Source organism: Typopeltis vanoorti, chromosome 17, assembly GCF_054136105.1.
Source record: "Typopeltis vanoorti isolate ZY-2024b chromosome 17, IOZ_Tvanoo_1.0, whole genome shotgun sequence".
In the NCBI taxonomy this organism is placed as follows: Eukaryota; Metazoa; Arthropoda; class Arachnida; order Uropygi; family Thelyphonidae; genus Typopeltis; species Typopeltis vanoorti.
Genome location: NC_143565.1, coordinates 41420673 through 41994303, shown reverse-complemented (window position 1 = coordinate 41994303; position 573631 = coordinate 41420673). Strand labels below are relative to the sequence as shown.

At 34.9% G+C, this 573631-nt stretch overlaps 3 protein-coding genes across 7 annotated transcripts; 2 read left to right on the top strand and 1 right to left on the bottom strand.

Moving 5' to 3' along the window:
* Nucleotides 1–141907: 141907 nt before the first annotated feature.
* On the bottom strand, nucleotides 141908–385340 carry LOC150097320 (thioredoxin domain-containing protein 11). The gene is made up of 13 exons (XM_090407348.1): nucleotides 385210–385340; nucleotides 353247–353457; nucleotides 347220–347447; nucleotides 322393–322486; nucleotides 301221–301330; nucleotides 300477–300542; nucleotides 279872–280000; nucleotides 275915–276712; nucleotides 240168–240216; nucleotides 214065–214225; nucleotides 194653–194765; nucleotides 150691–150771; nucleotides 141908–143383 (listed from the first exon to the last, which is right to left on the bottom strand). Exons 1-13 carry the CDS (start codon nucleotides 385281–385283, stop codon nucleotides 142819–142821), a joined length of 2679 nt encoding a protein of 892 aa, XP_090263474.1. The 5' UTR covers nucleotides 385284–385340; the 3' UTR covers nucleotides 141908–142818.
* An 89403-nt stretch (nucleotides 385341–474743) lies between these two features.
* On the top strand, nucleotides 474744–530285 carry LOC150097318 (uncharacterized). Of its 5 annotated transcripts, none has more exons than XR_016549695.1 (4): nucleotides 474744–474948; nucleotides 475174–475230; nucleotides 489928–490148; nucleotides 530207–530285. XR_016549695.1 is itself a non-coding variant. In XM_090407506.1 (2 exons), the coding sequence occupies exons 1-2, from the start codon at nucleotides 474765–474767 to the stop codon at nucleotides 475914–475916; spliced, it is 927 nt and encodes a 308-aa protein (XP_090263632.1). In that variant the 5' UTR covers nucleotides 474744–474764; the 3' UTR covers nucleotides 475917–476064. The 5 variants fall into 5 exon arrangements, 1 of the variants encoding a protein (XP_090263632.1); XR_016549696.1 differs by lacking the exon at nucleotides 530207–530285 and adding an exon at nucleotides 503823–503980; XR_016549694.1 differs by lacking the exon at nucleotides 530207–530285 and adding an exon at nucleotides 501924–502157.
* LOC150097319 (uncharacterized) lies at nucleotides 523781–529021 on the top strand. Its single transcript, XM_090407529.1, has 2 exons — nucleotides 523781–524005; nucleotides 528182–529021. Exons 1-2 carry the CDS (start codon nucleotides 523837–523839, stop codon nucleotides 528943–528945), a joined length of 933 nt encoding a protein of 310 aa, XP_090263655.1. The 5' UTR covers nucleotides 523781–523836; the 3' UTR covers nucleotides 528946–529021.
* Nucleotides 530286–573631: the final 43346 nt, after the last annotated feature.

The following is a 573631-nucleotide window of genomic DNA, read 5'->3' as shown; positions in this document are numbered from 1 at the left end:
CCATCACTCGCCAAGATGTCGTCGGGATTCTTTTCCCTCCAGTTCCTTTGGAACCGAAGCGCCATCTCATCTTTGGAGACAATTGGCATCTTGAAGGTCATCGAGGTTACCAGAATACTATGTGCATATGGACGGAAGAGGTTATGCGTTAGGAATAACAATTGGACGGAACGATCTGCTAAGGAAAAAAAAATCGATTAGTTAGGCCAGTGTAACTAAATAATTATTTATATTGAGCTACTAAAATCGCCCACTTTCTTCGCAACCTTAATATCTGTTAATCATTTTTCATATTTTTCATTTCTGATTTACTGGGTCTCTCGCTATGAAATTCTTTATTTCTTTGAATAGGTATCTTTTTATCCATAATTGTTTTCATATTATTTTTCCCTCATCGATAATTCTTCCATTTGTTTGCTTTCAAATGACAAAATTCAACGATAATGGTCTTGTTAAAAAAATAAGAAAAAGCAAGAATGTACTCGGTGCTGGGTCTGTTTTCATCACTATGTCAAAAGTTTGTATTCTTATGAAAGACACAACCATATCATAAAGCATGTATGTTCGCACTAGGTAACATACATGCTTTTGTAACATCAACTGGTATCTTATTTTTAGTTATAAAAACTGTAAATAATACCGCTAGATGCAAACTCTTTCCTGCTTTATTATAAGTGAGAGACAACATAATTCGAAGAGCAGGAATTATTTTATGATATATCTGTGGCAGAATTCAATGAAATTTAGGAAATATTCCGCGATTATATAATGCATTTGAACAACTAGTCAAAGAAAGCCTCACTTTGGATAAAGTGTATGAAATTATCTAGCTAACGAAGTTTTGCTAAATGAGGCAACTATAAATCAGAGAGTTATATCTCCTCATATGAGCTGCAAGGATATGTGAAAAACTAAGAATAAGAAGTTATTTTCTGTAGTTCATATACTGAGAAATAATTCTCTGACGGGAGCTTTCTAACGATATTTGAAATTTACAATGCCATAAAAGAAAGTTTGTGAATGTGTATTCAATGCATATTTAAAAACATCACTAATAAAAGCCGATATAAGGATCTTTGGGCTAGGAGGACGTTTTAAGCAATGCGATATCACAGCATACCGAAGATTGTTTACCTATATACAGGGTATTTCAAAGAGAATGACCCGATTTCAAATAATTATATTTAATAATGAAAATGTGGTACAGTTATAAAATAAATTACGAAGTATGAAGTAAGGCCTAAAGTTTCACTCGCCACAATTACAAATGCTCAATGTGCCTTCCACCTGCTGCACAGAAAACATCAAACCGATAGCTGAATTCATCCCAAACGCGTCTGAGAGTGTCTTCTGTCACAGAATTTACTGCAGCCGTGATTCTGGTTTTGAGCTCATCCAAGTCAGCGGGTAATGGAGGAACATAAACACAGTCTTTTATGTATCCCCATAAAAAGAAGTCACAAGGTGTAATGTCTGCAGATCTTGGAGGTCAAGAGTGTAGTGCCAAGTCGTGGGGGGTCCCTTGTGTCCAATCCAACTTAGAGGCAATGTTTTGTTTAGAAACCGAAGAACTTGGAGGTTCCAATGTGGCGGTGATCCATCTTGCTGAAAAATGTAATCTTCTGATTCTTCATTCAGCTGTGGAAGTGCCAGTTCTGCAGCATTTCAAGATAGGAGTTTCCCATAACAGTGTTTTCCTCAAAATAGAAAGGGCCATAAACCTTTCTAACAGAAACCGTGCAAAAAAACATTAAGTTTTGGTGAATCACGTTCATGTTGTACAATTTCATGTGGATTCTCAAGTCTCCATATGCGAACATTGTGGCGCGAAACTTTACCGCTTAGATGAAAGGTTGCTTCATCACTAAAAATCAACCTTTGTAGGAAGGTGTCATCCTCCCTACAGATTAGCACAAAAAGCTGTTAAAAAAAAAAACAAAAAAACTCTGGGCCATGACCGTTCACATGGTAGAAGTCGCATTCATTTGTGGTTCGTGGTTACAGAGATATACAATTTTAAAATTGGGACATTCTTTTTGAAACACCTTGTATTACCGAAAATTAGAGAACGCAATTTCAAAGAGAATTTAGCTTCCCTGATTGGCATGAAGAGTGACGATATTTTATCTACCTTTGCATATGCATCATATAGTACATGATATAATTACATTACACACATGATTATTAAAAACTTTAAATCTTCAAAGATCAAAATTATTTGAATTAAAATACTATATCAAAATACATGAAGAAAAGTAATAATTTTATTCTTATAGTATAGTTTTATTTTGAAAATAATAATTGCTTTTGTAACTCTTTCATAGTATTCTGTTTTATGCATTGGATCAAACTGTAAAATTGGACCAGATTGTAAAAACTTGATTTGAACCTATTAATGTTCTGATGAAGACTGTTATTGAAGAATCAGTTGAATAATTTGTACTGCTCTTTTTAACTTTTTTCTTTTATAAAATATACTACGAAATTAAACGGCAGTGTTTTCTTGTATTTATTTTATTTCAGAAAACTTTAATAAAAGTTTCATGAAATGGTATATTTTTTATGCGAATCCCACCCACGAAAGGTTTTGTGTAAACCTATCGTGCATACTACTTTCAATGGATAAAGGTTAGATAATCATAAAAACCTTACTCTAGTATGTAGGATGATGGTCTTACACCAGGCGATGAAATTCGTCCACCACCTACTAACATTTACAAAAATTCATCTCACCATGGGATTCGAATCTGCGATCTACAGGTTGGAGAGAGGAAGCGCTATCTGCTCGATCAACCAGTGCAACAAATAGTTCAGGAATGTGGTTAAATAAGATGTACTGAATGTGGGTCTTATAATCTCGTCCAGTTAGTCATTAACTACACTTTCACCACCACCACAGACTCATCCATGCAGCTGTCAGTTCATTAATCTTACCATTGAAAGAAAATTAGAAAAATATAAAATTTAAGAATTATGAGAAACAGAAGAAGCAACGTTCGTTTGATATAAATGGATGAAAGTAAAAGACCTTTCATCAGCTGTGTATGTGTTTGGGAAGTTTTGGCATTTTGCAAGCTTTATTCTATAGAAATCTGTTTCCAATAACGAAAGAAAGCCTGTTTATCTCTTGAACAACCCGAACTCAGAACAATATCTCCAGAAAGAAGAAACTAAGCGGTTATCCCGCTTATAATGAAAGGATTGCGTGCATTTCGACACCTCTCACAACGGCGATAGTCGTGCTACTGCCGTGCGGCGCAACATAAAAGCAACGTTAGGGCATTGTCCCTGACCACACCTGTGCGTTGGCACGCGACAGCTATTCTTCCCGGAACTAATGTGGAAGGTAGGACAAATACAAATGTCTGATGGCCCGCTAAGACAAATAACTTGAAACTTTGGGACGAAGGATTTGAGGTCATAGAAGGGGTTGATGGGCAGGAAGGGCGGGTACAAGTATCGAACTGAAAATATGTCACAGTAAAAAGATGCACTGAGATATCATCGAAATAGAATGAGTGCATATGTGCGGAATTAAGAAACGCTTTTTTATTTCTTAAGAATTTATTTTGTTTTAGAATTAAATAATTCTAATTTAGAATAAATTCATAGGAATTATAGGATACAAAGGGAATAGGATAAATTCATATTGGAGGCCTGTATAGCCCTATGGGCTACACAGGACTCACTACTCCCTTTGAGAAATAAAAGGTATTAGCAGATTCATTTAATTGAAAGGAATTATAGAATATAAATAGGATAGGATTAATTCATTGAAATTAAAGTATTTTAAACATCTGAATTCATTGAGCTAATATAAGTGCAATAATACGTAATTTGACTAGGTTGAACTGTTCCAAATTGACGCCTAGTAAGTAAAAACCGTTAGATGAATATATTATATCTGTAAATACATGTGTTAGTCGGCCGGTTTATCTGTATCGGACTGCATGAAATAGATTCAGTTTATAAAGGCATAGAAATTTTTCAAAAGTTTTTTCAACTGATCAGATTGTGTTTAATTTTTTCGACTTCGCCACAGGAACATCTATGATTTGAAATTAGAATGATGGAAAAAAAGAGCGTTCCTCGTGCATTCATGCGCGAGGAGCGCTCGCGTTTTTTTGTGTGCGTGTATTACTGTTCTTTCTTTCAAGGCCATCTCTCTCTCTCTCTCTCTCTTCCGGAGAATGCATTTCATCATTTTCAAAGTTTCATATATACCGAGCTTGGATTATTACTTTATTTTTATTCGACGTATCGTATTTCAAAACCGTTGTTTATCTAAATGACAGTATAGGTTTCACACAAATACGCAAGGATCAATAATCTTTGTTTTCATAGAAATGAGAGTTTAATTTATTTTTTAGTCGTTTTTGACCTTAAATAAGTAAAGGCTTATAAGTAAAATAACTGAAAACTTCTTCACCGACGTCTCACTAACAAATGGTAATAAAAAATATGTCTTTCTTTCGCACTTACATACATAATGCTGATGGAAGTTTCTATTGTTCTTTAATTTTCGACCAACCTACCTTACTTATATCTTAGCTTGCCATTAAAATTTAATGATGCAATTAAGATTTAAGTACAAGTATTAATAGACTTTCCTAAAAAAATATGCGAGAAAAGCATATAATAAGCGAAAAGTTCAAGTGCTAAATAAATATATGTAATTACCAGGTACGATTAAACAATATAAAAGAAATGCCTTATTCTAAGTTCATAGCTCATCATTAATATATAAAATATGACTGAACATATGTTTTTCGTGATATGAACTCAGTTGAATTTCATCGCTTTTTTTAAATTCTGCTTGTTTTCTTGATATTAAATGATAGGGAAGAAATTTAAGATAATTATACAGCACGTTTTAGCAACAAGACAAAACCACATAATACTGTCACTGCTATGCCACTATTTAGCATTGTATGATTTATTTTACACTCTCCGTATTGGCGTAGTAGGTTATGCATAACGCCTCTCTGTTTGCCAATTCGTAACTTCATGTTTTCAGTTAAAGATCCTATTTTTTTAAAAAAAATATTAAATTCATAGCGAAAAGTGTTTTAAAAAGAATCGAAATTATTAAAACTGCAGAAAAAGTGTTAATTTTGTTCTTTAATCTACACAGTAAAATTCACAGGGAACATAATTCTTTCAGGATCTATGTAGATGAATCATACTTGGCAGATTAGAATATTTAGATTAAGAATTGCAGAGTCAAAATTACTCTGAAAATATTTGTATGTAATATCAAAAAATTATTTATATATTCGACTATAAAGAAACTATAAATTTTCATCTGAATTAAATAAATATTTTTCTTATCGATATGGGCAAAAAATGAGAAATAGAAAAAATAGAGAAAAAGGACGAAAACTCAGATGAAACGCTAATGACAAACATTAACTTCATTCCCTACAGACGCGTTTGCAAAACAATACATTTTTGGAATTGTCTACAAACGCAGCCTTAGAATTCGTACTTCATATTCGCTATCTTCATCATTTTGACATGAAATGTTAACCCAGCCCATTGTAATTCATTTCCATATCCCTTGTCCATCAGCAAACCGTTTCGGTCGATGAACACACACACACACACACACACACACACACACACACACACACACACACACACACACACACACACACACACACACACACACACACACACACACACACACACACACACACACACACACACACACACACACACACACACACCTTACCTTCAGCCGACACTACTTCGAGACCGCTGTAATGAAACAGCGACGCCACTGACCTCCACTGACATTTCCTACTGTATTCCTCCGTTCACGTGCAAAGTCGGCTCTCTCTCTCTCTCTCTCTCTCTCTCACACACACACACACACATGCCGTTATCGTGAGGTAGGCTTACAGCACGTACACTTCATATCCTGACTTTTCAGGTAAGCAGAAAGAATGAAACAAAGACTACAGTGTCTGGTAGAATCCGTCGAGCAACGTTTTAATGAATGCTATTGTTCGCATTTAATGGGAACGTAATCAGATGGATAAGGGTTAGAATGCAGTACTTAAAAACAGAGGATTGTTCCTAAGAATCATCCATTTATTCGTGTTTCGTGTATATATACATACATTATATATATACAGTAAAACCCCTTTTTTACACTTTTCAGGGGACTGATGGAAAAAAATGCAAAAAGCAGGAAAGTGTAAATAGCAGTAAATGTAAAAAACATTAAAAAAAGGATAAAAGATGACTTACTGCTAGTATGTGAGTCTACATACTAGATTACAAAATTTAATAACTGAAAATAAATGAACAATGTACTTACATTTATCTATTTAAAAAATCTTTAATTGTTGATTGTTTTTGCTTTTCGTTTTTTTTTTTTTTTTTTTTTTTTGACTTAGCGCCAGATTGCTTTGCATTGACCTGTTTTTTAACTATCGTGTTCAAAGTGGACACGGAGAGTCCAAGATCTTATGCTAAATGCACACGTGTTCCGGCATGCCAATTTACACGTCGCAGAATTCCCATCTTTTCTTCTACCGAAATACATTTTCTGTCTTTTTTCTCCATGTTACTAACATGGATAATCCACCACCGCAACTTGAAAGCAACTTTCACACGCTAAATTATGTTGCAGAAATTCTGCAATATCAATTCGTACTGTGATTGAAAAATCACGGTATCGCTCATCACTACAGTACTGCTGCATGCGCGCAAGTCACCGTGATGACGGAAACGAAACTACAGCCAAAAGCAACGCCACCTGAGAACAGAAATGCGCAGATTTCCACTGAAATCGATTCGAAAATCGGTATTGCCATAGAGAAAAAAAAAACACAAATCACGGGAAATAACGTCCACATCAAGTTGTTAATGGCGGGAAAACAATCCATCGTGAGAATAGGCCTTAAGACGGGACCAACAGAAAATGACGTAAATGGCAGGAAAACGTAAATTGCGGGAACGTAAAAACGGGGTTTTACTATATATATATATATATATATATATATATATATATATATATATAGAGAGAGAGAGAGAGAGAGAGAGAGAGAGAGAGAGAGAAAAGGCTCAAACTTTAATGATAAACATTAACTCCATTCCCTATAGACGCGTTTGGAATACAATACGGAATTGTCTTGTCTAGGGTTGGAACTCGGTGCTTCATTCAATCCCATCAGAATTAAACAAGATATTTCAAAAACATTTATTAGTTTGAATCTGGGCGGTGAAAACAAGGATTCACTCCACTTCTTTAGGAAATAATTAGAACACGAAAAATATGTTATGCTCAGGACGACCTGAAGGTCTTTTAAAGTTTTCTGTGATAGAGGAAGCGTCTGTTATTTCTAAGGCGGATGGAGATGATTTATATTGTGTATTTCTTTTATTGTATACCACAGAATTATGGCTAGAATTCTGTATTTATAAAATATAAAGCTGTCAATATTATGACATTATTTGCACATTTATGCCGACCGTGTCCTCTTGGCTGAAAGACCTAAGTTGAAATCTCATCTAGAATACGAAGAACAGTTATAAGGTCGTTTCAACTGTTAGCCAATCTCGTACTAACTAACAGTTGAAAGGGAGGGCATTTTGCTCCTAGAAACTGTCTTCGTCTCACACAAACACAGATGATGTGACGCAGAACACATTCAGGCAAAATTATCTTGCCTTGTTGTGACTAAGTTAGTTACCTTACTGTATTTGCAAATAACAACTATGCATGTAAGTATCGATACGACTGTATTATTTATATACTAATGTATAACACGATCTGAAGAAAAAGATCGCGTTTTACAATTTTGAAGAAAAAGTTCTGTTATATTATGGTGGTATTTCAATGCAAATAATATTGATTTCAAGGATGATCAAAACCTATACGTTATGAATGATTGCGATTCTTCAAAGCCTGTGTGTATCGCATGGGTTGATTGTCAAACACAAGAAAAAAACTATTTTTTTATGAATTAATATTGTTTTACTCCATAACATGCTGATGATAAAAATTACAGAAGGGTGGTTTCGTTGTTAGATGACTTATTATTATTATTATTATTATTATTTTGTTTTTTTTTTGTGAAATAGTATGTACGTGTTTTTATGTGACTTTCGCCCTAGAAAGGTTGTAAATCCCTAGTACATTATTACCGTGAATGGGCTAAAGTTTTCATGTATTAATGTATATTTTTATCTATTTTTTACATAATACGGAAATCCTGTTCTAGAGAACACCTTCAAATCACGTCTCTCCGGTTCTCCTCCTATTAGCGGAGCCGTAGTCTGAAACTGGAGGACACATCCGCACATAAAGTATTCACAAACATTCATGTCTGTGGATTCAAAGCGTTGTGCTCTGTGATGCTCCGCGCAAGGTTGTGAAACCTCCTAGTTTTAATAAAATAAATAGAAAATATGTATGTACAAGGATGTTAATTAACATATTATACTTCTGTTTTATTACATGAACAACAAGAAAATAGCAATTTCTGTAATTGTTACATTGCGCATGACATATGAATATAAAGAACATTGTCTGTACGCCTGTTATTATGTCAAAGTTTGAGTATACATCCTTGATGCATTTAAGAGTATAAGGAGTTTTTCTTGAATCCGTTAGGGTATAACTAACAAGCTTACAAGTATCTTTATAACCGTATTCGAAAAACAGAATGGAATGCAATGGGGCTATTTAAGAAGGTGAACTTTAAATGTTATCACACTCTTATTGAAATTTTGATTCCCATCCGTCTGTTTTTACAAAAGGTCACAAAATAAGCCCCCTCCTCTTCTCTATAACTCGTTACATATTTAGGAAACTATAAATAAAATGATATACTTAAATGCATAATACCTTTCAATCTTCAGATAGATTTATTTTTCTTTTGTAACTTCGGTCAACATTATTCTTTTTATTATAGCTGTATTCTCTTTGAAGAAAATTTTCAGTTAATACAAATTTTAAAAAAAATATATTAATGATATTTTTTTTAGATTTTTTTAAACTTATGTTAATTTTTTGATTTTATAAGTTATAAAATTGAATATTTTTTTAAATGATTTGTTTCCAGAGCCTTTTGGTCAAGAAAATTAAACGTTTTTTATCATGATTTGTTTTTGACATGATACAGTTCTAAATATATTCACTGCCACCTTCTGAGAATGTCCCTCCCGAAGGATGTGAACATTAGTTAAGAATGATTATATAAACAGTATCATTAGAATTAATTAGAATTTTTGTTAGTGTATAATGAAGAGCATTTTGAATATAATATGTTACTATGGATTTAAAGACTTTGAACAGACATGAACTAGAACTTTATTTATAACCAGTTCTTAATAAACATTGATTTATTTAAAAAAAAACTTATAAATAAGTGATTCCAATAAATAAACTGGATAATTGAATTTAAACAAAGTAATAAAGTAGCAGTGGAGAGTTTGCATTAATAAACTTTAAAAATTAAACCAGAATGGGAACTAAGAGTAACTCGGGATACACATCCTCAGTACAGTAGAAGAGTCTCCATCAATTTGTCCATTACTGCGATGCAGATATAAGTCATGTCTGGGAACCACACCACATGACAGTCTTTCTACGTGCATAATAGATGAATTATCTTCTGCAGACTACACAGAGAAAGCCTTCATTTCGGTAGCGAATTGGTGATACAGTCGCTGGTGACACGGATGGCGTGCGGCAACCCGTAGAACGTCACGAAGGTCGACTTTTGAAGCTGTCCACATTGGAGAGGATTGTGTGTGTGTGTGTGTGTGTGTGTGTGTGTGTGTGTGTGTGTGTGTGTGTGTGTGTGTGTGTGTGTGTGTGTGTGTGTGTGTGTGTGTGTGTTGTTTTGTGTATAGGGTTGAGGTGCGTGAATAGAGGCGGAGGAAGAATATTGCTACTGTCAAATAATTATATTTATATTAGACTTATTAGGTTCGGTTTTTATTGACACTATTACCATCACGTAGAAGGTGCTGTTAGGTTCTTTCGACACGTGTGGAAAGAACATAACACGAGCTATATACAGGAGCGCGCACGCACGCACACACACACACACACACACACACACACACACACACACACACACACACACACACACACACACACACACACACACACACACACACACACACACACACACACACACACACACACACACACACACACACACACACACACACACAGCATTTTTTACAAAAATACATAGGAATCTTTTATATATGTAGTTTGCAAATTGCATCGTAATAGTATCCTCTATTACTTTGGAAGATTTGAATAAATTAAAGAAAAGTAGCATTATACAAATAATATACATTAGGTTATTCCCCCCCCTCCCCATATACTTAGGTTATTTCCCCATATACTATCTGTATATGGGAAAATTCTGTCTCATCCTGCAATAGTAGTTTCCTTGTACGACGTATAGCATGTGCGATAAAACCATCTTTACGTTTCCTGACTAATTTTTACACTGCTTTGCCTTGTAATAAATAAATCGAAGTGATCAAGTACTAATGTTAATTTGATAGCATAGACAACAATTTCGGGATAACATCATGTCAACTATAAAGAATGTTCTAATAAAAATATCGCAAGTTGCCCATTAATCGTACAATTCATTATTCTCGTTTAACTAGTTGTAATAATTCTGTAGCATGCGACTTGAATATAAAGGACATCTATGATGGTAAATCCGATAAGAGTAGACCCTTCTAATTCTTCTACAAGGACAAAGTTATCATTGATGATCTATAAAGATAGAGCTCTTTTCCAGGAGCAGTGATAAGGTGAATACCTAACTGTTCTGTACATAGCCTTCCTTCCAACATCCCTTTACTTACTGATGATAGTAAAAAAATACTTTTTATTCCGTCATCATCTATTTATTGCATAAGTGACTTACTACTTGAAGAAGGACATGAATATACTACCATATTGAGAAAATGTTTTTAGAATATAATTTCTTACAGACGTAATTCACGAAGCAACTATGAAAATGAACATATGCAAACTAATGAAGTAACAAGATTGTTTATAGAACTAACAATACTTAAAACTGCTACTTAATGACATTATATCGAACCTGAATGTATCACAAGGATAAAAATCCCTCAAAACTCTCTTTATATATATAATATATATATATATATATACTATAGATATAAAAATTATATATATATCGTTATTTTTCCATCGTTTGCTCGTTCATTACCTTTTCTATAATTTACGATAAATTTTTATTTATAGTTTTACTTCTTTTTATCCGCGTTCTATATTTTTTCATATTTCCCCCTCCTTCATTCTTTATTCTACATACGATAGTAATGTGCTATAAGTCGTTCGACCTCTCGTTTATGAGACTCATAAAAATTCTACAACTTCTCACTCCTTATTTCTTTTTACCACGTTTTTGCAGTTCTTAAAAAATATTTTATTTCTGTCTCTTTTTTGTCATATTTATATTTTCTCTCTCTATATATATATTTTATCTTCATGTTGTTATAATTTTATTTCGCAGTTCTTTGTATGCCCTGTTATAAAGAATTCGGAAAACTTGCGATCACAACCTCACAGTAGTTTATTTATTTTCTAAAGAAAAACTTATGTAAATATATTTTTGTTTCTAAAATTTCCGAATAAATTCATTTCTATTTCATATCTTCGAGAATTACAAATAACGATAATCACATTCAATATTTTGATATAATCACTTAAAAGAATGATTATTCTTTTTTTTTTTTTATTTCGTTCGAAACATTTCTATTTTTGAGAAATGTTTCGAACTGTTTCATAAAAATATACGATTCTAGATTTTTTTTTAAATTTAACATATTCTTGATTACAGAATGCCATATTTTCCATTTCCAACTACAAGTGTTCTCACACTTTTAGGGAGAATTGAAAAGTAAGTGATATAAGTTTTTTTTTTCCTTTTCACATAGTTCAGTCATTTTTATCCTTTAAACCTTTATTTCCTTTTACAGTGTATATTTCTCTTTGTGAGAAAAATAATACTAATTTCAATAAAGGAGACCTATCTATAAGAAATTTGAGTACATGAGAGATAATTCAGAATGAGAGAGAGAGAGAGAGAGAGATGGCTGGTACATATTAATGAGGTGTTCCTTCTTCTTCGTAATTAGCATAATTTTCTTGTAATGATAAATAAATTTTGTAAAGAGAGAAAATAATACATTATATTAATCCTTTGGAAACCTCATTAATCCTCCTAGATGCTTATAATTAAGGAAAATAGTTTATTGATTTTACTCATTATTCCGATTACGAAAGAAAACAATTCTATACGTAGAAATATATATATCGAAATTAAAAACATTCTACGATTATATATAACCAATTGAAACCTGTTTGGTAATGTTATTTTCTGTAAATATCATAAAGAGTTATTATATTCAAGAAGAAGGAGGCAATAAAACATAACAGAGCATAGTAAAACTATCAATGAAGTCTTTCTTGATGACGAAGAGAAAACAAGACGGAAATAGTTTAATTAGCACTTTATGATAGGTTAGCCTGTTCAGTTACTTATAATGATAAACTACTGAATTGTTATTGAAATAACTGTCAGAATTCAGTTTACCCAGTGATAATCAGCATTCAGTTTTGTTATAAAGACAACGCGATTGCTAATCATTCTAACATTTTCATGTTAGAATGAAAATTCCATGGTCGGAATAGGTTTTTACTTTTTTCTCTTTTAATCGATTACTCCTTCCAGTTTATGAAATCATCACAAAATTCTCTTCCCCTGTTCAGGTTCTTTTGATGTGTTTGTCATTAACATACAAACGACGACTGACTCACCGACACTTCATGTTAATATATCCATTAATTTCGGCGCCAAACTAGCACACGCAATTGTGAAGTTTTACGTCATAATCCAAATGAGAGTCATCTTAAAGAAAGGAGTAGAGCTGACAAGCAACTATTTACTAGCTCTTATTAATTAATAATGAATTAATTGTGTTACGTATCGCTTTATAATATTCCTTGTTCCTATTTTTCTGTCGTCATTTTTATGATAATCCCACCTACTGACTATCCACGCCTGCTATAAACCTATAGTACTTAAGTATTGCGGGAGGACTGACAGCTAGCTTATCTAGAACTGCTTTAGAGACCTTTTCAAGCCACTGCAGGATGAAGCAGATTTGTGGCAGTGGTAGTCTCCTATCGGACAAAAAAATTATTTTTTTTTTTGCAATGAGGAGACATTGCTCTCTCTCTCTCTCTCTCTCTCTCTCTGTCAGTCAGACTGCTTGTTCCGCGAGTTCTGACTATGGATGCCTGTTAACAAAAATATTAATAAATAAAATAACTTTATAAAATTAACATCTAATTACACAATAGTTCTGACTTAATAATGAACTCGACACTCTCTAAAAATAGAAAAAAAGTATGGAATATACAAACTAATAACACGAACCTTTTATACTTAAGTATAAACAAGACGGTTATGTAGCAAAAATTTTCTAAACCGAGCAGGAATATTCCGTATTAGAAATTTAAATCCCGACATTGTTATGAATGATAATTAAAACCAAATAATTAATGGCATTTAACATCAGAATGTTTTTTTTTATAAGTTTTTTATATATTGTTTTTCACGTACCTTAGTTTATTGCTTACTTACGCTTCTTTATCTCGTTCGCTATCGGTGAAGTTTTTTTTTTATATTGTGGGTAATCGTGTATACAGTAGTCCCCCCCCCCCGCCACACTTATCCGCAGGGGATACGTTTCAAGACACTCCGCGGATAGCTGAAACTGCGGATAGTACTGAACCTTATATATACTATATTCTTTCCTAAACATACATACCTATGATAAGTTTATTTATAAATTAGTTCAGTAAGAGATTAACAACGATAACTAATAATAAAATAGAAGAATTTTAACATCATACTGTAATAAAAATTATCTGAATGTGAATGGAATCTTTGCAACTCCCATTAATTTATGAAGTCGAGAACTTTCATCTTTTTTTCACTTAAAATTAAGCATTTTACTGCTTCTCTTTGGCATATCCGAACTGCCACCCTTATTAAGTAAAATAAGGGTTACTTGAACACACGCATTGCGATACCCTACATTCGATCTGTTAACCGAGAACTACTCAGAATGGCGCGCAATTTAAAACTTATGAATTGTCTATTCCTAAAAGAAAGAGCCGCTTAATTTCGGCGATGTAAAATGACATAGGCAAAGTGGATATTAGATCCACATTATTTCAAATCCGAATGTTTGTAGAAACTATGGAAGTTTCGTAAGTTGACCTGAGAGCTTACGAAAATACAATCCTCAGCATCCCCGAGTTGCCTTAGCTACTAAAGTCAAGTAGTGCAAACTAAAGCAACTCGAGAATCCCAAGAATTGTATTCTCAGAAGCTCTCAGGTCAACTTACGAAACTTTTATAGTTTATGCAAACATTCGGCTTTGAAATAATGTTGGATCTAATATCCACTTTTCCAATGTAATTATAAATTGTTTATTTCTGTAATTTTCCATTTAAGATTTTCGGACCGGGGTTGACCGCGGATAACTGAAACCGTGGATAAGGGGAGACTATGATATAGATATTTCTTGCTTTCCACTGTGTCAGGTTAGCCACTGTGTTTTTCGAAAAAAAATATGCTAAACATGAGATCAATACTTTCGAATTACTTTGTAAAAAAATGATTTTCAAATTAATTTAACATAATGTTATTGTCGACACTGTCAAGTTTCGTATTGTGCCTGTTTTTTTATTTTTTTAAGAAAAACTGATTTTAAACGATTCAGAGTATAAATTTTGTTAGTTTAAAAGCACGTCCTCTACAACAACAGCGTCTAGCCATTCGCTTATGAGGCGAGACTAAAAAACATTTAAACACATATATTGTTTTCCTACGGGCTTCTGGGAAGGGCACCCTACACTCAGAATTAACATAGGTAATTTTCCCAAGCTTTTTGTAAGAAAGACGTGGTTTTAATATACATAAAGAGTACATCGAAAGAAAGAAATCAAAAATATATTTATAATAGAATATAAATAGATGATGTAGAGAAGTTAAAGAGGTCTGCTTAAGAGGAGAAAAAAAAAAGAAATATAAGCTCCTTATTACGATCGATCATTTGTTGGAAGGCTGAATGGTAAAAGGTCATGGAATTCAAAGCAGCAAACTCCTAACATCAATACATCATATACTGAATTTATTTGAAGACTATATCTGCGGACCAAAAACGAAATCTGAGTCGTTCACAAGTATTGGAGTGAATTTGGCTTTCTTTCGTAACTTCCCCCCTCTCTCCCCAAATTGGGTTGCAAAACCGATTCATTCCAGTAGTAGATGATTTTTTTTATTTGGATTAGGAAATGGTCTGAATAAAGTAAATCTCAGGAATCCGAGTTTTCCCTCCATCGTGGTTTGAATCGAAGATACGGATTGAATGTATCGATGCCTGAATACCGATCTTTATCCTGGAAATATGAGATAGTACCATTTGGACTGAAGAGCATTATCATCTTTCATACTATACAAACAGGAGAAGAGTTTTCACTCAGAAATTTTATATGAAGCCACAAATTGATTTTTCCATCCACATCAGATTGCAGATATGCTGAAGTTTTTGTTTCTGTCGTGGTCTACGTCTGACTGAGTTTCTAAACTGCAGTGCGGTCATCGAGTTACATCGTTGTGCAATTTGATAGAATTAAAACAGCTACTTTTGACTCCCTACAGTTTCATCTCTCCGGTTAACAGCGTGATCATTGTAAGAACATCATTTTGATTTTGTTGGAATATTCTTCAAATCCTGTATAGGGTTCTTCCTCCCGTATGACTTGAATTGCAACTCCCTATATTTTTTATGTCGTTAGTGATGTAAGAATGGATGTGGATTTGTTCTATGATTTGTTTTGTTTATTTTGATTTGAATATTTTGTATGGAATTACAGAGTAATTCCATTAAAGATGATCCAGCTCACACTTTCATGCAGAACTCATTACGACAACTCAGAAGGAGATGAGAACTCGTAAACCCTACTCTTTAAAAGAATAAAACTCTTTCGTGAGAAATTCTTGAAGGGATAATGGATAGCGTTCGGTTTCAATGAAATCTAGCAAGTAAGCAATTATGACTTATAGATCATTATTCCTTAGAAATTTCCTGTTGAATCTCAAAGTATCCATGAGGATCAAGGTCATCCAGTGCTGAAGCTTTCGGAAGATAACATTTCAGTGTTCATTTTTTCATAATTGTAAGTTCAATTGGTTTGTTGTTTCGAAGTTTGTGAAGTCCAACCTTTATGAATACAACAACTTTTCGGTGATACTGGAATCTGGACGGGGAGTCATACGTGAGGCGGATATTTGACTTTGAGGGAATGGAGGATAATGTACACTGTTGGTTGGTAATGGTGTCCCCTATCCAATTAAAGATTCAGAAGTTCCCGGAGTTCAGTTGCATAAATAACATTTACAAAGAGGTTTATATATTTTTCACTTTAAATTTAGTGACACTTCAATTACTTTGAACTTGAGGATCTTCCTCAGCCATAGCCAAGTTATCCGGTCTTGGGCGCGGGCAGTAGGGTTTTTTCCGCCAGTTTATCTGACGTTTTTCATCCCGCAATAAGGCAAACCGGCCCCATGAACATACGCCATAAATATATCCCCCCCACCTCCAGCGGCAGACTAGGCGACAGGTCGGTTGGGAGTGGTACTAAAAAGTAGTCGCATCTAAGTAATAAGCGGGAATAATGCGTAGTGAAAGAAGAAGAAGAAGTTTAAAAGTATGTCCTCTACAACAACAGCGTCTGGCCATTTGTTTATGAGGCGAGACTAAAAAACATTTAAACACATATTTTGTTTTCCTACGGGCTTCTGGGAAGGACAGCACCCTACACTCAGAATTAACATAGGTAATTTTCCCAAGCCTTTTGTAGGAAAGACGTGGTTGTGAATATACTGAAGAAAGCTCAGACATTTTCTAAGGCTTTTATATTGAAGCCAGTTACCCGGTCTCAGATATTGGCAGTTTTATTTATTTTTACTCTTATAAGGCAGACGACTGAACTAGTCTATGAATACACGCAGTTAACAGCTATAGCACGCGAACTTTCCATTGCCTTAATTGTGTATCCTGATTTTAAATAACCCAGTTCAAATTTAAAACCTCCTGAGTCGCACATTAAAGAAAAACTCATCAAAGCTTTATAAAACAGTTTCTGAAAATACACAGTCATAATATTTTATTTAATAAATTTGTCCATTATATAAATTTATTTTATAGTTTTAATTAAAATGTAAATCTTGTTGAATTTAGCTCTTCAGTAAAAGAGAATATCAACGAAAATGTTCGGAAGTAGATATATGCCTATTTTACTATAATTTAGTATGTAATAGATCTTTTATAATCCAACTATTACGAGTGTAAATATATTATTACACGAAATCCTTTTCCAGACTGGAAGGTTTCAGCGATATTGTCCCTGGTTCAAACAAAAAAGAGGAAGGGATTAGAGCACGTTTTCTAGAACTGGAGTGTTTCTAGCCAAAAACAATTTATCGAACGACAGTTCACAAAAGGTTTTGTGAATTGCCGAATTGTGAACTGAAAAAAAATATATATTAGAATAGACAATTAAAACCAAAAAAGCAATTCATCGAAAGGAAATTCCTTGAAAAAACAATTGGTCGATCGAAAATTCACCGAAAACACCACAAACAAAGGCAAATCATAGAAAACTTGCAATTACTGAAAGGCAAGAAATCGAAAAACTACAATTCATCGAACTTACAAATCATTAAATAAGAACAGTTTACCAAGAAATGTATCTAAAGATTTCATGAAAATAGGAATCGATTTAAGTATTAAAGGGAGAAGCAACTATAATGAAAATTAGTTGCACAGAACAAATTATGCATCACCTTTAATGAAATAAACATGATACATAATTTGTTTTTGTAACATGCAACTAAAGACATGTCAATATTAATAATGTAATTCTTATAATTATTTTCGATGTCCAGTTCGCAAAAATAGCGAGAAATAACTTAGGCAGTTTTGTTTAGGGATCAAATGAAAGAGTATTGTGAATGAAATTTGGTTCTAAAGAGGCCGTGTCTCATGAAAAATAAAATACTGTATGTCATCATCATCATCACTACAATTATTATTAAGTATATTCTTGCAGCATGAATAAAAATAAATATTTGAAAATAAATACATTTACTACTAGTTCTGATATTATGTCGCAGTTTTGAACATAATTTTTACTATTGTTTCACAATAATAAAAACGTGCTTCAAGTGAAATAATTTGATGGCTAATCCCCATCCTTAAAAAGTTCAAAGTCCAAGGTCCAAAACTTGTTCATTAAATTTACGAGATTGATTATGATCATGGTATGTTTTCCACTTTTATCTTTTTACCATCGACTTCAGAATATCTACACTTTGTAATTTGGTTAATACATTAATATTAATCCATCCAAATGGTTTGTTTGCTGACCACGAAATGTCGACAAGGCAGCCTCTCACGGCATGGAGTCCTTACATTTCTGATCAAACTCGCTTAATAATAATAATAATAATAATAATAATAATAATACGTTTCTCTGCTCAGCTATATGCATGTTATTACGGGGTAGATTTTATTCACATCGGTATTTGAAGTCGTTACAAAAATTTCTCGAGCTGTTCCTATTTTCAATTTGACTATTTTAACAGCTACAATGAGACATCATCTCGAACATATACGAAAATATATATTACAATAACTTCGCGCTGATTGATGAAATTTAATACTCTTCGGTATTTGAGAAACGAAAAGAAGTTCACTACAGTATATGGTTCAGTTTTGGTTATAACAGTTCATTTTTATTGGAAAAAATGTCAATCATCCCCATTCTGAGCTGATATTGATGATTTTAATTTTGCTTTGCTTGAATGTTTTTTTTTTTTTTGTTGTTCAGATCTTTATTAATATTTGTAAAATTTGGTTTCGATTGGACCATATGTTGTGTAAAAAATTAAGCAATGAAAAAGTTTAGGTAGAGAGAGCATAACCAAAAATAAGTTGGTTTCACACAATGAATCACCATTTACTCTATGAAGCAGTGTGTATCCATTATGGAATAATGCTCTAAAATACAACAAAATCATTTAAAAGTCTTGATGATCTCCTATTTATGTTACCTACATCTTAGGTAAACGTCACCAAATAATTTAAAAGAATATTTAGCAAGAAAGTAACTGTTTAAATGAATTATTCATCGAGACGGTTACGTCATCGAAAGTAATTGTTTCGATGTAACAGCAAAAATTAATCGAAATCGATGAATTGTTGTTTAGTGAACTGTTTATTCGACTAAGTGCTTTTCTATGAATTTCTATTCGATAAAACTGACTTTAAATTCACTATTTTCAATGAATTTTCATGACATACCCACGAGACGTAGCTTGTAGGTAAAAACTATCCGTAGTGCGAGGCCGTTTAGAATGGCATGATGATGGCCTTGTTCAAGGGGTGGAGAACTCATTATATTGATGCGCAAATTTATTTTATTTTATTATTTTTTAAAATATTTTTTACATTTTCAACGTAGTTTAAGGAAATCCACATTCAATGTAAAGTAGGCCTAATTAATTGGTGCTTTCGTATTATATGCGTTTCTTAAAATGCATAGCACTTATGACAGATTTTATTCATATTAAGGATTTGAAATCTTTAGTAAAATTTGTATTGAGTGGCTTGGATGAAAGCGGTTCAGAAGCGAACTTAATGAAAAGAATTGAGAAGGCTTTCTCTCAGCAAATGAAAAGGTTGAAATGATGAGGAAAAAATTATGACAGATTTCATAAAATAAAATCTTTGTTTTTTAGATTTTATCACTCAGTTATGCTTATTTAAAGTACATTTATATAGCTTTATATAAGTTGAGATTAATTGAATATCATTTGCAGTTTAAGATCACTGAAATGTAAAATATAAGAGCAAATAATAAGAATTCATTTATGAATTTTCTAATCGTTAGCAAACCATATTGAAACCAAGAAGTACATTAAAACTATCTGCTTACGGAACGTATTATCGATACGGAATAAAGACGTAATTTTCTTCAAATGTTGCATCGATGATATATTACTCCTCCCAATCCATTTACATTTTCTCTCACCTCCCTTGAAAATCTCTCATCTAGTCAGAAGAGTATTCATTACGTTTTCTTCGTCTTACAATACTGTAGTTCTTTTCACTACTAATCAAGTATCCATGTGTGGTGTCATTAGAGACAATTTTTTCTCCCTGGAAGGCAATCGCCAAATCCCTACCCCTTTTATTTTTTAGATTTTTTTCTGCTTTCTTTCACGAAAATAGGTGAAAGAAATTTTATTAGATCGTTTATTTCTTTCTCATTAGTGTTCCTTGCTTATCATTTAAGAAATCTTTTTTGAATTTGTTTGAATACTTATTGGATTCATCCTTTTATTCACTTTTTCGTTAATCATGCTTTAGATGCTTGACATTTCTACAATTTCCACTTTAATACTCTAAACCTCAGCTTCTTTCTGTTACTCACTGATTTTTTTTAAACTTTCTCTATATACACACATGCCGGCCACTGAATTAGAAACTTTTATTTAATACCCTGTCGGACCTTATTTAGCAGGATTACAGTATATATGCGGTTTGGCATAGATTCTACAAGGTGTTTGACTGCACCTACGTCTACAACATACTAGGCGTTCACCAGACAGTCCTTTAACTGGCTCAGATTTGATGGAAGAGGATTTTGCTTTCAGATTCTGTTTTTCTAACATGGGCTTCAGATCCGGACTTTATGGTGGCCAGGGAGGATGGTGAAAGTCGCTGTCTTGCTCACTGAACCACTGATGAACAGTTCTTACGCAGAAGTGGACCCGTTCTGCACCAACTGAACATGCCCCATACCATGACATTACCTCCATACCCTTGATTTGTGTTTAGAAGGTAAGCTGGATTCATTGCTTTATGGGGCTACGATCAAACTCTCTGCCTACGTCGGTACAGAACAAAGTGTACCGTGACTCGTCGGACCATATGACTTTTTCCAGTCTTCCAGTGGCCGGTCACGGTGTTCCTGACTTTCCTGTTCTTCTCAGAAATGAATGGTTTCCGTATAGACATGCGACTGCCAACACCGATCCTATTTAATTCCACCATACCCATATTTCGGTGAGATATATGGGTCCGGAACAGCCTTCATTAAATGCTTCGCTAAATTCCTGTACAGAAAGTTCTGTTTGTCTGTACAAGCCCTCTCAGACGACGGCAATCTCGTTCCTGATAGAATATCTTAGGACGGCACGGTTAAGCTTCTTAGATAAGCAATGTGGTTTTTTTTTCCCACTGATTAAACAGCTAAGATATCTCACCTTTTGAGAAACCAGTCAGCTCTGCTGTTTTCCAATCGCGTCTCCAGCCAGACAGGCACCCACAAAAAGCCCTTTAATGAATTGCGAAAGATCTTTTGTTTTTCCCATTGTGATCAACGCTATTGACGATTGCCGACCAGCAGCATTCTTAAATAGTTGCCCAGAACACGTGGTGAAACACGCGACCAAGTACATTTATGCATGCTGCGTAAGTGACGTTTAAGTACATTTGATCAAGGTTTCTAATTTAGTGTCCGGTATGTGTATATTTACCGAATGTATTCTAATGCATGTTTGTTTATTAAAAAGTTATTATTCTTTTCTCTAATTTCGGTTGCATTACAAGAAAATAATATTTTCAACAATATCTTTAAAGTACGTGAACACACACATACACATAAAATATATAAGGAGAAATAAAAGAATAATAATAATTAGTCAATAATTCTAAAACTATAAATATCACTCTTGACGTCTGAAGAAAAAGTAACTTTTGTCTCATGCACGAAAAATAGGATTAAGAATCTGGTTATTCCTAAAAATGGAATAACTAGATGGCTGATGATAAGCAGAGAAGTAATCTCTTTCTGTTGATAATAGCCAGTAGCTCTTAAGACATAGTTGTCTTTAATTTTCGCGATAGGATTTATATCTGATTGAACAGGTCATTCTAAAATCTGCTTATCCTCCACTGCATTAAAACAATCCGACTGGTATGGGATGGCATCGAGTATCGTTAGTCATAGCAAAGCATAATAGGAAAATGAGACAGATGTTATTTAAATTTCTAAAAGAAATCACTACCCACATCGCCGGATGGTACACCCAGACTCGATGTGTATTGGATTATGTAGGCTTTATGAACTTGACGGAAATAGCGAAACGGTGCTCGGTTGCCTCTAATTAGAAGGCAGAAAACTTGATAGAATGCTGACAGAACCAGCATTCTGTCATAATCGATGAGCATAATCTCTATGATCATCGATTATATTTCGAGTTATTACATTGCAGTGTGGAATTCTGAATGCCGACGAGTCCTTTTTCATGCAGACGATTACCGGCGATCTGGATTATGAGCATTCTTCTATCTTCAGAGATTTATCCATATTCAGAGAGGGTCCGGTGTTTCTTCTCAGTCACCAAACTTGAGTGATGACGCTTTGAAGTTTTACTTGCAATATATTCTTGTCACTACCTCCTTGTAACCCCAACTGCTCTAAACAACTAAACGCCACCTGCATGCTTTTATAAGTTTTAACAGTGGTTGAAAATTATGACCGATGTGACTAAGGCCAGAAGGCATATTATGTCTATTAAATGCTTCTATTCCCAGGCTAGTTTGTTTTATTTTGCGGTAGCAAACTTGAAATTCAAGAGTTTCCTTGTGAGAAACTATCCCACCTCCGTACTGAGGCCGGCTAAACTCACCTTCAATTGTCACATCCTTGTAAAATCTTCGTGTCGTGGATAGGATTCCAAGCAGATCTTTACAAATTAATATCTTTTACTTTTCTACAAAATTCTCTCGAGTCTTCTTTGTTGTGTTCAATTTTTCTGTTGGTTCAAGAGTTCGGAAGTAAATTTCTCCTTTTAAATCTCTGAATTTTTGAGATGTGTAAAATAAATAGCGAGTTATTCCAACTATACGAATGTTGAAATAAAGATATCATGTCCATTTCCTTTTCCTTTTAGAGCTACGTTGCAACTGGTGCTTTGATTATTGCATTGATTCATATGCTACAACAACGGGATACGCTTTACTGCTTTGCGTTTCAGGTTTTCCATTTGCATGTTTTAATAACTATATAAATAAACTCAAGTGCAGAGATATGCTAGAGGAATGCAAAATGAGAGTTCTGGGTCCGATTACATTTGATTTAGAGAACATTTCTCCTGACAAATGTATAGTGAACACACAGAAGGAGAGAGAGAGAGAGAGAGAGAGAGAGAGAGAGAGAGAGAGAGAGAGAGAGAGAGAGAGAAGTATATAACAACACCACTCTGTGTTCATCTTTTCCATGCTATAAAATATGAGATAAATCTTTGCAGAAAGCAAAATACTTTTTTTTTTCATTGGTCGGGCGGAAAGTAACATCAGAAAGTTTCCGCAGTCCAATCAGGAAAACATTTAGTAAATGTTTTGTGCTTTCAGAACTGTGGAGGCTGACACGCACGCACACTGTGATATTTAGATGACATTTATTGTCGCAGCAGTGGAGCGCTCTCCTAAGTGGTCAACCTGAATACCGCACGTCACTGCACATAATATGGTAGGTTGGTCTAGATGAGGTAATGCTTTTCATTATTCATACGTGGTTGTGCTGTGCTGGTACAAATATCTCCAGTTTGCAAAACTCGTTAATCAAGCCTAGTCTGTATAGTCTAATGACACTCACACCTCGGGTCCACAAGCTCGTTAATCAAACAACGTCTTTTTCTGGCTCCGTCGCACAGTCGATGGAGAATCTTGTGACCAATGAAGGCACATGTGAAGAACTGTCGAAGCCTACATGCTATAAATTGCTCACAGCATGCAGGCGAGTATATAGGCGCGTGTATTCATATAAAGCTGCAAGCGGCGCATCTCAGTTTAATACATGAAAAATTGTCTAATGACCTTCGATTCATGTTCGTTTTTAGACTTGGAATTAGTGCCGAGGTAAACTAATTCCATGATCAGTATTATTCTGTCTTTTCTCAAGCCACTTTGGCTGTGTAGAAACCTGGGAATTTCTGGCACAAAAATTTCTGATAATCCCGCATTGACAGAAGGATGTAAGAAAGGTGTACATCATTCGAAGCTCGTGATCTAGATAGATGATTACTCATACAAGCCCAAACCACTAATTACTTATATAATTCACTGGGCTAATCCTCACAAAAATCACTTAAAATAGCAAAAACACATTTTGCGATAGTATGGTTATCATTATTTAACAACCACTTTTCTTTTTTAAGTTTCATTTTTATTTTTATTTCAAAATTACAACATCATTCAATAATAAAGCAACAATAATTAATCAATATTAATTTGAAGGAATAAGAATTTAATAGTGAATTAGATAGTCTGTATGAAAATGCCTACTTGTCCTTTGTGATACTGACCATGCGAGTGCATTACCACTGTATTATCACATTATGTGGCCTATGATGTGAATAATTATAGGAAATAGAAAGACTGTGCTCAGAAATAATGTGATTTTAGATACACAATTAGAAGTGTTTAAGGCATTTATTTATCACGTGAAGTTGCCGATATCTTGATATGACACTGCCTACTGAATGATTAGTTGCTGCTGGAGTAGATGAACAACATGTATAATTCGGAACAAATGTTTCATATGTATGTTGTTTTGTGTTGCTATTCCCAGGACAGTTATTGGACGTCCGCTTTCAGATTCAATAAGATAAAACTCACTATAAAATAACATTAATATTGTGATACAGCAACTGCAAAACCATTTTTATAAACTGTAACAAATAATGATATTAGTTTGGATAAGTCAAAAAAAATAAAAATTTGTCAAAAAAAATCGAATTGATTTTTTTTGACAAACTTTTGATATTAAATTAATCTGATTTATCGAGATTGAGATGACTCTATAAATTTTAATAGATATTCTAATTCCAAATTAAATCAAATTATTCATCATTCATTATTCATCATTTATCCAGAGAGGAATTATTACTTTGTATCATTTTGGAATCATTGCATCCTATTTAAAGTAAAATTTGATTTAATATTAGATTTTGGTAAATGTAAAATACCACATCAGAATAAAATTCGTACATCCATAACAGTTATTATATGCCTGCATACCTGATAAAAGCAATTTAAAGCTGCTAGCATTTTGCGAACGCAACATGCCAACAAGTTTTTAAATCTCTTGAAAACAATTTTAATCATATGATATTATTGTTCATATGCACTTAGCGACCAAAATATTAATTAAAACATCCTCCATGATAAATGATATCTCTCAGTAACACGCTGCTAACGATACTTGCAGGTTCAGGCTAGTTATCCATTAGATAGCTAGAATATTTCGAAAGAATATTTCGAATGAAATATTCTTGCGGAGCCAGTCGCGCTAATGAATAAAATCTTGGAAATTGTTGTGGTAATAACAACACATAGGCATGGACCGATCATGCTGTTCACAACAAGTTAAGGCCTTGAAGCGATGGCTTAGGAGAATAGATTCCTGGAACTCATTCCTCTGAATGATCGTCATATTTGACATACATTAAGTACACTGTTACCCGCTGACCATTTTTCTGTATGTGATGCACACATTTCCACCATGATGTATCGTGCTTTAATAAACAATCCTTCAATTACTGGATGTCAACCCCATTGAACATTTCGTAAGTAGTGAAACCATGATAAGGACTCACCCACTGGAAAATCTGAAGGAATTGGAAGAAGTCATCGTTACAGGAATTCATAACAATATCAGATATCTGTTTTTATTTTATTATTATTTTTTTTATACTGAACTCTCTGGAGTCTATACCTGGCCAGTTTACATTTTGAAGTCTCTCTGGATTCCAGTACACCCTTAGATGAGTATCGTTAATCAGCTATCCTCTTAATCTATTTCAGAATAATTGTATTCTGTTAGTTCTGTAAATCCAAGGACAACTATTTGAATATCCAACGTGGTTTCGTGGAAAAAATAGTGATTAGAGAACAAGCTGGTTGCTTCAGAGCTTTCGCCACTCTTTTGATGTTTTGTGATATCTGTGAAAATTTTCTGCGAAGGAATTTCAAAATTTCATATGTGTCTCCCGCAAGAGTATTAGCATGGTGGAGTGTGAATTTAGTTCACGTTTAAACTCATAAGAGAAATGGTTATTAGAAAAAGTGGTCTGTAGAAATATTTGAAAGATCGTATGCATAATTCACGGCATCCAATTTGAATAGTTACAGTCAATCGGAATATCTGAATATCTTCTGTTATTGCCATCGTCCTATTTTTGTCAAAAAATGTGAAAAGGACAGGCTACCACTTAAAAGATATTATCTCTGTCATATTTACTATAGAAGATAACGAACCTGCCATAATTTTTTTATTGCAGTTAGAAATTATCCAATCATAAATTATCAGATCTTATATCCAATATGAGATCTGATAACGTTGGAGTCTTGAGATAATAGATTAATTTGGAGAAAAATTGTTGATCGGGAGTTAGTAAGGGTGTAACTTTTTCATGTAGTTTCACTATCATAATTGTCCTGTACGCTCCCCCCCCCCCCCAGAGGATACATATCAAGAATTTGATGATGATGAGAAATTATCACGTTAACTCTTGGTCCAAAATTTCTGGAAAATTACCGTTAATAGAAACGTTTCCTGTTTCTGTTTTTTAAATATAATTTGACATTGTGTAAAATATAAATGAACACTCAGTTATATTTGAAAGATCACTTTTCTCCATACACGTAACATGTTTTGTTCAATTTTGATTAAAACTGGCATGAAGTTTCGTTTACGTGGTGCATTTAAATCAACGAATGAATAATAGAAATTACAGAATGTGTTTGTTAATTGTACTAACTTTTGAAAGTGTTTGATTTTAGCTGCTTTTCCTGACTATATTTAGATTCATATAATCACGCTCTTATGGTTTCCCTCATTTAGATTTTCACATTAAGAATTCATAACAATTCTTAATGCATCCGAATAGATTCAAATTCAAATTCTTAAATGAATTTCTTTTGAAGAATTCTTAATAGAATTCTTAATGTACTCTTCACTAAAATATTCAAATCAGGTCTTACTACTGACCAAAAGCGAAGAAGTTTTTTAAAAAGGAGTTTGCGAAATACAGTTTTTTTTTCTTGTTCAGTTTTAGAACAGAAACGATTTTACTTTGGAAGCAGTTTCATGATAAGATAATTAATCTTCGGAGGAAAACTAATAAAAGTTTAATGCCAATTGAGTTTTCATTTAATACTGTATCTATTAAAGTTTTTATTTAAAAAAAAACGACTGTGCAGCTCATTCATGGACATCTTCGTTCAGCAAAGATCTACGTTAACATCCTGTCAGTGCTGTGAGGAACGTTTATAAATTTTCACCTTGAAGTTGAGTTAGTAGGCACCGGAAGGTTTCCTCCGCTGCCTAAATTCGGGTTTTTCATCTCTTAGGGCAACTTCGCCACAGAATACGCGCACTCTACATAGAAAACTAGTTAGGGTGTTAGAAGGCGGACTTTTCATCCTGTGTTGTGGAATTCTTTGAATCATGACAGATGCACTTAATATTCCCCACTATTAGGAGAAAGAGAAAATAACGAAGAGTCGGTGTTTCTTTTTCCTTTTTTTTGGTTTCAATTATTTTTATTTAATTCTTTTTGGGAGATTTTGCTTTTCTACATTTATAACTAATCAGAAGATGAGTGACCATTCATAATGCGTCACTTATCAAGTAGACTGTTCCAGAAAGCGCAGATTACTTTTTTATGGCATTGTATTCATTTATCGTATCGAATATTTGGGTTTAGTGTAGTCTCGAATACGACATGCAGTGTGGCGCTGCTCTTACGCTTCATTTTATCATAAGACTATGGCCAATTCTGTTTCTTCATTTTCATACAGCTTTTCACCATGGTTATTATTATTACTATTATTATTATTAACAGTTTATGTGTAAGCGTAATTTTAACACCCTATCAATAAAGTGTCGAAATTCACTTAATTAACTGTACAAATAATGCTGGTCTGAGTGGCCGTGTGGACAGCGTTTTATATTTTCCAACTGATATGCAAGTTTTCATTGTCTTCATAAAATTTATCAGGATATTAATAAAAATCCTAAGTGGCAGATGATAAAAATCCTTTTCCACCTAGGTTTTTGTTATTAATATCCTATCAAGTTAGGTGAAAATACCACAGTGCTTACTGAATGTCTGAAGTGGCGTGAAAATTGTGCAACATTTGGTCTTTCTTCATAATAGATGATCGTTCATAGCTCTTTCAGCATCGACGATGCCTTTTGGCTGGAAAGACCCGGGTTCGAATCTGTTCTCATACGGAGGTGGCAAGATTTTTCCTCCCATAAACTGCTATGTTTCATCCGAAAAACCGCTCAGAGGAAAACACGACATTTAGAGGCATAATACACTGATAACACGGCCTTAGCTGTTTACTGCCGTAATTCCAATTAACTGGAAAGAGTTTTTTGCCTAATACCCTGGTTCTATTTTTCATATTGATCTCATAAACATAAAAAAAAAGTTGGTTAGTCAACCTACAGTAACTTAGTACACGTGGATAAGAAAAGAAAAACTTGTTCATGTTTGATTTGAAGACCTGTGCATTGTATTCTTTGGGAAACGCATAAGAGAACAAGAGAACATAGCAAAAAAGAGAACTGCAGTTTTATTAATATGAACTTAAGAAAAAGTAAAGTTTCACAGGAGTAAACATTTTTGCTTTCCTTCAGATTTTGGACAGGGGGGGGGGAAACTTCCCGATCTCTCTCTCTCTCTTTTCCGAGATTGAACTGGAAAACAATGCTGCATCCTTCCTTCAGATCTTCTCTCATTTGAAGGGCTTGTTCTTAATCCATTTTAAGCCAACATTGTGTAACTGGACGCCTTTCGAAGTTTATTCAGTTCTAAAATTCAGGCGAAAATTGATTTATTTATGTTTTACTGATCAGGACAAAAAACCTCTATACAAGAGAGGCTAACTTCCCTTCATCTGAAAAGTTCATCTTATATGGAATTTTTTTTTTTTTTTTTTTGCCCAGAATCCCAGATTTTGTTTATCTCACATAACAGAGAAAACGTGCATTTGACAAACATGAGCGCTTATTGGGGGACTGAAGTTGAAAAAAGTTCCATTTTGGGTCTCTAGAGTAGACTTTCTTAATTATAAAGATAACTGAAATATTTCCTCAAAATAAAAATTTTATTTCCTCAAAGTAAAAGAAAACAACAAAAGAATACAATTTAGAAACACATATTGCATTTATTGACTTTGAAAGAGCATTTGACAAAGTTAAAAGAAACATATTAAAAGAAAGACAAATACCAGATAATATTCTAAAAGTTATCACAAGTATATATGAAAATAATCAAATACAAATAAGATTAAATCACGAGCTCTCATATACGAGAGAGATAAACCAAGGGGTCCGACAGGGATGTCCCCTCTCAGCAACACATTTTAATATCTACTTAAATGAAATAATAATAAAATGGAATAAAATTTTACATCAAGGAATTAAACTTTCTCCTACAGTAAACTTAAACACTCTCCTCTTTGCCGACGACCAAATAATAATTACAAATTCTGAAGATAACTTACAGAAAGCCATTTTAGATCTAAATGAGATAGTCAAAGATTATGGTATGATAATATTAACGGAAAAATCAAAAACTATGGCCTTTAAAGGACAAGATCCAGCAAGAACTAAAAAAATAGTAATAGATAGCAAGATCTTTGAACAGGTGAATTCATTTAACTACCTAGGATGTATGATCACATATGAAAATGAAAAAGATATAAACGTAAAAATTGCAAAATATTTAAAAATAACAGGTGTAATTAACTCTATATTTAAACCAAACGTAGTTCAAAAACAAACCAGGCTAAAAGTATACAATACATTAGCCCTACCAGTCTTAATGTATGGAAGCGAAATCTGGACAATAAAACAAAAAGACAAACAAAGATTAACAACAGCAGAAATGAAGTTTATGAGAAAAACTGCAAAGTATACCCTATTTAATCACAAAAGAAACGAAGAAATTATGAAAGAATTAAACCAAGAACCAGTAATAGAAAAAAAATAAAAAATATAAACATAAATGGATGGAACACGTTCAAAGAATGAAAACAGAAAGATTGCCAAAACAAGCCTTAAAGTACAAGCCATTAGGAAAAAGAAAACCAGGACGTCCTCTTAAACGATTAAACGATGACTTCTAAGGCCGGAACAGGCCATGCTAGGCCTAAATCCTTGATACGCATGATCATGATGATGATGAAAAGAAAACAACAGCCTAAAATACAAATAAATAAATAAATAAATAAAAATCCTTAGCCTCTACAGAGTAATAATATACTATAAGTTTACCATTTGTTCTGTACGAGTCACATTTAAAAGAAAAAAAACAGATTATTAGAATAAACCATCGATTCAGTTTGGAGCCTCCGAAGCTCAGTCGACATAGACGTTGTCCTTTGGTCGCAAAGGCCTAGGTTCGATTCCTTCCGTAATGAGGAACTTTTATCTGTTTTTTTTTTCTTTCGAGGAAAGGTGAGTTAGCCGATCTCATATAGAGGTAGAGTTTTTTTTTTTTACCAGGAAACATAATTTCTCGGGTTTTTCGTTCCCCAGAACAAAAAAACCGGCCCTGTGAACACACACACACATGGATGACAGTCGTAAATTCTTAAGACCCCAGCCATAGGCCTGATTCGTCGGCTATGCCGGTCCCGAGCCCGGATAAAATTAGGGGGAGGGGATTGAGATGGTGCTGTACCTCCCTGTTATAGGTGTTCACCGTATCATTATACGAAATAAAATAAAAAAATCTATTCAATAGGATCCAGTAGCTATACTATTTCCTAGGATTTGGCGATGAATGATATGGTGTGGCCTGTGCACCAGCGCAAACTATGATGACGATGATTCATCATCATCACGAACAATGGGCTCACTGCCCGTTAGTGTCCAATGTCTTCACTATCTTCTCCACCTTTATTTTTCCAGTGCACAATGTCGCAGTTTCTGTACATCCATTTCCACACCAGTCCTTTATGTCATCTATCCATTCTCTGTATGGTCTACCTCTTCTGTTTACACTATCCATAATATCAAACATGAATGTCTTTATCTTCCGGTCCTCACTCATTTGTGCTATAGTAATATTTTGTTATAAAATCAGAACACATTTTCGTATTATAGAACTATAGTATTTCTCAATACTAGTTGCTAAATTATTATTCACATTAACACTGTTTTGGTACGCAAGGTTTTTGGCTGCTTATGCAACAGTTAATACGTAACTATACAGAGTGAAGTGTATTACAATTTTGTTTACAATTAGAACGCTGGTAGATATTTATTTTTAATTTACTTTTTACGATATCTAGGACCTCTTTTAGCACCTGTAAATTTTTGCTGCTGGGTCTTCTTATAACGTCTAATCAGGCACACTGAATTATCTACTTAACATAAAATTCAATATTTTCATTCGACAGATGATAGGAAACACGCATTAATTGAACTGTGTAATACAAATCTCTGTATCTCACGTATTCATGGAAGGAGGGGAAGAAGGGGTCGAACTGAATAGAATGCCCACGCATGCACGTACAGCGACATAATAAACTGTCAGAATTCTCTCGCAAGTGACATAAAGTATAGCAGGCGGAGTTTTAAAGTAGAGTGGGTCCTACATCATTTGTGACGAGGTTGCTTAATAAGGTTATCGATTGCCTACTGGCCAACTGGCTGACGTCAGTTATCTGCGCGTGCGCAAAAAAAAAGTATCTCTCCAGTACTCTTATCTCTGAGAGGTTTAGAAATGAATGACAAAAGAATGCCTACTCAGATTATTCACACTTTGATGCATGTCTTTGAAATACCAGAGCATGAATTTACCGTGTTTATTTCGATGAGAGGATGGACGTGATGAAGAATTAGAATTGCAAGAGATTGGCTGGGACTTTATTTGCATACGAATCATACGGAAGAGTAGTATCACTATTTCAGTAATAGCCTCAAATAACTATTATGATATCATTCAATATTATCAAACATGATTCTGACGCAGACTATATTCATACTTATTCCTAGACATTCATTTACAACTTCAAAAAATCTCGTTGAATGCATAATTGTGTTAGTATTAACTTTCAAACTGCTTTTTATTCTATCCCTGCTTTCGCAACCAGCACAAGAAAGTATTTTTGTTTCTTCTGATACATAACTGGCTACACCAAAGTAAAGAAGAGTTATAGTGAAGCCAAATGCAGCAAATGCCTGCGTTGTTCACTTTATTTAATATGATAATTGCAAAACGGTTGATTCCACTATTTATTTTATCAATAGTTATACTATCAAACAACATCAAGATTTCCCATCATTAACAACTTTTCCCTATCCCCATTAAACAATAAGTAATAATCATCCATCAACAACTTCTGAACCTAAAACCGAAAAAAAAAAAAAACTGCATGCTGCATACTCATATGAACTACATATATATTTCCACCCAGAAGCAGATCTACTGGGGAAGGAAGACGCCTCGGATGTCAACTTAGAGCAGCAAAAACGAAGCAAGAATCAAACCAAGTTTTATTTTTAAGAATGTTAGCTTTATATATATATATTTTAATTATTGAATATAATTCAGAATCCCTGCTTTAGAGACCAAACAGAATTTTTCAAGCCATTACAGGCCTCCGATAAGCGGCGGCGGTGGTCTCACTCTTGGTTATAAAATTCACTTAAACACATTCACGAACATCGCAGTCCAAGTTGGTATTTATCCAAAGCGTGTTGATTGGAGGGCGAGTACGCTATCTACTTCGCCAACCAACCTTCGACTAACTCGGGAAGCGGTCGAAAAAAGGCTTAGAAAAATTTCCTCTAGTCGCCAACTAGACTCGAAACCAAGTCTTCCTTCGTGCGGCTTTTCTAATAATAATAATAATAATAATAATAATAATAATAATAATAATAATTCCTCTGACTTGATTGATATAATTAAATGAACTTTGGTATTTATTATTTCAAGTGGTACCATAAAACAAGTGAAGAAATATTACAATCCCTGAAAATAAAACCAATTAATTACTAAATAAGACAGTATAAACAAAAATGACTAGAACATTTAAATCGAATGGACAACAGCAGACTACTAAAAATATTATACAGTTACAAAATAAGTGGAAAAAGAAGAATCGGAAGACCAAGAAAGAGATGGCATGAGACCGGGATAGGCCACTTGGCCTAAAATCCATGTCAGGAAGAAGAAGAAGACTTTGGTATTTATGATCACTATTAAAATTTGTTTCAACTGTGCCGTTTTCACGATAAAAATAGGCGAAACAAAAAAAAAAAAGTATATCTATATTATATATGCCAACAACGGCTTTAGATTTCAGGGACGAATGCTGGTCTTGAAATTCACGCTTGCTCTTGTTATCATTCAGGGAATGAGAGGTGTGATTGAAGTCTGATTAGCGAAATAATGAATTACTGACTATTTAAAACCATGTACAGGTAACTTTCATATAATGCGGATGTTAGGTTCCGCAGAAATGCCGCGTTATATAAATCGCGTTATGCGAGTCTCAGATCACATAGAAAAAGTAGGGTTATGTTCCGAAATCGTTTTTTTTTTAATTATATAAACAACAATGACATATCCAACAAAAAATATATTTTTATTTAATTCACGTAATTCATGTAAGTTAAGAAAACATATAAACTATGAAACAAATACATAGTATAAAAGTATAAAAATTACAAATTGTACTTAAAACTATATTGCACATAATCGATAAACATTTATCGATTATGTGCAATATCGATAAACAAAATAAAATAGTGCATCTTTTAATCTTTCATAACACGAGGATTTGAGGATTGGTTAATAAACACTGGTTTTGTCATGTAATCACCTGATGTTACTACAAAACAGTAGAGTAATTCCATCTTTGGAAATCCAGGAGCAGATCTATTATTTTTCGAAATATAGGTGCGTTTTTTCACTTTTTTCCAATATAACCCAGATTCATCCGCATTGAACACCTGGTCTGCACTATAAATGTTTATAAACTTTGAGAGTTTTTTGTTTAATAAGATTTCCATCCATAGAAATTTTCTTTTGAGGTGCAATCTTCTATCGAAATCATTAGATATTTCTCCATTTTTCCATTAGAATCGCGAGCAACGCACTTTACACTTATCGTTGACTCATTCGAATTTGATTTTTCGAATTGTTGATTCATTTTAATTCAAAGTCCCTGCAAAAACTCCTGGTTTTTCTCCATTTTTCAACCGATCCAAGATTTTGAACATTTTTCTTCGAGAGAAATTAATTTTATTTTCAATGTTGGTTTTTCCCTTTCGTTGCAGTTTGTGGCCATTACTATAAAAATATTTTTTTACACAAAAAAGCATGCATTACATATTGTATGTAACTCACCAGAAAATAAAGTGCTCAGCTTGAGATGAACACACTTATGATTTTTAATGCACTTTCCTGGCAGAAACGAGGACAATTTTCAACAATAAACGTTTTATACGGTAAACAATTGAGGTACATGCGTGCTAAAGGGTATTTCCCCTAATATAAATTCGCTACTTATAATTACATGCGGGATACGGGCAGACACAAATTTAACGAAGATAAAATTTGATTTTTAAGTCGCGCGGTGAAAAACATAAGAAAAGATAAAGGGTTACTACAATTTGTAACCCGTGTTTTTATCGGAACCGTATTGTATAAGTACCGCGTTCAACAAGAGTTACTACAATTTTAGACCGCGTTATATCGAAACCGCGTTGTATAAGTACCGCGTTATACGAGGGTTACCTGTATTTAGAAATTTATGTACATTTAATCATACAAATACAACATTTATTTTACAAATGATATTCTGTCTTTTTCAATTTAGCTACTTGAATACAAATTCTACCCTACAGTTCTTTATGAACTGGTCAATAACATGGTCATAAGAAGTTGGTTGTAACTTAATTTTCCCTAGCAACACGCACACTTTTAAAGGCTGACTGAAGCTCACTGGCTAGAACTACTTTGACTGCGTATGGTCCGTGTTTAAACAACAGGGTGAGATGACGTGGAGGGAGCGGAAATGGCTATGCGCGCGCATGAAATCACAGCGCTGAAGCGAGGACCTGGATGCTCCCACAACCGAGCAAGCCAAGGTAGCTTGACTAGCGTCGGCCTTCGATACACAACGCAAAGCTCAATTATTGCCAATTAAAACGCAAGCTTAAAACGTCTTCTGTCTACAAAAATAAAAGCCTAAATGGAATGCTTATAAATGCATGCATTTATTAACAAATAAATATTAATTCTTTCTCAATTAATGAGCTTGTGCAGCAAGCATAGCAAGCATGGAGAATTCACCACTGTTAGATTTCGTTGCGATATTACGAAATGTACTTTATTATTATTATTTTCTTATCATTTCCTTACTTCTTGGCTGATGAATTATAGACATAACAGTTATTGTTTACCTAATCTTGCCACAGGAAAGGGTCCGATTAAAACAGGAATTTAAATGCTTTGATGATTTTAATGGCAATCATAAATTCCAAATTTTATTAAATTCCATCCAACCAGCCTGATTGGTACTTATCGTTTCAAATGGTTTCACAAAAAAGTTTGCTATTAAAAATAATCCGATTGAAACTATAGTTATCAATATCTTCTCGTGCACAGTCTAAATATCCATTTCATTAAATTCCACCGAGCCAGAGACTTTTTTTTTGCAGTATATAATTTTAAACATGTTTTGTCTCTTGTACTCCTGCAAATGATACGACTGGAAAGAAAATTGAAATTTTTTTTGATACATTTTTCTAAGAATTCAAAAAACCAAATTTCAATAAAATTCGAATTTCGAATCAAGTAATAACTTGTGTGTACGATAGATAGACGTACAAAACGAATATGTGGCACTTACGCGTTTTGTGAAATGTACTTGTAACATATATCTTGATTAAACCACGTGAAAGCATTATTCTGTCTTTGATGGTAAAACTCTCATATTGTTTTCCTCCTTCTCTCATCTTTGCTCATGAACTAGTTAAATTCACAGTTCCGACTATATGCTTCATTGCTGTTCTCGTACTTAGCTGGAGGATGTAACCAACATGATAAAATTCGCCACTTTCCCGAGTTTTCAGATCCCTAATTTGTGCAAATATGCATATTCGATATTCTCTAATCCTTTGCGGCTGAGAAGTTTTGCAACGTTTCACTGTTTTGCCGTCATGCTATGATGAGATCATATTCCATCGACAACGGAATTTTTATAGCCATTTTTCAGGCAGAGTTAAGTTAGCCGGTTTAGACAGTTAGGATTTTTATTCTAGAAACCTTTTCTTCCCGTAAAACAGGCAAGTGATCTGACGAAGCAAACATGCTTTACACATAATACACCAACTGTGCACCCGGAGAGCTTTCAGGGGCGTGTGGGTCAAGGTTAACAGGATGAGGCTTTCCAAATTTAAGTTATTGAACTGATTCGATGGTTCGTAATGGCAAATGTTCAAAAGTGCACCTTTTGAGATCTCTCCTCTGTGTTGAATACAAATATCATATTTTCTTTTGATTCTTCAACTCTTTGGTACACTTTTTACTCACCATACTGTGTACATTCTCAGAAGTCCCTCTGAGGATGTTATCACAGAGGGTGTTTGACTATTTCTACCACAAACATCCGATGATAGCAGTACGTGATCCCCTAATGGTGCATTTGGAGAGCATGCACTTCAGACGTGCTACTCGATTATACTAGGCATAATGATTACCGGCAGCAAGAACACGATTAGACTTGTTTATTTACACAGTAAGTCGATGACCTTGACATCCCTGTTCTGACATTCCTGTTATTCGTGCACACAATCGGTAACAACGATGTGGTTCGAATCCTATCTAGGAGAGAAGAAACTTTATGAACGTTTTCCGCTGGAAGTGGATTACCCGGTCTCATCCTGAGGTGAATGGTTTAGGTTTACGTCACATAGAACAAGTAAGCTATCCCGGAGAAAAGACAAACAAGTAAACCACCTCGCAGTTTAACAGATATAAAATACATTGATTTATAATATTTCTCTTTATTGAAAATAAATATGTTCTTGTAATTTCTCATTCTAGACTTAGGTATTTAAATTTTCAGATTTCTAGTTTAATACTTATACACGTTGCAGAAAATGGACTTCTTCAATTTACTTTTCTATTATCTTTAACTAGCTTGACCGAAAGCCTTCAGACAGCTACCATATATTCATTTTGTATCAAAATACCAGTACAACCTTAATCTCAAGAAAGGGTAAGGTAAGGTAAGGTGCCAAACTTACTTTTTATATTATTATGTTATATTAAATTAAATTAAGTGATCCCTTTAGGCCAGTCTGCCATAATTCGAAATATAATTGAACATACGTAACACCTCATCATGAATAACTTTGTATTATCATCTCGTTCTTATCAGCAATTTTATTTCAAATTTATCTGTTATTTGTCAGATCTCCGATACTGTATTTTTTTTAATTTTTTATTTTATTTCAGCAGTTTAAAGTATTACTCGCTACATCAATCTATTGATTTAGGTCTTTCCTACCATTATGATATCACACTGTCCTTCCGTTCAGTTCAGTTTAAGTGAAATACTACTTTAAATTAGCTCTGCTCTTATATTCTTTAATACTTATAATGTCCAAGTCCTCGCTAAGATCTTAAATTTTCATATGATTCTGTTGCTGATGCACTCTGTTCACTCCGCTATTTTTGTTCTCTCAGAATCTTCCATTAGTAGTTACCAGTCTTCGATCAATTATTTTATTTCAAATCCTATTTTACCTAGTTTTAACACCTTTCTAGTTTACTGTGTCTGGGCTAATTCCTCTCTTATTCCATATAAATTGATTCAACACTGGCTGTCAACTATTTCTACTTTGATAATTTTGTTATTGATGTTTACGTTTATTTTTCCATCATCACTAAAAATTTTACTTCTATATCTGAAACATTTTCCTTATTTCATAGGTTGGGTCTCCATGGAGAATGCAGTTGATGTTTTCTTTTACTTTTTGTCTATTTACGGATCATTTTCATGCCAAATTTCTTACAACGCTTATTCAATTTAGTTAAGGCATGATGAAATGTAGTGGATTTATCTAGGAGTAGAACGCTATCTGCATAAATCAAAACTCGTATGCCAATATCCTTCAAATATTGCAGAATACTCGAAGGAATAATTCAGCTCCTTCACCATCACAGTTGTCAAAAGCAACTTCATACTCTACTATTATTCTTGGAAAAGACTTTCGATTTTAACGACGTTCCCCTTCTCAGAGAGCACATCTGCTGAAAGGTTTCTTTGGAAAACAACGCAAAAAATTGAAACAATATAAAAAAAAGAACGCCATTGAATCAATATAAAAAGAACGCAAAAATGGAAACACTACAGTAAATACACGCAAGAATTTTTCTTCATTAAATTATTTCAAGAAATCAAAAACTATATCGATGTTGAAATGTCTTACGCATATTTAACAGAAAACATTAAAGTGAGACGTTAGATTTCTGAATGCTCTTCGTGTATCATCTACTGTTCTTTTAATACAAAACAGAGTTATTTCGTGTTCCACGCAAGTTCATTGAGGATTCCCTTGATTCATACTGAAGTGCCTTTTGATGTTATAGTCCTTAAGCATGCTCACGCTCTCTTCAAATAAGACAACTAGTCTCGTCTTTTTAAATACGTTATGAAAACCCTGCATTCAGATTCAGCTTTAGTTATTTTTCATTTTCCGCACTTATACGAACTATTAAAATTAAATTATATTTTTTTAAATTACAGTGCTTAAATTTTTTTCACTGTAATTTACATAATCACGTATGCTATTTGGATAAAAAAAACCTTATTTCATTCTTGTTGTCGCCAAAAAAGTTAAAATACAGCGTCCAGTGTTATTGTTATAAAAGTAAATTAGGTAAGCACATAACAAAATACATCTTTTCGAAAATAATAACGGTTTTACCGTGATCTGAGATAACTGTGGCACTATGGAATTGAAATCAACAGCTTTCTGTAAAATCACGAATAATGATCCAGTATTATGTACAGTAAAAGCAGTATTAAGTCATATTAGAAGTGAATGAATTCACTTGTAATATGAACAACTCAAATCTAAAACCTAGTCAGAGAGAGAGAGAGAGAGAGAGAGAGAGAGAGATATGCTTCGAATTATGGAATGCGGAATATCCTTGTAATTAGTTGTTTCCATTGTAGGAAATATTCTGAAAATTACAGACTTATATTGGTAAATAAGAAGGAAGAGAAGTTAATGACGACGTAGAATTGAAGAGTTTCTAACATAAAAGTGATATCATATTAATGAGGTTTTACCTTATTGGCTTCAAGTCACGCAAAACTTGTAGATTTCTGCTTGCATCACTCATCAAACTGAAGTTGGATGTCGACTTTTAGTGTGCATCATTTATGTTATGAGAATTGGCGAGAAGGGTGCGTGCTTTGGACTGTTACAAAAAAGTTAATGTGTTTGCCTCAACACGATATATGCACATCTTGGATAACGACTCCTTTGGGTATACTTCATCGTTAAATTTGATTGGATGGCAACAGGAAGGTTTATTCTTGGTCCTAATGCAATTGTTGCTGACTGTGAGCAATGTTAACTTTCGAAGTAATACTGAGTTCGATGGCGAAAAATGAACCTGCATTTTAGGTTTGCATCAAGTCATTTAAATAATGAAGTTTAAGAATATTGATTCGATAAGCATCAAGAACCAGATAACATTTATTATCTGGTTATGAGGATTTACTGTATTGGCTTTTTCTAAGACCATAGCACTGATGCTATACGATATCACCAGTGCTATAGTCTAGAAAAAGCTAAATTTCTTGCCAATAGCGATAACCATACACAGCCAACAAGTTCATCTAGTTCTTGTCTATTAAAAACGATTTAGAAGTTTGACAGTTTTTTAGAAAGTAAAGTTTTTTCTTCTATACATTTTAAATTTCTCTTTGAAATTTCTTCATTCTTACAAGTTTATACGTTTGAAAAATGCAGATTGGAAAAACTTTTAACTCTCTAGAAGATCTATATCTATGTTCTACTGCTAATACGATTAAAATACAGTTTATTTCTAGGAAATTCTTTGGTTATATCAACTCAGGATGATCATAATATATTTAATCATTTTCCAAGACCGTTGCATTTTATTCCATTCTTACTTCCTTTATATGTCACTCTTACTGGCTTGCTAAGGCCCATTAAATGTGCGTACAGACACGGCCTTTGCTCGTCCACTGAAAGAAAAAAAAATGTTTAAACAGGTATAGGTGTAATAAGGCTATCTTTTTCAGGGACCCACGTAGGAAGTTTTATTTTTGCTTATTGTAACTAATACATAAAAGAAATCAGTTCGAATAAGCAAAAACAAAACAAAAAAAACTCAGATGAATAAAACACATAAACGTATGTATGTATTAAAAGTGCATTCGACGAGTATATAACAGATGTGATAAAAGTTCGATCTTTTTTTTTTTTTAAATATCTTCTGATCCGGTGTTGTGTCATTTTATCTGTCAAGGATTTGTGCCTATTAACTTAAATCGATCTTGTTTTATGTACTGTGATACGCAACTAAATTCTTTTATATCTCACAGAACTAATGCAGACAATCAAATACTAATAAACGTAAAACCTTTCACATTAAAGGTTAGATTGTGTTTTTTTTTCACTTAAAATAGCTTTTTTGAAAAGGCAGTCATAATTTTTTTTTCATCAGTAAGACATGATTATTGAATTCACTTAAAGCGACTTTTTTTCAGTCTATACAAGAATAGTCTAATTTTTGTCTTTTCTTTTATGTGCAACGTCTTTTTCCTTCTAACCTCAAATGCTTTTCTCTTTTGATCAAAGTATGGAATATGTTATGAGCATGGTCGACAAATTATGCAAACTCGCATCCGGTTTTGTATCCTCTCCTCTATTTTTAATGATATGTCCTAATATGTCAATAGGTGTTTCCATAAAATGATTAGTGGTGTTGTATAGTTGTTTGGAGAACATTTTAGAACCATTCCAAGAATGATAAATCAAAATAATAAGAATGGGAAGAAAAGTAAAAATAGCATTAATTTTTTGGAAAATTTATTACATCAAATTTTCTTACTGGAATACGCATATTATTCTGTTCTTTCTTAAACTTACAAAAACGATTTTGTTTAGAAAATTATTTTATTAAATAAAAATATATTTTGTCCACTCTGCTGCTACTGGCGAGGGGGGAAAGCGTATTTCTCGATCCTTTGACAGTGGTAAGTTATTTCATTCTGCTTTATGTCCCCTGGTTGTGGGAGCTTAAAGAATTGAAGGACTGTAGTTATTTGGTTAACAGGTTTGAATGTTAGTTTAATATCATAACATTTTAAGATATTTAAATTTGTGATTTTAACGATTTGGTTTCTTAATAAAATAAATAAAAAGAAACCAAATCGTTAAAATCACGATGTGGGGGGAAGGATAGATCTCTGTGTAGTATAATTTTTTTTCCTATACATATTTCATTATAGCCATTTCTAGAGAGTATCGCTAACTTAGACTCATTATCCAAATTCCAGGGGATCTGTGATCGTTCATGTGGTTCTATTACGATCAGAATACATACCGCTGGTCTACTTGTATCTCACGTGAGAAACACGCCTTAAAACAAATGATTTCGTAAACACTGATAATTTGACGAGAATTGAAGGTAAAAGTCAAAATACCTTGTCATCCTTAGGATTAATGACAGTCCTATGATACATAAAGAAGGCATACCGTCATTCTGTTGACGGTATAAGTGGGACTGCTTGCACATTTTTTTTTTTTTTAATTAGTATATAGTCACACTTTTCAAATCCCATTTCACAAAACGGAATCGGATTATGTAAAAATAACCAAAATTACAAAAAGTTTATCTATAAAATTAATTTCAAAAATAGAAAAAAAAAATCCTTAGTCCACCTATGGTTATAATGCACTATAGATTTATAGCCTTTCATGGATGAGAGTCAGATGAGTGTCGATGCTCTGACTGTAAAGAAAAAACACGATTGTTATCTGATGCCTATAGGATCAACACGTAAAACATGCCGACTCGGACGTCGCCCGGATCAACAAAGCCCGCGATACCAATCGAGCGATCGGGGTTGGATCGAAAAGTGGGATACCGAAAGGAAACAGAAACTGAAATTAACACACCTGTTATCAGTAGGAACGTGGAATGTGTAGACACTCTGGATGTCAGAAAAATTAGAATTACTTCGTGAGGAAATGAAGAGATATCGGTGTGATATACTAGGATTGGCGGAGATGCGATGGACATCATCTGGAGATCAATGGATGCGAAGTAATATGGTCAGGACATGACATCAAGCACGAAGCAGGAGTTGTCTTCCTGCTTAACAAAAGAGCTCGAGAGACACTGTTAGGCTACAAACCAGTCTTGAAATATTGAAGAGAGAACTTGGAATGTTCTCCATCTGGTTAATCTGCAAGTGAAATAACAGGAATATATAGAGACACGAAAGAAGATAATCTCGATTTATTTACATCCTGCGATGGTTGATTAATACATCAAGTATATATTTGCATACGTTACTGATGCAGCTGGAGATGCATGTCTCTGGTATGTTTTTTTTATTATTATTATGAAAGCAGCTGGACAAATAACCTATGTTCTATTCCGTCAAAAGATTCTTGAATTTATTTTTCGAGCTTCATAATATTTGTATTAACCTTCACTTGCAAAAACTTCAGCTGTAAACACAGGTGCTTTGATTTTTCATGCCACTCCCGCACATGTGAGGGTGCAGAACCTGTGCTGTGTGTAGGCAAGAGTTAAGGGAGAAAGAAGTTAACTGATATTTTTCTTGGAAAAGCTGAGGAAATTACTTGAGGAAAGCTGTTCCAAAGAGTATGGGAGAAGTAAGTTCGGTGAGTTTGCAGAAATAATAGGAATATGATGTAGGATTAATAGAAAATAATTATGGTCATATTCATAAAATGCTGGTATTCCAGCTGTTACTGATATTTTAGCTTTCCATCAGCTGGTATATGCTATTACTGAATAAGCCAAAGAATCCTTTACTGGAAATTCTATTATATTCCTCACGGGATTTTTTTTTATTTTTTTATCGCCTACAAAACCCTTCAGTCTAATTGAATGAGTAGGAGTTTTTGCTTGTTTATATGTTATCGATATCTCGTGCACTACTCTCCTCATGGTATGATAGTTAACATTTTTTCAATTCCGTGAAGATGAATCTTTCAATTGCATGACATAACCTCCCTATAGCTGCACGACAGCACTAGGAATGCCACACGATTGGCCACTGGAGTAGAACTTTCCTTCAAACCTTTCATTGTACTGGGAAAGTTGCAACATCAGCTAAACTCGAGGGGAGGGGAGCAGGGAAGGATGCTTGTCTTGGCTCATTCTCTCAGAGTAAATTCTCCTGGTACGGCAAGGGTCAGTTTATCGACATTTATACACATGCACTATGACCTTGTAACGCTTGGTATTTTGATTTGCTCTTAGGGCCTGCGGAAGAGAACTGTCAACCAATCATTGTGAAATACTCGCTACTGCATCTAACTGGGAATCACTGACGTCATATCACACATACACCGATCGGAGAAAACGCTGTTTCTTGAGTACAGATCGATAGCGTTTAATGGACAATCTTTTTTTTTTTTGTAAATGAACAGTAGCATGCATGCAACGCGAAATAAGTATAGCTTTTTTGATCCAGTTTGAAATATAACGTTATGAGCACGTAAATCTTCATGTCGTTATCATGTGGCCATTTCAGTTTGAAAACAGTGGCAAAACTACTGAGTTGAAAGAAAAGTTTTTCTATACCTTGTGCCTCATCATTCCCTCCATGTTTAAAATCGAACCACCAAAGACGAAATAAAAATCGATAAATAAAGCTACCCATGAAATCTTGTTATTCTCTCTTCCTACTATATCGTTAGAGTTGTTATTAAGCTAACCATGAGCATGTTTTGATTTGTTGTAATTATAATTTGTAACATCCCTTCCTGGAATCACAGAGGATTGTTGACTTTTCTATTTGGGAGACGCTATCTTCCCCAAAAATGCGCAAGTTTAGTGAAAAGCTACGATAATCGATCAGAACCTGGATGTTGGTACTTTTGTCGTGTGTTTATTATCAAAAGCAATCGATATTTGATAAAACAACTTCTCGACTTGACTCATGTCAGTGCACGGTGATCGGCAGAAGAATTGTTTTAATGTAAACCGCAAGCTAACCACCGAAAAAATGATTAAATACTGAAATACCATCACGACAGCAGCAACGCCCCCTTTTGATTCCCGACTTCATTTAGTATATTAGCAACTTTCTCACAAATGAAATTCCGAAGAGAAAATTCTGAATGTATAAATTACTAAATGAACATGCGCCATCTCGCGTTAACTAATAATTAAAAGACGGCATGAGAAAGAACGTCACAGCGACGAAAGTGGTAAAACTGACTGCTGACTACAGATATACAATCCTGCTGCAGTCATATTTTGTCGATTGTTCTCTTTGCTAATAGTCCACACAGTGAAAAGCTGTTTCATTCTAGTGTACCCGTGACTAGCTGTTGCTTCACAGGAATAAGTAGCGCAATTAATTCCGTTGATGGAACGTTTGCGTATTCATGTTCTGCCTCCACAAGGTTACAGCAAAATGCAATTTATTCTCGTGTCGCTAGACCAATGGCGTTCGTTCTTATTCACCTCTACACAATTGTGTGGCAGCTTGCGCGCGCGAGAGAGAAAGGCTAAAAGAGAGGGAGAGAAGCTTGCGTGAGTTGCTTCTCTCTTTCTTTCGCAAGGGATACGCAACATCAATTTCGCTGCGATATTGACTGATGGCGACACAAAACACACACACACACACACACACACACACACACACACACACACACACACACACACACACACACACACACACACACACACACACACACACACACACACACACACACACACATGTGGTAGACGCTTGAAGTGGATCCATAAAGGATGAAAAAGGTTTTTTCGTTATGTATGATATTGGACAGCTGAAATTTGTAATATCTTACATTGTCTGGAATGATATTCTCCATTGGTCGCTAGAAAATACAAATGACACACGAATACACTGCTATAATAGCGTGGCTTTCACTAGAAAGGAGATGAAATATAATACTGTTGCGATAAATCTATCTACAAGTATCATTAAATATAAACTCAAAATATTCAAAACCCTGAATTCTATGAAATAATGAAATTCATTATTTCATAGAATTTAGTGCAAGAAATGAATAATTAATTTGTTAATTAATAATTAATAGTGCTGTTGAATTTCAAATGTCACAAACTACGGGTTAAATGTCATACACGGTGACATTTAACCTGACATTTATACCCGGAAGTTCCCTGATCTCCGGTCATTGATAAATGAATTAAGTTTCATATCAAAACAATTGTATTGAATAATAATAAGCCAATAGTGATCTTAAAATGAAATTTAATCTGATGAATGCGAAGTTTCAGTGTTTGAATTGCTTGGAAAGTCGGTTTTCAATGCCTATACTAGTCTAAAGTAGTGTGCGTGTAAAATAATTTGAGTATTGAACGTTTTTAGAAACTATTAATTAAAAAAAAAATGTTACCCATGATTTTTGCAGGTTTAAACGTAAAATAGAATACGTGTAATTTTAGTGATTCCCATCAAGGAATGCTGGTAAACCTATTATACATTAGCTATGGGTGGGCTCAGAAAAATTTAAAATTTTTTGTTTATTTTTGACATAATCCCGAAGGCACAAATAAAGACCCAAATATCCATTTTCACACGGGATTCGAAGCCGTGGTTCATTGGTTGGAGAGCGAGCATGCTAACCTCTTGGCGAGACTGGCACAAGCATGTACAAATGAAATAAATCATTCTTAGGATTTCTTAAATCCTAATTCCAACCTAAAGACTTAGGTTGGAACCTCTCGATTATGCTAGAACACCCGTTATAAAACTTTTCAGTTGAAGGTAGGGATTACTGATCTATAGTAATCGTTTTCGGGTTGTTCATCCTGCTGAATATGCAAATAGTCAGATAATACATGCCAGTTGTACACATAGCAGGCTAACGGGAGTCACCTTGTGTCTGACACACTAACGAGTCTTTCACATCCACACAGTATGTTCCTGCTCCTTAATCAACTTTTTTTCATCGCTTACAATGAAAGACATAATAAAAAATAGATGTAACACTGTGAATAGAGGAAAACGTCTACAAGAAATCCTAGTTGGTGTGATGGATAGCATGTCCTCTTTTTAATCTACAGGATGTCACAAGCATGCATTCATCAGATGTGACACACCATAAGAGAAAGTACCAAACCTGGAATCGTGCTTTATTTTTTTTTAAAACTGCTTTTGCTTATAATTTTCTTGTCACACTGTGCTACATTCTACAAATTTTAATAACCATTATGTGCCCTTTTTGATTATTTTTCTCTGCAACTTGATTTTCTACTGTACAAATACTAAACAGTGAATTATTCTTCATTTGGGGGACTTAATGTTCACAGCTGAAACTGACTTCCCTTCTCTACTTTCACTGATGAGGCTTAAAGAAATGACATGATACTTGTTAATAATGACCTAATACAAATTGTTTATTTGACCTTCAAAATATCAGATAATCCTTAACATCTTCTCAAAATCCTATACCTTTTCTTAACCAGGTCAGCTTCTCTCTTGATAACTCTGTCCACGTTTCCTTTTTTTTAAATGGAATTTCTTAACCCAGCAGTTCTGTCTTGTTTCCTTTGAGAGTATTGCTAAACGTGACAACTTAATATGATTTTTGTTTTCCCTTTCCTGATTCAAACACATGCTCTGATGAAATACTAAAATAACTATGAAATACTAAAATAATTCCATCTCAAGTTCCAGACCATTATCACTGCCAAAACCTTGGGTCTATCACAATCAGCGTACATTACAGTTTGCTGCAAGTATAAAATCCAAAACCAACAACTGTAAAACCTAAACTTGACTTCTCACAAATCCAACTGGGTTGACCGGGTGGTTAGCGTAGTCGATCTCCAACAAATAGGCTGTGGATTTGAATTCCGCTCAGAGTATGGATGTTTGTAACTACTTTAGGCGAGAGATTAATTCGGTCGGACCATAAGTAAGGACATAAAGGAGAGCCAGCGGGTCGAAAACATGTTGCCATAACTTTGGGCAAGTACAGTGTAATAAAATTTGGAATTTATGATGGAAAGAAGCAGATGGTGTAAATGTTAGTTAAAATAGGATCACATTTTATAGAATATAATATTTCTTTTAAAAGCAATGACAGGTGCAGGGACCAAATTTCCAACTGCATTGAGGATCCAAAGTGGCCTTAAACTGGTCCTACATACATGCTGATGCCATATCTTCCATTTGATTCTAATTTCTTATCTCCGAAATATCGAATTATGATCTCAGACCTATACCTATTGGTGAAGTACAGTTACTAGATTTTTTTTTTATAAAATCATCCGATAACACTCGATGGCGACTGTTTTCTCACCATTGGAAAACCATCAGCATTTATCTGAATGGTCGATAGTTGCTTTGTATGTAAGATATAACGATCCCAAATTGGTCTAGAAGAGCATTTGGTAGTCTTCCATCTGTTCGAAGACAATGACTAGATATTGCATCATTATCGTATAAAATAGAGCATTGACATTATTTTGCAATAAGATCGTACAACAATACAACGTTCATTTCCTTTCAAATTCTTCGAAAATGTTAAGCAGTACTATTGAAGAAATGTGAGCATCATACGTATCGTATTTAACTGAAATTCGTTAAATCTACTGAATTCATTCTGATATTCATTCTGAAATGGTATTATTTCGGAATCTATTTAGCTAAAATCTATTCGTGATTTTAATGAGATTTAAAAGCTTTATAATGATATGCTTAAAATTTTAAATTACTTTTAAATGATAATACATTTCCGAGTAAGATGCATTTGCACAAATTTCTTGCAGTTGGACAAACAAATAAAATGCAATTCCGGAAATATACTTGTCATCTGATTGAATTAAGTGTTTTCACCCTACGTAAATATTGATCTCAGCTTACTGGTTGGTTCTTACCCAAGTCTGGCGATGTACTCTAACTTAGTGCTACTAATGGAAATTTAGAAAGAACATTCTAAGTTGTGTGTGTGTGTGTGTGTGTGTGTGTGTGTGTGTGTGTGTGTGTGTGTGTGTGTGTGTGTGTGTGTGTGTGTGTGTGTGTGTGTGTGTGTGTGTGTGTGTCCCCTACACCACTATTCGTATTGAATCTCAGGGCGTGTTTCCGAAAATGCATCTGGAGACTACTAATGGAGTTTGGCGGAAAGTAAATTTATTTCGAGTACTACTAAAATTCTTCTTCGCGTTCCTCCCTCTCCTTCTGTCCACTCAAGAAATGAGAGCTACTGCACTACAAGTTGCAAAGTGTTTGAAACGCAACTTTTCATAGTTATGACAGACACACAAAATAAGTGTGTTGCCACGTGTTGGTGAGAAGATTGGTATTATGGAAGCCAAATTTTTTCAAGTGAAGTTCGCTGCTTAATAGTGGTTGAAAGTTAACAAATATATAATGTTAATAATAACCTTTCTTTCTTAATCGTCCTCTTCTATCTTTTACAGTGTCGCTGTTTCTTATTCTTGTAACTGGAACTGTCTCGAGGACTAGGTGGTTGGCCCTATGCCTCCCGGTGTGTCCTATGTCTGCAGACCGTGTGTTTATGGGGTCGGTTTGCCTGTTCTGGGGGACGAAAAACTCGCTTTTCCTGGTGAAAAACTCCCCTACCTCCGTATGAGACCGCTAACTCTATAAGTTTATAGAGTTAGCGGTCCGACAAAGTGGCTTCGTCTATAACGACTGAGCTACGGAGGCTCTAACAATAATAATAATAATAATAATAATAATAATAATAATAATAATAATAATAATAATAATAATAATAAATTATTATTATTATTAGACTTCCACGAACAGATGTTAGTTTATTTAGGATAGCAGCAACTGCATAAAGCCACGAATTTCCCATCCTTCCTTCTGCTTAAGTAATTTACGCGTCATATTTCTACCAAGATGTCCAGCAGCTCTAAAATTATATATAATTTTAATGAACTTACTCTCCTCCACCTATAATATTTATTTTTTTATATTAAATTTACATAAATTCACGTCATCTATAACCCAGTCTTTGAAGGCAACCCATTTATTTTCTAACTTTCCTCTTGACTACGTTGTTTCTTATGCTTTCTAGAAGATTTTGGTTAAGCCAAGAATAGCAGACCTCTGCTATTTACCAATAAGTGACATCGATGTAACATACTTCAACAAGAGTATGAGCATGTAACCTCTCTGCCTGACTGCAGAGAACCCAAAACCAGTTAATCCTGTATATAAGATTGTTATGTTCACAATATAAAAAAAATCTATCTATCTATCTATCTATCTATCTATCTATCTATCTATATATATATATATATATATATATATATATATATATATATATATATATATATATATATATAACTATATCTATATCTATATCTATATATATATATATTCCTCGAATTAACTCAAATTTCATTTAAGTGTGATCTATCTGCTATTAAATAAAGTTAACATTAGCAGCTATCAGCTGATATTTCTCTGACAATTGTGATACAATTTACCCCCCCCCCCCACACACACACATACAGTGAGTCTTCTCTGAATATCTTTTTTTGACATCCATTAAAATCTGGGTGGTAAATGTAAGACAATCATATGTTGGTTTTACTTTTATAAGGATATTATAACATTGCGCTACTTTCAATCGTTTCCAAGTTAAACAACTTGAAACTAAATCTACAGTTTTCTGAGGTTTACTAATCATCTTATCAACATTCCTGAACTGCTTTTTAATAGTAATATTGTCAACCTGGTTGGTCAAGTGGATAACATTTTAATTGATGGATGTTAGACAGCCACCCTGCTGCTTATTAGAGGCATCACGTTGCTTGAAAAAGTTCGATATTTACTCTCTAAGAGAAAGATTTCTTAATATTTTATTTCTTAATATAAGATTTCTTAATATAAGATTTTGGTAATATTTTGGATAAATCTGGATATTATCTGGATAAATCTGGATTTATCCGGATAATATCCAGATTATCTGAATCTCAGCCCAATCAGATTACTTGGCGTATAACATTTTGAATGGGATATATACTTTTTTACTACTATTAATAATCCTGAAGTAATATATTCTATGACATTTACAATCGGTAGCATTTCCATAATTTTCAAGAAACTCAGTTTTCAAAATTTTATTTACTTGTTATTGAAGTTGTGCATAATTCTTGTTTGCTTTTAGTAAATCTGATATGTATATACTAAATTAATAATAGTTTTTTTTGCACACCTGTATTGATACGACACAGAAGCTGCTGGTTTCTTGATACAGAGACAGAATCTTATACAATATACTGATTTTATTTCCTCGATCTTTAAAACTGATCTGATAAACTATCCAAAAAACTGTTATTTGTTCTGTCGTAGCTGGACAGATGCTTTAGTTCATAGGCAGACAGTTAAGAAGATCAGGCACAAGCAATAGTTTTGCGTTCTTCTGTTCTGTGGACATCTCGGTGTTGACATATAGATGTATGCGGCATCACAATCTAATTTGCTTCTAATTGTACTGCATTTGTAATTCCTGAAAAGCATGGTATCAGCTGGGTAATGCTGATTGAATTTTGTATTTTGTTGTTCTTGTGATCCTGCATTTGATCTATTTTGTAGGTTGTTATTTTTGAAATTCTGATACTCGGCGATTCGATTTCGTGCAGTGTACAGAAAAGAAGATCCATCACAAGTGAACTAGAACTGACTAAAGCTCATTCAGGATTTTCACCGAAGTTTTGGTAATGTCTTTAATTTAACAGACTTTAGATAACAGGGTTCACAGTTACTCGTGCGCACGGTTATCTCACATCCTTACATTCATTAACGCATTCAAAAAAACAATCTCTGGAATTCTCACTAAATCACAAATATTTACATTTATGTCGATAAAATTTTAATTTCCATTTTCCTATCCACTCGTCTAGTTTGTAAAATCATCTTGCAAAGAAGTGAGATCATTCGAAAAAAAAAAAATTACTACGCTTCCCAACTTCGCGTCATCAGCAATGAGAAAATTTGAATGTTCGGTCCTAAATCATTAATGACTATATGAATCTAATGTCCAAAACTGAATTCGGTAATATTTTGGATAAATCTGTTGTCTTTAGAATATTCTCCTCTAAGTAATCAGCTATTAAGTTCTCTAGAATTAATGTTTCAAAAATTTCAGAAATCATTTTATTGTTATCGTTCTCTGATGAAGAACAAATCTTTTGATCATCTCCTAGATTATGATATTGTCAGCATGGAAGACTTTCAAAGCTCTGCTCTTACTGCTAATTATAAATAATTAGATTATTTATTTAGTTAGTTAAATCCAATTAAAATTTACGGAGATCTACAGTAGCACACACGCTACAAACACACAAAACAGAGCAATGAAGTGCAACATGTCATTAAATATTCAGACCTGTATTCACGTATGGATATCTTTCCTTCTAATTTGGTGCTTTAGTGATAAGTATGGCAAGCATTTCACCGGTATTTCTTTAATGTTTCTTGTACGGTACGAAACAACGGGACCAACAACGCGCTTATGCCTTATAGGTCTTGCAACCTTTAGTATGTGGGTCTAATAAAAATAAAAATACAATTCCGATATGTTTGCAGACTTTACTGGTTCTTAATCAAATAATCCACCGAAGTTAGCTGGAAGCTGAAGACTTCAACTAAAAGGTGTTCAACTGTAAGTAAATTCGCAACACGCGAAATGCGAATCGCATTTCGAGACATAATTTTTATTTCTGAAAGACTGAAAAGGATAAGGCAATTATTCATATTGGCAATCAGAATGCCGAAATTAAATAAGATTCAACAACTTTTGCTTCGAGATAGGATTAATCGAATTATCATTATCAAACTTCGGTTTGTTAAAAAAGCTAGTTTACTTGGACTCAAAATCTTTGGGCTTGAAACGCAAAGGAAGATGGGAAAACACAGATACTTATTCAGTTTTTGTATCTAATTAATAATATAAGCGTTATAAATAAGTATCGCAATTAGACTTCTTCATTCTATGTATTATATTTTTTTATGTCTTCCACCCACGAAAAAAGATGTGTATAATACACTAGTAACTATGGGTTGACTAAGGATTTTTTAAAATTAATTTTGTATTTTATTTATTTTTTATATTATCCACAAACCCTGCACTAGAGACCTAACATAAAACTGTTTTAAGCCACTTCAGCCCTCAAACAAGCAGGCATTGGTCTCACACCTAGCGATGAAATTCATCTCCCACCTAAACACAAGCACAAACATCCATGTTCATGCAGAATTCGAATCCACAGTCTGTAGAGTGGAGAGTAGGTACATTTACGACTCGGCCAACCTTATAACAGTATTCTTGTACAGTGCACTTTTCTGAATCCTTTCAATTAAAACAGAATAAAATAAAAGAAAGAAAGACCGATTCACCTAAATGGCCATCAATCACTAACAGAAAATTTTTCAAGCGTAGGTTTTGTCGGCTAGGATCTGTGAATAGTGGGGGGGGGGGGGGACTTTACGTTCTTGAACATAACACGCAGACAGGAACGTACGTGGAAGTAGACTGCCTTTCGTCTAATGGAATTTTGCCAGTGCCATAATCGAGGAACTGAAGCTTCAAGGTCAACTACTGCAGAAACTAAAACAGCGTTCATTTCTGAATAATTATTTAGAGAAAATTACACACACACACACACACACGAATTATTTCAGGTGTTTTTATACTGCAAACCCATTAATTTTAATTTAATTAATTAAATATGTTAATTAATAAAATATGTTAAATAAGTTAATTAATATTAACTGAAAAAAGAAACCAGAAAGTTTGGATCAACCAGCGAAAATCAGAAATCCCCAAATGTATAAAATTAATTTAGAACTAAAAAAAAAAAAATTCCTGAAATCGGATGAATAAACTTCGCACTCTGCGAACCGCTTATTATAGTGGTTAATTCCCTCAGCAATTGGGAATCCACTAAGGAACCACTTTATTATGGAAGTTTTACCGAGGTGAACTCTCTCTCCCTCTCTTCCCACGCATTTTATTCACCGATCGGGTCACGTAATATCCAGTGCATCACCGATTACCTCATCTCTCTCTCTCTCTCTCTCTCTCCCTCCCGCTCTGCACTCAGTCTAACACTCAACTATCCACTGGACCGAATAGGATTATTCCAATAATGCTCTCGCGCAATTAGCGTTTCCTCTATTGCCCTACCACGGCGCGTGGCTCCGGGATAGAAAAGCGGGCATTATGACCTAATGTGTCACAGCATTAACCCTGATTGGAGTTGTCCACTCGAGGAAAGACTGCCGTCGTTTCTAAACGCGTCATGAGCATAATGAAGCGAGTGCCCCTTTCAGGCCAGATACCCTGGTACGTGTAGCGACGATCGATATATGCTGCTTTCCGCCGACAGACCCGACAGGCCAAACCCACCCAGGTTTCTTCCTGCCGTCTGCTAAAGCAGGCTGTGATTGTGGTGACATTCATCTTTTTTTCTTCTTTTTTTTTGTTGTTAGATCGGAAACAATACACCGAATTCTTAGAATAACAGTAGTAGATGAAAAGAAAGGCTTTCATGCCAAGGGAAAAAATGGAATTATTTGAATTACATATTGAATTTCCTTCTCTATTCATGACCTATAACTGTTCCATACCCCAGCTTCCCAGATCTCATCACGCAACTTAATGGAAATTTGTAGAACCCTCTCTAATCAAGATAAAAATAAACTGAGGAGCATTATTTTCCTTGCAAAGAATATTACTGCTTCGTAACTTATATGAATTTTATAAGAATTCTGCAATCGCTGAGAAATCCTAATATTGCGCACTTAACCAAATACTGAAGATAATTCAAAATATCCATAGACTCAACAATGACTTTAAAATCGAATTACGGAATTTTTCAACTTCTTTATCAAGTTTACAACATTCTGAATAGTTAATACTTTAAAATAGTTAGTTTTATTACTTATTTTATATATAAATGATTGATTTTTTTTTTACTTATTCCTGAAAAGTACTCGACAAAACGGAACACTTTTATTCACTGTACAATGAAAAGTGTTTTTTTTTTTTTGAAGTCAGTGTCTCTAACGAAAAAGAATTTAATTTTTATATTATATTTATCGAAATTTCAGGCAATGCCTAAACTGCAATTTTCAAGAAAATGCTTTAGAGAATTTTCAAGAAAATTTCGAGAAAATCTTGCTACGAAACAGCACATGATTTAATACGGATTGTTTATTTCCGTAATTTCAAAACCGGAATAATAAGCAATATAACACAATGAATCGTTGGTCACAGTGTGGAAGGGAAAAAAAAAACTTACACTCTTCTCTTCAAACAACTACCAGCCTTGTTTGGCTGAGTTCCCTGATCCATTCTCTAATCCGTTCACATAGGGCTGTGGATTCGAATTCCACTATGTCTGGTCTCCAGATTATCTAACCCTTAGCCCACCCCACTCACTGTAATAATGTATTAAGGATTTAACCTTTTGTGACTGGAATCCATTTAAAGAAATTACACGATTCTGTTATATTACCGTCTAAAGCAAAATTGCTAACTGAGTAAGCGATAGTAACAATCGTGGATTTGTTAGTAGCGTCCTTTGACAGTTCTAACCTTTCGGCGAATATTTTGTGCTTTGTATTGAGAGTAGCAGGTGTATATATATCCTTTAGGAATTAAATGATTATGAACTCCACAATGACCAATTAATTATACTACTTGGAGAGAAAAGAGAGAGAGAGAGAGAGAGAGAGAGAGAGAGAATGTGAGTAGAAGCTGAATCACACACACACACACTGAAAATTCAGGAAGTGTTATTGAAGAAACTTATCTTTAATTTCATGGTTCACTAGCAAGTACTTAAGGGCAGAGCAAGTTGCAACGTAACTTCATACTCTCTAGGTTAATTACTCTTATCAGAATTTTCTGCAGAAACAATTATTTGCTCTAGTGGCCTCACAAGTGGCTGATTATAACTTTACAGAAAAAACAGTTTGTAGTAAAACGTTCTGAATAGAATCATATTTATAATTATTTATAATTGAATTTTATTCGGATCATTAATCTTCTGATACTATTTTTTTACAACTCTTGTTTCTTTTTCTAAATTTTTAATAATGTTATTTCGAATAATGGAAATCATATATGAAAGTCTTTCAGATATTTCTCTCAAGAATAATCACTTTTCAAGAGCATTTTATAAACAAAAAAATATGAATAACTAGTTCTCAAAAAAAGTAGCACATCGTAAAATAAATGTTTTAATGTTGTGCTTTCTCCTGAAGGAGTAGTTAGGCCCTTAGTTTTACAAGAGCGACCTCGTGAACTACAAGGGGTATCCAGTTTTGTTTCGCGTTTTTTTTTTTATATTTTTTATTTTTTTTTTAAGTGAAGCAGCTTAATTTGGTTGGAATTACTACCGAAGCTATGAGACCAGAGTATTATGTTTATTAATTGCGTTATCTTGCTGATTGGCACGTTTGGCAGGATAAAAAACTAGAGTCTGCTGGAAGAAAAACCGAGCCACCTCTGATGAGACCGATTAAGTCACCTTCAGTTGAAAAGGGCTTTCTCGCACTAGACCGACTTCGAACCAAGGTCTTCCCATCCGAAGGGCAAATGTCGTGTCTTGTCACTCTTGCGATGCCCTACAGCCTGCACACATCAGGCACGGAATGTGTATAAACCTCTGAGATCCCTAACTATGACTTTCCATCAAAGTACAATCCGAAGAAAGATATACGACATGACATAGTATTGCACCAGAAAATTTTGGAAGGTGTTTTTTTCTTCTCCAACTGATGATGTTTTCCAGTCTCACATTAAAGTGGTAGAGTTTATTATCCTCAAAACAGAAAAATAAAGCTGTGAATATGCACTAAATGCAATGCATAATGGTTGTAAGCATTGTTTCTCAATTTTTTTTTTTTTTTTTTTAGAATTTGGGAACCGTTTGCAAAGGCTCACTGATTTTGCAGACTTCCTATCTCAAAATTTTCTCATTCTCTGAATTCTATCTCTTTATAAAATTTCCTAATAAACAGTCTGTATTATTAATAACATAGGGATTCACATAGTAACAATTTTTAGATGTATTTTTTTACAATTTTGAAATTTTGCAATAGCAAATTACAGCAAAAAATAGAACTATGCAAAGAAGATATATATATATATATATATACAGGGTGTTCGGGATAAATTTGACAGTTTCGTAAGGAAAAAGAAAATCTTCTTTGTATCTATTAAATTTAATGAATTGACAAAAAAACATTACAGGCAGAGTTAATTACAATACTATCAACAAGATTTACTCAAAATAACCACCATTAGCATCGATCACAGCTTCAATTCTGCTTCGGAACCTCGAACAAGCTGATGCTACAGTCTCCCTGGGAAGGGCCGCAAAAACTGTTTTAATTTTATCCATTAACTGGGCTTTTGTATTACTGGAAGTGCGATTGGTGTCTTTTTCAACTGCGCCCCATACAAAATAATCCATGGGGTTAAGGTCTGGGGAGTTTGGAGGCCAAACATTTGGACTGGTGAAGTCGTAGAAATTTTCAGACAACCATTTTTGACTTTTCCCAGAGGTGTGGCAAGGGGCCGAATCCTGCTGCCATACATACGGCCTACCATTGGCTACCCTTGTTATCCAGGGCTTGACTACAGTTAGCAACTCCACGAACAAAGCCCGAATTCCAATGCCAGGGTTCTTCAACACCTGTTCCTGCAGATTTGCGAGGAATTCTGCTGTACGAACGCAATCAGATCGTCTGCTAGGGATCTTTCTTCTTGCTACATCCTCGTAGTCACCATTGCAAGTCTCTAGTTCATGCCTGATTGTTTTTACTGTATTCAGGGAGCATTGGGCAGCAGTCGTAATATCCTTATTTTGATGGCGGGCACGAATCATCATGATACAAGTTATTCTCTTCCATGATTCAGGTGGGTTCCAGCTATCCATCCTTTCTGACATCTTGTATATGAATGAAGAAGGGTCCAAACTTTTAAATGAAGAGAAGTGTGTGTTAATACATGTAACTTACGGAAAAATATAATTAATTATAAATATGTCAAATTTATCCCGAACACCCTGTATATATATATATATATATATATATATATGTAGAAAGTATTTTTACCTTGGGTATAAATATGTTAAAGATACCAAGCAATTTTAAACCTGGTTTTACTCCATTTCCCAAGTAAGCAAACAGACTAAAAGTCAAGTTTGCGCCTGCAATTGATGCAAGTCTAACTGATCCCACAGGTAGTGCAGGATCAGGGCAACTCGTGGCAAAGGTGGAAAAAGCTCCGATCACTAATCTTAATATTTACCCTTAATGCCAAAACACATCTCCAAGAAGGGGATGTATGATGTTTTGTATTAAAGGCAAGGGGCCACTACCCAGACCGGTTTCGACCTTTATTGAGGTCTCGTCAGTGGGAGCTAGGCTTAGAAATACCAAGATTTAGTAATACCGAGCTTGTAAGTATTTCGCCAAAACAAGTTACCATAAGGTGTTTTAACCTTATTAAATAAAAATCTCTGGAGGAGATATAAATGTAGAAAGTATTTTTACCTTGGGTCTGGGTAGTGGCCCCTTGCCTTTAATACAAAACATCATACATCCCCTTCTTGGAGATGTGTTTTGGCATTAAGGGTAAATATTAAGATTAGTGATCGGAGCTTGTTCCACCTTTGCCACGAGTTGCCCTGATCCTGCACTACCTGTGGGATCAGTTAGACTTGCATCAATTGCAGGCGCAAACTTGACTTTTAGTCTGTTTGCTTACTTGGGAAATGGAGTAAAACCAGGTTTAAAATTGCTTGGTATCTTTAACATATATATATATATATATATATATTTAATTTTAAAAATGACATTTAAAGTTGAATACTTATAAATTAAAATATATTTAAATTATAAGAAGCATTATTAAGGCAATGAAAAATATTACTAAAAGACTACTTTTTCTAGTAGTAATTTGCAATACATCTGCGGTGGGGGGGGGGGGGTGAGCGGCATGTTCTACTGAGTAAACTCAACCGAAGTCGCAACCCTTAATACTTCACTCAGGGTCCCTCGATTGAGAAACATTGAAGTACTAAGACTGAATATTAGACACGACCCTAGTATGTCGTGTCTCCCCCCCTTCAACAATCGCACAATCGAACTAAACAAACCTGCAGACTATTACTTGTACCACTCCACTAGTAGTTTCAACATTTTAAAAGTTTAATCTGTTATTTTAAATCTGAATCAGCAGTACCGGTTCTGTCTATTCTAATTTTCAAAGTCCCCTCCTAAAAATCCTCCGAACTTGTTCGCTGAAGAAAATTGCTTACTCTTTCTTTCAGTTCCATCAGAGATCTATGAATTAATTAATACCATTACAGTGAGTGTATATTCTAGTAAACTTCGCTAAACATAAATCACAAAAGCAGCAGTCGGGATTTTCAAAGTCATTGAACTTACTTCGATTATTTTTATTTTTTGGATGTAAATTTTTTCGTGTTTGACACCGCATGTTTACGAGGCGCGCGACCGATTACTGGGCCTACTAGTGATTCACTAGACAGGCATGCTGGAAGCTAGACAGGCGCAGCCACAAATAATGACTAATGCACATTAAATTCGACCAGAGTTGTTGCATAACTCACTGGGGTACTGTGCAGGCTTATTATTAATTAGACAAATATACGCTTTTAAAACATTAATTTGATAAAGTGGTCTGATGTGAAGACTGTGATAGCAAGAAGATAAAAATCTACCGGACGGAAAGATGGATTATTGTTTGCACTTAAACCGGTATACGCCACAAGTGAATTCACATGACTTTATTACTGACAGTAGAAATCTAGATTCAATGAACGTTACATGGTCGACGCTTTGCTTTTTTTAATGATTTCAAAATAAAGCTGTTATTGAGAAGCAACAATTGGTATTCGGCACCAACTGATTATAAACTGACTTTGGAAAAGTTTCTGTGGTGGAAAAGCACATCTAAGATGGATCAACTGCATATTGATAAAGAATGATTCAATCACTGTTTTAATAAGCAAGAGAAGGGGCGAACTGTTAAGTGTATTCTAGTTAAGGGTGCTGACAAACTCTCTCCCTAATGCGTGTTGTATAACAATCTATAATGGACGTAAATCTTTTTTCAGGATTAATTTTTTATCCCGAAACTCACGCAACAAGAACAACATTTTGTTGGCAGTAGGTTGTGATATATTGCACGTAATGGGCGTTCGCGTTGTGATATTTGCACACGGAATTGTCTCTTCATAAGAATTGTCTAATTTATTGTTCCGTTGTCTTTTACAGAAGAAAGCGAAAATTAATTTCAGATGAAACTGTCATCTGAAATTAATATTTTCACACACAGTTTTTTCCATAGGAAAAATAGTTGCAACAATCCTTAAAATTTAAACTTTCGCTGACGGTTGTATATATTTATGAAATAGTTCTGTATAAATCACTTTTTTTAAAAAAAAATTATATATTCTTTATTGATTCAACATAAAGATTTGTTGGGATGCTTCTGAATGTCTCTGATTCATAATATAATTAAGATGTAAACAGAATTTGTTCTTCCACTGTTCTCCAAAATCATTAGAAACAAGAGCCACTGCTAATCAACACCCTTTTACAGTCCATCTTGAAACGCACTGAACCAACTTCACCTCATCTTCTTTCATTCCATCTACTTCTCTTCTTTGGAACAGCCTCCCCCACTCTGCCTTCCTCAAAGAATACAACTTTCAACTGTTCAAACAAAATGTGAACAGATTCTTCCTTTCTTCTTATTCTCTTGCCCACATACGGCACTAGTCTGCTATAGGTCTTGTAATGTGTGGGTCAGATATATAAAAAGTAATTATAAACCAAAATAATCTACACAAGCAGGTAATTATATATCAAAATACCTATGTGTTACGGTACAAACTAGAAACTTTATTCAAAGAAATAGGCTCCAGTAGAACTAATGTACTCTACTCCGATTGCAATCATTACATTATCAGCAAGGCCATTTTATTTCAGCGTAGTCCACTAGAAGACAAAGTTTAATTTGAAATTTTGATTGGGTCGAAGTCTCCCCCCCCTTCTCTCTCTCTCTCTCTCTCTCTCTCTCACACACACACACATACACACGCACACACACACACAGAGAGAGAGAGAGAGAGAGAGAGAGAGAGAGAGAGAGGAACCTCTTTACTGGGAAGAACTTTTCATGAAGATTCAAGGAAAATAAAATAAATATGGCAGGGGTAGAAAGGTTGAGTAAAGGGGGACAAAGGGATGGAGGTTTAATGGAGAATTCTCATTAAAAGTGGACCATATTTATTCATCTGTAGTCTTCAGAATCAGTCAATGCTCCTTCTAATATCCACTATGCGCTTAAAAGTATACCCTTCCTTATTCTCTTTACTGATCTCAGTTAGAAAACGTTATTACATAGGACAAAGTGTTGTCTACTTTTATTGAGATTTTCCGTAACTGTCAACACTCCTTTTCTTTTATTTCTTTAGCCATTTTTGTACACCTCCATTTACTTCTCACCAATTCTTCATACTAACAGACTACTAACAAAGATTTCAATAATGATCCTTCATAATATCTCGACGACGATGCATCAAGAGATACGTTAACACCACAGCCATAAAAGAGTTACTTTTCGATCATGTAATTTCTAATTAAACCATACGTCTTGACAGATTGTTTCAAAAGTAAAATAGCCTTGCTGTTGGTATAATAGAAACTTTATGAATTTAAATTTCAGATAATCAAGATAAGCTACTTTAATTCGACTGCTTGTAGATGCTTGGTACTCCTTATTATGAATAATACTCAAAATTTAGTCGATCGGCTCCATATAATATTTCACTATAGATTGATGTTATTGTTTTGAATATAATTTCAGTTGTCTGGTGTCTTCTTGACTTTATAATTAAGTTCACTTAAACTTCCTTTTTTCAATGTTTCTTAAAGAACAGCGGTACACGGTTTTTAGTATTATTCTGGTTATTCATGAACTGCTAAACATTGTTAAATATGAAGAAATTATGAATATTAATGTTATTTTTGCAAAATAAACACTTGTAATGTCTTTAGAATAAAAGCATTGAAATCAAATTAAATAATTATGACGTATGATTTATACCAAGAATTTAATTTAAATTTGAGGTATACACCATGATTATGTTGTTTTACTGGGGAAGCGTGTCAGAATAGAGCAGTTGTTCCCCCGTTTCAACAACAACAACAACAACAACAACAACAAAAAAAACCTATTTCTGTCATTAATTTGCTTGCCTGAAAAAAAAGTTAGGCTTTTTTCAGGCATGCGAGACTTCTCTTGTCTGTTTTTCATGTGACTGACACACATCGTGGATTAGCTGAGTTTTTTCTATTTTTTATTAATATTTTTTGTATTTTAGTTACTTTTTACATAATCCGGAAACTCTCTACAGCCAAACATGGAACTTTGTAAGTCATTTCCGGCCTCGAATAAAGAGGGCGGTGGTCTCCCACCTGAAGACAAATGCTATTCCAACATCGTATTGGAATGTCACGTAATGTAACGAAAGCTTTTTCTTTTGTTTATTTTTTTACGATGTCAATGAGATATATTATGTTTACATTGGAAAATTATCTTTTAAGATGTTTCATTAACTTACAGACAATTAGTTTTTTCTTTCACAATCCTCGGTATTTTTCTGTTTTCTCATATTCTGCTATATACAACATTTACATCTTCATCTTCTTTACTCATACTCTGTGCTGTTCCAATTTACATTATTATTATGCTTTCTGTTGTCTTTCTTCTAACATCTATTTCTGTAGTGCTTTATTGAGAAGTATTACAGAACAAACTCTTCTCTCATATCTCTCGTTCATATTTTTTTAATTTCAACATTGAGTATCTCAAAATATTATTACTATACTATTCTGCCCTTCTGTTTCGTATTCATTATTTGTCTCATTTACACTTTTATTACTCTACATGACTTCATTATTGATAAATATAATATTGCTATGCATATTTTATAAGCGACATAGGATATCTGTTCTTCGCCTCTGTTATTTTCTTCCCCCACTTTCTATAGGCTTTACTGCATACCTTTCTTTTACTAGTTTCTCTCTGCGATTTTTTTTTCTTTAAATTTATTTTCCCATTCCATCATCTGTTAAACGGTTATCATTTTCACTTGGGCTAGATCTCACTGGGAGCTTTCACAAGAACTTTTCCAGGTAACTGTACCTTAACGAATCGCATTCGAAGATGGTAGTTTTTTCTTTCTTTCCCTGGTAACTCAGGTTCTTCTCTCCACTCTTAGAAAAAAGATAGAATGGCCAAAGAATGCGAGCATTGACAAAGATACACAGCAGACTGGGGAGAGAGAGAGAGAGAGAGAGGATTAACTGCCCTATCTATCTATCTATCTATCTATCTATCTATCTATCTATCTATCTGTCTAGCGAAAACTACGTTTATGAGTCACGTTACTTATCCATACGCACTAGAGGGCTTGATAATGTTACTGTAAGATTGAATGTAATAAATGAGGCACTACACAGTCTTTCTATGGTGTGTTCTTCTGGTTTACTATTTTAAAAATGAACATCTTCATTACAAATTATAAATTACATAATCATAATGATTATCTTTCTCATCTCTTCCTCTAATTGTTTACTGTTTTCCACTATTAGCATTCACAGTATTTTTCTTTCACTGCGTACGTTAATTTCGTTTCCACGTTTTTTCCTCTTATCTTTATGCATGACCTTCAGCTACTTTATTAGCTGAATTTAGTGACCTCTGGTTATCTAACTTCTTTATTTCACCTCCCTCCCTCGTCGATAGAACTGCCATGAAAATATTTGTTCATAGTCATCAAAAGATGATTCTTTATTAGATATCTCCTCTTCAGTTATTTTCATATCAAACTCTTTGCTCCCAGTTTTCAATGTTCAGTGTCTCATATTTTTTTGATTTTATGATTCATTTCTCTTATTTAAAGAAATATAAATGATATATAACAAAAATGCATGTGTGTGTGTGTGTGTGTGTGTGTGTGTGTGTGTGTGCGCGCGCGCGTGCATGTGCGCTGTTCCTGCAAAATGAACAAAACAGGATGACAAGAAAATGGATACAAGAAGGCAGAATGGAAAGTAAGAAAGTGAAAATTTAATTGTAGAAATATACATAAAGTGAAAATTTTTAATTTCAGAATTATAATCGTGAGAAATTCCGAATATATTCATATTCTCAAAACTAAAGGAATACCATATCTCGTGATTTTTGAGTTAAACAACACTTTTGTAAATTTTGCAAGCTATACTTACGGCATGTATACATTTAAACAAACATTAACTGAAAAATATACCATTAAAACATCACATTGGAATCTTGTATTCCAGTCGGATGAAAAAAAAATCGCACGGTATTACGAGTATTAATGTATTATGTAGATATTTAACCTCTTTCGAGGGCAAAGATTGAAGAAATTATCATCATCTATCTATTCCTGTTACGCATATTAACAAGAAGACAACTTTCGTTTCTATATCAAGCATTAATATCGATGCAGTTATTGACTTTACTAAAACGATTGTTACAATCCCTTCGAATCTGTAAGTCGCTCTCTGCTGTGTTTCTTCTGGTATACAATTTTAAAAATAGTAAACAATTAATATTTCAATTTTTGAGAAGTAGAATCGTCGAAGAAATTTTGACAGATTCAAGGACCACTGTCCAAAAAATGAAGAAAAGTTATAAAAGTGATGTAAAATAGTTTGACTAAGCAAAGTATTCATGAAAATATGCACGATAAGAATTCATATCAGTCTTGTACCTTTAGTTGAAGACTCTGCAGTTAAAATGAAGTTTTCATGATGTTCGGAAGTTGCGTAGTCTAAGATATGGTTTAGGATACTTGAACGGAAGTTAGCGCACTTCCTTTTTCGTGCTTCATATAATTCCTATTGCCATTATAAATCTGGTGGCCTGGTGGGAAAGAGATCCCAGTTCATGTAATTTAGGGATTCGGTCCAAACTATCAACATTCTCTGGGACGTCTAAGAATCAACTTCTAGAAAGAATAATAATAAGAATATGAAATATTGGAAATGCATAGAATATTGCATAAAATCTTGAGTCACGCCTGGTTTCTTTTTGAGGATGAAAAGGACTCTATTGAAAAACCATTATGATATTGCTGTTATCTGAGCTTTAAACATCATAGTTTTGTCATCTGATGTGAATTTTCTCATTGTGACGTATCTGTAGCTAGGTAACCAAACGCTTCTACGTCAAAGGATCAACATCGTCCAACTGTTCCGTCATTATGGTATAACTGCAGGTGCCAAGATAATGACAACAGCCGATCCATCAGGAATGGATTATGTTGTGATTTATTACTAGCACGAGGCATCATCAGCTACCGTAATTGTCACGGATAAAAACAGTTATGAAGCACTCTTATTCTACCAGACCTAGAGGAGCATTTCCTGTATTAGGTATGGGAAAGGTTTAATGCTTTGCTATTGCTTAATGGAAATTCGAAGAAAAAAAAAAACACCAATACGGAATACAGACTTCACATGTCTGTATCTACAATAACCTTCTATGTCAGTGAAAATATCAAGTTATTAATACTTAGTTTCTGCCAGCTGTCAAAACTTTGGCAAAGAAATATATTGATTAAAAATGTTTACATGATGAACCTCGTACCTCTGAAAAACTATTTTTGTTTTGTTAATTCTTAACTGTTTACTGAGCATCGTTAATGATCGCGCGGGGCTCAGTCCTTGATGAACTGGAAACTACTGGTTCATTATATGGCTAGTTCAGAAAAAGCATTTGATACAAGCTAGGATTAAAGCTTCTATCAAATAACTAAGAAAGAACGTAACTAGGATTAAAGCTTCTTAACAGGTACCAACACCCAGTTAAGCCAAGTTAGCTCTATACCTGCATTTGAAACGATATCATAAAAAAACTTAACTATTGGGTGACTATACTCTCGTTTATAAAAATATCAAAATTATTAAAATGACACACTAATCATAAATACAAACAAGCCAATAAAATAACATTTAAATGTTGATTTTCGTTGTTTGAGACTTCTCTATGAATATGCGGCGTAATATCGTTGTTCTCAACAGTTATGGGTGAATATAGGCTGCATTTCCTTTAGCCTACAATGATCCATAACACATTCATTGCTATTTGACGTTCTTCACTTAATCATTAATTTAATTAGGGAATGCTTAGAAATAAAGCTAGAGATACTTATTATAATTCGCTTTAGCTTTTATTTCTAACATGATAACATTTACTACTTTGTGAGATAAACTGACCAGTTAAGTTGCAAGAAGTTTACTGTTGGTTAAATCCGTGCATTTTATTTAAAAAAAAAATACTCGTAAGTTTAACATATCAAAGATCACATTCAGTACGTGAGCAATGTTAAAACTAAACATATCTCTATTTGTTTTTAACCTATGGAGTTACTTATTCTATATTCTATACTGGTATTCAAAATGATAATTCAACAGGTTACACTGTGTTCACTAAATTCAGCAAATATAGAATAGCTGCATTCTGACATATCAAATGGATTTAAAATGTATTAGACCAAACTTCAAAATAAAAAACCTAGAGGGAAAACATGGCTATCATGAGTAATTTAAATAAGTACTCTTAAAATATAGAATAGCACTATTTCTATGGAAACGTTATCGGATATATAAGGATGATATTTTCGTGTTTTCACATGCAAGCTAGAGAAAATATTAGAAGTGCTGTTCCAAAGTCAGGAACAACCACATATACTACTCCGACTTACAGAATTTTTTAATTGGTTTATTCATAATTCAAGACTTTTTTTACACATATTTTGCTTCAATTTAGAAGAAATATGAATTATAAACGAACCTCTGGCCTGAAACTTCAAAATACGCAGTCTTTACCTCAAATATTACAGTGGCATCGGTGGTTCTAAATTATAAGTTTGATATTAGAAACAAGATTTAGTATAAAGTTATAATTTAGAACTTTTGCTAAATTTAAATTTAAATAATGAAAGCGCTCTTTTAAAAGATTTTGTCTTTAAGTCGTGCAGAAATCATTCGTAATGATAATGTTTTTAATAACATGATGCTATTTACACTGATATAACTTTCGAAAGTACGTATTGTTAAAGTTTATTTATTTATTTATTATCGGAGTTTAGAAGATGCTTCTCTTCTTACGTTTAATGCTTTTAAACACTTTCACACGAATCTTGTTTTCATTTCACTTGCTTTTATTTTTAAAATAAAAATCAATTGAAATTGACGTCAAGCGAAATGACATTTTTACTTAAATGTCATTTTATTACATTTTTATAAAAATACTTGATTTCATCATAATTTTTTAAAAAAATCTATAGAGAAGGGGGAGTTCCAAAATTTAAATTTCTCCAGGACGGAAAACAGAACAGAATCCAACACTGCTTGGACTAGGTTAAGTAACTGAAAGAAGTTGAATATCACTTCTGCGTATAATTTTACATTTTGTAGGTCACATGATAGCAAAACTTTAGTTATTATTTTCTTTAAATAACTATGACTGATAAAGAAATTCGTCGCAGTAGAGGAATCACATTACTTCTATATTTTTACTTGTGAAAATAATTATCATTTCAGCACCTGAGCGGGTTTCAAAATTCTTTTGACATTGCATCAACTGTTTACTGATTCAAATTTTGCATGGTATCCACTGATTGATAACTGATATTAATTATTTCCTGGTATCGGTGCCTTAAAAGTTGAATGGGTGCATAAAAACTAGATCAGTTCTTTCTCTTCTGGAAACAAAGAGAAATCAATACAAAAACAAAAAGATGTAAATACGAAGAGAGAGGAGGTGAAAAATATATTTTTACGTGAAAATGATCGAAAGAATGCATAATGTAAACAAAATAATTGTAACGTAATGCAATGCAAGGTCTTTTTGGGATGTTTATTTAATCAATATTGATTCGGTTAGAAAACTGAAATGTATACATAATGGAACAGATTAGAAGAACATGTAGTGTTATCCCCCCCCCTTCCTGCCAAGCACAAATACATGGTTTACAAACAACAAATTACAGAGAGGATACATCACGCTATCTAGAAATAGATCGTGGCTGGTAGTTCCATGTCATTTGAAGATACAGAATTCCCATGTTATTTATTACACAGACGATTTCTAAACCGTGTGACATAAAGAATTATGGATAATACTTGGAAGGTCTAGCGATTTTTCAGTTACTTGACTACATCAAACGAGCAAGAATATTGTTGCAGTTTGAGAATGGCTTGATGCCAATGTATCCAGCTACAGTTGATTGAAGCGTCATAATACATAGTTCTAGTTGATAGTTCAGAAATCAGAACTTGTTCTGTTACTTTTCAGATGGTTAACTTAATTCTTTATCTATTATTTTTTTAAAATCTTGTAATGAGAAAAAGTAGGATATTCGGTACAGATATTATGTAAAAGCGGATATAACAAGAAACTTTCAAAATTCTAACATAATACGATACAACTGCACAATCTGTCTTCTCCTTTTGATAATTTAAGCTTTCATTCTAAACTAGAATTATATGTCTATACTTGAAGTGTTTTATTTCACTTTAATAAATTGGAATTGGATTATTAGGTTGTTAAACTTTGATATTTAAGGCCCTGGAATAGCATTATTTAGATCACTTTTTATTGTTTTTTCATATTTGAATGCCAACATACTGAGAAGACCTATGATTTCTTGACTCGTGAAACTGCTTCAGCTGTTCTTCTGTTGTACGGAAAAATACGAAACGCTAAGTGAAAGAATGCGAATCAAAATAGATATCCTATCTTTTTTTTTTATGTACCAAGCATGCGCAATAAAGATATATACTCTTAAATATAGAAAACTAGAAAACCTTAGAGTTGCGTTTCGAATAATGTCATGCTTGTAAAAATTTGAAGATTCATTTCAGAAGAAGGTAAATCAGTGGTAAAGATGACAGGAAAATAATGAGCATAACGGTAGCAAAATCCTCATCAACCATTCGACGCAACATGAACTGCGCATGCTTAAAACGTAACGCTAGATTACTTTCTCCTCCATCACAAAAAAAGAAAAAAGAAAGAAAAAAAAGATACCGATTGCATGCATTCTTGGTCGCCATTAATCTCAAAAGGTAGCACTCACTGTAAACCTTGTTCCCGCTTCTGGAAACGTCCATGGAGAAGAAGAGAGGTGTAAAGAGAATTAAGAAAAAAAAAAAATTTGAATCTAAAGAATTTATTTGCGAATTAGGAAACTTCATGAAAACTATTACTCTCGGAACGCAATTATCTAGAAATAACTATACTCACTAAACACTTTTTCATCTCACTGGATATAATTTTGATATATTCCTCATTTGCACATATCTATAGCTTGAAAACAGGTTAGCCTAACAAATCAAATTCATCAGAGAACCAAAACAAGTCTAGCATTGATGAATTATTACAGAATAAAATAATATATTCATGTTATGTCCTATCTAAGTATTTCATATTTGAGGGTGTTTTATCAAACTAATTTTCGATTGCTGGCTGCATCTTTTCATTGCGGTTAATATGATTGAGGTTAATAATATTACACTGCGAATCCCTTTCTTGCAACCGTAATTATAAGAACAACGAAGACAAAACGTTAATAAAAATCACCTTTTTTGATATGATAAATATTTCTTCTGTCTAGAAACTGTTAGAATGAAGTTCGCCTTGATTTAGCTTAAAGATATAAAATAAGCCAGAGGGGATGCTAAAAGTTTAAATGCTACATTTTTTGCGTTGGTAGTGATGAATCCATATCCCAATAAATGCCATGTGCTTTCCATCTTAAAAGAAATTATGGAAAGCCTTTTCTCTTGTTTCGTTTTCTTAATCCACTAAGAAATGCTATACCACAGAAGTGCATGCGTCAGATGAAGAGCTACCGTGAACAGAGCAGATGCTTAAAGACTTACCTGTGATAATGGTGGAGGGGTGTCCTCTTTCAGACCCGACACCCGCCGCGTTTGAAGTGACGCCGTTACCAATCGACGCACAACACTTCTCAGACTTTCCCAATAGGTGAGTCGGAGCGTACAACGTTCATTTCGGCCTCGTGCCTCATCATTTTAGCCAATTAAGAAGTTGGGTTCTCCCGTTCAGGTAACACTATTGGACGGATTATGGACGGATTAAGTAGATTAACGGGAGGATAATCTCGTTCTACATCACCTTGATGTTGAGGACGGAGGAGGGACAAGAGCAGTGTTGCTCCGGAGCCGTCACAGTGTGGGGAAAGTCAGCTCCGTGGACGAAGGCGTGTTGCGCCGTGATAGGTTGGAGTGGCCACCTGCGTGTCTGGGTAGCGCAGTGGGCCATGACGGGAAATATCGACTGGACGGTGCGTGCCGGCCACTAGAATACCGGTGGGTCTGCATTAAAAGCGGAGTACTTCGCCTGCCGATCGATACTTTCATTACAGGAGCGGCGTCGGGCGCCACAGTAAAGGGCTGCTCAATAGAGATCCGTGGCATATTGACTCGGTGGTCGGTGACGGGAGACGTGCGAACACAGTGATCGGAACCTTCGCTACTGACATTTCGGTAGTCGGCAGGTAATGGGGAGGGTGGAATGCGTGAGGGGACAACTTCTAATAAAGAAACTGCCGGGAAATATTTTGCAATAATGCAGAGTAGACTTTGGAACGAACACGACGATGTTCAAAATGAAATAGTTCATGCTATTTGAACATCTTTGACCTAATCCCCGAAAGTTTTTGTCTTGTTCTGGACAACGTTTTCTTTTGTGCATTAAAATTATTCCTTTGTATTTGTACCACACCACTGATCTACAAAAATTTGTTCATTCAAAAACTCTGCGGACTTATCACTAGAGCAAAGAGAAGAGAAATGTTGATCGTCTGGCCAGTTCTCTTGAAAGCAGTCTGTGGAGTTCGATTGAGTGATTAGCCTATAAATGAAATGTACAATCTCGAATATACTCAGATATATTTGATTATAATTTATAATTTGTGTATTATTATTACTTATTAGAAATGAACGGACGAGTTATAGGAAATAATATGAATCTAATTACAAAGAACGATTTACGATAATATTTGATGATCTAAATATAAAATGGTAAGAAAGAGACAGCAAAGAGATGGAAGGAATGTCTTGAAGATTTATATAACGGAGAAAATGCGTACAGTAAAATTATCGAACCAAAATATAAAGCTGAAAAAGAAAATCTTCGACCAGCGATACTGGATGAAGAAATTAAAAGATTAATGAATTACCTAACTGTAAAACTATAGGAAGAGATGAAATCCCTGCTGAATTTTTTTTTAAAAAATTGGGAGATATAACACAAGGAGTCTTATTTAAAGCGATTAGATTAAACTGTCAAGAGGGACGGGGAGTATATGATTTCTATGAAAGTTTGAGGTAACAAATCCCAAGAAAGGGAATACAACAGACTAAAAATTATCGAACATTAAGTTTACTCAATCATGCCTCCAAGATCATACTAAATATGGTGAAGCATGGAATAAAATCAAAAATTGAAGGTTATTTAGATGGAGATCAGTTTGGATTCCAGAATAGTAAAGGAACTAGAGAAGCAATACTAGCTTTAATAATAATAATAATAATAGACCGAAGAACTGGAATAAATAAAGCTACATCCATTGCCTTTATACGTAGATTTGGAAAAGGCATTCAATAATGCACAATGGAGCAAGCTTTTCCAACTAATAAAGAAAATTGGAATCGACTGGAGAGAGAGATGGAAGCCTAATTCAGAAATCATATAACAGAAAATAAAGATACTAATCCAGCCAGCCTGGTTGGCCCAGTGGTTAGCGTATCCGCTCTCCAGCAAAGAGGCTGCGGGTTCAAATCCCGCCAAGGGCATGGATCTATGTGATTTTTTCTCACCTTCATACATACTTTCATACAAGTGAATAAACACTCTCCCAAGATGGACTGGGTCACCATGCGAGAAGTAGAACCAACCTCTCCCGCAATGGGAGAGGACTTGACCCTGTGGTGGGTGAAAAGACAGGCAGTCTGATCATCATCAAAGATACAAATCCAGGAAAATGAAGCAACTGAAGTAGTAAAGAAAGGTGTAAGAAAAGGTAGCATTGCTATCTTTATTTTTCAATCTGCATATATAGAATGCAGGGAAAGTAATAAAAGAAGGAATGAATGATAACTGTAGGAGTGCAGATAATGGTAATGATATAGATGTATTAGCTGCGAATAAACAGGATATGAAACAGATATTATCTAAGATGGATGATGTTTTATCTGATTATGGACTTAAGATAAATGCAACAAAAACTAAAATAATGACGGTAGGATAAAAAAGAAAAGAAAAAAAAAAGATGGATAAAATAGTGATGAGGTAAGAATATTGAACAAGTAAAATCATTCATCATCACTATATAAAACTATTCAAGAAGACGAAAGATGTAAGATGGAAATCCGGAGAATTACAAAAATATTAAAGAAAAAGAGATCATTTATTGCAAGTAAAATAAAGAAAGACCTACGGAAAATATTTATAAAAACATTTCTTTAGAGCACATTCTTATATGATTGTGAGACTTGGATTATAACGGCAGAAGACTGGAAAAGAATTGACGTGTTTAAAATGTACTTCTGTATTACTAGGAGTAAATTGACGAGAAAAAAAACCAATGAAGAGATCTTGCGTGAAATAAAAGAGACCCGAACATTGAAGAAGAAGACAATCATAGGAAGAAAGATGAAATTCCTGGGACACATATGGAGACATAATGAATGGATTACAAACGCATTACAAGGGAGAGTTCCCCTCTTTCAAGAGGGGAACTCTCCATAGCGACAGGAACTGTACTTTAAGACTAATGATGCTGATGAGACATAAAATGTTGGAAATTTACATTCATTGCATTATTATATTAAACAGGAGCTTGTAGGAAGATAATCAATGCACTCTTTCAAGTGTCATGTGGAAAAAGTGAAATATTAATTGTGTCCTCAGTATCATCATGAAATTTATACATTAAAGTCGCTTCAACAGCAAAGAGAAGAACAAGAATGGAACTGTAATTTGTGTATCATGAGGAGGCGTGTATTACAATCTGCTTTACGTGGAGTGATGTTGAATGATTGATTACCGCAAGGCTTTCTTAATTTCGTTTACGCTACTAAACTGCACTTCCGGTAAGGAGGCCTGTTATTTATCCATTTCATTTCGTATTATGGCGAGAAATGCTTATCCATTGACAAAAGCCTCCTCTTATTTAAGGTCTTTGAAATAAAATCTTAATTTCAGAGATACCTATTCTTTGATAATAAATTCTTACAAAATATCAGTATTCGTGCTTCACAAACAGATGAGATTGCTTCTTTTAATTGTAAGGATTTTCGAATAATTTGCAAAAATGTGTATGTGTGGGGAGGGGATGGAGAGAGAGAGAGAGAGAGAGAGAGACGAGTAGGATATCTGCATCTGTCAGCAAACGTATTTCTACAAACAAAAAAAAAAAACTTATGAAAGTTATTATTATGGCACGACAATATTCAGAGTGAGCAGCATAAATATGAAATTTTGCAGGCTGATTTATTTTCTTCAGAAAATAAAACTAGAAACCCTTTAATTAAATATATAATTAAATTCATTTTTATTGATTGAAATTAGAAATAATTATCACTTTGTGGTACTTTTATAATATCTTTAATTTAAACTACTCCTTAATAATCGATCATTCTTCAATAAATATTAATTTCAAAACTTTAAATTTCTTGTCTATTGTTTTAATTTTTTTACTTAAAACAGTTCCAGTATTTTCGGAATCTACATAAAAAAATTTCGAGCATTGAGGTTTAATGGACTGTACTTGCAATCTAGAATAAATTATAGTTTTGGGTGTAGAAACCAAAAATAGATCGAAGTTTATCGAACGCGTTATATACTGTTGATACTCTCATGGAATTTTTACCGACGTCCAATCATCCCATGGAGTTCTTTGAAAAACGTAGCTTTGTCACAGGCATACATCGTTACGGTTCTTGCGAAACACAACAGAAATATCGATAGACGAAAATTCAACTCTGATCAATATAATCAATATAATACTTTATTGTAGATAAACAATTATCCTCCTGGTCGTCTTCCTTTCACGGTAATAAGCCAAGTGACCTTTTCCAGTTGCACAGGATCTCTTTTGTGCGATTCTCTTTTTCTTTTCTTTTTGATTCTTTTTGTCTTTTCAGTGACATTTTATATTTTGTTTAAATGTTGAATTCCTTTGTTTCTATAGTTATCCATTGTTTATAAAGTTCTTCGTTCTTGTAATTCAATTGTACGTTAAAATTGTATGTATTGATGACTGCGTTCTGTTTAATTCTGTTTCAAGTATTTTGCATAGTCATTCCAGCTTTTTCTACATAAGGTTCTAATTTCCTACATAGCTATGCTTTCTTTATCTTATAACTTAGTTTATTTTCTTCATTTAGATGTAAGTACGACGACTTGAGAAACTTGTCGAATAATTTTAATAAATCTGTTTTATGTTTAGAAACATTTGGTCTCGATGCTGGAAATTAAGTGAGATTGTTATGCCATAGAAATATTCATGTTCATTTAGCTTATTTTCACTTGTATTCGAAGATTACTATTTTCTGCAAGCATAATTTTCCTCCGTTATTATTTTTCCTAAATGTTTATTTCAATTTCGACTCCCCCCCCCGGGCTATCGTTGGCTTCTTATGCATATACTCATCCATTTTATTCCAATATTTTATATCTTATTCACTTCCATTTCTAGTAAATTTTATTCGATATAGTTTTTTAATATTTTCTTGTAGCAATTTTATTGGAAATACTTTTGGAAATGAAAGCCTTTTTGTAAACAATTATAAGCACCTATAATGTGGTTAATTTTATCTTAGCTATGTTTTCTTAGTTGGTTTTACGATTGGAGGACCCTTTTATTGGAAATAGTTAGACAAAACAAAACTGTGTCTAATGATATATTATTTTAGTTGATGCTAGGCGACAGTATCTGTTCTACGCAGAGCACAACATCGGTTGTCATTGAATTTTAATCTGTTACGAGTACACTTACAAAATAGCGCTTTTTAATTCTGCAATAAATTCATTCATCATACATGTATGTTCTTGTGCAGTAAAATACCTTGAATTTCTTATCGATTTGTGCTTTGGTTAAATTTTAGTAAATGTTTTATTTAAATATATAGGCTAAATCAGTATTTCATTAGTAATTATTAAGTAGCATAAAATAAACTTTACCGCTTTGAATTAAAAAAAAAGTTACAATTTATATTTTAGGTGGGAAACAACGATCAAGATAAAAACCTAATTTTTTTATATTAATTTATCCTGATCACACTTCTTGGAATGATAACTTATTTCTCAGGTCTTTGAGAAGATACATACTCGATATTTGTAGTATTTGAAGCCTGAATAGCAAACACTTCGTTCAATACTTATTATTCTTATTTAATTTGACGTCATTGTTTTTTCTTCTAGAAATATGAATAAAACTAATTACTTCAGAATAAATAAATTAAAAGCAATACTTTAAAGGCTTTTGAAAGCGTATTTTGAAAAATCAAGAAGTGAAATTGGTAAATAACTGTTTAGAATTGACTAAAGAACTTTCAGGATTATGAACTATTCGATCATAATATGAATTTAAGGGAATCATATGTGAATAATTTTTCACATGATGCTTGGGGACATATGATGTGGTTAAAACTTATTCTAAGGAATCTTACATTAGGTTTTAACAATGATATAATATAATTTAAGAAAATAAAACAAACAGAAAAAAAAACACTTACATAATACAAGAAATAATAATTTCCTGTATCTGTTCTTATACTTTCTTATATTATGAATAATTATAATATAGTACGTTTATCACACCTTATAGAGAAAACAAGTGTATAATAGATGTATGGTAAAAAGGTTATTGTTCAGAATAAAAAGTCGAAGTACTGGAAACGAAATGTGATTTCATGCATAAAAATCCAATTAAGTATGAAAATAATATGGCCCGCAAGTATTGTTTACGATTATGACCGTATATAGCAGATCTTTCACAGATAGCAGTAAATAATTTCGCTGTTTTAGGTCCCCCAGGTTTTGATCATCCTGTGAAGGAAAACTATTATTACACTAATTCAGTTTTTCAGTGCTGCCTACTGGAAGGAACCTATTTATTTAAGTACTTCCAGTCTTCCGATCTTCCGAGTTGAAATGAATTCATGTTATTTCTAACATCGACAAAGGTAGCGAAAAATATGAACATCGACGGAAAAATCTGATCTCATTCGCAACCAGTTTTCTCCGAATAATGTACTTTCATGGGTAGACAATCTTCTTCAGGTTATTATCTTAGATTTCAGATATTTTGGACTAAACTTCTCGACCTAAAAGTGTCCCGTAATATTTTGATGATTCATTGATAAGGAATGATACAGGAAAATGAATAGAGCGACAGCTTCCAGTGCTGCTCTTTCCATTTTTTTGTAATACTTGGATTTTATCAATGTCTCTTTACTTAGAGTCCTTTCCTATTATCTATAAGAACAATAATTAAACTATTGTTCTTATAGATAATGCTAACTATTGTTCTTATAGATTGTTAAGAACAATAATTAATCTAGCCTTTCTTGAGATTCCAAAAATGCACTTTCATACACAATTTTTGCTAAGTAAGAGACATTTATGGAATTGAACATTACTTATTAAATATTATTCTTTATTAGCTATAACTTATCTGTATGTGGTAGATGCTGCTTTACTTAAAAAAAAAAGAGCGTTGATAGTGAAGAAATTACTTGATCCCAAGTTTTGGTTTGATATACATAAATTAATATAAGAAATAGAGCGTCCGCGCTGTTAGCCTAGTGGCTTTGCACTTCGCAACCATATGCCTGGGGAAGGAGTGTCCCAGGCTCGATTCCCGTCGAAGACGTGAGGAATTTGAGGATCTTCCTCAGGCATAGCCAAGTTACAGGTTTGGGCGCGGGCAGTAGGGTTTTTTTTCCCCTCCAGTTTATCTGGCGTTTTTCATCCCGCAAATCGGCCCCGTGAACATACGCTTCTACAGCCAAAAATATATCCCCCCCCCCCGGCGGCAGCCTAGGCGACAGGTCGGTTGGGAGTGGTACTAACAAGTAGTCGCATCTAAGTAACACGCGGACCCTGCACAGGAAGCGGGAATAACGCGTAGTGAAAGAAGAAGAATATAAGAAGCAGAGCAGATGAAGAACAAGACGGAATTGCGTTCCAATAGAGCTGAGATAGATTGCTTGGAAATACAGCTGAAGTTCGTAATTCAAACCAACGTGCTTTCATTTGTAACATGTCAATAGACCTCTTAGTTGGTCAAATGACTGAGTAAACAGAAAGATGAAGGAATATGTCTGAGAGTACCATGTATTGAATGCTGTCTCCAATGGAATTTAAAGCAGCAATTACTGCACTCCTGTCCAATAAAATAAATAACTAAGGTGACCCGAGTCAACATCAGTATTAGAGATCAGAGGAATAGAGAAAGTTCGCATGGAATAATGAAGATGGAGGGACAAACTGTAAGGTAATAAAATTACGAAGCCATCAATCTGCCATTTTTGTTCATAACAATATAAGGTGAAAGCGATGAAGTGATGGTCTTGGGAAAGAAGGCACGGCACTCTTTGGCCTGCGTGATAACAGTAAAGTAAGTGGTGATTGACTGCAGCATAACTGAACATCCTTGCCGACTTAGTACACTATTTATCCTGCATCTGATAGGTAATTTTCAATAAACGTCATTTCAAATACGTCGTTTCAAGAACATAACAGCGACTGTTTTATTGTATGACCGGATCATACTTGCAGTGAGCATCGTTGTTATATGGCGGAAGGAGATGTTTTATTGGCAATCTGAAGAAACCGCACGAATTCATTATGTCCACCGTGGGTAAGAGATACCAATGAAATATTAGTTTGGAAAGATGTGATTCGAATCAATACTGTCTAGGATTAGAAGAACCTTTAAAAGGGCTTTTGAGTTGAAGGTGAGTTAGTCGGTGTCATACAACGGTGGTAGGTTTTCCTTCCCGAAAGATGTAGATTTTTCATCTCGCAAAACAGGTAAACATGCCAAAACCTACACATACACTTAACAGATCTCTGACACTGGACTTTGGACTTAGTCTAAGTTGTTTTGCACTATTTCCGGAAACTCGTAGAGTTGATGTTCTGATTTTTCGAGATGAAATTATAACTTTTGTTTATACAGTGTATACTATTTAGGTATATTTGATGCGCTGCAGATCTCTTTATGTTCCTGTTCTGAATAACTCTTTTCGTTGGCAGCCTGGATGTGTTCTCTGTTAGTAGATCTAATGAAACCTGATCAATCCTCCTCAGTTTATTCTCATGGTTAGAGTGTGGGAATAAACAGTTTTTGGACTGCACGTTGCGTGTGTGCTCCGTTAAACACGTGCATCATGTTTGAGGTGGTGGCAGTGATGTTTTCCTCACTAGTATAGTCGGAGACCGATTAATGGGATTAACGTTTTATTCTGTTCAGCACTGAGTGGAACAAGATCGCTTAGTATCACGAAAAGTTTCTGTGAAGCGAATGGAATCGAATAGTAGTCCTTTGTTGAGAAGAAATATACACTAGTTTAAAAAAGTAACTAAACAGATATTTTACATTTTTTTTATCTCAAAAGATTCTTAAATATAGACAATTAACAACATGTGATACAGAAAAAAATAAAAGTTTTTAAACGAAAATTATCTGCTGCTAATTGCTGCATTAAACCTTGACACATCGGAAAATTCAGTGGAAATTAATAAGGATCAGTTTAGCAAAGAGCATTCCATAACAAAAAAACATCCCAAAGATCGTAGAGAGAGAATATAGAAGTGAAAAGAAATCATTTGCTATCAGTGATGTTCTAATACAAATTGTTAACCTAGCAATCAGAATAGCAGATAATCCTCATAATTCTTCGAACACTTTGGACCTTTTCTTAACTATTTCTCCTTCCAAATATACTGTTGACCATCCTTTGGAAACACTCACCACAATCTTATCAATGTTTTCTTTCCTAAGCTAAGGATCGATCTTTATTCAGTCAATATCAGCATCGTATTCTGTGGTGTTACAACTGTACCAGTTAGATGATCTCCGGGATTTCTGTCTTTTTTCAGTGGTCTCATTAGTTACTACTTTCGTTCTCCCGATCCGTTTATATCAGGAGAAAGAATGCAGTAATCAACAGGCGCTTACCTACTCCGACCATATCCTTACTGGAATGAGGATCTTTTTTCTCCATTCCATTGCAACTCCCCCCACTTCTCTATACAACACTGCTTCTATAAATATGTGCTATTATAGTTAAAGACAAATATACAACATATATTCAATAGCGCAGTTCAACAATTACATTCTCCCACTCAGATTACACTACATCCCGAAACAGGTGTAACAAAATCATGAACAAATACAGCGCAGACTCTTTAAGGTCCAAATTTAATAACCATGCCTCCTGCTCAAATGGCAGTCGAGTATTCTGGTCCCTTGCTAAGGCTATTGGGTGTAACGTTCGCCCTTCATTAGATCTCTTATGTTGCTGATATCACCTGAAGATAAGACAGTCATCTTGACATCAGACCTTCTTGCTGAGCTACCTTTTATGCTCCCCCCTCTTGCGCTTCACGACTGACTTTAGGTCGTTCATTGCGTGTCAGGGTGAATGACTTCCTCTCATTAGATTTGCTTATTAATAGTAGAGTATCCTAGGGTATTGTTCTCCTCACCAACGCTCCTACACCTCTAGAATAATAGACTTCTCTCTCTCTCTCTCTCTCTCGACTTCAAATTCTATTCATAGTTTTGTTGATGATGATGATGATTCCAGAAACTCAAATGAGTTTCTCGAATATAGTACTCAAATGATTCAAGCTTCAAGATCTTCTATAACACAATATTTTAAGCACTGATCTTCTTGCCATACTTAAGTAAGGTATACAGATAATCTAGGGAATTTAAATGCTATCAATACCTGATCTCGTCTTATTACTCGCCAGATCCTACTACATTTCCTTTTACTTTTGAAAACGTCCGATCTCCATTCAGTACACAAATATATTTCATCCATAGTCTCTTCATCTCCAAAAAGTCGATATACTTTTTGTCAAAATCCTATTCCGCTCAACTCCTAACACTTTATAAATCCCAAATCCGACCATTCATGGAAACTGTTTTCACATTTCATATCATTCATCAAAACTTGCTCCTAAAAATTCTTGATTGTATACAGAAATTGGGCAATCCACCTAAACAGATGATTTCTCTCTCTCTCTCTCTCTCTCTCTCTCTCTCTCTCTCTCTCTCTCTCTCTCTCTCTCAATCTCTCTCTCTTTCAGCGACTCCCTTTACTCACTTTTTGTAATCCTGTTTCTGCGTTATGCCTTTATATGTACATGCATGGGTGTTTGTCCATTGAAATAGCTAGTTCAGTTCCTTTTCTTTTGTCTAATCATGTAAGAACACAAGCTTCCGCTAATCAACATCCAAGCAGAGTTCAAACTACAGTCGTATAGAATCAGCTTCGCATGTTCTTCCTTCATTCCATGTGCCTCTTTATTTGGAACAGCCATTCCTGTACTTTTTTTTTTCTAATTAATTCAACCCCCAGCTTTTCAAGAAACATGTTAACAAATTCCTTCTTTCTTAATCACTTGCCAACACACGGTACTGTTGTGTTATGGATTTGTGTCCTCTGTTACGTGGGGTTAATATTGAATATATTATTAATAAGTATATTAATAATTATTTTATTTATTATTAATATGATATATGATCATGAAATAACATGGTTATTTCTGTATCAACCTCTTAATGGGATAAAATGAACAAAAGTTAGAATTTGCATACTTAGAAAATCAAAAGTTATAACATTTGTGTGAATTGTAAACCTTAAGACAATAAGTGTAAATTAAATTTGACTTTTAAACCTTATTCCACCTTAAAAATGATTCTTTAATTTCAAAAAATCAGCATTGTGAAACGTTGAAACTATGAACAAAATGTGTTCATAGAACAAAATGAATTTCATGAAATAACACTTTACATGCTGCTGATGGATGAGTTAAGATGCAAATGCATTCTTTAGACTTTAGAGTGCGGGATGATGACGTAAATTATTCAGAAGAGGCAGCGGCTTGGATTTATAAAAGACGCTCTAATTAATATTCAGTTAACGTCTGAGAGACATTTTCTTTTTCCTTCCCTGAAACTAAATGATAAGACAGTTTTTTGATTCCTTGGTTGTTCTTGTCTGCAGTGAGAATAACAATTTTATGGTATTTGAAACGTTCTTCTTTAAGAAAGCATTCTACCTTGCCTTTATATAATTATTTAAATAGAAAGCGAACTTCATATACTGTTTACGTTTTCTTTGCCGATTGATAGTGAACATATTTATTTTCGGCACTTATACGATACGCCAAAAATTATTACCATACCATTCCCAACTCGTTTTGCAGTCACTTCTATTAGCAACATGTGCAGCAACCAGTTGGAAATTTCATTTAATCTGAAAAGCATTAAATCCATTGAAAACGTATTAAGTCATTGATCGGTTATTCGATATTTGGATCAAACGTATACTATGAAGTTTAATCCTTTTAATTATGTTATTTATTTGAAACTCGAATTCCTCATATCTTATTCTGGCAACTAAGTTCAATATTTATGATAAGTAGCCTATTTTATTTAATAATGGAAGTTTCAAAATGTAAAACTGCTTTTGTTTTCAGCATCACAAATGAAAAATATAATTACACTGTGAAAGGCACTTCTACTTTAATGGAAAAAGTTATTTTTATGGGGGGGTTGAATCTGATAACTAATAGCTATGTTTCTATAAGCGACTTTCATTTATAGAAACAGAGCTATTAACATCACTATATATACGACATGGCTGATAGCTCGTTTTGCCTAACACAGAAAAGCAGAGTCTTCGTAGCTCAGTCGGTATCGATGATTCTTATTAGTTTAAATCCAAATAAGCGGCGAAAAACTTTTATTATTAAACAATATTGAGCTGGTCCCTATCATAGAGGTGACAAGCTTTTAATTCAGGAAACTCAGATTTTTCATCTAGCAACAGACAAATCAGATAGATGAATACACGCAGTTAACGGAAGCCAATATGATACATTGGCTTTCATAGCCTTAGTATGGAAGTTTTGAATGGCGTTTCACAAAAGTGTCCCATTTCGAACCACGCGGGGTCATCAGTACTGTGATTGATTACTGCTTTCGAAGAATAGCATGCATGCTTTTCCTCGATTCTGCAACATATTACTACATATGAACATGAAGATGATCACTTCCCCAATTTTATTGTTGTAGATGACCAATCATAGTGTTACTACTTAGATCTAATAACAAGGTACAGATAGTACAACGCAAGCATCACCCCGGGTTATAATCACTGCTCATATCACGACAAGTTAACGTTTCCCTTTAACTCTTAGGATTCATCCTATTTCTGAACACTCACCTTGCAACACTCATGTGAAAAAATAACAGTAGGTTTTTTCAAATTTTTCAAATTTGAAAAAAACCTACTAATTTGAAATTTTTCGAAAATTTGAAAAAAACCTACTAATTTGAAATTTTTCGAAAATTTGAAAATTACATGATCCTTAACGATTTTTACATTTTCGAACCTTGAAAGAAATTAATGAAAGGAAGAAAATTGCCGCAAACTTCTTTGTGCAACAGCCAAAAGTCATTTTATGAACGGGATACAATGGCTAACTTAAGAGTGGAAATGCATCCCAAAGAAAACGGAAAATTTTATACATAAATAAATGGTTTATGCTTTATTTCCTCTGGACAACCCTATATAGGATATCGATATAAAAAAGAAAACTTCAGCCCTTTCCATTTCCAAAACACAAATGCATCTTCTCCTTTTGTTCTTATATATGGAACTAAAGAGCTTATATTCGAAATTTGTATTTAAAAGTTTGAAATAATTTAGTTTAGTTCCCTAACTTGAAATAAAGTCAGTATCCCTCTTTCGATTAGTGTAAAATAGCATAACTAACAACCTCTAATGTCTCTAATTTTCGAAGCTGAATTTTCATTAAAATATTCGTTAGGTAGTCATTTAATATAGTTTAAATGCATTGAAACAATTAAGCAATTTAATCAAATTAAAACTAAATTCTGTAATTAGAAATTCAATTTCTATTATTTTTATAGACAGTGAACCATCAAAACGAATATGGTATTTAAAATTGCACAATAATTATAATAATAATAATAACGAATATATTGATCTGGTTTCACCGTCAACTTGCAGACGTGCTAAATTTTTTTTAGTGATATTTCCATAAAAATCATATAAAATAAAAAGTTGGGTAATATTTACCCTACTGAGTGATAAATGTCTTACCCCATTTTTTTATTGGTAAAAACATAGTTGAACGGAATTTAAATATCATCATCATCATGCGTATCAATGATTTAAGCCTAGCATGGCCTGTTCCGGCCTTAGAAGTCATCGTTGAATCGTTTAAGAGGACGTCCTGGTTTTCTTTTTCCTTATGGTTTGTACTTTAAGGCTTGTTTTGGTAATCTTTCTGTTTTCATTCTTTGAACGCGTTCCATCCATTTATGTTTATATTTTTTACTTTTTTCTATTACTGGTTCTTGGTTTAATTCTTTCATAATTTCTTCGTTTCTTTTGTGATCAAATAGAGTATACTCTGCAGTTTTTCTCATAAACTTCATTTCTGCTGTTGTTAATCTTTGTTTGTCTTTTTGTTTTATTGTTCAGATTTCGCTTCCATACATTAAGACTGGTAGGGCTAATGTATTGTATACTTTTAGCCTGGTTTGTTTTTGAACTAGGTTTGGTTTAAATATAGAGTTAATTACACCTGTTATTTTTAAATATTTTGCAATTTTTATTTTATATCTTTTTCATTTTCATATGTGATCATACATCCTAGGTAATTAAATGAATTCACCTGAATTTAAATTCAGGTGAATTCATATTTAAATTCACGGAATTTAAATATGGCGGGTGCAAATGCTACTACTTATCCACAACACAAAACTCACAACAGTTATTTGACAGTGGTATATTTTAAAATATTTACAAAGTTTTCCCTATGAAAATGCTACTTCTGAAAGCTGTTAATAGTAAGAATTGGGTGTGCGAGATTTTCTGATACTTTCGAGGAAATTTTAAAAAGGCACTTTATTTCAATTTTCTGATATTTGAGTCTTAGGAGACGTCTTGGAGTTCTAAATAAGAAACCTGGGCAGAGTCCTAGAATATCGTGGATGCGTCATGTAATCATAATTTGTCTTTTCGACTTGACAAATTATAAAATGTCGATGTGTTTTATTTTTTCAATTTCAGACGTATTATCATTTCCGCCCCTCCCAGATTCTTATGCGTTCATTATTTCTTTTTCTTTTAATGTAATATTTTAACAGAAATTTAGAAACGGATTTAGGTATTGTGTACAGATATTATTTTTACCTGTACGCAAAAATAATATATATTCTTATCCTTTTTTAAAAGAATCTGCAAACCTCTGGTAGCTCCACTCGTAATAACCATGGCCAAGTACCATGAAAGATATAACAGCATGAACCGAAGTCCTACCTTATATATTTAAAACAATAAAAGAGTGAGTTTTCACAGTGATTTTTATAAAATATTTATGGAATATTTTGACCCGAGTCCAGGTTTTCTGAGATTTTCTTACAAGATAATCAATTTGTTTGTGTGTGTGTGTGTGTGTGTGTGTGTGTGTGTGTGTGTGTGTGTGTGTGTGCGCGCGCGCGCCAGACGTATATGACTGGTAATAATAGAAAAATTACCTGATGCTTTTGTAATCCTTTAATCACCACTGGTATTCATGCTAATCGGCTGAAATGCCAAAATAAATATTCTATAAAATTTTCCTGAGATACCATACACACTATCAAAGCATATTCATTCTATATAAAATTAAAAGTGATTTTTTCTGAAAAAAATAATTTGGAGAAACTTAACTTTTTAATGACTCTTGCAAAATGCATTCACTGATCAGAACTTTTGTATGATTTTATCTAACATGCAGAATTAGAAAAAAAGTCAATTAAAACGCATGAAATTCACTTCCGTATTTTTTTTTTCTTTTCAAGTGTTGAATATGCATACAACACATCCGTGAAATTAGCAATATGACAACAGATATAATCAAATGTAAGTTTGATTTGTACTTACATCACTTTGTACTTACATTTGATGTAAGTACAAAGAGTTGTATTATATTCGATTTTATGATATTTTATACAAGACTGCTGTTTTCTGAATTATTATATTGTGTTTAACTGAAATCAACCAAAATATCAATTTATCACTTTTACCAGAAGTTGCTAAAGAAAATTTGCCCAAGATTTTTCAAACTATTTTAAAAGTATTATTTTTGAAAATGATTTCGAGAAAGTTTCTCCTTTTCTGGATAGCGTCTCCTTCATTTGTAACTGTTAAAACAAGTCATGTTTTGTCGAACTAACTACTAGCGCAATACAAATTCATTAGTCCTGTAAACACGCGACAGGCTAACAATGGTTTATCCTCTCGATATGCATTTTAATGTGGTTCGACTAATTTATAAGCACATCACACGGCATAGCGCGTGGCATATGGGTTTCTACTTTCAGATGGAGTTAGTGATTTTATCAGGACTCACTGGAATACTTAGTAAGTGTAATGAACTACACGTGCAAGAAAGTTGTATAGGCCGTTCAACAAAAATTAGAAACTAAAGAAGTGTAGAAATTTTATGCGGGGCCCTTGTTCGAGACAGTTACGAATTCCGCTAAACAATTTATTAAATAATAATAGTAACAATAATAACAATATTGGGATTTGGAATAAGAATAGCTGCTCTACGTATGTGTAGAATTTCTTAAATTAAAGAATCCGAGTATTATAAGCTATTCTATGGATACTACTACTAGTTTGCCATTTGACACGTACTGAATAGTACAATTATTTAAGGGGTGTATATTTTATTTTAAAGAGTGGGTGCTCATGACAATTTGGGACAACCAAATCACAGAGAGAGAGAGAGAGAGAGACAGACAAAGGCTGGTTTGCTTGTTTTTAGAGACGAAAAATCCGAGTTTAATAATAATAAGAACTCTCCATATAGTGGCTACCTCACCTTTAATTGAAAAGGCTCCTGGTGTTATGCATAGGTGTCGAACCAAGATCTTTCCACCTAAACAGATTCGTCGAAACCGACTAAGCTATTCACAATTAATTGGAGTGTTACTTAAAATTTAAATGTATAAAATTTAGTATCATGTCATTCTTGTGTCAGCATATGAGTAAATCGGGTTTTTAAAAACAAACAAACAAAAAAAACAGCTACTGTGTTTTTCGCATTTCGAAAATAATTGCGCCACTTCATTCAGTTGCGATTCTAAAATTATTGCACGTCTAGTTTAATTCAAATACATTGTAAAATATGTGTAGAAATGAGGCGAGACAATAGTTAAATAAGGACGTTTCAAAATAGCATCATTCTTGTTTCATAATATCGATGTCATTCATTATAAAAATAAGCAATCGAATCTGAATACGTTTTTTTTTTTTCTCATGTATTGTAGATAAGTTACTTTTTGACATTTGTATCATATTTTTTCTGCTTCTGCGAATCATGTTACCTACTTTTGTCATAAAAAAGGACCAATTTAAACTAAATTGAGATGATTTAAGATTTCGTATTTAGGATTTCTGCTTAATCAAAGTTTAGTTTGGTAGAGATCCTACATATTAAAACAAAGTAATTACTCCCTATCACCCAGTATCACAATTTTAATGTAAACAATCAGTTTATGTTAAAACTGTGACTGCTTAACTTTTAGTGATAATCGCAAATATTAAATTTAACTGAAATCTAAGTGGAGTTTTAATGCGGGTACTGTACCTAAACGTACGGAGTAATCGAATCTAATAACTGCTTAAGCATTCCCCCTTTTGTTTTTTTTTTTCAGTAAAAAAAAAAAAAAAAAAAAGGAAGAATTCTTGAGAACTGTCAACCCTACAGTGAAATATCTCTATACCTGTTTTCCAAAGTAAGGATAATACACCAAAATTATTGACGGTCATTTAGACAGAATCTGTCATTGTATCGAAGTTTTGTTATAGCATCGTATCAACTACATTGTGGAGCCCACATTGTGGAGAAAACAGTTTTTTTCCTAGGGAAAAAATCGATGTATTTTTAAATTAAGCCACCGCAAATGTGCTTTTTAAAATTAAACCGTTGAGGATGTGCCTTCCAATTTAAATTAAGCCGTTGTGAACGTGTCTTTTTTTTTTAAATCGAATTTTTTGCACAGCATTATATTGATAAGTAACAAAAATAACAAAAACTTTGAGTTTAATTATGCTTATAATGACAATAATTATGCTTATATGAATTGCATGGAAAGAAATTACAAGCAATAATATGATCGCTCGTATTTAGAGTATTTATTCTAATTCTAACCCTTCGTTTAAATAACTGCTTTCCATCGCCGCCTCGAGAAAATCAATCAAGAATACAGTATTTAAAAGAGGCTCCGCCTCTTGCTCGTGCGCATAGATACTTAATAAACAGAAACTTCAATGGCCTTTATTTATTTATCTCCTTCTTCGTGTTTATGTCGTTCTTTCCCTTTTGGAGTTGGACGAAGAGTAAACCCGTTCCACATGATAGACCATACACATTATAGACCATCCCGATGATTACTCCTTCGGCCAACTTAGACACCGCACAGCGCATGCGTTCTTGTCTTTTGACCCCCCCCCCTCCCATCTCCTTCTCCTCAGCTCTACCAGTGCGTGCCACTTGCGTGTAGCAGCCATTGATTGTAGAGGCAGAAATATTAATGAAGTCCAGAGTGAGGCCGACAAAGCTTTTATGATGGAGAATGATGACGTTGATGTACAAAAAGTAAAAACACACACACACACACACACACACACACACACACACACACACACACACACACACACACACACACACACACACACACACACACACACACACACACACACACACACACACACACACACACAGCTTATGCGCATGCTCACAGAAATGAGGTGAATTCGAATAGATGTGGTCGAGGCTTACAATGGTTCTTTATGAAAACAGTTTTTTTAATATATATATATATATATATATATATAGAGAGAGAGAGAGAGAGAGAGAGAGAGAGAGAGAGAGAGAGAGAGATGCTGTTTAGAACAGACTATTTTTGCTTTAATGGTTGTCATCTGGTAATGGATTCAAAAGGAGATATTTAAATACAGTGGAACAATAGAACAAATATAAATGTTTAAAGAAGATATGATGGCGCTATTGAGAAATAGAATGGTTATGTCTCATTAGAAATGGAACTCCTCGATGGGTCTACGGACTCTACGAAGGCGCCTGTATATAGGAGTAATACTAGATTGTTATTACCAAAGACTATCAGATGTTTAAAAATTCTCCTTATATATATAATGCCTAATGACCTTTTAAGTTTAATTTAATTGACGCTCCATTTAAATACTGAATAACAATTTACATTTCACCAATTTCAGTTAATGAGATAAGTGAAACTTTTAGGAATCTCTAAAACTTTACACACACACACACACACACACACACACACACACACACACACACACACACACACACACACACACACACACACACACACACACACACACACACACACACACACACACACACACACACGCACGCACGCACTGTTTCAACTCATTTTGAAGCACCGAATCGGTATAGAACATGAACGCCTTCTTAGCCAATCTGGTAGCAAACAAACAATACCAGTACATTAAGTTTAATAATCGTATATGGTCTCCTGCCGTTTTTACGAGATGGTTTTTTAAAAAGCAAGAATAGAATCTCATTTGAAATGCGAGTAACCTTTATGAGGGCTTCTCAAATGAATGTGAAGTAGCCGGTGTCATACGAAGCGACATGATTTTTACTCCAGGAAATTCGGGTTGTCTTCTTCCAAAACAGAGAAACAAGTTAAAGTATTCATAATTTGACTGACACAGTGGACTCTTAGAATAGGATTAATCTTCCCATCATTACCAGAATTAAGACTATTTGAATTCAAATTATTTGACCGTAACAGATCATTGGACCTAATGCTTAATGGAAGATGAGAGGAGCAGGATGGGGAGGAGGTCGGTAAAGTGTATTTAATTTTTGTTTTGTTTTAAGATTTTTCAACGTTGTACTTCGTATCTTTGGCTTGATTCAGATATGCTTATTACTTTCTACAAATGAAAATGCCCCTTTCTGCCAAGATGTGGCTAGTTTTCTCTTATGTCGATTATATTTTGCATCGGAACCCTGTTTCGCGCAAAAACAATTATTAGAGAAGTTATTAAATTCATTATTAAGCCGTACAAATTTCAACTATAAATTTACAGATTTTACAGTCTCTCGATGGCATACCCATTTGTATATTCACAAAATAGTGAAAGTGCTTTGTATTTATTGGTCGCGAATCGTCCCATCTTATATTTACATATGAGATGAGTCTATTAAGTATTCAAATTTGCTTATTGACGTGTTTAAACGGAAATTTTTGTATATTTATATGAATATCTATGAGTTGCCAAACAGGTATAGTTTAAGTCTCACAGTGTCTCAAAAGGCAGTCATTTTATCAGTGTTACTTATAGAGATGTATTGATTTTATGTAACCTAGTTAACGAACAAAACGATTTGAAAAATTAATTGTTGTCATTTTCAGTAGGAGAAACTATAGCAATAAATAAATACTGTAGTACATCAGTATATGAGAAACGTCAATTGTTCTGTGAGAGATAAACAAAATTCTCTCCAAAATAATTGGAGAAGACAACAAATTAACACAGAGATAAAACAAATTGGAAGAACGACGGTACGTTGCGCCATTCGATTAGAAAAGGCCTAAATTCAATTCTCGTCATGACGGAAGGAATCTTTACATGAACTTTTTCAATCGAAGGTGAGTTAGCCGATCTCATACGGAGGTAGGCAGTGTTTTTTCTCCTGGAAACTCGGGTTTTTCATCCCGCATACATACAAATCGGCCCTTCAGAACACGCGCAATTTACAGACAAAAAAATACTAGCTGTGGTGGTGGTGGACAGTGGATGGCGCTGATGTAAATGATTGGTAGTAGAGGATCGGTGGTGAAGACGGAGAGTTGTACAGTGGGTGTCACGAATAATAATAAAAATCTGCTAAAACGTGTGATCAAAATTATATAATCCGTTTTTTTTTTTTTTTTTTTGATAATCGGAAAGGAACTTGTTCTAACAAATTTTAGCCCTTGAACAGCAGAGCAGGAACAGGAAAGCCTCTACCCTCGCTGTCATTAAAGCTGCTAAATCTAGTAACAAGTTTTCTCATAAAGAATCCTTTATGAGAAAACCTGTTAATTAGAATTCTTATATTTGATCATAAACAGAAATATCATTATGACAGGCTAGAAGAGAGTCACAGTGACGGTCAAGCAGATTATTCTTCAGAGCTGAATTCGGACTAATATAAAATAGAGACTAAAAGATGTTTCAGAATGTCACTGGTAGTCTACATCCATTCAGTATTTATTAACGCTGGGAAGTCCGACTAAATATTAGTAGCGAAATAGAATGAGGAGAATAATATTAAATATAATTATATTAAATTATAATAATATATAGTAAATTTATAAATGCATTATGCTTTGTGTGTGTGTGTGTGTGTGTGTGTGTGTGTGTGTGTGTGTGTGTGTGTGTGTGTGTGTGTGTGTGTGTTTCTATTAAGAACGTTTCTTAATAAAAAAATGAATATGAAATTCTATAAAACTTGCAGAAAAGATTTAACAAAATATGACGTTTATTTGCTGACAAATAAATAAATCGAATAATTTTTATGCTTTTTTAAACTTTTTGGTAGGAAAAATGAGGTAATAGAAATTAGTGGAGTACACACCAAACTTTTTCTTTAGCTCATGTTTTTTTTCTTTTTCAAATTACTCAGAACGAATGATAATGACGATGATGATAATAATAATAATAATAATATATATATATATATATATATTTTTTTTTTTTAATGTCAAATAATACTTTATTATTTGTCTAATAAATTACATACATATACATACAAATTATGTAATACATATAATACACATATTTATATAATTCATATAATACACATATTTATATAATACATACAATTTAATATAATTACAATTTAAGAGATAATACTACAATTTTTCACTTGTGGTTCAATTCAGATTCCAATTTATCTCAGACTTTGTACAGTGCGCAAGTCATATAATACAACAATTTGTTAGTTATTAGTAGTTATAACAATTTTTGTAATAGTTTACAATCACAAAAATTGTTATAACTACTAATAACGATTGTGATAGATATGGTTTTCACTGACTCGATCTTTCCAGTAGAATATTGAACTAACATTCATGTATTCCACAAAAATGGCTGTCGTAGAAACAATAAGTTTACACTTGGTTCAATATTCGTCTTAACGTTTTTTGTTTAGCCTTTTTTTTTGGGGGGGGGAGGTAATGAACATGGCTTTTTATTATCCTTCTTGAATAAAACTCGGTGTTGTCTGAAAAATGTAAAATCGCATATTATTATAATTTATCCAGTAACATTACTGGGAATGAAACCCCCCATGAATAAAAATAAATCGTCTAATGCCGTTTTATTGTCATAGAGAGTATATGGAGCTCTTTTAGTCCTAACTTTAATGGAAATCAGAGGGGCACCCACTTTGCAAGTCATCCGAGAGAGAGAGAGAGAGAGAGAGAGAGAGAGAGAGAGAGAGAGAGAGAGAGAGAGAGAGAGAGAGAGAAACTTTGGCAGACAATTGTCCCCATCACGTAATCCTAAACCCTAATTTTCATACTGTTGCCTAAAATGGTTGTACGATCGAATTTTCTGAGATGTTGGGTTAAAATCAGAGATTCCGAGAGAAGAAAATTCCACCTTCCTGTGTCAGAGATTGACTGACTTGGGAGCCAGTTGAAAAAAGGCATATGAGAGGTTCTTCTTCTAATCGGCAACTAGAGTCGACCTTATAACATCTTTCCTTCTTCATTATGCTACTAGAAACTGCCACAAAGCAACAGGCGTACTTTCAGTAAAAGACGATATGTTATTATGCAGGTTGGTCAGAAGTCTCTTAATACCCATGAGATATTTGTGCATAAAGCCACTAGATCTAACGCTGTAGTTTAAACTTGTTTTTGTAATCGCATCCTTGTTGACTGAAAAAAAATTTGATTCCACTACTTTTTGAACACTTTCTTAAATCCACACACTTAAATGCCCATCCACAGTTAGAGTACTATATGTTGACCAACCTCTCGTGGATGAGTCTCCATAAAAAAAATACTGTTTTTTTAAATACGACTTCCATGAAAAGTAATATAGATCCATTTGTTTTAGAAAACGATTGCACTCTAATCTTTTGTGCTCTTGTTTTATGAACTTTAATGGCTTTGTTTCTGTGCGTATTTTCTCAAAATGCGGTGATTTCCCAGACGAAATGACGATTCTCAACTGTGTCAACAGCTGAGAGTGATACTCAAGAGTTACCTATAGCGACACTTAAGCATATTCGAAGTATATGAATAATACTCTTATTCTTTTTTCACGCATTCATCTCTAGAAATTCCAAAGTTCAATTCGTTTTAGACAAAATTTGGAGTATAGTTTTTTTATAGATACAAAATTAATAACGGAAAACTCACAGTATACCTCTTTTAAAACTTAGTTTTTTTATGTTTTCATCATCATGATCATCATCCTATTATTATTATTATTATTATTATTATTATTATTATTATTATTATTATTATTATTATTATATGTGCTGCTTTGATAATTCTCGGTACGATTGCACTAAAATGGAGAGCAGGGTAGTGGAGGAGGGAGAAGAAAGTAAAGTGCCTCGTTCGTAGGTCGCATCGACCAACTGATTTTGACAATTAATTCCTCCATTGTTTTATTACTTCATCTAAAAGTATAAATTATTTTTCATCAAAAATGTCACATATCTAAAGTGTGCCATGTACCGAGTAAAAAAAAAAAATGGATGCAATTTAGAAGCGGCTGCTTGACTGATATTATTGTTTAAATTTCTGAGAATGTAAATTTTCCTCTGAAACACGAGAAACACCATAAGTAGCAACAACAATACCACCAATTATTAAATATAAACCTCTAATGTTTTTCATCCCTTTAAGGAATGAACTATTTTAGCAAGAATTTTTGGAAATCGGTAGGCAGCCTGTCTTCATTAGTCGTAACTAGTTTAATTCACTTCTACTGATGACTTTACGGGTGACGGCTACGTTCTTATTTCTAATCATAACTGATATTGATGTCTATCTCTACCTCTATAACCTCTACGATTGATTTCTTTAAGTTATTGGGTTAAAACCCACGTTTCCAGAAATAAACCTTACTTACCCAAAGATCGACTAACTCAAGATCTGTTGACGAAAAGGATGCATAAAAGGGCTGTCTCGTCGGCCATTAAAATTCAACCACAAACCGTCTTTATGCCAATTTAGCATTATAGCTGTTATCACGAGGCCACACGGACACTCTAATTACTAATTCAAATAAATTAATAAATAAAAATAATGCCATCAAGGTAGTCTCTTCTATGCAGCCAATCTCCTGCTTTCTCAGCACTTGGCCCATTTCTTTTTATATATGAGATGCTTTTATGCAGCATAATAGAAACGGAAAATGTGGATGAATCAAAACAACCACTCTTCGGTTATGCTCATATGACCAGCTATGTCGGAACTGTTAGAAATAAGAACCACAGAATTCAGCAGAATTGTGTTAACTCTGGAGACGTAATCATTTTTGTTTTCAGTTATTCACAAGAAGGTTCAAAATATATATCCCAAGAAACTTTGTAGTCTCTATAACTACAGAAGGCGAGTAGAATTCACATTGCATGCCATTCATTAATAAAATTTAATTATTCATATCTTTGCATGCCGAAGCAAATACATTGCGAACAGTATTCTTTAGTGCAAAGAGGCCAACAAACTGATCTGGAAAAGAAAGGCCGATGTAGTAGGCTCTATTGATTATCATCACGTTGTTACATGAGACGTGACGATAATCAATAGAGCCTACTACATCGCCCTAATCTCAGCATAACCGGTTTAATCTCAGCATAATTTGGATTTTATTTGAACTCACATTTTGTGAGTGATCATCATGTTTGCAAAATGTCTAATGGAAGAACACTTTACAACGGGGACGCATTTTTGTGAACGTGTTAAGAATTTCCTAACAACAACGCGATCTACGAATTCGGATCGCCAAACTGTTCTTCAACATCGTGGCATACGTCGCTTCATGTTCGTCTTCTTCCTAACTTGGTACATAACGAATACTACTACTGGGAACAACTTTTCCTTCCCTCTCAGCACTGTTGCTTTTGTTGGCGGCTACCATTGAAGAGTGAATTCCTCTGTAGCGCAGCGACGAGAAAGTTTCGACATTTGCTTACAGTTGGAAAGACCCTGGTTAGAACTCCGTTTAGGACGCGATGTTTCTCAAGATATTTCGAGCAAAAGTTAAGTTAGCTGGTCTCATGTTAAATAAATAAATATATATATATGTTAAAACCCAAGTCCGAAGTCAGCCAGTTCGCGAAATGGCTGGCCTCTTGATACACTGGCCAAACCGATCGGCTAAAGTCGGATAGACATTATATAATTTTGTTTCTTTGGACTTTGACTGGTCAGCTCGGGATTCGACCAATCATGCCAGGACAAATTCCGAAATCAACAGTTTTCTTGCACACCTTCCCGTGCGGCTGAACGTGTCTAAACACGTCCCGAATAAGATTGTGTAGTTTAGCTTGTGTTAACATGAGAATGTTAATATGAGTTGTTTTCATTTTATAAAATAACGTTAGGGCTTCGACTTCGGAGGAAGAAGTGCAGAGTAATGAAGCAGGTGGTACAAAGGAAGCAAGCATGCTATGAAAAACTAGTTTTAACGACATTGCAAGTGTTGTTGAAAGATAAATGTGAGAACAGTGCACTATTTACGAATGAGAAATGCAATGACCTTATTAATCAATGGATGGAAAAAGAATAATACCGTAAGTATAAAAATGTAACTAACGAATTTATCACAATATATCTGCGCCTTTGCAAAGCGTCAGAAAATGTCCATTCCTCATAAAGGTGCAGTTTCTAAACCTATGATTTTTAATAAATTTAACTCAAGATATCAAGTTAATCTTATCGACATGCAAAGTAATGCTGATGGAGAATATAAGTTCATACTTAATTAGTTATCAGGATCATTTGAAAAGATTTGTGTTTTTACGTTTAAAATTGTTCATCAAAATTGTCATATTGTAATAAGTACAAGTATAGGTGTATATAAAAATAATTCAACAAATTCATGTAATTTTGCAATTGAATTGTTAATATCATTATTTATTATAACATTTTTTATTTTAGATGTTGATACAAATAAAAGAATATTCACTATACATAATGCAAATAAAGTCCTTTCCAAAAATATTTTAAAAATAAGTAATTAAAAAAAAAACAGTAACTTCTTACTTTGGCCAACAGTCTCTGGCCATTACTAGAATAGGCCGGCGAGAATCCAATTCTTATCATTTCTTATCCGACATGATAATATCAGACTTGACATGCTCCTTATTTTCGAACTTTGGCCGATCGTCTTGGACGCTTTGCAAAGTGCCCATCCATTTCGAGAACTGATCGAATTTTATTCGAATATTAAGATGAGTCAAGAGGAATATAAATAAATTCGAGGGCTTATAAGATAAATGAAATTTTTTTTATTCAAAAATTTTTATTTAATTTTATTATTTATTTTTTCACATGCGTACATAAGTTCGATGCTATGAATGAAAGCTGAATGTTGGCTAATTGTATGGGTGTCTGATTTTTTTAAGCTATGAAATTTTCGATAGTAAAATAAAATAAAATAAAAATTGAAAGCAATAAGGAAATAAAAAAACTTTATCACATACCTGGTAAATTGTTTATTCATGAACCAGTTACGAGTACAAGAATTTAAAATTTATATTTCAGATCAGCTCACCCTCAATTACGCAATGCATTTAATGTGTGTGACTTGTAGCTTGCATCAGTTCATTAAGATTATCATTTATGCAGACTGCAGTATCCAAAGTGGGATCATGAGACACATCCTTATCAGTTCTTTCTTACATCCACTTCCACAGAACAAAAATCCAAATTATCCATCCATGATTCGGAAACCTCACTTGTTGGCTAATTTTGACCATCACGATATCGATCCACCGGTGGAGAACGAATGTGGAGATACGTCAAACAATAGTGATAGTGTCTTGAAAACCCCCCAGATAAATGTTACATTTAAGAGGACCTTTGAAAATAAACTAATCGTAGATGATATCGTATAACTCATTGCCACTACAACAATTCTGAAAATTACTTTTCAGAGTGCCGTGAGGATTCGTTTCTGACTATACATGTGAATTGCGAGTGTTGCTGATACCACAGCTGATGAAATGAGTTTCATCACAGAACGAGATGTATCGATGCGATTCGCATTCAGCAAAGTACAACAATTCCCATCCGTTAGCCGTGATCCAAGGGCCGAGGTACCGAATACATTGTACATGGCATGGATATGAGCCTTCTTCATGTAACGTCCTTTATTTATCGCTTGCGAAACACAAAGATAAATCTTTCGCGTCAGAACGGTTTTCACACAAATTCCGAACACAACGATGGACTCCGGATGATTTGCATGAAGATTTCGCTATACTGGATACGAATTGTTTTCTCGTTCAACCATGTCAAGTTCGACTTCACGCTCAGATGAAATATGAATACATTTCCTAGTATTCAAGAAAACACGTCGTTTTGCTATAACAGGTTGACAGCAACATTTTCAACCTGTTATAGCAAAAATTCAATAAACATAAACGGTATCAGCAATAGTAGGGCATATTGAATTTAGCAGACAAAACATGAATTGCAACTGTTGTGAGATCCAACAATGAAAACTTCCATGGCTGTTTACAGTGATAAGGCAACTATTAATTTTTTTCAAGGTTGTTAGCTAAGCATGCAAATCAGAGACCCTCTTCACTGTATATTGAGGCCGATAGCATTTCTGAAAATCTGTTGTAAACAACTAATTGTAAATACTTCAGTTTACTACCTTTACCAAGAGGTGTATTTATTTTTTATCAATGAAAACTCCATAGCCACTTAAAATTCTTAACTTCAGGTTTATTCAAACGCTAAGCTTTCTATATATATTTCTGTTACTTCATAACCATTTATAAAATTTCAAACCACCGCTCGGCGACTGTTGAATATTACGTCCATGTTCATGTGAAGAGTTTGACTCGCTTTTCATAAAATGCCTCTGATGTTTTGTCAAGATTCTACACGTGATAAGAATAAATATTTGTCCCTTTCGCTTCAACGTACTTGAATTATTCAATGACATTAAATCTTTTCAGACCGTATAAATTATCTAATCCTGTGACATTATTGGGCACTAAAGAGGACAGCTTTCATATACAAGCGCAAATCTTTTAAATGAGTCAAAAATTAAGTTCGTAAATACTTGATGTACTAAAAAAAAATCAGAAGGTCGTTTGAAGAACAACTCTCGACCACCCATCGTTTAGTTGAGAAAAAAGGGATCAGGAACCATTCACTCCCCCTTCTTCATTGATCGCTAAATGCCTTTCGAAAAAAGAAAAGAGTTTTTCTTTTTTCTTTTTTAATTTCAACGTGAAAGGCTTGCAGTGGCACAAAAGAGGAATGCAGCCGTTAGTCAATTGCTTGTTCCCCGTGTTCATTCTCTAAAGCTCGAAGGATTTCAGCGGTTCTCTATAAAGCATCACAGGAAAAAAGCGTATTAGCAAACACATCACGAACAACACTACGCGCACACACACACACGCAGCATTATTCGATCGACTGTCCGAAGTGACCCCTTTCTATCCGCAAGTGTACACACTGCGACGTACTAGTACACAAACAGAATGGACAAGTAGAGAGAGAGTGAGAGGAGTGATATGTTGCGTTGTCGCGTGACCTACTGGAGCCACGCGCATGCAAACATCCCCTATTTCGCGAGACCCTTCTCCACCTTCAACTCCCAGGAGCCTGGTGTTGAGGGAAGAAATTAGATTAAGAGCCTTTGTTTTTCTACCTTGTTTGCGTGTCTTTCCAACTATTTGGTTAATGGGACATTACAATGGTGAACTAAAGGTTCACATGTGGCACGTCACAGCCTCCTGTTGCTATTGGTGCAAATCTCAAGTACGTTTTTTTCAATACTGCAAACAATTCTAGCAGCTGCTTTTGCAATATTCAGATTCCCAATAGCCCACGGCATGTTTAACGCAAGTCGAAAGACATGCTATAACCTGTAGACTTATTTGCTCGCTCACTTGTTACTGGTGCTGAATTTAAACTTATCTCATTCTAGGAATTTCTAAATGATTTATAAACCATCGAGTGCGGAAGCGAAAGAATTTATAATACTTTTTTTCTGATGTAGATACGATATATTTTTTTTTTACGTGAATATGTTAATTGCGCCAGAAGGAATATTTGCTATGGGAAACTTGTCTTTCCCTTGTATTATCCTTTCCTTCCTTTAAAAAAAAAAAAAAAAAATGTATCCTAGCTATCGAAATGTATTTTTTGCTCATTTTATTTTTGTGGCAAAAAATAATTCGAGTATAAATATAATCTATATTTGCTGGAAGAAAAATTGGTCTTCTTTTTTTTTTTTATAGGTAATGCGAAGTGAACCAGCGTTTGACTTGTATGTTAATGATTTTAAAGATGATATTCAATTGCTTACTGATGAAGAAACAATTGTGGAATGAGAAGCTATGATTCTGATGTGATAACCTTTCAGGAAGTAAGAGAGCGTTAATAGACTGGGTAGCAGAAAATGAACGGAGATCAGTTCAGTACAGTGATTGTAGTAAAATTTTACACATTTTAGATTTAAAGATGGCAGACCATTTAACATTGGGTCTGTGAAAGGCAGTTGAAGTTCAAGGAAAACAGCAAAAATGGTGATAAGGAAGGGAATAACAATATGTTATGTGTATTTAAAAACTCTGTATGCTATATGGCTGAGATATGACTAGAAAAGAAAAAATGCTCTATTAATATAGAGTGGCTAAAACTTCTAGAGACATTCCTCATTTTATAATATAATATTATAATATAATAACTAAAATAACTGAAGAACCTATTGTGAGTGTGATGCATATTTGGAGGTAAACTAGAACTAGTTTACATTCCATTTTATCAGGAAATGGTTCCAAAACTATTTGCTATCTGCAATGGTGTACATTCAAGTTGCTGTGGTATGGTACGACTAGGTTTTGCTAACGAATTATTAGAAATTGCACGAATAACACGAGAAAAAGTGTTACAATGGAATGGTTGTTATAATTTGGAATCGGTTAAAATTGTGATTATGTTCCTCTCTCTCTTTCTCGATGTCAATTCATCCATCGACTGTGAAGATCTCTTTATTGACTCTGGACAGGTTGTATCACTAATATGAGTCACTCTTTTTAACCAAACAAAAACCCTATTGTTATTTTTCGTTACTAGCATTTTGTTCGTTCCTAATTCATAACTTAACACATACCTCACTCAGAATGGATGAAAGTTTCGGCAGTTGTTCTGATCGACAAACATTGATCATACATAATTTCATCAGGAACATTTTTTTATAAACATCACTGCGTTGTCATACTTTTTTGTTGTTTTCCAGCGATACTTTTCGCTGTAGCTGTGATTTCTTCTTTCACTTCACCAACATCATATCAACTGTATATGTGAATTATTCCTGTGCGCGCGGCCAATTCCAAAATGTCCAGTATATCGATTCCAGATGACCCTGTTGTGAAAATGTTAGCGGGAGGATTGTGGAAGAAAGCACTAAGCGATCATAAATTCCGGTAATTACTAGTAATAAACTAACTCCGAAGTTTTGTGTCTTCTGTCACCAGATAAAAAAGTAGTAAAGTGCTTTTAATGCGTGCGCATGTGCGTTGCTATATATTTTTATTATGTGTATATGCATTAGTGTATGTATATACTAATGTTCATTGACGAATAAAATAGCTTGGCAAAGTATTTATAAATATTAAGAGGAAAAAAGAAAAGTCAAATTATGAGGACTCCAAAATAATGCCCAGAGGGAAAAGTATGAATCAGCACTGCTATCACATAAAAAAGCCTTTGAGTTATTAAGATATAAAAAAAAATTATTAATGGTTCAATTATTTACTCGTATAGTTTGTATTAAGCCACGAAAAATTTTTTTTTCTTTCTTTGTATGCTGCAGTCAGACAAATGCTTTTGAAGGAATAAAATCAGGCAGATACAAAGGATGCTTGTACTGCTTGTCAAATACTTTTAGCGGTTGTCCATGAGGTGTATTGGGCGCGGTATATAATATTTGGAACAATGTCAAAAAAAAAAATACTACTTTTTTTTTGTGCTTTCCGAATGATGTCGCCCACGCTAAAATGTCGACAAGCAAAGCAACGATCGTTTCCGGTGTCAAGCATTTTCTCTGATTTTAGGAAATCGATTCTTGGAATAATTTGCTGAAGGTGGCAACTACTACCGCCCACGTCAGTTATTAAAGACGGCTGAAGAACACCTGCTGTGGGGGCGAACTTTCATCCGTATGGATGAAAATTCCTCTTTGTCACATGTCTGACGGTAGTATATATCGGTGTAGTAATAGTAGTAGTGTATATATAATAGCATCAACATCACATCATATATTTTTTTTTTTGGATATTTCCCCTTCGTCTTACTGAAACTGATCTTTCTCGGTCTGATATTAAAAACCAGTTGTTTATGTCAAATAACTAGTGACTGATTTTTTTGTTAGTAAAATACCTTTCTGCATTCATTATTTTTTAAATTCCCAGTTTTTCTAGTTTAGTATTGAATCCCAGAAAAAATCGTCAGAACTAAAGAGCATTGTTTTGTTTTTAATTAACTGAATATATATTTTCACTCTGAGGATTTTACATGATTACTTTTTTAAAATAATTGAAACACAGTATTTGTCATTTCAGAAGTGACTTCCAGTTTGTCACAGTAATGATTACTTGCTTATCCTCTTATATCTTTATACTTTATCACTTAAGATATTACATTAAGTTACTACTCGTTGCACATCACATACACTATCACCTTTCGATAGTTTCTTTTGAACAAAAGAAACTCTCGAGTAGACTCCATTTTCCGGTAATCCCATTTTTTCTATTATAGGTTTTTATAAATGCTTGCGATATTTGGCATAAACTATTCTCATATTTTTGTTTAGAAAAAGTTATTTATTTTTCTAAACGTTTTATTTAAGGGCTTCGATTTTCTAATGAACCCAGATATATTCCCAAAATTGATATAGCAGAAAAATGAGAGAGAGCCTTAAAATTACTGTAAGGATAGGTCTGTTCTTAACGTCAATATCTATTGAACTGGAATATCACCTATTACATTTCAAGGCAGTCCATGCATATAGCGGCATTCCTGTAATTATGAAATTCCAAAAATTATGGAATGTTTTCCCGCAAATATGAAGCTCATTTATGCATTTACACGGTGATCATGTTTTGTAATGTTTTCAGGATGGAAAATTTATCTCCATTTTAATAATGCGGAGATGAACTTCATCGCCTTGCTTGTTGGTGACTTGAAGTAGCTTGAAAACGTCGTATGTCTGGTCTCTAGAAAAAGGTTTCCAGACTATATAAAAATAAATAAATAAATCTATTAGCTATAGTACTGTAGGCAGCCAGGCTAAGAAGATTTATTTATTTATTTTTATATAGGTGTGACTCCACCACAAAATGTCACAACATTTTGTGGTGGAGTCACACCCACAAAAAATCTTTCTAATATTATAATTATTATAATATTGATACAGTATCATTATCAAATAACATCAATGTAATACTGCTATGAAATTATTATTTGCGAAGGTGGCAGTAAAAATCTGGTTTCGTTGAAAATTAAAAAATTCATTAACGGAAAGTTTCGTTGAATTTGTTTCTTCATACAGCTTTCAAACTTTTTTATTTATTTTTTGTTTGTATGATGACAGTGTGGATTCTTTTAACATATGTTTAGCTGTGAAGAATAAATGCATTTTTCTATTTTATTTATGTTTCTGTTCATACGCATTTTAAGGAAATTTCTGTATAATAAACCATTCTCCATACAATGTTTAAAATGCCCTTCAAAATCCCTCTTGCACTCGATGTCCATTTGAAGTTTAGAGGGAAGAGAATGCAGCACTAAATTTCATTTTTGAGCTACAGATATTTAACATGTTCATATTGGGATAGAAACGAGAAAATTCAAAAAAAAAAAGTAAACAAACTAAATATATGGCTGAGTATGATTTCAGTGGAAATAACTCAGGCAACTAAGACAATACGAGGCCAGTATTATGTCTGTTAATTGTACGTTCTCTGGCCGCTGTATCTGTTTTGCCGGATGGAAAAAACATGTTTCCGCCTCCGTACTAGCTAAATCACCTTTAACTGAAAACCTCTTATTAAGATTCATCGCATCCTAGATGCTAATCGAACTCACATCTGTCTAACTGAAAAGCAAATTGAGAGTAGCTAATTCTTGATAATCAGTATGACAAGTGGGCGGGTTGAGAGAGAGAGAAGAGCTAAGTGTGGCGTTCTTGAAATCAATTATGATGCTAATAGGAATTATCTGACATGATTTTCCCTGTGGATTAGATGTGCATTGTGTTTGTATTATCTACAGCGACTATTATGTAATCACCCTTCCTTTGTTGATCTGTGACTCATTTGTTCTATATTTTTCTAAAAGGTAGCGCCTCGGTCGCATCGAGTCAGCTGTTTCACAGAATTTGGTGAGTATTGTGAAACTTCTAGATGCACCGAAGTGTACTAGAGAGAAATTTATTGAACAAAGATTCTCCCCCCCCCCCCTCTCTCTCTGTCCTGTTCCCATGATTCTCTCTTTCTCTCACACACACTCCCCACAGTGGCATCGGAATTTTTATCGATAAATGCTGCTTCTAAATGATTCATCCTATTTCTAGGAAGCGAAGAGATAAAAAATTCAGCAAAGTTCGCCGTCTACACGAATTACCCAGTGCACTCATCGCGAACAACCTACTGATTCTCTGGGCGAAAAATTCCCTGTCCTATTTGAAGGCAGAACGTCTAATTTCCTGAGTTCATGTAAGCCTTGTTATTAGTAGAATAGTGGAAGCAAAATTACGTTTACAATAATAAAAAAAGAATTGTCAATTTTTTTTAAAAAAGAAATTTTAAATTGAGAATTATGACAAAAAGTAACTGCGATTATCTAGATAATCTTAAACATGAAACTCACATATTTAGTCTATCTGGAAAACTATTTTTTATGGAATCCGTTACTTGATGTACAATATATAATTACCCGCATAAAGAGAGGAGTAGCAAATCTCTCAAAATCTATCCCAAAAAATATGAAAAGTATCAAAGCTGTAATTTTTTTTTTCTTAATTAAGTACTACATACATATAAACTGTTGGTATGTCGGTTTAGCAATCTGTGCACTCTTGATTTCTGCTTATAAAAATATACCTTATTCTTGGTTTATAGCGTTATTTTTTATATTTACTGTATAATTTTATATTTATTTATTTAGTATCAGAGTGATTTAGAGATAGCTCGACATCTCATTGCCTCAGTTCACAAAGCTAACACAGAATGATTTATAGAAATATTAATGAGAGATCATTCAATGAGCGATCTATCGGACCTCTATCCAGAACTCCATCGGACCGCAGATATCTTCAGTGTGATTACATTACAGAGTAATTAACGATGCAGATACTGGATCATGAGATGGCGTTGAACAGCAAGGTCTCACTATAACTACAGCTTTCTTTGGTTGGTGATAGAGAAAAAAATAGGATAATGGAGTACAGTATAGATTGATTATGCTATCCGTTGATCAGTATCCAAGGCCTTTTTTAAGTATCCACTTAAGATGAGTTGGTAATAAATTATCAACCAATGTGTGCTAATAAGCGGCATATAAAGATCACAGTAGCATATTATAAATAACATATGAAGTCCCTTCATATACCTATCCTGAAAGATGAAAATTCACTACTGAATATTAGGGTAAAGGTAAAAGTAAACTTTTTTTTTGGGGGGGGGAATCAGTAAGCAGTCTCTCCTCCTGTCATCAACGATGAGGTAGAGTGCATTTACACGATACGTTAGATAAGAGGCAATGTTTGCGTCATAAATTAGTATTCATTTGCACGTACTCCTGTGCGTTCGTTGGTCAAATTTGGCTGCGTTGCGAAATTAAAAATCCGAGTGCTATCTGAGAGAGAGAGAGAGAGAGAGAGAGAGAGAGCCGTATTATCATCTTCAGAGGTCTACCAAAACAGATAAAAAAAACCAAAAAAAAAAAAAACCCTTTCTCTAGTAGTGACCAGAATTGAAGATCTAATGGGCTTTGTTCTGCACCACCAGAAAACTTAGGATGAGGCTATCGCCGCAAACTATATATTAGGATTACTTTTTTTGTTGATCAAACTTTTTGATTGCAACTACTATCAGGATTTCCACTGCCTTGAGTGGACTCCGAAGAGTAGATCGTCTCATTATATTCTATATTCAAGATATTTCTCGAACATTGCAGTCACAAACCCAGTGGTACACGAAAGTATGTTAAACGACTGGTTTTGTTTAATATTAGAAACGAATCCCACTTTAACAGTTACCCGACGTTCAGATGTTATAAGATGCCAAATTTATTTTCATCTGTTCGTTAGTTTGCAGCATCATTGCCATATGAGATCAACTTTATTATTATTATTATTTTTGTGGCGGACCCATCGAAGAGAGGTTTGTCAACCAATAATACACTAGTACCGTGGATGGATAATAAGAAACCTGTTCTCGTTTGACTTGAATAGCTGTGGATTATTCCTTCGGAAACACGTGGCGGGAGACTGTTCCACTGCAGCAGTGGAAGGGATGAATAAAGAGGAGAAATGTGTTCTATAGATTTGGAGTTGAACTGTAAGAGTGTGCCGATTGTTTGCTGCACGTGTTTCGACAGAGGGTGGAGAATTATTGATAACAATTCTGGTGAACAGCGGCTATAGAAGTATTTGCATAGATGCAGGCTGCGGAAATTGAATGCCTGTGTGAAAATGAGTGGAGTGAATGAGTGAGAGAGGGATCATTAATCAATCTAACTATCCTTTTTCTGAACATAATCTAATATTTTTAAGGAGCTCTTAGGGGTACCATCCCAGATGTGAGATTGAGCAGGCTAAGAACCACGGCTGGTGTCTTTAAAAGATGGAAACGTGATGGTGAAAGATACAGTCAGTTTTTTTTTTTTTTTTTTTTCTTGTAGTCTCTCAAGACACTTGCTGACTTGCTTGTTGGGGGGGGGGGGATTTCATGTGCTTGTTCTTTTTCAGGGCTGCTAGCACTGGGCTCTGTGTTGTGCCTTATGTTAAAATAGTACAGCACAAAACACGTACTAGTGTGAATGTGTTAACACCTTGAGTCTATTATGAAGTTGAGATTTTTTTTTTTTTTTTTTTTTTTTTTTTGTGTTTAAGCCTTTATCCAAGTGTAAGCAATAAAGTTTTCGTGTGAAGTACATTCGCGATTAGGTTACTACTTGTATATAGAGACTAATGATTTCACATTACTTGCCTTTTTATTATGATATCCATTTTTATCCTGCACAAAATTAAATGATCACTTTCAGTTTCAAATATCCTGTACACGTTGTATCTTGAATTAGTTTGAACAATAACATTGTCAATACTACTTTAATTTCTTACGTCTCGCCATGTGGTTTTATGTACAATTTTATGCTAGAGCACGCAGTAGTAAAGACTCCATGCTCTGAACAGAAATCCAACAGATGCTGACCACTATTATTAGCTTTGCATTTTTCTCATTTTTTTTTCCAAAACATTTCTCTATACTCTCTACAAATTTATGTTTTATAGCCAAAACAAACAATGAGTAAAATGATAGAATGATGAAAAAAAGGTAAATAAACTTCATTCAAATTCAGCCTAGAAAGAGAGCAACATGCTGCAGAGCATTTATGGTAATTTTTCAACTGCTGGCTCTTCTGCTTAATAATGCTATAGATCCAGTTCATTTCTGCCGTATTTGTTCTTTGATCACCAATGCAAATTCAAATGCTGCATTATTAAGCATCTTTACGCTGCTAATATCCTTTCCATTCAGTAACTTATATCATGGGATCGAACACAGCATTTTCCTAAATTGTTCATAATTTCCAACTTTGTAATTCACATGTATTCTTTTATAATCGAAACATCCATATACTTAGCTACTTCCCAGGTCATTACGGCATGATCACTGTCATCAAATGGTGGCAAAACAGTCACATCCTCAATTGAGACCTCGTCTGACACTATGATCAAATCTAATACTTAGACCTCGAGTTCCTTCTTTCACATGTTTATTGAGAACGTTGTCTCACAACAATTCAATAAATTCTCCATTCTTTATCGTGAGCTTTCTCTGCTATACATTTAATATTTGGCTAATTTAATTCGCCCATAATGATTACTCATTCAGTATCCATACTGAAACTTAAACCTATTCACTTTGGAATGCTCCACTTTTGGCAATCCATTCCACTCATTCACCACTCTCCTTACTAACCGCATCCTTAGACAACTTCCAAGTAATACCCCTTGTTTTCCCTCTACTCCCCATATTGAAAAAATTCTTTTGTATCAGTCTTATAGAATTCCTTTAATAACTCATCAGTTTCTATCATATTCCTCCCCACCTCCTCGCTTGTTAGCTAAACTATACAACCCACACATCCTCAATTTATCCTGACAGGGAATATTCCCCAGACCTGTCACCCGTTTAATTGATTAATTAGACGGTCGCTCGTTTAATTAATTAATTAGACGTATAATTAATTAATATGCTACACTACAGCAGGTTCAAATTTGATTGTCTATTTTTGAATCGTGTAAAATCATAGGCCACCGTCCTAATCTTAATCAGATTGTATGCCTACTCTATTTTGGGAATTGATTGCTGTTGTTTATAATTTTTAATTAATCATACACCGACACCCACATATCTAAACTCTAATAGTGCTTCCTTCTACTGTACAGCTACGACCGAAACACGTGATATTATACGCATTCTTCTTGTATTCATAATTTAACCGTTGTTACCAGCTCTCCCTGAATGAAGCTCATGACATATTGAGCGAAATACATATGTTGGTAAAGTTATTTGGGCACCTAGTTCTGGGCAAAAAAATACGTTTTAATAACATTTCTAGTACCAAGTGTACTAGAAACGCCTTTGGCCTGAATGACAGCAACTACCCTTTAAGGCCTACTTTCAACCAATTTCTGATATGTCACAACAGGAACATTCTTCCATTCCTCACAGAGTACCACCATTGCTGTGGTCAAGAAAAAAGAATTGGGCGTTCTAATTCATCCCAAAGATATTTGATGAAGTCTAGACTCTGAGTAGGCCCCAGCTTCGTTAGTTTAGTGAAACCAGTCTCGGACATGAAGTGCAGTATGGCACGGAACACTGTCGTGCTGAAACATGCAAGTCACTACCGAAGTACACTTCCACAGGGTCGGAAGAATGAAGTTCTTCAGGATGTCCAGGTAGCCATCAGACGTCATGGCCCACAATTACAGAGCCTCCACTAAACTTAACAGTTGGAATGATGTAGTCCTGCCAGAATTGTTCTTCAGATAATCTCCAGATTCAAACACGACCATCAGAATGAAACATTTGGAAGCGTGATTCTTCACTCCTCAGGACCCTTTTTCAATCATCCCCAGTCCAGGAGCGATGTGAAAGACATCAGTCCAAACGCCATTTGGCATTGAGGGTGAGGCATGTGTGGCTTGTTCGCATCAGCTCTGCCGTGGTAACCCAAGGCATGCAAATCTCTGCAGACAGTTCTAATGCTGGAGCATTTTCCCGGTTGATTGTGAAGTCTGCTGCTGATGATGTGTAGGATGCTTGAACATTCCAAGACAGAGCTCCTCAATCTCAGTCAGTTATCTTCCAGGACATTTTCTTGTTGTGGTGGTGTCACTGTCAACTTTCCATCTACGAATGACATGAATAGCAGTGGATTTCGGTATACTGAGATGGGCAGCAATGTCAGGGACAGAAAGATCATTTGATGTGACACCAAACTACTGTCCCACGTTGGAAGTCTGTGAGTTCAGCTGAACATGGCATCTTGACATTGAGTACAGTGCAAGTCATGCAACACATTCTACCTTCATTACCAGGCACTCCCTGAATATTTGCATGTGGTAGGGTCCACAATTTGCATGGCACATGTGTCCAGATACTTTTGTCAACACAAGTGTATATAGGAGTAGTAAATTCTATTTAGTTTTCTCTTGCATTTGTGAAGCTGTTATTTAAAACAGTATACTATACACTGAGTAAGCTTTGCATTAGGAACACCTAACTAGGAACAGATTCTACAAGATGTTGAACATCCTTTGTAGTAACTCAACCTATGTCTGCTGTAGCAATGCCGTCAATTCAGACTCATTCCATGGAGGATCAGTAGTACTCACACCCCATTCTAGCATATCCCATACATCTTCAATTGGGTTACAATCTGTGGAGTTTTGAGGCAAGGCAATGTGGCAAATTCGTTAGTTGTATGTGGCAAGGTGCATTGTCCTATTGAAAGATGGCACTATGGTCGGGGTAGACCTGCGGATATGGATGGTGATGGTCGGCTAACAGGTCTCTGTAGCGTTCATCATTTGTGGGATAATCAACAGACCTAGGGCATGGAGGATAAAGCTCTCCAGACCATAACACCATCTTCACCAGCCTGTTGAACACTAATTGTGCAACCAAAGGATAGGGATTCATGCTGTTTGTACTAAATGTGAACCCAGCCATCAACATTGTGCAGCAGGAAACAGGAATTTTCGCTCCAGACAACCTTCTTCCATCTGTCGAGTGTTCATTGCCGGCATTCCTTGTCCCATGCAAGCTGTTTGCAATTCCTGGCCATCATCATGGGTACGTTGGCTGGTCTCCAGCTGTGCAACCCTAGGCAAAGCAAAGTACAGGATATGGTGCACATGGAAATGGTTGAACTGCCCCACCGTTGTACTGGTGGGTGAGCTGTATGACCTGCATGTCTTTGCTGAGATGCCAGTTATGACACCTGATGCTCACCTCTAGGATTATCTACGTGTGGCTGACCAATCTGAACCCTTATGCTGGATGTCTGTTTATGGTTAATACAGTCCTAGTACATCCTTGATACATTAGTACGAGAGCAATCAACAAGTGCAGCTGTTTCTGAAATACTGGCACAAGCCCTAATCCTGGTATCTGCACTATGGTCTCCATGTTTCCATATTCTGGCAAACGTTTACAGATTATGTACAGAGGATAGGTGCGCCATTTATAGTCAGTGCCGCGCCGTGGGTAGGAGGCGCCCTTGTGCAAAACCTTTTTTCAGCGCCCCCATAAAATAAGTTTCCATGAAAAATTTTTGCGAAAAATTGTACTTTGTTAAAAGTACAAAACAGTTTATACGCATACATAAAAATAAATTTTATTTAACAGTATTAGAACATTGTAATCACTGAAATTTATTAATAAGGAATTTTTAATAATGAAAATTTTCAAAAATGTTTATTCCTTAATATATAAATACAACAGAATATATATATATATATATATTCATTTTTTTTTAAATATAAACTGACTAAAAATTTGAGAATTATAACAAATTGAGATTTATTGGATACGCAACATGTTTCGTCATGATCGACTTCATTAGGCGTTAAGAACATAGAAAGCTATTAAAAGACACTAAAAAAAAAACATTGAGACACTCTAAAGCTATATATATATATATGAAAGAATGATCATTAACTCGGTTAACATACATATTTTTATGAAGAATTGAATGACTAGAACCGAGATTTAAGTAAAAAGGTTTTAATGTAAAAACACTACTAGTTTCGGCCTGTAACAACCTTCATCAGATGACATTATAAAAGAAAGAAAGAACAAAAAACACACTAAACACTGAAGGTTAAAATACTATTAACAACATAGAGAGTCTTTATACATAATTAGCATGAAAACGTTGTAGTTGTATTTAAAGCTGTTCTTTCGTTTGTTGCATTGTTGGGAGAGCGCGTGCTTGCTGCATCACGTGAACGCCAGTACATGATTACAGCTGAATGACTATCTGGGAGGCTGTAGCTCAAGTTATTATTTAGATAAACAGGATTGAAGATGATTTCTCTAGATTCTATGATTTTTCTCTCTAGTTCATCATTGCAACGGAAGATGTTAGTAGATTTTTCCCAGCAGACTTTGGGACTTTGGTTTTCATCATTAGGATTAGCCGAGAAAAGGATATGATTTGTTAATGCACTCGCTCGCTGTCTCTTGTAAGTAATGTCCCTCATGTGTTCTTCCATACGCAATTCGACAGATTTGTCTGTCTGCCCAAAATATATACACCAGGGTATTTGAGTTGATGATGACAAGGTTTTGGGTGGCTTATTAAGAAACGGAACCTTGGAAGTGGAATGAACAAGGTTCTGATATTGTATTTTCTTAGAACTTTTGCTAATTTATGTGAAACTGTACTTATGTAAGGAATAGATATATTGCCTTTGAATCTATTTGTTTCTTCTGAGTGATGTCTAATAAAATATTGTGTGATTGTGATATTCCTTATTTTGGGCAGACAGACAAATCTGTCGAATTGCGTATGGAAGAACATATGACGGATATTACTTACAAGAGACAGCGAGCCAGTGCATTATCAGGTCATATCCTTTTCTCGGCTAATCCTAATCCAAAGTCACAAAGTCTGCTGGGAAAAATCTACTAACATCTTCCGTTGCAATGATGAACTAGAGAGAAAAATCGTGGAATCTAGAGAAATCATCTTCAATCCTGTTCATCTAAATAATAACTTGAGCTACAACCTCCCAGATAGTCATTCAGCTGTAATCATGTACTGGCGTTCTCGTGATGCTGCAAGCACGCACTCTCCCAACAATGCAACAAACGAAAGAACAGCTTTAAATACAACTACAACGTTTTCATGCTAATTATGTATAGAGACTCTCTATGTTGTTCATAGTCTTTTAACCTTCAGTGTTTAATGGTTTTTCTTTTTTCTTTCTTTTATAATGTCACCTGATGAAGGCTGTTACAGGCCGAAACTAGTAGTGTTTCTATATTAAAACCTTTTTACTTAAATCTCGGTTCTAGTCATTCAATTCTATATATATAATTGTATATAATTGTATATATACAATTATATATATATATATAAAATTATATAAACAAAAATTACTTTTATTTTAATATAAAAAGAAATATTACATAACAAAGATAATTTGGAGATATGCTTTTAAGTATATAACAATTAGTATAAATGTAGGTTTATTTTACATATTTATCCGTCTTGCTTTAGCCGCCACATTTTTAATAATATTTTTAATGTCTAATGAATCCATAATATTTTTTTTAACTGATATAATTGATAAATCCGTTAGACGCTCTCCAGACATTGTTGACCGCAAATAATTTTTTATTAGTTTTAGTTTTGAAAAACTTCTTTCCCCTGATGCTACGGATTTGGTAATGTTAAATAAATACGCATCACAATCGCAGTATTTGGAAACGTGTCGGTTAATTTATTTTCGTATATATAATTTAAAACATCCTGAGGAGCCGACTCTTTTTTAATAAAACATTGCAAAGTTTTTTAATTCCTCAAATAAAGTCATACCATCAATATTGCGATTGCCGGAATCTTGATGTCGCCCAGTTTTAAGTGCGAATCTTTACAATGTTTCATTAAATCTTCATCGCTCCAATCTTTTAATTTGCTAATGTCTCTTATAACTTTAAAGTCCTCGCTATGTTGTTTTAAGAATATGAATCTTTCCGTGACTGAAGTTATTGTCGTGTCTAAAATCGCGAAGAAAAAATTTATTTTAAAATTTTGTTTACTATCATGAGTTGTCTCATCTGATGCTTCGTAACCAAACATTTTTGTTTTTGTTCTTTTGCTAATGTCTGGAAAAATAGGATCAATATTAAGATCGTTTGCTACTTCTTTTGCATTTCTAATAATATAATATTTTCAAAATATTGGTCTGTTCGGTGAGTATTTAATTCTTGTATAACATAATTAAGATTTTCTGTAATTTTTCCTATATCAAATGTCGGATTCTGCATTATTTTGCTTGCAACATTTACGAAACTTAAGATTTCGTACCAAACATGAACAGAGCAAATAAATTTAAACGAATAAATCTTTGAAATTAAGTTGTCTGCCTGAACTCGAGAATCGATATCTTTAGTTTCATCTTCTGTAATATCAAAAAGAGCCTGGTAAATTTCCTTGATATTATTTTTAAGTGGCTTTATTGCTTCTACCCTACTTTCCCACCTAGTAGTAGAAAGTGGTTTCAAATTTAAAACACGAATATGTTTTTTTAATATAGCCCAACGCTTCACAGATATTGAAAAATAATTATATAATTTCTGTATTATCTCCCAAAAATTTACAATTTCACAGGATATCTTAGCTGCATTATTAACTACCAAATTTAATGAATGAGTAGCACATAGAATAAAAAAAGCCTTTTTTTTTTCTGCAGTTCATTACGTTTGCCTCGCATATTTGAACCGTTATTATAAGCTTGGCCGCGTAAATCCGAAATGTTAATATTCAATAATTTTTAAATAATTTTTTATAAATTGAAATAGTCCTTGCCCAGTGGTATCTTCTACAGATTGAAAACTCAAAAAATGTTCATAAATTTCTGCTATATTTGTATGTTTATTTTGATTAACAAATCTAGTAACAGATAATAGAGCCTGTGTAGCTCAGTGGATGTGGCGTTTGCCAACCACGGCGCTTGGCCGCACGAAGGAAGACTTAGTTTCGAGTCTAGTCGGCGACTAGAGGAAATTTTTCTAAGCCTTTTTTCGACCGGTTCCCGAGTTAGTCGATCTCTGGCAAGGACAAGCAGGTTTTTCCTCCCGGAAACTCGGGTTTTTCGTCCTGTAAACTCAAGAAAATCGACCGTAGAACCCACATTATTTCAGACATTAAATATATTGTGTTAGGGTTAGGGACCACGAGATGGCGGCACATTTGAGCCGTCTCTCTTCACTGAGTACCGCTTAATTAGTGATAGCCTTGGGCCATCTATCTCTGATTGGTACCAGTGGAGATTGAACTGCCCACTCAGTCTCCAAAAGTTAGATAGGGCTAAATGGCCTCGCCTACTCCCCGTATACGGGAATAAAAAGGCGTTAGCTGATTTTTATTTTTTTAAATAACAGATAATTAAATAAGTAAACAAAATGAAAGAGCGTGTGTTGTATGGAGATTCCTTAGTAAGAGGTGTGTTAGTTGAGAGTTTAACAAAATCGTACCAACCCGGTGCGAACGTTAAGAATGTAAGCGAGTCAATTAGAATGCAAAAGCAGCGGGTAAAAGAATTGATAGTGATGGCAGGTACAAATGATTTGAAAGGAAACAAAAAGGCTATGAGTGAGGATGTGAAGGAATTGCTTGAGGTAGCAAAAGAGAAGAGTGAGAGAGTTAGGTTGGTGAGTTTGTTGCCGCGGTATGATAGTGAAGAGTATAGAAGTAGGGCCATAATTGCTAATGACTTTATGCGTGAATTATGTTTGATGAGTGGTGTGGAATTTGTGGATGTGTGGAATGAGTTCGATGGGCGAAAGGATTTATATAAAATGGATGGTTTACATTTGAATGGATTTGGTGTACGGAGACTTGAAAAGGTGTTGTCGAATGTAGTGGAAGTAAATGTGCAGAATCAGGGAAACTAAAGTTATTAAGGATGGGGGGGGTAGATATGCAGATTTTAGGGAGACAGTTGAGTATGTGAATGTGTGTAATATGCCCAAGCGAGTAGGAAAGCCCACGAATCAGAATGAGATAGTTAGTATAAGGCATCAAAATAGGGATGGGACAAATCGGCTTCTGCAATTCATGTATACAAATACCAGAAGTATTAGGAACAAGAAAGAAGAATTTTTGGCCTTGGTTTCCGCCCCCTCGGGTCTGGGTTAGTCCCGAGGGGGTGGAAAGAGGGGAAAATAGTTCCACTGCATAAAGGAGGTTCCAAGACTCCTATTGTAAATTACCGACCGATTAGCATATCAGGAATCATTGTCAAGGTCTTGGAGAAATTAGTCAAGAGAAGAATACAGGATTGGACAGATGAAAATGGGACACTGTATGGGGGACAACATGGTTTTATGAAGGGTAGATCATGCCTCAGTAACTTGCTCACGTTTTATAACACAGTGACGGCTGAACTGGATAAGGATAATGGATTTACACTGATTCTACTGGACCTTGCCAAGGCCTTTGACAGGATACCACATGGAACTCTAATCAGTAAACTGGAGCAGATGGGAATGGATATAGGGTTGGTGAGATGGATAGGAGGGTGGTTGATAGAGATACCAGAGAGTGGTTTATTCAGGAGTGGAGTCCAAAAGACGGCTTGTGACTAGTGGTGTGCCACAGGGTTATGTTCTTGGACCATTACTTTTCAATTTGTTCATTAACGATATAGGAAAGGATCTGAGAGGAAGTGTTCACTTGTTTGCTGATGATACAAAGTTGGGTAGAACAATTCTGAGTGCACAGGATGTTAACATTTTGCAGGACGATTTGGATAGTTTGGAGGACTGGGCTAGGGAAAATGGCTATCAATTTAATGTGGCAAAGTGTAAGGTTATGCATTTTGAAGTGAAAAGATTAGCAACAGTATATCACATTGGTGGAACTGTACTCCAGGAGATTGATGAGGCCAGGGATTTGGGAATGTTGGTGGATAGGGAGTTGAAGTTTAGGGGAAAACATTGCAAAAGTGGCTAAATCAGCTCATCAAATCACTTGGTTGCTGAAAAAGACTTTAACAAGCAGAGACAAACAAGTTATTGTTCCACTATATTGAGCCTTGACAAGACCCCATCTAGACTACTGTGCCCAGATATGGGTGCCAGGGTTTCTTCTTGATGGGGAGGAGGTGGAGAAGATCCAGAGACGAGTGACCAAGATGATAACAGGTCTGTGGAATGAACCTTATGGGAACAGGTTGAAGATTTGTGGGTTGCAAAAATTGGTTGATAGGCGAAAAAGGGGTGATATGATTGAGACATTCAAATTACTGAAGGATTTCTATAGGATTAATCCAGAAGATATTTTTGAGAATAGTACTGGTGGTGGGAGGACTAGGGGCCATACATGGAAGTGGAAGCTGGGCAAGAATATGGTTAGCAGGGGTATTAGAGCTAGGGTTTTTACTTGGAGAATGGTGAATGAGTGGAATAAGCTGCCAGAGTCTGTTATGGGTGCTATGACCATGAATGAGTTCAAGGCGAGGTATGATAGATACTGCGTGAATGTCGAATAGTTGTTCTTGACATGATGTTAGGGCATCCCTCGATGAGTCTGTCGACTCCTTGGAGTTTCCCGAAATAATAATAATAATAATAATAATAATAATAATAATAATAATAATAATAATAATTGTTCTGTGGCTTATATCCGGACTAGTGTCAAGAATTAATGAATATTTTTCGCATCTACCCATTTCTAAAATCTTTTGTTTTATAGCTTCAGAAATTATATGGATGATTTCATTTTGTATTTTATCACCTAAATAATGGGCAATGTTCCTTTTTTGTGATGTTTGGATGCGATGCAAGTGTTCTGCCATTATCGAATCAAATTTAGCGACAGTTTCTACTAACTTTAAAAAATTGCCGTTATCATTTTCAAAAGGTTTTTGTGAAGAACCTCTAAAAGCTATACACTGTCTTGATAAATATTGTATTATGTAGATTAACCGTTCTATAACAGATTGCCAATATTTTTTCTCAGTTTCATATAATCTTTGTTGTGTGTAATCAATAATGCATTTCTTAATCAACGACATTTTAAGTTCGCTTTATTTTGAACGGTTTTTAATGTGCGCGGAACTTGTCTTGTGTATTTTTATTATATGACCCAAATGTTGCCAATCGTTACAACCGTATTCGTTAGTAAGTTGGGAATTTTGACTACCAAATATTTTGCAATAATAACAGAAAACAGAATTTTGCGATTCTGAATAAACTAAATAACTTCGTAAAAGATTTTCTCCATTTGCTAAAGTTCGAGAATAGTATGAATCGGAAAACTTGCTGCCAGATTCATCTTTGGGAAATTCTTTAACTACTTGACGCGGGCAATGCTCAACCAAACAATCTCTAACTTTGGTAGTTATATGTTTCGGCCAAGTACCTGGATCATTAACATTAAAATTTAAAGTAAAAATTGAAGTTTCAGGTTTCGCTCAATCGGAATCCAATATTTCTTCTGCTTCAACTTCTGTAGACAGTCGTCAGGCCAGTTTCATTTTCGCATATACATGTTTCTTCATAGTTATCTTGTGTCCTCTCTTTTTCTGTAGTAGAGCTACACGGAGTACTTGTTTCATCAGAACTTTCTGTTCTTCGTTTTTTATGTGGTCTTGAAGTTAAAAATTTATTCAGCGATCCAGCCAATTTATATTCCAGTTGTACTCGTTGCAATTGTCTTTTCCTGTTTTGTGCACCAGATAACTTCTTTGGCTTTTTTTCAGACATCTGGGGGTTAACATACTTGGTTAGACTTTAAAATAAGAAGAGCGTTAAAAGTTGTCCACCAAAATAAATAATAATTCTTGAAATTTTCCCTTCAACTTATTTTTTAACCCCTATTATTTTAAAGGTGAATGGCCCAAAACTGACTATTTTTTTTTTTACTATTTTACTACAGAATTTGATTTTTCAGATGTTTTGAATAATAACTATGCTTACATTTTAGGTATTTTTCTGAAAATTAACAAGTAGGGATATTAGGCACTGATTGATTTCTCATGGATATTTATTTAATATTTTTTATATTCTGGTAATTGTTTAATAATTAAGAAATTTCTAGAATATTAAAATTATTTATTAAAGAAATTAGTAAAAGAACCCCAATATCTTCCAACCAGAACAAGAAGAAATATATAAATAAATCGTTTATTGAAAATTATTTATTTTCCACCCAAAAATATAACAAAAATCTGTTGTTTTCAAAATAAGATAATTAACTAAAATGAAACAATTTAACTGATTTTCAAACTTTGCAAAAATATAATAGGCGTACTTATTTTATGTGAATTATAAACCAAAATTAAAAAAAAATTACTAAACAACAAAAAATATATTTTATAAAACAAAAGGCAATTGCACAGTAACACACAAAATGAAATGATGCAAAAGACATCAGAAAAGTATCAAGAAAGGGCCAATTGCAGTATGCATAAGCAAACCTGGATCATCTAAAGAGTTTTATACAATAACCTATGTTTATTAATTTAATTCGAGCCGCGAATTAAATTAATAAACCGATAGTCCACCCCGCATATATACGGAATTTTTAGCTATGGTCCCTCAGCTGATTAATATGTTTATAATTTTTTAACTAAAAAAAAAAAAAAAAAAAAATCAGCTAACGCCTTTTTATTCCCGTATATACGGGAGTAGGCGAGGCCATTTAGCCCTATCTAACTTTTGGAGACTGAGTGGGCAGTTCAATCTCCACTGGTACCCAATCAGAGATAGATGGCCCAAGGCTATCACTAATTAAGCGGTACGCAGTGAAGAGAGGCGGCTCAAATGTGCCGCCATCTCGTGGTCTCTAACCCTAACACAATATATTTAATGTCTGAAATAATGTGGGTTCTACGGTCGATTTTCTTGAATTTACAGGACGAAAAACCCGAGTTTCCGGGAGGAAAAACCTGCTTGCCCGTGCCAGAGATCGACTAACTCAGGAACCGGTCGAAAAAAGGCTTAGAAAAATTTCCTCTAGTCGCCGACTAGACTCGAAACCAAGACTTCCTTCGTGCGGCCTAGCGCGGTGGTGTGCAAATGCCACATCCACTGAGCTACACAGGCTTATTTTTTAACTATTACCATTAAAATTTTGTCTACCAAAAATCCAAAAATAAGTACACAATTAAAATCAAAGTCAAAAATTGTCCAGTCACTTAAACAGAATACACAATACACTCAATATGTTTCACATTGAAAATTGAAAATGACGCTGAAAAAAATGTAAGTGCATATTTAGATAGACGCTATTTCGTCTATCGAAATTCGAAGCGGAATTTAAGAAAACGAACATCGTAATATACACTTATGTTTCAGACTAAAGAGCAGTGTTTGTGAAACTTCAGATATCCGTGTACCCATTCTTTAATTTTTAGTATTACCAAATACCTTTTCAAAATACCCTTATCAAAATAATAATAATAAATAAATAAAAATATATTTCATTGTAAATGTCTGTTTTATTTGAATTTAGATGTACATTTAAACAAAAAAATGATTTATTTTTAATAGAACAAAATTTATAAAGATACTATACATACATTTTTACTTAATATAAATAATTTATCATCAATGAGGAGTGAAATTGCTTATTTCTATATCTGCTATATTGCTCTCTTTTGTGCATTTTATAAATCCAGTCTTTAACCAATTACCATACTTAACAATTCGAAAACTAAAAAAATTACCGTATTTACTCGACTATAACTCGCACTTTTTCCCAAAATTAAAATTAAAATTAAAAAATCATGATGCGAGATATATACGGGGATTTTTGGAAACTAAAGTTTTCAGGAAAAAAAAAACAACTGAAAATGGGTATGACTTACCAAGAAGCTTCTATTCTCCATCACTTCTTCTGTCCTCGAGTGGTTTCCTTGTGTGCAATCAAAGTTATCTACCCAAATACAGTCCCCATTATATCAAGCAAAAATTACCAGTAATTTAAGACTTGCGATATGTAATGAACAATCCTTGCAAATTACTAATGAGAAGTGAAAGATGTGCGCGATTGTAGGCCAGTAGAAAAAAGCAACTATTAAGAAGTGCATATGATTGGTGGGTATTAACAAAAGATCAAGCGACCGAAACAAAACAAGCTGACAATTGAATTGAAATGCTAATTCTCTTGAGCCGATTTCCATATCTGAAATGCATTCACTATATATTTCTTAGTTTTAACACGTTCATGACTGGGTAGCGTCAAGCAAAACCATGTTACACCTGCAACATGTGGTTTGCTTGAGTGTATATAACAGTTTCTGTTGGAGGGAAGATGATTCATTAGTTAGTGTTTATATTCCCAGTTGTCTGTAATTACTCTATTTGTTGAGAAATATATTACATTACAGTCTGTGAATCTTATTCAGTGACATGATACAACTAATTGGTTTTCATGTTTCTGCAGTATAGTTGCTGTTGTGGAGGGCATCATATTGTTTATTGCAGGCAAGCAACTTTATGGGTTGTTCCCTTAAGTATCTAATAAGTGGGTTCTAAAATATTTAGCTTTAGTATATATGACTATAATTTTTTTATTAATAAAATATAATTAGCACATATTTAACTGTCAATGGGAAATGGTGCCTTTTTTATTTGGTAAACTAAACGCTGTATTTTTGTAATAAAATATTTTGTTGCCATAATATGGCTGAACGAGCGCCCCTATTAAGCAGCGCCGTGAGGCATGCTGCCTCTATGCTACATCCTGTCGACGGTACTGGGCAAAGCACAGCATAAGAATGAATTCATGGTCTGTCTTAAATGAACAATTTCCACTAAAAATATAATATAATAAACAATAGAGAATATTTATACAATTTTTGCTGAGTCGATGCTTACTCTGTGAAATAAAATCTGTGGTAATATTGATACGTTTCACTTCAAACAAATTATAATAAAACTGGTGATGTATTAAGTTAAAAATGTTAGATTAAGAATTCATAATTTCACTGATTTAAAATTTTATTTTTATTGCATTAAACATAATTTGTAATTGTGAAATTTATATAGTACCATACAATTCAAGAATAAGAAAATTTATATATTTTTTAATTTCCCGTGGTGAAATGGTGCCCTTGTGCAGCGCACAATCTGCACAACTGCAGCCCTGTTTATAGTAGCTGCACATGACGATGTCGCGTGGTACTTCGTTATTGTGCCAAATATGTAAATCAACGGTTTGGGTCTTCTTATTGCAAAGTTAACTCAGTGTGTGTGTGTGTTTATGTCTGTTTAAGACAAACACACACACATTGTTCAAACATACATACAGTTAAATGCATCAATGCTTCTTAGGCCGCCATGTATTCATCAAAGCAACAAAAATTCAACCCTCTTTCTACTTCTCATATTTGTGTATAGACATAAGTTAGTTCCTACTTTTTTTCACATATATAGTTACATCTCCGATCTGCTTGATTCAGTTGGACAACTGAGCAGTCATCACACACACTTAAAAATCTTACTATTAAGAGGATTTAACATTAAGTTTGTTAGTTAGTGTTTATGTAAGAGGTATTACCAAGAGTGAAATTTTTGGAATTGAAAACAAGTGCTTCAAAAAGTGAGTGCCAGAAATGCAGATTGAGATAGCAAAATGGAGAATATTACTGACAAAAGGTGTAAGAACGTATCTGCAATTGCAAGAGTTAGCAAATGTGAATGAAATATGAATGATAACGTGAAAGTGATGGATCAGGGGAGAGAATGACATTGGCAACAATGAGAGAAGCAGTGCAGTTATAGCTTCCACAGGACAAAGTCACTTTGTGCTGTGGAAGCTATAAAAAATATTATATGGTGATTCCATGATAGAGGTATGCTTGATGAGTATGAGTAAATCTTTATTCCTTCCTTAAAGATTCAATTTATTCACACTATTAAAAGGCAAAGCAGGAAGATGAACTGATTTTGGTTGCAGACGTGAATGATTTGAAAGGTGGCAAATAAGGAATGAGAGAGTAAAGTTACTGAGCTATCAGTGGGGATACAGATGAGTGTGCTCAAGCAGGCACCTTTGGATCAAAAGATGTTGTAGTTCAAGTAGGTGTGTGTGTGTGTGTGTGTATATATGAATGCCAGAAGCACCAGAAATAAGGAGAAGCTACACTGGTTAGTTTGACTTCATCAATAGTTATTGGAATTGGTAAGACTTCATTGACAGAGGATGACATAGGAATAGAAAGTAATGCTACTGTATTTTCAAGGAGGGTAGAGAGAATAGAATAGGGAAGGAACATTGCAAATAACAGCAGAACTGCAACCAAGAAAAGTATCATATATGTAGGATTGCAAGACAATGAATTTCAGGCTATCTGAATATTGCTGGTGATATCAGATCGGAACCACAATCAAGGGCACTGAACAGGGAAGTTGCGAGAGGCAGTGTATTTGAGGCTATTTGGCATTAGATAGAGGCAAGAAAGACAAAATATAGTTTGTTGCTGTTGTAGGATACAAAGGAAACTGCTGGCAGCATCAGCAATTAGCTCAAATTAGTGCAGGGCAAATAATTAATGGAGACACAAATTGGGAAATCAGAATAAATGGCAGGAAGAAAATGAATTTATACAATTAAGAGAGAATTACCAGAAACAGCATACAACGTACAGGACTAAGGGTTTGAGTATGCTGGAGCTGGTGATTGCACAAAAGGATTCGTTTGTAACAAAATATAGCCACTTTATTTCCAATTTGGGAGAGCATTCATGCAGTCAATCTGAGAGGAAGCTGAATATGTAGCATTTTCAATTAAGAAAAAAGGATATATGTGTAACTATAGAGGAGATTATGACAAACTCAGGATACTGCTTAAAGAAGTGCCAAGGCAGAAGAAACTGCAAGGAAAGAATATTAGCAATTCATATGGTGGTCAAGGTGTTTAGGGAATCAGATTGCATAGGACAGGTTGGGAGTTAAATTGATGAGGAATATTAACCAAGAATTGTAGAAAAAAATGTTGCTAAGGGAATCCAGAGAAAAAGGTAATTGGCAGGCTTATGAGCAGTATATAACGCACAAGCAAGAAGGATAATCAGCACAATAAGGCAAAATCAGATGACAGGAGGAAATTAGTCAAACAGGCCAAAGAAATTCCTAAATGGTTCCTTCAGCACATGGTAAAAGGAAGAATGACAGAAGGAATAACTTTAATGAATGAATATGATATGGAGGTGACAGAAGCAGAAGAAATATCTAAAATACTTTAGTGATCACTTTGCAAGGGATGTGTTATCCAGGTGAAAGTATTGCAGTAGCAGATATTATATTATTGGAGACCTCCAGGGAGTCAAGGACTCATCGAGGGAGGCTGTAAATTACCCAACCTAGCTATCACACCGTCCCTTAAATTCATTTACACTAGATGCACTCACTGCCCCTAAGGGCAAATTATTCCACTCACTCACTTCTCTCTGTGAGAAAAACCTACCTCCTACTCCTTTCTTGAGAACCTTAACTTCCATGGATGCCCCTGTGTTCTCTCCCAGCCTTCCATATAACGAAAAATTTCATTATTTGAAATGCTATAACACCCATTCAAAAGTTTATAGACCTCTATTATATCACCCCCTCTTTCTCCTGTTAACCAAAGTCTGCAATCCACATACTCACAATGTCCTCATAATCTGGATATAATCTTTATAATTCTTCTTTGCACCCTTTCCACAGCTTCTTTATCCTCCTGGAACCCGGGAGACCAAATCTGTGCACAGTAATCCAGGTGTGGTCTTATCAAAGCCTTATAAACAGGCAAAATTACTTCCTTACATGTCAAGGTTCGCTTCAACCTAGCAATTATCCTCTGAGTTGTATTTGCAACTTTTGCTATGTGACCTTTGAACTTTAAATTCTTATCCACCAATACACCAAGATCCCTTGCCTCTTGTAGCATAACCCTGCTAATATATAATATGCCGCTGAAACCCTAATCGCACCAAGGTGCATAATTTTACACTTACTAACATTAAACTGACAGCCATTTTCGTTTGCCCAGATTTCCAGTCTATTCAAATCATTTTGTAATTGCTGAATATCAGTAGCATACCTGATTGCCCTGCCTATCTTTGCATCATCAGCAAACAATTGCAAATCTGATGATAGACCCTGCTTGATGTCATTAATGTATAGATTGAAGGAATGAACTAAGTGAACTAATTGAAGGAACTCTGAACCCTGAAGTTCAGTCCTTGGGCCAAGGACTGAACCCTGAGGTTCACCACTGGTTACCTTAAATCTGGCAGATTCACACCCACTGTATACCACTTTTTAATATGTCTGTCAACCATCTCCTGATCCAGTCAATAGATTATATTCCAATCCCATATTCTCCAGTGTATGCAACAGTCTATCGTGTGGTATCCTATCAAATGCCTTAGAAAAATCCAACCTTATCATAGTGTATCAATTCCCTTTATCCAACTTGGTTGTAACATTGTTACAAAATATGAGCAAATTGCTAAAACATGATCTTCCTTTAGTAAACCCATGCTGTTCCCTGCAGAGCATAGAATGCTGGTCTACCCATTTCTGTATGCAAGTTCTTATCAACTTCTCTAAAATCTTCATTACCACACCAGAGATACTAATAGGTCGGCAGTTAGACACATCAATTTTTGCCACCCTTGTGCAATGGAACTATCATACATCCCTTCCACTTCTGAGCTGAGACTTATAATTGGCAGCGATTCTGACCAATGTGTGTAAGTCAGGGCTCTGGATGTTCCCCAGAGAAAGAGAGCAATGTAGTCTAACACAAATGCATGGGTAATTTTTTTTTTAATTTACCCAATCAGATCACCATCAAATGATGCCAATCAAAAGAACAGCAACATAAGTACAAAGGTGATCATACATTTGTTAAGCATCATGATGATTCACATAAACTGACAAAACACTTGAGAAACAGACAGCTGAAATCAGGAAATTATTTCAGATAGTGCAAAGTGCATATGTTGATGACAGTTACCTCCATTTTTTTTATTTTTATTTTGTAAGAGTTCTAATTTATTGGAGTGAGTAAATTATTTGTCAGCATTAGACAAAACATATGAAGAAAATAAAACAACAAACTTCATAAACATTTTTATTACAGATAAATCTAATCATCTCAGAAACAAAATAACTTCAGATGATAGTATCAGAATATATAAAATATATTTTCTTTTCATTCAAGAATACATCATACATTTCCCAACAAGTACCAGAGATCCCACTACTACTAACTGTATGACAAGATAACTACAATTTTACAAACTTCTCATTTTGCTGAAAATAAGCATTAGATGAAAATCAATTTAAATAAAATAGGTACACAGAAGTTTATAACCTTTCAATAAAGTGAATTAAGAAATCAGAAAATGCTAGAATTGCAAGTATTTATCACAAACATAACAAAAAGCTTTTGGTGGAAATAAATCTCTTCAAGATACATTAACACAAACTCAATTTAGCATGTGTCAAAATGTATGATCATTACAAAGTTTATGCAGAAGCTGTTTTTTTTAATAGATATTGTATTTATTATATACCTTCAGTATGACTCAATGAACAATGTTACAACAACTGTTTGGGAATGCAGGGAAAGAAAAAAAGAAATGCAAACCTATGATTTCTATTACACAGGTTCTGATTTTGAGTTCATTATAGTTACAAGGGGGGGGGGTAATACAAGTCATTTCAATAGCGCCTAAGTAGTCTAATTCACCATTATGCATCTAAGTTTGTTCATCTCCCCCCCCCCCCCCCCCCAATGAAATCGTTAAACGAAATATAAATGCCTGAATTTAAATTGCAACTTTATTATTCTCAGTCACTACCATATAACTACTGCTCCATCCTTTCCTCCTACCATTATGTGGCAATAGTTATATGGGTGACTGAGAATATGTTGGATTAGTCTTAAAATAGTGTTTTGCCTTCTCTTTCCAAATTGTACATTTAAAAATTGTATGCTCTATCTTAATTTACAGAGTAACTTCTACTGGACTTCATGATGTGGCAAACAAAAGTTCTCTCAGTTTACTGAGACTGGTTTAAGATAAAAATAACAAAAATATTTCTCTTAAACAGTAAATACTGAAAAGTCATCAGACATAATTCATTGAATCATACTCTTTCAGTAGATTATCATCAGCCAGTGAGTAGTTACTACAACAACAACATAACAGAATTCCAGTTCTTCAAAATTCAAAAAATGTTGGTTGCTAGCCAGTTCAGAGAACTGAAATTGAAACAATGTTCCCAAATGCATGTAGACTAAGAATTTTAATCTAACATAGACTAAGAATTTTAAAAGAGGGTGTAAAATATTGGGAATATTTAAGACTCAGTATTATTAATAATAATTAATATCACTGATCATGATATATAATTTATTATGCTCTTATTATTATTAACAAGAGCATAAGGTCAAAGAATTAAAACCATCTCTTCACTATATTTTTGTAAAATTATCTGAGTAAATGAATTATCACATACCTAGAAATAAACAAGATGGATAGGCAAAAGCTGGTTTTGCCAGCAAAATATTTCAGACACCAGTTGCAACCAAGTGATTATGTTTGACTCTCAGTCATATATGAAGTCTGCACATTTCGTCAATTATATATATATATGAAGTCTGCACATTTTGTCAATTATATATATATATATATATATATATATATATATATGCATGATAAATGGAAAACATTTCCCCGAATCTGAAAACTTTTCAAATAAACTAGGCATTTTTAAGATTACAATTACAGATTGATCATATTGCTTCATGATCAAAAAGTCATAAGTTCAAGCTCCAGTGATGAACATGATAAATCATTAACTTAAAGACTTCTTTGATTAAGGAAAGATTGATAACTAAACTATTCTTAAAAAACTAATGTTAGTAGCAACAATGAAGTTACATATTTAAATTATACACTTATTAAAAAAAAGCTTATTTTAATTTCCTTATAATGAAATCATTTTACTTATTGTGATAAGCTTAATTTAAAAAGAAATTGTATTCATGATTAGTGGTTGGTTAGAATTATGACTAGAGTGGCTAAGAGGTCAGTATATTATATCTGTTCATTACATTGTGTTTTTCAAGCTGATTATAGCTGATCATTTTTATAGGATGAAAAATCTGCATTGGAGGGAGGAAAAAAATGTCACTTCTGCATCAGACTGACTAGCGCACACACACACACCCTTCAACTGAAAAGCCTTCATAAAAGTCCTTCCTCAATATTCTAGATGGTATTCAAACCCAAGCTTTTCCAGATGAAGAGCAAACATTACATAGTGTTTGTGCAATATGGAGATATTTTATCATGATAAAATCACTTCGGCAATTTTAAAAATAGCCGAAATAGCACCAGTTAACTATTCAAAGTGCATACACTATTGTTCATCTAAAATGTTAACCAAAATCCCTTTATATTTCGTAGGTGTTGTATTTAGTTTCATATAAAACAACAAAACCTATGTAATTTTCCAGCTCTTCAAAGAAACAAGCAATTTTTAAAACTTAGCTCTGAGAATTTCAGTTTTACTTCAGTTAACTATAGAATTTATGCATATACAAATGAAAAGTGAATACAAACCCACAGAACCAATAATCTACATCAAGGGTCCCTAACCTGTGGCCCAGAGCAATTCAATGCAGCCCTTGGTCTCCCAGAAAGTCTACCTCTTTCAAATTTTTATATACGTTTGAGAGCATCAACTTTTAGTAACCTTATGTGAATAAATGATCACTAAAAGAGTCTGTCTCTCAAATTCCTTCCAGCTATAGACAGCTGGTCGCTGACATTTAAAGGAAACGGATAGTGGCATTTCAGTATCAGCTTTCACCCAACTATTATGGAGATCAGAAGAGGTGAAGAACTGTAGAAACAACTGATTCTGAAAATGTTGAGACCTGCCGAATGAAACCAAGCATAAACACAAATTCATCTGAATTAGTAGTACCCTATTCCTGCCATTTTCAGTCAGTAAAATCATCGAGACATTGTCAGATAAGTTTTGCTAAGTGTTTGAGTTCTTCCCTAGTGTCGCCTAGATCAGTGCTTCCCAAACTGGGGGCCGTAGGTTTCATTGAGGGGGCCGTGAAATAATGAAAACAAATTCAAAATGTTTTAAGAAGACTAAGTAGATTTTTATCTTAAAATAAACATATTTAATTTTTATTTATTATTTCTTTTTTGTTATTTTTTATATTTTAATGGAAAAAAATCACACATTGGTGCAGGTTCACAAATTTTGCTTCTGCATATTTCGGTGCTTAACGAATATTAGTAAATATATGCTTATTCATGTTTCATTTCAAAGCAGAAATCTAAGAATTACAGTTTCAAATATTTCACCTGATATTGACTTTTTGTGTAGCAGTATTGAAACACATCCATCACATTAAATTGTTATTCAACTTCTTTTTTGTTTTTAATTCTTTCTTTATTACTGATCATTTTTCGTTTCGTGTGCTTGTACTGCAAATGTACAATAACAATATATCTATCTATATAAAAATATAATGTGCCATATCAAATGTGTATGTAAGATGCTAAAAATGTAATATTTGCATTTGAATTTTGCAATATTCGCTGTATGTTTTGTATTGAATATAAATACAATAAATATTATAATAATATATGTCTATATTACGATTATTTTTTAAGGTGGGGCCGTGAAATATTTAAATTTTTCCAAAGGGGGCTCTGGCATCCAGAAGTTTGGAAGCAGTTGGTCTGGATGTGTGTGATGTTGATTTTGTTACTTTTATCAATTAATTCTGAAGTATCTGGTTGCAAATGAATAGTTCAGTAAATAATATATGTCTATTATAACATATAAACAAGTTTACACAAGAGTATTATATTTTAATTTGCCAAATATTTCAGTCTGAAAATAACAGACTATCTTCAGTGGCTTCATAGGAACAGTTTTTAACAAGGTGGAATACCAACAATTGATCATTCAAAAGTAGAACGAGCCACATGATGTTATATCGCTAAGCACTAAAGAGAGGAAAACATTTTTTTTTATCAGAGTAATGATTAAATTAAAGATATTAATTCACAAATTCATATAATAATCTTAATTTATAAATAACATTAGACTAATATAAGAATTAAAAGTCTTAATTTATATATATATATATATATATATAAATTTGTTATCCTGATTAAACTTTCCCATATTTTTGATAAAGATTTACAGTCATTTCGATTCAAGTTAGGGTGTTGAAGTAAGGCGAGTCTTGGACTAGAGGATGTTGTGGCTTGTCTCTATTCCGTGCTGAGCCATCCAGACTTATCAGATTTGTTGCGCTGAATGTATGATTGATGTTCTTTTTTCTATAGAGCATCCTGTAGGACAGATTGCAGTTACAAGAACTTGATACACACACACACCAGATGACATAGTTGAGCGTTTATCTTTAGAAGAGAGGAAATAGGTGGATATTTTGTTAATAGGTATATAAGTGGCTGTTAAATCATATTTTTTCAGAATTCTTGAAATTGGTTCTGAAATCCTGGAAATATAAGGAATTGGAACTCGATGTATTGAATCTTTGTTGTTTTGGATTGGCTTGTAAGAATCGAACAGATGTTGTGTACTCTTTTCGGAGAAACCATTTAATTTCATGTGGTGTTTGATAGTTGAAAGCTCTTTCTGTAATTCATGAGGAGTTGAACAATTAGTTCTGGCTCGTCGGATTAAACATTTTATGATTCCTGTTTTTTGATAAGGATGAACAGATTGTTTGAGAATATAATGTCCAGTGAAAGTGGGTTTTCTGTAAACTGTTGTTGTTAGAGAATACCTGAAGGTGAATGGATGAGGAGGACATCTAAAAAGAATAACTTGTCTTTTTCAATCTCCATGGTAAACTTAATACGAGGATGTAAGGAATTGATTCTGGCTAAAAAGGAAGGTAAGGAATCTCTGTTATGAGGCCACACTGAAAAGATGTCTATATATCTCACCCAAAAGGATGGTTGAGGGAATATAGATGAGAACAGGACGTCTTCTAGATGTTCCAAATAAAAGTTGGCTAGAGCAGGTGAAAGTGGACTTCCCATGGCTGTTCCTTCCACTTGGTTGTAGAATTTGTTTTGACATAAGAAATATCCAGAGTGCATCACGAAATCAAATAATTTTATAATGTCTTGTGGGAAGATGTCAGCAAGTAATTGTAAAGTCTCTTTGAAAGGTGCATTAGTATATAGAGATTCTACATCGAAGCTCACCATAAGATCAGTAGGTTGTAATGAGATGTTTTTTAATTTATTTAGGAAATCAGAAGAGTTTTTTAAAAAGGAGCGTGATTTGCCAATATGTGATTTCAATAATTTAGCTAAATTATTGAAATCACATATTATTAAACTCCTCATGAATTACAGAAAGAACTTTCAACTATCAAACACCACATGAAATTAAATGGCTTCTCTGAAAAGAGTACACAACATCTGTTCGATTCTTACAAGCCAATCCAAAACAACAAAGATTCAATACATCGAGTTCCAATTCCTTATATTTCCAGGATTTCAGAACCAATTTCAAGAATTCTGAAGAAATATGATTTAACAGCCACTTATGTACCTATTAACAAAATATCCACCTATTTCCCCCGTTCTAAAGATAAACGCTCAACTATGTCTCCGTCTGGTGTGTATCAAGTTCCTTGTAACTGCAATCTGTCCTACTTTGGACAAAAAGGACGCTCTATAGAAAAAAGAATTCAAGAACACCAATCATACATTCAGCACAACAAATCCGATAAGTCTGGATGGCTCAGCACGGAATAGAGACAAGCCACAATATCCTCTGGTCCAAGACTCGCCTACTACACAGGTGTTGCTATAAATTTGAACGTCTATTTAAAGAAAGTGCTGAGGCCTTACTTCAATGCCCTAACTTGAATCGAAATGATATATCTTTATCAAAAATATGGGAAAGTTTAATCAGGATAACACATTAATATATGTATAATTATATATATATTATATATATAAATTAAGACTTAATTCTTACATTAGTCTAATGTTATTTATAAATTAAGATTATATGAATTTGTGAATTAATATCTTTAATTTAATCATTACTCTGATAAAAAAATGTTTTCCTCTCTTTAATGCTTAGTGATATAACACCACACGGCTCATTCTACTTTTGAATGATCAATTGTTGGTATTCCACCTTGTTAAAAACTGTTCCTATGTAGCCATTGAAGATAGTCTGTTATTTTCAGACTGAAATATTTGGCAAAATAAAATATAATATTCTTGTGTAAATGTGTCTATATGTTGTAATCTTAATGTCACAAGTTTTTCTAAAGAATCAATAGATGTCTATGATATATCAGCTTCCATGGAATTCTTGATCATTATATTCAGCACTACCTGATATGTTAGTGAACCTAAAAAGATTTGCTGCCACCATCTTCTCCATTTTTGGTAGCACATATATTTGTGAATCAACATTTTCAAAAATGAAAACAGTCAAATCAAAGTGTAGAACAAGACTTTCAAATGATCATTTTCATAATATTTTAAGATTGTGTGTCACAAACCTTGAAGTAAACACTAATAACTTTCTGATAATTTCCAGCCTCATATATCACATCGAATGTATGTATATCTTCTGATAAATAAATGTATTAATTTCAGAAGTTTTAATTTTATTTTTTGACTAGGACAGATATTTTGTTATTTTTTTGTTTTGTATATCTATTGACCATCATAATCTTTCAATAGATGTGATATATATATACATATCCATTTTCCCCAAATTTTACTGTTTAGTAGTACATTTTCAAATACCGTATTTTTCGATAGATCACGCACATGTGCCAACTAGCGGTAGAGTTAGGAAGTACAGACAGAGGAATTATTTAAAAGCACATGCGTTGCTAGTAGCAGTGGTCAATTTTTTTTAATTCAAAATTTTACAATTTTCACATTATTGGGGAGCACTGTGACATTACTACATGACTTTTTGTGTGACCTGAAATATAACTTGTGTGAGCTGCATTGTTCTCTTGTAACTAGCTGCATCAACAATTGAAAGGTAGGTGTACATTTTTTGTACCGTATTTTATGAAGTTACATTATTCTGTACATCCTGTTTTGAAATATTTCATAAAGTAAATCATTATTTGTTTATATTTTGTTATTAGATCTGACTTTACCCATGGAAAACAGAAGTACTTCTCGGAGAAAATCCTACACAGCGCAGTTCAAGCTTGAAGTGGCTAGAAGTAGCAAAGGGAAAAAGGGAATCGTGAAGCTGGTAGATTGTTCAGTGTTGGAGAAAGTAGTGTTCGTGAATGGCAAAAGGCTGAAACAGTCCTAAAATGTTTACATATGAGGTTTAGGTGCTTGTGGCCAACCATAGGGGAAAAACCGTTTGATTGGGTTATTAGTGAAAGAGCTAAAGGTACAAGAACATCTACTGTCCGTGTGTTGCAGGAATTTAAAAGAATTGTGCAAAACAATAATATAAAGGATTTCAAAGCCTACTCATTTTGGGTTTTTGGATTTAAAGAGAAACAATTTAAGTGTGCGTTCCTCAACTAGTGTTGGACAAAATTTGCCGTGCAACTGGAAAGCGAAAGTAGCTAAATTTCGTTTGTTTCTGAGAGAAAACTTGTGTGGGATTGATGCTTGTCACTTTGGGAATATGGATGAGGTTCCCATAAGTTTTGACATGCCTAGTTCTAGGACTGTGAATCTGAAGCGAGCAAAAGAGGTTTCAGTTGCCACAATAGGGCACGAAAAGTCTAACTTTACTGTGGTTCTCTGCATAACTGCAGATGGTTCCGAACTGCCAGCGATGGTGATTTTCAAAAGAAAAACTGTTCCAAAAGGTTGTGATTCCAAAGATATTATTGTTACTGCTAAAGGTTGGATAAATTCCAAGGTTACGAAATTTTAGTTGGAGAATGTGTGGCGAAAGAGAAAAATGGCATTTTTCGACCAAAAATCTTTGTTAGTGTTGGATTCGTGTAGGGTAACACACGACAGTAGAAGTTAAAACAATTGTAAGTATTCCAAATTGCCAGCCGTTCCAGGTAGTTTAACAAAAAAACTCCAACCCCTTGATCTTGCAGTAAATAAACCATTCAAAGACAATTTGCAGGCTAAGTGGGAAGACTGGATACTGAATGGTATCCATGAATATAACAAAACGGGGCAGATGAAAAGAATGTCATATAAAGATATAGTTACGTGGATTGTAGAAAGTTGGGCTGCTGTAAGTGAAAACTGTGTTAGAAATGGTTTCATTAAAGCACAAGGGAATGCAGTGATGTCCGGTGACAATGATTATAAAGCTGAAGAAATACCAAACTAAATTTTTAACACAATTGATTCTTTCAATATTGAGTCTGATGAAGAATTTTTTGGATTTGAATAATGTGATGTTCAGTAAATATTAAGTAATACTTCTACCTTAGTTTTTTATTACATTTGATTTACCTCTCATACCTTTCAAATGTATACCGCACATGTTCATTTTTAACGAATTTACTTTTTTGTATAGATAATGCACGCGTTATCGAAAAATACGGTATTTTGCCCTACCTCCATCTCCGATTAAGGTGTGATTTGACTAACTTGCCCCCCCCCCCCCCAAAAAAAAAGCCAACAGATTATCTGCAGCCTGCAAAATTTTTCCAGTAGTGAATGCAGCCCTCAGGAGGTGAAAGATCAATAATTTACATCAATACTTTTTCTTCTTTCCTATTCATTTAATTTCATCACTTGGAAGAACTTCCAATGTATTTCCTGAAATACTAATCTATGAATATTAAAATCCCTCTGATTTAAAAAAGATGAAACAGAGATAAAAGAAAATGCCATCAACAACATATTTATAAGTTACTAGCCATGGGAATAGCAATGCACAACAAGCTCTTACTATAGAAAAGATTACTATAGCAAATTACCATGCCATGCTAAAAGATTCCCTACAGCAAACTATTCTGGTGATTTTCAGTTTGCTTCAGTGAAAGTTAACTACATAAATAGTGTTATGATTTTCAAGAAATGAAAACCATAACACTATTTATTGCTAATATAGAGCTGCAAAGGACAGCTAAAATAAAGTAACTTTTCAACAATGACCAGTATATAGCAATTCTCACATGTAATTGGTATTTGTTACTTAATCAGCTTTCATGTAGACAAAACACAGGACTAGCTGGTTTATTTAAACTTACATTTTTGTATGAATGTTACAACCAAAATTACATTAATAGTACAAATGCTTTCAGCTTCTTGTTTAGAGATAGCATGTTATATGAAGAGATTTATATCCAGAAATTTATGCTTCTCTAAAAGAGAAAAACAAAATAAATACTACTAGCATACCATATAAACAATGAAATCATTACAACCAAATCTGTATATATATGGTATAAAAACACTAACCATACTATTATATATTTCCCCATTAATATTTATGATAAAAGATCAAGTAATGCCATTCAACAATGGCTAAATATAACACTGGAAAAAATAATTTACTTAAATGAAATGTCCGTATAGTGCAAACATTTGGGTATAGTGTCCCTTCATTATGAATGACTTAATTTCACTGTTGACTAGTACTGTGAAGGATGACGCTGAAACAGTCTATTCTGATGAACATGATGGTTACAATATTGCACCTGATTATCAGCAACTAGTTTCTGATCAAAGCATGCAAAACAGTTTTGGAGCTACACATCACAACCTAAGTGCTCTTCTAATTGAACTATTAAATTAGGAAAAGCCATAATAGATGAAATTATAAATTCATATTTGTTCATTCTGATAAAAATATTTTTCTTTGTTATAAATGGTAATTGACCAAACATGTTGTTTATTAGCAGTATCAGAGGAATTATACACAGTATTATTACTGAAACTTTACTTTTAGTTGCTAAATATTAATTAAAAAAAAAAAAAATCTGTAGCACAGTCTATAGATGAAATTAACTGTCTTTGATGAACATTTGTCTGATGGCTCTCATACTAATGAAATTTAATGTTAGATGAATCACAGAAGCTGAAGACATTGTGGTACCAATTTAAAGGTGTTTCAACCACAATCTGAAAAATATTCAGCGACTAACCGTCCAAGTATTCCCCCTACTTCCAAACGCTCTACATTACCACAGTAACTGTGGAAAGAAATGAAGTATACATAACAAGATAAAACAATGTTGACAAAATCAACATCACAATATGAATTAACCACTGAGCGCCTATCAAGTGTATAAAAGCATCCATTTTTACTCTGTAAGTTACAAACACAAATTTTTAAGCTGATAAATAACAAAATAATGCATAATATTGCCTCTACAGCTGATGATTATTAGAAAATATAATTATACTAAACCACATTCAAAAAAATTTCAAACCAAGAACAACTCTCCAGTAATTTATGATTAAAGTGGCTGCTAATATTTGCATATTTTGTACTCATCCAAAAGCTAGCTGAAGCCAGGTCATAAACAGTACTGAACTTTCATCACCACCTTTAATTTGAAGCTGCTGGCTGAATGTGCCCAAAATTCATCGTACAGACTTTTCTAAATGAATAGATTAAGAGCCCAATTATTTATAATTTACCTATTGGATGAAAGCATTTATAGGATATGTAACACAGTGCAGGCAAAACTTTCTGAATCCTGTATCAGCATGTTATCATGCAAACAGAAGATAACTCACACAGTTTAGTCTTCACTAATCTTTGTAAAACTTATGGCTAAGCTGAAAACAGAATTAGAACTTACAAGGACTATCTGATTTGATTTTAGCATGTTTGTACATTGAACAAGTGGAAGGTTGTACTTAATTCACCCATTAAAACAATGTTGTGAAAGTTCAGATAACTGGCTTCTTCACAAATCAAAACACATACAATGCAATACAAGCAATAAAGACCAAAGACTTTCATAGCTATTTCCTTAAGCCAGCCAAAAATCTAAAAGTTGGCTTGAAAATTACTAAAAAATATAAAATAAAGTTTATATTTTTAAATTCATTAAAGTTTAACTTATTTAATCAAACTTTTTTCAGATACAAAAATAATGACACTCATTACAGCTGTATAAACTGAAGTCCAAAAATCATTTCTAGTCCCTTACTTCTACTCAATGCCTGACAAATGGTAAAATTATAAGTTATGATTATGTTCAGAAACAAATAAATTTATTATAAATATGCAATTCTGTAATTAAGATATAGGTAATTTTTATTGATATTACTTGATGATTATAAAATAGTCACTGATTTTGTCTGAAAAATAGATCAACCAGTCCACTTTTCAGGTGGGATCAACTATATATTTGCATTTTATCAACCCTTACATTAATACAGGGTGTTCGGGATAAATTTGACAGTTTCGTAAGGAAAAAGAAAATCTTCTTTGTATCTATTAAATTTAATGAATTGACAAAAAAACATTACAGGCAGAGTTAATTACAATACTATCAACAAGATTTACTCAAAATAACCACCATTAGCATCGATCACAGCTTCAATTCTGCTTCGGAACCTCGAACAAGCTGATGCTACAGTCTCCCTGGGAAGGGCCGCAAAAACTGTTTTAATTTTATCCATTAACTGGGCTTTTGTATTACTGGAAGTGCGATTGGTGTCTTTTTCAACTGTGCCCCATACAAAATAATCCATGGGGTTAAGGTCTGGGGAGTTTGGAGGCCAAACATTTGGACTGGTGAAGTCGTAGAAATTTTCAGACAACCATTTTTGACTTTTCCCAGAGGTGTGGCAAGGGGCCGAATCCTGCTGCCATACATACGGCCTACCATTGGCTACCCTTGTTATCCAGGGCTTGACTACAGTTAGCAACTCCACGAACAAAGCAGCCCGAATTCCAATGTCAGGGTTCTTCAACACCTGTTCCTGCAGATTTGCGAGGAATTCTGCTGTACGAACGCAATCAGATCGTCTGCTAGGGATCTTTCTTCTTGCTACATCCTCGTAGTCACCATTGCAAGTCTCTAGTTCATGCCTGATTGTTTTTACTGTATTCAGGGAGCATTGGGCAGCAGTCGTAATATCCTTATTTTGATGGCGGGCACGAATCATCATGATACAAGTTATTCTCTTCCATGATTCAGGTGGGTTCCAGCTATCCATCCTTTCTGACATCTTGTATATGAATGAAGAAGGGTCCAAACTTTTAAATGAAGAGAAGTGTGTGTTAATACATGTAACTTACGGAAAAATATAATTAATTATAAATATGTCAAATTTATCCCAAACACCCTGTATACTCTCTGCAGAACTTGCTATCTTCCCAATCAGATAACTTAAGCTAAAAAAACAAAACAAAAACAAACAATGATGGGCGAATAAACTAAAAGCTTTCTACTCGTATTACTATATAGGTGTCTAATTTTATTATGTATGCATTTCAGTGATTGTGGCATTGCTGAGATACATTTCAAATTTTATCATATGAACATAATAGTCTGTTCATTACGTTACTTTCGTCTGTATTTCTGGATGTTGAGCACAGCTGACTTTACCACATAATGACTTACTTCACCAGTCAGCTAGCTGTAACCTATAAGATCTTTTAATGAACTATAACATCTGCTGATTTATAGGATTTAAGAAATTTTTAAAAAGTGATATCTGATAAACATGGCTTGTATACAATAAATTTACAATGCACCTATTTTACCCAAAGCTAGTCATTTGGTCCCTGTTATGAAGCTGGATACAAATATGATTTGCAAGTACAAGAAAGGTTGCCAATCCCTGCCCTATACTACTGCATATAATTTACTCATTAATGAATTACTTGTAGATTTTTTTTTTCCAACTAATTTGGATATCTTATAAAAAATTGGAAATGACATGCAAACATGATTTTGTGCATCAATGCTCTGTTTCTAAAACAGACTGAGTAGTTTGGGGAAAATTACATTTTTCAAAATACTATAGGTTTTGAAAACTCAGTCACTAATGACTTTAGGATTGTCACAAAAGTGCAATGAACAGAGTACTTAAATCTTACAAATAATAGTTTCACTGATGCATCTGTTAACTTTTTTTTTTTAAAACAAGACTCCCATTACTCGTAGCTTATTTTAGTGGTATTACAACACCAAACCAACTTTCATTAACTGGCTTATATTTCGCTGGATTTCAAACCAGCATCTTCAGAGCACATTACATGTTACAATTAGCATGCAACAATGAGTAACTGAAGCAATTCAAAATAGTAAATAATAATATTTGGTTAACCGATCAAGTGTTGATCAATTTTATTAATTAACTGAACCAACTAGTTTCGCCACACTTATCTGTTGGCTTCTTCAGGGCACTTACATATAGGTTTAAACACTCTCACAATTATGCGTAACTGCAAAACTGACAAGAATAATTACAAATAAAATAGTATCGAACGTGAGTGAAACACGTATCGCGTGTACAAGATCAGCTAGCTGTTGCTGAGGAACCTTCTGTAGTTTGTATTAAAGTTCATTTCTTCCGTTTTTAAGGCTCTGATTAGGGTTTTCCATATCTCTGGAAGTATTAGGCCTTGATTTCTGTTAAGGTTCACAGTAGAACGGGCGACTGTGGCTGCTTCTTTGAACATTCTTGAATGGTAATCTTCCTCTAAGTAAGGGGAACAGCTTTTGTCCCACTCGATGACATGGTTAGTTGTGGAGAAATGAGACGATAGGCCAGAAATGTCCTGTCTGTTGTTTTTGACATAGCCAATGTGCTCCTTTTGCCTGATTTCGAGGCTTCTCGAAGTCTGTCCGATGTAATTAGAGCCACATGAGCATGGAATATTATAGACTCCAGCATATTTGTAGAAAGGATGGTTGTCTTTTGGAGATCTTAGTAGTTTACGAATAGTATCTATAGGCTGAAATGCTACTCTTATTTTGTGTTGTTTGAGGAGATTGGCGAGCTTGTTGGAGATGCCACTTACATACGGGATTGCAATCGTTTTTATATATTGAATCTCTTCTTGTTCTCTTTGTGGTGGTTCAGAGAAAAGGATTTTATTGACTAGTCTTCTTGGATAGCCGTTCAAGTACAGATTGTTGGAAATAAATTTTAATTCATCTTGAAGGGTCTTGTTGTCCGTTGAGATGCAAATAGCTCTTTTCTTTAACATGTGTATAATGCTGAGTTTATGTGATATGTGGTGAGAGGAGTTAAAATGTAGGTAGCGACCTGTATTGGTCGGTTTTCTGTACACCGATAGATTTAAACTGCCATCAGTTTGTTTTTTGATTAAGATGTCTAAAAACGGAAGTTGTTTTTCTCTTTCAAGTTCCAGAGTGAATTTAATAGAATGATGGAAAGTGTTGATCTTTTTGAGAAAATCACATATGTCATCTTTGTTATTGTTCCATATGAACAAATATTTTGCAGTTACGCATAATTGTGAGAGTGTTTAAACCTATATGGAAGTGCCCTGAAGAAGCCAACAGATAAGTGTGGCGAAACTAGTTGATTCAGTTAATTAATAAAATTGATCAACACTTGATCGGTTAACCAAATATTATTATTTACTAATTTATGATCAAGAAAACAACCTTCATGATGAATAGAGTCAATGGTGATACGAAAATCAAGGTACCGTTTTGAAATCCTAAAATGTAAAAAGGCAAGGTTACTAAACCATCTCACTTTTTTAAAACGTTGCCGTGATAACTGCATAATTCCTAAGTTTTTACATCTTAAACCTCTTTTCAATACTAGACAAGCTAAAAATATTTATTTCAAGACATCGATGCTCCTCATTCGTGAAAGGTTACATCACACAAGATTTGTGCTTAGTCAAATCGACTCAATGTCATGAACTGTTCATGGATCTATCCAGTTCTTTAGATGAGGAAATTTGGCAAGTGTTAGATAAAATGATCAACACCAGTTTCACCAAAGCTTTTAACAAAAGCAGACAGACCCAGATTAAAAAATTTAACCACCTCTATACCACCCACAATGAGTCTAAACCTTCTTTACCAGACACTTGAAAGAGAAAAACAACTTCCATTTTTAGACATCTTAATCAAAAAACAAACTGATGGCAGTTTAAATCTATCGGTGTACAGAAAACCGACCAATACAGGTCGCTACCTACATTTTAACTCCTCTCACCACATATCACATAAACTCAGCATTATACACATGTTAAAGAAAAGAGCTATTTGCATCTCAACGGACAACAAGACCCTTCAAGATGAGTTAAAATTTATTTCCAACAATCTGTACTCGAACGGCTATCCAAGAAGACTAGTCAATAAAATCCTTTTCTCTGAACCACCACAAAGAGAACAAGAAGAGATTCAATATATAAAAACGATTGCAATCCCGTATGTAAGTGGCATCTCCAACAAGCTCGCCAATCTCCTCAAACAACACAAAATAAGAGTAGCATTTCAGCCTATAGATACTATTCGTAAACTACTAAGATCTCCAAAAGACAACCATCCTTCCTACAAATATGCTGGAGTCTATAATATTCCATGCTCATGTGGCTCTAATTACATCGGACAGACTTCGAGAAGCCTCGAAATCAGGCAAAAGGAGCACATTGGCTATGTCAAAAACAACAGACAGGACATTTCTGGCCTATCGTCTCATTTCTCCACAACTAACCATGTCATTGAGTGGGACAAAAGCTGTTCCCCTTACTTAGAGGAAGATTACCATTCAAGAATGTTCAAAGAAGCAGCCACAGTCGCCCGTTCTACTGTGAACCTTAACAGAAATCAAGGCCTAATACTGCCAGAGATATGGAAAACCCTAATCAGAGCCTTAAAAACGGAAGAAATGAACTTTAATACAAACTACAGAAGGTTCCTCAGCAACAGCTAGCTGATCTTGTACACGCGATATGTGTTTCACTCACGTTCGATACTATTTTATTTGTAATTATTCTAGTCAGTTTTGCAGTTACACATAATTGTGAGAGTGTTTAAACCTATATGTAAGTGCCCTGAAGAAGCCAACAGATAAGTGTGGCGAAACTAGTTGGTTCAGTTAATTAATAAAATTGATCAACACTTGATCGGTTAACCAAATATTATTATTTACTAATTTATGATCAAGAAAACAACCTTCATGATGAAGCAATTCAAATTGTAATGGAAAAGATCTCAAGTCCTAATTTGCCTTGCTCTCTAATCTAAGGAAAAAAAGAGTGGATACGAGAAAAACATAAATTGCCAAAGGAGTTTATAGGAGTGATGCCAAAGAAACTTTTCCAATACATGACAAGGGAGAATAAGGGGTGACCATTGAAAATTGCATATGAGTATGAGTAGCAAGACATGAGGATAATTTTTTTTTTTGCTTAGGTAAATGAGTTCAAGGAGACATTGTGTAACTAATGGTGAGTGTGGGCCTCTCACAGTGACTCAATCTTCATAGAGATGAAGTAATAATGAGAATAATAAATTTACATAGATATATATACTCCTTGCTAGAGCCCATATAATGAAATCAATACATAAAAAAAGATTTCACTTAAAGACGGCTCCAGTAAAAGTTGAAGTGTGTTGATGGACTGATTTTCCTAATACATTATAATGCGCAACATATACTGCGAAAATCCCTCCTCACTGACCGGCTTTTTGTTGTAGTGGACATTGAGGGTAATTTGCTGCAAAGTCGTTACTGTCAGTGTGGAAAAAAAAGGTCAAATCTACTTTATAACAAACTATAGTTTGCACATGCTTGAATATATAATATGGATGAAAATAAGAATATAACTTCTTATCCATATTTCATCAATTTTTCCTCATTCAAAGAGAATTATGTAGCAGACACAAGACTTCTTTCAAACTACACACCCAAATGTTTTATTTTTATACTTCTCTTTGTTAAATAAATAAATAAAAATGAAGTGGAGGGTATGCCTCTTGAATAACAAAATGCATATGTGATAAAATAAGCACTGTATAATTGTTAACATGATTTTTGATATAAAATTACTATTACATAGATTACTTAATTTCCATTCAACTATTTTCATTTTTTAAAACTTTCAATTCGTAATATTTTAATCAACTTCTTTTTCAGATAAAATACTTTTACATTTATTTTTACTTCTTAGCCCAGTCATTTCATTTATTCATAATATATAGTAGTATAGTAAATTTTTATCCAAAAAAATTAAGATGTTTTCACACTGAATGATTAAGTGTTTGTGCTTATTCCTTATATGATAGCCTTAAACTAAACAACGTCACTTATTTTTCCAAAATCAACTGACACGACACAGAATTTCTTATCAGCTATACTGACTAATAAGATCTCTTTTATGAGAACAATAATTTGGCCATGATATAGAGAATGATATTCCTGAGTACAATATACTCACAGTTGATATGTAATATAAATATCAAATGAGTAAGATACGGGAATATTTTCAGTTATTAATATCAAACCAATTTCCCTTGTTATACATATAATAATATTGTTGAAATATTACTATTTTCTTTTATGACTGAAGCAATTTTATTAATTTGCAAAGATCTGCAGAGATTTGTTCCCCTCTACTCATATAATTTCTTAATTTTAATTATGCATGCTGCATTTTCACTAAAAAATGATTAGTAACGCTTAATTTGAACAGTTTTTTTTTACCCAAAACTGCTGACTAAAGAAGGAATCTATCATAAAGATAATTAAATTCATTTACTGATTCTTTATATGTCAGAAGACTTCTTTATATACTGCTTTACATATGCTATTTCATTGCATTTCCAATGCCACAAGTTTTTACTATTTACAATGACAGCCATAGGATGACTGAATAATAACAAGCACTTTTCTGAAAGGAACACATGATCAACAGAAGTAGACAAATGGATTTTAATGTCAATTGCTAAAAAGGTCTCACTTTAGATTCGAACCATCAATACTATAAAACTGGTAATGAGTGCATCACATTTCATTCACCACTTAAAATGAAGAAAGCTTTCATCATAAAAGAATAATAATATAAAAAATGGACTCTTCAAATTTTAAAATTCAACTTATGCTGATTATTCAGTCATTCAAACATCTTTCTTACTGTGCACTTCTCATATATATATATATATAAGAAGTGCACAGTAAGAAAGATGTTACAGACAAAACAGTAACTGGATCAAGAGTATGATGATTGCAAGAACATGCATAAAACAGCTAGGTATAGGGGAAAAAAAAGAATCCTATACCAAGGCAAAAAATTTCATAAAAAAATTCTGTGGTAAACCAAACTGTTTTTGGTTAGCTTTTCACCAATTCATTGTTTTACTAGTTCTCAAATGAGCAAAATACTTCAAAGGAATCTAAAGTATCTACTTATAATACTTTCTAATGAACAAAATATTTAAGTTATTTCATATCAAATGAAAAATATTACAATTTCTCTTCAATATACTTTATAATATTCCAACATATAAATTGAAAAACCTCTAGAAATTCACTTCAAAATATATCGACTTCCACTTATGTTAAAAGCATTTTCTGCTATACTATTTTACTTACTAGCTTTTGCATACAAAGCATGCTTAATTTTGTCTTAATTATGAACAGTTCAAAGGAAAGCAATGCAATAACATGCATTTCATTTTCTTGCTTTAGCATTTGCGCAGTAATCTTCATATTTTTAACCTTAAAAATATTGTTATATTTATGTTATAAATACAATTTATGTTATAAATTGTATTTATAACATAAATACAATTTACATGCACACCAAAATAAAACAATAATTGCACTTGCACTATTTTCAAATGATGAAAAAGCATAAAAGTAGTTTATGTTACATGTTTCCAGTTTAGTTTCAAGCAAAAGTCCAACAACTGCATTTCATGTATATTAGAAGATAAGCAATTTGCTCACACACAATGGACTCGATGCTTAAATGGCCATCTTGGCATAAAATTAAGTAATATCCTGTCAGTTTTATAGAAAACGTTTGTTTCTTAATAAAAAATATTTAAGTTCATTGTATTGTACACATTCTAATTTTGATAATTTACAAAATGTCCATGAAATTTACATCACAGTTCATCTTTTCCTAATCTTTTCTTTGTAACATGCAAAGATACCTTTCCTTCTTTCTTTGGCAATACAGAAAATGTAGCTGATTTAAACTTTGACTTTTTCTGTGAAGATGAGAAACTCGATTTACTTTCTTCATAAAACATAATGTCAAGCTTCTTACGAAGCATGTTCTGTACATGTACTGCTCTTCTTATATTTCTTTTCTTTTTCTTAATTAGTGCAGCTATACGTTTATCATATTCTAATAAACTGTCTTCTTGAATTTCTTTTCTTTGTTCCTTAAAACTAGTCCTTGGCTTCATAACAACAACTCTTTTTTTCCTTTTAAGATTTAACTGTTCACGTACAAAATAGAGATGGTTTAACTGCATGCGCAATTCACGAAATAAGTGTCTTAATTCTAAAGAGGACTGTAATAGATTTCGGGTGATACAATGACGATCACAAAGTTGCATAGCAGCTTTCCAGCGGACGCTGGGTTGAGCATTGGCAAGAATAAAGTGCAGGAGATTTGTAGATGTCAGTTCCATTTGCAGAGGAAACTCGATACTTTCAGATTTCCTACAGAAAACAAAGAATATATGTACATTTCACAAAAAACTCTGTACATTCATTTCAATGTATTTCATTTTCAAATATGTTGATCTGAACAGCTAGAGCTAAAAGTATGTACTGGAGGGAGAGGAAAAAAAAAAACTATCAAAATCTTTTTTTTTTTTTTTTTTTAAATTATATCTCAGAGCCTGTCTATCATCATTATAAATAATTTCTGCAATGCAGAAGATGCAATTTTCTAATAATCTGAACTAGTGGATTAGGTAAATAATGTTTACACTGTAATGCATAGACTACAAGTAATAGACAAAGTTTTATTTACTTTAAGACAAGCTGATTCTTTTATCAAAACTAGGTTTAAACTAGACATGCTTTTCAAGTAATAATACAGCTGTATGAATTGTACTATTGACAGTGACAAACTGTAATTATCTATATATATAACAGATCATGTCATTACTGATGTGTTTTCTGAAAGGCTGAAGGCTGCAGCTTTTGGAGAAAATGTGTAAGGAAGAAAAAGGGTAAGAAGCTGGTTTAGTATGCATGCCACCAGACTGAATGGATGTCAACCAGAAGATGCAAAATGGAAAAAAATAAATAAATAAAATAAATAAAGGAGGCTTGCCAGGTAGAACAGAAATCTGCATAAATACTCGGAGAAGAACAAGGAAAGAGGAAATTTATAAGAGTGATCATCATAAATCCATGACAGAGAAACCATTCAGTACCCAAACAGCATTAAGCACTTTAAGTGAGATGGTGCACTAGAGTCTGAGTCTTCAATCTTATGTTCACAGTGGGGTGAGTAGAAACCTCGTGGGCCAAGTGCACCATTGTGGTGAGATGAGATATTCCTTCTCGGCCTTGCATATCTGCAGATGCACCACCAAATCATAACCAAATATGCATTTTTTTTTTTTTTTTGGTGTGTGTGTGTGGGGGGGGGGGATAATGTGCTTGTTTCAAGCTATATTAGGAAATAGTTACTAAGGAGAATCCTATATTTCACATATATTTAAATTATTAATAAGGTGTAAATATGTGAACTGACAAATTGATAGACAAATATAAGTGATAGAAAGAACAAGTGTGATAAATGATTTCCCTTTAAATGAAAATAAAAATATTTTCATTTAGAGGCAAATGAATTACTAATAATTATAGTTGTGGTATTTATACACGAGTGTCCAATAAGTTGCAAGTATGAAACAAATTATATGTGATCCCACAACCTCTAAACATGCATGTTTTCATTTATGATAGACATAAAAAAGGAGAAGGAAAGATATTTGTTTGGGAAATATAAATAACCAATAATGAACAGCAGCTTTATACATTGGTAGCTTAGTACATAACTATGGGAGAGGAGGGGGGGGGGGCTTATCCAATGAACAAAATGTTGATCAGGCGATTAGATTTCATCTAGGTGTGGTAGAAATGTGTGTCTGTGTGTGGGCTGATGGAACAGCAAATCATCTTGTACAATTTTTTGTACTTGTTATATGTATTTATATCTAATTTGCCTTATTTTGTAAAGATTTTTTTTACAAAACACAGTATTTGTGAACTTGTTTTATGACATTGTTGCTCACTACAATTTCTTGTTTTGCTGTGAACTATATTATTTTATTATATTGTTGTTAATAATGGCAGATAAAATTCAAAGTAAGGGTAGTATTGTTCCCTTATTAATGAAATGAAAAGATGTGTAAATTTATTACATTAGTAAGCTATTACTGTGCTCTCTAATCTTTGGTCAAGTGTTTTATTTCTGACTCAGAGTTCAGATCCATAAGTTAAAATTGGTTTGAACACTATCTTGTATATAGCTAATCCAGTGTTTTGACTAATTTCTCTCTTATTCCATATAAATTTATTCATTTGACTACCTACCATACCAGCTTTGCTAATTCTGTTGTCTATTCACTTTATTTGTTCCATAGGTTTTCCATTCAGGATACCATTGATATTCTTTTTATTCCTGATTTTCATACCAAATTTCTTACAACGGTTATTCAACTTAGTCAAGTAATCCATTAGATATCTACATAAAATAAAGAGCCGAGATTAACATCTCCAATTTTGATATCAGGTTTAACACCCCTTTCCTTCATAATGCGATCCGTATAGATGATGAATAATAGAGGAGAGGGGTAATGTACATCATCTCACACCTAATTTAACATCAAACCTAAACTTCTTCAATTTTTCAATTTTAACTGCAGACTTACAACTCAAATAAAGACTAAATATTGTTTGATATAATGTGCACCTGACACCATATAACTAACATTTTGAATAGCTTTTCTTGGCACCTTATCATATGCCTTTTCCAGATCTAGGAAACTTAAATACAGATCACTGTTATATTCTCATGACTCATGATTTCTCAAGTATTTGTCTTAAAGCGAAAATCTGATCCTGAAAACGTCAATTTGGCCTGAATCCATCTTGTTCTTCATCAAACTTCCTTTTCACAATCCTTCTTAGTTGTTTCTCAAGTCTTTGGTCAAGCAGAAATCTTAAAAAAAATCTTAGAAATTTTGCATATACTTATCAGGAATAGTCAACAGGGAAATACCTCTAATTTTGACATTCAGTTTTATTTCCTTTTATATGGATGGATACTATGAGAACTCTGCTCCAATCATCCAGAATTTGACCATCTGTTTAGGCCTTCTGAATTATGCAGTGCAGCCACTCCAAGACTTTTATATCCTCATGTTGGATCCTACTTCATCTTAATCTACACTCTGGATCCAACATGATTACTATTATGATGTTCTTAACTAATTGATAAGTTGTTAGCTGATTTCTAATTCAAATATAAAGAAAATTTATATTTAAAGACTGCGCCACTTTACATCTGAATTAGTTCAAGAATTGAAGATAAACCAACTCACAACTATCTCTCCTTTTAGGTGTTAATATTATATATACTGGCCGAGTATATTTGACTTATTTATCTCTCCCGCTTTGGTTCGAATATTTTATGAATGGTGCAGTAAAAGAGATTCAGGCAAAACACAACTTTAGATTAACAAAAACAAATATTTAATTTTATAATCACAAATTATACACTTAACTTCAAATCAGTAATTAAGATATCACAAACACTTCAGCTTTTCCGATAAGTACAATCAAACTCTGACAAGATAAATCTGTTATCTCTATATCAGTCTTTTCACAGTTCCTTAAGTTCCAAATACAATAAAAATTGCAGTAATACTTCTTCACAAATAAACACTTTTAAATTTTCACTTCAATTAATCTTCGCGATAGTTATTGTTAACATAAGGAAATTCTAGGATGAAACACACGCACTTCTCTGTACAGAAATATTAAGGTTGGAATAATCTTACCGATAATCTTTTATCTTCATCTACTTATACACAAACACTTTTTATAACCATAAACACTTTTAACAAGCAGCAGCACTCATTAAAATAAATCTTCTAAGCATTAACTGAATTAATTCACGGGCACAATACATATAATCAGACATATAATCCTAAGTTCTTGTATGAAGCACTACTGAACACAATAATTCTTAACTTGGGATTTTATATGCACAGTTGTTCATCCCTCCGGCATTCAATTAATTCTTTAAGCATTACACTTCTAAATACAACTATCGTTAAACTTCAATTTTCACAGCCTCTACTTATTCTCTATACTTCAAGTACACTATACTTCAAGGTTCCGTATGTCCTTGAAAGGTTGGCGCTGAAACTAAATCTCAACTCAAGTGTCTCTAGTCTATTTAATAGTCTCTCAGCTGTTTTCCGTAGCTATAATTGTTATTCTACATCTTATTAGCTAACTGCCTCTCGACTAGTAGACTTTATTTAGCTTCTTGAGTGACTTGCCAACTCGCTATTATCGCACTGTGATTTTCGAATGCCGAATGCCCAATTCCAACCTAATGCCAATCCCTCTCTCTCTAATAAATCTCTAATGCTCTAATCCCCTAATTCAGCGTTTCTCGCTTTTTATATCCGTTTTTCACGCCTAAATTCTTCTCGTGATCTCTTTAACTAATTGCTTTTTAGTAAACTTTCAGCTTTCTCCCCACGTTCTATTCCAAAAACGTGCTCGTTCACTTACATACGTTTCCATGACAACAAAACAAAATATAATAAAATTGAGCTATTACATAACGTTAAACATTACAAACAGGAATAAATAAAGAATATTTATATTTCAATTAATGCGCAGTTAAATTATCAAACAGAAGTTCTTATAATATTAACATAGTAATAATTAAAATAGCTTAATGATATTTTATCACAGAGTTTTTCTACTATTAATACATACATTCTTGATTAAATAATTAAATATTAGATAAAATTAAAGGTAGTTATATGAATATTAAATTATAAACAACTGATTTACATTAAATAATATTTACAAATGTAGCCTTTGCCATGGTGGATTATGTTGGATTCTGAGGAGAGTATTAATAATTTAAATTTCTCTTCATTCAGAATCCAACACTCACACTTAACTATTTCTGGTCGAATATCAGCTACTCCAGCTTCCTTTCCACATTTAAGGTATTTCATGGCTTTTTCTACTCCAAGTATGGAAACTTTTTCTTCTTTTCCTCCACTGCCTCTAACTTCCTGAGTCCACCAGGAAGTTCTGATTTATCTATCCTTACAGACAACCTCACCACATGCTTCTCTTGGCCGAATCAATCAATGTTTTCTTCAGTGTTTGCTAGTGAATCTTTAAGGTTTGATTACCGTTTTCAAACTCCCTCGCTTTTTCTTGAACAATGTTTATGTATTTCAGTTTACACTCCACATCTGAAAGCTGCTCAACATTGATTCATTTTAAATCTTTCTTACATAATCTTCTTTTCAATATGAAATTCAATTTTATCCTGCTCAAGACTAAATGGGAATCACTACCAATTTCAAATCCTCTATATACTCTTGTATCCTGAACCAGTGAGAAAATATCATTATCAACAAATAACATAGTCAATTGGACTTTTCTTTCTTGCATTTTCTCTCCATGTGAATTTGCACACATTTATATTATTATGATATGACACATATTATGATATGTGTCCAAAGACTCATCAAGGGAGGGCACCTACTCTACAACTCTTCGTCTCTACAGTAAACTGCATCACCTACACCAACACCATCTACTACCCACCACAACCACTACTAGTATTTTCACAGACAATCATAAACATCCATGCCCACTGCAGGATTCAAACCTGCAGCCTTCTGGCTGGAGAGGGGATATGCTAACCACACGGCAAACCAGGTCGGCATATGTTGGAACAAGTGTTAGTAATAACTAGTCCATGACCTCAGCAGAAATCCAGCAGGGAAATCTGACAGAGAATATATGAATGAACTGACAGATACAGTAGACTATGTAGATAGGATTAACTAACATAGGGCTTCCCCCCTTTATGCAAATACCAAGATTGTAGAACTATGTACTGTGGGTGGGCTAAGGGTTAAGTAGAAACTTTTTCATGAAACTTCAGGTCACCAATGAGAAGAGTGGCCATCTCACATTGAGCAACGAAATTCATCTTTTCCACCTAAAGACATTCAAAAATGTCTATACTCCACTGAGATTCAAAATCACAACCTATTAGATGGAAAGTGGGGAGTAAAATTTGGTCAGCTAAATCCCAAATCTCCAGCCCATCCTCATTCGTTCAGAACTTCATGGAAACTTATGAATTGGGCACACCACATGAAGGCAAGACCGGACATTCAGTCAGAAACCTCAGTTGGTTTCTCACATTTCCTTAAAGGTCGAAGTCTCCTCCCATTATATTATTATTGGGGGCAACTCCGAGTAGTCCTTAGACTCACCGAGGAGACCCTAAACATCATGTCAAGAAGTATCCAACATTTGCACAGTATCTATCATACTTTGCTTTGAACTCATTCACAGTCATGGGACCCACAACTGCTCAGTTCCTATGGATGGCCCTTAGTTCTCCCACCACCACATCTGATCTGAAAAATTTCCTCTGAATTAATCTTGTAAAACCTTTCAGTATGCATGTCTCAATCAAATCACCCCTTTTCCACCTATCAACCAGTTTCTGTAACTGAGAACACAAATCTTCAATGTGTTCTCATAAGGTTCATTCCATAGACCAGCTATCATCTTGGTTATCACTTGCCTATGGATCCTCTCTATCTCCTCCCCATCAAAAAAACCCTGGTGCCCAGATCTGCATGCAGTAGTCAAGATGGGATCTTATCAAGGCTCAATAAAGAGGAACAATAACCTGCTTGTCTCTGCTCTTTGTGATTTGATGAGCTACTTTAGCCACTTTTGCTATGTGCCCCCTAAACTTTAACTCCCTAACCACTAACCCTCCCAAGTCTCTGGAATACAGTTCCACCAATGTGGTATAAAGCTAGTAATCTTTTCACCTCAAAATGCATAACCTTACACTTTGCCTCATTAAAGTGACATCCATTCTCCTTTGCCCAGTCTGCCAATCTATCCAAATCATCCTGCAAAATTTTGACATCACTATTCACTATTGCTCCACCCAACTTTTCAGTTATTTGCCAATGATGCAAAGTTCCTCTCAGACCCTTTCCTATATCGTTAATGAACAAATTAAACAGTAGCAGTCCTAGAATAGAGCCCTGTGGCACCCCACTAGTCTCAGGCCTTCTTTTGGACTCTACTCCTGAATAAACTACTCTCTGATATGGCTTTGACCCTTAGGCAACTCAATTATTTAATAAAGTATCTTAATTTTACACTGATCTTTGTGTGGATGTTGCACATGCAATTCATCGGGAAAAAAAAAAAAAAAAAAGACCTATTTTTCATTATGCTGAATTGTGAACAATACAAGAAAGCTCAGGTAAAATTACTTTCAGGGCTAACATATGCAAATTTTTGTGAAAAATCTTAGCTTCTTGCTTAGTTATAAAGATGCTAATCTAACTTAGTTAATATAGTTATATTCACCAAGCATGAAACCTATCCAGGTTCTACAAATTTCAATATCAAATGGCAGCAAAGACCTCTTGTTAGCTAACGCTGAGGATAACAAGTAAAATGATGATGAATGTGTCAAGCAATGACAATAACACATGGATCAATTTTCCGCAAACTATGTTAATGAGATTTATAAATTGCAAAAAAATATAAAACTAAAGTTGAACAGTTTAGATTTTTTTTTTTGTTTTGAAGTAGGTATCAAGATTAAGACATTAAAATATATATAATTATACATATATATATAGAAGGATATATAATTATCTTCTATGAAATACAATACATTACAATAAAATATGCTTCACCTGTGAGCTGGAAAAAGCAAAATTGTTGGATATTTCTCCACAGTGTATTCCCAAGGTAAGTCATTGGTATCACCATTTATCCTACAGTGAATTAAAAATATAGTAGTAAGCAAGCAACATTAATGAAAACAATTATTCAGTTGTAAATGCCACTTATGCAAAATTTTAAATATTTTTACTAAGATTATTAATATAGCAAGTTATAATTATATTCTCCTGCTAGCTGGTTGGTTGAGTGGGTAAATATCAGTCTCCAACCAACTGGCTGTGAATTCAAATTCACAAATGTTTTGTGAATGTCTTTAAGTGGGAGATTATTACTTAAAAAGTTCCATGCTTGTTCTCTAGAGTAGGTTTCTAGATTATATAACTCTTGGCCCACCTACAGTGCACTGTATTGACACTGTACTATGTCAGGCTGACAGTTTTCCATACGTCGGATGCACATAAAAAAAAATTGTGTATGTGTAATAGCTTTTGTATGTGAAAACTGTGTGTGTGTGTGTGTGTGTGTGTGTGTATATATATATATATATATAGTTGAAACATACAGAAAGGGATAACAAAATTGATAATAGATTATTAGCCCAGAAATTTTTGTGTAACTACTAGTATTTTACCACAGCAAGTTTTTATTCCAACAACTATTTAGTTGGAATAAAAACCTGGGTTTCCAGAAGGACTCCCAGAAAGAATGAATCAATAATAATGGTTGTAGTGAGGTGACCTTTAACAGATCTATATATTAATTAAAGATGCCAAGAAATTATATTCTTGATTTCATCCAAGTGTAAGCAAAGAAAGTTTGAGTGCAAAGTCATTTCACGACTGGGCTACTTGTATATAGAGGTTAATTACTTCGCATCAATTGTTTTAGTATCCCATAATTCAAGAATTATATTCTTGGTTTCATCCTTTACCCAAGTGTAAGCAAACAAAGTTTGAGGGCAAAGTCACTTCACGACTGGGTTACTTGTATATAGAGGCTAATGACTTCATATCAATTACCTTAGTATCCCATAATGCAATGCACCTATCCTTATGAACATGTATAATGCTATGCACTATGGGAAGGGCCACTACCCAGATTGGTTTCGATCTTCATTGAGCCTCATTAGTGGGAGCCAGACCCAGAAGTAAAGCATTACTTCAACCTTTGTACTACTTCTGGGTCTGGCTTCCACTGATGAGGCCTCAATAAAGGTTGAAACCAGTCTGGGTAGTGGCCCTTACAGTGCACAGCATTATACATGTTCATAAGGATATGTGCATTGCATTATGGGATACTAAGGTAATTGATATGAAGTCATTAGCCTCTATATTGTTACACCCTGATATCTTAAGAATGTAAAATTCTCAGTTATCATGGTGTAACATGAAGAATAAATAAAATAAATTAAAAACCCTGCATAAAGGAAAATAGTTGAAATAATTAAAAGAAAAAGAAAGATTCTTGCATCCCATAAAATATATAAAATATAAAGGTTTTGTTAAACTAACTAACAAAAGAAAGAATATATTAATATTGTGATATGATTTAAATGAGAAAAGTTAAATAAATAAGACAGAAAAGGATTAGTCACAAGAGATGGTATGTGAGAGGCTAGAGATTAAGTTATTAAGTAAATTCATAGAAAATTTTTGGAAAGGGGATTAAATTAGAGGCTAGCAAAGGAAAACAACAGACTATCGCTCAGGGCCGATTCCTGGATTCAGACATCGTTATGGGCTTGCCGATCAAATGACGTTTGGCAGAAAAACGCCACCGTAATTGGTCGGTGAAGTAAAAACAAGTAGGGGGCGGAGAAAAGAAGTTAGAAAAAGTGCCGTTAGGAGAAAAGGTATAAAAGGGTTGGAAACCCCCCCCCCCACGAGGCTTTTTTGGGTTTTGGTTTGGATTCGTAGGGATTTCACAATGTTTTCCTGAGTGGCGAGATAGGGGTTATATCTCCACGCCACAACAAGGAAACGAAAGTGAGCGGAATTTCGGTTCCATATTTCCTACGTGAGAAGCGAAGAATGCCATAAAGTCGAGGAAAAGAAAGCATATTCTTTGTCTTCCAACTTCAGTGACAACTACGAAAAACGGAAAGAGGTAAAGAAATCGATGTCCACGTGGTGAGTTGCACAGCCAATATATAGATGATCTAAAGCGTGTTCCGAGTTACGAAAAGTTAAGCCAGCGTAAGCCTAATTCAATTCCAAAAGGAACGTAGGAGAAGCAGATTATTGGTGAGGTTATATCATGATAGTTCAATCAGAAGAAGGTAAAGGTCCATATGAAAAACCCAAGAAAGAAAGGTACTGTAAATTTTATCTAATGTTAACTAAAATTTGTCTGTGATAAGTATCATCATTCTAATACGGAACTGTTGAAGTGACCAAGGAAAATTTATGCTAGGACTTTAGTATCTGATAGAATATATTAAAAGTAAGCTGGCTAATGTTAATGTTATGTGAATAATTAAGTGTCCTGAGAATTTTGCATGTCTATTGTTAATGTATAGGAAAGTTAAAATGTCATAGTTGTGTGTTAGTGCAGAAAAAGGTTTAGTTAATCTACTTAAGTTTGAATAGTTAAATTGTGTGAATTAACTTATTATTATATTATGGAGAGAAGAGTCTCATTGACTATGTTATTGTTGATAGTGATGTTTTCTCCCTGGTGCAGGACACCAGAGTGTACAGAGGATTTGAAATTGGAAGTGATAACCATTTAGTCGTGAGCAGGATAAAATTGAATTTTATATTGAAAAAGAAGAACATATAAGAAAGTTTTAAAGCGAATAAAAGTTGAGAAGCTCTCAGATGTGAACTGTAGACTAAAATACAAAAACATTATTCAAGAAAAAATGAAAGAGTTTAAGAACAGGAACCAAATCTTGGAGATTCAGTGGCAAGCCCTGAAGAAAACAGTGATTGATTCAGCCAGAGAGAGGCATGTGGCGAGGTTGTCTGCAAGGATAGAAAAATCAGAACTCCATGGTGGACACAGAAAGTTAAAGAGGTAGTGAAGGAAAAGAAGAAAGCATATCAAAAGTTCCTGGCAAATAAGTCAGCTTGTGCTGTTAGAGAATACAGAGACAAATGCAAGAAAGCTAAACACTGTGTAAAACTAGCTAAATAAAAGTCATGGGAAGACTTTGGTAAGAACATAGAAAATAAATATTAAGAAGGTGGCAATATATTCTGGAGGCTGTTGAAGAAGCTCAGAAATGGAGGAAAGAGTGCTGTAAAAGGAATCAGATATGATAAAGGTGATATGAAAACTGGAGAAAAAGATATCCTTGAAGTATGGAGTAATTACTTTGAAAAATTGCTAAATGAAACTAGCAGTGATAGCACAGTGGTAAAAAATACTGACCAGGCATGCAGTCAGGAATACATATCCATACTTGAAGTAGAAAAAGCACTCAAAGGCCAGAAATGTGGAAAGGCAGCAGGAGTAGATGATAATCAACCAGAAATGCTCAAGTATGGTGGTATAAAAGTCTTACAGTGGCTGCACTCATAGTTCAGAAGACCTACACAGAGGGATGAATTCCAGATGATTGGAGTAGAGCTCTAATAGTACCCATATATAAAATGGGAAATAAAACTGAATGTGAGAATTACAGAGGTATTTCTCTACTGAGTGTTCCTGGTAAGATGTATGCAAGTATACTTGAGAAGGATTGTGGAAGAAAAGCTTGGTGAAGGGCAGGCTAGATTCAGGCCAAATTGAGGCTGTCAGGATATCAGATTTTCACTTTATGACACAGTTGAGAAAAAATCATGGGAATATAACAAAGATCTGTATTTAAGTTTTGTAGATCTGGAAAAGGCATATGACAAGGTGCTAAGAGAAGATATCAAAACACTACAGTTATATGGTGTCAATGGGGCATTATATCAAGCAATAGTTAGTCTTTATTTGAGTTGTAAGTCAGCAGTTAGAATTGAAGGAAGTACAGGAAGATGGTTTAATATTAAATCTGGTGTCAGACAAGGATGTACATTATCCCCTCTGTTAATCATTATCTATATGGCTCACATTATGAAAGAAAGTGGTAATAAACCTGATATCAAAATTGGAGATGGCAATTATTATTATTATTCAGGCCTCCATAGAGTCAAAAGACTCATCGCAGAAGGTCCCTCCTAGGAAACAAAGTCTATCATACCACTCCTTAAACGCATTGACCGTGCTCGCTCTCACCCCTCAATCAGGCAATGCATTCCATGGTTCAACTACTCTCCATGCAAAGAAACCACTCCTCAACATCTTTCTCACAGTTCCCTTTCGTAACTTTCAGGGATGGTCCCTTGTCATGACGCCTTCCCGCTGTTCAACCAAGCAAAAGAACTCCCCAGTGTCAACTCTGCAACCACCTCTCAACAGTTTAAAAGTCTCAATCATATCACCTCTCCTTCTATCCACCAAACTCTGCAGTCCACACTCCTTCAGCCAATCCTCATAACTAACATTGTACAGTCTTAACACCATCTTTGTTATCCGCCTTTGTACCCTTTCCACAGTTAATTTATCCCATTCAAATCCTGGGGACCAGATCTGAGAACAATAGTCTAAGTTTGGTCTGATCAGAGTCTTATACAACAGAATGATAACCATTTTATCTCTGCAGGCAGTGTCCTTCTCATTATTGCAGCAATCCTCTGTGTTACCTTCACTACCTTTGCAATGTCCCCTAAATTTTAGGTTTCTATCGCTCTTTGCTTTATGCAGACGATGTTATACTTCTAAATAAATCTGCTACAAGTCTTCAAGATTCCCTGATTAAACTGAATAACTGTTCATGATGAATGTTTTTTTTTCACCACTATATATAATATCTCTGACCTATTAAACCCACTTTATATCATCTTCAACAACTGTTGTAATAGATATGGTATGAAGGTCATCAATAACAAGCCAAAGACAATGAAAATAGTCAGAAGCACAGAATATATCAACTGCAATTGTGAATGAGAACCCACAGAACAAGTAAAAGATTTCAGCTACTTGAGCATGATTTTTAGTGAAGATGGTAAATTAAATATGGAAATAAACAGAATCAACAAAGCTGGTATGGTAGGAAGTCGGCTGAATAAATTTATACGGAATAAGAGAGAAATTAGCCAAAACACTAAATTATTAGTCTTGTATACAGCTAATTTTGTGTTTTGGCTAATTTCTCTCCCATTCCATATAAATTTACTCCAAGTTTTACTTATGGATCTGAAAGCTGGGTCAGAAGTAAAACACTTGACCAAAGACTAGAGACTGCAGATATGAGAGTCCTGAGAAAGATTAGGGGCATGAACAGATAGCATCAATGGCAATATCATATTAAAAATGAGGATATTAGGAAAGAACTTGACATTGTCAGATCCAATCTCGGGTGGTATGGTCATTTAAACAGAATGGACGAGGAATGATTAGCAAAACAAGTGTTCTCTGCCAGGTTGGTAGGAAAAAGACCCAGAGGAAGACCAAGATATATGGTTTGATATGGTAAAAAGTGCCTTAGAAGACAGAAATATAAGATCTGATAATGTTGGAGTATTGACAGGTAACAGACTAATTTGGAGGAAAATTGTAGTGAAGTTAGTAATGGTGTAAATTTTTCATGTAGTACTATCATATCCTGTACACCCTTTGCGAGTACATGGCAGGAATTTGATGATGATATAATCAGAAAGTGAGCAGAAGTCTTCAATCGCAGAATCATATTAAAAATTAAGTTATTAGGAAGGATTTGACATTATTAGCATTGAGGAATGTGTAAGCATAGCTAATCATAAGTAGTATGGTAAACAGAACAGAATGAGAGAGGAAACTTTAGCAAAAGAGGTGTATGATGCCAGGTGAGAAATAAACCTAGAGAAAGATCCTAGTCAGATAATAGACTACTTTGGATGAATATTGCCAATAGAAAATTAATATATTATGTAAACTTTTCATGTAGTACTATCACTACACTTCTCTATTTACTTGAGGATGCACATCAGAAATCTGATGATGATGAGGCAACTACCGTGTTTGAATAAAAACTTTAGTTTAATATTACTAAAATTTTACAATTCGACGTTTCGACCTTTATGTCAAGGTCATCTTCTGGAATGTACAAATATACACAAGAAACAAGCTATACTACAATCATACTGGTTCGTTAAAGACACTGACTAACCGCTACCACAATTGTTCGCCTGACCTCTGGTGAAAAAAAAAAAAAAAAATTTATACATCAATGCTAGAGTCCTATTATTTGTGTTGTCTACTATATACATATATTAACATCATTCCAGCCAGTTGGAGTGGAATGGTTTCTAATACTAGCGGGTTGGCTAGAGTCCAGACTTATATTGAATCTTTCATGTTAGATTGGCTGAATGTGTGCCATCCAGATCCTTGGAATTTTCCTACCATCTTTATTGTTAATATTTGGGTGGTTTATCAGGATTTTGCAGGATTCTTTAAATTTTCTTTCGTACCATGTTTTCGTGAGGTGTAAGGAGCAGGTGCTTTTCCAGTTGATTTGGTGTAAGGTGTTAAGTGCATGGTCTGAGAGGCCTGCTTCACCATAATGGTTATATTTAATGTGTCTAATGTGTTCTTTCTTGTGTATAGGGATTGTCCGTCCTGTTTTACCAATGTACGGTAAGTTACAGGTGAAGCAGGCCTCTCAGACCATGCACTTAACACCTTACACCAAATCAACTGGAAAAGCACCTGCTCCTTACACCGCACAAAAACATGGTACGAAAGAAAATTTAAAGAATCCTGCGAAATCCTGATAAACCACCCAAATATCAACAATAAAGATGGTGTGAAAATTCCAAGGATCTGGATGGCACACATTCAGCCAACCTAATATGAAAGATTCAATATAAGTCAGGACTCTAGCCAACCCGCTAGTATTAGAAACCATTCCACTCCAACTGGCTGGAATGATGTTAATATATGTATATAGTAGATAACACAAATAATAGGACTCTAGCTTTGATGTATAATTTTTTTTTTTCCCACCAGAGGTCAGGCCAACTACTGTGGTAGCAGTTAGTCAGTGTCTTTAACGAACCAGTATGATTGTAGTATAGCTTCTTTCTTGTGTATATTTGTACGCTCCAGAAGATGACCTTGGCATAAAGGTCGAAACGTCGAATTGTAAAATTTTAGTAATATTAAACTAAAGTTTTTATTCAAACACGGTAGTTGTCTCCATAATTTCCAAAAACGCATTTGGATCACCGTGCAAGCCTAAAAGAAAGGATTCAGATCATCCATGGAAATGATACCCACAAGCGCTGCAATCGCTATGGTAAGCTAAAGATTCGTATTTCTCTCCTGATCAATCGGCTGGCCTTTTTAAAAAGATGCAGAGACAATAACCTCATTCCGATCTGCATCAGGCTAAAAAAGAAATTTACATCCGCTAAGGCACTCCGTATCTATGACTGCACAGAAAAAGCAATGCTTAGAGAACAGATCCAAACAGCCCGCCGAAACCTAGCTACAACACAAAATCTAGTTTCTAAATTACAATCAGAACTATCGAACTATGTTAATCCAGACATTCTACAAACACTTGAAAGAATTACTGACAATTCGGCCAAGCATACCCTGGAAAAGAATAAAGAAAAACTCAAGAAAAAATTCCACAGGTTGAAACAACGGCAAAATATGGCGGCCAATCAGAGGACTTCCTCCCCGAGAAACAACAATGAACAACAAACAAGGGAGACAAGGAGCGACCAACCACTGAAAAGCAAGAACCATGTGATTAACATATCAAGCCACACCCTGAACAACGGAGAACTCATGCTGCTGAATAAAGGACTGAACTACGCAACAGCGCCTAAAAAGGTAAACAAACTGGATTTTATCTACCACATTGAAAGAGGCATCAGATCCCTACCTAACAACATAGCAGACAAAATACAACTAGAAACCAGTAATGTCCTAAATACCAAGAAAGCCATACAGAACAACCTGACTAAAACAGAATTAGCAGCAATCAAACCATTAAAAGCCAAACAAAACATAATAATAATGAAAGCTGATAATGGCAGTGCCATTGTTGTCCTTGACAGGTCAACATACATACTGCAAATCAACCAACTAGTAGCCGATAACAACACATATAAAATGGTAAATTATAACCCAACAAAAAGGATAAAGGACAAAACAGAAAAACTACTAAAGTCCGTCACTTCTTGGCCACCAGACACAGTTAAAAAACTCAAACCCCACTATTCCCGCTCCCCCAGAATATATGGGGTTCCGAAAATACACAAACAAAATGTGCCCCTTCGATCAATAGTGGAAGGAATAGACAGTCCCAATTACCACCTAGCCAAGAAATTAGCGGCAACACTCAAGGAGTTGGTAGGTCATTCCCCCTCCTACATAAAAAACACACAACACTTTATAAACAAAATCAAAAACATAACACTCGACAAAGACGACTTATTAGTCAGTTTTGACGTTTCTGCCCTTTTCACTAATGTCCCCATCAATGACACAATTCTCCTACTACAGAACAAATTTCGGCCCAACATTACGGCCCTCTTTGCCCACGTACCAAAGTCCGGTTACTTCGTGTGGCAAAACAAATTCTACCTACAAAAGGAAGGTACAGCCATGGGCTCACCATTATCCCCCCCCAATCGCGAACTTCTACATGGAAACCTTTGAGCAAAGGGCTCTTGATTCCGCCAGACTTCGACTGACAATCTGGCTCAGATACGTTGACGTGTTCGCGATCTGGCCGCACGGGCGACAAACGCTAAACACATTCCTCAGCCACCTAAACAAACAACACGAACGCATACAATTTACCATCGAAATCGAAAACCAAAATTCGCTCCCGTTCCTAGACACACTAGTTACACGTCTTCCTTCAGGCAGTCTATCCTTCACGGTCTACCGAAAACCGACACACACGGGCCAATACATACATGCGAATTCATACCACCACCCAGCACAAAAATATGGAGTCATAAACACCCTTAAAAACAGAGCCACAACTATTTGCTCTAACCAGCAAGCCCTGAAACAAGAACTAAAAATCATTAGTGACACATTCATAAACAATGGCTATAACAAAAATACTGTCAATAAAATACTCTATAAAACCACAACAAAAACGAATCTAGATTACAGTAAAACCATAGCCATTCTATACATTAAAGGGTTATTGGAAAAAATCAACAGAATCTTACAACATTATAACCTCAATGCCACCTTTAAACCACCCACTAAACTTAAAACCATATTCAGCTCCTCTAAGGATCCTCTCCTCCCATTAGCACATCCTGGAGTCTATTGCATCCGCTGCACCTGCAACTTACCGTACATTGGTGAAACAGGACGGACAATCCCTATACGCAAGAAAGAACACATTAGACACATTAAATATAACCATTATGGTGAAGCAGGCCTCTCAGACCATGCACTTAACACCTTACACCAAATCAACTGGAAAAGCACCTGCTCCTTACACCGCACAAAAACATGGTACGAAAGAAAATTTAAAGAATTCTGCGAAATTCTGATAAACCACCCAAATATCAACAATAAAGATGGTATGAAAATTCCAAGGATCTGGATGGCACACATTCAGCCAACCTAATATGAAAGATTCAATATAAGTCAGGACTCTAGCCAACCCGCTAGTATTAGAAACCATTCCACTCCAACTGGCTGGAATGATGTTAATATATGTATATAGTAGACAACACAAATAATAGGACTCTAGCGTTGATGTATAATTTTTTTTTTTTTTTTTTTTTGTCCACCAGAGGTCAGGCCAACAATTGTGGTAGCGGTTAGTCAGTGTCTTTAACGAACCAGTATGATTGTAGTATAGCTTGTTTCTTGTGTATATTTGTACGCTCCAGAAGATGACCTTGACATAAAGGTCGAAACGTCGAATTGTAAAATTTTAGTAATATTAAACTAAAGTTTTTATTCAAACACGGTAGTTGTCTCCATAATTTCCAAAAATGCATTCGGATCACCATGCAAGCCTAAAAGAAAGGACTGATGATGATGAATTCTATCTCTTATTACTGTTAACCTCCAATCTATCTGTATTGCTTGTACTAAGACTACAATTATTTAGCTGCTACTTTAGATGGATTCAGTTCATCTGCAATCATTAACAATCCTCATCTTCTCTTTTTGTTCTGCCTTCTTACTGAATACACTGTATCCAACATAATTTATTCTTGTAAGGGACTGAGTATGATTTGTTTGCCAGGTTCCACTAATGTTTGTAATTATTTTTCTTTTATTATAATCCCACATGCAAGAGATTGTTGAAGCAATAGTATGTGGGCAACTCAGATGAATACAAGATGAGGAGGAAGATAAGTAATTTGATCATAAAGAAACTTGCTTAAATTAAATGTTAGCAAGTCTATTCCAAAAGAAAGCAGACGGAACAAAAGGAAGAAAGTTTTTCTCTAAGGCTGGAATCGAACAGAGTAAAGTAAGATGTTGAAGTACCTTTCTGCACAAGTTTAAAAGATTTAGTGTAGAAATTACTGATAAAATTCTGATTTGAACTGTGTGGATCCACTCATATGTTTTTTTTTTTTAAATAAATATATTGGAAATGTTTTTTGAGATTTACAACGATTTAAAAAACTCTCAGACAAACCACAGTCTAGAAATATTGAAAAAATTAAGAAAAAGTTAGGTATGTCATGAATGCATAAATATATTAAAAGTTAAAATTTATCAAAACTTATACACAATAAGACTTACAGACCATACATGATACCATTCGCAGTCAAGAGAAATGTAAACAAACGTAAAGGTGCAGTATTAAATCATAACTGCAGAAACTTAACTGCTATCAATTAGTTAAATTCATTAGCATAAAATAAAAATTTTATAACCATTCATTCATTAGTGTGTTGAAAGTTTATTTTTCACTTGGTCAGACTATAATAATTTTAGTTTAATCCTTTATCCAAGTGTGTGCAAACAAAGTTTGCGCCTGAAAGTATCTTCAGGACTGGGGTAAAGTAGTACAACACCAGACAAATCCTTGCAAAGGTGGAGCAAGCTACCAATGCTCCTATCTCAGTATCTCCCATAATGCAAAACACATCTCTCCTTGCAGATATGTATAATGTTATGCATTAAGGGAAGGGTCACTACCCAAACTAGTTTCGACCTTTATTGAGGTCTCTTCAGTGGGAGCCAGGCCCAAGTGGAGATACCAGGCAGAAGCATTAGCAAGGTCATCTCCTCCTATAGGAGCTACCAAACGGTGTGCCACCTTTTTATTAAATTACTCTGGATTTAGAGAAGATGTTGAAAGTTTATTTTTCACTTGGTCAGACTATAATAAATTTAGTTTATTATAGTCTGACCAAGTGAAAAATAAACTTTCAAGGAGTTGTCCGGTGTGTGTAAACAAAGTTTGCGCCTGAAAGTATCTTCAGGACTGGGGTAAAGAGGTACAACACCGGACAACTCCTTGCAAAGGTGGAGCAAGCTACCAACACTCCTATCTCAGTATCTCCCATAATGCAAAACAAATCTCCTTGCAGATATGTATAATGTTATGCATTAAGGGAAGGGCCACTACCCAGACTAGTTTTGACCTTTATTGAGGTCTCTTCAGTGGGAGCCAGGCCCAAGTGGAGATACCAGGCAGAAGCATTAGTAAGGTCATCTCCTCTTATAGGAGTTGCCCATTGTTGTACCACTTTACCCCAGTCCTGAAGATACTTTCAGGTGCAAACTTTGTTTGCACACGCTTGGATAAAGGATTTAACTAAATTTATTACATTCATTAGTGTATAGGCTAGGTTACGGCAAAGCAATCGTATCGATTGCACTAGGCTACCATAAAGTAATCATATTGCTGCTGCTTTGTTATCAATGCATGAATTGTTATACCTGTAAACAAATATGAATAATTTCATATTTTCATATTTATTTCAAATTTTCATATTTGAATATTATGCTCCACATAATAAATATGAATATATAGATCCAGATGTTGTAGATATGTGGTAAACTTACATTATTGATAAATACAGTGCACTACTGTAAATGTATTTCACTTCCTTGTGATTTTGATTTTCTTTAATAACATTTTCCTTTCACTAGGTTACTTTATTGTAAGAATATAGTATTTAACACATACATACCATACAAAATATGTGTTAATCGACTGTTTATGTTATCGGTAAGGCTTCCGATCAATAGTAGGCCATTAGCAGTTTAGTTTTTTGGGAGTCAAAAGTTATACGTGGATTTTCAAACGCGGAGGGTCGGCTCCCCTAATACATTTTTTAAATTAATGATCTTTTGTTAAAATTATATTTACCTTAATGTTTTTAAGACAATGTCACTCTTTACCATGTAGATGCAGAGATCATATATTTCCATTGTTGAATCTACTGGTTTCTGTTGTAGTTGTTTAATTTGAAAGTCACACTGAAGATGCCCTTCGATACTGAGAAAAAAATTCTCTGCTAATAAAAATTATGTAAGTAAAATGCATATTGTTTAACTATCATAGATATTTGCTATACTCTCATTATAGCAAACCTGTAGAGATCATAGGAACAGATTTTTGTAGTGAACAGTCTGCTAATGAATTTCTTTTAGTATATCATTGTACCAGTGAACTTCGGTTGCAAATTTTTAGTAGTTTGTAAGTTACTGAGTGTGCTGCAGCAGTGTTTGCAATAGTCAATTGTAGCCTTGTTAATTTGTGTAGTACAAAAATTTGTCAAATTACAAAGTAATTTGTAAATTGTTGTAAGTAAAGCACAGTAAATTGTTGCTAGTAAAGCTGTGGATTACATTTACTGGTTAACTGGAAAAAATCATTGTTATATAGAAGACAGCAGATGAAGGCGAAGAGAACTCCATCATTAATTGCAAGGGTTGAGAGCAAAGATCGAGCCACATTCATAAATAACGTGCAGCAAGAGAGAGAGAGAGAAAGCTAGTGATTTAGTTGCAGAAGTCAGAAAAGAGATAATAAAAATGGAAACTTAACATGTTTACATATCAGGTGAGCATGTGATAAACTGTGGCATGTACCTACTGTCAAAAGCAAAGCTATTTAGATGAGAAAGTAATCATTGTTTTCAAGATAGGTAAGTAGCCTATAATTAAGATTTCTAGATAGGTAAGTAGCCTATAATTAAGATTTCTAGATAGGTAAGTAGCATATAATTAAGATTTCTAGATAGGTAAGTAGCCTATAATTAAGATTTCTAGATAGGTAAGTAGCATATAATTAAGATTTCTAGATAGGTAAGTAGCATATAATTAAGATTTCTAGATAGGTAAGTAGTCTATAATTAAGATTTCTAATATTCTAAGATTTCAGAAACATAAATAGATTCCTTTTCATTAGGGTTCATATATTTTTGAAAAAAATAAAAAATAAATTACGGGACACTTTCGGTTTGAATAAACCAACAAATTTTTTTTGCTTTTCTTACTTACAAACATCAGCAAAGGGAAAAGAATTTAATTAATTATAGCAATCTTAAAATTGAACTTTAAACAATACTAAATCATTGATCTTTGCCTGTGATATACTTCTCTGATGACTGTATTTTCTCAAGTAAAGAATGATTATGTTTTACCAAGTTATGAAATTCCACACAGTCCTTATTGAAAAACACTTTAACAATGAGCATAGCTTTCACAGTTTCTACAGATAAACTATTCTTTTCATTTGTCCATATGGAGTTCATCCGGGAAAACAGTCTTTCAATACTAGCTAATACACCGTAGCAAATACAGATATGAAAGGCTTTTCATAGAATCAGCTTCAGCACTAAGAAACGATCCAAACCTCAACAAATTTGGCTGCATGAGACTTCCTCAAATTTGGGAAACCTACATCAGAAGACCTTCAGCCCAATCACCCAAGAATACCAACATTGCCCGCTAGAGGGCACCATCAGGACTTTAGGAGAAATAATAGCTTCATACTTCTTCCTCACTTATTGTTTTGTTGTGCCTGCATGCACGTGTCTTGTACTTAAGTTCTTGAAAATGGCAACGTGACGTTGCCGAAATATAGAAATATATTAAAATTTATTTTAATGTATATCCTAGTACGTTGTAATTTCCTTAAATAATATAGTGAAAATGCATAACCAATGTCTAAGCCTTTCCACGAGAATTTCAATACTAGCATTTGTGCCAGGAATGCAACAGAAGAACTCAACAATCTTCTTCAAATTTATTAATTCATTTATTCCAACACTGATGAATAATTCATACCGAATTTCTCCTGTAGATTTTGCTTTAATTTCTTCTTTCTTCTCTGTAATTGCCTTTTTCAAGATCATCGCCTCATCAAACAATTCAGTTTCATTGATTTTTGTGTTTGGGCAGACCTCTTCAATAGTTGTTACACTTTTCTGCACACTTTTCCAACTGAGACTGGCCTCTGGATTCTTCAATAAAATCCAAGACAAACTTTCAAAAGTAAGAGTGTCAGAAGACCATTCTTGGATGTATTCTATACACGTGTTATAAAGTTCAATTTTATCATCATCATCATCAAATTTCTGCCAAGTACCCTCAAGGGGTGTACAGGATATGACAGTACTACATGAAAAAATTACATCATCACTAACTTCCTATCTACAATTTTCCTCCAAATCAGTCTGTTACTTGTCAAGACTCCAACATTATCAGATCTTATATTTCTATCGTCTAAGGCACTTTGTACCGTATCAATCCACCTATATCTTGGTCTTCCTCTGGGTCGTTTTCCTGCCCACCTGGCAGAGAACACTTGTTTTGCTAATCTTTCCTCTCCCATTCTATTTAAGTGACCATACCACCTGAGATTAGATCTGCTAACACATTCCTGGATGCTGACAATGTCAAGTTCTTTCCTAATATCCTCATTTTTAATATGATATTGCCATTGATGCCATCTGTTCACGCCTCTAATCTTTCTCAGTACTCTCATATCTGCAGTCTCTAGTCTTTGGTCAAGTGTTTTACTTCTGACCCAGCTCTCAGATCCATAAGTTAAAACTGGTTTGAACACTGTCTTGTATACAGCTAATTTAGTGTTCCAACTAATTTCTCTCTTATTCCATATGAATTTATTCAATTGACTTCCCACCATACCAGCTTTGCTGATTCTGTTGTCTATTTCTATATTTAATTTACCATCTTCAGTAAAAATCGTGCCAAAGTAGCTGAAATGTTTTACTTGTTCCACAGGTTCTCCATTCACAACACAGTTGACATTTTCAATGATTCTGCCTATTTTCATTGTCTTTGTCTTTTTATTGCTGACCTTCATACCATATCTATTACAACAGCTATTCAATTTAGTCAGAGAATCTTGCAGACTTGTAGCGGATTTATTTAGAAGTATAACATCATCTGCATAAAGCAAAGAGCTGACATTAACATCTCCAATTTTGATATCAGGTTTAATACCACTTTCCTTCATAATGTGATCCATATAGATAATGAATAACAGAGGGGATAATGTACATCCTTGTCTCACACCAGATTTAACATTAAACCATCTTCCTGTACTTCCTTCAATTCTAACTGCCGACTTACAACTCAAATAAAGACTAAGTATTGCTTGATATAATGCCCCATTGACACCATATAACTGCAGCGTATTGAATAGCTTCTCTCTTGGCACCTTGTCATATGCCTTTTCCAAATTGACAAAACTTAAATACAGATCTTTGTTATATTCCCATGCTTTCTCGACTATTTGTCGTAAAGTGAAGATCTGATCCTGACAGCCTCTATTTGGCCTGAATCCAGCTTGTTCTTCACCAAGCTTTTCTTCCACAATTCTTCTCAACCGTTTCTCAAGTATACTTGCATAGATCTTGCCAGGAACACTCAGTAGGGAAATACCTCTGTAATTCTCACATTCAGTTTTATTTCTCTTTTTATATATGGGTACTATGAGAGCTCTACTCCAATCATCGGGAATTCGTCCCTCTGTCCAGGCTTTCTGAACTATGCAGTGCAGCCACTGTAAGACTTTTATACCACCATACTTCAGCATTTCTGGTCGAATATCTTCTACTCCTGCTGCCTTTCCACATTTCAAGCCTTTGATGGCTTTTTCTACTTCAAGTATGGATATGTATTCCTGACTGCATGCCTTGGCAGTGTTTTTTACCACTGTGCTGTCATCACTGCTTTTTTCATTTAGCAGTTTTTCAAAACTCCATACTTCAAGGATATCTTTTTCTCGCATTTTCATGTCACCTTTATCATCTCTAACTCCTTTTACAGCGCTCTTTCCTCCATTCCTAAGCTTCTTCAACAAACTCCAGAATATTTTGCCACCTTCTTGATATTTATTTTCTATGTTCTTGCCAAAGTCCTCCCATGACTTTTGTTTAGCAAGTTTTATAGTGTTTAGCATTCTTGCATTTGTCTCTATATTCTCTAAACTGACTTATTTGACAGGAACTTTTGATATGCTTTCTTCTTTTCCTTCACTGCTTTTTTAACTTCCTGTGTCCACCATGGAGTTCTGATTTTTTTTTTATCCTTGCAGACAACCTCACCACATGCCTCTCTAGCAGAATCAATAATGTTTTCTTCAGAGTTTGCCACTGAATCTCCAAGGTTTGATTCCTGTTCTCAAACTCTTTCATTTTTTCTTCAATAATCTTTGTGGATTTTAGTCTACAGTTCACATCTGAGAGCTGCTCAACTTTTATTCGCTTCAAAACTTTCTTACATGTTATTCTTTTCAATATGAAATTCAATTTTATCCTGCTCAAGACTAAATAGTGATCACTTCCAATTTCAAATCCTCTGTACACTCTGGTGTCCTGCACCAGGGAGAAAACATCACTATCAACAATAACATAGTCAATGAGACTTTTCTTATTCCTAGCCTCTTCTCTCCATGTGAATTTGTGCACATTTTTATGTTGGAACATGGTGTTAGTAATAACCAGTCCATGTCCTGAGCAGAAATCCAACAGATATTTGCCATTATTATTAGCTTTGCTCTTTTCTCCAAATTTTCCCAAAATATTTTTGTATGTCTCACAATCATTCCCTACTCTGCTATTTAGATCCCCAACAAGGACCAACTTTTCCTTTTTCATTGTGTCAGTTGCTTTTTCTAAAGCGTCAAAAAATTCCTCCACTTCTACCTTAGTAGAACCTTCTGTGGGACCATAGGCACAAATAAGTCTCATTGTCCAGTTCCCCATTCTCATATTTGCCTATATTACTCTACTTGAGACTAACTGCCATTCAAGAAGATTAGCCTCGTATTTTGTGTTGAATACTATAGCTACTCCTTCTTTTCCTTGATTATCATTGCCTGAATATAACATTTTGTATTTATTGCTCAGAAAGATCTCACCAGTTTTGGTCTTTTTTGTTTCAGTCACCCCTATTATGTCGATCTGGTACTTATCTAATTCCTCAGCTAGCTCCATTTCTTTGCCATTCAGGCTTCTTACATTGATAGTACCGATCTTTAACTCTGGTGATGTTGAGTTGGGGTTTGTTTTCAGATTTGTTCCAGTAGCTGACTTTTCGCTGGTCGCCCTGGTTCCCTGGTGAAAACAATGGGGGCCTTGTTTAACCGGGCGACGCCCCAGCCGGCATGAAATTTTGTCATGTTGTACCATCATTTTTTATTTTGGTTTAACCAATAAGAATACAATTTGGTCGGCTAAATCCCAAATTGCCAGCCCATCCTCGTTCATTCAGTATCAAAGTAGATACCCAACAGGGTGCACCACGAGAAGGTGAGGATTGGACATTAGGGCAGAAGCTCTGGTCGGTTCTCCGCATTCCTTGAAAGGCTATGTGGAGGTCTCCTCTCAGTTATACAGCTTAGACCCTTAAGCACCCCGTTCAATTTTATAATTACCATAATTCTTCTCAGTGTCCATCTTCAATTAATGCCTTCAGTAAGGATTGTCCTTGTTACAAAATCATTATCTCGTCTCGGCTGAAGTTTCTCTAAGAGGCTTTCAATAATGGATTTTGCTTCAGCAAGAGTGAAGCAAAATCTCACCTTCAACTGCACAAATTGTTGCATGAAACATTTCAGATCGGCATTCTAGAAATGTGGCTATTAGTTCTGAAACCGGATTACTAAAGAAATTTTTTAGAAGCAATGGTGGTTTATCAAGTGAAAGAGCATATGATTTGAGAACTTCGTTCATCTCATTCATCCTTTTGAGAGCAGGGTACAGAGACAACCATCGCGTTTTTGAGTGCCCCAACACTGTCGTGTACTTAAAAAGTCACAAAAGCCTTTGAGTGTATGCACTCTAACAGTATAGATATAAAAATGCTGATATAATTTTTCAATGACAGCTTGAATGTCCATGGGCAATGTATCAGCTGCACATTGTATGGCATTATTTATGATATGGGATGAACAACCAACTCCTATCAATGTACAATTCAATTTTGATTTCAATTTATGAAAAACATTGTTCTTTCCTCTTCTGGAACTTCCACTAAAATTTGTATTAGTATTATCTGCTGACAAGGCAACAACTTTCTTTTCAATATTCCACTTTGTCACTAGTTGCCATACATATTCTGTAAGTTGCTCTGCAGTTTCACATGGTAAATCTAAAAACTCTAGTACCATAGTTTTGATGGCCTCTTCTGTTATGAAGTATCAAACTAGAACTGGAACTATTTTCAAAGCACCGTCGTTAGAACTGTCTATCATTATTGACACATAATTAGCTTTCTCAAGTTCGTTTCTGAAAACAGCCATTGTTTAAGGCTAATACACTCACAATTATAGCTCGAGTCTTCTTTTGACCACAAGTGAACTTTTTGTCATATAGTTTCCGGATTATTTTCGACGTGCAGTCCATCGAACTGAAACTCTGGTTGTGCATGCATACATGATATGCAAATGTAGTTTCATCAGCTGCAAGATTTCTTTCCATTTCACCCATTGTTTTTTTAAAAAAATAATCTGATACTTTACTACTTACACTTGCATTTTCTGCTAATTTGTGTCTCTTCGTAGTGATGTGCTGCGTGATCTTTGACCGAATGCCGTGTTGTATGCTGAATATTGCATTACATTGCAATATTCAGCATTACTACATTTCACTTTCTGGTTGACTTTGCCATCACAATTACATGGTATAATAAAACAATGAAACACAAAGTTCAGTGCATGGAAAAAGAAAAATGCAGAAAAGCCAAACTTTTGACCCACCTAACGTTCCTTAAACATTGCAGGGAATTCTCCATCATTCCAAAGTTCCTCATAGTCAGAATTCATATCAACTCTATATCAGCTAAATAAATTTATTTGTAAGAGAAAGAATTCAACACACGAGGTATGAACTAAATAAAAGTGATATTAATTGCAGTAAGTTCTTTGATGATATTTTCTAACAATTTAGAATATACCATATGGAATCAAATAGATCAAATTATACAACGTAGTTATGAAAAAACTTTCAAAACTTTATAAAGACAAACAAATTAGGAAATTCAATGAACTTTACAAGAAAAAATATCGGACACAAAACAACCTCCCAGACGACAAAGTGATCTTTAATTTGTCGAAACATAGTCTCACAAAAAATGAATCTGACATTCTCAAAAAAGGTTTTAACTTTGCGATTACACCCAAACATATTCGTAAAATGGATTTCATGTGTGGAATTGAAAAAGGCCTATATCCACTACTGCAAAACGTAGCCAACACTATTATATTCAAAGGCCATAATCCTAGCCAGAGCCAAACAACCTATTCTCAACACGTCTCCTTATGATAGAAAGGCAATCCTCAACTTGAAGAAAAACAAAGATATCATCATTACAAAGGCTGATAAGGGAAATTCAACAGTTATCCTTAACTCTAAAGACTATCATGATAAGTTAAACATATTACTATCAGTAAACTCTACCTATAAGATCTTAGACAGAGACCCCACCATAAAAAATCATAATGAAACAAACCAACTAATCAGAAATTGTAACATTTGAGAAGAAGTAAAGAGAACACTAAAATCCTCACATCCCATCACTCCCAGACTATATGGGACACCTAAAATACATAAAAAGGATATACCTCTTTGGCCAAGCATCTTGCAAACTTATTAAATAATAAAATAAGATCAACAGAATCCTATATCAAGAGTAGTCAGCACTTTGTAAATAAACTCCAAGCCATTAAGATTGCACCAACAGACATGCTAGCCAGTCTAGATGTTGTATCCCTTTTCACCAATGTACCAGCCGAAGAGGTAATAAACATCATTCAAGACCTCTTTCCTCTAGACAACACACATATGTTTACACACTGCCTTCAGTCTAATTTCTTCAAAGTTAACAACACTATATACCAACAATTAGAAGGCCTAGCAATAGGAAGCCCGCTATCACCATCTTGTACAGACCTTTTCATGGAAAAACTTGAAAAAGAAATTCTCTCCACAATCTCCCCTAGACCAACTATATGGTGGAGATATGTAGATGATATTTTCATTATATGGCAAGACAACTTAGAAAACCTAAAATCGTTTGTGAATAAAATCAACTCAATACATAAGATAAAATTCACTCTGGAAGTGGAAAACAACAGCCAACTGCATTTTTTAGACATCATGATAAAGAGACAATCAAATAGTGTCAAATTATCTATTTACAGAAAGCCTACAGACACTGGAAGATATCTTCATTATACTTCAAACCATCACAGAACATACAAACTGAGCATTACCCACATGTTGAAAAATAGAGCCCGAAAGTTTATATCAGAAGAGGAGGATACACAGACTGAACTCTCACCAATAGCCAACACATTATCACAAAATGGATATCCTCCGAACATCATCAAAAAATATCTATATGGTGACAACCCCAGACAAGAAGAATCAAGCTCCCAGCACATTTCTACTGTAGTGATCTCTTTCATCAGGTCAATTTCTTATCAAATAGCCAGAATACCAAGAGAATACCAACATCAGAGTGGTCTTCAAACCAACCACCAGCATCAGACAAGTTTTAGGATCCCCAAAATATAACATGCCATTCTACAAATATCCAGGAGTATATTACATTCCTTGCTCCAGTGGTCTTGCCTACATCGGACAAACTCCAAGGAGTTTAGAGATCAGACAAAAAGAACATGTTGGTGATATAAACCACAACAGAAGTATTTCTTCTGGCTTAGCACATCATTTCTGTATGTCTAACCACACGATAGAGTGGCAAAACAGCTCCATGCCATATTTGGATGACAACTACAGATATTGTTTATTCAAGGAAGCCACAATAGTGTTAATAACCGGCAGAAACCTCAACAGAAATCAGGGTACTATTCTGAACAGTTCATGGAAAAACCTGATCCTCTCCTCTAAATCCATCTGAACTACAGCTAGCCAGACATTACGCATTTACAACAAACACACATGCGTGATAATGAATAAGAACAATAAATCCTTTCAGTCTCTGTCATGCGAACATGTAACCTTAGCTACTAGATTGTTTACAACGTTTTTATGTTCCTTTCAATTTGCATTTACTAGTTTTTTATGCTTTTCCTTCAACACCTTGAAAAAGCTAGGCAGTTTGCTAGCGAAACTGGTAGGCAAAGAATGTAAGATGTTTGTACACATTACAATACGGTCAGTATTAAAACAATATGTTTGTATGTTTAATTATCAAACGACCAAATATGTTTAATTTAAGTAATAACTTCTTTTATTTTCTAAGTTTATTTCCAAGACATCCTAGAAAAGTCTAGGCTAATTCTTTAATCTTTTTATTTTATTTATTTATTTTTTTTTTGAAAATCACTTGGGATAAAAAGGAAGAATAAGATATTGTGAATCTTTGTTCAAAATCTGCATATTGAAACATCTTGATGCCAAAAATTACAAGTAAATCTTGTATAACAAAGTAATAAAGTTCCTATAAAATCTATGCAGTGAAAACTGTTATATAGGACTAAGAACCAGTCAAAAAGCATGTGTGTGAGGAATTGGGGGGGGGTACATTTCAAAAACTAACAAAAATTACACCATTTTATTTTTTATATAACTATTGGAACCTTAATTTTTATTAAAAATAGTATTAAATGATAATTTAGATTATTTAAATAAATCAGCAGCTACCCAATCATTTTTATTTGCTTTCCAGTACCCTAGGAATGAGGTTTTATTTACATCTTCAGTGAATGAGGATTAGAAGAGGATCTATAAACTAGCACAGATTTTATTGTGCAATCTACTGGTGTGTTACTGCACATTAGTAATATTACATAATTTTTCAATACATTAAAACCTGGTGCAGTTTTCTCTCTCTTTTTTTTTTTTTTGAAATAATTTTTTTGGCATTTTGACCTGTTTCAACAGCATTGAAAACTTGGTGATGTATCTGTGCTCTTCACTTATTTTTTGTAATCTGAAGTTTAGTTATATATAAAATTTGTAAACTGCCAAATAAAATCCAGAATAACCTTACAAAACCCTCAAAAGTCACAAAATGCATGCTCCAAAGTCACAATTCTAATAGTCTCAAATAAGTACAAGTTCAACAGCACAGAACCTAACAAGAGGATTTCCTAACAAAATAAAATACAGGGATTTCTCAAATAGGTAGTTCCTGCTTTATCAGTTTTTTTTACCCTCCATGTGTCAACAAAATAAAAAACATGCACTTCACAACTGCAATAAATAACTGCTAAAAACTCAAACTATGGCATTTCGAACTATGTGTGGCTAAACAATACAGTACTACTGTGCGTTTGTTTGTCCACGCAGACAGGAATGTCTCAATGACTAATATAACAAAAAGCAGTTACTGTGCTGATGTTAGTTGTGTTGCTCTTGATTTGTGGTCTTATTCAGTAAGCATATGAGATCATAAGCAAACATACGGCTGGAATGACTGTTTAAGATCTTTGCGTAAAATCTTACTTAAGCACTTTAAAGCGGTACGTTATAGTTGAACTATCGTTACTTTAACTATATAAGTGTTATTTTATTTATTTAACCTATTCAAGTATTGTTTTGTTGATCTTTATTTAATGTTACTATGGTCAAATATCATAGTTTATTTACTCTTCTTGGACATCCTACTCTGCATGACCACTAGTACTTTGCCAACCAATGTATATCAGAAACTCAGCTTTACTAGAAGATACATACAGAGTTCTGCTTGCCACACCTCAAAAATGTAACCTGTTTTATGTCTACAAGAAATAAATTCCCACTTTATGAGCATGTGCCAAGAATCATTTCAATAGTGAGTCGGTAATGACCTGTAATTTTTTTTTTTTTTTGCATAACTCCTAGCAAGTCAACAGTTGAGATTTATCAAAAAGATTTGAAATAATGAAAATTCCATATCCAACATAATAGCAGTGATCCCCCCCCCCAACACACATACCACAAAAGCTCAAAAACACTGTTACTGTGTTGTAGAAGTCGTGTTATATGGAGTTGTCTATATTTCATACAGAAACAGGTATTTAATATATTACAGGATTTATATACAGGATAATATATTACAAATGTATATGTAGTGGACCGATGTTCCTGCAATCACCAATCATGTGATGTTCGCTGCTGAATCGCATCTATGATACCTACCACTAAAGAGCAGAACAGAATATTAATCTTTAATTAGAGGTGGACAAGAATGCTGCACACTGGTAATGGTGATAAATCACATCAATGAAGTCATCATGGGAATGTTCATCGTTCTTTCTAAAAATTTATTTTCTTAAAGTTAGAAAGATTTTGTCAAAATTTTTTTTTTTTTTTTTTTAATTAAATAAAAATATTTTATTTTGTCCAGTCTACATCTACCGGCCAGCTAAAAAAATCCACATGCCACTTGCAAGTAGGTGAAAAAAAAAAAAAAAAAAAAAAAAAATGTATTTGTTAAGCCCTGCCCTGGCTGACACTATTTGCCTTCTATGTGATTTCCCTTAGGATGTTGTGAAGATATTCAAATTCTTTATCAGGATATGTTAGCTAGAAAAATAAGATCTATAAACATATTGAGAGTATGGCCCTTGTGGATCTACCCTTGGCTAATTATTACTTAAACTTCCTAAAAGATACCATGGAAAAGGAGAGTTCATTTACTCTTCTTGAACATCTTACTTATCTGCATGACCACTAGTACTTTGTGCCAACCAATGTATATCAGAAGCTTACCTTTAATAGAAGATATATACAAATTCTGCTCATCACACATTCTACTCTCAGAAAATCAGGACTGTCAAATCCTAATTAACAGAGGATATAACATTTATTCGTCTCCTTCCTTACAAGAAGTACTTTTCACTATCAAAACTTTAATGGAATGAAGTGGCTACAACCCTCTTAACATTCAAAAAATGATTCTCATGCCAAAGGATGCTGCAACAGAATGCAGAGTCAATCCCACCTAAATTTGGCATTTCTGAACCTATATGCAAAACCATGAAATGTCACTTGATACCCACATTTTCCTATGAACAAAATTTCTAATCTCTTACCAAGTTGTTTTTTAGTTGGTTTTTACAGAATTTTTTATGATTGTAATCTAACATACTTTAGATAGACAGGGTGTTCTGTGGAAAAAATGATTGGGAAGCATTAATACTACATTGGATACCTTAAATCTCAAAGGTCTGGGTCATGCACAACATGGTATTGAGACCAAATACAGTATCCTCTGGAATGAAGCTTGTCTTACCCACAGAAGCAGTTTTAACTGAGTATCTTCAAAGAAAGTTCTGAAGCTGTTACACTCACCTAATTTAAATCTGAATGACAGCCTCTCATACTCAACTCCTCTCAAAAGTTTTGAACATTATCAGATATGATCCTTCTAGGATGTGACACCTGCTGTTATTGGTTAATCAACTGTAATATTTCCCTTGAATTCAGTCTGAATTATTTGTTTCTTTGTTCCATGCTGATGATGTACTGTTAGTTTCAGCAGCATCAGTGTGAAACAAATATTTATGCTAATTTCATAACTGTGCCAACATGCTTTACCCCTCGATTACGTCACATGTTCCATTAAAATTAAACTATATGCTTCACAGAACCAACTTCTGTGATGTGGAATATTTTAAAATATCTTATTACAAAATAAGATATTACTTTTATAATTTTCATTTTCTGGTTCACATATCATGTACACATGTACATACACACAATTTTAAACTGGCTTTCCATAAATATTTATGAATTTCTAAAAATGCATTTGCCTGATACAGAGGAAATGTAATATAAACGGTCAAGCAAGCTCCTGCTGATGTGCAATATATAACCCAGCATGATTGCGATGTGTTAATAGGCCTTCGCACCAAACACAATCAGATGTCCTGGATTTGATAAGAACCTAGGAGGTCGTATGAACCATTATTATTACAACAATAATAATAGTTATAATAAGGAGGCCAGCTGTAGATCTTGAATGGTGGAATCTGTACTACTGGTGTCAATGATTAATTAGTGGCCCTCTGTAGTGGAGGAGTTGGCTATTGATGACTTTTTCCAATATTTGAGAGGACTGAGGTGATGGCAACTGGTTGGTGGTTTGATGGTTGACTTCTATCACCCTTTCTAGGAATAGGATGGATATGAGATTGCTTCTATGCATTAAGATAAATACCAGATATCTATAATAGATTGTAGAGAAGATGCAGAATTGGCATTAATTCTGGAGCACAATGTTTGAGAACAATTGGAGAGATGCCATCAGGACCAGAAGACTTCTTACTATCCAAGTTTTTTTAGTAGTTTCCTGATTTCTTTTTGACGAAAAACTAAGGCCGGCATATGGTGCTTGGTATGGTAGGAGATAATTTCCCTTGGTTTTTCATCAATGCAGGAGTTTGAGGAAAAGAGTGATGCCAGAAGGTCAGTTTATTTTTGGGTGAAGTAACAATGCCGCCATCAAAATGAGAGAGAAGTGGCAGTACAGGAGAGTATTAGTTGCATCCGATGGCCTTAGTATGGGACCAAAAGGTATGGCTTCTATTTCGACAGGAGACAAGTTTTTTTTTTTGCTGTTGGCAAAAAAAAACAAAAAAACTATGAAATCAGATTTGGATCTGATTACGACTGATTTGCAAATGTTGCACACTTTGGTGCAGGCAGAGTATAAAGCTGGAGTTATTGAAGTCAGCCATTTGCAGCGGGCTTTTTTTTTCTCTCTTCAACTGCTTTGGTACACTTTTGGTTGAATCAGGGCTTGGAAAGATGCCTTGAATTGGAGATGAATGTCTTCATGCTAGTAAGAATAATTTTTGTAACTTGTCCACAGAAAGTGTTAAGGTCAGATGAGCAGAAACAATAGTCAGACCAAGAGGTTTTGGCCCATGCACTAACACAGCTGGATTGCAGCAACAACATTTTAACTGATGTACCCTTGAAATGGAGGAAGATGAGTCTTTAAGTATGCTTGTTATGGCTTTGAAGGGAATTACTCAGAGAAGAGAAACCAAAATTTCTGCTCTGGAGACCAAACATGGCATTGGCCACTTCATACCTCTAATAAGCTGAGCAGTGGTATTTCATCAGGAAATGAAGAACATCTATCACCTATTTTTATCTAACGAAACCTGTGGTGAATTCATCACTAAAAACACACGTACTAACCATAGTAATGACTATTTAATTCGTAAATATTTCATCCCAAGTACTTGGGGATGAAATATTTACGAATATTTTGGTCTCCAGAGCAGAAATTCCCTATATCCAGTTGGAAAAGAGGGAATGGCTACACTATGATATTGCTGGATTTTGCAGAAGCATTTGACAGGATACTATGTGGTACTCTGGTATGCAAACTGCAACAAATGGGGATGGATATAACAGCTGTGCTTGAATTTGTACTGCTGTTTAATTTGTACATAAATGATATAGGAAATAATCTGAAGGTAGATATTCAGTTGTTTGCAGATGATGCAAAGTTGGGTAGGGTAATAGTTAATCAAGGTGATGTAGAGAACTCGCAGGATGATTTAAATAGGCTGACAGCATAGGCAAAGCATAATGGATGTCAATTTAATGTGGAAAAATGAAAAGTTATGCATTTTGTGTGCGATACAAAGAATACAAGCTGTGTATCATATTGAGGAAACTGTACTCCAGGAACTTGCTGAAGCCAGGAATCTGAGGGGAAGTTTAGAGGGCATATTGCTAAAGTAGCCAGAGTAGTTCACAGGATTACTTGGTTATTGAAGAATGCATTAACAAGCAGAGATAAGGGAGTTATCGTTTCCCCTTTAAAAAACTGTGATGTGACCACATTTAGATTATTGTGCTCAGGTCTGGTCACATGGGTTTCTTGGGACAAGAAAGTGGTATAGAGGATCCAGAGGTGAATGGTCTGTGGAATACTCCCTATGAGGTCTGAGGATTTGCGGATTGTGAAGGCTGGTTTATAGACAAAAAAAAAAAAAAAAAAAAAAAGGGGGAGGGCAGGGGATATGATAAACATTTAAGTTATAGGATTGACGCAGGGGAAATGTTTCAGCACTTGGCTAGTGGGAGAAGAACAAGAGGTCATCCTAGCAAGGACATGAGGATTAGATTTTTTGCCTGTAGATTGGTGAATGAATGGAATGGGTTATCTCAGTCATTTGTGAATGCTTTGTCTGTTAATGGTTTCAAGGAGAGGTATGATTGATAGTGTTGACAGTTTGGGTTTCCCGTGATGAGTTAAGACTGCATGGAGGTGCCCATGCAATAATAATAATTCCTCCTATATAGACCACACATAACACTTCATAAACATTAAGAACATCACATTCAACGAAATGATTTATTAGCCAGTTTTAATGTATCTGCCTGATGCCATGGGTCTCTTTGCTCACGTATTACATTCTGGTTACTTGATGTGGCAAAATACTTTTTTACCTACCAAAACAAGGAACTAGCAATGGGCTTGCTATTATTTCCTCCTGCTGCCAACTTTTATATGGAAGATTTTGAACAATGTCCTCTTGATTTTTCCACTTTAAAACCCAAAGTTAATTTAGACATTTTCATTATTTGGTTCCATGTGGCTATCACACTTTCAATACCTTCCTCAGTGCCTGAACAAACAACACAAACATATGCAATTCACCCACAACACATGCTTCCATTTCTGGATATGCTTGTGATTCACTGTCTACTGCAAGCCAACACATACTCTTACCACCCACAAAACTAGGTGTCATTAACAACCTCAAAAAAACAACAGAGAATGAAATATTTGCTCCACGAGCAAGCAGCTAAGCTTGAATTACAAATTATCAGCAGTTTTTTTAAAATTTATTTTAATAATTTATTTTTTGTTATAACAAAAAATACTATCAACAAAATTCTTCATTAAGACAGCACCTAATGTTAAAAATAAATTAAGGTCCATAGCCATTCTATAAATCAAAGGGATATCATAAAAAAAAGATAAAAAAGAATGTATAATATAAGCATGTACACACAAGAAAGGTATTTAATTAGCCAAATATTTCGGTCTGAAAATTGCAGACCATCTTCAGTGGCAATACAAGAACAGTTTTAAAATACAAGGTGCAATACCAACAATAGATCATTTATAAATAGAACAAGCCACATGATGTTATATCACTAAGTATTAAAGAGAAATATTTTTAAGCAGAGACATGATTGAATTAGAAATATTAATTAATAATTTCAATAATTTTAAATAACATAAAATTAATATGAATTAATGAGTTATCCTGATTAGACTTTCCCAGATTTTTGATACAGATATACAGTCATTCCAATTCAGGAAGGCCTCTACGCTTTATTTGAATAAACGTTCAAATTTATAGCAGGATCTATGTAAGAGGCGAGTTTTTGACCAAAGGATGTTGTGGTTAGTTTCTATCCCGTGCTCAGCCAATCCAGATTTTTCGGGTTTGTTGTGATGAATGGAAGATTGATGTTCTTGGATTCTTTTTTCTAGAGAGTGTCCAGTTTGTCCAAAATAGGAGAGATCACAGTTGCAGGGAATTTAATAAACTCCAGGAAGAGACATGGTTGAACGTTTGTCTTTAGAAGAAGGAAAATAGGAAGATAATTTGTTAATAGGTGAATAAGTAGCTGTTAACTCATTCACTTCATTCAGCTACTTATTCACCTATTAACAAATTATCTTCCCATTTTCCTTCTTCTAAAGACAAACGCTCAACCATGTCTCTTTCTAGAGTTTATCAAATTCCCTGCAACTGTGATCTCTCCTATTTTGGACAAACTGGATGCTCTCTAGAAAAAAGAATCCAAGAACATCAATCCTCCATTCATCACAACAAACCCAAAAAATCTGGATTGGCTCAGCACGGGATAGAAACTAACCACAACATCCTTTGGTCAAAAACTCGCCTCTTACATAGATCCCGCTATAAATTTGAACGTTCATTCAAATAAAGCGTAGAGGCCTTACTCCATTGTCCTAACCTGAATTGGAATGACTGTATATCTGTATCAAAAATCTGGGAAAGTCTAATCAGGATAACTCATTAATTCATATTAATTTTATGTTATTTAAAATTATTGAAATTATTAATTAATATTTCTAATTCAATCATGTCTCTGCTTAAAAATATTTCTCTTTAATACTTAGTGATATAACATCATGTGGCTTGTTCTATTTATAAATGATCTATTGTTAGTATTGCACCTTGTATTTTAAAACTGTTCTTGTATTGCCACTGAAGATGGTCTGCAATTTTCAGACCGAAATATTTAGCTAATTAAATATCTTTCTTGTGTGCACGTGCTTATATTATACAAGCTTTATGTCACAAGTATCCTTAAAATATCAAATAAAAAAGAATGATAAATGCAACCGTAATGCCATCTTTAATTTCCTACAAAAGTAAATAATTTATTCAATTCCAAGGATTCTCCTCATTTGACCCATCTTGGATTGTAAAACAATCTAAGATGGGTCAGATGAGGAGAATCCTTGGAACTGAATAAATTCCAAGATACATAATTCCTTGCAAGCAAAAGGAACACACACAACCTATCAAGTTTCATAACTATGGAAAATCTAGCTTTTCTGATCATGTCCTGGATACTCTACACAGAATTGACTTCAAGAGTACATGTTCCTTATGTCATACCAAATCCTAGTATAACCAGGAATTTAAAGAAGCCTGCAAAATTTGAATCAACCACATTATCTTAACAATGATTGCTTGAAAATAGAATATGGATAATGCACATTTGATCCATTTAACTTTTGTTCTAACAGTTCATGATAATTAGAACAGTAGGTTCTCCTGCAACATGTTACTTGAGGACTCCAGTCACTAGTTACTCCAAGCATAAGTTGACAATAACAACTTCAATCCTAATCAAAGGATAATACGACTGATTTGAATCTGACCATAAAATAGAGGACTGTAATTTGATGATTTTTTCCCACACCAGAAGTCAAGCTAGTAGGGCAAAAGTTGAACTGAATTAGTGATAATCTGGTAGTATTTGAATTATAACATAACTTGTTTCTTCGTATATGTGTATAGTCCAAATTAGAACATTATTATGAAGGTCAAAACATCAGAAATTAAAGATATTACTCCTAAAATGGTCTACTAATAACAAAATTAGTAGACTGTAATTTTACCAGAATGAATATCAAAATTTCAAACATCCTGGATATAGTTCAGTTTGGCAATGCTGCAAATTTTTTTTCAATGAGGAAGACAGACAATGGTGTCTGTGTTTTCCTCCACTGGAAAAGTTCATTGTTGTTTGTTCTCCTATTGAAGAAGGAATGGAAGTACCGTGATAACAACGACTACAGTACTGCCCTTGTTCAATGGGCAGAAATAAATAATATACACTTATATTTGATGCTAAGGAGAAACACTTTTAGATCAGCATCATGGCAAATGGAGTCTAATCCAAACTTATGTTTTGTTTCATTAAACACAGAAGGGCAACCATTACCAGCAAGACAACTTGTATTTTCTAACTTCCCACACAGTCAACATTGACCAGTGTTATTAGAAATTGGCATGACGTTACCTATAGCAAGATCCTTTCCATGACCATGTTGGAATTTTAAAAAAGCAAATTGGAGAAATTTTGCAAATGAATTGGATAAATGTGTTCGTTGGATACCTGCTAGAGTTGCGGAGTACAAGAGATTCATAGGAGTGACCATATCAACTGCTAAAAAATATATCTCTAGAGGTTACAGAAAAGATTATGTCCCCGGATGGAATGAAGAGAGTGAAAATCTTCATAGAGAGTTCCTCAAAAGTGAAGATCCTGAAACAGCAGATGAATTACTATGCAGTCTGAACTCATCTCGAAAAACAAAATGGATTGAAACGGTTGAAAACCTTGACTTCAAATGATCAAGTAGAAAAGCTTGGAATCTTCTCCAAAAACTTTCCACAACTAATCTACCTAAAAGAAAAAGCATAACAATCTCCACCGAGAAAATAGCTAATCAAATCATTAACATGTCAAGGGCACCTAGGGACCATGAATATACCAAGAAAGAACTTAGAGCATTAAAAACAAATGCTCCTGCTGTTTCACAATATGCCTCAATCTTTGCTATAGATGAAGTAAAAGCCATCAAAAAAGATGTCAAAGCAGGCAAAGCCCCAGGCTTTGACAGTATACATCCTGAATTCCTGATTAATAGTGGGCCAAATACTATAAAATGGCTTTCTGAATTCTTTTCTGATATATTATTGACTGGCCGACTCCTAGCCAATTTAAGAAGTCAAATAGTTGCTATTCTTAAATCTGGAAAACCATCCCAGGAGGCAAAAAGTTACTTATACAAATTTCTTAGTATAGTCCCATGTAAATGGCCTGCGCACTTAATTTCCTCCATGCTCACGGAATAACGTTTCTTTCAAGTTATATTAGGAAATAAAATGTCCCAACAATGAAAACTTAATAATGGACCTCCACAAGGGTCAGTATTGGCATCCTTACTTTATAACTTATACACATACGACTTGCCTGTCACCATCTCATGTAAGTTCTATTATGCTGATGACACTGTAATTGCCATTCAACACAAAAATATGAGTCAGGCAGAAGAGGCACTTACAAACAATCTGAAAACAATAGGTGAATATCACAAAAAATGGATGCTCCAGTTCAACCCAGACAAAACAGAAGTATCAAGCGTTCACCTTAATAATCATATGGCAGATGTCACTTTGCATATCTGCTTTGAAGGATGCTTTCTATGACATAATAATTTTCCAAAGTATTTGGGCATGACCTTGGACCGCACGCTCTCTTATAAGCAACACCTAACAAATGTTGCTGCTAAGTTAAGAACCCATAACAATATAATACAAAAACTAATAGGCATGACATGGGGAGCAACAGATGATAATCCACGGATTACAGCTCTAGGTCTAGTTTTCTCTGTTGCCAAATATTGTTTACCAGTATGGCTAAATAGCACACATGTTAAACTTGTTGATAACCAACTAAATAATACAATGAGAATGATTTCTGGCACAATCAAATCAACGTCCACACACTAGCTCCTGGCTCTTAGCAATATTGTTCCACCAAGTCTGCGCAGGGCCAAAGCTCTCTTACAGACATATAAGAAAATCCTATGTTCTCCAGGATTTTCTTATACTCCTGCCAATACACTTAGATCTCCCAGATTTAAGTATACAACAACTGAGATTGAGACATCCACTACAATTAGCCCAACAATTATTACAATCTAATTTCGACATGAAGCAAAAGTGGCAAGAACAGTGTGAGAGCAAGGCAGATGATATTACAAAATTTTTTCTCAACAAATTACAAGAAAGTTTTAATGCTTGCTCTAACCTTCCACGAAAACTCTGGACTCAGCTTATCAGAATACGAACTGGTCATGGTGTATGTGCAGATATGCTTTCTAAATGGAGTAAATGACTGTCCCCACATTGTGATTGTGGAGCTCAAAGACAAACTGTGGACCATATTGTGACCCAATGTTATCTTAGAGCATGTTCAGAAGACAAATCAGACTTTTAAGTGCTACTTCCGAAGATATGTGAACTATTTGACTAATATGGATATAACCTTTTAATTTTATTGGTTTTTAAATGACTTTTAACTTTATTTTAATTTTAAAATGACATTATATTGTACTGCATGTTTTGTTATTCATGCCATATGAATAAATAAATAAATGTTCTGTTATTTTCATATGGACAGTTCTGAAGTCTTCAGAGAAAAGGAAAACTTTAAAACTAACAAAGCAAAATCCTCATAAAATCAAAACTGGGAGCCAGAGGGAACAACCAACCTTAAATTGTATTGTAGGAATGGAATCTTTAAAAAGATATCTGTGGCATAACAATCAAATAACACAATAACCACAATAATAAACTTTAATGAAAAGAAGAATTTTGTACTGAAATTAATAGTACACTGTCAGTGTGTGGAAATAATAAGCAATTCAAAGAAAAGGAATACAAGTTAAATACAATAATCGCTTTACCAATTAAAAATGGTTGTTATGTATTAGAGAAATACTATTAAAAAAACTATTTTTGATATTTTTGACCTGTAGCGATAAAAGGGTTATCATTCCGTTGTATAAAACTCTGATCAAACCACACTTAGACTATTGTTCTCAGATTTGGTCCTCAGGATTTGAAGGGGATAAATTAACTGTGGAAAGGGTACAAAGGCAGACAACAAAGATGGTGTCAGGACTGTACAATGTTAGTTATGAGGATCGGCTGAGGGAATGTGGACTGCAGAGTTTGGTGGATAGAAGAAGGTGAGGTGATATGATTGAGACTTTTAAACTGTTGAGAGGTGGTTACAGGGTTGACACTGGAGATTTCTTTCACTTGGTTGAACAGTGAGAAGGAGTGATGACAAAAGGCCATTCCTGGAAGTTACGAAGTAAACTGTGAGCAGAGGGTGAAGAGTGGTTTCTTTGCATGGAGATTGGTTGAACCATGGAATGGTGAGAGCGAGAACGGTCAATGAGTTTAAGGAGTGGTATGATAGACTTCGTGTTTCTTAGGGGGGGGGGACCTCCCCTTGATGAGTCTTGATAGACTGTGTTTCTTAGGAAGGACCTCCCACGACGAGTATCATCATTCAGGACTCCATGGAGGCCTGAATGATGATAATAATAATAATAATATTTATTTGATTAGATGAGAATTTCCTAAACTTTTGAAAGAGAGAATTATTCCAAATTTTTTTAAAAATTGAGACATAAGATGAAGAAATCATCATAAAATATTATTGCAGGAATTGCTTGCATTTATTTTAAATGTCTTTATCTAAAATTTTTGGCTAAGTTTCATAGTCATTGTCAATTATAGGAAAACACACACAAAAAGAGAACAACAATTCAATTGAAAGAGCATGATATTATGTGCAATATCAGCTGCAGGAGAATAGCTCCATCTGCATTAAGAGATGTGGTGAGCAGACTTTTGATGTATATCTTCCAGCAAAGGTCAGTTTCCGATAAACGCTGGTTGAAAGCACTGGATGCTGTGCAAATAAGAAGGATGTCCAAGAATGGTAAACTACTAGCATTTTCTTTTCCCTGGTGAACTGAATATGTGGGTGAAAGCTATTGATCCAATGTAAAAAGGTGGCCTTAATTGGATCAATAGAGATCATTGAGAATGAGGCCAAACAGCAAAAACACAACTTATATAGCAAAACCAGAGAGAAGGTTTGGGATGAATGGATGAAAACAAGGTCTCTTGCAGATAGTTAAAAAAAAATAGTTTGCTAAAGACAAGAGTGCTACCCAAGTCCGTGCCTTGGGTTTGTTTATACATCTTCTTTTTCCAGCTTTGGTTTCTCTATTTATCAACATTCCATTGTCTGACACAAGTTCTCTGAATCTGTTTTACAATCAGGATATTTCAGCCTGGAAAAATAACATTTACAAATAGATTGAAAGCACAGCCATGGGCAGAACTCTGTCTATACCTTTTGCAAACTATTTCTTGAACCATACGGAAGTTATCTTATTTTCATCCATTCGTTCCCATTCCTTTCTCTCTCTGGCTATGCTACCTTGATGACATAGGGCAAGTATGTATTTAAACATGCATGCAATCTTATCAGCTAATGACATAGGACTTGATTTTTATTATTATTATTTTTTTAATGACTGCAATTAAACAAAATCAACATAGTTATTTAGTACAAAAATAATATTGCCTTCCTGCATTTGAAATAGAGTTGTAATCCAGTAATAAATTTTCTAGTGTCCTGGATTGCTCTCACTGCTAAACTTTCTCACCTGCATCACACCTTCCTAACCAATGGTTATAATCCCCATAAGATAGATAAAATACAAAATTCTACCCAGAAATCTCCCCCACTATCTACCACAGAAGACTACAACAAAACTATCACCATCCCATCTGAAAAGATATCTATGGTGCTTAACAAACACCGACTGCGCACCTTATTTAAACCTTATGTGAAAATGGCAACTCTCATCCATTCACCTGACAGATTCACTCCTTTATCACATCCAGGAGTATATGAAGTGCCCTGTTCTTGTCATTGAGCCTACTACAGACAGACAGGAAGAACTGTGGACATCTACTTCAGTGAACACAAAAAATATATCCGACACTTTCGCTATGGCAAGTCGGGTCTGGCAGACCATGCTTTGGATACCCCGGCATACAGGATCAATTGGAAAAAAACAAAAGTACTGCACAGAAGCTTCTACAAGTCACAGAGGTTGTTCCTGGAATCAACAGAAGCCTTAAAACATACTCCAAACCTTAACAAGTATGGCTGTATAAATCTACCAAAGATTTGGGAGACAGTCATTCTAAGACCAAATTAATATTTATTTATTTTAATTTTATTTTTTTCAAAACTTTGGAATACTGTTTTTTTTTAAATTTTATTTTTAACTTAGATGGTATTAGCACTTCAGTCTTGTGTTGCACACTGAAATTACTTTTACTAGCCCCACTGTTACACCGAATTGTGGTTGATGTATTTGTAACATACTTTGTTTGTGTACTCTGAAGATGCTGGATATAATACCAGCAAAATATTAGCTTTTAAGTTATAAATAGTTATTTTCTTATCAATCTGTGTTCGCATCAATATTGTTCAATTTTTATTTCAAATATATATATATTTAGATAAGCAAAACAAGGGTCCTCAGCCAGGTTGGCAGGAAAAAGACCCACAGGAAAACCAAGATATAGGTGGATTGATATGGTAAATAGTGCCTTAGAACAGTGCTTCCCAAACTTATGGATGCCAAGGCCTCCCCTTTGGAAAAATTAAAATATTTCACAGCCCCATCGAAAAAAAATCGTAATATAGACATATTATTACAATATTTATTGTATTTATATTCAAGATTTTGCGTTTGTAATCATTTTTGTGTTTCTTATCAATACCTTTGAAATGAAACTTATATGAATAAGCACTAATATTATATGAATTAATTACTAATATTCATTAATCGCCAAAATACGCAAACAGCAAAATTTGTGAACCAATGTGTGATTTTTTCCATTAAAATATAAAAAACAAAAAAGAAATACTAAATAATAAAAATTAAATACGTTTCTTTTAAGATTAAAAAAAATCCACTTGGTCTTAAAACATTTTAAATTTGTTTTCATTATTTCATTGCCCCCCACAACAAAACTTATGGCTCCCAAGGGGGCTATGGCCAACAGTTTGGGAAACGCTGCCGGAGGTTGAGTTCGAGGTTATATCATAGTGTGTAGTGTTCGTGCAAGCTCCTGATAAGATAAGTATTATTTTCAGTTATCGTTGATAAAATTACTTAATATTGTGTATTTTAGTACGTCTGTTTGTGTGTTTTTGGTGTGCTATAACTTATTATTTGATAAAACACGTTGCAATAATTATGGCACCTGTACGAAGAAAAATGGCGGCCAGTAATGATGGTTCGCCATCTTTATCAAAGAACGGTAGTATAAAAGAAATGAGTCAGTGTACTAGCTGTGAAATGTACGCTTTGCGGAGTGCGGTCGGAGTGTGGATAGATGATAATAAAGGATTGAATGTGTGTAGAAAATGTAGGGAGAATGAGGAATTGAAGTGTATTTCGGATCGTGAGTGTGATATTTTTGTCAAACTTCAGAATGAAGAAAATAGCGATATGACAAGAAACGGCAAGGTTGTACATGAGAATTATGAGAGTGTGAATGTAGAAAGTGTGAATGATAGTATTAATGGTTTCTCAGAGAATAAAAAAGATGAGATAGATGCATTGAGTGAGATTGCGTTGTTGAATGGTGCGATAGAAAGGGCAAAACAGCAGCTAGAGTGCATGAACAAAAGTCGACTGAATGAACCAACCAATAATAAAAGGTATGACAGGAAAAATAGGTGTGAACATGAACAAAATGAAGGATAGAGTGCTGTATGGAGACTCGTTAGTACGAGGTGTGTTAGTAGAGGATTTGACCAAATCGTACCAACCTGGTGCGACCATAAAGGATGTAACTGAGTCTATTAGAGAGCAAAAGGAAAGGGTGAAAGAAATGATTGTTGTGGCAGGTACGAATGATTTGAAAGGAGATAAAATGGAAATGATAGAAGACCTGAATGAATTGTTTGAGGTAGCAAAAGAAAAGAGTGAGAGAGTTAGAATGATTAGTCTTTTGCCACGGTATGACAGTGAAATGTTTAAAAGGAGGGCCACAATTGCGAATGACTTTATGCGTGGGTTATGTATGACGAGTGGTGTGGAATTTGTGGACGTGTGGAGTGAGTTTGATGGGCGAAAGGATCTATATAAGATGGATGGCTTGCATTTGAATGGTTACGGTGTAAGAAGACTTGAGAAAGTGTGCTGAATGTAGTGGATGTGCAAATTCAGGGAAACTAGATTTGTTATGGGGGGGGGAGTAGATATACAGTCTTTAGGGAGGCAGTTGAATGTAAGAATGAATATAATATGCTAGGGCAAATAAGGACAACAAACCAGAGTGGGATAGTTAATATAAGGCATCAAGGTAGGGTGGGGGCTAATGGGATCTTAAATTCATGTACACTGATACTAGGAGTATTAGGAACAAGAAGGAAGAGTTTTTGGCCATGGTTGGCACTTCCAGACCACAGGTTATTGGTATTAGTGAAACATGGCTGACTGTAGATGATATAGCTAGTGGGATTGAATGTGATGGGTATAGTGTGTTCAGGAATGACAGAGAGAATAAAATGGGGGGAGGAGTATTGTTGATGATAGCTGATGAGCTACAGCCAAGGAGAATAGATGTTGAATTGCAGGATAGAGAAAAAAGCACATTTGAGGCCATTTGGTGTGAGATTGTGGCTAGCAGAACTAAATATACAATGGGTGCTGCTATAGACCAGGTGATGGAAAAGATAGTGGTGACAGGATGCACAAGCAACTAGAAGAAATGAGTGAAGGAGGGTGATTATTATGGGAGATTTCAACTATGGTTGCATTGATTGGAGTGAGGAGAGGACACACGGGAGGAAGGAATTGGATTTTATGCGGTTATTAAGGGATAACTATATGCGACAGCATGTAATGGAAAATACTAGGGGTCAGAGAGTGCTTGACCTAGTAATTACATCTGAGGATTTGGCTGTAACAAATATGACCACATTGCCACCAATCGGTGAGAGTGATCATAGGGTCTTGACTTGGGAGGTGGCTAAAGGTGTAGAATTTTCAATTAAGACAAGGTACATGTGGAATTATCGGGCTGGAAAGTATGACAAGCTTAGGAGTTTGATTGGCTCAGTGCCATGGCATATACAACTGCAAGGACTAGAAGTTGATAGTGCATGGGAGGTAGTTAAGAAGTGCTTGCATGAAGCAATGGCTGACTGTATACCTAGAGTCCGAATAATAAATCAAGTAGGGGTTAAATGGATGAATAACACCATTAAGCTTGAGCTGCAAAAAAAAGAAACAACTATGGAGGGAATTTAAGGAGAAAGGTGACCGGCAGGCACATGAACGGTATAAAGCGCAGGCCAGAAGGGTGACGAGTGTGGTAAGAAAAGCAAAAAAGGATTACGAAAGAACATTGGCTAAAGAGAATCCTAAACAGTTTTTTAGATATGTAGCAAGTAAAAGGAAAAATGTACATGGCAGAATGATTTTAAAGAATGCCGATGGTAGGGAGGTAACTGAATCAGTTGATATAGTTGAGTTACTGAGTGAGCACTTTGCAAGAATATATCATCCAGGTGGTGACATTGCAGAAACGAATGTACCAGTAGATTATATGGGAATTGTCGTGAATGAAGTGGAGGTGAGTAGTCTATTGCATAACCTCAATGTCAATACATCTGTGGGATTGGATGGTATACCAGCTCGTGTTGTACGAGAAGCAGCTAAAGAATTGTCAGTACCCTTGACCATTTTGTTTAATTTGAGTCTCGGGTCTGGGTTAGTCCTGAGCGGGTGGAAGGAGGGGAAAATAGTTCCACTGCATAAAGGTGGTTCCAAGACTGCTGCTGTAAATTACCGACCGATTAGCATATCAGGAATCATTGTCAAGGTCTTAGAGAAATTAGTCAAGAAAAGAATACAGGATTGGATAGATGAAAATGGGATATTGTATGAGGGACAACATGGTTTTTTGAAGGGTAGATCATGCCTCAGTAACTTGCTCACGTTTTATAACACAGTGACGGCTGAACTGGATAGGGGTAATGGGTTTACAGTGATACTACTGGACCTTGCCAAGGCCTTTGACAGGATACCACATGGAACCCTAATCAGTAAACTGGAGCAGATGGGGATAGATATAGGGTTGGTAAGATGGATAGGAGGGTGGTTGAAGGAGAGATACCAGAGAGTGGTTTATTCAGGAGTGGAGTCAAAAAGACGTCTTGTGACTAGTGGAGTGCCGCAGGGCTCTTCTTGGACCACTGCTTTTCAATTTGTTCATCAATGATATTGGAAAGGATTTGAGAGGAAGTGTTCACTTGTTTGCTGATGATGCAAAGTTGGGTAGAGCAATTGTAAGTGCACAGGATGTCAAAATTTTACAGGATGATTTGGATAGTTTGGAGAACTGGGCTAGGAAAAATGGATGTCAGTTTAATGTGGCAAAGTGTAAGGTTATACACTTTGGGTTGAAAAGAATAGCAGCAGTATATCGCATTGGTGGAACCGTACTCCAGGAGATTGATGAGCCAGGGATTTGGGAGTGCTGGTGAATAGGGAGTTGAAGTTTAGGGGGCACATTGCAAAAGTGACTAAAACAGCTCACCAAATCACTTGGCTTATGAAAAATACTTTAACATGCAGAGACAAACAAGTTGTTGTTCCTCTGTATCGAGCCTTGATAAGACCCCATCTGGACTTCTGTGCCCAGTTATGGGCACCAGGGTTTCTTCGTGATGGGGAGGAAGTGGAGAGGGTCCAGAGACGAGTGACCAAGATGATAGCAGGTCTGTGGAATGAACCTTATGAGAATAGGTTGAAGATTTGTGGGTTGCAGAAATTGGACGATAGGCGAAGGAGGGGTGATATGATTGAGACATTCAAATTACTGAAGGGTTTTTATAAGATTGATCCAGAAGATATTTTTGAAAATATGACTGGTGGTGGGAGGTCTAGGGGCCATGCATGGAAGATGAGCAAGAGCGTGGTTGACAAGGGTGTTAGAGCTAGGTTTTTTACTTGGAGAGTGGTGAATGAGTGGAATAAGCTTCCAGAGTCTGTTGTGGGTGCTACGACTGTGAATGAGTTCAAGGCAAGATATGATAGATACTGTGTGAATGTTGAATAGTTGTTCCAGATATGATGTTAGGGCCTCCCTCGATGAGTCTGTCGACTCCTTGGAGTTTCCCGGAACAATAATAATAATAAATAAAAATAATAAAAATATAAGATCTGACAATGTTGAAGCCTTGACAGGTAACAGATTGATTTGGAAGAAAATTGTAGATAGGAAATTAGTAATGATGTAAATTTTTCATGTAGTACTATCATATTCTGTACACCCCTTGATGGTAAATGTCAGGAATTTGACGATGATGATGATATATTTAAAACAAAAGGGCCCAAGACTTATGACATGACAGTGCCACAGGCAAGCAGTTAGAAATAAGAAAGGAATTTTGGTGTGTTTCTTGAAAATATGTGAGTTGTAATCATTGGGGAAAACAGTATACAGTTCAACTCCAAGTTGAACTGCATAAAAAGTTTTATACAGTTCAACTCCAAGTTGAACTGTATAAAAGTGTTGACTAGTAGCTGCTCCTGTTTGTGCATAATTAGAGGAAAGTGGAGGTGGCCAGTTCAGTGGAACAGCACCCATGGAAATACCCATAGAAAAGATATAATGTAGCAAAATAGAGCATCTGTGGAAAAGCGACTGAAGGGTGACTTGTCATCAGTCAAGTGAACTACTCACTTTTGAATACAATCAAGCATTCTTAAGGTGGTCTTAGGTGAACCACCCCAAATGTGGGAACAGTATTCCAAGGTCGGATACATTTGAGCTTAAGTCAGAGAGAAGTACTGTTTGGATCACAAAAGAATACCAAATATCATAGAAGCTAAAGAAGCTATGGACATGATGTGCTTGTGCATATAGATTAGATGTGAGAGTTAACCCAATAAGAGAAAACTCAATTGATAAGCAGAATATTCTCAAAAGTGAAGGAGAGGGAGGCTTGGTCTTTTTTCCCAAGACAGGACTGCCACCAAGTCACCATTAAGCATCTAGTGCTTAATTCATACAAGTACTTTTTTTTAAATGTTTTGACTTGGTTTTGATTTTTATGCAAGAGATGTTTATTAGCCACTTGATTCGGTTTATTAAGTTAATAAAATAATATCAAAAGGTCTGACATTTAATTAAGTCTTTAAATAAAAACAAAATAAAATAATTAATGGGGAAACATTATCAGCTATACAATAAAACAGCTGATGTTTTTTTTTTTTTTTATTCTTGACGCTTGGATTTATGTATAAATACAGTTATCTGAAAAGCATATTACAACTATTTATTTCATCCTGATGGTAGAACTAATTGTGAAACTGTTGATGTGTTGCAATTTCAAATTTTCTTGCAAATAGATTGAGAGTGAGGGCAATAACAGCAAAGAATGAAACAGTGAACACAGAAAATTAGCAGTACAGGTAACCCTCGTATAACGTGGTACTTATATAAATTGTAGTATCCCTTGTTGAACGCAGTACTTATACAACGCGGTTTTGATATTAGATGGTCTACAAACTGTAGTAACCTTTTATCCTTTCATATTTTTTCAATGTGCGACTTAAAAATGAAATTTTATTTTCGTTAAATTTGCGTCTGCCGGTATTGCGCATGTAGTTATAAGTAGCGAATTTATATTAGGGGAAAAACCCTTCAGCATGCATGTATGTCAATTGTTTACTGTATGAAGTTTTTATTGTTGAAAATTGTCTTTGTTTTCTGCCAGGAAAGCTCAATAAAAATCATAAGTGTGTTAATCGTAAGCTGAGCACTTTATTTTTTGGTGAGTTGTACATACAATACGTAATGCTTTTTTTTTATGTAAAAAATTTATTTTTATAGTAATAGCCACTTAGAGCGCTTTTGCGATATGGTTGAAAACGAAATTAGTGAATTCATTGATGGGGAAATTGATTTAAATGAGGAGGAACTGGTACAATTAATAGATGACGTCAAATCAAATGGCTGGGAAAGTTCTGCTGAAGATTCTGATTGTGATGAATCTGTTAAAGTATTCAGTTTAAAGAAATTAGAAGGATTGGACTTGGCAAGAAAGTTAGGAAGTTATTTTATGGATAATAATCCCTTAATGGAGTGCTCCAGAAAATTCACGAGACAATTGGATATTTGTTTAGCTCCATATTATGAACATAATAAAATATTGCAGCATAGTGATAAGCAAGGTCTTATTACTGACTTCTTGATAACTAAACCGTTAATCGTAAGCTGAGCACTTTATTTTTTGGTGAGTTACATACAATACGTAATGCTTTTTTTTATGTAAAAAATTTATTTTTATAGTAATAGCCACTTAGAGCATTTTTGCGATATGGTTGAAAACGAAATTAGTGAATTCATTGATGGGGAAATTGATTTAAATGAGGAGGAACTGGTACAATTAATAGATGACGTCGAATCAAATGGCTGGGAAAGTTCTGCTGAAGATTCTGATTGTGATGAATCCGTTAAAGTATTCAGTTTAAAGAAATTAGAAGAAGGATTGGACTTGGCAAGAAAGTTAGGAAGTTATTTTATGGATAATAATCCCTTAATGGAGCGCTCCAGAAAATTCACGAGACAATTGGATATTTGTTTAGCTCCATATTATGAATGTAATAAAATATTGCAGCATAGTGATAAGCAAGGTCTTATTACTGACTTCTTGATAACTAAACCAGCCGAAGTATGCAATGAAAATTATACAAACGATGTCCAAGAGATTTCAAGTGATGACAACGTCCAGTCACTCGTAGATAAAGAACATCTACGAAATGTTATTTTTGAAGACAGTGATGATGATTAAAATATGCACTTTATTTTATTTTGCCTAAAACATTTATGCATTATGGGCAATGAAGTTTATATACAATTTGTATTTTTATAAGTTTATACTATGTTTCACAGTTTATATGTCTTCTTAACTTACATGAATTACCCGAATTAAATAAAAAAAAAAATATTTTTGTTAGATGGATGTGTCATTGTTTATATAATCTTTAAAAAAAAAATGATGTCGGAACCTAACCCTACTTTTTCTATGTGATCAGTCTCACACATAACGTGATTTATATAATACAGCATTTCTATGGAACCTAACATCCACGTTATATGAGGGTTACCTATCCTGCTAGATGTTTATGACTAATTTTTAATGAATGAACTGCCACCCTCTTCCCCAAGGCATATATTTAAAAAAATATATGAAATATTTTAAAATGAACGAATTAGCTTTAGATTCACTTTTAAAAATTAAACTCAACATAAAAATTTTATGAAATTTTCAAAATATAGAGTAGTATGGTACCTTGCAAAATGAATTCCTTCAATTCCAGCAAAGTATTTAGCTACACTTAGGTACACATGAGCAACACTTCCACAGAATCCACACCATGAAGCATAATATATCAGGACAACATCCTAAAAAAATACATTGCAGTCATTACCTATGCTATTATGTCTCAAAACACACACAATTGCAAAACTACTAAAAATGTCAAAATGACTGAAATATCATAGAAATTATATTAAAGTGAATTATTATTATTATTGTTGTTGTTGTACAAGCACCACCATGGAGTCTGAAGATAGTTCGGTATGACTCAAACTATCCACACAATACCATATCTCTCCTTGAACCCATTAACAGACAAAGCACTAACTGTCCAGCAACCCATTCCATTCATTCATAACTCTCCAAGTGAAAAATCTAGTCTTCATGCCCCTACTAACCACACTTTTACTCAACTTTCAGGGATGACCTCTTGTTCTGCCTACTCCAGTCAAGTGCTGAAATATTTCCTCTGCATCAATCCTATAAAAACCCTTTAAGTAACTTTAATGTTTTCTATCGTATCTCCTCTTTTTTCACCTATCAACCAACTTCTGCAGCCTGCACACTCTCAATCTATCCTCATAGAAAATGTTCGACAGACCACTCACCACCTTATTTGCTCACCTCTGAATCCTCTCCACCACTTCATTTTCAAGAGGAGACTAGACATAAGCAGAGTAATCTAGATGGGAATGCATCAAGGCCTTATAAAGATGAATAACAACTTCCTTATCTCTACTTGTGTGTTCTTTAATAGCCAAGCAATCTCATGAGCCACCTTAACAGCCTTAGCAGTATGTCCTCTAAACTTTAACTCTGTCTATGGCAATCCTTAAATCTCTAGCTCCATCTATTTCCTGGAGTACAGTTCAAACATTGTGGCACACAGCTTATAATTTATTTATCCCAAAATTCATAACTTTACATATCTCCACATAAAACTGACACCCATTATCTTTTGCCCATACTGACATCCTATTTAAACTATCCTGCAAACTCTTCACATTGCCTTGATTAGCTATCTACCTAATTTTGCATAATCAAACAACCAAATATTTCCTATATGTACAAATTCAACAGCAGGTCCTAGCACTGAACCTTGTGCCAAACCAATAGTCATCACCAGCTTTTGCCCCTCTGTATAACACATTGTTTCAATAATGTAAAAAATTGACAGTTGTAGAGTACTTTCTTTAAAGAACTGTATTTTTAACATAGAATTTAAAACTTTAATAATGAAGTGCATTAAAGAAAACTCTTGACATGTTTCCATCAATCAAAACACCAGTACCCTTTATTTTATTTAATTCATACTAAGGCCAATGCACTCCTTTTATTACTAGAATTTTTTATTATTTTTATTTTATTTTTTTAATAGAGGAGAGATTTGATTTCTGTCATAAATTGTTAGTCTAGATGATTGAGAAACAGGAATCAAAAGAAAGAATGAACCATAATTTTTTTAATTAATTTTTTTTAGGATCTCAGTGTCGAAGTAATACTAGTTTCCAAAACTCTGAATGTGTGTCCAAAATACCAACGGAACAAGAAGAAGTCAGAGTTTCAAAAATCCTTGCATTACTTCCCCACTGAGGTTCTACCATTGAAAAATTAAATTCCATAAACTTATGAAGATCACATATAGGAACATTCCAAGCAAAATATTAAAAAGTATACACTTTCAGAATTGTACATTATACTTTTACACACACGCGCGTACTCTGAATAAATGAATAGAGTAAGCAAAACAGAGAAGTAGAAGTCACACATAGTTGCAGAAGCCCCTGATCTGCTACAACCATGGACCTAATAATGAAAAATAAAATGAATTCCATAAAATTAAATATATCTAAAAATTTAATTAAATCAATATGCATGTATCCATATAACCATTTGTATACAATGTGTATTATGAACATATCTAGGTATGCATAAAGATATTCTCCCCAAGCCCACTCTCCTCTTTTAAGTGCAAGTTTCAATTACCCTACGTTTCGCAGCCCACATAAATTAACATCCAATTTTATGTAAAACTCCATGCGATGATTTCAGATTATAATCATTTTACAGTAAAAAATAATTGACTTCCAAAAATATTTGTGTTACAAAATTTTTTTTAGCATGTACTGAGACATATACAGGGTGTTCGGGATAAATTTGACAGTTTCGTAAGGAAAAATAAAATCTTCTTTGTATCTATTAAATTTAATGAATTGACAAAAAAACATTACAGGCAGAGTTAATTACAATACTATCAACAAGATTTACTCAAAATAACCACCATTAGCATCGATCACAGCTTCAATTCTGCTTCGGAACCTCGAACAAGCTGATGGTACAGTCTCCCTGGGAAGGGCCGCAAAAACTGTTTTAATTTTATCCATTAACTGGGCTTTTGTATTACTGGAAGTGCGATTGGTGTCTTTTTCAACTGCGCCCCATACAAAATAATCCATGGGGTTAAGGTCTGGGGAGTTTGGAGGCCAAACATTTCGACTGGTGAAGTCGTAGAAATTTTCAGACAACCATTTTTGACTTTTCCCAGAGGTGTGGCAAGGGGCCGAATCCTGCTGCCATACATACGGCCTACCATTGGCTACCCTTGTTATCCAGGGCTTGACTACAGTTAGCAACTCCACGAACAAAGCCCGAATTCCAATGCCAGGGTTCTTCAACACCTGTTCCTGCAGATTTGCGAGGAATTCTGCTGTACGAACGCAATCAGATCGTCTGCTAGGGATCTTTCTTCTTGCTACATCCTCGTAGTCACCATTGCAAGTCTCTAGTTCATGCCTGATTGTTTTTACTGTATTCAGGGAGCATTGGGCAGCAGTCGTAATATCCTTATTTTGATGGCGGGCACGAATCATCATGATACAAGTTATTCTCTTCCATGATTCAGGTGGGTTCCAGCTATCCATCCTTTCTGACATCTTGTATATGAATGAAGAAGGGTCCAAACTTTTAAATGAAGAGAAGTGTGTGTTAATACATGTAACTTACGGAAAAATATAATTAATTATAAATATGTCAAATTTATCCCGAACACCCTGTACATATATTATCATAAAATTCCTGATACATATCCTTGAGGGGTAAATGGAATATAGTGCTTTACTTTATTCGTGTCAGAAGCAACATAGTTCAAATACACATAAATTTACAAAACTGATTATATACTGGAATTAAAAAGAAAAGAAAAGAAAACAACAGAACAATTTACATCATAAATACACTAAGTAAAAGTACACTAGAAGGTCCATCAAATTTCTGCTGCCCAAAATTTGGCCAGATCACAAGCATTAGGTGTCGCATTAATCAAATCGTCCATTGTACAACTAAAGGGACATACCTACAAGAGGTGAGCCATAGTTTGCTCCTCCCAACATTCACATAGGGATGATTCACGAGTCCCCACTTTTTTACATTATCCTTGGATCTTCTAACACTGCATCGCAACTTATTTAAAGCTTTCTAGATAGTCCAGTCTTCTCTGTGGTTTGGTGGAAGACTTTCAGATGGTACTACCCAATCTGTAAGGTGAATGTTTCTTGTCTTCTATGAGGCAAGTCTTGATTTTGAGTGGTTCAGTAAGGCTTTCAGTGGAATGAAGAAAACTTTTCCTAGATTTTAACTGTTGATGGGCAAGTTGATATTCAAATAGAGAATGGTATGTAGACGGATGCCTGCAGCCTCTCATTTCATATCTAATACCTGGAGGTGCTATGCCAGCTAAACAATGGATTTTTTTCATGAGGTGTTGGTCTCAAACAACCAATAATGAGCCTACGTTCTCATTTAAGGCAACATCCACCTGCTTAGCATGATACCAAACAGGGCACACGTATTCTGCAGCCGAGTAACGCAGGTCCTTATTATTCGAGTTTGTGTTCTGCAGGCAGTGCTGGATAGTTTCCAAAGAATACTATTTTTTGCAGCTACCTTATGTTTTGTATTTATACAATGTCATTCATAAGTTGCACGGTCTAAAGTTACCCCCAAATATTTAGGTGGTGGATAATGATCGAAGTGAGTGCTCTCCCAAGTTATTTGTAGTTTCCTTGTTGCCTGTTTATTCTTTAAATGGAAAGCACAGACTTGGGTTTTTAGGGGATTAGGTTTCAACTGATTTTCACTATAGTACGGGCTAAGTTCAATCAGTGCTTCAGAGAGCTTTTGTTCTACACTCTCAAAATGATCTTCTTGAGTGGCAATGGCATGATCATCAGCATAGATAAAACTTTTTGTATCTTTGGGAAGAGGCTGGTCATTTGTATAAAAAAAAATCAGCTAAGCATCAGGACAAGAACAACTTTTCCCAATGCCTTGAGGGAGGCCATTCTTCTGAATCCTCCAACAACTACGTTGTCATTGAAATTCAACAAAAAAATCTTCGATTCTGAAGAAGGTATCTGACTAGCTAAGTTACCTTATAATCCTTTGTCATTTTGTACAGTTTACTTAACAAGATGTGGTGATTTACCATATCATAAGCAGTAGTTAAGTATGAAAACTACCCCTGTTATTTTCTAGTTTTCAAAACCATCCTCAATATATTGTGTTAGTTAAAGAACTTGTGACGTACAACTTTTCCCAGCTCGAAAGCCAGCTTGTTCAGGAATTAGGAGTGGATCAATTATCCTCATTAGTTTTTTGAGGGTCATTTGCTGGAGAATCTTATATAGAAGGCACAACAGAGAAATAGGTCTATAATTTTTGGGATCACTTGAATCTTTCCCTAGTTTGAGAACTGCAATAATTCTAGCTCTTCTCCAAACTTTGGGTATTTTGCAGGTATTAATACAATTGTCGAACAAATTCAGCATCCAGTCTTTGGTAGCGGGACCAAATTCCTTGATTTGATCAAAACAAACTTCATCCAGACCTGCTGCTTTTCCTTTCATACAAATTTAAATTGCCCTATTACTGTATTTGCCGGCGTATAAGACGCACTTTTTTTCTTCGAAAATAGTTCTGAAAAACAGGGTGCGTCTTATACGCCGATATTATTTTTTTATTACTTTCATTTCTGGAAATTTTCTCTGTTCCAAGTTATACAAATTCTTTCTTGCTTCCTTGCGGTGTTGTGAGTTATGTTGAAAGTTTATTTTTCACTTGGTTAGACTATCTTTATCCAAGTGTGAGCAAAACAAGTTTGTACCTGAAAATATCTTCAGAACTGGGGTAAGGTAGTACAACACCGGGAAACTCGTAGCAAAGGTGGACCAAGCTAACATCCCTCCTATCTCCGTATCTCCCATAATGCAAAACACATCTCCGTGCGGATATGTATAATGTCATGCATTAAGGGAAGGGTTACTACCCAGACTAGTTTCGACCTTTATTGAGGTCTCTTCATGGAAGCCAGGCCCAAGTGGAGATACCAAGCAGAAGCATTAGCAAGGTCATCTCTACCTATAGGAGTTGCCAAACAGTATGCCATCGTTTTATTAAATTACTCTGGATTTAGAGAAAGATGTTGAAAGTTTATTTTTCATTTGGTTAGACTATAATAAATTTAGTTTAATCCTTTATCCAAGTGTGAGCAAACAAAGTTTGTGCCTGAAAGTATCTTCAGGACTGGGATAAGGTAGTACAACACCGGGCAACTCATTGCAAAGGTGGAGCAAGCTAACATCACTCCTATCTCAGTATCTCCCATAATGCAAAACGCATCTCCTTGCAGATATGTATAATGTTATGCATTAAAGGGAAGGGCCACTACCCAGACTAGTTTCGACCTTCATTGAGGTCTCTTCAGTTGGAGCCTTTATCCAAGTGTGAGCAAACTTTGTTTGCTCACACTTGGATAAAGGATTAAACTAAATTTATTATAGTCTAACCAAGTGAAAAATAAACTTTCAACATCTTTCTCTAAATCCAGAGTAATTTAATAAAAAGGTGGCACCTTTTGGCAACTCCTATAGGTAAAGATGACCTTGATTTGCTTTTGCCTGGTATCTCCACTTCTGGGCGTGGCTCCCACTGAAGAGACCTCAATAAAGGTCGAAACTAGTCTGGGTAGTGGCCCCTCCCTTTAATGCATACTGAGATAGGAGTGATGTTAACTTGGTCCACCTTTGCTACGAGTTTCCTAGTGTTGTACTACCTTACCCCAGTCCTGAAGATATTTTCAGGTGCAAACTTTGTGTGCTCACACTTGGATAAAGGATTAAACTAAATTTATTATAAACGTTAGTTATGTATTCCAGTTACTGGAATACATTCTAGTATTCCAGTTATGGATAGATAACATTTGGTCTAGGCGCTTTGGCGGACTGTTGAAGAAGCCTGCCCTGCTACTATGGGATCAGTTTCGTTTTCACAGAACAGAAGATGTTAAAAATAAACTCAAGGAATTGTAAACTCAGTTAGCTGCAATTCCAGGAGGTCTAACTAGTCAGCTTCAACCTTTAGATGTCTGTATTAATAAACCATTTCAGGGATTTATGAAGGAGAAGTGGAACACTGCATCCAGAAGACTGCTGGATGCAGTCTTCAGATTTTGAGGTTACGCAATCAGGAAGAAGCCTAGCATTTCGCAAGTTTGTGGGTGGGTCAAAGCTTCATGGGATTCCGTGAAAACTGAGACAGTAGTTAAATCATTTAAGAAGTGTGGCATTAGTAATGCACTGGATGGTACAGGACAATTTGTTGTATGAGGACTCAGATTCCAATTTAGAAGAGGTTTCAAGTGTCTCTTCATTTAGCTCTGGAGATGAATTTCTGGGATTTGACGAGAAGATTAAAAGGTGGGTACTCTTTCCTAGTTAGATTAGGTATTTGTTGAAAGTAGACCTACTTATTACTTTATATTTGAAATGCTATAAATTCATTATAATATTCAGTTATAAAGTTTTTTCCTAAAAAATGTGTATACAAAAAAGGGGGTGTGTCTTATACGCTGGCAAATAATACAGTAAGTTAAGTTCTTCCATTGTAAAAGGTTTGGAGAAAATCTGTTTCTTTTCCATATTCCATCTGAAGTCCTGTCATTTGTGTTCAAACCAGATTTATAGGTTGGCCACTTTTAAGAAGATGGTATGCTATTTGATTGGCCGAGACATTAGAATTTGTCCAAGTTTTGTTTGGGTCATTGCTGAGGCGTCTAAGTAGCCTCCAAGTTTTTTGGCTACTCCTTCCTATATCTATTACATTCATTAACTTTATCCATTGTTCCTGTTTTGCTTCAGATATAGATGTAACAACCTGTTGTCTGCTTGCTATAGTTTCATCACTAAAAGGATCTCTTTCAAATAAGTTGCAGTATTCTATCAGTTAGCATTATCTTGTGAGTTAATCCCTGGAAATACTTTGTAGAGGCTTAAGTGCTGAGGACATTATGTTGGAGGTTTAATGGATTTTTTACAACACTCAAAAATAATTAAATTAGAATTTAATGCTGCCTATATTTCGTCCTAGTCACTAGGACATCTACGGGGATTACAAAAACAATTAATGTAACATGCACACAAAAACTTACAATACTAAGCCCAACCACATGGGTGACACTAAAGTCCTACCTAGGTGGAGCGCCCTCTGAGGGCGGTAGTAGGTGGCCTGGAATGTAAGGTGGGACCTCTGGTGATGAGTGTTTCCCAAATCTTCGGAAGCTTAATGCAACCGTATTTGTTAAGATTTGGTTGGTTTCTGAGAGCTGCTGCTGTTTCTAAGAAAAGTCTCTCTTTCTTGAATTTGCTGTGGTGGAGCATGGTGGTTTTCTTCCATGATACTCTGTGGGTGGTGTCCAAAACATGGTCAGCCAAGCCTGAATGGCCATAGTTGTGTTTAACATGTACGACTTGTGTTCCTCCAGGCGGATGGATGCTGATCTGCCTGTCCAAAGTACGCAAGCTTACAGGAACAGGGTACTTTGTAAACTCCAGGCAGAGAGAGAGAGAGGAGGGAGCTGATCTTTCGTAGAACGGATAAGGGTAGCAAGTTTGCGGTAGGGCTTATATGTTGTGTGTAGGTTATACTTTTTTAGTATCTTGGCTATTTTTTCCGAGGTGCCTCGGATGTAGGGTATGGTGATGGCATTTTTAAATTCTTGTTGACGAGAGGGACGGGGAATGGGGGAGGAATTGATTATTTTTTTGATACTGTGTTTGCTGTAGCCATTGGAGAGGAAAGTTCTGTGTATGTGGTTAAGCCCAGTAGTGAGGGCAGTTCCACTGGAACAAAGATTGTGGGCTCTCTTGGTAAGGGTTTTAATGATGCCATATTGTTGTGAGGGGTGGTGGTGGAAGAGTTTGTGAATGTATCTGCCTGTGTGTGTGGGTTTTCTGTATACAGTGAAGGCAAGTGTATCATTAGGCAGGCGCGTGACTAAGGTGTCTAGGAAGGGTAAACAATTGTTCTTTTCCTTTTCCATAGTAAACTGGATTCTTGGATGTAGGCTATTGAGATGACCGAGGAAGGAGTCTAACGTGTCTGGGCCATGAGGCCAAATGGAGAACACATCATCTACATATCTTAGCCAGATAGAAGGTTTGAGTGGGGCTGAGTCTATGGCTCGTTTTTCGAAATCTTCCATATAGAAATTGGCAAGGGGGGGGAGAGGGGGGAACCCATGGCGGTTCCTTCTATCTGCTTGTAGATTTTGTTATTCCAAGAGAAATACCCAGAGTTGATGGCAAAGGAAAAGAGATCTAAGATGTCAGAGGGGAAAACGTTTTCTAAGAGAGATAAAGTGTCAGTTAAGGGAATATTGGTAAACAAAGAGGAGATATCAAAGCTTACTAATATGTCTGTATTGTTCAAGGTTAAATTTTCTGTGAGGGCTTTAAAGTGGGCTGAGTTTTTTATATAGGAAGCTGAATTTCCGGTGAGGGGGGACAGAGAGTTGGCCAGCTGTTTAGACAGTCTGTAACAAGGTGCATTGGTGGCATCTACTATAGGTCTGAGTGGGGAATTGGGTTTGTGGATTTTTGGTAAACCGTATATTCGGGGGGGACGGGAGCGGAAAGGTTTAAGTTTTTTCGTGACGTCAGGGGGCCAGGAGGTTACTTTTTTAAGTAAGATTTTTAATTTCTTAACTTGTGTTTTTGTGGGGTCGTGTTCTAGCGGGATGTAGGTAGCGCGATCGCGGAGGATAATGTTCATTTTTCGCTTGTATTCGCTGGTATTAAGAACAACTGTGGCATTACCCTTATCCGCTCTGGTGATGACGATACTGTTTTCTTTGCGTAGTTTCTGGAGAGCCATGCGTTGGGCATAAGATAAGTTACTTTTAGGAGGCGAAGAGTGAGCGAGGATGTTGGCTACCTCCGACGGTAAGCGACCGATCCCCCGTTCGACGTTAACCATTACATCGAGCACCGGCACTTCTTTCGGGGCGACGGCAAAATTACGGCCGAGGCCAAGGGCGCTGATGGCATCCTCGTTGAGCCTTTTGGAAGAGAGGTTTATTACTGTCTGGAGTGGTTGAATTTGTGGTTGTGGTTTGTCTTTAACCAGGTTGCTGTATTTCTTGACGTGTTTGTTTTTTATTTTTTGAAATTCTCTCTGTGCGGAAGTTTCCGAAATGTCAGAGAGAATCGACCAAAGTTCAGGGTTAAGAACGGTGGAGAGCTCTGACTGTAAGGAGCCAATGGCGGCGTTCGTCACTGCGAGGGCGGCACAAGTAGAGGCGATTTGTTCGCGTAGTAATGCTAGTCTGGCACGTTTATATATATGGAGTGCTTTTTTGGAATGGAAATTGGTCTTCGTTTTAACACATTTCGGTATCACTCTTGTATCCCGACATCTTTTTAAAAAGGTCAGCCTATTTAATTGTCTAGATAGTCGTAGTTTTGACTTACCGTATTGCTTGGATTTATGTGCTAAATCTTCTCCATGGATGATTAGAATTCTTGTGTAGAGGCTTAAGTGCTGTGAGGACATTATGTTGGAGGTTTAATGGATTTTTTAACACTCAAAAAGAATTAAATTAGAATTTAATGCTTCCTATATTTCGTCCTAGTCACTAGGACATCTACGGGGATTACACAAACAATTAATGTAACATGCACACAAAAACTTACAATACCAAGCCCAACCACATGGGCTAGGTGGAGCGCTCTCTAAGGGCGGTAGTCGGTGGCCTGGAATGTAAGGTGGGACCTCTGGTGATGAGTGTTTCCCAAATCTTCGGAAGCCCTGGAAATAGTTAATTCTACATCCTCTTGGAATGGTTTCTCGAGAGCATATCTGAACGGTTTCAATGAATTGTTCACATGCCTCTGGAACTAGGTTAATGTTCTTGATTTTCTTATCTAATAGGTTGGAAAAAAATTTCCCAGTTTGCCTTTTTAAAATTATATCTTCATCTAAAGCAAACAATTTGTGGTTGAATTGCTGCTAGTAGCTGACACATTATAGATCGATGTTGTGAATTTGGAATAGGAATATAAACAGCTTTTATGCACTGGTGGGCTACCCTCTCACTTGCAAAGATGAGATCTGGATTATAGCCCTGCTTCCATCTTCTGCTGTAAAAGGAAGGAGGATATTTACTATTGTGGATAAGGGATAGCCAGTATGATTCAGTCCCATTCCAACACAGCCTCTCTATTTGTATCATTTCGTGGGTAACCCAGATACTACTGTGGCAATTAAAGTCACCAATACAGAAAGACACTTTTTGCCTGTTAAGACTGGCAGGAGGTTTAAAGGAGAAAGCTACATTTGGGGAATTGTAGATGGAATAGATGACAGAATTACTCAATTCTGTGGCGATTATTTCTATGTCATTCTCCTCTGTAATAGATATTGCAAGGATCTGAAGGTCTGGTCTAATAAAAATGGCTCTACCATATTTGCTATGGGGATGTTCCACTGCCAATTTCATTCATGGAATTTTCGGACATTGTTGATTTATATCTCTGTGTGTTTCCTGTATACACAGAATATCACAATTTAGTTCTTGACAAAATTTATGCAAGAGTTCTTTTTTATGTATTAATAGACCCTCTATATTCACAGAAATGATCGTCATTTTAGGCTCTAATAAAATCTTGTCCCATCTTCTGAGAGTCATTTTAAATAAATTACATTAGAAGCTCTAGGCACAATAAATGGGTAAAAGTTGCTTCTGGAGCAGAAGGATCAGTCGTTGTTATCACCATTGCCCAGGGGATGCCCAAATGCATAAATCACACATTCTACTAGGAGGCACCTTCCATGTAACCCCTATGTTAATACCACATGATGTTTACATTATTACTAACCTCTTATCGACAATTTGCCTTGAAATAAGTCTGCCACCTGTCAGGACTCCAACATTGTCAGATCTCACATTTAGTTAGGAGTATCTTCTAGGATACTCCTGAAATGGACCCTAAATTTAACCCAAAACAGATATTTTGTAAGAAATATGCAGAACAAAAAGAATCATCCTCCCCTCTCCCACCCAAGGAAATGAAAGTATATGAGTTTTCAAAAATATGTCACTAAATCATTTGTACTTCCATAATGACTCAATGAATGTGTATACTTATAACTTAGAATTGGAATGAAAATGACCCTGTACAGCAAAAAACTTCCTACACCCAACAGATACACCATACTGCAACATATTCAGTTGGAATTTTAGCAGGCTGCCAAACTTCTTGAAAATACAAATGCTTCTCAGAATAAAGGAGCTCTGTATTCATAAAATAAAATCAACCCTGTTTTTTTTTTTTTTTTAAAGACATGCAGTTATTCAAGAAATTTCAATCAAGAAGAAATTATGATAGACAATAGTGATCTTGTTTCTGCCTTGGAGATGGTATCAGAAAATAATTGTATATTAGTGTATAATTTCTCCTATAGGAAAACAAAGCTAGTAAAAAATATGGTAGCAATATTGTAACACTGAATCATAAAAACAAAATGAAAAAAATAAAGGAAGAATTTTAAAAATTATGAGAAACCAAAAATTTTTAAATCTAACTTAAGAAAATATTACTTGCTAATGCAATGAAGAAATTCAAAGTTAAAACTTTGAATTTCTTCATTGTAAAACTGACTACCTTTATACAAAATACAGGTTTAAAGAAAAGACCGGCATATTTACCCAACAGTTTAGGTTATTAATAAGAAATCTGGCAAACCAAAATCTCAAATACACATCTTGGTCAATACATCATGCAGTCTTTTCATAAATTGTTGGAACCAGAACCACAAAAAAAAAAAAAAAAAAAAAAAAAAAAAAAAAAAAAAAAAAATACAAGTAATACAAAGAAAAGATACAAATATTGAATATCATGGCAAGCATACACTTTAGCTAGAATGAAATCAATATCGATATAGAAGATACAAATTTATTAGTTTTCTTTTTCTAGTGGGCAGGCAGGCAAATCAGTTAAAAGTAGATGGTATTATTAATGCAGAATCCAGCTATCTGTTCATGCTTTTATGGAAAGCAACCTCATATATGAAATTTTTAGCTTTGATAAACAAACTGCATTTCCTCTTACATAATAAGAAAAATCCCACTTCACTATCTTTCCTATCTAGAAAACTTTCTGGGATACTAAGGCAAACGAGTTCCATGGTTTGTGTTTCCAGTTTGAAATTTACCTACATCTCTACTTGAAAAGCTGTCACTCAAGTTTATCTTTATGCTACATTATAACTATTCCTTTCTTGATCACTACTGCCCAAATATATCATCACTGTTATTTAGAAGTATCTCATCTATTGTTGTCTTCATCTCATTAATACCAATTATATCAATGGCATTTCTTTAATTCCTCTGCTAGCTTCCTTTTTTTTTTTTTTCCCCTAGTGATGCTTCTAATGCCAATAATATACTTTTGAATTCTGTTGAGTTTGTTCCAGTGGATGACTTTTCACCCTTCATGTTGCTTTCTTGACGAAAACAGCAGGAACTTTGTTCAACCAAGTATGACCCCTCTGCATGACATATGATCTACCACCAAATTTCTGAGCATGTTTTAAAACCAATACTGAATTCCTAGTACATTGTTTACTCAATACCCAGGTGAGCTTAGTAATAGGGTGTATCATGATGTGAAAATGAGAATGGGATGCATAATCAATTCTTCACATTCCTTGCATGCCTGATGTCTCCTTCTGTGCATCTAGCTTGGATTCTTTAACAAGATAATTTTATTAATTTGAAAGAAAATTTATGAAAACTGGCAGAACAAAGGAAACTCACTGCATTTTCAATGGAAAATGCTATAAAACAAATAAAATTTCAATATGTAGGCACACCATTTTTAGTGAAGATTGTAAATTAAATATTGAAGCTGATAACTGAATAAACCAAATACTAAGAAGGAAAATAAGAAATAAGAGAAATTAGCCAAAACCTACTGATGTAGCAGCATAAAAGATAATCTTTAAACTGGTTTTAACTTGCACAGATGAAAAGATTAAACAGATGACATCCATGGCAGAATCATATTAAAAAAATAGATATCAAAAAGGCACTTTTTTTAAATTAAATTTCATACAGTGAAACCTGTGGGGTATCTATAACAATAGAATAACAAGTATGCCACAGTAAGTGATTTTTTTATTATGTAAACATTTTGTCGTATGTATCATAAGACATCATCAGTACAGCTAACAAACAATGATAGGTATTTAATTCAAAAAGCAGTAGTGTATACATGCTTAAATTGGAATCCCACCATGTATACACTTCATTGTTCATGGATTAAAAACTACTGGGCTGAAATAAAAATTACTTAAACTAAATTAAAATATAACAGATAAATTATTGAATACAACTGAGGATAACAATTTCCCAAATTTTTGGAATAGAGACATTAATTTCGATTAAGATTAGATCTATGAAGTAAGGCTTCAGCACTTTCTTTATATATACATTAATGTTTATATGTGGATCTATGTAACTTTGCATTTTGCCATTGGATCTTGTAGTTAGCATTTTTGATTCCAAGTTGTGAAATGCCACATTTGTGAGGTTTGACAATGCAGGTTGGGACTTGATGTTCAGAGATACATTTATTTACAGATCTTCCTGTTTGTTATTAGTAAGACAAGCTACATAAACATGGTACTTGGTATATGCTAAGGTAGCATCAGTGATCAGAGTTTGTCTTTTGGAGAAAGTAGCAAGTTCAGCATTTGGTTGATGGGTTTGTGGGTGACAATGAGTTGATATTTTCTCATAATTTTTGCCACATGTTCAGAGATGCCTTTAATATGTGTTATAGGAGTCCTGTGGGTTTCTTCTTGTCTGGGTTGATTTGTAAAAGAGTGATTAATTATTTTTTGGGTTGTCATTGGATTATATCCATTTAGTAAGGCTTCTGTTTCTTTGATAATTTCCAATTTTTATTTTAGGGATTCTTCAGAAGAACTAATCTTGTGTGCTTGCTCTGGATACTAAAGATTTTATGATGCCAAATTTTTGAGATGGATGGTGAACTGATGTATTATGGATATAAAGACCTGAAAAAGTACATTTTAGGTAGACTGAAGTGGAAATGGATCCATACTGTTTGCACTGGATGTGTACATCAAGAAAACAAATAACTTTTGATGATTCTTTTTCTAGTGTGAACTTGATACAAGGATGCAGGGTGTTAACTTTTTGTAGAAATGAGTAGAGTTCACATTCTGTGCGACTCCAAACTGCAAAGCAATCATCGACGTAACATAGCCACATTGTTGGTTTTGGGCCAAGAGCGAAAAATTCTATCTTCTAGGTTTCAAGAAAACAGTTGACTAAGTTAGATGATAAGGGTGAGCCCATTTCTGTTGTTTATATATTTTATCTTTCCATGTGAAGTAACTTGATGATTGCAAATTTGTGATTTGCAGATGTGATAAACTAATTCCCACTTTTGCTAAGTTAAAGGAAGTCATTAAGTCACCAGGTGCTCATGCAATTTATCAAAAAGCTAGCCATTTCTTGTTGCCAAATCAGTTGTGGTGGTTTTTCCCTTCCAGTCATTTCCAACCCTAGGTGACTTTGTATTCACTGCCCACAAAGTGTTCTTGGTGAGATTTTTTTATGGGATAGTTCCCTATTGCTTTCCCCAATCTTATCCAGGCTCGGCATATGGCTGGGATGTATTCACAACTGTAATCCATGTGTGTTCATGGGGGCGGTTTGCCTGTTCTGGGGGACGAAAAACCTGAGTTTCCAGGTGAAAAAACCCTTGCATCCATATGAGACTGGCTAATTCACCTTTTATCGAAAGAAACCAGATAAATGTTCCTCACGTCACTGACAGGAATCGAACCCAGGTCTTCCTGACCAAAGGGCTTTGTCTATACTGACTGAGCTATGGAGACTCAGATAAATCAGTTACGAGTTTCAAAAAAGGAACTAGCATTAATCATCATAAAAACAATTTTATGAGCACCTGTTGATTTAATTACTTACTTTAACTTAGCAAAAGTGGGAATTAATTCATTGCACCTGCATTTCTTTAAAAATGACATTCTGGCATGCAGCTGATCCTGTTTTAATTTGGGATTTAGCCAACCAAATTTCATTTTTATTGGCTTAAACAACAATGTAAAATGACAGTATAACATGACAGAAATTCATGCCCGCTGGGGCATCACTGGGTTAAACAAGGCTCCATTATTATGTTTTAGTGAATTCAGGGCTTTTAATTCTGTTGGAGGAATATTCAATTCTGATGGTTGGGCATCATAGATCACTTTGGCTATTTCAAAATGTAGTCTATTAGCTTCAAAACTAGACAGATGACTAGTGCTCTTTTCAATGTTGTATATAAAATCTAGATATAGAATACGTTTGAGTGAAATCACAAACCTCTGACCCCATGCTAGTACATTCAGCTCATCAACAGTTAGAGGCTGGCAAGATAAGTCAACATCTCATTTATCAGCAGATAATTTAGTTGTATTTTTCTTAGATCGTTCTAGCAATGTTATGTATTTTTTTTAATCGAGATTTATGATACTTTTTTCAAATGCATTAGTGTCTGCATTTTTTGAAATATTAATAACCATGTGTAACAAGTCTTGATTTAATGTATTTGACAGATCAGCTTCCAGTTCTGTTGTTTTTCCCCCCATAGACGGATTCCAATTCCTATTGTTGTTCATTAGTTATACTGATGATGTCTTATGATACATAAAATGAAATATTTACATAATAAAAAAGTTATTTAACGTGTCATACATGCTATTCTATAGTGATGGATACCCCACAGGTTTCACTATATAAAAATCTTATTCCTTCATAGGGAGTGGACAGCACAGATGAGCAACTTATTAGGAAAGCTTCAACTGAAACGGTAAGCTGTGTGCCAGAATCTCATTGTTAAAGAAGTGCAGATGCAATACTAGTTTCCACTTTTGCTAAGTTAAAGGAAGTCATTAAATCACCAGGTGCTCATAAAATTCTTTCTATGATGTTTAATGCCAGTTCCTGTTTTTAAACTCAATTGATTTAGCAATAAGAAATAGCTTTTTGATGAATTGTATGAGAGCCTGGCAATTTAATGACTTCCTTTAACTTAGCAAAAGTGGGAATTAGTTTATCGCATCTGCAATCATCAGGTTACTTCACATGGAAAGATAAAATACATAAACAACAGGAAGGAACAGGAATGGGCTCATTCTTATCACCTATCTTAGCCAACTGTTTTCTTGAACACTTAGAACATAGAATTTTTCACTCTTGACTCAAACCAACAATGTGGCTATGCCACGTCGATGACTACTTTGCAGTTTAGAGTCACACATAATGTGAACTCTACTTGTTTCTACAAAAAAATTAACACCCTGCATCCTCATATGAAGTTCACACTAGAAAAGGAATCATCAAAAAGTATTTCCTTTCTTGATGTACACATCCAGCGCAAACAAGATGGATCAATTTCCACTTCTGTCTATCTAAAAGCTACTTTTTCAGGTCATTATATCCATAATACATCAGTTCACCATCCATCTCAAAAATTTCGTATCATAAAATCTTTAGTATCCAGAGCACACAAGATTAGTTCTTCTGAAGAATCCCTAAAACAAGAATTAGAAATTATCAAAGAAACCTTACTAAATGAATATAATCCAATAACCCAAAAAATAATTAATCACTCTCTTACAAATCAACCCAGACAAGAAGAAACCCACAGGACTCCTATAACACATATTAAAGGCACCTCTGAACATGTGGCAAAATTATGAGAAAATATCAACTCATTGGTACCTACAAATCAATCAACCAAATTCTCAACTTACTATCTTCTCCAAAAGACAAACTCTGATCAATGATGCTACCTAGCATATACCAAGTAATGTGTTTGTGTAACTTGTCTTACTAATAACAAACAGGAAGATGTATAAATAAACATATCTCTGAACATCAAAACCAAAACTGCATTATCACACCTCACATATGTGGCACTGCACAGCTTGGAATCGAAAATGCTAACCACAGGATCCAATGGCAAAATGCCAAGTTATTACATAGATCCACATATAAACGTGAACGTATATATAAAGAAAGTGTTGAAACCTTACTTCATAGACCTAATCTAAATTGAAATGACTATCTCCCTATTCCAAAAGTTTGGAAAATTATCATCATCAATTGTATTCAATAATTTATCTGCTATATTTTAAATTAATTTTAGCCCAGTAGTTTTTAATCCATGAACACACGTCTGTATACGTAGAGGGATTCCAATTTAAGCATGAGCGCTACTGTTATTCTGAATTCAATTCCTATTGTTGTTTGATAATTGTACTAATAATGTCTTATGATACATAAGACAAAATGTTTACATAATAAAAATTACTTACTGTGGCATGCATGTTATTCTATAGTTAGAAATGCACTTAAACTTAACATCATTACCATTCAAGAATGTGTAATTAAAGTAATTAAAACTAATCTAAGGTGGTAAAGTTATACAGAATAGGTGAGAAAAAATTAGCAAACCAGGAGATTAGGGTAAAAGAGACAGAGAGAAACACCAAGATCTAGATGGACTGAAAGAATTCAGAGTTCACTTTAGAAGAACTACATGTAAGTATTGGAGACATGATAAATAACTGATCACTATGCATACAAAGTTGTGATAACTACATTTTCAGCTTTGCTCCACTGATTATTCTACATATACGAGGGTGGTCTGAAAAGTTCTTGCCGTCAACCATACATAGCAACACTATCGGCAAGATTTCTTTTTCTAAGTTGGTACATCTGTCATAAGAATCCATGTGAAAATGCAAGTCATTCTATCAAGTAGTTTGTTTTATACAGCTGTCTGAAGCAAAAGTGTTGCCTGTATCCCTTGAAATGAATAAAATTGAGCATTGTACGGTTATAAAATTCTTTGTAAAAGAAGATTTAACGCCAAAAGAAATTCATTCAAATTTCATAAAAGTTTATGGGCACTCTTCTCCTTCGTTTTCGACAATTAAGAAATGGGCTGCTGAGTTTAAATGTGGCTGTACCAGCCTTGAAGACGATTAACATGAAGGACGTCCAAAAGAAATCATTGATCAAGTGCACAATATGGTATTGGATGACCAGCAAGTCAAAGTGTGTGAAACTGCTGAGACTATAGAACATGTAGGATATATTCTGCATGAAGTATCGCAAATGAAAAAGCTTTGTGCAAGATGGGTGCTGCACTTGCTCACAGCAGATCAAAAATGCACTCGCATGAAAATCTCTGAACAGTGCTTGGAGAGTTTTAACAAGAAAAAAACTAATTTTGTGCGTCGATTTATTACTATGGATGCGACTTGGATTCACCATTACACACCAAAATCCAAACAACAGTCAAAACAGTGGGCAATTTTGTTTATTAATTGTCTTGAAAAGGGTAAAACAATAACCAGGGAATATTATTCCGATCTTTTAACCAGACTAGATGAAAAAATTCGTGAGAAAAGACCCATTTGCAGAAGAAAAAAAATCATCTTTCATCAGGACAATGCACCTGTCCACAAAGGTGTTTTGGCAATGGGAAAATTAGGTGATCTGTACTATGAATTGTTGGAACATCCATCTTATTCCCCAGATTTAGCTCCTTCTCACTTCTATCTTTTCCCAAAACTAAAACTCTTCCTCACTGGTCAGCATTTTTTTTTGAATCATGAGGTGCAGCTGTGGAAGGGTATTTTGCAGATCTTACTGAGAACCACTACAGGGATGGGATAACGGCATTGGGACATCACAGAAATAAACATATTGGTCTTAAGGGAGATTATCTTGCAAAAAAAAGAATAATTTTGAAATTATAAATTCGTTTTTTCATTGTTAGGCAGAGAACTTTTCAGATCGCCCTCATAGCTAAAAAATAAATATAGCTTCTCTACACATACCAACTTACAGAATACAAGTAATTCAAAATACAACCATTTTGAATAATTAAGGCAAACTAAAAAAGTTAGAGTGCACCAGTATTATTCCTCTTTTACATTACCTTATTATTATCCATTACTACTTTCTGAAATGTTGCAGATGTGATCTCCTGAATACAAATAGTGTTGGCACTCCGTGATGTATCACAGTCAAGATGGTACCTTACTGAAGTACGAAGATGGCGGTCAAGTCCACCTGCTGTGTAATTCTTGATGAAGTTGACTAATGAGGGAAAAAAGTATTGGCTACTTCAAGTTCTAAATCTGCAAGCCTCAAGTATTAGCTATAATTTGAGAAATATTAGCGTATGCAAATAATTTCAAATTCTGGAGTATCCTATTTCAGGATACTACAGAATTTGATACCTAATAATACTAACTGTTATTAGTGAACCCCTGGCATTAAATGCTAAAATGTATATTATAAGTTTCCATTCTTTTGTGGTTGGGATTATCATATGATTCCTTAATGCCTTCTTGTCAAAAGTAAATTATCATTCGAGTCCTGAATGACAGGATATACTGATGAGTGTATAAATGTTAAAGACATTATAATTACTATGAATGTATGAAACTAGGTCATTAATTAATAAAATTTATTTACTTTCTTATGTGGCTGTTTGCTAGTATTAATTTAAAAATATAGATACTACAAGCTACGGGAATATAACCTCCTTAATTATAATTAGTTTCCAGTAATTACTGAAAGATTAAAATTAAGAAAAGTCCTGTGGCAAATAAAGTACATTTAAGATTTTGGTCTGATTTACTACAGTCTGCATATCAACTTCAGGTACACTGATGTCCAAAACATAAGGATGAACACTATTTCTGAAAGGTACAACTGCAAATCAGCTTGTGGCAATTTGTATAACTGATGATTTCAAGTAGAAAGCAAGTACACATTAAAATTTCAAGCTGTGCACAAAGAAGTCACGTGGTAGCACTCCACAGGATAAAAGGCTGTGTTAAGCGAATTGCATTTGAAGTAAGCTCTTTTCATGAAGGAATAAATTTGAGAGCTTAGATGTCTTGTAATATCTCAAAGACTTCATCTAGATGATTACATGCAGGGAAGAATTATTGAAAAGCTTGCAGAAGGCTGTAGAATTATTGATATTCTACTGAGGATATTAAATGAATTGAGTGGCAAGCACTCTCTCTGTCTCCCAGATCTCGTTTGGGGTGCAATAGGGAGATGCTCAAAATTCCCTTCCAGAAAACTAATAAGGCCTTATCCTTGCTCTACAGGAGGAGAGGGCCAGTTTGCCTCAAGAACTCCTGAATCACTTGGTGCTAAGCATGGTACGACATTGTGAGAGCTACATTGCAGTTCAGGGAGAGCATATTCCATACTAAAAATGTCTCTCCAGATAGTTTTCTCTAGGTACTGTACATTAATTCCTTAACTATGTACTTAAGAAATTTGTAATGTTTGCCAAAAACTTATTGCAATTTAATTTGATTTAATTTAATATAATTTATTAGTATGATGGCAATAAATTTATGTCCACAATCACAAAAAATTTTTCATATGCAGGTAAAAATATAATTCACTCTTAGCTTTTAGACACCAGTATATATAATAGCTGGTGAAAGATTTTGGACATTACAGTAATACCTTGCATAGCCTGGTTAATAAGTTCCAAATTATTTCTGTGCTATACAAAACCATATGGTTTAAAACATTATTATAATGTGTTATAGTGTAATGCATTCTTCTTCTTGAGTTTTCTGCAATTGAGCAGGTTCTTCTCTTAGAAGCAAAAACTTTCCTTCCACTCTCTTCTGTTCTGAGCCTTCTCTTTCAAGGTTGTGTACCTGTCTCCATGTCATCTAGCATTGTTTTCCTTACTCTTCCTCTGGGTCTTTTTCCGTCTATTTTTCCTTCGATGGCATCTTTGATGATTCCATTCCCTCTCAGAATATATCCGATCCAGTTTCCCTTTCTTCTTTTTATCCTCCCTAGCAGACTTCTTTTTTCTTCTACTTTTTTTAAGACCCCTTCATTAGTTATTTTATTTTATCTGTACATTTGATTTTTTCCATCCTTCTCCAAATCCACATTTCAAAGCTTTTCAAAATCTTAATTTCTTCTTTCTTCAATGTCCAAGTTTCAGCTGCATAGAGGGACAACACTCCACACATAACATTTTATTAGTCTTTTCTTTAGGTTTCTATCCATTTTACTTCTGAATAAATTCCATTTTCTATTAAAGGCATCTCTTCCCATCACTATTCTTGCTTTTATGTCACTTTTACATCTTCCATCACTGCTAATCACAATTCCTAGATATTTAAATGTCTTGACTTGATTCAGTTTTTCTTCATTTATTCTGATATCCATATTTGCCTCTTTCCTCGCTATTTTCATTACCTTTGTTTTTCTTATGTTAATTTTCATTCCATAATTGATACATGATTCCAGTAATCTGTTCAACAGATGTTGTAGTCCTGTTTCAGTATTTGATAATAATGTCTTGGGATCTGCGTATCTTATTGCAAATAGTTGTCTATTTCCAATCTTTATTCCTTCTTCCGAATTCTCCAGTGCTTCTTTTAACATTGCTTCGGAATACATGTTAAACAAAATTGGTGACAGAAAACAGCCTTATCTTACTCCTCATCCAATGATACCTCATTCTGTTATACCATATATGTCTCTCACCATGGCAGTTTGTCCCATATATAGTGAAATAATTAGCCTTCTGTCTTTCCAATCTATACCAATTTTTTTCATTACTTCCACAGTCTTATCCCATTTTACAAAGTCAAAAGCTTTTTCAAAATCTACATAAAAGATATTAACCTCTTTATTCACTTCTAGACTACTTTCACTTATTATTCTTAACAGTCCAATTGCATATCTTGTTCCCCTACCCTTCCTGAAACCAAACTGATCTTCTCCAAGAAATTCTTACACCATAGATGCAATTCTTCATGTTAAGATTTGCATAAGTATTTTTGATGTATGGGAAATGAGGCTTATTGTTCTAAAATCCTTGCAGTTCACTGCATTACTTTTCTTTGGTATAGGTATTCTATAGTCATCGAAAGAAGACGATTCTATAGTCATCACACACACACCATAAAGAACCTGGACCTCACATGCTTCCTAACCACATCCTTAGCTTTCAGGGATGATCCATAGTATCCTGTGATAAGTTGAAAAATAACACTTCATATTGTTGAATCTTTTCAACTCTCTCCCCATCTCCTTAGAATTCAAGTAACAAAATCTGCATATGGTAGTCCAGATGCAGCTTTATCAAACCTTGTGAAGGAATAACTTCATTTTTCTTAGTGTTCTTTTCAACATTTCAGTTGACTTGAAACCTTAGTAAACGTAGCTCCTCAACTTTAATTTTCTGTCTGCTATAATACCCATATTTATAACTTCATTGACTAATTGCACAAATTACAATTAGTATATTACACTCATAATATCCTCAAGTCCAAAATATAAAACATTGCACCCAGAAACATTAAACTGACACTCATTAACATCTGTCCATAGAAGTAGTCTGTTCAAGTCAACTTGCAGAGATTCTGCATATTACTTGCCTCCAACTCAGCAGCATAATCATCAAATGAAACTGGATATCATCCTCTATACCATCCCCAATATCATAATATATCAGTTAATTCACCTGCTTAATAGTTCAATGTGCCTCTTCTTGGTCAAAGCTCTTGCATGTGGTTATCACCCAAGTCTAAACTGCACAATCACTCTTGCTAAATGGAGGCATAACAGTCATCTCATTTATACAGATTCTCAGACACAACTAACAGATCCAACATTCTTGTATGCAAGTCTCTTCCATCACATGCTGCTTACAGTAGTTATCCTATGATATAAATTCTCTTTCCCTCAAACATGCCCTGTTCTTCCTCTAGTCTATATATCCTCATGGCCACCAGAAGGAAATTCTACCAGTTCACCTTTGCCATGAGTTGCTCCAATCCTGAAAATACTTCAAGCGAAAACTTTGTTTTGCTTACACTTGATAAAGGATTAAACCAAATATATAATTGGTAGCATAGCCAAGTGAAAAAAACTTCAATCAACTTATCTCTAATCTGGAGAATTTTAATTTATTTATGCTTATGGCTACATGAAACTGGTAAGTGAAAAGTACAATCACAATTTCCAGAAACAAATGATGAAAATCTTAACATATAAAATTCATTACATAAAAGGCACAACCTGCTTTCTAAGTCTTTCCTTTTTTTAAAAAGAAATAAAGCACAAGTAACTTGTCATAATCAAGCCAGGGACAGTTATCGTCCTGCTGCCTGTTCTCACAACATAATTGTAGCTGTATCCGAGGTTTAAGTAGAGAGCAGTTGTGTCTTGTGTGAGAAAACTTGACCCATTAGAGGAGGGCCATTTCACACTGTATCATCTTCTAACATGAGAAGTTCTGCTGATACTATGATGAGGACTATGAGAGTGACTACGAGAATAACGTCTTCGTGGTGAGACGGGACCATGATCTTCTGTTTCCTCCATAACCACTGCCACCACCAGTGGTTCTTTTCAACATTTCAGTTGACTTGAAACCTTAGTAAACGTAGCTCCTCAACTTTAATTTTCTGTCTGCTATAATACCCATATTTATAACTTCATTGACTAATTGCACAAATTACAATTAGTATATTACACTCATAATATCCTCAAGTCCAAAATATAAAACATTGCACCCAGAAACATTAAACTGACACTCATTAACATCTGTCCATAGAAGTAGTCTGTTCAAGTCAACTTGCAGAGATTCTGCATATTACTTGCCTCCAACTCAGCAGCATAATCATCAAATGAAACTGGATATCATCCTCTATACCATCCCCAATATCATAATATATCAGTTAATTCACCTGCTTAATAGTTCAATGTGCCTCTTCTTGGTCAAAGCTCTTGCATGTGGTTATCACCCAAGTCTAAACTGCACAATCACTCTTGCTAAATGGAGGCATAACAGTCATCTCATTTATACAGATTCTCAGACACAACTAACAGATCCAACATTCTTGTATGCAAGTCTCTTCCATCACATGCTGCTTACAGTAGTTATCCTATGATATAAATTCTCTTTCCCTCAAACATGCCCTGTTCTTCCTCTAGTCTATATATCCTCATGGCCACCAGAAGGAAATTCTACCAGTTCACCTTTGCCATGAGTTGCTCCAATCCTGAAAATACTTCAAGCGAAAACTTTGTTTTGCTTACACTTGATAAAGGATTAAACCAAATATATAATTGGTAGCATAGCCAAGTGAAAAAAACTTCAATCAACTTATCTCTAATCTGGAGAATTTTAATTTATTTATGCTTATGGCTACATGAAACTGGTAAGTGAAAAGTACAATCACAATTTCCAGAAACAAATGATGAAAATCTTAACATATAAAATTCATTACATAAAAGGCACAACCTGCTTTCTAAGTCTTTCCTTTTTTTAAAAAGAAATAAAGCACAAGTAACTTGTCATAATCAAGCCAGGGACAGTTATCGTCCTGCTGCCTGTTCTCACAACATAATTGTAGCTGTATCCGAGGTTTAAGTAGAGAGCAGTTGTGTCTTGTGTGAGAAAACTTGACCCATTAGAGGAGGGCCATTTCACACTGTATCATCTTCTAACATGAGAAGTTCTGCTGATACTATGATGAGGACTATGAGAGTGACTACGAGAATAACGTCTTCGTGGTGAGACGGGACCATGATCTTCTGTTTCCTCCATAACCACTGCCACCACCATACCAACTACAGGTCAAGGTTAAGGCTGGAAAGCCAATTCAAGGCCTCATCCGTCACTTTGTGGATGTCCTGTAGGCCACCACCGGAGAATTTTAATAAGGTGTGACACCTTTTGGCAACTCATATATGGAAATATGACTTCTCCATTACTTCCACCTTAGTATCACCACCTCTGGGTCTGGCTCCCACTGATGACACCTCAATAAGGGTGGAAACTGGTCTGGGTAGTGACCCTTCCCTTAATGCATAGCATTATACATGTCCGCAGGGAGATGCACTTTGCATTATGGGATACTAAGACAAGTGATGAGAAATTATACCACCTTTGCCAACAAGTTGCTCCAGTCCTGAAAATACTTCAGGCGCAAACTTTGTTTGCTTACACTTCGATAAAGGATTAAACCAAATATATAATTGGTAGCATAGCTAAATGAAAAAACTTCCATCAACCACAAGAAAGAACATACTAGTAGCAGAGTTATAAAGGTAACTTATATTCTTATATCCTTGAATATTCTTTCTTGTGGTTATATCAATTGCTTTAATATCATTTTTGTTCTAGGTGTTTATCAGAACTTGCCAGTCCCCCCCCCCCCCCATATATGCATATTCCTGATGATGACCTTGATATAGTTCAAAACATCGAGTGTTATTTTTCTTAGTTGTAAGTAAAGCACTTGATTAAGCATGCATTTTTGCTGCCATAACTTCTGCACAATGTATAGAATGCATTAACTTGCTTTAAGAGGTAAAAAAATTAAAAAACATTTATAGAGTAAATAACTGTGTTCATAAGAATATTTATATATTAATTCTGTTTTAGAAAGAGAGAGAACATTATGCAATGGGCAGTGGATTACAAATATTGTCCTTTTGACTTGAATATAATGCACGACAAATGTGGTGAATAGGGCAACTTAGCTTGGTTACTGAAATGGAACTGCATATTTACTAAATTATAACTTTATTGTAATGCACAGAAGAATTATCATTCATAGAAGAGTTTAGAAGGAGGGCCATAATCGTAAATGACTTTAGGTGCAGGTTATGCAGACGGTGTGGTGTGGTGTGGAGTGAGTTTGATGGGCGAAAGGATTTGTACAAAATGGATGGCTTACATTTGAATGGATTTGGTGTGCGAAGACTGGAAAAAGTGTTGCTGAGTGAAATGAGAATGGATGTGCAAAATCATGGAAACTAGAACTATTAAGGAGGGGAGGACGTGGATATGCACACATCAGTGAGGCAGTTGAGAATGTTTATAATGTGCCTGAGCCAGTACGAAGGACAAGAAATCAGAATGGGATAGTTAGTATAATGCATCAAGTAGGGGTGAGATAAATGGACCTCTGCATTTCATGTATACTAATGCCAGGAGTATTAGGAACAAGAAGGAAGAATTTTTGGCCTTGGTTGGCTCTTCCTGGCCACACGTTATTGGCATTAGTAAAACATGGCTGACAGAAGACGATATAGTTAGTGGGATAGAATGTGTAGGGAATAGTGTGTTCAGGAGGGACAGAGAGAATAAAATGGGGGAAGAGTGTTATTGATGATAGCTGATGAACTGCAACCAAGGAGAATAGAAGTTGTATTGCAGGATAGTGAAAGGAGCTCGTTTTAGGCTATTTGGTGTGAGATCGAGAATAACGGAACAAAATGTACAGTTGGGTGCTTCTATAGACCAGGTGATGGAATAGATGGTGGAGATAGTATGCATAGGCAAATTGATGAAATGAGTGGAAGGAGGGTAATTATTATGGGGGATTTCAACTATAGTAATATTGATTGGAAGGAGGAGAGGACACATGTGAGGAAGGAAATGGATTTTATTCAATTATTAAGGGATAACTATCTGAGACAGCATGTAATTGAAAATACTAGGGGTTTGAGAGTGCTGACCTGGTAATAGCATCTGAGAATTTGACTGTAATGAATATGACCATGTTGCCACCTATTGGTGAGAGTGATCATAGGGTCTTGACCAGGAAGGTGGCTAAATGTGTGAAATTTTTGGTTAAGACAGGGTAAATGTGGAATTACCGTGCTGGCAAGTACGACAAGCTTAGGAGATTGCTTGGTTCAGTGCCATGGCATGTAAAACTGCAAGGGCTGGATGTTGATAGGGCATGGGAAGTGGTCAAGGAGCATTTGCAGGAAGTTATGGCAGACTGTATACCTAGAGTCTCAATAGTAAATCAAGTAGGGGTTAAATGGATGATTAACACCATTAAACTTGAGTTGCAAAAAAAGAAACAATTGTGGAAGGAATTTAAGGAGAAAGGTGACCTGCAGGCACATAAATGGTATAAAGCGCAGGCTAGAAGGGTAACGAATGTGGTGAGAAAGGCAAAAACGGATTATGAAAGGAAATTAGCCATGCAAGCTAAAGAGAATCCCAAACAGTTCTTTCAACATGCTGCTAGTAAAAGAAAAGCTATACATGGCAGAATGATTTTAAGGAACGCCGATGGTAGGGAGGTCACTGAATCAGTCAATATATAGTGGAATTACTGAGTGAGCACTTTGCAAGCGTATATCATCTAGATGGTGACGATGAAGGAATGAAGGAACCATTAGTTTATATGGGAATTGTGGTGAATGAAGTGGAGGTGAGTAGTCTATTACAGAACCTTAAAGTGAATACATCTGTGGGATTGGATGGTATATCAGCACAGGTCTTACATGCTGATATACCAAAATTTGTATTAAAAAATTGTCAATGCCCTTGACCTTATTGTTTAATCTGAGTCTTTGGTCTGGTCTAGTCCTGAAGGGGTAGAAAGAGGGGAAAATAGTTCCACTGCATAAAGGAGGATCCAAGACTACTGTTGCAAATTACCGACCGAATAGCATATCAGGAGTCATTGTGAAGGTCTTGGAGAAAGTAGTCAAGGGTAAAATACGGGAATGGATTGATGAAAATGAGATACTGTATCGGAGACAGCTTGGTTTTGTGAAGGATAGATCATTCTTCAGTAACTTGCTCAGGTTTTATAGCACAGTGATGGCTGAACTGGATAAGGGTAATGGGTTTACAGTGATACTGCTGGACCTGGCTAAGGCCTTTGATTAGACTTCCACATGGAAGTCTAATCCGTAGACTGCAACATATGGGAATGGATATAGGGTGGGAGATGGATATGAGGGTGGTTGATGGAGAGATACCAGAGAGTAGTTTACTCAGGAGTAGAGTCCAAAAGATGGCCTGTGACTAGTGGTGTGCTGCAGGGTTCTGTTCTTGGATAGCTGCTGTTTAATTTGTTCATTAACAATATAGGGAAGGATCCGAGAGGAACGGTTCATTTGTTCGGTGATGATGCTAAGTTGGGTAGGGCAATAGTGAATGCAGATGTCAAAATTTTGCAGGATGATTTGGATAGATTGGAGGTATAGGCTAAGGAGAATGGATGTCAATTTAATGTGGCAAAATGTAAGATTATGCATTTTAGGGTGAAAAGATTAGCAGCAGTATATCACATTGGTGGAACTGTACTCCAGGAGATTGATAAGGCTAGGGACTTGGAAGTGTTGGTGGATAGGGAGTTGAAGTTTAGGGGGCACATCGCAAAAGTGGCTAAACCAGCTCATTAAATCACTTGGATGCTGAAGAATACTTTGACGAGCAGAGATAAGCAAGTTAATGTTCCTCTGTATTGAGCCTTGATAAGATCCCCATCTTGACTACTGTGCCCAGATCTGGGCCCCTAGGTTTCTTCTTGATGGGGAGGATCCAGAGGCGAGTGACTAAGATGATAGCGAGTCTATGGAATGAACCTTATGAAAACAGGTTGAAGATTTGTGGGTTGCAGAAATTGGTTGATAGGTGGAAAAGGAGAGATATGATTGAGACATTCAAATTGCTGAAGAGTTTCTATAGGATTAATTCAGAGGATATTTTTGAGAATAGGACTGGTGGTGGGACGACTAGGGGACATCCATGGAAGATGGGCAAGAGTGTGGTTAGTAAGGGTGTTAAGAGCTGGGGTTTTTTACTTTTAGAGTGGTGAATGAGTGGAATAGGCTGCCAGAGTCTGTTGTGGGTGCTATGACAGGGAATGAGTTCAAGGCAAAGTATGATAGATACTGTGTGAATGTCGAATAGTTGTGATGGACATGATGTTTAGGGCCTCCCTCGATGAGTCTAAGGACTCCTTGGAGTTGCCCATAATAATAATAACAATTTGCTCATTCTTCCCAACCAAAAAATACACAATATAGTCAGAAAACTATGCAACACATGTAGCTCAGTCAGGGGATACTAAACAGTTTTGGTGTTCTGATGACATCTGTCATTAATGCTCAACACTCTGGTTCTGGAATCTCTATTATGCATTATATTTTCAATGGGTACCTGCCCTACAATCTGAAGGTTAGCCTTCAGATGCTTTCATAATGTAAACTAATGTAAGTATTAGTAGCAGGAACAAGGCATTCTCTAAAAAATTCTCAATGCATCTTGCCATAATACTTCTTGCAAGCATTACAACTTCAATGGTAGGACAAAAACAAACTGTAAAAATAATCTTCAAATAAAGAACTGACGATGGTAAGCAATCCTTAAAACGACATTTGTTTTTTAAATTACATTTGAGAATATACCAAATATACCTGATCCAAATGATAATTACTGCAATTCTTACATATAATTTATTCTACTTGTAATGTGTCAAAAGTTCAAGGTTAAAATTTAATTTTGGAAGTTTATTTTGCACTTGGTTAGACTATAATAAATTCAGTTTAATCCTTTATCCAAGTTTGAGCAAACAAAGTTTATGCCTGAAAATATCTTCAGGACTGCAGCAAGGTGGTGCAACTGTTGGCAACTCGGAGCAAAGGTGGACCAAGCTCTTATTACTCCTGTCTCAGTATCTCCCACCATGTAAAGCACAGGTCCTTGCAGACATGTATAATGCTGTGCAATGAGGGAAGGGCGACTACCCAGACCGGTTTCGACCTTTATTGAAGTCTCGTCAGTGGGAGAGAGGTGGTGAGACTAAGGCAGAAGCAATAGAGAGGTCATATTTACCTATATATGAGTTGCCAACTGGTGTACCACCTTATTATTAAATTACTCTGGATTTAGAGAAAGATGTTGGAAGTTTATTTTGCACTTTGTTAGGCTATAATAAATTTAGTTTAATCCTTTATCCAAGTATGAGCAAACAAAGTTTGTGCCTGAAAATATCTTCAGGCTGCAGCAAGGTGGTGCAACTGTTGGCAACTCGGAGCAAAGGTGGACCAAGCTCTCATCACTCCTTGTCTCAGTGAGTATATATATATTCAGTTTAATTTTTATATCTATTATGAACTATATTTAAATTATATAGAAAAAATAAAAAAATATAAACATAAATGGATGGAACACGTTCAAAGAATGAAAACAGAAAGACAAACTTTGTTTGCTCATACTTGGATAAAGGATTAAACTAAATTTATTATGTTAAAATTTAATAAGTAGCAAAAGTATGAAAATAATGTAAAAATCTTTATACATGAAAATTTTCCTAGTGTGCATAAAAGGATACAATTAATAAGAAGGATAGTTAAAACAGCCATAATACACGCACACTGGCTTGTTACCCCTCTACAAGCAGGGACATACAAGTGGTTATGAACTACAATAGTGCTGAATGAGAACAATCCCTCATTCAGTTGATAGTATATCTGTTCTCCAACCAACTAGCTGTAGATTCAAATCCCACCATAGGCATGAATATTTTGTCACTGTCTTGAAGTGGTCTGAAAAAGTTTCATGTTTAGTCTCCACAGCAGGTTTCTACTAACCCTTACTCCATCCACATAATAATTAATACCAATGTACTAAAAGCAAACAGCTTTTTTTGGATGGGATTCACATAAAATTGTCTATGGAGCTTCAACTTGCTGAAGTGAGTTTGCTAGAATGGCAGGTGCTACAGTGAATCAAATGTAGTTTTGGTAATTTCCCTGTGCCATGATAATTGACACTGAAATATTAATTTTTGTCTAATGAAGTGCAAATTAATATAGAGGCCAAGCTTATGATTTTGTAGGAAATGTACTGATCTAGATGTAATATCTGCATCCTCAGTTTTAATCTGTGGTCTGAGATCAACAACTTTATAAAGTTCACTGAAAGTATAACATGCAGCTCAACAATATAGCTGCTGTCCGTTAGGGATTTGATCAAATATTATGCTGTTTGGAAAAACAGCCAAGATATTGTTAAAATCTGTTATTTTGCAACAGTTTAGATGTAGAAAACCAGAGAGCATTCTGCTGTGTGTTAATGAGCTGCTAGCAGGCAAAGAGGGATTGCTTGTTTATCTAAGCTACACAGTGAAATGTAGTGGGTATACAGTATTGTCTACCTGTAATCAAATTTCGAACAGATAAGAGCATGTTTAAAACGGAACAAGAAACAATAATCAGTACCTCAAAGAGGTAAACGATGCTGAGGATATTGTACACTAGTCACTTCGTTCAGTGGTAAGAATGTTAGTTTTTGATTGAATACGAGGCCCAAGAATTTGGTTTCCACTGCAACTGTGATTGTTTACCCTAATCATATTTTAATTACTTGGCCAGAATGAACACTGTATTAGGAGTAAAAGAGCACAATTATGATCTTCTACAAACCTAAATGCATTTCAAGCAACCAGAAAGAAAGATGGACAGTTTACTGCAGCTGTGTCTGACTTTCAATAATATATTAGTGACAAAAGATGAGTCATCACTGTACAGGACAGCACTTACTGTTGGAAGCTGTTCTGTTAATGAGTTAACAACAAAAAGTACGATGCTTAAAACTGAACCTTATAAGAGTCCATCTTCTTGGTAAAAAAAGGACCACCAAGAGGCTGATCACTTACATTTAAAAGATTCTCTCTAACACTAAAGGGAATGTGTTGCGAATTTTCGACATCAATGAAAACTAATACATCTTTGTTTTTAAGGAAAAAAAATTTCTGTTGGAGGTTTCTGGTCTAACATAAAATAAATTTTATAAAAGCCATAGTGTGTCTTCAAACAAGGAAGTCCTCACTGTTCAAAAAAATAAAAGATGAGAGTTGAACATTTTTTTATAAGATTTTGTTCAGACAACTAGTCAGAACTATTGAATAATAATTGTAATTTTTGAATACTTATTTGTCTAATAACTGCATCATTTCATAATAGATGTTGGTCCATGCTTGAGTTTGATGCATGGCAGTTTTATATTTTTCTTTTTTGAAAGGCTTGCTTTAGTATGTTAGGCTGTTCAAAGCAAAAACACCTGATGTTTTTCTTTTTTTCCCTTCCTTTACATGAATATGGGAGAGTAAGATGTCAGTGACAAAGCTTTTCCCGAGAGTGAGCAATTTCTTTCGAGTCTACAGCTGAACATAATGTTCCAAGAACGAAAGTAAGCCAGTAGTATATCCATTAATTACCAAATCTTGTTCTAGACTACTATGCTATTTTTTGATCTGGTTATTTGGTTAATGAAGACAAAGCAGATCCATGAGTCCTTTTGGTTTTGATAATGCACATATCATTCTTCAGCATGATATATGCATTATCCAAGTTTTGTTTTGAGATTTCTTGGTTGTTATACATTCTTCATTGCAATGTTGTTTGGGGAATGGTGGAAATGAATCAATGCTTTTGGAATTGCAGTTGTGATATCTTGTATTATACATTCTGTAATATTATATGATTGATATATTCATGACATAATGAAGATAGCAAACATATGCAAGGTGAATGAGAGAGAGAGAGAATGAGCAATTTCTTAGAATTAGAATTACTAAAAACACAACCACTTTCCACCTTAACAAAGAATATCTCATTTCCAAATTTGGAAAGATACAATAACAAAAATCAACAATCGTAACCAATCAGCAGTGCACAAAATTAACTACATCATAAAGCATTAAGCCATAATCTTAATTAAAGAGAATATTTACTACTCAACAAATGCTTAAATTATGCAGTTGCTGCTTATTTATTTATTTATTTAGCATATATGGGGGAGGAAATACAAGAAATTATTGAGAAAAACCACATACAGACTGACAGTTCAATTAACCAATTGATGGCATTAAATGAGAGAAATGCAAGTTCCTAGGGTCTGCAGGAAATGAGTGTATGGGGGTAGTCATCAGTGATATGATGCATAGTCTGCAGAGCACTACCACTACACACACAAGAAAGGGCAACTCTGAAATTCCCCACAGATGTAACAAATGGGCACAGTGGCCTCACATGGGCCTAAATCTGTTTAGCTGACTTCAGAAGTGTCGAGGTAGATCGAATCCTGTAGGTTTGATAGTCAGATCTGTGATTAGGTACTTGTTTGTAGTTCTTAGGTACTTGATTGTTCCAGCCTTCACCACCAGCCCCAGGGACCATCATCTAATAATTCTACAAGCCACATGGAAGATCTGGAGGCAAGGCGGTGAATATCTCTTCACTGGAGGTGAAGAGATATCTTGATGTATAAGGAAACTGTTATTTCTGATTTTCTTTATTTCTTTGATGATAGCATGTTATGTTATACTCCAAACTGGCAAACAATACACTAAAAGCTACAGAAAAGACTAGAGCCAGGGCTGCTGTTCAAAGAGTCAAGGTATTAACAACCCAAAGTTGTGCTTTCGGCTAGTTCCTGGCAGATATCTTTAACTCAGTTTTTTCCAAATGTTTTCAGTAGGAAGCCTATGTAAAGTGAGACACCAAAATAGCAAGAGTTACTTTCATGGATTGGAGTCCTGTTGCAGAAGTTTATTTTTAGTTTTCATGAGCCTCATGGTTATTTGGATGGAAAGCAGAAACAACAGTTTTTCTGGAATTAGGAGTCCTCAGCATTCAAAGTAAGCTCAGGACTATGTAGTTAGCTCAGATCTTTTCTCAGTGTTTCTTTAAGGCCTTGGAAGGTAGTCTTTGGTGGCAATAGCTATGTCATTAGTACAGAAACTTTCTTCTAGCTGTTGGAAGGGTATTGCTTGTGTGTACAGGTTGAATAAAGCTGGGATGAGAACAGATCCTTGTGACAATTCAACCTATAGGATAAATGTTCTGCTTTGTTTTTGTGAATTCAGATAAACCTTTATTTTCATATTGGAGAGCATTTGTTCTAGAAATTTTAGTTTTCTGGCAGTTGATTATTTTAGTTGCTTTATATAGTAAACCTTTCTTTCACATGGTGTCAAGCTGATGTCAGGTCTATGAAGGCAGTATGTGTTTTTAAATCCTTTTGGTATCCCAGCTTCTATATAGGTATTATGGTATGGGTGTGAGAGCTACAACTTGGTTGCAACAGCTTCTGCTAGGTTCACTAGGTAAGATGGCTTCTATATTTGGAGAAATTCCAGAGAGGATAAGCCTTTCAAAACATTTGTAAGAAGTGCAGAGTAATGCTATAGGGTGCTAGTTATTAGTCATCAGTTGACTTATTGGGTTTGATTAGTGCAAAGTTTTGAGAGCCATTTATCAATTATTGTGGAGAAGAAATTAGATAGCCAGAATTTTGCTTTTGGGTCAAGGTGAGAAAGAAAGTCTGGAAGGATGCCATCAATGTCAGGAGCTTTACTTGTTTTAGTTAGCATTCTGCATCAATTTCATCTATAGTTACTGGATTGAAGTTTGCTGTAGATGTAAGACATAAGAATACTTTTTTTATAAAGATGTTGGATCTCTTTTTTGATGTCTGTAGGAATTTTGAGTTTAGCTTTTTTGTGCTAAGATTTTTGGAATACTGTTAAGATTTACTTTTCCTTTAGTCCTGTTTAGAGTGCTGGTACCTCCCAGTTGAAAGAGCAATGACCAAGCCTTGCAACTTGATCTGGTAAAGGTGAGGTTGTTCATTTCTTCATACCAGCTAGCTCTTCTACCATCATCCAAGAACCTTAAGAGAGCGGAAGCAGTGTCTGGATGGTTCTGTTGTTCGTACCCTGCTGAAAGAATATTACTTTCAGTTGACCAACATGATGTGTTGATTTTTCTGAATCCTCTTGGATGTTTTCGATGAATTCAATAAATTTTAGCCAGTTTGCTTTCCTTAGATTCCACTGAGGTAGCGGGAAGTGGTTTATTCTGGGAATTATAAGTGATACACTAATTAGGCAGGGTCTGTGCACTGTGGGGAAAAGGAGGCAGGTGCTTGATAAGTTGAGGTGAGAGGGATTCCTTCCATATCAGTGATGGTAAAACAGAGGTCAGGGGTTGTCTCTGATCTCCATCTTCCAGATTTAAAGGTTCCAGGTTGCTTGCTATTGTAGAGGAGGTGGAGACTGTTTGCTAACATTCAGTCTGTCATCCTTATTGTATTCTCATAACTTACTGTGCGAGCTGAAATCTCTAAGGATGCCAAGATGGGCTGGCTGATGAAGTGTAGGCTAGACTCGTCAAGTAGGAAATTTACAATTTATATACATTGTAGATTGAGAAGTTGTCCAGAGATTTCACGAATCTTTTCCAAATTTGCATTTATCTAGATTGCCAGGTCATGACTTTCATCAGGTTTATCAGTGAGAAGAATGTAACCAGGAAAGGTAATATTTCCTTGTGGGGTGTGGTGAGTTTCTTGTAGAGCAACAACCTCTACTTCATGCCTGGTAAGAATATTATTAGCACCAATGATTTTGATCTAGTAAATCCCTCAATACTGGCAATTCCCGATGTTCTTGTTTGGTTGCGTTTGTTCATTTTTATGTGATTAATAATGATTTAGAGGCTGCTGTAGTGGACTTTTCAAAACATAGCCCTCTACCTAAGCTATGAACATTCATGAACCTTATCCTGGGTGATGTTCGAGTTGGTTATGTATACTTTGATACTGTGTGCTCATTTCTTGTAGTGTCCAGGATACGACAGTTGGCATTTGGACCCTGAAGGTATTAGTCAGAAGTTGCTACTTCCTAGCTGGGGGGCCAGTGCATGCTACCATCAATCCCCAAAACAGAGGTCATTCCTGATATGGAGAGATAACAGATGCTTGTGAAAACACACACATTACCTGGCAGACAGTTGCTGTGATTTATCTTCAGGTACCTCTTCAGGGGCACGCTTATTTAATGGCAGCATAGTGTACTATATCACATTGTCTCTTAGAGTTCTGTGTCATTCTAATTTGAGAGGTCTTGCCAAAGGCTGCTCCACAACTCCTGATGGCAATGGTGTTCCTTAAACTGTTGACAAATTAGACATGCTGAAAGAGGTTTAAAATTCCCACCTCCTAAAGCAACGAACAAAATTAGACTGGACATAGCCTATTAAGAAACATCAGAACTACTCTCAGGAACGTAACCAAGGAAGATAAAGCAGCAATAAAATCACTAAAAACAAATAAGGAACTATCCCACAAAGGTGATGGCAAAGTTGTCCTAAACAGAAAAGATCACATAAAAAAGATGAATACTAGTATCCAATACCAATACTTATAAAGCAGTCAATTACAACCTCACAAAAAAGATTCAAGAACAAAACCAAAAAATTACAGGACGAAGTTACTTTCTAGTCCTCTGGGGTTGTGAAAAAATTCAATTCATAAAGAATCTATAGGCTCCCCAAATACATAAAGATAACATTCCGCTGAAACTGTAAGGAAGTGGCAGTCCTAAATATTATCTTAAAGCTAAAAAATCAGCAGCAACACTAACGGTGTTGGTAGGTCTTATCACCTCCTACATAAAAAATAGCCAACATTTTATTACCAAAATTAAGAACTGTGTTTTAAATAAACAAAATCTCTTAGTCAGCATTGACATCAGTGCTCTCTTTATGAAAATCCCTGTCAATGACAATTCTCCTCCTATGAAACAAATTTCAGCCAGACAATATATGGTATTCTTTGCCCACATGCTATGCTCAAGTAAAACAAGTAGTTCTACTTTCAAAAAGAAGGGATGGCCAAGAGTTCACCATTGTCCCCCCCCCATTGCAAACTTAAAGGGAAAACTTTCAAGCAGAAAGCTATTGAATCCGCAAACTTAAAAGTGAAGGTTTGGCAAAAAGACATGAGAAGAATACTAGAAAACCTGGACACTAAAAAGTCTTCTGGTGTCCCTACGGCATCTCCCTTATTGGATTCAAACATCGTGCTCCAGAGACCTGTCTTATATCATCTCTTCAATCTTCTATATTCAAGCTGGCACCTATCCTATAACAATGATGCAAGCATATATCCAACCCATTTCAAAAAAAAAAGAGAGAGAGAGAGATATATAAAAGCCTATCATTTTACTATTGACCAACAGCCAATTGCCTCAATCCTCTCCAAAATAATGGAGAAAGTTATCAATAGTGAACTTCTCTATCACCTAAACGCTCTCCAGTTAATCAGCGACTGCAGTATGAATTCCACCAATCAAGATCCACAAGTCATCTTTTAGCCTACATCACCCACTATTGGACAAGTGTTATGGAAAGGTTCAACTGTTGCCCTAGACATTTCTAAGACTTTCAATCATGTTTGGCATTGAGGTTTGCTTAGCAAACTGCCTTCCTTGTCTACTGCTACCCTCTGTAAGTGGATAGCCAGCTTTCTCTCTCTCTGGTTGTTCACTGTGAATCATGGTGGATGGCACTTCCTTCGAGCTTTGCCACCAATACAGGACTGTCTCAGGACTCACTTCTATCACCTATCCTCTTTCTCTTACATGTAAATGAACTGCTCTCAATCACCACCAATCCTGTCCACATCTTTGCAACGATAACAGCACACACACACCATTCATCCTACTTCACCAAACAATGTAGTTCTCAGACATTCCAAGCATCAAAATCATCTGCAACCAGTGCATTAAACACTGATCTCCATACTATCCTTCAGTGAATATCCTTGAAGTTACCCTTCAAGGATAACTTGGTCACCTTCAATGCTACCAAAATGGGATTCTGCCTTTTCTCTTGCAAAAGAGATCTCAGATCATCTTCCCTTATTTTCAGTAAGACACACACACATATTACCAAACAGGATGACGATCTCTCCTTGGCCTGACATTTACCTCCAAGCCTCTCCTGGCACAAATGCATCAAATCAATAGTTTCCCAAGCCTGTAAAAAATTAGGCATCATTTTCTACTCAAGAAGCTATTTTACACCCACCAAGCTAGCTACAAACTCTATATAAATCCCAAATCCACCCATCTTAGAATAGTGTTCACACATTTGGGGAGATACATCTCAAACACAGTTTCTTAACCAGAGTGCAAGCTGGAAAATATTCCAGTGTATATGGACTAATTATCTAAATCACATTTGCTTTTTTCCACGAGAGGAAAAAAGTCATGCAAACTAAATTATATTTAAGATACATAATCTTTCAAACCATACAGAATTATTCTATTTCACCAAGAACCATTAAATATAAGTTACACATATTTTTTATTTGTTACATTTTAAGAAATTAAAAACCATTATATTCAAAAAATATCCCCAAATGTACTGTCACTGACAAACGCTCATGCACGTGCCCAAGCCGAATGCACGGATACTTGCTGCACATACATTCGCCACTGTCATGAGACGTCATTTCATTCTGTACAAACGTCAACAAAGTGGATCAAGTGACAAACGAAAGCTATTTTTTTGTTTTACTGGCAGCTAAGTAATCAGTAAGAAAAGAACAATTGATTAATTTTTTTTCTCTTGAATTTTGAAAAGTTTAGTAAGAACTAAAATTAATATTTGTTTACATGTTATTTTATAATTTTCTTAAGGAACTATGGCCAAATGCATAGTTAAATATGTAAATATTAATTTATTACTCATAGTAATCCTTGCCATGTCAAAAAGACGGCAATGGAAAGACGATTATGTTGCTTACGGATTTACTTGTGAAACAGAAAAAGATGGTACTGAAAGACCACAATGCATTCTATGTTGCAAAATATTTTCATACTCCAATCTTAAACTGTCAAAGTTGTTAGAACATTTCAACAATCAGCAGGGTGGTTGACAGGACATACACTTAACATTTTGAAGTCTAAGAAGGCACGATTCGATAGCAGTGATACCATTACAAAATTTGACTCCCTTTGCTAGAAGCTTCTTATCAGGTGGCATATCTTTGTGTAAAGGGAAAAAAAACCCTCACAATAGCTGAAGAATTAGTGAAAAAATGTGCATTGGAAATTACAAAAATTGTATTAGGTTCTGAAGCACATAAGAAAATTCAGCAGATTCCATTATCAAACAATGTGATTTGATTATGCATTCAAGACATCAGTCAGGATATTTTACTGCAAGTAGTAAAAGATATTAAAAACAGTCCCCTGAAAGTGTGTATTCAATTGGACGAGTCAACTGATGTTGATAATTGTGGTGAGTTATTAGTATTTATGCGATACATAAAGGAAAATTTGGAAGAATTTTTATTTTGTGATCAACTGGAACTGACAGCAAAAGGAATTGATGTTTTTAATCACATTAAAAACTTTTTCTTGAAACATCAAATACCACTGGATGTGATTAGCTCAATAAGTACTGATGGTGTACCTGCGATGTTAGGCAAAAATTCCGGTTTTTTTGCCTATATCAAAAAAGAAGTACTGCAAGTTACAATAACACGTTGCATGTTGCACCACCATGCACTTGCATCAAAAACTTTACCAGAGAACTTACATAGTAAATTATATTCGAGGACGGATGCTTAATTATCCTATCTTTCGTGCTTTTTGCGAAGAAATCGGTGTTAAGCTTCTTTATCACACTGACATAAGATGGCTCTCCAAGGGACGTATGCTTAGCAGGGTTTTTGAAATGCGTGAGAAGATTATTCAGTTTCTTATTAACCAGAGCTGTAATTTAGTTCAAGACTTTGAAAGAAGAAATGCAGTAATTCGATTGGCCTACTTTAACAGATATTTTTGCTCACCTAAAAAAAAAAAAAAAAAAAAAAATCAGCTAACACCATTTTATTCCCGTATACGGGAGTAGGCGAGGCCATTTAGCCCTATCTAACTTTTGGAGACTGAGTGGGCAGTTCAATCTCCACTGGTACCCAATCAGAGACAGATGGCCCAAGGCTATCACTAATTAAGCGGTACGCAGTGAAGAGAGACGGCTCAAATGTGCCGCCATCTCGTGGTTCCTAACCCTAACACAATATATTTAATGTCTGAAATAATGTGGGTTCTAAGGTCGATTTTCTTGAGTTTACAGGACGAAAAACCCGAGTTTCCGGGAGGAAAAACCTGCTTGCCCGTGCCAGAGATCGACTAACTCGGGAACCGGTCGAAAAAAGGCTTAGAAAAATTTCCTCTAGTCGCCGACTAGACTCGAAACCAAGACTTCCTTCGTGCGGCCAAGCGCGGCGGTGTGCAAACGCCACATCCGCTGAGCTACACAGGAGCCTGTGTAGCTCAGCGGATGTGTTAAATGTGTTAATGAATTAAATATATCAATGCAAGGGTATGGTAAGAACATAATAACATCTAGTAAAGATTATTTGCTTTTATTGAAAAACTAAAAATTTGGATACATCAAGTTGAAAATGGTAATTTTGCAAATTTTCCCTTGCTTGATGAAACTGTTCTGGAAAACGAAAAAAAATCACAATTTTGCCTGAAATCGTAATACATCTGCAACAATTGATTGATTATTTTCATGGATATTTTTCCACAGGAGATACTGGCAAAGAGAAGAGGTGGATATTAGATCCATTTCTTTTTGATCTTAATTCTATAAATGATGGTAATTTAATAAAAGACGATCTTATTGAAATGTGAGCCAGTGCACGTATTCCAATGGAATTTGAAAAATTGGATTTAGAACAATTCTGATGTACTCAGAACCATTTCCACAACTGGCAAAGGCAGCATTGCAGACACTTCTACCATTTGCTACCACCTATCTTTGTAAAATGGGATTTTAAACACTTTTGTACATAAAAACAAAAACCTGAAATCGCTTAAATGCAAGCGATGATATGTGCGTAGCCCTTTCGAAAAAGGAACCTCACTTTTAAAATATTATGAAAAAGCAACAACAAATTAGTCACTAAAAATTGATATGTTATTTTGATTTTATGTTGATACTATGTATTTTTTCAATAAATTGTTTTGCAAAAAATTTTCTTTTCTAACAAATAAAAAACACATTTTTCAAGGGGATGCAAGAATGTAAATTTAAGTTCACTGGGGTACAAGCCAGTAAAAAGGTTAAGAACCACTGACCTAAAACTTCCCTAAAAATTCTTGATGCTCTTCAGAGGAGATCAATTCAGCTCATACATTACCCTTCCCCTCACAGGCTCACTTGAACCTCTAATCTCACAGATGCAACATTTCAGCTCTGTCTCTCTTCTATAGGTACTTCCATGGTCACTGCTCCAGCTAACTGGAAAACAATGGGGGTGGTTTGCCTCTATCCTCTGATACAGCCATCCTCATAACATGTTTAAGCAACAATTTCTTCAATCTCCAGCTCTTTAAGAAAAATGTCACTAGATTTATTTCTCAATCCTTATCTGTACTTCTCATATGTGTATTCTCTTCAGTATATTTTCTACTACTGTTCTGCCACCTCTTGATTTAGTATTCTTTCAAACTAATTACTACTGCAGATATCTTCAGTTTTAATGTCACCTTATCATCATCTTATTCCTTTCATATACTTGTTTCTTCATTCTTCTAAGCATTTTCAATATCCTTCAGAACATTTTTCTGATTTTGAAAATATTTTTTATGTTTTTACATCTTTCATTTAATTTTGTTTAGTTTACTTATTCACATTTTTCTCTTTACTCTCTCGAAGCATACACAGACTTATTTACTGGTAACTTTCGAGTAAATTACTAAGGCATGACCGACCCCCCCCTCATACAGTATCATATTTTTATCCATCCATTCTTGAATACTTTTTTTGACAAATTCTTACAGCACTTTTACCTATAATTTGCTACTGCAGTCTTAGAACTTCTCCCTTATGCACGGGCATTATTTTGCACTCTTTCTTGCTCCCTTGGAATTCTACCAGAGCTGAGACTTAAAGGGCCTAATCAGAGGCATTGCCAGTTCCCTTGCACATTCGCACAAAACCCAAGCTGATATCCCATCTAATCCCATAGATATGTTTACATTGAGATTCTGCAATATCCTTAGAAACTCCAATTCATCCATCTCTATTCCCACATTAGTGTCAGTCACATATATTAAAGCAGTAACCTCACTAGGATGATATATGCTTGCAAAATGGTCCCTCAGTAACTCAACTATTTTATCTGATTATGTAACCTAGTAACCGGCTTGCACCCTCAAGAACATCACTCATTAAGGTTAATCTTCCACATTCATTCTTCCTCTTACTTGCCACATAGATGACTTGTAACTATATCCCATGCACTATCATCAACCTTACCCTGAAGTATTTTATCACATAGAAAAAATTTAAGCTTCTTCCTAAGCTTGTTATAATCATCTACCCTGTAGTTCCACATATATACCCCTTCTTGACAGAATATTCCTCATGTTGTACAATCTCCCAAGTTAAGACTGCATGGTCACTACTTTCACCAATAGAAGGCAATGCGGTCACCTTCATTATGGATAGTTCTTCTGATCCTATGACAAGGTCCAATACTTTCACATCCCTAGTCCACTCCATCACATGCTGCCTCAAGTAATTATCTCCCGGTAGGTGTATAAATTCCATTTCCTTCCTGCAATGTGATCTTTCTTCCTTCCAGTCTATATCTCAATAGTTGAAGTCCCCCATAATAATCACTCAAGCTGTATTTATTGTACTAACTAATTTGCCAATGCATGTCTTCCAGCTCATCTATGGAACTCCCTGGCCCTATAGCAACCATGAACTGTATATTTTGTCTTACTGGCCTTAATATCTCACACCAGACTGCTTCAAATGAACAGCCACCCTTCTGCTGTTCTGTTTGGCTATAATTCATCCGCTATTAACAGCAGTACCTCTCCCCCATCCTCTCTATCTTCACTGAAAATATGAAACCATTCACATTCTCTTCCTGTAACATGATCAGGTGTTAGCCAAGTCTCACTAATATAATGCCTATAACTTTTGGCAAGGCTGCACTAACTAATACAAAAATCTCTTCCCTCTTGTTCCTGATACCTCTGGCGGAGTAGTATATAGAAACTGCAGGATCCCTTTAGGCCCCACCTACCTTTACTTACTGAATTAACTACCCTGTTCAGTATTTTTGCTTGAGAGAGATTAGAATTCTGCACTTGGTCATTCTCAAACTCTCTTACCTCATGGGTGCTTTCACATAAACTCACCTGCTTCCACCCTCATTGCTCAAGTTTTCCTGAATTTGCATTTCAGCATGCTCAGTGAACAAAGCTCTCTAGACACGTTAAACCAAAAACCATTTAGATGCAGTCCATCAGCATTGTACAGCATCATCCTTCTTTCACTGAAATACAGACCACAGATCCAACATCATTCCTTCTGCACAAACTACATACAGACTCACTAGCTAGCAATGTCCTCCTCCTCAGTTCACCTCCATCATAGCATGGTAGAAGACTTCAATCTTCATTTTCTCGCTCTTTAGTTTTGCCTCTTCTAACAACTCCTTTACATCCTCCCTCATAGAATACTTCTGGCCTCTTAAATCATTTGTACTAACCAAGATAATCATTTCCTTCAACTTACCTTTTTGCATCCAGATGGCGTGACTAATATTGTGAATTTTTGCACTAGGGAAACATGATTTAGTCACACTTTCATTAAGTACTACCCTGATCATTGAGTCTTCGTAAATAATTTTCTCTTTAATTTTTTTTTTTTTTGTTTGCTTGGTCTCAGTCCGCTTCTGCAATTTTGTGCTTTATCCTTTGAAGAATAACATTCACACACACTATTTCTTCATTGATGTCCATTTTTTCTCTATTTTCACATATGTTCAACATTAATAACATCATTTTCCATCCTACCATTGGTACTGTTAGTAGTGGACAGTACCATCGGTATTGTCCACTCTACTAACATTTGCTATGTTCTCATCACCTAATAGGCACTCACTTTTGTAGCATTAATACACACTCTCTCCAGTTTCAATTTCCTTCCACATATCCTTTAATTTTCTAGACGAATACATTTCACACACATACACTGCACTGCACAAAATCCCACAATGTGGTCTTTGCTGCCATTTTTCTACCATGTATTGACACCATATTGACAATATCATATTTAAAATAAAAATAAAAAATACAAGGTTTACTTACAAACTGAATAGCTCCGTCAATCACACGCATCCGTTTAAAACAAAAACTACAATAAGTTAACTATTATCGACTAAAATATGAAACAGTTACTTATCTTTCAGGAGTGCTAAATCCACTCTACGCACACACAATATGACACCTAATGGCGTTCATCAATAATATTCAATTTCATTCTGCTCAAACTAAATGGTGATTACTTCTGTGGTGATTTAAATATATACCTGTGTCTTGAACAAAAATACAGTGGGTACTTACTATTATTATTAGCTCTGCTCTTTTTTCCAAATTTTCCCAAACATTTTTATATGTCTAGAATTCATTTCTACTTTGCTTTTTAGATCTCCAACAATAACTAACTTTTCCTTTATATCGACTGCTGCTCTGATTTGAAAAATTCCTACATAAATTCACTGTCCAATTCCCCATTTTAATGTTTATTCGCATCAGTATTTGAAAATGCCTACTATTCAAAAAAATTATCCTGAATTAAACACTATAGTTACTCCTTCCTTTCTCTGACCATTACTGCCTGAATATAGCATCCTGTATGAGTTATTTAGAAAAATCTCTCTTTTTCTTCTTTGTTTTGGCACACCACTAATTATGTCAATGCGGTACTTCTGTAATTCTTCTACCAGTTCCAATTAAGAAAATTATTAAACCCAATTAAATGGATTTAGTAGCTCTTTTCCACCACAATACATCTTATGTGATGGAGTGAATCTGAATTCTGCTGATGTCGAGTTTAGACAGAAAGTTATTCTGAAGTATACCATAAAGGAACTTCTATACTGGAGATTTATCCAGCTGAATGAAAATGCTCTTCCAAGTCTTATTTATATCTGAAAGAGCAAAATATTTTAAATTCTAATTCTTTTACAAAAGAAATTAAAACTACAGAAGACAATTTCATGAAGAATGGATACAACAACTGTACATTGTTATACGATGTTGTTGTATATTGTTCAGCTTGACAGAAGCTTGGCTGGGAAATAATACAGTATTTCCTTGCTTGTTAAGTTGCAAGCAACAATAACACATCTCAATTTCTCAAAAAATTATAGTCACACAGAAAATATAAATAATTTCATGAACGGACTTTTTGAAAATGACAGTTTAATAGTAGCTTTTAATAATGCACCACTAAAGATCATAAATTATAACTTATTAATATTTCTGTACGGATTTAGAATGTAATGTTCCAAACAAAATTATGCATCATTTAGACTTACCTAGGTTTCTTTTGTTAATTTCTTCTTTCAACAGGTACTGGCTTTCCTGCTGCAGCAAAATAGAGAAGCCTTACTTTTACAATTGAAATCACGATATCTGTAAATACATATGTGAACACTTCACCAATATCAATAACATAAAGTTTTTACTTTATTTGAAAGTGAATATCTTGGTATTACTTTCATCAGTTGTCTCAGAGACGCATGTATCACGTATATCATTAAGTAGTTTGAATAACCTAAAGGTTATTCAAACTACTTAAGCACACTCAATTATTTGGACTTATGGTTATTTTTTAATGTGAATCATTATCAGGCTGCACAACAACAGAATGTTATGATGTTAGTGTAGCTGTTAAAGCATTTTCTAAAAAGGGGACACATGGTCAAACACCGAGTATGAAATTCATGATGAAGAAGTAAAGATTTTTCCTCTGTGAAAAAATACAAATATTTTTATTATGGTATATTTATGTTGTAAACAGGGAACTTTCTGGGTGAATATTCAGGTTCGAGAATACATTGAGGTTGGCTGGTAAATTTGGTGATTTTTGTCTGTTTTTATTGTGTTTTCCCTTAGAAAATTAGTGTTTTGTAGTAGTGTTATTTTAGTGTATTTAGTATTTTATCGCATATTTTTATTAGATATTTCAATATTTAGTATACGTTTGAAATGGCGCCAAAAATATGCTAAAATTAGCATTTTAGCATTTCTTGCCCTAAAAAGCACCATAGGCGAGAACAAGAAGGTTAGCCCTGCTAATGAGGTTATTGAGGAGGTTAATGAAAATGAATTAACCTCCAAAATAGCAAAGTTGAAGCAGATCATCAGAGAAATGATGTGGGAATTGCAAAAAGTCTAGAGGCGTTTAAATGAACAGAGGGAGAGAAAGAAAATTAAACAAGAAAATAAGAAAGAACAAAGCAAAGAGCAGGTAAGTCAGGAAATAACGAATATCAGTAAGTGACATTGTAATCAGTAAGTCACTCATCTATAGAGTTTTATTATAGTCACCATACCAAATAACATTTGGTATGGTGACTATAATAAAACATGCTATAGATGAGTGAGTTATAACATCAAGTTTTCCTGGAGCAAAAATTAAGAATATAAAGGAAGCAATTCAAAAACAGAAAAGAAAAGTAAACGAAATCCTAGTTGTAGTAGGTAGGAACAATTTAACTGGCGATAAGTTCAGTATGAGAGAGGATATGAAAGGGTTGTTGGAAGAGGCAAGAGTGAAGAGTGAGAAAGCGAAAATCTTAGTATTTTACCTCGCTATGATAAAAATGAATTAAGAAGGACTATCATGGCAAACGATTCGATGCACAGGCTATGTAGAAGGAATGGATGTGTGGAGTGAGTTTAAGGGAAGATTGAATTTGTATAAGAGGGATGGCCTACACCTGAATGAGTTTGGTATCAGGAGTCTGGAAAACTAATAACTGGTATGAGACCTAACACAGAGAGTCAGAAAAACTAAATTACAAAGGGAGGAATTGTGTGAATGTGAGTGTAAGAGAGACAACAATGTTATATAACTGTGTTAATGACGTGAATGGGCTTTGTCATGGAAATGTTGACGAGGAGAGAATGATTGTGGGTTTGTGTTCCTCGGTTCGGATCCATCATGTGTGCAAAGATGACTACATGTGTAAGGCATTAGAGAATAATAGAGATCTGCAAGTTGTCCAACTGTGTCAGGCAGACTAAAGACAAGACAATACAAAAGAACAAACAGGTAGATTATTATGTCTGTACATGAATGCTAGGAGTATCAAAAACAAAGAGATAGAGTTTGTTGACTAAGTCAATAGTTGCAACCTCAAATTGTAAGTATTAGCGAGACCTGGCTATCAGAATCAGACCTAGTAACTGGTATCGAGTGTCAAGGGTACAGTATTTTTAGGAAGGATAGAGAGAATGGCTTGCTGCTAATGATATTGGATGACTTGAATCCACTTAGAGTTGAGACCTATGATTGTAGTACTACTACTAACGATATTGCATGTGGCAGTGAGTTTTAAGCCATCTCGTGTAAGGTGGAATCTAACAAGACTAATTACATAGTGGGGTGTTGTTACAGACCTGGTAGATCGGTTGATAGTGATGAAGAAATGCATCACCGAATAAAAAAGATGAGCATGAAAAAAGCAATCATAATGGGAGACTTTAATTATCCAAATATTGATTAGGTAGCAGTAGAATCTCATGAGAAGAATGAAAATGCATTTATTGAGCTATTGCAGGACAACTTCCTCAAGCAGCATGTGACAGAAGGAACTCAAGAACAAAGAGTGTTCGATTTGTATATATTGTCAGGGAGCTTTTAGTTAAAGATGTAACTATTCTACCTCTGGTTAGTGACAGTGATCATGCATCATGAGGTATTCACTTGGGAAGTAGGAGTTAAATGGATGTGTAATCTTATTAAGCAAGAGATTCGTAAGAAAAGGACGATGTGGAAGGAATACAATTTGCATAAGGATGACATCCGTTATGAACATTATAAGCAACAGGCTAGAATAAACACAACTGTTGCACTGAAAGCAAAGTCTGAGTATGAAAAGAAACTGGCTCTGCATGCTAAAGATAACCCACAAGAATTCTACTGACATGCTGCAAGTAAAAGAAAGAATGAATATGAAAGAATAATTCTTCTAAATCCTGATGGCACAAGGGTTACAGATCAGAAGAGGTTGTTCAGTTAATGAGTGCCCATTTTGTTAAAAGCTATCAACCTGGTATATGCAACATTGATCTCACTGTCACCTCTTCACTAGATGAAGAAATGCAGGTGTATGAGGATGAGGTATTAGAGCTGTTGCACAAACTGAATAAGAATTCAGCAATAGGGACTGATGGGATATCAGCACGTGTGCTAAAAGAGTGTTTAGCTGAAATGGCCATTCCTTTGACTAGGCTGTTTAATATGAGCCTAAGAACAGGGAAGATTCTGCAGGAATGGAAGGACTGTATGGTAATGCCATTGCACAAGGGTGGTGCAAAATCTGATGTATCCAACTATCGACCAATTAGTATCTCAGGAGTGGTGGTGAAGATTTTGGAAAAATTGGTTAGGACTTGCATTCAGAAATGGGTTGACAGTGAATCTCTACTTTGCAACGAACAACATGGGTTTACTAAGGGAAGGTCATGTTTTAGCAACTTGCTGACATTCTATAACAATGTTACCATTGAAGTAGACAAGGGAAATGGATACACCATGATACGTTTGGATTTTGCTAAGGCTTTCGACAGAATACAGCATGGCAGACTGCTGCATAAATTGATGAAAATGGGTTTGGGTTATAGAATATTAGCATGGATAAGAGGATGGCTGACTGACAGATATCAAAAAGTGGTATATGCAGGATGTGAGTCTGCAAGATTTAAGGTAACTAGTGGGATACCACAAGGATCACTGTTTGGTCCACTGTTATTCAATCTGTACATTAATGATATTAGGAAGGATTTGACAAGTGACATATAGCTATTTGCTGATGATGCAAAGATAGGTAGAGTAATCAGGAATGCTGCTGATATACAGTACTTGCAGAATGATTTGAATAGGCTGGAATTGTGGGCATGTGAAAATGGGTGTCAGTTCAATGTCAGTAAATGTAAAGTCATTCACTTCAGAGTGATTAAATCTCCAATGTCATATTATATTGGTGGGATTAGGCTAGAAGAAACTGATGAGACTAGGAATCTTGGAGTGCTAATAGATAGGAAGTTGAAGTTCAAGGATCATGTGGATTACTGATAATTTTCTTATGTCCACATCAACATTTTTTTCATGACCGACTATTTTTGCAGGTTATTTGGTCTGCTTCAAGATTAAGATTACAAAAATATACTTAGATGTCTGATATACAGAGCATTAAATATACAGATATACAAGGGATCGGTTAGTCAAAGCTAGAAAATTAGGAGAAAATCTCTACATTACCTCTAAGGACTAGAAGAACTGAAGGGACTTATGACAACATCGATTTTGCATTTTCCCATGGTACACTCTGACAGGATATTGAATGAATGAGAATGGAGTGGTAGTTGGGACAATGCTGATCAAACTGTATTAAACCACATATAAATATGATCAGGGCTCCAGAAATCGACTCTCTTGCTTGCCACAGGTGAGTAAACAGAGACAAGTGGTAAGTAAATTTTCAGCCTCGCTCTACACGCATTAATTTTTTTTGTATAAATTAAACTTAAAAAACAAAACAAACATTTCATTCATAATAATAATAAATTTTGAGTTTAAAACATCTCCCCATTTCACTCAGAGAAATGTTATAGGGATCTTTTCACTTCACGCACGCTCTACTACACAACACACTTCCAGTTTTCTTTTGATAAATAGTTCTCTTTTCGAGCAATAAAAATTAGTGGCCATTACATGTTATAGTTACAGGACTTGACTTGAAAACAGAAAATATGTAAGTTTCATATCACATATGCATTTAAATTAAATTGCAGTTATCTTTTCCAATAAATTTTTAATCAAATCAATGCATTCATTTAATTCAATATTAACCTCAAACGTATATACAGTAAGCATGACATATGCAATTAATATTATTATTCAAAAGGACTCAATGTGGGAGGGAATGCTACTCCATAATTCACTGTCTCCCTTACTTAATCCTTCAGCTACATGATACCACTACCATCAACACACAGACAATCTAATAATAGAAATCAGACAATCTATTCTTTAAAAAAAAGTAAATTAAACTTCTTTGAGCACTTTACTCCTTAATTAGGTGTGCAATTGTAATATAGTATTATCCTATGCCAATTTTACAGCTCACAACATGAATTGGCTTAGTGTAATTAAATGCATGAAAATTTTACATAATGCAGATTTTTTTTTAACACTTATTTAAAAAAATACAATTATCTTGCAAGGTTAAGTCCAAGACCGGACCATCTGACTGAGCGCATTGGGAAAAGTGAGTCTGGTTCCATGTTGAGTGCTGCAGACTTTGTTTTTTGTGAATTTTATTGTCTTCCTTGTTAAATCATCATTCATGGATAATTTATATAAATTCATCCCTCATTATTAACAATAAATGAAAGGAAATGCAAATCGAGTGGTGATGAGTTGTATTGTGGCATACATTTTAAACCTACCTTAAAAGAAAGCTCTTACTTCAGTATAATTATGTGTAATGTATAGCAAGAATTAAAGAATGTATTACTTTGTTTTGTCAAAATAACATTTAGTTTTTTTGTTTTTTTTTAAAACATCACTACAACAATATTTATATAAAGTAGATCAAGACCTTGGGCAAATAAACTTTTTTCTGGCTAGTAGATTTAAATGGTATTTCTGGAGCCCTGAATATGATGGTATAACATATGATATCAAAATGTCATATCAGCAGGGATATTATTCAAAGCAGCTTTCAATTTTCATCAGGAAAGAATAGCAAAGAGTGAAAAGTTAACTACTTGAACAACCTAAAACTTACAAAATATGAAATACAAAAACAGGTGAAGTTAGCACAAATTACAAAAGCAGCAAGTTGACATAACTGGCATTACAAGAAGTAGAAGAAGACAAACAGGTGAGTACATCTGAATAACTAAGATATTATATTCATTTAAGCAATAGTGATTAGGGAGAGTAAGAAGTAGCTTTATATTTGACACTGCATATGATGATAAACATCTTGAATGACAAACAACTGCAAGTAGTATTGAGGAAAAATTTCCAAGTGTGAAATTGGATAATGACTTATTTGTAACAATGGTTGTTACAGGGAAGGTTCTTTTATGAAAGAATTAGAGGACTTCTAATTGTTGAAGAGAAGAGTTAAGATGGAAAAGCTGGTTCTTGTTGAAGGTCTAAACAGTAAAACAGAAAATGAATTGTAGGCATACTGAAATAATAAACATACTACACATTAAAATTATATAGTGAAATAAAGCATTTAATATAATAAAAAACACTTTGAGTTGAATATGTCATCCTATCTTCAGATTAAACTATTTCCTATGAAAAGGAAAAATATATACACTGCTAGATAGGACTGCTATGAAGTGCTCTCCCAACCTCAACAAGTATGACTGCATTCATATACCAAAGATCTGGGAGATTATCATTTTAAGACCTAATAGCCAGATTTCTCTTACTTAACTCTGTAGTTATCCAACCCATAGAATGTGCCATGTAAGGAAATTAGGTGTCAATTACAATTTAAGTTGTTTCTACAATTACATAGTTTAGTGCTGTGTGCCTGTCACAGGTTATCACTGTGCTCTGGTGATGCTGGGTAGAAACCCAGCAAAATATCAGTGAGTCTAATAATTCCCCCCCCCCTCTTGGTGTTGGTTACACTGTTAAGCATTATTATATATATATATATAACAAATGGACTGTTACATGGAAAGCAAACATGAAAAAATGCATTCTGTTTACGGCTCAGTGGACAGCAGCATAATACTATTAGGAAACTAAAGAACAATAAGCAAGGAAGTGAAAAAGTTAAGCACAAAAAATTATATATAAGTGTCTAGTTGGGATTATCCAATAGAGGGCAGGAGGTGCTGCATGTGATTTTTTAGAGCTGAAAGATAAATTGTTTTTTAAAATATTTAGCAATAATTGACTCTTTTTTCTGGGGTATTTTTATGTGTTTAATTGTAAGTATTGTTTGCTTGATTTTGTGTTTTTTAAAACATGTTTTCTTGTAATACTGTGCATAAAACAATGGCAGGCAATTTCAGTATGTGTAAACTGTATGCACTTCACAGAATGAAAGATATGCAGAAGGGCAAAAACTGTTGAGTGTGTGTGTGCATTGTTAGTGTTTTGAGAGTGAGTGACAGATGAAGAGAATAAAAAATAAAGACAGTATTCAGTTGAAAGACAGAATATGAGAAAATGCGACTGAGATTGGCAAGGTTGATGAAGCACGTGGTAAGTGACAATAAGAATGCAACATCAAAAAATGAAGAGATGACCAGATGGCAATGGGAAAGATGGCATACTTATGTGGAGTTCTCAGAACAAAATGTTAGATTGGCTGGTGAAATGCCTGATGTATAGTATGACAAAAGCAAAAGAAGAGAGAAATGGGAGGGCAGAGAAAGAGTATGAAAGAGCAACAGGAAGAGAATAAGGATCAAATGTTGTATAATGATTCAGTGATAAAAGATTGCTTGAGGAGAGCACAAAGAAATCATGTTTCCCTGGAGCCAAGATTAAGGATGTTAGCAATGTTGTAAGGAGGCAGAGAGTGAGGGTGAAGGAAATATTTATTTCAAATGGTATAAATGATCTAGCAGGTGACAAGTGTGGTATGCGAGGAGATATGAAAAAGGTGCTAGCACAAGCAAATAAGAAGAGCAAGAAAGTAAAATTTGTGAATCCGTTGCCATGGTATAATAAGAGGCGATCTGAGATGAAGAGATATGATCATAAATAATTAAGTGCACAGACTGTGAAGGAGGATTAGTGTGGAGCGAGGTTTATGGAAGGAAGGAAGGATTTATATAAGGCTATTTTGGCTACCTTCTACTTATGCCTTCTAAACTTCAACTCTCTGGCCTCATCAGTTTCATGCAGTTCAATTCCATAAATATAGTACACAGCATGTGATCTTTTCTTACCAAAGCGCATCACCTTATACTTGACCATGTTAAACTGACAGCCTATAAGAATTAAATCTTTGTTTATATGTTTGCATTTGAATTTGGAGGAGTCTAGAGAAGGTATTGTTCAGTTAGAGTTCAGAAGTGCAAAGTCAAGGAAAGAATTTTTTTTTTGTGGGGGGGTGGATTTAGGGAGAATGATCACCTGATGCTCAATGTAGCTACCCCCAGATTAAAGGGAGGCTGTGGGATGAAGAACTTATAGGCATTAATTAGACTTGAATGACGATAATATATTCATAGAGATAAAATGCAAAGAATAGTCACAGTCTGTGCTCTTAATTATTTATGATCATATCTCTTCATCTCAGATCGCCTCTTATTATACCATGGCAACAGATTCACAAGAAAAGCATCTTCAGAGAGGACAAAGGAAACAGGATGGAGAGAGAGAGCGAGGAGGGGGGGGTTCCTAATGAAAGCAGAATATCCTGCCAATGGATGCAGAGGGCAGTTCATTTGAGACAACTATACGAGGATTGACTGAAAAGTTCTCGGCCTCGACCATAGATGACAAGGCTATCGGCACGATTTTTTTTTCTTTCCCCTAAGTTAGCATCTCTGTCATAGGAATCCATGTGAAATTGCAAGTCATTCTATCAAGTGGTGTGTTTTATACAGCTGTCTGAAAAATTCTCTGTATCCCTTGAAATGGATAAAATTGAGTATTGCAAGGTTATAAAATTCTTTGTAAAAGAAGGTTTAATGACAAAAGAAATTCATTCAAAGTTCATAAAAGTTTATGGGCAATCTTCACCTTCATTTTCAACAATTAAGAAATGGACTGCCGAGTTTAAACGTTGCCGTACCAGCCTTGAAGATGATCCATGTGAAGGATGTCCAAAAAAGTGTAACACCACCAGAAATCATTGATCAAGTGCATTTTGCATTTGATTAGGCATTTTGTTTATGGTATTGGATGACCGGCGAGTCAAAGTGCATGAAATTGCTGAGATTATAGGCATTTCAAAAGAATGTGTAGGATATATTTTGCATAAAGAATTGCAAATGGAAAAGCTTTGTGCAAAATCTCTGAACAGTGTTTGGAGCATTTTAACAAAAATAAAATTTATTTTGTGTGTCGATTTATTACTGTGGATGAGACTTGGATTTACCATTACACACCAGAATTCAAACAGCAGTCAAAACAGTGGAGGTTGTTCAGAGCCAAAGAAGACAAAGCCGGTTCCATCAGCAGGAAAGGTCATGACATCAGTGTTTTGGGATGCTAAAGGCATTTTGTTTATTAATTATTTTGAAAAGGGCAAAACAATAACCAGGGAATATTATTCCAATCTTTTAACCAGACTAGACGAAAAAAAAATTTGTGATAAAAGACCCAGTTTGCAGAAGGAAAAAAAATCATCTTTCATCAGGACAATGCACCTGCTCATGTGTTTTGGCAATGGGAAAATTAAGGGATCTGCACTATGAATTGTTGGAACATCCACCCTATTCCCCAGATTTGGCTCCCTCTGACTTCTAACTCTTCCCAAAACTAAAACTCTTCCTTGCTGGTCAGTGTTTTTCTTCAAATTAAGAGGTGATTGCAGCTGTAGAGAGGTATTTTGCATATCTTACTGAGAACCACTACAGGGATGGGATAATGGTGCTGGGGAATTGCTGGAATAAATGTATTAGACTTAAGGGAGATTATGTTAAAAAATAAAAATGATTTTGAAAGTATAAATTTGTTTTTTCATTGTTATGTCGAGAACTTTTCAGACCACCCTCATAGAATGGGTTACTGGGGAGAATGTAGATAGTATGCATTGACAAATTAGCATGGTAAGTGCAGGTTCATAATTATTACAGGAGATTTCAACTATGAGGACATAGATTGGGAGGAGGAATGGTTAGAGGGAGGGAGGGAAAAAAATTGAATTTACATAACTGCAAAGAGATGATTAGCTGAGACAGATATTCATATATAATGATTGTATATATATATATATATATATATATATATATATATATATATTCTTAAAGTATCTCTGTTTATGGCCTTGTGGAATGCCAACCAGTGATCTAAATGCTGTGAAACTTTGCAGGAATACTTTTGCATCATGTGGAAGTGATATCTAAGAAAAACAAAAGTAGTTCCAAAATTTGCTACCAGGAGCACTGTAAACACTAAATGCATGGAGTTTGCATATCACGCAACTTGGCAGGTGTCAGGAGGGTTTTATAAGGTGGAGACGAGATTTTCCCCTTCATTCTGGTTGTTGATATTGTCTACAGTGATGACACTAACCTTGCCCCAACATGGTTTGCTCATGAAGCTGTACTACCTAAAGAACTGCAATGCTGCTGCACTCCACAAATTTCATTGCTTGAACAAATGTCGACGAGGTTCACTGTCTCCATATGCTCTATAACTGATGAGTTGTCATTCTGAAGAAACAGGATCATTGTGAGTTAGATCTTGGGATTTTTCATATGTATATATGAAAAATCCCAAGATCTAACTCCCAATGATCCAAGATCTAACTCACAATACTTTGATGTCGGCTATTGAGATGTTCGAGGAAAACCATAAGGGATTCATGTCCATGGCTCCAAACAATGAAGACATCATCCACATAACGTTTCCAAACTTGTGGTTTGGAAACGTTATGTGGATGATGGTTTCCCTTATGGTTTTCCTCGAACATCTCAATAGCCGACATCAAAGTATTAAGTTTACTGCTGAGCTTGAAATGGATAATTCCTTGCCTTTTCTTGATGTCAAACTGACTCGCTCTTCTGGAAAACTAAAAATATCGATATATAGAAAACCCACACATACCAACAGATATCTGCACAGTCAGTCCCATCATTTCCCTCCTCATAAGCTTGGAATAATTTCCACCTTGGGACATAGAGCCCGTTCTCTTCTTGATGATCCAAATGAACTGCTTACAGAAATAAACCATCTGAAAACTTCTTTCGAAGTTAATGGATATTCCAAGAAAATCATTAACAAATTCCTTCTTGATCCTCCTAGACATCACTCAGAAGAAACAAACAGATTCAAAAGCAATATATCTATTCCTTACATAAGTACTGTTTCACATAAATTAGCAAAAGTTCTAAAAAAATACAATATCAGAACCTTGTTCACTCCACTTGCAAAGATCCGTTCCTTAATTAGCCACCCAAAACCTTGTCATCATCAACTCAAATACCCTGGCGTATATAAAATATTATGCGACTGCGATATTCCTTATTTCGGGCAGACGGACAAATCTGTCGAAATGCGTATGGAAGAACACATGAGAGACATTACTTACAAGAGACAGCGAGCAAGTGCATTATCAAGTCATATCCTTTTCTCGGCTAATCCTAATGATGATAACCAAAGTCACAAAGTCTGCTGGGAAAAATCTACAAACATCTTCCGTTGCAGTGACGAAATAGAGAGAAAAATTGTGGAATCGAGAGAAATCATCTTCAATCCTGTTCATCTAAATAACAACTTGAGCTACAACCTCCCAGATAGTCATTCAGCTGTAATCATGTACTGGCGTTCACGTGATGCAACAAGCACGCACTCTCCCAAACAATGCAACAAATGAAAGAACAGCTTCAACTACAACGTTTTCATGCTAATTATGTATAAAGACTGTCTATGTTGTTCATAGTCTTTTAACCCTCAATGTTTAGTGTTTTTTCTTTTATAATGTCACCTGAAGAAGGCTGTTACAGGCCGAAACTAGTAGTGTGTTTATATTAAAACCTTTTTAATTAAATCTCGGTTCTAGTCATTCAATTTTTTTCATAAAACTATGTATGTTAACCGAGTCAATGATCATTCTGTCATATATATATATGGAATTATAAGTAGGTGATTATGATAAGCTGAGGAGTTAGCTTTCAGCATCAACATTTGGAGGGGGGGGGGAAAGAGAGGTTAGTTATTAAGAGGTGTCTGAGAAGATCTGTATTAGACTGTATACCCAGTCAGTTGGATTAATCAGGTAGGAATTAGATGGATAAATAGCATCATTAAGCAGGAAATGCAGAAAAAGTTGTAGAAAGAGTATAAAGAAAAAAAGAGATGGTATACCCATGAGCAGTACAAGGCACAAACAAGAAGGATGGTCGCCTGTGCGGTAAGGAATGGACAAAGCTAATTATGAGAGGAAGCTAGATGATGTCAAAATAAATCCAAAGGAGTCCTTTTGCTCTGCAACTAGAAAAAATGGGAAATGACCATAGAAGAGTGACTTTAAAAAGTGCTGATGAAAGGGAGGTAACAGGAACAAAACAAATCGTTGAGTTATTGAGTGTTTATTTTGTAAGGGTGTACAATCTAGGTGGTGATATTGCAATGCTGGACGTGATACTGACTGATGAGAAAATACAGGCTGAAGAAATGGAGGTGTTTGCACTGCAGAACTGCAATGCAAACACAGCCATGGGATTAAATGGCATGTTGGCCCCTGTATTAAGAGAATGTATAAGGGAATTATCAGCTCTTCCAACCAAGCTGTTTAATTTAATAGGAAGATGCCAATTTAGTGGGAAGAGAGCAAAATAGTTCCACTGCATAAAGGAAGCTCCATGACAGAAGTAGCAAATTATAGTCTAATAAGCATCTCAGGAATGGTGGTTAAGGTATCAGAGCCATTGGCAAAAGACAAAATTCTGGACTGGGAAAGTCTGATGACTGATATTTTATAAGGAGCAACATGGTTTTGTGAAGGTTTTGTCAATCTTGCCTTAATATTTTACTTATTTTTTATAACAGTGACAATGGAGTTTGGAAAAAGGAAATAGTTACTAAGTGATATTGATGGACTCTGCAAAGGCATATGATGAGATTCCACATGGAACTCTTGCATAAACTGAAGCAAATGGGGATGGATATGAATGTGGTGATTTGGATTAGAGGGTAGTTGATGAACAGATATCAAAGAGTGGTTTATAGAAGAGATGAGTGTGCAGTAAAAGGCAGGTGACTAAATGTTGTGCCACAGAGTTTATTAGTACTTTGTTCTCAGTTGTTGAATATATACATCGGTGATATAAGAAATGATCTGATGGGAAATATTCATTTCTTTGCTGATGCAAAACTGGGAAGACTAAGTCAATGAAGATGATGTAGAGATCCTGCAGGATTACTCAAACAGAGTTGCAATATAAACAAAGATTTAATTTTTTATAAGCTGCCGGTTTGATGTGGTCAAGTATAAGGATATGCACTTTGGGAAGAAGAGATCACAAGCTGTGTACTATATTCATGGAAACTGATGAGACCAGGGAGTTGAAGTTTGGGGACATATGGAGAAGGTAACCAAAACAACATATCAGATTACATGGTTGTTTAAGAACACACTAACAAAAGATTTAGAGAAAGTATTGTTTCCCTTTATAAGACTTTAATAAGGCTAATCGGGACTACAGATTTTGTCACCCACATTCCATAGGAATGAAGATGTGGCGAAGAAGATCCAGAAGCAAGTGACAAAGATTGTGATAGGTCTATAGAATGCTCCCTATGAGAATAGACTGAAGGACTGTGGCTTTAAAAACTAGCTAATAGAGAAAAAAAAAAAAAAAGAGAGCAGACATGATAGAAGCACAGTAATTAAAGGAGATTTATAGGATTGACACTGAAAACATTTTTCAATAATGGTAGGAAGGGAGAGAACAAGGGATCACACCTGGAAACTGTGTAAGAGTGTGGTTAGTAAAGATGTTAAGACATTTTGTTTGGAGAGTGGGGGATTGGTGGAATGGTATGGCCAAAAGTGGTTGTCAGTGCTCATTCACTATGATCAGTGAATGAGTTTAAGGAGAGATGATAGTTATGGTGTGAATAATAGGCCTCCCACAATGAGTCTCGACTCCATGGAGATACTCATAATAATAATAATCATACAGAAAGTGCACATTATAAGTGATACTTTAGCAACTAGTTCTCAAAATTTTGAAAAACTTAAACCATAATTGTGGTTCAAATTGAGTTGATTATGAAGGGCTTAAATAACATTCCTTGAAAAGTCTCTCCATTTATAAGAATTGATATGCAGAACCAAGAATATAATTTGGAATCTTTAATGCAGAACTTTAGTTCTATTCCAAAGGATCCATGGCTAACAGACTCCATGTTCTGCAAGACCAGATTTCTCAGGAAACAAAAATTGATGTAATCACATTTAAATTGTCAGATGGCTACTATAACTTTTTTTAAACTACTGCACATTCCTAAATAAATTTATGTCTTGATGACTAACAACATTAGTGCAACAAATTTGGCATGGAAATCAATAAAAAGAAACTACAAAAAATAAGCATGAACTTGGAAAACATCAATCGCATTCTCAGTGGGGAATCTAGAGAACAAGCAAGCACTGCTATTTAGGCAAAAAATTTAGTTACGGTGTTAAATCAAATACAGAAATAGGTAACAGACTTAGCAAAGCTAATAAGATATCGAATTAGCGTTAAAAAAAAGAAAAGAAATGGAATGCAACAAATTAGCCAAAATATTAAAATTAGCAATAGACAGGGTTATGGATCCGAGAACTAGATCAAATAAAACAGTTAAGAAAATAACTAGAGACCACTGATATGACAGTTAAGAAAAAATGAAGGGAATGACTCATAGCAGAATCATATTAAAAATGAACATAGTGATCTCTTGAACAAACAATGAATTAATCAATCCTTGAATTGTAATTGTACCGTCATTTATCCAAACCATCAATTATTTAATGATTACCACAGGTAAATCCACAGTCAAACAGAATGAAAGAGGAAAAGTTAGCAAAAACAGGTAATTTTTGCGGAATTAGCGCGCACACACACACAAACTAGAGGAGGACCAAGAGCTAGGTAAACTGGTCCTGTTAGCAACACCTTAGAAGACTGAAATTAAGATGTGACAACTGGAGACCCAACAAATAAGATTAATTTGGAAAAAAACTGCGGATAGGAAGACAGTAAATATAAACTTATATAGCACTATACACAGGACACAACTTAATCATTCAAATGATAGATACCATTACAAATAGCTCCAGGCACTGGCTTGGTTGGCTGAGTGGTTAGCGTATCTGCTCTCCAGCCAAAAGGCTACGGGTTTGAATCCCGGTGTGGTTATGGATGTTTGCAATTGTTGAAAATACTAGTAGTGGTGGTGGGCGGTAGATGATGGTAGTTGTGGTTTGCTGTAATTGGTGGATTGAGTGGTGGAGACAGAGTTGCAGAGTAGGTCCTCCCTCGATGAGTCTTTGGACTCCTTGGAGGCGTCATGTAATAATAATAAATGATAAAATATTAGAGAATTTAATAAATATAGTTTTCCTTCTCTTGGTGTTGTTTATACTGTAAAATGTTATTATGAATAATTAATGACTCTTAAGCCTTTCTACACTTATCTGGTTGAATATTAAACCTTGAGTGTTGTTGTAATGAGTGAGTGAACAAATTATTTCTGATGCCTCTTTTTAAATTTTTTTTTATTATAGCTGTTATATTAGATGTATAGATGTACAGTATCTTGGGTTATTGCCAAATTTTTATCCTCATTGTGGAAGACTAATAGTGATTTGTATTTTAATTTTTCATTATTTTATTTATTTTTATATCCATTATGTACACAGATATCTCTTAAGTGGCTTATCTGGTCTACATAAATTCTTCAAATACAGCATATATTTCAGCCTCTGGTTTCCAGTGGACAAGACAGTTTCAAATCTGTGTGCAGGGAAGGAAGTTATTTTTTTTTTGTGTGTGTGTGTGTGTGTGTATGCAAGTGATATCCTTGTTGAAAACATTATGTTGAAATTGCACCCTTAGTAAATCACTCCCTCCATTTTAAGTAGTTCAATTCTTAATTCAGAATAAAAGGAAAAGACAAACTTAACTACAATTCAAATTTCTACACAGATCTGTATCTCAGGACATCATGCACGCACACAATCTTAACATTCAATTTGTCCAATAACTCATTAAGAAATCTGGTCTTCAGACACTTTATAACCTAAATAAAAACCTTTAATTTACAATATAACACATACATATACAACATAAAATCAATACAGCAAACAAGCACCAACAAATTCTTCAAATCGCAACTTTAAACAACTGGATACATTAACTACACAGTTTCCCATCAATTTTCATAAGCCAATAGTTATCATTCTATATGGACAACTTTCGAAATTTCAGCTTCTTTCTTCCAAAAGAAACTTTTATTCCCACAGGAGAAAGACCAACAAAAAAACTGCTACCTAGATAAGTCACTCAAATTCTTGAATCTCAAATCATGAAACACTGAAGAAAATGTATCTTGCCTTCATCCAAGACACTTCTATAACTCCATTTTCTATATGAAAGTAAAAAACAAGCTCCACTGAATAAAAACCTCAATGTTTGATCACATGAATTGGAACAAATTAGCCTTCTATATGAAAGCTTCTGAAGAAATAACTAAAACATGACACCAGTATCGAATTGCCTTTAAGTCTAAGAATTATAAATAAAATTTTACTGGACCATATTTTTATATGAACAGGAAATTGATGAAGTTCCTCTCAACTTTAACTGAAATAAAGTCTATGTGGATTCATGATTTAAAAACTTTCCACATCTCTTTATACAAGAGATGTCCAGAAAGTAAGTTCCGTTTTTAAATATTTTCACTGCAGTGCTGCAATTGCAATGGTGCGCATGCATGTTGAGTTTGTCGATTCCTTAGGAAGGCATTGGTACCATTTTCAGATATTCTCGCAGTGAATATGCTTCTTGGTGTGTGTTTATTATGTCTAAGAAAATCAAATCACCTGCCGCATGTAAAATTAGGTCAGTTATCTGTTTCTTGAATGCGAGGAACGTTAAAGCAGCTGAAATTCACCGGCAAATTATTGAGTTTTATGGAGAACACGCAATGGATGATTCAATGGTACTCTCGCTACAATTTCCAGAAGTTTCACGTTCATGTCTTCATGAAATTGTGTTGGAGAAACTGAATTATCGGAAATTGTGTGCACGCTGGATGCCAAAGTCCTCCACAATCAACACGAGTATATACTGCCAAACCCTTAAGAAACTGCATCGTGTGATCTAGAATAAACGACGTGGCATGTTTACCAGGAGTGTTGTTTTGATTCATGATAATGCCCACACACACACACACACAGCCGGCATAACACAACTTCTTGCCACCTTCAGCTGGGAACAATTCCATCATCCCCCATATAATCCTGAACTCACGCCAAGCGACTTTAACATGTTCAAAACATCTGAAATCTTTCCGGTGGCCGGCGGTTTCAAGTCAACAATGAGGTCAAAGAAGCATCAATATGTGGTTTGCGCCACAGGCAGCAACTTTCTATGATGAAGGTATACAACTCTTGGTGCCCTGTTATGATAAGTGCCTGAACAATGGCAGAAATTATGTAGAAAAGTGGTGAAAGATGTCTACTTTAATTTCCAATAAAGTTTTTTTTGTAAGTATATTTTTGTTTCTGAGGCAGCCCATTGGAACTTACTTTCTGGATGTCCGTAGAAAAAGGATATCCTCTCTAACTCTTTTAAATTTTGTTCCTTCTTCACATATAAAAGACACAAAATTGCCACAATTTTATTTCTGCAGCATTTCTTTCCTTCCTTTGAACAGCCTGAACAATCAACAACATCTGATAACATTCTTTTCACTTTTACACATGCTTGGAAATAAGTTAGAACAATTTCCACTCTAGTCCACCATTATGCACTGTCACAACTGTTTTCAGTGCAGTGCTTGAAAAGATGATAAAGTTCTCTTCATAGTGCAGGAGAGTTTAATTATAATTTCAAAATGAAAGTAGTGGAAATTATAACAATTCTTCATTTCATAATTTTTATACACTGAAGCAAGTTCAATTATTCACACAATGTGAATTACCAATGTGAGTTGTCACTGTATGGAAACTTTGGCTTCTCTGATCAGTAATAACATTTTGTAAACACAAACAACACCAACATTACAAAATTTTTGGCAGCTCATACAAAATTATTCTCTAAGATCTAATCTAAACAAATTTATTTCATATCTAATCAAGACTTCAGTAGCTAAAGATAAAAATAAGATATGAAAATGCCTTGCTTGCAACATATCAAAAGAAAAACATTTAACTAATAACTTGACAAAATAATACTGCATTACTAATTTCTTAACTTTAAAATTTCATCCTATCTTCATTTTTAATTTATGAGATATCTGATTTTTAATACAGATATCCTACACACCAACATAGCTGACTCATTATAGCAAACACCAATATACAAAAAAGTTCCAGCCAGAGTCTAACATGCTATACTAAAATAAATTCATTATAGAAAGTTAGTCACTATAATTATTCCAATGGTCCCTATGAGTTTAGGTTCAAATCCCATCTAAGATACAAAGAACCTTTTTGAAGGTGAGTTAGCTCATACATAGGTGGCATGGTTTTTCCTCCCTAAAACTTGTACAATATAGACAAACTGGCCAAAAGGACACATGCAGTAACAAATAAATACACTGGCCTCATAGTCTTATGGTAGTTGCTTTGGTGCCACAGCTGATTATTATGATAACAAAATTACAATGTCAGGTTGTTTGGAATAATTATGACTTAAGCAAAATCAGCTGTGGCACCAAAGCAACTTTTATGTTATTTAAACACCTGTTATTCTGTCAGTCATGACAGAATAACAGGAGTTTAAATTTTGAAGAAGAGTGAGAGAAACTCTGTAGATATGATTTTCTTGAATATCAGATGGCTGCCTTGGTTCTTGCAATAAACTAAAAACTGTAGATATGGTGGGTTGTGATTTTTTAAGGTGCTAACGATCGATGATGCCATGTACTGTGTGATAGCAGTACATGGCATGTACTGTGTGATAGCACAATATTGCATGTGGGTATCTTTTTTGTGCACACACACACACATGCACGCATATGGCATGTTACATCGTTCTGGCTACAGCTGTAAGATATTAATATCACCATCTCTTAATATAGCAAATTCACAGGGACCAAAGAAAGTTATAGTAGATAGTTTGCTACAGTGAATTTCTTTCATCATGGTACTGTACCTATTAATGGATTTTTCAGTAGCTGCTATAGTGAGTTGATGGAAGAGGATAACTGTGTCTGCTGGGAAGGCTTGCATAATAATAATATAATTTTATTTTCAAGAATGTTTGTATACTAAACTAGCACAGGTCAGTGGGGTTCTAGGATCATGTCTTGTTTTTTTATACAAAATATCTGTACTAATAGTTTGGATGATAAGTTGCATACTGGGGAACACAAAGCATTCATGATCAGGAATAATGGCACCATCTCCAATTTGTGAATATTAGGTATCCGACAGATTTATTATTATAATTACATGAGACCTCCAGAGAGTCTAAAGACTCATCAAGGGAGGACACCTTCTCAACTGTCTCCACCACTCAAATCCACCAACTACACCAATGCCATCTACAGCCCTCTGCCATAACAAGCATCTTCACAGACAATCACAAACATCCATGCCCACAGTGAGATTCAAGCCTTTTGGCTGGAGAGCAGATGCTCTAACCACTCGGCCAAACCAGGCTGGCAATTCTTGGTATGTTTTGAAGTCGATTGTTTTTTTAATTTCTTTCACCCAATTGCAGAAGATTGCTAGCTGTGTTGTATGTAGCACAGGTTGAGTCAACACTTGGTATCCTATAATGATACCACACTTATATGATACTATGGAAGAACTATTGACAAGCCTACTTTCTGTTCACATATTTTATCGTTATTTAAGGAGAAAGGATACTACCATACCATACCTATAGGATACTTGTAGATGCATATGCTTGTATGACCAAAATGGAATCCTTCCATTTTGGCACTATCACAATAAGGGAATCTCAAGAAATCCATGGTTTGCAGAAGCATCAAAAAAATGTTAATGGTACATTGTGAGGAAGATATAAACCAAATCCAGGCTACTGAGCAAACAGCTACACCTCTGAGAGATACTGAGTGAAACTTGTCTAACTTTGATCCTTAAGCATTCCCTTACATTGTATGAGTTTATATTAACCCATCTTCTCTGTGAGTCCTCGCATTTTCCTCATTCAAAGTATATTCCTTCAAAAGAAAAGTCCTTCAAAGTATATTCTCCGTTTCTTATATCCACATCCTTCCTTAATACTCTTCCTCCAGAGTTTTTGATCTTCCTAACATGTAAGATGTCTTTCGATGTCTTATTTCCACATTTTGCTATTCGATAAATTTTTCTGTCCTTCCTTTGTTTCTAATTGATTATAAAGATCTTGATGTGACATGGCCTTTGCCTGTGCAACAACTCTCTTGGCTTCTTGCTTTCTCTCTCTCTCTGTCCTCTTCCATTCTCAACTCGTCCCACTTCTGCTTTGCCTTCCTCTTAGCCGTCACTGCTTCTTGTACATTATTCCACCACCAACCCTTCTTCTGCTCTCTAATCTTTCCAGATGTTTCACCAAGCACCTCGATTGCACAGCTCAGAATTGCTTTTGAATAATGTCTCCACCAATCTTATACACTTTCTAGTCCATCCAAAATCTTCTCGAACACCTTCTCCTTAAAACTGCTCCTCACACTCTCTTCTTTTAAGCAAAATCACTTAATTGTCTTCATCCCATGGCTTCCAAAGGTTCTTATCTTCGATCTTATTTTAAAGTCTGCGCACAGCAGCCAGTGTTGCTGCACCACTTGATCTGTTGGGATCATCTTACAATTTGTCACTACCTTATTTTTTTTTTTAAATTTCATTTTTATGTTGGGCCCACACACGAGAGGTTGGTTGGTCAACCTATAGTAAGTTAGTACCGTATATGGGTAGTGGGTTGGGAAAGGAGAAACTTGTTTGCATTTGATTTAAAATGCCTGTATATTGTATTCCTTGGGAAATACATCAGGGGGGAAGACTGTTCCACAGCAGGGATGAAGTAGGACAAAAAAGAAACTTGTTCTGTGGGTTTCAACATATATTGTGAAAGGATGTTGGGCAGCAGATATACATGTTCCAATGGGCTTATTACTGAGTGGGGGAATTATTGATGCTATTTCAGATGAACATTTTTCATGGAAATATTTATAGAATACACAAATTGCAGATACCAAATGTTTGTGCGAAAGTGAGGAGAGCAAGTTGGGTCATTTATCAACCTAATTGCTCTCCTTTGTATTGAGTCAAGCATTTTGAGGGAGCTTTTAGGAGCTTCACTCCAAATGTGAGAGCAGTATTTAATAGCTGGGCAGATTTGTGATTTGTATAAGGTTAACAGCTGTTTAGAGGTGAAGTAACGTCTTGAGCAAAAGAGAAATCCTAGTTTTTGGAAGCTGAGGATGCAATGGTTGTGATGTGTTATGCCAGGAGAGGCCTGACGTCAGGGTAATTCCAAGAAGGGAAATGTCATCTTGTCTGGAAATTTGAGTGTTATTAAAAATAATACTGGAGGAAAATGGTTCTTTTTTGTGAGAAATAAGACAGAACTGGGTTTTACTGAAGTTGATGAGGTTATCTGAGCCCCATTGGAGGATGGCTTGGAGGTCATTAAAGTTTAATAAGTTAAAGTATGAGGTATGACAATTTAATTCCCGGAATGGCCGTGTAGTGTTGTCCATATGGTAATTTGGTTGGAGTCACGTGAGTAATTATGTTTGTACATCTTTTAACTAATGCATGTGTACACCTCAAGCTGATAGAGCCATTTGCTAGTTGGCTATTGCAAAAACATCTGCATGTAAACTTTGCTGTAAAAATGTGCGATTGAAATTTGGAGAGGCATGTTAACATCAAATTTTGTGTGAAAATTGGCAAAACTGCTGTTGAAAGTGGCATATGGTGTGGATGCTCTGAAAAAGTCAAGGTGGGCAAGAAGATGTGAATGATAACTCCAGAAGTGGGCGGCCAAAAACAGAAATGAAGAAATGGGTATGCGAAAGATTTCGAAAGAAATCATGACAATGCGCCAAGCCATAGTGCACTCATCATGAGAGAAGTTTCTGGCCAAAAAATCAATTACAGAATTAGGTCATCCTGCTTATTCACTTGACTTAGCTCCCTGTGATTTGTAGCTGTTTCCAAAATTAAAGACTGCATTACAATGATAAAGATTTTATGACATTGCTGATATCCAGCATAATGCGATAAAGGAACTCTACAGTATTCCGGAAAAAGAGTTCCAGGCCTGTTTCTAAAAATGGGAACGCCATCTAAAACAGTGTATAAATACACAAGGGGACCACTTCGAAGGAGACAGTAGCCACTAATGTATAGTTCCAAATGTAGGTTTTTTTTTACTGGTGCATTCCGGGAATTAAATTGTCACACCTCATAAAGTAAAAAAAGTAAGTAAAGTAAGGTTTAATTAATTATCATGGCTTAAGTTCTAATTCATCATGTTGTAAATGATTTCTTCAATTTTGCCATACATACTGGTTACTTCACTTGGAAGGATGCCATACATAAACAGAGGGTATATCCACAGGCTCCTTTTTCCTTATCCAATTTCTATATGAAGTATTTCAAAAAAAAAAAAAAAAAAAACATGGTCTGTTCTCAAACTTATCTGGATAAAACATACTAATGATGTGTTCTCCATTTGGCTCAGACACATTACATGTACTCTTTCACCTTAACCAGCACCCAAGAATCCAGTTCACTACAAAAAAAAGAAGTCTTTTCTTCCCAATATTCTTCAGTTTAACAATATGGTATCATTAAAAGAGCCTCCAACCAGGCTTCACTCAAGCTGAATTTTCCTTCATTTGCCATACCTTCCTATCCAATGGATACAATTGCACCTAAATCCAATGAGGCACCTAAATCTGAGTATTTTATATATATATAGCCAGAACATTAAAGAAATATAATCTTGGTGCTGTTTTTTTGAACCTCAGCCACCCTTATATGCTCTCCTAAGGATCATTTCCCTCCTCCTTTTGTTCTAGGTATAAAGTATAAAGTTCCCTTGCTCTTGCAACTTGTTGTATTATGATTACTGATCCCCAAACTTGGGGATCAGTTTCCCTTTTTCTTATTGGGGAGAACTGAAGAATTTATGTGGCGGTAAACCCTTCAGGTCCTCAATAAGAAAAAGAGAAACTGGAACCTTTGTTCCCAGAGCAAAGGTTCCAGTTTCTCTCCTTCCCCCAACTTCGACATGCAGTATGAGTGATAGATACTCTTTGAGGGCATGCCAAACATGCTGCAGGGATCCAGTACTTTCCTCACCTTTGAGTGCAGAAGTAGAGAATTCTGCAGGCTGGCTGCCAGTTAGTGTACAGGACTAACCAGATGGTGACATGTTTCTTAGGAGGCTTTCTTATCAACTGGCAGTGTAGTTGACAATAAAAAATTATGTCAACTACACTGCCAGGTTGTACCTGGGGGAGTCCACGTAATGGGAATTGGGGGGGGGGGATGTCAAGGCCATGTTGTAGTTTGGAGACTGGATACTCTGTATGGGTAACATGTTTAAGAGTCTATTTGCTTCCACTGCATGTTTTCCTTCTCATTTTCTCTTCACGTTTTGTAATAATAAACATGAAACTAAGTCTAAATTGGTATAGTGTCTGTGGTTAAAAAAATTCTCTCTAAAATTCCAAACGATTTTAGACTCATAAATCACACAAAAAAAATCCTTTCATATTCACTTTATCAACATGAGTGCCATTACCATTAACTTAAATGCCTGTGTATCATGATCTTCAGTCATCCAAATCTGATGTTCTGTTTCTGACTGAACCTCAAATTTCTACTAAATCAACCACAGATTATCTTAACTATCCAAATTATATCTTATACGACTGCTTTCGCTATAAGGGAGGTAACTTGTGCATTCTAATATTCCTTGCTAAAGGTTGCCTAACATAGAATCTCATTTCAACCTCCTGTGGCTTAAAATTTCTTTGCCAAATATTATTTCATTCATCTGCTGCCCCTACCATTCCCCCAATTCTAAAAATATCATTCTTAACTTTTTGACTTCTTATCTTCAAAACTTGATTTTATACAATCAAAATTCCCAAATGGTGAGGCTATCCTTGGTGATTTCACTGTCCACAATCCTAATTGGCTCTCTTTTTCAAATTTCACTAACCAAGCTGGAAGAGAGGCAGAAATTTTTGTTGTAAGCAATGACTTAAAAACAGATCATTCATCATCCTACTAGATTTTTAATTCTAAATTCTAAAAATATCATTCTTAACTTCTTGACTTCTTATCTTCAAAACTTGATTTCATACAATCAAAATTCCCAAATGGTGAGGCTATCCTTGGTGATTTCACTGTCCACAATCCTAATTGGCCCTCTTTTTCAAATTTCACTAACCAAGCTGGAAGAGAGGCAGAAATTTTTGTTGTAAGCAATGACTTAAAAACAGATCATTCATCATCCTACTAGAATTCTCAACAATATTCTTCATTCATCCAACACTAGATCTTTTCTTAGCTAGTTCTCTTTCCAGATAGTCTGTTCAGGTGACTGCTCCTCTTGGCAATTCAGACCACAATCTCATCCAAGTTTAATCTCTGGTGAAATGTCCTTCCTTCAGCCATTCACAACCTTGCATGACTTTTACTCCTCTTTTCCATGGCCAGACTACCATTATCAAGATCCACATACCTGCTGTGATCTTGTTACAGAAATAATCCACATTGGAATGGAAACTTTCATTTCTCATTCTGCTAAAAATTTCCCAACCCATATCTAAATCATTATTCTCCAAGAAGTGTGTCAGGGCTGTCCAAGAAAAGAAAACAGCCTTTCACAAGTGGCTTAAGACCAAAACACCAGTTTTATTCAGAGCCTATACAGTTGTTCCACAATACTTGTAAAACCACCATTAAAAAGACAAAGTCTAAATTCAACAAGGATAAATGTAGAAAACTCATTGCTTGTGCCACCAGTCGTGCCTTCTGATCCCTTAGGCACAATTTTTATCCATTTGTGCTACTTTCTCTATCTCACCCCTAACAGTAAAATTGTAACAACATCTAAAGATAAAGCTGATGTCTTGGCTTCATTCTTCTCTTCCAACTCCTGCATAGATGACCCTTCAAATTACCTCCTTACTTCCCTAGAAAATTGCATCTCATGCTACCTGTGGCTGGAAATACATCAGAAGAATCTTGAATAACTTGGATACTACAAAGGCAGCTAGTCTTGATGGAATTCCATCCATTGTGTTCAAGAGATGTGCTCCTGAACTAACCTGTTCTCTATCATCTATTCACTAAACTACTCAGCTAGCATCCACCCTTCAAGCATGGAAGAAAGCTCATATACAATCAGTTCCCAAAAAAGAAGATAAATATTTATCATCAAGTTATTGACCTATTGCTCTCACATTAATTTCGTCTAAAGTAATGGAGAGGGTTGTCAACAGTAAACTTCTTCAACACCTTGAGTATTACTATCTAATTAGTTACTTTCACCAGTATGAATTTAACTCTAAATCCACAGATTTCTTGGCCAACATCACTCGCCTCTGGATCTATACCATGGAAAGGTTTGGAGAAACCTGTGTTATTGCTCTTGACATCTCCAAGGCTTTTGATAGGGTCTGGCATCAAGGGCTTCTCAACAAGTTACCATTTGGATTGCTTTCATCCTTGTGTAAATGGATCACCAGTTTTGATCCATTTATACAAGTTTTCAATCCCTACATGTAATTGTGGATGGTGTTTTCTGACTTTCCTGTCAAATGGCAGTGTTCCTCATGGTTATGATTTCATATAAATTCTGATTTATATAAATGACCCCTTCTGATTTATATAAATGACCTACTCTCATTGACTGCAAACCCATTTCATCGTTTTGCTGATGATAGCACACTCGACTTGTCCTACTCGTATGGCAAGCTTTCCAGCACTCAAACATCTTGAGCTTCAAGGATTATCTATAATAAGTGCCCTGAACAATGATCTCCACAGTCATTTATTTATAATTTTACAATTATAAATAGGGAAACCAATCAAATCAAATAAGTAGTCTGTGTACACTAAGATAGGACTTGGAGGTTATGATGTGAAGGAAAGCCAGGCTTCTCTGTCATATGCTAATTGAAGGATCTTTGATGCAGAGAGTTGGGGAGAAACTGGGAGAATATTGCTGATGTATTTCCAATATGGAGTTCAGGGTCTGCCTCTTTTTCTTTTTCCATCTGTAGGGGCATAGAGGACCAGAGCATCAAAGGGTACAGAGGGTGGATGTCTGAGTTGGTGGCCGGGCCATTTTATTTGGTTTCTTTGAACAGTATTGACTAGAGGATCTTGCTGGGTTTCATCTAATATAGTAGAGTTGGGAATGTGGTCTTGCCAAGAGTAATCCAGGATATTTCTTATACAAGTAGTTCCAAAGCTATTTATAATATTGGTTGCTGCTTTTGTTGAGATGTTCCAAGTCTGGGAGCCATACAGAAAGATAGACTGGCTGGTGCACTTGTAAAGACGAATCTTCGTCTCCTTTGAGATGAGGCTCGACTTCCATACTTTATTATACTTCTGTGGAACTGCAGTGCTTTGTTTTCTTGTTTTAATGTCTGTTAAGGAATCTGAGATGTGTGATCCAAGGTATACAAAGTCCTCTACTTCTTCAAGGTGATCAACTATATTTCTGGTGTTCTCCTAAGGCTGTTGAAGTGGCTATGGGCATCTGTAATGTTGGAGTCAATGAGGACTATATCATCTGCAAAGCTCAGGTCTTCAAGGTGCATCTGTATATGTGGGTCTTTGATAATGATTCCAGATTCAACTTTCATTAATTTAAAAATATAGTCAATCACTATGATGAAGAGATATGGGACCAGAGTATCTCCCTGTAGGACTCCTATGGTGATGGGAAAACTGTCTGTTTTGTCTCCGTTAACTAGTACTGTGGCTTGATATCCCTGATAAGTTTAGGTGGAATGCTATAAAGTTTGAGTGTTTCCCATAGTCGTTCCCTGTCAACAGAGTGAAATGCTTTAGTAAAGTCAATAAAGTTAAAAAGCAATGATAGATTCTTGTCCTTTGAACCTCGACAGTATCCTTGACTAAAGTGAAAGCAACCTAGTCAACTTCAATGCTTTCAAAATGCAGTCTTGCTTGTTTTCCCATAAAAACTTCAGATCTTCTCCATTTACTTTTGATAATGCTCAACTCAACCTTCAAGACAAGTTATTAGCAAGTTATTTTATTTTCACCATAAAAGCGACCAGTGGCTCCACTCCAAACCAGCTGCATGCACCCCCCACACCATTACTCTTCCAGCACCAAACTTTACTGTGGATACAACACACTGTGGTAACACGCATTCACCAGGCTGCATCCACACCCACATCCTGCCATTAAACTGGAAACAGGTGAATCTTGATTCATTGCTACAGAGTACCATTTTCCACTGGTCAATTGTCCAGTTCACACATGCATTGCACTAGGCTAGACAAGCTGCCTTTCTTGTTGTGATGTTAAGCTTGTGTGCTGCTGTTCTTCTGTGGAAACCCAGTAAATTGAGTTCTTTTCATAGAACTCAATTTACTATTAGTTCTCACCATGATGTTACTGGCACTCTGGAACTTGTCACAAATGGTCTGTACCAATTATAACCAGTTTCTTGCATGCCCCATTTTAACACTCTTCTATTCTTGTCAGTCATTTGAGGCTGCCCTGGGCGTTTTCCTGCACTAGTGATGCCAGAACATCTCCATTTCTTGAGCATGTCACCAACTGTTGATTTTGGATGCTCCAGTTGAGTGGCAATGGCATGTATGGACATGCCATCAATGTGACAGCCCACAGTGCCACCTCTCTTGACGTCACTAAGTTCAACCCGATGCCATACCAGCTGCATTCAACTGCTACGATGAAATATTACTTCCTACTATCTGTACACCAGTTTTTATGTTATTAATAAACCTGAAATGTTCCATATTGAGCATTATCATGGTCATTGAGATCCAACTGATCTTAATTATGGTGATTTTTACATACACAGACAATTAAGATCAGTTGGATCTCAATGACCATGCCTTGGACACCTTGTACAGAATCAAAAACATTGCTCTACTGATGCAAATATAAATTTTATTTTTAATCACCAGCAGACTAGAAAAACAATTCTTAGACTTCCCATATAACAGCTACCAGCACACAAAAGTTTGCCCCTCTTAGGAATTTAGACTTCTAGTCTCAACATCTTTCACTTATTGTGTGTTTTATTCAATTTTTTTTTTTTTTTTTTTTTATATTGTATGCAAGATGATGCCTCTGAAGAAATGAAATGTTGGAACTATTAAACCTGTGTATTTCAATGTACTGTTTTCATTCCATTAAATTTGAAGATGATCTGGTAGTGATAACTTTCATTCAGTAATGAATCCAGTTTACTATTTTCTATATCATCTTCACACGTTTGTTCTTAAACACTTATCAAGTATGATTATTTCAAAGATCTTGACTAGAAAGGGATTTTATAAATTAGTACAATGAAAACTTGACTGATTCGCTGAGCACCAACAAACCTTTTGTACATACATGGGTATTTCAGTTCAGATTGCATCTACTCCAGCTGTTACCATATTCCAGGTTTCTAGTGGCTTTGTCTACTACCATAGTAGTCAATAAACCACTAGAAACCTGGAATATTGATATAGAAAAATTACATTTCTACCAGCAGCAGAAAATATCCAGGAGAAATAGAAATTTACTTTTTCTTTACCAATCTCACTCATCCAAATATTCTTATATTCACTTTTTACAGCACTTTTGGTATCATATTTGATTCCTTATGAGATACTTATTCCTCTATGCCAAAATTTATTCAACAGTCACCAGAGGATATCACTTTCTGGTTACTTATTTTCTATATCAATGTAAACCAAAATAATTACTAATGTTTCAACCTTCACGTCAAGATCATCATTTGGAGCACACATACACATGTATATGAGACAAGCTATATTACAATACACATAGTATGCTAAAGTAACACTAATCTGGTCATCTGTTAACACTACTGGCCTGATTTTTGGTAGGCAAAAACATATTACATCAAATCTAGAGTGCTGTTATCTGTTTGGCTGGAAATTATTAACAAATAAATTAAAACAAAAACAGTATTGATGGTGATAAATATATGAAATAAGAGATGAAATTACTGCTTAGTCCTGAAGTGAAGGTTTGCTGGTGAATTTGAAACATTATGTGGGCTAAATGTGTGCCATCGATACTCTAAGGATTTTTAGGCCACCATTATTGTTTAGATTAGGATTGTTAATCAAAATTTCATAGGCTTTCTTAAATTTGTGCTCATACTAAGTTTTTGCACAATGTAAGGAACATATTCCTTTCCAGTATGGTGTAGGGTGTTAAAAGCATGATCAGAGGCCTGATTTACCAAAATTATTAAATTTGATGTCATTTGTATTCTTTTTTTATGAATTGGAATTCCTGGAAAAGTTGAATATGGTTTTCAATTTTGTAGGTGGTTTAAAACTAGTATTATGATTAATGGTGTAGCATTCTATCTTATTGGATGTCCTTTTGTATATATTGGCCAGTATGTGTGGGCTTGCAGTAGACTGCCTGAGGGATGATATGTGACAAGTATCTCCAGAAAAGGAAGTGAGTTTTGTTTTTAATTTCAATGATAAATTGTATGTATTCATGTTGTTTGTTCAGGTGGCTGAGAAAGGTGTTTAAAGTTGGGCAGCTGTGTAGCCAGAAAACAGCATCACCAAATCTAACCCAAAACATAGTATAAAATAGAGAAATCTAGAGCATGTTGCTGAAAAGCTTTAATATAAAAGTTGGCAAATCAGGAAATAATGGTGAGCCTATGGCTCTACCTCTTTTTGTAGGTAAAAATTTATTTTGCTACACAAAGTAACCAGAATGACATGGATGACAAAGAGAGCAGCAATATCAAGTGGAAGTTTGTTCTATAAAAACTGACTAATAAATCATCTTTGCCTAGCAAGGTTTTTAATTCTGTTTATGAAGCATTGTGCATTTTTTTTAATATATAAGGGAGGATGACCTACTCCTTGAGTGTTGACATTTTTTAGCTAGGTGATGATTAGGGCTGTCTAATACTTTAAACTAGTGACCAAAGCAGATCATCATGTTCATGCACTTTAGAAACATCAGAGATACTAGGAAAATGTGTGTAATGTGGTAATAACTTTTTTAACAATGTCTGACAGCTAAGATGTGACAGACTTAAAAAACTTAACATAAGTAACAGTTTTTTCATTTTAATCCTGTTAGCTGGGTTATAGTTCAGAGGTTGATAAGTGATATCAAGTGATAGCAATATATTTTTCCCAAACTAATCCAATCTATTTACTGTCTGCAGATATGCCTGCACTTAGAATGGTTTTTCTTTTAATGTTTTTTTAGGAGGTAGGAAAAAAAAAAACAACTAGCTTTCAGGAACCACGCCCTTACAAATGTGGATCATTCTTGCGGAAAATCAACAGCCATCACAAAACAAATCAAAGTGAGATGTATTGGGGGTACCCATCATTAATCTGATATTCAGTTCATCATGTTGTCATGCTGGGATCGGGGGATCGATACTTTGTGAAGTGATATCCTCCATCATAATAAATGAATGCATGTTTTCATTTCTTAATCCTATACCAACATGCATACCATTATAACTAACCATCCACGTAATTTTTATTTAATATACAGAGCAAGCTGCTAGAAGTTTTAATGCTTTCACAAATAAACAAGCTCTTTGCAATGAGTCAATGTTTTCCAAATTCTGTTGCTGGTAAAAGTAAGTTATATTATTTTCACCATAAAAGTTATGACTAGTAATACAGTATTTATACTGTATTTTTAATAACGAAATTAGTATTTGTACTCTTTTTCCCATTATCTCACTGGAACAAAGTTGAGGATTTTGGACAGTTGTTTTTCCAACAGTGACTTATGGATGTGAGACTTGGAACCTAAAGAAGTCAGATAAGAAAAGGATAGCTGCTCTTGAGATGTGGTGTTACAGAAGACTGTTGAGGATATCATATACTGAAAAGGTGTATGAATGAATGAGTGTTAGAAAAGATCAGTGTAACTTTAAGGCTACTGACAGAAGAAAGTTAAAATATTTTGGACACTTTGAATGGTTGGAAGGAGGACTTCTCAGAACAGTAATAGAGGGTAAAGTTCCTGGAAAACAGAGAAAGAGGTAGACTGTCAATGAGATGGATGGCTGGTGTGTGTGGCGTGACTGATCTTCAGAGATTTGAAGTCCAGAAAAGCATACAACAGGACTATGTGGTGAGGACTGGTGTGGACATCATCAAGCATCGGAGTGACCATACATAATCTGCAGATGTCCAATGATAAGATGATGATAACCTGCTTTCTGAACTTTTGGATTAATTTTAGCATATGCCTAAGCATAAACGGGGAAAAAAAAAAAAAAAAGAGCCAATATCTTGGTACCAAGAATACTAAAAATACTTATTACAGACCATCACAGAAAAAAAAAAGATGGATGCACACTAGTTTTAGGAACTTATGTTTCATCTTAAAATTTACCATTATCCTCCTTGATTTTTATGGCAAAACTTTCTTATATAATAACATATACACTACGTGTTCATGTTTGTCTGTTAGAAGTTTATTTTGCACTTGGTTAGACTATAATAAATTTAGTTTAATCCTTTATCAAAGTGTAAGCAAACAAAGTTTGCACCTGAAAATATCTTCAGGACTGAAGTAAGGTGGTGCATCCCTAGTCAACTCGTAGCAAGGTCCCATAATGCAAAGCACATCACTCCTTGCGGAGATGTGCTTTGCATTATGGGAGATACTGAGACAAGGAGTGATGAGAGCTTGGTCCACCTTTGCTACGAGTTGACTAGGGATGCACCACCTTACCTCAGTCCTGAAGATATTTTCAGGCGCAATTACACTTGGATAAAGGATTAAACTAAATTTATTATATGTCTGTTAGAAGCACAAAGCCTGTATCCTAATGGAGAAATGAATGCTTCAATATTTAATATAAATTAAGTGAATATAACTACTTTAGTTTTTATAAAATAATAATAAAGTAATATTGTAATATAACTTGATATTGTGCTAGATCAGTGATTTTCAACCTTTTTCATAATATGGCACACCTAGACTAATTATTAAAATTCTGTGGCACACTAAAAATATATTCTTTTAATTTTTTTGTTGATCTGGCAAAAAACAGGCATAATTTTGATTGATTTACATACAAAAGTAGATGGAAGACTAGACACTAATAAATAAATGTGCAAATTACGACATTATTTCTTTCAATTCATTTGTTTTCATAAATCTCGTGGCACACCAGTTGAAAATCGCTGCGCTAGATCTATAAACTGCAGCATTACCATTCATGCAAAATTATGGAATGTTCTACAGATAGAGAACACAGACAATTGTGTTAGGTGGTCTGAAAAGTTCTCGGCCTCAACTATAAATGCAACACTATCTGCAAGATTTTTTTTATTTACTAAGTTAGTGGATCTATCACGAGCATCAATGTGAAATTGTAAGTCATTCTAACAAATAGTTTTTTCATAGAGCTGTGAAACGAAAGTGTTGTCATGTATGGATCTCTATATCATATTGTTAGGGATTATGTCATGAATTTGCTGATACCTACCTGTCAATTTTCTTGGTCTAAACAGTCAATTATAATAAGAACACAGACAACTGTGTTAGGTGGTCTGAAAAGTTCTCGGCCTCAACTATAAATGCAACACTATCTGCAAGATTTTTTTTATTTACTAAGTTAGTGGATCTATCACGAGCATCAATGTGAAATTGCAAGTCATTCTATCAAATAGTTTTTTCATAGAGCTGTGAAACGAAAGTGTTGTCATGTATGGATCTCTATATCATATTGTTAGGGATTATGTCATGAATTTGCTGATACCTACCTGTCAATTTTCTTGGTCTAAACAGTCAATTATAATAAGAAATGAAAAATTACTAGTATTTTTTGACAATCAAACCTCTTTGAAATTCTAAATTCATAACTAAGAGCCATACTTAATTAACCGGCTACTTTCCTCACCCTCGTATCTTTTCTTTAGCAAACATTCAGCTTCCATCATTAACTACTTTCAGAGTCTTCAAATACTTTGTGAGAATGTACTGCATGTGAAACCACAGAGCAGGACATATATGTAGGAAACAAATTGGAAATATACCACCCCAACATGCAGAACTGGCTTTTCTATTTCAAAGAAAGTCACTCCTAATAGAGATTCTCCACCTGAGGATATGATCAACAATGACCATCAAGTGAAGATTAGCATAACAAGCCATCCATGAATCATAATTAACTTCTCAGCTACAGAAGCTAAATACCAATATAATAAATCATGATCTTCAAGGGATGTAACGTATTCTATTGGACATGGGAATGCATTCCTAGAAGTGATTGTTAACAAGGCTAGAAATTTTTGCCTTGTTACATTTGTTGTTTAATTCCATGTTATAAGTAAAAAAACTTTTTAGTATATATTTCATAGCTATTAAGTAAAACAAACTTTACTCATATGAAAAGGCAAGAAAAACTTTTTTTATTCCATTATTAAATAGAGTAAAATTAATTGTGGAAATTCAATTTATTATATTAATTTTTGGGGATGCAACCTGGGGTGTTGGGAATCCTAACCATTAACGAACCTGGACCCAACAACACTAACAGAGTTCTGGTGAACACTTCAGAACCCTACTCACCTTTCTACAGCAGCGGTAAGGCACTGAGTGAGACCAGGAATGCTAAGAATCTTGCAAATGAAGGCAGGCCGCTTATTAGATCTTTAAAAATGGCAATCGGTACCCTCAATACTCAAACTTTGGCAAGAGACTACAGAATAGATTTATTAGTCAAAAGAATTAACCAATACCAACTTAGATATCCTGCTAATGAATGAAACAAAAAGAATGAAGGAACTGAGAGCAAGATGGTACGGTGCCTCACAGATACTTAAGCAATGGCAAACAAGGTGGAATGAGCTTTATTGTTAAATCTAAGTTCACCAAGTTGATCGTTTCTTGTAACATCATATCTGAAAGCATAGGTGTACTCCTAATTGGAATAGAGAACAATATAATAATAAAATTAATACCTTGCTGCGCTCCAACAGTCGCAGCTGATAATTGAGAAATAGAAAATTTTTACATGAATCTTGAACAGGCATTAAATTACAAGTCAACATACACATTCATTGGCGGAGATTAATGCCAAAATAGGAAGTGAAAAATAAAATGAAAAGTTTATAGGTCCGAATGGCCTGGGAGAAAGAAATAGAAGAGGAGAGAGAGAGATTAACCAAATTCGCTGCGGCTGAACAACTCTTTATCATGAACACTTTTTTCAACAAATGCGCAGGAAGAAGATGGACTTGGCAATCACCGAATGGAGACACAAAAAATCAAACTGACTACATTTTAACAGACTGTAAAAGACTGACACAAAATGTTGGTACAGTAGGTGAAACATACTTCAACATAGATTCTGACCACAGATTCTTCAGAGCCATTATAAAAACAGACCACAAAAAAAGAAAAACATATCAGGGCAAAATCAAACCACAAAAGACAACCCAAACAAACAGACTACCACAAGTTCAGGAAGTACATAGAAGAGACTATATGGACTATCAACATAGTCTCTTCTATGTACGTCTCAGACCGATTTCAACCTTTATTACGGTCTCATCATTGGGAGCCAGATCCAGAGGTGATACTAAGGTTCCAACAACTATCTTTAATCCAGAGTAATTTAATAATAAGGTGTGACACCTTTTAGCTACTCATATATGAAAATATGACTTCAGCATTACTTCAACCTTAGTATCACCTCTGGGTCTGGCCCCACTGATGATTTCAACCCCCAATAAAGGTTGAAACCGGTCTGGGTAGTGACCCTCTCAATAATGCATAGCATTATACATACCCATAAGGATATGTGCTTTGCATTATGGGATACCAAGGCAAGTGATGTGAGGTCATTAGCTTCTATATACGAGTTGCCCCAGTACTGAAATTATTTTAGGTGCAAACTTTGTTTGTTTACACTTGGATAAAGGATTAAACCAAGTATATAATTTCTTGGTATCTGTAATTTATAGTATAACCAAGCAGAAAAACTTCCAACACCTTAGAATATATTTAAAAAAAAAATAGACCTAAACGAAGGAATGAGCATAGATGGTGAAAAACTATCATGAAAAACTAACATTTAGACAAATCCTTATATTTGCTGATGATCTAGTACTAATATCTCACAACCAAAAAGATCTAGAAGAAATGGACAAAAAATATACAGAAACAGCAGTGAGATAGGCTTACAAATGAATCTAGAAAAAAAAAAAAAATGGATTCAAAACATCTAAACAAGTGACAGCCACCTATGTATTCATAACAACCTATAGAACAAGTTGGCTCTTACAATTACTTAGGACAAACAATAAAAATGAATAACGATTTATCTGAAGAACTAGTAAAAAGAAAGAAAGCCGCATGACTATCATTCAACAGACTAAAAGACACACTTACTGATTCAAATCTTGACATCTCTGCAAAGGCAAAATTATTCAATAGTGACATTCTTACATCACTCACACATGGATCAGAAACACAGAACACAACAAGAAAAGAAGAAGAGACTCTCAGGATAACTCATCGTGCAATAAAACATAGGATTTGTAACATCAGCAAAATGGAACATGTTAGAAATACGGAACTAAGAGAAAGTTCAGGCATAAAAAATGTGGTAACTGCAGAATACCAAGGCAAGATGAGATGGGCAGGCCCACACAGCCAGGCTCAGAGATAACAGATGGATAAAATACACAATTGTCAATCAAAAATAAAGAGAAAACCAGGAAGGCCACCTACAAGATGAAAAGACCCATTAGTGAAATCTATGGGTATAATGGAAGAGAGGGGCTCAAGATTGAGATCGCTGGAGGCATCTTTGTGACCTGCACTTATGGAAAAATCCTGAATGAAACACAGGTCCATCAAGGTAATAATTTTTAAAAACCCAATATGAAAATGAATATATAAACAGGTTTAAAAATGTTAAAAAGTGCTATTCTTACCTTGGCTTCTAAAATGACAGCAGCAGTTTGGTGCAATTCTTTCAGCACATCAATTCCTAGGCTTTCTGCAAATGGATGAAACTGAATTGTGTCCATAGAAAGGAATGCTAATGTTTTATTAGTCCAACAGCCTAAACCTGTAAAATTTCCCTGCCATACTTCATGGCTTTGTGTCGCAACAGGATTATTAGGAAAGTTAAGTTCACTGTAATTACGTGCAAGTCTCAAATTTCGACAATGCACTTTTTCCCAAGTTTTCATCATGTTCAGAACTCTATCATCATGCATCCCTGAAACACTACTTGCTTCTAGTAAATATTTTAAATTATCTGTATTAAGAAATTCTAGTGAGCTTTCATCCTGGCAGCTAACTGCTAACCTGTGAAATGGTTCATACTTTATAGGTGATGAGTGTTCCACCTCATTACATGAACTAAATGTTGAGTACGCACTCATTCTAAAATGAGTCAATACTGACTTTAGAGTATATTCACAATTTGAAAAGCTTCTAACAGTTCCAGAAGTATCTCTAGCATAATAAAGGCATGCGATACAAAAGCATTTCTTTAAACTCTTGCCAACATTTAAGGACACACTCTGACAGCATGTTGAGGAACAAGATATTTTATCACTTCTGCACTGTTCTTCTTCTGTAATCACTTTTCTTGATGAACACTTTTCTTTCAATTGAGCAAATTCTGCTTCCACAATTCGTCTTTTTAAAACAGTTCGATGAACTAACGATGTCACATAAGATGAAGAATTACAATTGAAATAATCCAAAGCAACTTCTTTCATCTATAATGCAGAAGAAAAAAAAATCAATGATTGAGGATTAACCAAAAAAAAAAAAAAATTAAAATATACACTATAATCACTGCTATATTAAACAACATAACAAAACATGGGCAATAATTCAATGTCTAATTAAACAAATCAGCCTCAGTACTGGGAAGGTGCCAATGGAGTGGAAAGAGGGCAAAACAGTCACTGCATAAAAGAGGATCCTAGACAGAAGCAGCAAATAGACCAATTGGCATCTCAGGAGTTATGGTTAAGGTATGAGAAATTGGTGAAAGACAAAATTCTGGTCTGGATGGATAGGAATATGATACTCTATAAGGCACAACATGGTTTTGTGAAGGATAAGTCTTGCCTTAGTAATTTGCTTACTTTTCATAATAATGTGACAATGTAGTCAGGTAAGGAAAATAGCTACACAGTAATATTGCTCAACTTTGCAAAAGCATTTGACAAGATTCCACATAGAACTCTATTGCATAAATTGGGACAAATAGGGATGGATATGAATCTGGTGATTTTGATTAGAGGGCAGCTGATAGACATCAGCCACCCTCTAATCAAAGAGTGGTTTATGGAAAAGTTGAGTTCAGGGGAAGGCAAGTAATGAGTGTTGTACCACAGGGACAGTACTTGGTCATTTGTTGTTTCATTTATATATCAATGATATAGGAAATGATCCGGCAAGTTGTTTGCAGATGATGATAAACTGGGAAGAGCAATGGTAAATGAAGGTGATGCAGAGATCCTACAGAAAGACAAATAGACTAGTAATGTGGGCAAAGGTAAATGGCTGCCACTTTAATGTTGGTTCATACCAACATTAAAGTGGCAGCCATACATTAAAGCAGCAAGCATACAGTAATGCACTTTGATGCAGCCAGGGACTTTGGGGTGATTGTAGACAGCAAGTTAAAATTTAGAGGGTATATTGCAAAGGTAACAGAAACAGCACATCAGATTATGTAGCTGTTGAAGAATACGCTAACAAGGCAGGGATATAGTACACCCACAGATACAAGACCCTTCGACTTCCACGCATGTCAAAAGAAGGAGAATCCATTCCGATAATAGGGTAATCAATCCGTATTGTGGGATGAGTGTTTATTATTACACGTCGGAAATTTAACTTCTCTTTTATGATCATTGTAGTTTTTAAAGTGGCAACTATTTTGCTTGTATAACAGTTGGAAAATTTTACGTGATTTCGCGAGTTGGTGACCAATTCATACATTGCCTTATTTCTTTTTCCACTTCAACATGAATTAATTCTTCTTGGCAGTCTGCCAACGATAGCTCTCACTTATGTGATTGGACTATAGAGAGATTACCGTTCCCATACATAAGGCCCCAATCTGGACTCCTGGATTCTGTGGGGATGAAGAAGTTATGGAGAGGATCCAGAGATGAGTGACAAAGATTGCGGAAGGTGTGTGGAATGCTCCATATCAGAATAGATTGACAATCTGTAGTTTCAAAAATTAGCTGATAGGTGCAAAAAAGATGAGACATGATAGAAACATTTAAGTTATTAAAGGGATTTTATAGGTTTTGACACTACAGACTTTTTTTTTTCAATACCTGGCAAGAAGGGAGAAAACAAAGGATCACTAGTGGTCCTTTGTCTTGTGTAAAAGCATGGTTAGGACAAATGTTTTGCTTGGAGGGGGGGGGGGTGAATTGGTTGCCAGAGGTGGTTGTGGGTGCTTCATCAGTGAATGAGTTTACGGAGAGGTATTGTGTGAACGATGGCTAGTGTGTGAATAATGGATCTCTTATGATGAGTCTTCTGACTCCACGGAGATACCTGTATAATAATAATAACAACAATAAATTCCTTATAAGCTTTATTTTATAACTTAAAGTAACATAAGGATTTGGTTGATCCATTTGGTGCAGTCAACTCTCATTAATGAAAATCCAAAGGAACAGTTATTACAGTGGAAGTTTCTTTTAAAATGGCTTTAATGTTAATGGGATTTGGCTGTTTTTGGTACTTCATTACAGTCGGCGAGTTTTGTTATATAATGGCATTCACTGTTATACTGATCACTGTCTACATCAAACAGCTTTCTGTTATCTTCATCATTACTATTTTCCCTAATGTGGTAGGCTCAACAGCTTGTCACAGCCAAATAACTTCGCTCCAGCCAAGATATTTGGCTATAAACCTAATTAATAGCACTTAAGGGTAGTTAATCCCAGAAACATAGTCTATCATGTGTTGTGTTCTCTGGCCAGTTTGCTTGTTCTGCAGGATGAAAAACCCTGTCATCTCCAAATGGAAGTGGCTAACTCACCTTCAGATGAAAAACTAAGTTTTTTTTTTATTTTGTAAATTGGATTCAAACTAGGTGAGAATAGCATACACTTCCAAATCTCAAATTTCACAGCAGCTGGATACCAGAGGTAACTCTTGTGAAAAAGTAGTCTAAGCAATATAATATATCACAGGATATTTTTTTCATTTTTGACCATGCAATTTGATTAGTCTGGAAAAATTTTTGAGTAGCAAAATAATATCAACTAATTTTATTTAATTATTATTATTACGTGATCCTCCAGGGAGTCCAAAGACTCATTGAGGGAGGGCACCTACTCTACAATTCTGTCTCTACTCAATCCACCAAATACAGCAAACCAGTTTCAGATTGAAATATTTGATTATATACCTTATTAATGAACTTTTTGTGCATTCTTTAAGTCAGCCAGTATCTGCTGCCCAGTTACCAATTTCATTTTCCCTCAACAAAGAACCAGTTTCCCAGTGTTTATGTCATGCTATTAACATAGTATAATTGTCAAGTTACTCAAGTGATTGTCCATATTCATGTCTGAATTCCCTTTCTACAGTAACTAGAAATCTGACTTCCAGAATACAAAAGCTCTGCAGATACTGCTGCACTGCAAACAATGCCTTTTTGACATACTACAAAATGTATGCATAAAGCAATAGATATAAGATTACCTGGTTGTGGGTCACTAAAATTTGGTGATATCATCTGAGAATGCAAAAAACCTTCATGCAATCAGCTAATCCATAAAATATATCACTTTGTTACTGGTAGTATTTGTGACAAACACATTGTTTATTGGATATGGTTACATTTTTAAGATAATTAAAAAATACAAAAAATTGACTAGTGCACTTCATACCAAATCATAGTAAGGAGAAAATTCTATCATCATATTTCTTGGAGTGAACAACAGGAAAGTTGGAGACTTAGTCAATGTTTGTGAGAGAAGGCTGCTTTTTGTGCCAGATGGAGTAATCCACTGGGTTATCTGGAAAATAAAGATAAAATTTACATGCATGTACACATTTCATGTCAAAGATGTCGTATTTATTTAAAAAAATCAGAACTATAATAAATTTTTAGATCCCTGAGGATATATCAAAACTTTTTGCCAATAAGCACATATCAAAGCATGCGCCAATTCCAGTATTAACTGGAACTGGCACACAATAAACATTAAGACTTTTAGCTATTTATGAACGTCAAACCAAAAGGAATTCAATAAATAGCTAACTTTTTCAACTTTTTCAGTAACTGTCATAAGAAAACAAATGGGTTTCTTATGATAGATTTCTTTTTATTCAATTATTATTTCCTCCAAAAATAGTTATAAAACAAAATCAGTGAGAAAATCAAGAGCTTAGTATAGTGTCTCACACTATACTGAGAACAGTATATTGCCTCTTCTGGTCTTCACAAGAAAGATTTATTTTAAAAGAGTACAAGAATATTATGCCAAAAAAGACTAAATGAACAATTAAAAAAAAAAAGAAAGAAAGAAACCAAATAACATCAAAAATGAGGAAGACAGATTCTCACTGAGAAAAATGCAAATCAAATCAAACAATATATATGAGGTACAGTGGCAAAAATGAATCAGAAAATATAAAGCAAAGTGGACAACATGGTATTCAGAAGAAATAAAAGGAATAAAAATCCTGAAGTATGACAAAACAATATAGAAAATGATTTGAAATCAAATATTTCTCCCACCCTCTTAAGGTAAATACAACTCCCAAAACATTGTACACCAATACATGAGCACTATGGGTGGACTAAGCAACAAAATACTGGAAACCAGATCTAGAGGTCAAACATATTTCAAACCACCAGGTTTCCAAAGTTATTTCTGTTGACTGAGTTGATTAGGTAAATGTGTGTAACACAAGAGAGGAAAGCACTATAGTGAATGCTACTGTAATGAACTATGAAAAAGACCAAGCCTAAATCCCACAGAACCAATGCTATTCTAAGCTCACTGAGTTTTTACAAACAGCAGAAATCAAAACCTTCACAAAAGCAAACTGAATTTCCCCACGATGTCACAAAATACAGCTGCTGGAAGTAATCCTGTGGGAAGTACTGCATAAAATTCTTTGTTTTGTATTATAGCTAGAATAAAAAAGAAAGGATAAAATTGTAACTAAGGTCAATAAACAAAGAGAAGAATCAGAAATATAACAAAAGAAATGACAGGAAATATTAGACCCTCAGGAAGTCAATGTGGTTAAACTGACTTCCTGGTTACATCGCAGGAAGGCCAAACATCACCCACACCCTGCATACCTTTTCGTAAACTCACATGATAGATGCAGTCACCACTTTAACAGGCCAGCTATTTCACAGAACTAGCTCTTAGATGCACCTGTGTCCTCTCCCCACCTTCCATATAATGAAAAATTTCTTCTAGTGGTATCCCATAGCATCTGGCCTTCTGCATACCAGGAGAAGGATGGATGTTAGAGTATGTTTATACTGTAATGTGTTCTCATAATCTACATTCCAAAATCCTGATATTATCTTTATAACTCTACTTTACACCCTCTCCATAGCTTCACATATCTGGAACTCAGGAAAAGAAATCAGCACACAGTAATCCAGACACAGTCATATCAAGGCCTTGTAAAGGAGCAAAATGATCCTTATAACATGTATCATTGTATCATTAAAATTATGCTTGAAGTTATGTTTGCAATGTGACCTTTAACTTCTTATCCACTCTAATTCCAAGATATCTAACCTCATCAGCTTCTCCAGGCATAACCCAACCAATATTATTATTATTACATAACACCTCCATGGAGTCCAAAGACTCATCGAGGGAGGGCACGTACTCTACAACTCCCCACCAACTACACCAATGCCACCTACCACCACTAGTATTTCCACAGACAATCACAAACATCCATGCCCACAGTGGGATTCGAACCCGCAGCCTTTCAGCTGGAGAGCAGATACACAAACACTCGGCCAACCAGGCTGGCAAAAAAAAAAGTGGCCTGACAGCTGTTTCGAACTGGTTTGTTCTCCTCAGAGACCAGGCACTGTATAAAGGCCTCTCTAAAAATTAGGCGATCCCCAGACCACTCCCTAAAAGTGATCGAAAGATCATCCAACTCAGTGCTGGTTCCACTCAGTGAAAGGCTCACCCTACCACTGAGCAAAACTGCTCATATTCCAGGGGAAAAGCATTCAATAACACAGCCTCAATAGAGGCCATACCGGAAGACGCTAACCCCAGGAGACTCAAATTGCTCTCTCAAGGCAAAACCTCCAGAAATCTTAAGCCTCCCCCCCCAAGCAGAAGTTAGAACCAGAAGATACCTTAAGAGAGCAAAAAACTCTCATTCAGTATAATATGCCACTGGAAATCTCACCACAACACAGTGCACAACTTTCACTTGCTAACACTTCCAGCCTATTTAAATCATTCTGTAAATGCTGTATATCAGTAGCATCTCTGATTGCCCTTCCTATCTTTGCATAATCAGCAAACAACTGAAGATCTCCTGTCAGCCTATTTCCAATATCATTAATGTACAGATTAAACAACAGTCCAAGGACTGATCCCTATGGAGGTAGACTCTCTATCAGCTACCCTCTCATTTAAGTCAATAGTTTATATTCCAATCCTTTATCCTCTAATTTATGCAATAGCCTTTCATGTGGTATTCTGTCAAATGCCTTATCCAAGTCCAACAGTATCATAGTGTATCTATTCCCTTCATCCAACTAACATAAAATGTTACCAAATTACTCAGATATGATCTCCCATTAATAAACCTATGCTGTTCCTTGCTAAACATAGCTATCTGTCAATCCATTTCTGTATGCAAGTTCTTACAAAGTTCTCTATTCCAAAATCTTTGCCACCACTCTAGAGATACTGATAGGCCAGGTAGTAGATATATCAGTTTTTTGCAACACTCTTGTACAATGGGACTATCATATTTTACATTCTGTGGCCTAATAATTTCAGCCCTAACGCTGTTCTGAGTTAAGCCTGCAATATACAATTAGATCAAGGACCTAACAAGTTCAGCTGAACATTTAATTTAGTATGCATGCTTATATCCCATCCCCTATTGCTGAAACCTTATGCATCTCTCTCTCTCTCTCTTCATTCAGTGTAGTGGTTGGAAAATTGCATTTGCTTCACACACACACTCCTCCAGTTTCATTCCTTCTTTTACTAGCAGTATAGCCATAAAATTCTTGAAGGTTGCCTTCAGCCTGCAGAGCCAATTTCTCATAATGATTCTGCTTTCCATATCTGGCCACTACTCTTTATTTCATAAGTCTTCTAGCCTTAATTCATGTCAATTTGCATTTTTATTGATGTATGAAAGTTTTAAGAGTTTAAGTTCTGGAAGAAAACGTCGGGACTTTCAGTACATCATCAACACTGTTTCCAACTGTAAATATGGGCAAAAATGTTAAAAAAAAACTTATAGAAAATTATATTAAAAACTTGTCTATATTGGTGTCGTAAACACATCAGTTCACCCATCATGTATGCAAAGCAAATGAAACTCAGAAAACAAACACAACAACTCATGACAAATAACTATGCCCAATTGGATTGCTTCCCACAACAACCAGTCACAGCCACTAAACACTTCTCGGTGCTACTGTCTCAGTGCACACCCTTCCCCCGGCTTCTGGGTCTTTTAAAAACCACTGGAATGATAAGAATTTGACATGCTGCGCCATCTGCATGTCTGTTTAAATGGTTCAAAGGTGATGGTATTTGTGACCGCACACTCGGGCTATTAACGCGAATGTGATGCAATATTTACACGTTGAAAAGTGTCCTCTTCATGAAGCATTAAATATATTGCGTTTAATTTTAGGAATCAAGCAAAGCCAAGAAACAATTAGGGGAGTCTTTAACAGGAATAAATGCAAACATATAATATCAGTGATATTGCTATTCGGTGGATGTGCACCACACACCTGGAATATTTGCCTTGATTTATATATATATATATATATATATATATATATATATATATATAACTTTCTACATCTTTCGCTCATCCAGAGATTTTTATTAAGAAGGTCAAGCACCTTTTGTCTACTTGTATATGGGATATATATATGACTTCTGCATTACTTCAACCTTGGTATCTCTCCCAGGTCTGGCTCCCCACTGAAGAGACCACAATAAAGTTTGAAACCAATCTGGGTAGTGGCCCGTCCCATTACGCATTGCATTATACATGCCTGAAAAGGGGGAGGGGGTGTTTTGCATTATGGGATACATACTAAGGCAAGTGATATGAAGTTATTAGCCTCTATATACAAGTAGCTGAGATGTGAATATATTTCAAGCACAAAACTTTGTTTTGCTTACTTGGGAAAAGGATTAAAACCAAGTATAAAATTTCTTGGTATCTTTAACATATTTTACACCCAAGGTAAAAAAACTATCTATATATATATATCATCATTCATCATCATCATATTCCTGATATATCAAGGGGGTGTACAGGCTATGATTCCAAAGGACTCCAAAATTACTGAGAAATTTGAAGAGCAGAATTATACACAGGAACCAGTACCAGTGGAGAGTGAAGTGAGGTGGGCACTGCAACAGATATCCAGTAAGAAAGCACCAGGAGGAGATGGAATACCCAATGAGCTGCTCAAAGCCCTGGGAGAAGAGGCAGTTAAAATTTTAACAGCTCTATGTCAGCAAATTTGGATCACAACTACATGGCCTAGAGAATGAAAAAAAATCAGTTTATATACCTTTACTGAAGAAAGGTGATGCAAGAGAGTGCAAAAATTACAGAACTATAGCATTGATTTCTCATGCAAGTAAAATCTTACTTAAGATCATTCAGAAAAGACTGGAACCATTCATGAAGAGAGAAATGCCAGATGAACAGGCAGGATTTCAAAAAGGCAGAGGAACAAGAGATCAAATTGCCAATGTGAGATGGATAATAGAAAGAGCACAGGAATATCACAAGAATGTCTACCTTTGTTTCCTTGATTACAGCAAGGCTTTTGACTCTGTAGATCATGTGTTAAGAACAATGGGAGTCCCAGAGCATTTCATTATCCTTCTGAGGAATCTTTATTATGAACAAGAAGCTACTGTCCGAACAGCTCTTGGAGAAACTGAGTATTTCACAATAGGTAAAGGGGTGCGACAAGGATGTATTTTATATCCATACCTGTTTAACTTGTACAGCGAATACATTTTAAGAATGGCAGGGCTGGAGGAGTCTTCAGTTGGAATTAAAATTGGTGGAAAAAATATTAATAATTTGAGGTATGACGATGATACCACCTTGCTAGCAGAATGCAAAGAAGATTTGAAGGAACTTATTGTGAAAGCTAAAGAAGAAAGTGCTAAATATGGTCTTAAACTTAACCTCAAAAAGACAAAAGTTATGGCAACATGTGAACTTAATGATTTTGAAGTGGATGGGAAGAAAATGGAAGCAGTTAACAATTTTGTGTTCCTAGGATCCCGAATTGATAAAGATGGTTATTGTACCGAAGAAGTTAGAAGATTATTACTCGGAAAAAAAAACAATGACAAATTTAAGCAAGATCTTTAAAGATAACGATATTAGCCTCAAAACAAAAATCAGAATCGTGAAAGCAATGGTATTCCCTGTGGTGCTATATGGATATGAAAGTTGAACCCTGAGAAAAAGTGAAAGAAGGAAGATATATGCATTTGAATTATGGGTTTGGAGACACTTACTAAGAATACCATGGACTGCAAAGCAAACCAATAAATCAGTGATAGACAGAATAAAGCCAGATTGCTCCCTTGAAGCTATGATCATCAAGCAAAAATTGTCATACTTCAGACATATTATGCAAGCAAATTACAGTCTAGAGAAGATGATGATGCTTGCTAAAGTTGATGGAAGCAGGAGAAGAGGAAGACCAAGAATTAGATGGGTGGATGGAGTTAAAGAAGCAACTGGAGTGTGCTTGGAGGTTCTGAAAGACATGGTCAGAGATAGATCGGAATGGCTATGATAGCACCACACATACAGGCTATGATAGCACCACATGAAAAATTACATCATTACTAACTTCCTATCTACAATTTTCCTCCAAATCAGTCTGTTACCTGTCAAGACTGGTTTAGACCTTTATTGAGATCTCTTCAGTGGGGAGCCAGACCATACCACCTGAGATTAGCTCTGCTAATGCATTCCTGGATGCTGACAATGTCAAGTTCTTTCCTAATATCCTCGTTTTTAATATAATACTGCCATTGATGCCATCTGTACATGCCCCTAATCTTTTTCTCAGGACTCGCATATCTGTGGTCTCTAGTCTTTGGTCAAGTGTTTTACTTCTGACCCAGCTCTCAGATCCATAAGTTAAAGCTGGCTTGAATACAGTCTTGTATACAGCAAATTTAATGTTTTGGCTAATTTCTCTCTTATTCCATATAAATTTCTTCAAGTGACTTCCTACCATACCAGCATTGTTGATTCTGTTGTCTATTTCCATATTTAATTTACCGTCTTCACTAAAAATCGTGTCTAAGTAGCTGAAATGTTTTACTTGTTCTATAGGTTCTCCATTTATAATGTAGTTGATATTTTCAATATTTCTGCCTATTTTCATTGTCTTTGTCTTTTAAATGCTGACCTTCATACCATATTTATTACAACAGTTATTCACTTTAGTCAGGGAATCTTGCAGACTTGTAGTGGATTTATTTAGAAGTATAGCATCATCCGCATAAAGCAAAGAGCTGACATTAACATCTCCAATTTTGATATCAGGTTTAATACCACTTTCCTTCATAATGTGATCCATATAGATAATGAATAACAGAGGGGATAATGTACATCCTTGTCTCACACCAGATTTAACATTAAACCATCTTCCTGTACTTCCTTCAATTCTAACTGCTGACTTACAACTCAAATAAAGACTAAGTATTGCTTGATATATTGCCCCATTGACACCATATAACTGAAGCGTTGAATAGCTTCTCTCTTGGCACCTTGTCATATGCCTTTTCCAGATCGACAAAACTTAAATACAGATCTTTGTTATATTCCCATGCTTTCTCGACTATTTGTCGTAAAGTGAAGATCTGATCCTGATAGCCTCTATTTGGCCTGAATCCAGCTTGTTCTTCACCAAACTTTTCTTCCACAATTCTTCTCAACTGTTTCTCAAGTATACTTGCAGAGATCTTGCTAGGAACACTAAGTAGGGAAATACCTCTGTAATTCTCACATGCAGTTTTATTTCCCTTTTTATATATGGGTACTATGAGAGCTCTACTCCAATCATCGGGAATTCGTCCCTCTGTCCAGGCTTTCTTAACTATGCAGTGCAGCCACTGTTATACCACTCTTATACCACCATACTTCAGCATTTCTGGTCGAATATCATCTACTCCTGCTGCCTTTCCACATTTCAAGCCTTTGATGGCTTTTTCTACTTCTAGTATGGATATGTATTCCTGACTGCATGCCTGGTCGGTGTTTTTTACCACTGTGCTGTCATCACTGCTTGTTTCATTTAGCAGTTTTTCAAAGTAATTACTCCATACTTCAAGGATATCTTTTTCTCCCGTTTTCATTTCACCTTTATCATCTCTAATTCTTTTTACAGCACTCTTTCCTCCATTCTTAAGCTTCTTCAACAACCTCCAGAATATTTTGCCACATTCTTGATATTTATTTTCTATATTCTTGCCAAAGCCCTCCCATGACTTTTGTTTAGCTAGTTTTACACAGTGTTTAGCATTCTTGCATTTGTCTCTATATTCTCTAAGAGCACAAGCTGACTTATTTGACAGGAACTTTTGGTATGCTTTCTTCTTTTCCTTTACTGCCTCTTTAACTACCTGTGTCCACCAGGGAGTTCTGATTTTTTTATCCTTACAGATAAGCTCACCACATGCCTCTCTGGCAGAATCAATCAATGTTTTCTTCAGAGTTTGCCGCTGAATCTTCAAGGTTTGATTCCTGTTCTCAAACTCTTTAATTTTTTCTTCAATAATCTTTGTGTATTTTAGCCTACAGTTCACATCTGAGAGCTGCTCAACTTTTATTCGCTTTAAAACTTTCTTACATGTTATTCTTTTCAATATGAAATTCAATTTTATCCTGCTCAAGACTAAATAGTGATCACTTCCAATTTCAAATCCTCTATACACTCTGGTGTCCTGCACCAGGGAGAAAACATCACTATCAACAATAACATAGTCAATGAGACTTTTCTTATTCCTAGCCTCTTCTCTCCATGTGAATTTGTGTACATTTTTATGTTGGAACATGGTGTTAGTAATAACCAGTCCATGTCCTGAGCAGAAATCCAACAGATATTTGCCATTATTATTAGCTTTGCTCTTTTCTCCAAATTTTCCCAAAATATTTTTGTATGTCATTTCCTGCTCTGCTATTTAGATCCCCAACAAGGACCAACTTTTCCTTTTTCATTGTGTCAGTTGCTTTTTCTAAAGCCTCAAAAAATTCCTCCACTTCTACCTTAGTAGAACCTTCTGTGGGACCATAGGCACAAATAAGTCTCATTGTCCAGTTACCCAGTCTCATATTTGCCCACATTACTCTACTTGAGACTGACTGCCATTCAAGAAGATTAGCCTCGTATTTTGTGTTGAATACTATGGCTACTCCTTCTTTTCCTTGATTGTCATTGCCTGAATATAACATTTTGTATTTATTGCTCAGAAAGATCTCACCAGTTTTGGTCTTTTCTGTTTCAGTCACCCCTATTATGTCGATCTGGTACTTATCTAATTCCTCAGCTAGCTCCATTTTTTTGCCATTCAGGCTTCTTACGTTGATAGTACCGATCTTTAACTCTGGTGATGTTGAGTTGGGGTTTATTTTCAGATTTGTTCCAGTAGCTGACTTTTCGCTGTTCGCCCTGGTTCCCTGGCGAAAACAACGGGGGCCTTGTTTAACAGGGCGACGCCCCAGCCAGCATGAAATTTTGTCATGTTGTACCATCATTCTATATTTTGGTTTAACCAATAAGAATACAATTTGGTCGGCTAAATCCCAAATTGCCAGTCCATCCTCGTCCGTTCAGTATCCAAGTAGATACCCAACAGGGTGCACCCAACACGAGAAGGTGAGGATTGGACATTAGGTCAGAAGCCCTGGTTGGTTCTCCTCATTCCTTTAAAGGCTATGTGGAGGTCTCCTCTCAGTTATACAGCTTTGACCCTTAAAACCTGAAATTAAACACTGGCATTCAAGTCAACGTACAAAGAGAAGGGAGGAGGTTGTCGTTGCCAGGCTCCGCATAGGTCACAGTCACCTTAAGCATTCTCATTTACTGAGAGCTGATGACCCTCCCATATGTGAAAAATGCAACACACATCTCACCATTCATCATATTCTGGTAGATTGTCAAAAATTTACACAAGAGAGGAATAAAATTTTCACCTATCTAACCAAGCCATATACACTCAGGGAAATGCTAGCAGACTCAGGTAAACTGCACGACGTTTTTAATTTTTTAGAAAGAATTAATTTGTACAAACACATTTGACCATAAATTTGTTTATATGTAAATACTTTTTTTGCTTAACCTTTATACATACATATTATTCATTAGGTTAAATCTGACCAATTATGTATTACCATAGGCCAGGGCAAACCTTTTTAGTGTGTCAAACATCTTTTTTTTAAATATTGACGTTGTTGATGTGCCACTTGCATACGTGCATTAGAAATTTAACTACTTAATCATAGATGGTGACTTATACATATCACATTAAGCTATTTATTTAATAGGACATTGATATACAATCTATGAAATCATATTATACAATTAATTTAATAAACTGAAATTATCGAAATTAGTTTTTTCATCAGAATACCAATATTTTTCAACATCCAAGGTGTGCCACCTGAAACCCTCAAGTGTGTCAGTGCTGACACGCGTGTCATAGGTTTGCCATCACTGCCATAGGCCTTGATCTTGTATATTTGTATCCCTGCTGTAATTTTGCTAATATGTATATACCATAATGCTAAACTTAAATTGCATGCATCAGTGCTGTATAATAATTCCTTTCTGACTCTAAGTATTAGTATAATAATGTTTGTTATAATCTTACTAGACACAGACACTACTTTCCTTGACTTGTTTTGTATATACATATGTTAACCTATAGTTATCTATTTATGTACTGCTGAAATCTCTGCAGTAATTTTGTTTATATGTAGATACTGCATCACTTAACATAAATTTTGTGCATGCATCTTATTTACTACTTTATTTTTCGAATAATCATGTAGTGCAGGACATTTTACCAATTTTTTGTGTACTTTCTAGTCATTCTGTTTACATGTATTGCTAAATTCTGTTTATACTGCATTGCTAAATTCTGTTTATACTGCATTGCTAAATTCTGTTTATACTGCATTGCTAAATTTAATTTTCATTCATGCATATTGTATAATAATCCCTTTTTACCTATTTTTGTACTGCTATAAAGGCATCTATTATAATTTTACATATATGTAGATACTGCATTCCTTGGCTTAGTGTTTCATATATTATGTATTAACTTACATTAACTAATAATTAAGGACTTGACAGCGTACACTAGAAATATAAATTAAAAACAACTTTAATAAATACTTTCCGATATTTCGGCAATGTCACGTTGCCATCTTGTTGGGAACTTAAAATAAAGAACAGGTGCACGCAAGTGCTACATAACAGCAAATGAGAAACGAAGCGAGGAAGCTACCATTTTCCTAAAGTCCTGATGGTGCCCCCTGGCGGGCTGTATTGGTAATTATTGGCCTTTGGGCTGAAGTTCTTATATATGTTTCCCAAATTTGGGGCAGCCTTATGCACCCAAATTTGATGAGGTTTGGCATGTTCCTAAGGGCTTATTGGCCTTTGGGCTGAAGTTCTTCTGATATATGTTTCCCAAATTTGGGGCAGTCTTATGCACCCAAATTTGATGAGGTTTGGCATGTTCCTAAGAGCTGATTCCATGAATAGTCTTTCATATTTGAACTTGCTGTGGTGTATTACTGTGGCTTTCTTCCACCTTATTTTGTGGCGGGTATCCAGAGCATGGTCTGCAAGCCCAGAGTGGCTGTACTGGTGAAATCGGATGTAGTCCTTGTGTTCTGAGATTCTGATATTTGCTGTCCTGCCTGTTTAGCCAAAGTAGGACAATTTTGGACAACCCCCCCCCCCCACACACACACACAATAACAAAAATATGGAGTTATTAAGACACTATTCAACAGGGCAAAACTTATCTGTTCAAATGATCAAGCCATAACCACTGAACTAAATCACAACCTTAACACTTTCTCAGCCAATGGCAACCCTCCCCAAAAAATCCATAAAATACTTAAACCAGTTATCCACAACACTCCCCCTTCACAAAAAAGATTATTCTAAATCCATCACCATCCCCTACATCCGAGGCATCTCATAGAAAATCAACAAAATCCTAAAAAAACATGACTTAACCACTTGTTATAGACCTTATAGAAAATTGGTATCCCTTATCCGCTCCACTAAAGACCAACCACTTCCCCTAGACCTACCTGGTGTATACCAGGTCCCTTGCAGATGTAAATTGTTCTACTTTGGCCAAACAGGCAGGACAGCAAATATCAGAATCTCAGAACACAAGAACTACATCCGATTTCACCAGTACAGCCACTCTGGGCTTGCAGACCATGCTCTGGATACCCGCCACAGTAATACACCGCAGCAAGTGCAAATATGAAAGACTATTCGTGGAATCGGCCTCAGCCCTTAGGAACATGCCAAACCTCATCAAATTTGGGTGCATAAGACTGCCCCAAATTTGGGAAACATATATAAGAAGAACTTCAGCCCAAAGACCAATAATTACCAATATAGCTTGCCGGGGGGCACCATCAGGACTTTAGGAAAACGGTAGCTTCCTCGCTTCGTTTCTCATTTGCTGTTATGTAGCACTAGCACTTGCGTGTACCTGTTCTTTATTTTAAGTTCCCAAGAAGATGGCAAAGTGACATTGCCGAAATATCGGAAAGTATTTATTAAAGTTGTTTTTAATTTATATTTCTAGTGTACGCTGTCAATTCCTTAATTATTAGTTTTCATGTTTAACAAGCGTATAAGCCTTTCAACAAGAATAAACTTATATTGTTAACTACTGATGTACTACTATAATAACCTCTGACCTTGTGTGTTGCTGTGTCCTCTGCAGCAGTTCTGTTTACCTAGAGATGCTACTTTGTGAAACTAGATTCTTGTACAGACATATTTACAATTTTCTGTAAATGCTAATGTTGTACCCTTTAGTATGACAGTATGACCTTTGTAGTTTTTGTGCCAAATAAATTATAAACCAAACCAAACAGTCAACCCTGTTCTGAAAATATTAAATTGAAAAGTCCATAAATAAATTGCAGATGTTCCGTCATAGGTCGCATGCAATTCTTAGTATGTATTCTCAAATCGTCTACTCAACCCCCCCCACCCCAAGCCAAGATTAAATCCTGAGTGTGCTACTGGTTCAAGTAACCCTTATTTTACTTAATAATGGCCCCAAAGTACAAAAGTAGGATATGTCAAAAAGAAGCTGTAAAGTGTATCATTTTAAGTGAAAAGTTCTTGACTTTATAAAATAATAAACAAACAATAATAATAAAAAAAAAAAATGTATGCTGAGGTTGATAAGATTCCATTCACATAACTTTTATTACAGTATGTGTTATAATTGTTCTATTTTATTATTAGTTATTGCTGTTCATCTCTTACTGTACCTAATTTATAAATTGAACTTTATCACAGATATGTACTGATAGGAAAAAACATAGTATATATAGGGTTCGGCACTATCTGCATGCTTCCCTCACAGATAACGAGGGGGGGGGGCTACTGTTATATGCAATTAATTTTTACACTATTATGATTAATCTTTTCTTCAGTTAAAGTATAGCACTATTGGTAATTTAACATCACACAGCTCATTCTAGTTCGAATAAATCAACTGTTTGTATTCCACCTTGTAATAACAACTGTTTTTTAAGCCACTGACAATGGTGTGTTAATTTCAGACTGAAATGTATGGGCAGCATATTTAATAAATAATACTTTTTACCTTTTATTTTTGTGTATATATTGTATAGAACTGTCACACAAGTTTCTCTAAAAACAAGAATAGAAAGCCTGGTCAGAGGATTGAATTCCAGATGTACCACTGTTTTGGCTGTACTGGAATAGCTTTCATAGCAAAAATACAAAAAAGGGGAATATAACAATCTGAAAATTATGGGAAATTTCTCCACTGAGATTTAGCCAAAGTTAGATTTACACAAGCATAATTTAGAGAAGGTTGAGAAGAATTGTGAAAGAGAAACTTGGAGAAGAACAAGTTTCAAACAAAACAGAAACCATCAAGAGCAGATTTTCAGTTAGTGACAAGTAGTTGAGAAATCGTAGAAATATAACAACAATCTGTATTTGTATTTAAGTTTAGATCTGGAAAAGACAAATGACAAGGCACCAAGAGAAAAGCTATTAAAACACTACAATTGTATGGTGTGAATGAGTCATATCTATTAATACAAATCTATATTTAAGATGTAAGTCAACAGTTTGAATTGAAGGAGATACAGGAAGATGGTCTGATGTAAAATTAGGTGTAAGAAACAAGTTAAGGGGAGGCCACAGTAGCATAATTTAGAGAAGGCTGAGAAGAACTGTGAAAAAGAAACTTGGAGAAGAACAAGCTCGATTCAAACAAAACAGAAATCATCAAGAGTAAATTTTCAGTTTGAGACAAGTAGTTGAGAAATCGTAGAAATATAACAACAATCTGTATTTGTATTTTACTTTTTAGTGCCTTATATCAGTTATATACCCTGAAGATGCCAACAGATTTAGTTGGTGAAACTAGTTGGTATAACTTAGTTGTTTATTATATACACTTGATCAATATAATCCGAATAAAAGTTTTTCCACAATCTGTATTTGTATTTAAGTTTAGATCTGGAAAAAGCAAATGACAAGGCACCAAGAGAAATAACAGGAAGATGGTTGGATGTAAAATTAGGTGTAAGAAACAAGTTAAGGGGGAGGCCACAGTATCTCCACTGTTATTCATCATCTATATCAGTGTTTCTCAACCTGTGGTTCATGACAATGGGACAGGTGGTCTGCAAGCAGACTTAAATAAATATATATATCTTAATTATCCAAACAAAAATTAAAATTGAATAAGTAAGAATTATTAAAATAAAATGGATACTTAAAACAACCAATAGCAGAAGAATGACGAGTAATAAAAGAGGGATGGAGTGAACGACAATATGGTTTTATTGCTTTCCCTTGCTGTTTTGTTAACATGTGTTATCCACATTTCAACCAATTGCTTATTGATTTTTATTATTGAAGGTTTTCCTCCTTCAACCAAGGCTCAGTCAACCTTCAGAAGTGCTAAGTGATACTTGGACAAAGTGTGTCGTGAGTTAACCCCAGTATTTATATATTTTCCGGAAACATTTGTTAATAAAGGAAAAGTGGCTTAGGCCAAGAAGTTTGAAAAGAAAAGCAAATGAAACAGGTGATGCTAACCCTAATTGTGATACACGTGTTGTAACGGTGAGTAAATCTGATACTATTAAAGTAGAAGAAACAAGAGTTCAAAGAAAAATACAGTAGGAAATATAACAGTTCATATTTGGAATTTGAGTTTACTTGGTGTGAAGATGAAAGTGAACAGAAACCTCAATGTGTTTTGTGTTATGAAGTGTTGTCGAACACTTCATAACACAAAACCACAAATTCATGATGTGGTAAAAACTGTGTTTGGCAAAAAGTTACTAAAAGATGTTGATTTGATTCCTCTTTCAAATTACACTGTCGGTAGCAGAATTAATGGCAGGTGACATAGAATCTCAGTTAATCAAAAGAGTTGAGAAGAGCCCTTAGTATGCATTACAAATAGATGAGACTACTGATGTTACAAATAATGTGCAGTTAATATGCTACATAAGATATGCCCATAATAACAACCTTCATGATTACGTTACTGTTTTCTAGAACTCTGACATCCTGAAGAACTGGAGAAGAAATATTTCACATTCTCAATAATTACATAATACACAAAGGGATCCAGTGGGAAATGCATGGGCTTCTATTTGGATGGAGCTTGTACTCTTAAAGGCAGGAATAGTGAGGTTGTTTCTAAGGTCAAGGAAGTAGCTCTGGAATGAATTGGGTACATTGTTTCATACATAGGGAAGCGTTATCCTCCAAAGGAATGCCACCAGAATTTAAAACTCTGCTATACAACACTGTAAAGCTAGTTAATTTTATTAAGGCTAGACTGTTAAATAATAGATTATTTTCAGTACTCTGCGATGAAATGGGCAGTGAATACATACAACTTTTGATCCATTCTGAAATTCGCTGGCTTTCCAGGAGCAAAGCACCAACAAGGTTATTTCAATTAAGGCATGAAATTTTATTGTTTGTAAATGATTTGCATCATTCCTTGTTGAGGAAGCATGGTTATCAACACTATCCTATCTTTCAGACATTTTTTCGAAATTAAATGAATTAAATCTCTCCCTTCAGGGAAATTCTTTAACTGTTCTTGATGCCTATGACAAAATAAAGACATTAAAGAAAAAAACTGGTGTTATGGATTAGTTATGTAAAAGGCATACAATTTGCACTTTTCTAACATTGGAATCCTTTTTAGTGGAAAATGATATTTTTCTTTATTATGAATTTCTGAAAAGGGTTTGTGATAACCTCAAAACTCTGAAACAGAATTTTGAAACATTTTTCGAATAACTTTTATAAGAAATTTCTGTGGATTTGCAATCCATTTCAGGCTTACAGTATAAGAATAACCTTTCGTTATCAAAAAAAGAAAAGTTAATTGAGCTTTCAAGTGACAGTGGGCTTAAAATGCAATTCAGTGATCTTGGTTTGGTTCGATTCTGGATCTCGCCTTTGGTGAGAAGTGAATTTGCCGAATTATCTGAAGAAGCACTGAAAATCGTCATGCATTTTTCTACAATCTATCTTTGTAAGAAAGGATTTTCAATGTTCCTTCAAATAAAAACAAAATACAGAAATCGTCTTAATGTGTGGGCCATTCTTCGACTGAAGTTGACCAATACTGAGCCAGATATCCAGCAAATCTGCAAGGGCTGAGAAGCTTAACCATCTCATTAAAAGTAAGTAGGAACATAATTATATCATATTATTTATTATTTAATAATAATTAAAACTTTGTTCAATGATTATACACTTTTAATCGTTTACTTCTAATTTAATTATGTTCCCATATGTATTAAAACATGCTTTTAGATTTATTATGTTATAAATGGCACAGTTTTTCCCAAATGTTGGTAATTCACCACATAGGTTTTTGTAAAAAAAATTACATAGCGTAGTGGTCCGTAGAATTGTTTTAGACATTTTACTGGTCCTTGGGCTTAGAAAGGTTGAGAAATGCTGATCTACATGAAAGTTGTCTTAAAGAGGATAGCAAAATTAGAGACATTAATCTTAGCTCTTTATGCAAATTATATTACACTCTTAAATAAATACAGCTGAAATCTGAAGGATTTCTTTATTAACCTGAATAGAAGTTATAATGAATTAGTATGGAAATTAGAGTAAAAAGATAAAGCCTATGAAAAATAGTCAGAAACATTAAAAGCATCAGCTGCATCCTGAATGGAGATGCCTATATAGAACAAGTAAAATATTTTAGCTATTTAGGCATAATTTTAGTGAAGACAGTATATTAAATATGGAAACCGAAAACAGAATAAGCAAAGTTGCAGGGGGGGGGGGGTGGAATCAACTAAATAAATACATATCGAATAAAAGAAAAATTAGAAGACTCAAGCAGCCCTATATACAAAACGGTCTTCAAATGAATTTTAATTTATTGGTATTAAAGCTGGGTTAGAAATAAGTGACAGTGATCAAAGACTAGACACAACATAGATATGACAATTCTGAGGAAAATTAGAAAAGTCAATAGGTGACATCAATGGCAGAATCATTATTATTATTTCAGGCTACTCCAGGGAGTCCTTAGACTCATCGAGGGAGGCTCTAAACATCGTTATTCCTTAAAATCATTTTGCCATGTACAGTTTTTTCTTGCTTGCAGCATATTGAAAGAACTGTTTGGGATTCTCTTTTGTTTGCATAGCTAGTTTCCTTTCATAATCGGCTTTTGATGTTTTTACCACACTCGTTACCCACACAACTATTCGACATTCTCACAGTATCTATCATACCTTGCCTTGAACTCGCTCACTGTCATATCATCCACAACAGACTCTGGCAGCTTATTCCACTCATTTACCACTCTAAAAGTAAAGAACCCAGCTCTAACACCCCTGCTAACCACACTCTTGCCCAGCTTCCATAGGTGTCCCATAGTTCTCCCACCACCACCAGTCCTGATCTCAAAAATATCCTCTGAATTGATCCTATAGAATCCTTTTAGCAATTTGAATGTCTCAATCATATCTCCCCTTTTCTGCCTATCAACTAGTTTGTGCAACCCACAAATCTTGCCCCCTGTTCTCATATGGTTCATTCCATAGACTTGCTATCATCTTAGTCACTCGCCTCTGGATCCTCTCCACCTCCTCCCCATCAAGAAGGAACCGAGGTGACCAAATCTGGGCACAGTAGTTGAGATAAGGTCTTATCAGGGCTCGGTACAGAGATACAATAACTTGCTTGTCTCTGCTCGTCAAGGTATTTTTCAACAACCAAGTGAGTTGATGAGCTGATTTAGCTACTTTTGCAATGTGCCCCCTAAACTTCATCTCCCTATCCACCAACACTCCCAAGTCCCTGGCCTCATCAATCTCTTGGAGTACAGTGCCACCAATCTTTTCACACCAAAATGCATAACCTTACATTTTGTCACATTAAATTGACATCCATTCTCCTTAGCCCAGAACTCCAATCTATCTAAGTCATCCTACAAGACTTTGACATCTTCTGCATTCACTATCGCCCTACCCAACTTTGTATCATCAGCGAACAAATGAACTGTTCCACTTAGATCCTTCCCTATATCGTTAATGAACAGATTAAACAGCAGTGGTCCAAGAACATAACCCTGCGGCACACCACTAGTCACAGACCGTCTTTTGGACGGCCTGTGACTAGTGGTGTGCCGCAATGGTGTGACTACTCCTGAATAAACTACTCTTTGATATCTCTCCATCAACCACCCATCTATCCATCTCACCAACCCTATATCCATTCCCATATGTTGTAGTTTACGGATTAGAATTCCATGTGGTATCCTGTCAAATGCTTTTGCCAGGTCCAGCAGTATCACTGTAAACCCATTTCCCTTATCCAGTTCTGACGTCATCTTGTTATAAAACTTGAGCAAGTTACTGAGGCATTATCTACCCTTCAAAGCCATGCTGCCCCTGTACAGTATCTCATTTTCATCAATCCATTCCTGTATTTTTCCCTTGACTACTTTCTCCAAGACCTTAACGACTCCTGATATGCTGATCGGTCAGTAATTTGCCACCATAGTCTTGGATCCTCCTTTATGCAGTGAAACTATTTTCCCCTCCTTCCACACCTTCGGGACCAAACCAGACCTGAGACTCAGATTAAACAACATGGTCAAGGGCACTGATGATTCCTTAGCCGCTTCACGCAAGACCCGTGCCGGTATACCATCCAATCCCACAGATGTATTCACATTAAGGTTCTGTAATACTCTATTCACCTCCACTTCATTCATCACAATTCCCATACAAACTAATGGTTCCTTCATTTTTTCAATGTCACCACCTGGATGATATACTTTTACAAAGTGCACGCTCAGTAACTCCACTATATCGACTGGTTCAGTGATAACCTTACCATCATTATTCCTTAAAATCATTTTGCCATGTACAGTTTTTTTCTTGCTTGCAGCATATTGAAAGAACTGTTTGGGATTCTCTTTTGTTTGCATAGCTAGTTTCCTTTCATAATCTGCTTTTGCTGTTTTTACCACACTCGTTACCCTTCTGGCCTGCACTTTATACCGTTCGTGTGCCTGCAGGTCACCCCTTTCTTTAAATTCCCTCCACAGTTGTTTCTTTTTTTGCAGCTCAAGCTTAATGGTGTTATTCATCCATTTAACCCCTACTTGTTTTACTATTCGGACCCTAGGTATACAATCAGCCATAACTTCCTGTAAATGCTCCTTGACCACTTCCCATGCTCTATCGACATCCAGCCCTTGCAGTTGTACATGCCATGGCACTGATCCAAGCAATCTCCTAAGCTTGTCAAACTTGCCAGTACGGTAATTCCACATATACCCTGTCTTAATCAAAAATTCCACACCTTTAGCCACCTCCCAGGTCAAGACCTTATGATCACTCTCACCAATAGGTGGCAACATGGTCATATTCATTACAGTCAAATTCTCAGATGCTATTACCAGGTCAAGCACTCTCAAACCCCTAGTATTTTCAATTACATGCTGTCTCAGATAGTTATCCCTTAATAATTGAATAAAATCCATTTCCTTCCTCACATGTGTCCTCTCCTCCTTCCAATCAATGTTACCATAGTTGAAATCCCCCATAATGATTACCCTCCTTCCTCTCATATCATCAATTTGTTTATGCATACTATCTCCACCATCTATTCCATCACCTGGTCTATAGCAGCACCCAACTGTATATTTTATTCTGCCAGTCTCAATCTCACACCAAATAGCCTCAAATGAGCTCCTTTCACTATCTTGCAATACAACTTCAATTCTCCTTGGCTGCAGTTATCAGCTATCATCAATAACACCCTCCCCCCATTTTATTCTCTCTGTCCCTCCTAAACACACTATCCCACTAACCTATATCATCTTCCGTCAGCCATGTTTCACTAATGCCAATAACCTGTGGCCAGGAAGAGCCAATCAAGGCCAAAAATTCTTCCTTCTTGTTCCTAATACTCCTGGCATTAGTATACACATGTCACAATCATATTAAAAAATGAAGACATTAAGAAGGATTTGACAGTTAGCATTCAGGAACATGTAAATTGAGATCATCTCAGATGATGATATGATAACTTAACAGAATGGGAGACAGGAATTTGATGATTGTTAATCATAAAGTAGTTTATTTGGAGTGCTGTAATAAATTTAAGAAACCTACATTGTTTTAAAAAAGTAATTTTAAATACAGCTATATTGAGGAAAACTTAAATTTAATCTTGTAACCTAAAATGTCAAGTTTATTTGAAGTTAATCCCACCCACAAAAGGTGTACATTTCATGCCATTGGATGGGTTAAAGATTAAATAACTTGAAAGTTTGTCTACAACCCAAAGATTGGTAGTTTATTTTTCAACTCATTACAGATACCCAATCAGAAATGTGATGGTTTTAGCACATAATGAAAATAACACATATGAATTTAACTTCATAACATAAGACTAAATTTTCTTACCTGATGCAACTTGGAATATGCCCAACTAAGAACACTATCAGTCTTCATTGACTTTCCCTGATATACCTGTCAGAAGAACATGGATACTCAATGAATATTTCAATATGTTTAGAAAACATGTTGAAAATCAATAGTAAGTTAATAATTCAAGAAAAACAATCTCTAAAATAGCCATTGAATGAAGATTAATAATTACATAATCAATCACATCCGATTAAGTTAGCAATAATTAGAGATATCTGGATCTAAATTTCACACTACATGAAATTTTGAAATGAACTGATTAAAAGTATTAAACCATATGCTAGAGTTAGTTATCATATAACTGCAGTAGATCTCTCATAGAACCCATCAAAAAAATAATAACAGTAATAAAATACAATAAAAAATAAATAAAAAAAGATAAAAATGAAGGTATGATATATGCAATCCTGAGAAGAGGATAAGAAAAATTATGGGGAACTTGAAGAAAAAGCCATATTTTTACTTTAAGACATACAGTTGAGAAATCATGGGAATATAATAGGATTTGTATTTAAGATTAATTTGGAGAAAAATTGTTGACCAGAAGTTAGTAATGGTGTAAATTTTTCATGTAGTGCTATTGTAATTATTCTGTAAATCCCACCCTTCCCCTCGAGTGTATATGTCAGTAATTTGATGATGATGATAAAAAAAGTTATTATGGATGACAATCTTTAGATGTAGAAGATATGCAATCATTTTTGCTTACATTATTCTTACCTGAGTTGTGTTCCACAAATACAAATGTAGGGATGAGGATGTGGTGATTCTAAATTTTAAAGCAACTCTTTTACTTGTAATTACAGCAAATCCAAGTTTTCTGAAAGGATCTATTTAAAAAAAATAAATAAATAAAATATTATTATAATAAGTGCCAATAGGTTGTTAGTATTTTCTCTTCCAACATATGTAACTGCTCTTGCATTTATCACTGAAACTACTAAGTTTTCATTACATTAAAATAAAAAAAAATAAATAAAAAAATTGCACTTGCTTTTATATTACTGGTTGAAAGTTTAGAGGCTCAAGCAGAAAGGGAGCAGGTATCTCACTAGAAGCAAGTGGCATCAATGTTGCCCCAACATTACCATGATAAGCCAGTAATCAACTTGCCACTGCTGACAAAATGTTCTTATTTTCTCTTCAAAAATATATAATTCATATTCTTTTTTTTTTTCTCTTTGTAACTGTAGCTAGAAACCTTTTTAAGTAAAAGAACAAGAATCAAATTATCTCTTAGTTGGCATATGGACAAATAATTTATATACATACATATAGAATCTATGATATATCTTGATATGAGTTATCTCGGAAGTCAGCCTCCTGGAAAAAAAATTATTACACCTCTTATTATAAAGCCAATTATAATGGTGCATTGATGGTAGTGGAAACTTCATGCAGTTCACTTCAAATGAATTGGAAAGTATCTTTAAACCTGCTTCATATCTGAAGCCCACTGTGACCAGGATGTTTGTGAATAGCCTCAGCTCAGATGTCAGATTTTCATTAGCCACATGAGAACACCACACTGCAGGCCTAAAGTAGTTAAAAAAAAAGCTTCATGACTGATCTCTAGAGCTGGATTATCTAATTCTGTAGAGTTCCACAGAATCCTAGTGTTAAGTGAGATTTCACAAGCAGGATTTAGTGAGAGATCATGATTGAAACAATACAATCATAAATAATATATACATATACACTGCTTCGAAAGAAGACAATGGACATCACAGTGTAAGGAACAGCAATGGTGTCCACCTTAATAAGATGTAGGACCTCCTTTCTCTGTGATGACTGAAGCAATATGCAGCAGCTAGGTTCTCGTTCCTGCACCCTGTTAGTACCCATTAGGGGAAGCTAAAGCTGTTATCAACCAAACGCAAGTGATTGAACTAAAATGCTCCCAAATTTCTGCCCTGGGGCCAGGCTTAAACATAATATCATTTAATATTGAAGGTTTCTCCAGTGTCAAGCAAGATCTCATTGCAAATATCTGCAGAGATAATGACTGCGATGTGCTCTGACTGCAAGAAACTCACAGAGGAGAAGGTGCTGCAAGACCTTACATTCATGGCACGAAACTCATCAAAGAAATACCTCACGATAAATATGGTAGTGCAATATTTACAAAAGAGAACTTGATCCCATCGTCTACTGACTCAGTGAACAACAGAAACATTGAGATTATTACAATCACATTTAAAAATATCTCAATCATCTCAGTCTATAAACCACCAGAAGAAGCGTTTTCCTTCCCTGACATCCTCCTCAATAATAATGCATACATGACTAATGTTGTATTAGGTGACTTTAGCAGCCATAGTGTTAACTGGGGTTACACAAAGTCCAACGAAGATGGAGAACTTGTTAAAAAATGGGCTGAAAACCTTTCTCTAAACCTGATACATAATCCAAAACTCCCGCATCTTTCAACAGTGGCGGATTGAGGCGAGGCTATAACCCTGACCTCATATTTATTAGCTCAAAAATATCCAACATTTGTGTTAAAAAGGTCTTAAATCTGATTCCACATACTCGACATAGACCTATAATGCTTCAATTCTACCCAGCAATTATGCCTAACATAGTCCCTTACAGACGACGATTTAATTTCCAAAAAGCTAACTGAAAGGTTTTCATGGAAGATCTCGACCGCTCCATAGAACAAGTTCCTCCAAATCCTCAAGAGCATCATGAATTCATAAAAATACTGAGGAAAATCTCCACCAAACACATTCCCCGAGGATGCCGCACAAACTACATTCCAGGTCTTTCCAGTGGCATACAAGCCCAGTATGCTGATTACTTACAACACCAACCCCTTCTCAGAAGAGACTATCCAAGCAGGAGAAAAATTATGCTCCAAGATGGCAGAGGAAAGACATTCCTCATGGAAAAAAGAAATAGAAATCCTTGATGACCCATAGTAGCAGAAAGGCATGGAACTTTATCAACAGAATTAGGAAGGATTTCACTAAGCCATATGAGCATCTGCAGGTAACAGCTAATCAAATTGTTCACCAGCTGCTGCTGAATGGAAAATTCCCTAAAAAGCACACAAAAAAGAAGATACTTAGAACCCTCAAGTGAGGAACAAAATATGATTAACTCAGATTTCACCATCACTGAACTCAACGCTGCCATAAACCTATTAAAACCTAGAAAATCTGCAGGCCTTGATGATGTCTGCAATGAACAGATTAAACATTTTGGAAACAGGACTAAAGAGTGGTTATTAAACCTATACAACACTTGCCTCAGAACCCTAAGGATACCAACTATCTGGAGGCATGCCAAAGTGGTGGCCTTTCTGAAACCAGGGAAAACTCTAACAGAAGCAAAAAATAACAGACCTATATCACTACTCAGCAATCTCTTTAAACTCTATGAATGATTCTGAATAGGCTACAACCCCTAATCGAACCCCATCTTATTGCTGAGCAGGCTGGCTTTAGACCAGGTAAATCCTGCACATCACAAATTCTCAACCTCACTCAATATATAGAAAATGGTTATGAGCAAAAACTAGCCACAGGAGGAGTCTTTGTAGACCTAACTGCAGCATATGATACCATAAAGCATCTCATACTGAGAAATAAAATATAAACAATAACTAGAGACTATCGCCTTGTCTTCCTGATCCAATCACTCTTGGAAAACAGATGCTTTTACGTGGACCTGGGGGATAGGAAGAGCCACTGGCACCTCCAAAAATATGGCATCCCCCAGGGAAGTGTGTTATCACCATTACTTTTCAACATCTACGTCAATGATCTCTCCATCTTTCCAGGAACTAGAAATTTTATCTATGCTGATGACCCTGCCATAGCTACTAAATCAAAAAATTTCAAGTCCATTGAAACTACTCTATCACTTGCCTTAAATAGTCTAACCACATACTATATCAGCAATCAACTAAAACCAAACCCCTTGAAAACCTAGCCCAGACTGGCCTTTTCCACCTTAACAATAAGGAAGCCAACAGGAAGCTACAGATTTCTTGGATAGGCTCTAAAATAGAACATTCCTGGAACCCAATCTACCTCGGTGTGACTCTTGATTGCACCCTCTTATATAAAACTCACATAGAAAAAAAAAGGCAAAAGTAAATGCAAGAAACAATATACTAAGAAAGCCTACCTCCTCCAAATTGGGTGCAGACCCTAACACACTGAGATTTTCTGCCTTGGCCCTTTGCTATTCTTCTGCTGAATATGCCTGCCCAGTATGGTCCAGATCCTGCCATGCTGAAAAACTTGATCCAGCATTGAATGAAAGCTGCCACTTAATTACAGGATGCCTGAAACCAACACCACTAAAAGACCTGTATACTCTGGCTGGTATTGCATCCCCTTCAATTCGAAAATCTGCATTCTCAGCTGATGAAAGAAGCAGACAAATGAATGATGAATGCCACCCCACTATTCAGCCAGACCGCGGTGCCCCAAAGACTAAGATCCCGCCATAGCTTCCTGGCAACCTAAAAACCTCCCAGAGACAAGACTTCAACAATGGCTTGCACTATATCCTGAAAATAACACTGGTATTCCAACAACTGAACATCTTCCATGTGGTGCCCACTTGGAATGGAATACTTGGAAAAGCCTCAACAGACTGCGAAAGACAGGACGCTGCAAACAAAACCTCATCAAATGGGGCTACCTCACTGGTCCAGACAATTGTGAGTGTGGGACAACCCAGTCCATGGAACACCTTCTTTCGTCCATCACCTTGCACAAAAGAGGACCTTATATCCTGCACAGAAAGAGCAGTTGATTGTGCAAGATACTGGAGGAACAACTGACCATATTTACTGTATATAATTATGTATAGTTTCCTTTTTTTTCATATTTAATTATTATTTCCCTGTATAATCCACCTACCAAATCTAAGCTGATCTCATTGTAATGTATCCTAATTTGTTGTAAATCATGTTGTACCACGTGTTTGGATACGAAATAAATAACTGAAGCAATCCTACGGGGCACATTTCCCCAAGCATACGATAGCAATCGATGGGAATTTTGGACCATTCTTCCTGTAGGCATGTAATGAGGCAGACATAACTTGACCTCACTCAATGCTCTAGTTCATCCCATAGATGTTAAATAGGGTTGAGATTAGGGCTCTGTGGAGGCCATTTGAGTGGGGTGACATTCATGTTCACAAGCCACGCAATTACAGCAGCAACCTTATGACAAGGTCCATTGTCTTGCTGAAAGAGATAATGGTCAGTTATGTAGAAATGTCACAAAGTAGGAAGCATTGCATTGTCCAGAATGTTCAGATACCTTTGAGAGTTCAATGGTCGTGGGACCACAAACAGAGGTCTGAGGTTCAAAGAAGGAAAAACAGGACTCATCACACCACCACTTCCGAATTTGATAGCTGGGATTACACACTCTGGTAAAAGATGTTCACCAGGCATCCGCCACACCTGTAAATCTGCTCGGTAGAGAGTTTAGAATGATCCCTAACTGCATAACATGGCTTTCCAAGCTTCAGTGGTGCAAAATGTCCCTTTACAGCACTAAAGATGATGCTGCATGTTGGTTTGATAATGTGGAGCTTGCATACTGCAGCCCTACCATGGAAACCCACGTTATGAGCCTTTGTTCTGTATGTTTTTGTGTAGACTTGTGTTCCAGTCTGCCTGGAACTCCGTATTCAACGTGTCAGCTGATGAAGGGCAGTTTTTACATATTATCCTTAAAGCAACTTAAGGTCACATTTGGTGAGTGTCGTGGTTCATCCACTGAAGGTAGCACTTGCAGTTGACTCCCTGCACTTCCAACTCAGTATGGAATCACTGATTGTTGACCTGGGATGGCCCAATTTGTCAACAATTTGCTGAACAGTAGGTCAGCAACATGGCATCCTATCACAAGGCCTCTTTTAAACTCCAGGCAGATGAACGGTTCCTTCTTGCAGCTATTTCACCCAGACACAGTTGCACTGACTTGGAAGCATCACATTCCTCCAATTTATACTGGCTACAAATACATGACTCGCTACATGACATGATGCACCTTGCCCATGGAGGATGTCTATTGATTTCTTTCCAAACAGAATATATATTATTATTTTACACACACACAATAATTTTTAATTATTGTGTGTGTGTGTAAGGGCAGGGGGACTTGAGACCTCAAAATTATTTCAAAGGTTCCTACACACAGACATAATAAATATGATAATTATTAATGCAGAGGGACATGAGACTGCAAAATTATTTCAAAGGTTCCTACACACAGACATAATAAATATAATAATTTTAATGCATGGGGACATGAGACTGCAAAATTATTTCTCAGATTCCTCCATGGTACAAAGTTTGAGAAAGGTTGATCTAACCGATTCCATTGTAATGTACGATTTACAACATTTCATTGATGGGATGCACAAAGTAAACTGCTAATCATTATATTTTGTACACTACACTACACTTTCGTGGTCTGTTAATTTATCAAAAGCTGCAGAGAAGGAAGAATTGGGAAGGGGAAATATGATGAGATAAAAAAATTCTAATTTTATCAGTTAATGTTTTTTAAAAAGAACAAAAAACAAATTATCTCTTAGTTGGAATATGGACAAATATTTTATTTGTCCATATGCCAACACAGGGAATCTATGCAATATCTCACTATGAGTTATCTTGGGTGTCAGCCTCCTGAAAAAAAAAATTATTACACCTCTAAAAAAAGAAGACAATTATAATGGTGTATTGATGTTAGTGGAATCTTCATGCAGCTCACTTCAAATGAACTGCAAAGTATCTTTAAACCTACTTCATATCTGAAGCCCACTGTGACTAGGATGTTTGAGAACAGCCTTAGATGTCAGATTTTCATTGGCCACGAGACCACACTACATGCCTGAAGTAGTTTGAAAAAAAAAAAAAAAAAAAAGCTCAATGACTGATCTCTAGAGCTAGATTATTTAATTCTGTGGAGTTTCACAGAATCCTAGTGTTAAGTGAGATGTGACCAGCAGGATTTGGCGAGGGATCATGATTGAAACAATACAATCATGTAAATAATATTATATATATACATGAAATACAACACTTCTAAACAAAACAGTTTAGACATTTCTGTCCTTTTCACAAATGTCCCAATCAGTGACAATTCCTCTACAGAACAAATTTCCACCTTTATATAGGCAGATCCCCATGGGGCTTGCGACTTGCAGGCACGGGCATGGCTAACCCGGGGTCGCAGAGCTAAGTATGATCTAATTTAAAGCTTCTGGTCATACTTTTCTCTAACTCTTCCACTTCCTGCTTCTACCCTCATACTAATTCTTCCTAATGAGGATTCTTTACTTAAAACTTTCTGTCTGTCTCTTTTCTTGCTTACTAACCCCAGGAGGAGGTCCTCCATTCTCCCTGAAGCTATTAGAGTACTTGAGAGCTAGGGGTGTTTCCTCCTCTTTCATCTAACCACTAATAGTTATAGTAGTGGGCAGCAGTGCTACTTGTATTAACCTCCTGTAGCATACATGTTACAATACTGCGATGTGGAAGGCAAGGGGAAACCACCACATTACATTCCCAAGTAAAAGCAGCAATGGAAGTTAAAAATGAAATCAAGATTGGCGATGGAGCCTTTACTGAAGGAGTCATGCCCACCAGGAGAAGTAATCGGGCTTCTCAGGTCGACAGCCAACAAAATCCTGGTACTTATTCAAAAATAAAGACAAGAAATAAGCTGAATATTGGAACATGGAATGCAAGAACACTGCTAGAACCAGGTAAAATAGAAAATGTGAAAAAAGAAATGGAAAGACTTGAAACAGACATTCTAGGCATTAGTGAGACGAGATGGGAGGGACAGGGTGATTTCTGGAGTGGAGAATTTCGGATAATATATTCAGGACAAAAGAAGGGCGAGTCAGGTGTTGCAATAATGCTTCATAAAAATGTTGGAAAGTTAATCACTACAATAATTAACTATAGTGACAGAATCATGGCGATAAGCATTCAAAATGAACCAGTAAACCTCAATATTATAATGGTCTACATGCCAACATCACAACATTGCGATGAAGAAATAGAAGAAATCTGGAGCAGCTTTAAAGACAGAGACAATACAATAATAATGGGAGATTGGAATGCTATAGTGGGAGAAGAGAGCAATGATAATATTTCAGGAAGATTTGGTCTTGGATGTAGGAATGAAAGAGGAAAGCAATTAATAGAATTTTGTACACAAAAACAGTTAGGTATAGCAAATACACTATTTCAAATTCCAAAAAGAAGAAGATACACCTGGAAAGCACCTGGAGATTCAAATAGATATCAAATAGATTATATATTGGTCAAGAAAAGATACAGAAACCAAATAAAAAATTGCAAAAGCTATCCAGGTGCCGACATTAGTAGTGACCATAACCTTGTCTTAATGAAAACAGAACTGAAACATAGGAAACAAATCCAAAGATACAAACCAATACGATGGAACCTTGAAAAATTAAAGAGTAAAGAAAGGATACCAAGAGGCAACTGATCATAACATTCCAGAAAACATAAATAGTCAGAATAATATTGAAAACTAATGGAATATGATTAAAGAGTTGATTACAAATTCATCAAATCAATTATTGAAAAATGCAGAAAAAGAAAAAAGAAAACATTGGATAACAGATGAAATACTTGGCCTTATGGATGAAAGAAGAAAATATAAAAATGCTGTTAAAGAAGAAGATGTGGCCAAATACAAATATCTTAAAAATCAAATTACAAGAAAATGTAGACAAGCCAAAAAAGAATACCTGGAAGAACAGTGTAATAACATAGATGAATTATTTAAAAAAGAAAACATAGAGGCCTATAAAGAAATTAACAAACTGACTTTCAAATTTAATAAGAACACCAAAAACAATGTCATCAAAGATGAAAATGGAAAATACTAATAGAATCTGAGGATATATTAATGGAATGGAAGAATTATCTTGAAAATCTCTATAATGGCAACGAACTTGATGTTGATATCAGCATAGAAAATCAAATGAAGATAATCTAGGACCCCCAATAATGCGAGAAGAATTTGATAAAGCACTGTTCAAAATGAGTAAGGGAAAAAGTCCAGGTGTAGACAATATTCCTATAGAACTGCTACAAAATCTAGGTGATGAGACAAAAACCTTACTCTATCAATTAATAGCCCAAATCTATGATAGAGGAGAAATACCAAAGGAGTTTATGAAATCAACCATAATCTCAAAACCAAAAAAGAATAATGCAAACAAATGCAGCCAATTTAGAACAATAGCTTTAATCCCACATGCTAGCAAAATTATTCAAAATAGAATTTATTCAAAAATAGATTGTCTATTGGATGAAGACCAATTTGGATTCAGAAAGAATAAAGGAACAAGAGAGGCAATACTCTGTTTAAGAACAATAATAGAGAGAAGATTAGACCTTAGTCAAAATACTTACATTTGCTTCATTGATTTAAAGAAAGCATTTGATAAAGTAAATCAGCAAATACTCCTAAATTGTCTAACTAATATCGGCATAGATTTGAGGGAGAGGAAAATAATTTATCAAATATATAAAAATCAAAATGGACAGTTTAAAATAAATGATAAGGATAAAATAATAAATATAAGGAGTGGAAGATGAGGATGTATACTTTCACCACTTTTATTTAATTTATATATTGAAAAGGCCATTCAGGAAACTAAAGATAAAATAAATAGTGGCATAAAGATAAATGGTGAGCAAGTCATGTGTATAAGATTTGCTGATGACATAGCCCTTATAGCAGAAAAGAGAAGAACGTTAAAAACAATGCTAGAATTACTAAATAATAACCTTGAAAAATATAAAATTAAAATCAACACAGATAAGACTAAAATCATTGTTACAGGCAAACTCCCTATCAATACAGAGCATACAGACATCAGTCGGGAACAAATAAAACAAGTGAAGAGCTTTAAATATTTAGGAAGCCTAATAACAGAAGATGGCAGAACAAGAAAAGACATAAGATCAAGAATAAACAACGCAAAAGCCCAATTCTCTAAGATGAAAAGCATTTTAACAGGAAACCTCAACCTACAATTGAAAAAAAAAAATTAGTAAAGACATTGATATGGAGCTTGCACTGTATGGATGTGAAACCTGGATTCTAGGCAGAGAAGATGTAAGAAGATTAGAGGCTTTTGAAATGTGTGGTGGCACCGCATGAACAAAATAAAACAAACAGAAAAAAAATCAAACCAACAAGTCCTGAGAGAGATAAACGAAACAAGAACGCTAATTAAATCGATCAAAATTAGAAGGGATAGGTGGGTTGGACATATACTTCGACATCATGGACTTGTGAAAAGAATAACTGGAGGAAATAGAGGGGAAAAGAAGAAGAGGCAGACCAAGAAAAAGCTTTCTTGACCAAGTCAAAGATAGCACGGGTTTGAGGTGTTACCAGGAGGTTAAGAAGAAAGCCAATGACAGAGCGGAATGGAGGAAATTGCTGATGAGCTACCAGTTCCAAGACTGATGCAACTGATGATGATGACACGGGCAGAATAATTTCTGCCTATATAAAGAAGGTTCAGGCATGGGCTCACCCTTATCCCCTCCCCCCTGCTAACTTTTATATGGAAGATTTTGAGCAATGTCCTGATTCCTTTACTTTAGTTTGGATTAGATATTTTGATGTTTTCATTATTTGGCTACACATCTTCCAAACTTTAAAAAACCATCCTTAGTCACCTGAACAAACAACATGATCGCATACAATTTGCCACTACGATTGAAATTCAAAACTCGCTTCCTTTCCTGGATACACTGATCACATCTTCCCTCATTCAATCTATCCTTCAATACCCTTCAGATAAACTTGGAGTAATTAACACTTTCAAAAACAGAGCCAAAATAATTTGCTCTAATGAACAAGCTCTTAAAAGAATTACAAATTAGCAGCAATACATTTATAAACAATGGTAATATATCAAATATACCATAAATCAAATTCATCATGAAACTTCACCAAAAAATGCAAATACAGATTACAGTAAAATCATAGCTATCCCATTAAAGGGTTATCAGATAAAATAAATAGAATTTTATAAATATATAAAATTCTATTTATTTTATATATTTAAAATTTATTCACCTATAAAATACATGCTCAACTGCTCCAAGAATCCTCTTCCTTGTCCCACCCTGAATTCATTGCACCTGTAACTTACCTCACATTGGCAAAGTTGGATGCACTAAAATAGTGCAGGTCATTAAAAAAAAAAAAAGACACAAACACAATAAATTTAACAATTCTGGTAAAGCAGGCGAAGGCCATGGCATATCAAGATCTGTATGATCAATTAGAAACAAAGGAAGGACAGAGAAAAATTTACCAACTAGCGAAATGTAGAAATAAAGCAGCAAAGTCTTTGATCTGCCTCACATCTTACATGTGAGGCAGATCAAAGACGCTGAAGGAAGAGTATTATGGAGGGATGTGGACATAAGAAACAGATGGAGAATATATTTTTGAGGGACTTTTGAATGAGGAAAATGCAAGGGCTCACAGAGAAGATGGGCAGCCTTCTGAGGAGATGGTGCAGAACATCAGTAGAGTGGAAGTGACGGTGGCCATGAAGAGGATGAGGAATGGAAAATCGGTGGGCCCTGACAGAATTCCAGTGGATGCATGGAAGGCACTGAGAGAAGAGGGAATTGACCTGCTGTGGGACCTGTTCATGAAAGTTTGCCAACAGGAAAATATACCCGAGGAATGGAGGGAGAGTACTCTTGTCCCCATCTACAAGGGTAAAGGGGATGCACAAGACTGTAAAAATTACAGAGGAATAAAGTTGATGTCCCACACAATGAAAATCCTAGAAAGGGTTCTTGATGGTAGATTGAGGAAGGAGGTGGAGATTGCAAAGGAACAATTTGGCTTCATGCCTGGTAGATCAACAACAGATGCTATCTTTGGGTTACGGCAGATGATGGAAAAGTATCAAGAGAAACAAAGGGAGCTACATCTGGCATTTATTGATCTGAAGAAAGCATACGATAGAATGCCAAGGCAAGAAGTCTGGAGGTGTCTGAGGGAGAAGAAGGTTCCGGAGAAATATGTCAGGTTGGTGCGGAAAATGTACAGAAATGTGAAGACAAGTGTTCGGACCTGTCTAGGATAGACAGAAAGTTTTCAAGTAACAGTTGGCTTGCATCAAGGGTCAGCATTAAGTCCGTTTCTGTTTAATATTGTGATGGAGGTGGTAACAGAGGAGGTGAGAGAAGATGCACCTTGGACAATGTTGTATGCAGATGACATCTTGCTGTGTGCAGATTCAAGAGAAGAAGCGGGAACTAAACTGGAAAGATGAAGAAAAGTACTGGAAGAGAGAGAGAGGTATAAGACCGAGCAGAAGTAAGACAGTGTATATGTGTTGCACAGTGGGTGGCGGACAGGAGACAGATCTGGAGCTGGAAGGAAATGTAATCAGGAAGGTGAAAGACTTTAGATACTTAGGTTCAACAGTGGAAGAAGATGGAGGAGCTGAGAAGGAAGTGGGATGCAGGATACAAGCAGGTTGGAGGAACTGGAGGGAGATGGCTGGAGTGTTATGTGATAAGAGGGTGCCGATCAATCCGAAAGGCAAAATCTATAGGACAGTAGTGAGGCCAGCTATGACATATGCTATAGAAACTGTGGCCCTGAGGAAAAATAACATCAGCAGGATGGAAGTAGCAGAGATGAGAATGCTTACGTGGATGTGCAGTGTGACCAGAAAGGATCGTCTGAGAAATGACTATGTCAGGGAACAATGAAAGTTACGAACTTAGGAGCGAAAATACAGGAGGCAAGGTTGAGATGGTTTGGTCATGTGATGAGGAGGGAGGACGAATATGTGGGAAGAAGGGTCATGCAGATGGATGTGCAAGGAAGGCGGAAGCATGGGCGGCCAAAGAAGAGATGGTGGGAGCTGGTAGAAGAGGACTTGAGGATTAAGAACTTGGATGTGGTGACAGCCCAAGACAGGAAGGTGTGGAGGAGACTCATTATCAACAGTGACCCCACTTAAGTGGGAGAAGCTGCAGAAGAAGAAGTAAAACAGGCCTCTGGGATTATGCTTTTAATGTGCTACATCAAACTGAATGGAAAGATACGTGCTCCTTACATTATACAAAAATCTAGTATGAACACAAATTCAAGGAAGCCTGTGAAATTATGATCAACCATCTTAATCTAAACAATAATGGTGGCATAAAAATCCCAAGAATTTGGAATACAAACATTCAGCCCACAGATCCGAAAACACATCCCAACTGAACATCACTAGAGTTAAAGATCGGTACTATCAACATAAGAAGCCTGAATGGCAAAGAAATGGAGCTAGCTGAGGAATTAGATAAGTACCAAATCGACATAATAGGGGTGACTGAAACAAAAAAAGACAAAAACTGGTGAGATCTTTCTGTGCAATAAATACAAAATGTTATATGCAGGCAATGACAATCACGGAAAAGAAGGAGTAGCCATAGTATTCAACACTAAATACGAAGCTAATCTTCTTGAATGGCAGGCAGTCTCAAGTAGAGTGATGTGGACAAATATCCGAATAACTCTTAATAAGGGAATACCGTGAGTAGACATATAAATACAAAATTAATGATGGAAAACTCACGTAAGAAGATTTTTTTAATAGTATAATTTTTGCCTGTGTGTCACAGGCATCTTCAGTACATTTTAAGCTCAAATTAAACAATAACTGACAATTCCAAAAAGCACCACCTAAGTAGCTAGTGTAAGATAACTAAAATGTCAATAAAATTTCCTAACAAAAAAAACAAAACAAAAAAAAACTATATATACAATAAAAAAGTTAGGAAAGATTAGCTGATTTGTAAAGTGCTATTTCCTGGATGTGAAACCTGGATTCTAGGCAGAGAAGATTGGATGCTTTTGAAATGTGGTGCTGGCGCCGCATGAGCAAAATAAAATGGACAGAAAAAAAACCAAATGAACAAGTCCTGAGAGAGAGAGAGAGAGAGAGATAAACGAAACAAGAACTCTAATTAAATCGATCAAAATTAGAATGGATAGGTGGTTTGGACATATACTTCGACATGATGGACTTGTGAAAAGAATAACTGAAGGCAAAATAGAGGGGAAAAGAAGAAAATGCAGACCAAGGAAAAGCTTTCTTGACCAAGTCAAAGACAGCACGGGTTTGAGGAGTTACCAGGAGGTTAAGAAGAAAGCCAATGACAGAGCGGAATGGAGAAATTGCTGCTGAGCTACCAGTTCCAAGACTGATGCAACTGATGATTTCCTATAAAGGGGATAGACGTAAACCATCGGATCTGTTTAAGTTAGGAGAGTGGAGTAAAGTTTCACATGTTTCTTTATAAAGGGTAGGCTGCAGTTATTCAAGATAGGAAGGAATATGAGAGAAAAATGTCTCTATTACTCTGCGATTATTCAACTTTTGGCCTCTTACATCAGATCCTACTGGGAGTCAACTGAATAGACTTAATCCTCTTATAGATAATGTATCGACTTGGAATGAAGATCAAAAGAAAAAACTTAGAACCTTCTTCGGTCGTCCACCTAGATTGTATGGTCTTCTGAACGTTCATAAACCAGGCATTCCATTGAGGCCAGTTGTAGATTGTATAGGTTGTCCCACTTACAAAATTTTTATCACATTTACTCATTTCTTCAACTAGAAGAATTGATACTTATATAAAAAATACTTTAGATTTCAAAAATAAAATTTCAGATCTTCATTTGGACGTTTCTGATATCATGATCAGTTTAGATGTTGTTTCTTTATTTACAAATGTTCTTTTATTTGAAAATATTGAATTACTGCAACAGGAATTTCCTTCAGACGTAAAAATATTTGATTTTGTAATACATTCTGGCTATTTTTCCTTTAAAAATAAGGTGTATCAACAAATTGAAGGAACAGCAATGGGCAATCCTCTTTCTCCTGCTATCTCCAACTTCTTTATGGAACAATTTGAAAAACGTATCTTTGACAACATTTCTCCCAAACCTACTCATTGGTTCAGATATGTCGACATTTTTGCTATTTGGAATGGCTCTTCTGATGAACTTCAACAGTTTCTGACTAAGTTAAATGCACTTCATCCAAGAATCCAGTTTACCCTAGAAATAGAATCAAATAAGCAGTTAGCCTTTTTAGATCTTCTAATTCTTCGCCAACCAGATGGTAACCTACATTTCTCAGTCTATAGAAAGAAGACTCATGCTGAATCTCATAACCATCCCAGTCAAAAGGCAGGAACTATTAAAACTCTGGTTCATCGGGCCCACTCCTTTTGTTCTTCAGACGATCTATTACAGAAAGAACTGCAATATATTACTTCTTCCTTTTTATCTAATGGATACAAGAATTCCTTCGTCAAAAGAGCTTTGAGTAGTTTTAATATGTCTTCCTCTTCAAATACAGAAGAAATAATGTGCATTCCTATCCCTTATGTACATGGCATTAGTGAATGTATAGCAAAAGTTTTAAACCACTGAATATTTCTGTTGCCTTTCGACCGGTCAGAAAAATCTCCACTTTTCTCAATTCTCCTAAGGACAAGCTTCCACATCTTAATTATCCAGGTGTCTACCAGATTCCTTGCTCTTGTGGATTATCTTATTTCGGACAAACAGGAAGATCTGCCTCTATTCGACTAGAAAAACACCAGTCTTATATACAGTACCTTAAACCTGAATAGACTGGACTTGGAGAACATGCCATCTTAACCAGACATACAGTTCATTGGAAAAAGACAAGCATCCTTCACAAAAGTTGGTTCCTCATAGAATAGCTTTATAAAGAAACATGTGAAACTTTACTCCACTATCCTAATTTAAACAGATCCAATGGCTTACGTCTATCCCCCTTTATGGGAAACAGTACTTTACAAATCAGCTAATCTTTCCTAACTTTTTATTGTATATATAGTTTTTTTTTTTTTTTTTTTTTTTTTGTTAGGAAATTCTATAGACCCTTTTAGTTATCTTTACACTAGCTACTTAGGTGGTGCTTTTTGGAATTGTCAGTTATTGTTTAATTTGATCTTAAAATGTACTGAAGATACCTGTGACACACATGCGAAAATTATACTATTAAAAAATCTTTTTACGTGAGTTTTCCGTCATTAATTTTGTATTTAAATATCAGAATGAAGAACTGAACAATGAGACTTATTTTTGCCTATGGTGCCACAGAAGGTTCTACTAAGGTAGAAGTAGAGGAATTTTTTGAGGCTTTAGAGAAGGCAAATGACTAAATGAAAAAGAAAAAGTTAGTCCTTGTTAGAGATCTAAACAGCAGAGTTGGAAATGATTGTCAGACGTACAAAAAAATTTGGAGAAAAGAGCAAAGCTAATAATAATGACAAATACCTGTTGGATTTCTGCTCAGGACATGGACTGGTTATTACTAACATGATGTTTCAACATAAAAATGTGCACAAATTCACAGAGAAGAGGCAAGGAATAAGAAAAGTCTCATCGACTATGTTATTGTCCTACTTTGGCCAAACAGGCAGGACAGCAAATATCAGATCTCAGAACACAAGGATTACATCCGATTTCACCAGTACAGCCACTCTGGGCTTGCAGACCACGCTCTGGATACTCGCCACAGAATAAGATGGAAGAAAGCCACAGTAATACACCGTAGCAAGTTCAAATATGAAAGACTATCATGTAATCAGCCTCAGCCCTTAGGAACATGCCAAACCTCAACAAATTTGGATGCATGAGACTGCCCCAAATTTGGGAAACATTTATCAGAAGAATTTCAGCCCAAAGGCCAAGAACTACCAATATAGCCCGCCAGGGTGGGGGGGGCACCATCAGGACTTTAGGAAAACGGTAGCTTCCAAGCTTCGGTTCTCATTTGCTGTTATGTAGTACTTGCGTGCACTTGTCTTTGTATTAAGTTCCCAAGAAGATGGCAACGTGACATTTGCCGAAATATCGGAAAGTATATATTAAAGTTTCTTTAATTTATATTTCTAGTGTACGCTGTCAATACCATAATTATTAGTTATCATGACTATGTTATTGTTGATAAGGATGTTTTCTCACTGGTGCAGGACACTAGAGTGTACAGAGGATTTGATATTGGAGGTGATCACCATTTAGTCTTAAGCAAAATAAAACTGAATTTCATATTGAAAAAAAAAAAAAAAAAAAAAAAAGAAAAAAAAAAAACATGTAAGAAAGTTTTAATGTGAATAAAAGTTGAGCAGCTCTCAGATGTGAACTGTAGACTAAAATACACAAAGATTATTGAAGAAAAAATGAAAGAGTTTGAGAACAGGAACCAAACCTTGGAGATTCGGTGGCAAGCCCTGAAGAAAACAGTGATTGATTCAGCCAGAGAGGCAAGAGGTGAGGTTGTCTGCAAGGATAGAAAAATCAGAACTCCATAGTGGACACAGGAAGTTAAAGAGGCAGTTGTTATGTCGGAAGACATAACATTATTATCGTTTAAAATAAGAAATTAATAATCTACCAGAAGTGAACGTTTATGTATAATTTTGTAATATAGTATTGTATAATCTTAATTTAGTATTGTGAAATTTCAGTGTACAAAATATAAAATAGTTACTTAGTCGGAAATTTTGTATGTGAACATCTAATCAACTTTGTTAGAAAAGAAATCAAAATAATATACCAAACGTGTACGGCCAACTTCAGTAAGTCTGTTGTGAAGAACTGTGCTTTCCCCTCTTCATATTATGGAAAGTTACGAGAATTTAGTTAGGTTGCCGCGAGTGGCGCCATATGCTGGGAGAGATGCAAGGAGAGTATCACGCATGCGCGTTCAATGATAGCGGGAAAAGAAGGTAGTTTAAAAGCGAGTACATCTCTACGTTCAAGGCTTTTTTCTCGGAGACGTTTTCCTGCTGCTGCTCACCTGTGCGATGGATCGTCCGATTGGTAGGAAGCTTCCCCTCGTTAGTGGACAGTATAATCTTATGACAAAGGAAACTACCAGTCGGAGACAAAGAAAGCCCAGCAGACCTAATGGTGGGAAACAAGAATGAGGAGTTCCAGTCGAAATATCAGAGGGAAAGTCAAGGTATTAGTCTGGTGAAATAATTCTGAAGTGGCCCAGAGAATTAATGCAGTGAATCGGTAAGGTGAACTTTGTATTTCCTATTTAGTGAATTTATAGTGAGGATCTGAAGTGTGTGGAGAAAGACAATCCTAGAACTGTGGCCGAATATAAAGCAAAAGAATGTCAAATTTTCGTGTTATGTATGTGTAAGAGAATTATTTATGTTACTCAGATCTTGGAAAAGAGATAGAAATGTTAAATTGGATAGGACTATTAAGGAAAGTTTTGATTGAATTCTAGCGTATTTAAGAGAGAGAAAAAACTAAGTAACTAATCTTTAACCTTGGTATTCAGTGATATGAGCTTTGAAGTATTGTATTTCTGTGATATATAATTTAGAATTGGTATTCTTAAACATGAATTTTCAAGTGTTTTATTTAAATATGTGTACAAGAGTGAGATAATATATGTATGTACTCTGATTGAAGGGTTGACTAAGTTTAAATAAATGACTTGTAGGAATTATTCAGTGAAATTAAATTGTTCTGTTATTACTATGAAGTTAGTTTTCCTTATGTCTAGAGCTACTGCACTTGTTCATAAAAGTTAAACGAACCTAGTAAAGGCGGGAAACATTTGAGGATCAGGTCATGATTGCAAAGTACAAAAAAATTTTATTGAGAAGAGTGAATGCTGACCGGCTTCTAACTCCCTGGTTTTAATTTCAATTTATCCTAGGACTCAAAGTGGCACAACTCGAACAAATAAATTTCTTTGAGTTTAAAAAATTGTTCTGTTATTACTATGAAGTTAGTTTTCCTTATGTCTAGAGCTACTGCACTTGTTCATAAAAGTTAAACGAACCTAGTAAAGGCGGGAAACATTTGAGGATCAGGTCACGATTGCAAAGTACAAAAAAATTTTATTGAGAAGAGTGAATGCTGACCGGCTTCTAACTCCCTGGTTTTAATTTCAATTTATCCTAGGACTCAAAGTGGCACAACTCGAACAAATAAATTTCTTTGAGTTTAAAAAAGGGAGATAGAACCAGAGATGAGAAAAAGAAGTTGGGGTCTGCCATTAGCAATTCTTTGTCTCACAAGACCTCAGCTTCATTCTTGTTAGAGGTACGGCCATAAGGGTTAGTGAGAATTAAGAATAGGTAATTTTAAAGGAAAGTCGACACGACACAGTGAAGGAAAAGAAGAAAGCATATCAAAAGTTCCTCCCAAATAAGTCAGCTTGTGCTCTTAGAGAATACAGTGACAAATGTAAGAAAGCTAAACACTGTGTAAAACTAGCTAAACAAAAGACATGAAGACTTTGGTAAGAACATAGAAAATAAATATCAAGAAGGTGGCAAGATATTATAGAGGTTGTTGAAGAAGCTCAGACAAATGGAGGAAAGAGTGCTGTAAAAGGAATTAGAGATGTTAAAGGAGACATGAAAACAGGAATAAAAGATATCCTTGAAGTATGGAGTAATTACTTAGAAAAATTGCTAAATGAAACAAGCAGTGATAGCACGGTGGTAAAAAACACTCAACAAGCATACAGTCAGGAATACATATCCATACTTGAGGTAGAAAAAGCCATCAAGGGCTTGAAATGTGGAAAGGCAGCAAGAGGATGATATTCGACCTGAAATGCTGAAGCATGGTGGTATAAGAGTATTACAGTGGCTGCACTGCATAGTTCAGAAAGCCTGGACAGAAGGACGAATTCCTGATGATTGGAATAGAGCTATAATAGTACCCATATATAAAAGGGAAATAAAACTGAATGTGAGAATTGCAGAGGTATTTCCCTACTGAGTGTTCCTGGTAAGATTTATTTATTTATTTACACACATGGCTTTGTGAAACTGACATGTGAAATGTGCAATCACAATCTCCAGAAACAAATGATGAAAATCTTAACATGTAAAAGTTCACTACATAAAAGGCACGAACTGCATTCCAAGTGGTCCTTTTTTTAAAAAAAAAACAAATGTAATGTGTTATAATCAAGTCAGGGAAAATTATCATCCTACTGCACCAAATAAGATTTATGCAAGTATACTTGAGAAACGGTTGAGAAGAATTGTGGAAGAAAAGCTTGGTGAAGAACAAGCTGGATTTAGGCCAAATAGAAGCTGTCAGGATCAGATCTTCACTTTACGACAAATAGTTGAAAAATCATGGGAATATAACAAAGATTTGTATTTAAATTTTGTCGATCTGGAAAAGGCATATGACAAGGTGCCAAGAGAGAGAGAGAAGCTATTCAATACGCTACAGTTATATGGTGTCAATCGGGCATTATATCAAGCAATACTTAGTCTTTATTTGAGTTGTAAGTCAGCAGTTAGAATTCAAGGAAGTACAGGAAGATGGTTTAATGTTAAATCTGGTGTCAGACAAGGATGTACATTATCACCTGTGTTATTCATTATCTATATGGATCACATTATGAAGGAAAGTGGTATTAAACATGATATCAAAATTGGAGATGATAATGTCAGCTCTTTGCTTTATGTGGATGATGTTATACTTCTAAATAAATCTGCTACAAGTCTGCAAGATTCCCTGACTAAATCGAATAACTGTTGTAATAGATATGGTATGAAGGTCAGCAATAAAAAGACAAAGACAATGAAAATAGGCAAAATCGTTGAAAATGTCAACTGCGTTGTGAATGGAGAACCTGTGGAACAAGTAAAACATTTCAGCTACTTAGGCACGATTTTTACTGAAGATGGTAAATTAAATATGGAAATAGACAACAGAATCAACAACGCTGGTATGGTAGGAAGTCAATTGAATAAATTCATATGGAATAAGAGAGAAATTAGGTCAGAACACTAAATTAGCTATATACAAGACAGTGTTCAAATCAGTTTTTTGAACCAGCTGGGTCAGAAGTAAAACACTTGACCAAAGATTAGAGACTGCAGATATGAGAGTCCTGAGAAAGATTAGAAGCGTGAACAGATGGATCAATGGCAATATCATATTAAAAATGAGGATATTATGAAAGAACTTGACATTGTCAGCATCCAGGAATGCGTTAGCAGAGCTAATCTCAGGTGGTATGGTCACTTAAACAGAATGGGCGAGGAAAGATTAGCAAAACAAGTGTTCTCTCAGGTTGGCAGAAAAACGACCCAGAGGAAGACCAATATATAGGTGGATTGATACAGTACAAAGTACCTTAGACGATAGAAATATAAGATCTGATAATGCTGGAGTCTTGACAAGTAACAGACTGATTTGGAGAAAAATTGTAGATAGGAAGTTAGTAATGATGTAAATTTTTCATGTAGTACTATCCTGTACACCCCTTGAGGGTACATGGCAGGAATTTGATGATAACATTCAAGCCACAACATAAGTTCTTTTAAGTTCTCCGGTATCCCTTTATTTTAGAACTGTAAGCAATAATTTCAGCCTTTATTGGCTACCGTCTATACTGTTTTGTTCTAATTTATCTCTGAGTAATCATGTGAGAGCTCATTGCTTTCTAACTTAATATATCTCTTAATGATTTGTAACCAAATAACAGGAATCTAATTTTGATGTCTTAAGTTTTTTTTTTTTCCACCAGAGGTCAGTCTAGTATGTTAAGCAAATTAGTGTGACTTTAGCATACTATGTAGATTGTAACATAGCCTGTTTCTTTGTAAACATGTGTACAGATGATGACCTTAACATGAAAGTCAGAATGTCAGGAGACTATTTTGGTTCATATTAAACTGGAGTTTTTTTTTCATATTTTTTCATATAGCACAGTAGTTGTTTCCATAATTTAATAATGAATGAATAATAATTTTTAGAAAATACAATGAATATTTTACCTTGTACTAATGCTTTCAGAGATGTGGCATAATAATTCACGTAAGAAGATGACTGCGGAGAACTTGAGAAATCAAAGAATCCTACTAAGACTGCCTGCAAGAGATTTGAGAATATTAGCCATGTAAAACTTAATTTGTAAATACAGGTAACCCTCGTATAACGCGGTACTTATACAATGCGGTTTTGATATAACGCGGTCTACAATTTCTAGTAACCCTTTATTTTATTTTTTTTTCATATTTTTCACGGACTTAAAAATCAAATTTTATCTTCATTAAATTTGTGTCTGCCCATATCGCGCAAGTAGTTATAAGTATCAAATTTAGTTTTATTGCATCACTGAATAAGGTACTGTACAGAGGCTTTTGCAGTCTGTGTCATTCTAAACAAATGGTGCAATTAGAGACAGATGGAATAAAAACGGCGCTAAGTAATAAATCACATGTCCCTTCTCACAGAAACTATGCTGTATAGACTTAAACAAAACCATATGTTGCACCAAAACACAGTATCTAACTAAAAACTATTGTCCAATTTTTCAATTATGAAATAAGTGTTTGTTTTATTGCATTTGAAATTCTTGATGTCATTATGACAGATCACAAAGGCTAACTTAAAATAAAAGACTACCAAGAAATGAAACATGCCATATAATGATTATGTGAGTTCGCCTGCCACCTCAAACACAAACAAGAAGCCATAAAATTGAAATGTTGGTGTGAGTTGAGCCAGTCGGTAATGAGAAGTTCCATCGGAACGTTAAATGACACTCTGTTGTGAATGTGTTAAAACTAATAGTGAATGTTGTATGACAGTTTCAGATATTATGGAATTCGATTGAAGAGAATTAGCATTTCAACTCAACACTTGTCTGTTGCTTTGGTCTTTGGGTCACGTGATCTTTTGTTAATACTGCACCAATGATATGCACGTCTTTATAGCTGCTGTCTTGTGTAAAACAAAATTCGGCTTGTACGTATTGTAACAATTTTAAAAAAACTTGAATAATTTATAAGTGTATAAAAGGATATCACCTGTAAATCGTTGACATGCCAGCAAAATTCTCAGATGTGCAACCTCTGGCACGAGTGTCATAATGTTCGCCATCTAGGGTTTACTGTATAAAGTGTTTATTGTTAAAAATTGTCTTCATTTTCTGCAGGAAAGCGCATTTAAAATCATAAGTGTGTTATTCTCAAGCTGAGCAGTTTATTTTCTGGTGAGTTGCATACATATGAGAATTATACAAATGATATCCAAGAGATTTAAAGTGGTGACGACCTCCGTCCACTTAAACATCTACGGAATATTATTTCTGAAGACAGTGATGATGATTAAAATATGCGCTTTAATTTATTGTGTCTAAAACATTTATGCATTATGTGCAATGAAATTTATGTACAATTTGTAATTTTTATAATTTTATACTACATATTTGTCTCATAGTTTATGTTTTCTTAACTTACATGAATTACCTGAATTAAATAAAAATATTGTTTTTGTTGGATAAGTCATTGTTGTTTATATAATTTAAAAAAAAAAAAAAAATTTCGGAACCTAACCCTACTTTTTCTATGTGATCTAAGTCTTGTATAATGCAATTTATATAATGCGGAATTTCTATGGAACCTAACATCCGCGTTATACGAGGGTTACCTGTACTATATTCCATGAACATTTGTTAGTATTTTCACAACAGAATCAAAACTGTGAGTTCACTATTAGCAAAGCTAATAGAAAACCCAGAGAATCTTGCAAATTCAATAATAACTTAAATACTGTCCGACTACAGAGCGAGACCCCTCAACACTTCTACACATGGCAGAAGAAGCCAAATCCATTCTAATAATACGGTAATCAATGATGAGTGTTTATTATTATACATTGGAAAATTAACTTTTTTTTTTGAAAATTCTAGTTTTTAAAGTTGTATCTGTCTTGCTTGTACAACAGTTGGAAAATTTTGCATATAAAGTACATGATTTCAAGTGTTGGGGATGAATTCGTACATTGCCTTATTCCTTTCTCCCCTTCAACATGAATTGACTCTTCTTGGCCCTGAGCCAGCCAGGGTTCTCGCATCTGTGATCGGACAGTATATATGTTAAAATGTAAATTCTTGACATTACTTTTAAAATAATTGCTAGAATGTTTATAAATGATACCAGATGTAATGAAATAGTTGATATTTAAATCAAAAATGAAATTCAGTATGGAAAAAGTAAAATACACTCCAGTGCTCTAATAAAAATGCACTATTATATTCTATTTTATTTAGCGCATAAAAATGCACTAAATAAAATAATTTTTCATGAACAGTAAGAAATGATAAAATTCATTACAACCAAGTTTAAATATCAGTGCATGTATTTTGCTGTTATCAAGACAGTATCCTGAGAGTAGAAAAATAACAAAAAACTGGATGCGACATGCAAGGCTACTACTAGTAATTAAAGCCATGGAAACTAAAGCAAATTGTACGTGCCTGTAGTGGTATGTGCCCACCACAGGCAGCCTTGGCCAATAAGTTGATCTTAAGATTTCCTAGATTTTGGATAGTTTAATGCAACCATATTTAATAATAAAGTCAGAAATTTGTTTTAAATGATGCTTGAAGCAATCATTCAGATTTGCCTAAAGTATAGTAGCCACTTTTCCCCCCTTTCTCCAATCTCTGCAGTGTGTCCAATGCATGATCCATTATAACCAAAACCACTGCATCACACTTTTCCAAACCTATACGAGTTGTTAAAGTCTGTAAAATTGGGATGGAAAGGTACAGAAATGCACAAAGCCTGGCCCCAAACTTCACAGAACATACTTAAAAAACTGTAGTACTAAACAATACAAGGTTAAAAATAATCGTCATCAATTTCCTGATACATATCTCCCTCAAGGAGTGTTCAAGTTATTATTTACAGAACTACACATTATTCACATTCATAGGTTCACATTATTAATCTCTTATCAACAAGTTTCCTCCAATACTGCCATATCTAACATACTATGCTTCTAAGGCACTTCTGACTGAATCAATCCACCAAGTCCTTGGTCTTAATCTGGGTATCAAACAGCTGTTTCGCTAACCTTTCTTCAAAGTGGCCATACCACTTTAGAATACTAACAATGTCAAATTCCTTCCTAATATCATAATTTTTAATGATTCTGTTATTGATGCCATCTGTTCACTCCCCTGATTTTTCAAAGAACTCTCATATCTGTAGTCTCTAGTCTTTGATTAAGTACTTTATTTCTAAACTAGCTCTTAAATTGATAACTTAAAACTAGTTCGAACACTGTCTTGTATACTGTTTGTTTGATGTTTTGGCTAATTTCTTTCTTATTACATATAAATTTATTTGGCTCGCTACCCACCATACCAGTTTTGCTTATTCTGTTGTCTATTTCCATATTTAACTTGCCATCTTAACTGAAACTGTGCTCTAAATAGCAAATATTTTACTTGTTCTACAGGATCTCCATTTGGAATTAAGTCGAAGTTTTCTATGTTCATTCCTATTTTCATAGTTTTGATCATATTATTGCTGATTTTCATGCCAAATTTGTTACAAATGTTATTCAATTTAGTTAAAGCAGGGATTCTCAACCTATGGTACGCGTACCACTGGTGGTACGAAAACAGAGTATAAAATAAAAGGGTAAATTAACATATTTTTTTACTCGCAACATGAGTGGAGAATTAAAAATGTATTCACAAATATTTAACAGTTCTACTTAAAATATTTCATGCAACTAATTGAAAACAATTAGATTTTACATTATCATTAAAAACTGTATAATAATATACAAAAATAACACGAAAGTTCAATTTGAATTTAATAAGTATTATTCAAATGACAATGACAGAAAGTAACTCGAATATATCTGATTGGACAACAATGGGAAACAGTTTGTCCGTTGTCATTTGTTTAGCTGAGAGCCACAGTTACAGTTAAGAAAGTAGTGGTGTTAGATTATTGTCTTTGAATGCGAGATTTTATTTGTGAAACTGTCATATTTATATGTAGTTTGTGCCAGAGGATAGAAACTGGAACATGAATAAGTGGTTAACGAGCGGGTCAAAAAGATCGAAGGGAGAAATTAGCGTAAGTGGGGGAAACAATTCTTCTCCAAAAGAAGCCACTACTTCGAATCCTAACCAACCGATGGAGGACATCGTTGTACAAGAATGCAACAAAAAGCCCCGTACAGCACAAGGTAAATATAATCTTAGTTATTTATCATATGGTGTCACATATATTGGAGAAGAAACCGCACCTGTTCCCCAGTGTGTCATTTGTTATAAAACACTGTCAAAACATTCGATGAAGCCTTCTCTTCTTAAATGCCATTTTGAAACCAAGCATTGCGATTCAAAACACAAACCTTTGAAATATTTCCAGAAAAAATTGTCCAATTTGTCAGCAAGGAAAAAAACAAATATCCTCATTTTCAGGATTTAACAAAGGCATCTTATGAAGTCAGTTTAAGAATAGCTAATGCAGGAAAAGCTCACACGATCGGAGAGTCATTAATATCTTCAGCAGCTACAGATATGGTTAGAATAATTTTTGGGGAAAAGGCAGCAAAACAACTTGAAACGATTCCATTATCCAATGACACCGTATCACGAAGAATTTCAGATTTGTCTTAAAATATTATCATCATCATCATCATCAAATTCCTGCCATGTACCCTCAAAGGGTGTACAGGATATGATAGTACTACATGAAAAAAATTACATCATTACTAACTTCCTATCTACAATTTTCCTCCAAATCAGTCTGTTACTTGTCAAGACTCCAACATTAGATCTTATATTTCTATTGTCTAATGCACTTTGTACCATATCAATCCACCTATATCTTGGTCTTCCTCTGGGTCATTTTGCTGCCAACTTGGCAGAGAACACTTGTTTTGATAATCTTTCTTCGCCCATTCTGTTTAAGTGACTATACCACCTGAGATTAGCTCTGCTAACACATTCCTAGATGCTGACAATGTCAAGTTCTTTCCTAATATCCTCGTTTTTAATATGATATATTGCCATTGATGCCATCTGTTCATGCCTATAATCTTTCTCAGGACACTCATATCTGCAGTCTCTAGTCTTTGGTCAAGTGTTTTACTTCTGATCCAGCTCTCAGATCCATAAGTTAAAACTGGTTTGAACACTTGTATATAGCTAATTTAGTGTTCCGACTAATTTCTCTCTTATTCCATATGAATTTATTCAATTGACTTCCCACTACCAGCTTTGCTGATTCCGTTGTCTATTTCTATATTTAATTTACCATCTTCAGTAAAAATCGTGCAAAGTAGCTGAAATGTTTTACTTGTTCCACAGGTTCTCCACACAACACAGTTGACATTTTCAATGATTCTGCCTATTTTCATTGTCTTTGTCTTTTTATTGCTGACCTTCATACCATATCTATTACAACAGCTATTCAATTTAGTTAGAGAATCTAGCAGACTTGTAGCGGATTTATTTAGAAGTATAACATCATTCTGCATAAAGCAAAGAGCTGACATTATCATCTCCAATTTTGATATCATGTTTAGTACCACTTTCCTTCATAATGTGATCCATATAGATAATGAATAACAGAGGGGATAATGTACATCCTTGTCTCACACCAGATTTAACATTAAACCATCTTCCTGTACTTCCTTGAATTCTAACTGCTGACTTACAACTCAAATAAAGACTAAGTATCGCTTGATATAATGCCCCATTCACCATATAACTGCAGCGTATTGAATAGCTTCTCTCTTGGCACCTTGTCATATGCCTTTTCCAAATCGACAAAACTTAAATACAGATCTTTGTTATATTCCCATGCTTTCTCGACTATTTGTCGTAAAGTGAAGATCTGATCCTGACAGCCTCTATTTGGCCTGAATCCTGCTTGTTCTTCACCAAGCTTTTTTTTCCACAATTCTTCTCAACCGTTTCTCAAGTATACTTGTCTCTAGATCTAGTCAGGAACACTCAGTAGGGAAATACCTCTGTAATTCTCACATTCAGTTTTATTTCCCTTTTTATATATGGGTACTATGAGAGCTCTACTCCAATCATCGGGAATTCGTCCCTCTGTCCAGGCTTTCTGAACTATGCAGTGCAGCCACTGTAATACTCTTATACCACCATACTTCAGCATTTCTGGTCGAACATCATCTACTCCTGCTGCCTTTCCACATTTCAAGCCTTTGATGGCTTTTTCTACTTCAAGTATGGATATGTATTCCTGACTGCATGCCTTGGTAGTGTTTTTTACCACTGTGCTGTCATCACTGCTTTTTTCATTTAGCAGTTTTTCAAAACTCCATACTTCAAGGATATCTTTTTCTCGCGTTTTCATGTCACCTTTATCATCTCTAACTCCTTTTACAGCACTCTTTCCTCCATTCCTTAGCTTCTTCAACAAACTTCAGAATATTTTGCCACCTTCTTGATATTTATTTTTTATATTCTTGCCCAAGTCCTCCCATGACTTTTGTTTAGCATGTTTTACAGAGTGTTTAGCATTCTTGCATTTGTCTCTATATTCTCTAAACTGACTTATTTGACAGGAACTTTTGATATGCTTTCTTCTTTTCCTTCACTGCTTTTTTAACTTCCTGTGTCCACCATGGATTTCTGATTTTTTTTTATCCTTGCAGACAACCTCACCACTTGCCTCTCTAGCAGAATCAATAATGTTTTCTTCAGAGTTTGCCACTGAATCTCCAAGGTTTGATTCCTGTTTTCAAACTCTTTCATTTTTTCTTCAATAATCTTTGTGGATTTTAATCTATAGTTCACATCTGAGAGCTGCTCAACTTTTATTCGCTTTAAAACTTTCTTACATGTTATTCTTTTCAATATGAAATTCAATTTTATCCTGCTCAAGACTAAATAGTGATCACTTCCAATTTCAAATCCTCTGTACACTCTGGTGTCCTGCACCAGGGAAAAAACATCACTATCAACAATAACATAGTCAATGAGACTTTTCTTATTCCTAGCCAGTTCTCTCCATGTGAATTTGTGCACATTTTTATGTTGGAACATGGTGTTAGTAATAACCAGTTCATGTCCTGAGCAGAAATCCAACAGATATTTTGCCATTATTATTAGCTTTGCTCTTTTCTCCAAATTTTCCCAAAACATTTTTGTATGTCTGTCAATCACTTCCTACTCTGCTATTTAGATCCCCAACAAGGACCAACTTTTCATTTTTCAATGTGTCAGTAGTTTTCTCTAGAGCCTCAAAAAATTCCTCCACTTCTACCTTAGTAGAACCTTCTGTGGGACCATAGGCACAAATAAGTCTCATTGTCCAGTTCCCCATTCTCATATTTGCCCACATTACTCTACTTGAGACTGACTGCCATTCAAGAAGATTAGCCTCGTATTTTGTGTTGAATACTATGGCTACTCCTTCTTTTCCTTGCTTGTCATTGCCTGAATATAACATTTTGTATTTATTGCTCAGAAAGATCTCACCAGTTTGTGTCTTTTTTGTTTCAGTCACTCCTATTATGTCGATGCGGTACTTATCTAATTCCTCAGCTAGCTCCATTTCTTTGCCATTCAGGTTTCTTATGTTGATAGTACCGATCTTTTAACTCTGGTGATGTTGAGTTGGGGTTTGTTTTCAGATTTGTTCCAGTAGCTGACGTTTTGCTGTTTGCCCTGGTTCCCTGGTGAAAACAATGTGGGCCTTGTTTAACTGGGCGACGCCCCAGCCGGCATGAAATTTTGTCACATTGTACGATTATTTTTTATTTTGGTTTAACCAATAAGAATACAATTTGGTTGGCTAAATCCCAAATTGCCAGCTCATCCTCGTTCGTTCAGTATCTAAGTAGATACCCAACAGGGTGCACCACAAGAAGGTGAGGATTGGACATTAGGTCAGAAGCCCTGGTCGGTTCTCCGCATTCCTTTAAAGGCTATGTGGAGGTCTCCTCTCAGTTATACAGCTTTGATCCTTAAGCACCCCTCTTAAAATATTAAGGAGCAGTTAATTGAAAAAGTTCAGGCTAGTAAATACTTTTCCACATAATTGGATGAAACTACTGACATTACCAGCATGGCCCATCTTCTTACGTATATAAGATTTATAGATGGGAAAACAGTGAAGGAAGAGTTCGTTTTGTGAACCACTGCCTGCTCAAACAACCTCAAATGAAATATTTTCAAAATTAGACCAATTTATGAAAATGAATGATATAGAATGAAATGAATGTGTTGGTGTTTGTTCTGATGGAGCACGTGCAATGGTTGGGAAACACTGTGGCGTTGTTGCAAAAAGTTAAAGAAGTAGCTCCACAAGCAAAATTTGTACATTGTAGCATTCATCTCAAGGCTTTAGCTGCAAAGAAATATGCCAGTTGCTCTGAAGACAGTTTTGAATGAAAGTGTGAGAACTGTTAACTTCATTAAGTCCAGAGCTATGAATTCATGACTATTTTCGATTTTGTGCAATGAAATGGGTGCTGAACATGATTCTCTTTTACTTCGCACCGAAGTTAGATGGCTGTTGAGGGGAAATGTATTGAGCTTCAGAAGTGCAGATTTTTCTCACTGACAAATCCTCAGACTTGAATTATTTCACTAATGAACTAGATTCAAAGAGTATCTGTTTCTCCAATAAATATCTGAATAAGATAATAAATAACTAAATAAATCACAAGTATTGTAGAGAAATGCTTATTTTGTCCCTGGGACCAGCAAATCATGCTTTTCCAGAATAAATTTGCTTACTGGTACATCTAATATCCTGAATTAAATATAGTGGTATGCCACTGGAAAAGGCTGAGAACTCCTGAGAGACTTGAAATAGATGTGTTTAGGAATACAACATCTGCATAAAGCAAAGAAGTAAGTTTGACATGTCCAGTTCTAATATCAGGTGTAATTCCACTTTTTCATGTGATCCACATAGATGAATAAGAGTGATAATGTGTATTCTTGTCTTAACCCTGATTTTATATCAAACCATCTTGTATTTCCTTCAACTCTAACAGCTGACTGACATCTTAAATGTAGACAGTATGAGGGGATACCCAAAAATAACTGGAATTATTTTTTGAAAAAATTTTTATTATAGTTTATAATACCATATTCTAGTAATTTATAATACCATATGAGTCAATGCACTTGACCCAGCATTTTTTCCACTGCTGAAAAGAGATCTGGAACTGTTCAACTGGAATACTGTTTATGGCTTCCAGCAACTTTTCTTTCACTTCGTCCACATCAACAAATAGCTGCCATTTCACGTTTTTTTTTATTATCCATGGGAATTAATAAGTCACATGGAGAGAGATCAGGCAAGTAGGGAGGGTGAGGAACAACTGCTATGTTGTTTTTCGTCAAGAGCTGTTGAACAGACAAGGCCGTGTAGGTTGGGACATTGTTGTTATGCAGCAACCAATCTCCGCTACTCCATATTTCTAACCACATTTCAAATCAGAGCAAAAATTCACAAGATTTTTTTTTTTTTGATCCTCTGTGAGCGAACGAGGTGCAAATTTAGCAGACACACATTTTATTTGCAAATCTTCTGTTAAAATTCACTGGCACAAACTGTATGACAAATTTGTCTCTTCAGAAACTTGCTCAATGGTCTTTTGACAATCTTTGTTGATTGCCTGGCAAACCTTTGATGTTTTCATCATTTCTGCTTGTCAAAAGTTGGCCAGATTATGGTTAGTCTTCAACTGACATATTCCCATTTTTGAAACAAGGAAAACCACTTGTAGACTTGTGTTTTACCTAAAGCATCATCCTTAAAAGCTTGCCGAAGCATAACAATAGATTCAGCTGCAGTTTTACCCAAAAGGAAACAAAATTTCATGCACTCTCTGTTCTTTGTGATCAGCCATCGCCAAACTTGCTTGTAAGCACTAACAAAATAGAAGCCAAACAACAAACCAGTTCACACAGGATGATGCCACTTGCCAGGGTGGCACAGAAAACTGTACACTCATGATTCCTAGTGGCATCATCTGTAACTAGAAAATGCCACATGCCAAGTTCAGATTCCAGTTATTTTTGGGTACCCCATTGTATTGCTCTGTATAATGTTTCATTTACCACATATAATTGTAGTGTTTTGGAAAGCTTTTCTCTGGACACCTTGTCGTCATATGCCTTTTCCAGATCTGCAGGTCATTGTGATATTCCATGATCTGATCTTGACAACTTCTATTTGGCCTGAATCCAGTTTCAAATGAGTAGAAAGGCCGATGTGTTGCCAGTACATGCTAGTTTATTTAATGGTATTGATTCATAACACAGAATGATAAGAAAATAAATATTTACTAACTAGCTGATATTTCACTGGTATATCCAGCATCTTCAAAGCACAAGAACAGTTCGTCACAGTACACAAAACAACAATCTGGTATAACAGTTGGACTAGTTTTAAAAAATTGTAATGATCAATTTTTATGACTATAATCACCATAGAATAGAAAATATACTAAATGCCCCTGAAAATTCCTTCCATTGCCTTTTTACATAAGGCTAATGCAAAACTGTTACCATCCCATACTCAAGGCAAATCTGAAAAGATATCTGCAGTGCTTAACAAATATCATGCTTTGCACCATATTTAAACCATATGTCAAATTAGCAACTTTCCATTCACCTAAGGACAAACTCTCTTCTTTATCACATCCAAGAGTATATGACGTGCCCAGTTCTTGGGACCTGGTTTACTATGGACAGACAGATCTGTTGACATCCACCTTGAAGAACATACAAAATACATTTGGCACCATCGTTATGGCAAGTCAGGTGTAATAGACCATGCCTTGGATACCCCTTGTTGTTGTTGAGTCCATTGAAGAGCTTCTAGATATGACCATGGATCTGTAGAACTACTTTGGCAATCAGTTGAACTTCGATGGAGTTGAGCTTTTCTCTAGAGTTATTGTCAATTTTCTGTAGAGCAGCAGCAATTGCAGGACAAGAATAGATAGGTAGGTGTTAGTTCAACTTCTGGCCAGTTCTTGCATGTTTCATAGCTCCTATTACCATCTGGCTGAATTTTCATCCTTTAAAATGTTCCGTCCTTAGTTTGTGATGATTGTGGTTATTTCTCTATTTTCATTAAGTTCATTCTTCTTCTTCTTAAGGTAGTTACCTAAAGAAGAAGAAGCTTGGGCGCATTCGTTTTAGAGGAGTTGAAACAATAATTCCAAATAATCTATACACTGCTGAATAGACTAATTTTTGTTAGGTTACTGTATGTGTTTGTCGCTTAGTATGTTTGAAAAAAAAATTTTTTTTTGAAAAAATAAAAAAGTAAACAAGAAGAACAAGGTGGCTCACAAATTTCAGAAAAATTTAACAAAGGGCTCGGGCAAGCCCCTTATAGCTCACCACTGCTTGTAGACAACTTCACCACATACCTCCTTGGTGAATCAATGTCTTCTTCAGAGTTTGCTACTGAGAGTCTAAGGTTTGGTTCTTATTTTCAATCTGTTTCATTTTTTCTCCCCCAATAATGTTTGTATAGTCTATTCTACAGTTTACCTGTAAAAGCTGCTCATCTTTAAATCTTCTTAAAACTTTCTTACACACTGTTCTTTTCAAGGTGATATTCATTTTCATCCTACTTAGCACTAAGTAATAGTCACTTCCAATTTCAAATCCTCTGTACACTCTTATATCCTGAACTGCATGAAGATATCACTAAAACAATGACATAGTCAATAAGTCTTTTCTTATTTCTTGTGTCTTCTCTCCACATGAACTTGTGCACATTTTTATGTTGGAATATGATGTTAGTAATGTTAGAAAATAATAATGCAAGCATAATAAATTATATTTAACAAGAAATTATATTCTTGTTTAATCTTTTATTCAAGTGTAAACAAAGAATGTTTGCACATGAAGTATTATCTTTCACAACTAGGCTACTTATATATAGAAGCTGTTGACTTCACATCAATTGCCTCAGTATCCCATAATGCAGAACATTATGGGAAGGGACACTACCTACACTGGTTTCGATCTTTAGTGAGGTCTTAGTAGCAAGACTCAGGAAGATACCAAGGTTGAATCAATGTAGAATCATATATTTTCCATATACAAGTAATAAAAAGGTTTATCCCCTTATTAAAATTCTCTGGATCAGATATAGCTCAAAGTATTTTTCACTTTGTTACAAAAGTTAATTATATTTGGCCAGGAATTATATTCTTGTTTAATCCGTTACCTAAATGTATGCAAATATTTGTGCATTATGGGATACCAAGGAAACTGATATGTAAAGACAACAGCTTCTATATACAAGTAGCATAGTTGCTCAAGTCATTTCGCATGCAAACTTCACTTACATTTAAAGGATTAAATAAGAATATAATTCTCGTCAAATATAATTTACTTTTTAATCAAGTGAAATTGTTCTAGGTCTTGCTCCCAATGAGGAGACCTCAATAAATGCTGAAACTGGTCTAAGTAGCAGCCTTTCCCATGATGTTTTTGCATTATGGAATAATGAAGCTTTTGATATGGAATCAGCAGCTTCAACATACAAGTAGTCTAGTTATAAAAGATACTTTGTGCACAAACTCTATGCTTACACTTGGGTATAGGAATGAACAAGAATTTCTTGTCAAATATAATTTACTTTGTAATCAAGTGAAAAAAAACTTTCAATAGCAAAATAATTAAAAGCAGATGTGCACACTATTAAAAGTATCCTTGCAAACAGACAAGAAAAATGAAAGATTCAACACATGATGTTTACTTGTACACACATATGCTTCTTTCCTTTCCTTTTTTGCTCACCTTCTGTTGTTGTCTCATTATGAAATACTTGCTTCCTGACATTTTTAGTACAAGTCATTCAAAAAAATGAAACAGATTTTTTGGCATCAGATGGTCTGGCACCTCCTTGAGTCTGGACAAAATTAAAAGAGCAGTATGCTTGAAATTCCTGCAGCTACTTCACTATTTCACGGGGCCACCATACATAACACTGCGTGTATTCAAGCTTGCTTAACTTGCTTAATAGTGATCTTGTGATTTTGAGTGATACAGTGCATTTTACTTATTCAATTAATTCACATATAATATTTGAGTTTCTAGAGGTCCAATGGTGCTTTACAGACAAGCAAGAGGTATAATGGGTTGGAGGTGCACTGATGAATGACCTCTGTTGGTCTGGCAAAACAGTTAATCTGGCTAATCCAGATTTTTCATAATTTCCTAATAAACTTATACTATTTTGCAATATGTCTAAATTATATCTTTAGTTATAATATGAAACTTTTGATTTGGTCGCTCATCTGGTAACAGCAAATTTACTTTGTCTATAATGTCCCCCCCCCTTTCCCCAGTAATCTAATCCTGTAGCCTCCCCTTTTTGAGAGAGTTGCAGCTGATGAACAGTCTTCTTCCATTCCTCTCTATCTCTTGCCCGTCCAATCTTTGATGTTTTCTGTCTTTCCATTGCAATCATTGTCTTCCTCTTTCTCTCCTTCCCTCCACCATCCCCTGCAATACTATTCTGGGGAGCTCTCCAAAAGAACCCCTCATCAAATGTCACAAATGCTATTTTTGCATTTGCGACATTTTCAAGGTGAATCTTTTCAGAAAAGATTCACCTTGAATCTTTTCAGAACCTCTTCATTGCTCACTCTTTCAGTCCAGTTGATACGATCAATTTTTCTGTACCACATTTCAAATGCATTCAATAGATCACTTATCTTCTTATTGATCGCCCAGGACTCGCATCCATATGTTTCCATGCTCCAGATCATTGTTCATAGGGTTTCAAAATATAGCATTTAATGGCACACATGCTTTGCATTTTTCATTTGTAAAATAACTGCAAAAAATAATTTTAGGTAAAAACTGGAGTCACAAAGTACAGTGATCTTTGAGCTTCAAAAAAAGTAAAACAATAATTTAACACATTTATCCCATGCTGTGAATCAGATGAAAACTTACTTGATCTACATGACTTTTTTTTGATAAAGTGTACTGAAACATTAAAAAGTAGTTATCTTATTTCACATTCTTAAAAGAAAGCTTTTAAAAATAGTGCTCATTACAGGAATCAGCTGGATATGTTGTATGTATATCCAGCTAAATTTATGTTTACACTGGTGCTGAATCTCATATTAATCTGAGGGTCACCGTTTCCATCCTGTTTCCCTCCACCTAGAGCAAATGAAAATAAACATGTACAAAAACACGATACCAGTTACTGTCACTTATAAAATTATCAGATACTTTTAATTGCATTTACAAAAAAATGCCAAATCCTGAAATATATATCAAATATATTTCTGTATGGAATAGTCTCAGACATATAACAGGTTTTGAAATGCAGATTTTGGATAAATTTTAGGATGGTTCATTACATCTCAAAACTGTTTTTAGGATAACTTTTAATCCTGGGTGATTCTAAAAAATAAAAAGGTTAGCAATTTTTTTTTGTGGAATAAACTTCAAACACTAAAAAAGAAGTCCTTCATTTGTTTTCATATAAAAGAATAGAATAAGATAGGAAACAACTGAAAATTCTCAGAATCACTTTAATTTAATCACTGAAACAGGTTATAATGAAACCTTGCCATATTTACAAATACAATAAAATGTCTGTTCTGTTTGCATCTGTATACTATTGAGGGAGGGGGGGGGGCTTTGCTTATATACAATCAGTTATTCTGATTGTATATAAACAATCTAATTTCTGATTTCATTCGGGTATTCTGAAGAGTGTAGAAATTCCTTTATGTCGGAGTGCAAAAAAATGAATCTGTTCATATTTTCAACAAAGGAGTGCTTCTACAAATAATTAATTATTTGTAGAAGCACTACATAAATAAAGCGTAAGACGATTAGTCCATACCTGGCAAGCACACATTAATAATGAACATTTATTAACAGCATGTTATAAAATAACAGCTTTCTATTATACAATGAAACCTGTGGAGAATTCATGACTAAACAAACACCCGTAATAACTACAGTAATAAGTTTTAATAAGTAAATATTTCATCCTGAGTATCTTAAGACATCGTCAGTACAGTTAATTCAAACAATACTAGGAATAACATACAGTTAGGGGGCATGATTACAATGGAATCCCAATATGGTTGCAGTAACGTGTTTAAGAATTAAATTAAAATATAACTGGAGGGAAAAAACAAACAAACATTAAAATAAGATAACATATATAAAAAATTATTTTACACAATTTTGTATGACAATTTCCCATACTTTAGGAATAGCAAGAACATCATTATGGTTTAGATTTGGTCTGTGATGTAGGGCTTCAGCACTTTCTTTACATAAACGTTCATGTTTATATAAAGATCTATGTAAAAGTTTGGACTTTTCCCAATGGATCCTATGGTTTGGGTTTTCAACTCAGTGTTGAGCGAGGCCAGATTTCTGTGGTTTGATAAGACGGATATGGTCTTGATGTTCCGAAGTGCGTTTATGAACAGATCTACCTGTCTGTCCATAGTAAGACAATTTACAGGAGCATGGAACCTCGTACATGCCAGGTAGCATCAGAGGTGAGAGTTTGTCTTTAGGAGAAGGTAACAAGTTATAGATCTGGTTGATGGGTTTGTAGGTAGTAGCAAGTTTGTATTTCTTCATAATTTTTGAAAAGACGTTCGGAGATGCCTTTGACATAATATGGGAATTCTATGGGCTTGTGCTTGTTTAGGTTGATGTGTGGGGAAGTGACTGATGATTTTTTGAGTTGTTTTAAGATTGTATCCATTTAGTATGGCTGTATTTTTGATTATTTCCAATTCTTTGTTTAGAGATTCTTCAGAGGAGCAGAATCTGTATGCTCTGGTTACTAATTTTTTAATGATGTCAAATTTTTGAGATGGATGATGAGCAGAATTGTGAATGTAGCAACCTGAAAATGTCGGCTTGCGATAGACAGAAGTGGAGATGGAACCATCTTTTTTTCTTTGGATGTGTAAATCCAGAAAGGAGATACCCTGTGGATATTCTTTTTCTAGCGTAAATTTGATGCAAGGATGAAGAAGGATGAAAAATAAAAGACATTCAACTGTTGGAAACTGACATGCTAATTAGCTTCGACATTGTCTCTCTCTTCACTAATATTCTCCATAAGGAAACAGTAGACTTGTTAACTCATAAATTTCCGTCTGATATTGTTGAATTATTCAAATTTGTTATTACGTTTGGTTACTTCATTTGGAAAGAAAAAATTTACAAGCAAGAGGAAGGAACAGCAATGGGGTCTCCCTTATCACCAAACTTAGTAAACTTGTTTCTAGAATACCTTGAAGAAAAAATGTTCACGTTTAAACCCAAACCAAATATTTGGCTACGATATATCGATGACGTCTTTGCTGTCTGGGATCATTTCGAACAAGAATTACACCTGTTTCTAGATATGCTAGAAAAAGAATCTCCACAGGGTATCTCCTTTCTGGATTTAAACATCCAAAGAAAAGAAGATGGTTACATCTCCACTTCTGTCTATCGTAAGTCGACATTTTCAGGTCGCTACATTCACAATTCTTCTGCTCATCATCCATCTCAAAAATTTGGCATCATTAAATCACTGGTAACCAGAGCACACACATTCTGCTCCTCTGAAGAATACAGCCACACTAAATGGATACAATCTTAAAACAACTCAAAAAATCATCAGTCACTTCCCCACACATCAACCTAGACAAGAACAAGCCCATAGGATTCCCATACGTTATGTCAAAGGCATCTCCAAACGTCTTTCAAAAATTATGAAGAAATACAAACCCATCAACCAGATCTATAACTTGTTACCTTCTCCTAAAGACAAACTCTCACCTCTGATGCTACCTGGCATGTATGAGATTCCGTGCTCAAATGCATTTCGGAACATCAAGACCATATCCGTCTTATCAAACCACAGAAATCTTGCCTCGCTCAACACGGAGTTGAAAACCCAAACCATACAATCCATTGGGAAAAGACCAAACTTTTACATAGATCTTTATATAAACATGAACATTTATATAAAGAAAGTGCTGAAGCCTTACTTCACAGACCAAACCTAAACTGTAATGATGTTCTTGCTATTCCTAAAGTATGGGAAGTTGTCATACAAAATTGTGTAAAATAATTTTTTATATGTGCTACCTTATTTTAATGTAATTTTATTCCCCCCCCCCTCCAGTTATATTTTAATTTAATTCTATAACACGCTACTGCATGCATATTGGGATTCCATTGTAATCATGCACCTAACTGTATGTTAACTGTAAATTAACTGTATGTTATTCCTAGTATTGTTTGAATTAACTGTACTGACGATGTCCTAAGATACTTAGGATGTAATATTTACTTATTAAAACTTATTACTGTGGTTATTACGTGTGTTTATTATTATTATTATTAAACAAGACCTCATGGAGTCAAAGACTCATCTAGGAGGTCCTTTTATCTCACACACATCTCATCATACCGGGTCTTAAACACATTCAAACTCCTTGCAGACACCACACTCTCAGGCAAGGCATTCCAATCATTCACAACTCTGCACGAAAAAAACCTGCCTCTCACTCCCCTACTCACACCCTCTTTATACAGTTTCCAGGGATGACCTCTGGTTCTCCCCTGATCTCCCACTATTCGCTGTAGAACTTTTCCACCATTGATCCTATAACAACCCCTTACCAACTTGTAGGTCTCTATCATATCTCCCCTCTTCCTTCTCTCCACTAGACTCTGCAAATTACATCTTTTCAATCTTTCCTCATACTCGACATTCCAGAGGTCAGAAACTACCTTAGTCAGTCGCCTTTGGACCCTTTCCAACATCTCTTCATCCTTCTGAAAACCAGGTGACCAAATCTGGGCACAATAGTCCATGCGTGGCCTAATCAAAGCCTTATACAATGGAACAAGAATCTCCCTACTTCTACACGTCAGTGTCCTCCTCATCATTCCCAGAAGTCTTTGTGTTGTCTTCACAATTTTGGCGATGTGTCCCCTAAATTTTAGATCCTTATCCACTATCACTCCCAGATCTCTTATTTCCTCTACTTCCAACAATATATTCTCACCAAGCATAAATTCTGCATCCCATCTTTGTTTTCCAAATTTTAAAACCTTACATTTTGCAACATTGAACTCACATCCCCATTTGCTTGCCCAATCACTCAATTTATTCAAGTCTTCTTGCAAGGCCACAACATCTTCACTACTCTTTATGGTTCGTCCCAACTTTGCATCATCTGCAAACAACTGAATATCTCCATCGAAATCTTTGCCAATATCATTAATATACAAGTTAAATAGTAATGGCCCTTAAACAGATCCCTGAGGCACTCCACTAGTGACTTTCCTTTTCCTGGATATTGCACCCCCATACACAACTTGTTGATACCTATCAGATAGCCAGTCTCCAATCCAATGCACTAATCTAATATCCAACCCCATCTGCTCTAGTTTGACTGTCAACTTATCATGAGGTACTCTATCAAAAGCTTTTGCAAAATCCAAGGATATTACTGTGTATCCTTCTCCTCTGTCCAAGGAAGCAGTCACTTTATTGTAATAAGTAAGTAGATTACTAAAACACGACCTCCCTTTAGCAAATCCATGCTGTCCATCAAAGATTATACCATTGTTGTCAACCCAACTCTGGATCCTAGTTCTCACAAGCTTCTCCAACAACTTAACCACAACACCTGACACACAGATAGGCCTATAGTTTGATGCTTGAGTTCGATCACCTCCTTTATGAAGTGGCACAATCTTGCCCTCCTTCCACTCTTTATGGACTTGACCAAGTGCAAGACTCGTATTAAAAAAATATGTCAAGGCAGGTGTCAACTCTGACACATTCCTTCAGAATACGCGGTGATATATTATCAAGTTCCACAGCCTTATTTACATCTAGTTTACTAAACTCCCCAAACACCTCTTGCTCACTTACAGTCAGTCTCTCCTCCCCATCATCAACTGCTCTCAATCTCTCCATGAAGTCACATTCACAAGATTGAAAGATCTTTATGAACTGCTCATTAAGTATCTCCACCACACATTCTGCAACAGCTGTCTTTATACCATTTCCTCCAATCAATGTCATCCTTCCATAATCATTCTTTCTTTCTTTTGCTGGCTACATATCGAAAGAACTCCCTAGGATTCTTTTTAGCTTCATTAGCTAACTGCTGTTCATACCTCTCTTTAGCTACTCTTACCAACCAAGTCACTCTCCTTGCCTGGTCTTTGTAGAACTCATGAAATTGGTTACTTCCACTTCTCCTATGCTGCCTCCACAATGCCCTTTTTCTCTGTATTGCATGCTTAATCTCTTTATTCATCCATCTCACACCTAACTTATTTAACCTTCTCACCCATGGTATACATTTAGACATTGCATCCACTAAATATTTTTTGAAAATCCCCCAAGCTGCATTGATCTCTTTTCCAGCTAACTCCTCATTCCATGCTACACCTGCAAGCTGTCTCCTGAGCTCTTCATAATCATCCCCCTTGTAGTTCCACATACCCTTTTTTCACAGAGGTCCTTGCACTGCTGGTTTGTTTAACAGCTTTCTAGAAAAACTGAGTTGTGACACCATTAACATGCAATTGAATCTGACTGACACCGACTAGCCATTCCATATATGTTTATATATCAGCAACTAATGAAGAAACAGTTCCAATGGATTTTGAAATTCTTAATTCAATATATCATTTGCATCATGCAAGATGAAAAAAAAAAAACTCACTATAGAAAATGAGTAAGAACTAGACAAAGCTTTATCCAGGACTTTTATGATGAGCTGTTATAGTGAGTTGGCTAATAACTGTTTGTTATAGCAAGAATTCACTATATCATTAATTTTTTTACATGTCAGTGGGATTTAGTAATGATGCAACAGATGAAATTTAGATATGAGGAATTTCTCAAGACATGACTACAAAAACATGATCTCAGTGCCTTTCAGCACTGTACTTCTAAGCATGAGAAAGTTATTTATGTATGCTTTTATGTTGAAAGTTTTTCCGCTTGGTTATATTATAAATTAAAGATGCCAAGAAATTATATTCTTCGTTTAATCTTTTATACAAGCGTAAGCAAACAGAGTTTGCGTGTGAACTTCACGACTGTGCAACTTGTATATAGAGACTAATAACTTCACATCACTTGCCTTAACAACCAATAATGCTTTATGGATATATATATATAATCTATTCATTATGGGAAGGATCACTACCCAGAGCAGTTTCAACCTTTATTGAGGTCTCATCCTTGCGAGCCAGACTAAGAAGTGATACCAAAGTTGAAGTCATATTTCTATATACAAGTAGCCAAATGGTGTCACACCTTATTACTAAAATACTTTGTAATAAGGATTAGAGATAGATGTCAAAAGTTTTTTGATTTGGTTAAACTATAAATTAAAGATGCCAAGAAATTATATTCTTGGTTGGTTTAATCCTTCATCCACGTGTAAGTAAACAAAGTATGCGCATGAAGTAACTTCACGATTGGGCAATTCGTACATAGAGGCTAATGATTTCACATCACTTGCCTAGTCATGAAGTTATTTCACTTGCAAACTTTGTTTGCTTACACTTGGATAAAGGATTAAACCAAGAATACAATTTCTTGGCATCTTTAATTTATGTATGCTTTTAGTTTATAACAATATAGGAATTACTGAGATCTGCACTGACATGAAATCACTGCTATATCTAATTCACTGTGGTGATGAAACTGAATTTAGTGAGCATAAACAACAAATAAATGCCTTGCTATACAAGAGCAAGCAATGAAAGTTTAAGTTGTAACTTAACTTATATTTATTTTGTAATCCACTGAAAAATTACATTAATGCTTTTCACTACAAGTGACCTATAACTATACACTTTAAGATCAAATACAGATCTTAAGATCTACCCCTAAGAAATAATAATTATTATTATTATTACATTAAACCTCCAAGGAGTCCAAAGACTCATCGAGGGAAGGCACCTACTCTACAACTCTCTGTCTCCACCTGATCCCAACTACAGCACACCACATCTACCATCATCATTTATTTACAACAATGCCATCTACTGCCCACCACTACTAGTACTTTCACAGACAATCACAAACATCCATGCCAATGGTGGGATTCGAACCTGCAGCCTTTGGACTGGATAGTGGATGCGCTAACTACTCGGCCAACCAGGCCGGCATAATACAACACTAAGAAAAAATTAATAAAGCATGCTTTCGTATTATTGCAGTATTTTCCAAATGTGGGCTGTAAGAGAGAAAATCAGCTATAAGTGATAACCAATACCAGATACTAATAAAACTTATCAGATAATATTTTCACTGGTATTACAAATTTATTTAATGATTCATTACATATGTACGTGCATACATACATGTACATGATTTTGTGATGGACTACTAAAAATTATATTATACTGAAGAAAATGAACAGTCATCCCCATGTTTGTTAAGTTTAAAAATGCTGTGCTACTGTAAAAAGGGTATTATTTAATGCCATTTTAATACATATTTTACTGTAAAATATATTTTTGGCAGAGGATAAAGAGTACCTTTCAGCAGCAAATCTTAGGGGAATCCACACAGAGCATGATATAAATAATATAACACTACTGATTTAATACAATTAATAAATTTATTATGGAAGCTCCCAAGTGTAAAATCTTACATAGAAGGATTTTAGAATAAAACTTCTTCTACACCGATTTTACTTGGGAAATAAAAATTAATTTAATATATTTATAATTTGATTAATACTTAACTCAATTTTGCTGTAATAAACCTGAAAAAAAAAATGTTAGAATAAATTGTAATAAGAAATTTGTACAGACAAAGAATTAACTCAGACAGGATTAGCATGTAAGACCTGAGGCAATCGCAACTCAAAGGTCAGCGAAGTACAAGGTTTCCCGACTTGACTCACTGACAGGCGGGTGGCTGAGAAGACCCCTTCAAGAAAATCCGAGCAATTAAATCTGTAAGAGTTCCTAGGTCAGGAGAGCAGAATAAAAGGGGGACAAATCAAAGGAAAAGTGGCTTTTTCGTGTGAGGTTTTCAGTGCTAGGCTTTTTTTCGGTGTGAGCCTTTCAGAGGCGAGGTTTTCCAGTTCCAGTTTTCCTTTCCTGCTATAGCTATGAGGAGTTTCCAGTGTGACCTGCTGTTCCGAGGACAGGGATCCACGTCTCGCCAGCCAAAGCCCAACGATGATGGGAGGCTTGTAATAGCAGTGGAGTTCTACTCCAGAGTCCCACCACTAAATTCCTTGACGATATCTGCGTGTGAAGTATCATCGATGTCGTAAAATGTGCCTGTGCATGAATTTTACTGGAAAGCAGAAGAAGGTGTCAACAATCTCTAGGATCTTGTGTAATGAACTGGATGACAAAGTAACAAGTAAGACTTTGTGAAATTAATGGCAAAGATTCTGAAATTTTTTTGTTGTTAGCATAAAGAGCAGTAGTAAGGACGGAAAGCCAATTTGTTGAAAATGATTGTGAAGTAGTATGCAGAGTTATAAGGAAATAGATAATGTTATATATTGAAGAGGGAATAGCATGTGAAAGTTTTTGTTAAGCCTAATATCATATATAGTCTGAGTTAAGTTAATATAACGTATGTGCAGGTCTGCTCCCGTGTCTGAATTATCTGTGAGCATAATTAATTGCATTAGTCATTGAGCTTAAGCGAGAAATGTTAAGTAATCTGGTGGAGAATCAGACACATGAATTTTATGTTCTTTCCATGTCAATTTTTATTAGTGAATTTGAGTTGGATTAATTTAGTATGTGTAGTGTAAACTTTTTTTTATGCACTTTGATTTAGCAAGAATAAATTGTTTTGTTTGTCAAATAACTTGCCTGATTCTGCCTGACCAATGCATTTCACATAAAAAGACAGACCCTATGTGACCTTAAGAGTTAAAGTAGCCATGACTGAAGAATAGTAGATTTAAATGTTGCTTGACTTAGAGATAAATTTAGAGATATTTCTGTGTTGTGCTGGGCATTTTTCTTGCGAGTATTGGAAAGATATTCAATTCCTCTATGCGCTTTCTAATGGTGTCTCATAAATAAAAATAAATTTTCAGAGATCAAGTTGAGAAAAAGCCAGCCATTTAAACAAAGGAATTGGCTCCAGCCAGAGGCAATTTCTAAATTTTAAAATATGAACGTGAAGTAGCATAGTCACGACCTTGAGAGGTGAGGGAGTTAAATTAATAGACAAAGGATTAAAGGTAGTAGTCTATTTCAAGCAATGAGATTATAAATGGCGTTACAACGATTAAAATAAGACAAGTTAAGTAAAGTTAAATAAGTTAAAGTAAAATAAATAAGTAGAGAGGAGAAATATTGAATATTGAAGTACAAACAAATTTTTAAAAACAATATAAAAATAAATATATTTTACACAAGCATTCAAGTATAACTAAACCTGATATATATATATATAGTCCATCAAAAAAATGTATACACACTTTAACAGATGTCATCTATGGACATTTTTGGAAGTTGGATCAAATTATGGTAGCAATGTGCAGTATGATGTTCTCTCAAAAGATGACGTTACTCACATGAATACTAGCATCAACATGTGACCGGTAGGACAGTCAAACAAAATGGCCGAGGTACGATTGTCATTCGAAGAACACAAGACCATTTTAAAGTGGTATTTCAAATTTGAGAATGTTGTTGAAGTTCAATGACAATGGAGGCATGAGTTTGCAACACACCTGACAATTTCACATATTCGTGATTAGTTTGAGACCCATGGTACCATGTGTAATGTGCAGAAGGGAAGATCCAGGAGGCCTGCACAGCAACCAGTCCTGCTTCCTTAGCTATGGTGTTGAAACAGTTTACATGCTCGCCACAAAAGTCTACCACACAATGTGCACGTGAGACAGGAGTTAGCAGTGCAAGCGTATGGTGCATTCTTAAAGCAGCTAAATGCAAAGTTTACATACCAAGATTATTACATGTAATGAATGAAGACGATCCTAATCGAAGAATGCAGTATTGTGAGTGGTTTCAACACATGGCAGATGAGGAGTTTGTGAGGAAGATGGTTTGGTCTGATGAAGCACAATTTAAGCTTAATAGTACAGTGAATCGGCATAATGTGTTTACTGGGCTCCAGAAAATCTGGACGTTCATGTGGACAAGGATGTCAATTTACCAGAGCTCAATGTCTGGTGTGGATCGTCATCTAGGGGTTTAATAGGACCATTCTTCTTAGAAGGTATTGTTACTGGTCAAGTGGACCTAGACATGCTATGCACATCCATTTTACCTGCCATTCATACACTTTATGGGAATGATCAATTTCTCTTCCAACAAGATGGCACACCACCACCAAGACATGAAGCTTACCTCGAGAGTTTGCAGTGACAATGGATGGGACAAAGAGGTGCAGTCGATTCCCCCCCCCATACGTTCTCCTGATTTAACACCCTTGGACTTCTACTGATGGGGGACTCTAAAGGATGTAGAAAACCAGCTACACTGGTGCCCCTTCGGAAAGAAATTGAAATAGTTATGCGCAGCAATCCCATTGGACACTTTGGCCAACGTTTTCCGAGCAGTCGTTCATCGTAATAATAAGTTTCTGATGCTAATGGTAACCACTTTGAGCACCTCATGTGTAGAAGTCAAAGGCAACTTGTATTCATTCCTTGATGTCTGTATAAATTTAGTAATACAATTTTTATACAGGTTTTTCTTTTGCTGAAGTGTGTATAGATTTTTTTGAAGTACTCTGTATATGACAAACTAGTACACATAGTTGGGGACAAAAAATTAATCGCTATTTACTTCATGTTTTGTTTGAAGATCAAGTAATTCCCCTACATTCTGCAGTGGCACAAGTGGATTTAATACGCTGTCCAAAAATGCAATTATGTAGTTGGCTAACAGTAAACCATTGTATTTGATAGTTCCAGCTTTGTGGATATGTACTAGCAGAACTGGATATGACTGGAGCTTGAATTTGCGCTGACATTCTCCTTCTGGCCACCAACAATTAACAGCAGCAAAAAACACCTGTAAGTTAAAAACAAAAGAAATTGATTTTACCAGTTACAGTACCAAATTTTTACAGTGGGAATATTGATGATAAACACACTACACTTTGAATTTAAGGATAAGTTTTACATCTCTCCAAAGGAAAAAATTCCTGTTGTATATTCCTATCAGCATTATGTAAGCTAGTTGCCATTGTTGGAGAAAGTAGAAAGTAGCATTGTTTTGATGATGATAATAATGTGCATACTGTATTGACTCAAATATAACTCGCCCTCACGTATATCTGGCACCACTGATTTTACTTTACAAAAAAAGAAATTAAAAAGTTTTGCATATTTCGCACATTTTTTATGCAGGCGAAAAAAGTTTAAAACTTTAAGAAATAGATAGTCAATGTTGTTATGGCAGTATAGATATTTTGGAATTCGGTTGAAGAGAATCAGCATTTCAACTCAACAATTGTCGGCTTGCCTTTGTCGCTGAGTTGCACAATATTTTGTTAATACCGCACCAATCATATGTGAGACCGGAAGTAGCGATAGCGAGTAGTAGCCATTTTCAATCATGGTGATCTTATGATTCCAAAATGATAAAAGGACAAGCAATAATGAAACTGTTTGTTTTAATTAAATTACAGAAGGATTGGCACTAAAGATTCAAATATATCATGTGGCGAAGGTGAACTGCCAACCACATAAATAACATTGCTAATTAAAATTTAAATGCATTCATTTTATAAATAATGTGAGCAATTATAATGAATACTGAGAATCTAATTATAAACATCGATTTAATTTTTTTATAAAAACTTTAGTTTCAAAAAATCCCCGCATATATCTTTCACCACAATTTTTTAACTTTAATTTTGGGGAAAAAGTGCGAGTTATATTCAAGTAAATATGGTAGTAGCTTTATATGAAATACACTTTATAACCTTGTTTGAGATCTCTCCCACCAGGATCCCGAGTTTTCTCATTTCTGAGCTGCCCATGCATTTCAAGTAAGTGAGGGCATTTTGATGTTCAGACAATTTATGCATTTTGTTGTACATAGATATGAACCTCCCTAATGAAACTTATGCCAGCAGAAGTGTTTATAATAGATTTAGTTTAATCCTTTATCCCAGTGAGAGCAAACAAAGTTTGCGCCTGAAAATATCTTCAGGACTAAATATAGTGTTGTACTATCTTATCCAGTAAGTAGTGCAACACCAAGGCAACTCGTGGCAAAGGTGGAGCAAGCTACCAGGCACTTCTAACCCAGTATCTCCCATAATGCAAAACACATTTCCTATGTGGAAATGTGTAATTTCCTATGTGGAAATGTGTTTTGCATTATGGGAGATACTGGGTTAGAAGTGCCTGGTAGCTTGCTCCACCTTTGCCACGAGTTGCCTTGGTGTTGCACTACTTACTGGATAAGATAGTACAACACTATATTTAGTCCTGAAGATATTTTCAGGCGCAAACTTTGTTTGCTCTCACTGGGATAAAGGATTAAACTAAATCTATTATAGTCTAACCTAGTGATAAATAAATTTTCAACAGCAGAAGTGTTGTTAGGATCATATTGCTTTCTACTCTCAAGCCACTCAAGTCTTGCATCATGGTATACCATGCTTGCTTAATCTGGTTGGGAGGACCATTAGCTGGTGCAAATGGCTTTAGTCATTTTCCATAGTGATCCTCAATGAATACTAGACCTCGGCCCTGTTGAATGCCTAATGGTCTTATGATGTACAGGATTCTGTCATACTGATGCTTGGTTCTATTCTTCTCAGAGACAAGATTTTTAATTTTGACTTGAAGTTAATAAGTTTGTGTATGATTCAGTAAATGTAAAATGCAAGTAATATGCCTATAAAATTATGATTTTATAGGCATATTACTCAGTTGATAACTAAATCTAGGAAATGAACTTGTGGAGAGCAATGCACAGAATTGAATACAGTTCTGGAATGATACCATGCTTGTTTGGAGCAGAGGAGAACTGGGTTATGATCAGAAATACATATTGTCACTACATTCAATTTATAATGGTGTAAAACATTCCAGAATATGAAAACATCCAGGATGTGCACTGAAGTGCATAGGTTCCAATGTATCCGGTTAGCAAATTCAAAAAGAATTTTTTTCATTACAGTTTGAAATTCTGTTATTCCAAGCAGCATGCTGACATTCAGATCTCCTGTTGTTAGAAGGGTATAGTTTGTGTCTAGTATTTCTGCTAAGTTGGTTTATAGCAACTCTTCTTTCAGTTATATACACTTACATTTTCAGGCTGCCCTAACTAATTGTCTGGATTATAAATTAAAGATACCAAGAAATTATACTTGGTTTAATCCTTTATCCAAGTGTAAGCAAACAAGTTTGCACCTGATCCATTTTCAGGAATGGAAAAACTTCCAATAACTGTCTGGATGTTCACAATTGTGATCTCTATATTAACTGCCGATTTTCAATTTCACTGGGGTTGTATGTTGCATTTGATAAAAATGTTCCATAAATATCTGAGTGGTGTTTGCAATACAGAAACTAGCTTCTAACCAGATGTTGTTAATGCATTTTGTTGACAAGAATTAACTCTGTACTGTGGGATGTGAATTCTTCAATATGACATTAATACCTAGGCAACAAAAATTCAAAAAAAAAAATCTGTGCTGGTTTTTTGTAGGCATTAACCACTGATTAACACAGCAAGGACTGATTTTAAGTGCATAAACATGCTTACAGCTTCCAAGCTAGGTTTTGATTTGCTGAAATTAAGAAACTTCTCTCCCAGTGTTGTGGATTTGGCTGGAAACTGTGGCTCAGATTTTGCCTGATTCAATGCCACTGATACTAGTACAAGTAGCACACATTTGGTTGGTTTTTGGTAACAATGAGAGAGTGCGAAATCCTTTTGGGTTGTACTTGTCTTCTAAGTTGCAGTTATGTAGGGCACTTAGTGTTGCCTTTGTTTTGTCATATCAGGTAGTACTGCATACACCTTGTAGTTGGAAAAGTATAGGGTACCACAACTGGCTAACATCAGTTCTGCACAATTTTTGCCACACTTAAAGCAATAAAATTCTGCCTTGTAATAGTGCTATAGGTGACTGAATTTTTGATAACAGTAGTACTGGCAGGTCAAAAACATTATGAATCATAGGGACTCTTGTTTGGTAATAAAATTAGAGAATTTTAAGATCACAGAACTTGTTGCTGGTGGATCAACATACGTTAGATTGGTTCCTGTCATCTCTTAGAACACAAGATTGAGTTTACCAGATTTAGTCTGCAACTTTGAAGATTCATCATTATTTCTTCCACTATTACCATTTCTGTGATGCTCAACATTCACAGTAAATTTACTCATTTTTCAGGAAACATGTAATATGGATATTCTTTTCACCCAAGATTTGGTGACGGTGCAATAATCAGTGAATCGCTCTAAGATGTGCTTCCCTCTCCCCCTGATCAACTGAAATCTGTCATAGTTGTCAACGGTTTTCCTTAGATTGGCCCACTACTAATGACAGCTTCAGAATGCTTACTTTGTTCTTCCTTCCTTCCACATCATTAGTTCTGTTAATTTAATGACCAGGTTTGACAAGGAGAAATGACAGCTAACTGGATTCTAAGCACACTATGAACTATGTGATTTTATTAATTTACAGGATTTGTCAATAATCAGAAATAGTCTAATAGCAATGGCATTTATTTAAAGACTGATGGATTCAAGCTGATTAAGGCTATAAAATTTATAAATGCTCTTTTTTTAAAAAAATTGGAAAGTCAACATTAAAAATGTATACCTTGAAACAACTTAATGAAGTCATTCTTGATACTGGAGTGTATAATGGTAATTATGATCATACTAGTATTTTTATGAAGTTTAATGATAATGTAGATCATATAACTAAAATATTTTAATTAATATTTCCTTATTTTTACAAACTAAAATTGGCACTGTCAGGGAACAATATGCAGGTAAAGATATACAATACCAGTCAAGCAAGTGATGCTAAAGCAAAGCAAGTCCTAAATTGCACCATCTAGTGAGCTTCATTGGTGCTCTTCATCAGGCTGGTGGTCTCAACATGAGCATTTCCCACATGTGGGACAGTTTTATGCATCCAAATTTGAGGATTGGATAGTTTTTCAAAACAGAGACAGATTCAAGGAAAAGACATTCGTGTGGAATCCCTTTCTGTGAAGCAAGTAGCATTTGAGAAGATTCTGCTGTAGGTATCCAAGGCAGAGTGCAAGTTCTGGGCAAACTCAGTTGTAATAACAGATGTGGTTTTTGCATTGAGATTCTAATTTTGGCTGTGCTGTCTGTTTTGTCATGGACATATTACAGTTGTAAGGACATTGGTAGACACCCAGCAAATCTACTAACTGGTGCTAGTCTCAGAAAAATGGATAAAGGAGGCAAAATTTTTATGTGATCTGAAGGACCTCATCAGATTGTATTTTCAACAGTATTTTTGATAACTTTTCAGATATGCCTCAGATATATGGGATGGCAATATATTTACTACAATTGGTGTTTGGGTGTGGTGGGAACATTTTTTTTTTTTTGATCCGATGGGGACTATAGCCATTGATTACAGTCCTCATGAGATTAAAAAAATAAAAAAAATCATCATCATTAATTTCCTGATGTGTAACCTGAATGGGTGTTCAAGGTTACTATGACAGAACTACATGATTAAGTTTGCATTATTATTAATCTCCTATCAACAATTTTCCTCCAAATCAATCTATTACTTGTGAGCACTCCAATATTGTCAATATCTAACATTTTGTGCTTCTGAGCCACTTCTGACTGAATCAATCCACCCAAACCTTGATCTTCCTCTGGGTTTCTTTTCTGTCATTCTGGCAAACACGTTTTGCTAACCTTTCCTCACCAATTCTATTTAAGTGGCCATACCACCTTAGGTTATCGCTACTGACCCATTCTTGAATGCTAATGTCAAGTTCCTTTCAAATATCTTCATTTTTAATATGATTATGCCATCTGTTCACTCCCATAATTTTTCTAAGAATGCTCATATCTGTGGTCTATAGTCTTTGATGAAGTTCTTTATTTCTAACCCAACTCTAAGATCCATAACTTTAAAATGGTTTGAATACTGTCTTGTATACTGCTAGTTTAGTGTTTTAGCTAAATTTTCTCTTATTCCATATAAATTTATTCAGGTGACTACCCACATACCAGCTTTGCTTATTCTGTTGTCTATTTTCATATTTAACCTGCCATCTTCACTAAAATCTGTGCCTAAATAGCTGAAATATTTTACTTGTTTTGGAAAGGTAACTAACTGCAATTTGCTAGGAACCTGAAATCCATCTTCTGTTAAAACAGAACTACCATCTCAGAAGAAGAGGGAAGCAGATGTTTTAGACATCTATCTGGTTTTGTAGCATTTGATTTTAAGTTTTCTTGAATGACCTTCTAACAGAAATAACCCAATGTTTTTCTTCTTTGTTTGCTATCATCACCAGATGCTGCATGCAACACTTCAGAGATCTCTGAAGCAGTATTTTAAAGTATAAAACACAAATGAATGCACATACTTTGCTCTTTCATATCACTCATTTTGAAAATTATGATATTTAACAAATGAAGTGAACAATTACACTGAATAAACATGAAAACAAGCTATAATATTGAGAATTTTTTTTAATGAAGTAGTACAATAATGCCTAGTGGAAGCAGTAATGCTGCTAAGCACCTACACTCCTTCCAGCCAATTCAGAAACGTTTTAGCAGCATCTCATATTTTGAAAATGCATAATTAAAAATTCAAAAAGAAAAAATTCTTACCTGTGAGTGATAATACCTTGCAACTGTTTCCAATTCTGCTTTAGAATCTACACATGATGCATCCCAAGGAGCATAGTACATAACAAAGGCCACATCTTTATCAAGAAGCAGAGACACCAATGCTTTAATGTTACCCAAATAAAAATCGGTAACAAGAGACGGAGTTGGAAAAAATTTTTCAGGAGGGTTTGCTTTTCTTGTTTTTAAAGGCCTGGATATAGAAAGAGAAAAAGACTTAATGTCTGATTTCAGCAAAATAATCAATCTAACTGAATAAAATATTTTATACAGAAAATGCAACCTATCTATAAGCTACTATCTAAAGTAAGATGAAAAAAAAAGTAAACATGATAGCCTGTAAAAAAGGGGTGACTTTAAATTAAAGAATTAAAATTAATTTTAATCCCTTCTGGATTAACCAGATTGATCTCTTCTGGTCAGAAACCATCATTATTAGGATGCTTATTGGTGCATTACTTCAAATATGAGAATCAAAGGAAGGACAGATTTGGGATTCATACAGCATTAGAAGTTCTAAAAGTGAGAAGCAGTAACATAATGAAACATAACACCAAGTGTTTTTTGGAGACGGTGGAAGAAGATATGGATTCATTTGAACAACAGAAGACTAGAGATGACAATCAACTCAAAAAAATAAGATCTTGTTTAGAGATCTGGGTATTATCAAAATATAAGAGGGGGAGAAGGACAAACTGATATCTTTATTATTATTCAGGCCTCCATGGAGTCAAAAGACTCATCATGGGAGGCCCAGCCTAGGAAACACAAAGTCTATCATACCACTCCTTGAACTCATCGACTGTTCAACCACCATGCAAAGAAACCACACCTCACCCTCTTACTCACAGCATCCTTTTGTAACTTCCAGGGATGGTCCCTTATCATTGCTCCTTCCCGCTGTTTTCCACCAAATGAACAAATGAGTCCACATTCTCTCAGCCAATTCTCATAATTAACATTGTACAGTCCTGAAACCATCTTTATCCACCTCTGTACCTTTTCCACAGTTAATTTATCCCCTTCAAATCCTGGACCGAATTTGAGAACAATAATCTAAGTGTGGCCTGATCAGGGTCTTATACAATGGAACAATAACTCCTCTGCAGGTCAGCGTCCTTCTCAGTATTGCAGCAATCCTCTGGGTTACCTTTAGCACCTCAGCAATACGTTCTCTGAATTTAAGTTTTCTATCAATCATCAACCCCCAGATCGCATCTCCCCTACTTCCTCCAGTATATCTCCTCCAATAGAGCATGCAGAGTCTCATCGGTGTGTCCCAAACCTCAAGACCTTACATTTTGCTGCATTAAACCAACACCCCCATTCACTTGCCCATCTGTCTAGCTTATTCAAATCCTCTTGCATGACTACCACATCTACACTATTACTAATAACCCTTCCCAGCTTCACATCATCTGCAAACAATTGAACATCCCTTGCAATCCACTGACAATGCCATTGATATAAAGGTTAAACAATATAGGTCCCAGTACTGAGCCCTGTGGGACCCCACTTGTAACTCTCTGCTTCCTTGAAACTGCTCCACCATACACAACTCTCCGATACCTATCAGACAGCCAATTCTGAATCCAGTTGACTAACCTGACATCTAAACCCATGTGATGCAACTTAAATATCAGCTTATCATGTCAAATGCCTTTGCAAAATCCAAAAAAATGGCAGTATATGCCTTTTACTCATCAACTGCTATTGTCACTTTATTAAAAAAGGCAATCATTAACAAATCCATGTTGACTCTCACAGATAACATTACCCTCATCTGCCCAACACTGTATATGGTGCCTCACTAATTTCTCCAAGATCTTAACTACTGATGAAACACAAACTGGCCTATAATTAGACACTTCTAGTCTGCTACTGCAACCCTCCTTCTTTCTTCTATCTTACCTTCCTTCCATTCCTTGGGTACCTTTCCAGTAGCCAGACTTTCACTGAAAAGCCAGATCAACAGAGCTGTCAGTTCCTTAGCACATTCTCTCAAAACCTGTGGTGAAATACCATCCAATCCCACAGCTTTACTGAAAAGCAAAGCAAAGCAAACAGCCAGAAAAAAAGTACTGATGTAACTGCAAAAGGTGTGAGGTAGACCATAAGATGACAGCTGGTAAATAGATCGCAAAAGATTCTCCAAACCTTTCTGTGGCTTGTGTCCAAAAGTAGACAATGTTGTTGAGTTTTGCTACTCAACTTGTTGAGTAACAAAATCCATACTGATGATAGTTATGATCTTCTCTATGGCTTACAACAGAACTGAGGTAAGTGATGAACAAGATATATGTACCAAAGGGAAACAGAAGTGCAATAAAACATTCTGTGGAAGTGTTGTGCCCAACATTCTGTGCCAAGAGTTTGCACCAAAATCCAAATAAATGTACTTATGGTCATATGTAACACACGTTATCATTAGTAAGAACTTGTAAAATATGCAGAAAGCTTAATAAAAGCAGATATGCTAAGAAAGAAAATTTTACTGCATCTTGAAAAGACACTGCTGAGGTGGAATGCAGACAGATGTGTTGACAGAAATTATATTTGAAAAAAGAATAAAACATGCTATGGTCATCTGGTACACGACACCCTCAGTGCATTTACTTGTAACTCATGGGTGAGACATCCCCCAAACACCCACCCACACACACACACACACACACACACACACTAGGGGGGGGGGTATGGATATATCAAGATGCAGAGAATGCTACCTCACTCTTCACACACCCAACAAACAAGACCAGAATTAGATTGTGTTGGATGAAGACAGATTTTCCCTATTGAACCCCCCCCCCTACAAATAAGATAATGTTTTTTAACAGTCTAATAAACTGGTCAGACAACACACTGCTCCAAACTAACTAGGCATTTTATTGGTCTACAGCTGGCAAATAAAAACAAGCAGCAGATTTTACATAACACTAACTCACTGATGATACTAATGTGCTATGAATCTCTAACTATTTTGCTGGTGGAATTGTGAATAAAAATACATAAATTACCATCAATTTAGAGTTAATTTCAAAATTTTGAGATAGATACATATTTGATTATGATATAAATATCTGTTTAGCTTATTTAGATTTTATGTAATATTTAGACATACAGTAGTAACATGAAAAAAACTGACTGAGAAATTAGAAATACCTTAATTACATAAACTAATTATATTCTAGACAGGCTACACTGCCAAAAGTTTCACTGAACTCAAAAATATGTTGCAGAAGGAATTCAAAAGGCCATATTTTTAAAGTGTCAAGTAGGATTGACCAGTAAGCGCATCTGGAAGAAGCTCCTCTGATTCGATTGCTCTGGTTGTTTAAAAAAAAGAAAAGGAAAAAAACTAGCAATATTGCTTATAAATTGCATTAGACATACAGTGGGTGATCATATTATTAGAGGCACCTCCATAAATTAGTAACAATTTTACACTTCAACCAGTTATAATAAACGAAAACTTGGTTACATGGAGTTCTTTTTATTTTTTTATTAAATAATTATGTTTACTAATTTTAAATATACAGTTGACAAAACTGTACTGTTGGTTTCATAATCTGTCATATGGACGCCATTTTGTGTTTAGATTCTTGGCCACCGCTTGACAGCCATCTTGTTCAGTTGCATTTGTTTATAAGTTATTGAGTTTATTCAAGCGTTTTAATTACTTTTGGAGTGTTCTTATAATATTTTGATGATAAGTAGTTTATTTCAAGATTTGTATATGGTTTATAAGTGTTGTATTGTGTCATTTTATGATTTTTTTATTCTTTTCTTGACAGAGTGTATTTTTACCATGTGGAAGGCCAAATATCTTTCTCCAATGAAAATTTCAGAAATAAAAACGCTCTTAATGAATACTGAACATTCTCAAAGGAAGATAGCATCAAATGCTAATGTTTCAGGGGCATCAGTGGGCCGAATAAAAAAAAAAATGATGCAAAAATTGAATTGGCACCAAAGCATTTGAAGAAATGTGGCCAAAAATAAATTATCACCACACGGGACGTAAGAAAAATTTTTGCATGAAAAACAGGAAGGCACCTCAGAGGGTTCTTACAAAAATGATGCAGGATACTGGCATTAAGATATTTTCAATGACAGCTCGTCGACGCATCAAGGACTTGGGTTTGAACAATGAAGCAGGATCAATACATCAAGGTACTGGAGCAAGCATGTCAAACTCAAAGGCTAACACGGGTCAAATAAATGAGGTTTAAGTTTATGTGGGCCACAAAAAACAAAAACTTCAATTTTCATAAAAACTCAGGTTTATTTTGAAAAGCACAGTATAAAAAAAGAACTAGAACAACGATAAAATTAACGTTTTCTCCCTGACACTTGGCATCTCTTCTCTGCTACTATCTTTCCTACTTTGAGGGGAATCTTGTTTGCAGTGATTACTTTCAAAACTGATCCAAGGTGAATGTCAGTAATTCTGGATCTGACAGGAGACTTATTTCCCTTCAAAATTGTAAATAACTGCTCACACTGATAAGTACTTCCAAACATGGATATAATTTCATATGCGAATTTTCGAGTATTTTTAAACCTAGCAGGTAAATATTTGTAAAATCCAGGCACGCCAACTTCACTGAATTTTGCCTTCAAATCTGAATCACACTGGATCTCAATTACCTCCATTTGCATTAGATTAGGTACTGATTCAATATTTATTGAAAAAAATTGAAGAAAACAAAGAAATCTTGTCTTCCAAAAATTTAAAATCTGCAAACCTTGATTCAAATTCAGTTCTAAGGCTACAATTTTTTCTGCGTATTTTTGATACGATGCAGTTTCACTTAAACTTGATTTGTTCATGTTGCATGTTGGAAAGTGCGTTAAATCTTCATTTTTCAACTGCTTTTCCCAAAGAACTAGTTTACATTTGAATGCCTTAACTTGGTCACACATGTTTGTAATGATCTGATCTTTTCCTTGCAGTTTTAATATAACAAAATTAGTGTTTTGTTATATCAACCATGAAGGATAAATCTTGCAACCACACTGTGTCAAAAAACAGGTTTGTGTCATGATTTTTAGTTATTAAGAACTGACATATTTCTTCTTTCAAGTCCCAGAATTTTTAAGAATCTTGGAGCAGGATAGCCAACGTACCTCGGTATAGTAGGACAAACAGGAATATTCGCTGTCTAATTCACTTAAGAAAGCAGAGAACTGTCACTGATTTAAGCCTTGAGATTTTATGAAATTAATGATTTTTTTGATAGATGTCAACACATTTTCCATGTTTATTACTTTCGCACATAATACTTCTTGATGTATAATGCAATGCATATGATGAATCTTGGATCCATCATAAATTTCACTTTTTTTTTTTTTTTTGCAGTAATGCCACGAAAGCACTGTTTTTTCCGGTCATAGAAGGAGCTCCATCTGTAGCTACAGAAGTTAATTTTGACAGAAGTAGATTGTATTTTTGCAGAAGTTCAAAAACACAATTAACTATATCTTGTCCTGTACTAGTGTTATGCATTGGTACTAGTACCAATAATTCCTCAAAAATGTTGAAATCCGTGTCGCAAGCAAGAAGAAACACAGCTAATTGAGCTATGTCCCCAATGTCCGTACTCTCATCACAGGCAATGGAAAAAGCTTCAAAACTAGATGATTTTGCTTTGATATGAACACTTAAATTGTTGGCCAAATCAGTAATTCTTTCCGCAACTGTATTTCGAGACAAAGAGATTGTTTGAAAAGCCTTCATATTTTCAGGACAAATAATTTCTGCAGCTTTAATTAGACATTTCTTAATGAAATCACCTTCAGTAAAAGGTTTTGAGTGTTTAGCTATCAACTCAACAAGACATAGCTTGCATGCACCGCCACTTCACTTTCTGATGATACTCGAGTAAACATGAACTGTTGTTTTTTCAGTCCTGACTTGAGCTCTTTCAACTTTTCTTGTCTCATTAATCCCTCTTAATTATCATATTTTGATTTATGTTGTTCACAGTGACGATTAATGTTGTATAACTTTGGTACACTGATAACATTATTACATATTAAGCAGATTATTTTATTTTTTACTTCACAGCAAAAATACTCTAATTCTCACTTTTCTTGGAAATTTCGATGTTCGTCAGCAATTTTTCGTTTATTACTATCACTTGGTTTCAATAGAGACATGCTGAATACAAAGGACTGATAAAAATTATCATTAACATAAAATAATACAATATTTTAATAAAAACTGATATTTTTTTCTTGAACATCAACTTACCAGACACTAAATAACTGCACAAATTAATAAGCATAATGTAAATAAACTTATTTTTCTTGTTCACCGAAAGCGAAATATTTCCTGTTACGCACACCAAACAAGTCAGTTCAAACAAGACTGATGACTAGACGTGGGTGTGGCACTGGCACATGATAGTAGGTATATAATCGGCTGTAATATAAAATCGGATGTGGTAGAAATTGTGGGGGAAATGGTTTGCTTGCATGTAAAGGAAATGAATGCAACACGGCTATATGTAGTAATAACTTTCATTGGCAAATGTTTGGCTGGGCCGCAAAAATATTCATCACGGGCCGCATGCAGCCCGCGAGTTTGACACCCATGTACAGGAGACTAAGATGCTACCCCAGTTACAGGAGTGGTTCCTGAATAACGATTTCACATTCATGCATGATTCTGCTCCTTGCCATAAGGTAAAAAAAGTAACAAAATTCCTGAATGACAAAAAAGTCAAGGCCTGGAAATTCACCAGATCTCAACCCCATCGAGAACCTTTGGGAACTGATGAAGCAGGAAATTTCCAAGGAACTTGTCACCAACAAATGCCAATTGATAGAGCATTTAATTGATGTGTGGCACAAGAATAAATCAATAAAATTAAACTGCGCCAAATGCATAGAAAGTATGCCCAAAAGAATCTAAGCAGTAATTGCAGCAAAAGGCGGCATTATCAAATATTGACCTCATAATTATTTCTATATACATTTTTCTTTAATTATATAAGCATACTTTACTGTTTTTAAGTGTATCATTAGAGGACTAATTTTAATAAAAACAATTTGATGTAAAAACATTGAAAATGTGGTTTTATTTCTACCCGAAACTCAAAAAATACCTTTTTTGCACTGTGGCTCTAATAATTTGATCACCCACTGTAAGTTATGCAGTTTCGATTAGATTTGCCATAAATATGTTATTCTGTACAGTATATTTCATAGCATGGCACATAACACTGGTGTGAACAGAACAATGAAGCCCAAGATATCCTTGTTCAAGCAATCACATGCATGATTCTGCACATAAGGGACTTTATGTAGTAGTGTCCGTGAACTATATTCTTTACTGAAAGCAAGAGAAGTGAATTATGTGCAAAAGGTGTTTTGAGAGACAGCGCAAGAAATGCAGGCTGAGACAAAGTAGAAGTGATGATTATAAAAATAGCACAGATGATGTGAAGAATGAAGAGCTGGCCATAATGAGAAAGAGACTGACATGGAATCCTTCAAAGTATAAAGCATGAGTTGGGTGAATGCAGAAATGTCTAGCAAGTGATATAGATGAGAACAAAAAAACAAAGAGTTGCAAGAAAAGTACTCAACTATGGTATTAGCAATTCATGATAGGAGAAGTGCTTGATGAGCATGATGACAAAATCATGCTTTCTGGGTGCAAAGATTAATAAAGTTAGCAAGGCTATTAGGAAGTAGAAAGGCAAAGTGAAAGAATTGAATGTTTGGCAGGTTTAATGATTTGGAGAGAGACAAGTATGGTATGAGGGAGGTCAAGAAAAGGTTACTGAAAATAGCAAAAGGGAAAAGTGAGAGTAAATATAGAATCTTTCATCACAGTATCACACCACGATTGTGAATAAGTCAATGTGTAGGTTATGTATGAAGAATAATGTGCAGTTTGTGGATGTGCGGAGTGAGTATGAAAACAAAAAGGTTGAAATAAGGTGGTCTGCAATTGAACAGATTTGGTGTTCAGTCTGATTGGATGCACAAAATCATGGAAACTACAGCTGTCTGAGAGGAAGCAAGCACTGATGAGGCAAGTAAGTGTGAGAATTAACAAAAATTCTGAATCGGATAGTAAATATTTAGAATGTATGGCCAGTTATTGGCCTAGACACTTTATGTACAATAATGCAGAAGCATTTGGAACAAGGGCCATTTTTGTCATTGGGTAGGTCCTCTTGGACAAAATTTATTGGTAATTAGTGAGACAAAGCTGATAGAGGATGATTCTGACATTCTAGCTAGATAAAATGTCAAAAGTATAGTATTTTCAGGAAAGATAGAGGGAAAAGGAGGAGAAAGATTTCCGAAGATAGCTGATGAAGTACAGCCAAAAGAGTAAGTTCATCTGGAAGTCAGTGAAAGTACTATATTCCACACCATCCTGGTGTGAGAAAGAGGCCAAAAGGATAAAATATACAGTTGGTTGCTGCTATATGCCAGGGGTTGCAAAGGATGATGTGAATGGTATGTATGGGCATAAGTTCAATTAGTGGGGAGTAATTATTACTTACAAGAGATGTCAACTATGAAACATAAGTTGGAAAGAGGATAGAACACACAGAAATGGAATTTATACAATTACTAAGGCACATTACCTGAGATAGCATGTGATGGAAGGTACCAGGGGTTTGAGAGAGAGATAGTAACTGCATCAGAGGATTTGTCCTATAACCAAAATGATCATGTGGTCTTGACCCAGCTAGATGTGTGGAACTTTCAGTTAAGGAGTATAAATTACAAAGCTGATAATTATGTGTCATAATATAAATGCAGGCAACTGGTATCTGTGTTTTAACAGGCCAACAGAATGTGGAGGAATGAGGGTTGCCAGTTCAGTGCAGCACAGTAGAAGTACCTGTAAAAAAGAAAGCTGAAATAATGAATGTCAGATAGTGGTTGGAGAGAGAGAGAGAGAGAGAGAGAGGGGTCATTTATCAGCCAAAATCAATCTTGAATAGCATGAAAAATCTTTAGGGGTGTTTTAGGTTCATCACGGGCAGAGACTAAGCAAGATGGATTAAATCATTTTCATTATTTGAGAATGGCTAGTTTTTTTGAAGGCTGAGGATGATAATGATAATGTGGAGACAGTGCCGTCGACAGGGTGTAGCACAGAGGCAGCCTGCCTCACGGCGCAGTTTAATAAGGGCGCTCACTCAGACATATTGCAGTAGGAGCCGTCGCTACGTTAACAATTTCTGTAAGCGTAGCAAGTGCGGAAGAAGTTTTTCCAAGCTTAAACTGATTAAAAATTATTTGTGAACAGCAATGACCAAAAGATTGGTTGGTCTAGCAGCTATATCAATAGAGGCGGACATAGCTTATAATTTAAATTTTGAAGAGCTTATAAAAGTTTTGCGTGATATCCCCGTAGAGCAAACATTTAATTAATATTATGTAATCGTTTTGCATTAATGTTTCTTTTGTAACAAAAACAAAATAGCAATTGGAGATTTTCTTATATTTTTGTCTAATAATCCAGCGATATTTAATTGTTTGCCTCAGAGCGCGATTTAATCTGGCGATGGCCCTGTGTAGAGAGACTTATGCCAGGCAAGGGTTGAAGTAAATGTTCCAAGGAACAAGATCTGAATCTGTCTTGTGGTTTATGTATTACTGAGGGTAAGGATACATGCAAGAAACAGAAAAGACTGTTTGGGAAGCAATAATTACCTTTATCCTATGGAGGAATAGCACAGATCGATCTGATGTACAAAATCTTGAAGTTTGTGCACTGCAGTGTGTATATCAAATGATTAGGCGGAAGGTAATATTATCAGCAAAACTAGAACTCCTGCACTAGCGGAGAAACTCAAAGAGAGGAAACTGACTATCCAATTTCAGGAGGTGGAAACTAGACCAAAGGATTGCAATTTACTAGGCATGCCTCCAAAGCAAGCCTTAATACAATGGTCTAGTTGATCAACATGCGTATTTTGGCAAACCTTTACACAGCACATACCTAGTAGCAGGTGATGCAGGCTAAGATATCTGTCATGGATTTTGTAGCAAAATTCACACAGGTGGTCAGCGATAACTGATGGGCTTCTAGGCAGTGAAGAAGTCAACTCTTGATCTTCTCCATTACTTTGGAAAGGAATGAGGTGAGGGCAATGAGTCAGTAGCTAATTGACACTTATCCCCCCTCCCAATTTATTTTTATTTTTTGGAACTGGCTTAGTATGGCTTTCTTCCATACCAGCTGACTATAAAGGATGGTGCAGAAGATATAGGACAGGTAGAAACTGCACAAGTTCTGAGTGGGAAATGATTACCATACATACAGAAATGTTTCAGCAAAAATTGGAGAAAATAGCAACTAATAATAATTGTACATACATGCTGGATGTCTATTCAGGACATGGACTAGTAGTTACTAATGCCTTAGTCCAACATAAAGATGGTCACAAATTGGAACAAAGACACAAGAAATAAAAAAGGTCTGACTACGTTATTGTTGATAACGATATCTTCATGTTGGCTCATGACATAAGAGTATACACAGGATTTTCGGCACAGGATCTGCAGGCCTGGTTGGTCAAGTGGTTAGCGTATCCACTCTCCAGCCAAAAGGCTGCGGGACGAATCCTGCCGTGGGCATGGATGTTTGTGATTGTCTGTGGAAATACTAGTGGTGTTGGGCAGTAGATGGCGTTGGTTGGTAGATTGAGTAGTGGAGATAGTTGTAGAGTAGGTGCCTTCCCTCGATGGGTCTTGGGACTCCCTGGAGGCGTCACATAATAATAATAATAATAATAACAATAATTTGAAACAGGCAGTGATCATAGTTTAGTTTTGAGCAGGATAAAATTAAATATCATACATCATTTAAACGCAAAGTGTGTAAGAAAGTTTTACAACAAATCAAAATTGAACATCTTTCAGAGGTGAACTGGAGGTAGAAATACAAATTTTATTCAAGAAAAAAAGGAAGAATTTGGATACAACAACCACCAAACCTTGGATATTCAGTGGCAAATCCTGAATAAAATGTTGACTGATTCAGCCAGAGAGAGAGATTGTCTGCAAGAACAAAAAAATCAGAACTCCATGGTGGACTCAGGAAGTTAAAGAAGCAATCAAGGGGAAAACATATTGAAAGTTCCTAGCAAGTTGGTCAGTTTGTGCTCTTGGAGAATACAGAGAAAAATGTACAAAAGTGAAGAACTGCATAAACCTAAACAAAAGTCAAGGGAAGAAACTAGTAAAAGCATAGAAAATAAATATATGGAAAGTAGCAAAATATTCTTGAGGCTACTGAAAAACTTAGAAATGGAGGAAAGCGTACTCTAAAAGGAATCAGAGAAGATCAAAAGGGGTGCAAAAACTGAAGATAAAGATATTCTAGATGTCTGGAGTAATTACTTTGCAAGAATCCTAAATAAAACAAGCAGTGACAGCATGGTGACAGAAAACACTCAGTGGGAATGCGATCAGAAATACATATCGACACTTGAAAAGAGAAAGTCAAAGTTATTCCAAATGCTACAGTTATATGGTATAAATGAGACATTATAACAAGCAAAACATGGTATATATTTGGATGTAAGTCAACATTTAGAAACAGAGGAGGTATGTGAGTGTGCATGATGTTAAATCAGGTGTGAGACAAAGCCGCACATTATTTCCACTGTTATTCATCATCTATACAGATCATGTTATGAAAGAAATTTGAATTAAAACTGATATCAAAATTGAAGATGTTAATCTCAACTCTTAACAGATGCAGATGATGATAATATACTTTTAAATAAATTTAGTATATATCTGCAGGATTCTCTGAATTAAACTGAATGACCGGTGCAATAAATTTGATATGAAAATCAGCAATAGAAAGACAAACAATAAAAACAGGAAGAAAAATTGAAAATGTCGGCTGCATCCTGAATTGAGAACATGTGGAATAGGTAAGACATTTCAGCTATTTAGGCACAATTTTTAGTGAAGATGGCAAATTAAGTTTGGAAATAGCAGACAGACTTAACAAAGTTGGTATAGCAGGAAGTCAAGTAAATAAGAGAATATCAGAGACTGGAATAACCGAATATGAAATAAGAGAGGAAATTAGTCAAATCACAATAAGTTATTTACAGGACAGTGTTCAAACTATCATGACAAAAACATTCTTTGTTTTGCTAACCTTTACTCTCCCATTACATGCAACAATACCACTTTACCATACAATATTATACATATTGACATGCAATACATACATACAATATTAATGCACAAATCCAAAAGATGGGTTAGAAAGAAAACACTTGATCAAAGACTAGATCACAGATATGAGAATTTGAGAAAAATCAGTGGAGTGAACAGATGGTATCAATAGCAGTATCATATTAAAAATAAGGATATTAGGAAAGAACTTGACACTGTTAGCATTCTGTAATGTATGAGCAGAGCTAATGAGCTAATGTCAACTGGTATGGTCACATATAATGGGAGAGGAAAGGTTAGCAAAACAAGCAATTTTTTGTCATGATGGCAGAAAAAAGAACTAGAGGAAGACCAAGGTTTAAATGGTTCAAAACAGTGAAGATGTGCCTCAGAAGATAAAAATATAGGATCTGATAATATTAGTGTTAAGAGTTAAATTAATTTGGAGAAAACTGTCAATAGGAAGTTAGTAATGATGTAACTCTCTGCATATTAATATCATAATATGCTGTACACTTCCTGAAGATACATATCAGAAATAATGATGATCTTGGGGACATCTGTAAAGACAACTAAGACAAGTACTTTTTTTTTTTTTTTGTATCTAGGTTGTTTAAGATTATTCTGTCCTTTTACTTAAAGAATCATAGGTGACATATGTAGAAGTACATGAGGGGGTACTGAAAAGTAACCAGAATCTGAACTTGGTGCACACGGGCATTTTCTAGTTACAGATGATGTCGCCAAGTATTGTGAGTGTGCAGTTTTCTGAGCCAGTCTGGCAAGTGCCATCATCCTGTGTGAACTGGTCCGTTGTTCTGGCTCCTTTTTTTGTTAGTGCTTACAAGCAAGTTTGGTGATTTTGTGACAGCTGACCACAAGGAACAAGGAATGTGTGTGAATTTTTTTTTTTTTTCGGGGTGGGGAGAGATAAAACTGTAGCTGAAACTATTGTTATGCTTTGGCAAGTCTTTAAGGATGATGCTTTAGGTAAAACACAAGTCTATAAGTGGGTTTCCCCGTTTCAAAAATGAGGATATGTCAGCTGAAGGCTACCACGATCTCGCTGACCTTCAATAAGCAGAAATTATGAAAACATTCAAAAAGGTTCCAGACAATCAATGAAGATTGTCAAAAGACCATTGAGCAAGTTTCTGAAGAGACAAATGTCATAGAGTTCATGCCAGCAAATTTTAACAGAAGATTTGCAAATGAAACGTGTGTCTGCTAAATTTGTGCTTTGTTTACTCACAGAGGATTATATATATGTATATATATATAAAAATCATGTGAATGTTTATTTTAAGAAGACTGCATGATAATGTGCAACAAAAATAGTCAGAAAAGTGGAGTAGCAGAGATTGGTTGCTGCATCACAGCAATGCCCCAGCCTACACAGCCTTGTCTGTCGAACAGTTCTTGATGTAGAACATGGTGATTTGTTCCCAACCCTCTCTCCTCGCTCAATCTCTCTCCATATGATGGTTGTTTTTTTTTTTATTTCTATGGATAAAGAAAACCACGAAAGGGTTTTCTTTATTCATGTGGATAAAGAAAACCCTTTCGTGGTTTATTTATTGATGTGGACAAAGTGAAAGTCGCTGGAGGCCATAAACAGTATTCCAGTTGAACAGTTCCAGAAGTGTTTTCAGCAGTGGAAAAAATGTTGGGACAAGTACACTGACTCACATGGCGAGTACTTTGCAGGAGACTAGAATATGGTATTATAAACTTTAATAAAAATACCATACCATATATGAGGTTGTAGGAGATGACCTTGGTCATCGAGGAGGGAGTTGAAGAAGAATGATGAAATGAAGGCGGCAGTTTGATCTTCAGTTGCCATAATAGTAGTGCTATCTGGATGAGAGAAAGAGGGAGGGATGAAAGCATAGATGGGCAAACATTGTGCCAATGACTTCTGGAAAAGACTAAAAGGAACACCTGTTAGGCAATAGGGAAGTTTCCTGCTGTTAGCCCTTTCAAAGTCAAATGGATTTGCTGAGGACAATTTTGCGTTTGGTGTGTGCGCTTTGTGTAAGGTGAGTATATAAAGCTGGAGTTCTTATTGCAAGCCATCAGCAATTTGAAGTTTTTTTTTTCAATTGCATTCGTGCATCTATTTTAAACCATGGAGGAATGTGTGCAGGAATTTGGAATAGAGTGGAAATGAAAGTCTTCATCTAAAAATGTACTATAATTATAACAGTATCATATATAAATATAACTTAAATACCAAAATAAAGGGAGGAAAAAACTATCAATTTAGTCCTGTGAATGCATGGATTTAGACTGGTTTATGATCTTTTTGTTAGCATTTAGGGCTTCCATATATAAAGAAAGTAAAGATCAGATTGTATTCCAGTCGATTATGATGTGCTTCATTTTTATTATGGACTACATACATCTTGGATAAAGGACAAAAGCTCAAGGTAGAACATAGGTACTCACATCACTAGTAAGACTAATTTTTGCAATCTATTCAGAATTTTGTCAGGATTGGAAAATCAAAAACAAAAGATCACAAAAATGAACAGAAATCAAAGCTTTTCATTTAGCACTGTTATTATAGGGAAAAAAACAACACAAGGCTGATAATGACTATGGTAGAGGTGACAATATTTTAATTAAAAGGATTATTGGTAGGGAAAACATCAAAAGGTTATAGCAAAGTAGATGATATTATTAGGAATTCTGTTAAATAATATAAATACTAGCTGGAAAAGTTCATTTCTAGCAATGAATGCCAGCAGGAGTTCATGTTGCCAAGCATAAGGTTATGCATTTTGGATGAAAGACAATGCAGGCAGAGTATTATATTATTAAGGGAAATTTGCTGCAAGTAATCAATAAAGTTAGAAGTTTGGAGGTTATAATGGATAGTTCGTTTAAGGGCAAAATTGGTAAGGTGATAAGTCAAGTGCACTACCGTACATGCAGATATCATATATAGTAATCTTGGTTCTGAGGAGATGGATACATGAGGGCATCATCATAACACTAATTACAGGAATAGACCATATTGCTCTGTTCCGGTCTCATTATCCATCCAATATCCTTATTTGAGGTCTATCCTGCCTTCTCTTTCCAACTGGCTTATATTTTAGTATTTGTTTAGGATGTCGTGTGTTGGCCATTTGGTTTACATGTTCAATCCATTTTTGTTTATAATTGTTTAGTTTTTATTCTATTGATTTTGTTTTTAGTTCTTTTAAAATGTTATCGTTCCTTTTTTGATCTAATAATGTGTATTTTGTAGTTCTTCTCATAAATCTCATTTCACTTGTTTTTATTCTTTATCTTGTTTGTTTATTGCCAATTTCACTGCCATATAATAACGTGGGCACTTCTAAAGTATTGTATATTTTCAAGCATGTTTCTTTTAGTACTATATTTGGGTTGAGTGTTCTATTTATCAGGCCTATAATCTGTAAAAATTTTGAAGTTTTTAATTTTATGTCTTTCTCTCCTTCATATGATATTTCACATCCAAGATAACTGAAAATATTTATCTGTTCTATTATTTTATTATTAATAACTATTTTACTACTAACTGGAGTTTGTCCACAAAATGCCATTGTTTTAGTTTTATCTATGGAAATTTTCATTCCAAACTGTTCTACTATAATGTTTAAATTATATATTGCTCTTTGTAAATTGTCTTCCTTATCTGATATTATTACCAGATCATCTTTGTTATTCTGGGATTCGTTATTCTATATCTTGATTGTTTAACGTGTTCCACTGTATTAATATTTCATTAATGTAAATATTGTTTTTCAGACAACTTTTCATTTATTTTTATTTCATTATCTTTGTATATATTCAATATTGCATGTAGTAAAATATTAGGTATATTTATTCTTTGTAATATATCAAACAGTATATATCTTTTTTACTTTGTCAAATGCTTTTTTCGTAATCTATAAACAAAAGATGAATTTCCAAATTAAATTCTCTTTTTTCTTTAAGTAGTTTTAAACAGAAAGCTGCATCCATTGCAGAGCGTCCTTTTCTAAATCCATTTTGACATTCTAATAATATTTTTTCACTGTATATTTTTAGTTTTTCATTAAGTATTCTGCTATATATTTTGTAGCACGTATTCAATAAACTAATACCTCTATAGTTAGCAGGTTTTGTTTTATCCCCTTTTTTAAATATAGATATTACTATGCTTGTATTCCATTCTATTGGTATTTGTCCATTTGCATATATTTTATTTAAAAATTTTAGTAATCTTTGATGAAATTTTTTTCCAGCGAACATATACAGTTTGGAGTTTATCCCATCTTCTCCTGCTGGATTTGCCATTTTTTTATTTTATTTAGGTTGTCTTTTAATTCTTTCATTGTTATCATATCATTAAAGGTATTTTGTAAGTTTTTGGTGTAATTATTTTTAATGCCAGCATTATCTGTCCAAAGATTTTGTAAAGTAATCCAAGAATTCTTTTACATCTATTTCACAATTCATATTTGCAGTTTCTTTTATATATGCATTCATGTGTTTTAGTATTTTGTACACACTGGGGCTTATTTTGTATACGTCATTTTCCAGATATGATACAAATTTTCCCAGCTTTCTCTTTTGGCTATTGCTCGTCTTTTTTTTGCTATTAACCATCTTTTAAAAGCCAGCTTTTTATTTTCAATTATTGCTTTTATTTCATTGTCCCATATAGGTAATTTTTTATTTTTATGATATTTTTTGTGTGTTCTTAGACTTTCATATGCTGCTGATGTGATAATTTCTTTTATATTATTCCATTCTTTCTCAATGTCTTCATTTTCTTGTATTTTTTCTAAGTAGTTATTCATCCTCTGTTGGTATAAATTTCTTATACTTGAATCATTTAGTAATGTTACTTTGTAATTAGATTTTGTTTCTCTAGTTTGTTTATTTTTTTGTATTTTTTGTAGCCAGTTTTGGTGGAAATCTTAGTTTTGCCTGTACTAAATAGTGATCTGTGTCAATTTCTAGCCCTCTTCTAACTTTAACATCTAGGAAGAGGTTTGCTGCTTTTTCATTTGCTATAAAGTAGTCTATTATTGATTTTTGTCCTCTTGCACACCACGTATATTTATGTATATTTTTATGTTTGTAAAATGTATTCATTATTTTTAAATTATTATATATTGTATAATCAATGAGTCGCTTTCCATTTTTGTTTACTGTTGGTTCTCCAAATTTTTGTATATTATCGTTAATTTTTTTCATTCCTATTTTGGCATTAAGATCTCTGGCTATAATTATATGTCTGTTTTATTTAATTTTTCATATATTCCTTGTAACTCTTTGTAAAAGTAATCATTTTCTTCTTCTTTCCCTTCTTCAGGGACATACACTCCAACAACTGTTAAATTTTCTTTATTTAATTTTAATCGCACTTCTAATATTCTTTCATTCCAGTATGTATAATGAGTTATTTTTGCTTTAATTGATTTATGGATCCAAATCATTACACCAGCTTTTGCATGTATTTTTGTCCACTCCACTATATATGATATTGTAGTTAGCCGTTTCTTTTGTTCCATTTTTGTTTCTGTAAGAACTACAATTTCTATATTTTTGTCATTTAAAATTTTATCTAATTCTTCCTCTTTATGTGCTATGCTTCTAATGTTCCATGTAGCATATTTCACGACGTTTTTCTTTTTCCAAAGTTTCTTAGCCTTTTCCAGTTTGTGGTCATCAGATTAAGGGAATGTGATCCTCAAGGTTTGAGAGAAAGGACAAAAGAGATGAGATATCATAGAAATATGCAAGTTCCTTAGGGGGATCTTACAGTACAGACAAACATAATTTTATGGCTGGTGGAAGAAGAACACAGGAAACTGAAAAACAGTCTGGTTAGGAAGCATATGAAGTCCAGGCTGTTCTCATAATGTGTGAAATTCGGTGTTGAGCAAATTTTTGGTAAATGTGTTTAAAAAGTGGAATTAGGCAGCAAATCTTATCATATTCAATACTGCGAAATATTTCTCTATAGGTCTATATTAAAGAAAGCTTTTTTAATAAAAAAATAATAAAATTAAAATAATAAAAATAAAATTTCTAGCCTGGTTGGCCGAGTGGTTAGCATATCCATTCTCCGGCCAAAGGGCTGTGGATTTGAATCCTGGTGTGGGCATGGATGTTTATGATTGTCTGTGAAAATACTAGCAGTGGTGGTTGGCGGTAGATGCCGTTCGTGTGGATGAAGGTAGTTGCAGTTGGTGGAGACAGTTGTAGAGTAGGTGCCCTCCCTTGATGAGTCTTTGGACTCCCTGGAGGTGTTGTGTAATAATAATAATAATAAAATTCCAAGCGGTTAACTGAGTTAGGAAAGCAATAAAGGCAGCAAATGAACTGTACAGAATCAAGTAGGAGATTTTGACCTAAAAAAAAGATTTAAAAGAAGAAGAAATTCCATGTTAGGCAACCTCTAATACAGGATATCAGCAGACGAGCACAATTCTCATCTTGAAGCTGAAAAGAATCATTAAGAACAGATATGGAATAGGAAATAGCTGTCTCAGAAATAACTGAGGTTTTGGTTTGTAGTTTGATTGGTAGAATGTTTCAGCTGCTTCCCTCAGTCACACACACCACAGATTTATTTATTTATACTGGATTTGCTTGTCATTTTGAAAAATGATGGTTACTTGGGACTCAGAGCAATTATCGACCTTAAGAAAAATTTGTTTATGCACAAGAATTAAAAATGATAGGCAGAAAGATTTTTTTTTTTTTTTTGACAACCTCTTTTTATTTCATAACTAAATTGCTACATAAACTGAACAACATTTAATTTAAAAAAAATATATATTTCGGTGATTACAACACACTTTTTATCATTCAGTTATACAAAATACTGAAATAATAGTTCCCGACAAGTTTCGTAAATCGTAGGATTTACATCTTCAGGGGGTAAATAGTATAACTTAAAGTTTAAACAAGAGAATTAATAAATACAAATCATAACCATCTGGCAATTCATAAACTCAAATAACAGAATGCAGATATAAAACGTTATTGACGTTGAACAATACTGGACGATGTCACGTGTTCTTGTTCTTATAGTCCGAGCTCAGATTGGGATAGATTTTTTATTAGAGCTGACCACACTTGATGGCGAATTAAACCTTGATTTTTATTGCATTAGGTAGGGTTTTTCAGCATATTAGCAGCTTCTTTAAATTTTCTTATATAACTGTTGTTTTCTATGTATGACATCGTCATTTTTTGCCAGAGTACATCGTGTCCAGTGGAAGTGGTATGGAAAGCAAGACCCGTTTTTTGTTCTCTTTTGTATTGTACGTCTTTTTGGTGTTCAGCCATGCGTATTTCTTCAGATCTTCCTGTCTGTTCTACGTAGCAAATCCCGCAAGAGCAATGGATTTTGTAGACTCCTGGTTTTTTAAGAGGATGATGAGATGGTTTTGGTGGATGTAGGAATCTTGAGATTTTTTTCCATAAGAAGGAAGGCTACTTTTATGTTGTGTTTGTTCATTAATTTGGCTAGCTTATCTGTAACATTTTTGATATAAGGAAGCGAGATTGCGTTTTTGTAATCCTGTTTTATTGTGTTGTTAGTTGGAGGCATTTTAAGGATTTTCTTGATGGTTTTTGTTTCATACCCATTCTGTTGGAGGATTTGTGTTAAGTATTTTAGTTCTTCATTACATCTTTCTTGTGTGCTGGAGATATTGTATGCTCTGTCTCGAAGAGTTTTAATTAAGCTTATTTTTTGTGAAGGATGGTGATGTGAGGTTATTTAGAAATCTTCCATTGTTTGTTGGCTTCCTATATACTGAAAAGGAGAGTTTACTTTCTTCATTAATTTCTAATAGAATATCCAGAAAAGGAAGTTTTCTATTTTTTTCTTGTTCTAAAGAGTGAATTTTATGGTGCTGTGCAAATTGTTGAGATAATCTTTGAAATTGATAAGTTCATCTGTTGTTCAATTGAATATGATGAAAATATCGTCCACATAGTGTAGCCATATTTTGGTTTTTTATGGTAATTCTTAAGAGCATTTTCAAATTTTTCCATAAATAGGTTTGCTAATACCGGTGATAATGATGAACCCATGGCCAGTCCTCCTTTTTGTTCCCAGATTCTGTCTTGATAGGTGAAAAAAGTATTGTTTATACAATGTTTAAAGATATTTAAGATGTCCGAAGGGAAGAGGTCTTCTAGGAGATTCAAAATTTCTTGTCTTGGGACGTTTGTAAACAAGCTAATAATGTCTAGACTTGCTAAGATGTCTGTTGGAACAATATGTATATCTTTCACTTTTTCTATGAAATGTTTACTATTTTTTATGAAGGAAGATGTTTTTCCTGTATGTTGTGAAACCATGTTGGTGAGGTATTTTGCCAAGTTGGAAGTAGGTGAATCTCTTCCATCTACTATTGGTCTTAAAGGTATATCTGTCTTATGGATCTTTGGAACACCATATATTCTTGGTATCAAAGGATGTTTTGATCGTAAGAATTTTTTAAGTTCTTCCGTCCAGAGAGGCACTTTTTTATTAGATCATTTGTTTTTTTGTGTCTTAATACATTTGAATAATAGCAATGTATATTAAGGATTTGGTCCCAGCCAGAGAGTTTTTCTAAGTCTACAAGACTAGTATGTGTGAGACTATACTTTTTTAAGCCTGGTGTTTTTAGATATGTCAAATACTTGACAGCCTTGAAAGGAGGGGAGTAAAACTAAGTAGATTGCGAAAGGAACAAAGTCAACTAATAGTATTATATGTGAGTTAGAGATTGGAGCATATTAGCATTTTGTGCAAGCTCAAGCAACCACGAAAATCACGAAGAAAGAGCGAAAACACCTCGAGAAAAAAAGTAACATAATAAAAAACTAAATATTACAATTGGCGCAATTCGACATAAATATAAATAACAATTACGAGATATTACAATAGTCGGTGGATTGAGTGGTGGAGACAGAGAGCTGTAGAGTAGAAGCCTGCCCGCCCTCCCTCAATGAGCCCTTGAACTCCCTGGAGGTGTCATGTAATAATAATAATAAGTTGTCCTAAGCATTTACTACTTCCTCAGAAATTGCCTTTGAAGTCATGAGGATACTTCACATGACAACTTTCTACAGTGAAATATGAATGAATGAATGAAAATTTCCGTATCCAGTATATTATTCAATCCAGCAAAAATCGAACTAGTTTAAAAATTCAAGTTTAAATGATAAGTACTTATTAAGGTTTGTAAAATAACTGCAAATGTTTGTAAATGTACCATGGAAAATTTTGAGTACTTACATGTCATTAGTTTTTAGATGTGTCAAATTCTGGTTAATATTTTATGGATAGTTAAACCATTTACATGAAATGTGAGTAAGTGAACTTTTTTAAGCACTCTGTATAAATGCATTGCTGATAGCAACTGCTCTCTTCCCTTCTGTAAACAATCTCACTTCTTGAAGCAGACCTGCCAAAGGTTATTTATTCACAACTGACCCACAATCCTCCTAGCATGTTATCATTAGGTTTGGTATGGTGCACCATCTGCATACTTAGTATGAAGAATAATTCTATTGTGGTACACTCACGCCAAGAGGAAGGGAAATAGGAGCATAGTGTGTGGTCCAAATTTTAGTGCTACTTGGTGAAATGATGCTGTGTACATAGTATAGCATGTATAAACCATAGCAATGTTTTTATTATTTATTTGTTACTGCAATCCTCCTGTGCATGAATAGTCCCGATGAGAGTTATGTGAGGCCATCTCCTTCTGTACCTGGGGTGCAGGTATATAGGATCCATCCTGATTTGAAATGGGCAGTCTTGTTTTCACAACAATTGTCCCATCTCCAGACATATTTATAGGATGCCAGTATGTCCCATTTTTCAATATCTGATTTGAAAGATAAAATGCTTTCATTTTAACATTCACTAAATTCAATTCATTAAATATTATCATTATATTCTGATAACCTGTAAGTTATATATGGATTTATTAACAAAATATTAGTCTTTTTGTTGTTTTCTTTAAGTGTAAGAGCCCACTAGTCAAGATCCCACTAATATACATTGCTATTGATTACAAGAAAAACACCCCATATTACAGCCTAGTGCTTTTCTTGTGAAAATATTCTTGTGAAACTTTGAATTTTCATAATTATACCATATGGGTTGTACAACTAAAATAAAAATCGTTTTTCAACTTTGTTTCTGAATATAGTTTTATATTCATCAACAAAGAATAAAAAACAGTATCAGAAAGCAGTCTAACATGGTTATCTTTATTGCCTGCTTTGGAAAGAGTAATGCCACTTTTTTAAAGGACTTAGATCAATTTTCTTTTTCTTCAAACTGATAATACACTAGGGTATTCATTATTTATTTATTTTTCTGAAAAATCTCCTTTTGCTTATATTAATTCATTTCACACTGTCAATGCAAATTCCTCAACCAGAATTTAGAGAACTAAACGATGACTTGGATTTAGTGAAGGCATTTGACAGGGTGCTACATGATAAGCTGATATTTAAGTTGCAGCACATGGGTTTGGATGTCAGGTTGGTCAACTGGATTCAGGATTGGCTGTCTGATAGGTATCAGAGAGTTGTGTATGGTGGGGCAGTTTCAAGGAGGCAGATGGTTACAAGTGGAGTCCCACAGGGCTCAGTACTGGGACCTATATTGTTTAACCTTTATATCAATGGCATTGTCAGTGGATTGCAGGGGGATGTTCAGTTGTTTGCAGATGATGTGAAGTTGGGAAGGGTTATTAGTAATAGTGCGGATGTGGTAGTCACGTAAGAGGATTTGAATAAGCTAGACAGATGAGCAAATGAATGGGGGTGTTGTTTAATGCAGCAAAATGTAAGGTCTTGAGGTTTGAGACACATCAATGGGACGCTGTATACTCTATTGGAGGAGATAGACTGGAGGAAGTAGGGGAGACAAGAGATCTGGGGTTGAAGATTGATAGAAACCTGAAATTTAAGGGACATATTGCAAAGGTGGTGAAGGTAACACAAAGGATTGCTGCAATAATGAGAAGGACGCTGACCTGCAGAGATAAAAGAGTTATCATTCCGTTGTATAAGACCCTGATCAGACTACACTTAGATTATTGTTCTCAGATTTGGTCCCCAGGATTTGAAGGGGATAAATTAACTGTGGAAAGGGTACGGAGGCAGATAACAAAGATAGTTTCAGGACTGCACAATGTTAGTTACGAGGATCGGCTCATAACTAAATAAAGGGAATGCGGACTGCAGAGTTTGGTGGATAGAAGAAGGAGAGGTGATATGATTGAGACGTTTAAGCTGTTGAGAGGTGGTTACAGGGTTGACACTGGGGAGTTCTTTTGCTTGGTGGAACAGCAGGAAGGAGTGATGACAAGGGGCCATCCCTGGAAGTTACGAAAGGAAACCGAGCAAAAGGGTGAGGAGTGCTTTCTTTGCATGGAGGGTGGTTGAACCGTGGAATGCATTGCCTGATAGAGTGGTAAGAGCGAGAACGATAATTTTTTTTTTTTTTTAAATAACGAAACCTGTGGTGAGATCATAATTAAAAGAAACACATGTATTAACCACATTGAAAATTATTTAATGTAAATATTTCATCCTAAGTATTTTAATTATAATAATAATAATCCTACTTTGATACTGTATTCAGTTCATTAATCATTTCTTTTACTCTATTTAGCTATAAAAAGAGAGGCCCATCATCTTTACAAAATAAAGTTCTCATCATGCCCTACATCTACAGCAAACTCCAATCCAGTAACTCTATATGAAACTGATAGATCCCTCAAACTAACCAAAACAGGTAAAGCTCCGGATTGATAGTATCCTTTCTGATTTTCTTACTCAGCTTGGCCTATGAGTAAAAACCAGGACTACCTAATTTTTCCTCAACTTTTGGTATGAATCAAAGAAAACAGCTTTGCCAAAACCCAACCAGTCAACTGATGACCCTAACAACTACAGTTATAGAATTGCTTGACACTCCTTACAAAATTTCTTAATCTTAATCATCTGTGTTCATATCAAACCGTGAAATCTATTACAAAAATGTCTGACGAACATATAAGCCTATCCACGCATACTCCTTACAAAAGTTCTGAAAGGATTATCTTTTCTAGGATGTTTTCAAAAATAGAAGCTAACTTATGCAACAAATGGGCTGGGTTTAGACATGGCAGAAACTGCTCTGACTTGCCCTCAAGACCCACATAGAAGCCAGTGTGAAAGGGGGTTTAAAAACAAGTACTGCCTTTACAGAAGACCTAAAGTCAACCTGTGACAGTATGAAAGAAAAACTTACTGTATAAAGCAGCCAAAATAACTCCAAAACTACTAGAACAAATACTCGCCAACAGGAAAATAACAGTTCATCTGAATTTCCAAAAAAAAAAGCAGAACATCATGCAGAATATTTATTCTAAAGGATGGACTGCCACAAGGATCTGTTCTAACCTCAGCTCTATTCAACCTTATACACAAGCAACATCCTTCCAACAACTAGCTGAAAGTTTATCTATGCTGATGATATAGCAACTGCCATCCAAGACAATACTTTCCAAAGCCTTGAGGAAATACTAATCAAAGACCTGAGTGCACTGCAAAACCACTTTGAAACCTAGGGACTATTATCACAATCCCAGAAAAACACGTTTCAGCATTCCATCTAAATAATCATGAGGCTCATAGAAAACTAAAAACATACTTATTTAAGTTAAGGTATATTGCATCCCATATTGTTTCTTAGCCGAATAAGAAACTCAGAGTTTCATGCCAAATATAGAAACTAGTGCAAACTGAAGCGTTGCCTCAGTTTACACTACCAAATGGGTCAGGTGCCTATCCAGGTATTTGCTTACACTTGGAATCGCTGAACTTTATATAGTTTCTATATTCGGCATGAAACTCTTTGAGTTTCTTATTTGGCTAAGAAACAATATGGGATGCAATATCCCTTAACTTAAATAAGTTCATGTTGCCAAATTGAAGCCTTTGGCAACATGAAATATAATTACTAAAAACATACTTCTGTAACAGAACTAATCTATGAAAATACACCTGATCGCAGTCTTGCATACTGACAGCATCTGGAAGAAAATAAGTTAATGATATCTGCCAAGAACAATATTAAAACCTCACAGCACAACTTGGGGTTATAGTGCTTCAGCGCTTACTCTAGTCTTTTCAATGGCAGAGTTTGCAACTTTGGAGCCAAAATCACCAAAAAACAAACTGTTGTGAATACACAGCTCAACATAACAATGATAACCTTCTCTCCACTCCTCTCACAGAATTGTTTGTCCTTTCCTATATCACTCCATACTTCAGAAGAGAAGAACATAAAAAAAATTTTTTAAAATACAATAAAAAATAATATCAACCTTCAAATATATCAAGAGTTATCTCCAGCTAGCTGCCTTACTTCCAGATCTCCCATCTGGCTTATGGAAATACCAGATGATGGTTCCCAGGACTGATGGAGAAGACTGGCATGTACTAAAAAATAACTGATCACATATCCAACTGTCAAAACTCCAGAATTTCACAGTCATCCTTCTGTGGATGTGGCACTGTGCAGACTATTTGCATCATATCACTGATGACTGCCCCACACTCTCTTTCCTGGAGGCCTTCGGAATTTGCAATTATCAAATAGTACTATTGATTGGTTAGCTGAACTGTTGGACGGTTTTTCGGCCACTATGGAGTGGTCTAGGGATCGTCCTAATTTTTAGAGAGGTCTTTACTTAAATACACCTTAATAAAGGTCAAAACCGGTCTGGGTAGTGGCCCCTTGCCTTTAATACATAGCATCATAGATCTCCTCAAGGAGATGGGCTGTGCATTAAGGGTAAATATTAAGAATAGTGATCAGAGCTTATTCTACTTTTACCATGAGTTGCCTTGACTTGCACTACTTTGAGGATCAGCTAGACTTCCAATACGTGCAGGCACAAACTTGACTTGTTTGTTTGTCTGTCTGTTTGCTTACTTGGGAAATGGAGTAAAACCAGGTTTAAAATAGCTTGGTATCTTTAACATTTATTATACCCAAGGTAAAATATTTTCTACATTTATAACTCATCCAGAGATTTTTATTTAATAAGGTTAAAACACCTTATGGTAACTTGTTCTGGTAAAATACTTATAAGCTCTGTATTACTAAAATCTTGGTATTTCTAGCCTGGCTCCCACTGATGAGACCTCAATAAAGGTCAAAACCGGTGGGGCTATTATGGGATCGCTCTCTTAAGGTTTTTGCCTTAGGGGAGCAATTTGAGTCTCCGGGGAAAGTGTTTTCCGGCACAGCCCGGTGAGGGGCTTTGTTGGTGAATGCTTTTCTTCGGAATATGAGCGGTTCTGCTCGGTGGTGGTGGTGGGTGGAAGGTCATCACTGAGTGGAGTCAACGCTGAGATGGATGGTCTTTCGCCCACAATTGAGTGGCCTAGGGATCGTCCGAATTTTTAGAGACAGCTTTACTTATTCATAAGGTCGAAACCGGTCTGGGTAGTGGCCCCTTGCCTTTAATACATAGCATCATACATCTCCTCAAGGAGATGGGCTGTGCATTAAGGGTAAATATTAAGAATAGTGATCAGAGCTTATTCTACTTTTACCATGAGTTGCCTTGACTTGCACTACTTTGAGGATCAGCTAGACTTCCAATACGTGCAGGCGCAAACTTGACTTGTTTGTCTGTTTGCTTTCTTGGGAAATGGCGTAAAACTAGGTTTAAAATAGCTTGGTATCTTTAACATTTATTATACCCAAGGTAAAATATTTTCCACACACACACACACACACACACACACACACACACACACACACACACACACAAGGAAACTAGCAGCTGCTTTTTCATATATTTCTTAGCTGTATATAATTTGGACTTAATCAGTCTTTCTTCATGTTATTAGGACTGCATGTTTTACAACTGAATCAAAGGCTTTTTATAGTCTATGGAACGCAAGTACAACAATATGTTACATTCTCTGCATTTTTCTCTTCAGATGGTCAATTGTACTAAACCTTTTTCTGAATGTAGCTTGTTTACTAGGTTGAGCTTCATCTAATGAGGGAGAGTGTTCTATGGTAATTGTCTCTTTTATCATTTTATTGTGTTTAATATTTTTTCCACATTATTTTATTTCTTCAAGTTCTATCACACTGCTCTTCTCTCTTTATCAACAGATTTGTTTATCCCGATGTTCTTATGCTTAAACTTTTAAAAATCTTTTGCAATCTTATGTGCATTTTCTATAATGATTAAGATTTTTCTGTGTATTTACTATCAATATAGTTACAGACATTTGAGGCTATCTGGTGAGATTGAGGTCAGCAGAACAAAATTTACAGTTGGGTGCTGCTATAGACCAGGCAGTGGAATAGATGACGGAGACAGCATGCATAGGCAAATATACTCAATGAGTGGAAGACAGGTAATTATTATGGGGGATTTCAACTATGGTAACACTGATTGGAAGGAGAGAACAAATAGGAGGAAGGAAATGAATTTTATGCAGTTACTAAGGGATAACTACCCAAGACAGCATGTAATGGAATATACAGTGGAACCTCGGTTGTCGAACGACTCTGATCTTGAACAAATCGGTTCCCGAAAATATTTTCTGAACAAAAAACGCACCGGTTTCCGAACAGAATCTCGATTCCTGAACAGACAAACCGGTAACGACGTGCTCCGTGAGCTGAGATGTAAGGCGGGAGAGCTTTAGTTCGTGGCAGCCTCTGCTCAGTGCAAACACCTGCTTGAATTTCCAGCGTGATTTCTTGATTTTCTTTGTGCTTTGTTTTTTCATAAATTACAACTCTCCTCCATATAGTTAAAGTGAAGTTAAATTTTTGTTTTTATTTTATCTATTTATTGTGTTTACTCTTTTTGTATAAAATTTTATGCATGAAGTACTGTTATAAAGGTTTAAACAAGCAATCATCTAGGGTTCGGGAACGGATTAATCCATTTTATGTTAATTTTTATGGGAAAATGGTTTCAGTTTTCAAACAGATCAGTTCCCAAACGGCCTTTAGGAACAAATTATGTTCAACAACCGAGGTTCCACAGTACTAGGGATTCGAGTGTGCTTGACCTAGTAATTGCATCTGAGAAATTGACTATTATGAATATAACCATATGAATATAACCACTTCCCAGGTCAAGACCATGTTGCCACCAACTGGTGGCAATATAGTCTTGACCTGGGAAGTGGCTAAATGTGAGGAATTTTCAATTAAGACAGGGTACATGTGGAATTACCGGGCTGGTAAGTATGATGGGCTTAGGAGATTGCTTGGATCAATGCCATGGCATGTTAAACTGCAAGGGCTGGATGTTGATAGTGCATGGGAAGTGGTTTTGAGGGAGGTAATGGTTGACATACCTAGAGTCCGGAGAGTAAATCAAGTGGGAGTTAAATGCATGGATAACACCATTAAGCTTGAGCTGCAAAAAAAGAAACAACTGTGGATGAAATTTAAGGAGAAAGGTGATCTGCAGGCACATGAACAGTAGAAAGCACAGGCCAGAAGGGTAACTAGTGTGGTAAGAAAAGCAAAAGCAGATTATGAAAGAAAATTAGCAATGCAAGCTAAAGTGAATCCCAAATAGTTCTTTTGATATGCTGCAAGTAAAAGAAAAAATGTATATGGCAAAATGATTCTAAGGAATGCCAATGGCAGGGAGGTAACTGAATCAGCTGAAATAGTAGAATTACTAAGAACACTTTGCAAGCATATCATCCAGGCTGTGATATTGCAGGAATGAGAGAACGAATGGCTGATACAGGAATTGAATGTAAATACATCTATGGGATTGGATGGTATACCTGCTCAAGTCTTACGTGAAGTGACAAAGGAATTGTCAGTTCCCTTGACCATATTGTTCGATTTACGCCTCAGCTCTGGGTTAGTCCCGAGGGGGTGGAAAGAGGGGAAGATAGTTCCATTGCATAAAGGAGATTGCAAGGCTGTTGTAAATTACCGGCCGATCAGCATATCAAGAATCATTGGCATTGTTTTAGAGATACTCAATAGCAAAATACAGGAATGGATCGATGAAAATAGGATACTGTATGGAGGACAGCATGGTTTTGTGAAGGGTAGATCATGCCTCAGTAACTTGTTCACATTTTATAATACGTGTGATAGCTGAACTGGATAAGGGTAATGGATTTACAGTGATGATACTGCTGGACTTTGCTAAGGCCTTTGACAGGATACCACATGGATTTCTAATCAGTAAACTGCAGCACATGGGGATAGATATAGGGTTGGTGAGATGGATAGGAGGGTGGTTGATGGAGAGTTATCAGAGAGTAGTTTATTCAGGAGTGGAGTCCAAAAGAAGGCCTGTTACCAGTGGTGTGCTGCAGGGTTCTGTTCTTGGACCACTTAATACCAATATTTAATTTGTTCATTAACGATATAGGAAAGGATCTGAAAGGAACTGTTCATTTATTTGCTGATGATGCAAAGTTGGGTAGAGCAATAGTGAATGCACACAGTGTAAAAATTTTGCAGAATGATTTGGATAGATTGGCAGTCTGGGTTAATGAGAATGGATGTCAGTTTAATGTAGTAAAGTGTAAGGTTATGCATTTTGGAGTGAAAAAATTAGCAGCAATATATCACATTGGTGGAACTGTACTCCTGGAGGTTGACGAAGCCAGAGATTTGGGTGTGTTGGTGGCAAAGCACATAGCAAAAGTGGCTAAATCAGCTCATCAGATCACTTGGTTACTGAAGAATACTTTGATGAGCAGAGATAAGCAAGTTATTGTTCCTCTTTATCGAGCCTTGATAAGATCCCCATCTTGACTACTGTGCCCAGATCTGGGCCCCTGGGTTTCTTTTTGATGGGGAGGAGGTAGAGAGGATCCAGAGGCGAGTGACTAAGATGATAGCTGGTCTATGGAATGAACCTTACGAAAACAGGTTGAAGATCTGTGGGTTACATGATAGATGCAAAAGGGATGATATGATTGAAACATTCAAATTACTGAAAGGTTTTTACAAGATTAATTCAGAGGAAATTTTTCAGAACAGGTCTGATGATGGGAGAACTAGAGGCCATCCATGGAAATGGGCAAGAGTGTAGTTAGCAAGGATGTTAGAACTAGGTTTTTTACTTGGAGAGTGATGAATAAGCTGCCAGAGTTTGTTGTGGGTGCCATTACTGTAAATGAATTCAAAGAAAAGTATGATAAATACTGTGCATATGCCAAATAGTTGTTCTTGATATGATGTTTAGGGCCTCCCTCGATGAGTCTAAGGACTCCTTGGAGTTGCCCATAATAATAATAATGATGGACAAGCAATTATATTCTTATTTTAATAACATGAAGATATTTCATAACTACACTACTCATATGCAAATTGAGTTTCTTATGCTTTGGTTTCTTTTACTGGTTTCCATAAATTAAGGAACAAAGAATAAACTGTGATAACTCAGGGGAAAAAAAAAAAAAAAAAAAACCTTAAAAGTAGGTGTTTTTTTTTTTTTGTACAATTTTATACAATAACCCAGTAAATAATGTACTGGGTTATTGTATACAAATAAGCAGTGCTGTTAGCAGTATATGCACCACAGAATAAAAGTGGATGTTTTGGAGTGATTTTCCATTTCATGCCTGGAATGATTACAAGACATTTTGTGGTAACAAAATTCTGGATATAGCATTGGTGAGTCAGCTTGGAATCAATATTTCTGAAAGAAAGTTAATACCAATATTTTTAAATATTGAGGAGAAGGGTTTTTTATACTTTTTTTTTTTAGGCTTACTATATTTTCTGATCATGGCCCAAAAGAGATTTTCATGTTTATGATCAGCTAAACTTATGACCTAAAGCAAAACTATCTGATCATATGAGGCTATCAAAAAATAAAAAGGGCAGCTGGTTTAAGTCAGCTAATATTAGCAGTGAAGAATATACCTAAAATTGTTTCTGAATATGTCTAGGCCATAAGTAGAAAAATATACATAACAGCTGACAAAATTAGATGATCCATTTCAATCTGCAAATGAAAAAGTTTCCACATAGGCCTTTCCTTTAACAACACAGCAGTTTAGCAAAGCAATCTATAACTCTTATATTTCGAAACTGAAACTACGCTAGAAAAATAAACCGCAATTGTGGTTGAACTTTAAGTACAAGCAGGTATAGCTGAGATAGAGTTCAAGTAAAAAATATGTGGAATACACCTAATCTGTCACTCAGATTAATTTGTTCAGCTTTCACAAGCAATCGAATTTTTCGATTCAATAACTCCGTCAGATAGTCTTTTAAACTGTGACGCATATCAAGGACCGATGCACCCGATGACCCATCACCTAGTGGATGAAAGATCATATATCCGGCACTGGTCATACAGTAAAAGACTAGGTACATAGTAATACCAATACATACAATCACAAGAGGAGCAATGAAGTTCCTCATCAATAAATTCTTATGTATAATATTTCAGAAATCCTAATTCTGATAAATTAACTATATCGCTGTTTACAAATCCTTGTTCAATTATTCTCCTAAAATTAAGAAATTTGATTAAGCACAGCACGAATACTAGATGGATATTAGAAAATACGCTGGTTACCCATTTTATCCATTTCGTTATTTATGTTTCTGCTGCATGCCATTCTAAAAATACAGTCGCTGGCAAAGTAGAGCACAGGAGTAAAAATACTGAACGTATATCATGTTCTTTAGCCTGATATTATTACTGATTAGGCTTAACAAAGTAAAGACCGCCAAATCTTATATATTTACCCATTCTGAAGTGCTGCAAAAGCAGTAAATATCACAGCCAATATGAAACAAAATTCCCTGCCATATGTAGACATCACTTGAACGACCCCGACGAAGGTGGTTTCGCCACGTGGCTCTTGTATTTTGGCATCATCGTCATCTTCAGCCTGATTGCTGGTCGCCATCATGACGTCATATTTCAGTTGTCTCAGTTTCAGTCAAACATTTTTACGTTTACGAGATTAGATAGACAAGAGCGCCAAAAAGTATACTTTTTGTAACTGTCGAAAGAGAACTGATGAGATTTGGTAAACCGATATATATATATATATATATTGTATATATGGGGTTTATATTGTATATAAACCCCATATATACAATACATATATATATATGTATTGTATATATATACAATATATATATACAATACATATATACAATACATATATATATATGTATTGTATATATATATATATAATATACAATACAATACAATACAAAAATTACATGTAAGAGAACAATATTTTAATGAGATTTGAAACCCCATATCAAAATAAGTATCCACAACATGACTTATTACTTATTGTGTATAGAGAATGTACCTTCCGACATGATTCTTCGAACTTCGTAGAGGTGTCATGTATGACGATGATAATAATAATAATAATGTATTACAAGCCTGTGCATGAACAAAATAGAAACATGTCTATGAAATGTATATGCTTTTTTTAAGCACAAATCATTTGCAACATTTGTGTGTGTTGCCAGGGTCGTAGCCAGATTAGATCGCGCCCTGAGGCAAATAATTAAATATCACCCCTGATGGATTATAAGACAAAAATTTAAGAAAATCTCCATTTGCTATTTTGTTTTTATTTCAAGAGAAACATTAATGCAAAACGATTACATAATAATATTAATTAAATGTTAATTAATTAATAAAATTAATTAACATTTAATTAATATCTACGGGATATCGCACAATGAAACTGTTTATAAGCTCTTCTAAATTTAAATTATAAGCTATGTCTACCTGTATCGATATAGTTGCTAGACCAACCAATCTTTCTTGGGTCATTGCTGTTAGTAAATAATTTTTAATCAGTTTAAGCTTGAAAGAACTTTTTTCTGCACTTGCAACGCTAACAGGAATTGTTAGCTTAGCGACTGCGCGTATCACAATATGGCTGAACGAGCGCCCTTATGAAGCTGCGCAGTAAGGTAGGCTGCCTTTATGCTACACCCTGTCAACGGTACTGTATGTTGCAAAAGTAAAAATAAAACGTACAGACACTAAGGAAGATGTAAAAATATCAGTGGCGCACTCAGGGATTCGTTTGTGCACTTTTTTTTTTGGAAGGGACAAGGGGGCTGCCCTCCCCCGAAAAGAAAAAGGAAAAAAACACTAGAAAATTTTCCAAAATCTTTTCCTAATTAAAATTCGTTCATTTATTTATTTATTTATGTCGTGTCGTCTATTTCTATACTACTTATGAATTAGCAGCCATATAAGGTGGAAATACCCTATTGCTCTCGGGAATCCCGGCCTCTGTGAATGCAAGGCAAACGAAGTAGTGCTCTTGCCGACCCAGCACTACTTCGTTTTCCCGAGCCGGGCCAGAGGATATCACGGGTATCATGTATTGGCAATCACTGCAGTTGCTCAGTCATAAGTCGTGTTCAGTGTAGTGTGTGTGCATTCTCAAATCATCTACTCAACTCTCCCCCCACCCCCCCCAAGATAAAATCATAAGTGCTCCCCCTTCCAAGATTAAATCCTGAGTGCGCTACTGGAAAATACAGAACCCTTTGAGAAACAGATCTGTATAATCAAAATTGTTACTGTAAAGTGCCAGGACCACATAGATATCTTGCTTATTCATCAAGAGTTGCGAGGTTTCTTTTAGAAATTCAACTTAAATACATATTTGTGAAATATTTTCTTCAGTATTATTTATAAGTCGCAATCACAGAGCTTGAGGGAGAACACAATTTTCTGCTGAATTACACAAATAGACAACCTACATGATACAGAGCGAAGTTAGTAAGAAGAAAACAATTCGTTAAAAAGGCGATCACTTTCTGAACGAACGTTTGTTTAGTTATGCTCCTTGGGTTTGTATATCGCAGATAAAAGAGGAGGAATTAGTTGATTTAATGGCAAGGTGTGATAGTAGAGATTTTTTCGACCCAAACCTTGGGTTTGTTTAATTCCTCAGACAGACATATGGAGATACAAATGCAGGAGACAAACATACTATTAATCAGTGATACATGGCATATTAGGGATGATGCAGAGTAATCTCCCACGATGAGTCCTTGACTCCATCTAAATGGAGGTGTCATCTAGTAGTAGTCTTTCTCTAAGGGAAGTGTGTAGCCCAATCAAAACGACGTTTGCTTCCATAGCACCAGACTACCAGTAGAAAGTTTGGTGGGATCTAATCGCTGGTTAGAGGAACGTTAGGTTTTTTGCAACCAACAAAGAGGCCTCTCTCTCTCTCTCTCTCTCTCTCCATAGCATTTCAGTCAATAATGTCTGCCATACTCTCCCCAAGAATATTCCTACCAAACCACTCATTGCCTTGGGCAAGCTATCAGTGACGATTAAAGTAGGATTAGCTACCCACTGCAAAAAATTAGGTCTAAAACTATCATCAGGATATTCTTTCTATAGGCAAACAATGTATCGTTTCATTGAGTAATAGTAATATAGTAATGTTATGTTATGTTAGAATTAATTCTACAAAATAATTAAGCCAGAACTCTTGCTTGAAACAAATTTTTTCATATAGGTTACTTTGTGGATCAAGTGTGTTTGTAATATAAAATCATGTTTATGTCAGTAAGAAGAATTGGCCATTGAGGAAACCAGTTTTAAATACTCCATAATATTTTATCAATCACAAGCGAATACCCTGCTTTTTCCCAATCTTTCAGGAGGACTACCTGAACTGTGAAAAGAGAGCATTATTAATTTGCACCGACTTTGTATTTATTAAGATGAAATAGAAAATCTGAAGCAGAAGAGAAAATTAAGTGGAATAATAAACTGACGTATACATTTGAAGTTCTCACTCCAGTAGGCAAGCAATTCATGCTGACCTGAGAAGAAATATCTGTCTATTGATTATCTGTGGTTACAACATTTAACCTTTAAGTGTTGTAAACTTTAAGCACCATTAGTTGAATTAATTACGGTCTGATAACTAAAATCCACACACCAATCTTAATGAATTTGCTGTGCATTTGGAACGGACAACCAATTATTTTCTTCTCTTCTTCGTCAACTGTAATCTATGTAAACGGTTGAGCACTTTAAAGGTGACATTCTTGACAGAGTCTCTCCAGGAAGTTTATGACCTAAAATTTAACAAGGTGGAGAACGAAGAATTAGTTCATTTTCTAATATTATCTATCCAGGTGATTCTGGATCGCCCCAGAGATTTTTTACCAGAACTGACCTTTTGTTCTATTTTAGGCAAACTATCAAATCTAGCCATGTGCCCAGTCACCAGACTGCTTTCGACTTATTTTTGTAATGATATTGTCGTGCTCTAGCAATGGAGCGGATTTTCGTTCTGACCTCGTCCTTTGTTTGGTGTGCATTGTGTGTTACTTCAAAAGTTTTCTTCATCACTTCATCTTGAAGGGCAATAGCCTTTTCCCATCTTCCTGGAGCAATGTCCAATTCTCAGATCTGTCTGGTAAGACAGAGTCAACAAAGACGTTGATGAAGTAGGCTGTTTTACATAGCTGTATCTTATTGTCCTGGCAAAGTGGCTGTAACCTCTGAAGGGCAACACTTAGTCGATTTATCATTGCGCCCTTTAATATCATTCTCAGACCTATTTCTGTGTGGCACACTTCCCAGATTCGCTCTCCAGCTAAGAGGCTGCGGATTCGAATCCCGCATAGGCATGGGTGTTTGTGATCGTTTTTCACCTTCATTCACCCAAGTATAGATACACTGTACAATATGGACTGGGTCATCATGGGAGTAGTAGACCCAATCCTCCCGCAATGGGAGAGACATTCACCCTGCAATGGACAGAAAAATAGGCTATTGGTCTTCATCATCATCACACTTCCCAGTTAAACGAACCTTTCTACTTCCAATTTTTCATCATTAACTGAAATTTTTATCCTTTTTGTCCAAAGATATCGTTTTTGATTGACGAATGCTGATTTTTAATCCATAATCACTAACCTTCTTAGAAATTTTGTCTGTTAATTTTAGGTAATTGATGTTCATCACACATACCAACACTGAATACTTTTATTTAACGTTATTACGTTATAGGCATGCGACTGCCAATACCGATCCTCTTCAGTTTCCTGTGCATAATCCGTTGAGATATGGTGGAGAACAGCCTCAATTAAATGCTTTGGTCAACTGCTGAATTCAGGAAGTTCTCTTTGTCTATACAAGCCTTCGTTCCTTACAGACTCTCTTAGGACAAAGTTAAGGCTCTTAGACCAGCAATGTGGATTATTTCTCTACTGTTGAGATACCTCACCTTTCGAGAAACCTATCAGCTCTACTGTTTTCAAAATCGTGGCTCTAGCCAAACGGGCATCCGGAATAAGCCCTTTATCGAACACAGAAAGATCCTTTCTTTTTCCTTGTGATGAACCCTATTGACAATTGTTGACCGGAAGCATTCTTACAGCTAGATAACTAGTTCTAGACAATTACTGAAGTAATTAGAACATGGTGACCACGTATTTTGCATATACGTTGCGTAAGTAACGTTTACGTGCATTAGCATAAAGGTTTCTAGCCAGTGGCCAGTATGTGTAGTAAGTCAATGTCGTCGGGAATATAAGCTTCTTGACACTTTTTTTTGTCACCAACTATAATTCCAGTATCTCCTTTTTTCCAAGGCAAAGTTAATTATATATTCAAAATATAGATTAAAAACATTCACACTCGTATTATTGGCTGTAATAGAGTAACAGGTTGTGCTTGCATTCTAAGGTCGTTTTTCTTAATATGATGTGTTAAAAACTCGAATTTCTGAGAAGGGGAAACCCTAATTTTGGATCCGGTAGAAGAGAGGTATAGAAATCATTTCTCTAGTCGGTTACTAGAATTTGACTTAGAAACTTAGTCCTTCTTTGGGAAACCTAGTTCTATGGATGCAAATAATTTCCACAAGCCTACTTAGCACACGCAATAGATCCCCGCTTTTAAGACAGTAAATGTTTTCACTATGAATATATGAAATATAGAACCCTGAGTAGAAGAGAGTCAACCGGGATGCATAGTCTACTATCTGAGGTGCTGACTCAATGAGATCATGTGCACAACATAACAGAGAAAAAAAAACGTGTTAATTAGTATGAATGACTTCTAATGACTGAATCAATACAGTTTATTTTTAATTCAATGAATGAGTTTTAGGTCACAATATAATGCATACATATTTGCTTGCATGTTTTAAAACCTACACCATGTGTTGATGCGCCCAGATCGCTTCACAGATGCAGACGGGAAGCCAATGCTTAAAGAACTACACTGTAATTTGCTCACATTTAATTTACTGCCAATTTGGAAAGACTGCCAATTCGAACCAGGTTCGAAATCGGCCTCAGGCGCAAACCTTTATCAAAGATGCTCAAGCGAATGTGGGTTAGGTGGTCTAATACAGAGATAGAAGGTTTCTTTTCTTCCGTGGAAACTAAAGTTTTTTCATCACGCAAGAAAAGCTAATCGGCCAGAAAAAACACATGCCGTTTTCAGACATAGAGAAGAATCCTCTCAGTATTGAATAAATTTTGTTTATATACGTATATATTAGTCAAGTAACTAACTTGGCTTCTTGAAAACTTATATATATGTTTCTAAGAAACGATTAATCTTCAATGAATAATAAAAAACCATGGAAAACATTTTTCTCAATTTATCAGGAACCTGGAGAATATAGTTTGGTCTTTCAATCAGCGTTCTCAAATTTTCTTAGCCTTAGAATTTTGATGGGAAGAATTCTCATGGCAGTATATATATATATATATATATATAAATCAGGTAACGCCTATTTTGTTCCCGTATAGGGAGTAGGCGGGGCCGTTTACCCAATCTAACTTTTGGAGACTGAGTGTACAGTTCAATCTCCACTGGTAGCCAATCAGAGACAGCTGGCCCAAGGCTGTCACTGATTCATCGGTACGCAGTGAAGAAGCCATCTCTTGGTCCCTAACCTTAATACGATATTTTTAATGTCTGAAAATAGTGTGGGTTCGACGGTCGATTTTCTTGAGTTTACGGTAAGAAAAACCAGAGTTTCTGGAAGAAAAAACCGCTTGCTCGTGCCAGAGATCGACTAACTCGGGAATCGGTCGAAAAAAGGCTTAGAAAAATTTCCTCTAGTCGGCGAGTCCTTGCCATATATCAGCACACTATCCAAAAAACTGAGTAGAATCTTAAAGAAATTCAACATACAAACGTGCTTCTCGACTCTTCCAAAAATAAGATCAAGTTTCAACAACTATAAACAATCTCACAACCTTCTACAATTTCCAGGTGTATACAAAGTCATATGTGAGTGCGGAAAACCTTACTATGGCCAAACGGAGAAATCTATTCTCCTACGTCTCGAGGAGCACCAGCGAGACATTGCTTATAAGAGAACCAGAGCAACTGCCCTGTCAGGCCATGTCCTGTTTTCAACAAACACGAACAACGAAAGCCGCCAACATGAAGTAAATTGGACAACAACTTCAAACCTACACATTTGCCATGATGAGGTAGAACGCCGCATTGTAGAGTCAAAAGAAATCACCTTGGACCCTCTTCATATGAACAATAATCTCAGTTGTAATTTGCCTGACTCTTTCAGCTCTACTATCAGATACTGAAGATCGCGTGGTTCCACACACGCACAAGTGTACAACAATAGAACTTTAACACGGACTATAGCTCAAGTTCATAATAACTGTAATTTACAGTCGAATATGATAACTTTATAATTGTATAGCTTTAGAGTGTCTCAATGTTTATTTCAGTGTCTTTTAATATCTTTCTATGTTCTTAACGCCTGATGAAGTCAATCTCGACGAAACATATGCGTTTTCAAATAAATCTCAAATTGTTATAATTCTCGGGTTTTTAGTCAGTTTATATTAAAAATATAAACTGACTAAATTCATATATATATATATATATATATATGAAAATTTTACAGAATATCATCATATTCTGGATATACAATACCACAACAAGGTGCACATTTTTGCAACTTTATCCTCATCAAATTCCTAATATGTACCTTCGTGGAATGTGCAGCATATTATGATAGCATACTATGAAAAGTTTACATCATTGCTAACTTCTTGTAGACAATTTCATCGAAATTAATCTATTATTTATATATCAAGTGTTCAATATTGTCAGATCTTATATTTCGGTCCTCTAAGTTACTTTATGAACGATGTCAAGTCACATAAGTCTTCATGTTTTCCTGGGTTTTGTTCTTGTTGTCTTGTCAACATATCTATTTTGCAAGACCCTCTCCTCTCTTATTCTGTTTTTGTGACCATAGCAACTAGATTAGCTGTGCTCATATTTTTCTGTATGTTAATATATAGCCTCGTTTTAATACGATACCATTGGTGCCTCAGTTCACTTCCATAATTTTTCTCAAAATTCTCATATCTGCTCTCTCCAGTCTTTCATCAAATGCTTTATTTCTAACTCTGAGATAGATAAGTGAAAATCGTTTTGAACACACTCCTCTAGTGTTCTTTACTATTTTTTCTCTTATTCCGTATAGGTCTAGTTAGTTAGTTGACATCCTATCCTATCCTATCAGTTTTGCTAATTCTGTGATTTGTTTACATATCAAGTTCGATGTCTTCACTAATGATAAAAGGTCTCATTTGTTCTATACGTTCTTCGGAATGAATCTGATGATTTTAATATTATACCTATTTTCATAGTTTTTGTGTTTTCATTGCCGATTTTTATACCAAATTTATTACACAATTATTCATTTTAGGTAGAATATTCTACGCTTGTACTAGATTTAGTCAATATTATAACATTAACTGCATAAAGAAATGAGTTGTATATCCCAAATTTTGATATCACACTTAATGCTACCTCACTTGATAATGTAATGATTCAATAATGATGAGGTTGACTTGACTAAAGCAGGAGGAGGAAGGCCGAGGAAAGCTGACTTGTCAGTCCTCTATCCTGATGGTAGGGCAATACCAACTGCCACTTACAACGATCTTCAGGACCTGCTACAGTACATGTCACCAGTATACCATCAGTTTGACACCAACATGAAAAAGGATGGAAGGTTGACAGCAGAGTTCTTGCAGATCGTGATTAAACCGAATAGTGGTCTTCCAGTGAACTGCCATAACAGGCAGTTACTATGATGATAGTAGGTTTTTTCAACTACATTTAATTTTTTTTTATCTATTATTTGTAAACTGAAAATAATATCCTTTGAGAGAATGAACTTATTATGTCATCTGAAAACATTATTATGCCATTTGCAGTTACAATTTTATTATGGCAGAGTAGACTATCCAGCATAATATGGCATTGTAGTCTATCCAGACGTTGTCAGCCACGTTTCTGTGGTGCAGGAAGGTTCTTTTTGTTTGGGTTAATTCCTTGCTATGGCGCTCAGAGAAATGAATGCCGAACACTTATGGAGGATTACAGGGAGGATTTTTGGAAACGACTAGCAATATAATATAGCAAGAACAAGGAGTAATGGTAACAGGAAATGGAAATGCGAAGATTATGTTGGGCCATACGAGTTCGAGCAGTTGAACCCTAAGGAGCATTTTGAGGAACTGTTATAACATGTTTGAAGAGAAGAACGATAGGTCCAACTTTGCTATAATGAAACACCACCATTTTGATGAACGGATGGAATCAAAATGGTGGTGGAGGAACGGAACGAATGGGCTAGAATAGCTTGTCTGTTTGTTATCATTCAATGAGAAAACTATTCAGGAGAATCGGCATCTGTTATCGTGACCTCCCCCCAAAAATCGCTACTTTACTAAGGTGTAAAAATAACGGGTTTGTGAAACAACAAGAACAACAGTAAATCGTGGTATATATTGGCCCTTAAAGCCTACGATTTACCATAATTTTGGTATAAGAGGGATAGTCTTATATATATATATATATACCTACATATAGCCTACATATATATTTTATATGCAGATTGCTTGTGTTCTCTTAACTAGTTTGTGGGACAAAAAAAAAACAAAAACGATATTTGGGAAGGAAACCCTCCAACTTCGTATGAGATCGACGAATTCACACGCAGTTAAAAAGCCCTGATAAGGATTCTTCACGTCCTGGATAGTATTTATCTCCAGGCATTTCCAATCAAACGGCATTGTCGAAACCAACTACGAAACCGATAACTGTTATAGCATGTGTGTGTGTGTGTGTGTGTGTGTGTGTGTGTGTGTGTGTGTGTGTGTGTGTGTGTGTGTGTGTGTGTGTGTGTGTGTGTCTGTGTGTAGGCAAAGTTGATAAGGCTCTATATTACTAAAACCTTGGTATTTAGGGTCTAGCTACTCACTGAGGAGACCTCAAAAAAGGTTGAAACCGGTCTGGGTAGTGACCCCACCCATAATGTATTGCAGTATATATACATCTTCTAGTGAGATGTGCTTTACATTATGGGAAATACTAAGAATAGTGATCAGAGCTTTAACCACCTTTACAATGAGTTGTCCTAGTGTTGTACCATCTTTAGACCTGAATTATGTTTCAGGCGCAAACTTAACTGTTTGCTTACTTGGGATTAGGAGTTAAATAACCAAGCTTATAAAATTGCTTGGTAACCCTAATATATATATATATATATATATATATGTAATTTTTTTTTAAAGAAATCTTCATTGAAACCACATGAAGACAAAAGAAAAACATTGGGCCATTTTGATAATCTATTACTCTTATTGAGGAATCTCTGTTAACTAAGGGATGTAGCTTGCGAAATCTCCCCCTAGTTTTATTTCCCGTATTTTACTTGCATGCATACTTTTTTAACATCTTTAACATCTAACATCTTTTTTTACATCTAACACAGGCAATTTGGGATTTAGCCGACCAAATTGTATTCTTATTGGTTAAACCAAAATAAAAAATGATGGTACAACATGACAAAAACAAGGCCCCCGTTGTTTTTGCCAGGGAACCAGGGCGAACAGCGAAAAGTCAGCTACTGGAACAAATCTGAAAACAAACCCCAACTCAACATCACCAGAGTTAAAGATCGGTACTATCAACGTAAGAAGCCTGAATGGCAAAGAAATGGAGCTAGCTGAGGAATTAGATAAGTACCAGATCGACATAATAGGGGTGACTGAAACAAAAAAGACCAAAACTGGTGAGATCTTTCTGAGCAATAAATACAAAATGTTATATTCAGGCAATAACAATCAAGGAAAAGAAGGAGTAGCCATAGTATTCAACACAAAATACGAGGCTAATCTTCTTGAATGGCAGTCAGTCTCAAGTAGAGTAATGTGGGCAAATATGAGAATGGGGAACTGGACAATGAGACTTATTTGTGCCTATGGTCCCACAGAAGGTTCTACTAAGGTAGAAGTGGAGGAATTTTTTGAGGCTTTAGAAAAAGCAACTGACACAATGAAAAAGGAAAAGTTGGTCCTTGTTGGGGATCTAAATAGTAGAGTAGGAAATGATTGTGAGACATACAAAAATATTTTGGGAAAATTTGGAGAAAATAGCAAAGCTAATAATAATGGCAAATATCTGTTGGATTTCTGCTCAGGACATGGACTGGTTATTACTAACACCATGTTCCAACATAAAAATGTGCACAAATTCACATGGAGAGAAGAGGCTAGGAATAAGAAAAGTCTCATTGACTATGTTATTGTTGATAGTGATGTTTTCTCCCTGGTGCAGGACACCAGAGTGTACAGAGGATTTGAAATTGGAAGTGATCACTATTTAGTCTTGAGCAGCATAAAATTGAATTTCATATTGAAAAGAATAACATGTAAGAAAGTTTTAAAGCGAATAAAAGTTGAGCAGCTCTCAGATGTAAACTGTAGACTAAAATACAGAAATATTATTGAAAAGAAAATGAAAGAGTTTGAGAACAGGAATCAAACCTTGGAGATTCAGTGGCAAACTCTAAAGGAAACATTGATTGATTCTGCCAGAGAGGCATGTGGTGAGGTTGTGTGCAAAGATAAAAAAATCAGAACTCCCTGGTGGACACAGGAAGTTAAAGAGGCAGTGAAGGAAAAGAAGAAAGCATATCAAAAGTTCCTGGCAAATAAGTCAGCTTTTCCTCTTACAGAATACAGAGACAAATGTAAGAAAGCTAAACAGTGTGTAAAACTAGCTAAACAAAAGTCATGGGAGGACTTTGGCAAGAATATAGAAAATAAATATCAAGAAGGTGGCAAAATATTCTGGAGGTTGTTGAAGAAGCTTAGGAATGGAGGAAAGAGTGCTGTAAAAGGAATTAGAGATGATAAAGGTGAAATGAAAACAGGAGAAAAAGATATCCTTGAAGTATGGAGTAATTACTTTGAAAAACTGCTAAATGAAACAAGCAGTGATGACAGCACAGTGGTAAAAAACACTGACCAGGCATGCAGTCAGGAATACATATCCATACTTGAAGTAGAAAAAGCCATCAAAGGCTTGAAATGTGGAAAGGCAGCAGGAGTAGATGATATTCGACCAGAAATGCTGAAGTATGGTGGTATAAGAGTCTTACAGTGGCTGCACTGCATAGTTCAGAAAGCCTGGACAGAGGGACGAATTCCCGATGATTGGAGTAGAGCTCTTATAGTACCCATATATAAAAAGGGAAATAAAACTGAATGTGAGAATTACAGAGGTATTTCCCTACTGAGTGTTCCTGGCAAGATCTATGCAAGTATACTTGAGAAACGGTTGAGAAGAATTGTGGAAGAAAAGCTTGGTGAAGAACAAGCTGGATTCAGGCCAAATAGAGGCTGTCAGGATCAGATCTTCACTTTACGACAAATAGTCGAGAAAGCATGGGAATATAACAAAGATCTGTATTTAAGTTTTGTCGATTTGGAAAAGGCATATGACAAGGTGCCAAGAGAGAAGCTATTCAATACGCTGCAGTTATATGGTGTCAATGGGGCATTATATCAAGCAATGCTTAGTCTTTATTTGAGTTGTGAGTCTGCAGTTAGAATTGAAGGAAGTACAGGAAGATGGTTTAATGTTAAATCTGGTGTGAGACAAGGATGTACGTTATCCCCTCTGTTATTCATTATCTATATGGATCACATTATGAAGGAAAGTGGTATTAAACCTGATATCAAAATTGGAGATGTTAATGTCAGCTCTTTGCTTTATGCGGATGATGTTATACTTCTAAATAAATCCGCTACAAGTCTGCAAGATTCTCTGACTAAATTGAATAGCTGTTGTAATAGATATGGTATGAAGGTCAGCAATAAAAAGACAAAGACAATGAAAATAGGCAGAATCATTGAAAATGTCAACTGTGTTGTGAATGGAAAACCTGTGGAACAAGTAAAACATTTCAGCTACTTAGGCACAATTTTTACTGAAGATGGTAAACTAAATATAGAAATAGACAACAGAATCAGCAAAGCTGGTATCGTGGGAAGTCAATTGAATAAATTCATATGGAATAAGAAAGAAATTAGTCGGAACACTAAATTAGCTGTATACAAGACTGTGTTCAAACCAATTTTAACTTATGGATCTGAGAGCTGGGTCAGAAGTAAAACACTTGACCAAAGACTAGAGACCGCAGATATGAGAGTCCTGAGAAAGATTAGAGGCGTGAACAGATGGCATCAATGGCAATATCATATTAAAAATGAGGATATTAGGAAAGAACTTGACATTATCAGCATCCAGGAATGCGTTAGCAGAGCTAATCTCAGATGGTATGGTCACTTAAATAGAATGGGAGAGGAAAGATTAGCAAAACAAGTGTTCTCTGCCAGGTTGGCAGGAAAACGACCCAGAGGAAGACCAAGATATAGGTGGATTGATACGGTACAAAGTGCCTTAGACGATAGAAATATAAGATCTGATAATGTTGGAGTCTTGACAAGTAACGGACTGATTTGGAGGAAAATTGTAGAAGTAATGATGTAATTTTTTCATGTAGTACTGTCATATCCTGTACACCCCTTGAGGGTACATGGCAGGAATTTGATGATGATGATGATGATGAACATCTTACTTCACGAAGTTCTGTTAAATGGTATAGTTTATATACTTTGAAAGAAATGCTCATTGAGAGTTTTAAAACTAAAAATAGCATCGGAAAGAGAATTTTTATATACTCTAATCTATAGCGGTAGTAGTAAAGGTACCACGAAGTGAGGTGATTTATATGATATTAACATCATTTTATTCTTTTTAATTTCTGAATCTAATTCAAATTTTCATTATTAAAATACTCTTCAATTTTAAATGCAATTACTGTAATTTGTTATAATAGCCGATAACTGCACCAAATGACATCCAAATGTAAGGTTCTTTAAAAGCAGCAGGTGTTAAGTTTCCGTAAGGAGTAGTTGAGATAAAGTTACATTCTTTCACACTTTATCTCAACCTCTATGTTTTTTAAATACTTTCAAAGATAAGTTGGTCTGTGATAAGTTTAAAGATCACAAGGGTCTTTTACAAAAATTGAGCATGATGGGCTAATGGCGAACGATCATTAGGTTCATAAAGATACCGTATACTTGTATTAATAAAGAGTTTAGTTATTCTAAAAGCAAGACTAATTAAACTTTTTAAAAATTAAATTAATTGGTGTACCTTCGGTAATTTTGTATACAACTGGGTTCCTCTCGAGTAAGATGTATATACTTTCACTTTTTAGCTCTGAATAGAGTTTGAAAATTCCAAAATCTTGAGAACTGTAATTAAGTACAGTTTTGTTGAGTAGAATACATTCTTTTACAACTAAGCATATGGCAATTGGCTGGCACAATTTCCATTATTACCCAGGCCTAATCTGATAATTTTTTTATTTTTTATGATAATATTGTGTTTCCGTGAAATTGTAAGTAGGACACAATTCTCGGATGGAAAGACCTCGATTCGAATTCGCTGAAAAAAGGAAACGTTCTTGAAACTGTTTTTCTATCTAAACCGAAAAAAAGGGCTTGGTTCCCATTGCAGAAGGAGATGGGAAAGCGTTGAAAAATCTAGATAAATTAGATGTATTAAACTGACTTCAATAATAGGTCACTCGTTAGTTCTCTCAAATTTCAAAAGATATGTTCTTAGAACTGCAACCTAATTATCAGTGATGATGAAGCACAAGGCATCATCGGAATAAGGAATCATTAAAATAATTCAATGGAATCATTAAAATGATTAATTCTAATATCCTTCTAAAATCTTTTACAATGAATAATATCCTTCTAAAATTCCTCATAAAACATTTTATTCCACCAGGTATAACGCTGATGAAAATTCCACTACGGAAACAAAATTCTCTACTGAGAATTTAGTTTCCGATACGCCTTGTACTTTCTCAAGGATCTTGAAGCAATCACCTCTAGTCTGCGGCCTTCGAAATCTAGCCTGACTACTTAAAATCAGTTAAGCCAATGTGCATGAACACACACACATCATATTTTACTAAAACAAACGAAACACTCCTCTAGTCCCATATTATGAAAATTATGGTTTTGCATCATGGATGCCAGTGTCGTTATACATCTTAGCTAAATAAAAACATCATTTCATATTGTTTATTTTACAGAAATTACGAGTGCTTTTATGCCATATTTCGTTATTGACCTTTGTTCTTTTTAACTGAATAAAAAACAGCAAGAAATCTGTGATTTTATATCAATTTTATAGGAAGCTGGGATCGTTAACATAATTATATTCGTACATCACAATTTTATTTCATTGACTCAAAATATATATTCCATATTTTCAATAAAATTAAATTCTAATAGGTTTTAGAAATATTATTTTTTTCTCCGTTTCTTCTTGTAAATGAAACTAGTGATAGCATGCATTTATTGATACTGCGTTTTAGCTGTCGTCTGCAGGATAACTAACTAGACAATCGAGAGTTTTCTACCGCGTCCATGAGTTGGCGCTGCAGTCTGCACTATGCGGCGTTTAGCTGGAAAGAAGTGCGGTATCTATTTTCGTCATTACGCGTTGTATTGTATCTTATTTGACACTTTGGAGGATACCCGAAAACTACGCGTTGCCTAGGCTACGTGATTTACGTTGAGACACCATGTAAGTCTTCAAATTGTGCTGTTGATAACATAAGGATAGATTATTACTGTACCTTGTTAATGGCTAGACTCCAAATCATTCGCTTTCATAACTTGCTATATGTATTCTGTGTTAAGAATGTCTAATAATGCTTGTATTACGCAGTTACATTACAGCCTTAAATTTTGTTATCTTTCATCTTTAATTGTTACAATTTATAGCAGTATGGATCTTATAGGTATAGATATTTATTTCCATTTACAGAGAATACGTATTTGCAATTGTCATGTGCAGTGCATCGCAGTATATGGAATTTTTCTGTATTATTATTATTATTATTATTATTATTATCATCATCATTATTATTATTGGGAGAGTAAATATGTTTCTAAAAGAGATAATAACTGAACTGTCCTATTCTATGTAAAAATTTAAGAAAACAATGCCAGTGAAGAAAAAATAAACTACGAATAAAGCTGAAACAAAATTGAAGCAACTTTATTCCTGATTTCATTCTAAGGAAGCCTGGATTTGTTTTCTGTCAACTTGTTTTACAATCATCGGTTTTCAGTTGACTGTTATAGCTAAAAAGTGGATTGCCTTAGTTAATTACAAAAATAAAGAAATAACATAACATAGTTATGTGACTATTGTTCTTCATGTACTACTGTAATATTAAAACAGTAAGTTTTCTTACCAATTGCACAGTAAGTTTTCTTACCAATATTTGCAAACATGTAAATGTATAAATCGCTGGTTCGCTATTAACGCAGCCCTTTATGCCAACGACCTGGTTGACCAAGTGGATAGTGCAGCTATTCTCAAACTAACAAGCTATGGATTCGAATTCCACTACTGCACAGTGAACGTCATTAAGTGGCAGATGATCTTTAGTAAGGTTTCCGAATTATCTATCTTTAACCCGTCCAGGTTATTAATTTACATTCGCTTTGGTGGGATACACATGTGTCGTAACGAATAATATATGAAAGTTATTCATACCCATGTGCATATAATATTTAATATAGTATTTTGCAATGGTTTGATATGGATATCTCAACCTGCTTCTCTGTCTAAATTATTTTCCTGTATTCTTTATGTTATGTTATATCTATTAGGATTTATGTAAAAAAAAAACTTTCTTTATTTGAAAAACGAATTTATTTGATATGTCATGTAAAATTATATTAAATAATCCAGCTTTTTAGTTTTTTAATTTTTCGTCTGGTTTGAAATAATTTCTGTTTTTTTTTTATAATTTTTTTCTCGAAATACATATTTATCAGCCATGTATTATTCAATTTTATTTCATTTCAAAACATAGCTAACGTGATATAACAAACTAAGTCATATTATTCGGTGCTATTCCGTTTTTATATCCTGTTCATTATTTAATTATGTTTGCAATGGACCAATACATTTTATAAAGCTGCATTCAAGAAGCATTGAATTTCTTTGCTGAAATTTATTATGAAAAATACTACTTCTAATATAATAATAATAATATGATATTTAATATGATAGACTGTCATAAGAACGGTTCATTTGAATAGCAATTGTGATATTTACAAAATGTCACTGTTTTTTCTTAAAAGGAAAATATGTTTCTTTCTGTAACGGATTTCCATTAACTAGGCTCTTTTAGAAAGAGGAGAGAGATAGCAAAATAGGGCATTAGTTTTGTTTTTAAATCACTACCCATTCATTAATCATAACTATCATTAAGAAAAAGAGCACAATTTACTTTTTTTATGTAAGCTATTCTTCAGTAATCTCTCTCTCTCTCTCTCTCTTTCTCTCTCTTAAACACACACGCGCACTCACGCACGCACGCACGCGCGCACGCACACACACACACACACACACACACACACACACACACACACACACACACACACACACACACACACACACACACACACACACACACACACACACACACACACACACACACACACACACACACACACACACACACACACACACACACACAGAGAGAGAGAGAGAGAGAATGAAAAAAAAGTACTTATTGTATGGTCGCTCATCGAATGTAAGTACATATTATCGTTTTACAACAGACTTCTGTTCGAAGTTTCGAGGCGTGCATGTTTCCACTTTCCACTGGGAAGCAGCATCGCGTGTTGAGGTCGATATTTTGTGTGTTCATCCCAGGAAAACTAATTACGGCCTCGCAGACCAAGGTCATGGGCACTCAAGTGTAGTAGGAGCGATCACGTGATGTCTATGTCTACTGTCTAAGTTTAATTTTGTGACTTGTTTCTAACAGCTCTTCAATATCACTTGAATGCGGTTGTGTTTGAAAGTTAATCGACTATTCCTGGAAATATGTTTCCAATGTACTTGAATGCTAGCATTTTTTGTGCTCTCTCAATGCCTTTGTATACTTAGTAGGCTCTGAATATATAATCAATTTAAAACTAAGCTTTCATTCTCATGATAAATTCTTTTTAAATTCAATTTCTTAAACACTGCTAAGATCTCTTTCATGATGCATCTTTCATTTTTTTGGAAACTTCTCAAAGATAGCTTCTCTGCACCGTTAGGTGTTCTGCGAGCAAGCCTACTTTCGTTACGTCTATGCGATTTTGCAAATGCAACAGTATTACAGAAGAATCAAAAAAATAAACCATATCATTAGTAGTAATGATCACCAGTTATCGTTCCCTTCGTTTATAACCAATGTAAATCTAGTTATTATCACGCTTGTGGCTTCTTACAATGCAGTGAGAAGGCAGATCGGATTCGTCATCTTTTCCCGTAAATCATGTTTGTTATCCCCAGGTCATCAGTTAGTACACGTGACATCGTTCGGGGACAATTTATATTTTTACTGACTAGAGAAATTATTCATAGGCTAGCGGAATCATAATTCTGCTAGTCTGGGTATAATAACTATGTTATTACCATGAGGCAGTGTTTTCCAAACAATTGTACCCATGCCCGCGGGATCGCGAAGTGACGTCCAAATTACAACTTTAGTCATATATTTTGCAGCGCAGTAGTGGCTACATTATCTTCCAGCGTCTCTCTCTCTCTCTCTCTCTCTCTCTCTCTCTCTCTCTAGCACTCATTGATGAATTCTATTTAAATTAAAGATTTATTTAAGTTAAAATTTCCGCTTGCTAGAAAATAGTGGGGAATCCTTAACATTAACTCCCAAATTGTACGTGTATAAATTAAGTAACATAAACCGCGAGTTATAAACATGTTACTTCTAATAATTTCAATTGAATAAAATTAATTCATATTACTTTTTTATAAATTTTTATCCAGATGCAAAGAGAGTCTTCTTAGCTTATTTGGTTTCGACGGAGTTCTTTGGTTGGTAAGACCTGGATTTGAATCCGTATATGACTCGAAGAAACTTTATCAGAACTTTTCAATTAAAGGTGAGTTATCGAGTCTTACGCAGGTGGAGGGTATATTCCCAATAACTTAGATTTTTGGTCATTCAAAACAGGCGAACCGGCCCCAGAATTTAAAGGGAGCTGGCTTGCCATTAGGGGATACAACAGAAGAATAGCAAGTTGGCTGTATTAATTGCTTAAATTCACTAATTAGGACTCAACCTGTTTCCGATGGACGAGAATTGGATGAATGTCCAGATGAGGATAATTTTAAAAGTTTTAGATACTAATATAATACGATGTAAATGTTGTGCTGGAATTTTAAACTAAAATTCACTAATAATTATAATTTTCGTTATGTGCACTGTGTGTAAATTTGCAAGTTAGTATTGACTTTAGAAATTTTATGCTGAAGAACCAGCCAAAATAATGAATATTTTAAGTGATGCATATGACAATATTCAGTCATAGATACTATATTATTCGAAATACGTTATGCATTATTTTTTTTAATTTAATAAATTTAATAAAATAAATTTTTGAAAAATAAAGTACTTTTGCAATAATTATTTGAATCATGCATTTAGTGAAAAGAATGGCGCGATAAAATATTCCTAATTGAGAAGTGTGCCCTACGAAGTTTGGAAACTACTCATAATGAAATAAAATAGTCAAACTAAATAAATGTAGCTGTTTTTGCTACTGTTTCACAAACTTTAATTTATAATTTTGTACCGAACCATTTTCTGTTAATTAGTCAATGGATCAGTATATAAAGAACGGTTTTGTTATAACAGATACCAAGACGTGTAATTACTGAACTTTTTATGTTTTAAGATAGAAGGGTAAGTGAGTTGGCGTCTTACTTGTAGCGATCTGGTAAGTTTTGGTTTCATAGGTGAATATTCCGGAAGCAAGTGAGCTGTATGGTTAAGCAGACATTCTAGAGATTAAAAAAAAAAGAAAAAAAAAGACTATTATGGATGATTTACGAAATTTTCTTGAAAACTTCAAGAAATAGTGAATGTTGTTATGGTAGTTTACAATATTTGGGAATTTGATTGAACAAAATCAGCATTTCAACTCAACAATCGTCGGCTTACTTTTGTTGTTGAGTTGCGCGATCTTTTATTAATACCACACCAATTACATGCGTATGAGAAACTATCTCTCGTATAGGATAGTTTCCGAGGACGCTTAGGACCAAATAGTTAAACAACTTTGGGATGTGAAGACCGATGTGATCATATTCCTGGTGATTTTACATCTTGTCTACAGCCGTTGGATGTATCAGTCAACAAACCATTCAAGGACTATGTACGAATATTCTACACGGAGTGGATGGTAGCCGGCCGCTACGACCTGACTCCGGCAGGGAAGATTAAGAGACCTTCATTAAAATTGTTTTGCAACTCGATTTTGAGACATGGGACATGATTTCGCAAGAAATAATTGCCAATAGTTTTTTAAAAAACGGAATCTCTAATGCCCTGGATTAAAACTGTCTTAATTTAGAGGAGAATTGTCGCTAAAGATTCAAATATATTGCGCGATGAAGGTAAGCGGCCGATTGCGTAAATAATGTTGAAAATTAAAATTTAAATGCATTTATTTTATAAATACTGTGAGGGATTATAAATTATAATGAATATTGAGGATTTAATTATAAACGTCAATTTAGTTTTTTCCTCAAAAACTTTAGTTTCCGAAAATCCCCGCATATATCTCGCACCACCATTTTTTAACTTTAATTTTGGGAAAAAAAGTGCGAGTTATATCCGAGTAAATACGGTAGGTAACTGAAGGCGCTTGTATAGTGAGTCACTTAAATAACCCATTTCTTATTCTATTGGAAACTCACGGTTTTCATATCATATCTTAAGAGGTTACCACACAGCAATAATTTCCTAACTGCGCCCAAATTTGTTTTTTCGGTTTCTAATCGATAATGTTTGTACTTTAATTACTTTTTATTCCTTTCATTAGTTTAAGTGTGATGTGCGTTTTAACTGTTTCTTTACGTTGTGCCACCAGCTGTTTCTTTGTTCGTTTTCATTCTTGTTTGTAAGTTGCAGTAGAGTTCATGGTCGCAATCTATCGATTAAGTTTTTAGTCGGTGTGTTCTGTGTAACTATTACATTGCTGACTTCTTATGTCTTAATTTCCTTTTTATTTTTACTTACTTTTCCCCCTTCTCGGTTGCTAGGTATGCTAGGTTCTATGCTATGGTATCAGTTATTGGATGGGATTGATATCGATAGTTCGTGGGAAGTGTTTAAAAAAACTTAAATGATGCGATATCAGAATGTCTCCCTAGAGTTCGAAGAATAAATACAGCAGGAGTGAAATGGATGTGTAATCTAATTAAGCATTAGATTCGTAAGTAAAAGATGATGTGAAAGGAATATCGTGTGCATAAAGTACAAGCCATTAGGAAAACTAAAACCAGGACGTCCTCTTAAACGATGACTTCTAAGGCCGGAACAGGCCATGCTAGACCTACATCCTCGATACACATGATGATGATGATGATGATGATATCGTTTACATAGGGATGATGTCAGTTATAATAATTATAAGAAGCAGGCCAGAAGAGTCAGAAGTATTGTGCAGAAAGCTAAGTCTGGGTATAAAACTGGCTCTGCAAGTTAAAGACAACTCAAAATAATTCTATCGTTATGCTGCAAGTAAAAGAAAGAGAGAATTTGAAAGAATAACTGTACTGAATGCAGATTGTATGCGGATGACTGATACAGAAATGATTGTTCAACTAATGAACAGCCATTTTGCTGAAAGCTGAACTCATGGGATATCAGTATGGATGCTAAAAGAGTGTTCATCTGAACTGGCTTCCCTTGATCAGGCTATATAATTTGAACCTCAGAATAGGGAAGATTCCACTGTAAAGAATGTATGGTAATCCCATTGCACAAGGGTGCAATGGGATTACCAGACATCGGTTCAAAGACCGATGTATCCAACTATCGACCAATCTGTAGCTCAGGAGTGGTGGTGAAGATTTTGGAAAGGTTGTTTAAGGCTCGCATTCAGAAATGGGTTGACAGAGAATCTCTATTTTGCAATGAACAACATGGGTTTACTTAGGGAAAGTCATGTTTTAGTAACTTGCTCACATTCTGTAATAATGTTACTATTGAAATAGACAAGGGGAATGGATACACCGTGATACGTTTGGATTTTGCTAAGGCTTTTTGATAGAATATTGGGATTGGATTCTAAACTATAGACGTAGATAAGAGGATGGCTGACTGACCGATATCAAAAAGTGGTATATGGGGTGTGTGAATCTGCAAGATTCAAGGTAACCAGTGATGTTTCTCAAGGATGAGTCCCTGGTCCATTATTATTCAATCTGTACATTGATAATATTGGTAAGGATTTGACATGTGACATATGACTATTTGCTGATGATGCAAAAATAATTAGAGGTTATCAGGAGTGTTGCTGATATGCAGTATACTTGCAGAATGATTTGAATAGGCTGAAATTGTGTGAAAGTGAAGATGGCTGTCATTTCAATGTTAATAAATGTAAATCATGCACTTTGTTGTGATTAGATATTCAGTGTCTTATTATATTGGTGGGATTATGCTTGAAGAAACTGATGAGGCTAGGGATCTTGGAGTTTTAGTAGAGAGGAAGTTGAAGTTCAAGGGTCATATAAAAAAAAATTGTAAATACAACTCACAGAATAATGGCAATGCTGAAACCAATATTGACACGTAAAGATAATGAAGTCATTTTACCTCTTTAAGTCCTTGATAAGACCTCATTTGGACTATTGCGCGCAGGTTTGGTTTCCGTGGTGATTCTGACACAGTGGAGAGAGTGTCAAGAATGATATCAAGATTGTGTAATACAGATTATGAAAATAAATTGAGAATTGTAGGCTGCAGACACAGCCATTAGCAAACAAGCGAAAGGAGAAAGAGGATGATATGTTTGAGACTTACAAACTTCTGAAAGGGTCATACAGGATTTCAGTTAATGGAATTTTTCATTTTATGGAGGGTGGGGATAGGACGCGAGAGCATCCATGGAAGTTGAGAATGATTGCTAACAAGAAGGGGGGGGGGGGGTTAGGGCTAAAGTTTTCTCTCATAGACTAGTGCGTGATTGGAACGGATTACCATTGGATGTTGTGTGTGTGTGCAAGTAGCATGAATGAATTCAAGAACAGGTATGACACCCCCCCCCACCTTCGATGAGTTCCTCGATGAATTATTATTATTATTAAGAGAGACTCCCTGGAGGTCTCTCTTAATAATAATAATAATAATAGTTATTATTATTATTATTAACTTAACAGAGTATTTTTAATAATTATTCTGTTGTGATCCCTACGTTCCTGTTCGCTTTAAAGAAATTTTCTATACTCTTTCCGAAGGATTTTTTCAGAAAATTATTATAAGATTTATGGATGTGGAAAACAAATTAGATGAACTATAGCCATGTGTAGATACGATTACACACCCTGTCTAGCATGAATCAGGTTTTTATGAAGCTATGATGCCTTTACCGTGAAAGGCCATTGCACTTAATATGGTTAGGAGAAGAACAGATTTAAATATTCTCACTGTCGTTTTTACATCATTACATCGAAAAATAAATATAATATATAAAGAAAATATATTTGATTTGCGAAATTCAGAAAAACATTGAACTATGCTGCAAGTTAGCCCTGAACTGACATTTACTGTAGCCCCTCCCAGGCACAAAGGCATCACGTCAATGGTCTCATTAGTGTTCTTTTGTTGGTATCCTTTTTTGCTCAAGATACTTTCTTTCTCTATTCAAATTCCAAATCTGTCCATCCTTAGGATCTTGATGCAACATTTGGGAGTGGTACACCAAATGCTTCCTTAAAACCCCTTCTGGAAGAGAAGGGGTATCAAGAACTTATACTGTGCATAAAAGGCCAGTCCACTTAATTAATGGCTTATGCCACTACCTTTCGCATGGTCTGTTTCTTCAATATATTTTGTGTTGTAGAAACATATAATTTCTAGTGTTATCTAAGAAATTTTAAGTCGCAGCTTATCTTCCTTTCTTGAGAACATTTTCATTAAATAAGTTTTAGAATTAGTTATCATAATAAGGGGAAGTGGCTGGTCTTTGGTGAAGCAAATAAGAGATGCCAATGTCTTATTTCTTCCTCTAGACAGACCTGGAGTATATCAGGTCCCTTGCAGTTGCAAACTGTCCTACTATGGCTAAACAGGCAGGACTACATCCGGTTCCACCAATACAGTGGGAGTGGTACACCACTCCCACTGTATTGGTGGAATACAGTGGGAGTGGTGTACCACTCATAATACTCAGGACTTGCTGACCATGCTTTGGACACACGCCACAGAATAGGCTGGGAGAAGGCCACTTTATTACCCTGCAGCAAGTACAAGTACGAAAGACTATTCTTCGAATATGCCTCAGCTCTGAAAAAAAACTTTCCAAACATCAACAAATTTGGGTGCATTAGACTATCCCAAATATGAGAAGCATACATTCTAAGATTGTCAGCCCAATGGCCAAGACAACCCAATTTAGCCCACTAGGGTCCGGTACCGTTTAGGACTCTAGGACCGACTTCTGTTGCCTTTCTTCAGCCTTATTTGCTTAGTGTGAGTGACTGCGTGCTCATATCATTGTTTTATGATCCCTGAAGATGGCAATGCAACATTGCGAAATATAGGTAGTTATTAATGAAAGTTTTTATAATTAATAATCTAGTTTGCGTTTTTATTTCTTAAAAAATTAGAAGCTAAGTTATCAAGCTGGATTTATGATAATTCTTACATAGTGCTTCTCTGTAGAAGATCTCGTATTTGTCCTTTAGAAACAAGTGTGCCAGATATTCAAAAATAAGGGAAGTATTACTGAATTTTATGATAATTCCACGAAAGTTTAGCATCCTACAAGATGTTATTAGCGTTTAAAGCTGAAGGTTCCGTAATCAGGGAACCACTTTAGACCACTGGATAAGCAGGGGCTCTAGTCTCACACTGGGCAATGAATATCATCTACCACTTGAAGACATTCACATTTATGCTAGAATGAAATTCAAACCAACAGCCTATACATTGGTGAACAGAGAGGCTATTCAACTGTCAACCAGGCTAATATGCATCTATTTTGATGCATATTAGCATAAAAAAAGCAATAAAAAGTAACACAGATATCCAGTTCTCTAGATCAGCGCTTCTTAAACTTTTTCCACTCGAGATCCCTTTTCACCCGAAAAAGTTTTGCACGATTCCATTTCGCCCGAGAAATTTTTATGCGACCCAGGGTATATACGAGTAGATATATAAAATAGTTATACAAATCAAATATTTAGTGATAATAAATCATAAAGAAATTTATTTTAAAACAGTTCTTTGGTATACATAAAATATTACCATTTGCATAAAGAATTACAAACAATAGCCTCGAATCTGAATTAATTTTTAGTCGTTACGCGTAAGGAAACCTCTTACTGTTGCCAAATTTTTCACTACCTCAGCCTTTGGTTACGGGACCCCATTTGGGATCGCGACCCCCAATTTTAAGAAGTTCTGCTCTAGATTACGTTTTCTGTAATAATTAAATTCAGTATCTAATAAATAAACAATGAAGCAATGAATTAAATATAAACTTGTTCAGAAAATGATAACTTGTTTCTTCTTAGTTCTTTCTTCTTAGTTCTAATTAGCTCTTTACGAAATTATTAATTTATCTTGCGCTATACAATTACATTAAACTAAATTTATTCTAAATTGAATTTTTGAAATTCTTTTGTAAGGGGCAAACGTACTATATAGATTAATATAATTTATTAAGATATTTGATCTTAATAAATTAAATAATAAAAATCAAATATATTAAGAATAAATTTGATCTTTATTAATTTATTCTTAATTTATTAAGAATAAATTAAGAATTAGAAAAGAACTTTTACTTATTTAGGAATCCTCTGCATTTAAATTTATCAAATAAGTAAGGGGTCTACTAATTTAAATATTTTTACCATTTTTGAAATAATAAAACTATTCCGTACTTCACGCCTAAGTGAAGTAACTGTCAACAGAAAACTAAGTACAGAAATGTCAGAGCTGTCTGTAATACAAGTTTTCTCTTTAATAAATAAATAAAACGTGTTAGTTTATCAATTTTCACCTTTTATTATGGAAAATTGATAAAATGCGGATAGCAATAATGCGATTAACATACGTATTCAAAAGCTTTCACCAAAGTGCCCGATTGGGTTATTTTTATTGGTTTTCATATCGGTTTCTGGGTGATCTAAGTGTCTAACTGGGTTACTTCCACTTTCTAGAACACATAATGAAAATATTAATAAATTATTTTAACTTGTCAGTCACTATTTGGTACTGTAATTCTGAGAGATGTACATAGTAAAAACACAAGGCAGTACAAACCCATTCTCAACAGACCATGTACGTAAAAATGCATAAGAAACTATTCGATTCGTGTGATCCGTCTATATATCTTTACGAATAACGAAAAGACAGACAAGTTATTCCTGAACTTTTGCTAGACAGATTTTATTCATTATTTGAAATCGCTGCAAAAATTTTCGAGCCTTTATTTATTTATTTATTTATCTTCTGGATATTTCCAGGGTCAAAACCTTTCTAAATTACATAGAGGCAATAATTTACTCATCTGAATGTATTTAAATAAAGTTTGATATTTAGGATGTACACAGAATATTTCGCACTATTCAATCAGGAAAGTTTAATTGGCAAAATTTGATAAAATGTTTTCAACTAATTGTAGTGATTCTTCTCTGGCTTTATAGAATTGGGTAAAATTTAATATTTAAGATCCCTTTTAAGTACAAATATTCAAGAACATATGTCTTGCATTATGGAAGCTGCTTTTCCGGCATTTAGGGTCTATGTTACAATTTGTCGAGTTTTTGATATCGGTTTCATTCGGACATTCTTACTAGTAGAGTTAGATAAAATCAAGTTTATGTCTATAGTGCATAAGCCAAAGAGAGATCTACATTTCATAATTTTTTGATATACGCGTAGATTTTTTAAAAAATATATCCGATAGAGTCTTTGAATAACAGAATTTTGTTGTAAACATCATATTTTCGTGAAAACTGAGGAGTAAATATATCACCAAAAATTCAACTCTGAACGGATTTAAACTGTATTAACTATATTATATGAAAATAAACAATTATACGAGTCTGCTGGCTGTACATTTATTTGGCATATGAATTCTTTATGGTATAATAAATTTTAAGACTGGTTGATGAACAACTTTTTCCACTCGCTACATTGAATTGTTTTTATTCGTGAAATGATTCTAAATTATGATAATAATTATTATCTGGTGGATAGAATTGAATGAAATTTGGTATTTAGAACCTCTATTAAAAGATTGAGTCTTTTCAAGTTCAGTGACAATTAATTCATCCAAATTATGTCTGCAGTTCGTACGACAAAACCTATCGTTTACCACCTGTTTGTTGAAGAATGAAGGGGTCATTAAAAGGGTATTTCGCAACATTCTGGCTTAGTAGCATATTGTGAAACACATCCTTTCGATGATTTTTAATTATTTCCTTTATTTATTTATTTATAAGATAAGACGTGGTATGGATGTTAAAAGAAAAAGCACATATCCTGAAAATAATGTCTAGTAATAATTTAAACAGTTGAATCACCATTCCATTTTTTTTTCGATTTAGAGACAGAATTTTTAAAATTAGAAACTAATGTGCATAATTAGTAGTTGTTTGAAAAGAAGAACGTAAACTAGAATATAGTTACGCTAAAACTACAGATTACGTTAAAAACAACTTGAAATCGATTAATTAATTAACGCTAGGAATTAATTGACAAGTTTGTTACCTTACTAAGCTTTCATGTCATATTGTTAAATTTTTTTCTAAGTTGTATGTTATACGTTATTCTGTTCCATTTTGATGATTTTGAGTGACAATGTCGGTGATACTTGGGCCAAAATTTAACTAATAAATAACTATTGTAACTGTTAATATTTGGTCCCTTGACACTAAGTATGAGAAATTTCTTTTTGGATTTATTAGTGGACCATAGTTCTTTATAAATATATACAATCGTCGACAAGTTTCGCCAGTTAACTCTGTCTGGCTTCTTCAGGACAAGAAATGGGTACACTTACGTTAAATGCTAAAAAAAGAATCGAGTAACAACAGTTAAATTAATTAAAATTGAAATGACGCGTAACATCAAGAGCATGGAGCGTGGAGTCTTAGTCATTGTTAGTTGATCGCGTTTTATAGTTTTAGCCCATCATTTCTCGATTTCGAACCACTCCATCGATTGGGACAACAGCTCCCTGCCGTACATCGAAGAAGATTTCAGATGAAGAAACTTTAAAGAAGCTGCAGTGGTACTCCAGACCGGAGACAATTTCAACAGAAATCAAGGCACGATACTAAAAGACATTTGGAAAAGCTTAATAAATTCACTATGTTTAGCAGAACTCAACTTCGCGATAAGCTATAAAACGCGATCGACTAACGATGACTAAGATTCCACGCTCCATGTTCTTGATGTTACGCGTCATTTCAATTTTAATTAATTTAACTGTTGTTAAATACTCGATTCTTTTTTTAGCATTTAACGTTAGTGTACCAATTTCTTGTCCCGAAGAAGCCAGACAGACTTATCTGGCGAAACTTGTCGACGATTGTATATATTTATAAAGAACTATGGTCCACTAATAAATCCAAAAAGAAAATTTCTCATACTTAATAAATAACTAATTTAATATAAATCATCCATTATTATTTAATGTAATAACTGGTATATATTTTTTCTGAGGATTACCTTTGTTATTGAAGCTCTTTTTGAACATTATGATGAAGAAAAGTTTCGTAATTTGTAGGTGGCTACAAATTACGGAATTACTATTAATGAATTATTGAATAAAAAAATAAAAAATATAAAAATTTAGAAACATAAAAAAACAAACTCATAAAAGCCAGCGCCTATAAAGGTTTTATACTTCTTTACCAGAATATTTTCCCGAGTGAATTCATTGATTTAAAAAAGGAATAAATGTATTTTAAGATTCAAGGATTTACCAAGTTTTGATTCTCACAAATATTCTAATATTATTTTGCAACTTTAATTATGAACAAAAATATACATTTTTATTTATTATATGGCTGAAGTATCTAAGGCAAGTTTATTTTTTTTTTGTTAATTGCATGTTCTACGCTCGGATTATCTGTTTTGTGGGATGAAAAGGTTTCATAAAGGCTCCTTGCATCCTAGACAGGATGCGAACTGTAATGTTTCCTATTACACAGAGACAAAAAAGCACTAGTAATATATATATAGCCTTTAGCAAATGCTAATAATAATAATAATAATAATAATAATAATAATAATAATAATAATAATAATAATAATAATGATAAAATCACACATATTCATTTCATACTCATGGAGGATCAATGATATCATGAATCAGCTTGCTAAATGTTGGCATATGGTTTGCCAAAGTTCATATCTAAGATATGAAGCATCACCATATAAGATCTGCCAACAGGGTATGTGTTAGTGTGATTTGTTTGTTTGCCTTAGTTAAAAAATTGAAGTTTCTTGGATTAGGGGAAAAAAAACTCTCTGCAGCTCTGTGCTTTAATAATTTAGCACACCAGTAAAATGCAGTAACTAGTAACAACTGGCTACTAGAAGGAGATTTTCTATGCAACAGTATACTATATTTTGTAATTTTGTTTATTTTTTTAAGACTATTGAACTATGACTGGAGTCCTGACCCCTCACAGCAACAACAGAAATATGTTTTAGTAGCATGCAGAAGGAAAGTCTACTGCTTTCAACTTCATTATTCAAAGGTAAGTATTATATGAAAATTAAGGCAGACGGACAAAAATATCTCCTAATTATTTTCGTAGATAGTCTAGCTTGATTGCCAGTTGTTTCATTCTGGTGTAAAACCATCCTTCTTATGAATGAAATCCAGAGGTTTTTTGACTTCCACCACATTCGGTTTCAAAATCCTTTTTATTTTTTATTTTTTTTTTAATTTTTAATTATTATTATTATTATTTTATTTTATTTTGCATTTTTTCAAATGCAGAGCTATCTCCTTTCGAATTGTATAGCTATTATCCTTTAGTTTCTAGTGTTCCCCTCCCAGTTAGTCAGTCAGGTGATTCGTTTCCTTTTATGTCATTTAATTTCTTGAAGACTTTGTTTCATCGATTAAGTGCCTATAAAGCCGGAAGGTATGTATTTTTGAATTTTGCTATCTCGCTAGAGAAAAAATGCAAATATCTGATGTATATATTTATTAAAATCATGAACTGAAAAGCAATATTTTTAATTAGTTAATTAATTAGTTTTAATTAGCAATGAATTGCTTTGTCATACTTCTTTGCGCCAGTAACTAAAATCTTTAACAGAAGAAGTTTAATAATGTGCATCAAGCGATGGCTGCATGCATAAAGGACATTTTTATTATCTAAGAAAAATAATCTGCTAGACAAGAAAGGACCTACTGTGGCCCGATCAAATAACTCGCTATCTTTCTAGTCTGGTGAATGTGAAAGCATTATTCATGAAAATTATTGGCGTTTCTTAACTCTGATATACATTACAGCATTATTAAAGTGAAACTCGACCTAGATTTTTAAGCGGAGAATTGAAGTTGCTTAAATAAATATTTCAAGCAGGACCATCTTAAATAAATAATAAATATTCTTCTAAGAAAAGGACCACTCGAACATAACATTTCTAATTTTAGTTTAGGTTGAGGACGAATTAAGGCGAGCATACGGTGAGATAGAGCACGTACAGGGAGACAGAGAGATAGATAAGAAATTGGTTATTGGAAGTATTAGATTGTGGAAGAAAGGGGAAGCGGAAGAGGTGTCAAAAATGAATAATAGCGGTCGAAGATTGGGAAGTAATATAGTGTTGTGTGGGATCTATGTGGTGAAAGATGTGGAAACGGAGGATTGGTTTGAGAGAAGAGGCGGTAGGTAGAGAGTGACTGAAGATGTGCGGAGAAGAAGAAATGCAAAAAAAAAAAAGAAAAAAAGAAAGAAAAAAAAAAGACTGTAATTTGCGAGAAAGTGGGAATGAGGTAATACGGAATTTAAGAGTGTTGTTAGAGACAGTGAAGTAGAAGATTGTGAAAGGAGAACTGTTAGCGTGTTTTCAAGAAATAATAGTAGGGAACCGAGGAAAGGAACAATGATTGTGATAGTTATGATGTATAGGAAGAGAAACCTTGAGTATGTAGATATATGAGATAAATCTGATAAATGAGAGAGAGAGAGAGAGAGAGATGATGTAAGATCAATTATGATGGAATAAAACGTAAAGAAAGCATTCATCGATAGTCTCAATGGTAACAGAAAAATCACTGGTCTTTAGGAATGATATGAAAAATTGTCGAAAAGAAAATGGGATCAGGAGCAAGCTACTACTCTTATACACCAGTGAGTAGGGCGATTGAATTCCTCCTTGAGCTGTTTAGCGATAACTACCTTACGCAGAATACAATTTAATAGTATTTTCTCGAATAGTGATAATAGGATATTTTAACCATTATGCCGTCAAATGGGAAGAATGATTATATGATTTTGACATAGGAAGTGACTGGATAGCCTAAAGCTTCACTGAACAAAAGAGATGTGGATTACAGAGAAGCATATAATAAACTGACGAAGGAGTTTGCTGACTTGTCGTGGCTTGATCATTTGAAGAGACGAGAAATCAGTAGCGCCTTAGACTTTGTTCGATATCAGTTACTTAAGTTAATGTCAGTTTGCATGCTTAAGGTTGGGAAGATAAATAAAGTATGGGTAAAATCGATGAACATTGGGATTATGCAGGAGCTGCTGAGAAAGCGGATATTATGGTAAAGAACAGTGTACCCATCAGTAGCACGAATAGTGTAAGGCACAGGTTAGGAGGGTGACTAGTGAAGAAGGAAAATTAGCATAAATTAGCATACGAAAGGATGTTGGCTGCGGCAGCAAAGCAAAACTCTAGAGAATTCTACGGTCATGTGGTTAGTTGGAGTATACGAGTTAATATGGAAACTGACTTTAGATGCTGGATTATGGGTTTGGAACCGGTTGGGGATATGAAACAGCGCATATATTAAGGTAAAGGAGCCAGCTGCACTTTTGTGTTTGTTGTATATGAAGAGTCTGATAACAGGAGCAGCAGTTCCAGAAAAGTAGAAAGAAGGAAAAATAGCGCCACAGCACAAGGGAGCATCCAAAACAAAACCAGTGTGTGTCAGCTGTCTGGTGAAGAGGTATTACAGATAGAATACAAACCTTCAATTGATGAGAATAAAACTCTTTTGTGGAAGTAGCATGTGTTTGCTAAGAGAAATCTTATTTTAGTCACTCGGTTACATTTTGTAACTGGGTAGGGTACAACACTTACACGATGATTTTTTCTCGATTTTGTTAAATAGTTTGATTGAATATCGAATGACAAACTGTTGTTGCAATTAAGTTGGTGATGGATAGCTAGTAAATTGGATGGTCAGTCAGTAACCTGGTTACAGAGATGGTTTACTGATAGGAGCTAGTGAGTTGTGCATAGGGATGAAAGAGAAAGGTGATAAGCGGGGTATCACAGGGTTCTGTTCTGGGACAATTGCTGTTTAACTAATATGTCGACGATATACTTCAAGGTCTGAGAGGAGATATTCATTTATTTGCCTATAATGCTAAATTAGGAAGATCAATAATAGAAAGCTCTAATATGATATTTGCTACATGAGGATTTGAATAGGCTGGTAGATTAGGTTTTAAGAATTGATACGCTACTTCAGTACTGCTGTAATGTTTTAGCGATAAAAAAGATAGAACGATATTTATTATATTAAAAGGATGGAGGAGTTGAGGAATCTGGGTTTTGGTGTATTGTGAACTGAAATTCAGGAGATACATCACAAAATTTGTAAAGGTCTCCCAGAAAATTTCTGCTATAATGCGAAGGTCCTCACATGAAGGGATAAGAAGGTAACAGTTACATCATATAAGACACTGATTAGGCCACATTCGGATTTCTGTGCAGAGGCCAGGTTACGTGGATATCTGGGCAATAAGAGAGAAACAACAGAGAGACAAAGATATATATATATATATATATATATATATATATATATATATATATATATATATAGAGAGAGAGAGAGAGAGAGAGAGAGAGAGTGCATAGACGAGTTACTAAGAGTCTCCCAGGACTCTAGAATATTGACTATGAAGAAAGATTATGGAAATATGGTCTGCAGAGCTTGATTGACAGGTGGAGAAGAGATATGATACGATTGAGGCATGTACTCTTAAGTTGAGGAGAGGAACCTTTCAGATAGATATAGGTTTATTTTATATGATATAGAATTATTACCCAGGGGTAACAAGTAGCGAGAGATAGCGCATCCCTGAAAATCGTATAAAGATTTTATGAATAAGGAAGTGAAAAGGAGAATTTTGCATGGCGCGTAGTGAATAAATGAAAGATGTTTCTAGAGTGCGAGGTAAATGCCTCAACACTGAATGTATTAAAGGCAAGGTATGATAGATATTGTAGTCTGTGAGTGTTTTTGATCTTCCGCGATGAGTATTCTAACTCTCCATGGTGGCCTGGAAAATAATAACAATATTAATGTTTTATTAAGCATAACCAATAATCAGTAATAGAAAAAATTAAAAAAAATATAAACATAAATGGATAGAACACTTTCAAAGAATGAAAATAGAAAGATTACCAAAACAAGCCTTAAAGTACAAGCCATTAGGAAAAAGAAAACCAGGACGTCTTCTTAAAAGATTCAACGATGACTTCTAAGGCCGGAAGAGACCACTCTAGGCCCTAAATCCTGATATGCATTATGATGATGATGATTAATAAATTCTTTGAAGATTACCTGAATGAATTCAGACTGAGGAATTTTAAGAATTATTTAAAAGAGTGAAAATTTTTTAATGATTATAAGAAACGATTTCTTAGAATTGTTTGATTTGTGAATGCTTTTAGAGATTAAAATTGGTTACCAGATGTATCGAAAGAGCACATTGACAGAGTTTTATGCTCTGGAACCACTTGTTTAATTTATATATCGATGATATAGTCAAGACATAGTCGAAATGTTCACTCCTTTGCGGATGTATAAATCGAGAAAAGGAATCTTAGAGAACAATGATGTGATATTACTGCAAGAAGATTTGAATCGGCAGAGGTGGAGCAGATGAATGAAAATCCTTGTTATATGGTTTTCAGATATAATATCCTGTGTTCCTAACGAGAGGAACTAAAACCAGGTATATTTTTATTGGTCAAACTTTTCTCCAGGAGGTGGAAAGACATAATAAATCTGGTCTCAAGCTCTTTCAAAATCTCTGTGATTTCTTAACAATTTCTACTACAGAATTGATTTTGCCTTTGAAACTGAAATTAAATATTTCTTTGATACCCTCATTATGAGGCAGCTGAAATATTCTCTCATGTGTTCTGCTTATCATAAACCTACACATACTAGAGGAATACTTTCATGTCACTTTGCATCTCCGATCTGTGCTGATTCTCAAAAATCGCAATATTTCAGCCTCTATGGTAATAAATTTTGCATTGTGACCCGACAGCATATTTGCATCTTGAACAATAAATGATCTTCTTTTCCTTGCAGTTCCTTCCGCGGATGAATTAGTGATGTTTAATTCGTTTCTTTTATTGTTACTCCCTTTTACTTATCAATAAAAGCTATTCAGATTAATCTTAGTATCACTAGCTAGTTGTTATTTAAATTGTTTCTCAATCTTTAATTAACAGTATAGTTAATGCTAGTTGTTGTTAGATCTATCATACTTGATACTGATTACAGATCGATACTCTTTCCTTGGCACTTTCTTATAATGCATTTCTTTACCTGACCCCAAATTGATTACGAAATTTACTCCTGAGGATGATTTAAATATTAGGTTATGCAACCGCAGTCTTATCCATTTTGCGTTAATATTTCTTCTATTAAACAATGTCGTCCAGTTAATACTTCTTAATTTTCTTTAACATATCATAAAAATTAGCTTTTTGTTTTGTAATTCCACCTTTGACGCTTTATAATTATTTCCCCGTAGCCTTAATTCCACTTCCAAGGTGAAATACTTTCTGTAATGCTATTATCGAATGCAAATTCCTATCCTCTCTATTAGATTCTCACATGTTTTCTTTAGATAACTATCAAGTTACTCCTGAAGTTTACTATTGGTTGTATTATTATCTCTTTCATTTTTCCAGTCAAAATCTACCATCTTAAAATTCCCCATTATTGATACATTTTAACCGTTAATGTAATGTGAGCGTTTATTTAAAAATAATGTTAATTCCGTATAGATCGCAACGTATTGTTAAAGTGTAAGCCTTTGTTCTTACAGTTTATTTTAATTCTTAAATGACTGATATTTATCATTTAGATTATGATCACCAGGACTTTGTCGATAGGCGATTTTAATTCGATAACAAACATTAACCGATTCATCCAAAATAGTTCCTCTTCTTTGTACTAGCTGAGGTCTTGTAGAAGGCATCTAATATTTCGTATACACACACATTACAACTGTTGCCTTTAACCCTGGCATTCCGATGAATAATCATAATAATTATAAGAATTTCAGAATTATAATATTCTGTGATAAAAATAAAAAAACCCTATATCTAGAGTTTTTTATTTTTATCACACACACACACACACACACACACACACACACACACACACACACACACACACACACACACACACACACACACACACACACACACACACACACACACACACACACACACACACACACAAAAAGATCGTGAGACCTATAGCACATCAGTGCAGTGTGTTGGGAGACAAAAAATATAACATAATAAAACTCGTTATAAACTATTAACACAGTTCTTTGAACAAAGGTAAATGTATTGGAAATATCCTGACAGTTCTGCCGAAAACAGAAAAAAAATCTATTAAAAAACCATCTCAGATCAATATAATACTGTAATGTACGGTAGTGATTATGCTGTGCATGATATGAAAGCAGTTTCGTTATTAAGTTATCTTATGGAAAGATTTTTGTTTGTTACAATTCTGTTTTTATAGGAAAAACATTTTGAAATAATACTTTTTTATTTCGCTATAATTGGACCATTTTAATAGTAAAATAGATTCACGAATCGTTGTACAAGTATGGGATTATGAAACGCACCATCTTTATTTACGATTATTATCTTTGATCATTTCCCTATTGTAATGTGTATTTTTTTTCTTGTTATGTTTACAACGGATAGCAAATCGTAGTATATATACTGAGAACTACTAATTTATGCACATAGTGTACTTCAATATACCAATTACAGCAGAAAAAAAGATTGAAGACACATGAAATAACTTGCATACAGACTTTTGTGGTAGCGTGAGTAATGTTATTGTTTTTCGACAGGCTATGCGTTCGAATTCCACTTGGTGGTTGAAAATAACATAAAACATTTTTTTTTTTTTTTTATGTCCCTAATAAGCAAGCCACCTGGCAAATCAACCCTCGGCTCGCTCACTATTCTACAGTATTATTTTCCGAAATTTGGAATAATATTGCCATAAAAAGTAACACAAATACAAAAAAAAAAACAAGTGTTATACATGGAAAATTACGGAATATTTTATGGCTATATTTTGTTTTCATGTGATTACTTATATGAAAACATAACAGAATACTTCAATACTGTCAGTTGGGATAAACGTATCATGAAAGACTTCTTCCAAACTTTCACTTTTCACAAAAAAAAAAAAAAATATATATATATATATATATAAAACAGCCGGTATCAATCAAAGCGCTACTCAAATATATTTTATTTTGGCATTTTAATCTTCATTCGTCACCTATTTTTAATATTAAATATCCAAATCGTCACAACTTGATTATACAGCCCGAGCCCTAGGGGAGTTTTGTTTCTTTTCATGGTTTCAGGAAGAAATCTGTGCGGTTTTGAATGGAATTTTTTTTCCATTCTCTATATTACCAAATATCCATTTTTTTTATTGCGCAACTTTGTTATAAAGTGATAAACGATATAACGTCACTAAATCAGCAAACATTTTATAGCGGACGTAGTTCACTTTAAAATGAATTTTCTGATTTAGTATGCATGCGATCAGTAGCGACAGATTTATGTTCATATATTTTTCAGGAAATGTCGAGCTTTTCGCTTCTAGATTGATGCTGTAGAGTAACACAAGAGGAAATGATAAATTTCATCTCATTTTGAGTGCGGAAATGAAATTTATCACGTGTATTAATAAGACGATTCGGGTGCATGTTCGCCAATTATAATTTGAGCCTCATAGCGGACTTAAATGGAACTGATGACAGCTTATCGAAACGACAGTACAATTCAGTACTGTCATTTCGATGATTTCAGCAAGGTGTTTTTTTTAATGTTTTTTTTTTGCCACATAATATCCACCTTTTAAATAATGCTTTTATTTTTTTTTCTTTTCAGAAGTAAAACAAATTGCTGTTTTTGCATTAGGTGGGTCATGTCTGTCCCAGTTTTGACTTTGGAAATCCAGTTACCTTGTCTTATTAGTTTATGGCTAAGAAACTTCAGCAATAAATTTAAATTACCATTTTCTGGCATACTTCGCTAATGCAGATGTAAGTTGGTTTTATTTCTATACGAATATACCCAGCAGATGACAAAATCTCTCTCTCTACTATGTTGATCAAGGTAAGCTTCGATATGATATGATGTCTAATACAATGAAATCTCGATATAACGAAATGTTCCAAGAAGAAAAGTAACAGTACTGAAAGCCAGCAGACGCTAGCATTTGATAGTTGTTAAACCAATATAATAAACGTATAAATATTTGTAAATTGAGGTTCTTTATGTCGAGATTTTATTTTTTTGTAAATAATTTACTAATCATAAGTATTAAGATGAACTATTTTGTCAAATGGTATCTGCTTTTTTATTTCTGCTATTTTTGTATATCTGGTAAAATATTGGATTATAAGCTATTCTCAAATGATTAATAATAGAAGCTCGATCGTAATTTACCAATTTTGTTACTTTTGTTAATTATTTGCAAGAAAACTAATATGTTATTATCAGTGTATGCTATCGTATTTCAGTGATTATTATTCAGTATTATCTGAATGTAAAATGAAGCCAAAGATATTTAAAGAAAGGATATTAAATGTGCGTTAATTTTCATAGCAAAATAGTATTTGAAATTTTAAAAGTTTAGAAATTGATTAGAAAATTTATGAGAATGTAACCTTCGGACTCGGAGTTGCAGGTGATTGCATTATTTAAAAACTCAAGTGGATCTCAGATGTCAAGATTATTTTTCTTCTTTTATCAAAATCCGCTAATAGCTTATATTTCTTTTGTTTTAAACTGCAAGAATGGTTTATTTTGATTACGCTAAATATCAGAATAAGGTGTTGATTTTTTGCGTTTAATATAACTTTAGGAATGTATGGAATGCGTTTTTAAAAAGCCTCTGGATCTATAAAGGATGCTACTTGCTAAAATAGACTTATTCGGTAATAAAATGACAGTGACCAAATTGCCGAGTTCATTATTAACAAACAGAACTAAATTTCCATGTTCAGTAATCTTGTTGCTGCAATGGAAACTAACTAAGTATTTACATTTATTGTTAGAATCCAGATAAGAAAAACCGCGATATTAGTGGAAGACATCTATGGCATCCCAATTTATTCTGTATCCGTTTGCATATTATGCTTTAAGCCTTTCTAAAAATATATACCTGGATTACTTTATATATATATATATATATATATATATATATTAGCAACCATCGATATCCTTTGCGCATTTTTATTTCGATACGTTTCCTCTCCCCGCTCTCAATATTCCAAACTCAGTTTCTGGAGGAAAACGTTTTATTTGATTAATGGACTGTCACATTCAGAACTTCATTTTGCTGTTTAGTACACCAACGTGTCTTTCTTGCTTGTCTGTCTGATCGCATCTAATTAATCACGTAGAGTGTTTGCGATGTTTTAAAAAGACTTTTAAATTAATCATCTTAAACCTTAGTGTTATATTAAATTCACTCAGTTGACCTTTATTTTAGATTTAATGGTACGCATTATCCCAAAGTGAGGCCTGTTTTTAATAAAGCTGTGTAATGTGTTCTAATTAAATAAGACGTGGATGAGCTCCTAAATCTCGTTGTAACGTTTATAGTAAGTGTCATACTTAATGATGTGGTCTCTACACTTCTTTATAAACATTGTGAAAAACTGTTTTAAAACATCGTGGAAAGCATCAACGCGTATATTCATTAAATGGATGCAGATTATACATGAAGGTGTTGAATATCTTGCTATACAAAAGAAAACTCGTTCTTTCTTCCTCCTATCACGAATCTAGGCCTGTTTCGGCCTGGGCTCAGCGTTTTATCTGTCTGCTTCTTTTTATTGTTTGTAGTTTATCATCTTCCTGGGTATTCTATCATATGCCATTCATTCTAGATGCCCTTTCCATTTAGTTCTGTATTTTTCTATCGTTTCCGTCATTGGTGTCTGGTTTAGTTCCTCCAGTATGTCTTCATTTCTCTTTTTGTCTAGTTTTGTATAACCTGCTGTTCTTCTCATATATTTCCTTTCTGCCGCAATGATTCTTTTTATTTTTATCACTTTCTCTTATTATTCATGCTTCAGTACCATATAATAATGTTGGTTTTGATAATATTACACATTATTTGTCTGCTTTTTTGGTGACTATTGCTGGTGTAATGTATTTTTTATTATACCTTTTACTTTGGAGTATTTGTTAGTTTTGTTAGAAATTGAAATTTCTAAATCTTCATTGTGACTTAATTTATAGCCCAAATAATTAAAATTGTTGACTTGTTCGATTATTTTATTGTTTATTACTATTTTAGTTCGAATGGGAATTTTTCCTTTCAATATCATAGTTTTAATTTTTTTTCTTGAGATATTGGCATATTATATTGTTTTATTATTAAATTCAGTTTATATACAGCTTTTTGTAGAGTTCTTATATACGTGTTCATTGTCATTCGATTTTCTCTTCTTTACCCAATTTGATGGTATTGTTATATTTCCGATTACCACTTCGATTAAAAATTCTAAAATATTCTTTTGGACGCTTTTAGACAGCATATTATTTTTTATGGTTCTGGTTTGGGTTGTTAACGAGTGGTTAATATAAGAGACTGAATTATTATATCCGTGATACATGTAGGAGCAAATTGCTCTGTTTTTCGTGGAAACATCCAAAATGTAAACCTTATTGCTTCAGTAAATTCAAGCTTCATGAGAAAGATTCCGGCAATTGGACCACATGTTTATTAAGATAAATAACAATAAAAAACAAACCCGACAAGTTTCGTAAGTCGCTTGACTTACATCTTCAGGGGTCAAAGGTAACTAAAAGTTTAAACACAAGAAATTAGAAATTACTCAAAATAGTTCATTCTATGCAGTCGTGGCCGTCTAACTGTTCTTTAAATTAAATATCCGAGTGCAGATTCAGCGCAATGTTAAGTTTGAAACAATGCTGGATGCTGTCACGTTCACATTGTCCGAGGTCTGATTTGGGTATATTTTTTATCAATGTTGACCAAACTTGGTGTAGAATTAGGTCCTGGTTTTTGTTGCATTGCGTTGGAATTCTAAGCATGTTTGCAGCTTCTTTAAATTTCCTTATGTGACAATTTTTTTTTCAATGTAAGACATGTTTGTTTTTTTCCAAAGTACATTATGGCCGGTGGAAGTTGTATGGTATGCTAGGCCTGATTTGTGTTCTCTTCTTTTTTGCACGTCTTTTTGGTGTTCGTTCATGCGAATTTCCCCTGATCTTCCCGTATGGCCTACGTAGCAGATGCCACAGGAACAATGAATTTTATAAACACCTGTTTTTTTTTAAAGGATGATGTGGAGATTTTGTGTTATGTAGAAATCTTGAAATTTTTTCCAGCGGTAGAAAAGCAACTTTCATGTTATGTTTGTTTAGTAATTTGCCCATTTTGTCTGTAATTCAGGCTTGTTTTTTTAAAACAAAGTTGTTTTTTTTAAAAAAAAAACGAAACAAAACATCGAAACTCCTTCTCCACGGATAGTATTTGAATCCAGGTCGTCAGCTATTATCAACTTAAAATTACTTTCTTATTTCTACTTGGAGGTATTCTGCGTTTACATTTATCATATTTTGATCCCATGTCTGATATATAAGGTTTCGATAGATTATTCCATTATTCAGTGAACAGTGTGCTTCAAGATCAATTTTTCATGGCATTAGTAAATATTAAGGGAATGACTTATTACCCTGCTTTATCTTTTACAGATTCGCCTGGTATTCATCATAGTTTGGCGAAATGCCAACCAACCAACCAAGGAAGTAAAAGTAGGAGAAACATTAATAATGCTGATCGACATAATCGTATCTGATGCGCGCGCGCACACACACACACACACACACACACAGATTTCATTTTCAATTATACGTGAGGCCTGGTATACGTATTATTCATTATAAAAATAAACATAACATAAGAAGTTAAAATTGGTTTCATTTTCTTAAAAGGCTCATTGTTTCTTTTCTTTTTTTTTATTGCACATTGCAGTTACGTTTAATAAACCACGTCAGTGACAATATGAAATATATATATTCCGACCACAAAATAGATTTCTCACAATTACTTGCAGATCTCATTTATAGTTGGAACTGTAGCAACTTAAATCGTTTCTGTATCTTTCTTTCTTTTTTTATGGAAGGCGGTTTCTTAAATATTTCAGATTTACCAAATAATTTCGCAAAAGTAATTCACTAAGAGTTATTTAGTTTGTTATATTCAGACTCAATTCTTTGGACGTTTATTGCCAGATACAGTATTTTAATTATATTATAATCGATCGAAGTACAAATCGATGTCTTTGAAAATAGCGAGATCTAGGATTAGCTATATCGATAAGTTTGGATGGCTGATATATTTGAAAGACTCGTTTCATTTTGAAAATTATCAGTGTTTGAGGGGTTGTCGTTAGATAACATAGAAATGTCTAATAATAGTAAATTATCTGGTTGAAAGCTGATATCTATGCCGTTTATCTTGGCCACATTAGGTTAGCTTCTAAGCTCGTTCTCTAAACTAAGCGAAGAATTATTTCCTCCAAAACATATTAATTAGTGAACTACCGCATTTATAAAAAAAAGCTATTAAATCTCATTAATCATTTCCTATCCTAAGAAGTCTTCTTCTTCCTAACATGGATTTTAGGCCAAGTGGCCTGTTCCAGTATCATGCCATCTCTTTCTTGGTCCTCTGATTCTTCCTTTTTCGACTTATTTTGTATCTGTATAAAATTCCTGCTTTTAGTTCTTTCAAAGTCCGTTTTAGATGTTGATTTTCTTTCAACTATTCTGTGTTTTATTATTATATATTAGCAGTAAAGGAAGATGAAGTTTTGAATGAGAGCCACTAACGGTATTTTCGATTCTTCTCTGGTACAGCATTGATACCATCTCCAAAAAATAGGTTCACCAACCTCTCGTGGAGAGGTTGGTGAACCTATAGTACATAGTATATTAATGCTGAATTTGTAAAAAAAAATACACCTTTTGGAGAACTAAGGCTTAGTTAGGTGCAGGAATGTAGAGTGGAATAGGGAATAAATGACCTATGCAGACTGTTTCAATGACACTTTCAGTGAATACGTTTGAGTCCGAAGGTTGGAAAAAATTACCCAACAGAGGAAATGAAATATAGAAGTGGTGAAGCTTAGTACCGTAGTAAACTATTATTAAGATAGCAGCTTACGGGATTAATATTTAGAAGGATGATTTTATTTCTATTATTACTTTTTATGACATAACCGTTTATATCTACAACGAATATATTAACGAATTCAATAACTTCAAAAAAAAAAACTTCAGAAAACTGAGCTTTTTTAAAATAATTTTTAAACTATTAATAATTATCGCTTTCTAGCATGCATTCAAAAGTATAAAATATATTATTGTTTCATACTCAATGAAATATAACACTTTTCTTATAATATTTTAACGTGCTCAGAGTCACCGATTATAGCTCTTGATTTTTTTATTTTATGGCAATCCCATCCACGAGAGATTGGTGAACCTATAGTACATAGTATATTAATACTGAATTTGTAGAAAGATGAGCAGAAAATAAACTTCTTAACACTGGTTTTGGAGACCTGCAAATTGTACTCTTTAAGAAATACATAAGGAAGGAGAGAGGGAATGTGCCAGATGACAGAAGCAGAAGGAATGAATGAGAAAAATTGAGAATTTGTTCTGCGAGTTTGAACTGTGAATAGTATGTTGCATGTATTTTATGAAGTTTTGCGGAATTATCGATGACAATTCTTATTAATAGTATAAATGAAAATATTTGCAGAAATTGCAGACAGAAAGAATGAAAAAATTAAAGTTGAGTCATTAATCAACTTAACTGGTTTTCTCTATACCGAGTTAAGTGTTCTTAGAACTTCCTTAGGGGCGTCAAGCTAAATGTGAGGACAATATTTGATGTTTGGACGGATTAATGATTTATGTAGAGTTAATGACTGTTCAGAAATACGACAGGGGGACTGAAAAGTTCTAATAAACACCTAGAACAGAAATGATATTAAAACAACTCTTCTTATATATTCTAAAAGAAAAAAAAATTACTACAATTTGATGAAACATGGGGGTTAAAGAGTTTTAAAATATCTTCTTTCTTGTGGTTATATCAATTGCTTTAATATCTTTAATATAATTTTTGTTCTAGGTGTTTATCAGAACTTTTCACACACCCCTCGTAAAGAAACGCCTCGAGAGAAAGAGAAAACCTAGTTTTTTCGATGCTCATGACGCGATACTTGGAATATATTTCTTCCAAGAGAGAGAGAGAGAGAGAGAAAGGGAGAGATAGGTTACATAATCCCAATAGGAAAAACCTCATCTTGTCTAGAGATGTTGTCTAAAGTAAGATTAGAAGAAAAGGGTTTCTTCCTTGGGAGGAAACAAAAACAGGATTGAGTTTTGTTTTTCACTAACATTGAAATTAACAGAGCTATCAGAATTCCATTGAAGAATGGTTTGATGATCAAAATTTAGGGTTGTAGAAGTTAATATTCTGGAGGTTGGTGGTGTTTGTAGTGCAAGGCTTATCAAATGAGACAAGAGGAGTGCATAGTACGGTCATCAGTAAATTTTTATGTTGGATTTCCAGTCAAATAGTGAAGGTTGTTGATATATATAAAATACAAGGAACAGAGTAGGTGAAAGAACTGAGTCTTCCTGAACTCCAGCAATAGTTGTATTGTTTTGAAGATAAAGATTCATCGGCCAACACAGATAACCTATCTCAAGAAGAAATCTGGCAAACGTAGTTGCAAAACTCAGAAAACAGATCATATGATGGAAACTTATTTAATAAGATTTTGCTGAACTCAAACTCCTCAGATATGCCAGAAGCATCCTTGAAATTTACCAAACTTTCCATTGTATTTGTCCAAATATGAGTGTCCAAATATGATACCCTGTTGATTAGTAGTGTAGTAATTCATACTGCCTGTCATTTATTAGTTAAAAGGTAGCTTGGAAATTATGTGTTGTTGCTTTCTTACGTCATTCGAGTCAAATGAGACGAGAGAAATTGGCTGGTAGTTTGAAGGTAAAGATTAGTCACTCTTAGGAATAGATGGAATATGGACTAATTTGCAGGCTGCATGAAAAGGTGCCAATGAAATAGGAGCGAATAAAAAAAGCGATATACAACAGAAGCCAACTCTGATACACAAATCTTCAGACTATTTGATGTCCTCTTTATAAGATTTTTCTGTCCATTTTGGCGAAACATGAAATGGGGACATTAATTTGTGTGTGTGTGTGTGTGTGTGTGTGTGTGTGTGTGTGTGTGTGTGTGTGTGTGTGTGTGTGTGTGTGTGTGTGTGTGTGTGTGTGTGTGTGTGTGTGTGTGTGTGTGTGTGTGTGTGTGTGTGTGTGTGTGTGTGTTAGGAATGATAGCATGGCATTCACTAAGATCTCCTGTGCAAGAATTGAAGAAAAGTAAAAAAGTCAAGAGATTTACTGGCAAGACGAGAGCATCATTGGTATAAACAGAAAAGAAAGATGCAGTTGTTGATGAAAGCTAATTGTGATATGCCTAGTTCTTATCACCTGTATAACCTTCGTACCATTCTTGGAGAATCATAATAGAGATTCAATAAGAGTTGATTCAGTGATATGTTCAGTTCAAATTCAGAATATTGAAAACAATAATTTTAGCATGAAAATCAATAGAAGTTGAGAAAGCAAAGATCACCCCACTTTTCTTTCTCATAATATCATCTATCTGTTACCTGGATGAAAAATGTCGACTATGCATGTTGCGCTATAGGAGGAGAAATCAACACTAGATTGTGGTCTGAATTATTTAAATGTATATTTAGAAAGTTCACTAATGAGAAAGAGAGCTTGGTCTATGCAATTGAAAAATGAAAGCTAGCATTAATATCTTCCAGTAAGATGGAATCATTATTAAGAAATTTGGACCCGGAGAAAAGAAACTTTTAAAGATATGAAGAGCTTTTTATGCAAAGAAAATCAGAAAGAAGAGATTTTCTAATTTGGATGTAGTATATATCAGAGCAAACATATGCATAAATACACTTTTGGGACTAAAAGAATCAAAGAGCGTGTATGTAGGAAAACTGAAGTAAGTGGTACTCGAAGAAGCTGAAATTTGAGTTTCCATTTCTGCCGCCTGGTTGGCTGAGTGGTTAATGTACCAGCTTTTCAACTAACAGGCTGTGGGTGCAAATCTTGTTGTGGGTATGGATGATTATGATTATCTTTAAGTGGGAGATGAGTGTGTGTGTGTGTAATGAATTTTATCGCCCGTCTTACTGGTGATCTCAATTGGCTTAAAATATTTTCATGTTTTGTCTCTAGAGCGAATTTTCTGGGCTCTGTAAAAATAAATAAAAAAAATCAAAAAAATAAATAGAAATAACAAAAAATTATTACAAAAATCCTTAGCTTGCCCACAGTTACTGATGTACTATAGGTTTACAACCTTTTGTGGCTGGACAACACATAAAAAAGGATGCGTGATTTTGTAGACGGGTAGCGGAAAGAACGAATGTCGAAGTTGACCTTACACCACGTGAATTTGTGAAATAGATCTTGAAGGCTTTGGGACATTGTCTTTATCCACATGGAATCTATTTCTCTTTACTTAATGTTTCAAAGATGTTTTTATTAGTTAAAATTAGAAGAGACGTGGAATATGAAGAAATGGATTCCTTACTAAGCTGGACACACGGAAAATTTCACATAATTGTAAGTTGTGGCCTCGGCAGTGTTTCTCACATACTACCACTCGGACTACCTTCAAGCACGCCTGTTAGAATAATGGTAGCAAATTATTCGCTAAGGAAAGCTTCTAAAGCGTTATATTAGGTTCAGACTTTATTATCTAACGATCTGTCTACGCAATAACCATTTTTAAGCTGTAACCTTAAGAAGAAGAAATGTTTGATCTCTCTCCATGATGTCTAAGTTAATTCTGAAAACATTACTCATACACATTTTATTAGTAAAGCAATTGGAGGTATTTACTGCAGAAAATGCTCTTATGGAACAGCACTTGTTCTGTTAGCTCTGGGTTACGAATGTTATTACTCAGGGCTGCATGCTCGAAAAAATGGGGGGGGGGGTAACGGGACTGTTCTCGAATTTAAACATAATTTATTCGCCACTTCGAGCTTCAAATTAAAAAAGTGACAGGATTGAATCCGGTAATGAAACTCATTTACTACCTAACGATTCCTAATACTACAGAGTTTGACTGATTGATGTGGGTGCCATACCTTGACTGGTGCCTAAATTCTCTCCTAGATAGTTTCCTCCATTTTAAGGGTGTCATGCCTTATTCGCTGTAAAATGTATTCAGGGCTGATAGTGATAACAGGCCCATCATCGTGAAAGCGTAGGCAAAGGATTTAGTTATTGTTTCAGAACGGCCAGACTTCACTGAAGTTCGGCTTACTCCACATAATTGCGGCCAGAACATCAGTTCCATCAGTTTTAGAGTTTTTGAGGTTTAACTCACATTTAAGTGACTGTTCCTAGAAGAATGTCTCCCCTTTTAGGCCCATACAATCAAAAGTAACTAACAAAAAATAAACAGAACATAAAAAGAAAATAGCAAACTTTACTATATATGACTGTGCACATTCACGATATCTGTCTAACTGCTTTATATAGAAACATAGTAAATCTGACGAAGTGGTGGATTTCACATTTGGGTGTGTGGATGGAAGTAAATTTTCCCCAAATGTTTCCATGTTAGTTATTATACTGTAAACATTTAACTGAGCTTTGCGAAAATATTCATAAGAATTAATATCGTGAACTAAATCCGCTCCTTCCTTTTTTCCAAACAAACTGCCTTCCACACATTTTACTAATAAAGCAGTTGGAAATATTTATTGTAGAAAATGCTTTTATAGAACAGACTTGTTCTGTCAACTCTGGGTTACCGATGTTATTACATTCAGTGACTTTATCTCGTACTATTATCTTTCTACATATACGGAAGGTAAAGTTCTACCCGGAATATTCATGTTTTACATGATACGTCCATCTTCTTGAGCTTTTACAATATCAAGTAAGCATATGTGTTTTTTATACAGGGATTATTTCTTTTCTTAAAAGCAAGGATGCTCTCCCGAAAAGCGGGTTCAAAAAATAAATAAATAAAATAAATAAAAATAAATAAATTAAAAATAAAATCGAACAAGGAAATAACTGGACGTAATTATAAAATATTTAAAATAAGACGATTTGAGATAGAATAAACAGTAACTTTTCAAGATTGCTAATCTATGACTCGCAGATGACATTGATGGATTAGGTTCCAAGTGAGATGTTATAGTAGTGATCATGGGCCTGAAGAAATCATTACTTGGCTTGCTTAGTTTGTCATTTCACTTTAATATTCCATATCTGTCCATCCGTTGCTTACGCTGCTAAATGTGACTCATAAATAAAAGTACTGTATTTCCTAATTTCAACTATGTTAAGTGCGAAATTAGAATGACAAGACATTTCTCTATAGAATTGGCTTCCTTCTTTATTTAACTGATCAGGATTAGCATACACTATAACAGATATATCATAGCTAGTTTTTTTGCACATTACCGAGAACAAAGTTTTATTTTTTGTAGTTGGATGTCTTTAATAAACCAGATATGCAAAAAATGTGGTACTTATATTAACAGTTTTCATATGTTACAGGTATTCGACAAACGAATGTAACCTGGTAACGTTATATTCTTTTGAAGATATATTTTAAATTTCCTGAGGAAAAATGGTATTAACTTTCATGTTTATCATTTCCTTTGCAGATCTCCAAAATCACTATTATTTCTACCCAGTTTTAATTTATAAGTGATTTGTAAGCAAATGTGTCTTATTTTTGTGTATCTTTCTTATTTCAGAGATTAATTCTTATACAATTTGCTGATGCTGTTCTCCTAAAGTTATACTTGGCAATTATATATTTCAATGAAATGACACTGCTAATGTAAACAGTGTCAAATGTTTTAAAGTTTTAGTTTAAAGAACTCTTTTCTTTATTGTTTCAGTTTTCTTTTTCAGGAGCAAGTGGTAGCATTCGCAGCATTCCTTCATTTTAACATCAAGATAAAATCTCAGGATGGAGATCTCTCTCCCCAACTACGAAATCAAGGTCCTTGAGAGGGAAGATATCAGTGAATTCATTGATGCAATGAAAGGGAAAGTTGGTATACTCGAGACTCTTCCTTTTTTACAAATGTGGTACGAAAAAGATCCTGATGGATTCATGGTTGCCCTTTCTGATACAGGTAAGTCTATAGAGGGACTTTAATTGAGAATTTTATTTATCTTTGCGATATCTGTTTCTCCAGACTGTGATATTTTAGATTGAAGTTTGTGCATAATTATGCCCAAGTGGATGATTGCTGTCTTTCCTTGAAGAAATAGCTTCTCTAAACCCCATTCGTATTCTAGGACATTTCTTTATGAATTTTTCGCACTGAACTCTGATTTATTTTATTTTATTGTTTTGTATTTGATATGGAGGTGAATAATTAAAAATGTGGTCATATTATTAGAAAGAACATAAATAATATAACAAAACAGGCATGTAGTATGTAGAGGCCTTTAATTTGCGCATACATACAAATGACATAATCAGGAATCCATATGAGATTTGAAATTATTCTCTAGGAACCAATAATAACAACATTTATCTTACGGAAAGAGCATTTTTAGCGCCTCCGTATAGCCGTTATAGACGAAGCCCTTTAGTCGAAAACATCTGGGGGAACCTTTATGTGGTCTCTTTCTACCAAAGGTGAGTTAGCCGGTCTAATATAGGGTTTTTCCCCCCGGAAACTCGGTTTTTTTCAACCGAGAAAAAAATGTCTCGGTTGAAAAACCGAGAAATTCAAGAATAAGAAACGAGAAAAAAATTTCTCGTTTCTTATTCTTGGTTTGCAAGAATAAGAAACCTCAATACCAGAAATGGTAGAATAGTAGGATTAAGAAAGAAAGAAAGAGTATTTTTACTTGGAAGCCAGCCCTTTAAGAATGGATGAAATATTGCCTCATACACTGTCAATGTAGCGATGTAGCGATTTACGTTAATAACCGATTTTTTCGCCTATCGCTACCCTTGCCCTCATGATTTCATGGAAAAAACGAATTTTTAAATCATATGATATTTCTCCTTTTTCTCACTACACTCCATTATTATACAATCTACACTACTGGACCTGAAATATAAAGAAGAATCTGTAGATATGCAGAGAAAATATTGACTACTTTCCTGCGATTAATGGTTTCCTTCGTGGCTTTCATGAATAAGGTTTTCTGGGTAGGAAGCCGAGTGGATAGTTTCTTCACTTTGCAAAAAATTTGGTATGAATTTTTCGTACAGATCATCTATTGTTTTATTTTATTGTTTTGTGTTTGTAACATGGAATGCAACTGAACTATAGAATCGAATCCCAACGTCATAAGTGCCTATGCAAGTTCTTATGAATAGATATACGTTATCGTCTAGTATGAGACCACCATCCTGCTATTGAAGTTTGAATTGGAGGTCTAAAGAACTATGTTTGGCCTCTAGAGCTGGTTCCTGCATTATCTAACATTTACCCTCAAGGTGGAAATATACTATACAATTTGGCCTTGATGGGACAGTAGTTCAAGACTTATGGTACCGTCACTTCTTTCATCCTGAAGTAATCTTCTGTGGTCTCCTTCATTTAGTTATGCTTACCAGACTGTCCAGGCGGCTATTAACATCCGAACTGTTTTTTATAACACATCAACAGTTTCTGCGTCCTTTTTTAATGAAGCGCCTGCTAAACGCATTCAAAAATTCCACCTCGTCCAAATTCATGTTCTTTCGTTGAAGCAAGAGGAATCATTACACTCAGTAAAAGCACAGCTTGTTTATATGTATTCAATGGTAAGTGCTTAGAAAGAGCTTCATGTATCTCTTGTGCAAGTCATTAATCAGTCTTGCTGATTTATGAGGGTAATGTGCTCAGCTATGACTGTTTTTAATGTGCATTCAAAAAAAAAAATAGGTGAGAGAGCATTGGTGTTCATATTTGTAGAAAATAAAGATGGTATCTTATTCGGTTATACCTGAGATATTTAGCCTCAAAAGAGTAATTGGTTAAGATACTCGCAATTGCAAGCATCTTAACTTGCAATAACTCTCATGTATATCCTTTTGCTTGATAATACATAAATTCATAGTATTTCACTGGATTTTCTTCGTGATATGGAATTATATTTAAAACCTCATGTAGGAACGATTTCAATTGCTTCTTCTTTTAATGTTGATATCAAAAATTGCAAGTCTTCGTCTGTTACTAAATTTGACGGATTCTTGATTCTTCCAGGCTACATGGAAGAATCAAGTGTAGCCTCGAAGACCGTTAACTCTGTGGGAAGATAGCCCAACTTCCGAAACCAGTCTTTTTTTCTTTGATATTAGTTCAGATTGTGGCAGAATTAGAGCAAATCCTATTAGATAATCTTCTAATGGTGTAAACTTGATGAGGCACATCTGGCACAAAGAATGAATATCTTTTATTCTTTATAAACAGGAAATGGCATATGAATGAATTTTCCAGATGCAATAATATCTTTTTGTTATTAAAACAAAAAGATATTATTGCATTTCCGGATGTTAATTGCTAGTAACTGTTGGTAAAGTTAGGGAAACCACAAATTGACAAAATGAAGTGACATCGGAGGATTTCCCTCCGGAAACTCCGGATTTTCGTCTGCGAAAACAGGCAAATCGGTCTGGGAACATATGCAGTTAATAGACATAATACATAATACATTGGCCTCGAAACCTTATTTGTTTTAGCCATAATTCAAAACAACCCAACAAGCCAACCAAAATGAACGCGTCTATTGTGTTACACCATCAAACAAAAACGTTTGTCCTCAATGCGACAGCGATAAACAGTTTGAATACGTTATAACCTGCAACGATGAATGTGATCAGACAAATGCGGGATGATGTTGGGTTGGTAACTTGCATTAATAGCACCGAGTGTCCCATTATTTTAAGTGCGGACATGAGCACATACTGTAATTTTGAAATGAGGAAATGCATTACCTATTAGAACTACGTTGTGTAACCGATGCAGGGCAATTATTCAGATATGGTAGACGAGGAAAGGATGATAATTTAATGAAGTGTATCTGCCATAAATGATTTGAAGTATACCATTCTGGCGATATCGCTCAGCTAGCGTGACTTGCTCTTCGCAGCTTGAGCAATGGTTCTGTCATTCATCAAAATTTAATTCTTCGACGCTTTACTAGCGCAAGCAACGATCACAAGTTGTGTAATCGCTAGGTGCACTTTCGTTAATGAGGATCTCGTAATAAAAACAATGAACTGCGGAAATGAAGATATGAGAAGCATTTCCGTTATCGTAATTAACAATGAATATCCTTTTTTTTTTCGCTTACCTTGAAGATGATGGAAGTAATCGATTTGATCGATAGGAATATGTCCGGAAAAGAATAAACACATTTACAACGTAACTTATGTACTGTATTTATAGATTTTTTAATGTTTTAACTATTCATTTCTACGCGTCATCGATCCTTCTTTGCGTATCTACTGTACTATACCATACGAAGAATGAGCATTAATCTGATAATGCTCAATATTGAACATTATGAACGAACATTATGAACTGGAAGAATACGTTCATTATCATAATGAACGTATTCTTCCAGTTTATTCTTGAATGAAAGCACTTCTATAATCAAAGGCATCACTAAAATGGTTCAAAGGAGTTTCGCTATACTCTGTTTCACAAGGATCATTTGGATAGAGCTTGTTGTGTACTATGAATATTAGGTATAGCGCAACAATGTTTTTACTGTAACCGTGTCAAATCTCATTACTTTTCTATTTAATCTTCAATTAATCTTCACTTACGTTTTCAATATTTTAGACTAATTGAAGTGTTTCAAGAAATTTCAATAATTTTCTTTATTTATAAATCACACTTCTGATGATTCGTATATGATGGGCATTTCTGGATTATGGATCCTTTAGTCTGTTATTTGAGACGCTATAACTCAGCTGGTTTCGATGATGCCCTTTAGTTCGAAACATCTCGGTTCGATGCGACAACCTTCGCATCTTAGACAAGAGTAACAGTAGTAATCCAAGGGTGCTTGGAAGATTATGAACACGCAGGGGCCTTCCAAAACTATAGGAAGAAGAAGAGGCGTTCTATTATTTAATGAAAAACATCGCCTAAACTTGCTAACGTTCTCTCTCTCTCTCTCTCTCATTATGTATGTTTGTGAGAGTGTGCGCGCGCGCGCGTCGCAATATGATTGATATTGGAATAAAATTGATGCTACTAAAGCAATTATTATACTTTACTTTGATTAATAATAACCTAAAAGACAGATAAATAAACGGAGAAAAAATTCCGCCAATTCGTTTTATTTTTCAAGCTGAGTATATAGCCATAAACTAACATTGTAAAACTGGTAGGCAGCCAACTTCACTCACAACTGTCTCTAACAACTTACCCTAACAACACCGTATGTGTATTATTATTATTATTATTATTATTATTATTATTATTATTATTATTATTATTATTATTATTATTATACTGGCACCTCCATACAGTCCGAAGACTCATCGCGGGAGACCCAATCTGTCCACACAATATATCATACTTCTCCTTGAACCCATTAACAGACAAAGCACTCAACTGACTCTGGCAACCTATTCCATTCTCCCCAAGCAAAAAAATCTAGTCCTTACTTCCCCTACTAACCATACCTTTATTCAACTTCCAGGGATTACCCCTTATTCTGTTCCCTCTAGCCAAATGCTGAAACATTTCCCCTGCATCTATCCAATAAAATTCTTTAAGCAAGTTAAATGTTTCTATCATATCCCTTCTTTTTCTCCTGTCAACCAATTTCTGCACTCCACACACCTTCAATCACAAAATCACAAAATATGAAAATTAATAAAATAATTTTTTTTTTTAAATTTTACAGAATTTTAAATTGACATATTTGACAAGCAGAAAGGTTTAGATAACTGTTTAACGAACAAAGTTGCGTTTAGAAATGCTTAAAAATTGAAAAGTGAAGCGAGAAAAATAATTTATTCTTCCGAAATATCTGGTCATGGAAAACATATTAATGTTAAAAATTTTAACAGTAGCATGTTGCGCGTACTATGACAAGTGGACAAATTCTATACTTAAATTAAGTATAAACTTAAGCTTAGAATTAGTCAGCTTGTCCTAGTATGCTCCACATACTAGGACAAGCTAATTACATAATTGAAAAGTGAAGCGAGAAAAATAATTTATTCTTCCGAAATATCTGGTCATGGAAAACATATTAATGTTAAAAATTTTAACAGTAGCATGTTGCGCGTACTATGACAAGTGGACAAATTCTATACTTAAATTAAGTATAAACTTAAGCTTAGAATTAGTCAGCTTGTCCTAGTATGCTCCACATGATACTGTTTTATTTCATCTCATTTCATCTTCCTTTTCCCTCTTTTACCTTGCGGTGTCGAGGATTTATTAATCATCGGACCTCAAACCGTTCACAGGATAAGGTGGTCAGCACTACGCTCCGGTGTATCCTATGTCCTGTAGTGTTGAGTTCTAAAAGCCGGTTTGCCTGCTTTGCAGAATGAAAAACCCAGGATGAAGTGGGGGGAAAAACCCTATTGTCCACGCCCAAGATCGGTAACTTGGCTATGGCTGAGGAAGATGTTTCAGCTCCTCACGTCACCCGACGGGAATCGAACCTAGAACACTCCTTCGCCAGTCATATGGTTGTGAAATGCAAAGTCACTAGTCTAACCGCGCGGATGTTTTATTTCATTTTATTATTATTATTATGTCTCACCATGCTCAAAACTCTAAATTAGCTTTGATTAATATGTTGCTATATAATATTGTTAATATTGCTGACATTTTGCATGTAGTAAGACATTTTATTTCTTTTCTTAGGAGACTATATCGGATGCTGTTCTGCCGTCATCCAGAATGAGCACTACGGCTATTTTGGGATGTATTATGTCCGCCCAGAGTACAGAGGTAAGGGAGTCGGAACCGCATTACTGAGAGTGGCTCTAGATCATATCGGCGACAGAAACTTCGGAACCACCATTGATTTGGAGCTAATCCCTTACTTTAAGAAGATCGTCGGGATAACTTATGTATCCGAGTGGATAATGTATGTGTACTACTTTGCCGTCAAGCCAGACGCCATCAACGGGTTCCTTCCTGATAGTATAGGACCTCAGAAATGCATCTTGTGTCCGATATCCAACCCAACTATTCTGAACAAAGTAATCGCCTATGATAGAAAGCTCCACAAAACTGCTGATCGAGCAGAAGTAGTGCAGGGAACCATAGACCAGCCCGGCTGCATCGCATGGGCAGCTCTAAACGGGGATACTATTTGCGGATACGGGTGCCTGTTTTTGCTAGCGTACGACGGATGGTTGCTGGCTCCTCTGCTTGCCGACAATAAGGATATCGCCCGCTTGTTAATGAAACAGCTCCTCAGTTGCTTACCACCCTTGGCAGAAGGTCAGAAGCACAGCGTATGGTGCCGCTGCTTGAGCATAGACAGTATCTGCAAGCTGTACAAAGATGCCTTTCCCGTCGAAATCCACTACCAAGGGAAGATGTGCTTTACAAAGAACGAAGAACATTTGCCTCTGAAAAACTTTTTTGCGTTTCACACTGGCCGCTTTTGCCATGTGTAATGTTTGGGTAACGGCATCAGAGTTAATCACTGTGATACGACAAACGACTGGGAAATATAAGGACAGCAGCGTAGCATATAACTGCATGATTTAGTTATAGCCACATTCCAGTATTTATTACTTGTACAGCAGTTACGAATAATATTTCAAACAAACTTATTGTTATTAGCAAATCATCAGCTGCTAAATTGTATATGTAATAGTTACGGGTTATTGAATAATTTGAAAGCAAGAGATACTCCTTAATAGCATCTGTTTTCTCTAAATTGATCGCTTTCAAAATTAAGTGATTTGGATATTCGAAATATTTTGAAAAGCTTCTATAATATCAATAGCAAGAGGTTGATCATTTTCTCTTTTCATTGTGTAAATTTACTTTTTCTCTTAATTTTTTTGTGGATTAACGAGCATGTTTCCTTCAACTTCGTATTTGGGCTGCATTCACCTCTGAAAATGAAAGCAGGCTCTGGTCTTTGCATCTTCAAAATATAGAACGTGCAAATGACGTGAAACTTTCTTTTCTTTTTTTTTTTTTAAGAAATAAAAACAAATTCTGAAAAATGCATTTTGAAACTTCATCCTTGTTTGAAAAAAATTAAAAAAAAACTGATTTAGAACTATTTGACTGATATTTTAAATAGTTTCGAAAACTGCCTTTTGAATTAAGAAAATGTATTTAGCGTTAGACAAACATGAATCAATAGAAAGATATATCTTACACTTGTTTTATGACTGTAGAAATGACTTTTAACTTAAGATGTGTGAAAATGTTTGGAACATAGAATTGTTCAGCATTTCGGGACCAAATTCAGTTGCATGAAAGCAAACTATATGCAAAACCAAAATAAACTTATCCGAATCACAGAATTCAACACAAAATTTCAGCTTGTACTTTCGGACAAGCCGGTATATGGAAATATGCCAACAACAGATTACTGTGTTTCATTCGTACCTAGTGAAGTGCACGGGTTCTAATAGCGTTAGGAACATGAATGTAACTTCAGTGGTTCTCTTAACTGGTTGTTTTTAGGATACTGCAATGAAACATCTTTGTAACTGAAATTAATCTCGGGCTATTTGCGTTTCTCTCTCTCTCTCTCTCTGGTATTAACTTGAAATTTGATCAACTAACAATAAAAAGGAGCGAATCTTTCTAATGCGTAATTCAGAACAGTGAGGTAAATATTTTTCTATTATTTTATCTAATTATTATTCTTCAGTTACTACTCAGTTTATTTTTACCTGTATTTAATATTCTATATATGAATGCAAATTTTACTTTGTTTTAGAAATTATTGTTACCTTTATAATTTGTGCATTATTCAATTCAAATTAAGCGGTAGTTTTTATTATTTATTATAATTTAATTTTATTATCTTTACATAGTAGTAGCATCGCTTAAAACTAAAATAATTGTAACTAGGAGGATGAACGGTTATTTTACAACGAATTGTGTAATTCAAAGACGATTAAGAGTTACTTGTACAGAATATGTACAGAATATAATAAATACACTACAGGATGTGCAGAATATAATGTACACAATATAATGAGAGAAAGGCTTATTTTCTTTTCTGCCTTCTCATGAGGAGGTAGCAGGATTTTATTTCTGCGAAACTCAAGTTTCTAACGTTTAAAATAGACATACGTTTATTTTAGAGGTTAGAAACTCGAGTTTCGCTGAAGAAAGAATTTTTTTCGTGGTGTTAGTTATTTCGTCTTTATTTTAAACTACGCTAATTACAATCTTAAGTGCAGGTTCATGATCACTTGGAAGCCATATAGCGGGACTGGGGATCTGATTTGACTAAAGTAGTATTAGAGAAATATGTATGAAGGAGATTAAATTGGGATAAAAGTTTGGAAACCATTAGGCAATTAAAAAATTGATAAAAACGAATGACAGATTTCTTTTCATTTTAGATCAATGAGAGCAGCATTACTGATTTATAAAGATCTATCCTACTTCCGGTAGAAAAACTGAAATTTCAAAACATTTCGCAAAGGACCATGTGATTCATTCTCGGTCATTGTATCCATTTAACCAGCTGTTATGCACACGCACGTACGCACACACACACACAACGAATATTTATTTTACATATTCGTTGTTGATGCAGTCTTTGACAACGTTATGTTCCTCTCATTATATCATTACAATATATTAAAGTCATGCAATGAGGTAGACTACACTAATATTACAATTTTGTTGATACAAAAAGAATTTTAAGGATTGAAAATGAATCGAAACATATATATTCTGTCATTCCATCCACAAAATTTTAAAGATGGGTGGACTAAATATTAGATCACTCGGAAACCATACTCTGGAGATGAAACTTGGTATTTTTTTTTCAAGACACCGAGTCTCCAATAAGCAAGGTGGTCTTGTACTATATAAAAGTCTTGTACTATGTTGGCTAAGTTGCAGACTCATTATAATCATTGATAATCTTAATTATTTCAAAGAAATCATTACCAAACTGTAACAAATACATGAAACATATTATTTTGAGAAGCAACTCTGAAAAGAATTTTATATAAAGCTGTTGTCATTTTTATATAAAATTATTTTAGGACTCCATTCGAAAATAGTTTTGTTGTTGTTTCATTTCTGTGTACTGAAGCTGGTTACGCAGCTTCAAGCTTTATCTAAATCTCTCTCTGGTATTATTTGTATTGTTGGTGCCTTTTACGCCTTATTAACTATTCGGGTGACGTTCATGGCCATTAAAGTTATAATAACAGACAGTCAGCTAAATATTTTTTCCCGCGGAGCAGTGAAACTTGATTTAATCTAGTTCATCCCATGTGGGATGAACTAGATGAGATCAACTGACCAGTGAAAGAATTTGAACACCATACTGATCAAGTGAACATATGTTTCATTCAGAAAATAATGTGTCGAGTCACGTTTGAGTGTAATGACAGTCGTTATAATTTTGTGAAGATTATTTGACAGTTTACAATTACAGTTCAGCTACAATTTGTCCACTCCAGTGAGCGGTGGTCATCTGATCTAGTTCATCCCGTACTGACGTTATTTTCGTTTTGTAAATGCAAGAATCGGCTCTACAGAATTGTGGCATTTAGTAGCGGGTGTTCTATATGTAATCGTAGAATGCAGCTCTAGAGATTCCAAACAGTATGACCCGCGATATATTTCTTCAAACTGGATATTGGGATGATACACTCCAAACACAAACATTATTATCAGAGTTAAAAATGCATTGCATTTTCATTCAGTGTAATCCAACTGGATTTTAGCAATGGATAAATTGGGCATTACAATTCTATGAACGCCTTTACTCGGTTTTATTTTTTTTCAGAGATGAATGTAGTGATTCTGTTATCGCTTTTTTAAGTTATCATCTGCCGCTGTCATCTTAGAACTGGGATAGAACAGATTAAAATTGATGCCCTAATGATTTTTGTAATAATAATAATAACTAGTAACTCTCTATAGTACTTCGCTTATAAATCGCTAAGAGTTATAATTATCAAGCGTCTCTGTTGTGATTATTGATAATGATAACTCTTATCAAAACATATATCCTTTACTGGGCACTAGTCTTCATAACATATTAAGGAACACAATCAATACAGCTGATCTAACTCAGTTACTGGTGTTTGGTGGGCATTTTCAAATAGTTACACTTTGAATACAGTCGGTAATTCCAACTGACATTCAAAACTGCTATAATCACCAAGCGATCTAACAGGCATCACAAGTGCAGCGAATACTGTTAAACTATCCTAGTAAATTTATTTATGATTACCTTAATAAATACTTCAAGTAATCCTTTAATTACATCAATACATTATCTGATCATGAATTTTTATTGCTTGTGTAAGTGAATAACGCAAATCTAATCACGTAATTGTGTATATAATTATAAATATAAATCCTTATTATTCTTTATAAATCACTGAAACCTGGATTTTGTCTTTATGTAGATTGGATATTCTCTCTTTGGAAGCTATTAAGGAGTGTTTCTTGCTTGTTACAATGTTGTATTATTTTTATTATCCTTGAAAAGGTTGATATTATATACATTATCATTTAGTGGGATGCATTTAAAATGAGCTAATTTGATATGGGCTCTATCTAATGTAGTATATATTTAAGTTCTGTTAAGAATTATATTTATTTACACTGACAACAGTGAGTTCGGTATGTCTGCTGTTTGGTGAACTTCAAGACATTTGAGTCTGTATGTCATGATGATTTTATCAATTAGCGATACTTATCGCATCTGTTACTTTGCTCTCTTCTATCCCACATTCCGCTAAAATAATAATACTTTTCCTCATCTTAACTTAGGTCTATATATCGCTTTACATATCACAGTGTATATATATATAATATGCAAAAGCATTGTGTCCGTATCTTTGTATACCGTATATACATATGTAGGGGTGTTTGATAAATAATTATACTCCTTTCAAGATGTTTTGACAAGGGAAAGAAGTACGTGTGAACCAATAAATTCAGTCTTTCATTTTTTTTTAACCAAATACGATCCAGTTGCCACTCTAAGGAGGTATTTTAAGTAGTGATGTTATTTATAAGGCACCCTTTAGCATGTGGGTAAAACTTCTAAGCACTCTTGTTATATATATAAAAACTGTTATGCACATTTTTAGTCGTCTAGTGCAATGCTAAAATTTAGTATAAAGATGCGGTCCATTATGGAAATATCTTCCATGTGATATATTCCCTCCCCAGTTTTGAATGGCACATGTTAAATCATAAATTGTATCCCTTAATACTAAAGATAATTGGGCATTTACAGAATGGAATTCATTTATAGATCCCGCAGTTGAAATGGCATCAGCAAATGGCTGACCACTTAGTATTAGTATCATAAAAAATAAAAATAAATAAAATAAAAAAAACCACAAAAAATGATAATTCTTACGTTCACAACTCACTGACTCTTGAAGTCCAGTCTTATCTCAGGGTTATAATATCTTTGTATCCTATAATGAAGGTGTATATGGACACTTTCTTTCGAGGTTAAAACTGTGCATAACAGTTTGAATTAATCTGTAGTGTATATTTATATATATATATATATATATATCATCGTATCGTGTATGTGACAAAGGACAATATATTTCTGTAATAGATCTAATCAATATTTTAATCGTTCTTCATAGGTCTTTATTCAGCAAGCCTTATCGAACGTTAAATATAACCTCAGATATATTAATGTGCTATACTACATCAGGTACTGTGACACTTAAGTACTATTTGTAATTTGTTTTAGTAATATTTTGCCTCTTTCTGAATACTCTATGTATTGTAATTCAGTGATATACGTTGTGATTCACTGGATGAGTTTCATATGTACTTAACTGAATTTTTGAATTCTAGCTACCAGCTCAAGTGCACTAAATGGTATCCATGAGATATTTTTTTCTGTCATAGAACTCATGGAACTAAAACCAGTAGAATAATTTTCCTTTTGAAATGACGTGGATGTGTATTGCTAGCAAAATGTATGTTTTTTCTGGTATTTATATATGTATGTCTGGGTTATGATACTTAAGTGGGTGATCTGATATCATGTGACTGATTTTGTTTAAACAAATATCCAGTAGTCTTAGACTAATCTAGAACTTACTTTAATAAACGTCCAAACTACTCTGCGGGTCTCGTTCTTCCAACCCACATTTTGAGTGCCTCTCCTGGTCATTTTTCAGTAGTCATCCACCTTAGACTCAAATACGCATGTGGGTTGGAATGTCATTTCTGTATAAGATCCTTAGAATTGCCAGAAGCAAGCCAGAAATGTGCATCACAAGTATGGTAACGGTTTGATTGCATCCATACTTTTTTTCATTTTCATCTTCTTTCTCTAGCTTAAGAAAAAAAAATGGATAAGAAAGGAATATACAGTGCAAGTGACGCAATATTTTATTTCCTATTGTTATAATTTATGTGCGATTAGTGAAAAGAAAACTGATTATATGGAATAAATTACACGTAAATAGGCTGTTCTGAATGTAGATGTGTTTCTGGGATTACTGATAAAAAATGTTATTCTAATTCATAAATGGCTCTCTGGTTTGTGAATACAGAAGTGGAATGTTGTTATGCTGTCCAAATGTAGTGGACCAACTCTTGGGACCTAAGAGGAGACTTATGAAAAATGAACTCCTTTGTGAAGAACAAACCGTTAGATTACTATTTCCGGTCTTCCATCGGTCTGTCTCTTGTCTTTGTCTGTGGATTGATGTATTTTGAAGTGTGGCTGTTTGCTTCTGTTCTCTGTTAGTTTTCTGAAATGTCAACTATATATAGACCTTAAGCATTCGATATTATTTAAGAATATAATATAACCAGCTCTGTTTAATTTGTAACGTTTAGCTAGAATTATTTTTCACAATATAGGTCATATATTTACTTCTTTGGGAATTATACTTGAAATCGAGAAAGTCATGAATTTATCGATGATTATCTTCTGCTGAGAGACAGAAAGAAATAGCGAAATGTCTCCTTTCATATATACCAGAACAATGATTTTGAGAAAGTTCTTGAGTACTCTCTTTCGCAGTTTGTAAAGTGAAAAGAAATTTTTGACTTTCATAATGTATGAGAGAATAAAAGAATTGCTTACGCTAATGGCTGTGTCCCAATACCTGTTATGGTATAGAGGATTATACCAATATATTTATGTATATAAGGAACAATATTGCTCTAGTTTAATAAAGTGTATATTGTTGTGCATATCTAAAGCAGTTAGCGAATTTATTTATCTTATTTCATTACAGATAACTAGCATAAAAGCACACATCTCTAGCCGTTTTCCTCAGACAAATTAGCACCTTCCTATAGTTCTCAACGAACATTTGAAAGAAAAATTGTTAGCTCACAGCATGACAGTTGGTAACAAACATGGCAGATTTTAAAAATGTCATTGTTTCCTTTCAAAAAGTGACTTTTAACACCATAAACGTCTCCATGACAGACTTTTCCAAAGTCTGTTGCTCTTTAACAAGCAGAAATCGCGAGCCTTTAATTTTACTCAAAATGTACTACAGAAATTCTTCTCCCTAATTTGTTTCATAAATATCTGAATCCTTGCATCGAAACTATGTGAGTACAAGGACATAGGGAAGAAGAAGATGGAAATCATCCAGGGGAACGATGCATGGATGCAAATTATGGCAGCTGGGAAAACAAGTTAATTTGGAACATCATAATAGTGTGATATTGTAATACTGAGGTATTTTTGGTGTATTATTATAACAAGCAACATCTCTTTGACCATCTCATATTCAGAGTTCAGTAATAATGTGGTTAGGAAGCCAATTTGTTTCTTATATGATGAGAGATAAATAAGCAATCCTAAAGATGCTTTAGGATTGTTTATTCCTGCGGAAAGGTATAAGACTAATGACAAGATTGTGTAACAATCAAGATGATTATTTGAAGAAATAACAATATTTATATATTATCCTGAACACGACAAATACGAATGCACGGAAAGAATAGCATTTCATAAAGGAACGAAGTTCGTTTTGGAAAAATGCTTGTACGTGCTATTTTGTTACAGTAAAGATTCTTATCTTTATAGATGACAATATGATAAAGAACTGGAAGTCCACGAATGAAAATGTACCTATGATATACGATAATATTGTCATATAAGCCTACAATACTGACTGACAAGAGCCAAATCTTCAAAGAAATCTTTTTAGACATGCAAGAAATACGTGCAGCCGCAAACTTGACTTACTTGTCTGTTTGCTTACTTGGGAAAAAGGATTAAAAAAACCTAAGTTATAAAATTTCTTGGTATCTTTAACATCCCGTAGGTATTTTCACCAGACATAGAGTATTACTTGCCATGAATTTTCATGAAAGAGCTGAGAAAACAGGCGGTCTTTGGGAATAACGCATATATCTCCAATTGGCATGGACTAAGGAACACATAACCTGGAGATTTCCGTAGAATCAAATAAAAATCTGCTCTGCCAAGACGCCAGTAATTATGATATAAGCTCTTTCATTCTGATGGAATCAAAGAGCTTATATGGGTACAAAAATGCATGCGAAACACATTTTACCATATTAAACCATCTTAATATTAATGAAGCAGGAGTCTTCTTGTGATATGGATGAAGTCAGCGAGTCATACTTCACGGAATTTATCGCTATAGGTTCTGTATTTTCTGCATAACTGGGCTTTGTCTTACTTTACGGAAGTTTTATAGTATTAGCTGTTACGTAAATCTCCCAACGATCATGGCCCATGTTGAAAAGCGACGATTATGAACACGTGGTTTCAATAGAATAACAACAGTGCTTTCGGTATATGTTAGAACGCAGAATTCGAGCAATATAATGACCATTCTCTTCATTAATAAAACTTTCTAATGTTTTAAGGGAACCGTATAAATGAAGTAGAGTGCTATTGAATATTTGCCAGAAAGTACAGAAAGTCTCCAAGACGTTTAAAAGCGTTATTATGGCCACAGGAAGAGTAGCGTGTTATTCATTTCTGTTATTAAAGACGCATTTTTATGTTTGTCCTCAAGGACAAACATAAAAATGCTTCGAGATATGGTTATATCCATTACATGTCAGGCGTTTTATGTAGTTTTATGATAAGTAAGCAGGTCAGGTGGTGATCGAAAGGACAAACGAAAGAGAGCGCCCCCTAGCGTGGATGAGGGATACTTTTTTTTTTTTTTTAGGTTGGAAAAGAAACAGATTCCATTTTTGTCGTTGATGTCAGGAATTTCTTCTCGGGAGGAAGTAGTTTTTTGGCCACTAAATGGAGATAATTAAGATCTTCAATCCAAACCATGGTACTTTCTTTTTTTTTTCTTTTTTTTTTTCTACAGGACTGACGAACCAGACGAGTTCTGTTGCCACAAAAATATGCTTCATAATTAGAGAAAATGTTAACAAGCTTTTAATAGATTTCCTTGTCCGTGAAACTTCACCACGTTAAGTATTAGAGTGAAGACGACTGTGATGCCATGTGTGTTTTCCATACTGCTATTCGGGCGACCCACTTTAAAGAAATGTCAAGCAGCCTGCACGAACCCAGAAGTTTTCCGATTCGATGAATACAACAGTAAAGCTGTTCTACAGGCAGACTGCTAGATAGTACCAGAAGGAACTTGATGATAAAGCAGCAGGAGCGTTCATTTAGCGAATAATACCGCTACCGCTTATTCTTCGAGGGGTGGGAATAATGCATACACAGAAAACTGTCCCTTATGATAGTGATTTTTCAACTCTCACTGCATTAACTATGCAACACAAAATAAACAAATTGTCTTTTTGAATATCAGGAAAATAATATTTTACGAAAACATAACCAAATATACAAAAAACAACATAAGCTAAAAAATCCACTATCAATAATACATGAAAAATGTTTTTCCATAACTTCTAGCCTGCGGCCTTAACAGTAACACAAAAAATGTGCAGTACAACCTATGTAATCGAAGCCCAACTTGATATTTTCGAGCATCCCAGCAGCTACCTGTATTGCCTTTTACATTATTCCATTACACAATAACCGTCATAAATGCGGTATTATGTGCGTTTCTGATATTTGACTTCCCATGTAGAGAATAACAGACATGGAAGCACTTCCTATCTTATTATTATTATTACTTTATTCACATAATTGATATACAGTACAATCAAATCAAGATATCATTCAAACAATTTGACTGATGATATAGAACAATTTAGATTCTATCCAAGAATCTAAGAAGAGTGTGTCAGGTAGCGTATGGACTGTTCCAAATGATGCCGTTTTTTGTTGATCATATGGGGTCGCTTTGTTGATGTTTAATTCTTGAAAATAATTGGAGAGCTTTTTGGAAATTGCTTCAAGTGCACCGATAACTATTGGGATGACTATGGTGTGTTTATGTCACAACCGGCCACTTCGATTGTCAGATCTCGTTATTTAGTAATTTTCCCCAGTTTTTGGCTGTTATCACTCGGGTTTTTGCTGGGTTTCGTTTTCCAATACAGTCTCTATTTTATGCTGCCACCAGTTATCAGAAGAAAAGCCATATTTTTTGCATTCATGCCAATGAACTATTTAGGCACTTGATCATGGCAGTATTTATAGTAAATTTAATCTATCTTGATGCAGGCACTGATTAGATGTTATACAGTCTCATCTTTCTGATTGCATAATCTGCATTTGCTGTTATTATTGATGTTCAAAATTTTTGTTTTCATTACATTAGTTTGTAACGTTGTTCTTGAGCCCGCTGAAATAAATCCTTCTCTTTCTTTTTTAATATATCCATATTGTAGGCATTGCAACGTCTTGTTCACGTCAAAATTTTTTCCTCAGTATCTTGAAGAAATTGACCATGCATGGATTGATTTTTCCAGAACACATATCGGTTATTTTGCTGTTCCTTTTTGTAATCGGATTTGTTTCCTGTTGCTTTCAGAAGATCTTCTTATGAAATGGATTGAAGCATTTGTTTAGTGCTACTGTCGATGTAATTTTTTGAACTAATTTTTCTTCTCCTTCCAAAGTCTGTCTCACTTACAGCAGATTCCATCCACCTATCCTATTCCCCTCGGTAAGTACAACCGGTCAACATCACTTCGTGGATGTAATGCCTGATGCATAGTCATTAATTTTCTAGTTTTGCGGTCCAATTTGTCCAGGTTTTATTTTGTCCAATCTATTATGCCAGCTATGTATCGGATCACTGGTATAGCCCAAGAATTCATTGATCTAATTGTGTTTAATCCATTGAGTTTAGTTTTCAGAATATTTCTGTTTCTTTTCTTGTATTCCTCTGCTGCCTGTTGTGCAACTTTCGAGTGGAGAATATCACTGGCTTCCAGTATTCCTAGGAATTTAAGTGTTCGTTAGCTGAAGTTACTTTTATATATTTATCCTGATCAAAATTAAAATTGCTAGCGTTATTAATTTTTCCTCGTTTAATTGATAAAATTACACATTTATCCAAACCAAATTCCATTTTGATGTCCTGACTGAAAATACGAACCGTGTTGGGTGATGAGTCTATTTGCTGTGATTTTCCATATAACTTCAAGTCATCCATATACAACAGATGGGAAATTTTAATATCACATTTAGGAATTTTATATCCAAATTTTGTTTTCTTCAAAATCATCGACAAAGGTATCAAAGAAATGATGAAGAGCAATGGTGACAAGGAATCACCTTAGATGATTCTACGTTTAATGCTAATATCTCCGAATCGTTCATTATTGACTATTAAAGTTGTTTTCCATGATTTCATAGCAGCAGCCAGAACGAACATATGTTTTTGCTAATTCCAAATATTTTTAGTGATTATAGGATCGAGCAGTGTGGGGTGGAATCGAATGCTTTCTTAGTTTATCCATGCCATGTTTAAGTTAGTTTCTCTTTTTTTTTTTTTTTTGATTTTCTGAGGATCATTTTATCTATAAAATAGTCTTTTGTTCCTCTAGATTTTTGAAAATTCATTTTGTTCAATCCGATAAATCTGCTTCCTAATTATGTAATAAGTAGTGGTATATCATGCAGGTGTGTAGTCGGGCCAGGGTGCGCTAGGGAGACGCCCTGGTACTTTTTTAAAACTATCAAAACTTTTTTAATTCATTATAATAAATTATAAGAACTATAATGATGATACTTATAATACATTTCCAACGTTCGGTCAAAAAACAGCAGCTTGCCGCTCTTGTCATTTTCGTTTCAGAAAATAAGGCAATCTCTCCGCCACATGGCCGTCGCAATAATAATAATAATAATAATAATAATAATAATAATAATAATAATAATAATAATAATAATGCCGCACTTCGTGTTCTGGATTTTTGTTTCAAGGGTAGAGCCCTGGTACTATTTCTTTTAGGACTACACCTCTGGGTATATGGAACTTGAAAAACAGGCAAATCGACGAGTAGAACATCACACGCAATTAACAGACATCATACACTGGCCTCATACCTTTAGATGATTCTGAAGTTCGGTGAAAGTGTTGGTCATAGAGAGAGAGAGAGAGAGCTGATGTTTAGACCTAGGGGAACTAAGGATATCAGAGCGGGAAGGTGTGTGTGTGTGTGTGTGTGTGTGTGTGTGTGTGTGTGTGTGTGTGTGTGTGTGTGTGTGTGTGTGTGTGTGTGTGTGTGTGTGTGTGTGTGTGTGTGTGTGTGTGTGTGTGTGACCAGTCAATGTGGAAATGAGATTCATCTGAGAATTAACGTAGTTTCAGAGGTGTCAATCAAATGTGAACGAAGCAGTAATTGAATGCTAGAAGCACTAATTCCAGAAGCAACAAGAATAAAGTAGAAAATTTTTTTGAATTGGTTATAATGACTTGGAAAAAAATAATAAATAAAACTAAAGATTCCAAGAAATTATATTCTTGGTTTAATCCTTTATCCAATTGTGAGCAAATAAAGTTTGCACATGAAGTAACTTCATGACTGGGCAACTCGTATATAGAGGCTAATGACTTCAGATCATTTGTCTTAGTATCCCACAATGCAACGCACATATCCTTACGGACATGTATAATGCTATGCATTATGGGAAAGGGCAATACTCAGACTGGTTTTGACCTTTATTAAGGTCTCATCTGTAGAAGCCAGACTCAGAAGTGATACCAAGGTTGAAGTAATTGCATTATAGGATGATATGGCAATTAATGTGGACTCATCAGCTTCTGTTTATACAAGTAGCTCAGTCGTGAAGTTATTTCGCGCACAAACTTTGTTTTTAAACAAGATTTTAAACAAAACCTTTGTTGGATTAAACAAGAATATAATTTATTTTTGCATTTTTAATATTATTAATAAACAAGTGAAAAAAACTTCCTACAAATATTATAAGCACACGAAGGTATCGTTCTGTGATTTTATGTGGCCTACCAGGTCGCAATCGTGCTGTTGTTCCTCGTAGCCATTTTCACTTGACAGTAATGTCACTTAAAGTTGATCGAGGGAAGCAGCAATAAGGTAGAAATGTCCCGTACTGAATTGTTGAAAATGTGATCTATCGAAAGTCATCATGCTCTTCAATACGGTCCATTTTACTTTTATTTCTTTGTCCACGAAGATTGCAGGACCACGTGCTTCACTTCTATACTTTATGAGCCGTGGTTTGTGATGTCATCTTCAATAACCTTCTTCAGTCCACTGCTGGACGAATGCTTTTTCCATTCTAGCCGGTCTTGGGTATTATCTCTTGACCATAAATGCCTATAACGAGGTAGCTGTATGCTACCATATTAGGGAGATGACTATGAGCAAGATGGTTTCCTTCCTTGCCGTAGTATATTTTATGAGCCGTGTGTGTACGGAACCGGTTTGACTGTTATGAGGGATGAAAATCCCGAATTACCGGGAGAAAAACCACCCCTCCGTATGAGACCAGTTAACTCACCTTTCGTCAAAAAGAGTTTCCTCAGATCATGGAATCGAACCCAGGTCTTTCCAATCAAAGGACTTCGTCTCTACTGACTGAAATGCGGAAGCTCCTGTTTGCTTCCTTATCCGTGTATTAGTCTTTTCCGTGTATTAGTCTTTTTATCGCTAACATAGGTAATTGTTGGGAGTACACATTGGTGGTAGATCTTTCTTTTTAGGCAATCTGGTAAATTACTTTTAAATATCTCTCTCTATATAATGGTTAAAAATTATCCATCCTGCTGTTATTCTAGCTGAAATTTCCTTATCAAGTTTATGGTTATTTGTAATGATTTGTCCTAGTTATCTGCGTGATTTCACTATTTCAATCAGTGTTTGATTTATTTCAATTTGTTTTTGTTCTGAAGTATTTCCACTATACATTATTTAACTTAGCCATATCTATTATTAGGCCTATGTCCATACTTACTTCATTTAATTCAATAAGCATGTATCTTAGTTCTTTTTTTTTTGTGATGTTGCTATTAGAATGATATCATCAGCGAATTGTAGATTGCTTAAGTCAATATTCAGTCATCTTTTCTGTCAGTTCAAATTTTCATAGCATATTGAAGGGCCATAGGCAATTAATTTTGGTGAGATAGTCTCTCCGTATGACTCCCCTTTTTATTTCCATTTCTCTTGCTTTTCCATTTCAATTTATTACTGGTGAATCTCTCTCTCATATATATGAATGGAAACATTAATATAAATATCATCTATTTCAATATGTTTTAGAGCTTCAAGCATTTTACCCAGGTCTACTCAGTCGAAGACTTTTTCATAATCGATGAAATCCAAAGAAATTGGTATGTTATATTCTTTTGTTTCTTCCATTACTCGATTTAAGGCTTGTAAAGGATCTAAAGTTGAAGAAGGATGTTCTTTAACCTGCCTGTTCTTTTGGTTTATAGAAATTTAATATGTTGTTTATTCTGCGGTCTATAATTTTTGTAAACAGCATATGATGGACTGGTAGAAGGGTTATAGATCTATAATTTCTTATGTCAATTTTATCACCTTTCTTATATAGAAGGATGATTTTTCCAGTATTCCAACTTTTAGGGTTTCTTAAACACGAGGTATACAATTCTGCTAGTTTTATGTGCAAAAGATTTCCTCCATTCCTCCATTTTTAACATTGACGGAATGTTTTGAAAATTATGAAAAAGTCTTCGACTGAGTAGACCTAGGTAAAATGCTTGAAGCTCTAAAACATATTGGAATAGATGATATTTATATTAATGTTTCCATTCATATATATATGAGAGAGAGATTCACCAGTAATAAATTGAAATGGAAAAGCAAGAGAAATAGAAATAAAAAGAATAGTCATACGGAGAGACTATCAAGTCCAGATGCCTTTCAATTTTTAATTTTGTAAGTGTGTGTTTTACTTCATCATCTTTGACTGCATATTCATTACAATTTTCAGAATCCTTTTCTGTATTGTTGTTCTCTATTACTTTCCCATTATTTGTATCTAATTCTTCATAAAATTTAGCTATCCTCTCCAACACGTTTGTTCTGTTTGTAATCAGTATTCCATTTCACCTTTTATATCCCTTATATAAAGATTATATGCATTATGAAGAAGTGTTCTTGTTTTATTTATGCTGTTGTTATTTTCTATTACCGTTCTTATCATTTTTGTCTTTGAAATGTCTTATATCTTCTCTGATCTTTTTACTCATTGTTTTGAAACGTTCAGTATATCCCGTGTTTCTTACCCCATGTGCATCTTGTTTTACGTTTCTTCTTTCCTCTATTAGGTCTTTGATTTATTTTTTAGTTTGTCTATTTTTGCTCTTTTTGCATTCCCAGATAAATTTTCAACATTTTTTATTATACCTTTTGTTAGGATACTGTTGAAATGTTCAATGTTTGTAATCGAGTCCATTTTAATGTCTTTTTCAGGTCAATTTATGACCTGAAATTCTTCTTTTTTCATTTGCAATATTTCGCTATTTTGCTTCGGACTAATTTATGATCTTTACTTAATCTTTGTTTATGATATTTATGTATTGCACCATACATGGTTTATCTCTTAATTTTTAATCAATTTTAGTTTTGTTCATTCTATTTGGGTGTCTCCAGGTCCATGTTTTAAGATTTCTTTTTGAAAAAAAGTACTGATTATTTTCGGATTTCTTTCTTCTGAAAATTCCACTAATATTTCTTCCCTTTCGTTTCTGGTGTCAATAACATTAATTATCACAGATACTTCATTTAGATTTTTCTTTTTTTATACCTTTTCATTGAAATCTCCCATCAAAATATTAAAAGAATGTTTACCATTTTCCAAAAGATGATATATTAGGTTGTAAACAAATTCTACTTATTCATCCGTGTGTCTACACTTAGGTAGATAAACTTGCACCATTCTTAGGGTATATCTTTTATTTAGTCTGTTTGTGATTTGGCAGATTCTTTCTGATATAAATTTTACATCGTCTAACTTATTTTGTATTTTATTGTTAATCAAAAACCAACAACATATTTGCTTTTGAAACATATGGTTTCACACATGTTTATATTTTGCTGCTGCAAATGCAACGTTACCGTCTGCCACACTTTAGATTGATTTAACGTAAACATATATTGTTCCTGCTCCTCTTTTTGTTGTTTTTCAGTAAATACATAGCTGTACAGGATGTTTTAATTAGGATTAAAATATCTATATGTTCGGTGATGTTGTGGAGATTAACCTCGAGATTTAGCCAATACTTTTCAATGCTTGGAAAATTCACGCGAAACGGGTTGTTACAATTTTCTGAATAACGTTTTGATTTAAATTCTTGAAAATATACTAGGATTTCATGTTTTCTATTAAGAAGATGAGTATCGTCTTCAGATGTACAGTAAACATGATATGTAAACTTTTATGAGTATATCTATTGGAGGTTTGTCCCGAGCTATTTGAATGAAGTCTGTTTGACTTCTGATTACATAAACTTTGGTGTTACCTTGTTTCCTTATGAACAGTCTTTTTTTAATTCTTTTACTGCAAAAAATGATGTTGTTTTTTATTTTTTACTTTCCACGCTTGAAAACAGAGATCACTGAAGTGTGTAGCCAAATATCCTGAAATCAATATCAATCTTTCCGGATGGTCAGCCTTAAGCATCGCGGTAAAATGCTCACAGTAAGCAAGTTAAAAAGAAATCTTTTTAACTTACTTACTGTCAGCATTTTATCTGTAGTTTGTGTTCACAAACTCTATTATAATTTGCGAAAGAGATTTCTTAGTTTTGAATTTTCTCAGTTTCTGTTTTGGTATTCTGTACTGTTTCGAAATGCCCTTAGTTTTTATTTTATTTTCTAATTAGTCATTTGCTTGTCTTATTATTTCTTATATGCTTCTTATATGTTTCTTATATGATTGTTTGGTATACCATCTCTCTGTAAGTTTAAGATATTTTTACTTTAGCTGCTCTAATTCTAATATAAAAAATACTCATTATTGAAGATTCTGAGTTTGAGATATTGTGTTAAATTATGATAATTGCTCTCAATATCCCAAACAGCCTCAAGAACCTCCGCAACACTGTCATTGTTTTATCGGATGAAATCTTCATTTAAATCTTCATTTAAAGCAACTCCGTTTCCTACTATAAAATCAAAACTTAACTCACTTGTTTACATCTACACGTGCTGTTATCTTGTAAGTGTCCTTTGTACGGGTAGGTTGCGTTTTGGATTCTGCTCATGATACATTATCATTCTGACCTCAGTGTATTAGACTTTGCCCTACAATTTTAATAATAATGAAAATAAATCAAAAAAGTAAGTAAATTTTATGAGAAATGGACGGTTTAGTAAGCTTAGTATTTACATTAACTTTAGCGTCTAAATAATAATCATTTAATCTCTTTTTATTTCACAGACGGAAGTAGAAGGTGGCCTTCTTTTATCCCTAACTGTTGGAAAATTGTAGGCATCAAACTCCACTCTTAGCAGTCAAATGGCTGATCTCATGGCTATGGATAATTTTATAGACATTGAATAAGGAGGAGTATGGCAGATAACTGCTGCCATCTCGTAACCCTAAATCCATAGTCGTATTATTGTAGTTAAAGTCGTAGTGTCGATTTTTCTGATATGTAGGAGCAATTTTATTTACTGGGGCTATACAGGCCCAAGTAAATAAAATGTATAAGAAATCTGTTTCTTTCTTTCCTTCTTTCTTTTATTATTATTTTTTTTTGTTAAAAAACAAGTCTGTTTACTTATTATTTTTAAAGTTTTCATTGGTTGCATTAAAACAAGTTTTCTACACTTAGTCATTATGAAATTATTAATAAAAATATTATAATGAGAATGATAATGACAAAGGCAAAGTTTATTATCATACAAAGTATTTGCACATATACGATACAACATTTTATTACATTTTCTCTTCTGTATATGCTGAGTGTATTGTACATTCGTGATTGATAAGTAACAATGACAACATTAATAATATTTTTATTTTATTTTTTACTACAATAGTTTATTCTCAGTCAATAAAATTACATGTACACAGAAAGAAAATATTTAAATACACAACAGTATTCCATTTTGTTACAATGAGTATAATAATATTTAAATTTTTTTTTAAAATTTTTTTTTATTGATCTCTCAAATATTTACATATATACAATTATCATCTTGAGTAACATTCAGTATATTATTTTACAAGGTTCAGCACTAAGTGCTACATATAATGAAGTTTCAATAATAATGATGATAACATAGTTTTTTGCTATCTTTTAAAATAAGTCTCAGATAAATTACATACACAGATGCAATATATATATATATGTAGAAAGTATTATATATATAATATATATATATATATATATATATATATATATATATATATATATATATATATATATATATATATATATATATATATATATATATATAAGTAAAATAATTTATTTTATCATTATCTTACTGATCATTCATTTATTACACACACACACACACACACACATATACAGGGTGTTCGGGATAAATTTGACAGTTTCGTAAGGAAAAATAAAATCTTCTTTGTATCTATTAAATTTAATGAATTGACAAAAAAACATTACAGGCAGAGTTAATTACAATACTATCAACAAGATTTACTCAAAATAACCACCATTAGCATCGATCACAGCTTCAATTCTGCTTCGGAACCTCGAACAAGCTGATGCTACAGTCTCCCTGGGAAGGGCCGCAAAAACTGTTTTAATTTTATCCATTAACTGGGCTTTTGTATTACTGGAAGTGCGATTGGTGTCTTTTTCAACTGCGCCCCATACAAAATAATCCATGGGGTTAAGGTCTGGGGAGTTTGGAGGCCAAACATTTCGACTGGTGAAGTCGTAGAAATTTTCAGACAACCATTTTTGACTTTTCCCAGAGGTGTGGCAAGGGGCCGAATCCTGCTGCCATACATACGGCCTACCATTGGCTACCCTTGTTATCCAGGGCTTGACTACAGTTAGCAACTCCACGAACAAAGCCCGAATTCCAATGCCAGGGTTCTTCAACACCTGTTCCTGCAGATTTGCGAGGAATTCTGCTGTACGAACGCAATCAGATCGTCTGCTAGGGATCTTTCTTCTTGCTACATCCTCGTAGTCACCATTGCAAGTCTCTAGTTCATGCCTGATTGTTTTTACTGTATTCAGGGAGCATTGGGCAGCAGTCGTAATATCCTTATTTTGATGGCGGGCACGAATCATCATGATACAAGTTATTCTCTTCCATGATTCAGGTGGGTTCCAGCTATCCATCCTTTCTGACATCTTGTATATGAATGAAGAAGGGTCCAAACTTTTAAATGAAGAGAAGTGTGTGTTAATACATGTAACTTACGGAAAAATATAATTAATTATAAATATGTCAAATTTATCCCGAACACCCTGTATATATATATATATTTTTTTTTTACAGTGAATTTCATAGAAATTTTCCGTTTTTGTATTCTAAAATGCGTTAGTAATAGTTACTATGGATGGTAATTTATAGTTTGCAATTGGATAAGGTTACATTTTTTAAACAGTATTTATAGTATAACAGTAAGTTCTATATATTTCACATTTTTTTGCTTTCTAATGTTTTTAACCGCTGTAACTACAGCACTTCAATGTAATAATTTTTTTTTTTTTTTTTTTGTTGATCTCGGTTGAGATGTAATGTCTCAGCTTGCTTCCTCGAAGCTCTTTTTTAATGAGCTTATCTGAGGATGATACCGGTTAGATATATGTTTTTATTTTTTTATTTTTTTTTATTTGATTGGGAGTAGGCTGATGTTTAGTAGGTCAAGTGGTTCACATTCATTTTTATTGTGGTCTTCTTTTTCAAGTAATTAGGAGGCTTTTTTTTCCCACTTTGGCAGCCTTTCTATGTCTTCTGAGCTTTTAATTTGTATCGGTTTTGAAGTTTGTGACTTCCTCATGAATATCTTGGCATCTCTGATCCACAAAAATTGGTAATTTTTTCTGTTTTTGATTTTTTTGCTTGGTACAACAGATTCTGGTTGAATGTTAAATATTCGGATAGGAAGATTGGTGTGTTTTATTGCAATGCGTTCAAGTCCTTGGCAACTGGTTTTTTCAGCCTGATGGCTTTTATGAGATTGTCGCTTGTGATCTTGCTTGTAAGACGAACTATGACTGGTGTAGGTTGTGGCAAGCCTTGTTTTTTGCTCTTCCTAGGAATCCGATTTACGGTCTCAATGTCGTTAAGCTGTAGGGGGATGTCAATTGCATGGCCTAATTTTAATACTACGTCTCTGAGGTTTTCTGTAGGTGCAGTTTCGGGAAGGCCGTTTATGATAACATCTTCTTTATGTTGTTGCTGATTTAAACGTTCCTATTGTAGTTTTAGGGAATCGAGTACTTGACGGAGTGCGGATGTTTCTTTCATCAAATTGTGTTGCCTGTCATTTAGTGCGTTAATGTGATTTTGATGTTTTTTACCGTTTGCAACACTTCTATCACTGCTATATTTGAAGTTTGACGTCAAACATAGCAGTGTATATATATATTATTATGTTTGTGATGAAATCTTCATATTCGCTAGATATTTTTGTTATTTGTTCGTTCTGTTTGTCGAAGAGTTCTTGCACAAGATCGACTAAGCTGGCTTTTATATTCTCCAGACCGTTTCCTATTAGTATATTTAAAGAGTCGAAATTATAGGACTCACCTGCATTTTTTGTCTGTTCAGTTCGTCATCTGATTTTGCCTCCGGTATATTCGGCTGCGTCGTAGGTGGCTGCCTTAGGTGCGTTTCTTTGTTCCTCCTGCAGATTACACCCTTCCATTCCTCGCCAGGGGTTGCCAGGTGTTTTCTGAAAAGCGGGCACATTTTAAGGGTAGAATCCTAATGCATTTCGTACAGGTTATTTGATTTTCATCGGAAGATAAATCCTCCAGGCATTTGATACACCTCATGACTTCCTTTCTTCCCTTGAGCAATTGTGGCATGATTGTAAAGATGGCGAACGTCCTTTGTTCTTCGCTCGTTGTTGACTGCGATCCTCTCTGTTCACTTTTCAACACTTCAAAATTTGGTTTCTTCTTAGCCGATTTCGGTGAATTTTTATAACACATTCTGTGTGACTGGTAGAGTTACTTGGGAACACTTTCAAATTAAAAATAGGAGTTGGAACCACTTTAAAAAAAAATAAATAAATAAAAAATAATAATAATAATAATTATTATTATTATTTTGTAATGGGAAACAAATCCGATTACTAAAAGGAACAACAAAATAACCGATATGTGAGCTGGAAAAATAAACCCTTGCATAGCCAATTTCTTAGAGATACTGAGGACAAAATTGACGTGAATAACAGATGGCAATGGCTACAATATGGATATGTTAAAAGAGAAACAGAAGGATTTATTCTAGCGGCTCAAGAATACAAACTAATGCAATGAAAACAAAAATTTGAACTTTAATAATAACAGCAAATGCAGATTATGGGATCAGAAAGATGAGACTGTAGAACATCTAATCAGTACCTACAGCAAGATAGATTAAATTTATTATAAATACCGCCATGGTCAAGTGGCCAAAATAGTTCATTGGCATGTATGCAAAAAATATGACTTTCCCACTTATGATAACTGGTGGAAGCATAAAATAGAGACAGTAGTGGAAAACGAAACAGGAAAATTTCTCTGGGACTTTAGAATACAAACTGATCGGCATTTGGAACACAATTGACTTAACATCACAATTATCGAACATCGACAGGTTTGGATTATCGATATTGCAGTACCCAGTGATAACAACACCAACAACAAAGAACTGGAAAAAATTGAGATTTGGCAATAAACACACCAAAGTCTTCCCAATAGTTATCGGTGCAATTTCAAATGAGTTATCCAACTATTTACAGCAAATAAACATCAACGAAGTGACCCCATATGACCTACAAAACACAGCATTACTTGGACCAGCCGATTATTTTACGACGCTACCTGCCGGACTATTCTTAGATTCTTGGGTAGAATCTGAATTGTTCTGTATCATCAGTCAAATTGTTGTTTAAATAATATTTATTTTTTAAATAATGTTGTTTAAATTTTGTTTTGACTGTGTATCAATTATGTGAATAAATAATAATAAAAAAATAAAATAATAATAATAATAAGAAGAAGAACAAGAAGAAGAATTTGTAGTAATGGTTGAATAAAATTACATTTTGCATTAATTTTAATTTGCAATAATAATAATAATCATTATTTTATAGTTTTTTCTTCGTACTTTCTATTTAGATTATATACAGTGCGTATGTATATAAGTACATACGCATACGTTAGTTCACTTTATTTATTTTTTTACTAATTTTGCACTAAAGTAAAGCGTTGTTTATTTTTTATACATTTACACTTGTTACATCGTTAATTTATACTAATTTTCTATCTTTATTTTCTCTATAATCGCTATTTATCTATTCTACTGTCTAGCCTAAGAAATTTCTATCTAGGGTTATTCCTTTTCAGATACTGGCAAAATTTATATTATGCTGTGCCAGCTAGTATCCTATAACAGAAGAGATTCTTGCTCAGGGAAACAATCCTAGATCTCGAGACATACACACATCATTATGCACTTAGTTATGGTCACATAGATTTCTGGTGTTGGCAGTCGTGACTGTAATCTATCTTTATATACCTTCTAAATTCTTCCCGCTAAGGTTCTATTTTATAAGTGGTAATATGATCACGTAATCAAGCAGGACTCAGGCATAAGTAATAAAACATGTTTATTGAAATTTTAAGAAATGTACAACTAAGATGAATCATATATTCAAAAAATCTCAATTTCATACTAAATAAAGTTCATGCTAAGGAAGTTATTACATTCTAAATTAGTCAAACACACTAAGTTAGTTTCCAAATTATTAATCAAACTAGATAAGATAAACTTATCTAGTTTGATAAACTTAAATAAACTTATGATCCCTTCCACATGCCACTCATTGATTGCATATTATACATTCTGGTATTACTCAATTAAAGGCTATCTGCAATCTTAATTTCACTTATCAAACTCAGTCATACTCAAACATGAGAATCGCTTCTGAACAATTCTTTTGTTCAATGGAAACTAGCCATTCCAAATAAGTATTCTCACTAAAGTTCTCTAATAAATTGTCCGCATCTTATAATTACACACAATTTTCTTTCTTCTAATACTTCCGAAACATATAATAAAGTTTTCTACATTACCGAGTCCTTTTTGGAGGTCTAGTCGCTACCACGTGTTGGTTCTGGTTTACCTTCCGATTAGGCTGTCTCTGCACCTGGCATTGTGGCTACGTCGTCCTTGAACTACTGCCGGACATGAACGTGTTTCTGCCACGTCTAAGAGGACTTTCTCCGCTCCCTCCGATGGGACATTCTGTGATGGCACGATTTTGCAAAGGCCGATAATTCACGAACGGCTCTGCGTGGAATCTCTTAGGCATTTCCAGGAAAGGGCCCGCTGTCTGACATCGCAGCACCTATGCTCCTCACTCTCACGAACCACCCGTCAAAACTCACCCAGCAGGAATCAGGAAAAGGAGAGAAGAGAGCTCAATATGGCACGCAGCACCTTATATTCTCCTCTCGTGCGACCCCTTTTTTGCTGGGTCTTTTCCACACGACCGTTATTGTTTATGCCCTTAAGTCGATCCCTTACTCTCCATTTGCTCTTAGGTTGCTGTTTTCATGGAAAACGTGCTACCGTCAACTTCCGCGTTAGTCATTGCCTCCGAGGCTACGCTCGACATGTACGATTCACATGCGACCTTTGGCCTGCTACTTATTTACCTGTCTGGTGATTTACAGTATACTAGATTAGTGCTTCCCAAACTTCTGGATGTCAGGGCCCCCTTTGCAAAAATTAAAATATTTCACGCCCCCCCCCCCCCCTCGAAACAAAATAGTAATAGAGAGATATATTATTATAATATTTATTGTATTTATATTCAATATAAATTTAAATTCAAACATACACAGCGAATATTGCAAAAATCAAATGCTTATATTACATTTTTGCCTCTTACCGTTTGGTTCTGAAGACGATGCGGGCTGTTCTGGTAAAATATGAAATACTGTCCTTTTTTTTTTTGAGTATGTTTCTGCTTCTTCTGATTGTTTGCGGGATTTTTTTTTTATTTTTTATCAGCCACTTCTCCATCTCAGGGTTAAATTTTTTAACGTAGATTATATCAAATAATAATATATCAAATAATATAAGAAAGAGAAAATGGTTTGAATGATAAAAAAAATGAGAAATTATTTGTAGGAAGTGAGATCGCTAGGTTGCGCGCAGTGAGACAAAATGCGCAGCGGCAATTAGAGCACCTGCAAAACTCTTTCCAGAGTGATTCGGCTCACGTAAATAAACAGCGTGTGAGAGTTTCCGAAATGAAGGAAAGAGTGTTGTATGGTGACTCGTTATTAAGAGGAGTAATAGATGGGAGTGTAACTAAATCGTACTTACCGGGTGCGAAATTTAAGGATGTAAGTGAGAGTATCAGAGTGCAAAAACAGAGGGTGAAAGAATTAATAATTGTGGCGGGTACGAATGAATTGAAAGGTGATAAATTTTTTATGAGAGAGGACTTGAAAGTATTGTTAAAGGTAGCGAAAGAAAAGAGTGACAGAGTTAGAATGGTGAGTCTGTTACCGCGGTATGACAGAGAGGAGTTTAGAAGGAGGGCCATAATCGCAAATGACATTATGCGCAGGTTATGCGGACGGTGTGGTGTGGAATTCGTGGACGGGTGGAATGAGTTTGATGGGCGAAAGGACTTATACAAGATGGATGGCCTGCATTTGAATGGACTTGGTGTGCGGAGACTGGAAAAAGTGTTGCTGAATGAAGTGAAAATGGATGTGCAGAACCAGGGAAACTAGAACTACCAAGGAGGGGGGGGGGAAGTGGATATCCAGACATCAGTGAGACAGTTGAGTGTAAAAATGTATATAATGTACCTGAGCCAGCACTAAGGACAAAAAATGGGAATGGGACATTTAGAATAACGCATCAAGATAGGGGTGGGACAAAGGGATCACTGCAATTCATGTATACTAATGCCAGGAGTATTAGGAACAAGAAGGAAGAATTTTTGGCCTTGATTGGCTCTTCCTGGCCACAGGTTATTGGCATTAGTGAAACATGGCTGACTGAAGATGATATAGTTAGTGGGATAGAATGTATAGGTTATAGTATGTTTAGGAGGGACAGAGAGAATAAAACTGGGGGAAGGGTGTTATTGATGATAGCTGATGAACTGCAGCCAAGGAGAATTGAAGTATTGCAGGATAGTGAAAGGAGCTCATTTGAGGCTATTTGGTGTGAGATTGACACTGGCAGAATAAAATATACAGTTGGGTGCTGCTATAGACCAGGTGATGGAATAGATGGTGGAGATGGTAGCATAAACAAATTGATGAAATGAGTGGAAGGAGGGTAATTATTATGGGGGATTTCAACTATGGTAACATTGATTGGAAGGAGGAGAGGACACATGTGAGGAAGGAACTGAATTTTATTCAATTATTAAGGGATAACTATCTGAAACAGCATGTAATTGAAAATACTAGGGGTGTGAGAGTGCTTGACCTGGTAATTGCATCTCAAAATTTGACTGTAATGAATATGACCATGTTGCCACCTATTGGTGAGAGTGATCATAGGTCTTGACCTGGGAGGTGGCTAAAGGTGTGCAATTTGTGATTAAGACAGGGTATATGTGGAATTACCGTGCTGGCAAGTATTACAAGCTTAGGAGATTGCTTGGATCAGTGCCATGGCATGTACAACTGCAAGGGCTGGACGTCGATAGAGCATGGGAAGTGGTCAAAGAGCATTTACAGGAGGTTATGGCTGATTGTATACCTAGGGTCCGAATAGTGAAACAAGTAGGGGTTAAATGGATGAATAACACCATTAAGCTTGAGCTGCAAAAAAAGAAACAACTATGGAGGGAATTTAAAGAAAGTGGTGACCTGCAGGCACATGAACGGTATAAACTGTAGGCCAGAAGGGTAACGAGTGTGGTAAAAACAGCAAAAGCCGATTATGAAAGGAAACTAGCTATGCAAGCAAAAGAGAATCCCAAACAGTTCTTTCAATATGCTGCAAGCAAGAAAAAAACTGTACATGGCAAAATGATTTTAAGGAATGACGATGGTAAAGAGTTCACTGAACCAGTCGATATAGTGGAGTTACTGAGCGCACACTTTGCAAAAGTATATCATCCAGGTGGTGACGTTGAAAAAATGAAGGAACCATTAGTTTATACAGGAATTGTGATGAATGAAGTGGAGGTGAATAGTCTATTACAGAACCTTAATGTGAATACATCTGTGGGATTGGATGGTATACTGGCACGGGTCTTGCATAAAGCGGCTAAGGAATTATCAGTGCCCTTGACCATGTTGTTTAATCTGAGTCTCGGGTCTGGCTTAGTCCCGAAGGCGTGGAAAGAGGGGAAAATAGTTTCACTGCATAAAGGAGGATCCAAGACTATAGTTGCAAATTACCGACCGATCGACATATCAGGAGTCGTTGTCAAGGTTTTGGAGAAAGTATTCAAGGGAAAAATACAGGAATGGATTGATGAAAAGGAGATACTGTACAGAGGACAGCATGGCTTTGTGAAGGGTAGATCATGCCTCAGTAACTTGCTCAAGTTTTATAACAAGGTGACGGCTGAGCTGGATAAGGGAAATGGGTTTACAGTGATACTGCTGGACCTGGCAAAGGCGTTTGACAGGATACCACATGGAATTCTAATCCGTAAACTACAACATATGGGAATGGATATAGGGTTGGTGAGATGGATAGCTGGGTGGTTGATGGAGAGATATCAAAGGCCTGTGACTAGTGGTGTGCCACAGGGTTCTGTTCTTGGACCACTGCTGTTTAATCTGTTCATTAACGATATAGGGGAGGGTCTAAGTGGGACAGTTCATTTGTTCGCTGATGATGCAAAGTTGGGTAGGGCTATAGTGAATGCAGAAGATGTCAAAGTCTTGCAAGATGACTTAGATAGATTGGAGTTCTGGACTAAGGAGAATGGATGTCAATTTAATGTGACAAAATGTAAGGTTATGCATTTCGAAGTGAAAAGATTAGCAGCAGTATACCACATTGGTGGAACTGTACTCCAAGAGATTGATGAGGCCAGGGACTTGGGAGTGTTGGTGGATAGGGAGATGAATTTTAGGGGGCACATTGCGAAAGTAGCTAAATCAGCTCATCAACTCACTTGGTTGTTGAAAAATACCTTGACGAGCAGAGACAAGCAAGTTATTGTACCTCTGTACCGAGCCCTGATAAGTCCTCATCTCGACTACTGTGCCCAGATTTGGTCACCTCAGTTCCTTCTTGATGGGGAGGAGGTGGAGAGGATCCAGAGATGAGTGACTAAGATGATAGCAGGTCTATGGAATGAACCATATGAGAACAGGTTGAAGATTTGTGGGTTGCAGAAACTAGTTGATAGGCGGAAAAGGGGAGATATGATTGAGACATTCAAATTGCTAAAAGGATTCTATAGGATTAATTCAGAGGATATTTTTGAGATCAGGACTGGTAGTGGGAGAACTAGGGGACACCCATGGAAGCTGTGCAAGAGCGTGGTTAGCAGGGGTGTTAGAGCTGGGTTCTTTACTTTTAGAGTGGTAAATGAGTGGAATAAGCTGCCAGAGTCTGTTGTGGGTGCTATGACAGTGAGCGAGTTCAAGGCAAGGTATGATAGATACTGTGAGAGTGTTGAACAGTTGTGTGAACATGATGTTTAGGGCCTCCCTCGATGAGTCTAAGGACTCCCTGGAGTAGCCCGTAGTAATAGTAATAATATCACCACTTACCAATACTGTCACACCACAGACTGATAACATGAAATTAGTGAATATTACCTGAATAACGGAATCCCTGGACCAGGAACATTTTTCTCTTTTGTGACTTTTCTCTCTTTAAAGTAATTCAGCCTAACGCGAAACAGACAGCAAAGGCAGGTTATTAAAACGTGCATATGATTGGTGCGGTATTAACAAAAGATCGCGCAACCGAAAGATAAAAGTAGCTGACAATTGACTTGAAATGCTAACTCACTTCAACCGAATTCCATATGTGAAACTGCCATAGCATTCATTATGTGTATATATATTACTTAGTTTTAACACTTTTACGAATTTTAACACGGTCGGTTGAATTTTATTGCTGCCTTGGGAAATCGAACTCACACACATCTAATTAATAACAATAATTTTTAGTTAGATACTGTTTGCCCATGCAACATATGGTTTTGTGTCAGTCTATACAGCATAGTTTCTGTATGAGGGGACATGTGATTAGTGTATTTTTATCCTAGTTGTCTCTAATTGCACTATTTGTTGAGAAAAATATTACACAGACTGCTCATACCTTATTCACTGGCATAATAAAAGTACTTGTTTTTATTGCCTCCGAAGTATAGTGGCTGTTAAGGGAGCGCATGTTGTTTACCACTGCAAGCGAGTTACTATCTCCCCACATGAACTTGTTTAAGCTTTTTTTCATGTGTGAAGTATATGCGAAACTTTTGTTGGTAACAGAAAACTAGCTCCGGTGATAGTGATAATATAAAACGAGTTTTGATATGTATATAAAGTCAATATCAACAGTTCTTGATATTAAAATATAAAAAATAACAAAAAAGAAATAATAAATAATAAAAGTTAAATACGTTTCTTTTAAAATAAAAAAATTTACTTAGTCTTAAAACATTTTAAATTTGTTTTCATTATTTCACGGGCCCCCCTCAGCAAAACCTACGTCCCCCAAGGGGGCCACGGCCCACAGTTTGGGAAGCGCTGTACTAGATAGCTTAATGAGTCCAATAATAAGCCAACATTTCTCTTATATAAATTCTCTATTTTGACATAAATTCTCTAATTTGATTTTCCATTAGACAGCAATAAATGTCTATACATCACATGCAAGGAATACATATTCTCACATATATTAAACAAGTTTTCTTTATTTTCTGCTGGTGTGCAGGTATTTTCTTAAGTAGTTAGATTTTGCATGTTAAATCCTGAATGAACAATTTCCTTGCAAAATGTCTCCATTCAGGATCTAACACACTGCATAGTAACTTATTGTAATTGCAATAAATGAATTTTTTTTTCAATTATTGATCCCAGTTGAAGTGTAATGTATTAGCTTGCATCCTTGAAGCTTATCTGAGGATGACATTGGTTAGTTATCGTTAGCTATCTGAGGTGGAGATCCATAATAGGCAACCACCTGGATGGAGATGGCAGGGGCATTATAGACACCAAATGCATGGAATTTGTTTACCACGCAGGTTACCCCCCCCCCCCCAGGAAGGTTTAAAAAGATGGACACAGGATTTTTTCCTTAGTTCGAGATACTCAGTGATAACACTAACACTGCTCCAACATGTTTTGTTCGTGAAGCTGTACTGCCGAACAATTTCGAAAGGTTATTGCTGCACTCTGCGAATTTCGTTGCCTGGCAAATGTCGACGAGGTCCATTATCTCCATGTGCTCTGCGACGAATGATTAGTCGTTTTGAAGAAACGAGATCGTTGGGAGTTATACCTGGCAGAAGACGCAAACCAATCAGTTCACAAGTGAGTGACGCTGCTGCTGCCGTTGTGGAGCAGACCATGAACAACAGCGCTGCTTCCTGCAGTGCATGTGCTGTATCAAGACAAATGAATGTGCTTTACAAACCGTCTGGAAAATTCTGCATTTTTATCCATTTAAGATAACCTTGACACAGGAGTTGCGCCAGCAGTACTTTGAAAGTCGACTGACTTTCGCTTTAGAAGTTCTTGCTCGAATGTAATTGGATGCTTAAGTGGCCGTGGATGATTTGGTAAGGAAATGAGCCTCATTTTCACCTGAATAGAGCTGTGAATACCAACACTTACGCAAAACCCGCATGCAATGCAACAAATTCTTTCACATCAACACAAAATTACTGTCTGGTGCCGGTTTACAGCTTCAATTATCATTGGATCATTCTTCTTCTCTGAGTGCATTTGCCAGTCAGTTACTGATCTGTACAGGAGGTTCCTCGAGAACATATCAGAGGGATCATCCGTGCGTTTCCTAAGCATGGCCACCTCGTTTAACTGATCTGACCCCCCCCCCCTGCCGTGACTCTGGTTCTGGGGAGTTTCTCAAAAACAGGCTTCATCAGGATCATACTGATAACTCGCCAGCGCAGAAAGACAGCATAACGCCGCATATGCGCAACGACCAGCTGAACACACTGAGCAAAGGATGCAGTTTGTGGCATACTGGGAAGGACAGCACATTGAACAATACAGCCCGTGAGTTCATAATGGAAGTTAATAAAACTGTGTGTTTTATGCATGTGTCGCTTTTCTCTTTCTCACATACACAGAAAATTACTACATCTACATTCGTTGCCTCACCCAGCGCGCCCCTAGCGGTGAATTTTGGAACTACTTTTTTTTTTTTCTCGCAGATATCGCTTCCGCATGATGTAGGATGGATTCTAGCAAAGTTTCGCAGCATTTGGATCACTGAGTAGCGCTCCACAAGGCCTTAAACAGGGATACTTTAATTTTTACATTATCCTGTATTTCTCATTAGTAATATTATCCCGTGCTCTCTTCGGAGTACTGTAATTTGCAAGACTTCAGTATTCAAATAGTAATTTGTTTAAGATATCTGGAATATAAAAGTTCAAGGTGGTTTTTCCCCATGTTTGTTAATTATCTGATGTCTTGTTAAATTAACAAGACTTCAGTATAGTATAACAAGTTGTTATACTATACTTTGTTCCAAGTTGAGTATTTTGTAGTTAATATCCGAAAAATGCTTTAGCATAACTGCGTATTGATACAGGTACTTTTCCGTTAATATTTTAAGTAATGTCATTGATGCGCAGATATATAGTTGATCTCATCATTACTCTTAGCTCCCAGATGACCAGCTATATAATTTTATACTGCAGTGATATTATTATATTTGGTTTGTAGTCGTCACAGAATGCATACGTTGTTATAGCGTATCTTAATAGGGTTTCACGTCTTGTATGCAACTGATTTTATGTTGCATACAAGTGTATGGATGTGCCTCATACACTGCTTGGACAGAAGTCAAAGGAACACCATAATGTGAGGAACAAACAGCCATGACGCTTAACTCAAGTTGTAGGATTTCATTTCGTCGCGATGACTGCCGCAACCTACGGGGCATACTTTCCACAAGCGTACGATATCGATCAATTGGAATTTTCAACCATTCTTTCTGTAGGTATGTATTGTGGTCCTGGACTGTTGTCAGACGGAAGCTCCTTGACATCACTCAATGCTCCAGTTCATCTCACAGATGTTCAATAAGGTTGATCTCAGGGATCTGTGGCGGCAGTCAAGTGTGGAGAGGTTCATGTTCCCAAACCACGCAGTTACAGCAGCAGCAGCAGTAACCTTATGACATGGTGCATTGTCAAGCTGAAAGACAGTTTCTATGGAAGTGACTGTTGTCACTTCCATAGAAACGCTACAAAGTAGGAAGCCTTGCATTGTTCAGATTTCAATTGTCGTGGCACTACAGAGGCCCGAGGCCAAACAAGGAAAAAACAGGATCTATCGCACCGCTAACTCTGAATTTCACAGTTGGGATTACGCACTCTGGTAAGAGACTTTTACCAGGCGTCTGTCACCTTCGAGTCCACCTACTCGGTAGCGGGTGTAGCATGATTCGTTCCTCAATAACGCAGCTTTCCAAGCTTTCACACACTTTGAGCCACTAAAGACGACGCCGCATGTTGGTTCGGTTGATATGGGGCTTGCATATTGCAGTCCTACCATGGAAACCCATGTTATGACCCTCGGTTCTGAATGTTTTGCGCAGATCCGTGTTTCAGTCGATATCAAAAACTTCACATTCCACCGACGAATAGCGGGTTTTACATATAATCCTTCGTAGCACCCTAAGGTAACGATCGGCGAGTGTGGTAAGTTGTCCACTGTGAATGGCACTTGCAGTTGACTCCCTGCGTTTCCATTTCAGTATGTTATCACTTATTGTTGACCTGGGATGGCCCAATTTGTCAACAATTTTCCGCATAGATAGGCTTGCAACATAGAATCCTCTCACAACATCCCTTACTAACTCCGTCAGTTGCCTTCTCGAAGCCATTTCACCCGTCCACAGTTGCACTGACTTTGGAGCATCATATTCCTCCAATTTTATCGGCTACAAACACATGACTAGTTGCATGGCACGATACACCTTGTCCATGGGAGTGTCTGTTGACTTCTTTCCAAGCCGTGTATGTTTCATCTTTCCAAGATGAATGTTAGATTTTTATGTAGTTATTTAAATTAGTAATAAAAGTGTAGTTGTTTATTGAAATTCTGTTCTCTTGTTTGTAAGATTAGCGTCGTCTTTAGGATTTTGGTTACATGTCCTGTTTGAGATATTTTATTTAGCCATTTTAATACCATTAGACCTAGGATAGCTGCATGTTGTTTGACATCTTTGGTTGACCATCAGTTCCTGGACTTTTGATTGGATTGATTTCATTAACTGGAGAGGACAGTTCTGCTTCTAATTATGGTTGGAAACCACAATGTGTAATTTGCTTGTGGTTCGAACAGAGGTTCACATTTTGAGAATAGAGGGATTGTTTTGTGCAGTTGCAGGATAGAGTCTACAAAAAGCACTGATTGAAGTAATTGGCTAACAGTTGGAAGCTCTCTTTCATTAAGCTGTGTTTTATGGTTTCAAAACAGTATCTTGAGGAACACAGTCTAGCACCTCATTAATAAGATGCTGGGTTTGTTTAATATCATTTTGTTCAGAGGAAATTATTACACCTCCATAGTAATTTCGCTTTGCTTTTCTTATCTGTTTTTTTTTCTTCTTGGGTTACGGGTATTTAGTTGTTTCCATACAGCATCCTTTCTCCTAAAATTACGTCTTATGTTTTCTAAGGATTTTGACTTGTTTGTGTGAATATTTGGATTTTGTTTGTAGCTTTCTTATATATTTTCTTCAGTGGTAGAGTGTAATTTTACAGACGTAGGAATGCTACAACATTGGAACACTTGTCAAGAGCGCCAGTGACAGGATACTTTACTACTGATCTAAATTATTAAGCTATTGGTTAGTTCAATATTTGAATATAAAATATCCACAGAATTTGGAAGCGCCATTTCTTTCCAGTTAATTTTTTAATTAATAATCCAGATAATTCAGTTATGACTAATATCATATCATATAACTAATATCAATAAGGTCAGTATGATTCTTCCAATGAGCTTCTAGCATAAGCCAATAGTTTCAAATGCTTCTAATGTTTGTATGTAGGACAGAAAGACCTCCACTCTACTAGTACTTTGCTTCCATGCAGTAAACGAATTAAGACTATGACGGATGTCGTGTTCTGGCATTATTAAGTCTTCTTGGTCTTTCGATATGGCTAAAAGTAATCATGCGGAGGTTTCTGTGGTTAAGAAGTTCAATCGAATTATTTCGGTTTTGTGACTACATTTTAATTAAAAAAAAAAGGCTGTTTGTAAAACTAAACAAGTACTAAAAATAAACTGACAAGTTTCGTTAGTCGTCAGACTAACATATTCGGGGGTAAAGAGAACTAACAGTTTAAAGCACAAACTATAAGAAATTACGAAAAAACAAGTTAATTCATTTGTTGGTATTATGAACATCAAAAAAGTTCGTTAAAAAACCGAATGACAGATCTATACAACCGATGTCGCGTTCCGTGGTTCATTTTCACTCTGTCCGAGATCTGAAATGGGTAAATTTTTTATTTTAAACGCTGACCAAACTTGATTTAAAGTCAAACCCTGATTTTTGTTGCATTGCGTAGGAATTTTAATGATATTTGCTGCCTCTTTGAATTTTCTTGTGAAACAGTTTTTATCAATGTAGGACATGTTCGTTCTGTCCCAGAGTACATCATGATGTCCTATTTATGTGTTCCTCTTATGTGATAATAAAAATAATAAAGCAAATGAAGCCCTCTTTCCACGAAAACAGAATTCAGAATTTTAGTTTTTATTTGCTTTTTTACGCTTGTTCCCCCCTTTTTACAAATAATTAGCTAGTTAATAACTCCAGTAAGCAGATTCTTATTTATCATATACGTATAATATATTAAATATTGTTTTAATATTTCAAGAACTTTTTTTTTTTAAACTTTACGGCTTTCCAAAACACCCGATTCACTTTTCATTACTCTGCGAGATATGATTTGGTGACCGTTTGTTATCGATAGCTGGTGAATGCAGTAACCACTACATGCCCCTCGACGAAAAAATGGAACAATCCTTTGATAAGAGTGTGCACTTAACTGCAGTTTAACAAACTGGGTTAACAGCTCTTAAGATGAGTTTCAAATTATTCGAAAGATAAAAGAAGTTATTTTTGATCTAAGTAATAAGCTAGTATGAAATGCAATGTTAATATTCTTTTGGATCGATTTATAATTCGCAATACTACTTAAGAAGGAAAAAATATTATATATTTAATTAGATTTGAAATTTGATAAAAAAACTGTATATAGTAGGAATACGCAATGGCAGGTATGAATATTCCAATTCGAAAATTATCCTACATTATTAGAACAATAACAAAAACAGAAATTAGAAAATTAGAAAAACAATTAAAACTTGAGCAACGAGTAATTGGAACAGCTGCCGAATTAAGTACGTGGCACAATATAGATCCTGGTGGCATTTTTATAGCAGATTCGGAATCTGGTAAGTACAATATTTTAAATAGTTTTCATTTTTTTTAATTTTTGGTAACGGAAGAAATTCAAAATTATCAAATTGGAATAAATATCTTATAATTAAAATGTCCGGGAATAATTTAATTCCCGAAAGAAATTTTAAAATTTCAACTGCTTTTATGTGTATTAAATTATCTTAAATAAAAGTGCAATTTATTTATTTATCCTGAGTGTTTCACTTTTTGTTATCTAGATGGCATCATTGGCTGGTGTGCTGGAATTATTCTCAGCGAAAGGCACGGAAATATTGGTATGGTATATGTGAAACCTAAATACAGAGCTAACGGTATTGGTACTAAACTCATTTACGAAGCTATTAAACATCTAAATGGTAGAAATTATGGTCTCATTACTTCTGACGATCTACTTGGTTATTTCGAGAAGTATGCCGGTATCAGATATGTCTCTCCTTGGATGTTTAAGGGATTTCGCGTTCATATCAAAGATAAAGTGGAATTCCATGTGGAGAATAGTAGAAATATTGAAGTGATTCCTATAGAAGATGATCAATTTCAAAAAGTTGCAGAATATGATAGATTTATTCATTATTATGATCGGTCAAATATTTTAAAAGAAACACTAAAAGAAAATAAGTGTTTTTCGAGGATTGCACTAGATGGCGACACAATACTTGGTTACGGTTGTATTAAACCATTTCTTACTGATGATTGGTTTATTGTACCTCTATACGCAGACGACAAATATGTGGCTTATTCTTTATTAAAACAGTTAATAGGCTGTGTATCTGTTGCAGCTAAAAAAAAAGGAATTCGTATACAAATACCTGATTGCAATACTGAGGCAGTTAATTTAATAGAAAATGTTGGTAATGCTACAATGACATATTCCGGTAGACAGTGTTTCTCGAGGGACAGTTTAAATACAGCATGGCAAAAAGTGTTTGCTTTTCACTCGGGGACGTTTTGTACGGAATGATTCAAAATTTTTGTTGTCGTCGTCGTTGAAATATGAAAATTAACCATATTAAGGGTATTTAATGTAAGAGGGTCACTCTTAAATAATCTTACTTAAGGGAAGGTTCCATGGGAAATGTGGATATCGGAGTAGTGGAAGTATAAAAAGTTCTGACATACAATTATAACATTTCTTTAGGGGGAAAAAACAGTTTTCGAATTGAAAAGTTGTAACTTAAAATCTTAAGAATTATTACAATTCCTAAAAATTAAAAAATTCCAACAAAATCTGATTGTTGATTTATTTTATAATTTGAAATTACAAAGAGGGCCAAATCCTTAAAAAGTGAGATGATTTAAGGATGACCTTTGAAAATTGTGTTAATTGATATATTGCAAATTAAATTAGGTTGAAATAAACAAAAAAATTAGCATAAAATGGCTTTTTATTGCCATTCATCAGGAAAGATGGGACAAGTAGGGAAATGTGACATTTTCCACAGCTATTAAATTAAAAAAGAACGAGTTAATGAAAAAAAAAAGAAAAAAGAAACCTTGAAATAAATAAATAAATAAATAATAACAATAAACTGATATAAAAACACTAAAATAATTTGGTTACAAAAACGATACTGAATTTTCCTAGGCGTTAAAAAGATTGGCGTAGACTGGAGGGTATTACTAACAGAGTGAAGAGCGTGCACACCACTTTAACTTTGATCCATCCCTGTCTGTACTGTCATCTCAGAATTGTCATTAAATCTTTCATTGGACTATCTACAAAATCTTCAACGCCTTCGAGAGGAAGTGTGTGTTGAACACGAGTTCATAAACGGTCTTCTTAACAGAAGCTAAGTATCCTCATGATTTTCCATCTACCTTAGTATCCTTAGATTTTGCTCCTTACAGCTTCTTACTCTTTGCCAGAGTAAAAAGCACGTATTCTCACGTTGTAGACAACAGAGATATGAACTTAAATATTAAAAAAAAATAAAATAAATAAAATAATGATAATCAAGTACCTTGAGTTCTTTATACTGATTCAAAGGAACTATTGAAGTGACGCTTTTTTTTTTTTTTTTTGAAAGCGCTTGTAATCATTCGTGTTGAGTACAGAAAGGACTGCAACGTTATCTTTGGCTTGGTATCACGATATAAACAATTTGCATTCTGCGCCATCGGTAACACTCCAATGACTGCATTCACAGAATTAGTCTTTCCTTGAGAGTGGAATTTTTTAATCTTTCAAATCTTTCTAGAAATTAAATCAGAATTATAAAACATACTGTTCGTTAAGATGGCAGTATAGCGACAATTATTTAACAAAGAGAATTACTTTTATTAAAATAATAATAAACCCCACTAGTTTCGTAAGTCGTTGGACTTACATCAGGAGAAAAGGTCTTACATTAACTCGTTAAAATAATTCAAAAGTTTAATCATACGCATGAAAAAAAAAATGCGATCTTCAACAGTCTACTAGAGGAATGTGAACATACTGGCATTGGAAGGCCTCATATCACTGCACAGGCTCCTCATAAAAAGCCACACACTTCAAAATATAACAAATTTTGCTAAAATTATAAAAAAGGTTATATGCATACAGTGTGAATATCGATATCTCAACATCAAAAATATATTAAACTCTGAAAAGTAAAGTGTTTTATTTATTTACAAAAAAAAATAAAATAAAATAAAAATAAATAAATAAATAATAATTCAAGAATATTCTACAAACTAAACATCTTAACAGTTACCGGAGATATGCGTGTGAATTTAATAAATTGATATATATTTAATAAAACATTTTATTTTATTATATTTTAGGAATACAAGATTTACGTTAATTTATTTAACAAAGTGGTACAAAACTTAATGACTTATGTGAGATTCCTTATTGCTAGATAAGAAGCCGGTATTTAGTTTCAGCAGTGTTGTCTTCAGCTTCAGTTGGTCTTCCCGGTGAGTGTTCGCCATCTGTGATCTGAAGCCTATCTTCATCTGAACTATGTGTGAAAACGTTAATTAGCAACAGTAGGATGTGCCGAAATAAGACAACACGGTGAGCACGTTGACACATTTTTGGATACTCAACAGCCTTCTAGTAGCAAATTTCAGTGGGATCTTTCTTACTGCCAAATAGACAATTCAGAATATTGTCTTCTAAGAGCTAAATCAGCTCTGTCTGTAAATTTTCAAACGCACTACAGACATCAACCAGATGCGGCTGGAAAGCCAGTTTTGGTGTGAGATCATGTTTCTCAAAATCTTTAAACCTGACATTGTATTCCTCGATCAATGAGTCTCAGACACTGCTGTATTCATTAATATCATAGTTTTTGAAAGTTTTATTAGTGCACCGTTCTTCAGCTACCTTTGACAGTTCAGGAAAATGTTCGGCTGAAATTACAGCTTTGGAAAGAAGATTGAAATATATATATATATATATTTTTTTAAATTTTTTTTTTATTTTATAGAAAGCGTAATTTGTGGGTCTCCCTTTACCAATCAAGATAGCAAAAGCGGAACTGGATATACAATAGTACTTTTAGATTTTTTTTCAAGACAGTTGACAGAATTACATGCAGGTGGTAACTGTGCAAATTCCAAAGGGATGCAAAATAGGCTTGTGGTATATGTTGGAGGGTGGCTATCTTGCAAATATCGAAGAGAAATTGATGACTGAGCGGAATCTAAGAGAATGACGGTGACTACTGGGGAATCACAAGTTCTATCCTGTTTAACATGATGTCACTGAGCGAAACTCCTGTTTACATTAATGACATTGAGGACGGTGTTTTATCCGCAATAGTATCTGATAATGCAAAGTTGTGTGATAGGGACATTTCAGAATCAGATACAGAATCCTTCTCATCTGATTTGAACAGACGGATTCTATTTACAAATGTTAGTGATTATCAATTTAATGTTGCTGAGCACAAAGTTATGCATTTTGGAGCGAAGACATTGCAGACCGAATACTATAATAATGGGAATTTGCTACAAGTTGTTGATGAATCTAAAGAAGCAGGGAAAAGAGAGTCCTTGCTAAAGTAGTGAACACATCATTACAGCAATGTTGAAAAGAACACTAACTTGCAGGAATAAGAAAATTATTCCTCTATACTTCGCAAGCCTTGATAATAGCACATCTAGACTATTATGTCCACATATGATCACGTGGATTCCATAGAGATAAGAAAACAGCAGTAAAAGCCCCGACGATCAACCAAAATCATATCTGGCTTGGAACTTTCCATTTAAAGGCAACTGAAGGAATGTGGCATTTGGTGTAATTAGCAAAAACGATGTATTTATAAAGGAGTTAACTGACATAGAAATAACTTGAATGGTATCTCGTTAGAAAAAAAATCTTAGGAATAATCTCTAAACGTCCTGAACCCCACCTATCAAATACTACTCACAATTGGATCTGATCAATTTTCTAGAGGTGTTGTGCATTAAACAGCCTCCATGCAGTACTTCTAGCTTAAGCGAAATCGACTGGTAAGGAAGTTCGAAGACTAAGTACGAAGAAGGTAGATTAGAAGGATGGAATTCTTCCTATGTCATCACTAATAGTCTCTAGTTTGGTAGCAATAATCACTGGATAACATGAATTTATCCTTCTAAACAGTCACGATACATCAGAGGACACGATGAATTACTGCAGTTTCTGATTTGTGGAGCTTGTCGCCACCATGTCGTTCGTTCCATCATGTCCCCAAAATGATGAGTTGAATTAAGATCACCCGACCGAGAGGAAATCCATTAAGTCTATTAACATTTGTTATAACTATTCTTGGACGATACGTTCTCTGTGACATGACACATTGTCCTGTTCGTAGTGTAGATTACATATACAATTAATCTGCACCCTTCTGTCCTTCTCTAATGATATAAGATCCCGAAAAATAGCCAAACCGGCTACAAAGCGCACGCACACTCTCAGCTAACTGACATAATGCACTGGCATTTAACCATAGTTGTTTAGTCGGGATTAGGAATACCCCCCCCCCCCTAGATTATCACTCCACTGCACATGATTTGTGTTTTGTATAATTGACTCAACTGAATCAAGCACGACTTGTCCGTAGCGTCATGTTGTCGACACATCCTTTCATTGAAGTAACAAGAATGCGAATCATCGCTCAATGTGGTCTTTCTTCAAGTCCTTTAGTGTCCAGCAATGGTGATGTCCGTTTACTTGCCATAGAAGTAGCTTTTTTTTCCTTCTAGACATGGCATCCTTAATTGTTGTTTTTTTTTTCATGTGATTCGAAACAAAAGTAACCTTTTCATTGTTCGCTGCCGATGACATGGGTCTGATACTTCTCTATATACATGGAAGCAAACCTCCGTAATAGTTTCCTCGGCTAACATCATATAGAGAGAGAGGCATTTCGGACTTGGGGCTGGACCGTTCGTAATGCGGTGGCTGAATTGGAAAATTCGAGCCCGATATCTTTCCAGTGTTATCGATAACCATTTTAGTCGGGTATCAAATGGCCAAATTGCTTCTTATTAGAAATTATTTGTCCATCATGAGAGACAACGATGTTATTTTGAAAACGGAGGGAAAACTATACATTAGGCAAATATTCATATTATGAATGGTGATACCAACAATGTCGTCATAATTTGCTATAAGGTGCATCAGATGATATTTTCAACTCTTTTAGGAAAACATAAATGGAAGAAAAATATGATTGAAGAAGACAATGAAATGGATGAGGCACGGTTCAGCATTAGACAATGTCCACTAGTCATGTAAATATTGAAAAATTAATCTTTAGTTTTTAGTAATTATAATAATTATGATAATTGTCTCCTAGTGACCATCAAAAAAGTTATTTATCGCTAAATGACCTTCTCTGTTCGGGGAATAAAAGGCCTTAGAAGATTTTTTAAATCAGATATGAAAATAACGATGTTACTATTATAGAACAACAAAAGGAAAGGAAATATAATATGCTTAGCAAAACACCGTAGAACCCACATTAATTCAGAGAATAGCATATTCTGTTAGGGTTAGGTACCAAGAGATGGCAGCACTTGCTTGCCGGTCTCTTCATCGGTGGCTGCCTATAATTGGTGATAGACATGGGTCACTGGCTATCGATAGAGACTGAACTGCCCACTCAGTCTCCAAAAGCTAGATAGGGTTTATAGGGCTCGCCTACTCCCTATAAGGGAATAAAAAGGCATTAGGTTATTATTATTTATTATTACTAGTGAAACACGAAATTTAGAATTTTAGTACTTTCGACAAGATACCATAAAATAAATATGTATGTATGTGTAGTATGTAGGGGACTCTTTGACCTCAGTTCATTATGCAAATAGGACTGAAGAAACTATACGATTTTTTGAGAGGTTTGTATTAGTTGAAATTAGGGCTCAACCAAATAAGAGGCATGAGCTAGCCTATTATGTCTGCTCTTAATTTGGTGTTAAGATGAACACTCCTACATGAGTTTGTTATGGGTGTTTAATGCGTTAACACCAATTTGTTTGTAGGACCGTTACAGCCATTAAAAGAAACATCGACTGTGATGCGATTGTATTGATACTTTGGATAATATTTTGTTTGATGAATAGAGTATATATTTTTTCCAGAAATAAATATTTGGATGATGCTAAGATTCTGATCAATAAGGTTAGTCGGATTCCTTAAGAATACGTCTTTTTATTAAAATATATTAATTTATAATTAAAGAAATATTTGTGCATTTGCACATACCTGGTCACTATGGTATTTCTTAAGGGTTATATATTTCTCTATACATTACATATCGCACACGTTACGTAACTTCCTTCATACGATGATAGGCGTCAGAAGGCGGATCTCTGTAGGATTTTGTCACATAACAGTATGTGATTTTGTAAATTGTATTATTTTCTCTTAAAAAACAGAAAAAGAAGAAAAAAGATTCACTGAAAAGTGGCTTAAACTCATAAACAGTGCTGAGGAATGATTTTTTTTAAATACATTTTCATACACGGGTCCTTTTTTGGAGTGGGACCACTCCAAAAAAGGACCCGTGTTACGATCAATACGACAGCGCCTCATGCCACAAAGCTGCATCTGTTATGGAGTGGTATGAAAAGATGGGTGTTAAACAACTGCTCTGGCCTGCGCAGATTCCTGACCACAATCCCATCGAACACCCGTGGGACGAATTGGAGCGGCGATTGAGGTCCAGACAGCACGTCCTCGATCTGTTACGGAACTCTGTGCTGCTTTGGTGGAGGAATGGAGACAAATTCCACCTGATATCTGCTGCACAGAGGTGGAGTGCCTTCCTCAAACGATGCAGGAGGTAATCAAAGCCAAAGGTGGACTTACCCGACATTAGGTTTCGCCTGCTGTTATCAATTGTTAATTGTTCAATTGTTTTGGACAATGATTGGTAGATAGTGTATGGTGTAGATAGTATGTATAGTCTTAAGGTTTTATCTTAGAACTGAACAAATAAATGTGTTATATAATAAAATATCAGACTAATAATGGTATCTGTTAGCTATTTATTTAAGATATCAGTAGATTTGACCGATTTTAAATAATGACAGGTCGAATTTTATATTTCATTTCTGAAATTAATCTTTTCTCCTTAGAATTTCACTGTTCTGATGTATAGGAAGAGAAACCTTGAGTATGTAGATATATGAGATAAATCTGATAAATGAGAGAGAGAGAGAGAGAGAGAGAGAGAGAGAGAGAGAGAGAGAGAGAGAACAGACGATATCTACGAAAATACTCTCTCTTTATATCTACAGCCATACTTAAGAACTCCATTATTGCAATTATCGCTGTTTGTTTTAGATTTCCTCTTTTTATTCTGATACCATATAATTCTTTTATATTTGCTGTTTCTTTGGGAATAGCCTATAATCCTAACACAATTTGTCTGCATATGCAGTGTTATGAGCAGAATGCGTAATTCCATAGGCAATGCCATGAGCAAATACATGATATATACAGTATAATGAAACTATTACATTTTAATAATGTTTGATTAAAGTAATTTAATCACGTATATTGTAGCCACAAAAATAACACAAAGTTTTCTACAGACTCTTTAAAATCTCGAGAATGTTTTCGTTGATCCCCTTCTAAGTGGGGGAACAACAACAACAACAAAAGACTGTCAATTTGTTAGGTCTACTCCCACATAAGCTTTTGGCTAGATTCCTCTCAAATATTGCGCAGTTTTGTAGTAAAGGTTAAGCCTTTTTTAAAACCAAATCTTTCTCAGTGCTAATTTGAGTATATGGACAATTCCCGTCATTCATCGCGAGTCAGCGTTGGAGCTGAGCATGTCGTCGCTTAAAATAACCAACTGATAAGCTTAGTAGGGGGTTTATCAGGGGTTGGTTGCGTTGTGTGGATTGATATTCGTAGAATAGATAACTGCAAGATTTATTGTAGAAGCGAACGCAATTTTTTATTAACCTTAATGCAGTGCTATCAAGGATTGTATTTCTATTCGGAGTGCGCACACTTCCTTGAACTGTGCTCCTGACCTTGAACTATATCCGAGTGTTATTCATTGTGTTAATACCACATGGTTATTCAACGAAGTGTTTCCTCATTTCCTACGAGCTAAAATCCGCTGTTAATTCAGTGCCAACGATTCGAATAGTTTGAGTACATTGCCGTTTTTTTTTTTTTTTTTACGAAACTATAGGTGGCTTCTGCGTATTCTTTCGTCACTGTTTGGTCTGTTGTGAATTATATGTAACAATCAACTGCAAATAATTATTAAGCTGGCGATTGTTTGACTAATGATTAAGAGTTTAGCTTAACGACTTGTTGGCTCCAAAGTTGAGCGTAAACTGGTAATTTGATTCCTAACTCAGGTATGTTCCCATGGTTATCAACTTATATTTTAGTTGTTTGACTTTAATCTTGTTAATATCTGCTTTACTTATTATTCTACTTTTATTGTATTTTAATAGATAATTTTTAGCGCTTCATAATTTTTCCATGTGGTTCTGCATTTACATTGTTTACAATTTCAAATACGTAATTAGGCCTAATGCATAGAACTATAAATTCATAACCTTTCATTTGAATACTCTTCTACATTACATCTCTGGCTGTTGGGCTGCTTCACACATATTCATGTATTGTATTTATACAGTACATACATTATTTCCATATTATTATACATTACAAAATCTCAACTTGTTTCTTTTATGTGCAGTCTCTAAAAAAGCAAGAATTTAGAGGTCAAGAAGTAGTTTTAGATGGTAACGTGATTTAAATAAACTGGGCGATAAATTTTTATAATATCGTATTGCATTTAGCGAATTTTTTAATAACTGATTAAAAGGCTTAAGGTTTATGCAGTCGTCAATTTTTTTTTTCCAGCTATCACGTTAGCGATAGTAGATGACACAGTTCATGAGTGCATTATACGATAATAATAAAAAGCTATATATTATTTTTTGTAGTTGTACATGTTTAGTATTTACATAATCCTTGGTCACGTTAACATGCAGTTGCTGCAGCGTTACTCAGCGACACAGTGCTACTATATATGGCACCCCCCCCCTTTTTTTTGTTATATTTAGCATTATGTTCCTCTCAAAGTGTGATTGGGCGGTAGGTTTTCCTCTGGGTACTCAGACTTTTCTTCTTACAGACATTTTTGATAGTAAAGTGCACATCCTTGTATAAATATGAATGTAAGTAATTCGTTCGTGGAAAGCTAATAATAATAATTTTTTTTATTATTACATATCACACAACATTACATACATTTGTTTACATGTGACACGTACCTTACATGCGTTTGATTACATATGATACATACTTTTTTTATTTATTTTTTATTTTTAAATCTTGGATGAGATGTAATTTCTCAACTTTCATCCTCGAAGCTTATTTGTAAATTAGGTATAGTTTCTGGGAAAACTGGCTTATTTGTAAGCTTATCCGAGGATGACACCAGTTGGTTATTATTTATTGGTTTGTTTGATGTGTTGGGATGTTACGAAATCAAGCCTATGTTTACTAGGTTTGATTTCCACTGCAGCCGTTGATTAAGAAATTCGCGCACTCCACGCACAAACACATACACACATACGATAACTGGGAACGTCTTGATGCGTCGCTGAACTGGAAGCCTGAACGAATATATTGTGTTTCATTAAGTTTGTATGGTATTTTGGGTGCGTGTTTCTTGTTCGTAGTATGTCCTTAGAGCTCTTTTCAGGCGATTGTAGTTTGTCAGTCAAAAGGTAATTTGTTTATCATGCCTGGGATGTACAAGTTTCGTGTGGCCTTTCCTTAGTGATTATTGTATTTATATGTGATATAATTAGTTGTCTGAGGTCTTGTTATACGGTATGTATTTCTAACTGTCCTGTAGTTGGCATCGAAATAATGTTTTAGCAAAGCTGCATAGTGACATAAATGTTTTGCTGTCAGTATTTTGTGTTCTGACATTGCAATGTATATAAGGTCGTGATTTTCTCTTTGTTCCCAAAAGATCAGTTTTGTCATTTTGTACTGTACCGACATTAATCTATTTAATTTGTAGGGTGCACAGAAAGCATACGTTGTTATAGCGTATCTTAGTATATTTTGGCATAGTGCTTTGTATATTAGTGTTTTTAGGCATATGGGAACTATGTCTTTTAACCTGTAGAGTTTGCCACTTATTATTCAGAGTTTGTTCTGTAGATGGTTTATGTGGCTATTCCAGTTCATATCTGCATCGAAGTAAATTCCAAGGTATCGTATTGTTTCAACCTGAGTGATTGTAGTGGGTTTTATGTTCTGTGTGTTTTTTTATGTTGGAAACTGAATGTTGGATGGTTATATATTTGTTATCAACTGGTCGAGTCAGTGGATTTCTGAATATCATTAATTTTGTCTTATCTGAGTTTAGGTGTATGGAGTTTTTCGTGAACCAGTCTGTGATCAGATTTATGTCATGTTGCATATTTGTTTGGGCTATGCTTGTGTTATTATGGATGGATATTATCGCTGTATCGTCTGCGTATTGGAATATCTTACCTTTGAGAGGTAGCTGATTAATATCGTGCATGTAAATGTTGAATAGCGTTGGGGAGAGTACAGCTCCCTCTACTTCGGTTTGGCCCGATACGTGTGATATGCTTTTTATTTTGGAGGTAGTTTGTAAACCACCTGTGCAGAGGCCCATCTATTCCAACATGCCTCAGCTTTTCTAACAAGGTGCTAATAATAATAATAATAATAATAATAATAATAATAATAATAATAAAACTTGTAACGTGATCAAGCGACTAGCTATTCAGTCATATTTTTTATTTGAAAATAACATGAAATATTCCCCTTTATTACATACATGAAAGTCAAGAGAGTACATGCTGTACATTTTTTTTTTTTTTTTTGCTCTAGAAGAATGGGAGCTGAAAAGTAAGAATAAGCAGGTGCATATCTGTATATACTCCCCCCCCCATTTTCATTTTTTTTATTTCTGCTATTAAATGTTTTATCTTAATTCGTTTAATTTATCTTTCTAATACGTCATGACAACCAGCGTTATCATTTGTTTTATTAGCCACTCTTTTTTTTTTTTTTAATCAACCCCCGTATATCGTTTTACTTATCATCTGTTCTTTTCCCGCTAAATCAACCTGATTGATTCCACTTGAACGTATTGGCAAGATAACATCAGGACAGGTTGCCAGCTGGTAACTAGGTAAGTCCGACGAAATAAAAATACTTTTTTTAAATTTATTTATCATACTTTGAATAACTTATATTCCTATTCTGTATGCATTGTATAGGTTATTTTATTTTATTTTTTGAAAGATCCTTCCCATTAAAAGATGGAAATGAATAGCACATTTTATGTAACGTTTTCCTAGACGTTATCTAGAAGTTCTTTGAACACGTTATGCGTAACTCCTAGATAACTTTTCCGCCATTTCTGTACTGGCCACTGTAGAATACTGAGGACATTCCTGTAATTAATTTTACTTAGCTGAAGGAGTAAAACTCGAAACTGTTGGCTTCTTTCCATGAAATATCCAAGCAGTCTATTTGATCTACAGTGGCCAGTTTTTTATATATACTATGTTAACAAAAGTATTTGGTCATCTACTTGTAGTCAAACAAATACGTTTTAATGACATTTCTGTTACCGAGTTGGACCACCTTTGGCCTAAATGACAGTAACTACCTTTCAGGACATGATTTCAACTAATTTCTGATGCGCGAGCGTCGGTGACCTCCCCCTGGGGTGTTTTCCTGCTGTGATAACACCACCAACTTTCCATCTACGAATGAGGTAAACAACGGTGGATTTCGGTATGGTGAGACATGTAGCAATGTCACTGAAAGAAAGACCACTGATGTGACACTGAATATGCATGACACGTCGTAAGGTGTTCTAATACTTTTGTGAACATAGTGTATATCAAACCCACACACGAAAGATTGCAAGTGTATATCGGCAAGAGGTTAAGAAGGAATCTGCTGATGTGTTTCTTGAACAACTGATGTGTTTATTTCTCATCCATTCCATCTACATCCATTGGAGAGATGTTGACTAACATTTACTCGTGCTTTTATAGTCTTGAAAGAAAATAGAAGATTGATGGTAGCTAAGTCAGCAGAACATTGTCATTGGAACTACCGATAGCAGAGACATAAACAGAAACAGAATGTGAGTGAGAATTACTGGAATGAATCCAAAATGGATCATTGTGCTAGAGAGAGAGAGAGAGAGAGAGAGAGAGAGAGAGGTTATCAGTTAATTAATCGGGTTATTTTTATTGGATAGTATACAAACATTCTTAGAATGCACTGCTTCAAACGTACAAACAGAATTCGAAAGTTAGACAGATTCTATACTGCATTATCAGTTGCGCAACTAAGAAATAATGTCTTAAGTGGAAGATAAAATTATGCTTTAGTTTTCGAGATCTGAAGAACCTATGACCGAGTTGGGTTTAGCCAAGAAAGGCTAGAAGTAAAAGTCCGTTCAAGTTCTTGGCCTGTCCAAATGAAATGAAGGGGTAATGTGACGGATGCGTTCTAGTTTTTTTTTTTTTTTTTTTTCAATGCATCGTCAATAAATTGGAAAGAAATGGGGTCACCTATGTTGAGGTATTAAAACTAAATATGTTAGAAATTCTAGTCAAACAAAGTCAAAACTTATTCAATTCATAGGTTTTCTAGTGACTTCACTTCAGTGCCTCATGCTGTTTTATATAATTATGACATGATTCTTTGATAATCATGAAAAGTTGCAATTTATCATATGTTTAGTAAGATGCACACGCCCTCTGTCCAAAAATAAACCGATCTTTTGCGAAAATAGAAGAAACTAGTGGCGTCACCTGTTGTATCTTTTTGTTGTCCAAAGCGGCAACGTTCATTAGTGTTGTGTCAACTGTTTATGATATTTGTTTCATTAGAATTCGAGTTATAGTGCCAAGAGTGACAGTGTGTTTTGACGAACGGTCGGAAAATGAGTTTCAAACAGAGAGCTGCGATTGACTTTTGTGTTAAACTTGGTGAAAGTTTTACTAAAACGCATCAAATGCTTCAAAAATCATACTGGGATGAATGCTTATCCTGTACTCAAGTTTACGAGTGGTTTAAGCGATTTCAAAGTGGTCGTGAGACCCTTGAGGACGACGAAAAGCCGGGCCGTCCAAAAAGGACTGAGAGAAGTTAACATCCAAAAAGTGCGTGATTTCATCAAAGACAACCCGAAATCGTCCGTGAGATTGATTGAAGATGAATTGAGGATTCCAAAGATGTGCACAACATTTTGAACGAGAGTTTGGGCTTTCGTAAATTGAATTCGCGATTTGTTCCCCACAGGTTGACAGACGACCAAAAATGTATCGAATTGAACACTGCAAGGACATCATTAAAACCGCTCGTAAGGACTCAAACTTCCTTGAAACGATCGTTACTGGTGATGAAACGATCGTTACTGGTGTTTTGAGTATGAGCCCGAAACAAAGCGTCAGAGTGCTGAGTGGAGATCACCAGACGAGGGGGCATCCGAAAAAAAGTCGCTTGGAGAAGTCAAAAGTAAAGACAATGCTGATTTGTTTCTACGATTCCAAGGGCATTGAATCCACAAAGAATTCGTTTCGCCTGACCAAACGGTCAATGATGAGTTTTATCTCGAATTTTTGAAACGATTGATAGCGAGAATTCGTCGTGTACGGCATGAATATCGTGACGGCCGACCGTTCATCGAAACACACTGTCACTCTTGGCACTATAACTCGACTTTTAATGAAACCAATGCCATAAAGAGTTGACACAACACTAATAAACGTTGCCGCTTTCGACAACAAAAAGATACAACAGATGGCTCCACTAGTTTCTTCTATTTTCGAAAAGGTCGGTTTATTTTTGGACAGAGGGTGTATTAGACAAAAGATTTCATAATCCAAGAATTTTGCTTTGAACCAAACCACTTCAGGCCTGGAAATAAGTAGGTTTGTGGTTTTCTCACACTGGGTAAAGAAAACTGTCTACTATCCAAAGACTTTCATAATCATCCATACCGTCGTGGGAGTTGAACCCCCCCCCTGTTAGTTGAAGAGCGAAGATACTTCGGGTTCTACAAATCAGGCCTACAAAAAGTGCTAAAAAGAACAAACCCCCGACACCTCATTTTCATAACATAAGCAAAGGTGGATTTCGGTATACTAAGACAAGTAGCAATGTCACTGAGAGAAAGACCACTGATGTGCTTTTTCTCTCAGTAACGTTGCTATTGTAACATAACAGTTAAGCCACACATCATAGTTGGTCATAACAATACAATGCTCGGATCAGAAATGCTCTCACCACTCACGGGTTGGAAGACTGCCAGTGGCCCATGATAATATTCGGCCACTGTGTTTGGGGATAAAATAAATGCATTGAGAAGTACGATATTTTATCTATACACGAAGGCTTAAAGATTATTCAACCTTTGCATTTTTCTAACTTTCATGAATAGGAATGACATTGAAAAGATTAAAGAGCTCTTTCCTTTCTTTTTTTTTTCTTTTTCTAGTGGTTCCATTTCATTATTCCTTTACATTATCATTGAGAAAAGAAGTCTTAGGATGGAAATCTCACTTCCCAACTACGAAATCAAAGTCCTTAACAGGGAAGACCTCAGTAAATTCATGGAAGTAATGACGGGGAAAGTGGTTTTAATTGAGAAACTTCCTTTCCTACAAGCGTGGCACAAGAAGGATCCTCATGGATTCTTAGTCGCCATTACTGATACAGGTAAGTTCATATAAAACTTTATCCCAGCGATCTGTTTACCAACATGCGAATGAATTTGTTTCATTTAAAGATGGGATTTAACGGGACTCATCGGCCTTGGGAGAAAAACAAATCTTCATGGTTGCTTACACAAGTTGATCATTAGGTGGGCAGCAATAGCCAATAGTCAAATAAATTTTCTTCTCCTAATGAAATTAGCAGAATTCTTATACTGTAAGGTTTTAAATGAAATGGATATAAAAGACCATCGTAATAGCTAAAAGACATTTTCTGCAATGCTTGAAATTTATTTAAAGAATCAGCTTCTAAACATCCGTTCATCTTCGATTTTTCTCCTTATATAATTTTTCCCTTAAGTAGTCGAAATAATTTATATTTTTCAATTTATATCATGAAATGCAATTAGTATGCCATACAAGGAAGGACAATAAGTACACAACAATAGATAATTATCCTCGGACAGTGGTTCATCTCGAAGAAAAATTCATCTCCAGGAAAATTCATTACATGGACATTTCATCGTAGAGACTATTCATCGCGAAGACTATAGTTCACGAATATCGCTAGCAAAATTCATCCCAGGAAAATTCATCGTGGAAAAAATTCGCTGAAAACGTCCTAGAAAATTAAAATGATATTGCATTGATAGCAATATATAAAAAGGAAATGCAATGCAAGATAAATTTCACAAAATATAGCTTTTTTTTATGTATTATTTGTTTAGATTTTAATTACATTTTCATAATAGTTTTATGCTTATACAATGAAATTAATCGATTTATTGATCGGTGAGTTTCCTAATTTCAGTTTCGTTGTAATATTTATTTATTTTAACCTAGTTCAGAAATCCTGCTCAAATGCCATGACTAAATATGGAAACCACTCAAACCACTTCAGGCCTCCAATAAGTAGTGCTGTGGTTTCACATCCGACGACGAAATTCATCCCTTATCCAAAAACAATTACCAACATCCGTGCCCATTGCGAGTTTCGAATCCACAGTTCATTGGTGGGAGAGGGTACGCTATCAATTCGGTTCTTAACGACGTGATATTTCTGATTACAGTTTATTTTTGAACGGCTCATAGAGAAGTGATGAATTTTGCATTTCACTTTGGGAGCATGCATCTTCAGTAGAGAAGACTAAATATAAAATTAAGAATTTCTTATTGTTATAAAATACTAGTATTGGAAGAAAAGGTCAAGACTAGTATTGCACCCGCAGATGCCAATTTAGCTCATGTTGCTTTACATAATGATGATAGGATTTACTTAATTTTATCATTATTTTCTTTAATATAATTACTCAAAAGTGAACCTATGATCTTAAACTAGCTCTGCAAACGACAGCAGCGTACAACATGTCTGTCGTATGCAGGAAAAGTGGAGTCATTTTCAAAACACACACACGTGTATTCAATAAATCAAACACATCACCTTCAGAATAAGTTCAGATAAAAAATATATCACACCTGCTTGGATGTCTAAATGCGCAGAACAGAAAAATAGTGAATAAATATTCTTAAATATTGTGTCATTTCTCCTTAACTATTCTTAAATATTTTATTCTCCTTAATAACTATTATATTAACAGATTAGTTAATAGAAATAACAGGAATAGTAAACAGGACATTATTATTATTATTATTATTATTATTATTATTATTATTATTATTATTATTATTATTATTAAGAGAGACCACCAGGGAGTCAGAGACTCATCGAGGGAGGCCACATACTACACACACACACACACACACACCAACTATCATACTTATTCTTGAATTCATTCACACTGCTTGCACTCACAACATCCAATGGCAATCCACTCTAATCACACACCACCCTCTGAGAGAAAAATCTAGCTCTTACCCTTCTTGGCGGTCTTCATTCTCAGGTTCCAAGGATGCCCTCTCTTCCGTTCCCCACCTTCCATAAATTGAAAAATTCCATCAATTGAAACCCTGTATGACTCTTTCAGAAGTTTGTAAGTGTCAATCATATCACCCCTCTTTCTCCTGTTTGCTAGTGTCTGCAATCTACAAATTCTCAATCTGTCTTCATAATCAGTTTTCCGCAATCCTGATATCATTTTTAACACTCACCTTTGTGCTCTCTCCAACATATCAAAAACCAATGGAGACCAGACCTATGCACAATAGTCCAAGTGAGGTCTTATCAAGGCCTTGTAAAGAGGCAAAATTATTAATAACTTTATGCAGAATAAAGATATGAATAACTTTATGCGGAATAAACATTTTTAGAAAGCTAAATTTAATCGAAATTTTAAATAATATATAAAATATTTCTTACATTTTAGATGACTTATTTTTTAAATTTTTCAAAAATTTATAAAAATATTTTAAAATTTTTAAAAAAATATTTCTTAATTTTTTAAAAAACAGTTCTTAATTATAAATTCTTTAAATTAAATATTTTTTAAAATATTTCAAAATAAATATTTTTTAAAATATTTTTTATATGGAAAATATTTCTTTTTTTTTTTCAGATATATCCGCGAAGAATTAAAAAAAAATCAGCTAATACCTTTTTGTTTCCGTGTAGGAGTAGGTGAGACCGTTTTAGTTCCACTAACTTTTGGAGACTGAGTGGGCAGTTCAATCTCCACGGGTACCCAATTGGAGATAACTGGCCAAAGGCTATCACTAATTAATCGATACGCAGGGAAGAAAGCGGCGAGCAAGTGCTGCCATGTCGTGGTCCCTAACCCTAACACAATATTTTTCATGTCTGAAAAAGTGTGGATTTGACGGCCGATTTTCTTAAGTTTATGGGACGAAAAACCCGAGTTTCTGAGAGAAAAAACCCGCTGGCCCGTGCTAGAGATCGACTAACTCGGGAACCGGAAAGTATTTTTAACTTGGGTATAGTTATGTTAAAGATACCAAGCAATTTTAAACCTGGTTTTACTCCATTTTTTCCAAGTAAGCAAACAGACAAAATGTCAAGTTTGCGCCTGCAATTTATGCAAGACTAGCTGATCCCACAGGTAGTGCAAGACCAAGGCAACTCGTGGTAGAGGTGGAGCAAGCTGGAGATGTGTTTTGGCATTAAGGGTAAATATTAAGATTAGTGATCAGAGCATGCTCCACCTCTACCACGTTGTACAGACACGGACAGTATTCATAGCGAGAAAAATTCATTCCGAGGAAAAATTCTTTCCAAGGAAAAATTCTTAGCGTAAAAAATTCATACTGGAAATAAATTCATACTGGAAAATTTCTCACAAGGAAAATTCATCGCGGAGAAATTAATCACGAGAAAATTAATCGTGAGGAAAATTAATTATAGAAAAATTGTTCGCGGATATATGTGAAAAAAAAAGAAATATTTTTAAAAAATATTTCTTTAAATTTTTTTTTTAAATTAAGAAATATTTTTAAAAAATGCTGTAATATTTTTTTAAAAAATTAAGAAATTTTTTTAAAATTTAGGATATATTTTCTAAAAATTTAAGAAATATAATTTTTTTAAATTAAAGAAATATTTTATCTATTATTTAATAATTCGATTATATTTAGCTTTTAGAAAATTTTTATTTCGTATAAAGTTATTAATATTGTTTCTTACTATAGGCTGTGTAGATGGAATGTTAATTGCTACAGAACTGGGATAGGATGGTGAGGGAGAAAGATCACCATATTTAAGAATATTTATAGTTAACTATTTATATATTCCTATTATTCCATTAAATATTCTGTTAATAGTTAGAATAGGTATTAGGGAGAATAAAAAATTCAAGAATAGTTATGGAGAAAGGACACAATATTTCAGAATATTTATTCTTTTAACCGTTCACTATTTTTCTGTCCTGCGCATTTAGATATCCATCCAGGTATTGTTTTATCTGAACTAATTCAGAAGGTGACGTGTATAAAAGGAAATGATAATAAAATTACGTAAATCGTATCATTATTATGTAAAGCAGCATGTTCGTAATTGTTGTTAGGTAAGAGATGAATTTCTTCATCTGATGTGAGACCACAGCACTGCTTACTGGAGGCCTGAAGTGGCTTGAGTGGTTTCCATGTTTAGCCATGGAATTTGAGCATTAATTCCGAACCAGGTTAAAATGGATAACAATTACAACGAAACTGAAATTAGGAACCTATCTATCTCCCTGGCAGTCTCTGGTGATGATGATGATAAAAATAATGATGATGATAATATCATCTGTGAAATTTGAAGGCTCTTAAAGTGGTATTGTGTGATTTATGGTTAAATAATCAGAAAATCTTTCTCTCGAGATGATATGTTCAAAAAAAAAACACTGCATGCTTCCATCGAGGGAGGCCACGTATCACCCAAATCACTGGTCATACCTTTTCTTGAATTCAGTCACACTACTTGCACACAACATCCAAAGGTAATCCATTCCAATCACCCAGCACTAGATGACAGAAAAATCTAACTCTAACTCCCTTCTTGGCGGCTTTCATTCTCACCTTCCAAGTATATCGCCGCCTCCTTTCTCCACCCTTCATAAAATGAAAAATTCCAACTACTGTTATCCTCTATGATCCTTTCAAAAATTTGCAGTTCACCCATCTTCTGCTCTCCACAAAAGGAAAGATTGAGAGTCTCTGCAGTACAGCAATTCTCCACCCATCCCCAGAATTTACATTCCACAGTCCGGATATCATCTTTAACACACTCTCTTTACTTTTGTACCTGTATCGTCATGGAACCAGGAGACCATGTCTGAGAACAATAGAAATGCGTTTCTATCAAGGCGTTATAAGGAAGCAAAATGACTTCCTATTTTTACATGTCAATACGTTTTTTCATTTATTGAGTTATCATTACATATTATGACATTGCATTATCATTTGCCTATCATTACATTACATTACATCTTATTCATTTAAATTTCTTTCAAAATGATAAAATTGTAAAGCAATCACATCCCAAGTATAATCCAAGAGCATGACCTCATCCGGGTTACAAGAAGTGCAATAATTACATAGCATAAATAGTACACAAAATGTTGACAATATATTTAGAGAATAATATGTGTATGCATGTGTGTGTATATACACACACACACACATATATATATATATATATATATATATATATATATATATATATATCTGTATATATATATATATATATATATATATATATATATATATATATATATATATATATATATATATATATATATATATATATATATATATATATATACAGGGTGTTCGGGATAAATTTGACATATTTATAATTAATTATATTTTTCCGTAAGTTACATGTATTAACACACACTTCTCTTCATTTAAAAGTTTGGACCCTTCTTCATTCATATACAAGATGTCAGAAAGGATGGATAGCTGGAACCCACCTGAATCATGGAAGAGAATAACTTGTATCATGATGATTCGTGCCCGCCATCAAAATAAGGATATTACGACTGCTGCCCAATGCTCCCTGAATACAGTAAAAACAATCAGGCATGAACTAGAGACTTGCAATGGTGACTACGAGGATGTAGCAAGAAGAAAGATCCCTAGCAGACGATCTGATTGCGTTCGTACAGCAGAATTCCTCGCAAATCTGCAGGAACAGGTGTTGAAGAACCCTGGCATTGGAATTCGGGCTTTGTTCGTGGAGTTGCTAACTGTAGTCAAGCCCTGGATAACAAGGGTAGCCAATGGTAGGCCGTATGTATGGCAGCAGGATTCGGCCCCTTGCCACACCTCTGGGAAAAGTCAAAAATGGTTGTCTGAAAATTTCTACGACTTCACCAGTCGAAATGTTTGGCCTCCAAACTCCCCAGACCTTAACCCCATGGATTATTTTGTATGGGGCGCAGTTGAAAAAGACACCAATCGCACTTCCAGTAATACAAAAGCCCAGTTAATGGATAAAATTAAAACAGTTTTTGCGGCCCTTCCCAGGGAGACTGTAGCATCAGCTTGTTCGAGGTTCCGAAGCAGAATTGAAGCTGTGATCGATGCTAATGGTGGTTATTTTGAGTAAATCTTGTTGATAGTATTGTAATTAACTCTGCCTGTAATGTTGTTTTGTCAATTCATTAAATTTAATAGATACAAAGAAGATTTTCTTTTTCCTTACGAAACTGTCAAATTTATCCCGAACACCCTGTATATATATATATATATATATATATCTGTGTATATATATATATATATATATATATATCTGTGTATATATATATATATATATATATATATATATATATATATATATATATATATATATATATATATATATATATATATATATATTTCCTGCTTAAGTTGATGTCTATTTTTAATTCTAAATAGGTTATAGTATTCACATTTTCTATCTCCATACAGTTACAATTTTGGTTACTTTTACAATACCAGTTATGTAGGAATATATTGGTGGAAAAATTGATTTTTATTATTAGATGTATTTTTGAGTTTAAAAATTATAAATTTTGTTTTTCCAGTATTGAGAGTGAGTCTGTTCACACGAAACCAATTTGTCACTATTTGCAAATCTGTGTTGACCATATTTTGCATTTCATTTACATAATCTGCAGAGAATATCAATGTGGCATCATCTACAAAGGTGTTTACTTTATTTGAAAACTGTTGATCACAGAAGTCGACTGGCGCAAGCACAGAACTTTGAGGAAAACCACGTTTTTCCTGAATGTAATTGCTATAACGTTTGTTGATTTTTACTGCTTGCGATCTCTTAAAACAATCATGAGCACAGCCTCCAATTCCTATATTCTCCAGTTTTTAATAAAATATCGTAGGGTACTGTGTCAAAAGCCTTCTGTAGGTCTAGAAAGACTGCTAAAGTTAGTTTGTACTTTAGCAGTCTGATGTATTTTTTTTTTCTAATTTCTCAAATATTTTGGAGAAAACTGGGAGTAGGGAGATTGGCCTGCAGTTTGTAAGATCAATTTTTCATCCCTTTTTATATATTAGTATTACCACAGCTTTCTTCTTAAAATTCTGCTGGAAACACACTAGTCATCAGCGATTTACCAAAGGATCTGATATATATTCCTGGCATTCCCGCACAATTCTGACATTAATGCTATCGTGGCCACGAGCAGAAGAGTTTTTAAGTTTTATTATAACATTTTTGATTTCATTCTCACAAGTAGGAAAAACGTACATTGAACTCTCATTTCTTTTAAGTCTGTAATTGGATTATTAGGACTATTTACAAATTTTTCATTGGCGGTTACAAAGTAATTATTAAATCTGTCTGCTAACGTTCTTTCACTGCTTAAGTCTATATGATTGCTGTTCTGTCCTTATTACTAAGTCTTGGAAATGTTGGTTCTGGGATATTTTTGCCCGGTATATTGTTTACGAATTTCCATTTCTTTTTGACGCTACCTTCACATTTCAAAAATGCATTACGGTGATACTCATTTTTTTCCTTCTTTCAAATTTTGCATTACTTGGTTCCTATAATATCTGAAGCTATTTTCATAGTGTTCATTGCGAAGGTATTTTTTGTGTTTTTTATACATCTTATCTCTGAGTTTTATACATTGTTTTATGTCTTGCGTTATCCAAGGCATCGCTAGTTTGAGTCTGTTTCCTTGGAGTATGGCAGTGGCGTGTTGTATTTCAGTAATAAATAGGTTAATGAATTTGTAGGAAGCATCGTCAGCATTGGTTTCAGATAGTATTTGTTCCCAGGATATGTTACTTAATTTATGTTTTAGCACACTGTAGTTTATTCTAGGATACTGGACGCTAATATATTTCGTGTCTCTAGGTACTGACCGTAGATGGATTCTTACGGCTATCGGAAAGTGATCTCTGATTGGCTGTTTAAACACTGCTGTCTTGACTTTAGTCGGAATTTGTGTTCTTACAAACACATGATTCAAAGACAGCCATTGAAATCCCTCGTCGGAACATTTGCATGTTGCTCAAAACCGTACATGGCTAATACATCAATGAATTCGAGAGAAAACGGCTGTCGCTTAGCAGATCAATATTTATGTCACCAATAATGATAACATTATCATAATCGATGTCACGTAGTACGGTGTCCAGTTCTTGTGTAAATCCGTAAGGCGTATAAGAGTGAGACCTATAAATAGCCATTATGCAGTAATTGTAGTTCTCTAAATAAATGTTAACAATCTCGGCTGTTTCCACATTTTGTACTGCTAATGTGTTTAATAGTTAAATGCCTTCCAAGCAAAGAGCGTTAATCCCCCAGATATGTTATAATCCCTACAGTGATAGTATTTTTTAAACCCTTCTAAATAGTATAGGCCAGCTTCATGCTCCTTTATCCTTTCTGTTAGTATCAAAATATCTAAATTATAATCTAGGTCATTTAATAATAGTTCTGGATGTTACATTTTATCTCTTATATTTCTAATGTTTAAATGCAATATTTTTAGAATATTCTCATCATTGAAATATAAAAATCTTCCTAATTCTGTTGTGTCATTGTAAATTATACAAATTTCAAAAGCAGATATACAATTACCTATGTTCGTATTATCCATCGTAAAGTAATCAGGGATTGTTTCGTTATTTTTAAAGTTTTTGGAAGTTTTAGATACAATTATTTTCTGAGTTCTATCTGCAATCGGCCCTTGAACCTCTATATGGCCCTTGAACTTCGACTTACTATCTGCTAGAACGTCGAATTTCTAACCTGTTCAGTTTCTAACATCAACTGGTGGCCATTTTAACATTCCCACAATTCCATCCCAAAATCTATCGAAATCGTTTCCTACTGATGCATATCGCTCACAGTCCTGATTACCCAGCTTATCTTTGGGCATCAGCAAAGGGCTGATTCTGTTTTACTCAACTGGTCACCTTAAATTTTGCAGACTGACATCCCCATACACAACGTTTTGATATCTGTGTGTCAGCCATGGTCTTATCCAAGCTAACACTTTGTAACACCCCTACCCTCCATCTTATGCAACATTCTTCCATGCTGTATCCTATGAAAACCCTTATCAAAGTCCAAAAATATCATGTTGTATCTATTTCTCTTGTGTAACTTAATGGTAATATTATTACAGAATGTGGGGAAATTGCTTAAACATGAACCACTCAGTAAAGCCATGCTGTTCTTTGCGAAGTACAAACTCAGTCTCGACTTATTTCTGTATGCGAACTGTTACCAACTTCGAAAATCTTCACAACCACTCCAGAGATATTGATTGGTTGATATAGACATATTTGTACACCCTTGTGCAATCCAATTATCACATATTGTTTTCAATCCTGTGGAATATGATCTGTTCTGAGACTCAAATTTTACAGCCTCGTCAAAGGCACAGCAATTTTAGCTGAACACTCTTGTAGCATCCGCGCTAATATTCCATCAGCCTCTATTGCGGAATTCTTTTTCAGTTTATGTACATAAGCTCCAGTATCACCTCCTCCATTTCTTTATCCGGTATAGAGATAGTACTGAGCTCCATTTTGCATACTTGATGTTGATAGCGTTTAGGGAAATGGACATTCATCAGTTGAGTAATCTCTTCTGCATCTAACAGTCTCATACCATCCACATTGACGAGAGTTATTCTTTCACATTCATTTTCTTTTACTTGCAGCAAAACAGTAGCATTCTTTTACACTGTCTTAGACTTACAGAGTATGTTTTAACTTTCCGTACAACAATAGTTGTGACTCTGGCCTCTTTATAATTATAATAAACTAACCACTCTCCAGCCAAAGGGCTGCGGGTTCGAATCCCGCCGTGGGCATGGATGTTTTTGATTATCTGTGGGTAGTACTGGTTGTCGGCGGTAGGCGGCGTTGATGTAGTTGCGGTAAGTTGGTGGATTGAGTGGTGGAGACAGAGCTGTAGAGTAGGTGCCCATCCTCTGTGAATCTTTGGACTCTCTGGAGGTGTCAAATAGTAATAATAATAATCGCTGATAACTTTATGAACACGGAATTCCTTCTCCATCATATTTTTCAATAGAATATCTTGCTTCCAAATTACCAAAACAAGCCTTACAAACCGTTAGGAAAAATAAAACTAGGACGTCCTGTAAAGAGATTCAACGATGACTTCTAAGACCGGAACAGTCCACTCTATGTCTAAATCAGGAGTCGCCAAAGTTATTTGCTCGTCGACCCCTTCAAGAGTTTCTTGATTTTTTATCGACCCCCTCTATTTTACTATTACGTAATTATAATAGGACAAGCAAAACAAGACGCTTATGTGAGTTTTTAGATTGTTTATTTTATAGTTACAGTGTTTATTGTATGTATAATACAGTATATATTATTATATTACTATTACTACTACTATTACTATCACTAGTAATATCACTGGTATTACTAGTGATATTAATTAACTACTGGTATTAATATCACTGGTATTACTACCAGCGCTGCTCAACTCTTCAACATAGAGAAGTTTAGTTCGTGAATGAATAACGATTGAATTATAATATGTATGTTGATGAATTTTTGAACATTAACGCTCACTTGTATGTCGATGCGCAAAAATGAGACTTGGATCGAATACTTGTAAGTATCAGTAAATAAGAACCACGCACATGTTGCAATCTCGCTCCCACTGCACCGGCCGGCAGGAACCACGACATCTGGTTCCTGCACTTGGTAAATACGTCATTTTGGCCTACTTGATTTGCCTCAGTAACTATTTTCATGACCTTACTCCATCTTACAGGTCCTATTCATGGACCTGTAAGATGGAGGTACTGAACCCACGATTCACTCTTTAATTGCGTTGTCATTACCTCCATGTCTTTTGTCATAGAGGTAATCCAAGTTAACCGAATTAAATATTACCCATACAATGATGTCTTATATTTTTCTGTCGACCCCTGAGCCCGAATCGACCCTTTTGGCGACCACTGGTTTAAATCCTTGAAAAGCATCATGATGATGAATATCTTGTATTTGTGTATTCCGATATTACATGATTTTAGTATTTCTAATACCTGCCATGCACTACCAATATTCTTCCCATCTAGCAATGAACCTAGTATAGTATTCAACTAGGCTGATTATAATTTTCTGTTTTTTTTTTTTTTTTTTTTTTTTGTTCAGTGTGTAACCTTCTCTAAATGGAACATCTATAAATTTGGCACGTCCGAAGTCAGTACAGTACGACCACTCACTATCAGAGGCAGAAAAGACACATTTTTGCTGACATCCCCTCTGATATTTATAATCAGGTTTAATACTCATTGATTTCGAGTTTCTTCTTTTCTTCTGTTACATACTGCTTGAGATATTCTATTTCATGAGGAAGCATAGGTTACCTACACTCTAACTGAGAATTTTAACGCAGTCATGCTAAAATGAAAGGGAGTGGTTCCCTCCGCATTCTCATCCTTCAATCAATTCAACTGGAATACTTTCCTCTCACTTTGACTAAGAACTCTTCAGAATTTCAGCCAAATCGGACAAACGTGAAAAAGGAAAAGGTTGTAAAAGTTATATTTTATCTAATCAATCTAACATAAGTGATGCCCATGAAAATATTTAAAAAGTAGACCAACTTGTAGAAATTGTGAGCAGTTTAGAAGGGGATACTTGATTGATATCATTGGTTAAATGTTGAGAATGAATTATTCACCGAAAATCGAATAATAACATGCTAACAGTAACAACATGTTGCAAATAAAAATATCAGTACGGTAACCACTTCTACTCGTCAATTGCCGCCATTTTTACTGTTTCTTCCATACATCTAACCCTCTTTTACTGATATTTCTTCATAATGAAGTATGTGTATACCAAGCACGCATTGATATTTTAATTTCTTTCCTAGGAGAATACATTGGATGCTGTGCCGCCATCGTCCTAGACGAGCACTTCGGCTATTTTGGAATGTACTATGTTTGTCCAGAGTATAGACGCAAAAAGTCGGAACGGCATTAGTGAGAGTAGCTCTTGATCATATCCGCAATAGAAACTTTGGGAGTGCTATTGATTTGAAGCTAATTCCTTACTTTGAAAAGGTCGCTGGTATTAAGTACATATCGGAATGGAACATGAATGTCTGTTACTTTGCCCTCAAGTCAGATATCATTAATAGGCACATTTCCGACGGTACAAGTACACAGAAATACATCCTGTGTCCGATATCCAATCCAGATATCCTGAAAAATGTAATTGATTACGATAAAATCCTTACCAAATTTGATCAATAAGAAATTGTTGAGAAGACCATAAATCAGGAAGGCTGCATCGCACGGACAGCCTTCAATGGAGATATTATCTGTGGATATGGTTGCTTGTTTGCACTAGTAAGTGATGGATGGCTGCTGGCTCCGTTGGTTGCGATGATGAGGAGATCGCTGCGTTGTTAATAAAAAAGCTTCTCATTTGCTAGCCTTCCTTGGAAGAAGGAGAGAAACACGATGTGTGGTGTCGTTGCCCAAACACAGACAGTGCTAACAAGCTGTTCAAGGATGCTGTTCCCATTGAAATAATCTATGAGGGGAAAATGTGCTTTACAAAGAATGAAGAATATTTGCCTGTTGGAAATATTTTTGCATTTTACACTGGACGCTACTCCCATTTATAATAATCGAATTTTGTCATAAGTGCTTTGATGTTAGTGATGATTGATTTATGTGATGCTTAATCACATAAATCAATCATCACCGAGGAATATTATCGCCTAATCACCTCGCGATAATACAACATATGACCCACTTGTTTCGAAATTTCTAGACTTTTTTCAGCAATAAATAAATGCTAAACCAACGCCAAGCTTTATTTAATTTCATTGATCGAGTACGCAATTATTAATTAAAAAATTGTCATATTCAGAGGGCCATATTCTTATTCACATTCTAACTCCCAAATTTTAAAAATTCAATGCAGAATGGACCCAGTTTTTCACCTATAATTTCAACATGCTTTCTCTTTTGTGTCTCTGCCAATGACCAGATTAAAGCAAATTTCCAGTTGGCGCAGGAGATTTATGAAAAGTTCCAAATATTGAATATGAGTTAAATCCAACATGTGTCCAAGCATAACTTGCTTATGGAATAGATCCTTACGGGCTTCCCGAAACTCGTCTAAAGATGTATTTAAGAAGTAATTAATGTAGTTTTCAAAACGGAAAAAATAAATACCGCACTTAAAATATACTTTAACCTCTCAACATCTGAGCCAGTTTCGATGAACCTTTTTGGTTGCAAAAAACCACCAGAGTTTGAATTCCGCCTACAAGGCAAAGAACCTTTTCATTTGAGGATGAGTAAGTCGGTGTCACATGGAAGTGGAAATATCGTTCCCTCCAGAAACTCAGGTTTTTTTCATTCCACAGTTAAGTTGTTCATTCTACAAAAATATACATTTAGGCACAAGACTTACCACCTTATCTTAAAAATGCCTTGCGACAAAATTCAGGTTAGGACAGGTCGTGGACTTTAAAGATCTCTGTGTGTACCGTTGATTATTATTATTATTATTATTATTATTATTATTATTATTATTATTATTATTATTATTATTATAAGTGTATTTTACAATTATTTCTCATTTCATATTTAAACTTACTCTTGAGTTGGACATTGAATTATTTTAAGAAATACACATCAGTATAATAGTTATAATAATTGTCGAAAATGTGCATCTTCTATTATTTGAATACACATTTTGGCTGGTTGTAATAATACTAGCGATGTTCTCTCTCTCTCTGTCCTTATCATTTCAGACGTGATCTTCAGTGTCCAAACATCTCCGATGCTGTGCATTCTCATCGTTAACCTTCTCAGCTTGTACCATCCTTTGCATGGAGATTACAAACTTAGTGCTCTGAATGTACAAAGTGGAGGCATCTAGTTGGCCAGAAGTAAGGATCTCTTAGAACAATACAACGACCGTGATTGTGACTCTTCAGATATTAGTAAATATTTTACATAAAATGTGGAGGACGACATCATAAAGAAATGCAGGCATATTTGTGTCAATAAACATCTTCCAGAGTCCCTTATTTTGCAAATAAATAAATAATAAATAAATAAGGCGTATTTCGCACTAAACATAATCCCTGAATACTTAAGGTACGATTAATTAGTTAGTTCCCAAGAAATGTACAGCATATCATGCATTTATCCAAAATCGTAGCTGGAAATTCGTTTTAATTGTTGCACGAGGATTTTCACCAACCCATAAATGCTTGTTGGGTGACTAGAAATTGAGTGATTAGCAACGTTAACTCCATCTGGACAAATTCTCTAGTCATGCCCACCTCCTCAAAGTCCTTTTCGATGTATGTGGATCTTTACCGAAATTGTTCCAATGTTAGTTCGGTAAATTTGTTACAGAATTGTGGACATTTTTAATCTGTGTACATGTACGTATATTGCGCAATCTTTGAAACATATAAATAAATGTGTTCTAAAATATAACATCCAACTTAGATGACTAAGACAGATGATGAGGAATGCTAACGTATTTTCCTCATTATCGTTAGCGATGGATTCAACTTTTGGTGAATACTATGGGTGGAAATAACCCTGATACCGATTTACAAAAGTTAGTTAGGGCTAAGAGTTGTGTCTAATCTCTTTGGATAATAAACAGTCATTACAAGATTTATTCATTAGTAAAATGAAGAAACTAAAAAAAAATTGCTACAGCCAGCAAACTTCCCAAAAAGTATTCATCAAGGAGAGATTTATATACATTTTTGCATTGTCCACGGATTTATATAAATCTGTAGACAATACAAAAACTTAATATAGTATTTACAACTTAAAAAAACCTTATAGGCCATCATCCATAAATTGCTATTTTAAAAAAGTGCCTTAAAATGATTTTGTGGTTGCTTGGAATTAATGCCAAAGCAGCTAAGATGATGAGGCCACTGCAATTATATCTTTACATTACGTGTATTCTTCCTGCCGGCTGTACGGAATGAAAAACCTTATGAAACGCGCTAAAAAGAAGGGTGAATGTGCATTTCTCTGAGATGACATGCATGTCGGAGAATACCACATCAAATCTCCCTACATGATCTGCAATGTCACAATATTTGTATATTATTGTTATACTTCGTTGCATTCACTTATTAACTTTATAGTTTTTCAAATTCATATAAACACTGTGAACTCTGATAATATATGTTTAAATCTTGATTTTTCGAACTGCAGACACTTAAATTATCAGTTCATCTTCCTTTGGAATTCTATTGTTTAGCACTTGTGTTACCTTTCCCATCTCAGCTGATGAAGTTGGAGAAGATGCTAAAGGATTTTTGATAGTAATGATCTAACAAATTTTCGACCTTCTTACTAGTGGGCTTCGATGAATAACAGTTCAGATAGTTTATTTGGTTCAAATAATGGATATATTTGGTAGATAAACCAATTATCCACCAGAACACTTAATAATCCACACCATCCTTCCAACAAATCCTCTTCTTAACCGCTCTCCTTCCGAACATACAGAAAACATTAACTGTCCTCTTGCAAACTTGTATAATTAGACTGCCTCTTACTACATAACATCCTTCGATTATCTAATATCAGTCTCGTGTTTAAAAATGCAACGTTGCTCATCAAATGACTTGCATGATTTATACTTCTCTTCTGCATAATCTGATTACTGTCCTGCTCTTCCAAGCTATAAAACTTGCTGTAATGAAAACATTCCTATCGCCTCTTCAACCAAAGTCCCATGCATTAGCCATACGTTGTTTCGACATATATATACCAGATACGCCCAAGATAAAAAAAAAAAAAATCGTGGTATGTCATCGGTTACTCGAAATACTCGAATATTGGCTAAGACCAATATTCGAGTATTTAACAGTTGTAAAAAAATCAACAAAATGAAATTCGACTTTGCAAAGACCAAATACTGGATGACAAAAAACCTGGCATTCTAATAGCACGTAAGCCTTCTTCTGCTTCCTTGGCATAGTTATTAGGTACAACTTCTGCCGTTCCATTCTTCCACACATTATACAAAGTATAACTGCATAAATAACTGGAAACCTGTCGGGGAAATTAAGTGATGAATTATGATGAATTCACTGTTCGATTCACTTCGTTGAATTGAACTGGACGAATTCAGTAATAATGAATTCACCGTTCCTTAAACGATGCGGCATCCAACAAAAGTTCGGTTTAATTCATCAAAACGATCTTGGATCACACATGATGGACAGACAGGGTCTCTGACTTATCGAGAAAGATATTTCAATCTGGTCTTTTGAAGGAGTGTTTTCAAACTACTTCGGATCTTCGATGCACTTCCATTTAGTAATGCAATTCTTCAGTGTGACTAGCAGTTACACTTTTAACCGGAAATCTCCCAAACATAGCCGGACGGTAATGAAAAAAAAAACGCACTTCATTTAAACACTATTTAATCCAATAACACGTTCATCACGAGAACTATATAAAGTCCCGCATACAGACAAATCGGGGCCATGAAAACACACGCAACTTACAGACAAAAAAATACTAGTGTTGGTGGGCATAGATGGCGATGTGTATAGATTACGATGGTAATGGCGTTTGGTGTAGTTGGTGAAATAAGCTATGAAGACGAAGAGTTGTAGAGTAGAGTGCCCGCCCTCGATGAGTCCTTGGATTCCTTGGAGGCGTAATGTAATTGGAATAGAATATGCACGTACATATATATACATACAAGACGTGTTGCATTTTGCATCTCCTTTATTTTTTAATAAAATAGAAGAATTTTACACACTTGATGAACAGATATTTATACAATAAATAAATATATGTTCAATGTGTAATGAATAATTCATTTCGATGATTATTCATTACAAAAAGAAAGTAGTCCCAACACTTTTCGTCCTAATACCGGGAAATCAAGTCTGTAAAAAAATGTCTGGAGAGTTGAGTAGATGATTTGAGAATACACACAACACATTGCATACGACCTATGACTGAGCATCTGCAGTGATCGCCAATACACGATACCTGTGATCTCCTCTGGCCCGCCTCGGGCAAACGGAGTAGCGCTCTGTCCGCCCGAGCACTACTTCGTTCACCCTTGCGTTCACAGCGGCCATGATTCCCGAGAGCTATAGGGTGTATATATAAGGTGGGTATATAAACCCACCTTATGTGACCGCTAATTCATAAGTAGTATAGAAACAGAAGACACGACATAACATAAATAATAAAAAAAAGAATTTTAATTAGGAAAAGATTCTTGGAAATTTTTCTAGTGTGTTTTTTTTTCCTTTTTCTTTTGGGGGTGGGCCAGGATCCCTTGTTCCCCCTCTGGGTGGGCCCCTGTCCGGATATAAAACTCTTCTTTTTACCGATTTCGTACCTCCTAAAAGATCCATGATACTATGTAGCTACCAAAATAAATAAAATTAAAAATAAAAATAAATAATAGTAATAATAAAATAAAATAACATAAAATAATTGAAATGATATAAAATAAAATAAAAATAATAACTTAGTGTTTCAAAATTAAACGCATTTATACGAAGCTTTTAAACATTAAGTGAGAGTAACTTTGGAGTCATTACACCCGACACTCCTTTAGAGTCTAGACCGGTGAGTGATGGCCAACCTTTTCACCCTGATGTGTCAAACATCTTTTTTTTTTTTAAATATTGACGTTGTTGATGGGTCACTTGCATACATGCATTATAAATTTAACTACATAATCATAGATGGTGACTTATACATATCATATTAAGCTATTTATTTAATAGGACATTGATATAAAATCTATGAATTCATATTATACAATTAATTTATTAAACTGAAGTTACAAACTTACATTACATTTAAGACTTTTCTGTTGCTGAGTACTGGTAGAAAGTTGCTCTGTAGAAGTACATTTTAATGCTACACAGGTATCGTTCATATCATTGCTCAATCTATTTCTTCCTTTCGATTTGATATTGTTTAAGGCAGAAAATAGAGTTTCACAAGAGTATGTAGAAGAGAATCCAGGTTGCCAGATTTATTACGGTATACGTTCGTGGCAACCTTGCTACATTATTTGCAAATATTTGACTGCTTTAGGCTCCGTCAACGCCAAAATTTCCCCTATCGGCGACTTTTGGTACTAAATCGTTTTTTCGCGGAAATCATCTCCCCATGCCTTGAAAAGTCTCAATTTAAAATTTGATCTCATTCCGTTTATTGGTTTTAGCTTCAGATGCCTTCAAAGAGGGAAAGTTATTTTATGACCACCCTGTATATTGCTTTGGATCTCTTTTGGTAATTTCTTCCATTATCTAATTGCATGCCAGTTTAAGAAAATTGGCTGAAGAAATAACATTGAATAGGAGATCTAACATAGAATTAAACGTAATATCAGAAAATATAAAGAAAAAGGCTGACTATTATCTTACAATAACAGTCCATAATACAAGCGCGTCTAGAAAATAAATTCCGCTCAGAATTTAACGCCAAATAAGCGTTAAATTCTGAACTAACTGTCTGGATTTTCTTTTTTCATAGTACTCAAATTATTCGTAGAAAACAACAGACGATAACGAAAAGAAAGTAAAATAGTCCATAACGAATGAGTCACTCTATGCTCCCACGCATGTGCAACATCCCTCCCATTTCTTACTTGGCGGTAAATTCTAAACGGCCCTCACTTTCTGGATGTGCCTCACGGCTACTTTACTTATAAGTACTCGCAGTTCGACAAAAAATAAGGACTAAATAAGTAAATAAATAAATAAATAATAAATAATCTAACGCCAAAAATTTCTTTAAATAAGCATGTTAGCATTATCCAAAAATAATATTATTTACGAATATACAGCGACCATAGAGGGCTCTGTCATATAAACATAACAGATATTCCAAAAAATAATATCAGACTAACAATGGGATAGTTCTTCAGTTCCAATATTAAATGTATCACTGATGAATATATCTTGAATTTTATAAGTCAACTAGCAATAAGTGATTTTGTTTTTGCATTCTATTTCGTATTCATGGTTCGATAATCGGCAATTGAATATGAGCTTATTTATTAATTATATGTTGTGGAGTTTGTACACCACGGCGCTTGACCGCACGAAGGAAGATTTTGTTTCGAATCTGGTCGTCGACTAAAGGAACTTTTTCTAAGCCTTTTTTCTACCGCTTCCCGAGTTAGTCGATCTCTTGCACGGGCGAGCAGGTTTTTTCTCCCGTAAACTCAAGAAAATCGACCGTACAACCAACATAATTAAAAAATTAAATATATTTGTGTTGGTGTTAGGGACCACGAGATGGCAGCACTTGCTGAGCCGTCTCTCTTCACTGTGTGCCGCTTAATTAGTGATGGCCTTGGGCAAGCTATCTCTGATTGGCTACCAGTCGAGATTGAACTGCCCACTCAGTCTCCAAATTTAGATAGAGCTAAAGGGCTTGTCTATTCCGCTATTTTATTCAATATACGCGAATAAAAAGGCGTTAACTGATTTTTTTATTAATTAATTAAATTAATTAATTCATTATTATATTAGTATGAACATTATGTATTATATATGAGCTTAGGTTTTTTTTTCAAATTTTTATTTGCTGGGTTTTTTTTTCATTTTTCTAACTTTTAATTGTTGATAATTATATCTTCGCGAAGTTTTTAAATCCTATTACATAATTTAATTCTAAATTTTAAAAGCAGAAAGATTGAAATTGCTTTGATTCGTATGAAAATAACTTTTTTATTCGAGCTTCTGCGTTTATTCTGTTTGCATTTAAGCCGTCGGTATCATCCTATTTTCTTATCCAAGTTACCCTTTGCACTTAATTTATTAAAAGTGCTGCTGCTGCTCTTATCAACATCTGTTTCGGATTTCCACTGATTCCTTATCATTCGATTGTTTTATTTCCTATTTATTATTATTATTTGACACCTCCAGGGAGTCCAAAGACTCATCGAGGGAGAGTGTGCCAACAGCATCGAACGATTAGTTCCCTTCCAGCTACTAACCGCGCTCAAACTTATTTAACTGAGCCATTAGTAGCAGAGGCTCTACCAATCGACCAACTTTATGCACGTTCTGTGGATAACCTAATTCTAGGACGACATAATAACCAGTTTTGAAACAAAGCAAGGAAATAGGTCATTCAGGAAATAACGAAATATCAGGTAAGTGACATTGTTAGTAAAAAGAAAGAAGTTATTTGGTATGGTGACGCTATAATAAAACATGCTATAGATGAGAGAGTTATAACAACGAGTTTTCCTGGAGAGAAAATTAAAAATATAACGCAAGCAATTCAAAAACAAAAAAGAAAAGTTAACGAAATCGTAGTTGTAGTAGGTAGGAACGATTTATCTGGGGATAAGTTCAGTGTGAGAGAGGACATGAAAGGGTTGCTGGAAGAGCCGAGAGTGAAGAGTGAGAAAGTTTTTATCATATCGAGGTAAAATCGTTAGTATTTTACCTCGATATGATAAAAAAGAATTAAGAAGAAGGGCTGTGATGGCAAACGATTCCATGTGTAGAAGGAATGGATGCGAGTCTTTGGATGTGTGGAGTGAGTTTGAGGGAAGACTGGATTTGTATAAGAGGGACGGCCTACACCTGAATGAGTGTGATATCAGGAGTATAGAAAAACTAATAACTGGTATGGGACCTACAGAGAGTCAGGGTAACTAAATTATAAGGGAGGAATGGTGTGAACGTGAGTGTAAGAGCGGCAATGGTATATAACTGTGTTAATGAAGGGAATGGGCTTTGCAATGGAAATGTTGACGAGGCGAGAACGATTTGGGGTTTGTGTTCGTCCGGTTCGGACCCATCATATGTCTGCAAAGATGTCTACTTGTGTAAGGCATTAGAGAATAATAGAGATCTGCAAGATGTCCAACTGTGTCAGGCAGACTGAATAAGAGTATACTAAAGAACTTGGAGGTAGATTATTATGTCTGTACACGAATGTTAGGAGTATCAGAAACAAAGGGAGAGAGTTTGTTGCTTTAGTCCATATGTTGCGACCTCAGATTGTAGGAATTAATGAGACCTGGCTATCAGAATCAGACCTACTAACTGGTATCGAGCGTCAAGGGTACAGTATTTTTTGGAAGGGCAGAGTGGATAGGAGAGGAGGGGCTTGCAGCTAATGATATTCGACGACTTAAATCCAGTTAGAGTTGAGACCTATGAATGTAGTAATACTAGTAACAATTTCATGTGGCAGTGAGTTTGACGCCAATTACACAGAGGGGTGTTGTTACAGACCTGGTGGATCGGTTGCTGGTGATGAAGAAATGCACCACTAAATAGCAAAGGTGAGAGCGAAAAGAGGAATCATAATGGGAGACTTTAATTATCGAAATATTGATTGGGAAGCAGTAGAATCTCGTGAGAAGAATGAAAATGCATTGATTGAGCTGTTGCGGGACAACTTCCTCAAGCAGCGTGTGATAGAACGAACACGAGGTAAAAGAGTATTAGATTTGATTATAGTGTCAAAGGGCATTTCAAATAAAGACGTAATTATTCTGCCTCCAGTTTGTGACAGTGGTCATGCGGTACTCACTTGGGAAGTGACTAAGTTTATGAATGTTTCATTCAGAAAAGGTTACATGCTGAACTACAAAGCAGGAAATTATGACCAATTGAGAAGTATATTGAGTTCAGTGCAATGGGGTCGGTTGTTTATCGGTTAAGTATTGTTTAAATGCATTTAAACAATATTTAAATGATGCGATATTAGAATGTGTTCCGAGAGTTCGAAGAATAAGTAGAGTACGAGTCAAATGCATGTGTAATCTTATTAAGCAAGAGATTCGTAAGAAAAGGACGATGTGGGAGGAATACCGTTTGCATAAGAATGACGTCCGTTATGAACGTTATAAGCAGCATGCTACAATAGTCACAACCGTTGTACGGAAAGCAAAGTCTGATTATGAAAAGAAACTGACTCTGCGTGCTAAAGACAACCCACAAGAATTTTATCGATATGCTGCAAATAAAAGAAAGAATGATATGAAAGAAAATTTTTCTGAATCCAGATGGCGTGAGGGTTACAGATGCAGAAGAGGTTGTTCAGTTAATCAGTACCCATTTCGTTAAAAGCTATCAACCTGTGAATGCAACATTGAGCTCACTGTTACCTCTTCACTAGATGAAGAAACGCAGGTGTGTGAGGTATTAGAGCTGTTGCACAAACTGAATAAGAATTCAGCAATAGCGACTGATGGAATATCAGCACGTGTGCTTAAAGAGTGTTCAGCTGAACTGGCCATTCTTTGGACCAGGATGTTTAATATGAGTCTCAGAACAGGGAAGATTTCGCAGGAATGAAAGGAATGTATGGTAATTCCATTGCACAAGGGTGGTGCAAATACCGATGTATCGACCAATTAGTATCTCAGGAGTGGTGGTCAAGATTTTGGATAAATTGGTTAGGGCCCGCATTCAGAAATGGGTTGACAGTGAATCTCTACTTTGCAATGAACAACATGGGTTTACTAAGGGAAGGTCATGTTTTAGCAAATTGTTCCTTTCTTTTAGTGTTACACAGTGATTAGCATTCATTTTAGAAATTATGGATTCTACAACCGTGTTATAAATAACTCTTTTAATATCCCGACGTTTCGATTTTCATATTAAGATAATTATCTGGAGCATATACAAATATACAGGACAAGCTAAGTTATATTGCATACAGTACAAACAATGAATGATTCATTCATTGTTTCTCTACTTACTGTATGTACTCTAACTTAGCTTGTCCTGTATATTTGTATATGCTCCAGATGATGATCTTAATATGAAGATCGAAACTTCGGGATATTAAAAGAGTTATTTATAACACGGTTGTAAAGTCCATAATTTCTAAAATGAATTTTAGCAACTTGCTCACATTCTATAACAATGTTACCATTGAACTAGACAAGGGGAATGGATACACCATGACACTTTTGGATTTTTCAAAGGCTTTTGACAGAATACAGCATGGTAGACTGCTGCATAAATTGGAGAAAATAGGTTTGGGTTATACAATATTAGCATGGATAAGAGGATGATTGATTGATAGATATCAAAAAGTGGTATATCTGGGATTTGAGTCTGCAAGGTTTAAGGTAAAGAGTGGTGTACCACAAGGATCAGTGCTTGATCTACTGTTATTCATTCTGCACATTAATGATATTGGGGAGAATTTGACAGGTGGCGTACAGTTATTTGATGGTGATGCAAAGATAGGTAGAGTAATCAGGAATACGTCTTTTCAGAAGAATGATTTGAATAGACTGGAATTGTGGGCTTGGGAAAATGGATGTCAGTTCAATGTCAGTAAATGTAAAGTCATTAACTTCGGCATGATTACCTATCCAATGCCCTATTATATTGGTGGGGTTAGGCTAGAAGAAACTGATGAGGATAAGCATCTTGGTGTATTAACACGTTAATTGCCAATCACGCGTTATCGCGTGGGCGTCGCAAACTAAATAAAAAAATAAATAAAATTTGGCCACCTCACGAAATTCCAATTTTCAGCTTGGCAATGAAAGTGTTAATAGATAGGAAGCTGAAGTTTAAGGGCTATGTGGCAAAGATTGCAAATACAACGCAAAAGATAATTACAATGCTGAAACGAACGTTCACATGTAAAGATAAGGATGTTATTTTGCCTCTTTACAAGGCCATGATAAGACCTCAATTGGACTATTGTACGCAGGTCTGGTCTCCTGGTTTCCGTTGTGATACTGATATAATGGAGAGAGTACAAAGGAGAGTGTAAAAAATGATATCATGTTTGTGGAATACTGATCATGAAGACAGATTGAGAATCTGTAGACTCAGACACTAGCAAACAGGAAAAAGTGGGGTGATATGATTGAGATTTACGAACTTTAGAAAGGGTCATACAAGATTTTTCAGTTTATGGAGGGTGGGGAAAGGACGAGAGGGCATTCTTGAAAGCTGTGAATGAATGCCGCTAAGAAAGGGGGGGGGGTTAGATTTTTCTCTCAATAGTATGTGATTGGAATGGATTGCCTTTGGATGTTGTGAGTGGAAGCAGTGTGAATGAATTCAGTATGATAGCTGGTGTGTGTAGTATGTGGCCTCCCTCGATGAGTCTCTGACTCCCTGGAGGTCTCTCGTAATAATAATAATAATAATAAAACTGGGTCCTTTTTTCTCCTTTTTATTTAATTTGTGACCATTATTTTTCACTTAGACATTTTGCAATTATTCTATTGTGATCGCACTACACTGATTGCTTCTTGTAAGTATCATTCTTTATTGCCTTTGGCATCCCCAACTTCATTATATTTACTTTTTAATTCATGCATTTGCTATACGCTATGTTAGGTAAGAGATCATAACAATAGTCTTATTAAGAATCATAGCTTCTGTACTACTCTAATTTGTCTTTAATTATTACATTTTAACGGCAATTTAATTGTACTTGAACCCTAATTGGAATATCACTTCCACGATAATAGGTTATCAGAAAGAAGACCTTATAATCATAGCGTGAATATAATATTTACACGTATGATTATAATCAGATATCATCAAAACACGTAATTGTTTTCCCTAAGCCTTTTTATTATTATTTTTTAAACCAGTTTCAGAATTAATCAATCTTAGATGGAGGGGAGTTATTCTATCGGAAGAAAAACTCCCGATTTAAATCCTAGAACACACCAAGCATATTCTTCGAGGGTGGTCTGAAAAGTTCTCGGCCCAACAATGAAAAAACAAATTTATAATTTCAAAATTATTTTTATTTTTCAACATAATCTCCTTTAAGTCTAATACATTTATTCCAGTGATGCTCCAGCTCCATTATCCCTTCCCTGTAGTCGTTCTCGGTAGGATCTACAAAATACCCCTCTACAGCTGCAATCATCTCTTGATTCGAAGAAAAACGCTGACCAGCGAGAAAGAATTTTAGTTCTGGGAAGAGATAGAGGTCAGAGGGAGCGAAATCTGGGGAATATGGTGGATGTTCGAATAATTTCGAACATCCACCCTATTTCTAGTGCAGATCCCTTAATTTTCACATTGCCAAAACACCTTTGTTGGCAGGTGCATTTTCCTCATGAAAGATAATTTTTTTTTTCTTCTGCAAACCGGGTCTTTTCTCACGAATATTTTCGTCTAGTCTGGTTAGAAGATCGGAATAATATTCCCCGGTTATTGTTTTACCCTTTTCTAGATAATTAATAAACAAAATGCCTTTAGCATCCCAAAACACTGATGCCATGACCTTTCCTGCTGATGATGATCATCATCATCTTCAGTCTGTAGAATTCCACTACTCGGCAAAGGCCTCTCCAATATGAAAGAAGGCAGGGCTACTCCACTGGTGACGCCGTCCGTCATAGGAAAATGTGTATGTATTTGAAAATAATCACAAACATCCATGCTCATGGCAGGATTCGAACCCGCATTTGTTTCTTGGAGAGGGATAATTGTAATTGTATTCTCTCGGGGAGACCCTGTAACCCCTAGAGAGCGAGTCCCCTGGGTGGCGGATAGTGGAGCCCACTATGTGTGTGTGTGTGTGTGTGTGTGTGTGTGTGTGTGTGTGTGCGTGCGTGCGTGCGTGCGTGCGTGTGTGTGTGTGTGGCGGGGTGGTCCGAATATATTGAATAAGGACTCGTGGATCAACAGGGCCATAAGGGGCAATCATCTTGATTGCAAGGGAAGTGGCACTCCCATGGAACGCTAGCTGGATCTATTCTCTTCTTCTTCTTCTTCTACTTTGAGGAAGATCCAAATTACAGACTCACTTTAATCTTTCCTATAAGACCTTATCAGCCAACTCTTCTTATTTTATGACCCTTATGCTACTAGAGTACTCGAGGGCCATGGGGTCTCTTCATTTCTGGCCTTACAACTATTGCCTCTCTATAAACCATACTATAATTCTACTATAATCTACTCTTTCCCCTTTCAATATACCCTATTCCTCCTATGGGTTTAAATTTGGAAGAAGGCTAGCTCAGAAGCCTTAAGGTAGTTCAGAAGCCTTACCACTGAACTATTCCATCGTCAGGCTAATCCCTGAAATGGAAAACATAATTCTACTTGTAAGATGACATAAAAAGATAATCGGGATTGAATCTATGGAAAAACGACCCTGGAATGGAAAAGGTAAAACAAAAATGGAAACGACAAAATATAATTCGCATAAAGAGGAATCTCAAGAGAAATATCAAGAGGAATCTCAAGAGAAATATCAAGAGGAATCTCAAGAGAAATATCAAGAGCAGTGACCACTTCCTTGTTAAAATAAAATTAAGATTACCACCTAAATGGCTACAAGTAACAAGAAGAGAAAGAAAATTTGAAACATTTGTTTATAAAACTAGACTATTGAATGACACAAATGTACAATGGCTATGTGAACAAAGAATTAACCAATATCTAGATAAAATAAAACAAAATGAAGAAATAGAAATAGAATGGCTTAATATAAAAACGATACTAAATGCAGCAGCAAATGAAAGCTTAGGAAAGGCCAAAAAATTCAATAAAAGAAAAAACTGAAGATCACGGGATGATACAATCAAAGAAATAATCAAAAAGAAAAAAGAAGCCTATCACAAACGGTTAATAAGTAAAAGATTAGAAGATGAAATAGAATATAAAAGAATAAGAGCCATAGCTAAAAGAGAAGTCAGAAAAAGACATAGAGAATCATGGAATAAATTTGTTTCTAATTTAGAACATGATTTATATAAAATAAGACCCAATGTATATAAGATTTTGAAACACTTAAATGCAGATACAAAAGAAAACATAAAATTAAACACTGAACTGAAATTAGAAGAATTTCTAAATTACTACGCAGAATTGTGGACAGACAAATATTTTAAAAAAGACAACTGGCAAACAATTAACGAAAATGAAAAGGAAATAACTAAAGAAGAATTAGAAATCAGCCTGAAAGAAACAAGAAACGGAAAATCACCTGGAGAACCTAAGTTAGGTTCAGAACTACGCAGGAAAAAGATTCAAAAAAAGCCTCTTATTATTTTTAAATAAAATTTATTCAACTGGTATCTCCCCAATAGAATGGAAAAAAGCAATTGTGATTCCTATCTTTAAAAAAGGTAATAGAGATGACCCTAAAAACTATAGAGGTATCAGTATACTAAATTCCTGTTACAAAATATATAGCAGAATCTTAAATAGCAAACTAATGAAATATTCCGAAAACTTTATTTTAGAAGTACAGAATGAATTTAGAAAAGGACGATCATGTACAGACCCGGCCTTTTGCCTAAAATTAATAATAGAGAAAAGAAGAGAATACAATTCAGAAACACATGTTGCGTTTATTGACTTTGAAAAAGCATTTGACAAAGTTAAAAGAAACATATTATTTAACATATTAAAAGAAAGACAAATACCAAATAATATCCTAAAAGCTATCACAAGTATATATGAAAATAATCAAATACAAATAAGATTAAATCACGAGCTATCATATACCAGAGAGATAAACCGAGGGATCTGACAAGGATGTCCCCTCTCAGCAGCTCATTTAATATCTACTTAAATGAAATAATAATAAAATGGAATAAAAATTTACATCAAGGAATTAAGTTTCTCTTACAGTAAACTTAAACACTCTCCTCTTTACCGACGACCAAATAATAATTACAAATTCTGAAGATAACTTAGAGAAAGCTATTTTAGATGTAAATGAGATATCCAAAGATTATGGTATCATAATATCAACAGAAAAATCAAAAACTATGGCCTTTAAGGGACAAGATCCAGCAAGAACTAAAATAGTAATAGATAACAAGATCTTAGAACAGGTGAATTCATTTAACTACCTAGGATGTATGATCACATATGAAAATGAAAAAGATATAAACGTAAAAATTGCAAAATATTTAAAAATAACAAGTGTAATTAACTCTATATTTAAACCAAACCTAGTTCAAAAACAAACCAGGCTAAAAGTATACAATACATTAGCCCTACCAGTCTTAATGTATGGAAGCGAAATCTGGACAATAAAACAAAAAGACAAACGAAGATTAACAACAACAGAAATGAAGTTTATGAGAAAAACTGCAAAGTATACCCTATTTGATCACAAAAGAAACGAAAAAATTATGAAAGAATTAAACCACTAATCAGTAATAGAAAAAATTAAAAAAATATAAATATAAATGGATGGAACACGTTCGAAGTTTGAAAACAGAAAGATTACCAAAACAAGCCTTAAAGTACAAGCCATTAGGAAAAAGAAAACCAGGACGTCCTCTTAAACGATTCAACGGTGACTTTTAAGGCCGGAACAGGCCATGCTAGGCCTAAATCCTTGATACGCATGATGATGTTGATGATGGATAATTGTATTTTATAGAACTAGTTTTATTAGATTTTTTAAAAAAAAAGCTCAGTATCGAATGTTTATTAATACATTTAAGTGTGTCTTAGTCAGGAGAATTTGGATGTGCAAGGATTCTACTGGTACTATACAGATATGAATTATGTGCTTTTCGTTTTTTTTATTTTATTTTATTTTTGGCTTGTGTGTGGGGTGGGTTTGCATATCTTCAGAATTCATTTTCAGCTTTAAGTTAGATTATGCAGAGGTTAAGAAAATTTTGATTATTATCATATTGTTTTCAATAAAAAACATAGCCACATTTCAGGCCAAGTATTTCGTTTTTTAAATTATTACGATAAAGGTAATCTCTTATTTTTCGAATAGTGATAGAAAATGAAATAAAGAAATATAGATTATTCTATTCTAAATCGACTCACTATATTTTATTGAAAAGCAAATGTTAATGTGAATAATAATATTCATAATAAGCCCCATGGTTTAATAAATCTGGACGTTTCTCAATGTATAACAATAACCAATAACGCGAGTCGTTGTTTCAAAATAAAAAAATAATAATAAATAATTGTTATTGTTTATGTTAGAGCTTCCGTACCTCAAGTATAGACGAAATACTTGGTTGGAAAAACCTTGGTTTGAAGGTTGTCTAAGAGGCGAAAATCTTTATCAGGGTCTTTCAGCCGTATAAGAGCTATAATAATGTGCTATAAGAGACATACAATGCACAGGCATAGCCACAATAGATAAGAATAACCGCTCTATCATAAGCAGTATCAGGTTATTCGAAAAAGTGATCATATTACCATAATTATACACAATTCTCAATATATAACAATAATAATATTCATAACTGGGGCCAGTGTTTGAACACAGAAGTCCATAAAATAATATTTTTTTTCAATTATTTCTTCCGTTCTCTAAACTTGTAGATCACAGCCCCGAGAGAGGTTTGGAGATTTTTTAACACTATCATGCTGTCGTGTTAGCAATAGTAAATGAACAGAACTTCTAAAAAGTGTTACGGTCATCTTGTACCTGCTCATCTCCGAATATAAATTTCTTTCAAATGTCCCATTGCTTTGTAATGACATACACTATTATCCAGTCTTCAGAAGCAAAAACCTATCAATACATATAGGTTACTGCCCCTAGCATTGTTATGTATCATTTTACAGGTAGGTCTTCCAACTCTGACACTTACTTCCAGCCTCTCCTGGCATGCACACATCATCTCACATCAATATCGTCTCCTGCCTCTAAAACATTACGCATTCTCTTACGTTCAAGATACTATTTTTTAACCCACTCAACTACTTACAATGACAAATCGTCAATTCGCCCATCTTTAGAATATTGCTCACAAATTTAGGGTGGTGGGCCCATCTCCCCAAAATCACCCTAAAACTTTCGATGTTAACCAGAAAACAGCCATTCAGCTCTACAACATATTCATTGAATAAAAATTATAAAAGTGAAGCCTTGGAGAACTCTGATATTGGACTGGAAGTAGGAGAAGAAGAATAAACCAACCCAATTTTGCTTATGGTATTCTCCTAGCGAAAATAAATGAGATCTTCAGGAAATCACACAGAGTTAGCTCATACCCTTAAAGCTATGACTTAACCATCAGTACGCAAAAATTAAACATAGTCACAAATACTTGTGCTTCTTTTACACTTTACAAATATACATGGTCTTTACTCCAACCTCAACAGTATCCACACACACACACACGAACAAACACACACTTCAACTGCTTTCGGCTCAAGGGATGCATTTGTGCATACGTTGCCTTTGACATACCATGAGAGAGAGCATTCATTTTAAAATCTCCTTATCATGATCTATTTGGCTGAAAATCTCTCTGTCGCACTGAAAAATTCATATGCTGTCTCTATCGCTCTCCCAAGGCCATCAGATCTTCGGGATCTTTGATTTCCTTTCTTTGAAAGTAGACATCCTTCAATCCAACTTTCTAGCAGTGTTGTTATCTTCCTCAGCGATTTCAATATACAGAATACCAACTGGCTTTCCTTCTCCAACTCTACAGACCAAGGCAGTTAGAGATGATGAGACGTTTGTCATCACAAATGACCTTATGCTAATTGTTCACATGATCACCAGAGGATCAGATATTCCCAATTACTCACAAGACATTTTGGACCTCTTCCTCACTACTGATCCCTCAAAATATACTGTGAAGGTTGCATCTCCCTTCATTAACTCAGACCACAACCTAGTGTTTATCTCCTTCTACACCGAGCAACGCCAACACAACTGTTCTCAACCAAGAATCACTTGGCATTATAAGAATGCCAAGGTAGATGACCAAATTTCTGTCTCTTTCCTACGGTAGGATTACTGCTTTCGGTCTTCCAAGCTAAGTATATGCATTAAACACATCACTGCAGTAATCGTCTCCAGAATGGAATCACATATTTTCCATTCCACTTTAAATCCCTATCCGCTAAGTAAGTCCAGGTTCTATAAAAGATATGCCAAGGTGTACGAATGAAGAACCATCGTACCTGGCTATCATCCTCAACTTCGCATTCTCTCACTGCTTACATCAAAGCCCTAAATAGTTATAAGAAAATCATCAATGCATCAAAAACCGATTTCCAATGAGTCAAAAGCAGGAACTTTCATCTTGCTCAAATGGCAGCCGCGCATTTTGGTCTCTGGCCAAAACAATTGGCCACAACCTTTGCCCAATACCGCTCCCACCGTTTCTGCACCCAAACAGGTCTATCGTCATCGTCTTCCATAGAAAACACCAATCTTCTAGCATCATAATTTTCCTTAAATGCCTGCATAGATGATTTTGGTAAATGTACCCCCAACCATTCAAAACGCACAGCACTCAATGCCTACTCTAACCTTTCACCAAGAAGTGATCAAACATCATATCCCAATTACATACAAATGGTTCCCTTGCTATAACGGCATTCCTCCAATTGTTCTGAAGATTTGCTCCCCAGCGTTGACTCCTGTTTCATGTCACCTCTTTATGTTCTCTTATTCCACTGGCATCTACTCTACACCCTAGAAATTAGCCTGTGTCCAACCTATTCCCATGAAGGGTGACAGATCCTTGCCATCAAACTATCGCCCAATCTCTCTCTTACCTCATCCTCTCTAAAGTAATAGAAAGAATCATCACCAACCAAATTCTCTGCTATCCTGAAGGTACTCAACTAATAAACGACCGCCAGTATGGATTCTGCCAATGCCGTTCAACAGGGAATCTGCTCACCTATGTCACACGCCTGTGAATAAGCACCATGGAAAAGTTTGACGAATCCCAAGTGGTTGCACTAGATATCTCCAAGGCTTTCGACTGGGTTTGACTCAAGGGCCAATAAGTAAGCTTCCATCATTTGGACTGTCCCGTGACCTCTGCAAATGAGTCGCCAGTTTTCTCACTGGACTTACATTGCGTGTGATGGCTGACGGCTCCATATTTTCCAACTATGCAACCAATGCTGGGGTCTAACAGAGTTCTGCCAACTTACTTGTCCTCTTTCTTCTTTACCTCAACGACCGTCTCCGGTTGACCACCAATCCAATATATAGTTTTGCCGAAGGGAGTATACTACATTGCTCCTTCTCACTTGACAAACCACCACAACTCACAGCGCAACAAAATCTGCAAGTCTAAATTCTAATCTCCAAACCATTCTTCGGTAAAAGCTCAATTTCAAAGCCTGCAAAACCAGCATCCGCCTCATTTCCGCCCAAAAAAGAACCATATATATCCTCCCAGCCTTATTTTTGACAACACCCAAATCTTTAGACAAGATGAGATCGCTCTTTCTCCTCTTCCTGGGATTATCTTGACATCAAGACTATTAATTCTGTATATGCATGGAGCACTGCTCTCACGCCTGGGGGATGCCCCTAAGGGCTCCTTAAAAATACCCGACTCAATACAGAAAACACTCTCGCACAGGCTTCTTGTCTCTACTGCATGCATCTTCTATAATATTTCCACGATGACTGTTCATCAGAACCATCCTCAATAACCTCCTCTCTCTTTTCCATCAAATTCATTGAAATTACCACCCAACATCCCTTCACAGTCAAAATCCATCCTCAGAGAACAAGTTTTTCTCCTTCATTCTTACTGCTGTGTATTATGGAACACCTTCCCTCCCATGTGTTCCCCAAGGACCACAGTGCAGAGGCCTTTAAATCCAATGTGAAGAAATTCCTCGTTTCCCAATTCTCTTCACATACATACAGTACATTGGTAGTGTACTATAGGTTGACTAACCAACCTCTCGTGGATCGCATATACATTCATCTTGGAAATATTACATATATATATATATATATATATATTTTTTTTTTTAATTTAATTCATGCTTCAAACTACCCACGTGAAGGTATACCCTCGTGTTTTGTGCACCTTTTTTTCCATTTTGAAATTTTAGCTGACCAGGATAGCCAAGTGAAGTACCAACAAGCTTTTGTTTATCGTCCCTCTGTGGCATGTATGTTTCGTAGACTGGTGTGGGACCAGCTCATGTTTACTGAGGAATTAGTGTGGTCTTTAGATCAATGGAAATACTTATGTAATCCTCAATCTATCCACAATAATAATGGACTATTGATAGTTTATTAGTACTGCGAAAGGAATTAATATTTATTTCAAACGAATTCACGAGAATGCTCCCATTGTTTATTTAGATTATATCAAAGAAGAGAAGGCGATGAAGTAAGCGTGTTATGGCACTAAGTTGCATGAGAATAAATGTTGCCAGTTTCCATATGAGACAGACTAATTCACCTTCTCTCTCTCTCTCTCTCTCTATCACACACACACACACACACACACACACACACACACACACACACACACACACACACACACACACACACACACACACACACACACACACACACACACACACACACACACACACACACACACACACACACACACACACACACTCACTAATTGCATAAATTAGTAGTGGCCTGTCCTATATGCTACAACTATTTGAAGAAACTCGTGAATTCCCAGACAAAAATAGCTAAATATTTCATGTTTCAGCTCTTGAAAAATAACTGCTATTTATAACAGTTTTAATGCAAAGGTGATTTCTATATTTCAGCAAATATGTGGATTTAATAACGCTAATAATATAGAGATTTAATAAATTTAATAACGCTAATAATAATGGCGATCACTGTTTACATCTTTACACTTATATTAGATTATATAAGAATGGATATTTTCAAGTTACGAAAAGTTATATTTTATACTTTTAGTGAAAAAATATATTATTATTTTTATTATTAGTAGTGCTGTTAGAAAAATAAAACCCACATATTTACTCATATATATGTGTGTGTGTTGGATTTTCTTTTTTTCAGAGAGCAGTGCCAACATCTGTAGTATTGTTTGGGTATTAATATCTAAGCAAAAAAATTAGAATGGCGATCGCTGTCCCAAACTATGAAATCCGAGTCCTTAAAAGAGAAGATATAAATGAATTCGTAGAAGCAATGAAGAGAAAAATCATTATTCTCGAGAAACCTCCTTTTTTAAAAATGTGGCAAGAAAAAGATCCCGATGGGTTGATAGTTGCCCTTTCTGATAAAGGTAAGTCAGTACAGTGAAGTTCATTACATTTTGAGACCAGTATGCGTATGTGTTCGGTAATATTTCAGAGGTCAAGTTTTTTGTAACTTAAATGGAAATAATTACAGATTATAATTCCGTTTAATTAATAAACTAGATTAAGTACTCCCCAACTAATTCGTGTACATCAGCTATTAAACTGGATGTGACAATAGCAACGGGATGCTTAAGGGTCAAAGTTGCATACCGGAGAGAAGACCTCCACGTAGTCAATAAAGGAATGCGGAGAACCGACCAGGGCTTCTTAACTAATGTCCAATCCTCACCTTCTCGTGGTGCACCCTGTTGGGTATCTACCTGGATACTGAACAGACGAGGATAGGCTGGCAATTTGGGATTTAGCCGACCAAATTGTATTCTTATTGGCTTAAACCAAAATGCAAAATGATGGTACAATATGACATAATTTCATGCCGGCTGGGGCGTCGCCCGGTTAAACAAGGCCCCCGTTATTTTCGCCAGGGGAACCAGGGCAAACAGCGAAAAGTCAGCTACTGGAACAAATCCTAAAACGCACGCCCCCAACTCAACGTCACCAGAGTTAAAGATCGGTACTGTTAACATAAGAAGCCTGAATGGCAAAGAAATGGAGCTAGCGGATGAACTGGATAAGTATCAGATCGACATAATAGGGGTGAATGAAAGAAAAAAGGCAAAAACTGGTGAGATCTAGCTGAGCAATAAATACAAAATATTATATTCAGGCAATGACAGTCAAGGAAAAGAAGGAATAATCATAGTATTCAACACTAAATATGAGACTAATCTTCTTGAATGTCATGAAATTGCAAGTATAGTGATATGGACAATATCAGAATGGGTAATTGGACAATGAGACTTATTTGTGACTATGGTCTCACAGAAGGTTCTGCTAAGATACAAGTGGAGGAATTTTTTGAGGCTTTACAGAAAGCAACTACACAATGATAAATTGGTCCTTGTTGGGGATCTAAATAGCAGAGTAGGAAGTGATTGTCAGACATGCAAAAATATTTTGGGAAAATTTGTAGAAAAGAGCAAAGCTAATAATAATGACAAACACCTGTTGGATTTCTGCTCAGGACATGGACTGGTTATTACTAACACCATGTTCCAACATACAAATGTGCACAAATTCACATGGAGAGAAGAGGCGAGGAATAAGAAAAGTTTCATTGACTATGTTATTGTTGATAGTGATGTTTATTCCCTGGAGCAGGACACCAGAGTGTACAGAGGATTTGAAATTGGAAGGGATCACCATTTAGTCTTGAGCAGGATAAAACTGAATTTCATATTGAAAAGAATAACATATAAGAGAGTTTTAATACGAATAAAAGTTGAGCAGCTCTCAGATGTGAACTGTAGACTGAAATATATAAATATAATTCAAGAAAAAATGAAATAGTTTCGGAACAGGAACAACCCTTGGATATTCAGTGGTAAACCCTGAAGAAAAACCCTGATTGATTCAGCCAGAGAGGCATATGGTGAGATTGTCTGCAAGGATAGAAAAATCAGAACTCCATGGTGGACACAGGAAGCTAAAGCGGCAGTGAAGGAAAAGAAGAAAGCATATCAAAAGTTCCTGTCAAATAAGTCAGCTTGTGCTCATAGAGAATACAGAGACAAATGTAAGAAAGCTAAACACTGTGTAAAACTAGCTAAAAATAAGTCATGGGAGGACTTTGGGAAGAAAATAAATATCAAGAAGGTGGTAAGATATTCTGAAGGTTTTTGAAGAAGCTTATCAATGGAGGAAAGAGTGCTGTAAAAGGAGTTAAGAGATGATAAAGGTGACATGAAAATTGGAGAAAAAGATATCCTTGACGTATGGAGTAATTACTTCGAAACGTTGCTAAATGAAATAATCAGTGACAGCACAGTGGTAAAAAATACTTGAAGTAGAAAAAAAACAAAGACAATGAAAATAGACAGAAGCATTGAATATATCAACCGCATTGTGAATGGAGAACCTATAGAACAAGTAAAACATTTCAGCTATTTGAGGCATGATTTTTAGTGAAGATGGTAAATTAAATATGGAAATAGACAACAGAATCAACAAAGCTGGTGCGGTAGGGAGTCACCTGAATAAATATATATATGATTAAGAGAGAAATTAGTCAAAACACTAAATTAGCTGTATAGAAGACAGTGTTCAAGCCAATTTTAACTTATACATCTGAGAGCTGGGTTAGAAATAAAACACTTGACCAAAGATAAGATATGAGAGTCCTTAGAAAGATTAAGGGTAAACCGATGGCATCAATGCCAAAATAGTATTAAAATCGAAGATATTAAGAAACACCTGACATTGTTAGCTCCAGGAATGCGTTAGCAGAGCTAATCTCAGGTGGTATGGTCACTTAAACAGAATGGGTGAGGAAAGATTAGCAAAACAAGAGTTCTCTGTCAGGTTGGCAGGGAAAACAACCCAGAGGAAGACGAAGATATAGGTGGTTTGATACAGTAAAAAGTGCCTTAGAAGATAGAAATATAAGATTTGATAATGTTGGAGTCTGGACAGGTGACAGATTGATTTGGAGGAAAATTGTAGATAGGGAGTTAGTAATGATGTAAGTTTCACCCCCTTGAGGGTAGATGTCAGGAATTTGATGATGATGATGAAATACACAAAGTGCAAGTGTGTCTATAAACCAAGAACTGTATGCTGTAATTATTTTTATTATAAGTTGTAATTATTTTCGAAAAACTCTGCTCACAGATTTCTTATCCCATGTTTATAGTTGTTTTGAGTTCATTTCCATTTAGTGTACGTGTATCTTGATAACTTCCACCTTGATGGAAGTTATGAAGAGATAACAAAAATAAGGGATACATAGACTAGACAACCTTTTTCTAGATTTCTGAAATCATATTGTGATATTAGCTCATCGCTGGCGTAAGGCAGTAGGTCTTTTTTCTTTCCAGGACAAATTGTAGGATTTTTAATACCGCAACTCAGAAAAAAATTGACCAACAAACACCGACGTGGATACATAATAAATAATACCACATCGAAATAGGAGCATCATATTTCTTCTAGCATGCCGCAGAAAATGGCTGCCTACCAATTTCCAAAAAATAGATTAAAAGAATCCTGCCTATGTCTACTCCGTTTAGAGAATAAAAACTGTTTAGCAAATTTCGTTATGCATTTCAATTCCATACCTACCTGTCAATACGAACAGCAAAAGTGCTTTGGAACAGTCGGATTCATTTAACCACAGTTAGAGAACTAATAAACGGTCAGGGAAAACTTGAAAAGGAGAATTGATAGGAAAATTCCTGCACGATTTAATTGAAAAAGGGAATTTTGTGAACCCGAAAGTTATCCAGGTTTTGTTTGTTCATAATCTTTATTCAGCAATTACAAATCCTTTTCCAGAGATTCCAAATTTCAAATCATATCTGGCATACCAGATGATTTACCCTTTCCTTGGCACTTCAAAAATGATTCAAAGATGATCCATTGAGCAGATAAAGTTGTATATGAAGGAATCAGGAAACAAGATGAATGAATACTGTCAGCACTCATACTAGTCGACAATAACCTGAAAACAGAACGCCCACGAACTGTTAACATAACCTACTGTAAATGTTGTCGCTAATCGGAACCAAATTCGTCTTGTGATAATTACAGAACACTTCATTTTGGCTGCCATTCACCTATTTGTTTCTTTGTTAGTTCATTTGGAACTTCGTCATAAAAGATGCGGGATTATTGCAATTCTAAATGTTTAGCGAAATTCAAAAACTGGAATATTTGTCTTCTTCTTCTTTTTCCTTTTTCCATCTTTTACCTTGCAGTGTCGAGGGTTTTCTATTCATTTAATCGCAACCGCAAGGATAAGGTGATCAGCCCTATGCCTACTGGTGTATCCTATGTCTGTAGAAGCATTGAGTTCTCAAGGCCGGTTGGCCTGCTTGCGTGATAAAAAAACCCAGATAAACTGGGAAGAAGAACTCTTCAGTTCACGTCCAAGACCAGCTAACTTGGCTATGTCTGAGAAAGATCCTAAGCTGCTCACGGGATTATTGCAAATCTAAATGTTTAGCGAAATTCAAAAACTAGAATAGTTGTCTTTTATGTACTAATATTGTTCTTTGAGACATTAGGCTTGCTTGCAATGATGGATTTTATTTCTTCCTTAGGAGAGTACATTGGAAGCTGTTGTGCGATCAACCAGAACGAGCACTACGGCTTTTTTGGGATGTATTATGTCCGCCCAGAGTACAGAGGTAAGGGAGTCGGAACCGCATTACTGAGAGCGGCTCTCGCTCATATTGGTGACAGAAACTTCGGGACAATCGTTAATTTAGATTTAATCTCTTACTTTAAGAAGGTCGCCGGGATAATCTACATATCCGATTGGATCGTCTATGTTTATTGCCTCACTATCAAGCCAGACGCCATCAACTGGTTCCTTCCTGATAGTATAGGACCTCAGAAATGCATCTTGTGTCCGATATCCAACCCAACTATTCTGAACAAAGTAATCGCCTATGATAGAAAGCTCCACAAAACTGCTGATCGAGCAGAAGTAGTGCAGGGAACCATAGACCAGCCCGGCTGCATCGCATGGGCAGCTCTAAACGAGGATACCATTTGCGGATACGGGTGCCTGTTTTTGCTAGCGTACGACGGATGGTTGCTGTCTCCTCTGCTTGCCGACAATAAGGATATCGCCCGCTTGTTAATGAAACAGCTCGTCAGTTGCTTACCACCCTTGGAGGAAGGTCAGAAGCACAGCGTATGGTGCCGCTGCTTGAGCATAGACAGTATCTGCAAGCTGTACAAAGATGCCTTTCCCGTCGAAATCCACTACCAAGGGAAGATGTGCTTTACAAAGAACGAAGAACATTTGCCTCTGAAAAACGTTTTCGCGTTTCACACTGGCCGCTTTTCCCATGAGTGATATTTGGAATCCGAATATCTTTTTTATACAAATTTCTTCCAGTGTAAGATTTCAGTTTTTATAATACTAGAGATATACAAAGTAATTGAATAAATATAAAAATAAATGAAAAATGCCTGAAAAGAAATCTATAAAGGAGCTGTTTTTTTTTTCTTTTTAGACACTTTTTAATTATAAACAACAACCTTATATTTTAACATTTTTTAAATACTGTATTTATATTAATGAAAATTCTAATAGAGTGAAAGAACCCTTTAAATTACTCAGGTATAGAAATTTACCGGAATAATAAAATAAATACGCCATTATGTGCAAATGATTAAGTCATAATAGCAGATTCGAACATTTTGTAATAAAAATATTTACTAATTAACCTAATAATAGTGGTGCTCAACCTTTTTTACTAGGCGAGCTACTTTTCCGTAAAAAGTTATTCGGCGATCTACTCTCTTATATAGATCACGTTCCCCCAACCTGATATTTGATTACGCACAAATAAACAACTAAACATAAACAACTAAAAAAATACACAACTAAAAACTTTGTGTATTTAAAAATTTATTTACCACTTTTAATTATTTTAATACAACAAATACAGGGTGTCCCAAAATTCACGCAAGAAGTAATTTTGATAGAAAACACAGGTTTTTAATTAAAAATTGTAATTTCTTATTGATTCATAAAGTATACAGTATAGGGCTATGCATGGAAAAGCATATCGGGTAAATGTCCTTCACGGCTTTGCTAGCACATACGCACTCTTTTGTCGAAATTTTCCATGACCGTTTTGCATAAATGTGCCTAAATTTTGTTGATACAGCCCAATTCCAATTCAACTGGAATACTTTCCTCTCACTTTGACTAAGAACTCGTCAGAATTTCAGCCAAATCAGACAAACGTGAAAAAGGAAAAGGTCGTAAAAGTTATATTTTATCTAATCAATCTAACATAAGTGATGCCCATGAAAATATTTAAAAAGTAGACCAACCTGTAGAAATTGTGAGCAGTTTAGAAGGGGATACTTGATTGATATCATTGGTTAAATGTTGAGAACGAATTATTCACAAAAAATCGAATAATACCATGCTAACAGTAACAACATGTTACAAATAAAAATATCAGTACGGTAACCACTTCTACTCGTCAATTGCCGCCATTTTTACTGTTTCTTCAGAACATCTAACCCTCTTTTACTGATATTTCTTCATAATGAAGTATGTGTATACCAAGCATGCATTGATATTTTAATTTCTTTCCTAGGAGAATACATTGGATGCTGTGCCGCCATCATCCAGGACGAGCACTTCGGCTATTTTGGAATGTACTATGTTTGTCCAGAGTATAGACGCAAAAAAGTCGGAACGGCATTAGTGAGAGTAGTTCTTGATCATATCCGCAATAGAAACTTTGGGAGTGCTATTGATTTGAAGCTAATTCCTTACTTTGAAAAGGTCGGTGGTATTAAACACATATCGGAATGGAACATGAATGTCTATTACTTTGCCGTCAAGTCAGATATCATTAATAGGTACATTTCCGACGGTACAAGTACACAGAAATACATCCTATGTCCGATATCCAATCCAGATATCCTGAAAAAAGTAATTGATTACGATAAAATCATTACCAAATTTGATCAAGCAGAAATTGTTGAGAAGACCATAAATCAGGAAGGCTGCATCGCATGGACAGCCTTCAATGGAGATATTATCTGTGGATATGGTTGCTTGTTTGCACTAGTAAGTGATGGATGGCTGCTGGCTCCGTTGTTTGCGATGATGAGGAGATCGCTGCGTTGTTAATAAAAAAGCTTCTCATTTGCTTGCCTTCCTTGGAAGAAGGAGAGAAACACGATGTGTGGTGTCCTTGCCCAAACACAGACAGTGCTAACAAGCTGTGCAAGGATGCTGTTCCCATTGAAATAATCTATGAGGGGCAAATGTGCTTTACAAAGAATGAAGAATATTTGCCTCTTGGAAATATTTTTGCATTTTACACTGGACGCTTCTCCCATTTATAATAATCGAATTTTGTCATAAGTGCTTTGATGTTAGTGATGATTGATTTATATGATGCTTATAGTTATATCATGTATAGAGGTCACCGAGGAATATTATATATATATATATATATATATATATATATATATATATACATATATATATCGCCTAATCACCTCGCGATAATACAACATATGACCCACTTGTTTCGAAATTTCTAGACTTTTTTCAGCAATAAATAAATGCTAAACCAACGCCAAGCTTTATTTAATTTCATTGATTGAGTACGCAATTATTAATTAAAAAATTGTCATATTCAGAGGGCCATATTCTTATTCACATTCTAACTCCTAAATTTTAAAAATTCAATGCAGAATGGACCCAGTTTTTCACCTATAATTTCAACATGCTTTCTCTTTTGTGTCTCTGCCAATGACCAGATTAAAGCAAATTTCCAGTTGGCGCAGGAGATTTATGAAAAGTTCCAAATATTGAATATGAGTTAAATCCAACATGTTTACAAGCATAACTTTCTTATGGAATAGATCCTTACGGGCTTCCCGAAACTCGTCTAAAGATGTATTTAAGAAGTAATTAATGTAGTTTTCAAAACGAAAAAATAAATACCGCACTTAAAATATACTTTAACCTCTCAACAGCTGAGCCAGTTTCGATGAACCTTTTTGGTTGCAAAAAAAACCACCAGAGTTTGAATTCCGCCTACAAGGCAAAGAACCTTTTCATTTGAGGATGAGTAAGTCGATGTCACGTAGAAGTGGAAATATTGTTCCCTCCAGAAACTCAGGTTTTTTTCATTCCACAGTTAAGTTGTTCATTCTACAAAAATATACATTTAGGCACAAGACTTACCACCTTATCTTAAAAATGCGACAAAATTCAGGTTAGGACAGGTCGTGGACTTTAAAGATCTCTGTGTGTACCGTTGATTATTATTATTATTATTATTATTATTATTATTATTATTATTATTATTATTATTATTATTATTATAAGTGTATTTTACAATTATTTCTCATTTTATATTTAAACTTACTCTTGAGTTGGACATTGAATTATTTTAAGAAATACACATCAGTATAATAGTTATAATAATTGTCGAAAATGTGCATCTTCTATTATTTGAATACACATTTTGGCTGGTTGTAATAATTCTAGCGATGTTCTCTCTCTCTGTCTCTCTGTCCTTATCATTTCAGAGGTGATCTTCAGCGTCCAAACATCTCCGATGCTGTGCATTCTCATCGTTAACCTTCTCAGCTTGTACCATCCTTTGCATGGAGATTACAAACGTAGTGCTCTGAATGTACAAAGTGGAGGCATCTAGTTGGCCAGAAGTAAGGATCTCTTAGAACAATACAACGACTGTGATTGTGACTCTTCAGATATTAGTAAATATTTTACATAAAATGTGGAGGACGACATCATAAAGAAATGCAGGCATATTTGTGTCAATAAACATCTTCCAGAGTCCCTTATTTTGCAAATAAATAAATAATAAATAAATAAGGCGTATTTCGCACTAAACATATTCCCTGAATACTTAAGGTACGATTAATTAGTTAGTTTCCAAGAAATGTTCAGTATATCATGCATTTATCCAAAATCGTAGCTGGAAATTCGTTTTAATTGTTGCACGAGGATTTTCACCAACCCATAAATGCTTGGTAGGTGACTAGAAATTGAGTGATTAGCAACGTTAACTCCATCTGGACAAATTCTGTAGTCATGCCCACCTCCCCAAAGTCCTTTTCGAAGTATGTGGATCTTTACCGAAATTGTTCCAATGTTAGTTCGGTGAATTTGTTAGAGATTTTGGACATTTTTAATCTGTGTACATGTACGTATATTGCGCAATCTTTGAAACATATAAATAAATGTTTTTTAAAATCCAACATCAGTCTTAGATGACTAAGACAGATTATGAAGAATGTTACCGTATTCTCCTCATTATCGCTAGCTATGGATTCAACTTTCGGTGAATACTCTGGGTGGAAATGACCCTGATACCGATTTACAAAAGTTGGTTAGGGCAAAGTGTTGTGTCTAATCTCTTTGGATAATAAACAGTCATTACAAGATTTATTCATTAGTAAAATGAAGAAACTAAAAAAAAATTGCTACAGCCAGCAAACTTCCCAAAAAGTATTCATCAAGGAGAGATTTATATACATTTTTGCATTGTCCACGGATTTATAAAAATCTGTAGACAATACAAAAACTTAATATAGTATTTACAACTTAAAAAAAACCTTTTTGGCCATCATCCATAAATTGCTATTTTGAACAAGTGCCCTGAAAAAGATTTTGTGGTTGCTTGGAATTAATGCCAAAGCAGCTAAGATAATGAGGCACTGCAATTATATCTGTACATTACGTGTATTCTTCTTGCCGGTTGTACGGAATGAGAAACCCTATGAGACGCGCTAAAAAAGAAGGGTCAATGTGCATTTCTCTGAAATGACACTGTATGTCGGAGAATACCACATCAAATCTCCCTACATGATCTGCAATGTCACAATATTTGTATATTATTGTTATACTTCGTTGCATTCACTTATTAACTTTATAGTTTTTCAAATTCATTAGTAAAATGAAGAAACTAAAAAAAAATTGCTACAGCCAGCAAACTTCCCAAAAAGTATTCATCAAGGAGAGATTTATATACATTTTTGCATTGTCCACGGATTTATATAAATCTGTAGACAATACAAAAACTTAATATAGTATTTACAACTTAAAAAAAAACCTTTTTGGCCATCATCCATAAATTGCTATTTTGAACAAGTGCCCTGAAAAAGATTTTGTGGTTGCTTGGAATTAATGCCAAAGCAGCTAAGATAATGAGGCACTGCAATTATATCTGTACATTACGTGTATTCATCTTGCCGGTTGTACGGAATGAGAAACCCTATGAGACGCGCTAAAAAAGAAGGGTCAATGTGCATTTCTCTGAAATGACACTGTATGTTAGAGAATACCACATCAAATCTCCCTACATGATCTGCAATGTCACAATATTTGTATATTATTGTTATACTTCGTTGCATTCACTTATTAACTTTATAGTTTTTCAAATTCATATAAACACTGTGAACTCTGGTAATATATGTTTAAATCTTGATTTTTCGAACTGCAAACCCTTAAATTATCAGTTCATCTTCCTTTGGAATTCTATTGTTTAGCACTTGTATTACCTTTCCCATCTCAGCTGATGAAGTTGGAGAAGATGCTAAAGAATATTTGATAGTAATGACCTAACAAATTTTCGACCTTCTTACTAGTGGGCTTCGATGAATAACAGTTCAGATAGTTTATTTGGTTCAAATAATGGATATATTTGGTAGATAAACCAATTATCCACCAGAACACTTAATAATCCACACCATCCTTCCAACAAATCCTCTTCTTAACCGCTCTCCTTCCGAACATACAGAAAACATTAACTGTCCTCTTGCAAACTTGTATAATCAGACTGCCTCTTACTACATAACATCCTTCGATTACCTAATATCAGTCTCGTGTTTAAAAATGCAACGTTGCTCATCAAATGACTTGCATGATTTATACTTCTCTTCTGCATAATCTGATTACTGTCCTGCTCTTCCAAGCTATAAAACTTGCTGTAATGAAAACATTCCTATCGCCTCTTCAACCAAAGTCCCATGCATTAGCCATACGTTGTCTAGACATATATACCAGATACGCCCAAGATAAAAAAAAAAAATCATCGTATGTCATCGGTTACTCGAAATACTCGAATATTGGCTAAGACCAATATTCGAGTATTTAACACTTGTAAAAAAATCAACAAAATGAAATTCGACTTTGCAAAGACCAAATACTCGATGACAAAAAACCTGGCATTCTAATAGCACGTAAGCCTTCTTCTGCATCCTTGGCATAGTTATTAGGTACAACTTCTGCCGTTCCATTCTTCCGCACATTATACAAAGTATAACTGCATAAATAACTGGAAACCTGTCGGGGAAATTAAGTGATGAATTATGATGAATTCACTGTTCGATTCAATTCGTTCAATTGAACTGGACGAATTCAGTTATAATGAATTCACCGTTCCTTAAACGATGCGGCATCCAATAAAAGTTCGGTTTAATTCATCAAAACGATCTTGGATCACACATGATGGACAGACAGGGTCTCTGACGTATCGAGAAAGATATTTCAATCTGGACTTTTGAAGGAGTGTTTTCAAACTACTTCAGATCTTCGATGTACTTCAGTAGTATGGGAGGCTCTTCTGACCAAATGCTTCCGGTGGGCGTGGCTTTTCCCTGAGGGTATATTTGTCAATGGCTTTAGTTTGGAGTTTCTGACCAAATGCTTCCGGTGGGCGTGGCTTCCTGACGTCATTGTGAGTGACGTCATGAGTTTGGAATGTTTGGAATTTCCATGTGGGCAAGTATGTGAATGGCTTCAGTTCTTGTGTTTTGGTTCGCGTATGGGATTATGGGTGATGGTTGAGATAAGGATTCGTGTTGTGTTTGGTGGGACATTTTAAACCAAATGCTTCCGGTGTGCGAGGCTTCGTGGGTGTGGAATGTTTGGTTGTTTTCAGATGTAAATAAGTGACGTCATTTGTTATTTGTAAATAAATGTCGTCATTTGTAAATAAGTGACGTTGTTGTTTTGAATGGAAAGGATGATATTAGTGGATAAGAAATCGTGTCGTGATTGGTGGGACACTTCTGACCAGATCAAGATCAAGATAAGATAAGGAATCGTGACGCGAATGTTTGTTGTTATTGAGTTTGGAATTTCGCAGGGCCCCCCTTCTGTCAGAAATATCACGTGGTGTGATGGGTGATATTTAGAGACAAGAATCGTGACGTTATGTCTTTGTGCGATATTTTGGTTTGGCTATGGAATTGTGGGCTATGTTTTGAGATAAGATATCTTTGAATTTTCCCAGGGTGACACACATCCGTCATTGTCGTCTATGGGAATTCTTAGAGTATGTCGTGATGGCGGCAGTCTTTCGAGCTTTTCTGAATAATTAATTATATACTGATGTCACTCAAACACACATACTTTTTTTCCATACCTCATCTGTATTTTCTTCTATATTCATATTCTAATCAAGTTCATATTTTATTCATAATTCATCCGGATATTTTGATTTGTCTAAAAGTAAGATCTTAAAGTTCAATAAATAAATAAATAAATAAATAAATAAACAAATAGTGTGTGTATTCACGGTTATTTCAAAAGTGTTCTTACTTAAGTATACATACATAACACATCAAAGACACTGTGTGTTCTTTTAAGTTTACATATTCATTTCACAGATATTATTTACATTGCAATATGCAAGAAATAGGAATTGAATTTACACATATCACCAATGCAAATGGTGTTTTTCTTGGCGTAACATTTCTTTGATGAGGCAAGTTTGGTTGCATATTCTATGTCACACAAACATACAGTTTTTTTTTTCTTCTCTAGATGGTTGTACTAATTTTCCAATACATTTTGGGTATTTCTTTCCTGTTAAAGTATGGGAATTCTTAGAGAAAGTCGTGATGGGTCTCGTGTTTCGATCTTTTCTGAATAATTAGTTATATTCTTAAAGTACCTGTCCTTAAACACACACACACACACACACACACACACACACACACACACACACACACATTAGACATAAAAAATCGCTAATGTGTCCATGTTGATACTTTAATATATAACCTATGATTATTCTTATGGAAAAAAAAAAAAAAACTATTCAGTATTAGAATTACGCTTACCAAACAACATGCGATCAGTTATGTTTAATTTAAAAAAGTACTTACAGATTTCCAGATGACTCTTCGAAATTCTATTATTCCAAAATAGTTCAATTTTATATCCACAACACAACACAAACACAAAAACCACAAAGAATGAAATTTCTGTAAATACTGTAACCTGAACTAGTTACTTCGTCCTTTAGATTACGGAGCGTAGATGGTGAGGTTTCGTCATTGCAATATCCCCCAATGAGCGCTTTTCTTCAAAGGGGATGACATGAGTCACAACCGTAAATTGTGAATTTATTTTCCAACACTGAATATTTCTCATTAAGTCTTTTACAGTAGGTTTTCTGAATATTCCAATTGTTGATTAACATGTATTCACAGAACACAAACACAAATCTGAAAAGAACATTTCACTTTTTCATTATAGCTTACTGTGGTTAACATATATTCACACCACAAAACACACAAAACATAGGAGTTGATAGATATTTCTGTAAATAACCAGGAAAGCTAGTGGACTACTTAATTTACTTTAGTATCCGTTTGGTTCTCTGTATTAATCTTTCCCACGGGTGTCCTTCCTCGGTAGGAAGCTCTATGCGCTGTTTTGTTTAGGGTAAGTGTTATTTCCGGTTTCGAATTCCGATTGCTGTTAGAGTATGGAATTCAGACAAGTGAAATTATTATTTTTTTTTTTCAAATTGATTGGTTATTTTCTGTATTTTACTTTTAAAAGTCATATTCTAACAGAATAACTGAGTAGAATTAATAAATATATAAAGTATATGTGAATTTATTTTCCAACACTGAATATTTCTCATTAAGTTTTTCTTAAAGTTCCCCAAGCTTAGTGGGAAAGTCTATGCGCCGTTTTGTTTAGGGTAAGTGTTATTTCCGCTTTCGAATTCCAATTGCTGTTAGAGTATGGAATTCAGACAAGTGAAATTTTTATTTATTTTTTTTTTTTCAAATTGATTGGTTATTTTCTGTATTTTACTTTTACAGGTCATATTCTAATAGAATAACTGAGCAGAATTAATAAATATATAAAGTATATGAGAATTTATTTTCCAACACTGTATATTTCTCATTAAGCCTCATCCGGTCGCCTTTTGTTGTACGTAGGTGAGAAATCGTGTGTTTTGTTTCGAACTTTTGGTTTCCGCTGGGAAATTACCAATATAACTATTAATTTTACCTTCGATTCCTTGTGCTCTTAACCTATTTCTGTAAGTAGACTTTATTTATGAATTATTTTCCCACACTGTTAGTTTTCATTCATTAACCTTGTTTCTAGATAACGAACAAATAAGACTTTTACTTCAATGAATCAAAAAAAAAATTCTCTGGTTACTTTGTGGCATGAAATTTCACAAGGAAAAAAAAAAAAAATGTTATCTTCTTTCTTAAATTTGTATAACACATCTACGACGCCCAATTTGTTCATTTAATTTACACATTTTATTGAACGAAATATTATTTACAAATTGTATTTACTGAATCTAACAATACAGAAAATAAATAAATTGAAAAATACATCAAAGGTTCTTCCATGGTTGTGGAATTACCATCGTATGGTTTTGACAATGTGATTCTCATCTGAAAGTTAATTTTCATTTGGTGGTTGTTTGTTGGGAATTTATTACTGTAGTAGTAAAATTAAGGGTTGCATATTTATATTTTCGAATCCAATACGTATACTTCAGAGAATTATTAAAAGCACAGAATCTTTCGTTATGTTTCCAAAAGCATTTAAAAGTACACATTATTTTTTCACGTTTTGGGCATCCAATTTCATTTAAATCAAGAACAGGCCTCCCTATTAACTTCGTTAATGTTTTTGATTTTTCTCTTCCTTTGGCAAGTAATATATGATATTTGCATGTTGATTCTATCATCCAATCTCTTAGTTTGTCCAAAGCTAGTGAACCAATTTCCCACTTCAGCTGATGGTTATATTTTATTAACCAAGAATTCTGTTTTTTAACTCTTTCAGGTAATTCTTTCCAACTAAAAGGTGATTTTGTCACTGCATATCTTACACTAAATCCATCAGAAATACAAATTTCTTTAGGAAATAAATTTGAACTGCTATTCAACAAAAATTGTACATCAATTATCCCAATGATAAGTGAAAATTCGTATTTTTCACCCACTGTCGATTTTTCATAATCGTTTTCCTTCATTCTTCTTCTTCGATTACTTCATATGGCACCATGTATTTATCCTGGACCACTTGGGAAAAATTAAGCAGGAAGTGGTCTGATATCCTCGGCTACTTGCAAAGAAGAGTTGACTACGAAATGGACCTCGGTGATTGTTATATTCTGAAATGCCAAGATGGGGAACTAATACTTGATGATACAGGAGCTGATGGAGGTAAGGTTTTTTCTATTAGTTGTGAAGAAGCTGAGAGATTTTCAACAAAAATGTACGACATTGATAATCATTTACTATTTTTGGAAACTAAATTACCATCTGTCCGATTAATGGGAAAAATTATCGCTCAACATTTATATTCATCAATGGTAAAATTAGACTTTCAAGATTTTATCCAATTCGATAAAGATTCTTTATTTTGGGACATTTATGAACATTTTACAAAAACTGTTTGTGTATATTTGCTGACAAAAGAATACACATAATGTTTAGCGAGGCATGGTGTCATTTCCAGACTGACACAATATCAAACGTATGGAAGTGTGGTTACCATGGTATCTGATTTAAAAATTCTTTTGCATGACCAGCTATTTTGATGTAATGTAACCAAGAAACAGTGAGTAACAAAAATTTTATTAATTGAACTCTTTGGAAAATGTTAAGAGTCTAACTAAATATTGTGAAATATTTTTAGGTAATTACATGTTTCGAATTTTTCTCTGTGAATATACTTGTAAATAGTATTTCAGCAAAATAAAATGTGCATTTGTAAACTTAAATGAACAAAGATGTGTTTTTGTTGTTGTGTTTTTCCACAGTGAATTTTTTACTCAGTTATTCTGATTAGATCTTGATATTTAAATCCACAACTTTATATCTTAATGCAATTCTGCTTAATTATTTTAAAAAAATCACAACTGTGAAATTAATACCAGGACAGGAAAAAAAAAAAGTGTTGAAAACGAAAATCCATGTATTGATTATTTTAGAAATTGTCTAATGCTATCTATTGACATTATTTGAGTTATCTGAAAACAAATCGTTCACATAATCGAAAATCCGAACTGTTAGAATTTGGTTATTTTACAGAGAGAGAAAGAGAGAAGCATCTAATTAAACCAATAAAACGTGACTTTAACACTTCTTTAAAGTTTGGCATAGAGAAAATGTTTGTACTCTACAGATAACACATATACAAATTTTACCTTTCCCTACACAAAGTAAGATAAAAACACACCAACAGTATTTCCAACAGCATGTGAAAACATGTCGTTGAGTCATCGGCGCAAAAGTTCATTTTTGAAGGAACGGTCAGGGTAGGGGATGGTAAGTGTAAACAGTACTATAAGAAAATACCAGAGAGTCGAGTGAGTTTGGACTTAAGGTAATCGTTCATCCACTGCAGCTGCTGTTTTGTGATTTGTGTTTGGTAATGCAAAAATAATGGGTGAGCCACAAATTCATTGAAAGTTTCTTTGTGAAAAGTTCTAATTGTTTAGAATTTTGTAAACGAAAGTTACCATAAAGTATACGATCAGAGCTAATAATCAGTGAAATAATAATAAATAACTATTTATTTGTGGTGCCATATGAAGTAATCGAAGAAGAAGAATGAAGGAAAACGATTATGAAAAATCGACAGTGGGTGAAAAATACGAATTTTCACTTATCATTGGGATAATTGATGTACAATTTTTGTTGAATAGCAGTTCAAATTTATTTCCTAAAGAAATTTGTATTCTGATGGATTTAGTGTAAGATATGCAGTGACAAAATCACCTTGTAGTTGGAAAGAATTACCTGAAAGAGTTAAACAACAGAATTCTCGGTTAATAAAATATAACCATCAGCTGAAGTGGGAAATTGGTTCACTAGCTTTGGACAAACTAAGAGATTGGATGATAGAATCAACATGCAAATATCATATATTACTTGCCAAAGGAAGAGAAAATTCAAAAACATTAACGAAGTTAATAGGGAGGCCTGTTCTTGATTTAAATGAAATTGGATGCCCAAAACGTGAAAAAATAATGTGTACTTTTAAATGCTTTTGGAAACATAATGAAAGATTCTGTGCTTTTAATAATTCTCTGAAGTATACGTATTGGATTCGAAAATATAAATATGCATCCCTTAATTTTACTACTACAGTAATAAATTCCCAACAAACAACCACCAAATGAAAATTAACTTTCAGATGAGAATCACATTGTCAAAACCATACGATGGTAATTCCACAACCATGGAAGAACCTTCGATGTATTTTTCAATTTATTTATTTTCTGTATTGTTAGATTCAGTAAATACAATTTGTAAATAATATTTCGTTCAATAAAATATGTAAATTAAATGAACAAATTGGGTGTCGTATATGTGTTATACAAATTTAAGAAAGAAGATAACATTTTTTTTTTTTCCTTGTGAAATTTCATGCCACAAAGTAACCAGAGAATTTTTTTTTTGATTCATTGAAGTAAAAGTCTTATTTGATCGTTATCTAGAAACAAGATTAATGAATGAAAACTAACAGTGTGGGAAAATAATTCATAAATAAAGTCTACTTACAGAAATAGGTTAAGAGCACAAGGAATTGAAGGTAAAATTAATAGTTATATTGGTAATTTCCCAGCGGAAACCAAAAGTTCGAAACAAAACACACGATTTCTCACCTACGTACAACAAAAGGCGACCGGATAAGGCTTAATGAGAAATATACAGTGTTGGAAAATAAATTCTCATATACTTTATATATTTATTAATTCTGCTCAGTTATTCTATTAGAATATGACCTGTAAAAGTAAAATACAGAAAATAACCAATCAATTTGAAAAAAAATAAATAAATAAAAATTTCACTTGTCTGAATTCCATACTCTAACAGCAATCGGAATTCGAAAGCGGAAATAACACTTACCCTAAACAAAACGGCGCATAGACTTTCCCACTAAGCTTGGGGAACTTTAAGAAAAACTTAATGAGAAATATTCAGTGTTGGAAAATAAATTCACATATACTTTATATATTTATTAATTCTACTCAGTTATTCTGTTAGAATATGACTTTTAAAAGTAAAATACAGAAAATAACCAATCAATTTGAAAAAAAAAAATAATAATTTCACTTGTCTGAATTCCATACTCTAACAGCAATCGGAATTCGAAACCGGAAATAACACTTACCCTAAACAAAACAGTGCATAGAGCTTCCTACCAAGGAAGGACACCCGTGGGAAAGATTAATACAGAGAACCAAACGGATACTAAAGTAAATTAAGTAGTCCACTAGCTTTCCTGGTTATTTACAGAAATATCTATCAACTCCTATGTTTTGTGTGTTTTGTGGTGTGAATATATGTTAGCCACAGTAAGCTATAATGAAAAAGTGAAATGTTCTTTTCAGATTTGTGTTTGTGTTCTGTGAGTACATGTTAATCAACAATTGGAATATTCAGAAAACCTACTGTAAAAGACTTAATGAGAAATATTCAGTGTTGGAAAATAAATTCACAATTTACGGTTGTGACTCATGTCATCCCCTTTGAAGAAAAGCGCTCGCTGGGGGATATTGCAATGACGAAACCTCACCATCTACGCTCCGTAATCTAAAGGACGAAGTAACTAGTTCAGGTTACAGTATTTACAGAAATTTCATTCTTTGTGGTTTTTGTGTTTGTGTTGTGTTGTGGATATAAAATTGAACTATTTTGGAATAATAGAATTTCGAAGAGTCATCTGGAAATCTGTAAGTACTTTTTTAAATTAAACATAACTGATCGCATGTTGTTTGGTAAGCGTAATTCTAATACTGAATAGTTTTTTTTTTTTTTCCATAAGAATAATCATAGGTTATATATTAAAGTATCAACATGGACACATTAGCGATTTTTTATGTCTAATGTGTATGTGTGTGTGTGTGTGTGTGTGTGTGTGTTTAAGGACAGGTACTTTAAGAATATAATTAATTATTCAGAAAAGATCGAAACACGAGACCCATCACGACTTTCTCTAAGAATTCCCATACTTTAACAGGAAAGAAATACCCAAAATGTATTGGAAAATTAGTACAACCATCTAGAGAAGAAAAAAAAAACTGTATGTTTGTGTGACATAGAATATGCAACCAAACTTGCCTCATCAAAGAAATGTTACGCCAAGAAAAACACCATTTGCATTGGTGATATATGTAAATTCAATTCCTATTTCTTGCATATTGCAATGTAAATAATATCTGTGAAATGAATATGTAAACTTAAAAGAACACACAGTGTCTTTGATGTGTTATGTATGTATACTTAAGTAAGAACACTTTTGAAATAACCGTGAATACACACACGATTTGTTTATTTATTTATTTATTTATTTATTTATTTATTGAACTTTAAGATCTTACTTTTAGACAAATCAAAATATCCGGATGAATTATGAATAAAATATGAACTTGATTAGAATATGAATATAGAAGAAAATACAGATGAGGTATGGAAAAAAAGTATGTGTGTTTGAGTGACATCAGTATATAATTAATTATTCAGAAAAGCTCGAAAGACTGCCGCCATCACGACATACTCTAAGAATTCCCATAGACGACAATGACGGATGTGTGTCACCCTGGGAAAATTCAAAGATATCTTATCTCAAAACATAGCCCACAATTCCATAGCCAAACCAAAATATCGCACAAAGACATAACGTCACGATTCTTGTCTCTAAATATCACCCATCACACCACGTGATATTTCTGACAGAAGGGGGGCCCTGCGAAATTCCAAACTCAATAACAACAAACATTCGCGTCACGATTCCTTATCTTATCTTGATCTTGATCTGGTCAGAAGTGTCCCACCAATCACGACACGATTTCTTATCCACTAATATCATCCTTTCCATTCAAAACAACAACGTCACTTATTTACAAATGACGACATTTATTTACAAATAACAAATGACGTCACTTATTTACATCTGAAAACAACCAAACATTCCACACCCACGAAGCCACGCACACCGGAAGTATTTGGTTTAAAATGTCCCACCAAACACAACACGAATCCTTATCTCAACCATCACCCATAATCCCATACGCGAACCAAAACACAAGAACTGAAGCCATTCACATACTTGCCCACATGGAAATTCCAAACATTCCAAACTCATGACGTCACTCACAATGACGTCAGGAAGCCACGCCCACCGGAAGCATTTGGTCAGAAACTCCAAACTGAAGCCATTGACACATATACCCTCAGGGAAAAGCCACGCCCAGCGGAAGCATTTGGTCAGAAGAGCCTCCCATACTACTTACTTCCATTTAGTAATGCAATTCTTCAGTGTGACTAGCAGTTACACTTTTAACCGGAAATCTCCCAAACATAGCCGGACGGTAATGAAAAAAAAAGCACTTCATTTAAACACTATTTAATCCAATAACACGTTCATCACGAGAACTATATAAAGTCATGCATACAGACAAATCGGGGCCATGAAAACACACGCAACTTACAGACAAAAAAATACTAGTGTTTGTGGGCATAGATGGCGATGTGTATAGATTACGATGGTAATGGCGTTTGGTTTATTTGGTGAAATAAGCTATCAAGACGAAGAGTTGCAGAGTAGAGTGCCCTCCCTCGATGAGTCCTTGGATTCCTTGGAGGCGTAATGTAATTGAAATAGAATACATATATGTATATATATGTACATATATATACATACAAGACGTCTTCCATTTTGCATCTCCTTTATTTTTACGTAAAATAGAAGAATTTTACACACTTGATGAACAGATATTTATACAATAAATAAATATATGTTCAATGTGTAATGAATAATTCATTTCGATGATTATTCATTACAAAAAGAAAGTAGTCCCAACACTTTTCGTCCTAATACCGGGAAATCAAGTCTGTAAAAAAATGTCTGGAGAGTTGAGTAGATGATTTGAGAATACACACAACACATTGCATACGACCTATGACTGAGCATCTGCAGTGATCGCCAATTCACGATATCTGTGATCTCCTCGGCCCACCTCGGGCAAAGGAGTTGCGCTCTGTCCGCCCGAGCACTACTTCGTTCACCTTGCGTTCACAGCGGCCATGATTCCCGAGAGCTATAGGGTGTATATATAAGGTGGGTATATAAACCTACCTTATGTGACCGCTAATTCATAAGTAGTATAGAAACAGAAGACACGACATAACATAAATAATAAAAAAAGAATTTTAATTAGGAAAAGATTCTTGGAAAATTTTCTAGTGTGTTTTTTTTCCTTTTTCTTTTGGGGTGGGCCAGGACCCCTTGTTCCCCCTTTGGGTGGGCCACTGTCCGGATATAAAACTCTTCTTTTTACCGATTTCGTACCTCCTAAAAGATCCATGATAATATGTAGCTACCAAAATAAATAAAATTAAAAATAAAAATAAATAATTGTAATAATAAAATAAAATAAAAATAATAACTTGGTGTTTCAAAATTAAACGCATTTATACGAAGCTTTTAAACATTAAGTGAGAGTAACTTTGGACTCATTACACCCGACACTCCTTTAGAGTCTAGACCAGTGATGGCCAACCTTTTCACCCAGGTGTGTCAAACATCTTTTTTTTTTTAAATATTGACGTTGTTGATGTGTCACTTGCATGCATGTATTATAAATTTAACTACATAATCATAGATGGTGACTTATACATATCATATTAAGCTATTTATTTAATAGGGCATTGATATAAAATCTATGAATTCATATTATACAATTAATTTAATAAACTGAAGTTACAAACTTACATTACATTTAATGACTTTTCTGTTGCTGAGTACTGGTAGAAAGTTGCTTTATAGAAGGGTTATAGTGTGTGTACATTTTGATGCTACACAGCCAGCGCTCAAATCATTGCTCAATCTATTTCTTCCTTTCGATTTGATATTGTTTAAGGCAGAAAATAGAGTTTCACAAGAGTATATAGAAGAGAATACGGGTTGCCAGATTTATTACCGGTACGTTCGTGGCAACCTTGTTACGTTTTACTCTCTATCATACTACTAAATAGCAGCTATTTAGAAGTTTTTGTTGCGACGTCATCGTAAGTAGTTACTATTTGCATTATTTAAGAAAATTTACTGAATTTATTGCAACTATAAAAATGGTTTCATTATTTACTGTAAATTCAATATTTAATGCTGCGAATTATATTTTCTGTTAAAGTGGGCTTAAATATGTTTAGAACTTGTATTACTCTGTCGAGAGACTTGGAATGCATGCATGAACGAATTTCACACAGAAGTCAAATGAAAACTTTAAGTTTATAATGTATGAAGCATGTATTTATAAGTTTGTATCGTATAATATTGATAATAATTTTTAAAAGTTTTTATGATATCATATGACTATGCAGAAATTATAATGATTAAGAAAGAAAACGTAAACTTAAAACGCTCGTTGTTTATAGGCTAGTTGCAAAATAAAATAGAAATAAGCTAACTACGAAATAAAATAGAAATAAGCTAACTACGAAATAAAATAGAAATAGGCTAACTGTAGAAGATATTTCTTTCAATGAACCAAAACCTACCTTCGCCTTAACTGATAGCGATCTTACACGATTTATCGCAGCTTTTTCATCATAATACCAATATCGTTCAACATCCAAGGCGTGTCATAGGTTCGCCATCAGTGGTCTAGACAGTAGTATGGAGGTGTCGTATGTTTCTCAATCTGATCATTTTAAGGGATTTCGCATTTAGATCAAATTTCAAGAGGAATCTCAAGAGAAATACCAAGAGCAGTGACCACTTCCTTGTTAAAATAATAAGATTACCATCTAAATGGCTACAAATAACAAGAACAGAAAGAAAAATTAAAACATTTGTTTATAAAACTAGACTACTGAATTACACAAATGTACAATGGCTATATGAACAAAGAATTAACCAGTATCTAGATAAAATAAAACAAAATGAAGAATTAGAAATAGAATGGCTTAATATAAAAACGATACTAAATGCATCAGAAAATGAAAGCTTACGAAAGACCAAAAAATCCAATAAAAAAAAAAACTGAAGATCAGGGATGATACAATCAAAGAAATAATCAAAAAGAAAAAAGAAGCCTATCACAAACGGTTAAGCAGTAAAAGATTAGAAGATGAAATAGAATATAAAAGAATAAGAGCCATAGCTAAAAGAGAAGTCAGAAAAAGACATAGAGAATCATAGAATAAATTTGTTTCTAATTTAGAACATGATTTATATAAAATAAGACCCAATGTATATAAGATTTTGAAACACTTAAATGCAGATACCAAAGAAAACATAAAATAAAATTAAACACTGAATTGAAATTAGAAGAATTTCTAAATTACTACATAGAACTGGGGACAGACAAATATTTTAAAAAAGACAACTGGCAACCAATTAACGAAAATGAAAAGGAAATAACTGATGAAGAATTAGAAATCAGCCAGAAAGAAATAAGAAACGGAAAATCACCTGGAGAACCTAAGTTAGGTTTAGAACTACCCAGGAAAATTATTCAAAAAAAGCCTCTTATTATTTTTAAATAAAATTTATTCAACTGGTATCTCCCCAATAGAATGGAAAAAAGCAATTGCGATTCCTATCTTTAAAAAAGGTAATAGAGATGACCCTAAAAACTATAGAGGTATCAGTATACTAAATTTCTGTTACAAAATATATAGCAGAATCTTAAATAGCAAACTAATGAAATATTCCGAACACTTTATTTTAGAAGTACAGAATGAATTTAGAAAAGGACGATCATGTACAGACCCGGCCTTTTGCCTAAAATTAATAATAGAGAAAAGAAGAGAATACAATTCAGAAACACATGTTGCGTTTATTGACTTTGAAAAACCATTTGACGAAGTTAAAAGAAACATATTATTTAACATATTAAAAAAAGACAAATACCAAATAATATCCTAAAAGCTATCATAAGTATATATGAAAATAATCAAATACAAATAAGTTTAAATCACGAGCTATCATATACCAGAGAGATAAACCGAGGGATCTGACAGGGATGTCCCCTCTTAGCAGCTCTTTTAATATCTACTTAAATGAAAGAATAATAAAATGGAATACAAATTTACATCAAGGAATTAACGTTTCTCCTACAGTAAACTTAAACACTCTCCTCTTTGCAGACGACCAAATAATAATTACAAATTCTGAAGATAACTTACAGAAAGCTATTTTAGATCTAAATGAGATATCCAAAGATTATGGTATGATAATACCAACGGAAAAATCAAAAACTATGACCTTTAAGGGACAAGATTCAGCAAGAACTAAAATAGTAATAGGCAACAAGATCTTAGAATAGGTGAATTCATTTAACTACCTAGGATTTATGATCACATATGTAAATGAAAAAGATATAAACGTAAAAATTGCAAAATATTTAAAAATAACAGGAGTAATTAACTCTATATTTAAACCAAACCTAGTTCAAAAACAAACCAGACTAAAAGTATACAATACATTAGCCCTACCAGTTTTAATGTATGGAAGCGAAATCTGGACAACAAAACAAAAAGACAAACGAAGATTAACAACAGCAGAAATGAAGTTTATGAGAAAAACTGCAAAGTATACTCTATTTGATCACAAAAGAAACGAAGAAATTATGAAAGAATTAAACCAGTAATCAGTAATAGAAAAAATTAAAAAAATATAAATATAAATTGATGGAACACGTTCGAAGATTCCCAAGAAGGGTGACAGATCCTTGCCATCAAACTGTCGCCCAATCTCTCTCTTACCTCATCCTCTCTAAAGTAATAGAAAGAATCATCACCAACCAAATTCTCTGCTATCCTGAAGGTACTCAACTAATAAACGACTACCAGTATGGATTCTGCCAATGCCGTTCAACAGGGAATCTGCTCACCTATGTCACACGCCTGTGGATAAGCACTATGGAAAAGTTTGACGAATCCCAAGTGGTTGCACTAGATATCTCCAAAGCTTTCGACTGGGTTTGACTCACGGGCAAATAAGTAAGCTTCCATCATTTGGACTGTCCCGTGACCTCTGCAAATGAGTCGCCAGTTTTCTCACTGGACTCACATTGCGTGTGATGGCTGACGGCTTCATAACTTCCAACTATGCAACCAATGCTGGGGTCTAACAGAGTTCTGCCAACTTACTTGTCCTCTTTCTTCTTTACCTCAACGACCGTCTCCTGTTGACCACCAATCCAATATATAGTTTTGCCGAAGGGAGTTTACTACATTACTCCTTCTCCCTTGACAAACCACCACAACTCACAGCGCAACAACCTCTGCAAGTCTCTCAAAACCATTCTTCGGTAAAAGCTCAATTTCAACGCCTGCAAAACCCACTTCTGCCTCATTTCCGCCCAAAAAAGAACCATATATCCTCCCAGCCTTATTTTTGACAACACCCAAATCTTTAGACAAGATGAGATTGCTCTTTCTCCTCTTCCTGGGATTATCTTGACATCAAGACTATTAATCCTGTACATCCATGGAGCACTGCTCTCACGCCTGGGGGATTCCCCTAAGGGCTCCTTAAAAATACCCGACTCAATGCAAAAAACACTCTCGCACAGGCTTCTTGTCTCTACTGCATGCATCTTCTATAATATTTCCACGATGAATGTTCATCAGAACCATCCTCAATAACCTCCTCTCTATTTTCCATCAATTTCATTGAAATTACCACCCAACATCCCTTCACAGTCAAAATCCATCCTCAGAGAACAAGTTTTTCTCCTTCATTCTTAGTGCTGTGTATTATGGAACACCTTCCCTCCCATGTGTTCCCCAAGGACCACAGTGCAGAGGCCTTTAAATCCAATGTGAAGAAATTCCTCGATTCCCAATTCTCTTCACATACATACAGTACATTGGTAGTGTACTATAGGTTGACTAACCAACCTCTCGTGGATCGCATATCTCGTGGATATATAATATATATATATATATATATAGGGGGTTAGATAGGGCTAAATGGCCTCGCCTATTCCCCGTATACGGGAATAAATTATATATATATATCGAACAAATAGTTTAATACTTTAATTAGGCTATTTTATATTAGGCTATATGATAAACCTTTTATTAAAAATAAAATTTCCAAGATATCGAATATAATGCGAATATGCCGTATAAATTATGAAGGCGAATCAGATATTTAATTCATGCTTCAAACTACCCACGTGAAGGTATACCCTGGTATTTTGGGCACCTTTTTTTCCATTTTGAAATTTTAGCTGACCACGATAGCCAAGTGAAGTACCAACAAGCTTTTGTTTATCGTCCCTCTGTGGCATGTATGTTTCGTAGACTGGTGTGGGACCAGCTCATTTTTAATGAGGAATTAATGTTTTCTTTAGATCAAGGGAAATACTTATGTAATCCTCAATCTATCCACAGTAATAATGGACTATTGATAGTCTATTAGTACTGCGAAAGGAATTAATATTTATTTCAAACGAATTCACGAGAATGCTCCCATTGTTTATTTAGATTATATCAAAGAAGAGAAGGCGATGAAGGAAGCGTGTTATGGAACCAAGTTGCATGAGAATAAATGTTGCCAACTTCCATATGAGACAGACTAATTCACCTTCTCTCTCTCTCTCTCTCTCTCTCTCTCCCCCCCCCCCCCCCACACACACACACACTCACTAATGCATAAATTAGTAGTGGCCTGTCCTACATGCTACAACTATTTGAAGAAACTCGTGAATTCCCAGACAAAAATAGCTAAATATTTCATGTTTCAGCTCTTGAAAAATAACTGCTATTTATAACAATTTTAATGCAAAGGTGATTTCTATATTTCAGCAACAATGTGGATTTAATAAAGCTAATAATATAGAGATTTAATAAATTTAATAACGCTAATAATAATGGCGATCACTGTTTACATCTTTAGCCCTTATATTACATTATATAAGAATGGATATTTTTAAGATACGAAAAGTTATATTTTATACTTTTAGTGAAAAAATATATTATTATTTTTATTATTAGTAATGCTGTTAGAAAAATAAAACCCACATATTTACTCATATATATGTGTGTGTGTTGGATTTTCTTTTTTTCAGAGAGCAGTGCCAACATCTGCAGTATTGTTTGGGTATTAATATCTAAGCAAAAAAATTAGAATGGCAATCGCTGTCCCAAACTATGAAATCCGAGTCCTTAAAAGAGAAGATATAAATGAATTCGTAGAAGCAATGAAGAGACAAATCATTATTCTCGAGAAACCTCCTTTTTTAAAAATGTGGCAAGAAAAAGATCCCGATGGGTTGATAGTTGCCCGTTCTGATAAAGGTAAGTCAGTACAGTGAAGTTCATTACATTTTGAGACCAGTATGCGTATGTGTTCGGTAATATTTCAGAGGTCAAGTTTTTTGTAACTTAAATGGAAATAATTACAGATTATAATTCCGTTTAATTAATAAACTAGATTAAATACTCCCCAACTAATTCGTGTACATCAGCTATTAAAGTGGATGTGACAATAGCAACGGGATGCTTAAGGGTCAAAGTTGCATACCTGAGAGAAGACCTCCACATAGTCAATAAAGGTATGCGGAGAACCGACCAGGGCTTCTTAACTAATGTCCAATCCTCACCTTCTCGTGGTGCACCCTGTTGGGTATCTGCCTGGATACTGAACGGACGAGGATGTTCTGGCAATTTGGGATTTAGCCGACCAAATTTTATTCTTATTGGCTTTAATCAAAATTCAAAATGAAGGTACAATATGACATAATTTCATGCCGGCTGGGGCGTCGCCCGGTTAAACAAGGCCCCCGTTATTTTCGCCAGGGGAACCAGGGCAAACAGCGAAAAGTCAGCTACTGGAACAAATCCTAAAACGCACGCCCCCCAACTCAACGTCACCAGAGTTAAAGATCGGTACTGTTAACATAAGAAGCCTGAATGGCAAAGAAATGGAGCTAGCGGATGAACTGGATAAGTACCAAAAAGACATAATAGGGGTGAATGAAAGAAAAAAGGCAAAAACTGGTGAGATCTAGATGAGCAATAAATACAAAATATTATATTCAGGCAATGATAGTCAAGGAAAAGAAGGAATAACCATAGTATTCAACACTAAATATGAGACTAATCTTCTCGAATGTCATGCATTTGCAAGTATAGTGATATGGACAATATCAGAATGGGTAATTGGACAATGAGACTTATTTGTGACTATGGTCTCACAGAAGGTTCTGCTAAGATAGAAGTGGAGGAATTTTTTGAGGCTTTACAGAAAGCAACTACACAATGATAAATTGGTCCTTATTGGGGATCTATATAGCAGAGTAGGAAGTGATTGTCAGACATGCAAAAATATTTTGGGAAAATTTGTAGAAAAGAGCAAAGCTAATAACAATGACAAACACCTGTTGGATTTCTGCTCAGGACATGGACTGGTTATTACTAACACCATGTTCCAACATACAAATGTGCACAAATTCACATGGAGAGAAGAAGCAAGGAATAAGAAAAGTTTCATTGACTATGTTATTGTTGATAGTGATGTTTTTTCCCTAGAGCAGGACTCCAGCGTGTACAGAGGATTTGAAATTGGAAGGGATCACCATTTAGTCTTGAGCAGGATAAAACTGAATTTCATATTGAAAAGAATAACATATAAGAGAGTTTTAATATGAATAAAAGTTGAGCAGCTCTCAGATGTGAACTGTAGACTGAAATATATCAATATAATTCAAGAAAAAATGAAATAGTTTGGGAACAGGAACAACCCTTGGATATTCAGTGCTAAACCCTGAAGAAAACCCTGATTGATTCAGCCAGAGAGGCGTGTGGTGAGATTGTCTGCAAGGATAGAAAAATCAGAACTCCATGGTGGACACAGGAAGCTAAAGAGGCAGTGAAGGAAAAGAAGAAAGCATATCAAATGTTCCTGTCAAATAAGTCAGCTTGTGCTCATAGAGAATACAGAGACAAATGGAAGTAAGCTAAACACTGTGTAAAACTAGCTAAACATAAGTCATGGGAGGACTTTGGCAAGAACATAGAAAATAAATATCAAGAAGGTGGTAAGATATTCTGGAGGTTGTTGAAGAAGCTTAGGAATGGAGGAAAGAGTGCTGTAAAAGGAGTTAGAGATGATAAAGGTGACATGAAAATTGGAGAAAAAGATATCCTTGACGTATGGAGTAATTACTTCAAAACATTGCTAAATGAAATAATCAGTGACAGCACAGTGGTAAAAAATACTTGAAGTAGAAAAAAGCAAAGACAATGAAAATAGACAGAAGCATTGAATATATCAACCGCATTGTGAATGGAAAACCTATAGAACAAGTAAAACATTTCAGCTATTTGAGGCATGATTTTTAGTGAAGATGATAAATTAAATATGGAAATAGACAACAGAATCAACAAAGCCGGTGCGGTAGGGAGTCACCTGAATAAATATATATATGTATTAAGAGAGAAATTAGTCAAAACACTAAATTAGCTGTATAGAAGACAGTGTTAAGCCAATTTTAACTTATACAACTGAGAGCTGGGTTAGAAATAAAACACTTGACCAAAGATAAGATATGAGAGTCCTTAGAAAGATTAGGGGTAAACTGATGGCATCAATGCCAAAATAGTATTAAAATCCAAGATGTTAAAAAACACCTGACATTGTTAGCTCCAATAATGTGTTAGCAGAGCTAATCTCAGGTGGTATGGTGACTTAAACTGAATGGGTGAGGAAAGATTAGCAAAACAAGAGTTCTCTGTCAGGTTGGCAGGAAAAGGACCTAGAGGAAGACAAATATATAGGTGGTTTGATACAGTAAAAAGTGCCTTAGAAGATAGAAATATAAGATTTGATAATGTTGGGGTCTTAACAGGTGACAAATTGATTTGGAGGAAAATTGTAGATAGGGAGTTAGTAATGATGTAAGTTTCACCCCCTTGAGGGTAGATGTCAGGAATTTGATGATGATGATGATGAACTACACAAAGTGCAAGTGTGTCTATAAACCAAGAACTGTATGCTGTAATTATTTTTATTATAAGTTGTAATTATTTTCGAAAAACTCTGCTCACAGATTTCTTATCCTATGTTTATAGTTGTTTTCAGTTCATTTCCATTTAGTGTACGTGTATCTTGACAACTTCCACTTTGAGGGAAGTTATGAAGAGATAACAAAAAAAAGGGATACACAGATTAGAGAATCTTTTCTAGATTTCTGAAATCATATTGTGATATTAGCTCATTGCAGGCGTAAGGCAGTAGGTCTTTTTTCTTTCCAGGAAAAAAGTAGGATTTTTAATAGCGCAACTCAGAAAAAAATTGACCAACAAACACCCACGTGGATACATAATAAATAATTCCACATCGAAATAGGATCATCATATTTCTTCTCGCATGCTGCAGAAAATGGTTGCCTAGGAATTTCCAAAAAATAGATTAAAAGAATCCTGCCTATGTCTACTCTGTTTAGAGAATAAAAACTGTTTAGCAGATTTCGTTATGCATTTCAATTCCATACCTACTTGTCAATACGAACAGCAAAAGTGGTTTGGAACAGTCGGATTCATTTAACCACAGTAAGAGAACTAATAAACGGTCAGGGAAAAATTGAAAAGGAGAATTGATAGGAAAATTCCTGGACGATTTAATTGAAAAAGGGAATTTTGCGAAACCGAAAGTTGTCCATTTGTTTGTTCATAATCTTTATTCAGCAGTTATAATTCCTCTTCCAGAGATTCCAAATTTCAAATCATATCTGGCATACCAGATGATTTACCCTTTCCTTGGCACTTCAAAAATGATTCAAAGATGATCCATTGATCAGTTAAAGTTGTATATGAAGGAATCAGGAAACAAGATGAATGAATACTCTCAGCACTCATACTATTTGACAATAACCTGAAAACAGAATGCCATGAACTGCTAACATAACCTACAGTAAATGTTGTCGTTAATCGGAACCAAATTCGTCTTGTGATAATTACAGAACACTTCATTTAGGTTGCCATTTCACCTATTTGTTTCTTTGTTTCTTCATTTGGAACTTCGTCATAAAAGATGCGAGATTATTGCAATTCTAAATGTTTAGCGAAATTCAAAAACTGGAATATTTGTCTTCTTCTTCTTTTTCCTTTTTCCATCTTTTATCTTGCGGTGTCGAGGGTTTTCTATTCATTTAATCGCAACCGCAAGGATAAAGTGATCAGCCCTATGCCTACTGGTGTATCCTATGTCTGTAGAAGCATTGAGTTCTCAAGGCCGGTTGGCCTGCTTGCGTGATAAAAAAAACCCAAATAAACTGGGAAGAAGAACGCTTCAGTTCACGTCCAAGACCAGCTAACTTGGCTATGTCTCAGGAAGATCCTAAGCTGCTCACGGGATTATTGCAAATCTAAATGTTTAGCGAAATTCAAAAACTAGAATAATTGTCTTTTATGTACTAATATTATTCTTTGAGACATTAGGCTTGCTTGCAATGATGGATTTTATTTCTTCCTTAGGAGAGTACATTGGAAGCTGTTGTGCGATCAACCAGAACGAGCACTACGGATTTTTTGGGATGTATTATGTCCGCCCAGAGTACAGAGGTAAGGGAGTCGGAACCGCATTACTGAGAGCGGCTCTCGCTCATATTGGTGACAGAAACTTCGGGACAATCGTTAATTTAGATTTAATCTCTTACTTTAAGAAGGTCGCCGGGATAATCTACATATCCGATTGGATGTTCTATGTTTATTGCCTCACTATCAAGCCAGACGCCATCAATGGGTTCCTTCCTGATAGTATAGGACCTCAGAAATGCATCTTGTGTCCGATATCCAACCCAACTATTCTGAACAAAGTAATCGCCTATGATAGAAAGCTCCACAAAACTGCTGATCGAGCAGAAGTAGTGCAGGGAACCATAGACCAGCCCGGCTGCATCGCATGGGCAGCTCTAAACGGGGATACTATTTGAGGATACGGATGCCTGTTTTTGCTAGCGTACGACGGATGGTTGCTGTCTCCTCTGTTTGCCGACAGTAAGGATATCGCCGGCTTGTTAATGAAACAGCTCGTCAGTTGCTTACCACCCTTGGAGGAAGGTCAGAAGCACAGCGTATGGTGCCGCACCTTGAGCATAGACAGTATCTGCAAGCTGTACAAAGATGCCTTTCCCGTCGAAATCCACTACCAAGGGAAGATGTGCTTTACAAAGAAGGAAGAACATTTGCCTCTGAAAAACATTTTCGCATTTCACACTGGCCGCTTTTCCCATGAGTGATATTTGGAATCCGAATATCTTTTTTATACAAATTTCTTCCAGTGTAAGATTTCAGTTTTTATAATACTAGAGATATACAAAGTAATTGAATAAATATAAAAATAAATGAAAAATGCCTGAAAAGAAATCTATAAAGGAGCTGTTTTTTTTTTCTTTTTAGACACTTTTTAATTATAAACAACAACCTTATATTTTAACATTTTTTAAATACTGAATTTATATTAATGAAAATTCTAATACAGTGGAAGAACCATTTAAATTACTCACGTATAGAAATTTACTCTATACGTGATTAAAAGTTATTATATAATCACATATAATCGGCGATCTACTGTCTTATATAGATCACGTTCCCCCAACCTGATATCTGATTACGCCCAAATAAACAACTAAAAAAAATACACAACTAAAAACTTTATTTGTGTATTTAAAAATTCATTTATGACTTTTAATTATTTTAATACAAGAAATATTTTAATACAACAAAAAAAATATTGGAATAAAATATTTATTTCTCTATTTTGGAAAACCAAATTTAGAAAAAACGACAGACTGATTACAAACTCACAAGTTAGAGGAAATGATGGTTGATTTTCTTTACAATGGTGAATTTCCATTCACCATTGTAAAGAAAAAATCCGTTCCCCATGCCTTGTGAAAATGACAGATCTTCGATTTCTTTGACACACTCATGATTATCCTCAAATTAAACGATACGCATACGATGTGCTTTTGTTATATTATACATCTACTTTTGCTATCCAGTCATTACTGAGACATTGTAAATTTTTATTATTATTTAACTTTGTATACGTGTAATTTCTATTAATTACTTGTGATGTCTTTTACTCTACACTTTATTCTCCGTTATTCTAATTTGCTGTGCGCGCTTTCTCTCTCTCTCAGAATCTCTCTTGTTTATCATATTACGAGTATGTTTATCTACCTTTCGCATTACGAGTCTTACGCCTAAGATATTAGAAAATTTATTTAAAATGAGACTGCGCCACTAATATCTTTGATTAACAAAAATAACTGAAACATTCTGCTTGTAGATTTCTCTCTTTCTCTCTCTCTCTTTCTCTAACACAAATTCCTTTTCTACTTTAAAACTTTCAAACAGTACTTAATTTCATGTTTTGGCCAACTCACTTAGATTCCCGCTCAACAAGTTCGATTTATTTTAGAAACAGTGCAGTTGTAAATAAACAAACAAGCAGCACTCTTTTAACAAGAAAGTCAAATGACAATTATTTACATTACTATGAAATATACACAATTTTAACGTTAGGGAGATTGCTTTCTCTATCCATCTATAAAAACTCTTTAGCAAAAATTAGAACCTTCTTTCTTCAACATTAAATACTTTCTTTAACACATAAGGTTACCTACTCTCAGTTTACAAATTTTTACTTATTAATCTCTAAGCTTACTCGTAAAGAGGTTACCTAAATCTGTGATAAGTTATCTTTACACATTTGATATCAACCTCTAACATGCCAATTGATTCTCTTATGGACATTTCTTAACACAATTAAACATATATCTTAAAATACTTTCTTGTATCAACTATAACAGGAATTATATAAAAGTTTTGAAGTTACAAAGGCTCTGTATCTCACATTCAGTCAAAACACTTTCACTAAAAGTTTTATAGCAAATTCTTTAGTCTCAGATCTTCTTCAGGAAATTTTGGCTTGGCTGCATCTCATCGGGAACATAGCGGACTGTGGGATCATTCAGCTCTGGCAAAAGGTTACTTTCCCTCGGCGAAAAGAAAAACTTACGAGCGAAGGTGCTTCAGGAAATTTGCCTTGCCTTTTCCCCTCTGCTTGGGCTCGCCGAAAATGCTTGGACGACTGCCTTCTTTTTCTGCCGTTTCAACAGCTAGAACTGCCGCCAGCTGTTAACTGGATCCCTGTCTGGCCTGGAAACTTTTCTCCGGCAATTGGAACTCTTCCTTTTGGCAATTTGAAACCTTGTCTGCGGCCTAGAAGTAGTCTCTCTCTAGCGACATCTTGAACCGAGAAGCTCCTTTCTAGAAGTGGGAAACTCCTCTCTCAAGCAACGTGGATCCGGGCAGCCTCTCTGTCTCTCTGACGGCGACTCTGAACCGGGCGGCCTCCTCTCTGACAGCAATTCTGGAACCGGGACCCCTTCTGCTTTCTTCAGTCCCTTTTTATTAGGCCTCCTCTGAGACCTCGCATGACGTTTGGCAACCCCCAAAGAATTGGTATGAGTCTTTCATCCTAGGTTTCAACTTCGGCACGCCTTTTGTTCTCCTCCTCTTTCTTTTGATTGTAAGTTGCCGGCCATCGGAAAGTTGTTTGAACTCTTTCTGACTGACTTCGGAGATGTTTACACTTAGAGCCTGCAAGCCTTTCTCTTACAAGTTTCAACAATCTTTCTAATGCCGCCATGTACAGCTTCGGCGAGAAAAACATTGCCTTTGTTTTTAACACTCTAACAAATACTTATTAAAGCAGTATATACAGTTTGCTTCAAAAGAGTTATTTACAAAAACATCTAATACAAACTATACCGAGACAAACAAAGTTTATTTTTTTACAATATTCACATGGGACTTAATCTAAGTAAAAAATCGATGTAATGTGCTTTGGAATATTTAATATTTAAGCTACAATCGAGTTTAGTTTTTACACTTTGCTTATAATCGTATTCACTCGGCTCGTTGTTTGACTTCCACTGATCCAAATTAATTCATTTACCCGGACTTATAAGAAAATTACTGATTTGACAATTTCAACGAAAAATAAATAAGCAATAGCAATACACTTAAAGCGAATTAAAAATAATACAAAATAATGATAAATAAAATATTATGTTTTCAGTTTTAATTAAATTTGTAAGTAAGGAGGAATACACAAGAGATCGACCAAAAATCGCTCCGCGATAGACGGGTTGAACACCTCTGACCTAAAACAATGGCATTTTGTGGACAAACTCGTTAGAAGTAAAATGATTAATAGTAAAATAATAGAAAAGATAAATACTTTCAATTATCTTCTATTTAAAAGCTCATATGAAGGAGAAACGGACATCAAAATTAAATACTTCAGAATTTGTGGAGATAAATTTCAAAATTAACACGCTTAGAAATATATCAATCTCTACATTATTAAAAAAAAATTTGGAGATAAACAAATAATAAAAACAAGTAAAATGAGATTCATGAGAAGAAATGCAAAATACGCATTATTAGACCAAAAAAGGAATGAAAATATTTTAAAAGAGCCAAAAACAAAATCAATAGAAGCAAAACTAGGCGAATAGAAACAAAAGTAGAACATGCAAACAGAATGGCCAACACCCGACATCCTAAACAATTAATAAAATATAGAACAATTGAAAAGAGAAGACCGAGTTTAACTCAAAAAAGGATATGAGATGGATAATGAGACCGATGATAACACTATATCCCAAAACGTACGGTGTAAGTATAGTGGATAAAGAGGGAAGAAGTTTATTAGCTTGTTTATAAATGACTACTTAGTTTACTTAGAATGATTTCTTAATAAACAACCCACCCTAAAAATTCACGACTTCTTTAGATGAAGGACATTTTTCTTATGCAAATTTTGTGCAGATTTATCTTGTTGGATACAAAATTTGCTGTTGAACAATATATTTATGGCAGAATGTTTTAATTAAAGCTTTCTTAATGATAATCTTTTGTTTCATGTAATAAACTTACACATTGCAATGTCGCATTAATAATCTGGCGTAATTTTTGAAACAGCAAAAAATGCCAGAAGCAGGGGCGAATGCTGGTCTTGAAATTCACTCTTGCTCTTGTTATCATTCAGGGAGTGAGAGGTGTGATTGAAGTCTGATTAGCGCAATAATGAATTACTGACCAATGTGGGGGAGTCAATCACAAAAGAATCATTACATCAGGTCTAGCTCATCATTTTTCAACTTCAAACTACGTTATAGACTGGAAAAACAGTTCTATGCCATCGAATATGACTATAGACACCAAACTTTCAAAGAAACAGCAGTAGTACTACGCACAGGCAATAATTTAAATAGAAACCATGTCATTATCCTTAAAGATATATGGAAAAACCTCATCTCTTCTCTCAGCTCAACAGAACTGCAATTAGCGAATAACCATGAGACGCAAAGTCGCGTAATTGATACTGACTGATGCATCAGAACGCATGCACGCTATACCACATGAAATATCAAATGGAGCTGCTTGACAGTTACTAACATTTCCGTATTCATTTAATTTTTTGCATTTGTATTAGCACAGCAACAGCCTTGAGAAAGCTAGTCTGAAGCTAGCGAAACTAGTTGGCTATCTGTATGATCTTTATTAAAAAAACTTATGGTCTCATCAAAATAAAGTTATAATTTTAATATATTTAGACCAAATATGAACAATTTGAATTACTGACCATTTAAAACTATATATTTAGAAATTTATGTACATTTAATCATACAAATACAACATTTATTTTACAAATGATATTCTATCTTTTTCAATTTAGCTACTTGAATACAAATTCTATCCTACAGTTCTTCTTTATGAACTGGTCAATAACATCGTCATAAAAAGTTGGTTGTAACTTAATTTTCCCAAGCAATACGCACACTTGTAAAGGCTAGCTGAAGCTCACTGGCAAGAGTTACTTTGACTGCGTATGGCCTTGTGTTTAAGACGACGTGAAGGGAGTGGAAATGGCTATGTGCGCACATGAAATCACAGGGCTGCAGCGAGGACCTGCAAGCTGCTACATCCGAGCAAGCCAAGGTAGCTTTGACTAGACGAGCAAGCATCGGCCTTCGATACACAACGCAAAGCTCAATTATTGCCGAGCAAGCTTAAGACGTCTTCTCTCTACAAAACTAAAAGCCTGAATGGAATGCTTATAAATGCATGCATTTATTAACAAATAAATATTACTTCTTTCTCAAGTAATGAACTTGCGCAGCAAGCACAGCAAAACAAGAAGAATTCGCCCCTGGTTCTTAGGTTATTTGATAAATTCTTGTAGTTGTAGCAATTGTGATCTGATTGGAATTATAAATGAGGACTAAGATCACGAGAAAAGTTCTTATATAAAGATTTCACCCGAGATGGGATTTGAAAGCAAATGTTTTCCAATCAGAGGACAAATGTTATGACTTTCTCCTGGCTGTGTTATGTACGACATTGGATTTGGACTGGAATCCTTGTCACAGTATCCGGAAAAACGATCAACAAATGTATTGAAATTCTGGACAATTGTTTCCTACACTAAGGTTTGTTCTATGGAAAAAGATATCCGTTCTGTATTCACGTGATGTTGCACCATACCTGTAACTATATCGTTACCTGCTGTAATAACTATGACCAGCAAATAATTCAACAAGAGTTCATCAAGACCGCTTGTGGGAAGATTAAGTGAAGTGTTTGAATTCTTACTTATTTGCTGTCTCCGAGCGTATTAATGTCATCGACTCCTGTTGACATCGAGTTTACTTAATTTCTCATATACCTCCTGTTCACTCGCCATTAGTTTGTCTTCTACGATCTCTTATACACCCAGGCTTCTCAAGACGTTATACTTATGATGAAGATAAAATACCAGATGAATTTCTCATTGCATATCTTCAGTACTTACCTTACCAATCTACCGTTTCCATCTGTTAATAACCTTACCATAAATTTCCCTCCTTCTGCTTACAGAATATCGCAAGAGTCTCCAGGGGTTCCTTCTTTAATTAGCTAATTTCTGCTCATACTGAAGACAGTTTTTGCTTACGAAGTGTGTCTCTTTACTGGCCTGCTCTTGCATTCTTCATGAAATCAATTATTAAATTTATTTATTTTGTGTTGCTTCCTCAACGCCATCTTCCAGATTACAAGCTTAATCTCTTCATTCATCCATTCGTCTTACACCTGCTTTATTTATTTTGTTGACGGCCTTTGGAATACACTCAGACATTGCTGCTTAACCTCAAATAGCTTTTGATCAGTGCCCAAAAGCATTTGGGCACCGATTCCTTGCTATAGCTTCAAGGCGACTCCTGAACTTTTTAATCACTGCCTTTGGCATTTCACACTCATCCAGTCCTCACAGGTCTTCATACGCCGGCCACTATCCAAGGGATCAATCTCACGATCAATCTCACGAACTGGAGGAAAGATTCGACACCTTTGTTTGCAATCACATCCGCTAATATGATCAGATCTAACACTTTCGATCAAGTGTGTGGTCTCTGTCTGAAATACTACCTAAGAAATTCATTTTCCTTGTTCCTTGGTGTGATTTCTTTGTTCCTACCTGCATCCGACCATAATTATATTTTCTCTTGTTCACGGAAAGACTTTATCTATATATTTCATTGTGGCCATCCTCCACATTTCCTGACGTATAGCATCATCAACTAAACAACTCTTCCTGCCTTCTTCCAACTCACATGTATCGCTTCAAATCCATCACCACTATTTCCTCTCTTGCATGCATTTCTACCTTCTGCGGACATACTTCTCCTATCGCTAACTCCACTCATCCTCCCTTGCAGAGTCGGTCCGAGAGATATGACGACCCTAGGAAAAGAAAATTTAGGCGCCCCTATACATTGTCTCTCTATATATATATTTTGTCATACTCACACAAGCACACGTACACCTACACATGTGGATATTTATAAAAATAATATCATTATGGACATTTATATATAAAAATTTATTAATCAGAACAAATACATTTGTATACATATATGATTACTCCTAATATCTGTATAGGAAGAAAATTATTACATCTGAAATACAAAAATTATGAAAAATTAATCTTTCGAGCTTTTGCTTTGGCAAAGTTTTGAATTAATTCATCTACAGGGTGTCCCAAAATTCACGCAAGAAGTAATTTTAATAGAAAACACAGGTTTTTAATTAAAAATTGTAATTTCTTATTGATTCATAAAGTATACAGTATAGAGTTATCCATGGAATAGCATATCGGGTAAATGGCCTACACGGCTTTCCTGGCACATACGCACTCTTTTGTCGAAATTTTCCATTACCGTTTTGCATAAATGTGGCTGAATTTCGTTGATACAGCGCTTAATTTCCTCCTTTAAGGCGTGGGTGGTCGTAGGCTTGTTGGCATAAACCTTAGACTTCAAAATATCCAAAAGAAAAAAAGCCCAACAGCGTTAAGTCGCATGATCTGGGCGGCCAATTCTGATCACCAAAATGGGAAATTACACTACCATGAAATGACTCATGCAGAAATTGAATTGTTTCTCGGGCTGTATGGCATGTGGCACGGTCTTGTTGAAACCACATGTCGTCCACATCCATATCTTGCAATTTAGGCACAAAAAACTGGATTATCATGTCGCGATAGCGAGCACCATTAACTGTTATTGCCTTACCAGCCGCATTTTCGAAGAAGAATGGACCGATGATGCCTCCAGCCCAAAATCCGCACAAACAGTGACACGCTGTGGATGCATTTGTTTCTCAACAATCACTCGTGGATTTTCTGCACCCTAAATGCGACAATTTTGTCGATTAACGAAGCCATCAAGATGAAAATGAGCCTCAGCACTGAAGATGATTTTGTTCGAAAAATAAGCATCCACTTGTTGTTGTTCCATAATCCATTCAACGAACTCTCTTCGCTGTGTGTGGTCATTTTTAATAACCCTGAACTGTCAGCTGTCACGCTGTCTTTTTTTTTCTTGTTGAAAACACTTTACCGCACAAATGGCGCTAAAATTAAATCTTGCGTGAATTTTGGGACACCCTGTATACTGATTGTAGATGCAATTTCATGCTCTATGGATATTATTGCTAGACCAGTGAGTTGTTCCTGAGCCATTGTAGAGCGAGTGTAAGTTTTTGTAAGTTTTAATTTGCAAAACGGGGAGTGCAAGAAATAGAGAATGGAGAAAATAATGTGGGATCATCAGCGAGCACCAGGACGGCTTGATTTGTTTCAGTTTTTTTATTATTAATCAAAGTTTTACTAATTTTTTTCGAAGGTTGTAATTTTTCCCCGAGGCAAAAAGTAGCAGAATCTTGCGCCCCGAAGTCTTTGCACCCGTAGGCGATTGCCTACTTTCGCCTAATGGTAAAACCAGCTCTGCTCCCTTGCCTTTTCTTTCCTCACGAAAAACACTGAATCCTATTCTGTTTCTGTACGTCATATCAGCCACATCCAGCCGTGTTTTACTTAATCCAATAAAACGTATTTGACGAGTATACTCGGGCAAGCAATTTCATCTCCCTTATTTCTAATATTCCTTGCATTCATAAACAGAGAAGTTCATTTCGTGTCTATAATTAGTCTTATCCCTGATATTTCTCAGCTGTGACTTCTCCCCACCTGGCCTTCTCTTCACTATTTATCGCATATTCGGTCAAACTACTTGTCCTTGCATCCCAGGCCAATCCATTCCTATGATGATTCAATCCATTCCCATAGATTCATTACTGCTTCCAACATCCCCTCTTCTTTTGGAATGTTTCCCGCCCACCTTGCATTCCTATTCTCACACTACTCCTCTCCATTTACAAAAGCTTTTGTTTCACCTGTTCCACTGTCCTGATCTTTCACATTAGTTGAATTTACACCAAGTTCTATTTTAATGCAATTAAAAGGATTCAGCGTAAATGCACACAGCTCCGTGAACATACAGTATATTCGTTATTTTTGCTCATCTTCAAATGCAGAAAAACTTCAACGGCAGATCTGTCTGCAGAAAAAAACATCTCTATAAGTTAAATTCTCGTCTGAGGAACGTTTTATATGCTTTTTTTTTATCAGGAGAGTTTTGGTGCAGCTAAAAGTTGGATTTTGTCTGCATGTAACTCTTGTTTTCAAAATCCAGGAACTCAGCAAAATAGAAGGTAGAATTACAAAAAAAGTATTAACATTTTCAGTTAAGATTAGGGACATCGTTATGTTCACTCGAACACAGGCTATCTACCGATTTCCAAAAAAAAAAAAAAAAAGGAGTTAATGAAGAGGAAGGTCAGGATATTTTAATCAGTCCAGTTTGTTATACTATTTATTTCCAAACAATAAGATGTAAATTTTGATAAAAACGATTTTCATATGCGGGATAATGATTTCTTATTGTGTTATTTTTTATTAACTTTAAATATTCTAATTGTTTCACTTTACGTTTTCTAAGTAAATGTTTCGTTTATAAACTCATTAAACAAAACTATTCATTTAAATGACAAAAGCTTTGGACTCGTTATTTCCAACGATATAATGAATTATTTGAATTTTGTAGATGGCATATGCAGAAATATCGCGGTCATCCATTTCTAAAGATGATGTGCTTCACTAATTGGCGAAGTATAATAACTACCCACTTTATTTTTGTCAAATAGTTTAAAAGAAATAATGTTGGAAAATGTGTTTATTATTTCTGGGAAAACTCCCATGTTACTCCTCTTAAAAAACTATAATTACGGCTATTTTGCCTGCTTCAGTTTAGGAGTGTCCCTGTTTAAATGTCATTGGCTATTTACTCACGGATTCTTAGGGCATTGTAGATGTAAATGTACCAAAAAGTATATGTAGCATAAGGAAGAGAAATTTACACATACCTTTTTCTGGGTGTTGCGGCTTTTCCTCTTTCTGCGATGTCCGAAAACTACTCAGTGTGTGGAGGGGGGAGGGTAGGCAATTTGGGAGAATTAAATTAGAAAAATCTGGGTTTTTTTTCAGTAATATATATATATATAAACATATATTATATTATTATATTATATAGGGTCGGGAAAAGGTGAAAGGGTTGATTTTTTATATAGGGAGGGGGAAGGGGAAAGGGGGTTGACGGGGTGCGGTCCGTTTCGACTATTCTTGATCGTCATCTGAACACATTGGGAAAGTGGATGCTATGTCAGGTCGGGTAGGTGCTTCTGTTTTTGAAGTGTTTGTGTTATCGCCTATTGGTTGTGACCTCAATTTTATGTTGTGAAGCTTCCAAACCTCGGAGATTATGTAGGGCCTGTGTACGTTGATAGAGTTCGCATCACATTTTATGGCTATTGTTTCCGATATTCTACTATGATGGCCTTGTCGATCTGCGGGGTATGTGTTTGTTCAAGGACGTGAACAGCTATTTCCGTTTTTCCTGTGCTTTATATTCGATTTTTCTTTTTGATGTTATGTTTTTTAGTGTTTAAATGTTCAGGAATAGGGATGTTACAATCACGGAAGTGTTCTTGTAGTCTTGCCCATAAAGACCTGATGGTGGAACCTGTGTAGGTGATGTCACAGTCTTTTTTGGCAGGGAAATTTATAGACTACATTGTGCTGTTCAAATATTTCTTTCTGTGTGTGAGGTTTGGTGAATTTTAGGAAGTTTGCCAGTTTTTGGTTTGTGGTGAATACCAGTTTTAGTCAGTATGTTTGAAGATGTATTTATAGGGAAACAATAGCCATAAAATGTGACGCGAACTCTATCAACGTACACAGGCCCTACATAATCTCCGAGATTTGGAAGCTTCACAACATAAAATTGAAGTCACAACCCCGACCAATAGGCGATAACACAAACACTTCAAAAACAGAAGCATCTACCCCCATCTGACATAGCATCCACTTTCCCAATGTGTTCAGATGACGAACAAGAATAGTCGAAACGGACCGCACCCCGTCAACCCCCTTTTCCCCTTCCCCCTCCCTATATAAAAAAGCAACCCTTTCCCCTTTTCCCCACCCTATATAATATAATAATATAATATATATGTTTATATATATATATTACTGAAAAAAACCCGGATTTTTCTAATTTAATTCTCCCAAATTGCCTTACTCCCCCCCCTCCACACACTCAGTAGTTTTTGGACATCGCAGAAAGAAGAAAAGCCGCAACACCCAGAAAAAGGTATGTGTAAATTTCTCTTCCTTATGCTACATATACTTTTTGGTAAATTTACATCTACAGTGCCCTAAGAATCCGTGAGTAAATAGCCAATGACATTTAAACAGGGGCACTCCTAAACTGAAGCAGGCAAAATAGCCGTAATTATAATAGTTGGAAAATGTATTATCTGAAATAAGCACTAGATGGCGACACAGCATTCTGTCTAATGTAGCAAGTTATCTTTCGGCACGGATTTTTTTTTTTTTTTTTTTACGCAGACGCAGACAACAAATACGTAGTTCTTTTTTGCTTAAACAATTATTGCACGTATATCAGGTTCAGTCAAGACTAAAGGAATTAATATAACTTACGAAAGTGTTTGTTGAGCAATGACAATTGAGGCATGGAATAATTCTCATATTTCATTCCAGGGCGTTCTCTGTGGAATAAATTCAAAGCTTTCATGTTCTTAACTAAATATAGAAAATGGAATATTATGAAATTTCTTAAAGATCTTTTATCACACTTGTGAGGAGAAGACATGAAAATTGACATTTTAAGAGAAGCAGAAGTACATCTAGAGAAAAGTCACAAAGATATAAAAACATTTTATTAGAAGGGGGGGGGGGATGGAATTTTCAGATTGGAAACGCAGTAACTTGAAACAGTAAGCAGAAACATATCGAAACTCTGATACTTTGTGGCAACGAGAGGGAGTCTAAAAATCTGGGGGGGGGGGGAGTTATGTAAAAAAAGAATCAATAACAAAAATATTAAATAGTAATAAACGATGCGTCGGTTAATTGCTTGTTCGTACACGTCTTCTCGGACGACGGCAATCTCGTTTCTGACATACCGTCTTAGTCCACAGTTATGCTCTCAAACAAGCAATGTGGGTTATTTTTTCACTGATTAAACACCCAGAATGTATAACCCTTTGAGAAACCAGTCAGCTCTGCTGTTTTCAACATCGTGGCTCCAGCCAGACGGGCACCCATAATAAGCCCTTTATCGAACTACAAAGGATCCTTCTTTTTCCCATTGTGATCAACACAATTGACATTAATGGCTTTAGGGGTGAAGCAAGATGCTTTTTATATTCCCCACTATCTGTTAGGGCTACGTGAGGGAAAAATTTTATGCTCGCCCTGAATGGGCGTGGAGATTATGCATCGCTACAGGAAGTTAAAATGGCTTTTGGTCTTTTATGTTTGAATATATCCGTTGCCTCGTACGCTGCAGCTTGCTGAACTAGATCATCGGGGTGTATGGAAATTGACGATGACTGATCAGCAACATTCTTAAATACTGGCCTAGGACACGTGATAACGCACGTGACCAAGTATTTTGCAGCTTCTAATTCAGTGGGCCGGTGTATATTGACCCTGGTAAGCTTAGTTGCTTCGGCCGCAAATCTAATTTTATCCACACTACTGCAAATTGAATATAGAATATTACATTATAATGACCTGTTTCTAAATTCAGTTGGGACTTCACGAGCCATCTGCTCAGGAATGATTACAACACACATGCAATTCGACTTGCAGCTGTGCGACACGATTAGCCCAAAGTCTATTAACTTCGATACCAGCTCTCCACTGATAAAATGGTATTCAAAACTCATGGAACAACATCATGAATTAGTAATAATAATAACAACAGATTTGCTTAAATTGTAATTCCAGCCGAAGTAGCTAAGACTATTTATGAGGTTAATGTAGTATGGCTGTTAACAGCATGTGTTTACCACACCCGGAGAAGACACATTCGAATCCAGGTGTTTATATTCTTAGACCAGATGAAAACATACCCAAATGACAACATTTTGATGACGTCACATGCTGAATAGTAGAATATTATGGTCAGTTTAAGCACCAACAACTAGTTACTAAAAATAGTTTGATTTGAAACTGACGATTCTGTACATATTTTGATCCTGACTATTCTTGGCATTTTCTTTACAAGGCAGTAATATTTCTTAATAATGTAAAGATGAACTTGATAAGGACTTATTTTCCAGACTTGAACTCTGAAGGAGTGCACTTTGATAATATTATCTGTTTGTGACAATGCTTTTTACCGATGATAACACAGCCATAACTGAAGTTTGATCTGTACATCATTTTACCATATCTGACCAATAACGAAACTGAAATTGAAAAGTAGTTGAATATTTATAAATGTTCTTTTTCAAAGTAAAATTAAAGAAAGATTAATAAAATGCGTTTGTACTGTTTAGGGACATGCACCATAAAATGAAATTTACGTTTTTTTTTTTTTTTATTTATTTATAATTTCACAATACTTGAAGAAGCTGAAGAGAAACCACTCCATCGTAATGATGCTGTTTACCAGATTGCAGAAGTCAATGCTGGATTTTTGATAAGCAATTTTAGAACTGTTTCTATTAAAACGTAAAGATGCTAATTTTACCGTCATCGGTAAAATTAGCATCTTTACGGAATTTCATCAACTGGAATGTGTCCATCACGTCATCCAGAATCCATCTTCCTCAAAAATTTTGTTGCAATTTCGAATGAAATAAAAGAAAAAACCCTAAAAACAATAGTACAGTTACGGAAAATATTTCGACTCTGAGTTTGTTTTTATATGAAATAAGCTCATTTTGCTTCAGCTGAACCAGAGAGTAGACGTCAAAATACTAAAGCACTGGAATGGTTGTTTAAAAATCCCAGATTAAAAATAACCTAAAGTACTTAAAATAACTTAACTAAAAGTACAAGCTATTAGGAAAAAGGAAACCAGTGCGTCCTCTTATACGATGACTTCTAAGGCCGCGCTTCGAAGGATTTAGGCCACGCTAGGCCTAAATCCTTGATACTCATGATGATGAAAAATAACTTACCCCGGAGTACAAAGAAGCTAAACCAAGTTCAGGTTTCATAGAAGACCACTAGATAAAGAACAATAAGTATTGATTTTTAAGAATTAGCAGCTGGCATGTAAGGCATCATAGAGCATACACACAGGACCGCCCCGTGGGTAAGAGGCGCCTTTGTTCAAAGTTATATTTCCGCGCTTCCATAAAATAGAATTTGCAAATTAAAATGAAATTAATTTCAAAAATTTTTATTTACTTAGTATATAAATACAAGATATACATATGTATACATAAAAATAGAGCATCTTAAAAAAAATTTTTTTTTCAATTATCACAAAAAAATCACAACACAATTCAAACCTGCTTTGACGCACCGCTCATGAAGCGGTACGTCAAAGCAAAGTGGCCAATCAGTTGTTCAGTTTACTTTTCATTTTTTTATCGCCTTACTGTTTATTTTAAGTCATGAAATCAATAAGAGCATTGTATAAAAATTTATTATTATTTATCGTCTTGAAAAGGCGCCCCTCCTGAGCAGGCGCCTTTGTGCAGGGCACACCCGTACGGGGTGGACCTGCATACACAAACCGGCCACCGAATTGGAAACTTTTACACAGATTTACGTAAACGTCACGTGCACAGTATATGCAAGATACTTGTTCACGTGTATCACCATTTGTTCTAGAAAACTACACTTCTTGGAAAGAAGCCAACTGACACTACGGTGTAAGGAACAAGCAACCATGGCGCCCACCTTAATAAGATGTAGGACCTCCTTTCGCTGCGATGACTGTGGCAATCTTACGAGACGTACTTTCCATAAGCATACGATAGTGATCAATAGAAATTTTGGACCATTCTTCCTGTAGGCATGTGATGAGGATCTGAATTGTTGTATGGAGGACATCCCTTGACCTTACCCGAGCCAGTCAAGTGTCAAAATGTTCATGTCCACAAGCTTCGCAGTTAGAGCAGAAGCCTTAGGACACAGTGCATTGTCTTGCTAAAAGACAATAGGTAAAAGTCGTTCCCCGAATATCCGCCACACCCACACCCGTCCATTTGCTCCGTATAGGATGCAGCCTGATTCGTCGGTCCATAACACAGCTTTCAAAGCTTCTTCCACTTCCCACGCTCTTTCCCCCACTGAACACGACTCTGCATATTGTTTCGGGGTAATATGTGGCTTATATATTCCGGTCCTATCATGGAAACACATATTGTAAACCTGGGTTCTGAATGTTTTTGTGCAGATTCGTGTTATAGGAGCTCGGAACTCCGCCTTCAACGTGTCGGTCAAAGAATGTCGGTTTTTATATATTATCCTTCGTAGCACCCTACGGTCACTTTCAGTGAGTGTGGTAGATCGTCCACTGTGGGTATTACTTGCAGTTGAATCCCTGCGTTTCCGTGTCCGTGTGGTATCTCTGATTGTTGACCTGGGATGACCTAATTTATTAACAATTTGCCGAACAGATAGGCTTGCAACGTGGCTTGCTATCACTACGCCTCTTTCAAACTCCATCAATTTCCTTCTTGCAGCCATTTTGCCCGGACATATTTGCACTGACTTGGGAGCCATCGTGTTCCTCCAATGTTTACCTACTACAAACATGACTCGTTACATGGTACAATGCATCCTGCAAATGAAGGATGTCCGCTGACTTCTTTCCAAGAAGTATATTTAAAAAGGCTGCTGGCCAATAATAGTCAAATAGTATTGATCCCAATGGGAAAAACAAAGGATCTTTCAGAGTTCGAGAAAGGGTTTATTTTTGGTTCCCCTTCTGGCTGGAGCCATGATTTCAAAATCAGCAGAGCTGACTAGTTTCTCAAAAGGTAAGATATCCCTGGTGTTTAATCAGTGGAAAAATAACCCACTTGCTTGTCTAAGAGATGTAACTTTGGTCCTAAAACAGTCTGTCAGGAACGAGATCGCCATCATCCGAGAAGACTCGTCTCATATTCATCCAATTTGCTATACGGAAACACCACCGATTTCTGCGAAGTTTCTAATCACAGTGATGTGCTGGTAAATTGGTAGAGGACTGGTTTTTCTGGTCTGTGGTCGGACTACTGGAAGTGGTGTCTGAAAGAAGTGCATTATAATAAATAAATAAAAAAATGCTCCCAAAACCCTGTGATAATAGGCTTCCTCCTATATAAGCAATTATTCAGAAGCGGATAGAATTTGCCAGGGCTCAGTAGTATCATTATTGGTCCACCCTTGCTGGTGCTACCAAAATTTTGTTTTGTCACCAGGCCCAAACCACCCTCAGCATCTCTGGAGTAGACGCGCCAGTGAAGCATGTTGCATTTAGGATTTTCTGAAAGTGATGTTCCGATACTTATTTACGACAGCGTGTATTCACTTCTTTGATTTATCGTCGTTGATTCTTTTTTGCAAGTCATACTTTCAACGACACAATGAAGCAACGACTGTTTATTATTATGTACGACTCTTTATTATTGTATTAATCACTATATATTCGGTGCTTTTGTACCTAAGGAAAGCTGCCTTTCTGATAGATCACGTGTCTATTTACATTATTGTTCTGCGTTTGGCATTCTTCCAAAAATGCTAGTAGGCGTGCTTCCTCACATAGTATCTGGTGAATAGCAGTTAGAAGCGAGAAATGACAAGACTTTACAAATATCATAACTGAATTATATATTCTGTGTGAAGTTGGAGAGATATAGCTATGTTACTAACGGTAAGTAGACAGTAACTTAGTCATAGATAAAAGCATATTTTTTTTTTAAAAAAAACCAAAACAAAAACATCACCAGAAAGTGTATTAGTCAAGAATACTCAAACTGAACTTATATTTACACTTTTGAATATATTTACACCTTTGAAACATTATATTATTAAATAATTAATTAAATATTATTAAATAAACGAACTAAATTAAATAATTTAGTTCGTTTTAATTCTTCTGCAATTTTCTCTTTCTGATTTATTTCTTTAGCTATCTGTTTATTTAATTCTTAACGACAGAGGTGGCGCTAAATGTCTTAATAATTTACGCGTTTAGAACATGCGCAGTATCCCACAATGGGAAATCATTGTAGTGTAGCCAACAAATTGAAGGAAATTCTTGGAGAAAGGCCATTTTTGTATAGAAAGTAAACAATCTACAATCTTTCATTAAATAATACTCAAGAATATTCTTTTATTCACTCGTGAATGTGCGTATCAAAATATTTCCGTACTTTTATTATAATAAATAAATATTAAAAATATTTATTTTTTAATGAATTTATTTATAAAATAAGTTGAAATAAAACGGACTCGTTAACTCGTATGGTGCCTGTCATAACATCTAAAACTGGTCATAAAATTTAAACCATACATTGGCTACTTTGTATGGTTTAAATTCGTCCTATTTATTTATTTATTTTTAATAAGGCATTTCTAAAAATGTTTACCAGGTGGCGCACCGATAATCAAGTTTTCGATAGAGTAGAACGTTACTATTTAGGTATTTGTAGCTGAAGCGATGCCTCAATAGTCTTGGTTCATAAATTGGAGATTATTTATTATTATTATTTCGTGACACCTCCAAGGAGTCCAAAGACTCCAAGAGCAGCACATAAATATGATATCCCAAAAGGCTGTTAGCAACTAGGTTGGTATTTTAATTGCTAAGAATGTGGATACTTTCCCTCTAAAATTCGAGAAATACAATAGCAGTTACAAGAATACAATTAATTAAAACGATGTCATGCGACATTTCGGATACAGGTCAGTGAAGAAATGCGACAATTTCTGAGAATTTCAGTAATCTGTGTAT

Coding starts and splice junctions, on each gene's coding strand:
- LOC150097319 (XM_090407529.1), top strand. CDS start 523,837: ATGGCGATCGCTGTCCCAAACTATGAAATCCGAGTCCTTAAAAGAGAA. Junction 524,006..528,181: donor AGTTGCCCTTTCTGATAAAG/GTAAGTCAGTAC, acceptor TTTCTTCCTTAG/GAGAGTACATTGGAAGCTGT.
- LOC150097318 (XM_090407506.1), top strand. CDS start 474,765: ATGGCAGGTATGAATATTCCAATTCGAAAATTATCCTACATTATTAGA. Junction 474,949..475,173: donor TATAGCAGATTCGGAATCTG/GTAAGTACAATA, acceptor TTTGTTATCTAG/ATGGCATCATTGGCTGGTGT.
- LOC150097320 (XM_090407348.1), bottom strand. CDS start 385,283: ATGTCTACATATGGCAGGGAATTTTGTTTCATATTGGCTGTGATATTT. Junction 276,713..279,871: donor TTTCTCCTTACTATGATTTG/GTATGAAGTGCA, acceptor TCTGCATTATAG/ATGAAAGAAGTTGCTTTGGA. Junction 194,766..214,064: donor TAGTAATGGATAATAATAAG/GTAATGTAAAAG, acceptor GTATTTTTTTAG/GATGTTGTCCTGATATATTA.